The sequence below is a fragment of the Coloeus monedula genome (assembly GCF_965178545.1).
Source record: "Coloeus monedula genome assembly, chromosome: 4".
NCBI classification, from domain to species: Eukaryota; Metazoa; Chordata; class Aves; order Passeriformes; family Corvidae; genus Coloeus; species Coloeus monedula.
In genome coordinates, this window is record NC_138784.1 from 62,254,927 (window position 1) to 62,831,642 (window position 576,716).

General features: G+C 40.1%; 11 protein-coding genes across 16 annotated transcripts; 3 read left to right on the forward strand and 8 right to left on the reverse strand.

Annotated features, from left to right (window-relative positions):
- Window positions 1-27,128: 27,128 nt before the first annotated feature.
- SLC26A3 (solute carrier family 26 member 3) lies at window positions 27,129-40,890 on the forward strand (the record flags this gene model as incomplete). The annotated part of the gene is made up of 20 exons (XM_082280367.1): window positions 27,129-27,259; window positions 28,047-28,186; window positions 28,292-28,402; window positions 28,494-28,651; window positions 29,411-29,575; window positions 30,278-30,430; window positions 31,185-31,267; window positions 32,058-32,205; window positions 32,338-32,451; window positions 32,564-32,641; window positions 33,050-33,145; window positions 34,080-34,186; window positions 34,443-34,512; window positions 34,601-34,693; window positions 36,103-36,198; window positions 36,805-37,038; window positions 38,712-38,766; window positions 39,266-39,411; window positions 40,204-40,269; window positions 40,867-40,890. The coding sequence occupies 20 exons, from the start codon at window positions 27,129-27,131 to the stop codon at window positions 40,888-40,890; spliced, it is 2,268 nt and encodes a 755-aa protein (XP_082136493.1).
- A 7,670-nt stretch (window positions 40,891-48,560) lies between these two features.
- On the reverse strand, window positions 48,561-55,459 carry CBLL1 (Cbl proto-oncogene like 1). Of its 2 annotated transcripts, none has more exons than XM_082280098.1 (6): window positions 55,436-55,459; window positions 52,700-52,867; window positions 52,249-52,346; window positions 51,918-52,001; window positions 51,029-51,102; window positions 48,561-50,513 (listed from the first exon to the last, which is right to left on the reverse strand). In XM_082280098.1, exons 1-6 carry the CDS (start codon window positions 55,446-55,448, stop codon window positions 49,472-49,474), a joined length of 1,479 nt encoding a protein of 492 aa, XP_082136224.1. In that variant the 5' UTR covers window positions 55,449-55,459; the 3' UTR covers window positions 48,561-49,471. The 2 variants fall into 2 exon arrangements, with proteins under 2 accessions (XP_082136224.1, XP_082136223.1); XM_082280097.1 differs by having other exon boundaries at window positions 52,249-52,349.
- Window positions 55,460-59,288: 3,829 nt separating this feature from the next.
- SLC26A4 (solute carrier family 26 member 4) lies at window positions 59,289-80,665 on the reverse strand (the record flags this gene model as incomplete). The annotated part of the gene is made up of 20 exons (XM_082281187.1): window positions 59,289-59,312; window positions 59,812-59,895; window positions 61,022-61,167; window positions 61,486-61,540; window positions 62,952-63,182; window positions 64,067-64,162; window positions 64,265-64,357; window positions 64,669-64,738; window positions 66,075-66,181; window positions 67,631-67,726; window positions 67,927-68,004; window positions 68,769-68,882; window positions 71,258-71,405; window positions 72,360-72,442; window positions 72,554-72,706; window positions 75,310-75,474; window positions 75,927-76,117; window positions 77,815-77,925; window positions 80,031-80,170; window positions 80,511-80,665. 20 exons carry the CDS (start codon window positions 80,663-80,665, stop codon window positions 59,289-59,291), a joined length of 2,340 nt encoding a protein of 779 aa, XP_082137313.1.
- A 6,063-nt stretch (window positions 80,666-86,728) lies between these two features.
- On the reverse strand, window positions 86,729-109,786 carry LOC309572161 (B-cell receptor-associated protein 29-like). Its single transcript, XM_082280232.1, has 8 exons — window positions 109,583-109,786; window positions 109,262-109,365; window positions 105,734-105,834; window positions 103,450-103,600; window positions 99,095-99,230; window positions 96,413-96,524; window positions 89,029-89,129; window positions 86,729-87,676 (listed from the first exon to the last, which is right to left on the reverse strand). The coding sequence occupies exons 2-8, from the start codon at window positions 109,351-109,353 to the stop codon at window positions 87,638-87,640; spliced, it is 732 nt and encodes a 243-aa protein (XP_082136358.1). The 5' UTR covers window positions 109,354-109,365; window positions 109,583-109,786; the 3' UTR covers window positions 86,729-87,637.
- Window positions 109,787-115,038: 5,252 nt separating this feature from the next.
- On the reverse strand, window positions 115,039-125,279 carry DUS4L (dihydrouridine synthase 4 like). 2 transcript variants are annotated; one of them, XM_082280231.1, is made up of 7 exons: window positions 125,189-125,279; window positions 123,843-123,996; window positions 123,448-123,569; window positions 119,990-120,107; window positions 118,455-118,577; window positions 116,924-117,150; window positions 115,039-115,455 (listed from the first exon to the last, which is right to left on the reverse strand). In XM_082280231.1, exons 2-7 carry the CDS (start codon window positions 123,950-123,952, stop codon window positions 115,208-115,210), a joined length of 948 nt encoding a protein of 315 aa, XP_082136357.1. In that variant the 5' UTR covers window positions 123,953-123,996; window positions 125,189-125,279; the 3' UTR covers window positions 115,039-115,207. The 2 variants fall into 2 exon arrangements, with proteins under 2 accessions (XP_082136357.1, XP_082136356.1); XM_082280230.1 differs by having other exon boundaries at window positions 123,843-123,977; window positions 125,189-125,247.
- On the forward strand, window positions 125,251-310,795 carry COG5 (component of oligomeric golgi complex 5). Its single transcript, XM_082280227.1, has 22 exons — window positions 125,251-125,339; window positions 126,182-126,321; window positions 127,296-127,353; window positions 130,260-130,314; window positions 130,413-130,482; window positions 135,442-135,562; window positions 200,240-200,370; window positions 249,002-249,167; window positions 250,257-250,369; window positions 250,464-250,541; window positions 263,273-263,354; window positions 265,593-265,797; window positions 266,502-266,663; window positions 268,645-268,744; window positions 287,123-287,233; window positions 288,610-288,672; window positions 289,459-289,562; window positions 290,897-291,134; window positions 299,828-299,904; window positions 300,389-300,515; window positions 301,077-301,156; window positions 310,043-310,795. The coding sequence occupies exons 1-22, from the start codon at window positions 125,285-125,287 to the stop codon at window positions 310,155-310,157; spliced, it is 2,451 nt and encodes an 816-aa protein (XP_082136353.1). The 5' UTR covers window positions 125,251-125,284; the 3' UTR covers window positions 310,158-310,795.
- On the reverse strand, window positions 157,812-159,113 carry GPR22 (G protein-coupled receptor 22; the record flags this gene model as incomplete). Its single annotated transcript, XM_082279681.1, has 1 exon — window positions 157,812-159,113. One exon carries the CDS (start codon window positions 159,111-159,113, stop codon window positions 157,812-157,814), a length of 1,302 nt encoding a protein of 433 aa, XP_082135807.1.
- Window positions 310,796-310,905: 110 nt separating the features above from the next.
- On the reverse strand, window positions 310,906-328,325 carry HBP1 (HMG-box transcription factor 1). Of its 2 annotated transcripts, none has more exons than XM_082280228.1 (11): window positions 328,232-328,325; window positions 324,182-324,374; window positions 322,875-323,109; window positions 321,852-321,984; window positions 320,959-321,070; window positions 320,725-320,837; window positions 320,220-320,376; window positions 319,515-319,659; window positions 316,960-317,289; window positions 313,559-313,700; window positions 310,906-312,010 (listed from the first exon to the last, which is right to left on the reverse strand). In XM_082280228.1, the coding sequence occupies exons 1-11, from the start codon at window positions 328,244-328,246 to the stop codon at window positions 311,993-311,995; spliced, it is 1,593 nt and encodes a 530-aa protein (XP_082136354.1). In that variant the 5' UTR covers window positions 328,247-328,325; the 3' UTR covers window positions 310,906-311,992. The 2 variants fall into 2 exon arrangements, with proteins under 2 accessions (XP_082136354.1, XP_082136355.1); XM_082280229.1 differs by having other exon boundaries at window positions 324,182-324,370; window positions 328,232-328,302.
- Window positions 328,326-337,396: 9,071 nt separating this feature from the next.
- Window positions 337,397-418,009, reverse strand: PRKAR2B (protein kinase cAMP-dependent type II regulatory subunit beta; the record flags this gene model as incomplete). Its single annotated transcript, XM_082280963.1, has 11 exons — window positions 337,397-337,530; window positions 338,970-339,108; window positions 339,226-339,291; window positions 340,021-340,095; window positions 340,666-340,767; window positions 341,985-342,138; window positions 343,438-343,544; window positions 354,248-354,331; window positions 355,440-355,492; window positions 383,091-383,126; window positions 417,682-418,009. The coding sequence occupies 11 exons, from the start codon at window positions 418,007-418,009 to the stop codon at window positions 337,397-337,399; spliced, it is 1,278 nt and encodes a 425-aa protein (XP_082137089.1).
- Window positions 418,010-441,500: 23,491 nt separating this feature from the next.
- PIK3CG (phosphatidylinositol-4,5-bisphosphate 3-kinase catalytic subunit gamma) lies at window positions 441,501-474,971 on the reverse strand. 3 transcript variants are annotated; one of them, XM_082280405.1, is made up of 13 exons: window positions 474,840-474,971; window positions 470,404-470,474; window positions 470,236-470,296; window positions 467,017-469,032; window positions 462,771-462,836; window positions 462,441-462,666; window positions 458,483-458,586; window positions 456,334-456,480; window positions 454,996-455,086; window positions 451,767-451,897; window positions 451,049-451,160; window positions 449,002-449,159; window positions 441,501-443,529 (listed from the first exon to the last, which is right to left on the reverse strand). In XM_082280405.1, exons 4-13 carry the CDS (start codon window positions 469,018-469,020, stop codon window positions 443,248-443,250), a joined length of 3,321 nt encoding a protein of 1,106 aa, XP_082136531.1. In that variant the 5' UTR covers window positions 469,021-469,032; window positions 470,236-470,296; window positions 470,404-470,474; window positions 474,840-474,971; the 3' UTR covers window positions 441,501-443,247. The 3 variants fall into 3 exon arrangements, with proteins under 3 accessions (XP_082136531.1, XP_082136533.1, XP_082136532.1); XM_082280407.1 differs by having other exon boundaries at window positions 467,017-467,102; window positions 467,547-469,032; window positions 470,236-470,474; XM_082280406.1 differs by lacking the exons at window positions 470,236-470,296; window positions 470,404-470,474 and having other exon boundaries at window positions 474,840-474,967.
- Window positions 474,972-499,610: 24,639 nt separating this feature from the next.
- Window positions 499,611-500,694, forward strand: CCDC71L (coiled-coil domain containing 71 like). The gene has a single exon (XM_082279669.1). It carries the CDS (start codon window positions 499,703-499,705, stop codon window positions 500,561-500,563), a length of 861 nt encoding a protein of 286 aa, XP_082135795.1. The 5' UTR covers window positions 499,611-499,702; the 3' UTR covers window positions 500,564-500,694.
- The last annotated feature ends 76,022 nt before the right edge of the window (window positions 500,695-576,716 follow it).

Here is a 576,716-nt window from a genome sequence, read left to right on the forward strand (position 1 = left end):
AGAAAGGGAAATTACGTTTCAGATGGAAACCTCTTCCAGCTAATTGACAGTGAAATGCACATAAATTAAATTTTTAAACTATTAAAAAATGTAAAATCTAAGGTACTTAATTATGGAAAGACTTTCAAGTGACTTGGAGTAATTGTTTTCAAATTATTTAATCAGGAAAAAATTGAAATAGAATATTCTTGAGCATATTCTTGAGCTAGAACATTCTCTAGAAGAAATTCTTCTCAAGAAGAGGTGACTGAGAGAGGACCTCATCAATGTATACAAGTATCTAAAAGGGAGGTGCCAAGAAAATTGAGCCAGGCTCTCCTCAGTGGTGCCAAGCAATAGGACAAGAAGCAATGGGCAGAAACTGATGCACAGGAAATTCCACTTGAATATGAGGAAGAGCATCTTTACTGTGCAGGCAACTGTCACTGGAACAGATTGCCCAGAGAGGTTTTGGAGGCTCCCTCATTGGAGATATTCAAGAACCTTCTGGATGTAATCCTGTGCAATGTGCTTTGGGATGACCCAGGGAGGTTGGACCAGATGACCACTGTGGTCCCTTCCAATCTGACCGATTCTGTGACTCTGTGACAGTGAAATGCATATAAATTGAATTTTTAAAACATTCAAAAGTATAAAAATCTAAAATATTTAATTTTGGAAGGACTTTCAAGTGTCTTGGAATAATTGTTCCCAATTTATTTAATGAAGAAAAGAACTGAACTAGAATATTGACTTTTTTTTATAATTATTATTGTTTAATTTAATGATCTGTGTATTTTTCTGGAACATATATTTTCTTCTAGAAAATAGATTTTTTTTTTTTTCTAGAATAATAGATTGCACACCCTTAATTCCTCTGTTATTTTCACTTCAGCACATCAGTATTTTAAAACTTAAATTGTTCATTGCCTGTGGGAGAACAGCAATGGGCCAAGACCATTTTCCTTCTATAGTGAATTCTACCTAATTTAGAATATACACAATACTCTGTTCAATTTATACTAAAAACACCTGAATGTGTCTTCAGGTAAGTAATATGCAACATAGATCATACTATTGATTTCTCACCTTGCCTGAAATTGAAAATATTTTCTGTGGAAAAGAGTTCTCAAGTTTTCTAGATGTACTAATTTCTTGCATATGTCAGTATTTCCATCAGGGGGCAGCGTTCTGCTATTTCCCACATAGCCAGGGAAAAAGGAAAGGCCCTATTCAGCAGGCAGAATTCCTCTATCTTTCTCCGTAAGGATCTCTCTTACCGGCCCTTCAGCAACGCTGGAGACTGTATGTGCCCAATATTTTTATATTTAAACCCCTATTGGTTAAAATATGGTGCTAATAATGCCAAGGTTGTGGGTTTGATCCCTGTATGGGCCATTCACTTGAGTTGGACTTGATCCTTGTGGGTCCCTTCCAACTTGGAATATTCTGTGATTCTAATGAGAAAGCATCCCAGAGTCCCTGGTGCTTTCAGGGATAGTATCATGTCCCTATAATTTCCTCCCACCCTCACTAATGAGCCAACCAAAGAGAATAAAACCCAAAACTGCCCCAGTAGCTAACTGAAAATATTCAGCCACCACGTTTTATTTCTCCATGGCCTCCCAGCCTTGGTGCACGTTGGGGTACTGGAGCTCTCCCCTCTGCACAGGCAGCACGTGAGTACTTCTAGTGAAATTACAGGTTTTTTCAGACACAAATCTGAACGCCATGAGAATCTTCTTACTGCAAGCAATGAACAAGACCATCTCCTGCAACAAGAAATGGCTGGAGGCTCTGAATGATGGTTTCTGTGGCCACTGAAGGGAAGGCAGCTTGTGTGGTGATTGCTTCAGAAAGACTGTGTAGGGGGCCTGGGGGAATATAGGAAGCATCAAAATGTGTCTTAGTGGATGGGGACAGTGGGAAGGCAAAAGGGCACACAGGGAATGCAGGGTTAGACCCCTCCATCCCATTCACCTCAGCCATAGTAGTCACCTCTGAACAGCCTTTTCCATTAACTGCATGTCCCTTGGGGTCATGGTAGCTGGAACCAATGCTCTGAACCTTCCTGGGAACTCTGCTGAAGTTTGGAGATTGTTAAAATTCTTTTTTGAGGTTTTACGTCTCTGAGTAATAAAGATCATAAAGACAGTGTATTGCCTGTAGAACTGTGGTACTTGTAAACCATGGACACCTGAGTACTTTTTGTTCCCTTGCTCCAGGCATGACTCTACCTCACCTTGCTTTGGTTGTGGCACTCCTTTCACGAACACTGAGGTTACAGTACCTGTTTACACTCCCACTTTTTATTGCATCCATTAGTACTCATGAAATGTCCCCTCTCAGCAAAGCAGGCTCCCAGGATTCCAGCTGCACGAGGAGGAATCTTGCCAGCAAGAGGAGGGAGATAATCCTTCCCTTCTGCTCACTGGGGAAACATAGCTGGGGTTCTACCTCCAGCTCTGGGCTCTCCAGTACAGGAGAGACACAGACATACTGGAGATAGTCTGGCAAAGAGCCATGGAGATGACAGAGGGGCTGGAGCACCTCTCGTGTGAGGAAAGGCTGAGTGAGCTGGGACTCTTCAGCCTGGAGAAGAGAAGGCTCTGGGGGATCTCAGATCTCATCAAGGTATACAGATACCTGAAGTGAGGGTGCACAGAGGATGGAGATGGGCTCTTGTCAGCTTGCCCAGGACCAGAGATAGCGAGCACAAAGTGAAACACAGCGGCTTCCTTCCAAACACTTATTTTACTGTGAGGGTGAGGGTACAGGCTGCCCGGAAAGGTTCTGGAATCTCTCTCCTTGGGGATTCTCACAAGTCATCCATACATAGTGCTGGGACACCAGCTCTAGGCAGCCCTGCTTGAGAAGAGGGTTGGATCAGATATCTCCAGAGGTCCCTTCTAACCTCAACCATTCTGCAGTTCTGTGTCAGGAAAAAAACTGTGTCATGGTTATTTGCTCTGAGAATAAGAGTCAGCTCTGACTTGGAGCCAGAGGAAAGTTGCCAACAGGCTGAAGTCAGCAGAGGGCAATAAGGCTGCATAGATTAACAGAGCTCCAAGGATGTGTTAGAAGTAGAACATTTTATTTCTTTGAAATACTGAATATTTTCTTGCATTAAGCATTGAAATTTTACATACTTACCTATGCACACATGTTTATTTGTACAAATCAAGATTATCAATCTAGACAGACTATTACACTGGATCTTACTTGAGAAAACAGAACTAAAATATCTACCACATTCCATTCAAGGATTGGATGGTGGCTATCAGTGTCTTGTACCCTTGCAAAGCTGTAATTAAGAAAACACATTTTCAGATTATTCCTCCTCTCTTTGGTAAATCCTCTCTTTGTGACAGGCAGGGCAAAGTATATCCAGAAAGAGTCTGCACCCTTGTTCAAAGCAGGGCCCTGTACCGCTTTCCAGACTGCTCAGTTTACTGCTCTGCATAGAAAAGCTTCCTATCACTCAGGCAGTAAAGCAAGGTGAGAAGTGCTGAGAAAGCTACAGCAAGTCAATGATCTCTGCTTGAGGTTTTGCATAAATATGTGGGATAAATAGAAAAGAAGGCGAGTGAAACTGCGCCAGATGCAAAATAGCAGCATACCTCAGGTTCATGGTAAAGGCAAGACAAAGCGTATCAGGAGACCTGGTATGTGCTCTGCTGTGCAGGTATTTTACAAAGATCTGTGGCTCCCAGATGCTAGCAGGAGAGTTAAGCAGTCAGGACATTCCTCTGCCAGTTGGAGCTCTAAAGGAGCACATGTAAGCAAGAAGGGGTTGGGGAGCTTGATGTATTTTCAAGCCAAAGAGAAGATCAGTCGCAGACCCTACAAAGGACACCAGAGCTAGTGCTGGTGACAGGACACGTTTGGGTTCTCTTGCACCACCTGGTGACTGCAGAAAAGGGCACAAGCTGAACCATTACATACTGAAGATATACCACATACCATGGTTAAACACTCAGCACCCTGCTCCTGGCAGTAGCTCGTGTGTGAGGTGGAATCCAGCTCCCTCACCTGAGGGAGTGACACTTCTTTGCATTTAAATGTTAGGCACCTAGAGAAGCCATCGTCCTAAAGCAAGTATCCAAATTCCCTGCATGGTCAGCAGATGTCCCTCGAAATAAGCACCCAGGAGATTCTATCTGCCTGTCTTATATGCATGCACCAAGGCCAAGACGATCTTCCTTGGGGCCTTCGAGGGTTCCTTTAACTACACAGGGAAAGCGAGCAATCATTGCGGCACTTACTGCAGCTGTCAGGGTTGGACATCTGGTTTAGCAGGTCTACTAGAGAGCTTGTCTTCTGGGCTTCTATGGGACACGCAGAAACACTGGCAAATTGAGAGGGTCATTCATCCTGTCCCAAGGTGGGTGTCAAGGATTGCCCTCCAATCTGCTGCCATATGCTGAGCAGAGAGGGGACACAGGTGACCTACTCTAAACATCTAACTTTGATACAGTCAAAGCTGATGAGAAAAAAGCTCACCCCATTAATGAAGGAAGGCCTCCAGAGGCCTGGAGAACTTGGGCATCTCAGGCTGTTCCATTGGCTCCTGCCCTTGGTATCCCTGGGACACAACTGTGTTGCTGCCCCTCAAAGGAGGCAGAGATGAACCTCCCTTTAGTCATCAGTTTGCTTAACTTGATGTATCAAGTTTGTGCTGCAGAAAGACAGTGGGAGGTCTGTGTATGGTGTCCTTCCCTCCAATTTTCTTCCATCTGACTTTCTTCTGGGTAGCAATTATTTTGCAATAGCAGTGAGTGCTTTGCATATCAGTAACTTCTTGTACCTTGTAAAATTCTGTTCCCTGCACATTACACTTGTGAAAATCTGTGACTTAATTAGAAAGGAGATTATGGATGAGGCCAATGCGGTATATGAAAGCCTTGTTTGTTCATGGGAAAAACGTCAGTGTTCTTTCTAGAAGGTTACGCAAAAAATGATTCACTGCAGAATAAAATTGCTCAGTGCCTATCATTCAAGGTCTTTGCAATAAGAATTAGAATGCTATATGACTGTTGTTTCCATTTTTCTGTGCTCAATATATCATGCCAATTTAAAGTTCTTTATAAGCATTCATACCAGAGCTGATCATAAAGTGCTGCTTTATTTTTACATGTAAAGCAAAAAAAACCCCACTTTCATTTGTTTTAAGCTTCTAGTTACATTTTCAGCTTTGCAATAAAAATCAAACCAAAACCTACAAATATTTTCTATTTCTTAGACACATGTAAAATCAATTTGTTCTATTGTTGGAAAACATGTAAATGTAAACTGAGGTGGAAAGTTTCCACACAAGTTTTCATGTTAACTAAAATCTCAACTTGTCCTCAAACAAGGCCATTAAAAATGCAGCAACTGTGCACTATTTCATTTTCTTCAATTCCAAAAGCTCTGTCAGACGCACAATTCACTCACAGACTCCCCTCAAGAGATATGTAATACATCAAAGAAGTGGTACACTTCACCTCTGGGGATAGGTTTTCTCGTGCTCTGCTCTCCTAATTCAGGACCTGACCTTTAAACCCCCTGAACAAGCAGGAGGAAGTTGTGGCTAACAGGAAATTTTGCACCAGAAACCAGTGACAATTTCTTTGCTCCTATAGAAAATCTTTGAAGTAATAAATTCCCATTGTTAGGTCATCTTGGCTTTATGAAAGTCAAAGTTCTCCCTGAAGCATAATGATATTGTACAGTCTGGAAGTTTCTCAGTGATAACAGGGTGATAAACACAGTGTAATTCCTGCAACCTAGTTCACTGCAGTGTTAAGGCTGTAAGCACTGTACAGCATCTGGATGAGAGAATGTCCTGATCTAGGACAGCAAATCAACTGACACCATGAAAATCAAAGTGCATGCCCCATGCTAATCTGCAGTTTGCCCTTTAAGAACTGTAATTGATAAAGGTTGGTTACATTAACATTACTGTTTGCTTGTGATACTGTGTGCTAATCTGTTAATATAAGATGTTAGAACAAAGCTGTGCTTCTGGAAGGCACCAACTCCATGCCACAGTGGGGGCTGAGTTCCAGCCGGCAAGAAAGTGATCTTGCTCTGGAGAAATGGGACTGGTGGACACCAAGCTGACCATGAGCCAGCAGTGTGCCCTGGCAGCAATGAAGGCCAACAGCTGCATGAGCCAGCAGGTCTGCGTCTAAAGGTCTGCATCCAATATTGGCTCCCCAAAGCAAGAAAATACAGGCATAAAGGGAACAGGCACAAGTTGGAGCACAGATGCTGTGCCCTTTTTCTGAGCACCTGTCCAGCCATCCACAAGACTATCTAACCTGCTCTTCAGGAGTCCCAAGGAGATTTTAGAATGCTGCTGTCTACCTGTTCCTCCACTCTAGTGTCATCATCCTTAGAAAATTTCACATCTACTTTGGCTCTACCCTGGGCTAGTTACTCTGTCAGAGAGAATATTTTATCATCTGGGTACAATTTGTTCTTATAAAATGTCTCTTCAGCCTTGCTTATCTTTTACTGTCTTAAAGGTGCTAAAATTTCACTATTCCCCCACCCTAGTATCATCAGCATCAGAAAATTTCACATCTATTTTGGATCTACCCTGGGCTGGTTACTCTGTCAAAGAGAACATTTTATCAGTTGGATACAATTTGTTCTTATAAAATGTCTGTTCAACCTTGCTTATCTCTTTATTGTCTTAAAGGTGCTAAAATTTACATAGAAGTGTTAAATTAGTCTCGTATTCCCTTGGTTCTCTTTCTCTTTCAGTTAAAAATAAAGTAAATCCTTTCACACTCAGCAAGACTGAGTCCAGGTCTCTGAAAAGAGTCAGAGGTTGCTTCTCTGAGTCCAGGATGTATTTCATCAAGTCCTGCCAACCTAGGAGCCTTTACCTGCAGTTTATAAGCAGAAACTTTATATACACATTTTTGTAAGGATGTATAGGATAGAGAAAGAAGAGGTTAAATATTCAGACAATCTAGCATGATTTATGACCATTCTCTACCCTAAGGGTTCGTGTTTCAGCAATGAAGAAATGTAAGTTTCAGGTAGTAAAACAACATCAAGCCAAATGTTGCCTGAAACTACTTGTGCAAAAGTATACGAAAAGGAAGGACAGAAAAAGAAAGATACAGGAGAAAAATGAGGGTTGAACCAAATCAAACCAGCCTGACTTGCTTGACAAAGTGAACAAGCACAGAGGCAAGAGGTACCTCTAGTTTAACATGTAGTACATTGTAGTGGTTTTGGCTGGAAAAGAGTTTTTTCATAGTACATAATACATACAAGCATATGGGGCTATGTTTTGGATTTGTGCTTGAAACACTGCTGATAACACAAGGATGTTTTCTTTATTGCTGAGCTGTGCTTTCACAGCATCAAGGCCCTTTCTATTTCTCAGAACACCTCACCAGCAAGGAGGCTGGGAATACACAAGGAGCTGGAAAGACATGGCTGGGACAGCTGACCACAACTGACCAAAGGAATCCTTCATACCATATGGGGTTGGGGTTGTGTTCAGCAATAAAAGCTGGGGGAAGAAGGAGAAAAATGGGACATTTAGAGTGATGCCATTTGTCACCCCCAGTAAGTGTTACATGTGATGGAGTCCTGCTTTTCTGGGAATAGCTGAACACCTGCCTGCCCACAGGAAATGGTGAATTAATTCCTTGTTTTCCTTTGCTTGTGTGTGCAGCTTTTGCATCACCTATTAATCTGTCTATCTCAACCCAGAAACTTTCACACTTCTATGCTTCCAGCATCCCACTAGATGGAGGAGTGATCAAGTGGCTGAGTGGGGCTTAGCTGCTGGCTGGGTTTAAACTACAACATACTGCAAACAGGAGTGGATTCGTATAGCAAAGCAGTTGGTGCCGAGAACCTGAAATCCACATTTCTGTGTTCTTTATTTTGGATGAACTGTACCTAACTATTGAACTCCCCTTTGCAGCTGCTTCTGTATGGACACCTGGAGCACATTTTCCCATTCATTCCCATCCCTGGGAATCCGGTTCATGCAGTTTGAGGCTGTTCATGCAACCCAAAGCAGAAAAATGGGAAATGATCAAGCGATTTGCTGAAAAAGTGGACTTGCTTTCTGAATCAACACACTGATGTAGATGCTCCCAATGAGAATGCAGGAGGAAGCTCCAGGTGTTCAAATAAAATAAATCCATGTCCAAAAGTTAGAAATGGCACTGAAAGAGCACTGTAGAGAGAGACTCCAAATCACGTACTGGCTCACAACCTACACTTAAAAAGTGCAAACATGGCAGAGATGATGGTTCTGATAGATTTCTCATACTGATGCCACAAAAGGACAGTACAACAATAATAATATAATTATTCTAAACTAGACACAGGACTATCTTTAGAGATTTACTAGATACCTAATGTTAATTAATATTCCTCCACAGCAGCCTGAATAATGACTGAATGCAAAGATGTGAACTTCACCTTTTTTTCTGTTCTATATCTTAACACAGGTTCTCATTAATTGCCATTAACACATTATCATGGAGATGAGCTAGGAGCTGTCTGGAAAGTTGGGGTATTTTTTCCTCTGTTTAGGGTCTCCAACTTTCAGTGCAAGACAGCAGCCTGTGCTGGGATGGCAGGAGTGAGAAGAAGGTAGGTCCCAGCCCTACAGCAAGGGAAAGCCCTGGGAATGCAGTCTGGGGTACTGCATGCGCCTGCCTGCAGCCAGGCTGCGCTCCTGACCTCTTGATTCACCCTACTTCAGCCCAACCGGTTGTGCATTGGGTCTTTCACTCTAGACTGTGTTCTAGAAAGCACTTCATATGCTTGAATTTAGTCACTTTTCCCAATCCTGACCTGGACACCTGTTCAAATATGCTTCTACTACCAATAGTCCTGGATCCAGTTCCTCAGGAGCCTGAACAGACCTTCTGTGCTATCCCTGTGACTTCTCCAGTAGGGAAGTCTCCTTGTATCCAGGTTCATGGGCTTGCAGACAACTTTTCAGCACTGGAGGAAGGCTAAAGCACAGTCAGAAGTGAGCCAGGGAGACAGTAAAATGAAAAAATTACAAAAATAAAAATAACAATAATAATGAAAAAAATAGATACAAGAACCCAGCAACTACAGAAAAGAGAATGTGGAACAGTTTATATGCAACCAGGTGCAAGTCAAACCAGAGTGTTTTCTGTTATCAGCATCTAAATTAACCAGTTTCATCCAGTTCAGGTATGCCTACGTGAGTAAGAGTGAAGTGCTGCCATACTCCTAAACATAGTTTCAGAGTGATAGGAATGCCTGGATAAGCTCAGCAAGGCTTGGCTTCTTTGGAAAAGGATGTCTGTGGATCTTCCACGATCTTTGAGGCTGATTTCAAGTAAAATCAAAGAAGCAGTACCCAGAAAGGTAATGCTCCTGTGCCAACTGCTGGGCAGATTTGTCCTTACTGCCCTGCTGGGATACCAGATGCTTCAATATCCCAATGTCACCAAGCGGTAGCCTAAAGTACACTGTCAGACCCTGTGAGGGCTCAAGATCTACTGCTTCTGCAGGATTAAGAAATCTATTTCTGAGATTTTTTTCTCCCTCAAATGCCCTTATAAACATGGCAATATTCAGACATTAATTCAGCACGGGTTAAAACATGGGTTAAAGTCAAGGTACCTTCTCTACCTGTTTGTTCTAGAGGAATGTTTTCATGGCTCATTGGAGGTATTACTACGACAATTTCTCTTGCTGCAGCAGCCTCTGAGGTGACCGGCCTCTTTTTGCATTTAGAACTAAATTTAAAGTAACTGTGCTGTAGGCCAATGCCAGATTGCCCAAGCCTGTGGTTGAAACATAGTTACTCTACTTGACTCTAAAATTACTTCTCTCCTCCAGTGGAAGCTGAGAGAACTTGAAAACTCTGAAAGGCACCAAGGCAGGGGATTGTTTGGGGTTATGGGCTGTGTGCTGTGTTGCCACCACAAACTCCATGTACAGTGATTTTGGGGGCAGCCTTGTAGCAGAGATCCATTTCAAACTTCTGCTTTGCTATTGCTCCTCCAACTTGATTTATGCTGTAAAACTGTGATGTGACTACACTACAGGGAAAGCTAGAAGGTTTACTTGGAAAATTGCAGAGCAGACTCAGAGTGTCAGTCTTCACTGGTAGTTGCCAAATTGCCACTCTTTCCTGTCTTCTTACTGTTCCTTTTCCAGCTGTTCCTCATCAAGTTACACATTAGCACCTCTGCTGCAAGGCACAGAACAGACATGCAATGCACAGCAGAGATGTCAGGGTGCTGGAGGGGGGAGCAGGGCCTCCCTGTGGGCACCCACGACCCCTTAGATCACTCCAGCTTCCCTGACTGAGCTGATCTAGGAGTCTATTTTCAGCTCAGCAAAAAGTGTGTCAGAATTCACAGTGCTCTTTCACAACCCAAAGCAGACACAAGTTGGAAATTCTTCTTCTGGTCCTGAAGCCCTCTAACTTTCTCAAACTTCTCTGTAGCGGCACCTACCATTAGACATCAAGGATAGGAGTCCAATCACTGGACTTTGAATGTCTGCAAAAGCAACGCCTGCATCTGTGAGACTTCTGTGGAGTGGCTTTGCAGACAGTTGGAGTGACAGATACTCACAAAGCACCTCCAGTAGAGCACACCATGGGAAGATGGGCTCTTCACAGCCTGGAACTTTTTCATAAAGACAGCAGACTGTGACCAGTTCACCTATGAGCCATCTACATCAGCTTTATTCCATGTGCAACTCAATCCATCTCTCTTCTTTTGATCTGGAAGAGGCAAGGCTCCCATGGGGCACAGCCGTGAGATCCTGCAGTTACTGTCTATAGCCAATACACATTCACGTAAAACACCCAAATTCGGTCATGTCCTAATTTGGGATGCTTTATTTTGCAATCTTAACAGTTTACTTTAACTAGCGTTTGTTTCTGGGTGCTTTTACAAAGTGATGATAAGAAATCAGGAGATCAAATACCTGACTTCTTTTTGGTTTCTCCTCAGCAGGTCTGCAGCCTTGAGGCTCACAGCATGGAGCAAGTGGAGTAAGTTGGATAGTGGATATTTCACAAATAAAAGCTGGCAGAAAAGGAAGGCACTTTTCCTTTGTCATATTCTTAGAAATACCTGAACCATTTCGTTTGAAACCATCCCAAAATTTATCCTGAAGCAGATTTTATGCATGGGGTTTTATTGCAAAGACCTGCAGCACAGCATGGAGCAGTGCAGCTGTGAAGTGGGGCAGTCAATACTTGCTTGCTAAATTCCTGTTGGACTACCGGCCTCAATGACATTGTAGGGTAGGAACATCACCCTGAGTTGGGCACTCAGAGAAAAAGGATTCCCTTTTTGGTTTTGAATTTTGTTCTCTCTAGTTTAATTTGCCCTTTTTTTTTTTCTTTTTTCTAATATTGAGAGCCCGGGAGACCAGGAACTGCTCCTCAGGGTGTCCTTTGCACAGAGATACATGAGGCTTTTGTTTGGCTGCATTCTTAACATATTTGTGGAGCACAGTCATTTTAATGTCTAACAAGCTAATAACCAATACCTGCAATGCCCCTCACAGGCCTCCCAAACAACATCAACCACAGTTCTTGAAGTTCTGGTATTCTTGCTGGTGGCCTAGTCAATAACTAAAATGGATTAAGGAGACATTGTTGGGAAACAATTAAGGAAGACACGTGACAAGACATCCTTGTGAACGGCAGCACACAAACAATAGGACCTGAACACCCAGGTCACCCAGGTGAGGCACAACCCACGCAAGGACACGGCTGCCTGCCCTGTGCCAGCTAATCAGTCACAGAGCAAATCAACGCAGACTCCTGAGTGACACGGTGGTGATTTTGAGCTTGTTGGTAGTGAGGAAGATGGAAAATCATATCAGTAATCCAGCCCTACTATGACTGTGACACCAGAACAATAGTTCTTAAGCCAGCAAGAGCCTGCAACATCCCCATTCTTCTTTTCACAGCTTGCTTCCATGCCTGAAGGCAGGAGCGGGTTTCTGGGGCAAGGCTTTTCAATCAAGGGATTTTAAGACCTGGAATAGTCTGAAGGATCTGCCACAGACTCAAAGCAGAAGTGAGAGAGAATATAAGGACACTATTTTCCCCCTTGAAATAATTCAAAGTTTGGTTGGGCTTTCAGAAGGCTTCTCCCAGGCAAGGTCATTTTAATTCCAGAACAATGTCAACTGCCATGAGCTGGTATCTGCCTCTAACAAGAGCTGCATTGGGCTAGCACAGGACAAGATATCCTTGCAAAGGAAGTTTCAAAAATAGCTATCAATACAACATCCTTTGATATGGCACTGAGTAAATTTTACATGTGTCAGTTTATTTTACGTAAAGCAACTATCAGATGTTTGTCTACTAAGGAAAGTTATTTATAGGGTTGCACTAACAGTCATAAAGCAATTCAAGAATCTTGAGTGGAAGGTCCTAAAAAGTGACAAGTGTCCTTATATCATTAACACATTAATAATGAGATACCTCAGGTAATGTTTAACTGTAGAATGAGGCAGTAGTAATAAAAATGGCACTTAAGCAAGCATTAATTATTCTTCTAATCAAGGTACTGTTCCTCTAATTGAAGTATTATCTTCAAAAATTGGAATCATTAAATAAGAGGTATATTTACAAACAGTTTGTCTTCAGATAGAGTGTAAGGGTTACCAGCACAGGTGAACATTAATAAATAATGCTTGAGTAAAAATTGTATTTCGGATCAGTTTTCAAATGCTAACCAGGAATAAAAGACTTAATGGCATTTCATGTCATATATTCTTAGATTGTCAGGGAAAAATACTATATCTCAATATCATAAAATGTCAATTTATGTAAAAAGAATGGTTTACAGTGGTCCCAAGAGCCCCAACTCATTTTCCTGTATGACCAGGACAGTCTAATCATTGTGTTTGCATTGTTGTTAACTTTGTTTAATGGTTGAATTGGAATTATTTTTAGTGTTTATTTGCATACACATATACATAAATACTCTGGCATAGGCAGACATAGGTACATGTGTGTCCGGGAACTGAGGAGAGAGCTTTACATATTGATTCTTAAGAAAAACAGGGCTTTGTAGCTGCATCAATCAGAGCAGGGTGCCTGGGGTAGTCATCTCTGAATCTCTCCTGCTGAAAATTTAGACAAGAATTTGTTGGTGTCTTAAGGAGACAGCCCCTACTCTGCACACGTAATTTATGCTTTCTACACATTTTGCTGGCACCTCATTCCTCTGCCACAGACATCATGCTCTCATCCTCTCTGAGGAGTTTGGGGTTTTTTTGAGTACAAGGTACATGAGGTCATAGGATGTCACAGATGGTCTTCCACAACCATGTGTAATCTTAGCACTCCATCCTTAGCCCTCCATCAGAGTTTCTCCCCTCTGCATCCCCAGCTGAGTCTCTGGCCCCCCATGCTACTTCCACTGCTCCCTAATGGTGGAGACAAAGACAAGGAGGTTGCAGCCATGGTACAGCATGTGCTGGGCTCCTGTTTGCACCCCAGTGTTCCTTCCTGGCAAGGCTCTCCACACTCTCCTGGGGAGGCTGTGAAGGTCAGTTCTCATGTGCCAGCTTTACCAGAATGCTGTGCTGACTGCAGCTCCCTAGGACAAGCCTGGTTCCCCTGCTGTGACTTCACCCTGTGCACCTTCCAAGCTGCTGGCAGGCAGGAGTGCATGTGAGTGCTGCCATTCTGCAGCTCGGACCGACCAGGGTCTTGCTTACACAACCTGCCTAAATTCCAAATCCTTACCATGGTTTCTGGGATGACTCAAAAGACTGAGTTTAAATATTAACAAAATGCTCTGTGGTGCACAAGGCAGTCAAGGCTGAGTACAATGTTCTGCAATTGGGTTACACCAGTTCGGAAAAATCTTGCCCTTCAATGGCCTCGTGTATAGATGTGAGAAATGAGACAACTCTTAAAAAGATTAATTTATTGAAAACAGAAAAAATTGAAAAATTACAGAAATCAGAAAAATATAAAAATTTGGGATCCTATGGCTCGGTAGATGGTATGCCCCAGGAGCGCAGGGATTTGAGATCTTCTGGCTGAGACAGCACTAGACCTCAGGTAGAGAAAAAAACTTGCAGTGCTGGGTTGACTTAAAAAAATTACTAAAAGCCCCTTAAAAGGGGTAAGGCTTTTAATGCCCAGCACCGATGTCTCCCACAGCTAGTCTGGAGAGAGCAAGAGGGGAAGAGAGAAGAGAGCCCGCCTCTCGGCTTCGTCCTTTTTATAGTTTTTGCTCCGCCCCCAATCCGCCCACAGCCCGCCCCTTCGGTCCAAGGCGATTGGTGCTTTCCCTTTGATGGATCATCTCCGTCCACCAATGGCTCATCGTTGTCAAGGGGGGGTGGTATCAGTTAGAGATAAGGGAATACAATACCTTCATTAAAATTCAGGTATTCAGGTTGCCATGGAACTTGCCTGCAGAGTAATGGCTCTGTAGCTAAAAATAGCTGCTGGCTATTAAGACTGGGTGGGGGGGTTTTGGCCTTGGAATCAAAATGCAAGTGAAACACCTACAAAAAGTATTAAAATACATCCAACACACCTCAGAACACTTGTAAAAGTAAACACAGGAAAGGTAACTCTTATGGTGTACCAGTGGTTTGTAGCTTGAAAAGGGGCAAGTTTGTGATTTTTAACTGGGAAAATTTTAACTGGGAAGGGTGCAACTCTATTAATAAACTTTAAACAAATAGAAACACTGATAATGGAACTGGATTTTTGTACCTGGGCTGATGGGTTAATTGTAACATTCAATTTAAAAATAATTAACTCAAAATTAATTATTTAAAGCACTTAATATGCAAAGACCAAGCACAAATAGGGATTTCATGTATGACAATAGACAACAAAGTTTCATTTTCCAATGTGTAAGCAGTTAGCAAGAGAAGACATGTCTGCTGTCTTGAAGAAATTTTTAAGCTCATATGACTAAATCAAGCCCAAAATCATCTCTTTCCAGCCCAGAACTAGTGCTCAGCTGTTTCTGCTGTCCTGTAGGTTGACAGGAGGAGAAAGGCTAGGAGCAGGGTGGTGGGTACATCTCCCTGCTCCTCTTCTTCAGTGAGGCTGATGGCTGAGCCCTCCAAAGGAGGCTTGCAGAAGGGCCACCCTTCCCCAAGAGCACACAGGCAGCCCTCTGTGCCATGGTGAGACCTCAGCTGGGGGCATAAGGAAAGCGGTCAGGCCATCCTCCCTGGCCCTGGCCCTCATGCCCTGCTTGCATATGAAGGTGTTGCAGGACCCTGTGGGGGCTGATGCCAGGTTGGGGCTCTGGACTCACCTCCCACACACGTGCCTGGCTGCAGGTACAGAAAACCCCTCAGGAGCACACAGCCAAGTCCCTCCATAGGTTAATTCGTATTTTCTTGCATCCTATCAGTCTCCCCAGCAAACTGGCTCTCCTGGTTACTTCAGCCATCTCATTCATCTGCATTTCCACCTGCACTCTCCTAAATGTGCCCTGTCTCCTCTGCTTCACCCTGATAATTTATATCAATTGCTGGTATGTCTCATTATAGAGAGTTGGAGTTTAGTCATTAGAACAAAACCCAGTCGCTTAGAATTAACTAATACTTACCTTCAAGTGGAAGAAAATTGTTCTAGAAACTTAAAGGAACATCTTAAAGTACATGAGGAAGGCAGAGTGGTTCTTGTGGAGATGGGAATCCTTTTGGCAAAGCCTGTCTTCACACCCAAGAGATGCGGCAGGATGGTTTTCAGGCTTGCCAGCATTAACAGCAGGAGATCTCTTCCCACCCTGGGCTGCTCAGAGCCCATCAGGACCCAGGGTGGTCTGGGTGGTGCAGACTTTCCAACTCAAGCTGCAGCAACACAGCACTTCGGAATATCCAGAGCGTCTGCAAAATGTTGTGTGTATCACTTATTTATTGTGATTGCTATTTAGAAGCTGGTACCAATGGGATCAGCAGTGCTGCACCATACCTTGCATCCATAATCAGGCAACAGTCCCTGCCCCACCTTGCCCTGACGGTGAATCCTGCCGAGCCAAAACAAGCTGTAATCTGACTCCCCAGTGCTGTTTAAATCAGGCTCTGATAACGCAGTTGGGTAAATAAAGGGCTGGATTGGCTAAGGAAACAGAATGGTTCAACAAAACAAAGGAATACACATGTTTGTGTGGCTTTTTTTCTACAACAGAGGACATTTAATTTGGGTTGTCCTGATTATGACTTAGACTGGAACCAACTCATCTTTATCAGATGTACTTAGATACATGGGTTTTATTTTAGGCCCATCCCAAGCAATAAATTAAAAAGCCTTTCCAGAAGACCTTGGAAAATATTACATCATGCAAGTGCAGCCAATAGGTAAAAGATAATTAACTTTTGATCATAAAGGGATAATAAAAAGAATACTAACTTTTGAAAGCATTTTTCATTAAAGCCACTATGATATGAAAGCATACTGAAGTATTTATAATAATAAAGCTTTAAAAGTTAGTTGTAATTATTATTGTAAACTTAAAATGTCTTTGTAAGGGATATGACAGGAATTTCCTCGAACTTGGTGGTACTTTGTAATATTGTTTCAGGACTGAGCTCTAAGCCCCAGAAACATAGAAGTTTTTGGCATTATGACAAGCAAGCATTAAATTTCCATTGGCAACTAAACTGGACCATCCAAATACACTCACTCTAAACACATGAACTGCATGACCATTTTTTTCATGCAAACATCTTGAGAAATGAGACAGGTAAGATATTTTCAAGATGGGAAGGAGAGTTTGATGAGGACTGCTTACTTGTCTGCCCTTTCTTTGCAAAATCACGTCCCCAGAACTCCAGCTACACATTTCCACCCAGCAGACTCTGTTTGCCCCAGCCAGGAAAACTACGTGGTTGTGCTTGTGGAGACTCCCAGCTGCTGCTGGTTCCCATCTCAAGGGAATTTTTTCCTCCTCACCCTTCAAGGAAGAACCCTGCTACAACTCCTGCTCTTATTCTAGCCTTGTTTTGTTTGCTGTAGATTACCTTCTTCATAGACTTTGATAATTGGCTGGTAAGAATGGGCAATTCCCCTTTCCCCTCCTCCAATCCCCCAAATGCTTGTTTTCAAGGGACCTGTGTCCAGGATTGTGGTTGTTTTCCCCAATCCCAATGCTGCCCTTCAGACTGACCAGTTTCTTATTGCCTTATTTTTAAGTGTTTTTGCATGAAGCTCAGCATGGCCGAGAATCCCTCTTTATTTTCACCCAAAGGACTTTTTTTTTTTATTGCACTTCTGTAGCCCAGCTCTCAGAGCCCAGTGGGTGGTTCACTGGGAATTATGCCAGCTATTGAGAAAGAAGATCATTTCCTGGAGCAACTATCTTTTCCAAGATGGCCTTTATCCTAAACTGTTTAGTCACAGTATTTTTAGCTTGTTTGATCTGGCATGACTACAGCCTGAAGCAGCCTGTTGAGGAGCCAAGGGGAGCACCAGCCCTGGCAGCAGGTGCTGTGGCCAGGATCTGTTCCCCAGAGCTTGCTGCAAAAGAAAGTGCCACCACCCAAGTACTGGAGGGTTTTCCCACTGCTGTTACTGCCCGCTGTTTGCAAAATGACTTTGCACACCTGGCTTTGGGATTTGTGGCTTTGCAAATTTTTATCCCAGCTTGAGGAAGTGCAGCTCTTTTTACTAATAATGTTGTAGGTAGAAACTACAGTAGTGGCCTCTCTGGGGACCAGAGACAACTGTGGGCCTGATTACGGCTCTAGGTGGCCAGATTTCCTCCAGATTTGGCACAGTGAGCTAATAAGCCTCTTTATTTACTGAAAAAAAAACAGCTAAAAAAATAAGAAGTAGGCTAAAACCATAGACTGTATGCAAGTCACAGCTAAGCCCCATAAGCATTGAGGCCTCATACAAGCAGAGGCCAAATTTTGAACTACATTCATTGTGTGGGGCAGGAAAAAAATGGGGGTCAGGGCTGGGCTGCCTGAGAGGTGTTGTGGATGAGCCCAGGAGCCCCAGAGCTGGTGGGTTTGGGACTGTGAGCACAGAAATGCAGACATTACTTCAACAAGTGATAAATGAAAATTCATTCAAATGCTGCATTTATGGTTGGTTGTTTTGTTGTGTTGGTTTTTTTTCCCTGCATCTCTCGGTTCTCATACTTGTAAACCTCCTCAAATTAGCACTGTTAATAAGGAGTGCTACGACTGGGATTATATGATATATAACCACTTTCCTACTTCTGCCTTCTCCTGAGCAGACAGCATGCCAGGTCAGGCAACCTGCTGATCTGCATAAAGATTTCATCATCTTCCTGTATCAATCTGCAAACAAGCAGATAGGAAGAATATTCAGAGGTGTGAATGCAACAGAGGGTACTGTGGGGCTTTTCAACAGCATGAGAGAGATCTCATTTGTAGACTAAGAGGGATGAACAGGATTATGTTTAACTTCTTCTTGCAACTGAACTCATCTCTTGAATTTTACCCTTAATTTGCCCTACTTGTATTTATTATAATAGTATTTAAATATATATATACAAGATTTTATTTGCCACTTAATGCATTTTAATATGGTTTTAAAGAATGTGGTACCTGTATGACACAGAGAAGCAAACTTTAAAGAAGTGAAAGTTCACTAGCACTCATCTGAAAATTAATCTAAACTACTGATCTTCAGCATGTGGTCTTTGAACCTAGTGTTTTACTTCTAAGGATCTTTGTGACATGAGTAAGAAAGACAGACTTCTCTATGACAGACTTCAATGTATGTCTGGAAGTCTGTGTGGAAATGTTTATGAGCCCACAAATGGAAGAAGTTCAGTATGTTAACAGTAAATTGAAAAATAACAAAAATTTCGAAGCATATCAGTGGCAAATCATTGCAATGTATGAACTGGGGTTCCCTCTCTTAGCAGTTACCAAAATATTCAGGAAAGTGAGGCTCCTTAAATAATCTGAAACTATCCTGATGTAAGCTCAAAAGACAAAATACTCCATACCCTGTGGCGACTTGTTTTGTGCTATTCCAGGGGAAGAGCAGGCTGTTAATAAAAGTGAGTTCAGCTTAAAATTCCCAAATCCAGATGTGATATCAAAGGGGCTATGGACACCTAGATAGCTCTGGAACCAACTCTTGTAGGGGTCTGCAGACCCTAGACCTGTGGAGCCTTGGAGCCTGCAGGTAGGTGAATCCCTCTGCTAGATGAACACAGCAATGTTGCTCCTTGAGCAAACCCCAGATCATTTCGTTTTGCACATTCTTGCAAAACAAGCTGATGCTGATAGGAATGCAGGAACTGATAAGGGACCTGGTGAAATATTGGGAAAGACATTTTTCCATGTCACTGTTACCCGAGGGAAACTCCAGGCATAACTCACAGTTTAAGGAATGGCACAGTCTAAAGTATCTGGAGATAGTGGAGTATTTTATTGCAGTGGTATCTGCAAAGGTACATCACACAGGGAGACCTAGAGCACAAACATAAATGATTACAAGGAGATGTCTCTGACAGTGTTTGAGTATATTCTAATGTTCCACCAGCTACCTAGAAATACATTATTTGTTTAGGCTAATTTTAACAGTTTATTTTAAGGTTATTTCAAAATGGATAAGCAAGTAAAAGTGTGCTCAGCTGGACTTTAGAAAAAGAAATTGGGAACAGTGGCCAGGGCTCACCTGCAAAATATGGTGCTGACACCCATTCATGGAAGTTCCTTGGAAGTAATCCATGGAAGTAAAATTCTGCCAGGCAGCATTTTGGCCATTTATAATTAGTTTGGTTTTGCTTTTGCTTTCATGACAATTCAACTTTGTTCCTCTTTAAGAGAAATATTTTGGGATTAATTGAAATTCAGGTAAGTGCTGTTGTGGTCTTCAAGGATCATTATCTTGACCCTAGCTTCCCAGAGATGGGATATGCCTAGAGGAGGAATATAAATAGACACTGTATGCAAGCCTGAGGTGGACAGGACACCCTGCAATGCTTCTCCTTTGGCCTGGTGGAACATAGGATGTATTTGCACTCTCACATGGCTGAAAACCCTTGCAAATGGGGGTCCCACAAGCACCCTGGGGCAGATGTCCCTGTAGCCAGCAGGACATCGGGGTGGAGTGGCAGGGCTGAGCCTCCCATTCCAGCACAGCACAAATGAGACAATCTTTGTCCCTGCTTTATTTCAGATATCAGAACACTCATTACAGTCTGTGTTAAACATAACTCCATGCTCATGTAGCAGTCTCTGCACCAGTACCTGTAGCAGTATCTGGCTGTGACACTGAAGATTCCCTGACTCATCTGTGCATCCTCCCAGCCCTGATTCCCAGCCTGGTCAAGTCTCAATGTATTGCTTGATTTCAGCAACTGTAAAAGTAGAGTCAAATGCTGAATTGACAAGTCTAATCTGGTTGGTTGTCTCTGATGTGAGACATTGCTTAATTAATTTTCTTCATGATATTAAAAGAGACAGCTTTAAATGAAAACAAATTACTTACATCTTAAGCAAAATACGGAAAGTTCATAAGAGGAGAAATAAAATTAACTTTGGATTGAAATATGATACTTTTGTTTTGAGGAATCAAGCACTATTTTTAATGTTGGCAGAGAAGGATGTCAAAACTTTCCTTGTTCTGAAAAGCAATGTGCAGGATTTTGTGTTTGTGCTCTTCATTATGGTGTAATGGAATCATAAAAACACCCAATATTGAGGCGATGATTGCTGGCTTTCAGAGCACAATAACTGTGAAAGGATAATAAAATTACAGAAGTGTAATAAGAGAAGTGTGAATAAAAAGTGAGAGGTATGTGAATATGGCACCAATCTTTTATTGGAAATTTCCGGTTCCACTTTCCCATACACTGGAATAACAGCACTGGGTGCTCCTGCTTATAGTTTGTTCTATACAAAGGAGTGATAACTTTCCATGGCCCATATCCTAGCAGGGTGTCAGCTCCTCCTGAAGCACTTAAGCAAAATTCAGACTCTCTTTTTCTACAGGTCTCAATAAATCTGAGCAATCCAGAAATATCATTGTCAATGGAACTGATCTCTTCCCACCTAACCTCACTGCCCTTTCCATTCTTATGTTGTTTGCCTGAAATGTGCGTCTTGCCTAAACTTGCTTACTCATCCTCATCCTAATTTTGGTCATCACCACTGAATTTGACCCAGTAATGTGACTGATTTGAATTGGGCTTCAGTGTGCTAGTAGAAGAAACTTTCTGTAAAAAAACAAGGTAGTAGAGACTATAACAAGTGAAAAGTGAAATTACATTATGCTTCTTTCTGGCATCAGTGTCCTGAGTGTGTGAGTACAAGGGACAACTCTGCTTTCCATGAAGGTCTCTCAGGGCCAACCAATTTTCCATTTCTTTCCTGGATGTCCCCAGTGGGGCTTCAAATCTTCCCGAGGATACCATTCAGAGGCTGGGTCCCTGTCCTTTCTCCAAAAGAGGAGAGAGGAAGTGGCACCAACCAGAGGTGCATTCCCAAACTGCCTGCTGCACTTAGTACTGAGCAAAATATTTTTCTTTTATGTGCTAATCTGCCCAAGCAGAACAGAGCAAAGATTTTTAAATGGTTGGAAGAACTTGAGTTTGGGAGGTTTTGCACCTCTAGCATCACAGCAGATGGTATTGTGAGCAACCTTTGCTTCAAGGTTTTGGGCAGAACCTGGTCAGAAGCTACAGAGGAGAACAGATGGTTTATACAGCACATGGTGAAGGAAAACATTGGGAAACACTAGAAATCTGTATTGGCTGATGTTGTTATCCACCTTCTCAGCCACCTAATCTCCCACTATCGTTACTGGTGTTTATTTAACACTTAAGACAGACGTGGAGCTCTTCACAAGACAAATTCTGCATCTCCAGCAGAACTGTTTTCTTCTTTCTCTGTGAAAAATAGCTTCTTTCTGCAGTAAGTCACTGAATTTGTCACTGCTTTATCTCCCTCCAGTCACTTGCTCTTCCCTCTTCATCTTGACCAGGGTGGGAGGCAGCACACATAAAGCCCTTCAGAGCTCAGCTCACCAAAGGGCTTTCAAGAGCTGTGAGTGTTTTTCAGCTCCCATTAAAACAAAGGGAAGCTGAGAGTGCTTGAGACTTGGTGAAGGATCAGGATGTGACTGATTTACATCTCTGAACTCTGTGTTTATGGGGCTGCCTGGGAGACAGAGCAATCGGGAATTTTCATGTCCTCCTCCTCTGCTCTGCCTAGGCAGAAAAGGCCACACTTCCCCAATTAGTTAGAATTTAGCTGGTTTTTGAGTGTCTGGTATAAAGATATCAAGGATTTGCACAGCTGAACTTCTGCAGTGTGGGACAGAGGTGACCTGCCTCCTGTGTGACCCTTGTGCATTAAACCCCTTCTGCACCATCAGGGGAAAATTATGTTCTTAACAGTAGAAAATTGTGTTCTTAACAGTACTACTGCAAACAGAAAAGCCAAAGTGTTTATTCCCTCTGTCACTCCACATAGCACCTTTTTGCTTCAGTGAATTAGTGGAAATAATCCAGGAGTAAAGCACTTACAGGTGGACGTGATGGAGCCAAGGACAAGACCCTACTGACTTCTTCAGAGCCAAGGGTTCCTCCTGCATTTAAACCTAGTCCTTATAAAGCTGTTCTGCTGGTTTATGGTGCAGCTTCTTGTGATGCATCCTGAACACAAAGAATTTAAAATTTTAAAGCACTTCCATGATCACACCATGTGAGGAGGGAAACCAAAAGCTGCTAAACTGTTTTGTGGGGGTTTTTTTATAATTTATGGTTCTACAGCTTTTAAAATGTTTGTTACTTTAATGGTAAAAATAAAAACCAAAACTGTGTCAGTTTCACAAACTGCAGTTAATCCCTTAAGCCAACAGCAAGTACCAAAACAGGGTCTTACTGACACAGAGAAGGTACAACAGTTTGGGAAGTGACCTGGGATCTCTACTGACTAGATGAGCTTATGGTCTTGGTTAGAAGTGTAGCTCTAACTTTCAAAAGAATTTGAGGTCTCTAATGACTCTCAGGGGGCTAAAGCACAAGAAAGAAATCCTCATTGAATGGTATAATACAGGTCTCACCTTGTGAGATTGGATATTGGGGTCCTGCTCGCGTCATCATTTCTTGGGCTAATAATTGACTGAAATACGGGCAAACCATCTGAGGATAGAATCCCAGGCTCCTCCTACCTCTTCTCCTTCTAGACCCATGTGTGTGACAGATCCTGCAGAACATGAAGGGTGCCCATCCTCATGCTGTGACCTTTCACCAGATGAAGAAAACTTTCTTCAAGGACAGGGTCTGTGACTTCAGACCCCTAGAGGTAAAGTCAGAGTAGAGATGTTCCCTGAGGAGTCTGGCAAACCGTGGTCTTCCTGGTAATATGGATATCAACAGCTAAGCATTTCTCAGTGTTTGTGTCAGTGTGACCTAAGGAAAGGGTTGTAAGGATGGTTTTCATCAGGGTACTTTGGTGCTATGGTGTCCTCAGCACCTCAGCTCTGAAGGTTCACTGCCATCATGAACACAGGCACCTGGAACTGAACTTGCAACCTGAGGACTCAAAATGCTATTTCATGTATCTCCCTAGGTGTTTTTAGATATCTCAGGGAAATGTTTACAAAGGTTCACTTTGGCCTTGGGAGGATGATCCCCCCTGGTTGCTCTATGGGCAGTGGAGGGGAGTAGGAACACCCTGCAGTTCAGTCCAACCCACCCGTGCCATGTCCATGCCCCAGCACACTCGTGTGGCCACACACATGCTCTGTGCCTTTCCAGTGTCTGTCATGGGGTGCCACAGCTGTCAGCTCCACCAAGTCACAGCTGCCCTTTGGAAATCCCTGCAAAGATTATTTTTGGCAATGGTCTGACAATCCAGAAATTGCTTCTGGAAGGACAGTTTAGGGACTATTAAAGATGCTTTGGAGGAAAGTCAAGGGAGGCACGCTTTGCTCAAACCTGGCATGCCCAGCAGCCCATCTCCCTCATCAATGACTTAGGCTTCTTCAGAAATGAAGGACACCATAGCTGATCTCTGTCCACCACTTCCCACGTCAGCTCAGCAACAACACAGGATTGCAACAGACAGTCCTTCTTATTCATCTCTATTTTCCCATATGAGCTCTGCAGACCAATCAGAAACAGTTCACCAAACAAAGTTAAGCAATATCACAAAGAACTTTAAGAAATTACTCCTTATCACTCCTCCTGAGGATAGGCTCAGTGGTCAAGGCCACAGTGAAATCTTCCTTTTCTTGTAAAAGTTAACTGAAGTTAGTTATTAAAGTGCTGCCAGTATTTAGGGAGGTTCTGAAGAGGAGCATGAGATACCTGCACTACCTGTGAAAATTTCAGGGATATCTTCATCCAAAAAATCTTGGTCTAGTTTCTTCTGAAGAGCTTCCTGGAAGATTTACCAGGTACAAATTTAAATTGTCATTTTAGGTATGGGATATGTGAAGTAATGCTTGTAAATGAAATGCTCCTAGTCATGTGTTTCATTTTGTGTAAAATGTAGAAGTTTCCTTTGTGGAATTTCTTTGAATTTTTCAGATGTTTATATTGTGAAGAAGTTCAATTTGTGAGGGGGTATACACAGATTGAAAAGTGGGATGGACCATGTTAATATTTAATTATTCAATTAAAATTACATATTTTAGTGTACTTCTTAGTCAATATTTAGGATGAATCAATAAAGGGAAAAAAAGTATCCCTTTGTTAATCCTCTCAACAAAATGGCACACGTGAAAATATGCATTTCCAAAATTTCATAGGGCCGAGGGATTAGCAGTGGAGCTGGAGTTTTTTACATATGAGAGATTGCAATGCTGTTAATTGCTGGCCATGAGAACAGGATCAGAGGCTGTATGGAATAAAACTGAACCAGGATGTTGTCTCTGGGGTTTCAGTTCAGATCTAGTCTTGGTCAATAGTGACTGAAAGTTGTAACCACTCAATAGCTGTGCAGTGTAAGCTTGGTCTGTGCTGGTGTTCCTCGTGAGTGGGTGGACACATTATAGAAGTCATCAGAAGAAGTGGTCTTGTCCCCCAAGGAGCCCAAGGCACTCTAGAGAGGCAGTGTGGGGGTCCTGGAGTACAGACCCATACACTTCTATTTTTATGGCTTATGAACTCTTCGAAGGGTACAAATAGTGCCACTCGTGCCTTACAGTGTAATGAGCAATACTATTCCACAGGACTTTCAGCAATATTCCTCTTTGTGACATGAAATATAAAAGGCAGACACACCAACTAGGAAACAGAGCAATTTTAAAACCTTTAATAGATAAAACAACTTCTTGCAAGTCTAAGTAACCATGATTTATCAGAGAATGAAATGAATTAACTAATTTTTTCATTGAAATTTTATCAGCCTCAGTTTTGGAGCTCTGATCCCAACAGAGGGAGGGAGAGTAGTGTAAAATTACAGATCAGAGTATGATTTTAACTGGCTTTGGATCAGTGTTTTGAATAAGCTTAGATTTTGAGCATTTGCCTGCTAGAATAATTGCCTGCCGTTTTTTTTGAAAATATTACAGATCTAATTCTTATGTTAAAACAGAGAGTAAAAATGTTTAACCCATTGCCAAAATAGTGAATCCTTTGTGAAAGAATAGTATGTCAACAAAACATCTAAGAGGTTCGTTGACATTGTTTGGACTTCTACACACATCTATGAATTTCCACAGAATGAGCAACAAGGAAACAAAAATGAAATCACTTAAAATAGGTCAATAATAAGCTCTGAGCTGTAGCAAAGTCTCAAGATGGGATTCACATTTTAATACCAAAATTGTCATGGATTTAAAGCTTTCATCTGTTTGTAACTATGCAAACAGCTTTGTGCCACATTAAAATCTGTACTGTGATATCTCCAAATGTTGAGTACTCACAACTTCTGAATTAGAAATGCATGTCGGGTATTTCAGCAAGAGTCAGGTGATAGACCTGGGCAAGGAACTAGTGCTGGTCAGGCATCTGTCAAGAGACCACCAGCCAGAACCAAGGCAACAAGGAGCATTTTCATTAGGGGAGAGACAATAAGGAGAAAACCCCTATTATCAGTGTCCCAAAAGACTACTTGCTTCCTGCAGTACATCCTCATCTCTGAGTCAAAAGAAAATAGAATAGGATAGAACAGATTAGTTCCAGTTGGAAGGATCCTACAATGATTGTCTATGGCTATGAAGAGCAAGTTCCACAACTTCTGTCTGGGACTAGTACTATATTAAATATTTAATGGTGGCTTCAACTGAGAGAAATGTTAATAGATACTACAGTTTTTAGGTGAATTTAATGTGAGAAGAAGGTGTGGCATAATAAGAAATGTAGCAGCACCATAAGCAGCACAATAATGGCATCAATTAATTGCTGCAAAGTACCTAGTGGTGTTGACTGAAGTGAATGATGAGCAGATTCGTTCTCATGTGTAATGAGGGCTCCAGGGGTCATTTCTGGAGTGATCCAGGACAGTTTCTCTCCAGCACAAACATGCAAATGTGGGTTGGGACAAGGCAATAAATAGTATTCAGGTAAGACATTGCAACAACTGTTTGTGAACATGAAGCAGAGGAAAAGCAGTCCAGACGTAGGAATAAATCTTAAAAATAACAAGCAGCAATATCATGTTTTTTGTTACTGAGCCTGATCCCCTTGTCACACAGATCCAAGACAATCTATTCAGCCTTGTCTCTGAATCCAAGAGAGGATGGGTGAGCCCTGCCTGGGCTCTGCCTTTCCACCCATGTGGGGGTTACAGTGAGTTCCCAGCCCTCCCAGCAGTGCCACAAAGAGAAACTGCTTGGGATCTGCTTGTTTGTTCTTTAGGAAATTAATCTTCTTTGAGGGAGGAAGTTTTTGGTTGTACACGACTGACTCAGAGATAAATTAACTCAAAAACCATCTTGTCTACTTTTTGGCTGCATCTTTAGAAAGAAATACTTCATGCTCCAGTGAAACAGTGCTCTGCAGTGGGAGGAGGAGCAGGGCAGGAGATCACCTTGGCAAAGTGAAGTGGGTGTCTCAACCATCCCTCTTTTGATCTTCAAAGGTGGTAACGCTCAGTTTGGAGCTCACTCAGCTATGCTATGGCTACTCGCCCCACAGTACATAAAGAGCTAACCCTGTTCTTCATTTCAGGTTTTTAAGTGCCTGGGGCAGAGAGGAGCACACACAAGTCAGCATCCTTAGCCTGACATTTCAGCAGAAATGGTTGAACCTGTGGGTAACCATTATGTTATAGCCAGACCCGTGTACTCAGAGAATGCATTCAATGAAGAGCATGAGAAATTGCACAGATACCATAAAACCTTTTGGGATCACCTGAAACTCTATTTTAGGTAAGGAGATACTTTTTTTTTTTAAAATAGATCTAAGGAACAGTCCTGACTGCTCTTGGACAGCATGAACTCCATCTTGACAATGCACGTCTCCCATTCCAACATAGCAAGTGAAAATTCGTTAACTAAATTCAATGTCAGATATTTCTAATGGATTTTGACTGCTGTTACCCTTAGAAGTCTTCCTACCGTTGTATCTAAGGTAGCTTTATTTCTGGGTCCTTGGCAGCACAGACTCCAGGAAGAACCTTACTGCACCCTTTCAGTACTTAAAGGGGTCTTATAAGAAAGACATACTCAGGCTTTTTACCATGGCCTGCTGCAGCAGGACAAGGGACGATGGCTTTAAACTAAAAGAGGGTAGATTTGGACTGGATAGAAGGAAGAAATTTTTTATGATGAGGGTGGTGAGGCATTGGCACATGTTGCCCAGAGAGGTGGTGGATGCCCTGTCCCTGGAAATGTTCAAGGTCAGAGAAATGTTTAAGGCTCTGAGAAACCTGACCCAATGGATGGCATCCCTGCTTCCTGGGGTGGGGGGTTGGATTAGATGGCCATAGAGGTTCCTTTCCAACCCAAGCTGTTCTATGAGAATTTGGGTTGGACAGAACCTCCAAAGGCCACTGGATATACCTTGAAGCACAGATGGTAGTGCAGGTTGATCAGGGCTGTGTCTGGGTGAGATTTTGATTTCTCGCAGCCAGAACCTGAATCCTTCCCCTTTTCTCACCTCTCTGAAACAGGCTGTGATTCACTGACAAAATTTTGTCCCCTTGTGCCTTTGCAGCTGCTCGCCACAAAGGGTCAAAAAAATTGCTTTGAATTTGTTTCCAGTCATTTCCTGGCTTCCAGCATATCGCTTCAGGGAGTGGGTCCTGAGTGACATCGTCTCTGGCATCAACACAGGGCTCGTGGCTGTGCTGCAAGGTACCTTTGGGAACTATGTGTCCTGACACAGCCTGTTAAGCCAGGTGCCAAGGCACTGCTGGCTTCAGCCTGCAGCACACACATCACCTTCCCTGGTCTTTACAGGTCTGGCCTTTGCTTTGCTGGTGAATGTCCCCCCCAGTTATGGACTCTATGCAGCATTTTTCCCTGTCCTGGTCTATTTTATCTTTGGCACATCGAGACATATCTCAGTGGGTAAGTTCAGGCACACCACTTACCCTCATCACTGATGAAGAAGTACATGTTGCCCCTTCAGATCTTTTAACAAGTGCCTTGTGCTGCTCAGGTCCCTTCCCCGTCCTGAGCCTCATGGTGGGAGGAGTCGTCACCAGGCTGGTCCCTGATGACAGCATTGGAAATGGCAATTCCACAAATATCTCAGCAATAAATGATGAGAGGGTGATGGTGGCTGCATCTGTAACCTTCCTTTCTGGGATTGTTCAGGTTGGTGAATGTACGTGTGAGTGCACCTGTGTGAATAGATGGATGGTGGCCTGACCTTCCTCTCTGGTTTCTGCTGTTGTAGTCACCAAAGTAATCTTCTTCCACTTTCCATGTAACCGACCCTGGCTCACTGATTAGGAGACATCTGTTCCCTCCAGTGACCAGGCACTCACATGTGCTGTGAAATCCTTGGTTTTGCACAGGCCTGAGCCCACAGCCCACACAGCTGCAACCTCCACCTACAGAATAAAACAATCTGCTGGATAGGAAAAAAGTAGCTGTGAAAATAATGTGAATGATGCAGATGCACCAAGGGGAGTAAACGCTCTGCCTTGCAGTGGTAAAATATTTGGATTTGTTTTTTAAAAAAACCCAATTTATTCTTACTCCTTAATAACGAATTCCTACAGTTCCTCCCTTCCTAACATACTAATATATTTGTGCTTCGTGAAACACTTGTATCATATGAAAATATAGGAACTGAAAACAAGGATGTATATTTTAGCTATGAAATAAAAAGAATGAGTTTTAGTTAAAACAATTACTCTTTAGTTAAAGCAATTACTCTGACTAGAATTATGCCCTCTGTTGCTAAATCTCAATTTTTATTGCAAGTCTCGTGACAGTACATTCCTTAATCTCTGGATGCATGGGATTAGGTGAAAATCTTTGCTTCCATTTAACATGATTGTCCTTCTTTCAAAGATTGCTTAAAACTGCAAATGAATCCCACTGACCTATGGTCATTTTGTGTTTCAGTTGCTTCTGGGAATTTTCCAGTTTGGATTCATCGTGATTTATCTATCACAATCATTAATCAGTGGTTTCACAACTGCTGCAGCTATCCATGTTTTGGTATCTCAACTGAAATTCATGTTTCAGCTACCTGTCCCCGGATTTAATAAACCATTTGGCATCATCTATGTAAGTGCCACATGTTCATTATTTGCTAATGCTATTGATGTACCTGCGATGCATTTCTGACTGTGTATCACAAGGCAATAATAACAGAACTCAGCACAAAAACTGCAAGGCAGGAGGAAAAACGAGAGAAAAACAAGACAGATATGTTATTAGTATTTGACCAATTTTTAAATTTATTACCAAGCACCAAGTTACACCCCATTGGGCTAATCAGATAATAGTAGCTATTTTGTGCTGGCGTATTTCAATTAAGCATTCGACTCTGCCTTAAGGATTTAATTATTCATTTTTGCTGGACTGATATTATACATACTTAATTTGCATATGACTCTGGGAGTGCTGTTGGATGAGAAGGGAGAAGAAGGACAGGAAGGAAGGAGTGGAGAGAGGCACCTGCCCAGCAATGCCATTGCTCACATATCCTATCACAGACATGCCTGTTGTTCCAACTGTCCCTCAGGGGAAAATCAGGAGAAGAGGGTCACAAGTTAGCAGAAAGGGTCTGTTGCAGATGCTTCCATCATTTGGCAGATGCAGAAACATTCATGGGGGCTTGCAGTCCACATCATGCCACAGGGAATAAATCCCAACTAGCACAATCCTTAGAGCCATTCAGATACAGGTTCTTCTGGAAGGGATAGTGCTACTGTGCCAGGGCCCAACTGTTTCTAAAGCACCACATGTTTCTTCCTGGTTCTGCAGACTCTGGAGAGCATTTTCAGCCAGATCACAGAAACAAACATTGCTGACCTTGTCACATCCCTGGTTGTCTTGCTTATCGTGTTTGTAGTAAAAGAAATGAACGATCGATACAAGGAAAAGTTACCAACTCCCATCCCGATCGAACTCCTCATGGTGAGTCACTTCCTTTGATTTTGCAATTGCTCCATATTATGACATGGGAAGCAGAGTTTTAACTATTTCTTCTCGGGTTATCCATTAAATGATGTGTTATCATTTTACATACAAGAAAAATTTACAGCATTCAGGAGCTATTGTGAAATGTTTTACCTCCACTTAACTGTTCTTAACTGAACATATCTGTGGTGTGAATTTTTTTCCTTGGACAAATACGGCTCTGACACCAGCAAACTGCATTCTCACTGCTGAGGCCCCTCTGCACCACACCTGCAAGCAACCACTGAAGTCCTGGACATCCATGGCCATGCACAAAATTATTTTGCCCTCCAGCAGCAGAAGGTTTTGTCCACTCTGAGCAGCAGAGGGGTGGCGGAAGCCTCACAGGGGCAGTAAGCTCCTAAAATCCTGGACGATGTTATACAGACTCAAGTAGCACTTGTTTTCCCCCAGAGTCATTACAGCATGTTGTTAGAACATACCTGGTTTACTGAGTGGGATGATCTCTGTTGTTAGTAAAATATTCTGTTATAATGTGTAATTTATGAATGTAAACCCATACCTGTAAGGTCATTCAGGAATGACATCTGAACAGCAAAGGGGTGTGAAAACTTGGGGCATAATTCTGCCACTAGTGATAAGGCTGGAGAGTGTGTGGATAAGGCTGGAGAAGGAAAGTAATGGTATTTAATAGATTCTTCACACTCTTGCTTGAATGTGCCTAATGGAGGAGTGGTTTATTATCTTTCAGACAGTCTTAGCAGCACTGGTTTCCCATTTTGTCAACTTTGAAGAAAAATTTAATGTAGCTGTTGTTGGAAAACTAGAGGAAGGGTAAGTGGCTTACCTACAGTTCACCACTGGAGCAAAATGTTCTCTCTAGTTCGGCAGTGTTAAATGAGTTCAGCTATTTTTCTGATTAAAATTATCTGCTTCATCTTCTTTCAGTGGGTAAATAAACATTTTTCTCTCAATGATATGGTACATTTTCAATACACAAAAGTTACTCACTAGAGCACATCTCCTACTCATCAAGGAATACACTGAGACATGAAATAATTGTGTCCTTCACTTTCTGAGACAGCTGTTGAGCAGGAGGTTGATGTTTGTCCTTTTTACTGAACTCCTCCATTTCCCTCACAATACATGCACAGTTCAGCAGCCACCACCAGCCCTGGAAAGCCACCAGGACCCTGCACAATTCTCCTGCCTGATCCCATGACTGGCCACTGGCATATCCTCCAGAGGTCTCAACATCTGCCCCTCCAGGACTCTATCCACATAAAGATTATTTATCCACATATAGAGTATATATCTATACATAGACTTCAGCCGGCTATGCCAGAATTTTGGCATAAAGAATCAGGAGGCACATGTTAAGGTAAAAATAGAGAGGAAGACATTTACTAGGACAGCAGAGTGAGTCTGGGGTGGTCCCTGTAGCCCCAGGGGTGTTAGTAGGTGGAGTTTGCAGAGGAACATCTATTTCTGCTCAAGTCTTCTTTCTTCAGATTTCAGTTCACTGAAAGAAAAGGGGAAAAAAAAGTCCAGAGAGGAATTCTCCCTAGGATCTGCAGAAGACCCTTCGGCGTCTCCTTAATGAGTAGAGTTTTTTGTCTCTCAGGTTTCAAACGCCTGTTGCACCTGATGTAGGCATCCTCCAGAACTGCATTGGTGACGGCATTTCCATCGCAATTGTTGGGTTTGCAGTAGCCTTCTCCGTGGCTAAAGTGTATTCCATCAAGCATGACTACCCCTTAGATGGCAACCAGGTAGGTAAATAACACAGAGATCAACATGTTGCATTTATCAATGGGATATAAGTCATTTTAGGAAAGCTTTGCTTTGTGAATAACTGTCATGAACCAGCTTTTAAGAAAAATCTCTTTTTATTTTTATTTCAGGAACTAATTGCTTTTGGGCTGGGTAATATAGTTGGTGGATCATTCAAGGGATTTGCCTCCAGCACTGCTCTGTCAAGATCAGGTGTGCAGGAGAGCACAGGAGGCAAAACACAGGTATAGAAGACAACAGGTCATGATGGCATTTAATGAAAGACAGCTCTTTTTTTCCTCACTAACCATAATGCCTGTGGGCACCTATTCATTGTGAAATTGTTCTCTCATGCAGATTGCTGGTATTATCTCATCTGTCATTGTTTTGGTTGTGATCTTGGCCATTGGGTTTCTCCTGGCACCATTACAGAAGGTATTCACTGGTTTCATCTAATGCTTCCTCCTGCTTCCCAGAGACAGGGCTGCTCTAGGAGTCATTGTGAGTGTTCATAGACTTCAGTGGGAGCCAAATAGGGTTTGAAAAGCTTGGTTCTTCTTCCCATATTATGCCAGAAAGGACCACTACATCTGGTCACTCAAAGGAAGTATAAGTACCCAAACACCAAAAAACCACAGCTGCATAAGTGGGATTTACAACCTCAAGTCAGACACCTGCACTGCACCACGGCTGGGGATTTTCCAGTAGCAGTGTTAAACTGGGAGCAGCTCCCTGGCCTTTCAGCTGCACTTTGGTCCTATTTGTATGAACTTTTAACTCATAATGTTCAACATTTTCTTTGATTGCTTAAACATGGAACACGTGTTTTGGTCTTTTTAACAGTCAGTCCTTGCATCCTTGGCTCTTGGCAACTTGAAAGGAATGCTCATGCAGTTCAAGGAAGTAGGCATCCTATGGAGAAAGGACAAGTATGACTGTGTAAGTTGAGTTTCACAAGCATCAGAGGTTAAGTGCTCTGAAAAAGTAATCTATTATACAAATTTTCTTTTTTTTTAAAATCCCTGTTTTACCTCACTGAGCAGAAGTACAATAGTGGCATGCCTTTTTTACTGGTATACCACTTGCTTATGTTTTCCATCTTGTCCCACTTATTTTTGGGTCAATTCTCACTCTTAACTTCATTTTCATCCAATTCCTCAAAATCTATTAAAATAGTGAATTATATAAAGTCAAATAGAGAAGACAGTTACAGAAAATGCTTAAATAACAGAAAATATCCAAATAGCTTCTGCATTGACTAAGCATTCAGGGACACTTTCTCACAATCACACAATGTGTTATATGGAAGATACACAGCAAAAAACAAATGACAACTGGGACTTGAAGAGTTTACTCCAAATGGTAAAGCTCATGGCTAGAGGGCATGACTGGTTACCTCTAACACTCAGAAAATTTAGGCTCACAAATGGTGCCAGGCCTCAGTTTTCCCAGATATCAAACAGTTATTTGTCTCATGAGAATGCTTTGAGCCCTGTGGCTAAAAGTTATTCAGTATTATCTAGTCATTTATCGATCATGTACATTCACAGCACCTATATTTGCGCATTTACAACTCTCAGCTTTACCAGAATTCTGATTTACTTCTAATCTTGCATTTCTGATGGATTTTTATTGAGCACTTAGTGAACCACCTATCCCATTTCGAGCCTTTATTGTCTAGAAATTGCTATCCCTAGAAACACTCCCTGGTGCTGGAGTGGTGACTCTGGCCCTGTTTTACAAGAAAAAAAACCTCGCCAAAAGCAGATGGAGATCCTGGACCAGACCTGAGATCTGTTTCTGCTTCCACCCTGAGCTCATGACCCAGGTTCTTGACATGCTCATAATGTCACCATCCACTGGCTCATTACAGGTTATATGGGTGGTGACTTTCTTATCTGCTGTCTTTCTTGGCCTGGACATTGGACTAGCAACAGCTGTGGCATTCCAGCTGCTGACGGTGGTGATCCGCTCCCAGATGTGAGTACTTGTTGAATGCAATGATATCCCAGGGCCTCCTGTTATAGGTTGTCTCCCTCTGTACAGAGAAGGGCAACAGCCCCATCCATGCCTTGGTCTGTCCAGCAACTGTGTATGGAAAAATTTAGAGGTGTAAATCTTTGGATGTGGGTCTTGCTTCACTCTACCAGCCCAGCTGAGATGGTTTTATTTGATCCTTCCCATCCTCCAAGTTTCGATGTGGGACACCAAGAACTGTGTGTATGTTTGTTCACAGTCCAAGCTGCACTGTTTTGGCCAATGTTGGGAGAAGTAACATCTACAGAAACAGGAAGGATTACACTGATGTAAGAAATGTCTCGTTTCTTTTATCATCGGCTTCACATGTGCTTCTACAGCAAACATTGCTACTGACGCTTCTCCTCCGTTTTACAGATCTATGAGCCAGAGGGAGTGAAGATTTTCAGATGCTCCTCTCCAATCTTCTTCGCTAATATTGAATTCTTCAGAGAGAAACTCATCACTGCTGTAAGTGTCTGGGGCTGTCCTGAACATATGAATTGCTTGACACATTAAGGTGAATATGGTTTCCCAATAATTACTATATATGCAGTCAGTCCACAGTTCAAGGGTGAATTTTCATTAATTATTCAGATATTGTTGCCACTACCGTAATATAATATGTATGCACACACCTCTGAGAACAGCCTGACTCATGCTGAACTTACAACATAGCAATGTTTATACCAGATTTATACTTATAACAATACATATTATGAGAAGAAAGTAGTGCAAACATAGATAATATAAAGGAAAATTATTTGATTTGATTTGATTTGATTTTGTTTTGTTTTGTTTTTATTTTATTAGCACTTACATTATTTACACACATTGTAAAGAATGTATTGTTTTGGGACACATATTGTCCCAAGAACGTAACCACAACAGTCAGAAGAATGCCAGATGGAATCATTCTATCAAAGAGTTCTTAATGTCTTTCATAACAAACTGGTGAATGCAGCCAGTCTTTCCATAAACAGCACAGAGATCCAGGATTCCCGAGCCCTCACCGTGTGAATGAATGCCCGAACACAACTTGGCACCATACCCTCCCCTTCCTGCTGCTCTTAGTGGGGAGTTGATAAGCAGTGACTACCCCAAGAACTGATAATGAGCAGTTAATTCTTCACATGAGGGACTGAAACTGGCAGAGGAATGAGGGAATCTGACGCATTTGGTTCTCCATGTGCTTGGCTTTCACCTCAGAAGAGCCTGAAGGTTTTTTTTCTGTGAGTGCAGATGTTCACACCACTGTTTCTCTACAAATACAGGTACTTATAATACCTTTCTCCTCTACGCACTGGATGGATGAGGCAGAAGATGTGCAGGAATTTAGTATTTTAGCCTAATTTTATTATTAGCCTAATTTACCTGCCATCTAATTTTGTTAAAACCAGCTCAGAGGTTCAAGAAACATATGCAGCTGACATGACAAAATCTGGCTTTCTTCTTCAGGAAAAACAGTGAGTGAATGACCCTCTCTGCAGTCAGGCGGCACAAAGCAGATACAACCCATGAGCTCTCTGATCTTGATCACCTGGGTGGCCATCACATGATGCAGATGAATAGGACATGCCAGCACTGTGCCAGCCTGCTGGAGTTACTGGCCTGTGCTAAGCACTGTCACAGTTATAATGCTGTCCATGTTGGTCTCCTAAAGCAGTACAGGCAGCCCTGCCTCATTTGTAGCCATTCCTGTAACCATCCTTCCAACCAAGAAAGAGCCCTTGTTTGAATTCGTGAAAAGTGGTAGACAACATCAAATTCAAACTATGGTCGTCATGACTGTAAAGAAAAACCACATGAGATGCTTTGTCTTTCCGCCGGTGTCACAGAGGTATTTCTTGTTTTAATTATTCAAAGTTCTGGTTTTGCAGGTTGGCTTCAACCCACTGAGAGTCCTGAGGAAACGCAATAAAGCTCTGAGGAAGATTAGGAAGATGCTGAAGAAAGGAGAGCTGCAAGTGACACCAGTATGTAAGGCAACCCCCCAGGGTGGGGAGGGAGTTAAGCAACCAAGGTCCCTGGCTTTACATGGCAGAGAAGGCCCTCATAGCCTCCCTTCTTAATTAGATACACTGTTCCCCAAGTTGCCACTTCATGACACAAACACATTTAAAAAACAAGATTTTAAATGGCTCTCACTGTTAGAGACCTACAGATTTACCATGGGCAGAGCTTGTACATGTCCACTGGAGCTTTGTCTGGCAACAAATAGCAGGCTCAGATCCCACAGAGGTGAATATCATTCTGCATTAATGGTGGGATAAAGCTGGTTTTCTCCCAGCTCAAATCCTGCATGCCTTTTATTGACTTGTTCCAAAATTACTGTATTAAAGTGTATCAGGCAACAGACTTCAGGAATAAAAAGCCATCATTAAGTGATTATGATGGTGATTAAATAATTGCCATACTTCTCCAGACAAGGGAGAGACAGAACTTTCCAGGTGGGTCCTGCTCCATCTCATACGAAGACCAGTTTTGCATTGCCACTACTCTTGCCCTAGCGTAGGAAGTACCACTACCCTGGCTGGGTCTTACAGAAGAGAACTAACTATGACACTTCTATGTCAACACAGAAAGGCTTGATTTGCATAGCTAACCATATGTATGAGTCAGATGAAGAATTAGACAACAACAAGATAGAGGAGCTGGACCAGCCCACCATCATGACAGACTTGCCCATTCGGATCAACTGGAGCACTGACCTCCCCCCTGGCATCACTGTACCCCACGTCAACATCCACAGCATCATTCTGGATTTCTCATCAGTGTCCTTCCTCGATTTTTCTGCCATGACAGTCCTCCGAAAGGTAATCACAATTTGCAAGACAAACAGTGATCATATGAAAGAAAAACTTACAGATGCAGTTACACTTGAGGGATACACATGAGGGAAGGAATGGTGCCCAGAGGGACCTGGACAGGAATGGGCCCATCTGAACTTCATGAAGTGCAAGGTGCTGCACGCGGATCAGGGCAATCCCCAGTATCAATACAGGCTGGGGAATAAATGGATTGAGAGCAGTTCTGCAGAGGAGGAGACGGGGATACTGCTGGATGACAAATTAACCCATGCAATGTGCACTCACAGGCAAGAAAGCCAATCATATCCTGGGCTGCATAAAAAGAAGTATGACCAGCAGGTCAAGAGAGGTGATTCTTCCCCACTCTCACAAGAGATTCTACTCCACTCTCATGAGACCTCACCCAGGGTACTGTGTCCAGCTCTGGGGTCCCTAGCACAGGAAAGACATGGGCATCTTAGAACAGGTCCAGATGAGCGCCAAGGAAAGGATCAGAGGGGTGGAGCATCTCTCCTATGAGGAAAGGCTGAGAGAGTTGTTCAGCCTAGAAAAGAGAAGGCTATGAGGAGATCTCCATATGGCCTTTCCATACATAAAAGGAGCTTATAAAAAGGCATGGAGAGGGACTTCTTACAGGGATATACAGTGACAGGACAAGATGCAGTGGCATTAAACTGAAGGAGGGCAGGTCTAGATTAGAAGAAATCTTTTGCTGTGAGGATGGTGAAATACTGGTTGCCCAGAGAAGCTGTGGATGCTCCGTGCCTGAAAGTGTTCAATGGTGAGTTGGATGACACTCTGAGTAACCTGCTCCAGTGTAAAGTGTCCCTGTCCATGGCAGGGTTTGGAAGCAGATGATCTCTCAGGTCCCTTCCAACCAAAATATGATTCTATTCTGTGTTTCTAGTCTGCTTCTTAAAGGCATTGCTATATGGACTGGAAGGCGAGTGGCAAACTTTGAGTTTATGTGAATTTGAATGGACATTTTCTATAGAAAATGTTTAGGAAATTGTTTAAATAATCAATATAAATTGTCTTGGAAATAAAGTGTTGGCTGTGGTACCCTTTCTTCACCTGCTAAGATTTTGGGAAGCTTTACAGAAACATAGATATGAAATATGGCTTTAAACACCCAGCTGGAGTTGGAACATTGGAGTTCCATTTCTGCTCCTGCTGTTGCTTCCCCAGATGACATTGAACAAAGCAAAAGGCACAACATTTTCAAACAGTAGCAGCTACAGTTAACTGTCAGAGACACACAGGGTGTGTAAATCTATTTCCATAGGAACTAAAGACCCACTGTAACAGTGGGAACTGTGGTTCTGCTAAAGTTTCCAGTAATAAAAATCTCCCCAGAAGATTGTGAAGTAATTTTTTTTAGTTTCATCATGTGCCATGTAGATACAATAAAGCCATACAACCTACGAAATATCACCTACTTCTCTGTGAGCTTAACATTTTCAATTCTGCCCCTTTTCAAAAGGCTTGGCTGTCCCTGTCTGCAGCCATGTGAAGAGACTGTCTTGCCTCTATGTGCAATAGAGTGTGAGTCTAGAGCCACTTACCATCATAGGTCTTAAATATCTTAGAGTGGTCGGTGTACTGGCTGTGGCTAATCACTATAATGGTAATCAGCAAACCCAGCAGTATCTAAATGGTGCCTCCTTCTGGTTTAACAGACTTTGAAAGAATTTGTCCGGCTCAACATTGACGTTTACATTGCTGGGGCACATGGTGAGTACTTGCCTTTGTGTTGGCATCTCCACAGATGCTTTATCCCCTTGCCTCTCCTGTTGATCATTGAGTATGGCTGTGGAGGATCACCCAGTTTTACCTTTGAGTCTTGGATAGCAAAGAGGTCCTGCTGAGTGGAGATGTTGTCCCTTCCATGCTGTCCCCAAAAGGCTGGGACCGTGTGTGATGGCTCCTTTTACCTATGGCCACTGCTGTGCTGCACAGCTCTGGGCTGCAGGACCCACTATCATCCACCCTGGGCATTAAATAAGAAAAGGGGCTCAAATTCCCTCCTGCCTGGCACAGAGCAGGGAACTACTGATAGGCATTTATGTTCCATCCTCTTGACATCTGTAAAGAGGAAGCCATCTGCTCTAATAAATAAAACAGTGCATTACACCAGCAACTCCCTTGTTCACTCAGTGGGCATGCTCAGGATACACAATTTCTTCCTTAAGGCCTCCAGGTCTCTTTGTGCTTTGATTTTGTTCCCTCACAGAGGGCCTTCTGGACAAACTGGAGAGAAGTGCATTTTTTGATGAAGAGATTAAACCATCCATGTTTTTCCTGACCATTCATGATGCAGTTTTACACATTTTGCTGAAGAAGGACATAGCCAGCTCCCCCAAATTAAAGCTTTCTGAGGTAACACTACAGTCTTCATCTTTCATTACTTTATTGCCTTTCCAGTATTGTCATGCTCCCAAAGTTCCCTGCACAGCTATAGCTGTGTGTGCTACACTGTCTCTATTTTCAAAAAAGATAGTCATTAAAACTCAGCTGGTCTCCAATCAAATTGAAGAGCAAGAGTGGCCCCTGGTTCTGGTGCATGGAAAACTAGTGAAAGGAGTGAATAATTCCCACTGGCAGCTGGCCTGGCTGTGGACTCCCGTTGAAGTCATCTCCTCGGGAAGAACACAGTGTGGGTGAAATCCCAGCCCCTCCACCAGCAGTTCTCTGTGGTCACCCATCTGGCAGAGCCTGCCCCATTCGCTGCAGTGGCTCTTGAAAGGCAGACTTTATGCTGCTTGCATGGAGGCTTTCCAGCCCTGTCCAGCCTCAAAAGGAGTGCTAAAGCAGTGTGGATAAATAAGGACTGCCAGATATGGTGGTGGCCTTTCTGGAGTGTTCTTAAATCAAGAGCAAGAAAGGATCCTGCATACAATAAGTGTGTTTAAATGTAAAAGACCCAGAATGCTGCTCACGTGGAAACTGTCTAATCCCGCTTAGCTAAACCGGTCCAGATCTTGGCACTGACCCAGAGATGTGGTGGGGATCATAAAAGGCTGACAAGTGAGAGCTTCCTTCCTTCTATGTCAACTTCCCAGGCATGTTCCAGAGATTTGAAAAGCAAAACCTTCTTTAATGTGAAAGAGGAGAAACAGAAAAAGAGAAGTAATCAATTTCCTAACCCCCAACTTGTTGTGCTCTTTGCAGGAGAAGGGTAGAAGCAATGACAATGTCATCATCCCCAGGAACAGACCGCGCAGCTCGGAGTGCACAGTAAGGCTCTGGCTATGGCCCTCCAGCCCTAGAAAATGCAGCCCAGAGAGCTGTTCCTGGGAATGCCTAGGGCAGATAACAAAAGCATTTTCATCCCTGAGCTCTTGTGTCAGCCTAGGGCAGAAAGCATCCAGACAGCTTATTGATGGGATTTGACTTAGGCAAAGCCTTATGAGAGTAAGAGGGGTGGGGCTTGGCTCATGAGCCTTGTGGTGTGCACCGAGCAGAGGGAAGGCAGGCAAAGGCTGCCTCACCAGGCTGCCTCACCTGCTATCCTCGCCTGTCCACCACAGCTCCTCCGTGATAAAGTCACTGGTACAATGCCCCTGTGGCAGAGAAGTCAACATTAGTCCAGTTTATCTAAATGTCTCAGGCAGAAGGAGAGTCTGGAGACAGAGATAAGAAAGGGACACATGCAGTCTTTTCACCACAGACTTAGAGAGTAGGGTGGTATCCAGCACAGGGCAACCCTTTAAGGAGAAAATGTCAGACCCCAGTCTGTTTCAGAGGATCAAATACTTACACATCATTTACCAGATGACACCTACCCTTACTGTTCCTTACAGAATGTTGATTTTTTTTTTTTATTCCTTACAGATTCCAACAGAAACAAAATTTTAGACTTAACTTTCTGAGTATAATATCCTCCAGCAACACATCACAGATGAATGTGGACGCTGTGATAAGCATGAAGACAGAAGGATACTTTTAAATACCTTAAGAAGGATTTACTACGTATGGTTATGTTCCAGGTTTTGGAATGGGCTTGTTAGTCTTAATGTGTCTCTGTATATATAAATGTATTTATGTATATATATGGAGGCTAAAATCACACAGATTTTCTTATTTCATACCACAGTTTGTAGACAACCTGTATAGTTACTTGAGAATCTATAAATATTTGAAATCTTGTATTGTATAACACAGAATAATAGTTAGGACTGATATTTTATCTTCAGAATGTATATAACTTGTATAAAGTTTTCTTGGTGCTTTGTAAGATATTTAGAAGATTGAGTTATTAAACTTGCTCTCAGCTTACTACCACAAGCATGAACAGAGTGTACCTAGTGACTAATGTGTTTAATTATGAAGACACAGGATTTTCAGATCAAAACATGATTCATTGATTTGGATTGGGCTTGTGTAAAGTGCACAAGGTAGGACACATTTATAGTGAACCATTGTATATACACATATAGTGAACCACTATATTCAGTGACTCTGTATGGCTGCATTTGTCCAAGCACCACCAGGGTAGCTCATCGTCAGTGAGACCCAGCCTGTGGACAGATGCTGGCCCCACAACTTGGCCAGAGGAGCCATGGGTGTGGAGCTGCCAGGTGGGCAGGCTGAATTGCCTGGATCTATGGACAGATGGGCAGAGGGCTTCAGCTTAAAGAGTCTGCTCTGATACCCTGCACAACTGCCATCAATTAACCCCTGCTGGAAGTCTAAGGCTGGAAGATGAGCTGTATCACAGCTTTCAGAGAAAAACACCCAATGCCCAAAGTGACAGAGCTTTTAATTTCACATAACAAGTGCTAGAGGTATAACAATCTTCAGTCTAGAGGAAAATGGAACCATTCCCGGAGTCTGAAAGAAACAGTACTCTGAAATCACACGAGGTTTTAGTTTTCAAAGCCTGGTTTTGACTTTCAGTCAAGCTGGGGTGACCAGAAATGTGCATTTGGACTTGAAGTGAAGAAGCGCTGAAGGTAAGGAGAAAGTATTCTGTGCAAACCAGAACTACAATTTTTATCTTCAGAGTATGCAGGTGTTAAAAACAAAGTCTGTTAAATATTTTCTTTTTTTTTTTTGTTTTTTAATCTGGAGTTATCTGATGAACTCTGCTAATGAAACCAAGCTGGAAGTCAGTATTAAAAGTGAGGAGATTTTGAATATAGAAAGAATTAGGTGAGCTTGAAGACAGAAGTAGACAAATTCAGCTTTCAGGAAACACTCATGCATTTGCATATGAGTAACAGGCTGTGATTCTGTGGTGGGTGATGATGTGCCTGACCTGGCATGGGAGACGTGGCCCTTGATGGCATCACAGAGATGCTGCTTCCCGCAGACACCAGACAAATGGTGAGCAGCTGTGCCAACTCACTGCTCTTTTGAGTGTGCCACAGCAGATTCACTGTCAAGTACATGTCATGTGCCAGATAATCAGCACAGCAGTACCTGAAGACAGGTACAGTTAGGACACTGCCAAGTAGCCCTTCTAATGCAGTCTTCCAAAAAACATAGAGTATAACACAAAAGATCTTTCCAGAACAAGAAAGTTATTTGGTCACAACAATATAAGAAAAATACTAAACTATTAGAGAGCATCCAAAGGAGCACAATGAAGATGGTGAAGGGACTTGAGGAGAAGCCGTTTGAGGAGTGGCTGAGGGCACTGGGTCTGTTCAGCTTGGAGAACAGGAGACTGAGGGGAGACCTCATTGCAGTTAAACTTCCTTATGAGGGGAAGAGCAGGGGCAGGAACCAATCTCTTCTCTGTGGTGACCACTGACAAGACCCAAGGGACTGGCCTGAAGCTGTGTCAGGGGAGGTTTAGGTTGGATATTAGAAAAAGGTTCTTCCCCCAGAGGGTGGTTGGGCACTGGAACAGCTCCCCAGGGCAGCAGTCACAGCACCAGCCTGACAGAGTTCAAGAAGCGTTTGGACAATGCTCTTGGGCACATGGGGTGACTTTCAGGGATGGTGCTGTGCAGGGCAAGGAGTTGGACTTCACCATCCTTGTGGGTCTCTTCCAACTCAGCATATGCTGTGATTCTGTGATACTAATGCTACTGTGCAATGCACAGGGGAAATTACACTCTAAACACTCTGAATTTCAGGACTGAGCTCTCCAGTTCAAAAAAGATGAAATCAAATGTTAATGAAGAAAATTGCTATGAGGATCTTCGTAAAATGGAGAGCCTGTGTCTAAGGACTGGCAAAAAGATAGATAGATACACAGATTTAACTGAGGAGAGAGGAAAAGTTATGCAAGATAAAAAAAAAAATAATATTGTCCTATAAGGGTCAAAAAAATGAACTGGCCAAACTTAAACATGAACAAGATATTAGAAGATGGTTCCTCATTTTTACAATGGTGAGATCCTTTCCAGCTAGAACAAAAGGAGCAAAAAACTAAACTACTTTTAAGATGAAACTTGAACATGTTTATGGAAATCATTATACCACATCATACCAGTGTCATCTGAACTAACTCAAGCTGTTCTTTTCAGTCCTGTGCTCATATGCACCTACACAGACCCAGCCAAACATCCCTATCAAAAGCAATATATGAAAGTACAGTATGTGGTGGTATACCACATACTGCACTTCAAAACCATATGGGATTTGTTGACAGGCTTCAGAACAATTAATTTTGATACTAATGACTCTTCCAACACAGCACAGTGTCACAGAGGATAAATCCCCCTTCCAAAACTATTCACCATTTCTTAAATGGACATGGTACATAGACAGCCTTGGCCAGAGAGCTTGACACTCCCAGGTCACATGTCTTTACCAGTTACTCACCATGCTCTTAAATCACCCTACTCCTCATTTGTCAGTGTTGACACCAGCTTTATGAGATATTCCCTTCAGGTACTGATTATTTCTGCAACTCTCCATTATTCCAGTATTAACACTTTTCTGAGCAGTTTACACTCATGCAGATTATAACACAAACATCTTGTGTTATAGTCTGCATGAGGTGGTGATGCAGATTTACTGCTTTATTTTGAGACAGGGACCTTCAGAAACCTGGCTATTTAGGTTTCTAAACATCCTGCATTGGGTGCTGTTGCTACTTGGTTAGAGCACTACCATAAAGAGCTTTTTAGTATTTTACTCAGGAATTAAGCAAAAAGGCAAATTCCCTACCTGCTTTATGGAGTGCTAACAGGCATCATGTTAATTCCTTGTCACATATCCTGAGCCCCTCTTCAGCACAGTGCAGATGCTTTGTAACTAAATAACAGACATTTTCCAGCCAGCAAGAGGGATGGAAAATGGAGAAGCCACAGAGCCAGTGATGCTCAAGCCTGGTTACCACTTTGTGGTGCAGTGTGAAATATAGAAACAAAAAATTAGAAGTGTTTATTCAAGGTCTTAGGCCCAATGGAGAGAGGATTATAACATGCAAATCTGTATTTTTTTCAATTTCAAACAGAGCACCTATTAAGACAGAAGTATCCTTAAGCACTTTACTGAAATGCTACTCACAGTTCTCTATTCCTCACCCCCATGCTGAATGTGGAGAATTTATTTTCTCAGTCTTTATGCATCTGCTCCCTTCTGCCTCCTAAGAAGATGCCTGAAAGTTTACCTGAGCCAGAAATGGCAAAGAACAAGTTGAGGAACAATCATCAGCACTTACGTGATTTTATTCAGTGGAGGAAATAATTCACCATAAATTGTCTTGGAGGTGTATTCAAGCATTGGTTTTCACAAATAAAACTGAAAAACCTCTTGACGACTGACACATATTCACATCTATTTAGTTACTCATTTGTTTGGCTTTTTCAAGAAGTTATGCTGAAGTACTTTTGTGAAACATTACTACACAAAACTGGAAACCTTCCTGTGCACTTGCAGACATTACTCTTCCCATTACCAGAAGTGTATTACAATGAGTCCTACTGGCACCCGAGCATCACTTCAATTGTATTATCAAAATTACCCACTAAAGTTTCATAATGACTGAGGTGATTTACCAGCTTTCTGCTGCTATTCCACCTCACGTTTCTGGATGCTGCATTTTTTAATATTTTAATCTCTTACACTCATGAACTGAATCTACAATGAAAATGAATTTTAAAAAGAGAAGAAAATACAACAGATTAATGCCTCATACGTAAGAGAATAAGAAGATCCCATTCAGAGTAGGAAAAGCTAAAACTGGTGTCTTATGGCTAAGTCAAGATTAAAGGGAATTTAAACTCCATTATTTTCATTCACACTGCCCAAACAAATGCAGCCAGTTCAGTTTACAAACTGGTCAGTATGGATCACTAGTGTAATATACCTGAATACAGTGCAAAAGCTCACAATTGCAAAGGCACAATTACTGTATTAAGATGACTTATGAATTTATGAATTGCTAAGAATTGCTTTTAACACCATAAAAAAATAAATACAAAGGGAAATACAACTTGTATAGTACTGCTATTTACTTTAGATGTGTAATCAGGATGAAAATTAACCCAAACCTTGCACATTTTTCTGCTGCATTGGACTCTGTGTCAGATATATATGAAGAGGAAAAGTTCAAATTTATTTCCCATACATTCAATATTCCATTGCAGCTCCAATCCACTGTGCTCCTCCAGTTCCCCAGGCTTGACAGGGCCTTCTGCTGTGAACCTGTGCCGCCTTCTGTCAGCAGCCCAGCAATGCACACGGAGAAACACCTCAAAATCAGACAAGTTTTACAGAGCAGAAAACAGTTTAAGAGGAGAGGTGTGTTCAGACTTGATCCACAGGGAAAGTGTGTAAATTGCACAATGAGTTTTTGAGAACATCTGACTTTCACCTAAGGGGAAGAGAGTTTTTCTGCCTTGCTATGTGTGCAAATTCTGAAGTGGAGTTAGGTAATAGTGGAGTTACTTCCACTTCAGTTTTTAACAGCTTTTGACAGTCTTTGAGAGCAGGAACTGAAAAGAAGTGGAAAATCCATCCAGTAAGGTTTTATAATTTTCTTGGACCGGCTTTTGAAAAAATAATTCACATTTTAAAGTTTTCTTTTATAAAAGGCATGAAAAATATCACTTATCACATGTAAGTAACCAGTCTTTACGTTAATAGCATTTAAAAAACCCCACTGAAAACAGAAAGTATAGTTCACACAATTGGTCCCCTGGTTATGAAGTATGCATGGCTGCAGGCAACCCTTTAAGCAAAGTCAGAGATGGTATCAAGGATAAAGTGTAAGGAGACAAACATCTAAAACACAAGATGTTTTCAGGCCATCTGCTGGTGTCCTTTCATTCATTCCATGGTGAACACAAACCATCATCAAACTCTTTTTCGTTGCTTATGTGACATTGTTAGAGGAACCTACAATGGCTGTCAAATTTAAATGTCAGTTCTCTTCCATGTCTGAGATCTCCTTGGCAATGCCTCAGGAAGGAGATCACTGCCACAGACAAGGGTATTTATTCAAAATAAAAGTAATTAATTCAATTCAAATGTTTGTCTTTACAGTAAGAGTTCAGAAGGAATCTAAAGAAATCACAAGTACATCTCACCATTTCTAACACTGTCAATTACACAATTAAATACAACATATGAATTTTGTAACCTCTCAGTAAAATGACCAGGTATTTAAAAAAAAAACAACGCAACCAACAAACCAAGGAAAAAAAATACTCTAAACCACACATCAAATGCATAAACAAATTTAAAAGACAGTCAACACAGGGTCTCAACCAATGGAAGCATTTTTAAACTTTGTATATATGAAAACATCAACAGTGCCCTCAGTTACATAAGTATACTCCAGATTTAATAATTAAAAAAATATATTTAGGTCTTCCTCTTACAAGAGGACACAGAAATTTGACTCAAGTCCAAGTCCTGCCTACATAGGATGACTTTTCGGTTAAGTTCTCCATCACAGACTTTTGGACCATGGTCACTAAACAACTCAGGGGATCCTACTGATTTTTTGGGTAATATATCATTGTCCATGTGACATATGTCACCTTTGTTTCAAATACACAGAAAAAAATTCTCACATTATCTTCAGTGACAATGTTACAGATACATTCATCTTTTGTGCTTCTTGGTAGAGCAAAAACTTCTGTTTTCCCTTAATCAATTCAACTGTCTCAGCATTTTCAGAAAAGCACTTTATCAGTAAGTTCAAGAATAGCTTTGAACCCAAAAATATTTTGAACTCTTCATCTGGGTCAAGAGACGGGAGAATACGTAACAGAAGTTTGCAATCCGACTTACTTCAAAAACCCAGCATGATGGAAAGAGTTGCCTCATTTCCTCATCACCTGTGACTGACAGGTAGCAGCTCATTGCAGAATGTCCCATTTTCCCCAACACAGAGCCCTGCTGAAGTGGGTGCTCGGCCCTCCCTCGGGAAGCCGCGCGTGTCCGAGCACAGCGAGCCGGCACCTGGAGCCCTCAGAGAGTCCCTGTAACACAGGAGTGTCGGGCTGAGCTTGGCTGGCAAAGGACAAGAATCAGACATGCAGATTTCCTTCCAGATGAAGTCATGTGCTGTAACGTAAATGTGCCTCCTCCCAGTCAGCTTCACAGTGACAGAAGAGGTCCTCGAAAGTTCCTCCTGTGTTTGTTAGTTACTGAAAGAAAAGAATGCTGGCAGAGCCATTTTTGTCTTCGCATGTTTAGAAACAGTAAATTTTCAACCAACCCATTTCATAGCACACTATCACCATCAGCCTCTTTTTCTTCACCACTGTATTTTATTTAAAATTACTTAGTTTTCAGAGCAACCAAACCAATTAACTCTCTCTTAGAAAGAAGTATGTTACAGCTAAGCAGATTTGCAAGCAGTTGACACTTACTGGTCATTTGTATACCCCAGAATTTATTTGTATCCCATCTCTACAGAAGGATTTACTCGAAAGGCAGTCTAAAAGATTTGGCTGTGGTCACAAGGAAATTAGTGGCAGTCAAGAACAGAGTAATCTAAAGAGCCCTTGATCAATTAAAAACACGAAGTTTAGACCTAAAAATACAAAATTTGGAATGTTGTACTGCCACAGCTCTTTCATAAATTTAACACTTTTGATTCCAGAAAATAAAGTTTACAAAATAAACACTGAGGCTTTAAGATGGCTCAGATTATTTGAGAACAGTAGGAAACTACAAACTTTAGAATAAACCAAAAGGACTTAATCTAAAAGCACCACTGTCAGAAATGTGGCATTTGGAAAAGCCATGGTTCAGTGCAAATACTGATCAGAAATGCGAAGATAAGGACTCCAACCAACAGATAGTACTGTCTTCTTAGTGCCTGCTTCTGCTACCAGATACACTAAAAAGGAACCTTCTCATTTTATATTATGTTTCCTCTTTAAAAGTATTCATCTAAAACATAAATTTTGGACAAAAACAGACCTAAAAGCCTGCTTACATTGCTACTTTTTGAGAAAAACAAAACACCTAATAACTGTTTTTTCAATTAAACCTGTATCACAAAATCAAAACAGATAAATAGTGTAGCCTTTTATTTTTTTTAACTACACATGGGATTTCAGACCACTTCTTCCATATTATGCAAATGGGAAGTTTTCCTACTGTACACATTATATAAAGTGAGAGGCAAACATGACTTCCCTACCTAAAAGAAGCTGCTCTTCACAGACATGGCAAGCCAGTTCACAGCCACTTCCACACAAACACAGCCATAGGTAAACACAGTAGTTTGAATTCAACTCCAGTGAGTAGCTAACATGTAAACAGAACCTTCTGAATCAAAACTAGCTTTAAAACAAACTCCAAAATCCCAAACAAAAAACCCCACAATACATGGTTTCATGTCATGCCTAAAGCTGTATCTCTGATAGATTCATCTTGCTACATAAAGAAAAAACCAGAAAAGCTGGAATGTGGTAAATGCAGATTTCTGCATGTCTGATTTCTAGTGCCAAGAATTCATTACAGCCTGAAATCATTATGAGTAACGGTAAATGGCAGTAGGAGAAATATTAAAGTTCCTTTAATATTTCACTACATTGCCATTTGGAAGGAATTAGTGTTGAAATGGTGTCCCAGAACTATGTGTACGTTAACTTCATATAAAAACTCACCACATTTACAACCATATTTCAATTTAATTATCGTACACAGGTTAACAAAAACACTGGATTTAACAAAAACAATATTCAGAATGGTACAACACGTGTTCATCTTCTCCAGGAAATAATATTACAAGTGATCATCTTAGGACAATTTAGCCACACTAGCGACAGTTCTGTTAAAATGCAACTGTGGTCTACTAAGCCACTTATTTTAGCACTACAGAGTACTTGAAGTTAAGAGTCCTACAGTCAAGGCTTAAAAGTCATTTAAGATTCAAACCTCAAAATGTCTTACAGTCAAAATGACAGTATTTTTAAAAAACCACAACAAAATAACCCCAAAACAATTAATTAAAAGGCTTCTGTATTTAGTTTTATTCTCTTCATGGCATTCTCTATTCATATAGTTGCTTGAATCATTGGTAATAGGGTCTGTATCTGGCTTGATCAGGGTGATGTGGTCCAGGAAGGGGGGCCTGAGCAGGAGGCCCTTGCATCCTTGGAGGTGGAGGCGGCCCCCTTGGAGCTGGCCAAATCCCTGGACTCATTCCCCCAGGCTGTGTGAAAGGGGGACTAAGAGTTCCTTGATCTTCACTGAACTGTGGCAAAGAGTTGGGATTATAGTGATGGGGAGGGGGTGCATTTACATTTACAGGTGGGCCTCCATGCTGAGGAGGGGGAGGTCCCGGAGGAGGATGGTTCATGTAGGGTGGCATCTGGGCAATGATGTGTCCGGGCGGCGGGGTTATGGGCGGAGGGGCAGAGGTCATTGGTGGCGGAGGAGCCTGGCTGTACACCATGTGAGGGGTGCCTGCCGCCTGGGGAGGGTGCTGCAGAGGGTGGCTGATGGGCGGAGGCGGCGGCGGGGGCGGCGCATAGTGCTGCTGGGGAGGCATAATGTGATGAGGGTGTGACACCACTGGCTGACCCTGGTATTCAGGATGATGGTGAGCAGGTGCGGGTGCTGGTGGAGGCGGCTCTCGAGCACCTGAATTGGAATCATCCTGAATGGGGACAGTTATTAAGTTGCTGTGTTTTCTCGTTGAGATGCGGAAGGTGTCCTGGCTGACCGGGCGGGGTGGCGGCGGAGCCATGGACATCTCTGCAGGAGGAGCACGGATATCCTCGTGGGGCTGGTTGTAGTGCTCGTGTGGCACATGCTGCAAAGGAGGCGGTGGCATCATGATGTGCTGCTTCGGCGGAATGTGGCTCAGGTGATGTTTCTCAGGGGGCATTATGAAACGCTCGGGAATTTCAGCCGGCGGTGGGGCAATAGGAGGATGTACGGGTTCAATGGGAGGACGAGTAACAGGCTTCCCAGCTCTCATGTGACGGTGGTTGATGTGAGCTTGTAAGTCCCTCTGTGACAGGTAAGTTCTCTTGCATCCTTGAACAATGCTGCACATGAAGAGAGACCCTCGTACACACTGCTCAATTCGCTGCACAGGTTCGTTACAGCTACATCAAAAGAGAATATTGATTTATTGTCATCACAGAGAGCTCAACATACATTTTTCCTTGTAACGTAATTAGCCAAATTAGAACTGACAATTTTGCCCCACTGTAGGAATGAAAGAAACTTTTCACTGATTTTGAAGTTTACCTAGTTTTTAAATCTCCAAATGTAACTATGAAAGAACATCAAAATTTCATGAGGTAGAATTTTCTAAGTAGCATCTCTCTCTCACACAAATGCATTAAGACTTAACACGGGTCATTCTCACTAAGTAAATTAAACTGCTGTTTACTCCTTTTCAAATTAGAGCAATAACAGGTTACCTACCCAAAACCAACAAGGTAAACACTGATCTCTTACAATCCCAAAATAAGGAAGAGGAACTAGAAAGGACAGAGTACTCTACTGCCTCTGCTAAATGTACAAAGTAAGAGCTATGTTGATTTCAGTATCTGAAAGAAGACACTTAAGTTATTTTCTTACATTTCCTTGAATAACAAATCTTGAAATAACTTACCCTGGACACATCTTGTCTCCCTTTTTCTCATGTAGTATAGCACAGTCATAGCAGAAAACATGTTTGCAAGGTATCTAGAGATAAAAAATTGCTGTTAAGACATAGTGTATAAATATCTGTGTCATCCTGCAGGATACAGTTCCTCCCTCCAGTGCACAGCTTATAATAATTACAGTAACTAAGTTACCTATGAGGTGAACAAGCATAGCAATGGTTAACAATTTACAGCATCTCTGCACAGAAACCTTCTAGAACAGTTTATGCTGAGTTTGAGTTTTTTGGGGTAGTACTGTTTGGGGTTAAGTGTTGCTAAAAAACATTTGCAGAAGTTTGAGTCTTGCACTAATACCAACACTGAACATTCACAGAAGCTGCATATGCGATCTGATTACACTTGTCTTGCTGGCCAGGAAGGAAAGTTTTAAAAGCATTAACTGTCAGTAAGTCAGATGCTGAAGCCTGTTACATCACACTTAAAAGTCTAAATTAATCTCAGGGATTTTTAAAGGTACATTAAAGTGAACAGTGTCTTCTAACTTCACTGCAAATCTTCAATTGAGAAAAAAAGCTTATTTTGAAACCTAAGTGATATAAGGTCAAAACCCCAGAAGTTGAAGGTTTTTTCCTTTGTGACAGTGTTCTGTTGGGTTTTCTTTAACATTTTCAGACTTACTTGATTAAATCAGGGGGTAAAGCAAAATCAGCCAGACAGAAGGAATAAAAAAACTTGAGCAGTGAAGGCCTCCAGTTTCATCCTGGTACTATTCTGCTGTTTATTCAGATGCCTGTTGAAATCAGTAACCTCTAAAAACCTCATACAGACACAGTTAAACCTAATTTTACCTAAAGGGGAACCATGGCTGCATCTTCCACTGGTAATTTCACTCACCATGCGTCCATACATTTTGATGGGCAATCCACACTTATCACAGAAATGGACTGGTGTATCATCCTTTTCCCCCAGCAAGTTTATCTGGTAGGACAGAGAAGGGGGTGAGAAAACAAACCTCAACATCACTAAAGCTTCTCACTTCAGTTATCATCAACATACCCATTATTTCTGAATTAGTTGAAAAGGAAACAAGAACACCACAAACAGGAGAAAGCAGAGGACGTATTTTCAGTCAGGCAAAAATAACTGAGAAACTTTTAATTGACAAAGTATCTATCATGACTACCTACAGCTTGCTATGAAACACAGGTGAAGACCCATTACTTACCTTATAGTCCCAAAAGATGGGTCCAGGAAATCTCCTTTGATTGGCAAACATTTCACCTCCTTTACATTCGTATCGCTCCTCTTTGTTATAATCAAATTCTTCTGTGGAAAGGAGAAAGAGAAGAAAGACACAAGCCAACCACAACACTTTCACAATTGACATCAGCTGCTATTAAGAGCTTGGGTCATTTACACTGAAATCATCAAATAATGCCACAGCACTTCCAATCTGCTGAGCCCATTCTACAGAAGGTAGAGCCAAAATAGCAAGACAGCCTGTTTTGGAAATGGGCACTACTGAAGCCCTACAGTGCAGCAGTACTTGGAGATCTGGAACTTGTTTTGCATTTGGACAGAACCCTGGACCCTTAAGTCTCTAAGACTGAATAAAGTCTCAAACAATGCTGCAAAATAATACACTTCCCTACTACAGGGAATTTATATTAATTTACCTTCATCACCAGCTTGTGTCTTCGAAGGCATCCTATTCATATTTCTTGGAGTTCGAGGTGCAGGTTTGGTTTTATTGGTCTGTTTTGAAATAAGCTTTATAGGGATTCTTCTACGGACATCAAGACCACCCAATGATCCTGAACTATTTGTTCCTTGCAAATCATTGTCTGTGAAAGAAAATTTTTAAAAATTATCTAATTTTTCATTTATCTAATAGTCTCTAAAGAGGCTAATATTAACAGAAATGTTTTACGAAAAATAATTTTTAAAGCCTGTTTAAGACTCATACAACATATCAAAACTTAATCACTAGAAAATAGGTGTCTTCACATACAATTTATTCCAGAAGTCAAGTCACAAAACTGTATTGGGAACAGCCATGATTTTAGGAAATATACTTTAAAAATAAAGCTATTTAAATAACTTAGTTAGTCACTTATTTCTTCACAACAGAAACATTAATCATATAGCTCTTCTCACAGTGTGAAGTGCACTTAAGAGTCAATTCTTTGTACAACCTTGACTACACAGAATTTCTTATGTGAAAAGATAATTTTTACAATTTATGTATATTGTTTATTAAAGTAGGAAGGAAACTAGCTTATATATAAACTCAACATCTTGGCGTATTACTTAGAAGTTTATTATAAAGTATCACAAAAATATTGGTACTTAGGAATATGTAGCTGTATCCTTCCTAAACTGAAAATTATTGTTTCCAGCTACATACAGAACTCTCCTTAACCAGATTTAAATCTAAGTACCAGGGTGAACAAAGCAAGAAATAGCCTGACACATGCATCAGCAGATACAGGTTTCAAGAGATAACCCAGACCAGGTAATGCAACAAGCAACACCAATGAAGGTTCATCCTTCACCAATGAAGGGAGGGGTAACTCCCTCAGCCTCCAGCGAGTTTATCTGAAAACACTACACAGCATCTCATTCGTACAAAAATAAAGTTATGTCCTTCACAGATCTTCCCAGCTCACTTGGATTTTAACTGAAAATGCCATTCTGACAGGTGTTTCAAAGCAGGGCATGCTCAGCCTGGAAGGGGTGAGCCCCGAGCAGTTAGGACACTCCAGCCCTGGAACGACTGCCAAGGCCCCAAAGGATTGCAGCACAGGAGCACCTAGACACTGAAATTAAGGCCCATTAGTGTAGTTATGCACAATGCCTCACCAACTACTGTCCCTCAAAGTCTATAACCACCACACACAATGCAACAAGTAAAAGGAAAAACAAGAAAAAATGGGATTGCTCTCAGTTTTACAGCACCTACCACCAAAGCTAGGAAATGTGTCGGTTTCAAACTGGGACTGTGCTCTGACAGTCCTGTACCTCCAAATCTAAAGCCTTCTATTTCCTCAGATAGATCAAACTCTTCTTAGCACTGTGGTTGACAGTTTCACTCTAAAAGGCAATGTGCAAAAAGGCAAAAGCAATAAAGCTTGCTTTTACTTCTGGTCATTTGTTATTTCTTTTGGCTGTCCAGATGAACCTGCAAACACTCAGCTATGTCACCAGGCTTCCCGAGAAGTGCTGGACCAACACATCAGAGGTAAAGCTGTCTGTTTTCCACATGTTGGGAAATTCTGTTTTCTATCAGAATACACAAAACCACAGCACCATAAACCACAAACAGTCTCTGCAGCAACTCAGTCCATTTGCAAACAGGGATAACTAAAATTTTAAAAATCAAAAACTTGTGTATTATTTAGTCCGCTGAACTGCCAATAGGTGCTGTAGCTTTTCCTCCTTATAGCCTTGCAAGCCAGGAATATTTACATGAGTTAGCTGCTCAACTAACCCTAACTAGCAAGTTTATTGGTCATTCATGTTTCAAAGAAGGATAATAAATTCCAGTCTGCCTGAGTGTAACTTGCAGGATTATGTCCAGAAAAAACTACAACAAACATACCAAACTTGTTAAGACTACTTAGAGAAGCTCTAATTAGAGGTGATGCAACCTACTGAAATGTCACCTTCATCAACCTAAGTTGTATTTTTGCATTTCAAGCTTTATTAAAATTCACAAATAGCGCTCAAATACTTTAAACAGATAGAGTCATAACACAATCTTTTCTAAGGGAAAGGGAAAAAACCTCCAAAACCACCCAAGCAAAAAGCCCACGTCCATTCATTTATTCACTGCACTACGCCAGCGCATTAACTAGCAAAGGATCACAGCTACGCCAGCGCGCTCACCGGTGAACGACCACATTTAAACAACGAAACCAAATTTAAGCACACGAGGAAGTTTCCTCCCGGGCCACAACTACGGAATCAGGAAACACATTACGGGCACCGATGCCGGGAAACGCCGCGGTCAAACGAGCGTCTCTCCCCCACCTCCGGGACGCCACAGGCTGCATCCGGTGCTGCCGGGCCCGGGCACCCCGGCCCGGCCGGCGCAGTCAGCGGCCGCCGCTCCGCCCGGGACGGGGCGTCCCGCCGGCAGCGGCCCCTGAGCCCGGCCGAGCGCCCTCGGGGCAGCGCCAGGCGCCGCCGAGCCGGAGGTAACACCAGGGCCGCGGCGCCTGCCCGGGTAGGGAGAAGGCCCCGCGACGCACCCGAGCCCCGCCGACGCTCCCGGGGGACGAGCCGAGCCCGCCGCCGCCGCCCCTGCGCCGCCCCGCGCCCGCTGGCCCCGCTTGGCCGCTCCCCGTCCGGCAGCGGGCGCGGGCCCGGCAGACCGGGCACAGACAGGCCCCCGGCCTCCCCCTGCTCACCATTGTGGTCCATGATGCGGCGCGGGGCGCTGTGGGAGCGGAAGGGCGCGGCCGGAAGCGGCGGGGGCGCGGGCGGGGCGCGGGCAGCGGAGCCGCGCTCGCTGAGCCCCGGCCGAGCGGCCCGGTCTGGCTCGGGCTCGGGCGCGGCGGAGCGAGGCCGCCTCGCACCGCGGAGGAAGGGGAACGGCGGCAGCGGGGCCGCTTCAGCCCGCGGCGGGAGGGGAGGGGCGGGAAGTGGGGCCTCCTCACACCGCGGCGGGAGGGGAGTGCGGCGGCCCCGGGGTACAGAGCCGCGACTCGTTGGGGTTGGGAGGCGTGATCCTGGTTTTGGGGGGGAAGGATGAAGTGAAAACATGAGAGAGGTCTCAGTTCAGGAGCCACGGAGGCCCCGTCCGGCCGCCTGTGCAGTGCCGCCTTCAGACACACTGGGAAGATGTGACGCCGCATCGCGGTCTCGGCTGCTGATCGTCAGCCTGAAGTTTTAGCATGGAAATGGCAGATGCCTGACACGCTGTAGCAGTGATGGAACAGCGAATCTCCAGAGCACTCAGAAGCTTCACAGCAATAGAGCTCAATAGTTCAGGAGAGGATTCAGTGTTACATTTAGCATTTTGTAATTGCTGTGTAATTCAGTGGGATGCTGAGCGTTTCTATAGCACTGAAGAAAGGAAAGAAAGAAAAATACAACGAAGTCGTAGGTTTTAAGTAGAAAATGGCCTCGAGCAGTCCTTCCACAACCCTGAAGTAGGGGTAACTACTCCATGCAGATTGGTGATTGTCTCACTAAAAGCCTCCTGGATTGGGATTTTGTGTCCCTACGGACAATGTCTCTCATTATCTTTGTAGCCTTAACATTTAAAAGCTGCCGTTTAAGTCTAACATTCCTTGTCTTATCCGCACAAGGCAGAGAGAACAGGTTTTCCCTTTTGTCTTTGCTGATCCTCAAAACACACCCAAACATGACACTGATCCTTTATAATATGGTTTATCTCCCCATAATAAGAATTCACAAAGAAAAGACTTAAACCCAAAACCGAACATGAAACTCCCAAATACACAGATGCAAGGAGCATGTTTTCAGTAGGCACAACTTTATTTTCTAGTTAATGGGTACAATTACTTTTCAAATGCAGCTTTTTAAAAGTGTAAAAAAACTTAAAATACATCTCCAAGTTTAATATCTGACATGCAAAGACAGAACAGTAATACTCAAAATGCATACAAAAATATCACTTCTTCATCCTACTGGAAAAAGATGAGCACACCTAGTTACACTACTTACGGATATTTGATTTAGTACAAAACTAGAGAATTTTAGCTTCAATCCAAAATCCATTATTTTGGTATCCTTAATTTTGATGGATACATAGAAAATGAAGCACATATCCACTGAGAAAGGTATTTTAATACATTCTGCATATTATCTCTTACCCTTCTATGCCACAGTAGGTTTTGAGAGAAATGCTGTTTTTCAGGAAAAGTTTAATATTTTGTGCCTGTTAAATTAAGAACAACCATGCCTGGAAGAAATACGCAGGCTGAGAATAAGTGCATTTTATCATGTTTTATCCCAATTAATCCCAGATCGGGTGTCGTATTTGGAAAGGAACTGGAAGACTGTTGAATATTTAAATGCTTTTTAAATACCTGTACAGAAAAGAACTAGAGAAAGTTCAGAAAATAATGTAAGGGCACTTCTCTGTCAAGTAAGAATCTGTACTCAAACTTCACAGTGCAGATGTCGTCTTGAGGAAAAAAATAATTCACTGCTACCACTTTTTTACCATCTTTTCCATAGAATGTGTCCCGCATAACAATTAGCTGAAAGCTCACTTACCAGGTAGAATATTTTACTTTTTACATAAAATGTACACCTGTTCTGGAAAAGCAATACAGCCTCTAAAAAATGTGTCACTGGCCTTGTGCACTGGCAACTGTTCCAGTAGTCAGATTAATAGGAGTTGGGGCCATGGCCTGATAGGGACTTCAGGCCAGTAAGGTGGGCTGAAGTGCCAACCTCCCTTGAGAGACTGGCAAGGGGACAGAAGGAGGACAGGTAGAGTTAAAAGCATGAATTGTCAAATCACAGCCTGGGCTGAAGCATTCGTGTCAATAGAAATTAATGGTTCCATCTGAAGAGGCACAGAGTGGTCTGATGTGCCTCTTGAACACTTGCCTCATTCTCAGCTGGTGGAGATGCCCATCCCACAGACAAATGGCCCATACCCATTGTGAATACAGTCCTGCTGTTTGCTGCCTTGGACTGGAGCATCAAACATAATCTAAGTTCAAGTGTCTGAAGTGAGAAGCTTCAATGACTTGTGAAGGCTGAAGTCTGTGACTTAACTAGAGAATACAGATGACAGTTTGGTGCTGTTACCTATTATGTAAGATACTGTCCCACTGACTGAAGTTTATAGGATTTTTTTTTTCACTGATTTTGACACAGTTCTCTCAGGTGCTTAGGCCAGAATAATTCACTTAATGCTTAGCTTTTCCACTAGTGTTACCTGCAGCAGAAATCTCTGTGCAGTGTGATGTTGGCAAATTTCTCTGATGTAATCAAATAAGGAGAATTAAATATACTAAAGCTAATTATTCCACACTGTTAAACCTAAAGTCATTTTATACCTGGACATTTCTTAGACTTTAATTTTTATCTGTTTCCTCACCATAGAGGTTGTTTTCCCATTTAAAAAATAATGTAGTGCTAAAAAATTTAAGGTAGCAGTCTGTTTTCTGTCAAAATACATTTCTTCTTCATGAAAATTAAGAACATTTTTCAAGATTAAAGTTTTGCTGGTCAAATCTTTATCTTTTGTAAATTATTGCACTTGTGCATTATGAACTTTCAAATGTAAAAGAACAGCAGCAGTTTGATGTAGAATATTAAAAGAAAAAATCTCTATAAAAATATAACTATTCATTAAACAAAAAATACACCTATATTCCATTTAAAAAATCCACAAACCTCAATACTAGGTCATATTCTGACTTTCTTGCTTGCGCTTGATATCATCCTGTTTTACGGATTCCATTAAGTACCCAGGGACTAAGGTTCTCCTTAATTTATGTCACGATCTGCCTCTTGATGGAGATTATGTAACCTAGCCAAAATAATCTTCTGTCTGTCCTTCATTTAAGAGACAATCATTAATAGTAGTGCAAGACTTGCTACAATGGGATTAATACAGAACTAATGAACCCATATCCAAGGGTCTTTAGAAACTTTTCCTATTTGAAGTATTACAGCAGTTCAGTGCTGTTTCCTGTTCACGTGACAGTTTCACCTGTCACCTGTTTCAGCAATCAAAATACCTGCAGCAATTTAAGGAACTGCTTGAAAAAAATGATCATGATACATTTTTCAAGGCTTGTCAGCACGTATTCTCACACTAATGTTCAAAGCCTTGGCCACCTAGAACTCCTGCCCTTTCACTAAGCATTGTACAAATACTGAACAAAAGGCTTGCCATCCAGAGATTTTGGTCTCTTCCATTCTCCAGGGAAGACCACAGAGCAGCTTTTCATCCTGTACACACTGATGAAAGTGTAGTGCAACTTCTGCCTGACTAGTCCCTAAACTGAGTACATCTTGCACAATAGTCTTCCGATTTTCTTTTTTATTAATATGTATCATAGCAGAAAGTGCTTGCAGAATCAAGGTTCAGAGTACTTCTGGGATAATGTTAGCTAAAATTTGGAGAGTTATAGAGATCTGTATCATTCAGACAAACAATCAAGGTTTTCTTCAAGTGCAAAGATTGGTTTCATAGCAGAAAATGCTGATATAGATAGTACTGGTGCGTGAATACTGCTGTGCGCTCACAGGCAGGACAGTACCAGCAGTCCTTCAGGAAGCAAGTCGGCGCATAGCCTAGACAAATGGGTTTTGAAAGGTGGAGAGAAACAGGCCATGGTTAGTTCTGAGTATACACCATCTGGGAAAATTACATGTTTGTGTAAACTAAAAACTCAGTGAAAGTATAAAGAAAGTAACTTCTGTAATGTGCAGATTGTGCAAGAAGGTGTCTGCTGTGTAAAAACGAGGATGAAAAGGGGAGGTTGACCATCATTTTGGACTCTGGTGCCTCAAGCCTTACCAATCTTCTTTTAGGCACCCATCTTGTGTTTAGATCTATTTATAAGCCTGTGTAAGGCAAAAGTAGTCCTAAAGCAAGAGAGATGAGGAGATACTTAAGCAGATACAATCTACTACCATCTCAAGAAAAATGTGACTTCCTCAACTTAGCACTGACATTTGGTATCCAGAAACAGTATTTATTTATGGAGAAGGTACCTGTTGAGGGTACTCTCACAGCATGACTCAAGGCTACAGGCAGAGGGATAGACACATTCAGTTCTAAAGTGCATACCTCTTCCTGCACATCAAGTTCATCATCAGGCCGGCTTGCTTCTGTGAACTCTATGGGTTCTTTAGACTCCTGCATGAGTGAAATCTTGGTAGAAAGGAATTAAGAAACATTATGAGTTACGTGTTGTCCATATCACTGAAACTGATTTTTTTTTACTCTGAAGTACCTTAAAATAATTTCCACAACTTACAAGAGTCTGGTTTTTACTGTTCCTTGACAAAGATGATGATTTAGTTCAGTTGAGAGGAACTTAAAAATTGCAGAGCTTTTGGGCCTGTCTCTGCTTACATGACTAGTTATGGCTTTGTAAATATAATAAAAACTCTATCTCTAAACTTCTCTATAGCATTATAAAAATGTTAAGCTCTACTATAAAATATTAGTATGAAAGAGTTATAAAACATAAGGGTCCTATCCTAGTTATTTATCAGTAATATTAATTGCTATTTATTCGTAATACTGTAACAGTGACTGCTAGGAAAGGAATTGTGGTGAAAAGAAAGGAGGACGTTATATGACCATTTTCCTCGTGAAGGCCCATATCTTTAAATGCTACAGAGTGTTCTGGTTATCTGAAAAATACAGAGAATACAACAAGGAAATGCACAGAGAAGGGCAGTAGGAATGAACACTAGTGTGGAACAGCTTCTGTACATATCTGCAACAAGCAGAATGAGATTATAGCTTTGATCAGAAGTCTATGGAGTGTTGGGAAAGGGAGCAAGGAATCATTATTCATTGCAGCTAACAATCCAAAAGTCCAGCAGGCTTAAACCAAGCAGGAAGTATTTGTCACATAATCTAAAATTAGAGAACCCATCTCCACAGGATAGTGTCATGGATTCCAAAAGGAGTATGACAGACACATCGAAGAAAACTCCATCTGTAACAATTAAATATGATGTTCCAAATGCAACCTCCTGCTGAAGAGGTTCTTAAGATGCCAGTCGTCAGAAATTACAAATTGTGTCTTAGCATGAAGTGTTTTCCATATGTGCTGTTTCTCATGCTCTTTTCACTAACAAAGTCCTGGAGTTGACAGATGCTTCCTTTAATCTAGAAAAATATTCATGTGCTACAGAAGCTGCCTAATTTACTACACTCCCACTTTTTTTGTACTACAGTTCTAGGTCTAGTTTTCAAATGTGCCACTTCAAGAATGAGTGCTAGATGATAGAAGGAAGGGAAATGTACTGCTGGATATCCTTACCTTCTCAAATATGGGATCCTGGTTGTCACTGTATGTCATTTGATTCCTTATATAGAGCACAGCATCATGGACAGTCAAGAAAAATATGTCTTTTCTGACAGTGTCATCAAAGAAGGCACTCCGTTCCAGCTGAGATATAAGGTTATCTGAATAAAAGAAAGTCATAACAGGTTTATACAATATGAAGTAATTTAAGAAACAAATGTCAAAATACATAGTTGCAATTATCAGAAATCAAATATACAGCCAAATGAATCCATAAATTATAGTTTAGTCTTGAATTTTACTTTCCGTATTTCCTTTACATCCCACCATTCTTTGTGTCCCAATGGAGTCAACAATGTTTACCAGTGTGACAATTCACGTATTTATTAGTGCACGTTACCACAGACACATCTAGAGATCCCTTCTCACCTTCATTTTATTCTTTGCATGACTGAAAGTAGAAATACTTGGATATTTACCTTGATATGAAGCAAAGTATACTCTCACATCAATTCTCTCAAACTCTTTAATTATCTAAAAAAAAAAAAAAGTTTGCAACAAGGACATCAATAAACAAAGTTTATAAGGAGAAAATACATATATGTCTGTATGTCTATGTAATGTATAGGCATATGCACTTCATTTTTTTCTGATTTTCTTTAATCCACATAGTACATTTTGTTTATTCATCAGAAATAAGGTACTGCTATACTTTGCTATACTTAAGGATCCAGTAGTTAAGTACCTTGTTGCTGAAGTGGCCAATCTTCAGCTGTGTAAGTGGAACTACCCATTTTACACACACAAGCATTGCTGCCAATTAAGGTTGTTGCTCTGTTCTCAAAATATGAATAATCATCTCTCCAAGCGAGACCACATGGGCCCGAGCAAGCTTCATTTCCCCCATGTATGTGTGATATGATACAATCATTCATTGGCCCATGCGGATTTTTTACACAGATTTTTCCCTCGTGCAGTGCATCAGATGGACCTGTTCTTGGATGAAAAAGCTACATATGGAGAGTCATGTCAACGGACCCCATATTCCCACATAACTAGTCAGGAGGCTGAAGTAAGGCAAACACTGCTCCTGTATTTTACTTAGTTAAAAGGCAGAAGACTGGCTCCCTGGTGGCAGGCAAGTCTCCTAGTGTTTTCAGAGGTGATTACTAATTCCATTCCCTTCTATTAATTGATAAACTAGAGTCATGGTAAAGATCTGGTTTTATAGATAGGCTGAGTAGTCCCAACTGCAAAATTACATCAGTGAAAGCATCAATCTGAACATACAAAATATCAGAAAATACTAAAGACTGAACAATCTGGTCCTACACACTTGCAACTGGGCACCAAAAAATAAGGGAAATACTTGGCCTTAATCTTTACACCTCATTTACCTCTTCCTAAACCAGGAATATTATCTCCTTATTATGTACTGTGAGTTTGAAGATTAATTAATGAATGTTGATGAAACGCTTATATTAACCACTATAAAGAAATGAATCATTCTTCTTTCATAATTAAAATAGTATGGAATGAATAAATAAATCTTGTGGCTAAAGACTGAACAAGGATGGTAAAATGAAATTTTTACTACCTCTGTATTGAGTGAGCATCATCCTGTGCCCAGATTAAAGCAGGAGGCATGTGGAAAGAAAATATATAACTGAATTTTTCATAACATATGCTTATAAGAGGACCACATTTTTCAGTTAAATTTTTTGAGTACTTGACTATGCAAGTTTCATATTGTTCTTTTAATGCATTTTTTCCCACTTAAAATACACACACCACCAATATTCTACTTTTTGCTGTATACATTTTGATGATATTTTTCAATAACAGACTTTCTAAAACTCAGAAATTAACTTCAGCTAACAGCTCTTGATTTACATACTGCTGACTAGTTTCATTTTCATAGAACATCAGAAAAAAATGCCCTTACCGTTTTTATTGATCTCACAGCTACAATATCCAAGAAGGTTACTGCTCCAAAATCAAGAATGAGACTGTGAATGGGCACCTTGGGGATGTTCACTTTGACTGGGAGTTCTGAATTCCAGTCCACCTGGATCTCTACTTCTTTGGTGGGAACTTGAAGATCCTGGTTGTCTTCAGGTTCCTCATCAGTCTCAAAAGCTTCATTATTAATACCAGGCTCACTGATGATGCCATTCTAATGTGTAGATAATATATGGAATACAGAATTTAATCATGGGGCAAGTTTTGGAGTTACAGAAAATACTTCCCTGTGGTACCTTCTGAAGGTTGAAGGAATTGACAAGACAGACGCTTGTGACCAGTATCCCCAGCTCCCAATCCTGGTCTGTAGTTAGCATAACTAATGCCATTTTATAAGGCAAGAAGCCATTCTCTACGGCCAAGCAAGTCATGTATTTGTTCCCTTTTCCCTCATTCTCAGGCCCTGAAGGTCCTGTGAACCAATTAGACAAATCAAACGGATTTCTTCTTCCTCTCCCTACCAGCGTCAAGATTCCTGGGCACCAGGCTAATCTCTTCCTTCCTTGCTGAAGGTCCCAGGCACGTGGGCAACCAGGTGTAGTTGGTAACCCCATCAGAGAAAAGTGAAGCCTAACAGTGCACAGAGCACTGTCCATGACAAGTCCTGTGTGGGAAATTTGGACCAAAACTGCTGCTGACAGTGAGACCTGTGACACTCCCAGGGGTCAGGGATGCCTCCACTGTCCTCTGTTTTCTCTAAGTATTGGTGACTCATCTTCTTTCATGTCATTTTTGAATCTAGATTATGATTGTTATATTGATACATTAAACCATGTATTAAGATTTGACCTGATCTGCAGATGTTCCAGGTAATAAGAAACTCTAAGTCAGGATCTAGGTGATTAAAACTGTAAGTTAAGTTGTGTTATAAATTTTGTATTATGCTACTTATAAACTGTACTATCATGTAGTAAGTCACACTTTTCATCTCTATTTTAAAGATGAATACAGAGTAATTCATAATTAAGCCTTAACTAAAAAGCTTCAACAGTAATCCTTTGAGAAAAAATAGAAATTAATAATTTTTAGAAGGCCTACCTTAGTAGCTTTTAATTTTCCCTTCTTGATCAGCTTTTGTATTTTCCTCAGTGCTTTGAGTCTCTTATTATATACCTTGACTGCATCAAATCCCACCTACAGAAAAAGGACCAAAATTATTTAACTTAACCTAGATATAATTATGAGGAAATCTCAAGGATAGTTAAGAAGCTTCCAAACCCATCACATACCACTTACCGTGGATTTGAGGCTGCTTTTCAGTCCATCAATGTTAGCATAAAAAATTGGACTTGAAAACTTGAGAATCTTCACACCTTCTGGTTCTATAACCTGTTGCCAAAGAGTATAAGGTTAAACAGCAACAGTCATATTTCGACTAGTAAGAAGCAGTTTCACTGTTTCAACTACATATCTAATTAAAAAAAAAAAAAAGCATGTATTTGTTGATGATTGAGGGGATTCCATTTTTAGAAGCTTACAGCCCCAGCATGCAAGATGGTGCAACCAACTGGATGAAGATGCTGAAATTTGTTATCTTTGCAGACCCCACTTCCAAATTCAAGTTGTGTACAATATGCAAGGCACAACCTTTTCTTACACTGACTTCTAGACTGAAGGGAAAAAACTCAGCAATCACTTACATTTTTGTAGTCCTTGACCTTCTTGTAGATGTCTGTGCCAGGAATGTTTCCAAAGCCTCCCCATGAAGGACTAACAGAAACAAAAAGACAGTGAAGGTAAATGTCATACATGGCACTCATGGAATTGAAGGCCTTGCTGCACATACAAAGTGTCTTTGACTCCTGTAGTTTGTTTTCTAATGCCAAGCTAACAGACTTGCAAAAGTATTGAAGCTATTTTGCGTCACTCTAGTGAACAGGCCTTTATAAAAACAAGGTATTTTGGTCTCAGCCTACTTAATCCACCATTTTGATTTAAGAGCTGAGTGAACAACTTGTTCAATTGGTTTCCCAAACCAGAAAAATATTTTAAAAGCAGATTAGTTTGCTTTGAATTAAAAAAACCATTTTTTTTTCTCTGAAAAAAATCGATGGTTTTTAAATTTCAAATCAACTGAAATACATTTACATTATTTTCAGATTATGTCAATCTTTTTGTCCAACTTTTAAAATTTTTATTTCAGTCAATAACAAAACCAAAATGTTTTGCAGTTTCCAGATACATATTTTAACAGTTGAAGCAAATTGTTTTCAAGTTTTTAAGGGCTCATCTCCCCTTTATATTTTGGTAACATTATCTGAGTTGAACTTGGGAATGTTTTTTTGACGGTCTTCTAACTCCATTTTTTGTAATCTACTATTCTGTAACAACTTCTGCAAGGCTTTATTTTTATGCATTTGCTGACGGTGAAACTATCCTTTGGTAATGCTAGTTACATTACTCTCTGGACCCCAAGCTGAAAGAAAGGAGTTATGTTGTATTTTCAGATGAAAGATCAGTGAAAAATAACAAGATGACCAAATAACATTTTTCAAATCCACCTTTTCTCACCATTCCACTACCATATATTATATAAGCAGCAACAAATCAGCCAGAAGCACAAATTTTTTCTTATTCTCGTGCTTTCACTTGCTCTTCTTTTGCAGCCATACAATCAGTCTTGTATAAGCAATAAGTGAAAAGGTTATTGGCACGTGCAGCATACTGTAGTAGTATTACCTGCTAAGAGTTACTATAATGATCAGCTAATTACACAAGCCATACATCTGTTTCGATTTGATCTAGAATGCTCCTATCCCTTTCCAGAACTCAGCTATGTGTATGCATAGAAAACATATGGCTAAGTACCACCAGAGTGGCCAGCATGATATGAAATACTGATAAAATAATGCAGCTTCTCTTTTATCAGTGTAATTAAATGATAGCACACAAAGAGTGACTTGTTCTAAAAAAACTGGCTTTTTTCATTTCAAAATTTTTGTAACACAAGCAAATATTCTGCCACAAATCATCTTACTTTTCAGCTTATTATCTTCCTTTTTCATAATATAAAACTAAGAATTATTTCTGATACTGTATTACTTACAACTGAACTCTCAGCACAACTGTCAGCAATCCAAACAAAAGGCCAGCAAGTAATCCCAAATCAAGTCCCAGAATGATGGATGCTATACATGTAAAAACCCAGATCATCTGGAGAGGAAATAACAAATGTAAAGTGTTTTAGTTTTAACATATGACTCCTGGTCATGCTAAAGAAACACTAGACCAGATAATCTGAGTAGCAGATTTTAACTTTGGAACTGATTGTAGCACACTAGCAATTAGCTGACTTCCACATAAAAGTCTTCTTTTTCCTCCAAGATGCTTTCATCCATCATTATCTTATTAGGCATAGTTAGCTTTTTAGGAAAGAACAGGTTTTCAACATAACAGTATTTTTTAAGGATCTGACTCCTTTGGTAAAATTAAAGGAGATATGGTTAAATGTTGCATTTACTTGTTTCTGATGATGGCAATCTTTGTTAATCTTTCTTAAAAATTGGTAAGAAATTTATTTTACCAAGATGTAAAATACTGTAAGATGCCCTCCCATGCAGACATACAGGGAAGGAAGGGTATTCCTTAGTGATATTTAAGAGAACTGTTGCAAAGAGGTACTTCATATTAACAGGTTGATGGCACTTCTCTAAGATCTCCACTGAATATTCAGGCAGAACAGTTGAAGTGCACTCCTCAGTTCTTTCCTACATCACTGCCCAGGCAGAACATGCAGTAGACTCAATTTTTTAAAAAGCTGAGTGCTTGCAGTTCTCACTGAAGTCAGTGGGATCTTATGCCTGTAAACCAGTAAATGATTGACTAAAATGTCTGAGATCTGTCTAAGACAGGTACTGCCCAATTACACTAACTGTAAAATCTAAGCACAGTAAGGACTGCATGGAAAAAATGTCTTCCATGCAATCTTTTCCTTCTCTAAGAGCTGCAATCAAAGTCTGTTCCACAGAATACACACTGGGAGATGTGAGCAAGTACCCTGAGATATGGTTATAGTGATTCATAAGAGAAGTCTGTTCATACATCCCTTAGCATGCCAAATGAATCCACATTCTGGCTTGGATTAGTCTTGCTACATGAAAATGTGAAAACGTATTTTCTGAGGACTGTCTCAGATTATTCAGACAAATGATATGTTCATGTGGTAACAACATAAATGTATGTACATGAATTAAGGAAAGGTCAGCTTTTCTGACTCATTTAAACAGTGCAAAAGATAAAATCAGAATGGTAAAGGTGGCAACAGGCCATCCTTATTCTGCTTTTCAAACCATATCAATACAAGATTTCTCTAAGCTATGGAAATGGATATGAAGGAGTTATCACTGCACACAAATACCCTGATTGGTACCCTTACTGCAGAGTATAGGGAATAAAGAAAATTAGCAGAATACTGACCCTAAAAGGGGAATTTTTAACTGACCTCATGGCAAATGCATTTTGAGAATGCACATAAACATTTTCTGATGTTAACTCCTCAAAATCCTGTTTATGTAGGTAAGAGAAACTTGGTTGGCATTAAAAAGTAAAAAAACCCAAAACCAGACAAAAACATTCAGGAGGAAAAAAAATTAGGTTACTTACAGCATCCACTTTATTCTGCCTCCACAGACGGGGAACATCAAACACTTGCATGAACATCCCTTTCAAGTTAGCTATGACTACAGCTGCCAACACAGACTGTGAAGAAAAATGATGAAAAAGTGGTATTCAGAAGCAAAACTGCACATTAAGATAGTGCTCAACATTAAACATCACACTATAAACCACAGCCCTGTCTGGAATCAGTCACCACAGTTTAAAGAGAGATATTAATCTTGCCCATCATAGCTGAGCATTTGTATCTGATGTGGCTGTGCTGTAGAGGAAGAGTACAGTACCTTTTGTAAGGGCTCTAGCAATTTCCCCAGGGCAACAATAGAAATCAAAACGATCCCAGCTGAGATTATACCAGCAACCTGCAAAGAACAGCGTTTATAGGAAATGAACTTACTATGACTCCATCGTCTGTTTCCAGGATTACAAAGAAAAAGGTTTAAATAGTTGCACATTACATTTCTTTAGGAACAAGGAGACCTGCCAAAGTGTCATTGTGTTTAGGCATATGTGGGCAACCATTATGCACTTCAGCTAACACACAGGGAATTCAATTAAGCAGGTAGTCTAAACAAACACAAGGTAGTAGCTCTTGGAGGGGTTATGTTACATAGATGAAGGGAGCAGTCTGTGAGTCAGCTGGAAAAGGAGCTGCTGGATAAGCTGTAGCTTTTCACTGTTAGAAACCGCACAACTGTAGTATGGGAAAACAAAGTTGTTTACTCAACATGACAAAGATGGTCCATGGCTGACGGTGAATGGCAAATGGCAGAGCTGTTCAGGCAAACACATGAGAGCTTAAAGATATCATGGCCAGCTGGGAGAGATTTCCTCCCACATCCTACTGTGACAAGCTTAGTCCTTTAACTGGAAATGAAATTCTGGGGAACTTGAGTTAAAAGATTCTGACCCCTAAGGTAACTCATGCTATGTAAAACTTGATTGCCCTCTTCTGGCAGAGCTACAAAAAAGATTCACTACTAGAGCTGAGCTGCTAAGACACCTGTGGCTTTCCATGTGCCAGCAACACAATCATTTTAGGACTATTTTCATCCCACAGTGAAATCTGTGCACTACACAAAATTAAATTTACCTGTGCACAGTACTAGTAAGAAGAAGTCATTACCTGAGTCTTTCCACCAGTACTTTCTTGGACTGCAGTCCGTGAAAGAGCAGTAGTTGCAACAAAACAAGAAAAGGCACCTGAAAAAATGTTGCTGAGCCCAAAGGCAATAAATTCCTGAAAGATACATGAATGATGCTGTAAATACAAGATGCCTGAAGACACTTTTTCAATGGAGAATGACAATAGCTTCTGCAGTAGCTGATAAAGTAGGCAGCACAATAATATTAGGAAGAGTACAAATGAGTAATAGCTGTTAAATGTTTACACAAATGCCTCTTGTGCCAGTGCAGCTACCTCTGTTTGGAAACCAGCATAAAGAGGTTGATATACTCCCCCTGACATGGACATACTCATCTGAGTACAAAGGTGTTTAAAGCTTACTTCCATCAATGTTAGCACACCTAACATTTCTAAGAATTACACTGGAATAATTGCATCAAGAAATGGATACTAGAATAAATTTAACTCCCAGGTATCATCAGCTAAACAAATTATTCTGATCAGTACAATAGTCTGAGTTTAGGCAAGCCTTTAACTACTGCAAAACATTGTATTATTGGTAGAACTATTAAGGAACTTTGCAATAAAACACTGTTTCACTGAAAAGTTCTAAGAGTTTTTTTATCTAAGCATCCCAATGAACTCATGCTGAGTCTCAGGCAGCAGTCTCATAGATTTGCCCCAGGGTCACAGATGCTGGCACCTACTGATGCTGGTTGTTCTGCTCAAGTGACAAGGACCCTGGGAGCTTTATGTCCTGGGATCTGGGCCATTTCTCCACTGGGAAATAAAGAATTTGGGAGCTGTCTGCAACCAAACCCATATAATTGACAGAAGCATTGTTTTCACCAAGCTGATACAGGCACAGGAGCTTTTTACTCACTGCAAACTTTTAAAAATATAATTTAATATTTGATTTTGACTGTCTCCCTTCTTTTCTGCAAAATTAAATTTCCTGTAAGTTTTTAATGTAGCTCCAACTACAAGAGCAGGAAGTCATGTTCTTTAACAGAACAGACCTAAATAATTCATGCCTATTCCCATGTAACCACTGTGATCTGTGAGAAAATATTGGACATATGGTTCCTAGTGTTCTTAGGTGTTAATAATCTGGATCTACTAAGACAATATAGACACTGGTAGTTAACAGTATCATCCCATCCTTCAAAATTATTTTACTAACTGCTTTTATGATGTTATTTTAACTTCTCCAGATCAAGTAAACTATTTGCCCATCATTTTGGGCTCCATTTAACCTTCCACTACATGTAAAATTCATAACATTGTACTGAAAGGAAGGCACTTTGCTTTTATAAACTAATTCTTCTACTACAATATTTAATCAGTATCTTTGAAGCACACCATTGCTGGCAGAACAACATATTCAACAACAGAACAGCATAAACAGCACTTCTAGGATTATGTTTTATTCTTTCAGATTTATTAAACTGAAAGTTGGTGCATTTTGGTCAACTTTAAGACCAAGTGTTACCAGATTTGGCCTTTGAGGATTGTAAACTGATAAACAGAAGCATAATTTCCTTATATACGGCAAAACAGTGTTTCTAAAGTCAAACCTTATGTAATCCATTAGTACTGAAATAAAGGACTCATTAAACAAAGTACTCGTCTTATCTACTTGCTGTAGTGAGGCTGTTTTTTAATATGCTCAAAAGATCAAATGAAAAATTAGCATAGATGCAGGACAAGGAAGCTTTCTGACATTTTAATTCCACACCACGGGCAAGCAACATAACCCCCGGTGAAGACATTGAACAAATGCAGGAATCCTGTAAGAGCTTGTGATGCACAGCTCATGTCACATTCTAGCTATGAGCCCCTAGAAACCAGTGCTTACAGCAGTTCAGCCATTTAGTGCACACAGCTACTCCAGCACGTTCCTATGCTGGTAGGCATTAACTTCTGTGAAGCTGCAGGACTGATCTATTAGCTTACAAGTGCAGCTGTATTGATGTAACTAGTGTCATGCTGAGAAGTACAATAGTTTATTAACTGTACAGTTCAACTGATTCAAATCCTGCATGAAGACTAAGCCTAAATAAAGCCGTCCAGAGCAACTTCTTAGCTTGACATTGCCTTCACCTGCCCAAGCAACACACCTCAAAATACGCCTTAGAAGTGGAAATGGAAAGTAGGTTGCTAAAGCTGGCCATGTCAACTTGAAATCACCAGATAATTCCTCTATACAGTGCCTAGCCCTTTCAGAGGTACTGCAGTCACTAAACCAATACAGAAGGAATGAGTTAGTATGAAAAGCCCATACTGAAGATGGATCTGGTTCATCTCTATGTGGTCATTTCAGCTTTTTTTTTTTTTTTTAAATAAGAGTTAAGAGTTGAAAAAACTTCTCCTGTCAGACTTCAGTGTGTGTCTGAAAAATGTGTGTGAATGGTGTTTCTTTCATTTGGCTCCATAAGTCAGCATGTTTTACATTCACTATGTTCATAAACTATTTTGGTGATACATACCTGGTTTCCATCAATAGCATAGTCATACTTGGTTGCATATACCTTCCCCACAGATACAGCAATAGCATAAGCAACAATAGCAATGGAAAAGGAGGCTGCTATCATCTGGGAAAACAGGCTGATGTTTGGAGGCTCAGGAGGCAAAAATCTAGCATTTAGAAAACATGTTAGTGTTACCAACTTTGAATTCTGTTCTTACCAGAACTGTCAAGGAGTTTGAGGCAGAGGCATACAGGTTGCTTATAATATGAAGTGTAATGTTTCAAGTTAATAAAAAGGTGGAAACAGCCCATTGACATACAGAACACGCTTATCTAGCTCACCACAGCCCAAATCCTGATGCTATTAGTCAGCAACAAAGCTCCCATTGTTCTCAGCATGGCTGAGATTTGGCCTTACGATAGCAAAGTGAAAAACTACATTTTTTGAAGCATCGAATAAAGGATGTATTGAACAGTATGATGAATTACATAAATATGTTAATGACACTTCATACTATTGTTAACATACTTCTTCAGTAAGACCACAAAAGCATTTTGTCTCCTACTGTGTTTCCACAAATTTTAATTAATTAAGCCCTGAATACCAAATGGAATGTGAAGGTTACTACTGTGAAGTGCTCTGAATCTTTCAAGTGAAAGTCTCTACCAGTGTAATCCACAACATCCTTGCTCCTATGAGTATGGAAGTGACAAGGTTGATTGGGATAACAGTAGCAGCATGGATATGAACCACAGTGGGATAACTCAGGATTACAGAAATTAAATCTATGCAGAATTTTGTTATTAAAGATCTTTTTTTTTTTTTTTAACCATTTTCCATAGTCCTATAGTCACTTCATGAGCAGGAAGCAATTAATTTTCAGATGGACTTCATTAATTAGATAGACATTCCTAAGCCCATTTTACAGAAGAAGGAAAACTAGGCAACATATTTAGATGGTATAATTGATAGAGCCAGAAGTAAAACTCAGAAAATCTCCAGATCTGAGTTCTAAACTCAGGTTACAGCTCTCAATGTTTCTTTTATGCATTTTTTCTTACTACTGTCATTTTTAGCCAATTAAAATAATACCTTTTTCCCACAAAACAAAGACACTCACCCTCTTGGAATGCTCTTAACAATGCCTGCATTGTAATTTTTTTCCAAGTCGGCAGCATATGAAATGCCAGTGGCTACTATTGTCTGTAATAAAATAAAACAACAGTTTTAAGACTTAAAAAGAGTTCCTGTCTTCCTGTAGCTAGACCCATCTATTTTATCTGTTTTCAGCTGTTGTTATGCCCCTTTGCTTACCACAATAACTTCTATTGGTATAGGTATAGGTATCTTGTGTTTGAACCGATCATTTATTTCTTTAACTACCATGCAGACAAAAATGGTGAGGAGTCCAGCAATAAGATCTGCAATGTTGGTGGTACCAATTCTTTCAAATGTTTCAACCAGAGTCTGAAAAATAAAAATGACGACATAAAACATGCCCATGTCCACTTGAAGGATGTGCAAATACTCATGAGATGATCCAGATGCATGGGGTTTTGGAGAACGCCGAGTAACTTCTTCATTCAGGCCTGGAGAAGCCTGAGGATAATGTATTGTCAAGGTGCTACAGAATCAGTAAAGGGATTTAATAGGGAATTTAATGGAAAAAGCGTAACTGCAAGAATTGTCCACATAGGGGGCTTCTGCTTCCCGATTTTTAGGCAATTAATACTAAGTAAAAAGAGCTAACTCTCTACCTGTGTTTAACCTCTACCTGTATCAGAGCAAGGAAGGGAAGATCGGTAGCTTCTTCACTTTGACAAATAGCAGGGGAGGTCGTCATTTTTCTAAAGAGAGCTAGCAGACCCCAGTTCACTACATGCCTGGTACATGTGGTCTGTGCATTACATGCTTCCTAGTTCCACTGCTGACATACAGAGAATGAGTGTGAAGACACAGGTCCTACCAGGCTGTGGAGAATCCTGCACTTCAGAAAAGCAGTCACTAAACCTCAATCTACACTACATTAACCCTCCCAGTAGAGTTCAGACCCAGACTGGAGCACTCACAACTGGGCTGCAATAGGCAGCTCCCTTCTCTACCCTTCCCGTGTCCTTGCTTGATCCTATTGTTTATTACAAGTAATTGTACAAGAAAACATGGAGGGATGATTACAGGAAAGTCACAAATAGTCCTCTGTCCTCCTTCCTAAGCATCAGGGTAGTTCTCACTTGCTTCCTATCTCCAAGAAAATGTAATTATCCCATGCATAGTGAAGCAGCTGTAACAGAACAGTTATCTGGTAGAAAAGGGGTTAGAAACAGACTTCTTGCATCCTGGTTAGTTCCCCCAGTAATGAGCTTTTGGTTTAAACATAAGAGAAGGTTTGCAGCAAGAGCACCACTCCCACCCTTCTGAACAGGCTTTGGTTTGGAAATACAACATCTAAGTGCTTAATCAGCTATGTTTGCTAAGTTAAAGAAGAAGCCTTCCTGAAACACTGAACCAGACGCCCTCCCTTGGTTGACTGAAGTCATTTCTTGCCCATTCTACTGCTCACCACGGATCCCATAAGAATGGCTGACCACCTCTTGCACTGCTTCACTTCAGAGAGGAACAGTAACTTCCTGACTCTGATTGGGGATTCTGCTAATGTTGGATGCTTGGGGTTGCAGTTTGTTAAACAACACTACTGAAGCAAGTCCAAAACTTGATGAAGCAGACAAAGCAAATCACTGGTTGAACAGACCAGAAATAACAATTTCTTTGCTCCACATGCACCTGCAAACACATTGACCTCGCTCACCTGTAAGAACACAGAAGCTTTGAACTTTAACCTAAAAAGTCAGCATCCCATTCAGGCTTGCTGGTGCTGGAAGAACCACGTAGGTCCTTTTAAAAAGTGTAGTATACTAAATGTACCATCCATTCAATAAACATAAAAAAGAGATGGAAAAAAATGCTGGAATAATAAGTCCATCACTCTGCCAGGTCTGCTGTAAGGTGTATTATTTAGTATTTTGTCTCATCTAACTTTGCTTGTTCTGAGGGAAAGAGTTTCCATTCATTCTGGAAAGGCTTATAAGATAATACTTTTTTTACCCCCCCAAATAGTCCTCCTGATGTCTTTTTTAATTTTTACCTTGCTGTTTATAGTTATATTCATCCTATTATTGGCAATTTAGATGTCTGTTGTATTTTTTGCTAGTCTGGTTGCCAGAACTGGCATGTAAAATCTCCAAATACATTTTTTTTTTCCTAGAACAGCCTCTTTTAGAAAACTGCTGTTCTAATATGAAGTGCTATGGAAGATCTAAAATACTATGGACCTGGATAGTTGGATAGTTTCATGCTGAAGTCAGTGACAAAACTCTGAATAATTTTCCTAGGAAAGTATACTATTCTGTAATACCAGACCTCTAAGAATTCAGTATTTCTGTAATGTAGCCAAAACATTTCTCCATTTGACCATTTTCTGTAAAATCAACAAATGGAGTTGTGATAGTAAAACTCAGCCTCACGTTTGCTAACCAATAGGTACCTGGCCAAAGGGTGGGAATCTGTATCCTTTAGGTATTCACATGCATGGCTACAATGTGAAATGGAGAACACTGCCCTTTACCAGAATGACCTGCTGGTTTAAGTGTAAAGAGCCTTGGGACTAGTCAGCTTTAGGAGATAACCTGACAGTGTTAATGAATGATCAAATGTCCTTCACAATAAGTGAGAAAGAAAGGGATGGGACAAATTGTAGTCTCCAGAAGTGAAGAACTGTTTTGCAGGATAATCACATTTAAACTTTATGTGAAAAAGTGCTCTGTCTGAAAAAGACTTCAAGATGGCAATTAGACTTTCTGTCTGGAGAACCCCAAAAGCAGCTACTTAGAGCCCCACAGCTATAAATAAACAGCTGCAGCTCTTCATTAAATTGAGAACTAAATGAATCCCCTATACTTACCACCATATATATGAACCACCCCAGTGTGGGAAGCAGAAATGGAAGCAGAAGATAAGCAATTATATGAAAATATCTGTCATAGAACCAAAGCAGATTAGAAGGGCATACTTACATATATTATGGAAAGGACACCATTATAATTTTTAGTCGAAACATTCAGAACTATTTTCAATTGTGACACAAGCACTTGAAAAGCAGCTGCAGTTGTGAATCCCCCAACTAGTGGATCTGCAAGGTACCTCACAATGAAACCGATCTGGAGGACTCCAAATATAACCTGGAAAAATCATAAAGAATAACAGATCATTAAATAACAAAAAGGTACACTTTTATTTGGAGATTTCTTATGCTTTGTTTTTTCTCTTTGTTGATGCAGAGTCTTAGGACCTTATTTCCCCCATTTCAGCCTAGTGGAGCTTAGTACCATCCACCCAAGGAAATAAAGGAGACCTGAAGAAATTCGTGAAAGGAAGCTCCAGGATATGCACCATTAGTACTCAGTTTCATGCAGGTCTTCTAGTCTGCAATCACAGGGCTATTCTGCTCTCTATGCTCCCAGCCATGCTGTCACAGACTCTGCATGGGACAAGTTGTTCTTAAAAGTTTGGGTTAACTTTCCTTCATTTTTGTGTTTTACTACAGGAAGATGTCTGACTGCCCTAGTAGGTGTTTTCCCGCCATTAACACTACAGCAGTGTCAACCTTGTGCCTTCAAGTCAACTATTTTACCTGTAAAATTCCAACCAGGAATGTGAGAGTACTAGCAATCAGCACTCTCTGTGCATCTCTGGATTCAGTGTCTATCAGTGTCCCAGTGCCATTTGTCCCGGTAGCATTACTGCCTTCTATGAGAAAATTCTCATCAGGGGCCATGCTCAATACAACAGATCCCACCATCAAACTGACTACTGGGAATGGACCTGTAATGACAAACAGACCACATTAAAGTTTAATATGCATTGAAAAAAAGCATATATCAGAATAGGCAAGAAACTCTAAGTCAGAAAAACCATGTAATACTGTAATTGGGGTACATTAATAGTGTGAGGGGCCAAGCACCACAAGCACTGCATACAGGACACAAAAATATTGCTCCTTCTTTAAATACCGCTCCCTCTTTAAATAAGTCACATTGTACATACAGGTACAGGTGCAGTTTCATGCTTTGCTTGAGGCAATTTAGGGCCGTACCAAGGCCAAAAGGGGCAACATGTTCCAACATGCTCCAACCATCTCCCTTGTATCAGCATCACAACCAGACAACATGGATCACGAATCCAGGGGAAAGCAAAACTTGTTTCTTTAAGTTTTGGAGTTTGTTTATTTGCTTGAGTTTTTTTGGTTGGTTAGGTTTTTGGGGGTTTTTGTCATGGTTAGTTTTCAGCTGCTCCAGCGTGCCACATGATCAGGGATCCCAACACCATGGTTGAGGCAGGAACATGATCCAATGGGTAGGACCACATCTTTTGGCAGTATTGTGCTATTACATTGGCTAAAGATGACTGAAACTATACTTTGGGCAAGATACAGAGAAAGTGATCATTGTGTCAGCAAAACACAATCAAAAAGTAATCATATTTGTTGCAGTTATTTACTAAAATTATGCAGAAAAGGAAAATGTCACGAGAGGTCTTAAGAAGAGTAAGTTAAATTTTACAGATTTAACTTCAGATTTTTAAGTTAAATTTTACAGATACCTTAGGGGACACTTCATGAATAAGAGCATTGGGAAAAGCATAAAAAAGGAGTGTTTGATAATCTAGAAAGTAGGAATGCCACCATAAGTAGGCATAACAAGTCAGATCTGGATAGTGAATGTGGGGTGCTTGGTAGGGTAGGAAGAGGCTAACAAAGTTAAGAAAACATATGGAGACACTTGATGCAGCAGAGAAGAAAGCTGATGAAAAAGCGTAGTATCATGCCAAAGCTCTGGGAGGAGAAAACAATGTGTTCTTGGTACAAGAAAACAAGGAAACAAGGAACAAGGAAAGACTAGATTTGTTAGAATGAAGAAAAAGGAACTTCAGTGACCGAGCTGTAACAAGACTTTTAAATGTGAGAACTGACAGGAAACAAACCTCATATTCTAAAGAAAGTATTCAGAAAGAATCAACAAGGTTTACCCATAGCCTTGATGTGAGGACCTAGAGTGAGGCTGGAGTGGATACACAGGTTCTGGGTCTCCACGACAGGCAAGAAGAAGATACTGTCCACAGTAATCAAAAAAGGATGCAGCAAGTAAGGCTTGTAGAGAAGACTAAAAGAGCTCTGTTTTAGCCATCTTGAGCTTTAGCTGATAGACAAAATGTCTGTCATTCTTACTGCCTACTGAGGCCTTGATCTTGTCGTTTCTTGCATAGAGTGTAGCCAAAGACAAAATTTAAACTTCAGCACAAATTCAAGCAAAAAGCAGGGGCACAACTGAAGTTAGCTATTATGCACAATTGCCTGTATAAAGAAGAAATAAACCTTAATTTCCCCAGATCCACCAATATTAATATTCACCATAGCCAATTTGTTTCAGAAAGTAGTTATATTGTATGAAATATGAATGTCTGCAGTAAGGATTAACACTCTGTAATAGATAATTCACTGTAACTTGAACACATGCAGTTACCAACTGAGATGTGCCTTGATGTTCCCAGGAAAAAGTATGTCAGGATGGGGAAAAAAGCAGAATAGAGACCATATCCAACAGGGACTGCAACCAGCAAAGCATATGCCAAACCTGAAATGATAGATCATCAAAACATCATATTTAAAATCTCTCAGCAATCTACTGTCTTGTCTAGAATAGACTTTCAGAAAGATTTACTGCTTTTGTCCAGATGCAATTTAGAATATGTTTTGTCTGTAAATCAGTTGCAGGCACACATGTGAGTATCAATGACTGTAAATGACTGTATATCCCATGCTGGTAGTTGGATGAGTAAGTACTGAAAGATGTTTCTATATTTGCATAGCCCAATACACAGACTGAGATAGGAAACGTAAGTGGAGAACATTGTTGCAAGAGTGTGTGCCTCTTGAGAGAAAAGGGGGATATGTGAAGGTTCTAGTTACAGACAGAAATTTCAAGCACAAAACTGAATTACTGTGCTACACATATGCTTCAGTATGTTCAGCTCTTGTGAAAATAAGGCCACTTCTTTTCCCAGCAGCAGCTTAAAAACTAATTACCAACGTAAATCATACATTTGAGAGCCTTGGTTCTTCTTCCTTTGCATACCCGTGCAAGCTGTCAAATCCAGCAAACAATAAAAAAGTTGCCTTCAGAATCATATCCCAGTTAGCCCACACTGCAGAGTATAATATTCTCCTTCAAGGATTCTCCAACACACATAGTTGCTGGGAATTAGGGATTCCAGGGACCTCAAGATCTCAGAAGCCTCTCTTTTTTTTTGCAAATATTTTGGCCAATTTTTCCTGTAATGTATGTTTTAAAAATTCAGATTTTTTAAAATTATACCTAGGTTTAGATTTGCACTAATTTGGGCTTTTTCCCTTTTTTCTACTTTTTTTTTTTTTTTTTTTTTTTAATGCACAGGTGGGAGACCAGACAGTATATTTCAGAAACTGGTTTTACAAATGGATTCTGATTAAGAGACAATCAGGCCACTGAAAACAAGTAAATGAGGGGGTTATAGTAAGAGCACAATAGCTGCTTTAAGTAATATGAAAAGTCCATCTAGCCCAGTTCATTTTCAAAAGGCACAGGGATCCTCTAACTGTACTACTACCTTCAGCAAAGATCTTCCAGCTCTGACACTCTCTTCAGAACTTTCTTCGGGAAAGAATCACTTTCTTTATTTCTCAGGTCACCCCCTGCCTGGGGCAGAAGTTTGTAATGCCTTTTTTCTGCCAGTCTCTGCCTTCCTAGCATGCTCCAAGGGAACAGACAGGAGGGAATATTTGGGGCTAATTGGGAATGCGTAAACTGCTTTCTTTGTTCCCAATGTAAATTTTTGTCCCCTTCTGCAACCACTTAATTTCCACTGAGGGAAAGTGTGGGCTTGACACGGCTAGTTTTGCCTGCTGCAGTCCCGAAAAACTTGTGAAAATAGCGTAAGAACTCTATTGAGATGAAAGAAATTAGTGTGGTGGGTGTGTCAGGGTTATAGTTAGTCTTGTCTTAGACAGATGCTGCCTCAGGCAGGATGGCTCTGTCCTCTGAGTCTTCCTTAAGTAGCTTATTTTAACTAATTTCTGCTTATTTCTGCCACTTTCCTATTTATTCATCTACTGAAAGCTTTACTAATAAATGGAATAAGGAAGTAAGGAAAACTTAATATTGCAAGCCATGTACTGTAAATATCCATCAAGTTTAATCTTTTTTTAAATGTGAATACATCACCACCTCCTTGAGGGTTGTCTTCTGCACCTGAACAACCTTATGAGATGAATTTTAAAGAGGAGTAGATATCAAGGTTGCATTATTTTAGGGGAATAACTAGAATTTGTACGTAGTTACAGGAGAACTATAGGCTTAGACAATCAAGAAAGAGAAATAAGACCACACAACCTATCTGATTTATCACAATGTAATTAAAATTTTAAATACTAAAATGAATACTCTTTGAGTAAAACGCCTGGAAGAAAAGTTAAGTACATCTTGATAGCACATCACAAGAAATTTAAATCTTCTAGCCAAGGGAAGAAAAAGGAATAAATTAAAACCATAAATTATTTATTGCAAAATAATACCTAATATCTAGTATTAAATAACAAGCCTCAGATTTGTAATTCCATCTGCATAACGTCCCTGTGCTCAGCCGGCTCCCTTATAGGAACGTCCTGGGGAGGGGAGCGGAGCGCCGGCGTGCCTGGCTTTACCTTGCAGAGTGGCAACGAGGCCGGTGCTGAGCCCCGAGATGATGTCGCTGACCAGCCACTCTTTCACCCGGTAGTTGGGCAGCCATTCCAGGATGGGAAGAAAGGACTTGGCAATCTGAAAGGCCCTTTTCCTTGAACATCTGCGAGAAAACAAGTGATGAACGCACCCAACTGCGCTGCAACTGGAGCGCCCCAAAACCCCCAAAGTGACCGAGAGCTGAACTGATGCACATTTAAATTTAAGGGGCAGTGACTGTCACAGTCCTGTCTTCCAGACAGGGACGGAGCACGTACTGGTGTCAAAAGCGCGCTCCCTGAAGGAAGCACCCTGTGGGCAGCTGCGGCACGCAGGGACGCAGGGATGTGTTTGCCCACGGTCTGGCGTGTGGGGCGCCTCATCGCTCGGCGGGTGGAGTTTGCGAGCGCCGGGACCGCGCGTCCGCCGGCGCCCCCCGGCTCCCTCCCGCCGCACGGACCCACCTGCAGGCCGCCTGCGCCCGCTCGCGGAGCGTGGGCGGCAGCGGCGGCCGCCGCTCGTTCTCCTCCTGGAAGCCGGGCTCGCTGTAGATGGGCCGCGCCACCACGTAGTGGCTGAGCTCGGCCAGCGGCTCGCCCGGCCGCCCGCCCGCGGCCATGGCCCCGCCTGAGCCGGCGGGCGGCGAGCGCGGCCCCCCCTGCCGGCCCCGCCGCCGCGCCCGCGGCCCCGCAGCGCTGTCCGCGTCCTGAACCGCGGCTCCGACGGCTCTGCCCGCGCCCGCTCCCGGGCCTGGGGCAGGGCGAGCCGGCCCCGCCGCAGCTGCACTTATACGGCCGCCCACGGCCCGGCGCTTTATTTACGGGGAAACAGAAAGACCCGGCTCCGGACCGGCCCGGGCGACGCCTCCGTCCGCCCTCCCCCCGCCGCCCCGGTGCCCCCTCGTCAGCCCAGCTCGGGCCGGCGCTCCCCGGAGCGACCGCCCCGACAGCGCCCGTCCCCTCGGGCGGGGGCTGCACTTCAAAGGCGGCGGCCCGCGGGCAGGCGTCGGGGGAATGACTCTGGGGCGTGCGGAGCGGGGCTGGCTGCACGCACACGAACCCCGCCGACAGGTGATGGCCTCTGCCCCTCACCAGCTGCCCCGCAGAGCCACCTGCCCGCCGGCGGCCGGCCGAAGTGCTCGCTGTTAAGGCGAGCCTGAGGGAGTGAGATAGGACCAGCCACTCCGCACACTGCTTGGCCCACACGGAAGCTTCCTTGGAGTTCCCAAAGCCCTGCTGCGTCCCATGACCCAAGTTTTAGAAGTCATATCTATGCATAGATACAAGTGCCTAATAACAGCATCTGCTCTCCAAACCACCCCGAGCTCATCCACGAGCCTCGGTGGGAAGAAGCGGCTCAGAGCCCGCAGGCTCTTTGCGTCACACCTGAAAGGACAGAAGGTGCCCCAGGGCTGCAGCTTCTGGTTTGCTCAAGGAGGCTCGTAGGGAATGAGCTCCTCGTCAGCCCTGCTGCAATTTAGGATTACAGATAGGACTGGAGCTGAAGAAGTCACTCCGGCATGCTGAAAACGGTTGGCTACATTTCAGCTCTTCTACCTTACATACAGAAGACAACCTAGCAAAGATCTCGCAGGAGTGAAGCGAAGCACATGTCCTCCTCACCTAGGAGACTTCTTGAAATGAGTGCCACTGTTTCAGCCAACACCAAAGATGTGCCGAGGGCACACACTGACGGTATGGCATCAAGCAAAATATTTTTTTAATGAACTACTCAGGCATGGAGTTAGTTTCAAAGCAATTAAGTATAGTCCTAACTTCAGACATGTCGAGCATTACTAAACTGCAAAAAAGCTATTTACTGGAATTACTTTTTGTAGGGTTAACACAGTTCAGGTTTCATAATTCTGCAACTGGCTTCCCATCTGCTGCACTGTAAGGAAATCTGGGTAAACTGCGGAACTGTTTTGATCTGAGCAATGTTGTATCCAGCACTGAAGCAGCCAGCCTGCCAAAATAAGTCCCAGTGTTTTGTAGGAACCTGTGAGCATGGCACTCTAGCCAGTAAAAGCTGCCTCAGGAAAGTGGTCTGATATAAATGTTACTTAATTCAGGGTGGGAAAGCTTTCAGATTTTCTCATTAGAAGATAATACCGTGGGGAAATGGAAGTAATATTGGAAAAGACGTATTAGACATATACTAAAGCACATACTGAAAATTAAGCTGGCATCAAAACTGAGTAATGTATTAGGTTAGAATCCACTCCAGATAAAAATGGAGTATCACAAAAAGCAGTTTTAAAAACTAACTTTGAAAAGCTGTTGTGGAAACATCATCTTAGTTCTAAGATTAATACAATTACTTCAGCAAGTATAATGGCGCCTAGGCTAATCATTAAAGCAAAGAACAGCAAAAACATTTGCAGGAACCCAATGTAGATGCCCTACACTTATCACATAAACTGAATTTTCAGGACTAGCTGTGTATTACATGTTATTTTCTCCTGGAATGCCCACAAAACTACAATTATCTTATTATTTACAAAACTCATTTTAGAGGAGAACTGCTTGATATCAAGAAGAAAAGACATAATACTGAAGAAGTAATTAACACAGGAAGGCTACAGTCAGAAGAATCTGAATTGACTGTAACACTCCTTGCAAATTTGTTTCCTGCAGCACCTCAGGTGATGAGATGCTGTAGGAGGACCTGTAGGTCATGTACAGATGAGAACTTGGTAGGACCATGCATATTGGCAGCAGTATGCAAGTTCAAGGACAAGAGGTTTCAAGAAAAAAAATCTCCATCTTTGTAACACAATGCGTTTACCAGAATTTGAAAAGACAATTGTTTGAGGAAGAGGCTAAAGACTGTAAACCCTAGGTCAGAATGGATTCCGTACACAGAGATGTATCTGTGTCAAATCAGATGCAACGTTGTTTTTCAACGGTGATGTTGCTGACCCCACTCAGGATGCATTTCCCTCCCTTTTCAAGCTGGACGGCAGGTTCTTCATTGTTCAACTTTAGCTTTTTTGTTGTTGTTTTTTGTTTGGTTGGGTTTTTTTTGCAGGGGTGTGTTTAGGTTTTTTTTTAGCTTGAAATCAGCATCAGTTTTCTGAATCCTTTTATCTACCTTATTACTTGCTATTATTCATGTTCACTTTGTACTTGTATGAAACAACCAACCTAGGACAGATACACAGCCTGTTTCCAAGACCCCTACTTCACTGTATGCTCTGTTTCCTTAGACCTTTAATGCCTAAGTCATGTCTGGAGAAGAATCAAAGCCTGAGATTTTGTCTTTACTGGCCAAGAATAACAGTTCCTCTCTTCATTCCTCTCACATTGTCCATTCCATACCCTGTTAAACACAGAAAGAAAGGAGTAGTTTAGCACCTTCTTCTTCCATAGTCACAGGAACAGGGGTTTAAACCTCACACTTAGTAAGATGTAGCATATGGTCTCACCACCTAGGTAAGAAGTTATTACACTATCTTGCAAAAGACAATTATCACCAAAGCTACTGCCTCTTCTGCCTGTGTTTTCAAAGACAAGAACAAATCAGGCTACAGAGTCAGTCTGATCTCAAGCAGCAGGATAAAGGGTTAAAGCTATAGCTGTTTATGTCGAGTCTTGCAGACATGCTTTTATGACAGCAGTAATTGGTGTCCGATTTCCAGACAAGTTTGAGAGATCCTTCCCATATTCATATTCCCTAGTAGTTGTTTTTGGCATCTCCTCTCTTCCAACAGACACACTAGAGCTAATACCTAACTCCTACTAGTCACTAAACGCAGTGGGGAGGTTCCCACTCGCTAAACCCTGGTGCACCCAAGTGTGTTTGAGAATCCAAACATCCCAGATGCACTTCATGCAGACCAAGACTGCCTTCGCACAGTCCTGCAGGGAATCCTTTAACATATAAAGAATTATAGATGTATAGTCTGCTTCCCTCTCTGCTCAGCTCTCCTAATGCTGGAGAGGGAATAGCAAAATCTTTTCAGGGCACTTGCCCTTGCAGGGGGTAATATAACTCCCTTTGGACCACAGCTGCATTTCAGAGTGGACACAAAACTAGAGGGACTCTTTGTTTTCCTCACAAATACACCTTGCAATGCTTGCCCCTATTTGTACATTACCTCATAAACAAAACACAAGTATTACATTTTATAATAGAAAATAAAATATTCCACATTTTTCTTGAACTGAGGATGCTCAGTTCTAGAACTGTGTTTTCAGACATTCCACAATTAATACACACAGCAATAGGCAGCACAGAGTACTGAATGACTGAGAGCTGATTTTCCAACTTATCTGTAAAATGACTTGTATTAGGTTGTAACAGGACCCAGATTACAGCTGACAGTGGGATAAGCACTGTCCAAAGGCAAGGCAAAATGAGGGCTTCTGTCCCAAAGAGTAAATTCAGAATTTCAAGGAACACTCGAGAATTGAGGCAGACATGTAGTAATTTTACATTAACTTCACATGTGGAAAAACAAATGTTATTTCAATACTGAGAGAAAAGCTGAGCTTTTGCCCTTTACAAGAAGCTAGTAAAGCACAGTGTCTTTTCAGTGAGGCTATGTAGCCAGGGACTACTATGGCAGCAAACACAGCGAGTGCTGATGCAAGGGTACATTTTCAGAAAAGACACTGCACAATTTATGTTTTTAAGCAAAATGTATTGTCAGATGTTTGTTGCAAAAATAGAAACAGGGAAAAACATCCTGCCTAGCTACAGGTGCTTTCATTTAAGGTAACACCAAAGCCTGCAGCCAAGTCTATTAATATTCAGGTCAGCTCTCATGCACCCACCATGACCTCACTGCTTTCTTGACTCAGCAGAAAAAGGGATTTATGAAAAAAATATGGAAACACCCCTCAAAATTTTTTTGAAAGCTACTATCAGTTAAACCTGTGCAAATAATTGTAGAATAATGTCTCCCATGCTTCCCCACTGAAGTATGGAAAATGCACATTTCTACTTTTGTAAAGAGGCAAAAAAGGCTCCAAAACAACCAGGCAATTACTTTGACATTATTTAGAGTATAAAGAGCTCTGAATTCTTACTTCTGGAGACATACTCAGAATAAATTAACTGTCCAACATGAGTACAAAAGTAATTTTGATTCCACCAGTATTAGTGGAGATTTAACTTTTTTCAACTCTTTCCCACACCACAGGCACATGTGACCGAAAGCTGACCCAACAGCCTAAAAGATCAGGAGATAAAAGCATGAAATTTTTCATTCTTTCCCTGTATCTCAACCATAACTTAAAACATTACCAGTGAGGGAACTGTACTTAAAGTTGATCAACACAGACTTCCAGAGGCCCTGAAAGCATATAATGTGAAACAATGCAAAAGCAAAGTATTCACAAGAATTTGCCATCTACTAGAATTTCCAGATATACTATTTATAGTTTTACAAAAACCCTTTGTTCTTTCCAAGAATAGAGTTCTACATAGCAGATACTACACAATAATTTTAATCTGAGTAGCAAAAGATTATTTTTCTGTGAACAAGTCTGGGACTCCAAAGAGCTGGGAGTGTGATAATGCAACTCAGTCAAATGTATGTGACCATCCACAATAGACAAGTACAAAAATGATGATGGTTATACTCTGTGACAGGGAAACCTGATAAAGGATCCAAGTAATGGACACGACAGAAGAAGTGAATGGAGGCAAAATACAAAGTCTGTGTGTTTAAGGAATCTCTAATGAAGGGAATCTTCCCCTGTGGCCCAATATCAAGGTTTTCTGTGTAATGTATTACAGCATGTGTGTATCATGTGTTGAATGCATGTTGCATGTCTGAAAATACCCAGCCTCATTTCAGCGCCGAGGGAACAGTGCATACCACCCTGCACTCCTTCACACTTCAGTCATGCTCTACAGCAAAGAACTGTGTAAAGCATTCAGAGTTCCTTCTCAAGGAGAAATATCAGTACTATCAGTGCATTCACAGCTACCCATTTCTTATTCCATGCTATTTTTTAAGGTAAATTTTTAAGGAAGCAGATCAGTGCACAGTATCATTCACTGTAAGCTTCTAATTTTCTACCCAATTACCTACTTATACCAGCAGAAGAAATGTTTGAAATTTGAGTAGATAACAGTAAATAATAAGCAAGAGTTATTCGCTTCTGTTCAGTGTCTTGAAGTAAGAAACATACGTTGAGTTCTTTTGTTCGGTCATTAAAACTAGCACTTGTTATAGGCTCCAAGGCTTCCAACCACAGTCTTTGGATCTGTGATAACATTCCACCACAATTTTAAATATTTCAGAAAGGGGTGGGAAAGAAAACCAAAGATGTGTTCAACTACATCTTCAAAACGTGTATGCAGGTATGAAAAATCCGTGACTTTCCCCGGAAGTTTTTATATGATTAAAAAAAATCTCAAGTGTCACAGAATCTCTGAAAATACATTCTGTACTACTTCAGCAAGGATAAAGTATTTTTTAAAAACATCTGCACTCTTATTTAATATGGTATGTTATTATGCCTTATACTACTAGATAAGCTGTGTTTAAATTCTAAGCTAAACAAATTCTATTTCCAGAGCAATCACAACTACCACTATGAAGACCGTATTTTCAAGAAGAGTTAAACATCACCAAGTTAGAAATATATTTTGTTCCTAGTGCATATAATTATTAACTATGGTGAGATAGTATACTGGGAGAGATTTACAAGAAAAAACCCAGAAACCGTGAACTTAAACAATCCCTTTAATATAACAAACATATCAAACTTTCAAACATAAACCGGAACCAACTAACAAACTCAAAACAACTTTCTGAATACCAAAAAGGTTTTATGCAAAACAGTGCACATTTATTTGAGGTATTGTATCCATGAAAACAAAACAAAACAAACCAAACTATCTACATTTTAGAAGATTTTTTACTTAGCAAGGCAAAAGAAGTTAGGTGGTACACAAGGAGTAAACCAATGTAAACAGTGTAAAAATAAAAGACTGCTAATACCAGCCAACCCAAGACTGAAATATCCCAATATATTAAAGAAAAATAAACCAAAGGCATGCAAAATATTGTTTGCTAAAATACACTCAAATCCATGTGGCTAAAGCGAAAGTCACAAGCTAGTGACGTGGATTTCTTTATTTTCCTTAGATTGATTGTCATTCAGTTTTCCACTGATAAAAAGCTTTCAGCCTTCTTCAACCCACTGGGAACTGAATTTTTAAGACTCCAAACAGGTGCTGCAAAGGAGGTTTAAGTAATTGTGTTTTTATAATCTAGTGTGATATACAACCTCAATCAAATGCCACAAGCAAATGGTGATCTGTTACCATTGTGGGAGGCAAAAGCTTGGAAAACAGTCAGGTTGCTCCGGGTGGAATTGAAAGATTTTTGAGTTTCTCCTGACGAGAACAGTGACAAACTCCATAGTAAATCCGGTAAGCCATTTAACATTTTATTTGCAATACAGAACATTTTGGCAACCAAGATGCATTAGAGGAATCTGAATCGTGACCTGCAATGCATGTGCTTTTCAGAAAAATTAAGTTTTGTTTCAGGTATGCATCAGGAACATCAATACCACAAGACTTTTTCTCATTCAAACAACTGCAGCGATGCCATCTGTCTCAGATGCACTTACAGGTCTTTCTTACCTTCTGCTTGATTTAAACTTTGCTGAAAAGAGACAGATCAAAAATAATTTAAGTTTGGCAAGATCAGAAACCGTTGACTCCAGACGCTGCATTTTGCCCCTCTGCAGTCACACCTGATTTGTTCACCATACACCTTTCTAAGCTGCAGTCCCATCAATACTACCCCACACCACACCTGAGCTTCTGCTGTCAGCAGCCAAGGCTGTGCAGCCTAGTTCTGCTCCCTTTGGTGTTGCAGCTGAGCTGTGCAGCAAACCCAGCAGAAAACATCTTCTGCTATCAACTGATTTATTCTTGGGAGCCAAATCTCCTGTGTGCTCAGTACCTCTGTTCTTTCCACTCAGAGGTAAACAGAAGATGGTGAGGATGTGTGTTTTAGACCACAAGTCTGTTAGAAATGCAGCAGGACTACTGTGGCTCATTACACAGGGAAGCACAACAAGGACAGGCCATGCATGGTGGTCTTGAACACAGTGATCAGTTGAGCAATCTCTGTAGGAGTACAGGGTGAGGCTGGGAATAAGTGGTTTCACAGAGTAGAGGAAAGAAAGATTATAACCAGGTCAAAACTGCCTTTTTTAAAATTAATACAGGACTGAAAAACTCTTTTTGAAAAGCAAGTCACCATAATTTTAACAATAATTTATTTTCTCCCAGGACCACTACTTAAAAAAAAAGGCTAACTTTCATTTTTACTGAATTTTGCTCGAGACAGATGCTAGGCATGGACCATATGAACACCTGTCCAACAACTTAAATTGGGAGTACAGACTCCCAGTTCTACCAGAAATAATTACTGTGTATTTTATGGGTATTACAGCCATGCACATAAGAAACTCGATCAAACAGCTAATTGAACTTTTGCTTAATATGGTTTTTAAATTATTTTGTACTTCAGTTTGAATTTTACAGTAGCCTGTTTTTAGCCTACGCTGTTTGTTGGGTTTTTTACCTTCGTGTATCAACACTATTGCAACATGTATAATCTGGGATTGCAAAAGCATGTTTTAAGAGCAAACAAAATAAAATTACTTTTATAAATTATGTATATACTCCCCCCACCACACACACAGACCCCCCCCCCCCATAATTTTCTTACCATATTTCAGTTTCATCATCACATGCAAAACTATCTGAATCTTATTTCCCAAGTAACAATAAAACTGAAGCTAATAACAGCCTGAGCATTGTCAACCAAAGTGCAAAACAAAATTCTACTATTTTGAAGAAGTTTAAGGAATGCTGCCAATTGTAACTTTATGCTATACTAAAGATTTTGGTAAATTCTCTTGCACCAACAAAATACCAACAAACAGAATTTTGCTGGTACAATTTCAAAACACAGTTCTTGTATGGCGATCCAGAGCCACCTACCTGAAGCTGCTGAAATTCTTTCATCAGATGATCATATTCTTTTCTAAGGCCTTCAGACTGCTTTTTAACTGCAGCCACTTCAGTTTTTGCCTTATGGAAAGCTGTAAAATATTGGAATTGGTGTTTTAATAATGACTTGTATTCCTGCAGTTCCTCAGAGCCCTAGATGTGCATTAGGGCTCCACTGCAGTAGACAGTTCTTCCTCTAAAAAAGCTTAGAATTTAAGACACAGCATCACAGATGGACACAGATGGATGGAAGAGAAGTTGAGGACAGGGAGCGGAAAGAGAATGGCCAATGTTCAGAAAGATCAGCACGAGGAACAGGAAGGGCCTGTAAGAAAGGTAGGGGTGAGACCAATAAACTACTGAAAGAGGTGACTAGTTAGTGATGATTACAGTGTTCTGTCACATTGCAGGAGACAGTTTTAGAAAAACAAAACTCTGTAACTCCAAAACCAAAACTCTCAGACCTCTTAAAGAGGGAACTCAAACACTGGGCAACATTTTCACACAGCAACTGAGACCATCGACAAAACATGGTAAGGAGGAAGATAATACATGATTATAGGAGCACAGACCTCACCTTTTTACCCTGTTCTGTATTTTACCATGCATGAGTTAATTGATTAGCAGCATCAGTTTATGGATGAAAAGGCAGAAATGGTGGTGGGATGACGGACAACTCTGAACAGTTTTTTAACATGTGAAAAAAGTAATTATTACTCTACTCCATCTCAACACAAACTGACATCACATCTATGCTGCAGTACCAAACAGCCTAGGACTCCATAGGGGCTATTTTACAATGCAGGGTAAAACAGCGCCAAGTGTCATAAAGCCATTAGTCCTAAGCTGTTACATGAGGTCATTTAGACATTTTCATATTCCTCTGCTACAGGTATCTCAGGGATCATTATAGTTCTCTGATGTAGCATCACAGGCATAGTCTAAATTTTGATCTACTCATGTGAAAACAAAGAAATGTTGTTAACGATCTAATAAGGCTGCTTCACATGCCCACTTAAAAAACCCAAACAACCAAATCTAATGGTACAAATAAAAAATGAACATTTGCAAATTTCATTGTTCTAAAAGTGTGAGTCTATCCTTTGACTCGGAACTCCCTGAGAGAGACTCTTCCTTCTCAGAGACCTCCATGGCACTCAAGAATTACAGCACTTCTAAAAGCCTGTTCTCAAAAGATGAGGAGCTAGATGTGGTTTTTAAGCACTGAACTAACAAGCAGTCTGGTATGAACCAGATTTCTCTTTGGATGCTGGTTCTTGAAACATCAGGAAATGAGATTTGACCACTCTCCTACATGCAAAAAGGAGAACTCCCTCCCCCAGAATTTCTGCTATTTTTAAGTAATTAATTGGAATGCATAGATGAAAAGTAACTCTAATTTCAGAACTCTGCAAGTGGTTTTCCTGTAACAGGACTTTTACCTACCTTGAAATTCTGATTTACTGGAGTTAATAACACGTCCATCTATTGATTCCAACATGAATAAAAATTCATCCCTTCTCTTTAAATCCTTTCTTTCATTTCCATACTCTTCCACAGTTATCCTGCATCCTTTAAGTCACTCTTGATAGCATCAATACAAATTTTCTGAAGGTTTTGGTATTTGGAATAACTTGTATATTTCCATACATCTGACAAATCAGATGTATTGCATTTACTCTCTCTCTGATCTTGGTACTGTTTAAAATATTCAATAGCAAAATTTGGAAACAAGTAAAATAAACTTGTGACAATTTGATAAACTCCCAAATTTTAAGTTGTAGACAAAAAACCATATATGTATGCTATTTCACTTCTCCAAGAATCTGCTACTTAGATAAATCCTGCTTTTGCTTGAACATTCTTATACATAGCGTATAATTAATAATACCTAATTTCTGAAGAAGTTGTAACTCAGTGTTATTGATCTAATACTATTTAGTTATTTATAAGCAGTGGCACAGTACTTTAGTTGCAACTAAAAACTACTTTATCTTTAAAACATGAACAAAATATCTAAAAGTATCTATAACTCAAGAAAGCAAACAAGCTACTGCATTGTTTCAATGTTTTGACCAAAACAGATGTATGACAGAAATACCTCACCTAACCCTAGAAGAAGAAAAAGCAAAGAACAGATTGTCCTTTCCACCTGTGTTGGCTATGGACAAAAACCCCCAAAACATCAACAAACCACCAAATCCAGACTCATTTCTGTTGGGGCCACACAATTAAAAGAAGCATCACATCTTTGACAGTGTGAATTCCTCAGTGCACCAATTTCCCTGGATGCCTTGTGCCACCAGTGTCCACACAGCAGTGCCCAACTCCTCTGCGGTTGCACGAGCACTGCAGTGCAGCTGAGTGCATCAGGTACAGTTTATCATATGGATCCTATCACTTGAACACAGATCCAGCAGGGAACAGGAGATCCTTTGTGTGCACAATACACTCAGTTATTATTTCTGGCTTCCATCTGGCCTGTTACTTTGCCTCACAGGAGCACAACAGCTGGACTGGCAGCAAGCAAGCCCCCACAGCTGACACCTCCCACCAAGTCAGTGCATGAGCAGGCAGGAGGTGAGGATGCTGCTTCTACTTTAAAGCACCCAATGAGACGAATAATCACTAAGTTCCAAACCCAGAATCCAGCCTCAGTACTATGAGAGGTAGGCTATCCTTTTTCATCCCTTCTTCTTCCCTTCAAAGAAAAATCAACAAACTATTCCTAGGGCAGTGTTTCAATAGAAGACATTTATGGAAAACTTTATCCCTTTACACTTATGTGTGACTGAAGGTCTATAAATAATTGTGACATATATGGTCTGAGAAAAGTAGAGAACTTGTCCTTCTTTCACCACATTCTCTGAATCCTATTCCAGGAGAGACAGTTTACTTCAGATTGATCTGAATTCTAAGGATGGAGAATAAAACTGGTCTGAGGAGCTACATTACCACAGCCCAGTAGCTGTAGCATTTCTATCATCTTCTCATTCTAACAAGGATGGAGAACCTAACACTAAAACCAAAACCAAACAGCAACAAAAACAACCAATAATTCTTTGGGCATTTCCTTGCACAACTTCTAGTCCTGGTCTGACTAAATCACTTGACTTACAGTGCTTGCTACTAAGGAAACGATCTGGAACTTACATTAGCATTGCTCACAATACAAGCCTACAACCCAAATGATTTGGACTAGTTGAAGAGTAAAAAAGAGCCCTCTCTTAAAAGAGTTTTCAAGTTAAAAAAGAGCTATTCACATTTAAGAATTTAGGCACTGACGGCACAAGAGATTTGCCAACAAATACGCTGTAAGGCTGGGAACACAACTCCAGTCAAGCAATTCCATACTAATTCTGAATTCTCTTCTTAGGATATAATGGTCAGAATTTAGAATGAGAAGGCAGGGCCAAAAAATTTACAGATTTGCTTCAAGTATCTTTTGCAACCTCAAAAGAAATTTTGTTACAAAAGGGATGTTATAGCATCTTCAGATGGCATAAACAGCCTTGTATAATAAACACTGTATAATAAGCATTGTATAATGCTTGCTGTATGCAGCCTTCCCTTCCAATCTGTAAATGTATCAACTCTTGCTGCATGTGACATCTGCAATGGCTCCCACCCTTGGTTATCATCTCACAGTTTTGTAAAAAGTAAGGTTAAGTAAGACAGACTTTGTTTCTCAACTTCCCTCTGCTATTGGCTAAATAATAAGACTGTGGCTAATTCTTTTAACTTGCTTGTTTTTAAAAACTGGAGTGCATCAGTGAAGCTCAACATAGTTTTCACATATAGCCTACCCAGCAACACCAAGGCCAAACTGAACTCTCGCTTGCAGCAATAGTTTTATGAAATGTATTCCCAATGTCTGTATTTTTAATAACTTTTTAAAATGTAATAATCTTCACATTTAAGTGAGAGCAGTACATCTGTACATGCACACTTTCTAGAAAAGCCAATAGTTAGAAGCTATTTCAAAACCAGCCCTCCACATGAATTGTTCCTTTCTTCCTGTCTCCTACAACACTATGCAACCATGAAAACAAAAGAACACTCGTGACAGTCTGTACACAAAACAAACCTCTTTAAAGGATGCATGGAAATTCCATTAGAATTTCCTCCTGCCCCACTATATGACAACAATGTATAAGTAGAGTATTTTCAGGAAAAGTTGAACTGAAGTTCAAAAGCACATAAATGACTTTAATGAGCCAGTACATATTTCATGAAGCCCTGTTCCTGCCCCAAAAAAAAGGACTGCTGTAAGGACATAAGGCTTGATGAAACTTCTCTCACCTCTAACCTCATGCCCAGTTGCAGATAATTTGTTTTGTTGTGTTTTTTTGAATAGTTTTCAAAACCATCAAAATGAAACAATATCATGGCATGTCTTCTTTCCCCACAAAATTCCTATTGGTCCTAGGCCAGTAGCCATACTGAGAACCTCTAATTATCTGAATCAATATTTTGTTAGAAATATGTCTAATGTGTAGGAGGAGAAACATTCTTAGATCAGTACTGAGTACTGCTACAAGTATGCACATTTATTTCTAGATATCAATGAGACATTTTCATAATATATAAGTGTATCAATAAAATACCATCTCAGAAGGTTTCTGAGCAGTCATGTTATTACATGTCTAGGTATGCTAAAAATGGATTTAGGCTCTAAAACTGCTAGCCCCACTGCTGGGTGCCTAAAAAGCCCTGACAACAATATGTGAGTCTGCAAGAAAGTAGTGAGAAACTAGCCCTCTTTGCTTCATTTCCAAAATGAAGCAAAAAAAGGAATCAAGGGGAATAGAAAAATCTAGTCTGAAAAGAAAATGAATTTGCTCAAAAACCTTGTAAATAATTTCCAACCTTTCCCCAGATTTTACTAATTTCACTGCTCAGTCTTGTATTTTGATTCTTCCTCCCCACCTGTTCAAAGCACAGGAGGTAGAAAAATGTCTTCTTAGCTTAGGATTCCACTGTTAAGCAAGGGGAAAAAGAAAAGTAGTTTTGTGTTTTCTGTGAAAGGCAGAAAGCTGAAGAACTAGAGAGGAGTCTCCTGAAAGTCTGCAATCATCTGTCTACACTATAATTTTAATCAGAATTTCAGAAAAAGGAGACATACAGTATTTCCTCTGCCAGTTGTAAAAACAGTTATAAAAACTTCACAGAAAATTTGTATGACCTTTGAAGTCACAGCACATCTGATACTAAACTGTTTTCTTAAATGTGAAGACGGTGTACATTTAGGACTCCTGGTTGCCACTATACTGAGTTAACCTGCCTTTCAACTCACGGCCTACTCTAAAATAATATATCTCCATGCATCAGCAGCTTAATGACTGTCCCAGACCAGAGCAATGGATAATTGAAACTGCTTTTGAAGAAAAAAAATTTTTTTTTCCTTCCAAGCAGCAAAAAAAACCCCCTAAACACAAACCCCCAGCCAACCAAGAACAAAATCTGAATACTTTAGCTGAAAACAAACAAGAAGAAAACCTCCAAAATCAAAACCAGTCAAGTTTTTATTTTTATACTAGTTTTGCTTTGTTTCATTATTAGGTGACACCCTTCACACTCTTCACTCCCCCCCCCCGCAAATTTCATGGATTGGACTTCATGGACACAAAGAAAAAGTTACTTTAGTCATATAAGCTCAGTAGCATGAAACAAATTGTTTAGAAGAGGCAAAACAAGCTTTCCAATCTCAACTTTCATTTTGTGTAATCCACTGCTCACAGTTACTGAACATGAAAGTCAACATTCACCTGCCCAGCTGCAAGAATTTCAAAAGAAAACAGTAAATTTGATCCACACTCTCTAACACTCCATAGAAAACTATGTCTACAGATGCAGTTGTTCTTATTAAGTACTTCAAGCTTTCTGGCTATCAATTTGCTCAAAGTAACATATAAGAAAACTTACAAAGAGGTAAGACAGATATACCTCACCACCACCTAGCTGCCCATGGTAATTCCCATACCACCCATGGGGTTTTTGGCAACGAGGGGGGTGGCAACAGGAGAAGGGCTATAAATATTTTCCTATTCACTCCTTAGAAAGACCCTTTTGCCCACTTTTGCCCTAACAAAAGATTCAAGCATGCCTTAATTTATACATCTCTTGGATGGACAATATCCCATGGGGAGAATGAAGCTGAAGCAGCATGAGGTAAATCTATTTATTCCTTAGCCTTCTCTAGCATTCCTGACTGAAAAGCTTACATTATATTAGTGTTACATACCACAAGTTAGTTTAAATAAAACATATGCATTTAAATTTTCCACTGATCCTGTCACTTCAAAGACTGTTTTCCCCCCTTTCTTCAAGAAAACAGCAGGAGAGGGAAAACCCACCATCAAACATGCCTGAGAACATGAACTAATGAGATTCTCTATTTAAACATTCTTGTTGCTTCAAGGCCAGCTGAAAACAGCTGGTTCACATTTTTTATTTGAATTCCCAGTGGACAGTAAAAAAGGATTAATGAAATCTTTGCTGTTATTCTTACAGTGTTGTAGCAGTGCCAGGCAATATGAAAGCGGGGCTATGTTTTGATGATAACATGCTATCTCGTAGCAAGAAAATTTGTATTTTTGTTAGTCTGAACATCTGATTAATGTTTACAAGATCACAAGCAGTGTTATCTTAAAAACACTGACTTCAGATGAGCAGGTGTTCACAGGCTCACACACCTTGAGAGATCCCAGTAAGACAGAACTAAACAGGTAAAATCTGCTTTTATCTCAATTTGGGCTGCCTATAAAGCAGTTTTGACAACCTAAACCTTAAACACGGAAGCTGCTAACAAAAGTATTATGTTACAAATTGCAAGATATGTTTCCTTGTAAACAAAAAAAATATTAAAAAAGCTAGCATCTTAATACCTCAACTGCAGAACATATATAAATTTAGAATACTAGTCAAGGACTTTTCTGCTGACGGAAACCCTGTGTTAGTAAAAAACCTCAACCACAGTACTTCCCCATTTTATACAGAGAGAGTGGCTGCTATGTATGACATGAAAGATCAAACTGATGCTACAAGCAACCTGCAAATGATTCCATATCCTGGTCGTGTCACTGACAAAGACAAGTCAACACCACTTAAATATATCAGTCCAATTTGTTAATAATTACAACTTAACTAAGGTGCTCCGATTACACCTTACATATTTTCATAATGAACTCATTTACTAAAATATTGGGACGGCAATGGCATGTTTTGTCAGTTCCTAGTCAAATGTAAAGAAACCACATACGAAGTGTTCTGGAAACAGATGAAGTTAGTTCATGCTATAGCTAGAATATTTTTTTGACATTCAGTGTTGAAATATATTTTTCCTATTTGCAAAGAAGTCCTAACTAATACTTACCATCTGATGTCTTCTGTAGCTCTGCTTTCAAATGTTCAACTTCCTCCTTCAACTTTTCCTTGGTTGCATCTGTTGACTCTTTCTTTTTACCATGTCCTTTTCCACTCAAGGCCTATTAAAAACCACAGTTGCTACAATTAGTTTTATTTTCATTAGTCTGATATTGATGCAAAATATCCAGGGAATGTCAGCCCTGAGCTTGCAAAGCATTAGGTTTTATCAAATGTCAACCTGATACAGGCAGATAGTCATGCTAGAAAAAAATCCTCCCAAATTAAAAAAAAAAAAAAGGAAATAAACAAGCTCAGTGTTTTAGGTAATGGCATACTTGTAACAGAAGGGCATTATCTCCTTTGTAAGAGTACTCTGCATGTCTGCATCAAGTGTACAACTTTCACTTCGGTTATAAATGGATTTTTCAGAAGACACACACTGGGACTGTCAGTGACAGAATGCTGCCGTGCTTATGTGCAACTGGTTCTAACAATTTCTTCCAATTCTCTCCTTGTAGGTTTGCAGCTACTTCAATCTTCAGAATAGTTCCAATATTCAGATTCTATTTCCAGTGAAATTCAAGACAAAAACTAGGAAAGAATTCAGGAAGAGCCCTGTACACACTTGACACAAGAGCAATATATTCCCTGTACTCCAAAAATGTTGGCACTACTATACTTATGCATGCTCTTTAACGTGTAAGATTAGATCCCATAACAAGACCCTTTTTTCATGAAGCTTCTACTATCTAACCACACATCATCTCTGTAATAGCAAAAGAAGTGGTAAATGTTTAACGGGATGAAGTAAAACAACTGAGACAAACAGCCGTTAGGTGAACTAGCAGTATCAGAGCTTACCAGGCACAGGCAGGAGCAAAGGGGAAAGATTACTTTAGGAAGAAGAAAAAGAACTGTTACAAAGAGTGGTAAACAATCCAAGGAAAAGAGCTGAAAAAAATTTTCCATAAGCTATTTAATCAAAGAGCGAGATGATATTTAACTGCTCATAACGAAACCATAGCCAATTGTCTTCTTTGCTTTGTGCTCACCTCTATTAATATGCAAATAGCTATTTCTGTAAACTTTTATCTTAACTCCTGTGCTCCATGGAACCTCTGAACAGGTGACAGTGCAGACCTTGTACACCAGAGTAAACTCACAGTATTTATACTTGCAGCCAGTGCCTTATGTGCAATTGCTCTCACTTCTCTCTGACGGTGAAATGAAGCACACTTGTAAATAAACACAAATGCAGGGGCCAAGCCACAGAGAAGCCTAAGCCATAGGATGCCTATGAAGTTAAAATATTCCAGTCCTGAACACTTCCCATGTCCATCACAAAGGAGATCCAGCCACAGCATGTTGCCTGTACCTGTGGCTACACGTGTTTTTAAAAACCATGCAATCGAATGCACAAATAAAAACAGACAAGAGTACAGTTTCCAATTTCTGGCTATCACTTGCAAGTGGCTAAGAGAATGTGTTGCTAAGAGAATGTGAAAGCAGAACAAAAAAGAGGACTTTTGGCAAAATCCCAACAGGACAGAAAAGAAAAAAAACCCGTACCCATAGGCAGTAAAGAGACAAATTCCATGGCTGAGGGAAGGAATTTGAATCATTTTGACAAAATACCAAATCCCAAAATTTTGGAATCATTTTATACTTGGGAAACACCTAACACAGACTAGTGATCCTTGTTTTACAACACCTCTCAAACAACTGGACTTTTTGTATCCCTTCTTTTGTCTAGAGTCTTCTACGAAGATTTATTACAAAAAAATTACAGTGTCAGTAACCATAGACACTGCTTTAGACAAACTGGAAGGAAACCTGTACACACCTGCAGGGAATTTTGTTTTGACAATGTGCCGGACTCTAAAAGTCTTCATATGTCTAGATGTCTGAACTCTAGCTTATGGTTCAGTCTCTTCAAACAGAAGTCAAACTAATCAGTTACAAGAAAAGATTAAAAGATTTCATACATTTATCTTAATCATCTTTGATGACTTTCCTTCCTGAATACAATTATGTATTGAACCACAGCTTAACCATTCTTTGCATAAAAATAACATCTCTTTTGTCCATTGATCTTTTATTAATGAATTTTTGGTAGTAGTCTCATTAATACTACAACAGTGTCCTACTAAGAAGGGGAAGTATTCTGAAGTTGGCTGACCCACCATAAAAAGATACAAGAATATGAAATACATTAAATACAAAAGAATATTTTTCAAATTAGAAAATACATTTCAAGACTGGAGAAAATCCTATTAAGAAGAAACAGTCAGCATGAAAACAGTTATTTAGTAGGCTTTTTCATCCTGGACTGCTACAGCCTTGACCTAAACAGGCAATCGTTTGGGATAAAAGGAATAAAATTAGTGTCTCTCTCTACTTTGTTACGACTAAATTCAAAGAGATATATTAAGAACCTATTACTACTTTGATGAAGTTCGTACTGGAAAGACAGAACTTCATTTACTTGGTTTACTTCAGTTTCCTTTGTTAATAAAATGCTACTATAGTTTGTTTACAGTATTCTAAATTACATACTGTAAAAATAGTTTTCTTCCTTTTTCAACCAGAAGGAAAAAAATGGACAAGCATTCCGTAGCAAACCATCCTCAGAGTACATTGTACTAACTACCTGCTGCATAAGAAAGTTACTAATGAAGCTCAAAGGTACCTCCTGCAGCCTTTCGTTCTCCGCCATGTATTTTTTGGCTGCTTCAGTAGCATCATTTACTTGTGTCTCCAGAGCTGCATGAGATGCCATCTCTTTTGCCAACTGAGTAAGAAGGGTAACAGTACGTCTCAATACACTGGTGAAGAAAAACAGTGAACAGAACTGTAATTTACAGCATAAATAATAAAAAAACCCAAACCACAAGCAAAAACCAAAACAACAAAAATCAAACCAAACAAAAATATCCAACAAACCAAAACAAGCCCTTTTCTCTCTCTGCATTAGATGTAAAAATAAAACCAGAAGAGGGCTGTTTAAGCACCTTAAGGGAAACATTCAGGCTCATGGATGACAAATAACAGTAACAGGAGAGACTGAAAATATTTTCATCCATTGACATTCTGATTTTCACTTGACGCAGAACCTCCCACAGCCATTAAGGGGTCAGAGACCTGATTGCTTAAAGGCTGTTTAAATACTGTTAAATGACCCAGTATTTTTAACAGGATTGATCTCCAAATGCAAGAGCCAAACAACAAGTTGTGGTAATGTGTACAGTGAAAAAAAAAAAACCTCACAATTTCATAAACAGCCTTGCAAGAATAAAAGTAGCAATGTGAGCATATTAATCTTCAAAGTACTGTCAATACAGCTAAATCAGAACATGTGCAGATGTCAACACTCATACGGAACCTCAATTCTAAGTTTTGCAAATACCTCCCATGATTTGATCTAGTGATTGCTTCTTTGCATCACTACTTTCATTATTCATCTTGAAGTCTTTCAAATGTTGCTGAATCAAGGTAACATAACACTGAGTTAAATTAATGTCTATAATGTAACTATGCAGCTGCTCTTCAAAGAAATTTGAAAATCCAAGTAATTGGCTTTTTCATAACTGGAAGAGTATTAATAGACCTTTTCAAGTTAAGCCTCCCTCCACCCCCTCGCTTTTTCATTGAAAGCTCCTTCCTATTTCAGAGGTTAATAAAGAAGTTAAGGTCTCCATGTCACTACTTTTCCAAAGGTTAGCAAGTTTTGCTATTAACTTACAGATGCAGGAATCAATAAAACATCACAACTAAAAGTTAATCACAGAATCATGTAGGTCGAAGGAGGCTTCCATCCCATGCAAAGTAGGCCAGGTTGAGCAGATTGCTCAGAGGCTTGTCCAGTTGAGCACCTACCATCTTCAGAGATGGGAGTCTCCACCATCCTTCAGGGTCCTTGTTCTAGTGTTTAACCACTCTTGACAGTAGCAGTACTTTTCTACCACAAGTCAGAACATCTCAGATTCCTGTTAACTCTTGTCATTCCTTTTTGGATCCACTGAGATGAACTGGATCCATCTTTTCTGCTACTAGACAGACATACAAACCAATGGGATTTTCCCTTCAAAGTCTCTTCTCTTCTGTCTGAAAGCCATATTCCATCATCATCTCCTCACAGGTCACATATTTCAGCCTCCAACTTTCTCTGTACCCCACTGCAGTACTCCAGTATTTTGGGGAATTAAAACTGGACACAGTCCTGCAGCTGCAGCACCACATGCGTCAGACAGAGGAGAATAACCATTTTCCTTGACCTGCTGATGACATCCTTGCTATCACAGCTCAATACACAATTGGCTGTCCACCAGGATCCTCAGGTTTTTTCCTACAAAACTGTTTCCTGCTCACCCACGCAGCCAGTCCCCAGCCTGGATGTTGTATATGATTATCCTGTAAAATGTAAGACTTTGCATTTGTCTTTGTTGAACTTCATGAGATTTCTGTCAGTACATTTCTTCAACCTTTCTGGCTCCCTCTGAAAAACAGCACTGCTCTCCAAGATGTCAACCACTCTGGTGTGGCACTGTGAGCAGCTTGCTGAGAGCACAGTCAAGCCTATCATCCATGTTGTTAATAAGGACATTAAACAATACCGAGACCAGTACCAATCCCTGAGGGGCACCAGCTAAAATTTACATCATTATTATCCTTTGAGCCCAAAGGTCCAGGGAATTTTCCACCTGCTTTTTTCTCCATTTCTCCAGCCTATGTCCCTCCATGGTTAGACTCTCAGGATACTAAAAGGCACTATGTCAAAGGCCTTGCAAAATGGATATACTGGTCAGGCATCACCTTCCCTAAGTAAGTCCGTGATGGCTGTTCCAAGTCATCGTGTCCTTCATGTCCCTGAAGATGTCTTTGAGCAAGATTTGCTTCATAACCTTTCCAGGGAGGCCAGTCTCCAGTTTCCTACATCCTGTTTTTTATCCTTCTGGAAGATGAGATATGTTTGCCTTTTTGCAGTCACCGGGATTCTCCCCAGAATTGTGATCTTTCAAACTAAGCCTTGCAATGACATTGGCCAACTCCCTCTGCCATCCTAGGATGCCACAGACTTTTGTATGCCCAACTGGCCTAAGTACTCCCTAGCTGTATCTTCCACTACTGGGAGTGATGCTACACTCCCTGCCGACTCTCCTAGAAGGCCCCAGTGAGCAGTAGGCTCATGTTTCCTTGAGATTCTCTTTTGTTTTCAGCCCTTCTTATCTCTCTCTGGTACAGCATGGGCTGACAGAGGACCAGGGCAAACTAGCAGATGGGTGTCTCTGTCCCACCCAGGGGACAGTCTTTCAGGTCTCTGACACTCCTCTTTTCTGTGCAGTTTGCAGATAAGGGCTCAGCTGGCCCAAATACCTCCACTGATACATAATTTTCCTCATCTGTACCCCACAACTGCTGTTGTCTTGCCAGAAGTGACAAGCTCCCAGCCTCCTCCATTTCATGAATCTCCATTTAACAGTCTTGTGGAATTCTCCTATTGGCTGATGTGCTAAAATGAACCAAAACTGACACAAAGAATGAACTAGGGGCATCCAATTACCCATTCACACCAGATGGGGGTCTCATGTTGGTTGGGTGATGGTACAGCAGTGCAGGATAAGGAAACCCAAGGAACACCTTTCCTCCACTTCTCTGACAGACATTATGCCTGTTTCATGGATAAGCAAAACAGCTCTACTAAGAAAAGTCCTTTGATCTAGCCCCTACTGGAAGAATGCTTATTTCTCCTAAATCTTGGTGAAAGGCCAGCACCTCAAAAAAACCTCAAGCAAAACTCTTCAAGAGCAGAGCTTTTATACAAAATAAAATCTACTGGGGCCACTTTACAAGTTTTCTTCCTTAGAAGCTGAATGTAAGTAGGACCCTGAGAGACCACCTTCCAATTCTTGTGTATGACACAATTCAGCTATTCCTCTTGGAGCAGAGTTTAAAAACATATTTGTGCATATTTACTTAACCTTTCTGTAGGAGGACAAAGAACTTGATGCATTCCTATCACTACTGAGCAAGGCTACAGCCACATTGTTTTTTCCAAGGTTTTTCTGCTCAAGCCTCGTATTCATTTTTCTTTGACACTTCTTTATGCTCCATGCTCTGCTAAAATGGCCACGCATCACTCTGAGGGGAAGAAGTTTGTCATAAGTCTGTCATATTCTTGTTTTGTACTCCTCTTGAGTATTGAGGCAATGTCAAGCAGCTCACTGAAGGAACTCCTAAGAGGACCAACACTTCTTGTCCAGTCACCACAGAAACGCACAAATAGGAAATCATCAGACTAACATGTCTGTTTCCATTTGTTCACATTATCGGTGTCCAGTGACTTCATGTGCTCTCTGCCCAACTGATACGATCTGCAGGTTGTTGTGGCTACTGATTCACAGGTAGTCTTGGCTGCTACAGGTGGGCAGTACAGAACTGCCCTTTCCTTTACCCTGTTTTGTGAGCTGTACTTAAGCATCCTGAAAAGAATACCAGACCTAAGATCATAACACCATAGTAGGCAAGTTGCCACAAAGCGTTTGATCTGCAATACATTTGAAACTTTCCTTAAAACCCAGAATATTATCCTACAGTTCTTAACTTCATGCTTGAGCTGAAGTGGCTCAGGTCAGGCTCAAGTTTTGCTTCTTAACACAGCAGGGTGCAATGACACCAGTTTGCCAGCTATTAATATTATTTTAACAGTACTTTAGTTTTGAGGGTTTTTTTATTCCAGTTTTCCATGTGCAAAACAAAGGGTGTAAGTTTAAGGAAGGAAATGAGTGTTCCCCAAAGAAACTTCTGCAAAATACATGTTTTCTCCAGCATTCAAAATGTTTCTCTCCATGTGTTGCTCACATATCCTTCCAATTTTCAAACATTTGTAAGGTATTATTTTCCCTGATCTTACTTACCTTGTAGCCAACCTGGTCATAATTAATTCTTTAATCCCCTGAAATTGTCCTTCTGATCTTTACAATTACTTTCTACAACAGTTCCTGTAACAAACATACTACGTAAACATTAGAAAAATGTTATACTTACAGCCAAAGAAATAAGGAAAAACCTGAGAGATACAGGTTTCTTTGCGATCGAAAGAGTTTCATCTGAATATGATCAAAGGCACTGCTGTTGACATTTGCAGCCTTTTCATTCACATGAACAGATGAGTATTTCCTGACTTCTCTAACAGCATCTGCAAACAAAAACAGTCTGTTCTTATTTACATCTGCAGGTGTGCATGTATGCTAAACTAGACACAGTACTAGAAATAGGTATTTGGACTTTCTACTCAGCAAACAGTAATAGGACCAATAGTGACTTCAATTATGTTATCCATACATTTTAAAGATTGGTCTTGATAAATCCTGAAGTGCTCTAGCACATTCCCAGAAATATCACAAACCATTGCCCAAAATATGCTTGAACAGGTATTTCAAATGCTTGTGCCCAGCCACAGATGTTACCAAAGACCCTACAGTGTCAAAATGTCACTGCTGACAACCGAGCTAAGATTTCCCAGCAGACAGTAAGAAAAGAGAAAGAGAAGCAAAAAGAAGTAGTATTTCCTCAAGTATCTGCTTCACACAGGGTTTAAGATATGCATGTGTTTTAGTAATGACAGAAGTGTCTACTTTGTGCTTCAATCATAGAGGGAGAAAATTATTTCTTTAGCATCCATCAAAATAGGAAGACTGCAGTAACACAGCAGTAGTAACATCAGTAGGAACTACTAACTGTAACAACATCATAAAAAGAATGGAGGAGGAAAGCTACAACTCAGCTTTCTTTCATTTGCCTTTCATACATCTTTCAGCTTCCTTTCATCCATGACATACTCCTGATAGTTCTGGAAAAGGGCCAGTACACTGCAAACACCTTTCAAAGGACAAAATAAATAATTGGGACTTACATCCACATAAACCCCAAACCTAACCCAGTTAAGAGTTCATATTACAATCTTTAAACATAAGGTCATCAGACATTCCTACAACCAACACAGCACCTTAAATCTCTTCCTGCACATCAACAAATATACACATTTCATGACATAGCCTCAGTTCTTGCAGAGTATTTTGGCCAGATGTTATTCAATTGCTGCTGCATTTGTCTAAGCAGGCTAAATCAACTACAAAGAAAAGCATATAAAAAGTGAATATAATCACTTATGACGGTCTCCTTCACATGTCTGAGTTATTTAGGTGGTATAAAACCCCTGAAGTGAAGCTTCAAACAATGCATTGAAGACTATGAGCAAACAAGTGCATGTCCCTGCGCTATAGGAAGACTCTAGGCCTGCAGTAACCTATCACTTCACCCTATGGGGCAGGTATCTCATCACTGCTTCCCTTCAGCCCAATTCTATCTTTCCACAAAACCAATGACCATCACCAACTTAAAAGCAAACTCTGGTCAAAGTTTTCAACAGCAGTTCAAGAGAGTAAATTAAATAAATTAGTTCCCAATCTCAAGCCATTTACTGAAGATCTACTTTTAAGGATAATACTAAACATAATCTTAAAAAATAATTTTAAAAGTCTATTGCATTTCTGGTACTTTAAATATTAAGAATATAGTACTGTAGCCTGGTCTGACATTGTTAGATATATATATAAGTGCATCTGCATGTTTCCCTCAGTAGAAAATAAAACCATGCATTTTTTCTTTCTATTTCAAGTAGCTTGGAGTTAAGTAGCATGTATATTCTAAGGCACTGGAAACACTTATCCATGGAGAACTATCTAATACCCCTGAAACACAGGAGAACTACTTTCATCACTGAAATACAGGAGATGCTTACCACACAAAGCAGTCAGGGCAGACATTAAATGACATCAGTCAGGCATATGGTAACCATTAAAGCTTTACTCTTAGTTCACAGACCTGAGGATCTGCTCATAACAAATGTAGCCAGCAGCTGTTTTGTATCTGTACTGAGCAAAAGTATTCAGTCAGCCCAGTGCTTTGATATATTCTGGTCTTCTGTTTCAACAGCAACCAAAAGAAAGAGTGCCATCTACTGCATGAGGTGCACCTCAGCCAAATTCTGCTGTCAAACAAGTTCATTTACCTGTATGAGAAAGGGAAACCAAGCAGCAGCCTAGACTAAGCTCCATTTTTCCTTCTCATTCACTCAGTGTATTACAATTGCATTTGGATTCCCAATGTGGATGCAGTATTAGCTCTCTCCTCTTTCATTCTATGGTATAACTTTTCAATAAATCAGCTGACTTACACTAAGCTTAAATCCCTTCCATTAATTTACTGATATAAACTCAATGTACCAGGTTTCTTTTACCCATTTGTTAAGAAATTATCTAACACTTACCAAGAAACAAGATGATCAACAGAACTATTATTGTAAGGAACATCTTGTTCCAAAATACTGCCATTTTGCTCCATAGAGGAAACATAAAAATCTTCTGCCATCTGTAAAATAGAACTGTGTTATTCAAAAATAATTAAGCACTAAAAGAAGAGCATTACAACCTCACAGAAGAGAGCCTTGTTATTGATAAGAGACTTGTATAAGGTCTCTAAACAGTTCCTCTAATTGCAATATAATTTAGGTATACATTAACTTTTCCAGAAATCCAACTTGTCTTTTTTTGTTGTTGATACAGGCAAAACCAGTTGGTTCATCTTACAAATGTCCCGCACAACAGCAGGGACTCTGCAGATGTGTCTGATTTTAGCTTATACTTTGGCTAGCAATACGTTGTATTCAGTCCTGACTGTAACAAGGGATGGGGTAAAGACTGTAAAACCCATTCCATTATTTTTATTTTTATCCACTAATACCTCTTGTTGCCAAAGAAAATTAAAAGCTTCCAGAAATTCTCTACCATCCTCTTCAGAAGGCTTATCTTTTTTATGCTGATGGGTCTGCATAATTCTGAAGTACAAGGACTGTTACTACATTCTAACTTGTAAAAACAACAAGAAAGACAAATCTTGTGTTCATATTTTGTTAAGGGTTAAAACTTCTTTCCCAAGTATAAATTTGCTGGCTACAGAAGCGAGTTCTGGTGAGGCCAATGCTGATGCAGGCTTTTTATTTTTAAATGATTAGTTGTCTATTTGATATTGCTGCATGGAGGGTGTGGCAAAAGTCACACCAGCAGCACAAAGAACATCTAATGCGCTCAAATGAATTGAAACAAGTTACAACAGAGCACCTATTTGTTCTTTGCTGCAGGTTAGAATCAGTGCTACTGCACAAATGAAATAATACCTAGTCATGCCATAGGGATGTAACACAGACATGCTACTCACCATCTTATTATATGAGGTAAAATTTCTTACTTTTGTTACGACTATTTACACTTCCTAGAGACTGTTAAGATTTGCCCTCTCACAGCAGTTTCCAACCTACTACGAATTTAATTTAAATGAGACTGCAGCATGACCTCCTGTGGTCCTTTACCAGAGGATCTCCTCTGGTTCTCCACCAGAAAGAATTAAAATGTTTTAGCGTTGTGCATTTAAGTCTTTTAGTATAATCTCAATTCTTTACAGCAGACAGCCACAGTATGTATCAAACAAAAAGCTTACTTCAAGCTACAACTCAAACAAAGCCAACTCGCTAACTCTTTCAACGTGCAATTTTCCAAGCTCCATACTGACCTCCACTTAAGAGGTGATTCTTTGAGGCATGACCTTAGATAAACTACACTGCCAAGTTATAATCAGGCTAAAAATATGGATCTCTTTACTGGAAAATCTTCCTGTGTTTTATTTTCACATTTATTTTTCCTCAGCAAGTATTGACATTCACATTTACTAAAACTCTACATCCTTTTTGTGCCAGAAGTCATATAAATATAATCCTTCCAAACTATACTAGCCACCATTTAAGATGTACTACACCTAGTAGAACAGATCTCTTCGTGTACTTGCAGTTTTATACTGTCAATTTACTTGTTCCCCAGGAACTTACAAACTTGTTAGCAAATCTGAAAAACATTATTTAAAAAAATGTGCACACACAAGAGAGACAACGAATCAGTTTGAAGACTGACAACTGAGTAAATCAGAACTTCCAAGAACAGCAGTTTCACACCTGTCAGTAACCATGAATGCCTTACTGCTGACAAAACTAGCTCCCAGGCCACCAAGATGTGCCAGGCAGAGTTGCTGCCCTCTGGTACTGTCACAGCAGCTAAATCTAATTTTTAACCCCACGAGATTCCTGCAAGTTTTGTTAAGAAGATAATTGCATATATCACATAAGGGACAAAGCAATTTCACCCTTTTAGAAACCAGTGTTCAGAGGAATAGCTGAATGCTCCAAACAAAGCACACAAATCTATCCTTTCTATATAATTAAAAACACTGTATTTAATGTTTGAAAAAATTTTGGCACAGCTGGACATTACGAATTTGCTTTTCAGCCACAAACACTGGACTCTGTTTGCACTGTAAGTGAAACATATTTCAATACTCCCAAAGTATTCTGCTTGTGACATCAGCCTGAAGAAATTCTTGCAACTAGTTTCCTCACATAAGCCATTAATAATCTGATGCTTATGACTCCCATAATACTCCTCTCCTCTTACATAGTTGCACTTTTGCTTAGAAAACAGTAAGAAATACAAAAAACTCAACAGTCTATGTAAAAATGCTGAACTTGCAAGCCAACTTGTAAAAAACCAGAAGCTGAATTAGATTTTAGAACAGTTTCAACTTCTCAAGCTGAGGAAACATGCCTTATCATTGGTACCAGGTGTGGAGGAGCCAGTAATTTTCAAGACTCCTCCACAGGTTTAAGTAATTAAATCCAAACTTTCCACAACAACTCTTGTTCCTTAAGAGGACAGTAAAAGCTACATCATTCTAAATATATCTAAAGATGCAGGAAACAAACAGAAGACACAAAGAAACAAACAGTTTTCACAGAAGACTGCTGAAACAGCAGCATTTAAAAACCAAAAAAAAAAGCTTTAAAGTTTCTTCCTGCTTGTTGTCTTGGGGGGTTGTGGGATTTTTGTGGGTTTGGTTCTTAAGACTTCCTGATATTCTGAAAAGAAATCATAAGTCTACTTCTCTTGCCTCCTGCAGAGAAACTAGCTTTATTTCCTGTAGAGAAATAATATCACCAAATTTGAAGAGCTACTTACAGGAAACAAGATAATGCTGTAAGTCAAGCCTTTGCATACAGTAAAGATAATAAATGCATTTTTTTCCTTTCCCTTATTATGTGCATTTATTTTACAATAATTTACTATTTTCTTAATGTTTGTGTTGTGTTCCAGAAGTAGTACTATTTTCTTAATCTATATATAAGTTTACAAAGGCCCTTATTCCAGTAGTCCCGAACCTTCTGCTTCAAACTCAGGTTCAGTTTTTTTTAAACAAGCGATCAAAAATTTCTTGCGGGCCTTACATACAGTTTGCAGCTTGCATTGTATATCTGACGTCTCATCTGTTCAGCACCCACAATGCCTAGTGTACACCAAAACATAAGAGTTGCATCTCACAAATGTGACAAACAACTGCCGAAAAAACCTGCATTCTCCTCTCATTTATTACTGCCAGATGCCTTCCTGTACGCTGCCTACTCCAAAACTCTGGGAAAAGCCGTCCCACCTGCTGAAGCAAAGCAGGGGGCTGCTCTGGGCACGCCGAGACCGCTGCTCTCGGATGAATCAGCACTGCGTAGAAACAAAGCTCCTTAAAGAGACTTGCGATTCTTGCAGCTCCTGATACTCAAGTCCCAAACAGCAGTCCTTCGGCTATGTTCACAGCTAGTTTAGGATGCAGCAAAGCTCCGTGTTTATGAAAACAGAGACGTAAAATAAGCCCACACGGATGAGAAGAGCGAGCTGTGTTGCTCAGCACGCCGAAGTTCTCCTACCTCAGCGGGGAAATGAATGGCAGGCAAAGCACGAGAATTACTCCGATTTCACCATACAGGAAGGTAGCCACTGCCGTCCACTGGAAAGTCATCGTCCCGGCGGCCTGCGGAAGAAGGGACGGCTCAGGCGGGCGGCTCTGACTTCCCCTCCCGAACGACGGCCGGGACAGCCCGGGGCGGCGCTGGCCCGGTGGGCAGGGTCCCCGGCAGAGCCCCCGCGAGGCGGCCGCGGGCCCGCGGGTTCCTCCCGCCGCCTCCCGCCCCCCAGCGCTGCCAGCGCCCCCTGCGCGGCCGCCCCATGCTCCCGGCCGGCCTTCGAACCTCGTCAGCGCCGGCGCCCGGTGGCGCTGATGGCGGCCAAGGGGCGGGAGCGGTCGGAGCTGCGGAAGCGCGGACCAGTCTCTCCCGGCGGCGCAGGGCGGGGGAAAGGGGTGTCTGTGCGGACACGGTGCCGCCTCCGCCCTGCCCGGAGAATGTGGGCCGGGATGGGGCTGAATGACACAGCGGGGGCGGCGCGGGGCTGCCGCCGGCCCGGCCGGGGAAAGGTGCGGGCGAGGGAGGGAGGCAGAGTCCAGCCCGGCGGAGCGGCGCTCCCGGCCCAGAGGCCGCGCTCGTTGCGGCCCGGCCGCCCGGGCACACGGGCAGTGCCGCCTGCGGAGCGGGGGGGCCGAAAATGACGGCGAGCGCGGAGTTGCTAAGGGGCCGCACCTCTGTTGGGGAACGCGTGGATCTACGGGCTGAGCAAGGTTCAAATGAGCATTACGTTTTCTCCTATCGAGGGAATGATTGTAAGCATTTTGCTGCGGAATCCTGCTGTGCTCATGCCACCGGTCCGTGACTCCAGCTTAATCTATTGGAGACTTCAGCTCTGCTCTCCAGCACTATCATGAGTTTCTCAAGTTCAGTTAAAATACTGCGTGTGTCTATCCATTCCCTCTTCCATGTGTTACACTACATTAATGTATTAAGACCCAGTAAATTGTTTTCTCAAGAAAAACAGGTCCAGTATTTGTAAGGACAGCACAAATTACAACCCAACAACAGTCTCAAGCACTCAAACAGGCCTGTTTGGACCTCATGAATCAAACAGTATTCCTTCAGAAAACTCTGTTCTATCCTACTGTCCTGTGCCTGTGCAATGTTTTTATCAGTGTACCAAGGCTCCAAGCACATTCTTTCCATACCTTGGTACCCGTTTACCCGTTTCTTGAGCACCTCTTTTGCTAGCCATGTAACTCTCTTTGCCCATGCATAAGAAAGACATCCTCTGATCATTTTTTCCTGTTGATCCTAGCAGATGCTGAGGTGCTGCCAGTGGAAGAGGTTACCTTGTCTACCTGGGCATCTCCAGCACTCTTTGATACAGCTACTTGCTTTAGGGAATTTTTTCCCAATTGAGTTCCATCAACATGAGATATATAAAATGCTGTGAATAGTAGTTCTTTGTTATTCTAATCCGTTAGAATTGACATGGGGTGGAAGTTCTTGCATAAGCAGTTTTGAGCAGAGCTGTTTGAAGCTGCTCACAATCTGAAATTGTTTACTTAAAATTTCCCAGGTCTGCAGGCTGGGGATGGAGCCAGTGTGTCAACATTTTCCTAGTTGTTGCCATGCAATGTCTGAATGAAAGGTTACATCCCAAATAATTGTTTATGCATAACAAATACTGGAGAGAGAGATAAGCAGTCATTTCAGTCCAATCTACACAGCAGGAACACTCCCGGTTTTAAGTAGTATTTCTAACACATTTTCGCAAACATATTTAATCAGCAGTATAGACAAAACACCACCTCTTCAAATGTTCTGGTTATTACATTTTAGCTATTGGCCTACAGCCACTATACTTCACTGAAGCTGTTAAAACGTTAATACTTTCCTTTTATTACAGAGCAGTTTCCATTTCTGAGCTGCTTACTCGCCTCTTTCTAGTACTGTAAACTGCTCTCCCACTAGCATACCCTCATACTGATAGGACTGTATTCACTCATTCCTACTGCCAGAGACTTGGAGTCTGCTTTATCGCTTTAGAGGCTTCATAAGATCTCAGAAAGACTCACTGTGAATGTGACTGCTGTGCACTTCCACTGCGGCTGATGCGTGTTCCCCAGCAACATAGAATGAGACCTGAAGAAAAGAGAGGTCCCCTGCAAACATTCGTGAGACCTCTCTTCTGCTGAGTGCACTCTGCTGCTCCTGGAAGGAATTCTACCTGAAGCTGTAGAAGTCTGGGTTGTTGATCTAAGGCTGTCTCTCTTATACTGAACCCCCATATGATGAATATAATGCCATACAGTATATACATAATGGCTGGCTGCTTTAGGGAAAAAAATCATAAATCTTCAAACATTACAGTTAAAAGGAATACCTTCCTTTTCAATCAATGAGGTGACAAACTATTCTGAAGCAGAAAATTGGAAATGCCTGTATATTAGCAACTGGTTAGAGGACTGAAATAAAACTAATTCTCTTCTGAAACAAAAGGAAAGTTTAAACTTGTTCTGTTTTGGCTTCTGTGACAGCCTTCTCATCACCATACACTGCTTTTGGCCAACCATCAACCCACGAGACCTAAGAAATTTAACAATAGGCAGTAGAGAAAATGGGATTGTATAGGCTGTGTGAGGGTGCTGGGGTTATTGAAGCAGGGTAAAAGCTGCAAAAACATACAGGTATTATGAGAATATGGTATTGTTGTGCAGGGGGGGTTTAACATAAAGAACAGGATCAATTACAGGAGGCAAAGAACCTAAAACAGGAAACAATGCTTTGTATCTTATGTTATTTGCTTTGTACTTATATTAACAACATTTAAAAACTAGAAAATCAAAAGGCTGACCACCTGGTGATGTTAAAAGTAACATGTACAGGAGAAGGACTACATCCAGTGGTTTTAAACGAAATTAGAATTTTTCTGTAATCAAATGTCTTCTAATGAGAAATATGACCTGTTCCAGTTTGGCCAAATTTAGAAATATATACTCTGAGAGAAGGCACAACCACCCCTCCCCCACCAGGTTCAGGAAAAATAAATTTTCCTCGAAGGAAAGTGAAGGAGATAAAACTATTTATTTAACAAACACACGGGAAAGGAAAATAATGCTAAGTAATAAAATCTCTTGCTGTGGAGATAAAACCTGGGAAAAGTGTTAGAGTCCTCCCTTTGGTCTCCTCAGAGCTGGGGCTTGGCCCAGGGCCAGGCCCTCTGTGCCCGGTGGAAAGTCCTCCTGATGTACTCTGAGGTTGAAAGCAGTCCAGTAGAAAAGGGAGAAGATCTGGAATTCCAGGGAAGGAAAAGCAAAGTTCAACTCTCAGTCTTTCTCCAGATAACAAGAAACTGAAACAACTGGCCAAAAGCTGACTGGAAAGCAGCAAGCCGGGTGCTTCCTCACTCCCCTGCCGCAGCTGGGGAAAAAACCTGGTATCTCTGTGTGACCTTGAACAAGCTGCAAACTGCTTTGAAAAAGTTTTGCTCAGGTTTTCCTTCCCCCTCTCAGGCTCAGTTCAGAGCCACAGAAAGGCACCAAGTTAATTTCTGGGCATAGGGCAGCGATATGGGATACACATCATAGAGTCACCCCAAGACAGTGTTATTCTGAAAATAACACTGGTAGTTGAGTAACTCCCAACCTTAGCAATTTATGTATATTGGAACAGTATGGTGTTCAAAGTATGGCTCAAAGACTCCAACTTTGCAGTTTATTCTATGGAAACATGGTGAAGTATATTCAGATGCATACAACATTTAGAATGGAAGGCATAAGATTCATTTCACCCTTGGAAAGGGATGATGAACTTTCATTGACTTTTATGATACACAAAAGGCCAGATCAAGCACTCCATAATTAATACCAATATTAATAGCAACCTAGGTCTTGTACTTCAGGCAGGAATCTCTGTGATTAATCTCACACAGGCACAACTGCTGCCTTCAAAATCATCAAGTACTCAGTTCCTAAATAGGTCAAGGTATTTCCAGTCCTCTAAAATTCAATTTTCCCACTAGGACAGAAAAAATAAAGAAAGCCTTTGTGTTGATTATATATATTATTCTTCTCTGCTCCTTGAGGCTAATGGGATAGTTTGCTACATATAATAGTTGCTAGCCAAATCATAAAACTCTCAAGAAAGTGGCAACAAAGGGCTTAGTTTCACAAATCCTTTTCCTCTACAATTCAGTTGTATAGTTTTACTTCAGAGGAGCCCGGAGGCATTTTCAGAACTGAGGAGAACTGAGTTGCACCATAATTGGATGAACATGATACTGGAAATTTGGCAGTACAAAATACATAGTCATGCAGTTGGGAAATAAGAACTTCTGCTCTAAAACTGGGAGCTCCTAATTTACATGATGAATATTAGTTGAAGACAAGTGAAACATTGTATGAAGTATTAACTGCAGAAGACACTGTGGGGAATTTACCTGGAATGCTATACAGAAATGTGCCCAACTAATGTCAAAAAAACATTACAATCCAGAAGAATGAAAAAATAGTTGTCTGAGGGAATGGAGACACACCAAAAATGGTTGAAGAGGTTGTCTCAGCCTAGGAGAGCAAAGCATGTCTGTAGTTTTCCATTTGTTAGCACATCGGGAAGGTGATCATATCAGAAGAGTTACGTAACTTTGCTGCCATAGTGAACTGGACTTGATGACTTGGGTCATGCCTTTCAAACTTTTGTTCATATGCCTAAATCAGACATATTCATTATAAAAAATGATCAAGTATTTTATGCTATTGCATTAAAAAAATTGTGACAATTTAAGATACCTGAACTATGAAAACATTTGGGGAGTAGCTTCAAAAGCAACCTTCCCTCCTCCAGACTGCTGTATAACAAAAAAAATTACAATTGCATACAAAACCAGCAATTTATTTAGAAAATTTGGAACTATTCACATATATATTCACAGAACAATCACAGTCAGAAAACTAGGCAATTTTTGGTATGAATTTCTGTGTAAACAAGTAAAGAAAACAAATTATTTGATTACAAATCATTGTCCTGTACAGTTTTGTGAAATTTCCCTTGCAGAACAAATGCAGCTGGTGTGTAATGTTATTATCTTGTTCTAATTTTCACTATTTCACTCATATATAATGACTCAAAACCAAGTGGCTGTCATGCTTTGATAAGCAACATGCCAGCAGGCAGAAAGGACTGCAAGAGCCCCACTGAGAGAATCTGTCAGCTTTTCTTTGACCTAAAAAGTTCTGGTTTGGTAGATGATAGGGATTTAATCTTGTATACAACTATTCTACAGTAGATAAAAACCCATGAAGTTAGTTACATTGAACTTTAAGTCTTGTTCTTTAGATTCAGCTAAATTTTTACTTAAACTATCTCTTAGTTTTCCTTTTTTCTTCTTTCCCTTTTCATTTTCCTTCTTTCCATAATTGTTCATCTGTGTTTCTTTTGCTATAAGAAGTGCAGAATTTTTCTAAGTTGTAAGTAAGTTTAGAAAGTTTTAGGCTGCAAAAGGAACATCAAATTTAAAAGAGGATAGTATGATGGGCTTTAAGCTTATGTTATCTAAAGCAAAAACTTCTGTAGTTGCTCCCTTTGTATTCTTTTGGTCTGAAATTACTGGCATTATTTGTAAGTAGTCCTGATTTTAGGAGCTTTCATGTAAGAAAGGCCCTAGTTTTGCAATCATATTGCTGTAAACAATTATTCTGTGAAAAATTAAATTACTGGGGCCTTAAAATAATCAATCCTCTGTGTAGTAGTGCATTGTAAATAGAATTCTACATTTGTAGAATCTTGAATATTCTCTAGAGTGAAAAATAGACATAAAAATAGAAAGTATCATCCTAATGATAATGTTTTGCTGTGTTGAAGATACTTACACAATATATAAATGTGACTAAAAAGTAAGAACCGAATTAAAACTTCTGCAGTTTATTGACAATTTCAAATACAAGTTTACATAGGACTAACATACTTTCACACGCCATAATGGTCATTCAGATAATCTAATACTGCTGAGGTACTTGATAAAACATTAAAAACTTTTTTTTCTTGTTTAGAAGTTATCCGCTCCATCATGTACATTAAGTGGTGGTGAAAACACGTAAAAGGAGTTCCGTGCTCAAGAGCTATGTCAACCCAGTCCTGGATGCACTGAAAAGGTGTCTCTTCATATCCTGCAAACATAGCTGGATTTGCCAAGAGTCCTCTAGCCACCATTATACCTTCAAATTGGAAATTAAAGCAGTAAGTTACATTCTAGTTTAAATTTTATGCTAAATCTTCTTGTAGATTTTGTGCAGCACCCCTTAGAACAACCACCCGAAGCTGACAGACAGTAATGGGAGAACAACAGGGATGAGTATTACAGCTTTATCAGAAAAATCCATTGAACAAGGCAGACATCAGAGTATCTACAACACCTACCAACACATTCCAGAAATTTTCAAACAAAACACAGGTCACAGAAGCATTTCTTCCCTTCTTTTGAAACGGCAAATAAATAGTATTTTATTTGCTACACACATTTATTGCCTTTATAACATAAAATTATGATGGAAAGACACAAGAGGACTAATAATTTTCTGTGCAACTCAGTCTATTCACTGACCTTCTTCCAGTAAGAGCTCAATGGCTGAATTACGTAAATTTCAGGACTCTTATCTGCAGCAAATCTTTCTGAACAAGCATGTAGTGTATTTGCAACTCTAATCCCATATTATCAGATAAACCTACACAAGTTCCATTGTAATTTTTGTAATTTTTCTGTGATTAAGGGATTCTGTTTTCCTGCACTACCAACATACAATCTATTATACTTAGTTTTTCCTTAATAAACAGGATGATCAAAAATGAAAAATTTCTTTTGTCATTGTCCACGACAGAAAAAACCAAATGCTTTATATTTTTTCTACTGAAGAAGGTCAGATGGACTATGAGAACATTACTTTGTATTATGCTTTTCCTTCCTGCTCTGTATTTGGGGGGAAATTCACTGTAAGCATGGTATCTTCTCATGCTATTAAACGGCAACAGGGTGAGCAGAAACCTGCCACATGTACTGTTCTCTTTCCTGTTTTTCTCTAGCTGAAAGACAGAAAGTCTGTAGATACAGATTATCTTTTCAGAACATATACCAAATATCCATATTGTCTTGAAACCATAGACAGGTGCAGGAATCTACTGTGACTAAATAACTGCAAAAAATCCCCAAATTTTACCACTGAAATGAAAGTGCAATGCTTCACTGTGTCCTTGAAGTTCACCATCTGGCTTAACAGTATTTTCCTTTTCCACTGTGTTCTTACTGTAAGAAATCTGCTCCCATGTGCAGGAAGCAGAGATTTCCAAGTGGAAGTTTACAGTTCTTTAAGAGATGATCAGCTCCATTAAGAGACAGAATGTCTGAAGGTCCCCCCGAACTCCACTACTGAGTGATAAGATAGCATAAATAATCACAGAGCTTTTGTAATTTGTCTTGGAAATAATTATTTGTGGCTTTGAATAACAGTGCTCTAGTGTTCTGACGATTACCAGTGATGCTGCTTATGAGTTTGTAAGGCATCTAAAGTATCCTCTTTCATTTGTCTCTTCAAGGAGAGAAAGCACTCAAATCATGTCCTACTTACATCGAAAATAAATACCTTGAAATCTGGTAAGTTTACTTAGAAAACAGAGTATGTTTAATCTTACCATCTGCTTCTGTCAAGTGATGAACATTTTCAGCATCTTTTAAAGTTTTAATGTCTCCATTAGCCACAATAGGTATAGACATGCTTTGTTTAATTATTTTAATTGCATCATAATGTACAGGTTGATGCCTTTCTTCTATACTTCTCCCATGTACTGTAATCCATGAAACTCCAGCTGCTTCAGCTTTTTGACACAGGTCAACTGTTCTTTTTAAGTCCTCATGGATCCTAAAATTGCAAGGAATGAAAGCAGTAGGTAGTAAGTTTCCCTGGCCTATATAAAAAGCACTCCTCTATAGAGAGGAATTACCACATATTTCTATAAGTAACAGTATAAAGACAGTATTACTGTAGGAAAACAGTGTTTGATTTTTGTTTTTTTTTTAAAGACATATGAGTTTAGTGTATGGAAACTGTTATTTATTTTAGCATTTCTCAATTATATCACATCTCTGTAATAGACATGGTAAATTTTATACAGATTGAGCAAGGGTACCCAAAAAATCTAAAATAAACACCATGATTTTGCATATTTTGTGAAAAAAAAATCCAATTTATAATAGTTCCCCTTTCCAGAAGGACTGGAAACTAAGTTGAAACTTAACTGACAAATACGCAAAAGCCATATAGGATGTATGGTTAAATAATGGATCAAGAATGGCCATAGAATGGTTTAGGGTGGATGCAACCTTAAAGACCATCCAGTTTCAATACCTTTGCTATGGAGAGAGTGGATCTTCCATTAGACCAGGTTGCTCAGAGCTCATCCCATCTGGCTTTACAAATTTCCAGGGATGGGCATCTACAACTTCTCTAGGCAACGTGCTCCAGGGCCTCACCACCTCCACAGCAAAGAATTTCTTCCTAATATCTAATCTAAACTTGCCCTCTTTCATTTTGGAGCCATTCCCCCATTCCTGTAACACCACGCTCTTGTACAAAGTCTGTCTCCATCTTTCCTGTGGACCCCTTTTAGGTACTTGGAAGGCTGCTGTAAGGTCTCCCTGGAACCTTCTCTTCTCTGTGCTGTACACAAAGCAATGCAAAACAAGTCTACAGAAGTTTAGAAGCTGATGTAGGGAAGCAGAATGTATTCCTTACAGCAGCTGTGGGAGCAGCTCCCAGTTTTGTTACCCATCCCTTTATACCCAACCACAACTATGGCTCTGCTCCCTAATAGCTTGCAAAGCAAATCCTTGTGATGATACAGACTATGCATTGCTTTTCTTTTATAGAAGCCCTTTCATCTTTTAACTTGTACTTTCATGTTGTTTGGATTGCAAGAGAATTCTAGTTTACAGTATGTTATCTGGATAAGCAGTCAAAGGCTGTGCTGGTTCTAAGTTTTGTATTAATTGCCCCAGATATCTGAGTCAAAAAAATCTCAGCAGTCTTCGCGCATAAGGAAATTACTATAATATGTAGTATTACATTAACAGAATTACAAATATTATTACCATGACACTAAATTCTTTCTTTAAAAAAAAAAGGATTCTTCCATGTACCACAAACAGCACTTAAGTTAGACCTACCTTATTTTAATAGATACTGAAAATTTAGGATTGTCGATCTGACTCCGTACATGTCTCACCATATCTTTAACAAGCTCAGGTTTATTTATTAAGCAAGCACCATAACCTTCTGAAACCGCCCATCTTTAAAAGAAAAAGAACATTCATATTCTACATTTGAAGAAATGCAGATCAGTATCAGTCGCATACATCAGTTTCCTTCCTTATGACCTTCAGAATATGTGGTTAAGTAATCAGAGATAGTACTGGCTTTAGATCAATTACTTGTTTGCAGTTTGATACAGCTTTTAGATCCTGATTCAGTCTCCATTTTGCTACTAGAAATTTGGACAAGTTACTAATCTCTTTAAGTTAAATTTTCTGTCCACAAAATAGATTAATAAGGAAGATCAATTAAAATTTAATCTACAGTGCATGCATGAAATAAATATATTGATGTTTCCCCTTCCCCTTGGTCATGGATTTCTTTCAAACAGATGAAAACTTTGGATTGAAAAGGAGGTTTTTTTGAAGTGCAAGGTGCAAGTGATGATATTATTTTAGTAATATTCTGGTCTCACTGTTTTGACTGGCAAAAATAACCTTTGCTTCCACTTAACAGCAGCAGTTTTTAAAATAATTTTTCTTATAAAAAACATGACACAAACTTTTGTTGTTTTGAAACTAATATGCACAAGAAACAAAGGATTCAAATGTAAGCATGTATTTTTGGCCTAAAAGGAACAGATGGTTTGACATACTTAACTATAGTTAGCTTAAAAAAACCCCCAATACTTCCATTCAGAAGCCTCAGATCTCTCCAGAAAAGAGTTTTCTCAAATACTATAGTTTTAAGACAACCTAATTAGAGTAGAGAAATTAAGTATTTGCACCGTAGTATTATCTTTTACTTTCCTATATTTTTCAGGTCTTCATTTAGAAAAAGACTGCCTGGCAAACATGTAATAGATGGTTCTCAACTGAACCAGTTAGAAACAATCTTACTACTCTATTTCAGTGTCAAGACAAAATCTTTATCAATTTTAAGTGAGAAGTAGATCACTAATTCACTATACTTATAAATTTAATACAAGATGGAAGAAATTATTTTCAGCACTTTATCTGTATAATTTTATTTTGAAGACTATCCTTCACTTCCAGAAGTTTGAGACATCAGGACTTGCCTCATTATTCTGGAAATTGCTGTATCATTATTCAAAACACTCCGCAAATTATTTGCAGCAAGCTCTTTTTGGGAGTACACATTTAACAGTTGTCAAGAAGGGATGGGCACTTCACTTCTGAGCCAACACTCAGTATCAAAGAAATTAATAAAGGCAAGTTGGCAAATACAACTGGTTTTCCCAGTCTCACCACAGTGACAGGCATCTCAGAGCACTCAGAACAGTGCCTTACCACACAGACATTTCTGACAGGTTAAAAAGCTCTTACTCTCTTGAAATCTCTTTTTAGGTTAAAATAGAAATGGTGGTGAAAAGGAACTATTTAGTCTCTAATTATTTCACTGTATTTACCCAGCTTTTTCAAAACTTTACCTCTGAGGACAGCCACAGTTTAGGTCTATTCCATCTGCAAAAGGACAGACGATACGGGCAGCATCACACAAAACCTGTGCTTCTTTAGCAGCGAACTGAACAATCAGTGGGTGATCACCTACTCCAATGATAAAGATATTTAGAGACTTAAAAATTCCCAGAAAATAAAAAGAACAAGTTCTAAATTTTGAATGTTTTTTTTGTATATTGTACAGCTGTCTGACCATGATCCTGGCAACCAGGTATAGGTGACCCTGCATGAACAGGGTGGCTGGGTAACATGACCTACAGAGGTCCTTCCAAGCTCATCTATTCTGTCATTCTGTAAGCCTCAGATCACAAATTAATGAAGGTGGCTGGCATGGGGTTACTAAGTATGTCTATTAACAGAGGTGGGAATTCAGACAAATATAGGTGTCCCACACAGTTGCTGGCTTAACATACACTATTTCTGACTGAAACTGGTCAGTTGCTAATCTTTCACAAAGACCATCTATGAAACTAGGCATTCACTAATTTTCAGCAGCCTTCATGCTTCCCCTCCTAGGCTGCCCCTCCTTGTCTGCATGCTGCCCCTCTGCTGTGCTGACATGGCACATGCCATGTCTGTCTTGCTAGGTGGGAAACTTGCTTACAGAACCAACCCTTCAGAAGGGAGCTAAACCACCCACAAACTTTGTCCTTCCTCATCCAAGCCACTCTTTTTCCTTTTCTGTGCCAACATGGCTGTTTTTATCCACAACGTGACACTCGAGAGTTGGAATGAGCACTCGTGCAGAGGCAGCTCTAGCAGCTTTGTCTCAAGTGAGAAACCAAAGTGTCAGTGCTCCTCTGCTTGGGTCTGCTGAACTACTTGTGATTTACTAAGCCCCTGCAGAGAGCCAGATGGTCATTTGGAACATGCTCTCCTCTTTTACAGCTACTGCATTACATTAAAGGCATCTCAAGTATCTCAAGCAGTCTTAGCACTCACTTTCCATATAAACAATTGCTGTAGTTAAGAAGCAGCATGGTATCTGAGCACTGATGGAAAGAGATGATCAAACAAATGCACGAAACAAGTGCACTTCTGGTACTGAAGAGACCACAAGTGCTTTCTGAAGATTTTTCTGTTTTAGAGGGAAATGAATAGTTACTGAAATGGTGGAGATTAAGTAAGAAAGGCCACCAGTACCCTCTCAATCAAGCTGAGACACTTCTAGAGGTTACTTAAAAATCCAGCAAGCAAAAAAAAATTGCATGTATATTTTCAAAAGTGTCCCTTTAATACAGTGCTCTAGATGAAGAGATTTACATTGTTATAGCTAATATTTTAGAATAAGCCCATGTGCCTAGTTTCTCTTTGATGAGCATTAAGTAATAAAACCACTGAGTCTAGCCACATAAAATATTTTAGCAGCAGCCACAAAGAACATCTACCTCTATTTGAGAAATACACAACAAAGAAACATTAATGCAGAAGAAAATGTAAAACAGAGATTGCAAACCTACTCCACTAATTAGAAGACAAAATCCCCAAACAGCCAGCAAGTTAAACATAAAACCACACAAAAAGTATAAATGCTAACAGTGTAAATAGTATAGGCTGGTCAAAGCATGAGACAATGTTTTAGAGGCCTATAAAATTAAGAACAGCATAAAAGAAGTTGAGCAGGGAAAAGATGTTGTTTACAACACTAAAAGATTTCATCTCCTCTTTCCCTGTCTCAGCATCCCCCGGAATACACTCCATATCTGACCTGTAGAACTTCAGTGCCACCAGACTTCGTGTAGATCAAAAGTGTAAGTAAATTCTAAGGGGCAAACTAGTAACTGTGTAGCTTTGAGCCATATACAGTGTCAGTTATGTTTTTACTCATTTTTTTTTACGTAGAATGAGTTATTCATGGTTTTTTTGAAGTTGAATTCCACTCATAAGAGAGTCTGCTTGTGCTTTCCAATGTGAGTTTTCTCTGTAATTGCTCTGTTCTATTTGAATAATGCACCATAGTACATAGTCAATGCTGAAACAGTGAAATACACTTTCCCTGTTACATATACACTTACGAAACCACAAATTCTGTGGCCTGAATAGAATAAATCATCACACTTCACAGACCCTACATGCTGATCTTACTTGCACGTTAGCGGTGCTTTTCATTCCTCCAGTTGCAGCCTGTGCTCGTGCATCCCTTGTCACACAGTTCTGCTGCAGCCGCTTCATGCCAACAGATCTGTATCGTTCTTGTCACCTCTTCCCACATATTTCAGATCTCTTTACAGCCATGACACTGTACAAGTCCTCATACTTCTACTTTTTATAGGTGTTCTGGTTATGTTTCTGTGCCATGCGTGAAGCCTTGCTTCTCCCCCTCAACCCCAGCCATGCTTTAACTTCCCAATCTCTTCTGTGCTTTCTTGCTCTTGCATCTCAACTTGTCCACCAGCCCCTTCCACTTCCCAGTGTGGCTAATATGAAACCCTTTTTCTTTTATCAGTCCTTGACTCCACTGTATCAATGGCTGGTCTATTACTTTTTTCACCTTTAGCAACACTCTTATTTTTGCTAGAGACTAGAAAACTTTTCCTGGCAATGAGTTAAATGTTTGTCTCTGAAACACACATGAAACAATTGCTGGAAAAAGAATCTTACTGTCATCTTGTACCTGGTCTAGCTGAGATGGAGCTACTAGTCAAATTTATTTGAAGTTTATTTGTAGTAGCCTGTATGTCTGGATTTTGTGATAAAACCAGTGTTGAAAATTCACAATTGTTTTGGCTCTTGCACAGTACCTGCACAGTGTCAAAACTTCCTGGTTTTTTCACTCTGCCTACCCCTGCCCCCAGCAAACAGACTGGGGTGGGCAAGAAGTTTGTAGTGGACAAAACTATGAGAGCTGACCCAAACAGGAACAAGGAGTATTCCATACTGTATAACGTCAAGCTCAGCAAGGAAACTGGAGTGGTAGGAAAAGAAGAAAGTGGGTTGGGACATGGAATTTTTGTTCCAGAGTGGCTGTTGCTTGGAGAGTGGCTGGGCATTTGTCTGCTAGTATGAAGTGACTGCCTTTGCATAACTTGTTTCTTTCCCTTTTTCTTTCCTTAACTTATTAAGCTGCCTTTATCTTGACACATAAATTTTTCTTGCATTTGCTCTTCCTATTCTCCCCTTGTGCTGCTGGGAGAATGGAGGAGGAATGAATGAGCAGCTATGTGTGGTCAACCCCCACAGATGTAAATCACTTTGGAGGCCTCGATTTCAGGTGGAGACAAGGTTTTCCACTATTTCATTTGATCCACTATCACTGCACTGTGCCTACTCTCACTTTGACTATTCCTACGGTTTATTAATCAATCTGACGGTATGCCAAAATTGTTAACAGATGTCTAGTTGTGTGACAGACTTCATTCACTTGGCCAATTTGGCTTATGACCATATAAAACACTCTGACAAGGCAATGGTTTGTTAGAAGTAATACCTTTGTTTGTTGTGAATTCGCTGTCTCTGGCTTTTGCAGATCTCACAAAATCAGCTGCCACTATCATTGGTGTGTAACACAAATCGCAACTGTACTTCCTAACCAAGGTTCTGAAAGCCAACCTGCAGACACATGAAAATTAAGAGGTAAATAGTTAAGGCATTTTTCTGTTAGCTATCCTAAAATGCTGTTCTAACGTGCAGTATTGTGGAGATGTTCAAGTATTGTATGTGTAGATATGTGATGAAAACATGTAAAATAAAACGTCCCACATCCACCTCTGTCTTAAATAAAAGAGAAGGTAATCACCCATTTTTACAGTCAACATAAACTTGAGAAACAAGTTTCTAAACAAAGAAAATACACTGAAAACTGTTGACATGACAGCTACTTACTTTGAATAGCGGACCATAGGGGCACATATTTTTACAACTTGCCCAGAATGAAACAAATCCATGGGATCTTTTAGTTGGCATTCTTTAGATTCTCTGACGTCACCAATCATGTATAGTTAACAGTCCTATCAGCATCTGGGAAAACAAACAGCGCCTGAAACGTTCGTTATTCAGCTGTTTCTCACAGGCCATGATGCAGAGCACCACAGTTTACGCAGCACTCGAGTTCTGCGGAAGCGTCGGGCCAGAAGCCGCTCCTCCGCAGAATGCCGGGCACAGCCCCCCCGGCACGGCCCCTGAGACACAGCCCCTCCCGACCCCTCCCGGCCCCCCCGGCACGGCCCCTCCCGGCACGGCCCCTGAGACACGGCCCCTGAGACACGGTCCCTCCCGACCCCTCCCGGCCCCCCCGGCACGGCCCCCCCCCGGCACGGCCCCTGAGACACGGCCCCTCCCGACCCCCTCCGGCCCCCCCGGCACGGCCCCCCCCCGGCACGGCCCCTCCCGGCACGGCCCCTGAGACACGGCCCCTCCCGAACCCCCCCGGCCCCTCCGGCCCCCCCGGCACGGCTCCTCCCGGCACGGCCGCTCCCGGCACGGTCCCTCCCGGCACGGCTCCTCCCGGCACGGCCCCCCCCCGGCACGGCCGCTCCCGGCACGGTCCCTCCCGGCACGGTCCCTCCCGGCACGGCTCCTCCCGGCACGGCCCCCCCCCGGCACGGCCGCTCCCGGCACGGTCCCTCCCGGCACGGTCCCTCCCGGCACGGCTCCTCCCGGCACGGCCCCCCCCCGGCACGGCCCCTCCGGCACGGCCCCCCCCCGGCACGGCCCCTGAGACACGGCCCCTCCCGACCCCCCCCCAGCCCCTCCGGCCCCCCCGGCACGGCCCCTGAGACACAGCCCCTCCCGACCCCTCCGGCCCCCCCGGCACGGCCCCTCCCGGCACGGCCCCTGAGACACAGCCCCTCCCGACCCCCTCCGGCCCCCCCGGCACGGCCCCCCCCCCGGCACGGCCCCTCCCGGCACGGCCCCTCCCGGCACGGCCCCTGAGACACGGCCCCTCCCGACCCCCCCCCGGCCCCTCCGGCCCCCCCGGCACGGCCCCCCCCGGCACGGCCGCTCCCGGCACGGCTCCTCCCGGCACGGCCGCTCCCGGCACGGTCCCTCCCGGCACGGCCGCTCCCGGCACGGCCCCCCCCGGCACGGCCCCCCCCGGCACGGCTCCTCCCGGCACGGCTCCTCCCGGCACGGCCCCCCCCGGCACGGCCCCCCCCGGCACGGCCCCTCCCGGCACGGTCCCTCCCGGCACGGCCCGGGCCGCGCTCGCTCCCGGCGGCCCCGCTCACCACGTGCCGCCGCCACCGCCCGCTCCGTCGCGCGCCTTCGCCATCATCGCCGCGCGCCGTGTCCGGGAGTGACGCGCGCGCTCCGGCACCGCCAGCATGGAGGAGGCGGGGGCTGCCCCCGCCCCGGCGCTCGCCGAGCTGCGGGCGGACGGTGAGGCGCGGCCGCGGGCACGGGGGACAGCGCCGGGCACAGCTCTCGCCGGCACCACCGTGCCGGGGGCCCGTCCGCGGCCGTCCGGAGGGTCCCCTGCGAGGGTGGCGTTGGGCCCGGCGGGCGGAGCCCGGGAAGAGGCGGGCGGGGAAGCCCCGCGCTGGCGAGTCAGGGGAAGTTTGGGCGGAGGAGCGAGTGCCCCGGCGCGGGGAGGGATCGCCGGCCGAGGGTCTGCGGCGCCGTGGGATGGAGGGTGCCCGGGTTCGCTTGCTCCCAAGGGAAAAAAAATTGCAGTGGAAGGAGAAGCGAAGGTGCTCGGTTGGATTAGGAGTAGCTGTCTGGGAACTCTGATCTTGCTTGATCCAGAGTCACCATTGCAGTATCATTTCTTAATTGTTTTATAAACTCATACAGTTGCCGAAATCCGGTATGATTTCATGAAGTTCAGTCTTATGCCACTTGTCAGTGATCTGCAGCTGACGGGTGTGTTTGGTTATGGGTACAGGCTCAACAGCTTCACCCTGGTTACACTGTAAAGTTTGAAAAAAATAAGGTATACACTTTTTAGGGTATTCTGCTCAAGAGAAGGTTGTGGGGAATAAAGAAACATGAGTCTTTGTCTCCATTTGCCAAAAAATCCCCCAAACAAACACCAACCCCAGTTACCAGTTCTAAACTTGTTTCTCATGATAGTGGTCTCTTCTAAAGTTTGTACTATGTGATGTAGAGAACATTCACTGTTACGTTGAAGTAACTGAAGGTCAGAAAACTGTACACTGTAGGGCTATAAGTATTATTTCATTCTTCTGAAGCATGAATATAAAATCTAAATCCTTTTTCAGAATGTTATGCTGACTTCTTCAGAGAAGACTTTGATGTGAAAGCTTACACTTCCCAGTCCATCCATCAGGCTGTGATAGCTGAGCAACTGGCAAAACTTGCTCAAGGTATTAGTCAGTTGGATAAAGAACTGCATTTACAAGTAAGTTTAAAGCATACCTGTTACTCTGGGGTGATTGATATAAACTAATAAAAAACGTAGTAATCTTACGACCTTGTAACTTGTGAAACTGCCCAGTGTCCTCTGCAAGCAGTTACTAAAGGTACAACTTGCAGCTACACTAGTACTGAGTTTGACAACTCAGTTAAGCCCACACTTAATACTCATACCAGGAAGCCATGTACTGTCTCAGTTTCTGTAGTCTATCACTGTATGCTGTTTTACTCCTGTAAGAAGGAAGACTCTTTCCAAATTGTTGTGTCAACCATCATAAACACTTGAGGCTGTGTTTCAGGATGTCATTGTGAGAAGATAGGGAGAACTTGCACCCTTACATCCTGTGCTGAAGAGTAGCATAAGCCCTAAGACTTACCTTTAGCTAGGCAAATATAACCTGTGTTAACATACCTCTACACCTTCAGAAAGGCTTTTGAGTTTTGATGGTAAAAGACTTTTTCTACGCAGAAACCATAAATCCACAGTAGACCTTGGAATGAGAACACTTGCTAAGTTTGTGTGTAGTATCAAAACCTGCTTCCTCCCTCCCCCTGCTGCAGTTGGTAAGTTCTTTGGGAACTAGTTTATAAATGTCATAGTAAGAAAAAAAGTTACTGTACGTTATTATGGTATGATTAGTAAGTTCACATTTACAATTATTATTAAATATGAAGGTGTGTTGAAATGTGATTGCTCTGCTGGCTTTAATTAAGATGTCAGCTCTGCTGCAGTTACGGACCCTCTTCTCATTCTAAGCTTGCTGCTTTTGTGAATTAAACCACCTTGTATTCTGAAAACCCTTTCTCCTGTAAGATATACCTGCTTTTTCCTGTATCTGACTAATGTAGAGATGCTGATGTTTAAATGCCTAATGTAGGAATGATGTAGATATATGTAATACTGCTTTTAGGCTCATGTCCCCATTTTTCTCTTATTGATTTCTATATTGTTTTTTTAAGGTTGTTGCAAGACATGAAGATCTGTTGGCCCAAGCAACTGGAATTGAATCCCTGGAAGGTAAATATTGTTATATTATGCTGGCTATTCTTACAGTGGAAAAAGCACTTTTAGAATCTGCGGGGAACTGGATTCACTGCTAACTTTGGCCCCAAATGTTAAAGCTCCACATCTGATTTCTGAGGAGTAACATGTGGCAGCTTTTTTTTTTTACATCAGTAGATGGAGCTCCAGGGAGAAGATTTGGCTTATACTTCTCTGGAGTAGCTGCTTCATAGGAAAATGTATTTTGTTAAGGTTCTGAGCAACTTTAGCAATAAAGCCTTTTTTGACCTTTTAATATATTTTTCTAAATAAGCCTAATTTTGCTGCAACATTGGCAGGTATCTGTTGCCATAAGCACCAATTTTATGTTGCATATGCATATGTTGCATAGTTTGCACATCTTAACCAAAGAGGCTATAACACATACTCTAAAACGTGTTCAGATATTTTTTCCTAGTAAAGGGCTACTAAGTTAAATACATACCTTTGTTTTATTCCACTGTTTGAGACATGCATTTTAACATAAACTGCTGATTTTCAAAGGCCTTACTTAGGAACCATTGAATCTGTATAGAAAATGGTTGCATTATATTGTTCTTGTGCCAAGAGCTCATGAAACCTGCCATTCTGCTCTGTCACTTTGCTGAGAACGTCATATGGTTTGGTTTGGTTGGTTTTTTGGGTTGTTTTTGTGCAGACAAATACTCACCTCTGTAACATGCTAGAATGTCTGTAGCATGTCCCCTTTTCCCCTTTGTAACTTGCTAAGTAATTTATTCCTTTTTCTGCTTTCAGGTTTTGGCATAACCAGAGTTTCTGGTTACTGATGGTTACAGTATATCCTTAGTCTTAGTAACTGCTTGGATACACTGTTTTGTGTCAGTAATTGCATACAACTGTAAAATGAAAGAAATGGCTATTTAATCTAGCAATGGTAGCTCCTGAATAACTTTATAAACTGTTGGAGAATCAAGCATAGAAGACTGAAGTCTCCAGTTAAGAAGCAGACAGGAATCTGTAGTCAATCTTATGACTGATAAATACATCCCAGTAACAATCTTCAGCAATTTGTGCTCAGTGGAATTCTGTTTTCTGAAATTGTGGTTGTTTCTGAAGGCATTCCTTCCAAAAATTGCTCTGAGGAAAGAATGATGTACTTCAAAACAACTGCTCAGTTAGGAAACATTTCTATAAGGCAGGTGTGGTAAATAATGCATGTTTTACAGCTAATACTGCAAAGTAAAGATAAAATTCAATTCACCTCAAAGTTGTTGAAATTTTTCCATTTACTTAGGGTTATGCTATTAAAGGAAACACTGAGTCAAGATTCATAAGAAAAAGAAAAGATAAATGCCAACAGATATTTAAATTATGAAGTTAGAAATGCATAGCTCTTGGTATATTTATCAAGAAAGTTAGCAAATGAAGATTATGGAGCTAATTCACAGCATGCATAGTCATTTGGATGTGTGAAAATGAATCTCATTAAACATTACAAGTTGGTACACCCAGCTTGTACAGTCCTTTCTTTTTTAGGCCTGTGCACTTTTTTTAATGGTACACAGCTCTGGTCTACATATTCTTTTTTGTCTATAGGTAGTTCAGTAGGTATCTTGAGCTTACCTGTTATTTTAAGGTAGCATCATCCTGTATCAGTTGTATCATCCTGTATCTTCAACGGCAGGTGGAGAGGGGAGAGTGCCTTTTCACCCATCCTTATTCTGTCCTCTGGGAAGAGGGCTGTTGTATGCTTAATAGCAATATTACAGCCACAGATGCAGCAATGTTGTGCCACTGGCCCTCCCCCATTGTTGCAATGTAGAGTAGACAATGCAGTCTATTTTGTCAGCTTTTCACTGTATCTCTTATCTTCATCCTCATGATCTGTTGCCTGCTATACCATGTCTAAATAACAGAGAACCTGCGATCCTGTCACTAAGTTAATACTTCTGAAGTATGGAGAAGATGGGAATTTACATATTTATACAAAATGAGTGAGATACAATCACAGTACAGGACAACCTGAATATAACTGTTAGCAGTAGTTTTGTTTGTCTTTCATCTTACAGTATCATGCTGCAGTTTTATTTAATTTAATGATGGCATGCTTGTAAACAGGGCTTTACAAAAATGTAGTATGTTTTAGAATGCTAACAGTAACTGGAACAAAAATAATTTCATAGGCCTGGGTTTGTCTAACCTAATTAAATTCTCAGCAGGCTGATTCTGTATTGCAAAAATGACTCCTGTCCCCTACTACTTTGTTTGCAATTTAACAAGAAAAGAACAGGCATGCTTATCAGCTTTCCTTGTGCTGCTTTGCCAAACTAATCTGGAACAAACATGATCAGGGTAGTTTTCTCTGTTTGTAATCCAAATTATATGACCTTACAATGACATTGATACCTTACTTTTTGCTAAAGATGCTTATGCCCAGGAAGAAAACCTTGAAATAGAATTGTTTTGTCTTCTCAGTCCTCTTTGTCATTTGGTTCTCTGAACTGTCTCGTCACTATGTTAAATAAATAGTGTTAAATACGTTGTGCCATTTTTGTGTATCGTGTTCAGGTGTTTATACCAGATTATGTAATTTGAACTGCATTCCTGATCATCATTCTCTTAGAAAGTAACATCCTCTAAATATTATTTGAAACTTCACAAATGATGGATTTTGGAGTGATGTTTCTTCTTTGGGTTTATGTTCTCTACCAATATATTTTCCATAACATTCAGTAAATGACCTATTACCTGCTCAGTTTATTTCCCAATATGCTTATTAATTTTGGTCTCTCTGATGCTTTGTTATAAAGGGGGAAACTTTTTTGGTGTATGCTAAAGTAGTCTGCAGTAGTTACTATGATTTGAAGAGAAACTCTGTAACTGATCAGTGTTCCATGTAAAAAATCTGCTTTATTTTGCAGGTGTCCTCCAAATGATGCAAACTAGAATTGGTGCTCTACAAAGCACTGTTGATAGGTATGACATTCATTATGTAATTGGAAAGTATAAATTCTTATGTTCTATAATGCTATTTATTAAGACTGCTATAAATAAATTTCTCTTCTTATTTTCAGAATTAGAGTCAAAATTGTTGACCCCTACAACAAAATAGTGTCTCGCACAGCTCAGCTAGCAAAACTTCAAGTAAGTTGCATGCAAAACATATTTTAAAAAATCCTTTTTGAACATGTGTTATTCCACAATTGTCATACATGGTACAATTTTTCTACTCCAGTAGCCTGTAATTCATTGTCAGTATTTTTCTGAAAATCAGTATTTTTGTGTCTCTTCAAGAGCTACTGAGAAGTGCTTTATATTGCAAAGTAGGAAATTGACCTTTGCACTAGCTAATTGAGTTTTTGTAGAGATGAAGGGAAGAGGGAAGGGTTATCTGAGTACAGATTAATTAAATTCTCATAATTGTTTGTGTTATTTTGGTATTTAATGTTATGGTGCTGTCGTGCAGAAGATGCTTTTCGCCCCTAAGTTAATGCAGGCTTTGCTGCAGTTTAGTAAAGAGTTTGGGAATTATTTCAAAAGTCTTTCAAATTTCTTCAAAAGTCAAGATACAACTTAAGGAGCCATTTGTGGTTGTGGAGTTTTGTAAGCCCAGGTGCATGGCTGTCCATGACTTTTAAATATAAGTGGAGTCTAGAGAAGAATGTAGATCTGTGTTAGAGGATAGCAGTGGCAGAGAGCTTATCACAATGGTGGTGAGATAAGTGTCAAACACTTCCACTGATAATTTTATAGTAGTTGCAAACTATTCCATAGATCTTCAGGAATCATGTATCTGCATTCTATTAAGTTAATGGTTTGAAATGCAACACAACTCCAACCCCCCAAGTGTTTAATGAGTTATTGTTTAACTATTTGTCTTTGCAAGTTTACCTGAATTTTGAGCTGTGGATATTCACTCAAGTAGATTGCAGTCTGCAAGTGACTGCTGTTGTAGAGTAGATGAAGCTGCAGACTCATGCAGTTTCTAGTCTGGGGACTGGTGAAGCAGCTGCACTGTCTCTTGGCTGAACTTCTATTTTCTGTGTTACTTTCAGTAGCAGTGAAGTTCAGCTGGGAGTTCTTAACACTGTGCAGCCATTTTGGCCAGATGCTTCTCCTGTTGTTTTCAGCTCCAGCTGTTACTCTTCTTGCCACTGGCCAAAAGTCCCATTACTTCCATGTGGCAGTTTAGGTGCAGATTTTTTTGATGTTCTCTGAGATGTGTTGCACATGTAGAAAAGGTTGTAGGAATGTGGGGCTAAAGAAGATCATTTCTGCACTGTCCTTACACAAAGTCAAACTGCAGAAGGATGTCTGAGAAGAATGAGTCCCTGGACTTAGGAAATGTTTCTTGGGTGCTCTTTGTTTCCTCTTGGCTGTTACATGGGTTTTCCTGTGGTGTGAAAGCAGCATCCATTCAGGGTCAGCATTGCTCAGGCTGTGCCAGGGGATTTGTAATATCTGACTTTTCTTGCTGTAAGTCAGAAAAAAGAGGTGCAGAGTAATTGGAAGCCTGGTAGGCTGCTCTTCCTAACATCAGTGTAGAAAGAGGAATGATGACTCCAGATTCTCTGCCACTGAGGGTCTATCCTCAGCACAAGAGCTGCTGTCCCTTCTTGTGTTGGCAGATACATTGTGAGTGCTTTATGTTGCACTGTGCTGCTGGAGGAGTTGAGGGTCAGGATACCTGGATTGAGAAATGAAGGTGAATTTACGGAGAGCTGAGTCAAATCTCAACTCTCCAGCCTCCTAAAGATGCACTGCTGGGCTGTCCTTTACCTGGGGGACTTGTTTGTTGAGGAAGGAGGGGCACACCACACAGTTCACTCCTTGGTGATGACAGGGCTTACAACATAAATTGCCCCCAAATGTGAGACTTGTGGCTTGGGACACTGTCAAACTTACTAATTTTATCAGTTGATCTACAATTGGTAAAAAAAGATAGCTGGTAAAAGAGGTTGCCTTCTGTCTAAATCTGTAAGGTTGGCAGGTATGTTTTGCTGGAATGCATGATGTTTCAGTGTGTCTTGCACTTGTGATGGTGTTATTTTCTCCATTGATTGCTGTGGGACTGCTCACTAACTGAAGGAATATTTGACTTGCATAAAGCTAGATTTTGCCATCCTTAATTGTTTTTAATATAGTGTGGCTTTTTCATAAACGTTCTCACTGCAGGTTTGTTGTTAAAATCTAGTCCTGAATTCTAAATCTCTGTTATGTGCTTGTACATGTTATGTCTTGCTCTGCTCTTAGAGCTTCATGGCATCCTAAGGCAGCAGCAGACTCACTTCCTGCTTTGAATTATACTGTCCTCTTCTGACTCTTTCCATAGTTGATCACAAGCTAAGTGGGAGTAGTTAACAGCTGAAATTTGTAGACAGGGAGTTTGTCCTTCAGAAGGTTCATTTCTGTGCAGCTCTGTTTAACTAAATGTTTCAGTATCTTGGTGTATGAAAAACTTTATAATAGCCAAACATTTCAAACATTGAAAAAAAAATCTGTATTTTAAAGTTATTCTTATTTTAAAATATTTACCAGTAGCAGATGTCATCGTGATGCTACTGTAAATAAATAGTAATTGTAGTCTAAGATAGTGGACTATCCCCTCTTCAGGCTTCATAAACAACAGAATATATACATTCAATTAACTTGCATGTTTGAGCTACACACTGGAACATTTTCAAGTGACTCTTTCTTTATAATTAAGTCTTCTTTCAGTAATTTCTTAAAACTAATTTGAGATTAAAGGTAAGAGGCTTTTTGTTTACTCAAATTGTACTAGTAATTTCTGTTATTGTTGATATGTTGTTTTAAATTTCAGGAGATAGCTATCATGTAATCTCAAAAAAAATTGGGGTTTAATTTTACTTAAAATGACCTGGACTAACTGGAGCCACTGGCCTTTTCCAAATTAATTCTTGCTTGAACAGTAGAATTCGTTCCTTCTTGGATGAAAGCATCTCCTTTAGAAAAGCATACTTGTCCAACTCAGGGAGGGAATGTTCCCTGAATTAATTCAGACTTCTGTTATGTGGATAGTCAGGTTAGAGGATCTGGCATCTGTGAACAACTCCAAAGATACAGTTCTTTGTTTCTGTCACATGTCCTTATATATAGCATTCTTTTACAGTGACTGGGAGTTTTATTAAGTTGAACAGCTCACATAAATGAAAATACTTGGGTGAAACAGAATCTTTGTCAAGGGTACAATGCAGTAGAAGTCACTATGAAATTTAGAGTGCATCTTCAGTGTCTTTGGATTTTTTTCCTCCTACTAATTCCCAGGGCCAGTAATCAAAAGTTTTTTTTTTTGCTCTTGCATCTAAATGTAACTTTCCCTATCTCTTACTCTCTTTTAAAAAATTGTTTCTTGGGACAGGAAATAATAAGCAACAAGTCAACGAAAAAGAAATACTCTTCTGGCATGTAAAGTAAACAATGGTTCGAAAATAACAGAAGTTGAATTTGTGGGGAAAAACATTAGCCAGAGGTACACAGTTGGATTAGAGAGTAATTAATTTTGAAAGCAAAGTAATAATACTATGCCCTCTTATTTGGTGAAGCATAGTGCACTATATAAAGAGCTGTTTTTGATTAATCTGGCAGAAATTTAGTTCACAGATATGAAAGTGATATGTGGATCAAGATTTTTCTAATTAAAGAAACGAGTTAATAAAAATTAATACATTAATCTCTCAAAGCAGGATAAGCCCCACTTAGTTCTCAGTAAGGGTAATAGAAATCATGTGGTTAAGTTGTCACAGAATGCTTAGAAAACTTGCACTTCAGACTGTGGTAGAGAGCCTGAAGCAGCAGGAGTAATTGGGCTTTCCCTGATTTGCCTCAGTGGGGTTTTTTCTAATTTTTCCTTTTTGTTCTGTCTAGATGTTTAATAAAATGAAACTATAAATATTTGTGGATTTGTTAGTTTGTCCTGGCATAGGGAAGAGACTGACAGGTTGTACAGTCTGCTGTGGATATTGGTTGAAATTATTCACTTGTGCATGTTTTCATATGGCCACTTTAACATTAGTTTTCAATAAATGAACTTGAGTCTGAAAAAGAGGTTCTAAGTCTTTTGGATACTAAATATTTTTTTTAAGTAATTTTAAATTAATTTTGATATCCATAAGGTTAATACTTCAGGAGACTTTGCCTTCAGTACCAGGGAAAATAACTCCGAACAACTATGTCATACCTGTTCCAAATTTCTCACTTGCCACTCTTGTTAATCTGATTGCAGATATTGGACCCTACCTATGACTGTACTGAAATCTGAGTTGCATTTTTGAATTCTACTTTAGTTGTTACCCACTCCAAAATGTTGCTGTTCCCATAGCATGTATTTCAAGATATTAATTGAGTGAAAAATTATGAAACTGTTACGTTTGATTCAGATGTCAGCAATGCCTGTTACTCTAATTTGGTGCTAACAAAAACGTACATGAATATGTTTCCTAAAAATTTATATATATGCCCATATTCTTAATTTTTAACCAAGAATGCCTTGTATTTTAATAAGCATATGAAAGAATGTGAACTAACAGTTGGCTTAATGAAGGTAACTGGACTTCTGAAAGTTTTTCTGAAAATTAGTTTTTACATATATGCCTACCATAAGAGTCAATACCTATAATAACAATTTAGTCTTCAAGTTTTATTGTCTTCTGAAGTAACTGCTGCCATTTTGTTTATTTTGGATGAGTATTTGATTGGCAAAGCCAACTTCTTAACTTTGCTAAAGCTTAAAGAGGGGAGGAGTATTGAGAGACATGCACAAGGTAAAATAAAGCTCACTTCTAAGTAGGAATAGAACATGCCTCTGTCATGGGGTTCTGAGTTTCTTTTGTTTTTGCGTGGGTAGTGACAGAATAATCTCAGTAGCCCCATGAATGTAATTACCAGCTTTTCAAAGTCTTGGTCTATATAACACAGAATCATATTAAAAATTTTTGAAAAAAGGGATTTTAATGTTCTAATGTTCTTTGTTTTTATTTGCATTCACATTTCCTTTTTTGTTCAAGATGTTTTCACATTTGAGTACTGGTATTATGTGATAATAATGTACTGATAATATCCCCTAATGCCACAATTTCCTTGCAGGCTGCCTGTGACTTGCTGCGGAGGATAATACGCATCTTGTATCTCAGTAAGAGACTTCAAGGACAACTGCAAGGAGGAAGCAGAGAGATAACAAAAGCTGCCCAGAGTCTCAATGAACTTGGTGAGTCCTTAAGTCTTAATTACTTGTAGATATATTTTTAGCTTGCACTCACATGATGCACACTAGTGTTTGACTTAAAAAACAAAGAAACACCCAAAACTTTTTACTATGGTTCTTGCTTTCTACTTCCTGATTTAAATTGAGAAATGGTGTGGACAGAACTTATTAGTCCTTTACCTTTTTCCATATGACTTCTCTAAATACAGGTAGTTAATAATGTGAATATTCTATGATAACTTGTGTTCTTTTGGGCAACATTGGTTTTGTGAAGCAATTTCTTACTGGTTTTTGTTTCTATAAAACATCCTCAGAGGCAGCAGATAAATATTTAGCTTTTAGGAGACACTGCACTATGATAAGGCATAGCTTAAATTAGTTAATGCCCTAAAAGAAAGATATTGGCCCTGTGACTTTTATGAAAGCCATAGGTGATATGATATACAGATACCTAACCTAATTCAGATACTGGAAGTGTTCTGCTGCAGTAGTGACTAACTTACCCTTCATTTTATTGGCTTCTAGGAAGAATAATGGGGTAGTTCTCATGAAGGCTCATGTTACATTGCTAGAATGTTTTCTGTACTTGAGCTTGGGAGGTTGCAGGCTGCAGGATGCAATGAGGAGCATCCCATTAGTCTTGGAGAGATAGTTGGTGGTGTTGTATATGGTATCTTGCCAGCTGTTTCTCCTCTGATTTAATGGTATCAGATTCCAACTTCCAAAAATAGGTTGTGGGAGGGCTGAACTATCAAACATTCAGAATCATCCTGAAGTTTATTTTGCGTATTTGTCACTACTGCTCTTTTTATATTGTGTGATGAAAAAATTATTAGACAATGACTTAATCTTACAACTGGCAGATGCTGTGTTGCAAACAAAAAGTTTATATATTTATTTAGTATATCAGTCTGATTGAAGCACTTAAGTACCAATTATATCATTCTAAGGTAGAATATTTTTTCTGATTCTTTTTACTTTTCTTTCCATTTTGCTCTCGCATTATAGCTTCAGAATATATAAAGTAATAGTGTCTGTTAACTACCTGGATTGCAAGTGTTGTGGGATTAATTTGAGTGCTAGATCCTATTAAACAAATTAGTACAATTTAGTGCTAATCTAGATGTTTAGTGTAGATTTTAGGATTTCTTTCTTTGAAAGAAAATGCCTTTTACTACTGGCCTTCCTGTCTTTTTCTTTCACTGTTTAACAAAAGAAAGTGCAAGCTCTTTTTTTAAAATGCCACATTTTTTTGAGTTTCTCGTTTTCAAATACTTGGTCTTTTCCTAAAGCTCAGCAAAGTCTGAGTAATTATTGTTAAAGATGAAGGGAAGTGTGTCCCCTTGGGTGACCCTTTTGAGTTTGATTCTACACTCCATGGCAGTAGCCAAGGCTTGGGGTCCTTAATTTAATCCTTAATCCTGGATGGTTTATGGCCAGGTAAAGTACCTGTCTATTGTCATTTCTCTCTCCATCTTATTTCCTGGTATCTCTTCCTTTTTTCTCTCATACCCCTCCATCTGCATCCCTCCTTCATTTTTGGCTACCTGTCCTTTGTTGCCCTCTACTGCCCACCTTGGCTGGTTTGAATTCTTCCTGCTTCCCAGCTGGCCATGCCTCCCAGCACCTGGGTGGATGGGAACACCCCCCTGAGGAAATGCTGGTGCAGGGAATTGGAGGTCTGTGTCCTGTGTGGAGAGGCAGTGATTGCTGGGTGTGGGGTGGCTCTGTTCCAAGGGGAGGAAAGTGCATGGGGGCTGGAGTCAGCATGAGTACTGCTGTGGGAGTCAGCGGGAAGGGAGTGTGCTGCAGGGAACCTGGGTTGTGGGATATGACTGGGGAAGCACTGTGCTGTGCTTCTGGACTTGGAAAGCATTGGAATGGGTGGGAAATCTCTAGCAGAGAGGTGGTGGTGGTGTGTGGAAGGAGAGCACTTGGGATGGGGTGGCTTGGGGTGAGGTTGTGGAAGTGCTGTGCTTCAAAAAGATGGGGAATGTGATGTGGTGCTCTGTGGTGTCAGGAGGGTGGGAAGCATGGGGAACAGGCACTGGGTGCTAGCAATTTGGTGGTGAGATATGAAAGCTTTGGGAGGCCTGGGGAAATACTACAACATCTGATGGTAGTAAATAGGTGGTAGACATGAGTGGTGTGAAAGGCTGGTATTGGATAGGGACCTCTGTGTCCCAGAGGCTTGCTTTTGAGTTGGGGTTTATGTCCAAGATGAATACTGATCTGTGGTTTTAGCCAGATATTCCTGAATATCCCTTTCATCTCTCATTCAACGAAAAAATCATTCCATTGTTTATTACCTTTTCATTGTACATGTGGTGCAGAATAATTTCTGCTTTGTCAAAATCAGCACTGTGATATTGCTGTGAAAGCTTTGCACTTGCTGTGGTAAAAGATACCTTCCATTGCTTGTAAGGTGTTCTGATGTTGAGATAACTGTTAAGTGTTTTCTATGTACTGCTACACTGTATGTTTGAGGGACACAAATGTGCGTGTTTAGGTATGTATTTAACACACATTCCTACAGCTGATCTTTGTTAGTTCACTTACAGCTTTTACTTAGTTCTGTCTTGAAGTTTATTTTGCAGTGATGGGAAAGGCTATGGTAAATATATAAAATATTTGAATTAGGTAGAAATGCGGGTCAGTCAGAGGAACTACAAGAAACAGTAGCTTTTACTGAGAAGCAGTTTTTTCTGGACTCCTAAAGTTGCTAGTAGTCTGCAGATCTCCAGCTTCAGTGTATGATGTTAGGAAGATGCTTTCTCTGAAAGCATTTGGTAATATTTTGACTGCAATCTCTACTTAGAGCTGAAGTAGATCTGAAATTCCTCTGTGCTGGAGTTCCACATTCTTTGAAATTAACTTCACACTTTGGCAAAGTAAAAAGAAAAACTGAATTTCCTATGTAATTTTAGAGATTAAAAGTGATTTGTGAGTGTGTATGTGTGTATATATATATATATTTATATAAAATTAAACCCCAGACTTCTTCAACTCTTCTACCTTCCAACATACTTTGGATTCTCTAGCAAAGCAGAGTAAGCTATTAGCTGCTTCTCTACTGCTATTTCTTTGTATCATACAATCCAATTCAGCGTTTGCATAGGTAAAACAAGTGCCAATATTCAGATGTCACACAGTGCCTAATGCAGTGAATTATATGCTCTGACTATGCTTCTTGGTGGTATTTAAATACAAATATTTTATAAAGTGAAAAAGAAACATTCCTAAGCAAGATTAAACAATAGAATGTGACAAGAAAATGGTACATTATATACAGTTCCCTTTCACAGAAAAAATTCTGCAGGCATTAAAATATCAGCTGTCTTCCATGAGGGATGCGGAAATTACTGTCTTTAACAGTGGCCAGTTAACTTATCCAATGGAGATGAAAAAATTCTGAGTTGTGCAGCAAAAGGCCAGTTTAAGCGTGGACAGGTTAATTCCATCTGTCAGTTACAGAGCTACCTCTGGACAACAAAGGATTTCTCTCTTTCCCTGATGTCATCATTATTCATATAAATACCTAGACTTCTTTTAATGACAGTAAATTCCTCATCTCTATATATGCTTGTATTATAATTTATGTCGCAGCAACTTAATCTGTTTGCTTAAATGATCTTGTGAATATATAGTATTTCACGGCAGGCTCTTGAGCCAGCCATAATTTTGCTCTTTTGTAAACTCAGACTTACTCTGTGACTAAGCTGTGCAGTCATAAAATGAAGGAGAAGGGATCTATTAAAATACAGTGTCAGGTATCTTCCATATATAGAAGTTGTTCCCAGAAAACATTGTCTTCCATGTTACTTAAGAGAGAATGGGCAAAGATAGAACTATGACCTTACTTTAAAGCTAAATAGTTCTAAAGAAGTAACAAAATATTGTCAGTTATTGAGGTCTAGCTAAAATGGAGAAAACCCTACATATGCAATGTCCTCCTGTTGTGGTTTAACCCCAGCCAGCAGCCAAGCCCATGCAGCCTCTTGCTTGTTCATCCTTGAGTGGAGGTGGGGTGGGGGAAGGGTAAAGTGAGAAAACCCATGGGTTGATATAAAGGCAGGTTAATGAGTAAAGCAAAAGCCAAGGCATGCAAGAAGAGCAAAACAAGGAATTAATTCACCACTTCTCATGGGCAGGCAGGTGTTCAGCCATATCCAGGAAAGCAGGGCTCCATCACACGGGGACACAGACACCATCACTCTGAATGTCCCCCTCTTCTTCCCTCTTCCCCCAGCTTCATATGCTGAGCATGACACTGTATGGGATGGAATATCCCTTGGATCACTTGGGCTCAGCTGACCTGGCTGCGTCCCCTCCCAGCTCCTTGTGCACTCGCAGCCTCCTCACTGGTGGAGTAGGGTGAGAGGCAGAAAAGGACTTGACTCTGTCTAAGTCATGCTCAGCAATAACGAAAACATTTCTGTGCTATCACCACTATTTCCCACACAAATCCAAAACACAGCCCATATCAGCTACTATGAAGAGAATTAACTCTATCCTTGCTAAAACCAGCGAAATCCTTTATAAAGAGGGAGCAAAGCTTACCTGGGCCAGTTTTTTAGGTTTAACATCACAATACAAGATTTAAGGAAATTCAAAGAAAATAGCTTGTGAAGAAGTGTTGCTGGGCTGGAGAAAATTGAAATTAGTTAGGGAATGCATGATACTAGGTGAAATACAATTTGAAAAAAGTTATTTGGCTGTGCCTGGAAGGCCTCTTTGTAGCTGGTATAATGTAGGAGGTGGTAGTCTGGTCTTCTAAAGTGTACCCCAGAACTAGTGACATCTGCACAATGGTGACAGTAGTCTTGGACATGAAAAATTCTTCTGGAGACTAGAAATAAATTTGACTTAGCACTTTTCTAGGGTAAACAATATGGATCATACATGATTAAAAAAGCAAAAAAGCCTGGATAAAGCTGATACGTCAGTTAGAGTAGAAATTAGAGGCAATGGAATGAGGAAAATGACTTCTTATCTGCCTGTCTTAATGTGGTTTGCATTGTGGGACCTTGTGTTTCCACTATTCAGGTTTCTCTGTTTCAGTGCACTTTTCTAGTATTGCTGCTACATGTAGTACCCTGAAGTTTCCACTGAAAGGGAACACTGTTGTAAAGACTGTGAAGTTATCTATGGTACTGCAGCTCATCACCCACTTTGTGTCATGCACTAATACAAAATAGTGCTTGATGTAGGGAGACAACATGGTCTGTGTTTCTGTGTTTCCCCCAGCTTTGAAAATATCATTAATTACAGCAATATTATAATCCCAAATATTATAAGCCTAGAAAGTACTGTTTTCCTTCTTGTTCTCTATTGCTAATGGGCCTATTTAGTAGAAAAGAGAGCATGTTCCTTTGTGTACATATATATAGCATGTGTATGTATATACACATGTATATAATAGCATGTGTATGTATATAAAGATTTATAATATTCATAAATACAAATATGAACAATATGTATATTCATCTTAATGTATCTTAGATGCTTTTCAGAGTAATCTCATTGTTCTTAGTGGTTATCTTCGTGAATTCTGGGGGGAGAGATTAGATTCCCGAATCTAATGGAGAGCTTGTTTTATTGAAAATAGAACTTACTGCAATCTATTTCAGACAATTCAAACTAACTTGACTTCCTTAAGCAAAGGAACTCCAGAACAAATAAACTATTTGTTGGAGTCTGTATAAAAGTGCTATTAAATAGTAGGACACACAGATTTATCAAGAATGAATCCTGTTTAACCAGCCGTATTTTCTTTGTTGGCAGCATAACAGGCCTTGGGACTAGAGAGATCAATGACTGTCTTGTAGTTTGATTTAAATAGGGCTCTTGACACCATTGATTTAAATAGGGCTCTTGACACCGTGTCACGCTAGCAGGCTCAGCAATAGAATCCAGATGAAAATGTCATTCATGCAGTGAATTCAAAAGTTTAGAGTAAGCTGTACCCCAAAAGCCTTCATCTGTTGTTCACTTACCCAGCAGTATATCAAGCGAGGTGGTGTTAAAACGTGTTCTGTAGCTGGCTTGTGTTTTCATTAATGATTTGAGTGATGTCATATGGCATATATCCTTATTAAATTTACAACCAATAATCAAGCAGAGAAGAATGGAAAGTATGTTGGGAAACAGGGTTAGAATGAAGGATATTCTTAGCAAAATGGAGATATGTCTCAGTTGAACTGATTTTATTTCTCTTTCAGACAAGTGCTAAATCCTCGCAATAAATAGTTGTAGTTAAGAGGGGGAACAGGAGAAATTACTGTATGGATTACAGTTCTGCAGAGAGAGTTGATAGTTCCTCAAAAATTGAGTGCAAGCCATTTGTTCATTTATTTTGTAGCAGTGTGACATTGTTGGCAACGAAGTTTGTACTCATCTTTATAAGGAAGGGTGTTGTGTACAAGGCACTTGAAACAAATCTTTTGTTCATGCTTCAAACAGTATCAAGTCCCTTTTGAGGCGCCTCATTGAAGGAAGACTTAGATTAATTGGAGAAAGTCCTAAGTACAGCAGCAATGATGGCTGAAGGTCTAGAGGATGGTCAGTGGGTGGAAGAACTGGAAGTGTGTGGCTGTGGTTTGGAGAAGAGGGGTCTGAGAGGGAGAATAATGTTCTTCAGATAAACAAAGGTTTTTTCAGATGAGAAGGGAGTAAGTGGCTCTCCATATGCACTGTGACCAAAACAAGAAGTAATAGGCCTGAAATGAGGCAAAGGAATTTTTTTTCTAAAATGCTAGGAAAGAGTTCTGCCAGCAATGGTAATTTCAGGGGAGCTATGAAGTCAGTATTTGAAGCCTTTTTAAAAGTGTTTTACACAGAGCATGTAACAGGAATAAAATCATATAGTCATGGAATAGCTTGGGTTGGAAGGAATCTTTAAAGCTGATCTAGTTCAACTCCTCTACAATGAGCAGGGACAGTTAGATAGGGATGGTTTTGCCTTGAAGTAGGAGACTCAGTAAGGTGATCTGCTACCAATCCTTTGTTACTCTTGGAGATGTTCCCCTTCTCCCTCAATTTTTGGTTGGTTTTTTTTTTGGTTTTGGGATTTTTTGTTTGGTTGTTTGTGTGTTTATTTGGTTTTGGTTTTTTGCTTTGGTTTGTTTGTTTGTTTTTGGTTTTTTTGTGCTTTTTTTTTTTTAATTGGAATTTTTAAAATTGGAATTCTTGATGTAAAATATTCTTTACAAGTTGGTTTGTTGGGCATTGTTCCCAGATACCTCCTGGAATATTATTAGGACAGTGTGACTGGAAATTTCATGCCATCACTTCAAGTCAGCCTCTTCTTATCATTCCTTCAGATGAAACAGATAAATCTCCTCAAAGACCTTCAGCTCAACCCTCTGACAGAATTACTTCTCTTCTGGTTGTGACTGACATTCACGAAACTTCACTCAGTTCATTGTGTTACTTGAGTGCTGCAAAAACTGACCCTCAAAAGCTATGATGTCAGTCTGGTCCAGGAGAATGCAGTGAGCAGGAAAAAGGAAGTAATACTGACTATGTGAATGGAAGTGTCCTGTATCTAATTTTTTTTCCCCTTTTCTGGGAAAGAAGGCAAGCTGTCCAACTGTTTTTAAGAAAGATGTTACTCTATTTCTCTTAAGTTTTTTAGTATTTGGGATCAGTGATGAATATTGTTTTGTATGCATCAAAATACTAAGCACTACTAGTTAGTATTCAGGAAACAACAGTTCTAATTTGCTATTTTAGTAGTAAGTATTCACAGTAGTTTATTTTATACCAGTTAGCCATATCTGTTGCAAGGTGGAATTAACTTTACCTATGATTTCCACGGTGTACCTTATTAATTGAGTATTAAAATAGCATAAGTAATCTAACTAATACACAGTGACTTATTCTGAAGTGATTGCAGATTGGCTGACTGCAATATTTGTTCCTCAGGTTAAATATTATTGTCTAAAAGCTGTTTCATTTTAGCTGCTACAGTTTTTGCAGTAACATTCAATATGTGTTATGTATCTGTACACAAGTATTGCTAAACTTGCAATGGTAAACTGTCTGAACACCTGCCATGGATACTGTGGCAGCTCTCTTTCACTGCTGCCTTCTTCCTGTATCCTGTTCAGTGATGAACTTTATTTTTTTTCTATTCCAAGCAATAATTTACAGCGTAGAATTGCCAAGCCAGATCTTGCGTTGTCTGCTGTTAAAGTGAGGATGGACTTGGTTACTGTCATGTCAGTGAAGTCTTTCACTGCTAGTACACAGAGCAGACAGATTTGGTGATACTAACACTGCCGTGCTCATAAGAATCAACACTCATCAAACTGGAGGGAAAATTTGCTTTCATTGTGCTTTTGCTTAGGGACTTAGATGCTTTACAGTTTGCTGCCTTGTGCAGTACCTAGTGTCCTCCAAAATAATATAACACAGATCTATGTAGCACAGTTATTGTTCTGTAGGGGTAAGTGAACTTATTTGATTAATAGAAATTACATGGCTTTGACTCTTTGCTCTGGGGTAATTAGTCCTGCTGAGAATGACTGAATTATATTACTGGCTCAGAGCCATCTGCATTAGTGCCACTGCTTCAGGTGGTGCATCTGCAACCATAGGAAGTGCAAATATTCTGCTAAAACATTTTTCTTCTGTCTCCAGTGGTGTTAGCAGTAACACTGCCAGACCTTCACTGAAATTGTCTGGACTAAAAAATACTGTGCCTTTCTGTAGCTGAATGTAATATCCATGTTCTTCAATTTCATGTTGTTCCTTTCAGTTGAGTTGTTTTTTATTTTGCTTTGTTATGTTTTTCCTGAAGTTCTGTTATAAGATGAAAGATTTTGCAAAAATTAGATGTGCAAATTTTATTTGTAGTATTCCAGGCCAAAAAAAACCCCTTTCTGGTGGGAAGGTCAATTTTTTTCTTACTGACTTTTGAAATAAAGGAAAATCTTGATAGTATCTAACAAGTTCATTAATTTGAACTGTTGACTGTAAAATACCAAATTAATGTGCATGTAATAAATTGACTTTCAAAACTTAATACAATTTTTCATTAGTAAGAGGCCAATAGTATATGACCTCTTTATCCTCTTTGAGCAAGGCAGACAGAACACACAGATTTTACCATCAAATTGTGTTTTGCTGTGACTAGGATTCCTAGCTTGGAAACCTGATGTTAGACAAAGCATTTTACATAAATATTTTGTATGTTTTACCTAATCTCTGGCATGCATTCTTTTTCTAGCCATTTCAGTAGAAGACATTAAATAATTACAGGCACAGGAGAGAAAAGACTGAAGTTTGAATTGATGCCAGAAAAAAGTCCTGTTACAATTTTGTTTTTCAACATACCCTTTTGAATTACCAGGGTTTGGAATTTAATTTTCTTTATGCATACAGTTCAACAAAAATAATCCAAATACAGTTGTGATTCTGGGATTTTTTGATGCCTAGTTTCCTTTAAACAACCATAAACAAGTTTTAAGTTTGCCATATGGAGTGAATTGTGAAAATATTTTTTTTAAGCATTGTAAGCATTAAGTTGATTTCTGGTATTGATGAGATTAATGTTTTAGCTGTAACCACTCAAAAAAATTGATTTTGTTGTATTATTAAGTATTTGGTAATTTTAGTCTCAAGTACATAGAAATTTTCGGAGGGCTGTATGTCAGATGTTTTAAAATGGATTTAGTATTCCGCTTTCTGTCGTGGTGTTAACCTGTTCCTAAGAGATATGTTACTGATGGCCTGGTAGCAAGCCTGTGTCAGAAGTTGATTATGGTGTGTTCAAGTTGCTTTTGCTGTAGCTGGTGGAGTATTTATAAAAGCTTGTGTCCCAGGCCCATCAAAGACTATTTTCTGTCTTTTGCTTTTTTCTTTCTCAGTTACAGATGTCCACACCTGTTGTTCCTTGTATTTCTGGAAAGCTTTACTCTTTCAAAGTCCTTATCATCCATTCCCTATATCTGATTGTTGCTATTTCATTGTTAGTATCAGTTATGACTATCATTGTGTGATCTAATGTATAGAAGTTTTGGTTGTAGGCCAATATTACATTTAGCTAGGCTTCAGCAGGTACGGAGTAAAATCTAGGGCCTGACAGCTCTTGAGGACTCCAATGGGAAAGAGATGATAGTGAACAATAACTAAGGAAGGGGAGGGGGGATGTCATGTACTGTCACAAAGTGTTTTCTTCTTGGAGAGGAATTATTGTCAGGACAGCAGAATAACTGCACCCATAATGCAGTTGATAAGTTATTATGGATTTAAACTTTTGTGTGTATGGATAGGCACATGAGTACAAATAGCGTTTGCCTTGGTAGCACATTCAGTTCAGTGTTTGAGATTAAGCCAATACTTATTATTTCTTAAAATTACTAATTACACTGCAACTACAGTGTCTTCCGTTTGCTTTGTTAATATGTTGTAGTGCTAGATTTAGCTTAGCAGGCTGTAGCTCCCTGAGAGCTCAGCAGGGATGCTTAGGGCAATGCGACCCGGAGTCCATTTTGGACGGCCCCGCGATCTTGCTCCGGCAGCCAGCAGCGCTACAACCAGTGATGGTGAAGGAAGCGAGAAGGGTCTCCCTGAGGGGTTTGAGAGAACTTTAATCTCACCTTGCCCCAGTGATCCCCAGAGGCAGAGAGACCTCGAGGTGCGGGTGCAGGGGGGTTTTTGTGAAGGGCTCAGGGGTGGTCCCTGGGCGGGGTTGGGGTACAGGAGCCAATAGGGAGAACCCGAGGGAGTGGCCAGGGCTAGGGCAGGGAAAAGTAGGAGAACAATGTGAAATAGGAAAAGCAATGGGTTAACAGATCACCACAGTAATACATGAGGTGGTCTGGGGTTTTGAGAGCTAGAGGATATACCTGGGGTTTGTAGTGGCACCTAATGCTGAAACAGAGGAACTTCGGAATTTTGAAAGAAGAACTGGTTGGAAATGAAGAATAGAAGGAGTGATGGAAGGAGAAGTTGTGGAAGAAGCTCTTAGCAATTACACCATCCTGTCTTTTCTCATTAATAGGCTTAAATGTAAAAGCTAGGTCTCATAGTTCTTTTTTCCCAGTTTTTGTTTGCTTATTTTGCAGTTAGTGAATTTAACTCTGTAATTCTAAAATCTGAAAACTGTACTTATATTGTGTTTCTCTAATTACAAAATTTTCCTTCTACTCTCTTCTCAAAGTATCCCTGTAGAGCAGAAAGGAATTATACCAAGCTTGTTTCTGTTTTGCTGTAAAGGAATATTTGTTCCCCACCAAAAGGATGGCATTCCAACAAGGTTTGGACCTTGTTTTTGCTTTACCCTTTGATCTTTTCAAGTGTTTGAACAGTAAGTATTTTTGTATCTGTTAGCTAAGATGTGTCATAAGAGTGGAGATATGAAAGGATATGAGAGGACCAGCAACACAGGGTTGTAGTTACGAACACTTGCGTCTAGCCAAACCCAGGGTAAATACAAATTCACAGGAATTTTTTTGGTTTTGATTGTTTTGAGGCAGTTATGATTGTGTAATTAGTACAGATCCTAGGTCACCTTTGAGTTTTGAGAAAAAGTATTGTTACTGGATAGTCATACTTTTTCAATATAACTGCATAATTAAAAGTGGAAAGAAAAGCTCTGGATTTCTGTTTCCAGGTGGCATACAAAAATTATCGAGGCCAAAAGATATCTGCAAGCTCTGTCTGCCTTTGAACCTAGTAATTTTTGTGCACTGACTTTAAAAACTCTTTATTAGTTAAAAAAAAAAAAAAAATTGACCAGACCAAGGATGAAAAAAAAAGTTTAAAAGAAGTACTTTTGGCTGAGAGATCCAGTGGGACACAGAGGTTAGTAGTGAGTCTTTGAGAGATTATCCTTTTGCAACTTGTAAATTATCAGTACATTGTAGAGCATATGAGTAGATGGCACGACTTTGAAAATAATTTGCAGTATCTCTTATGTATTACATGAACAAAGCAATAGTTGTATGTGTATGTTCATGAAGAGAAAGGCGAGTTGAATTACATCATTTCAAACAAGAAATGAATGCAGGGATATCAACAAAACAGATGTCATCTCTAAATATGGGCTATATTCTTACTGTATTTCAACAGACATCAGAATTTAAATAAACAATGAAGAACTAGGGTTCTTAAGTTGGTGACACAAACAACTAACATGGAAAAATTTAGTTCTGTAGTTCTATTTACAGCTGGAATGATACATCTGAAACAGTATGGATCCAGTGGTGTGTTCTACTCTGGGTGGAAGTTCTGCAAGGAAATGGCAGTTTTATGTTTCTGGCTAAGTATGCATAGGCACTGTCTGAGGCTCTGGTGGGAATTGGCAGCTATAATTTTCTCTGTTCCCTGAGCATTTATATACTTGGAAGTTCAATAGTAAACTGCAGGTTAGTCCTCCCAGAACTAGAGTAATGCCAGACTTGGTGGTTTGAGTTCAGTAGATGATAACTTGTCCATGGGAATGTGTGGAGAAACATCACATGTATTTTTCCTGATGTTGGCTGAGGGTAGCTGGGTTTTGTTTATCTATGGCCAATGGTGAAATCAGCTGTTTAGTGGTCAAAGAAATAACACTGAGCAGCAGTTTGTAATACCGATCTTTGTCTTTCTGCTGGGACTGAAGCATTTAGTAGTGTGTAACCCAGTGGTTCAACAGAAGAACATGGTTCATTCAGAAATAACATTTCAGTATTGTATCTCTGAGAAAACAGAGTGGTTTTTATTTCTTTTTGAACAATCAGATTCAGCAATAGAATGAGAAAGAATAGAAATTGATGAAATGGACTGGTAACTTGTTAGGTGACCATGGAAAGAAGTGAGCATTGGATTAGAATGATTACTAGAAGATCAAATAATGGTGGTAGCAAATAATTTTTGGAAAATTTCACTGAGGATAATAGAATGAGAAGTTTCAGTAGAAGTTCCTGTAGATGCATATAGATCTGAGACTCAGCTAACAAAACCCAAAAGATGTTACTTTCACAACCCGGTGAATTAAACCAGAAAAACCGAATCATTACATGTTTCCGAAATGTGTGGAAGAACAGTGCTGGGAGCCTAGACTACTTGTCCTCTGCAGCCAGTGCTTAAAAATCGCCCATTTCTAACACAAGAAATGTTATTTTGTGTTCTGTTATAATAAACAAACTTACTGGATTTGGAAGCCACTTGCTGCCGGAGTGGCAAGTTATGATGCATAGGGCGAACTGAGAATAAACCCAGTGTTCAGTGTTTCATTTTTGAAAGAGTTAATTTTCCATTGCAGAGGATCTTCTGTTCAGTAGGTGGGGCAAATGTATTTAGCCAAACTTGAAAGCTGAAAGCTTGTTGAGAAGGTTATATTAGATTGTGAAATAGTGGCTTTTTGGCGATCAAGAAAGAGGGTAGTCCTGGCTTGAAAGCCTATTCTAATGTAGTGACAAAGCAAAGACAACAACTACAATTGGAAAGCAATGTATAAACACCACTGAATGCATTGCAAATTTAGAGTATAGATATGAAAAGTTTAAAATACTGCAGAATAATCCATGACTGACTGGAACCAGAAAGACACCTATCATGGAATAAATGTATTCATATACTTGTTTGCAGATTGTTCATAAAGACGGAAAATAGGAGGATTTTTCAGTAAGTGCCATTGTTTTCTCTTTGAAGGCAGGGTAATTTGTTCTTCCATAGAGTAAGGATGCCAAATACTAACAAGGATGTTACACAAAAGTGCTAAGTTCCCAGAGACATTAGTTTGTAATTTCTTACTGAATGGGGAAAGAGAAAGTCCAGCTTGTGTTGTTCCAGCATTCAGAAGGAGATGGTATTTCTGGAAATCAATGTCAAGTAGATACAAAGCTACTCTAGAAAAATTGTAGACAAGTTGAATTCATTTGAAAGAAGAATTTAGGGCTGTAAAGCTGAATTAATGATAGTCAATTACCTTTTTAAGGAAAATATGTGTTGTCAAACAAATTTGTGTGTTTTGCTTACTGAATTGATTAAAGAAATTGTGTAGATGCATTATAGGTTTATGTGCATAAATTTAGATGACTTAAACCTTCCCTTAAGTTATTTTTCCCCATAGCAGGTATTTAAATAAGCCATATTCTTCTCACCTCACAGTTGCTCTACATTCTTAGTAGATAATTCCAGGTGAGCTGGAAGAGAGGAACGGGGGTAGGTAAAGCTAAACTCCTGTAAAGCTTTGGAATTGTACTGTGTCTTTTCTGGGATTGCTTTACCAATGTTGTTTCTGTTCTTGCATTCAGGCAGCTATGTCAAACAAATCTGTATTTGTGGAAATGGTGTAGGGAATTGTGCTCTACAGATAAAAACAATTTTGTGGTTACCTGTGAATAAATGCAATTATACATGTCACAGTGGGCGATTAAGTGGGCTCTTTTTCTTGAAGATTAAGACTGTAGAGGTGCATTCATGGGGAGAAAATAAAGGACCACAGAAGGGCTCTTGGATAAGGAGGGAAAGAAATGGCAAGAGCTAAGGACTGGAAAATGAGGCCTGGCAAATTCAGAAGTATAAAATAATTGAAAAATTTTATTATATGCACAATTTTGCTGTAATTCCTCAAGTAAATGCTGCTTGTTCAAATCTTGAACATAATAACCAACTTTATTCTGTTAATTTCTAATTAAAGTATAGCCAGTTCTAGCTAAAAAAGTCTAACCAAATGGCTATGAAAAGAAGACTGAAGACTAATCTTTGTTCAGGCCCTGGATGGGAGCCAGTATCCCTGTAACTATTGTTTCTGTCTTCTCTAAAAGATCAGTGAAGGTGTTACCATATGTAATACAAAGTAATGAGAAGTATAGAGTAAGATTTCATTCTTCATAGAAAACAGCTTTAAGAATAGGCTATTTTCACAGGAATAGTTTTTTCTCTTTGTCACCCAACTCATGCACATAATTTTCAAATATTGTTTAAGCATTTTATCAACTCTTTTCAGTTATTGTTTGAAGCATAAAATAGTCCAGTTGTCTTATGTGTTTACCTTTCAGGTCCAACCTTCAGTTATTCACAGGCATCAAATATGATTACTGGCTTTGTTATCTTGAAGGTAGACCTTCTTCAGCTGAAAACCAGCAGGATCTCATACCTTTTTTCATGTAATCTCAGGGAAAAATGTGGAAACCTAACCTTGTTAAAAGAAGGAACTTACTATTATTTTGAGAACATACTGTTTCTCTGGCAGGTTGTCTACAATTTCAAAGATGCCCCTCTTGCCCAGTTTTAGCAGACCTGATTTGTAAACTAAAGTTGTGGAAACTTTTGACTCAAAAAAAATTGGGACATTAAAAAAATCAGTGGCTGAATCAAAAATTTCCCACTTCTATTCTACTTTATTTAAACTGCTCTGGAATCTTCACTGTATGCTGTAAAACTGAGGCAAGATTTGTTAGAAGCTTCTGAATATATGAATATTTTAAAAGATATATTTAACTTGTCTTCATGTGCACTTTTTTGTACTTCACCCATGTTTAATGCAAGTGCAGATGAGTTGTATACCTCCGTTTTAAGAATTTTGACTGTATGAGGTTATATGTCCATAATATAATCTTCACCCACAGATTCTCTTCATAGAATCACAGAAGGGTTTAGTTTGGAAGGGGATCTTAAAGACCATCTAGTTCCAGCCCCCTGCCATGGGCTTAGATAACCTTCCACTACGCCAGGTTGCTCAAAGTCCCATCCAAACTGGCCTTGAGCACTTCCAGGGTTGGGGGTTCCAACAGCTTCTCTGGGCAACCCCCTCCAGTGCCTCACTACCCTCACAGTAAAGAATTCGTTCCCAATATCTAGTCTAGACTTGCCCTCTTTCAGTTTGAAGCCATTTCCCCTTGTCTTGTCATGACATACTCTTGTAAAAAAGCCTTCTTGTAGGTACCATTGGTACTGGAGAGGTGCTCTAAGATCTCCTGAGAGCCTTCTCTTCTCCAGGCTGAACAACCCCAACTCTCAGCCTGTCTTCACTGGAGCATTGCTCCAGGCCTCAGATGTCTCCACGGTCCTCTGGACTCACTCCAACAGGTCAACATATTTTGTGTGTTGGGGCCCCAGAGCTGGACACAGCAGCCCAGGTGGGATCTCATGAGAGAGAGTAAAGGGAGCATCACCTGCCTCTTTCTGCTGGCCAGATTCTTTTGATGCTGATGAGGCTAAGGATACAGTTGGCTTTCTGGGCTTCAAGTTCACATTTCTGGGTTGTATTCAGCTTCTCATCAACCAGTGATGTTCACATCTTTTGTTTTGTTTGTTCTCATTCATTGATAGGTCTCACTTACTAGGTAGTAGAGCTGTTAGCAGGCAGAATAGTCTTCCTCATTATTATTAAGGTGTTTTACAACAGCAATGGTCACATTCACCTTTTGTTTTGTGATGATACATACATTGCAAATAGTGTTCTTTTCCCATTTCTTTTGCCTTATGCATGTTTTCAGCCCATTGTAAATGCAGCGTAGTGCACAACTTACCACTGATATTTGTAATAACTTACTAATGTGGGAAGCTGTCCTTTTTTCCTACTTATCCCTTCTTCTCTCTATTTGTGACAGGAATTTATGAAAAGTATCTTGAAATAAAATTTGGAAGAAAACTGTGGTGCAGAGTAGCAATAGGTTACTGCGCTTTTTTCCCCCTACTAAATGAGTTGAAATTGAATTTAATTTGAAGTAAAATCTCACAACAGATTGTGAGAGTTCCTGGTGCAATTAAAAGTAAAACTGTGCTAATATGGCTGTGTTAATAGCAGTCTGACATACCCAGAGTGACAGATTTTACAGCAATGTTGTTTCAGCAGTGACACTGATTTGTTTATTAGATGTAGTATCAGGTTAAACTGATACAATATATGGTAGGAAGTCAGAGATCATATCAGGGTAACAGAAACCAAAAGTATATTTTCAAAAACCCATCTTGGAAGGGAAACGAGGGTGCTCTGTTTGCCAACAGCTTTGTGCTCTCAGCCTGCCTGCCTGCTTGCCTGACTGCAGTGTCAGGAATCTGAATGGGGATATAGAAATGCTTATATGCAATTTATATGCATTATTTGAATGAAAAAAAAAAAATCATTCAAACTATAAAAAAATAATCCATTTTAATAATTTCAGGTTCTGTACCTACCACACAACTTTCACTGTAAATCTTCTGCTTTTTCATTTCAAGTGAGTTTCTTTTCATTGTGTGAGAATTTCTTTGTAAAATAGGAAAAAAAGATGATACAGACATCTATAAAGTAAATACACAAGAAGATATTTCTCTGATTTTGCTTCAATTTATAATAATCACTGAAGTGTAATTTTAGAAAATAATATAAAGATGTCTAATGATATTTCTCATTCAGTTTATTACTTTACAAAAATAATTAAATTGAGATAAAGAAGCAGTAGCTGAAAACATACTGTGGTCGTGAAACACACTCAAAGCATCCAGACGAACTGAAGTTATCTGACTAAAGGGAAAATTCAATAGCATATTTTAAAAGTATCACTGGGAGCAGATGCTTAACTTTCAGGTCTTTTCTTGTAATGCTTGTACTCTGTGTGTACTGTGTACTTTGTCTGTAAGAAAAGAGGTGGTAGCATAATGCACACTTTTGGTTTGTCAGTTATTCTGTGTATTATTTGCTAAATCAAAAGCCTTTTCTGGTGTTGCTGTTCATCTTGTTCTCCCCTCTCCCCCGGCAATTTTGGCACAACCACATCTCACACTCAATGATTCAAAGATAAGTTCTTGTTGTTTTTTTGGCTGTTACAACCTAAAAAATGAGGTTAGCCTTCTTTGCAGAGCAAGTGCATGTTGCCCTCTGCCTGTCTGTGGTCCTGATGGCCATAGCTGCCTTAGAGCAATTCCTTCTGCCTTTTTCCACTGGACCTGTACTCCTCACCTTCTTCATGTCTTTCTTATTTAATGCTTATTGGCTCTGAGTGATTTTGATTTTTCTTTTAGTCAATTAGTATGTGTGGTTTTTTGTTTTTTTTTTAACCTTCCCCAACCAAAACAAAACCCAAACCGTGGTTTTAATTTTGCTTCCTGAATTGCACAAGTGTTCTACGAAGTAGAAAAAGAAGAAGGTAATTACAGAGTCAGATTCTTCTTTCCTCATGGTGTAAGACAAATACATTCAGTGATATTATGGAAGAATGTGTGAAGTAGGAGTCCAGCTCTTACAAGGCTGGAAGATTTTAAGACAGAAGCTGATTGTCCTTAGCTATATGTTGGAGGTATTTTTTCTGAACAACAGATGACAGAAGAGTAATTTAGCGTGTTCTAGATTTTTTAATACTGCATTGAAACTTTGCTAAAGAGTGCTGTATTCTCTCCTTTCAAAAGAGTTTAATGGCAATTGGCAACTAAAACTTTCTTCATAGGAAACAAACATAATTCTAGAATATTCAACTATCAAAGAATTTTGATGATTAACACATACATTGGTGTTTAAAAGGAGGTACTATGTGCACTGCCATATAGTATGTGTAATGGCTAACACAATCAAAAATTTTTTCTGTCTGTCTGGGTAAATTCTGTAGCCTTTCAATGTATTATTTAATTTAAAACAAAAAAACCCAACAAGGGTGGGGAAGATAGGATGTTTAAGTCTATGTGTGGTGGGACACGGTGCCTGTCAGTCCAGTTCAGTGGACTCTTACCAAAACTCCTTCATATAAATATAGAATAGATGCTGATGTTAAACCCAACTTCTGGTGTGTATGGATAAATAATAATTATGTATGACATACATGTGTGTATTTATGTAACAATGAAAGAAGAGACGTGAATTGATCTGATGTGTATCCAACTGCATACATTTTAAATTTAATATATTTAGAAAGTACTAAAGTGACTGCTATTCCCCTGGCACTAATAAAGTAAACAGAACTTCCGACCATGTAGCAGTGACTTGTAATCCATAAAAATTGTTGCCTAGTGGAAACTAGATATTTGTTATGTATTTACATTTCTGTTTCACAGGTTTGTGATGTACTAGTGTGTGAAGGTATGCTTCTTGAATATTATAATAGATAACTGGCACTGCACTCTGCTTATTTTGGTATTTTTAGGGTGGGACAACCTAATGAGGTAAAATTGAATGGAAGTGCATTTGCAGTTAAAAAACAACATAGTCAGATACCAGCTAATACTTTAGAGACAGAGAACGTGTAGAAATTGGCAGTGCTTGCTTGTGTTTCTGAGATGTGTTTGCTGGAATTAATATTTTTAGAGTCCTGTACAATTCTGCTTACCTTAGGCTGAGTGGTGTGAAATGTAACTGAACTAATGACTCACTGTGGTGAGATCATTTTTAAGAATGTAGTGGGCTTCTTATTGTACAATACTATGGCATAAATTTGCCCTTTTTTCTTCAGCAATGCTGCCTCTTTGCATTTTGTTTTAGTCTATCTGTCAAGCACGCACACCTTCATATCGTGCCTGAAATCCTCTTGTGTCTGTAGGATATGTAGTGTGTCTTCACAATTTACTCTTTGTTTTGTCTTGTGTTTAATCTGTCATGTGCTACAGATCATGTATGGTTCTGTTTTATAGTGGCTTCTGTGTGTATGTAGGATGGCTTATATTCTTACTTGTATTCCTTCCTGCTGTATGCAGAATTTTCTTCTACAGCCCTCAAAGTGTACTGCAACATAGTATAAGTCCCTTTTTAAAAAAATTAATGAAGATAAAGAATGGTAAATGTAAAAATGAACCTGCTTATGTTTGTAAAGGCAGTCAATGACTATGATCGACATAACCTTTACAACTGGGCTTAATCTCTTTGAGTGATTCCTAGGCTGCTCTTTCTCTGCTATGAAGTGCTGCTTCATTGCATCTGACTTTCTAATGAATGAGCTTTTAACACTAAATGTGTAATTCTTGAGGCTTTATTTAATTTTAAAAAGTAAAGTTATGTTGTCAAAAAACCTTTCAAGTCTGAAAGCTTTTCTTATATGCTTTTTTCAGATAAGGACATGATGTAGACTTATTAATCTGTTCATTATGATTTCTCCTTTCCTTCTTTGTAAATGAATGAGTAGTATCTTTCATTTAAGAATGCTTTATTGGAAGATTAGTAATCACTGACATCATCTTATGATATTAACACTATACATGCCACCTTCTCTTCCGTCTAGTGTTCAAAATATAGAGGATAGCTTGAAAGGAAATTGATGAAGGGGCACAAAAAAGAAAAAATAATAGTTTCTGCTTAAGTATTTTGGGTACATTTCTTTTCAGAAGTTATTCCCAAAAGATTTTTTAAAGTGGTAAATGTGGAGGTTGTGGGATTTTAAAAAAAAGCTTATTGTATTTACTTCCTCTCTGCAGCCTCTGACATAAGAGGTAGGATTTCAACTCTTGTAGGAAATAAAGATAACTTGGATGAAAAAAATGCTCTGAATGGGTACAGTTGAATGCAGGTAGTGTTGGGCTAGTTTTCACAAACAAAGCCAGTGAAAATATGTTTGAATATATCTTACATTGAATATATGTTACACGGTAATTTCACATAATCAGTTATTAGCAATCAGATAATAAAGTTTCTAGGTAGAATTTGGATGATTATAAGTGGCTATTGTTTGTGGAATATGGAGCTGTAGTATTATATTTTGAGTCTTCTGTTCTGGTAAGCTAAGGCATGAGCCCAAGTTAACTCAGGTACTTTACAAGTATTTTTTTTAAGCACAAAACCAGTTTTGGCAAAACACATATGATTAATAATTTAGCGATGTAGTAGAAAAGAGCTTTTTGTTCCCTTAAAACTGCACCTGGTTTTTTATATGCAACTTCCGAAAAGTGCTTTAGAAATCCTAATTTTTCATGTAATACTTTAGTCAAACTAGCTCTCATATTCAAAGATATGCTCTGCTTTTTTATATGAGATAATAGTTATTGAGAATTAGCATTTTAAATATACTGGTAGCTGGTGACACACTGATCAGTTTATGTAACAAGAAGAGTGAAATCATGCTCATTGATTTTGCAGCTTTTTGTTTGGTTCCCCCCTCCCCGCCACTGTTTCATTGAAATTACGAAATTTTTAATCATGGCATGGTGCAAACAACTTGACAAACTTATGTTTGGGTGAATATCTTAATTCTTGCTTACAGTGCTATGGATTATGATAACTTCGTAAGGCTTCTTCATTCTTCAGTGCAGGTTTAAGATGAAATTGAAGAAGATGATGTAGAACAATAGTATGCCATGGCTGCCCAGAAAATACAGGAATAGGGTAGCTAGCAGTATTGATGATTGGTTTGTGACAAGGCCAGAACTGAACACACTGGAAAATAATAAAGTTATCAAGGGCAAGAAAAATTATCTACTGCTTTAGCTGTGGCAGTTAACAATCATATCAATGTAGATAGATGGTATGAATGAAAAATTTCTGTATAAAAGGTCCCTGTGTCCCACTAGAGGTCTAGCTAAGCCCCTTCATTGTGAAAAATCTAAGCCTTTGCACAGGATTGACTCTGTTGGTTGTCTTTTAGTAGCAGCCAAATAATTTTCTTGTCCGTGATTTTTTCCTTCATTTAGCCTTTTACATCTACCCTGTCCATTGTAATTATTCAAAGTTGTGTATTTTCTATGTAGAAGTTGTGGATCTGAGATCATATATGCAAAACCTTTTATTTTTCGTAAGAGTACTGTCAATTTTTGGACCAGTCTGAATTTTTTTTCCCCATCTCAAAAGTAACTGATTCTGAACCATTCACTGAAGGACATAATGTAAATGGCTTTTTCTGTGCATGGTAGTCACATGCTGGAGAAGATTGAAATAAGTGGGATATCTAAATACGAGGTCAAAATGCTTCCAGGTTGTAGCTGCATAACATTCAGAATTACTCTGATCAATACTGTTTATGAATTAAATTTAAAAATACCAGATCATGCAAAATGATGAATTTGTGCTATAGAAAAGCATTCCCAAGTGCAATTTTTGCTTAAAAATTCTTTTATATTTACAGAGAAACTGAGCCATACAAATATTTTTAAAAGTTTTCACTTCTTTAAGGCTATTTATTTTCTAAAAAAAGAGGACTTGAATATTTTTGACAAATATACACATGGTGTTACGCTAACAAACAGCCATGCAACATGTATCTTACATAATGAAGAAATCGAATATACAAGACCTACTCTATTTAACATATATATTGAAAATATACAGTCTCGCCAATAGTTAAAAAAGTTTTTCTTATTTGGCAGTATTTTTTTACAATTTGTTCAAATATTCCGTTTGATGTGTTTTGGTGAATACTGAAATCTAGTCAGTGACAACCTGAGGTACTAAACATTTCTGCCTTACTTCGTTGTCTTCAAAGGTAATCTTTTTGTTCCTTTTAGGCTCTATCCATGAATTGTGTATTACAGCATTATTTGGCATGGGATCTGCTTCCACTATTGAAACAACTCGCTTTTTCATCTTACTTTTCAGAACTTTCTGAAACTTTTGCCTTGTGAATGCGTAAAGTAGTGGGTGAAATATAGTTGTTCCATATGCCATTACTAGAAAACATAATCTCAACTTTACCAAAAGGTCACTTGGGCCCAAACATAAGATAGTGGTGTTTAAAACAGAGATGGGTGTCCAGCAGAGAAGGAATGTTGAGATAATCAGAAGGGACATTCTGAAGACTCTCTTTTGCCTTTCTCGTCGCTCCCGGTGCCGTTTTACAGCTCGGCGTAGAGCAATTATGACAGACACAGAAGTCCTTACACCAAAGACGACATTTTTGCCTGCACTGCTGTGGGACACATCCGTAGTCTCATGCTGAGTGGTCAAAGAAATAGTTTTTTTCTTTCTGTTTTTCTTCTTTTGTCCCGTTGTAAATCTTGTACCAATCCGAATATTTAGGGCCTGGAGTATTTTGGTGTATGTAATTAGCATTACTATAACAGTGAAGAAGAATATTGGAATCTGAACGAGAATGTGGTAGTACATTCCTAGTTCAGTGTGGTACTCGTTTGTACTCACACACAGAAGTGTCTTATTTTCCCAAGTACTTGCACTTTGAAGACTGAAAAAGTTGACTTCAATGAAAGGAATCAGGAAGGAAAAAAGTGAGATGATCCATATTGATGTCATTAATATCACAGCCCTTCCCATGGTCAGGATTCGATTAGCAGGTTTTACGGAGATGTCGTATCGGTCCAGGGTGATAGCGAAGACGTTGATTGCAGTTGAAACACTTGCAAAAGAGACACAAGCCTCATGGAAGCAGCAGATGAGAGCAGTGTTACTCTCCAGTGAAAGCAGAAGGATAACTATAGTTAGAGGAATACATCCCACACAAATTATTACATCAAGTACATGAAGGTTCATTGTAATTATGTTACTGACAGAATTGATTAAGTTGGATTTCATACAGTAAAGTACCAGCACGGTGAGGTTGCTGCCAAGTCCCAAAACAATTTCTAACATCAAAAATCCAGTGAGAGAAACTTGAAAGCTTAATGGATATGACAGTGGTTGGTACATGTTGGTATCAATGTCATCAATGGCATCTCGGACTGTGATGTTAGATTCAGACTGCATGTTGACTTCCAGAACGGGGGAGAAACACATTCTTTTGTTGCAGCTGGTTTTTCTCCTGAAAGGTGAAATAAAATATGGAACTATTTGATTTCTTTTTTTAGCACTTATTGTAGATAAATGCTGGGGAAGGAGGAGGGAGGAAAAGCAACATTGTTACCAAACTCTTCATTTACAGTATGTTTTGAGCTTTAATTGGCATGGGCTCAAAAGCCTGAAGATCTAGAATAAGGTCTTTCCTTTTTAAAAGAAAGCAGGATTTGCTTGAAAAAAGAAAAAATAGTGAAAAGCTTCCACTTAGGGAGGCAAGCCTTTGTTTATAGTGATGTGGTTTTTCACAAAGGGCTCATTTGTTGAATAAACCATACTTTGTGCATAGCCTTTGTATTGCTCTGAGGGTCATTTTAGAAGAATGTTGTTAAGTATTAACAAATTAGTGATCAAGATCATTTTAAAAAGCTCTTGTGGAAAAAGAAAGGAACATGGAGCACTGTTGCTTATGTATCATAAAAAGAGTGTTTAAATTATTTATGCCAATTTATCCACCTCTTTCTTATGAGGTTTACAGTAATGTTGTGGACTGAAATGTGATGTTCTGTAATTCAGCAGATTTTTACAGAGTTTAAACCTTCTGCTCATTTTTATCATTTATGCATCTATGTGTATGATGCTTGCTACTACAACAATTTTATATAAGTGTGTATAATTTCAAATGCAAAACTTACGTGGGTTTGGGAAATTAAGTTTCTTATAAAATACTACATTTCCTTTTTCTGATTTGAGTATTCAATTTCTTCAAGAAATCAGTGCCTACATAGAATGGAATAGTATTTAATTTTATTCCAGAATAGATTTAAGGGAATAATTTTAGAAAATAATATTTAGAAAGAAAATTGTGTCTTTTGGGTTTTGGGGGGTTTTTTTTGGGGTTTTGGTTTTTTTTCCAAACTGCAGTTAAACCCAACAGATTTACATACATAGCATGTTTCTCTTAGGAATAAGTAAGGATCAAAAAGGTATTTATTTTGTCTAGCAGATTTTTTATTTTGTGTCTCATCTACTTAGTTTTACACATGCCAGTAAGTTTTAAATATATCATCTGCATGTAGTACGTGGTGTTCGTGTTATTTATATTGTCAGCCAGCTCTTGAGTTTGTAATTGACTGAATAAATAAAAGAGAGGTTATTCAATTTCTTGTTATGATACTGGAGAGGTTTTTTTTTTAGGTAGCTTTAAATTTAAGAGGGGACATATTTGGCTTGAAAATAAGTTTGAATGTCGACCTTTGTTCTATTCTGAATATATTAAAGTAGATAGCACTAAGGTGAACAGAATTGAGCTCTTTTAAAATGAAAGTATGAATTAAGCACACTTGGGATACAGTATGCAAATGGATTTCATCTGCAGTTCTGAAAAGCCTCAGTTGAACAATACTATTAATTGCAAATTGTATGATGAAAATTCTTGGTATTCTTCAACAGTTATTTCACATGTGCCTCTTAAATAAAAAATATGTAAATTAGAACGTATTACTCTCAGGTGTGAAATGAAACAAGAAATATTTCAAAAGCTTTGTTTCATTTCTAATTTAGGCAACCTCTATCCATCTTACATTAACCCTCAGGAGTATGATCTCCTCTTGTATGCTGTCCTGGCTGTGAATGGATTTCAAGAAACCATTCCAAATGCATTTCTGGATAAATGAAGTTCTTTTCTATTAGCAAAAGCCAGGAAGAAATCAAAAGCAGATCTGCTAAAACAAATTACAGTCTCACCCTAACATTATAGCAACTGAGATTTTGTGAAAACAGAAAACCTCAGATGTGTTAGGTCATCATGAATAGATAGAACATCACCTCCTTGTTGCATTGCCTCGGTTTCGGGTGCGGGGAGCAGAGCCATGAGGGCAGCAGCTCGTTCACCCAGCGCTGCGCGGGCAGAGCTGGGGCACCTACCTGTTCTCTGTGCCTCAGGGGCCTGGCACAGCGTGGCAGCAGCTTGGCAGAAACTGATACATGGTGTCACTGAGAGATTTTTGACACGCACTGTAACCTGGAAATCAAGTGGTAGCTGAGCTCTTATTTCATTTCTTGCAGGTTTTTTTGTTTTCCTTTTTTTTGTTCCTGCAGTTCAGCAGCAAAAAAATCTGTTTAAACATGGGGACTTCTTAATTGCCTCAGATACTTCTACAGACCAGGGCATATTCTGTGTGTCTGTTCTGAGTTTCAAGCCAGCAATAACAAATAAACCTTCTTTTAAGTGATGTTAATTTCCTTCCCCTGTTGCATTTTGTAGAAGCCTGTTTTTATTTTCCAGGTTTAAAGAAAAATAATTTCTGATCTCTGTTTTCAGAGTGTGTGGACATCCTTTAGTTTATGGTTGCGTATTTCTTTCTGTAATATTCCTGCTCATTACTTTTGAGTGATGGCTTAGTGAAAGAAGTTGCTATACATCATAAAATCCAGTTCATGTGCTTTGAGAGTAACCATGGGTTACCTAATTTGGTTTATTTTGATTTAAGGAGAATACATAACATCATAAAATTGAGAGAAAAATATCCATTAGTCATTATGACAAGTAAGTTATTTAATGAGTAGTATAGAAAAAGCTTGGTTAAACCTTTATTCAGCTTGCTGGTGAAGTATGCATATTCTCCTTTTGGGATTTCATGTTTCATTGTCTCTTCATGCATCAGTAGTTTCCACAATTCTGGTTTTAAATTATAAATCCCTCTTTAAGAAATGCTCACCATTTTAAGAATCAATCATTGCACTCTTCTTTTAATGAAAATCTGAGCAGATATGTTAGTCTTCCATGTATATTGTTGAAGTGTCATGCACGTAAATGGTAATGCAAGTGTGTTCCATGTTTTGTTTTTAATTCCTTTATGTCTTAAGAATACATTTTAGAGATGCATCCTGCTGCTCGTAGGTCATACAGCTACAAAGATACCCGGTCAACTGCATTCTTCATATTGTCAGTTGTAAAACTGAATTAGTTGCTGCATGCCCTTGTGAAGGGGAGGAAAAAAAAGGTTAAAAGTAGGGCTTATAATTTCAAAAATAAAATAATGCAAGAATATATTTTCTAATATCACTTATTTCATGAATAAAGGATCTCTAAAACTGGACCTTATAGATTACGTAGAAAATCAGTTAGCCTGCTCTCTATTTGCCAGTAAAATCATATTCTTCTGTCAGCTTACATGAATTTAGGTTTTTTGGACAAGTTTCCTGTTCCCCAGATAGTGCAGGTTACAAAAAATCCTGGCTAGAAGCAGTAACTGTTGGGTGTAGAGTGTCTGTGGCTAAAGCTAGAAAATGTAGTTTATAGCTCTGGTGAGCAGGTAGTTTATACCTACAACTCTCGTGTCTTTTAATGAGAAACTGAACAGAGTTAATGAGCCTTTTATAAAATATGCTTTTGTTTAATTTGCACACTGTTGTAATTTCCGTTCTTGAAATAAATGTTTAGCAAATCCATGCTTTTAACAAATGTACAGGATAACGAAAGAAGTAAGTTTTAAAAAAACAACAAAAAAGGGGGATTTCTTGAGCAATCAGAGATTAGTCATATTAGCCAACCTTCATAAAGCAATAAGTATACACTAATTACAGACTGTCTGATCCTTCGAAGAGTAACTGAATAAATCTGAAACGTATTTAAGTGCCAATATTTGGAAATACTGCTAAGGGAGGAAAAGCATATTCCCAGCTGCTTTATGTGGTTGTTTTCCTCAATACTGTATGAGCTCAAACTGTACTGTCTTCATGTTGTATGAATAAAACAGGTTCTTAATATTCTATAAGACTTTCATACAGAATAACATTTTTCTATCATTATATTTTTAATGGGAAAGGGGAAATAGCATTTAAATATTTTCTGGTCTTAAATATAACAATATATTACTGCTTAATATAAGTTGAATCTGATCTCTTGCCTTTTTTTCTCCAATTTTTACTTTGGTTTAATGTTGCTTATTCTGCATATCATAATAAGGAACAGGTCTTACCTCCACTAAAGATTTGGTAAATTCTCGATGCAGGTGAAGCAGTTCCAGGTTGGAGGGATTCATTTTGTTCACTTGTTAGCAGAGTAGAAGGGAAAGAGGGTAATAAGCATATCTTCAAAAAATGACCTTACTGAAAATTTGTGCCTGTACTGTGCCATTGTTTCAGCATACTGCTAATGTATACAATTGCTTTAGTTCTGGTTTACAGGCTGCTGCAGTCTCCCACTCTTCCTACGGTAGAATCAATAAGCATCTGAAAATACATAATGAACGTAATTTAACATACTGAAGGCTTCTTGTCTCCTGAGACACCACTGAGATTCAGGCTTTCTAAAAAAGAAAAGCAGTGCTTCTGAGAGGAAAGCTTGCGATGGGCAGCTTTTGCAGAATGACAGCCTACCTTGTCGCTTCTCCTCACTGCAGAGAGATGCAGTGCATTCACTAATTTTGATTGGTCAGTGATGTTGGGCTTAAATTGTGCTTCATATATGGGATTGATGCCCTCCCTCCCCCCGATTTATATAAGGATTCTTTTATAAAAGGACTAAATTTACAAATGATTTATGAATTCTGGAATATATTAAGGGTATGCCTGTTTTATTTTTACCTTTTCACTCTTTACTTTGTGTACACTGGAAACCACATGGCACTGAGAAAAAAAAAAGAGATTAAAGGTTTATTACTTAAAAAGCTTCCAACAATCTATATTTGAATTTGCCTACTTTCCATTTCTGAACCTTTTAGGTGTTTGGGGTTTTTGTTTGATTTTTTGTTGGTTTGTTTGTTTCGGTTGGCTGGTTTTTCTTGTCCTAAGAACATTCTGAAATAATACTGCTCTTTAAGCCATGCTGAGTTTCACCGTACATGTTTACATGCAAGTGGTCATCTAGGTCTTGCAGCAATAAGTTATATTCAGGACAACTTGGTATTGACATGAATATTAGGGAAATTTATGCTAGGATGCACAGAGATTATTCAGACCTTGATAATTATTCAGATGTGATAATTCGGTTGATTCATGATCAGAAAAAAAATTATTTTTAGGATCCGTCACTATGTACAATGTTGTTGTGGAGGTTATTAATTTTGTTGAAATATAAACGTCTATGTTCCACATGAATTTTGCTAGAGACTTCACAGGTTTTTGTAAGGATGTCTTTCTTGCATGATGTTCTTGACCTTCACTTTGCAAGCGATGTCTTCATTTTCACTTTTTATTTTGTAACTTATTTCTGAATCTGTTCTGTCAGTATGAGCAATGCTCACAACCACATAATGAGAAGTGTAGGACAATATCTGTTTTAATTGGTACTGGTGCTGGAGATAAATTCAGTATAAACCCCAAAATACTATTTTAAAAATTGGCTTGCTGAAACAAATAGTTTAAGAATATATGAGTATAAAATTTCCTGTAGGTAGTTTTTAATCTCAAATGAACGTGGGGATTTTTTTTCACCGTGATTTAAAAGATTTTTAAGGTTTTTTTGTAAAGTGTGATAAAGTACTAAATGTTAAAGTAGAGTTCTTACATAAGTAACTGTGTTAAGATGGTAGTTTGGGTCAAATTTTGATGGGGTCCTCTGTTTTTAGGTTGTTAATGCAAATAAAAAATGCAGTTGTGTAACTCAGATGTCTTTATTTCTTCTCTTTACTTCTTCTTTCAGCCAGACATCCAATATATTATTTATCTTTAGGTAACAGCATGCTTTATTTATTTTTTAAAATGGCATTGTATCCATCTAGCATGCTTCCTGTTCTATACTCTTTTCCATTCAGAAACTATGTAAATAAAGATTGCCAAAACTTTGAACAGAGATCAGCAGGTACCAGCTGGGTATGCTGAGTAGCAGCTGATTGAGCCCTTTGAGCTGTCTCTGTGTCGTCTGCCTCCCAAGAGCTTGAAACCAGTGATACCAGCATAGCTCCTAAGGGTGATGTGATAAAGAGGATTCCTGAAATGAAAGCGTAAATACTAATATATTAAAGAGATTTACTTGCTTCACTTTCAGTATGACTAAGGATAAGTAAGGAAGCCTGTCTAAATTTAAACAGATGAATCTCCATCTCCCTTTTTAATTCTTCAGTGTGTCCCTGAACAAAGATGGAGGTATTGGATGATCTGTACTGTTAGAAAAAGATGTACACACGGAGGAAAATTGTAGCAGGATTTTGGATATACCATGAATATATGGTTCAAATGCAGGCGAAAGGGTCACAAAAGATTACCTATATGACAGGAGGTGATATTGGCAGAAGTTTTATCTGCAAAAAGTGCTTGAGAGGATGATAAGGAGCTGAGTTGTGAACATATATTAAGCTTAAGTTTCTGGAGAGAAAATCAGGAAAAGAAGCAGTACCATATGGAGGCAATCAGGAGTAGGTGGATGGATAGACATGCTTATAAGCCACTGCTGTGCAGATGCTAGTTAAGATGGTGTGAACAGATGACATCATCCTCAAAGGGTAGATAGGGAAGAGTGGGCAAAAAGAGCCATGTGCAGGCACCCAGCATAAACAGAAAATGTGCTGTTCTTATACCTGTTTATATATCAGTACAGAATGAGAGAAAGAATTTGACTGGTATTTTGGCTCTTAGGGTAGTGAAAAATGGGATGAAAAGGTAATGACAAGGTAGAAGTATCAGGAAACAGGAGTCCTAAACCAGGAGACTGATGGTGAAGGGTCTTAGATTTGAGAATGACAACACAAGGGGAGAGGGAGATCCAGATGGTAACAGAGAATAGACTGTGAAGGGTTGAGGCTGCTGGGTCTGATGTGAGGGAAAAAGAAATGCGAAGAGGCAGGAGCTTGAAGCAGAGTGGAGCATAAGGGAGTAGAGGCATGTGCATGTAAAGAGACACTGGGTGCACAGGGATAGAGATAATTGCAACTGCCATAACATACACCCCTGTAGTACTTCTAAATTCAATTCAGGAGGCATAACTGTATGTGAGAATATGTTTTTCTGTTTTGCTGGGAGCAGGAAGTTGAGAAATTTGCAAGTTGTAGTGTATTTCTTGGTCCTCTTCAGTCTTTTTGTCTGCTGTCTTGCTTTCTACACAGAGGAAGTAATGTCCCAGCATTGACTGTTGGTGCATTCCCAAATGGTGGTAGGTCATCTTTAGATCTGAAGGTCAAAGCTCTGCTGTTGTGTTGATAAGATCACCCTGAATGCAGTTTCCTGAACTGCAGTGTTTTAAATAAGCTTAGTTTGTTTAGAAAGACTTACTAGACTTGCAAGGTCTAGCAGGGCCAAATGAAGAACCCAATTCTATTGTTTCTCTATCAGAGTCCTTGATTTTGGAAGTTTAGCATTCTTTTAATGTGTTTTAGGGTTTAACTTTATGTAAACCTACTGCAGACTGTTTTAACATCCACGTGTCATGGATCTTCATGAAGATCTTTATTGGCACATTTGGGAGACTGTGTCTGCCCTTGTTCTCTGCATTATTCTTTTTTTCATTCTGAATACTTCAGCAACACTTTCTTCCTTTGTACTGCACATCTTGTTTCCTAGTCTGAATCTTGCTGCTCATTTAGTGACTGTTTAGAATTTTACTGCTTTTGGGTCTAAAAATGTCATCTGTTTTCATATTTGCTAGAGACTTGAGATGCTAACTCATACAAATTTTTTAGCGCCAGATAGTGTCTTTAGACCTCAAGTTGCTTTAGAAAATTAATATTGGGTGATTTTGGACATCCTGCTCTGGTGTTGTTGTTCAGTATTATTTACATGGCGCATCTGCACAATTCCAGCTAGATAGGTCCTCTGTACCTCTCATTTACTCACTCTGAGGAGTGTGATGCCCAATTCTAACATAGCTCTTCTGAATATTTTATGATTTGTATCAGTTCTAGGAGCTTGTGATCCATATCTAAAATTGTTTCTTACCTTGTTGTATCTCAGTTTCTTCAGTAGTCAGTTGCAAAAAACTTGTTAGAATGTTGTTGAAAATACAGTAACTTCTACAGTATCAAGGAAGAATAAGCGGTGGATAATAGCTATTTGGGTTTGGGAGTTGTACTGATGTGCCCTGGTTATGCTGAATTTGTAAATGTGTTCTGCTTTACCTGATACTGAAATTATGGCTTGCTGGTCTGGATCATGCTGCAGGATGCTTTTATGTAAATCTTGACTCCTGACCCATACACAAGGTCTAGTCATAAAGGTTTTTATTATTATTTAGGAGTGATATGCTGAAGAGATGACAAAAATTCTTTTAGAATTTGTAGATAAGTACCACTCTGACTCAGATGGTAACATGGTCTTTTTTCCTTTTGGCTCAAGTACTTTATTCTCATTTCTTTAAGCTATAGAGAACTGTTCCAAAGCTATTAGTCCTTTTCTGCAGCAAGGACTGACATCCAAAAAATTAATTTTCCATTCAGTGTCTTAGCCTTTATGTTTATTTTCTCCCTTATTTTTGATTGCCTACAACTTGCTTTGTTTAGTTATTTTTATAATGACTTAGTTGGGTTTTGTGGGGTTTTTTTTTCCACTTCTCTAACATTCATGTTTCCCTTGACAGAAAACAGTCCTACACATGGGACATTGTTGATCTTGGTTCTGCCACTGTAGAATTACATCCTTGGAAAAATCTGGGTTTTCCAGAATAATTATATGTTGTTTCACTGTGCTTCCTCTTGTATTTGCAAAGATGAAGACCTTTGGAAGCAACACAAAGACATGTATTTTAAAATAGATATAAAATAGTTCATATGTAAATGTTATGTATAATAGTCTCTATATTTTACATGTTTATATATTTTATATATAATGTGTATATATTAATTTTCAAGATGCAGAGTTAATGATAGCAGAGCAGCTTAAGTACAGAAAAAGTAACTATTTTTGCCATGGAGTAAGAATGTCTTATAAGGTTCATTTGGGTTTATATAATTGTTAGGCATAGGTTATTTGTTCAGTAATATTCCATGTTAGAACAACTGTTGACCTTTTTAGCCCTGGAAGGTTCTATACTCATGAGAAAATACATAAGTTAGAGAATGTCCTTTATCTATTAATACCAAAAATGTATCTTGTTTTAGTTTTGCACAATGAGGTGGCACCAAAGAAAAACTGCAAAACCAGTGCTGGCTATCACTCATATGTAGGGAAGGCATCCTTTTTGTATCATGACAATAAATTTGGCTGAGTGGAACAGCTAAATCACAGTCCTAGTACATTATTGCACAATTATTTAAGCATTTTAGTGGAAAGGGAAAAAAAAACCAACAACCCAGTATCAGTTATGCTCAGGAGGGAATTGTGGCTGGTAAATTTAATAGTAATTTAAATAACATCAGTCTGACTTCAGCTTTTCTCCATTGAGGTGGTTTGTCCTCTAGTATAAACATTCATAATGAGTTGTCCTGTATGTTGTAGTAGTTTTTGGCAAGAGTTTAATTAGTGACTATAAATTTCAAGATGTTTTTTCATTTTTCTTTAAAAATTGTAATATTGCTGTGAGTTTAGTTTCTCCTTCATTAAAATTGTGCTTTGACTGTTCTGAGAACTTGAGAGGTTTCTGCTTTTGTAAAATAATCTTAGTTATAAGTTGGTAATTGTTACTGAATTTTAGTGAGGATTTTCATTATTATGGAAAGGCTTTTGGAGTTCTGACATTGTATCTTTTGTACTGCTCTGAACATACAAATAAAAAAGCCACCTGCTCACCTTGTGTGAGCCTTGTGAAAGTGTGCCTGAAAGAACGTTCATTCCCAAAGTTGCAAAGTGGTTTAGCACAGTAGCTGAAATGTGCTGGAGCTGGAGTCCCGATGTCGTGTGGCTGTAGAATGAGGAAGTACTGCCTTGAGATTGCTTATCTTTCTTTCATGAAGATATTTTGTATGTTGGAAGAAGTTTTCAGTGCTGTTCCTTGCTGCTGGGTGGCTGTGTTGCCCGGCACCTCCAAGTCCAGCTCCTGGCAGCTCTGTGCTCATGCATCGCACAGCAGTCTCAGTGGAGACGTGTCAGGAAGTGTTCTGCCTGGCTGATTATGTTGCATTGGATTGGGAGGCAGCTGAACTTAACATGCAGGGTTAAACTTTAGGATCTGGTTCAGGATTCTCCATCAGATATCCTTGTTGTGAAAGTCATGCCTAGCCAGGTACACGGGATGGGCAGCAGCAGGAGCAGCACTAACTGCCCTGTTACAATCCCCTGATGCAGGAATTTGGTTACACACCTTCCTGCTGTAATTCTTTAAGTGGAATTGCTAATTTAAAACAAAATGAGAAAACAAGAAGACTTTTCTCTAAGAGTTATTTATTCATCAGAGATCTTGGATAGACTTTGTTTCTAGTAATTTTGCAAACTAGGAAGGCGGTACCATTGTCTCTTAATTAAGACAAAGTGTTCACATGGTGTGCCTAGTAGTGAGCATTCTTCTAGCTGAGATTAAGAGACAAATCTTAGGATCTTAATTGTCCTGTAAGTAAAGAGTGAACACATAGCTATCACCTGTCATGTCCCTTTAATTTTGTTAAGATCACCCTCAGTGCAGGGTGACTTCTTATGTGTCAGTCTTGCTCAAGTAGCCGCTTGGCTGATTTGGTTTGGAGGCACTACAAAAAGTGTGTGAAAAGGATCCAGTAGGCTTACTACCCTTAAGATCAAAGTTCAGTGACCACACACAGTAACTCTCCATGGGACAGGAGCATGCTTTGCCTTCTTCAGACAACAAAATAAAACCTAAGGACAGTATTTAGATCCCCCCCCTTGTTGTGAATGAGTGATATAAGCAGTTAAAACCATGTCAGCCTCTGTGTTCAGTTCAAATGTAGGAAGTTGTCCACATCAGTCTGACAGTGGTGGTATTCCACAAATTAAGTTCTCAGAATCTGAAAAATTATATGCAGTATGTTTCCTTGTCCGATTTTTAAAATGATAAATTACTCTGTTGTTCCCTGTTTGCCACCTGGCTTTTCTAGTTGTTTTTACAAGGTTGTTCAGGGAAACTGATAGAAAATCTGTTTATGTGGTGCCATAAAAAGACATGTGAGAGTAGTTTAAAAGTAATAAGCTATAATGATAAATGCATAATAATATGGAAATTAAACTAAGTGCAGTCTGTTGGCTTCACGTTTCCTCTGCTAAAAAAATATTCATTTGATTGATGTGCATGTTGATCTAAATTTAGATTTGTGTTGGTATCATATTCAGTTTATTTTCTTTCTTCCTCTGTTGTTTGGGTTCATTCATTTTCATAATTTGTATCCATAATATAGTTTAATTTTTTTTATTGATTATTGAAAAACATCTCTTACTTTCTTAAGTGGTTAAATGAAAGAGAAATATAAACCCCTTCATACTTTCTGGGTTTTTTTAAAAAACATATATATTGTAGCTGTAGAATCTACAATAAATACCTAAACTGTTTTAAAATGCATGCATGTGCATGCATATGAAGAACTAATTTTGTCTGTGAAGCTTTCAAATATCAAGGATTTTTGTGCCTAAACCATAGTTTCAGTTTTTTTCCAACTTCCAAAGTATTTTTAACCTCACTGCATAATTGTTGTCTTTGAAATCACTTACTGTAATACTGAAGCAAACCACAGCTTGTGTGAAAAATGCTTTCATTTGCTGTTTTTTGAGAGAAGGCTGAGAGCAGTGGTGTCACTGGTATGTCTGAGGAAGGGAATACTGTTTTGCTTTATTGATGCCTGGAGGTGGCTTTGCAGTCATTAGGCTTGAAGCCTAAGTTTTATTTTACTAATAAAATCTTGAGAAATTTAAAACGGTTGTTCAAACCATTTTTGTTACACGGATGGATGATGAGCAAATACAGGTTTATGCAGAAAAAGCTTGTCAAATTCTTCAGCAGCCTTCACTGATGATCTACATAATCAATTAAAACATATAGGTAGCATGAGTTGCAGTGATAGAAGCTATTAAGTGTAGTTGGAGTAGGAAAAAGGAAAAATGTTATGTGCATTATTTCTGGTACCTTTCAAAGTGAGAAGCTTCACTATTACTAGGTAGGCTAGCAGCTCTGCAAATTGATACCTTGGGTTAGGAGCTCCTGGAGGAAATGTGGAAGACGGAGAATAGCAACAGCAACAACCCATCAACAGGAAAACCATGTGAGTTATTACATACTGACTGCCTGTTACCATGCCGTCTTTCTAAAAGAGAAATTGCCATTCTCGCACAAGTAGAGGGCTTTTCTAGTTCTCATTCTTTCCACAGTACATGTGGTGCCCAGAGAGAAATGATTCCCCCTGAGAGACAGCTGGATATGGAGAACATTATTTTATCTTATTAATCAAGCAAATTAGTTTTAATGCGAGGAAAGAATGAAAGGAAAGGAGAGCCTGCCCTTTGAAAGTGGTTACTATTTTAAGCTTGCTGGTGGTTAGGCTTGAAATGGTTTTTTTTGAAGTTGCTTTATGTTGGAATACCTTTTCTGCTGCCTTGCTGTTGAAGGAATAGAAAAAACTCAGACAGCACTTTCTGTTCCCCCTGGGGCAGTTGTTTTTTTCCTGAAAATTTTTTAAATATTCTTCAGAAACCTATTTTGTTTGCCACCATCAAAAAATTCTAGGCATCTACCTGTTTATTGGACTCTTGCTAATGCTTTGTTTAATACTCCCACCCTGAAATCTTTAAGCTGACATTATCACAATAAGCAATACAGGTCTAGTGTAGAATATTTCCAACAGGGATTTTCCAGTGGTGTTTGAGTGCATCTGTATGTATGAGACTCAGTGGCTCTTTGGACTGTCGGTTAAGTGCATACCTTGATAACTGTTACAGGTTGTGATGATAGAGTTTGTGAGAGTCTAAGAGCCACGCTCAGTAATTTTGAAGCTTGTAGGCAAAGCAGATATTACAGTATACTTTGGGGCAATAAAGATTGATACTGGACACAGAGTTTTAGTTTGTATTCTGTACCCTTAATCTAGAGCAAATTTATGTGGACAGTTAGAGATAGTGTGGATTAACACTTAAACTAAGGATTTTAGCTTCTTGTGTGATGTCCACGACCACAGTGCCTGAGCATCCTGTTTCATCATTTCTGTTCACATTAGTCTGTTTTGTAGAAGAACAGTTTGGTTATGTCCTAGATGCCTAGTGCAGATCTGGAAGGTCTGTCTGTATTCCATTAATCTGTCCAGTCTCTATAATACAAGATCGGTTTCTTTTTGAAGAATGCATGGACTGTAGAAGTTTTCCATATTTATTCTCTTTGCAGATCTTTAAGCACAGATTTTTAATGTCTATCTAGACTTGACGAAGTTAAACCAAGGCAATGCTTTGGAGTAATAAGGAGAGAATTGAGGTTTGAGTGGAAAAAACAGTTCATGTATCTATGTCTCAAGACATAAATTTATTTTTTTCTAAAGTAAGGTAATGTTTTGGTGAAGTTAGAATATAAATGATTTCTTGCACTAACTTCTATCTAAATTGCTTTAAACCCTCAACTGCATTGGAAGAGGGGTGGGGAAGCAAAACAAACCTTCAGAACATACAAATAATTAATGAGATTTAAAAAAAATGTATTGATGAAACACTTTAGCACTCTCTACTTCATCATCCAGCTTTTCAAAATTAAACACCCCCCCATCTCTAAGGAAAGAGGCCTTGCCACATGCATAGAAGATTATTAAACACAGGGCAAAAATGCAAACCATGTTTGGAGAATATTTCACCTGGAATTTGACATTGAGAAGCTGTTGCTTCCAACATCAACTAGGAAGTTAAATTAAGTGTAAAGATGCTTCATAAATAAAACCTATAAGCAAGCAGTACCATGCAGTTTAACAACAGTTAAACAAATCAATATTATGAGTGGAACAAACTGGATATAATGTTTTTAGATGTGGTACTTTGGGTTGTGCCATACTGAAAAGAAATTGTCATTAATATATTAGGTGCGTTGTATTGGTGCATTTCCCCTTCTCTTATCCTTCCCAATGCCACCTTACGTGTGTGTGTGTGATGTGGCAGAAGGAAGAAGAAAAGACGTCTATTGAGGATGAGCCAGGCATGGAGTTATTCGCATGAATATTTGATGAGAACTAAAGGAGTCACACACAAGGACAGGCAAGTTGTGAGAATTGCTCCAAGGGTGACTGAGCTGCTCTTCAGATTTATTTATATAGGCTTCATTTTCTTAATGATCTTTTGCTATAAATAGAGAATGTTGAGTGTTGAATTTCATGGTTGCTTTTGTACAAAACTGCTAAGAGCTTGACTTGTAAACCTTGCTTTAAGTTTTGGGGGATTTGAAAAAATTCTTCAGCAATATCAATATTTCTTCACTTTGGTACCACAATATAATTCCATTGGGTACAACTGCCAAATATGGCAGTTTGCTGAATGGCATCCTGCGATCAGCTGGGCACAAAACTTCTTGAGTAGATTTGATCCACAACACAAAGAAATGAGAATGGAAATGGGATTGATCCCAAAAATTCCATGGACCAGCAGCTGCAGAGGGAACTGAGGACTGTAGAGAGTCCACATAAAATTGCTAATCTGTAATTTTAAATCTTTGTTTAAATCTGTGATTACGATGCAAAGTTTATTTTTTTCTTTCTGTGCTTGGCTGAAAGCATCTATTTTTTCAAAGTATGTTTGCAGATCGCTGAGAGCTGCTAGATGTAGATACTGAAGAAATGAATTCACCAAATCACTAATCTTTTTAATTTTTTAGTTTCTTTTTAGAAATTCATCCAGCTGATATAATTTAATATTCTGGTTTTGTGCAGTCTTGGCTAATGCATCTGTTGAATGAATGAATAAATAAATGGAAAGAAATGCAGTTTTAATTCTGGCAAAACCTATTTTTATTTTTTTACTTGTAAAATTGGCAGCAATATTCTACTCTAGGATAGCATTATTGGTTACTGACATAGTGGAATAATAGTAGCAGATAGAAATAAATGTGAATGTCGCATAGTTTGATAGCTTGAGCTTTTATTATTTGTAAGTAATTTTAGCACCTGCAAAATAATGCAAGATGCTGGTTTCTCTTTTGACAAATATTACACATTCACCGATTAATGTATAGCTTCCAATTTCCACTGATTACTATTATCTAGTAAGTGCTTGTTAGATACCAAAGCAGTGAACAGTGTGAGCAGGTCACAGATTAGGTCAGCCAGTTCTTTGACAGAGGCTCAGGAAAGCAGCCAGGCAGCTATTGTTTTACCCTCTGAACAACAAAATTTATTTCTTAGACTGCCTTTTGGCTTTTGAATTCCTAATGAGTTAGTAATTTATTTATTTGATATTTGAATGCTATTTGAACTTTTAAATGAAGAAATTCTTCTGGGAGAAGAAAATCATAACCAAATGGTTTTAATTACAGTACCCAACTCTTTGCTGTTCAGTTTAGCTGATAAGTACAGGGATGCTCAAAATGCCTGCAGTGTCCACTACCCAAGGCATTCTCAGCACTGTTCCAGGTCCTCTACCAAACCTGGGATTTTGGGGTTCTGACTCAGCTGGCACAAGACAGCTCTTGTTGCTGTTGAGGAAATCTGTGATTGCTTGATTTCATTAAAACTGCTGTCACCACTGCCACTGACAAGCAGTGCTCCCTGTGAGCCTGACATGTTCAGCTGAACTCTGTGTACAGAGTAGTTATTCTCTAACTCCTGTGATAGATGTAGCATAGTTATATTTTGTATGAATGCGTGTATGTATATAAAAAGTACATAGTGGTTATAAAAATGACTTGATTCTTAGAAGTGCTACAACTTACACTCTTTCTGGCAACAGAAACAGTGTAATTGTTGAATTCTTCAAATGGAGATTCTCCAATGCATAGTGCATTCTCCAGAGTGGAATCCTACTTCCAAAAAGGTACCAAGAAAGAATGCTGAATTTGAGGAAATGTACCCTTAGCCCAGAGGCTTTCCAAAATAACCTTTTTTTCAAGGATGAGCCTGCTGCAATAGCAGTGGAAAAATCAGTTCAAGACATAGTTTGAATGGACATTTTGACCCTGGTTTTATTAATTTTGACAATGGAGATAATTTTTTCCCCTCTCTTCCATTTAACAAAAGCTTTTCTTTCAATATTCATTCTGCTTAAAAATATCAGAAGTAGTATTATTATCTGTGTGGGCATTGGGAAGGAGAAAAGACGGACACAGATCTACTTAAAATATCAATCTCTGATAAAATTTAGATTTTTGTACAAATGAAGTAATAGCATTCCTGTCTTTTATATTTTTAATCTGAAATAATATCAAAGAATCGTTAAGGTTGGCAAAGACCTCCAAGATCATCAAGTTCAACCTCTGACCAAACACCACCATGTCAACCAAACCATAGCACTAAGTGCTGTGTCCTGTTGTTGGTTGTCTTGAGCACTTCCAGGGTTTGTGATTTTACCAGCTCCTTGGGCAGCCTGTTCCAATGCCTGATCACCCTTTCAGTGAAGAAATTCTTCATTATTTGGGATTTCCTTTGTGTAACCAAACTAGTTCCTAAAGTTTAAAAAAATTATAGATACATAGTTGAAGGTGTAAAGAAGTTCTTTTCTTCATTTCTCCCACTTTGGTAGATTTCCTAACTCTCCATTTCTACTCATCAGTAGAAATAAGTCAAAGGGAAAAAAACTGAGGCAAAAATAATTAATCAGCTGGGAATGGATGAAACATTGGACAAAATCCTAAGGTGGTATTAGGTAGGAGACAAAGAATCATACTTCTGTTATGACAGTTCACAGACAGTTGCGTGGAAGCTGGGTTTAGGTGTAAATTTGTTTCTCAGACAAGTTACTCGGTATTCAACTTCTTCCCTTTATAACAATGATTAAAATGGTAGCCAAAAGTGCTGTGAGGTCTTAAGATGGGTACTGTAGACAAGTGCTATCTTCTAAAAGTTATTTAAAAAATACAGTCTCTATGGTTTGTGAGCAATTTTGCAAACTGTAACCTTGCATGATGAATGAAAAGCAGTAGGGAAACTGATTTCGCTTCCAACCTTCATGCGTCAAATGCTTCTTTATATGTAATGAGAAAGTGCTGTAGCAATTGCATCTGAGTATGGTGCTTTCCTTGTCTTAACTGTTTAAAGCTGAGGATCATTGCCTGTGTAAATATTGATAGCTTTAAAGACTGGAGGAAAAATTACTGTGAAAAACGTAATCTGGGTAGACTCAAATACTGCAATTTCAAGACAAGATTTTAAACAGAATGTACTAAAACTAGTTTTAAGTAATTCTCCCATAATAATAATAAAATATACAACTCTCCATGGTGCCCCATTACCTTTGTGCAGAAAAGAGAAGCAAGGAAAAATCTGCTACTGCTCAAAGGATGTTTTACAATTACAATTGATTGAAAAAATTAATAGTGCATGAAACTGACATAAAATTTCTCTTTCATTATTAGTTAAATAGAAACTTGTTTGAAACCTAGACTGTAGTCCTTCATCAGTGTCTACAGAATGATACTTTACTCATATTTAAAGAAGGAAACCTCTGAGTATAAACCATTGTGTATAGTTGTGCATGGTTTTTAAATGATCTGAAAAATTATATCTTCTCAGGCTCTTTTTAGGATTTCCTTGCTTGAACTTACATTAAAGCAAGCATGACTGAAGAAATGGTGTTGAAGTAATGCTCTCCTTTGTTTGTAATCTAAATATGATCTTTGATACATTAAAAAATATTAATTATTGCACTAGTTTTCATAATTACTAGAATGAATTCACTGCTGTCTGCCTTAAGCTGATGCTTATTACAGAAAACCTGCTTTGTAGTTGATAATGGTAATATAAGAAACAAAATTATCATTCTGCCATTGTGAATATAATAAATATTGCTCCTATCTGTATTACCAAGGCATACACATCTATCTCTGGTGAAATGCAAAGCACCATATTGGCTTTCTAGTAAAATACTAAATATTAGAAGTAAGTAAGTGTTCTGTTATTGGTGAGCGCAAAACGTGAATAAATCAGATTTATGGATGGTAGGTTTTCTATATGTTTATTTAAAGTTTCTATCATACTGTTATGCCACACTTGCAGTTAGAATAGTTATGCATTGAGTTCTGAGTGATCTGTATCTCAAGTTGAACAAACCAGGCTGGATTTTGAGTCAATTAGAGCATTTTTAAGACTGGAGAAGTTTATTTTTAGTCTTGAAGAGAGTTCAATAGACAGTGATGTCTTACAGTTTCTACTTTATAACTATGTGTCGTCTTGGACAAATCCTTTTTACCTTCATTCATGGATGGATTAAATAAATTGTCAGCTTGCTTAGACAGAACCTAAGAAAAGCACAAAGAAAAGGCAATTCTGTCTTGGAACATTACACTGCAGCCCTTTCACCTGCCTCTGAATTGCAGTGAATGACACTTTCTTCTTCCTTTTGAACTGAAGCTTGATTTATAAAATAATGCTTTACTGTTCTATAGTAGCAGAGAAATCAGGGTTATGAGGTTGGTTCAGAAAGAGGGTAGATGAAAAAAAAGAACTGGTATACATACCTGTAGAAGGAAAATAGTTACGCTGCTCAGTTTCCCTGCATAGGTGATCCCCCTTGAGAATGCATGAGTGTAGTGATCCCATTCTTAGAGAACTTCTCTGAATTCTTGCTCAGAAGATAACAAATCATTGAAATCCTGAAGTTTCTGGGCTTGAGCTTGAGCCCGAGTTTCAGGTTTGAAAGTCTGAGCTGTGGAAGTTTTGGTTCATCAGTTTCACAAATTCTGAAGTGTTACTTATTTAAAGCAGGTTAAGGTAGTTGCATGAATGTATTATGTAATGTTATACTCAAAAACATTCCCCCCAGCAAGGTAGTCAGAGGAAGTTGGTTTATATTGCTCTGTTGTAATATATAATAGGTGTCCTACTTTTGTACTTTTGACATGGGAACACAAAGAACAACACTATATTTATGTACTTTGAGATCTTCCTACACATTTCTCCATCCATTCTTTCTTTAGGTTTTTCCTCCTTTTTTGTATTCTATGCCCAGAAATGAGAGATTTGATGAAATAAAACGACTTAAGTTTTTTCATTTGACCAGGGTACAAAATATGCATAAATTTCTCTTAAATGTAATCCTAAATATATGTTTTTACATTTTTTTTTAAATAAGAAGGATTTTTTTTACATATGTGTCTTCCATATACCTCTGTATTTGTTTGAAGTTTAGGGTTTTGTGTATGTCTCACATAACTTTTTGTTTTTAATTTTGTTCCTAAGAAACTCTTGAGTCTTTTAATGTAGTTTTTAGTGGGGTTTTTTTCTTGGTACAGGAGGAACCTGACTCTTGCAAAATTGACTGTGAAAAATGTATTATTAAAATTGATACAGGGAAAATGCTGTTAAATGTATAGCTTAAACTCTTCTCCTTGCACTGACCTTTTCTACTGTATAATAAAACGTACTATTGTAACCAAGTCAGATAGCAGAAAATTTTCCGGCAGTAATGTTTTTCAGATTCGTGGCATCTGTTCAATTGGCGTTTATGAAGCACTTGGAGGTACTCAGATGAATGAGGCTGTGTTAGTGTATCTGTTAGAGGGCACCATTCGAAGGAGCAGCGTGTCTAAATAATTGCATCTTGGACTTCTACAAATCTGGTTGTATAGAAACCATCCTAACTAAAACAGCCTATGAAAGGCAAAACATAAGCATTAAATTCCTTGGATGCCTTTTATTGGGAAAGCAGGATTCATAAAGGCACAGTATGTTGTAGGCTTTATTTCACAGTTCTGCCAACATGAATCCAATCTGAGCTCGAGCACAGCTGCTATTCCTGCCAGTCCTCCTCACTCTCCTGATGGAGCTTGATCAGCTCTCTTTGTTTTCTCTGTTCTCTTAAAACGAATGCTGTTTAATGATCTTCACTAATGAATTTGTGATGTCCTGTTCAGGGACTTTTATTTATGGAGTGATTCCCTTCCAGCATTAAAATATTCTTTACTGACATGGTATAGGGTAAGGTAATGAGAAAAAATAGATGTGAAGTTCAGGATGGATTGTGATGGATAGAAATACATAGAGAAAACTAGATGTTCTTACAACAATTGTGCTATTCTTTTTATCCCTGTAACACAGTTACTCCTCCTCCGCCCCCCACACAACAGATTTGTAATGAAAGAATAGAATCTTGTGCAGGCTGCAACTCCCAAAGGTAAAACCCACAGTACTAGACTTCCATCTGTATAGCCTGTTTTATTTCAGGGAGATTTCATTTAGTTTTCCTTGGTTAAATTAGTCTGAAGTACTGTCTTTGCAAGTTCATTAAAATTATTCTATAATGGGCATCTACCGTAATTTTTGAAGTTTTATATTCAGTTTCTTGGTGGCGGTGCTTGCTATTTACCTGATGTTCTTGTCATCCTTTCTGCCATGTCCTGATGTTTGTCATGCTCTCTTGCCTTTGCACTAACCTTCATGGCCGGTAGTGTTACTCCTGACCTGTTCTCCATAGAAGTCTTTTGCCCTGTCCCCTTCCACCCTCATAATAAAATTCTAGAGTAAAAAAAAAGTCACCTGTGTTAGGTATGTGTAATTGGAGTGGAGAAGGGAATCCTCCTTGGTTGAATAATATATTTTTATAGAATTTAAGAAGATTATTTCACCAGATTACTTATCTGTAATGTTTACATTTACTGAATGTAGCCCTGACTGATTAGTAAAGGCTTTTATCTGCTTGGAGAAACGAAAGCTATACATGAAAAAAAAACCAACTCCCTAGGGAAGGGGATAGTGCTGGGTTTTGTTTCTACTCTGCAACCAGCATGCTAAAATTTACTGGATCAATACTTGGAATTGATACACGAGTATTGGGTAGTTTCCTAGGAGCAGTTAAGAGCATAGGAGGCCTAATCCTGATGAGATCTGTGCACTTGGATCATTTAATAACCTGCACAGCTACGGGGGCAAGTAAATCCTCAGTGCCGAGTGTAGGACTGGGCCCAGGCTGTGAGAGCTTGGCTTGCCTGACGCGGAGTGAGCGCTGATCATTGCCCCACAGACTGGGACTGCTCCAGGGGTTAGTGACCACTGCTCTTCACTGGCTGGTAAGACACTATCATTATCCCTCTCCTATGCCAAGTAATCAATCCCTCTTCCTCTAAAACATGAGCAAATAGCTGAATTAAGTAAGTGAATTACTATGAATATACATAGGATCCGCCTAAGCTCTTTCATGAAGGGCAGTGATTGAACATTTGAAAAAAGCTGATAACAAGTATTATCTGAATAATCTGAACTTGTCTAATTGCCATTTGAAAACTTTTCCCACACACAGTTTATCCTTACTGAAGGTACTTGTTTCAATACCAGGTAATCTGACACTTTATCTTCCCAAATTTGTTATTCTGCTCAACTCTGTTCTCTAAAGAATTCGTATTTCTGCTTTAAAATTTTTGAGTGCTTTTTCCACAACTAATTTTTGCATTAACTTCTTTATATGTTGTAGGCGTGTGCTAATTAGCTCTAATGAGTTATTGAGTAAATAGAAATCAGAAGAGATACTAATTGAGTAAGATAGTGAAAACTTGATGTCCATACAAACCAAAACTTTACAGAGTTCTGTTTTTTATTGCTTTAACATGAAGCTTCCTAGACACAGTGGATTAAAGACCGACTTCCATCTCTGGTTAATTGATATAAATTGTTCTCCTGTGATTCTTTTCTCCTTGCACCTCTGCCGTGCACAGGTGCTTGTTCCTTGCATAGGTGTCACTCCTGGGACATAACAAGTAAAAGACACTATCAGAAATCCAAGCAATACTCCTGGAAATAAGTTTTGCCAATTAATTTTTGCTTTATGTCTACTGTAATAGCATTTCTTTGACATTGCACATAGCTATTGGTGTAATCTGCATGCTTTGGATTGAGATTGCCAAGGTATCTGTTAGGGTTTTAAATACGTTTTTCTAAGTGTGGATGAGAATATTAAAGTAATTAATTTTGCATGGATTCTGAGACAAGAATTGACCACAGCCATTTTGCTAGCAAAGTTTGCACATTCTTTATGTCATTCTTTGTAACTACTAAAGGAAAGAGTTTAATAAAATGTAATAAACTCATTTGATTTTTTTACATAAGGTTACATGTCTGATAAAGCATAAATCTGTTAAGACTATTGAATTCTGTAGGCCTTTTAATACATTTTAATAAAAAAAATTGAAGTAAAAGGTAAAAAGCAAAAGACAAGCCCTGAACAACTGGAATGATAAGAGTCAATGGCAGAGCAGCCTTCCCACGTAAAAGAATGGTTTCATCTTTGGTTTCTCTCTTTGTAGAGTTTATTCCATCCCATGATCTGCAGAGTCCTTAAGCCTTCCAACCATTTTCATATTTGAGCTGGAAGCCTTCTGTGACCATAGTATGTTGAAGAAATTTTAGTAAAGTTTTTTTCCTGGACACCTCTAATTTTTATTGTGATTTCATTATTCTGTATTTTTAAAACTCTTTTATACTTCATTAGCTGTTTTTGCAGCACAATCTATCCCCTTTCTGTCAAAAGCTGACTTAAAATTCCATCCTTCATCCATCCACCAAGCACCTATTGTTACTTTTTGAATTTAAAATTAGGGCTTAGTGTCATAAACCAGTAGAAATATAGTACATCTAATGTAAGTATTAACACTATTTTTAAAACTTACAGGATGGGAGAAGAACAAGAGTGGCAGTTTGTCTAGTTGCTGGGACAGGGTGTAAGGGATTCATGGAGAGGAGCCCTGCTGTATGAGGAGAAGCAGTGAATTGGGGTGAAGCATCAGACAATTACCTGCAGTTTTGTTCCTTGATCAATATGCAGTTACTTCTTGGTCTTATTGATCTTTCCTGCTTATTTAATGCACTTTCATTTTATGAGACCTATACAATCATTTTTGGAGCAATTTGAATTGGGTTTGAATTATTTTTGCTTGCTGCGACATTGTTTTTAACATACTGAGTTCATTTACTGTTACTGCCATTAAGAGAAAAATAGCTCATCTACAGAACCAGGCAACTATCTATATCCAAGTGTGCCACATTGAATGATTTGCCCTACTTGAGAAAGTTGCACACACTCAGTATCTCTGTTTCAAAACATCATGTATTGTTCAGTAGTTTGTTTGGGGGTTTTGTTGTTTATTTTGTTTGTTTGTTTGCTTGTTTACTCTGAAAACTGGGGAAATACTAATTCATGGCAGAGCAGTTTGATTGGAGTGTAAGCTGTGCTGAAGATCAGCTTGCTTATAATAGACTTTTGCTGAGCAGCAGCCCATGCAGTGCTGTGTGACAGCATCATTCTTAATTCTCAGCTCGCTGTGTGCCTGGCGGTGCGTGCTCAGGGCACTGGCTGGAAAGCCAAGCAGGTGCCTCTTGCAGAGAGCCTTGTGCCACATGCCCCGGCCTTGTGCTCTGCCGGTGCTGAGGTGCCTGCATGGCTTCGGTCCGGGCTGCATGACGGAAGTTTTGCTGTCAGGGCTCTTCCAGACCCTCCTTTCAGCATACACATAATGGTGTAAATGCATTTTTGCCGAGTCAGCCTGCATTAGCTCTGGAGTGAAGTGGGATACAGTGCACCAGCAGAAGCCCTTTTGTACACTTAAGCTTTTTTTGGCATAAAAGTGCTGTAGACCTTTCGCTTCATTGACAGGATGGTACACTAAGAAAAGTTTGTGATCTAGAGGTGGACTTAATATGTATTAAGAATAGAATATAGAATCAACTTTGTTACACTTTAGTAAGCAAAGCTAGTGAAAAATACTGGGTGAATCATGATGAATACTGTGAGTCTTTTTTTTCTATCCCCTTTTTTTGTCCTCAAAACAATTTGATGGGGCTGGTTTAACAGATGGGCAGAAAACCTATCACTGTGTGTTGGAAAACTGTTTCCAGATGAAGAACAGTTTTCTTAAATCATTTGCACTCTTTTTTCTTTGTTCAACATTGACTGAACTAGTCAAAACATTTTAAGCACATTAAGCAATAACATATTAAGTAAGTCTATAAAATAAGTAAATTGAAACTAGAAGCTAAGAGTTCTTAGAAATATTTACATTAATATTTAACTTAGTATAAATCTTACAGTTACTACTTTTGAATCTTCTAGGAACCTTGTGCTGTAGATAAAGAAAAAGTTTGTTAGGGTTGATATGCTCTTTCATACTGAAATATTTAGGATTATCTGGTAAATTTATTTCTGAATCGAGAAAGAGCTGTACTTTTCCTTTGTTGTAAATGCTCAGCTTCAGACGATGAAGCAGAGAGACTTAAGGTTTATGTCTCTCCTTCCAAGAGACCTAGAGACCTTTCGTAGAGTTATTAAGGTGTTGCAGCACCCTTTGTTTTTCATGGACTTTGTTTCAGTACATTTTCTTGTACAGGAATTGTACGGCACTTCTGTACCTGAATTCAGGCAGAGGTTTTAATGATTCTTCCTTGTCTGTTTTGGTCCTGGTCACTGCTGTTAAGAATTTCTATGAGTCTGCCCTCTGCATGTTCTTTGGGAAGACCCAGACTTTTAAAATTTATGTAAGGTTAATAGTCTGCATAATTTTGCAGAGTATGAGCAAGTACTTGGCAGGAAGGGCCAAAAAGCTGTGGCAGATTTATATTGTGCTCTGTAGTCTCAAACCGGGTTCAAAGGACACTGTTGATAACAGGTGACAAGCAATACACCATGATATAACTCTTCTGTGGTGGAGATGAGTCAGGTAGTTACCAATTTCCAAATACATTTGCAAAGCAAAATCCTTCTGACAAGAAAGGTTTGGAAGTTTTTTGGATCTGTGATTTACTGGAGTGCTGATAAAAGGTGTATGCAGATTTGGGGTTCTTCTTTTCTCTGTCCTCCCTGTGTGAAAGGGGATTGGAGAATCCTGTAATTTAATCCTCCAATGTCCAGTAATTCTCAGATCCTTTCAGTGTCTCCAGCATATTTTCCCTTATGTGAGAGAAATCTCTAGTCTGCAGTTTTTTCCCCATTAGGATGCTGTCTGTCTTGCCTCTGCCTGCAAGCTCTCTGTGCAGTCCTCACCAGCGAATCGTTTGATTCCTCTCAAGCCGTCGCTGGAGGGGAGCCAGCAGCGATCGCTTTCAGGAGGAGGCAGTGAGAGAAGTATAGCTGAAAAACAGCTCCTTAACCTTTCTCCATAAAACATATCACTTGAAAGTGGGGATACTATAGCATCCTTTGTTATCAGGCCCAGACTCCTCCACCATGCCCCTGTTTTTTAAAAAAATGCCTTTGAAGATCTGTCTCAGCTGCTGCATGTTCTCTGGAAAGGGCAAGTCAGTACTATGCCTCCATGACTGTATTGCTAGCTTGTGGCAATGTAGGATTGAAAAATCTCGTCCTACTTTTTTGTATTTCCACATTTTTAGATGTTATTATCATGATAAAGTTTGAGAACCTGAACTTTATAGATCCCATTTAGTTTTCAGACTCTGAAAACCTGGTGAATGCAGAGCAAGGGTTCTGTAAAAGTTCAGTAATAGAGAACACAGTAAAACATGCATACCAATGTTCTTTTAAAACAGTAGAACTATGCCATGGTTTCTTCAGGACTGACTCAGTTTTTAGCTCTTAACTCTATTGTTGATGATGCTTCCCTTTGATGTTTTCTAGGGAAGGAAAGAGGGGTTAGATCCCTCTCTCCCCCTCTCCATGTTCTGCTTCCTCTTTCCTGACTATGCACCATATTTTCCAGTTTTACTTGGGGCAAAGGGTGAGAGAGACTGAGACTCACAGCAGCATGAGCGATTACTTGGAGAGTGAAGGTAGAATGAAGAACATACATGCAAACAGTACTTAGTCTCCTTAGAGACATGAAGCATGGAGAAGTATTCTGAAATGTTCTGCTTTATCAAGAACCAAGGAGGTGTTTTTTTCTTTTCCTGTTTTTACTTTTCTCAGAAATGTACTTTTGGTGGTTTGTGTATTTTATTAACTTTAAATGATTCCCTTTGTCAGTCTGCACAGACATCCCCCACTTAGTTGCTGCAGGGCCTATGATGCTCAATTTCAGTTTTTTCGCCTCATTCTATTTCTAAAATGAGAATTGTGTTCTGCTTATTTTTACCCTTGCAACAGACTTCATACAAAATTTTTCTGTCATTTCTTGTAGCATATGAACTTTGAGTGATTATTTGTTAATATCCACCCATCAACCCCTCTTCTATTTTCCTTTCTTCTTACAAGCCACTACTTGTATATGAGATGATGGAAAACTGGCATTCTCTAAATGAGCCAATGAAATTATTTTCCTATTTCCTGTTATCAAATACAAAATTTTATTATTGAAACCTTATGCTCCTAAGGAGTGCTCTGTCTTACCTAGAATGACTTTGAAGACCTGTCTGATTTCCCCTTACTCCAGCAATTTGCCTTGATCCCTAGCGCCGCTCACTGAATTCAGATCAAACATAATTAACTTTGTGGTTGAAAATGAATCTTCAGGAGAGTTAGATAAAACTTGGAATTGTTGCTTTCTGGGAAGGTTTGACATTTTGAAGTCCAGTTTTCATCCAGTTTGTGACAAATAGGCCTTTCTTGCTTTTCCCTCTGAAACTATTTCATAACATAATATGACATAATCAAAATATATTTTTCCTTTAAATAGGAAGCAATAGCTGCTTCCAACCAGTTACTGAAATGTCTTATAAAATGCATTTAATTTTGAATTCTCATTTATGATAGCATAAATATGTGGATTTTAAAAAAAGTCAGTGCCTTGCAGAGACTACACTTTTCATTGTTAGATCATTTGTATAAATCAAATGGAAGTTCTTTTAAATCTGGAGTACTTCTACTCTTGTAGTCCTGGAGTTTTATTCGCTCTGCAGTGCTTGCTTTCGGAGGGTGAAGGAGCTGAGATCCATGGGAGCTGTCCCAGCAGCCTGCTGGTGGCTGTGCTGGCCATCACAGGAGGACCCAGGGCTGCCAATCTGATGGGCAACTCTGCCTCTCAAAGGTCACTGCTAACACGAGCCTCTGCCAGGATCCTCTACTTCAGACAGTCCTAAAAAGCCATTTTATTTACAAATATGATCTGAGTAACGTCTCCTGAAATGCAGTCAGCTAATCCTGCCTTTTTAATTACTTGCAGTGACTTTAATTGGATCAGAAAACAGAAAGAGATATAAAGTAGTGATGTAATAGGGTTCACATGGTGGGAAGAGTCCTGCTGTAAGCGGCAATTTGCAGTGGCTGTCACCGAGCTCTGTCCATTCTGCCATGCTGGCAGGTCTTCTGTGATGCAAGTACTGAGACAGCCATGTTCATTTAAGATGCTCAGTAGCTGGGAATTTTCAGTATTTCAGGCTCTCAAGCCTGGGAAAAAGTTTTTTGTACTGAGAATGACTGACCAGTGTTGACCCCAGCGTGCTACTGTCTTGCTGATGCTTTTGGAGTAGTTAGACCTTATGGGCCCTTCTGATGCTGTTTGCCATTTCCTCACCATTTCAGCAATCCAATAAGTACACAAGCATCCAAAACCAAACTGCTTCCTCTTCTAAAGGGCATTGCAGTCAAGCCAAACTTAACTGAGACTGTCTGGTTACTGGTGCCTGTGGCTGCTTTAGTGAAAGTTGGTTTTGGGGAGCCAATATCCTAGAGCAACTGTTACTGCTCTTTACTTTCTGGCCATTTCCAGCCGTAAAAGCAAGGTTCCTCACATGGGTCTCTGTGTGATGTACTTCTGAATTTAGGACTTTTAACTTTTCCCTGACTGGCTGTTTCTGATTTTTCTCTTATTTTAACCTGTGTTGGTTTTTTTTGGAGGGTCAAACACACAGAAAGTAATTTGCAGCTGTACCCAAAGACTTCATAAGTTTCTACAAATGTTCATCTTGCAATGCTTTCCTTGTGTATGTTTTTCTAACAAGAAAGTCCTTTTTCACATACTTAGTTTGCAAATAAAATGGCAAAGAAGGTCATAAAATAAATTAAGTGAATCTAAAGTTTTACCTGATAGAATCGTCGCGGACTTGTTGTTTTTCCCAGTAGGTAGAACTTATGACTTCTTTCACTGTATGGTTTTTAGGGTCATAAAGTACCCAGAGGGGTCAGGCTTAGGCTCAGCACTGTGCTGGCTCTGCTATGGTTAGGGAGTGTGCCTGCTGTCTGTCAGTAACTCTCTGTTGGCATTCTTGTGCCAGAGACTTAGTTGTGTAGTGTTTGGTAAATCCATTACTTGCTAATCCCAAGATTATCCAATGAAGAAATACATGGCTCCTGCGATAGGGCGAGGGTGGAAAGGCCAGTCAGCTGTCAGTGGTCACCCCCTATAAATGAGTTTAAAATGGCTGAGGGGCAATTATGATTATGGAATGCTGTAGGAGGAGAAAAGGGACACTATGAACAGTCACCCTCTTCCATTACAAGCCTGAAAAAGCTTTGACTGAAACTGTCAGATGGCAGGTTCACAACCCAGAGCTGCTGCCCCATGCAGTGTTTCAGTTGCCATGGGAAGCAGTGATTGCTAAATGTTTCCATGGGTTCCAGGAGTTATTTTATAGTTAACGGAAAAGAAGCAGAAAGTGGGGATTACTGAACATAACAATACTCACAATACTTTAGCTCATAATATTGCTAAACCATGAACTGTTTCTCCATGGAGCTTCTACTTTCCAAATTGTCCATGCGTTGGGCTCAGCATCCTGTGTTGGAAGGAGCTTGGAGCTTGGCAGGAGCTTGGCTAACCTGAGGGCAAAATCAAGTCCTTGAAGCAAATAGCCAAGACCACAGCTCGTCTAGTAGTTTATCTCTTAGGATCTGTTGATAGAGATTATATACTGCTTGCTGCGATATCCCAGAGATGTGTATTTGACAGTAATAAGTTTTACATTTTAGAATTGCATGTGTTGTTGTGTTTCCAGTCAAGACTCTTTGCTGCTGCTGCTTCTTGATTTTCAGCGTTTCAGTGATAAATAGTTTTGAGTGTATCAATATCATTAATTTTGAAGAACCTTGATAATCTCCATTTAACTTTCTGCTGGAGTTATTTTCAGTTTTTGATTTCTTTGTTGTTGTTTTCTTTTTGCTTGGCATAATGCACTTTCTGGATGTTGGAAAAATGTGAGTCTTAATTGTGGTGCAGTGTAATAATTTCTTCAGGATTGGGTTCCTGTTAGAAAGCTTAGTATATACTGTTGAGAAATTGGGTTTTCCCTAATTTTTTTTCTCCTGAAGGAAAAGGTGTTTAATTTAAACAATAATAATGTTTCTTTTAGAGAAGATTCTGTTTCTTTCTTATCTTAAAATTATTCAAAACTATCAGCAGTAAATTTCACAAATTATGCTTTGTAAGGCTTGAGAAAACTCTGTTATCAGACTAAATATTATTTAGAATTAGAACTGTAATAAAAATTACTATAGAATCATATGAGTACACAATGAGTATGTATGTTTTCTCAATTTTAAGTATTAAATTGCTAAATGTATTTTATTCTTCAAGCAGTACATTTTTTTGTCCATTCAACTCTTTTGTGTTAATTATTAGATACAATTGGCTGACAGATGTAGGTAACAATAATTGGCTCATAGATAATTATGAAATTCTACAAAGAAAATATCGGCATTATTTATTTAATAACAGTTACTCACTAAATTAGATGTTTTCACCCATCTGTTAGCAATTTGTGCCTTTAATGACTGAAAAGACTTGCTTGAACTTACTGTTTTCTTCCTTGGATATGCAAACTTTAAAAAAAAAGGGATTTATATTTGTAGCATTTAGCTTATTACTTTGAACTAGGCTACAACAGATACTGATTTTTAATTTTGTGTCTCTGTGACATTAATGATAATAGAACTCAAATGTGTCATCGGTACTGTATTTGAGAAGACTTAGCTTTTCATTTTTTATCCATTTTGAAATAATAGAATAAAAACAATGGCTTCACTTTCTGTTTACACTGATATTTAGTCATCTTGAGAAGATGAGTACATTTTTGTGAAATCTTAATATGTGGTAATTTTCTATCTTCATACATGCATGAGCTTCCTAATTTTAACACTACGTGTTTTTTGTAGAGAACCGTGGTCAGTGTACATGAAAGTAGCAATAGATCATACTTGTTCATTTATGTTGCCAAAGAACTTTTACAGGTAGCAGGAAAGGTATGTGCCACAGCTGTGTAAAGGCAGTCCTGGAGTGTGCTTTAGGCAATTGCTCCCTTTTGTTCTGTGTTTGAGGAGCAACTGTGCAGGTAGGCTGCTCTAATTCCCTTCCACTGGTGTTCGTAGCTGGGCAATGATTTGAGTGTGTGATGTGTTAGGTTTGCACTATGTTAGGAACACTATGGAGCAGCTCATGTGGGCTAGGCTGGGAGGGATGTGACATTTCCTTCAGCTTCCTTGTGTTCTTGTTAGTGCAGGTACAGCTAAACATCAGATTAAGTGCTAAGGGTGAGAGTAATAGTTTATCAATTTCTATCTAGATAGCTTTTTTATCAAATTGCAGTGAATGTTGTAGAGGGGATGAGAAAGGTTTTAAAACTTCTTTTTTCAGTTTCACTATCCAAATTGTACAAAATAGAAGGTATTAAAGAATCATCAGAGGCAAATGCCGTCAGTCTGTATTATGGTTAAATACTATTTCAGTTGAAAGGTCAAAAGGCATCTGTGCTGGCTAACTTCAAATGCAAGTGTTTGGAATATGAACACTCTTAGGTTCAGTTTGGCTTTCAAACAACATTCTTTTCTTGCCCATCTTTTTAGTACTGTTGCTAAGTTTTATTATTGCTAGAAGAATTGGCAAGAATTCTGGCAGACTGGGCAGATTTCTGCCATAGGCTGATCTCTAAATTTCAAAAGGGCTTTGCTGTAGGAGATAAGATATGTTTCTAGAGGTTTTAAAATTTTGCAGTTGTTCAACTTGTCTACAGAAACACTCTGTATGACACAAGGTTCATTTTGCTCTGCTACAAAGTATCTGAGATTCATAAAACCTGTGTGATTTATAGCCTATGCAACATCTGTTGACTCTAAAGATAATAAAAACAGGTAAATCTGCAGCCAGTTGCAGGAAGTTATTGATGATATGGCAAGTGAGAGGTGGGAGGAATTAAACATGCATTTATTGAAGACAAAAATCATGTATATTCTAAAGTACCGAGGGAGTTAACCCAGCTGTTACTAAAGAAAATGCAGTTCTGCTTTTGCAGAAGTGTTTTCCTGAAGGTGTAAGTATGAAAGGGTGAATGGTGGGTGTTGAAAAGAGGCAGGAGAGACCCATAAGGAGAGAGGAATATGAAAGAAATATTTGCGGCTTATACATATGTAGTAAAGAAAAAAAGTAGTATTCCCCCTTATGCAGGGGCCAAGATAGCATGATTTTTTTTTATTACTTTGTATAGCACTGTAGCACTACTGATCCTAAAGCGTCTCCTGGCATTTACAAGTGTATGTTAGAAACTACCTGTGTTCTCTCATGGGCAAGCTACATTTTTGGATTCACATATTAGTGCAAAAATAATGGTATAAACTCAAAAAAAGTAGGATATATCTCACCAAAAAGAAAAAAATTAAGTGCAAACTAGCTAGTTCAGTATGGTAATTGTAGACTTGTAGACCTGTAAGTCTGTGGCTGTCCATGTATACCTGTATCCAGGTGTAAAGTATTCAAAAATTAGGTCATTAACCATTAACATCATGAATTAAAACTCACAAATTAACCAAAATCTCCCCTGCCCTCCTTCGAAGGCAGTGATTCAGCGAAGAGTCAGCCATCTTTGCCTTCTCAGCATCTGGTGGGATGTTTGAAAGAAGTTATTTTTGACTAAGATTCTTGAGACACATGATCATTTTCTTTCATTTTCTTTTATCATTGCATGGTTTATTGCAACATGGGATGGTACTGATTGAAACTGAATCATCGCACGTTTACATAATGCTCTATATTGAGAAATTCTACTTAGCTATTGAATGATAACATATTAATAATATGTAAAAGCTGCCAAAAAGACTTGTATTTTCAGGCCAACATGTAAATTTAGGTTATATTTTGCATCTCTCTGCTCATAACTATTCTGCTGGCTTTCATGGCTTTAGTGATGACACTAACTTAGGCAAACAAAAGACAGCCAAGCTCATATACCTTCATTTAGATGAGTCCTTATCTCAGTTTCCTAGTTCAGGAAGGAGATGGTTTACTTAATCCACTCCATTTGGAAGGGCACACTTCTTTTACATGGGTTTTTGGTGCAGTTTTAAGATATATTCAATGCATTATCTCTGGTAAATATGAGAGTACATTCCTTTCATCCTGCTTCATTTTATATACTGATATGATGCTCCATTTCAAGGACTGCTTATTGTTCACCTGTTGAGATGTTAAAAAATATTTTCGAGACAGTAAAAATCCTGTTTACTGTCTGTATGAAACTTATTAAACAGAAGCTTTGTTCACCTCTTTGTTTTCCAGGTTTGGATGCTCTCCTGAAATTTGAGCAGAAATGAGCATTACCATTGGTCTTGGTAATGAGCAAGCAGTGCAAAGCTATGGGCTTAGGTGGGGGTGGGAAGGAACTTGTCAAGGTGGAAAGCGTATGATGGCACTAAATTATTCTTACAGATTAATAAGACCAAACTGTATGAACTGATCTGTATTTGTATCCTTTCACTACATTCCTTCATAATTTCCTGTCTGTTATTTTTGAGCATTCTGTTATTCTCAACTCTTTCAAAGCTAAAGTTTATTTCTTCTGTAATGCCTCACTTGGGCTACATCTCTCTCCTGTTCCATATTATACCTTTCTGTCCCCTTTTCTGTTTTCATCTCTTTCACACATGCTGTACATTTGCTTTGCATCCATGATGCTATGAAATCTGTTCAAAACTGAAATAGGACAACTAGATTTTTACTGGCAACATGTTTTATTTTTACTTTGCTCCAAAAAAGCCCAAGAGGAATATTGACTTTTAGAGGTATTATTGTTTTGTTGCCAGAATAAATTTGATTTTGAAAGTCCATGTGCATCTGAAGAGCAGTTCCTTATCTGTGCAGTGTCTAAATTAAACTTCAATGATTTTATTGTGGAGAAGTGGGGGTTTTTCTGTTTAGTTTTAATGAACACTCTTAATTGTCAGAATAAAATGTGGACTTTATAAGTTATATAGATAACTGGGTTTGTTTCCATGATTATAACTTTTGTTTCATGTTACAGACCTGTTATGCTTGTAATTTATGGCCACTGGTATAAGAAATTTTCTTTTGAATATTTTCTGATTTCTAGGCCATAGCTCAGATAGAATACTTGGGCTGAAATTGGTTTCAGCTCCACCCAAGTACTATTGAATGGCATGAATGTTACAATTCTGTATGAGTATTTTATCACAGAGAATTTAGAAAAAGATGCAGTTTTAGTTATTAAAAATGTTTTGGGAGCTCTTAAAGAAGTTTCTAAAATCAGCCTGTTTTGAGGGAAGGCTTAAGAAGCTTAGGGTGATTTTTCAAGTTCTAGATCCTAATGTTTCACAGTTTATCAACTGTAATTCTATTAAAATACAATGTGTGCATTTCTGCAGGTTAATATCCTCCATGGGTAAAGTGTACAGAACCATAAGTAAAGTGTTCTCCCCCCATGTCTAACTAGAATTTCCTATGTTGTAGCTTGTGTCTCTTGCCTCTTGTCCCATCTGTGTGCACCTCTGGGAAATGTCTGTCTGTCAGGTAGCAGAAGATGCAGTTAGATCTCTTCTTAACCATCTCTTTTCAAGGTTAACAGACTCAGTTCTCTCAGCCCCTCCTCACATGCACATGCTTCAGTCCCCTGTCGTGGTGGTTCCCTATTGGACTAATTTGTCAATGTCTCTCTTTTACTGGGAGGCATGGAGTACAGCGGCTTTACAAATGCCAAATAATAAGAATAATGACTTCCCTCAACCTGCTGGGTACACCCAGTCCAGTACGCAGCTGGCTGCCTCTGCCTCAAGGATGTGCTGCTGGTTTAAGTTAAATTCTCTGTCTGCTGGGTCTGTTTCTAAAAGCTTCTTTCCAGCCAGTGAGCACCCAACCTGCTTGTGTGGACAGGGCTGTGCCATCCCAGGTGAACAGGGCTTAACTCGCTTTTGTTGAACTTCATAATGTTTTTGTCTGTCCTCATCTCAAGGTTGCTAAGGTTCTTCAGAACGGCAGCCCTGCTCTCCAGGGTGCTGAGCCCTTCCTCAGATTGCTGTCACCATAAGCTCACAGAGGGTTAATTCTGTCCTGTCACCCAGGTTACTAACAATGGCATTAAACAGCCACCAGCTGGATGTGGGGCTGCTGCCTGCACCCCGTGGAGTCGGCAGTCCAGGCAGCGGAGGGCAAAATAGAAAGCAGGTTTAGTAGGTCGTGGTGAAGTAAGGTTGTGAGTTTGTATTCAAGGGTGAGGGGGAGGAATGGGGGAGATCTAATGGTGCGTGGGAGGGGGAACCTTAAAGGAGTTCAACAACTCTTGCTTTAGGCCTAAGTGAGTGTGGGAGTCGTGTGGTATAACTTGTGATTAGACCTAAGTAGTGTTTGTCTTGGTGTGTTAAGCTATTTTCTGAATCATGGCATTTTCACAGGAATGTCTCCAAAATTTGGTGCTCATTGTTAAGTCAGTGATGATGATAAAAATAGATATCAAACTCATTTCCATCAGTTCCAGATCCTGCGTGGCATCTGATTTCCAGCCCAGAGAGCAGTAGGAATTAACTCTTCCATCAAGACAACTTAAATGCAGTTTTAACATAATTTAAAAATAGCTAGTCAGTCTTCCTCACTGCTCCCCCATAATTGTTCTCAATTCAGGGTGTGTTTTTTTATATTTTTGCATGCAGTCTGGAGAGAAACAGCAGGTCTCCTCTGTAGATAGGATTGGACATAGATGATTATTAAAGCACTACTAAATATTTTAACATAAACCATATTTTACAAAAAAAAATCAGGAACAATCTTTTGGAAGAAACAAGCTGATCCCAAGTGCAGGATGACACTCCATTTTTTCTTATTCCAGTCTGTTCAAGGTCAGGCTGAACAGGGCTTTGAGCAACATGATATGGAAGGTGCCCCTGCCCATGCAGAGGGGTTGAATTAGATGTTCTTTAAAGGCCCCTTCTCACCAAACCATTCTATAACAATATAAAGTACATGACACATCTGTTTTACAATACAAGATAATTGTCTGTGTTTAAATGAGCAGTTCAAGTTCTGCTTTCTTTGACTTGTATGCTGGTTTTGGTACTGTTGGCCTGATTTCTTTAAAATGAAAACAGTCTTGGATTGAAATGAAAAGCTGAGAAGTGCTTTGCTCTGTCTTTATTTTTATGTTCCCCTTCATTAGGGACATCTATCAGAAACTATACCTGGTTGTCTAATATGTTCTATTTCCTTTTCTGGACTTAAACAGAAAGAGTGTGTTAATGTGCTGTCTGAGAAAACAAACAGAAATACGGAGCCAAGGGGCCCCACTCAGTTTCTGTCTCCAGCAGGACAGTTTTGGCTTACTTAATGTTGCTCAAACAGCTAAAAACTGAAATCTTATGTATTATGCATACAAGTAGTTAATTTTTAAGATGGTAGAAATTGCTTAAATAAGGACCGGATTTCATAGGAACTTAATGGCACTGTAGTGACACAGATTTTTTTCTCTGTTATTTCACTGAAGAAATGTTTGCAGGAATTTTGCCCTGTAGGAATAGGAAAGAAGGATACCAAGAGTTTTGTAACTAACTAGATTTTAGTAAAATAAATTTTTCTTTCTCTTTAATAATGAATTAATAATACCTGCAGAAAAAATTTCAAAATTAACAATTTTGTAAAGTATATCTAAAATATATGACATTGTATATGGCACCTAGTATACAGCAGTTACATTGTTATTTTGAATACTTTACAAGGCATTGTAATCTATGCAGTTTTGAGAGGAATTAACATCTTTTTCTGAAGAGCTCAAGTTGTATGAGATGGCTGTAAGATATTGTTTAATAGTACCTGTAGTGGAATCCCTTTCACTTGATTTAAAGGCTTAATATAAGGCTTACTTCAGCAATTACTCTGGTGCCTGGTGCAGAGTGTGGGGCAGTCATTTCAGCCTAAGTGGAGAATTAGTCTGGTTTAAACAGAACATGAGCAAAGGTTCTTTTTGGAGGCATCAGCTTCCACTCTGAAGACTTAGAAATGTGCCTGCTCTTGCTATTCCCCACCTCCTCCATGCATCAATTGCATGGCAAATTTAAGTGTCTCCAAGCAGCAGACTATTGTTCTTTGAGTTAGGGTGTTTGCCTATACCACCTAGAGTCTAGAGGTATAATATAGAACTCCAGGTTGCTTTCACCAAAGGGTGAGCATTGGTCTTCTGCTGAGGTATTGGGATCTCAGGCTCTGTTTTAAGGGCTTTGGTTTTAAATTAGCTACATTGACAAAACCAAACAAATTGACATATTCAGGCCCAGCAGCATCCTGGGTCATTGGTTCAGATACAAGTGAGGCAAACAGGATATCCTTCCTTTTCCGTAGCTAGTGCTGTAACTAACATTTCCTTTAAGACCATGGAAGATAACAGAAATAAATATTGCCAGTAGCAGTTTAGGTTCAGTTTCATGAACATCTTCTACTAATGCACACATGAGTCTTCTATAGTAGTTCTTGATAAATCATGTAGCCTCTTGTCTTCTACATACTTAAATCCAAGCAGAATTCTTGGGTATCATTTAGACCTGACTTTTGGAATTGGCTTTTTGGAATTTAAATTAGTAGTTTCTTCAAAAATTGTAATTTTTCTTCATTATGGAAAAATAGCAGTGTCTTCTTAGGGTACAGATATCACCAATATTATCTGCAACTAAGACTGCAGAACCAAGTAAACCAAATGATCAATGAAAGAGAAATAATTCAAACCTTCCTCAAACAGGCACACAAAGATCTGTAATTTTATCATTCTATGATTTTATTTAAAATTTCAGAAATAGGTTATTTTCCATTAATATCCTCTCCCCCCCTTCCCAATCTCCCATGGAACATTTGTCATTACATTCTTGCATTTGTCATTGCATTCTTGCATTTGAGGGGAGTTAAGTGTCTGCAAATCTCAGGTGTTTGTTTCTGGGGAATCCACTTCAGATGTTCTAATTTCCTTCTTTCCCCCTCTTTATTATTAAGCAGTACAGAATTTGAAAAATATAAAAGTTAAAACCTAAGGTATCATTTCTATCACTGAGGTTAGTTCTCAGGCCACAGAAGAGTTTCTCTTTTGACTCAAGTAGCCTCTTGAGTGATGCAGCTTAATCACATTGGTTTATTACTGTCTTCTTTACTAACTCTTTGTTAGTGCAGCTGATTGTTCTCAGTAGACTTCTGTTGATTCTCTAATTTCTAGCAAAAGCTCAAAATCAATTCAGTCTATATAAAGAATGTAATATAGTTTTTGTGGAGCTCATAGGGATGAGCTTCATAGTCGTTTCTGTTCCAAAACATTTTAATATCTACAGGAAGTTTTAATTTTTTATCTTGATTCTGTATTATCACAAAGAATATTTGAGGTTAAAAAATGAGATCACATAATAGAAAGAATCTGTGTTGGTGAGTCATTTAGATTAAGGAAAGCTAACTGTGTTGCTCAAAGTACTGTTTTTCTGCCTGATGATCTGCATATTGGGTTGGTCTCTGTCTATGACTCTCCTCTTACATAACCATCTTAGAAATATTGGTTTAAAAATGCATTTTCAAGAAGCATCTCGCCAGTAGATTAGAAAAGCTGTTCAGGTTTAGTAAATCAAGAAAATTTAGAATTGTAGTGACAATTTTTTTTTTTAATTAAAAAAATACGAAGTTCTAACCCTTTGGTAGGCTGAAGTAGATTATAAAATGTCACTTATTCCTAGGTCTTAGTGTATTCTGCCTTGACATACAATATTTTTGTTCAAGAAAAAGATTCAGCAGGCAGTCGGTATTTTCCGTTCTTAAAAAGTAATTTCCAGCTGTGCATTCTAAGCATAATAGGGTGTGATAGAAGGGAAGCAATACCAATACCCTATGAGAGAGTTAAGGATTTGCCTTTATGTTCATGAACCTATATAAAGAGGTAGAATTGTCAGAGGGATGAGAGGTAGAGGAATGGTTATGGGACTATAGCTCCCTCCTCTGATTTGCTCCTTGGCTGTGCTGAGAAGTGGCTGGAGCAGCATGTGGTGCTTCTGAGAGGGCGATGCCTTGGTGGCTGCTCCAGCCCTGGCACATGGTGATACAAGATACTTAGGTTCTAGTTTGTTTAAAGCATAAGTCTTCCCAAAGGTAACAAAATGTTATATATGTGCTTTTAAAATCTCTTAAGGGAGAGTTGTCAGTTATAAATATATACTCACTAAATCTATTAGAGTTAATACAGTAATAGTTTTACTCCAGAGCTGTAAGGTTAAAGCAGACGGAAAGCTGACACACTTTAAACTGGACCCCAGTCCCCAGAGTCCGTGTCAGTTGAGGGGTGAGCCATTGTTTTTGCTTAATTCCTGACAAGAAGACACAAGTACCTTACAGCCCATGTCCCGCTCACCTCTAATCATGACCACAGTGTTACTGACTGACTGTGCATGGCAAGAAATAGAGTAATGATCACACAAGTGCCTGAAGCAAAATCCTACATTTGCTACTCCCTGTAATTAATAACCTATTGTATTTTTGTTGTATTTCACTTGACAGGGTTTCTTAACTAACTAAAATTGACCAGTTGGAATGTGTGAGTTCCTCTACAATATTTTAAATAAAACAGATAGGAAATGCACAGGCATTCTGGGTATGATCTGGCTGCTGTTATGTCAGCTGCCTTTCTCCTGGGTTTCATTGTGCTGTCCAAGATAGCAACATCACTCTTGAAAGCACACAAGTGTAGAGATTTCTAATATTGTGTTGTCTGCTTAGATGACAAAAACTATCAAAAGGCACATACCTACCTGTGTTGCAGCTTCTGCTCTCACATAAGAATGGCAGGAAAACACTTGCAGGTGTTTCTGACATAGACCTGCTGTCCTTATGAAAAGTGCTTTTCTTTTGAAAACTGTAATTGCTAGGGCTTCCTTACTGTTAGAATAGCAACTAGGAGCATCTATAGAAGTACAGCTAGCCACTGAACCTACAGAAAGGCCCACTGTTTTGAAATGCATCATCCCAAGACATTTTGTTAGGATTGCAGAAAATTTGGAACAAAGCTGCCGGTTTTAACAGTTTAGCAGGAGGTGGCTGCCAGTCTGAGACACAGATGGAGGTATTTGGAGGAGCCAAAGCAGCATGGTCTTTCTGTTCTTTTCTTAAAACCATCAGAAGGATTAGATTTTTAGCACTTGAAGTGACTTAATTTAGATTTTGAGATAAAACACGGCAGGAAGAAATGGTACCTTTTTTAGTCGTCTTCCTCAGATTTTCTGTGGATTTAGGAGATCATAACCATATTTTAATTTTGTTTTGTTTAAGCAGCCTGGGCTTCCAGAATATGACTTTATGCCACAAGTGAACTACAAGCAGTTCTTTTATCTGTGGTACATGTAAATACTTGGTAGTATTTCACCTTTTTTAATCTCACGTTGGCAAGAAACTTCTTCAGAGTTTACTATGGCAGTTGATTGAATTTGTGATAGTGCATTGCTCCTTTAGTTTTTCTGTGCAGCTAAAAGAAAAGGGTCAGAAAACTAGTCTTCAGATCCAAGACACTTGCTCATTGAAACTTGTGGGAGTTTAATGTTAGTTTTAATGGGTTCACATGCCTGACCACCTGTAGAGATGCAGCTTAGTCACAGCAAAAAGTTGCAGGGAAATAAGGGGTAAGTGTGGCTGCTGCAGCCCATGGCAAGAGCAGCTCTATAAACACACCAGCACGCAGGGCTTCATGAATAGCCTGTGCTGTCCTGCTGCTTGGCTGACCTTTGACCCCTCTGATCCATTTTTAAACAAACCCATGCAGAGGAAAGCATTTGCATACTGTACTGTTAAGAGAGATGATTTCCTTTATGCCTTACTAAGCTTCATGCATTATTTCAGCAAGCTTTCTGTTCTGATTTCTTACATGGTATTTTTCTTGTGCAGATGCAGGGATGTTCTCTACATAGCTGTGAAATGAATCATTTGGAATTTTGTGTTCAGTTCTGAACATGTGATTGCTAAAACTAATCTGAGAATTAGATTAGTTTATTGTGAATAAACAAAAATAATTGGCTACTAAAGTGAAAGGTTATTTGGCAAAGATTTAGAAGTTCAGTTAGCCTAGTTAAAATGTTTAAGTCTGTGCTTTAATAAACTTACTGTGAGGACTAAAAGGAAGATAACTTTATTAGGAAGTCATAGAGGGCTGTTTATAAATGGAAATAGTGGAACGTCATCTTATGAAGGAAGTATCTGATACTGTGTGAAATGCCTTGGCTATTATTTTGTTAGTTTTATTTGATCTTTCAAAAAAAGCAGGGGAAAACCTGCTTGATTAAGCAAAATGTTGAAAACTCTGTAAATGAGAGTAGTTCTGCATTGCCTTTGAGATAAGCAGTAGTGTAAAGGCCTAGGCTACCTGGTCATTGGGAATTGTGTTGACTTAAATCCAGAAAAATAAAAAAGGAGGAAAAAAAAGCCATTGAAAAAAGTTGAATTTGAATAGATTTTATTGCTGCAGTTGCCAGTCCAGCCCAGTAATCTGTAGCTACCCTATTGATGGTGGTTTCCATGATAGTAATAAATTTTGTGATGATTCTGTGATTAAAAAGGAAAAGACTGTATTCTTTTCTTCTCTTGCCATTCTTTTGTGTTTGATCCCAGATGTTTAGAAGTGCCATTTAAATATTTGAAGTATAATTTGAACCTTTTAATGCATCTTTAATTTCAGATCTTAGAGCAAATTTTGCTTATTTGAACATCTGGTTGGAGAAGTTTAATGATATAGTTAATTCTTTGGGACAAGGATATGACTTCCTGTCCCTTTTTGGCCTGTGATTTTGATTCTGCAGCTCCTAGAACTCATGTTTTGCACTTCTCTGGCAGCCTCTGGATCTAGAGAAGTTGAAGTAAATTCAATGTATTCAATATCTAGGTTTTCTTGAGTAATAATCCTTTGATTTTCAGTTTTTGTGGTATAAGACATTATTTTGATGTATTGTATTGTCAAGTGTTGTACACAAAAATGTCCCTTGGAACTGACTGTAACTCTGAAATGTTTTAACATGCTTAAAATGTTCCATTATCCTGTGTCGTGCTTATCAATGTTTTGTTGCTTTTATAGATTATCTTTCTCAAGGGATAGATCTGTCTGGAATTGAAGTAATTGAAAATGACCTGCTTTTTATTGCAAGAGCTCGTCTTGAGGTGGAAAACCAGGCTAAAAGGTTGCTTGAGCAAGGTGTGGAGACTCAGGTAAAATACACTTTGTTCTTTACTTCCTTTCAAAAATGATGTGTAAAAGAACTTGAGCTTGATTTCTTTTGCTTTTTGTAGCACTGTCCAGTGTAAATTAAACAAGAGAAAGTCTTATGTGAGAAATTCTTATGTGTGACAATATTCAAAGAAATTGACAAAACTGGTCTTGTGCAATATTTACAGGAATAAAATTTTGCCGTATTTGATCCTGAAATTTGGAAGAAAGTAGGTGCTGATATGAAGACTTTAACTATTAACACTGTCATAAAAGCTTGGTGCATTAAATACCATATACAGCTTTGCCCATGTTGCTGAGCTTTATAGAGAAATATGAAAAACGCAGTTTCTTAAGACTGTAGGAAGATTTCTACATTTTAGCTGTGCAAAAATATATTGAAAAGATTTGTGTTAAAACTTTAAAGAGCTGCTTAAAGTTCAAGGTAAATATTCACTGTAGGGAAACAAGAATGAATATGCATAATTACATTCTTTCATATTAAATGTAATTATCTACATTTTTGTAACTTGGCTACATCTATTAACTGTTTGCAGTATCTTTAGTGCTATTTTCTTGCCTTTGTAAAATTGTCCTGGGTTGCAGTGTATTCCATTACCATCCTCATGAGCCGTTGAAATCAGGTGGGGCAGTGTTTCCTTGCCTCCTCCCCCCAGACTATCTTTCTGTTAATGACCCATCATTGTCCTGCCGCCTGACTCAGAGACAACTCCCTCCAGACTATCTTCTGTTAATGAGCCTAATCAACACTTGGCCTCATGACTCATTACCCCATTGTGAGATGCTCCACCCAGAGGGAGGAACCAAGCATCCCATTGTGGATATAATCTGAGACTGAACACCAGAGACAATCCATCCCACTGGATTTCCAGAGGACAGGAGCTACACAGCCACCACTGGACCTTCTGAGGGGGAGCAGACCCTTTTTTCTACAGGATCGCCACTTTGGGAGGACTGCAGCCATCATTCTACCAGACTGCTACCACCACCCTGACTAACAGGGTGCCAGGTTGTATCCTAACTCTGTCAGTTTAACCCAGTGTTATCCGCTTTTATTGTTTTTTTTCTTTCCCCCTCCTTTTATTTCCCTATTAAATTGTTATTCTGACTTGGTGTCTCCCACTAGTTTGTTTTCAAACTAGTACATAATTTGGCGCCCAATGTGAGGCACACTGCTGAGAAAAGTCAGAATTACAATTTTGTATTGTGGAAGCCACCTGCTCACTATGATGTTCAACATGCTTACATGGGTCTTGTACCTAGCTCTCTATATTTTTCCGCACATGGGGAACTATCTGCCAATTGTAATGCTCCTGTGTAGACCAGGGTATGGTATAAAATTTGCTTTATTAGTCTATTATGCCTACTGCATGATAACCTCCGAGACAATGAACATAATTCGGAATATATACTCAACTTTGCTTGTCCTACTTTAGGCTGCTACATCTGGGGCCTCAACAATCATACCCAGCCCCTGGGGGGAGGATTAAAGAATGCTTTTTTCCAGCCTTTCAGACCGGACACAGCAGTTTTTGAAAATATTGAGTTCCCTGTGGATGTTAAAGATGGCATAATCTTGTCAGTTCTTTTCTCTTTTTTCTCTATGACCTACACTGTGTACACCATGCTTAGGATCAGAGCTATGGCATAGCATCCTCAGGATGAGAGGAAAAAAAGGACCCGAGCAACAAGCACAATGTCTACACAGATTGTCGCAAAGAAAGGAACCAAAAGCATAGTGACAGCATCCATGTCCACGCAGACTGACACAGAGGAGAAAGAACCCAGACACAAGACCACAGCGTCCATGTCCACGCAGACTGACACAGAGGAGGAAAAAACCAAAGGCGCTGTCAGCATCTCCACACAAACCGTCACTGAACCAGAACAGCCTAAACCGATTGCAGTTGCCCCCGTTCAGAAGAAGAAATCAAAAAGCAAATCAGCCCGCATTGTGACTGACGAGGATGCAGCAGGACCTTTGCACCCAGCAGAAGAGGCAGAGCCAGAGATCATCACTCGGTCGCTATCCCTGGGTGAGCTGCGTGACCTGCGGAGGGAATTCACCCGCCAGACGAACGAGTCTATCCTGACCTGGCTGCTCCGCATCTGGGACGCTGCAGCCAATGACACCATTCTGGACGGAAGTGAGGCCAGGCAGCTGGGATCTCTGTCCTGGGATGTGGTCATTGACCAGGGGATCGGGAGAACCCAAGAAACTCTCAGCCTCTGGCGGCGACTGCTTACAAGTGTAAGGGACAGGTACCTTTGTAAAGAAGACCTCCAGGTGCACCAAGGAAAATGGAGCACAATGGAACAAGGTATCCAGTGCCTGAGAGAATTGGCTGTGCTGGAGATCATTTTCTCAGAAGACGAGAGATTTCCTAAGAGCCCAGATGGTGTCCAGTGCACATCACAGATGTGGTTGAGGTTCGCACGCCTTGGACCAGAGATGTACTCCCGTTACCTGGCAACGCTGCAATGGAGGGAAGGTGAGGACAGGGTGGGTGTCTTGGTGAACAAACTGAGGATTTACGAGAACACCGTCACAGCCCCGTTTCACACTCATGTCTCATCTGTGGAAACAAGGCTGGCTGAGCAAGTCCGGAGCTTGATCGAAGAAGGCCATCAGAAACTGAAAAAGGAACTTAAGGAAGAGATTTACCACATCCCGCCAGAACCAACAAGAGTCTCTGCCATTAGGAGCCGGCGTCCCCCAACCAGGGAGACAGGATACACCCCACGAGGTAATCTCTGGTTTTTCCTTCAGGAACATGGAGAAGACATGAGTAAGTGGCATGGAAAACCCACCTCCTCCTTAGCAGACAGGGTACGTGAACTAAAAAGAGGGGCAACTACCACAAGAAGCGCATCTAGAGTCAACGCCGCTCCGGTCTCTCGCGCACAGAACTCCAGACGGCATAGGAATGATAACATGACCGATCCTCTTGAAGGGACCTCAGGAGCATATTCACCAGAAGGGAGCAACATGTACCATGATCAGGAATAGAGGGCCCTGCCTCTAGCCAGGTAGAGGAAAGGGATAATCGGGTGTTTTGGACTGTGTGGATCCGATGGCCTGGCACATCTGACCCACAAAAATACACGGCTTTGGTTGACACCGGCGCTCAATGTACTCTTATGCCATCAAGGTATGTGGGAGCAGAACCAATTTCTGTTTCTGGGGTGACAGGAGGATCCCAGCAGCTGACTGTACTGGAAGCTGAACTGAGTTTAACTGGGAACGAGTGGCAGAAATACCCCATCGTCACTGGCCCAGAGGCCCCATGCATCCTCGGCATAGACTATCTCAGAAATGGATATTTCAAGGACCCAAAAGGACATCGTTGGGCTTTTGGGATAGCTGCTGTGGAAACAGAAGAAATCGACAATTGGGTACACTGCCTGGCCTCTCAGATGACCCCTCTGCTGTGGGACTGCTGAGAGTTGAAGAACAACAGGTGCCAATTGCCACAGCAACAGTGCACCGTCGGCAATACCGCACTGACAGAGACTCTGTGGTTCCCGTCCATGAGATGATTCGCAAACTGGAGAGCCAAGGGGTGGTCAGCAAGGCCCGTTCACCTTTCAACAGCCCTATATGGCCAGTGCGTAAGTCCAGTGGAGAATGGAGGCTGACGGTGGACTACCGTGGCCTGAATGAGGTCACGCCACCATTGAGCGCCGCTGTGCCGGACATGTTGGAACTTCAGTGCGAGCTGGAGTCCAAAGCAGCGAAGTGGTACTCCACTATTGACATTGCCAATGCCTTCTTCTCCATTCCTTTGGCAGCAGAATGCAGGCCCCAGTTTGCTTTCACCTGGAGGGGTGTGCAATACACCTGGAACCGACTGCCCCAGGGATGGAAGCACAGTCCCACCATTTGCCATGGACTGATCCAGACTGCACTGGAGGCCCCAGAACATCTGCAGTACATCGACGACATCATCGTGTGGGGAAACACAGCAAAGGAAGTGTTTGAGAAAGGAGAGAAAATCATCCAGATTCTCCTGGAAGCCGGCTTTGCCATCAAAAGGAGCAAAATCAAGGGACCTGCCCGAGACATCCAGTTCCTGGGAGTAAAGTGGCAAGATGGACGACGTCAGATTCCCACCGAGGTTATCAGTAAGATCACTGCGATGTCTCCACCGACCAGCAAGAAGGAAACACAAGCTTTCCTAGGCGCCATAGGTTTCTGGAGGATATACATTCCTGAGTACAGCCAGATCGTGAGCCCTCTCTACCTGGTTACCCACAAGAAGAACGATTTCCACTGGGGCCCTGAACAGCAGCAAGCCTTTGCCCAGATCAAGCAGGAAATCGCTCATGCGGTAGCCCTTGGCCCAGTCAGGACAGGACCAGAGGTGAAGAACGTGCTCTACTCTGCAGCCGGGAACAATGGTCTGTCCTGGAGCCTCTGGCAGAAGGTGCCTGGTGAGACTCGTGGCCGACCACTGGGATTCTGGAGCCGAAGCTACGGAGGGTCTGAAACCAACTACACTCCCACAGAGAAGGAAATCTTGGCAGCCTATGAAGGAGTCCAAGCTGCCTCAGAGGTAATCGGCACTGAAGCACAGTTGCTTCTGGCACCCCGACTACTGGTGCTGGGTTGGATGTTCAAGGGAAAGGTTCCTTCCACGCATCACGCCACCGACACCACATGGAGCAAATGGATTGCTCTCATCACACAGCGTGCCCGTATTGGAAACCCAAATCGCCCTGGGATTCTAGAAGTTATAACAAACTGGCCTGAAGGTGAGACTTTTGGATTATCTTCTAAAGAAGAGGAAGAGCAAGTGACTCGTGCTGAGGAAGCCCCACCATATAATGAGCTACCGGAGACTGAAAGACAATATGCCCTCTTCACTGATGGTTCCTGCCGAATTGTAGGCGCTAACCGAAAGTGGAAAGCTGCAGTACGGAGCCCCACACGACGAGTTGCACAAGCTACCGAGGGACAAGGTGGATCGAGTCAGGTTGCAGAGCTTAAAGCTGTCCAGCTAGCTTTGGATATTGCTGAATGAGAGAAGTGGCCGAGACTCTGTCTCTACACTGACTCATGGATGGTAGCTAATGCTCTGTGGGGATGGCTGGTTCGCTGGAGAAAAGCCAACTGGCAGTGCAGAGGGAAACCCATCTGGGCCGCTGAGATTTGGCAGGACATCGCCACCCGAGTAGAGAAGCTGACCGTGAAGGTTCGACACGTGGATGCGCACGTACCCAAGAGTTGGGCTAATGAAGAGCATCACAACAACGAGCAGGTGGACCGAGCTGCTAAGGTGAAAGTATCTCAGGTGGATCTGGACTGGCAGCACAAGGGAGAATTATTCCTAGCTCGCTGGGCCCATGATGCCTCTGGTCATCAGGGGAGAGATGCAACATACCGATGGGCCCGTGACCGAGGGGTGGACCTTTCCATGGACAGCATCTCCCAGGTCATCCACAGTTGTGAGACCTGTGCTGCAATCAAACAGGCCAAGCGGGTGAAGCCTCTGTGGTACGGTGGACGATGGTCAAAGTACAGGTATGGGGAAGCCTGGCAGGTTGATTACATCAACCTTCCCCAAACTTGCCAAGGCAAGCGCTACGTGTTGACCATGGTTGAAGCAACCACTGGATGGCTGGAGACCTACCCTGTGCCTCATGCTAGAGCCTGGAACACCATTCTGGGCCTGGAAAAGCAAGTCCTGTGGAGACATGGCACCCCTGACAGGATCGAGTCAGACAACGGGACTCATTTTAAGAACAGCCTCATCAACACCTGGGCCAGAGAACACGGTATTGAATGGATATATCATATTCCTTATCATGCACCAGCTGCCGGAAAAGTTGAACGCTGCAATGGGCTACTTAAAACCACCCTGAAGGCACTTGGTGGGGGGACCTTCAAAAATTGGGAAGTGAACTTAGCAAAGGCCACCTGGATGGTCAATACCCGAGGGTCCATCAATCAAGCTGGTCCCACCGAGTCTGAACCCTTGCATGCAGTGGATGGAAATAGAGTCCCTGTGGTACACCTGAGGGGTATTTTAGGAAAGACTGTTTGGATTAATCCCACCTCAGGCAAAGGCAAACCCATCCGTGGGATTGTCTTTGCTCAAGGACCTGGTTGCACTTGGTGGGCAATGCAAAAAGATGGGGAAACCCATTGTGTACCACAAGGAGACCTAATCTTAGGTGAGAACGGTGCGTAGGGTTTCATTGTATATATATATATATATATATATATATATATATATATATATGTATGTATGTATGTGTGTGTAGAGTTTAAAGAAGATATTGATTTGGGATGATGCAGGTGGTAATAGAATAAGGGGTGGATAATGTCCTGGGTTGCAGTGTATTCTATTACCATCCCCATCAGCCGTTGAGATCAGGTGGGGCAGTGTTTCCTTGCCTCCTCCCCCCAGACTATCTTTCTGTTAATGGCCCATCATTGTCCTGCCGCCTGACTCAGAGACAACTCCCTCCAGACTATCTTCTGTTAATGAGCCTAATCAACACTTGGCCTCATGACTCATTACCCCATTGTGAGATGCTCCACCCAGAGGGAGGAACCAAGCATCCCATTGTGGATATAATCTGAGACTGAACACCAGAGACAATCCATCCCACTGGATTTCCAGAGGACAGGAGCTACACAGCCACCACTGGACCTTCTGAGGGGGAGCAGACCCTTTTTTCTACAGGATCGCCACTTTGGGAGGACTGCAGCCATCATTCTACCAGACTGCTACCACCACCCTGACTAACAGGGTGCCAGGTTGTATCCTAACTCTGTCAGTTTAACCCAGTGTTATCCGCTTTTATTGTTTTTTTCTTTCCCCCTCCTTTTATTTCCCTATTAAATTGTTATTCTGACTTGGTGTCTCCCACTAGTTTGTTTTCAAACTAATACAAAAATTTAATGTTCTTTTGTCTATACTTTTTAATGTTCTTTAATAAGCAAAGTATTTTAAATCTCTATTGCTAGACTAAGAGGAGAAATCTGGTACAAGTTTCTATCAAATTTGGATCTTAAATTAGAGAACAAAGAGGCTTAGAACAAGATATTTTTATAATTAAACTTCTCTGTAAGTTTAACTTTATAGTTAAACTTCTCTGTAAGTCAATATAGCATTTGTTTATACTATTGAAGATTGACATGAAAATAGAACGTATACAGAATAGGAAACCTATTGAGTAAATTGGCTTGATTAAACAATTGAGGATTAAAATTATCAGTGTGTCTCAAACTTTTACTTAGACCTATCATTTCCACTATTTTTCTGCAGTAAGAAGTCATGGTTGTGGTAAATACCTTTGACTATTTGCTGGTAACAAAGTGGTAGGAAAAAAACCACCCCATTTTTCACTTGATTACTATTCCAGTGTTGAAACTTCTGGCTATTTGAGCATGTTGCCAAGCTGTGATTGCACTTTTTGCAAGCTGTGAAGCTTATAGATTATTAAATAAAGATTGACTGAAGATAGGGCCTAAGAAAAAAGCAAGTGGACATTTATTTTAAATGTAGCAAAAGTCTTCATCAGTGTGAACTCCTTCTAGTTTTTCATGTCAGATTTGACCTTCTCTGATAATTTTCTCTTCATATTAAGTCCTAAAATGGAACTGACAAAGAAACCCAGGGGAAATCAATCCCACTCCACCTGAAAAATAGACAGATTTATTAGGTGTTCCAGGCTGTCGCCAGGTAATCAAGAGATTATTAAAGTATATGCCTGTTGTGCTTTAGCCAGGGGCCTGTTTCCAACAAATGGAAGAGTGTTTAGAAGAATATTATTAGTGCTTAGTCATACCAGAAATGGGGATGTTTTCATGAGGAGGTGTTGGGTTATGCATCACAGGTTTGTTGTTGGATATGATTGTGAATTTAATGTTGAGAACAATAGTTTCCTTTAGAAAATACGCCTGCAAGCATTGCCCAAGAAATCTAGAATTTGAGATGTGACTAGTGAATAGTAGGTCTTTGATTCCTATTACTGTAGCTATGTGTTTTATTGACAAGCTGATTTACATCTATACCTTCCAACTCCTGAGATTTCCCTTAAGAAGACATGGGACCTTCATCCTTTCTCCTGCATTAGGTACTACAGAATTCCTCAGATGAACTGTCTTCCTGATAGTGTATATTCTGGTAGCTGTCTGTCCCTTTGAGAATAGTGCATCTGTATTTATCCAGGTGGTTCTTCAGTTATCTGATATTCATATTTGCAAATGCAGTTTTTGTTTCCACCCTTGTTTTCATCTGCTGTGTAAATAATACATGAGATCAGTTGCCTACGTAAGAGTGAGCTGTATTTCTATATTTCATCTAGCACTTTTCAACAATGCCTTAAGAGGAAAATTAGCCTTATGTCTCCATTTTAGAGTATTTCAGTGTCCATCTGGAAGAGAAGCAGGAAGCAGAAATACATTTAAAAAGTAAAACTGGAAGTATCTATTTTTAAACGAAAGTCTAGAATTTGGTGAATGTCTTCTCTACAATTCAGCCTTTTTTTTTCAGAGACGCTGCTAGAAGTTACTCTGACAAAAAGAATGGAGCTGAAGAGTCTAAATTGCTCCTTTTAACATTTTTATATATCCCCTTTGTTTCTGAAAGAGAATATTTTTGTTAGTTTGATTGTTTATTTAATGACGTGTAAGTCACATGCTAATGAGCTGTGCACAGATTCCCCCAAATAACGTCCAGCAGTAGCACACGAAAACACATACTTACACCTAAGTAATATATTGTCTTTTTCTCTTCAGTGTAATTCATGTTTTTATGGCATGTCCACACTGTGATGTTTGTGTATTTCTCAGAAAAAATGAAATCTCTTCCCCTTTTGGAAGTGTGGCATTAGCCACTGACTGCTTTAGAAGTGAAGCCTTTCACTCCTGTTCCTGGTAGAATCTTAAAGCTGCCATCTGGGTATAAACTGGAAGTGTCTGTCAGTGTGTCTAGACTTAACAGGCTCTCATAGAGCTGCCAACCACACTTGTCTTCCTAATCCTTTTAGAAAGAGTAAGCTCTCTTTGCTATTGTTGACAAAAGTAATACCAATAATAGCAAACCTGACCACACAGGGGTACCAGTGGCTACAGGCAGGATTTTTATTGTCTTGTGTGCTTTGTTAGGCACTCCTAGTGTACATAGCACAGATTGATGGTCTTTCGTGACCCACAGAACAATTTAAAGAAAATGGATTCTACCCCATCTTTACTTTCTAGTCCTAAACTGTTGCTGCCTGCTTCGAGGTCGCCCTTCCCCCTCCCTGAGACTAGTCAGACCAGTCAGGACTTGCCCCTGCCATGTGCTCTGAACCTCTTTGTTCTAATGTGGGGCAAAACCAAAAGTAACTCAGACACTGGAGCAGTGTCTGATTGGCCGGTCACACCGGCTCCGCCCCCTGTCTGCCTCTTTCCATTCTCATGAATAAAAGAGAGAGCTCAGAGTGGGCCCACCCTCTTTGGCTCAGCTCCCTTCTGCGAGTAACTGCTGTGTATCTCTGTCTCGATTGGAAGCATCTGATTGCAGGACTAAGGCCTAAGCCAAGAGCTGCATTTCTACCTCTTTGCTTCTGCTAGTGGTATCAGCTTTGCAGTTACCATTTTGCCACTTTTAGAGCTACTGAAATGCTGGATTGCCCGTGCTACCTCTCTAGGCTGCTCGAGGCTTTCTAAAGCATTGAACTACAAGCCTAGCCGGTAAAAAAGCTGTGAGTATAACCACACTAAACTCTTTGCTAGCTTTCCTTCATACTGTAAGCAGGCTAATGGCAAATAGCTTAGGATGCAGGAAGGACTGCTTTAGCAGAGATGCATCAAGAACTTGATTAAAAGTCACCCTTCTAGCAGAAGGGACAGCAATGTTTTCTGCTTTAAAAATTTAGAAGTAGATATATATGCATCTTGCAACCACCTGAAACATCCCCAGCATTTCTTTTGCTCCCACGATGAACCCTAGGCTGAAGAATCTAGATTTGCTCTTGGTACCATGTCACCCCTGTTTTCAACAGCAATATTGTCTAAAGCAGATCTGAATAATAAAATTACTGGGGAAGAGAGAAATTCAGTAAGATTACCATAGCTCAATTCCAGGTAGAACAGTTTTTCCAGACACAGTGTTGTGGCTGCTATACTTACAAATGAGAAAACTTCTCTGCAACTTAGCTCATGCTTCAAACCCTTTCTCCTGTAATATTGCCTTGCTTGGTGTGGGTCTTAGAGCCAGGGATGACCAAGCTTAGTTCCACCTGGTAATGACAATGTTGGTAGCTTTAGGAGCCAGGCCATGTGTGCACCGAAAAGAGCTTCATTCCCATCTCTTTCATCCTCTGAAATGGTAACCTTAGTTCTGAGCTAGATTCAGTGCTTTAAACACCAGCATTGGGTCTCTGTGTAAGAAGGATGGATTTTTGCATGGGTGAAATATGTTAGGAATCTATGTTCTTGCTTGTGGCTTTATTGATACAAACTGTAATAATTAGGATATAGGTTGTGAGGTATCAATGGTATCATTAAAGATTGATTAAAATATAAATATCCATTTAGGTCTAGCAGGATGTGGTGTGGAAATGAGAGCCGAATTCAGATTTCCCTAGGTTTGGACTTTAAACAGTTTGTCCTTCTGTGTGTTACAGAAACATTATGTATTTTTGACCACATACTAAAAATTTTCATTCTTTGTCTCCTGGAGGAATCTGTACATGTCTGACTAGTTGGGCATTTTTTAGGTTTTAGAGAAATTCTGTGATTTTTTTATCCAGTTTCCCTTATATGAGGTGTGGACAAACCTACCTGCCTAGCATGGATCTGGAGAGAGTCAAAATCACTGATAATTCTTTGAAATTGTTCTGGTGATCATATAGTGAAGTGTCCTGATCATGTTAGAGAAAGAAAAAAATAGGTGTAAGCCCAGTAAGTATCCTTTGTTAAATTGTGTGTGCAGGTTTTTTTAAAATACATAGATTTATGTTTTTGCAAAATGAAGAGTTTTGCTAATTATAACCTCACAGAATAAAGAAGAGGAGGGGAAAAACTGCACAGAAATAAATCCTAAAACTCTACTTCTGACACGTATTCAAATGCTGGATTTGTATACACAGGATAAATAGGTAAACAGTATGCTCTGAACAAAATTTTCTCAGTTATTCACAGTGTAACATCTTTATACTGTTGTTATTTTGAACAAATTTGGGGGCATTTTGAGTTTTCATATTGTAACTCATTAAGAAGAATTTGTTTTGTGAATTGTTCTGTTTTGCATTCTTTTTCATGCTGAACCTTTCAGTTGTTGTCTCTGGAACAAGTACAGCTTTTCTTTACATTAAAAAATTATTAACTAGATGTATATGCATAAGTGTTCTTGACTAATGCTATTTAGTGCCTGAGAAAAGTGATGGGAGGATGAAGTGTCTGCATAATTAACCAGTTGTCTGGAGGTGATTATTCAGGAGTTGCTCAATTTATCTCAGTTCAGGGTTCCCTAAGCTAGGTGCTTGTGTAGTATGTCTTGCAGTGGTATTGCGAAATTGGTGAAATTAATCTGAGATCTCTCATAGACCAGCATTTAATCTCTTGTCAAGGATCTCTAATAGGTCTTGTTTCTTATCCCCAAGGGATTGGAGGGGAAAGTACGTACATAATTGACCAGTTTTCCAGACACAGTCATCAAGAAGTTGCATAATTTATTTCGTTTCAGGGCCCTCTGAGCTGAGTGTTTATCTACCACAGCTTGCAGGGTTATGGCAAGATTGGTGAAATTATTCTTAAATCATTCATAGGTCAGTGTTCAATCTAATGTCAAGGATCTTAAGCAATACATGCACTTATTATCCCATGGCAGCATTTTCCTGTCATGCAAATGTACTTCAAGGTGTTTGAGATATTCAGATATTAAGAATGGTTGGCATTGGGCTCCATTTTCCACTTTTTGATGAAACATGGAAAAATATAATAGTGTTTCATTTTCTAATTGCTTCTAATTATTACTTCCAAAAGTGTGGATGGCTTTTGGAGCATGCCTGTATGGGCGGGGTCCTGTGATCCTGAGTTTCCCAGTTACTTTCAATCTTGCCTACTTTAGCAAGAGGATGTGTTGCACTTTTTTCTAGATTACTTCATGATATTTTAACACTTCGATTTAAATCAAAAATGCCTGCTGTTTTTTGCTGGTTTAGTGTCATCTTCAGATGAACGTTTCATTGTGAAGTGGACTGTGCAAGTGCATGAATATGCTTTCTAAAGTTGTCAGCTTTGTGGAGATGTGCTTGACTGTAGAACAAAGTTTAAGGTTGTAGCAGGATGTCACATTGTGTGCCCCATGGTTGTGTAGGGACTTCTAATGTACAGCTTTAGTTAATTTAGCTTAGAATCTGTTACATTACCCACACTGATGTACTGTGCTAGTCAGAAGCACAGTTTTAGTTTCCAAATGTTTTTGCCTGCCATTTGCTGCTTTTACATATTAGCTATCATATTTTGTCATACGTTTTAAATAATATAAGCCCTTATGCACTTCAGCATGTCAGTGGGATTGATCGCTGTTACGTAGATGTACATAACTGCATAGGGGTGCATAATTACAAAATGATCGTTAGAATAGCAAATAAAGTAGAAAAAAAGAGAGAAAAGAACTCTTCTGATTTGGCTCGTAGCCATTCATCTTTTTATCCATATACTGTTGGTTACCCTCATGAAAAGCCTGGAATAACTAGAATTGGAATGCTACCAGAGAGTATGCTTTTTTGAAGTAAAAAAGTAATAATTGCTTTTTTCTTTTTTTTCTTTTTCTTTTTATTCTGAGATTTAGTTCTATCTTGAAAGCTAGTAGTTGGAATTTAACCTTGTTACTGTCAAAAATTTAACCAATGTAGTACACTTTAGGCGTAGTTATTATATTTCCTTGTTATACCACCATCTTGATTCCCTGCAGGAGATCCTGATGGAAACTAGACTGAAACACTTACTTTGTAATTTTTTTTTGTAAAGTGATTGACTACAGTATGATATAGAAATAGAAGGCATTTCTGATTATTCAGTTTGAAGTCAATTATTTGAATCTAGAGTAAGAAGACTGAAGTATTATCTGCAAAGAGGAAAATTTGAACCTGCTTGCTATTTTTGGCATAAGATGAGGGTGGTAGCTATAGTTGACTTAAAATCATCTAGTTTTGTTTAGTGAAAATGGAGTATGAAATCCAAAGCTTTTTATTTAAATTCATGTTAACCACCCATTTTACTGCTTCTTCTAATTCTAATGTAGACAGAGAAGACTTATTCCAACATGTTATAGCTGTCATATTGGCTTTTGTTGTGAAAGATCACAATGGCATTTCAGTCTGTTTAATTAAAATCCTACTAACTTACACTGTTTCATTTCTGTCTTTTACAGTCGCTCTGTATACATATGGAGAGTTTTCGTTTAATGTGTTCAAATGTCTTCACAAGTTTTATTCTAGCCTAACCTTTAAGTTTCTTTGTCATAGAAATATAGTCATGTTGCATTATTCAATTTTATTTTTCATCTTCAGTCTTATGGTTATGGTTTTCATGATCTTGTTAGCTTGCTAAATCAGATTCCTTCATCTGGCCATCTGGTGCATGGCACTACTGAAGGAGTTTTCTATAAATCTAAATTATTTTTTCCTTGATCTATTCTATTAAGATGTGATACAGCCACGTATGGCTCATCTAACAATCAAAAAATATCTCCCAAGTATATATTAGTTATATCCTACATCTGAACGGTAAACTTCATGGGGATTAACCAAACCTTATAAAATTTTCCCTTTACTATTCTGGTCTAAAAGGAGTTTGTTTTATCTTAAAGTATGATCTAATGGAACTGAAGTGTTAACCATGCTTCAGTAATTCAAAATCACCAAGCTAAACACTAAGCATGAATTTATACCTCTGAACTATGGATTAAAATAAACCACAGATTTCTCGGCAACATAATCGGCTGATACTGATATAACCTAGAATATCCTTTCAGTTTCCATAGGAACAGATGATAGAATGTTTTGAATCTTGGAATAGCTAAAATGAATGTCTGACTTCAATATAGTTCACTTCTACTTTGCAGTTTGCAACCTCTGCATGTAAGGGCTAAAAGTGTGCATTAAAAAAGGATGGTGGAATATTCGCCTAACACATACTGAAGTGGTTTTAGGAGCAGTAGTAACAACAATAACAAAAAATAGTATTAAAAATAAAAATAAGGTGTTTCTATGCATAATTCTTCAGGTGTTAGCTCTGTATTTTATTTTACAGCTGCAAAAGGTTTTTTCAATTCCATAGGAAAAAAAGATCCATTAATTATTCCTTTATGTTAATGGCTCATTAAATGTTTTACGACAACAAAAAAATCAGTCTTGTTGGCCATCTCTAAATTTCATCTCCAGCCATTGTTTCGTCTCACTGTGTTACACTGTATAGGTGTATTTTCTGATTGGAATCATTTGTAGAACACAAAAAACCTTCGTGTAGCCAGAAAGAAAGATCAGCAAAATTTAAACAGAATATGTAGTGTGTTATTTAGGTGACTATAGCAAAAGATAATTATTGAAGAACAGGCAAGGAAACATGCCAGCTATATTTGTACCTGTTTTATCAGATATTTGACATCGCTTTAACAGGTCATGTTGCTAAATCAGAGGAGATATGCTTTGAGTGTAAAAACATTAGCAATATTTAAAAGAGATATCTCTTTGAGATAAATGGATATGTAACTCCAGTATTGATGTAGAGGGGAAAATATGGAGATCTTGTTAACAAACCATTGGGAATCTGAGTGCCCATAACCTGAAGCATCGTGCATGCAGGTAGAAATTATAGTGTGTGGCTGATTGTTCAGTCACTTGGGCTCTTTTCATTTTTTGTATGTCATTTAAGGTACAACATGTTCTGCATTTAAGATACTTGATGTTTAAGCATTTTGTACGTGGAAATTAGGATAGTTCTGAAAGCAAAAAACAAAAAAGAAAAAAAGAAAGAAGCCAAATGGGGAAGAAGTAACAAGTTAACTTGTGATAGTTTCTCTATTCAGTGAAACAGGATTTTGGGAGAATGGAGCTGCACTGTGTTAGTATAGTTCAAATAGTACATTTTTTCAAGTATCTGTATTCCAAGACTATTTTCAACTACCATTAATATAGAAGACTCATGAGAGCTGTAGTTGTTGGAACATATGGGCAAGTTTAATAGCAACATTTTGAAAATAGCAGGATTTTAAAATAAAAGTAATATCTAGGGCTTTCCTGCTCGGTATTAGAATATTGTTTGCTGTTGTAAATGTGTGGAGGACCCTGTGTCACATGTTACTTTCTGAATATTGATCCTTTTTAATTAATGCCTCTGGTTCGCAATTTTGCAGCATCCTTTAGAAAATTCCTCACAAAGTGTGTAGTAGGTGTTTTAGGCAGGTATTAGCAAACCTCATTCCACAGTGGGCAAAGACTGAGAAGTTCTGAATGGCTGTCATAGGTTAGCAAGCATAGTCCCGGAAGGGATGTCCTTGCTAAAGGGTGCTTACAGTTTCCTCTGGGAACTGATAGAACCTATCAGCTGGCCAGTTTGAATATGGACAATTCTCTAAGCCACTTAAAGTTGTGACCACCTCTGTGATCCACATTTAAGAATAGGCAAACTCCCCCTCCAAGCTCTCTCTCGTTTCCGGCGCTGGCACAGGTGGCTGCAGGCCCCGTGTGGGGGCCAGCGGGCCCGGCCAGGCCCTGCTTGGGCCAGGCTGGGCTGGGCCACGGCCATCCTGGAGCCATGGACCTGTTCCAGCCATGGAACCCCCCCCACTGCCTTGCCGTGGGCAGCCGGAGCGGCTCGGCTCTCCCCCCCTCTCCACTGCGATAAGAAAAATTCAACATTCCAGCTGCAAAGCTGCAAGGCCGAGGTGAGATTAACCCTTTTACTGCTGTGAAGAGCTGAAAACCTGAGGGAAGAGAGAGAGGAGATGCTTAAAGCTGAAATTCTGTTGTGAAGCTATGATATATCAGAGTATCCTGTTGTAATTTCATGAAGATATGGGGGGTGGAGTGTTCAATTCGTAAGCAAAAGCACCTGCACTGAGATAGGCAGATGCTGACGCAGCTGTAATTTCATGAGAAGTTTGGATAGGGAGAGATGGAAGTGATGAGGACTTTTGCTCCAAATGGGAAAGGAGAAAACCTCAGTCCCTAGAGATGCTCCCAGAGATAGTCTTAACGATGAAGATGAGGAAGACCCTTTGCTCCCAGGGAAGGAGAAGGGCCTCTGTTTTTGTTCCTGAATGGCTCAACCTTAAAATTGTACCCCAAAAAACTTCAAGAGTGGACCCTCGAAAGCAGCTGCGGGAAAAGCTGCAAGTCGGGGGAAAGGACTCACAGGCAGGCAGAGAGACTCCTCTTCCTAAATGGACTGAACGATATTTGGAAGTGGGTGGCTGTCTCGTTGTGATAATGTTTTCATAGCATGAGCAAGAAGAGACTTCTCTTTCTAAATGGACTAAACAAGGTTATTATGGAAGTGGTAAACAGACTGAACATCTTAAGGGTTGTTTTTTTCACATTGTCAGTGGGAGAAGGGAGGAAGGTGGAGGGAGGAGGAGAGTTCTGAAGGTGGTATAATTTTTTTTTTCTTTTCCTTCTTTTAGGTCTGTTAATAAACTTCTTTATATTCTTTCAAGTTTGGTGCCTGCTTTGCATTTCTCCTAATTCTTATCTCACAGCAGATAAACAGTAATGAGTATTTTGGACCAAACCACTACACTAAATTGGTTTTTCCGCCGGGTTACAAACCGAACCCACGACAATGGCAAAAGGTGAACAGGAAGGTTCCTAACACATTTGAGTTTGCAAGTTTCTATGCTTTAATGATTAGGCAACACTGGCCCTTTTTAACAATACTGACCTTGTTTCATGAAAATGCTTTTTCCCCCATATGAAAATAACGTTTTTTTTCTTAAATCCTGTAAGCTTCTATTTTTTCACCCAGTAATATTGTCAACTGTAATTGTTCATTTTTTGAAATATATTCGGGTCAAGTAGAAAAAGCATTGTTAAATGAAGGTAGATTTTAGTTCTTTAATTTATGTTCAGCAGAAAGTTTTCAGGTGTGGAGGTGGGCACAGGGGACTCACTAATTTTGCATGGAAGGGCCCCTTGCCTTCCTTCGCCACCCTTCCCAGTTAGCAGCTCTTGCTGAGAGTCTGCCTGCCCAGCTCTGGGCTGTCCCATGGCTGTGCAGCTGTGCAGCAGTCTCTCTGGCATTTCACTCCACAGCCCATTCTGGTCAATTCCTGCAGTATTCAGGATCAGATTCAGGCCTTATAAAATTAAAGATTTTTATGTACCAGATATTGAAGTTATAAAGTCTGTTAGGAGAACAAACAAAATGGGTAAGTTTCCCTTTAGTGATGAGGCAGTATGGGGAGATACTGTGTTACAATGTATTAGGAGCTTTGGTTTTGTAAAACCTTCAAATTCAATTACTTTGCGGTTAAAGAATGCTTTTTTCTGTCCTTTGGATTTTTTTTTTCTTTAAATCATATTAAAGCAGAGAACTAAGATATGAAGCTGTCATTGTTTGCCAGATTTGGATTGCCTGTCTCCACTGGGGTGGTAGCAATGGCAGCAGCTTCCTCCGCAGTACCCAGGTGCATACGTGTCTGTGGTTAGGGCACACACTCCTCCCCTCCTCCATCCTTCAGCTGGATACCATTACACTGCCATTTCCCTAGGCTTCAAAATGCCTTCTAAAGCATCCAAATTAATAAGAAGTCCTCTCACACTGGACATCTTGCTGTATTACCTCTGTTAATTTCCAATCTGTGACCCCAGGTGAGCCCACCAGCTGCCTTCTGAGAGCCCTGTGTTTGTATCTGGGAGCCCTGTACTTATATCTGAAATGCTCCTGCAGATCAGCCCGTGGCCCAGGCAAGTGCAGCTGAACTGGGAACTGCCACCTCCTTTGCTGTTAGTGTTCCCTGCAGCTGCTGGAGGAGGTGTTGGCTCAGGGCTTGGGTGGCTTGGCCGAAGGCATGGTATTTCTTGTTGATCATCTGTTAGCACTCCTTGCTATTAATTGTACGTCTGCTGGACACATGTTCCGCAGAGTAGTTTGCAAAGCAGACAGCCCTGGTGAGATGTTATCAACAGCAAATGGAGCATGAAACATTCCCTTTTCCCTTCCGTCTGTGGCAGGTAGTACACCGTGGTGTAAGGAATTCACAATTAGTTGATATGAGGCACAGACTCAAATGTACTGCCTTTAAGCAAATATTGAAAACAGAGGAAAGCAAGAGACTGCATTTTGAGGAGAAACCTGCTTGGACAGACACATGCATAGTTAATCAGTCTTCAATAATTCATGTAATATTAATGTGAAGCATATAGTAATACAAGTGTTTAGTAAAATGGTTTTGGCTGAAATTTTAATACCTAATTGGGAGTTGTTGCCTTTTATTTTATATCTATTAAAATTCTTGGGGAAAAGGTAGAATTAGCTTAAGTAAATTATTTAATATTACTATAACTATGTGTGTTATACATATTTAACTGAAAATAGTTTGGTCACTTAAAGTCACTAAGCTTCTTTAACTAAAAACCGTGTCTGATTTTGCACAATAATTTTGTGCCATGACCTCTTTCAGCGCCTTTCCCAGAGAATCCATCACTATCTAAACTGTCATTTTTTCCTTTACTGTTTTTCTTATGACAAGGTACTGCTGTATGTTTGTTAGTCTGATTTTTTAAAAAAAAAGCTGCAACAAATACAAAGACAGCTACATAAAATACAGATTAATGTTATAAAAACAGCAAAAAAAGGGAAACAATATTGCTGCTCAGTTTTCTAGGTTTCATAACAGTTTATATGTTAGTGATACTTTATTAAAATGATGAAGTTAAATCTGTATCTTTCTAACTTGACCCTGTTTCATAATGCCATAAAATTCCTCAAGTTTTCATTTGATGGACTTTGAAAAATTTAGTAGCAACAAGCTCTTTAACCAATGTGGTATTTCTTTGGGTACAATAAAGTAAAGATTGTTTGAAAAATTACTTGACTAATAAGTAATTTACATCTTGAAGCAGGCCCAGCGCTGCTGCTGGGTAAACATGTTGGAACTGCAAAAGAAAGGAAAGCATAGTCATCTTTGGAGACATGTCATGCCAGAAATCCAGATGTGCAGGTCCACCTCATTTGTTTTTCAGAGCTGTAGTTTTGCCCCATACACAATGTACTTTCCAGAATGAAAGGCTTGTAAAAGAGGAGGGAGCGATGAAGTCCTCTGTGAATACTCTTGGGGAAACGGGACAACTCGGCAAGTACCTGGACTTATATTTTTAGAAGCCCACATTTTAGGGTAACAGAGATAACATAGTAGCAAAAATAGTCATGAGAGCGTTTTGTCTAATCTAGGCAGAATTAGTTCATGCCTAAATCTGTCCCTTGTACTGTGTTTGCTGAACCATCCTGAGGCTGCTGTTGTGCCTCTGTCGGTCTGAGGGAGCACGAGCATGCAGCGAGTGCCCGTGCCAGGGGCAAGAGGGGCAGCATGTCCCTGTTCCATCCCTCTCTTCTTGGTCACAAAGCACACATGTAACCAGGTATTGGGTGCTGATACACAGTCTCTCTCCATTTGTGCCACTCTTCCCCTCCGGGAGTGGGGAAGAAGGGAAGCTGGAAGATGGTCTCCTTTCGGTCTTTTCCCCTCCCTCCTCCAGCACTGTATATGAGCAAAGCTAAAATCCATATGCATTTGGGAAGGAATGTGTGCTGTAGTAGGAGTCACCAGCAAGGAGGATGGGAGGGTGCCATATGTTCTCCTGCACTGCAGGTTTTACTCTTTCTTGGAGATTTGTTCTAAAATCCTATTGATTTCTTGTCCAAAAAATTTGGTTGTCTTTTTTACTTGATCAATATTATAGAAGATCTGGCTATTACTGTTTAGTGTTGCTGTCCTTGTGTTTATTGGGATGTAAGTACTGACTTATTTGAGAAAAGCCTAAGACACCTTGTTCTTTATTTTAATGTTAGATGAAGGATTTTCCTGAATTCGGATCTAGGTCAGTATTATTACTGTTGGGGTTTTTGTGTACTGCATATTAAAAACTACGTTCCTCAAGCACATATGTATCACCCAGTAGAAATTTGTGGTATGACAATGTTACTTGGTTGCTTTTTGCTTCAGGTTTGGTTTTATTTCCTGCCTAAGGAGATATTAATGCATGAGGCTTTTTCATTGTCTTTCTACTTGACTCTTGTTTTATCCCCCTTTAAAATGAGCCACTAGGAATTTGGACTAGGAATCTGAATTTCAAAATTGTCTGCAAATAAATACAAGCAACCTTTCCACAGACTGAAGACTTTTTCATTTGCTGTGCTGCTACAGTTTATTCTTCTATCCATTTGGGGAATTCACTCCCCTTAATTTAGGATCAGCATTCTGCCACACCTTAGAATTAAATTTAATCTATCTCATGATCAAGGTTATTTTTCTCTTTAGTAGAAAATATCATTCTTCACAGAGACCCTCTGACAGTATTTTCATATACGGCGCAGTGGGAAAGCATCACTGTGTCAAGTTTATGTTGCTTCAGTGCAGGTTATAAAAATAAAACAGTAAAATTAATAAATTCACAGAGTTCTACAGTGAGCTAAGAAACCTTGTGCGGGTGTAGTCTGACTTGTATAGTGCTGGACACAGACTTAAATTAATCAGATAGTGAGCTGTAAGATGTAAAGAATAACAGCTATTATGAGCTAGAAATTATATTCTAAAGCAGGGGATTTGATAATTACTTAGCATTTATTGGACTGAACAGTATTGAATTTTAAAACAAATTGTATAGCCATGTAAATAAAATAGTCTTTGCTCTGAGATTTGACACAGCAAAACTGCTGACAAAAATAAGGTAGATCATTGAAATAATGTCCTGGCTTGTAAACATCTGAAAATTGATGTCGTGCATATTATTTTACAATGCAGATTTGTTAATAATGAGGTCTGTATTTATATTTTATATTCTCTATTCAGTTTAGAAATATTACAGTTTTATAGAATATCTTTGGGATTTTCTTTTCAGAAAAGATATGTTTTAGCATAGGTTTTAGTTCTGTTCAGAGCCTTTCATTTTAATTCTAGAACAAGTGATAAGAACTTTTAAAAAATGCTAGGCTATTGGCTTCAACTAAAATGTGGGTCTCAGATTAGTTTTATTTAATGCACAAGTGAAATCTTTTTCCCTACACTGGGAATAACTCATACTTTGTGCCTTGATAGTGGTATGTGGAAGAGTGAACTTAATCCTACATCTTGGTAAGTAACTGTACCTACATATAATTTTCTTGCACATTAAACTTCTCCTGTAAAGACTTTTTCCGTTGCATCTGTATACAATTTTTATGAACAAGTGATTCATTCCCTTCTTTTTTTCTTGAAACTTACACTAGTGAATAAAGTGTACCTCAGGTAAAAGTGCTGAATGTTCTGAAACACTGTTGTTTTTCACACATAATACGATTATGTATTCCAGTTTCTATAAGAGATGTTTGCATGCTGAAAAATTTATTTTCTGTACCACACTTATTTATATTTCATGGTAGCTAAGTTCACAGTTTATGTGTCATTCATACAAGGGAAAATACTAGGGGGATAACAGCTGAATTTTAATAATGGATGAGGAATTACTTAGTTGCAGTAGTTTTCCTAAGGCCCTTTTAGTTAAGGATCTCTGTCAACAATCCCTCTGAATCTTTTATATATACTGAAGGTTTTTACCTTGGCTGTGAGTATTCAGAGAAAGTCTGGCAAAGTTGATAATACTACTCGTAATTTAAGTGTTCATTTCTACCTCTATGTTTGTGGCTTTCTTGAGATGGGGGAGAAGCTGGACTAAATTAAAGTTAAGGTTCTAGTTATTGTCCCTGTCTTGTGCTTTAGACCCAAGTTGTTCTTTGATGTCAGGGAGCTCATCTCTTCTGCAGACAAAAACTGCTGTTCATACAAGTAGAGGCTTTGACATAGAATTCATGAAATCATGTCATGGTGTGTAATTGTACGTATGTGCTTAGAGTATTATTTTGACTGAGAATCTCTTGAATTTTGTCTCTGAGGATCATTATTATTGTTTTGAAATCACAGGGAGTTTTCACACTAACTAGTGTAATTGAAGGGTCCTTCCAACCCAAGCTGTTCTGTGCTACGCTTTCCAGAGTTATGCAGCAGCATCACACGTGAAGCTTAGACTGGAGCATGAGGCACATTGTCAGAGCCAGCCAGCAGTGTTGAGAGGCAGCCTTTTTGCATTTCCCTGAGCTGGGCTAAAATTCCACACCTGTGATACAGGAACTTCATTAATGTTTTCAATTAAAAACAGAGTTTTGGAGGTTTTTGTAAATATGTAGGAGCCAGAGACACCTCATGGTTATTATGAGTGGAATTCATATTCCATATGCCTTAATATGGCATTTCAGTTTGTCCGGACTACAGTGTCTTTGCTTTATGAATTCCAAACCTGTCCATGTGTATAAATTGTGTACCATGGTGGTTTGCTACTCTCCCTTCTGCCTTTTTTAGGTCCATTAGAATGTTGAATAGAACCAGGACTAGGACAGACAATGAGAGACACAGGTGTTGGAGTGTCATACCCCTGGGTTATCCCACCCTAATCTTTATGTTCATTGTTTGACCATGTTTGCTTGGCTTACTTAAGAAAGTCACTTAAAATAGTGTCAGCTTTGCTTCAAATAAAACATGTTATATCTCCTACTCAAAGGTATGTTTTCTCTGTCACAGAAATAAATTACTTTGGTTTGGCATGAGTTGTTTCTGACAAAGCCATCTTGACTATTATTTAGCACCATATTAAGATTTCCTTGTGCATATCAAAAGGTAATTTAACTGTGCAGTCAAATGTAAATAAATTATTACTTTATGGCAGTAAGACTTAAAATATTACTCTGCTGTTGATGTTTGATGGTCCAGTTTTGAAGAACAGAAATGTATGAGATGGTAATTTCAGAATACCTCCAGTGTTAATGACTTTGTTATATGAGAGCTTTAAACTCCTTCATGTATTGTTTGCATTTTAACTCGGGTTTCTGGGAATTTTCTCACTTAGGTTAGTAATTAAGGCACTTTCTGGACGTAATTAGGGGAGCATACTGTAATTAACTTGCAATCACAAAATGCAGATGTATTCTTAATGTACTACAACTTGGATAATGAAAACATTTACAACCTGTATCATTCATGGAAAACAATAGTATTTCTTAATAAAGAGTGAACTCTTTTTCTCCTTCTTCAGCTCCCGCTGCTGACAGTTATTTTAAGATCAGAATTAACACTTACGTATGTACAGCTCTTGTAAATCAGATGGATTAAGAAAAGTACATTTTTGGCAATGCTGAAGCTGAAGTACCTTTCCTAAGGTGGGTCACACATCAGCTGTAAATATCTAGCAGAATTCTTCTGTAATAAAGTGTTTATGAAAAGCCTTATGTTTATGAAAGCTTATTATTCTAATCATTCCAGATTTTTACTTCTGTATGTAGCTGTACACATCCGTTTAAGAAGTAGGAACAGACATTTTTGTGGGTTACTATAGCTGATTCCCTTGACAGCCAAATGAGATGATAAAATGGGACTAACATCATCTACTCTGAAACCTTTTCAAAAAATTCACGTAGTTGAAGACAGTTTCTGACCAGCTGTTAAACTGGATGTCAAAGTGTGTTCATTCTAAAAGTTTCATGTTACCTCTTATCCCCTCTGCTCCCCTCCCAAGATGTTGGAGAAAATACATCTGCTTTTCAAAAAAACCAGAGTAAAGGGATGTAGAAGATATTAATGTAATGATGTAAATTTGGAATATGGCCAAATTCACAATACTCTAAACTGTACTCATTCTGTCTCAGTAGTAGGATTTAGAAGAATTTAAGAAAAGAACACAAGACATTTTAGGAACATAAAACCACTGTCACAAGAATAAATATTTGAAATATTGAGGTTATTTAGTATATAAGGTAAATAAGTTGAGCAAATAATACGTTTGTAAGCATATAAAGTAGTGACTGTTACAGAGAAGAGAAAATGGAGTCCTTTAGACTTCGCAGTTTTCTATCCAGGTCACATACTTGTTGTCCAACAGCAGGTTTCAGAGTAGTAAACAATTTCTACAGTTTCTTACAAAAGTCACAACAGTAAGAAAAACTATTTGTTAAGTATTAACTTTAGACCAATGAAGGTGCTAATATAGAATGTCTCTGAAACAGTGACATTTAAAATGTGAACTTCAAGAATTTAATGTGTGTCATTTATGGACAGTATTTCCGTTTAAAATCTGAAAAATCTCTGAAGACATCTCTGTGTCTCAGAAAAGGTGCAGGCATCTGTCTCTCTTTAAGAAAGATGGAACTTTGTTCCTTTTAGTTTTCAACATTAATTCGCACTCAAGTTAACATAAAATCATTGGTGTGTTGTAGAATCTTGACAATACAGTCAAGACTCCTTGTCTTGAGGAGCTTTGGTTAATCATTTTGCAGTTAACTTTAAAAATAAATTACACTCAGTCATAATACTCATGTGCTCTGCTTTCTCTTTAATTTTCTGCATTTTCTTTTAATGCCAGAGAATGCAAAAAGAGAGTAACAAAAATTGCATTACCATTGTTTTTGTAGTAAGTGTTAGAGGAAAAATTGTTAAGCACTAGCAGCTTCTTTGCTTGTGAGAATATTAGACTGCATGTGCCTGCATTTAGGAAAGAGGATGCATTAGGATGTGTTTAGTCTCTTGAAAATAGCAAAATCCTGAAAGTCCAAGTGGTGTTATTATGGTAAGGTGTTAGCATGGAAGTATTCTTGTATATTCTGCAATTTACTTTTTTTTTCAAGGAGATCTTCAACAACATTTCAGTGCTTATTACTTGTTTCACAGGCATTGATGACCTTTACAACAGTGTGAAGGCATATTTGTATATGACAGCTAGTTAGGCTGGAGCAAAATAATGGATTTTTATCAGGAGTTTATAAAGGTCTGCTTTACTAACTTCTGACACCATTTGTTACGTAAGATAACAATATTTTAACAATGGTATTATGTTAAAATTAAGACTCTTTGTCATGCTTTAATATATACGTAATGTCAAGACTTGGTTGGCATACATGTTGTCAAGAGCTCAGTGAAAAATTATTTTTGGGTATAGCTTAAGTGTGCAGAGATTACAGTTTTACTAAGTAATGTGGTAATTCTGTTATATTCTTCAAGTAGGCTCCCATTCCTAAATACCTGTCATTGTGGACTCAGATAAATAGAGAAGCTCTTAAGTTTTCAAATTTGAAGTCTGAAATTCATTATCTTCTTGGTGAATTTGTTCACATGAAAAATAAGCATTAAAAGACACTTAAAATGTCTTTTAACACTTAAATGTGTGCATATATATATAAAATTCATCCTTGGTTGCTGACTGCTGCAAGTTAACCTCAGCAGTGTGCTTATATATGACATAAGTTTATCCAAATGACATTGTCACAGGAAATAGCTATTATTAGCCCAAATGTTTCCCTTTTAGGAGTCCTTTCAAACTTGATCTTCCTCTTTGAGTTTATTTTGATACAAGTCCCTGAAAAGGTTGTGCCCTTTTATAACAAAATCATTGCGTCTCTTTTTTTTTGGCTTGAAAAAGCAAGCTAACAACACTTGAACATAATTAGATCTTCTGTCTCACAGATGACCCACACAAGTATTTATCACCCAAGAAAGTTCCTGATCTAGAGTTTTTGTAAAGTGATATCATATTAGGTGTCAGAACAATTCCACAAAGTTCAGAAGTGTTCTGAGGAATTACATGAAAATTTGTGTAGAGTTAACCTATGATTCATTTAGCTTGACCCCAGCTATTTGGAGCTCTGGAGTCAGAAATTTCTGCAAGAGTCAAAAATCTGTGTGGTAAACATACAGTGTGAAGATTGGTTTTGTTGGGATAGGTTATCTCACAAAGAATGAAGTGTAGGCAGATAGGTATTCCTTTAATACCTGTTAAGCCATATAAGAGAATTGATCTGACTCTGAACAAATGCAGATTTTTTTTTTTTAACATGAGGCATAGATGATTTTTGTACCTTCTTGAGCCCTTTTAAATGCAATGTTAAGACTTAAAACATATATTAGAAACAAGGCTTAGCATTGAAAATGCTAGGTTTAGTTTTCTTTAATGAAAAGTAATGTTTTAGGGTGTAAATCCATGTTTAAATTACATCTCCTTGGAAAGTCATCTTAATGCCCACTGATGAAATTCAATACTTTACTGATGCTGGAGCCAATGAAGATCCTTTATTACAAGAATTGTTCAATCATCATCATCCCTGCTGGGTGAAAGATGCTACCTTATATAATACAGTTTACCATACTAGATCAGGATTACAGTTACGCCTTCAATTCTTATTGCCAGTTTGGAATGGATGCATAAGACTGTGCAACACTTAGGCCTGGGGAAGAAACTGATGTATTTTTTGATTTATTCTTACATTATCAAATAATCCTTTGATCCCTTAGAAGGTTAAAGAATATTTTATTGCCCTTGAGATTTTGTATGTAGACAGACACAAGCATTTTCACTGATGTAATGATTCAACAAGCAAAGTTCAAATGATCAATAAGAAACCATAATTTCTGCAATGCTGCCTTATATTCTTTGTCAGCAAACAAGGAGGGAGAACAAGGATTCATCAGCTCTCTGGAGAAACAGCACAAGTCAGTAAGGCAAGTGGAGGATTCAGATCATACGAACCCTTGCAATAGCTTGTCTTAAGTTTGCAAAAAAAAAAAAAAGAAACTGTAGTCTATCATTCTAGAATGGTATATTTTGGAATATGTTGCAGATTGTGCACTTCGTCTCTTCAAAATAAACCGTTTTAAAAAATTTTTTTTTTCTGTGGCACCCCACTTTAAATCACAGGAGTGAACAGAAATGCCAGCAATTTTGTATATTTTCCTAAAGGATCCTTCTCCAGGGAAGAGGCTCATGAACCAGGATTTAATTCAGGAAAGAAAACAAGTCTGAATTACTATAATCAGTGAATTTTTGTTCAGATTGATGATAAAGAGCTGATCCTCTAGAGCTTTAATATTTATATCAGTGTCTGTAAGTGTACTAAGGATCTAAAGGGTAAAGAATGAGCAAAATATCTAAAGCCTTCTTGGTGACAACTGCCCATTAGGAACAAATATACATAATTTTATTCCAACCAGCAGAACCACTGCTTCTGAGGCTGTCCTCAGTGTATGAATGATGCGGTAATTTTTTTTCTCTGGGTTTCATCAGTAGATAGAAGGCCTGTAGGAGAGATACCCATTTTTAAATCAAAATCTGGTTCTAGAATCTATCAAAAGGGTCAGAAAATGTACCTGGGATAGTTGGGAAGCTGTGGGAGATGGCAGATGATGGCATGGTTACAGTGTTATTACTGCCCTCTGTAAGGTAGAGGTTAGAGGGGTATAGTGCTTATGTAACAAAGAAACCTTTATCTGCTTATTAATCTTACAACTTGAAAAGCTAAAATGTATGTAGTTGTTTATTTGGCTTAAAGCTACCTCTGTGTTTCTGCATAGAGTGAGATGTTACAAGACAGCTTGCTGAGGAGTGGCAAAAAGCAGATGTGTTCTGAGAATTCATTTATTCTGTACGTTCTATATAGCTGGCAGAGCAGTCTTGACTATCTTGACCGTTTCACAGCTTGTTATGTGAATGTTTTTACTTTGTTTTGGTGTTAAATAGTTGTTGATAGCTGCTTTTCAGTAAACCTCTTGTGTTCTAAATATTCAGAATTTGTCTCAGTTGATCTGATAGTAGACCAACTGGTGCTGGAGTCAGAACTCCTAATGAAATGTTTATTATTTCTTGTAATTGTTAGAAGTTTATGAATATACCACGTATTTCCACCCCCAAAGAACTAACTGTGCAAATGCAGTACTCAATAGCAAATGTTTTAGTGGGCTGTGCTTAACCATGCTGTGTAAACGGGCTGTTTTAAGTTGATTCAACCAATGATAATTTTTGTGTAGACCTTTCCCTCTAGAATTCTACCAAAACATAATAGCTTGACACAACTTGAAAATACTCTGGTTGCTCTTTCCTTATTATTTGGCTAGATCTAACTTTGGAGAAATATTCTCAGGCCACCTTTGAGATTGTTTCTTCCTGGCCAAAAATAACCCCAGTTGTGCACTGGAGAAGAATATTATTTATGATCTGCTGCAGGCAGACTATCCTGAGTTTGAGAACTGATTTAACTACTGCTCTACCACAGACCTGCATGTGGTATGAGGATGTAGAAAGCAAACCAGAGATGTCTGTTTTCTCAAAATCTGCAAGAGAAGATTTGTGAAATGCATAGCTTCACATATATAGACAGATGAAGGCTAAAAAGATCTACTAAAACCGTAGTACTCTTTCTCACATTTTGTACCTTCCCACCTGTTATTCACTACTGCTGTAGACTTTCGTAGGAAACATGGTTTTTACGTGGCCTTCAGAAATATTTCATAGTGCAGTCTCTTTGGAATCCCTTACCTTTTGAAGAAATGTTGGTCAGTAATGAAGACTCTATAATTAAAAAGTAATCTTTAATTTTCACTTAACTTTAATTTTCACTGGAATAATTAGGAGTTGTTTTGTACCTGTGAGTTGAGTATTAGTAAAAATAAACTAGAGGAGAGAGAAGGCAAGGAAGGTAAAAATAGGTAAAGGTATAGTTGAATATAATCTATTTTTACAGTGAATAGCTATAGTAGTCTTTTCAGTGGAAAAAGGCCGATTTTTATTTCCAAGGATTAAAGTGCATAGCTTGTATTTAATTTCATGGTAAGTCTTTATGTTATTTGTGTTAATCCAACCCTGTAACAAGCATCAACATGTCATCAGAATTAGTATACAAATTGCAATTATTTTTTCTTTGTTTTGCCCTTTTTCTATCAAGCCAAAGAGAGTAAGGCATTCTTTTTACCTTTTCTCAATCCATGGCTCATCTCTTTCAGTTTGGCTTTTAGGATGCTGCTGTTTGCCTCCTCCTTCCCAGCTGTTCACTAGAAGATTCAGGACTGAAGCCAATTCATTTGCTTTCCTACTTTATTACCAAAAATGGCAAAATTTTGCCAATGTTGTCATTTTCCCATCTCAATAATAGATAATAAAGTTGCACATGGGAGTTTTTGCATATCTTCAATTTTTTGAGTGTGGGCGGAATACTATTTCAGGCTCTTACTCTGAAATGCTAAAACATGAAAGACTGTATTATGGTTTTTTTCCATGATAACCAATATTTTTAGCTTATTTCTGATTCATCTGAATCTGAGATAAGATGTCAAAAGCACAGATACAATGCTTTAAACACCTTGGGAAGACAAAGTGTTTCAGACACTTGCTGTGTAGAGAAGAGGGGACAACGCTCCCTAAACTTTTGGAAATGTGGAGTTTTTATTTTTACATTTTACGAGAGGAGAAAGTTTCTTGACGTCAGCTGTAATTGAGTTTGACAGGAGCTAGTGTGGAAGACAAATTCTGTTGAATTTTGAGGACATCTAAAGGCTGTATTGTACAGGTGTTTTGCTTTTGTTGCATTTTTAAATGCAAAAATGCATGGATAAAATTTTTTTAAAAAATACAAGCAAAGAGCAAAAACCTCTTCAGAACCCTATATAATATCCAGGGCCAGATACAGACGTTGTGAGTGATTACTAACATTACTTAACTGGAAGTAGTAAACTCTGGCACACCTTGTTGCTGATGTGAAGTCTTCAACTGCTCCAATTTTGCAATGAAATCATATGACTGGCACCATTCCTCCTTTAGTTTGTCTCAATTCTTACTAATTAAAACATAGGTGGCCATCAAACAGTTTTGTTTAAGGAAGACTCTGAATTGTGAGTTACTATAGATTTTAAGGTGAAAGGGGAGTATGATATATAGGACTCAAGAATCAATATAAGTATGTACATATAATCTCTTACGTAAGTAAGATTGTATAATCTTTAAGAGCTAAAGAACATTTTTGTAGAGGAGATGCAATGTGATTAAAAGAATTAAAGAAAAGAGATTAGCTAACTTATCCACGAATGTATCTGTTAGGTGATAGTTTTTTTAAGGGAGAAAATGTACTCCTGAAAAATGCAATGCTAATGTTTCAACAGATAGCAAAGCAAATTTTCCATATTATGGTCAGCGTAACAGAGTGTAGATGCATGTGGGAAAATACCTGTGTACAGGTACTGTACAGACATGCAATGGCAGGATTTTCAGGATTGTCAGCTAGAGGTGCTGGTTTCATAGTAGCAGCAGCTGATTTTCTGACCAGGCTATCACTCTGAAAAAAAGAGCTCAGCTGCTTCCTACATGAGATTAATTGCCCAATTTTCATTGATTACTGTGGGCATTCTTGTATTCTTCTACATTTTCTCTGTGCAAATCATCTCCCTTAGAATAATCAAGATCAATTAAAGCAGTCAGTGATGGAAAACTGAAAACTGGGGGTTATTACAATGATTAGCAGCAATATGGGCTATTAGATGATGGGTGACAGAAGTCCAAAACTAAGCATATTGATGAAACAACTATTGAAGTGTTCCTTTACCACTAAGCAGTCATGTTACTGGGGAGTGTCAGCAATTAGAAGTTAGGCTAATCGGGAGTAAGTGCAGCATCTGTAATTTCGGAATACATCTTTAAGGGTAAAATCATCTTTTGAATACTTCTTTTGGCATTCCCAGTCATGTTGCTATGTTAATATTTTATAGTTCTGAAAGTAAATATCTTTCTGAGGTAACAAATCTTTTGGCCTTCCAAATGTATTGATTGAATTTTAGTTAAAATACATCAGATACTATTTAAAAATGGTAATGTGTCACAGGAATATGTAATACAAGAAGAAGACTTGTACTGGCTGACAGTTAAAAGATTTAACTGTTGTTTCTAGACCTTCTCAGCTACCACCTTTAATCCTTAAAAGGCAAATTTTAGAGGCTATCTAGTTTGGATTTCAAAAAAGGAATTGGGTGCTAGAAGAGAGTATGTTACTTATTCTCTCCTGGAAAGGGGAAGTACTTTTCTGGTAATTCCATGTAGTGTTCAGAAGAAAATATTCTCTTTCCACAGAATATTCCACCTCAACATAGTTCTTTGGGTTACAGATTTTAAGCAGCTGATATCTGTGCTTAGGATGATGTGCTGTAGTGGCAATCAGCCTTTAGTCCACAAGCCACACGTAGCCCCTTGGGACAGAGCTCCAGTCTGGTATGTGCCTTTGAGAGCTCACTGCGTGCCAGGCCTGTGCTTCCCGTGTTGAGGGCCTTCCATGATGCTCCCCCGATACGTTCCTATGCACAAGCCTTAAAATGGTTGTGTGTATGAACATGGCCTGCATTCACACACTTTCTTGGTGTCCCAGAAATGCCTGATAACCGCACATGTGCTGAGTCTGCCTCATGACCAGCACAGGTTTCTCAAGAGTGAGTTATATCAGACCAGCTTAGTTTCCTTCTTTTAAAGGGTGTTCGGTTTAGTGGATGGAGGTGTGAAAGGTGGGATCTGATATTTTGTCTGTAATACTTCTTTACCTGTGGCATTTTCAAATTCAAACTGAGGAAGGATAATCTAGACTTAATAATAGTAAGGATAATCTTAAACTGTTAAGAGATCAATACAGAACAGTTTAGGAAAACCACACACAGTGTTGATTCTCTTCCAAAATGGAAAAATTGTATCCAGTGAAGTTCTGCAGGGATTTACCCCAGGGCTAGCACTATTCAGTGCTTTCATTAATGGTCTGGATGATGGAATACAGAATATACTTATTAAATTTGCAGGCTATGCTTGTCTAAGAAGGATTAAGAGGTCTTGTAAGGACAGAATTAGAATGATCTTGTGAAATGGATTTGAAAAAACAGGATGCTACTGAAAAGGAACAGTGTAAGGTACTGCATGAAGAAATGGAACAAGAGAAGAAAAGCATGGCTATATAGCAGAAACAGCAGTGTGGATAGGAGACCTGCAGAAGGGGATTTTGAGGTTATAGTGAATTACAAGCTGAATGTCAGCCATGTCAAGTAGATACAAAGGAGGAAAATATTGTACTGGGAGGTGTAAACAAAAGTATACCTGGAGTAATCCCTTAGTACTACTCAGTAGAGTGACCTTTATACTCTACTCAGCCCTGGGGATTCTAGTAGTGAATTCAACATGTCAAGAAGGATGTAGACTAACTTGAGAGGTAGTCAAGTGGGGAGCAGTGAAAACTAGACTTACTCATAACAGTTTGGGTAAATGTCTGCTAGATGGTTTGTATTTTCATTTGTAGATAACTGTTGTTTTATAGAAGGAGAGTGAACTTGAACTCCTTCTGAAGATCTTTTCAATCTGTGTGGTAAATTTAGATATGGCGTCCTGGAACTGACACCAGAACTGATCATTCAGCACCCTGATTGCAGTGGATGCTCACATACGAGCTCACCCGAGGGCCAGCCTCAATGTACATGAGGGCCAATTCCCCAGCAAGTGTCACATCTCTGACACACACACCACCACTTCTGTGTGTGTGCTGTAGTCTTTTCATGGGGTAGGGAATGTGGCCTATGGCCCTTCTCTGCACCTGCACAAAGGCAAGTGGCCTCCCCAGCCTGAAGGGTTGGGCATCCCCGCGTTTGCTTTATGATTTACAGTTGACGAGAGACTCACATCTTTAATGGGTTTCAAATTTCACTAATGGAAAATATTTGCTGCTGTAAACAAAGTGTATCACCTTGTTGACAATTCAATACTGTATTTCACACATTAGTAAGTTTGTAAAACCGTTGGCACACTATTGGATGGGGTTGAAAGGCATTTGATACCAGCAGTTTGCTCTCTCATGTATATAGACCAGCAGCATGTTTTGCACGTGAAAAAAAGGAATCATTGTGGTTTGTCAGAATGCTGAAAATCTGAATGATGACTTTTTTAGGTAACTGTTATCTGGAGCACTCTTACCTGCAAGGACCTCAGTGGCTGGTTGTGATAAGCAAACCGCAAGGCAAACCAATAACATTTGTATTAAATAGAAGATGAAGAAACTTTTAAAAATAACTAGTAAATAATAAAATACTAAAATTTTCTGAAGAAAAAAATGTATCAAATGGTTTGAAATTAGGAAAACAAAAATTTTAAAATAATTGCTTGTTGGACAGATGAAATGGGTGTTATGTTTGTTAAGTAGAGCAGGGAGGAATTTATGCTCTTGGAAACAAGGAATGGTGTATTGAGAAAAGGAAGTTTCAATGATGAGTGCTGTAGAGATCCAAGTCTGAGTAATACATTGTCCCAAGTAAAACTATGTTTCTATAATACTAGACCTTCAGAAATACGTGTAAATCTCTGTGTTTAAACTATCTGTTGGTATTTACTAAAGCTTTTAAATTAGAGCATGAGGTTGAAATGGAGTGCATATGTTTGTGGTTTGCTGGGACTCTGTATGTCTAAGAAATGCACATTATGTCAGAAATAATCAAAGGAACTCTGTTGGTCTTTTGAGGGGTAATGTTCTTCTAAGATACTGCAAATAATTTGAAAGGATCCAGTCAGGAATTTCTCCCAAAATATTTGTGCTGTACTCACCACACCCACTTAACTGCTTAATATAAGATTGCATTGAAAAGCTTGTGTGCAGATGTAGAGATAATAGTCATGTAAAGAAATGGTAGAGTATAGCTCACATCTTTGGAATTTAAATGCACATTATGGATAGATAATTTTTGTGTACAGTTGTTAACACATATATCCTAATAGATTTTGAGTTTCTTTCTATATTGGAGATTGTTTCTTGAAAATGAGTTATACTGGAGGTGAGTGAAGATGGACACAGTACTTGTGTAGGTTAAGTGGAGCTGCAGAAGTTCAGCACTAAAGCACAATGTAAATTTATACATAAACTCAGTGCACTGCAGAACTTAGCACTTGCAGTAACACAGCATCATATTACATTAATAAATTGAAGGGGACAGTAGACAATTTCCTTGTCCGTTCCCCACATCTCTCCCTTCTATCAGCTGTACCTTTTCTCCACTGAAGATAGTGTCATTATATTCAAACTGGAATTGTGTGGTTTTCATCTTAACTGGTTTAGCGTGTGACAGCATTATTACAAATGTGTACAACGTACTAGTGATCCTAGTATGAATCTGTCTGAATACAGATAAAGCACAGTGTTGCATACTGAAAATCTTTTTCTGGGAATTCCTCAGAAAGTCCATTAAAAAAAAAAAAAAAAGTGAATTTCAGTTATTAGGCATTTTGGCAACAGTGCACGATTTAAATGGCATTTTAATCTTTATTCAGGATGTCTGTCTGACCAGAAGATGAAGACAACTTTCTTATATTTAGCTTGGTAACTAGAGGTACTAAATTATGTATGTATAACATAAAAGCTAAAATAATAATTTAATTTTCTCAAAAAGTGAGTATCTAACATCATATGAAACTTATCTAATGTCTGCAGAGACCTTGTGCATAGTTCTATGTGTTGTCTAGTGTCTTTACTTTTTGTCAGTCCATGGGGCTTTATTTACTTGTACATAGCTAGGAAAATTTAGCTGACATGCTCAGCTGTCATCTTTTGTTTAGGCCTTGTGCGAGCTGTTACAAATATCTGCATGTTTTTTAATGCACCAGTTAATTCAGAGGAAGTACCGAATTGCAACATTTAATCAGATTAATTCTTGGTATTAATGATAAATCAATAAGCATCTCTTCTGATAATGTATGTTACCCAGGTTTCCAGTAGAAGGAAACCAGCTTCCAAGATTGAGAAACTTCTATGCATCTTCCAAAAATTCCCTGTGGCAAGTTTCATATTTACTGCACATTGTTTCCAGGTGTGTGTAGCAAAAATGGAGCTGCTGTTCTCTGGTATTCTGTATTTTTGAGCTGAGGGACTGGCATTTTCAGTAAAAGTTTACCTGAATTTGGGATGTCTGTGCATTAGATAACTCCATAATTTGTGTTACCAGAATTCCTTACTGTTGCTGTTGCTGTTACCCCTACAGCACCTTTGTGACACAGGTGAAGTACCAGCATCATTGCAGGTGAAGAAAGAAGCCGAGAGAGCAAAAGGTCATGCACAGATTTACAATGCTCCCAGGTCTTGCCATGCACAGTATGGGTTGTGGTGGTGGAGAGTGTGGTGTGAGGTATGGGAGTGGGTTCACAAAACCACTTCAGTCTTCTGGGTGAACTAAGTGAGCTGAATTAAGCACTTGGTGAATTAAGCACTGAAGATTTGAGACTTGCAGCAGAGAATGTCAGTATATCAAAACTGAACCTCAGCACGTTTATAGGTCTTCTAGGGGGTTTTTTGCTGGAATTCACCAGCTGCTACCTTTCCTGAGCCTAAGTACCTGGGGCTTCCTTCTAGGCATGGATCACTGCTTCTTTACCTGCACAAGTGATGAAAACAATGAAGGTGCTGGAGAAGAAGCATTAAAACACTTCAGGAAGCTGAAACGAAGGCCAGGGTGCTCCGGATCCTAAGCCTGAAGGCTTTGCCTTGTCTCATTTGGGAGGGAGTGACCTGCCCTTGAGCACCAGGCAGGGCTGGGGTGGTCACACACTGCTGTGGCTGCCAAAGGGCTCCAGGACTAAGGCATGGCACTGGGTGATCTTTTACATGCTTATTGTTTACTTGTGCAGACAATTCATGTGTTCTTAGAGGTTGGATCTACTTAATAAAGATGGTGTAGACCCAAGGGATGTGCTATTCAAGGGCAAAATAATTGTAGTTCAGTATAGATAGTGTATTTGGGAAGTTCTGCTCTTGGCTTATTTTGTGAATTTCAGCCTCAGTGACTTGCTGAAAATCACATCTTACATGGCTGAATCTGAACTCTAGTAGATATTTTTTTGCTCCCTGTAACTTAAAACCAGACTCAAGTCATTGAAAGAACTATTTCACAGACTGTTCATTAACTGTGCTGCTATACTTCTTACCCAGGAATTCACATGGTTGAAACTGATATTAAAAATAAGCTTTCCCATACTCTGGTGATTTAAACCTGCAAAGGGAGAAGGGACAGCAAACAGCCTCTTTTAGTATCTCTTCCTTTCTGCTGCTGCTCTAGCTGTGGTGCAGAGGCAGTTAGGCATTCCCCCTGTCCGTGATTTCTTTTCTTATTAATTTTCAATCTCCCCTTCTTTTGCTACTCAAAGTTATTTTTTAAAATAGAAATATAGAAGGCAAAAGCAGTGATTGTTGCAAGAAAGTACTATGGAAACCTGTCACGACAACAGTTTCAAATGAAAGTGAATCTTCAGCTGTTTAAGAAGTCCATGTATTTGTAGAAAACTCTGGTGTCTCCTCTGTGGTCAGAATTGAAAAGGAAGGAAGTGAATAGAGGAGTGTTGAGGGGATAATACATATTCTTGCTTTTCATGGGGGAAAATGCATTTCTGAGCTCAGCCTTGCAGTTATATATCCTGCAATGAACTTCTTATCTAAAATTTGTCAGTTATGTAATGTATTATAATGCTGTGGTAGCAATATTGTCCTTTATGGTTGGTGAGACATGTTTGCTGGAAAATCTAGCTTATAAGTGTTTCCACATGTTTTGTTGTTTGTTTTTGTGGGTTTTTTAAAGAAAACATAGGCAGAAAAATTATTCACAAAGGTCAAAAGAAGGTGGTGCAGAGAGCAATAACTAAATAAATATATCTTTAGCACACATTTCAATTGTGGATGATGGTCAATATTTTTCAGATGGAAGATCAAAGCATGATGTGAACATATTAGATCCCAAGTCACTTGATATTTGTTCTCCGTGCCCTTGCTAAAGAAAACTCCATCAAATAAGTTTTGTTGTTATTAGTATAGCATGGAGAAGATAAAAAAGAACACAAATATGGTGCTGCTAGTAATGATATGACTTACAGATTCACTTTGGTCTGTTTCAGCACTCTGATGATGCATAATAGTGTACATACATCTATATATATGTGTGAACATTAATGTTTCTGAGTTAAAGTAAATATCTGGAATGCCAGTGATTAATCATTTAAATATAGCACTTCCTGGGGATATTCCAAAAATGTGAGCTCAAATGCTGAAGTATTTCATCTTTCTCTGGTCACTGAAGTTCCTGGGCATTGTCTATAAGGTTTGGTGGTCATGTTTGTTGCTGCTAAAAGTATTGGAAAGCAATATGTAATACCCAGAGAATACATAAGGAAGACTTACCTTTTTTTTTAAATTTATAAAGTACTGCTGTCCTTAAAGGATTATTAAGGGAAAGAAAGACTTTTGGTGGAGAAGTCACTCTGAATTAGTAGATTAATCTTTTATAGTGTGTAAATTTAGAAAAATAGGGTGGTTTTTTTTAATTGACAAAGGTTTTATTTTCACATTTTGACTTAAACTTTTTACTGCAGAGTTATAAAGCCTTAACAATAATAGACATGGTGGTAGTCTCTTTTGTCCTGTGAGATCCTGATCGTTCAGATTTTGATGAGTCTGTGCACATTTATTAAAAGATGTATACTGAATTAGAAACAGATTATGGGATTGTGCAGACTTTGTCTGCTTTCAGCTGTGATATAGAAAGCTTTATATCACTTTGCCATTGTGCACTTGCCCTATATAGAGGTAATTTAGGAAGCCTAATTCAATTGATGTCCAACTGTGACATTTTTGTAAAAATAAAACTCTTTACTGCTCGTAGCCTTTCTAAATGGTTAATCAAAGTGGATTGACAGATTATGTGTCTGGAGTTTTTTTTCTTTCTTTTTTTTTTTTTTTTCCCCATGTAGGTGTTTGTGACTCATAAATGCAGAATTAGACCGAAAATCTGTGACTGGATAATGGAGTATTTGCAAGTACTTTATTGCACTTTTCCGTGCAGCACAACAAATAGCCTTCACTTTCCAGTGTTTATTTGTAAGGATTTATTATTGTGTGGCCCTGCTAATCTTGTAATTTCTGCTCCTGTTTTTATGATAGTGCAAGAAAGTGGTTTATAAATAGTTTCTATAAATGGGTATTCCTGAAAATGCTTCTGATCTGAACAATATTTTTATATAACTGTCTTTTATGGTGAAATAATAGGTGAAAATTGAGAAGCCATTAATGTTTTATATCCCTTCACTCTGCTATGAATCACCACTTAGCTGTTTGCCAAAATCTTTGTATTCTGTTTAGTGACAATTTTATATGAGGATCAGCTGGATAATTTTTAAATTAATTTCTAGTTCTTTTCTTTGAAGATTCATATAAATTAATTTGACCAGGTGTCAAGTAAACATGAAAACTTAATCATCCATTGTAGATGATGTTTTAAATACATATTAATTTAGAGTTAGATAATGCTTTTTGAAGAATTTGGATAGCATTACTGTTCCAAAAATTTTAGATATCAATAAATTCTAAAGAATTAGCAGCTATGCGGGGGGGGGGGGGGGAGGGAAGTCAGAATACCTTAGAAAGCTATTAAAAATGACCTTGTGTTTTAGATCTCCCCACTGAGACTAGTTATTTTGAAATATAAAACACTTAGTTTGGTTTCAAACCAATTAGTAAGTGTCATTTGTGATCACTAAAAAATTATTCCTCATAGAATATTCATCATGAAAACACAGGAATGTTTAATAATACTGAGTTTAGCTTTCTTTGCAGACAGAAATTATTTTAAGTTAGAGGCTGTTGCATAGTCTGCTTCTGGTTGTCCATCTGTTTAGGTGGTTTCTCTGGACTGGAACACTGCCAACCATTATGTGTTGGACATTTCTAACCACACTGAGATAGGACTAGATAATACCTACAAGGGCAAGAATGTATCTGATTCTAGTACTTTTAAGGTAATTAATGCAAATATGATGATTGATTCATCTCTTTATATGCGGAGAGGCCTGGGTCACTGCTATGAACTGCTCTGGTGTGAAAGGCTTTGTAAATAAAATACACTGTAGGGATAGAATGAAGGAGACTGGGAACACTATGTGTCAGTACAGAAACTGGAAACTAAGTTTGGGACTTGAAGGTAACTCCAAAGAGAAAGATAGGAATGGAAGGAGCTGTTATGAAACCAGACTGCAGAAGGGCTGGAGGATGGGCTGGGGGACGGATAAGGTAGAGCTGGGAAATAAGGAAGTGGTGTTTGCATTGCTACAGGTGAAGAAAGGTAGGCTAAGATTAGATCTTGCTGAAAATAGTTTAGGTAAGACTGGAATGGAGACCATGAAGGTTTTTCTTTATCAGACGTTGCAGTGTTTTAATTACATGGGTCTAGTCTTTATAGAATGAGCTTAAATAAAGTAGTCTTCCAAAGTCCTAGTCCATTTAAGGGGTTATACCAAATTGATTTAAATATTTCTGATTTGCTTTAGATACTCAAAGGTGAACAGGATATATGAAATTCTGCTAAATTCCAGGGATGCAACTGAGCAGAGACTGACGTGGGCTTTGGCTGGATCTCTGTATAATCCAGCCCAGCCTTTTAAATTGGTACTTTCGTGTATCTGTGTCTCTTCAAAACTAAAGCTACTCTGAGGTTCTTTCTGTCCAGATAAGATAGTATGTTATTGTTAAACGCCTCTCCCAGACTGTAATTCTATTTGTGGTTTCTACTGTTGACTGTTGATTGTTAACAGGTTCTGCAATAATGCAATTAGGTGATCCAAGAAGAACATACAAAGCATTAATAAGCCACATCTGCATAGAGCAGAGTGAAAAATATGATTGATTAGCCATGATACTCATCTAAATAAGATAATATAATTCATTTTGCCTCTTTCTCAGGTTAAAAACCTGCTCTGTCTTAATCCTCTCAGAAAAAATCAATGCTTCACCGTGTTCTTGATCTGCTACTCAGTGCCACATGAAATTCTGAGCTATTGTACATTGTTACATTTATGGTAACAAAAGATTTTAAGCTTTGGGTAAGCTTAAATGGCGTAGGGAACTGAATAGTATGTTGCATTAGAAAGGAGAAATCTTGCATCAAAATACTGCAGTTCTTGGGTGATGAATAATGTCGTCTGTGTGGAAGAAGAGGTGCACTCAGCTGCTTATTCTTCTCCTTTGTCACCTCCCTTCTGTCCTTCTGCAGGTAGCACCCCCAGTAAGTTCCCATTTGTGTGAAGGTTTCAGAATGCATTGCTGGCTGACAGCTGAAGTGAGGGGAGGGGACTGCCTTTTTTCAGTGGCGGAACTGGATCCCAGTGCCTGTGCTAGCTGCAGGCAAAGCTAGGCACAGTATTTCTTTTTCTTTAGAGGACTTCAGATTTTTTTCCTTCATAGTAAAGTTTTTGTATGATACAGCTTTGCCCATTTGATTTTATTGGGACTGACCTTTGGTTTTTTTAAAGCCTTAAGATGTAAAATCTACTTCTATAAATGCAGAATCTGTAACAAAAAGAGGTCAGTTTTGTCGTGCTTCTCCCAGTGGACAAATTCACAAGAGGACTTGGAAGACTGAGATTGTTGTCAGGGTGTGGGTAACACTGCCAACACTGAAGAAGTGTTTGGGGTGTATATATGTGCTTGCTCTCTTTCAAGCTGTCCTCAGTGAAACCTGATGAAAATGACTGCACAAGTCCATTGCTGCATTCTCCTGAAACTGTAAAAAGAACTAGGAAGGGAAAGTGGAGCAGAAAGCATGTCTTCTGGCTCATTCCTGAGCAGACTGCTGTGGTAAAGCCTCCTTTGAGCAAGCAGGTGGATTAAGGCATCTCCAGCAGTCCTGCCAACCTACAGTTCACCAAATTATCTGCAAACTTTCCTGTAGGTGTGTGATACAATAAATTTGAACTTTTTATTAAGAAGAAAAAAAACATTTTTAAATTCTATCCAACAGCAAGTCTGACCTTGATGGAGATCTGTCTGTAGTTGAGTATGAAAATATTAGCTGAAAAGACTAAACAGCTTCTTAAAGTTCATTCCTTTTAAATACTTGAGGGCACTTCAGGGCTGTTGACAATATATGCACAGGTTCCAGAAATGAGATGTTGTCACTTGCATGGGTAATTATTATCTTGTTGCAATGACTAGCAGGAGAACAAGAAAACCCAGATGGCTTTTGGTAGATATTTAAATCATTCAGAGCATACCATTTAAAGGATATTTTGTCTGAAATAGGATTTTGGATTTTTTTGTAAAGAGAGAAAAACGTGTTATAACCCTTCAGTAGCTAATTCCTAATGTTAATTGTTAATACTGAATTAAAAGTAAAACTTGACATTTCTGGTTTGTAGTGGCTTTGTTCAACCATCTAACAGGGTGAGCATGTACATAATGACATTGTGAGGAGGAAGAAGAAAACATCTGGTCACAAGCTTTTGTCCAGATATCAAAATTAGTAATGAGATTTTGTGTCCTTATATTTCTCTTCTTCAGTAATGGGACTTGAATCGGCAGGTGCAAGTTGGGGTAGCACAAGGACAGGAGAGGTGCTGCAATCTCACCTTCTGCTCCCTAAACTTCATCAGAAAGGGCCAGCTGTGTTTTTAATAGAGAAGCCACATCTTCAGATGTGAACTGGTTTGTTATCAGTACGGGGTTTAGAGATTGGTCAAATTGTGTAAGAGATGAGAGAAGCATTTTAAAAAGCTTGATTTGGCTCAGAAGCCCCCATTTCCATGTTGCCCAACTAGTTTTCTAAATTTGGTATTGTTTCTACTCTGACTTTATACTCTCCCTACACTCAAATAGTGCATTGTAGGATAAAATTTATAATTGTTATGGGCTAGTCAGTCTAGCTGATCTGTCCTCAGAGGTGCCAGATACTTTCTTTGAAATTGCTGTCACGTTGATAGCCTAAGGCTTGGTAAACTTTGGAACATTGCTTGATGTTTCATGAGATAATTCTTCACAACAGTTCCTGATGCCTTTCTGTCCCATTAGCTCTTAGCCATCTGTTGCTTTGATTACACTATTATGGTGAATAAGTGTTTTGGCAAGCTATTTAGCTGTGTTGAAAAATCTTGTTTCTTTGCTTTCTAGTATTTTATTGCTACTGTTTCTTTTTTTTTCCCTCCTCAACCTTTGTAGTGCAAAGCTTCTTGCTATTTCCTTCTTGTTATTCCAAGAAACAAAAGGCTGACCTAGTTTGAGGACATGATGAGGTTTATAACTGTGCTTTGTGGCTGTTCTCCTTTCATGTGAAAGCCCTTCTACCAAAAGGGGTAGTGTATTCCAAACATGGGCTCACAGAAGGTAGATGTTATAATCTAACCATATTTAAATGTTTGGCTTTGGGACTCTTGCCTCTTAAGGCTTAAAATGTTCTTTTCTAATCTAGCCAATGTGTTATGTCAGTATTACCTATTATATTTCTATAGCGAATCATAATATTTTAACCTCTCATTCCTCCCAACACTGCAAAGGCCAAAACAGGAATATCTGGGATATCATTAGGAAGAAGCCTGTACTCTCTGGCTTTACACATTTGACCTTTTCATTTATTGCTCAGGTTTTAGAGATGAACAGAGTAAAAGACAGATGGAGTGATAATGAACACAGAGATGAGCTTCCCTAAGTAGGTTTTTAGGAGTAGTGATACACCAATTAATTTTTTTAGGCATGGACTTTTGGAAACAGAATAAAATACTGTTTTTAGACTGAAACTGAATTTCATTGGCATTTAATTTCTACTTTTAGTTTTTTGTTACTTTTTCTTCAATTAAAATAGCTGAGTTATACCTCAAAGCAAGAATTCCAATGATTCTTAGTCAGTCATTAATTCTGCTCAGTAGGTCATTTTGCCTTGACCGTGACTTAGGTGGCCAACTTTTCTTCACTGTTTACCTGTTTGAGCTCTTTAAATTCAACTGCAGCCTTTCCTGGAATAACTTCTAATTTTTTCACTTCTGGTGTCTGTGAGAGATGACTAAGAACTGGGTAGCTGCAAGTGCTTGCAAAACTTTCTCAGTCACTTGGTCTTCAAGTAGTACTTGTCATTAGGGATGGTAACATTATTTATGGGAAAATTATTTGAAGGAGGCAGCATGTTGTAATGGTAGTGAGCGGGGAGAAGGGGCAAACACTGTAAAGGAGCATCTGGCTGGGGATTTCCAGCCTTACAAAGGGGTCTTTTTTTGACCTTGTAAAGCAGTACTTTGTCTTCTACAAACAAAAGGAGCTGTGTGAAGTAAACTTTAAAAAGTAACTGAAACAGTTCCCAGTATAGAAAATCTTCTGTCAAATGAAGTTAGTTAATACTAAATGCCAGTCAAAGGTACTCAGAAGTATAAGCTGGAAACTGGTTTTGCACTTATTCTGTAAGGACTGCAGTAGCCTTTTATATTCCTCGTCAGAGAATATACGTTAATTTATGAGTTTGGTTATTTCAGTGCGCATCCTGTTCTAGGATTGTTGTATTTTAGTGCTGATTGTTTCTTGATGGTTAGAGAATGTTGTGGTATTCCTTGCTTGCCACATTGTCAGACCACTCTGTTTAAGTGATTCCTGGAATAATTAGTAATTATGGATCTTCCTCCATCTAAGCACCCTATGTAATTATTTTTGAGCTGGGTTACACTTTTACTGCTTGCATATGGGACATGGTAAATGTTTTACATAAGAGGTGAGGATGTGACAGCACACTGAAATCACAGCTAATGAGTAATATCTATCTATCTATCTATCTATCTATCTGTATATGTATAAATATCTGTCTAAAGGCAGTGAAAATTTTCTGTTGGGTTTCTGCCACAGCCTCTCCTGAACAGGGTTATCTGCTCTCTGCAGAATGGTAAAGATTTTCAGAGCCACTGTTCTGATTTTAATCAGCACAATAGAAATGTTCTTGTATACCTTAGTAGCTATGGAACTTAATTTCTAAGTGAGGGGCTAGTCCAAGTTTGACTTCTCTGTATACGGTCCTTCCAAACTGTACTGTAAAAGAGCATTTCCTTAGAGAGGTGTTCTGATTATTGGTGGTGCAGGTCCTTGTGAAATTTAACTGCATGAAAGTTAACAGTTAATTACATTTGTAACACTTCTTTTTCATGAAAGTAGTAGTAATTGCCACAGATAGTATTGACCATAAATATTTTTGCTAATTAACACATTTTCATTTGAGAAGGGAGTTGATAGTCCACACAGGTGAAAACCCTGTGGCATGGGATCTTAGGGACAGACTTGTACTGGATAAAGAAATAATGATGTGAAGTTCCCTAAGACAGAACTGGGTAGAGAAGAACGATCCACATGGTGAATCCTGTACTGAGAGAAGGTGGAGTGTGAATTTGGAAGCTGGGTTTGTAGCACTTGAGCCATTAGTTTTGCTTGTTAACCAAGTTTCTTATTTTTGGTTCAGCCTTATGCCAGGAATCTTCCTGTCACCAAATTAGCTCAGCGTCATCACCACACTCCCTTTGAGGAGCAGATTTGCTCATCCAAGCTGCATTTCTAATGATGAAAAAGATTATTGCTCTTTCCTTAGCGATGCTTTCAGAAAATTATTCTGATAATACTAGTGGCAATCATAAAATAAAAAACTACAATTTTGGACTTTATAAAATAGTTGCAGTATTGGAGTTAACACAACAAACTTGTTTGGTTTCATCCTAGGAGATATTTTCAAAATAGAAATGTAATATATATTTATTTAAGTCTTTAATGACATTTGTATTTAGTCTTCATAGGGTTATTATTTTTGTGGGAAAGAAAGTGACCAAATGGGGTTGTGCTCTGAGAATGACTGTAACTGCCATGCTGGCCTGGACAGCATCTGCTGGGTTATTGAGTCCAGTTGCCTGGTCTTTGAAACAATGGCATGATATAATTGTGAAAAAACCCCCACATTCATACTAATGACTGCATGACACTTACTTCTCTTCTTGTGTATGATTGTCTACAGAACCAAATGGAATGGGATGGGATAAAATAAATCAGAAATTATGTTAATAAAATGAACAGTTTTCATTGATAGAGAAAATGAACAAATGCATCTGGTGTGAACATCTCTTCATAGTTTTCTGCTGAATGAGTATCTTTATGTTTTGCAAAAACATAAAGTGAAATACCCATTCTGTTTTTTTCAGGTGATGACTGGTATCAGCCTTCTGACAAAGCTGTCTAATCTATTGTCTGATGGATGCTGAGAAACTTTGATGTTGAAAAATACTTGTGAGACTTGTTTCATGGTAGAACTAGCTTTTGAGCATGTTGATTTTTCTTCTATTTCCTTCATATGTTGAATTGATGACTCACTGAATCTTCTTAAGCACTTACATTTGTGGAATTTAGTTTCCATCTATCTGTAACATACTATGTTGTGAGTTGCCAGATGGAGGAGTGCTTTGAATGGAGAAGGGTATTATTGGTGGACTTAATGCCATCTCTCCTTAACTCCCTGATTCATTATAATTTTTGCAGTCTGAAGATCACTGTAGTTAATTTTTGAGTAGGTAGTGTTGTTTCCCTACACTTTGTGGGGTCATGTTTTTATTTCACTTGTGTATGCTTGTGTTTATATGTGCTTAGATTACACTGTATTGCTAACATATTACTAAATGCTCTTCTGTTTTTCTTTGACCTCTATGCTCTTGATTGCCATAGCTTCAAGTTTATGGCAAATGTACAATTTTTTTACAGACAGAGATTCTTAGGAGAACACTGAAATTGCTAAGTTTGGATGCCTGCAGTGGCAGACAACTTGGTTATATAATACTGCTGATGAACTCATCAAATTCCATCTCAAAAGTAGTTATATTATTTTCCATATTGTTCCTATTGGATAGCTATTCTGAATATTCTCTGATGTGATTCCATTTTCCTTTGTAGATCACTGTTGGGGTTAGTTCTCTTTAACTTTGAATGCATACTTTCTTCTTGATAAAAATTATGGCAGCTTGTCGAATCTCAGAACTGTTTAGCTTTATGCTTTGTCAGGTAGAAGGAAAATGTTAGGTACAAATCTTATCAATAAAATCTGTTAGTAGTGGCAAATTCTGAAATACTGGTTCTCAACTTTTTGTGCAGTGTGTATTAATGATGAACAGTTTAATTTTGAGATGTCTATACAAGCCTTAAAGTACAATAATTAATTTCTGCACTGCTTTTCAACATTTTCTTTTCACATAATTTTTGTCCCAAGTGGTGCTTCATTTTTTTTTAACATATTGTCTAAACCTAGAAACTAGCTGTGCATAAAAATTTCCATTCTCTTAGGATTAGTCATAAACCAACAATGGACTGTTACATAGCTTGTCTGGGGCATATGAAACAAAAACTGTTTTCTGAGGTGAGAAAATTACTGTATATGAATCAAATAAAAGAATACACTTTGTTCTACATTGTCAGGGATTTGATATGTCTCTAATTCCAGTTATACAAGATGAACACATGAGCTAGAAACCCTCTATCTTGTGGCCTTGTCCACAATTTAAAGCAAATAAGAAATAGGCCACCTGCATAATCTTTGTTCCATTCTGATTTTAATTTTGGTACTAGATTTGGAAGATACTTTGAGTATCAGCAGGTTTCCATAATCATGTATTTTGGTTTGAAACTTCTGACTAAAACCAGTTCTTTAGAAATAAAGCTCAGGCTCTCTTGGAGCATGTTTTAGTGTCTTTCGTGCCCAGTAGATGCAGAGTTAGTTTGCTAAACTGTCATGTGGGAGCTTTAAGATTGATTATTTGCCTGCAATTATTTGTGCCTGTATTGCAAGTTTGTCAGAAAAATAAGTATCTGGCCATTGATTATTTAAGGCTGGATAGTGCCCAGCTCACCTTTTGATGCTGTTCTACTTTTTATGATTTAATATATGAACTTTAGAGCCTGGCTGAAATCTAGTTCAGCGCTCCTATAGTAGTAGTAAGGTATTGATTTTGTATTACTGACTCACTACCTGGTTTCATAATCATGTAAGTATTCTGTAAAAATTAGAACAATTTAGGAAAGGTTGGTAAATGAGGTGTGTCTTTTCTGTCTTTTCTTCCTTTCAGTTTCATTCTCTTTTTCTTCCAGAGTCTTTTCATTCTATTCCCCGTCCTCTTCCCATTTATATTTTCTTTCTCTTGTTCATTCTGTCCCCAAATTCCCTGCTTGCATTATAGTACTCTTCATTTTCTGACATCCCATTAATCTTCCAGTCTTTATGGCTTACTTTCCCACCTCCACAAGCACACCCACAGGATGCTTAGAAATTTTACAGCATACCCAGTTGTCAAAAAATTAAACCTACAAGTCCCAGACCTGTAATACTATGCTGGGAATGCTCATTAACTCCCACACTGTTTGGAAAAAGAAACTGGTATAGTTAGTATAAGGTCTGCAAACCATAATACATGCCTAATATTCCTTTGCTTTCCACTAAACCTGGGAACGCCTCATTGGAGCTGGGAAAGAAGATGGGACCTGGTTTTTTTTGCTTTAACTGTGGTATTGATCTTTATAGAAACCCTAGAAAAAGTGGCATGAATGTGCAGTTATAGGGGTGTGACCTCTGAAATGTTGGGTTTGAGGAGAGCATTGTTTGCCAACAGATCAGAAAACCTGTTGCCATAGGTGGATGTACCAGCAAGTGCATCCTCAGCACAGCAGCTGCACCATGGCCAAAGCCAGAGTGGGCTTTGTACTGGGAAGTGCCTCTGGTCTCGGATGATTCTGTCCAGTCTGACTGCCAGCATTTCTGTCAGACAATGTTCTTTACTGCTGGCACAAGTCACTAAGAAAAATGACAAAAGACTGCATCTCTAATGTGTGTGTGATCAACTGATTGCCCCCTCCACTAATTGCCTGTGAATGCTAATTAAAAAAGCAGTATTCAGTGTATGGATGACAGTGCTTAGTTTCCAAAGGCAATAATTTGAGGCTTTTCTCTTGCTAAATAGCACTCATGCCAGTGTTTAGTGTTGCTAAGTGGAATTATCATCAGATTCAATCTTAATCAGAGGTCTCTTAAATAGTGGACCTGGACAGTTTTTGGATAGTTTTCACTGCTCTGTATTGAGCTTTTTTTTGCCCTTTTTTTTTTTTTTTTTTTTTGCAAGCTTTGGAAATAATCACTGCATTGCTTTGTTTCTTAATTCTGCCGTGAGGAAAATAAAGTTACTGTCAACAATAGAAATAGAAATGTAGAAATACAAGCTTAAATTCTGCAGTAGTCAGTAGCAGGGGCTTGACCTGCTTGCTTCTTATTATCTTTCATTAGTACTTTTTTTAAAGCTTGTATCACATTTAATGAACTATTTGGGACTTAAGTGACAGTACTGTAACAAGCACTGCATGTTAAAACAATATTACTAACTACACCATAGCTGAATAGAGTTGTACTGTAACTAACCCCAGAATTACTGGATCACTTGCTGATAGCCCACCCCAGGTTAGATACTGCCAGCAGGGCTTCCAGTTCCTTTCTTTCCATTCGTCATATTCTGAGGATAGCACCAAAGGGATCTAAGCAAAGCATTGCTCAGAGATCAAAGGAAATCAGTCGTCTCCTTTTACCCTCTGTTCTCTGTTTTGTGGTAAGGATGCCAGTAACTGAAACAAAATGAATTAGCAGACTGAACTTAAAAGATGAACTTGCCCACTAAAATGCTGTCTCATCATGGTTAAAACATCCCAGTAGAACAGCTAAAGATAATCATTATTTTTAAAATATCTTCTTTCTCCAGAATCCTACGCAAGTGGGAACTGCTCTTCAGGTTTTCCATAATCTTGGGACTTTGAAAGATACCATTGCTAATGTGGTGGATGGATACTGCACAGTCCTGGAAGAGAACATAAAAAATGCTTTGGATATCAAAGTATTGACCCAACCATCTCAAACAGTCACAAGAGGTATGATTCTTGTTTTACAGAGAATGGTAACTGGTTATGTTTTTTAGAGGAGTACTGTATGTATAAAATGGAAGAAACTCTCACATCCAAGCCTGTTCTGGAAACATTTCCCTGCTTGCTTTAACCAGTAGAGGGTGGGAGTAGGCATATCTCAGAAATCATTTAATTTGGCTTTGCAAGCCAAAATCGGGACTGTCTGATATTTGGCTCGGACGTTTTCCTTTATTCCTCCCTGCCTCCCCTTCCTAACTTGCACAGAAAGTTGTCCTCATTAGGTTACAACTTTGTGGCATTTTCTTAGCAGTTTCTCATGGAAAGATGACTCCAAATTCTGCTTTCTTTGTATTGGTGGGAGGACTGACTGCAGGTTGAAGTTATTTGCAACCAGTGGAAGAAACCTGCAAGTACATTGTTATGCTTTTGTCAGGTGGAAGTTGTTTCAAAGCAGACTATTCAATATGTAGAAATGTTGCACTATTAAACATTTAGTTTTGAGTTAGGTCAGATACCAGAAGATATTGAGGAGTTGGGTGGGCAGGCAACTTTGAACTTTGGTGATACAAACATTTGATTTTTTTTAAACAAGTCTTGCAACAAGGTGGGGGTCCAGACCCATAATCAGTGGCATAATAAAGAAGTGCATCCTCTTTCAAGGGAAGTGGTTGTTCAGAAGCTTCATGCCCTTCAGCTGGAAGGAATCACTTTTTTTTAGCAATTTGTCTATGCATTTAAGTCCTGAGCTGGTAATACCTTTATTTTTCCCAGATGCTCTTTCTGCCATTTCACTTTGCTATTAAATCCTGCAAAACTGCTCACTGGCATTACTGTGGTGTTTCTGTGGAGGTCTAAATTGGTAGAGCATGTAACAGTCATGAGCATGAAGTATCCCCACTGAACTTCAGAGTTTAGTCAACTTCTCAGTTCAAACATCTGAGGCCATTCACAAAGCTCTGTTCTGAAGGTATTTTAGCCTGCTTTAAAAAAAAAAAAAGTATCTGTCAAAGTGCATAGAGATCTATATTTCTAGTATTTTAATTTTCATGTGTGGAAGCTGAATTGTGCTGCTGTGTATGTTTAAAAACAATTTAGGTGGCCCTGGTAGAGCTGCTATGCCAACACCTGGGAACACAGCAGCTTTTCGAGCAGCCCTCTGGACAAACATGGAGAAACTCATGGATCAGATCTGTGCTGCTTGCGGACAGGTACTCTGCAGCTAATTCCTGTTTGTCTTGTCATGCAATTTTGGATATAAGAATTTAGATGTCACTTTCTCTCTTAATAAATCCTTTCCTACAGGTGCAGCATTTGCAGACAGTATTGGCAAAGAAAAGAGATCCTGTGTCACATGTCTGCTTCATAGAGGAGATAGTTAAGGTAAAGTTTTAATTTAGATGAACATAGTTTAGTAAATCTGTGAAGAAAAATGTGATGAGAGGAGGAGTTTGTTTACAATTTTACAGTTCCATAATTTTTTTAAAATTAAGTTGATGGGAAAGTGTTGAAAGTCAAACTAACATTGAAGGATATATTTGGGGTCTGTGGGTTATATCTTTAGGATGTAAACATGTTCATTTTGTTGTAATTTCTTTTGTTTTCTTTTAAAGGGAGCTGACAAGGCACCACTGTATGGATCATTAATGTCATTCTATAATATGATGTGATTTGAGTAATTAATTAAATCTGTTCGTTTGCATAGGAGAATGTGTCTTCATCTATCATTTTCAGCCATCTGTTTCTCACTTCTTGACAATTTCTCCCTTGAAAAATAATCATGGCTGTTCTTTTGAATACCTATTATTTTCCATTCATTTGCATTTTTTTTAATTCATATTTGGAATAATTTGATTAATGGTCTCCTTCAGTGTTAGGAACAGGATTATGAAACCGTCTCATCTACCTTAGTAAAAGAGAGCAAAAACAAAAGATGTGTTCCTGCTGACATCTCTTGCCAAGTGTATAACTGGATTTTTAATTTACATGGCCTTAATATTTGAAATAACTTGGGGAAGCTCTTCATATGCAAACGTGGTCTTCTCAATATGAAAGCAAATAATGAAGGTTAAATACAGCCTTTATCTGTCTCTTAAGCCCATTTCCAGAAGACGTTGCACAGAGCATCACTTTTCTATGAGGCACTTCAAGCTTCTCTTTTTGTGTTCAAACAAACAAACAAAGCCAACCACAACAACAACAACAAAAAAACAAAACAAAAAAATCCCACAACCCCCCTTAAAAAGTTTTGAAACTTTTAGCATATTTTCTTAATTTAAAAAAGTTCAATATGGCAAAAAATATCTATTGCTGCCTGGGTGGATCAGCCCTTCAGTGGATCAGCAGAAACCTGGAGACAGACCAGAAATGCTGAAAGGCTCAGGAAGTTTGGATGGAAAGGGAGCTTCAAAAAATGATCTTCGAAAAATGATCTTCAAAAAATGAGTGGCTCCCACCCTGTACCCGTGCTTCTCACTTTCACTCTTCCCTCTTGCAAAACATCACTTGAAAAGGAGTTTTTCACCAGCTGAAGAAGGAGCTTTTCCAGTTTTTGAGGTTGATAATTGAGGGAAGCCAAAGAAAATATTTTATCATCCTGGAGACTAAATGACCAGGGAAAATGAATTTCAGTGTAAGCAGGGTAAGGAAAAACTCATTAGAAAATAAAAGACTTATTGGGTTGTCTTATGCTAAGCCTGTTCCATGATCTCTCTGATTACTCTTCCTTCACTTTAAGTTCATATTGCAGGATTGCATCTAAGTGAAAAATTGTATTTCCCAAATAAAATCCATCTATTTACTTTTCCACGGTTATCACTCTTCCAATTACATTGCTCTTTGGTGAGTGTTTTGGTGTAGTATAGTGCCAGGGTGGACATGGTCATTCTCAGTGGGGCAGCTAAGGAGGAGTCGTACATCCTTAGCACATGTTCAGCTAGCAGAACTCTCTCAGCATGACACAGTACTGCTGATGGCACTGATGCTTTACTTCTTGCCTGAAATGGTTCAGTATGCACAGTGTTTTTCTTGGACATTCTCACAGACCATTTGTTCTGGTGTTTCTTGAAAAAGGTGCAGCACCAGGCTGCAGGTGGGTGAGGTCACACCAAAGAGTAGAACTGTTGTTCAGACAAAACCAGGCAAGTACTGCATGCTGCTGAAATTCAGGAGCATATGTACAGATGGCTGTATGGGAGAGTATGAATTGTTTTAGATATAAATAAGAAATTGGTGTTTTGCCATTTACTAATGAAGATTCCATCTCATATTAAACCAAACTGAAACGTGTTTTCTTCAGCAAGTGTTCTGGAGGGGAAGAGAAGTTGGATTTTCTTATTGTATTCAATTTCATTAATAAACTGAGCAAATGAACAAAACAAGCCAAAGGTACTAACATTGTGCCCATTTGCTAGAGCAGCATGCCCACTCCAGAAGATAGGAAAACGAATCATCCACTCTACAGTCTGTGCACTAATTACTGTTACTGATGTCAACATTATTATTATAGTCATCTTCTGCAGCAGCTGCAGTACCACTTTGCCTGTCCATCTGCTTCCTTGTTTTGATTACTGCAGTGCAAGTATCATCCTAGGAAGCATAGGAGAGGAGGAGACCCAGCCTTTTTAAAGCACAAGTCCTTTAATAGCAAGGAAGCTACTTGCCTTTTTTTTTTAAGTCATCATTCCCTTTTTCCGTTGGGGGTTTTTTGTGTCTTTCTCTTCACAGATAGCACAGCCTGCAGTTTTTCTAATTTTGTATTATGATCTCAAACATGTGCTTTCCGGCTTTCTTATTACCTGTTACCTTAATATTTAGTAGTGTTGTATCATGCTGTATCCAAGAATGTAGTTTTAAAAGCACTAGCTAATTAATTAAAGGATTCACAAAAACTCTCTTTTTTAAAAGAACAAAGGAAACAAAACCTGACAGATGAAGAAACTGAGGTACAGAACTTGGAAGATTTTAAATACTGCAGTTCAGCAAGAGGGCAACAACAACACCTGCATCTTTTCTATCCTATGATTTCTCCTACAGAATTCCCTTCCAATTTTTACCAGCTTTAGATGTGGCCAAGAGTTGAGTAACAGACTCAGGCTTACATGAGGATCATGGAAGAATCTGGAGATTAAATTTATACTGCACATTTTTTCCCTTTGCAGGTCTAGATTTTGGTATTTTTCCTTTGTCACAATATGAAATTAATGAAATCTTGAAAAGAAATTATGCGCTCATAGTACCTTCTAAAAGCTTCATTTCATATTAGTCATGAACTATAGATTCATTATTAATTTTTACACATTTAAATTACAGATTTGATTTTTTAACAAATCTATGAACTATTTAAAGGAGAAATACGATTGAATGGACATTTTTTGGGTTTTTTGTAAGAAAAAAAGGCCTTTAATGACTAGATTTTAGTTGAATAGTGCTAAAAGAATTCAGAATTCATGGAGTTCTGATTTCTAGTTTTGGGGAAAATGAATAGAGTTTTCATTGCACATATTTTTTAAAAGGTAGGGTTAATGCTGTCATAATGTTAAGAGTAAAAATTAAAATTACAAATAAGATTTAAATAATGTAAATTTGATATTTTTGTTCACCTAATGACTGGTTATTTATATCACTTCTTTCAATTGCTTCATTCACTTTCAGAGAGCTAATAAGTTACTTCAGTTTATTCTGCTTTATTGCTTCTCTCTTTTAATGTGTAGTGACTAATCCTTCCTCAGCTGTTGTAATGCCTAAACTACAATTGACTTCAGTGTAAATCTCAGCAGAACATATTCTGTGACAGCCACCTTCCTAATTAGAGATAAGAGTCCTTCTTAGCCCCTTGTAAAAGAGTTGAAAATGATCTTTGCTCCTCATCTATTTTGGGTCCTTCACTCCTACGTAGGCGTCAGAGAACAGTTCTGCAAAGAGAAAAGCAGCCTGAAAAGCAGCAAATCATTTTTAGTGGGGGTTTGGGGTGGTCAGTAGAAAGGATGAGCTGGGGTCTCTCCGCTGGGCAGAAAAGTACAGGCAGATCTGTCCTTGCTCGCCTTTGGCTGTCCTGTTTGCAACCAAGGCACATCACAAACCCTGTCGTTTATGTAAGCCTCTGGGTAAAAAAGTGAGCTGAGAGTTGTAGGGAGTGTTATTATGTACTTTGTGGAGGGCTCTTATCATTGCTGCTGCTGATGAATGTTTGGTGAGTAAGCAGGCTTTTTTCCTGAGTTGTCAACACTGGCAATATGAGGTGTTAACGACACAGAAAGAAATGTCCTCAGCATTACATAAGATAAAGAAAATAAATGGAAAATATAGATATTTATTGACAGAGTGTACTTATATTTCACCTTCTTATTTCTCCTCCCTGTCCAAACTTGTTAAAAAATGTTGCTGCTTTGAAATTATTCACATCTATCATCACATATTCACATTCAGTTGACCCAATTAAAAAATAATCCCAAGTGGAAAAAATTGAAAAATAATCTAATTATTGTCTTCTGTGAATTCAGAAAATAGTATGGTTTTCACCAATTATTGCAAGTATATGATTTGTTTTTCAGTATTTTTTGTAGAAGCAGAATTGGATTACTTGCACATCATTTCTGCTGTGATTTCTGTTTGTTATTTAAGCAATAATGAGGTACTTTGTGAAGATCTAAACACAGGTGGATGAGCAGGTTTTTGGTTCCCAAAATATTGAAGATGCTCTTTGTTTCAGATCTACAAATTGCCCTGCTGAATTCACTTGCAGGATTTTTGAGAACTCTTAAAGAGCGAAAAAGATCATAGCAGTTAAAAGTCCCAATTCTCATTTTGGATGGATCTGTGTGCCCAGACAGCCATTCTAAAAGTAATTTGATTCTAATTCACATGGGAGGGTCAGAGCCTGTGCAATGGTTTTCTAATGACACTACGATTTCTCTAGAACTTTAATTCTGTTTCTCTGACAGAAATGTGCAGCTGTGAAGAAAAGGGATGGTGTGGAGGTGGCGTGGGTTAGTAGGTAATAATGACCTTTGTTCTTTTTCACTTCTGGTTTGGTGGTGTTTGTGCAAATTGCAGATCAGTGATGACTGCAAATTATTAAGTCAGTTGGTTTTTAGTCAGCTTGCCATTGGAAAAGAAATACATTTACCAGAAGTGCTGCCTTTTATCATCATTCTTGTCAATCTTACCTTAACAGCTCCAGGCTGAGTGGACATGGTAACAAACCACCCTTTCATCCTTGGAGGGGATATGGAGTAGTCAAGGTGAAAGCATAGTTTGAATTGAAGCTGTACATACTAAATCATTTCTCTGGGTAGAAGAAAGCTGTCAAATCCCTGGGGTAGTTACTGGCTTTTGAATACTAAGTTCATTTATTTTCAGTTGATGCATATCTTGCAGGAATATGGAAAGATTAATTAATGTTTTAAGTAGTTTTGAAGATCTAGGACACTGTTTAATACCTAAGTATTTTTCTTCCTTACAAGTTGGTTTTTCTGAGGAATCGCTTAAGAATTCCAGTATTCTATGGAATGCAGAGTCTTAACTTTATATTCTAGTCAAGAAGGTTTAAAAAAAAAAAAGCAAACCAGCTTTTGTTTTGTCACCTGCATAAAGAGACCTTTTTAAAATGTTGCGCTACTGCTGAAAGTCTAGAAACTATTACACCTTGGATATAAACTGATCAACCCAGTGTAATGAAATTCTGTGCCCTGCAGTAAAACAAAAAAATCAAGGTCATTTTTAAAATCACAGTGTCATTTATTGACATCTCTGCACCTGTAATGTATAACGTAAACAGCATTAGAAATTTAAATTCACTCTTATTTTAAGAAATTTAATCCTGACTACTTTAAGGATATAGAAAAAGGTTATTGAAAATACACTCAGAATTTGTCTTTACTGATTAATTACACTACTGAGGATGATGGCTTTTTGTTCACAGTCTAACATTTGGCAATTGTGTTGCTATAGAAATAGTGCAAATAGATTTCCTTATTTCTGTCCCATAAGATCTTGCCGTATGAAATTGTTAAATCATTTGCATTGTTGCTTTATTGGTGGAAAAAATATTTAGACTGTCCTTTAAATGTCTTCTGTTTTTAGAGCAACATTCGCAAGTCCCGCATTTCTCCATGGCAGAGCGTTTGATTACAGATAGAAAACACTGTATGTATTAGTATGCAAAGCCTGATTTCAGGAGCCTGCAGCAACTGGCTGCATGGTAATATTCACTATATTGTTTTACATTTCAAAGAGGCTTCACAATAAAGATGCTTTTCACATTCTACTCAAAGTATCAAAATTTCTACAGGGAAAAATAAGTTGGAAGTGGTTGTCATGAAGTAGGAGCCAGTTTAGAATCAGTGGGTCAGATTTATTATTTGAATGTTAAAATAGCTATTTTAGACACACAAATATGATAATTCACAGATGGGAAATGATACTCATTAAGTTCTAAATTTACAGTGTAGAGGAAATAGAGACATTTGTAAAAATAAATATATGTCCTTTCAGCATCTTCTTACATTCTTGTCTAATACTGAAGAAGGGGGGTACTTTTATTGTCATTCCTTGAGAGATACCTTGATGATGCTTAATGTCAGATACTAAATAGTTATATTAAGAACAGAGCTAAAGAGATTAATTTCATTTAGTAATAGCAAAGTTAATTAGTAGTTCGATATGGGTTTTTAAAATGAGGTAAGGTGTTTTTATGTTTGAAGAGACTTGAAATCAGTTTTCCAGGCTTTAGCATTAATATTATTGTATAGTAACAGTGAATACAGATCTTCTAATATCTTCCCTCTGATGTTACTGATACTCAGCCCACTACTGTTCAGTGATTTATTAACTTATTAGTAACTGCTAGTGAAAATGGGTTATATTTTTTGAACTGGGAAAACAAATCGTTTTCATGTGAGTGAGAAGGGGTTTAGCACATTAATTGTGTCAGTCTGTAGTTTTTTCTATAATCTTGCAAGCAGGCAACACTGAATCTAAATTTCAAATCTATGCAGTCAATGCATCAATCTGAGTAATAGTGTTGCTTCACACTATTAACAAGTCTGCTTATGTGCTGTAATACCATGCACTAAAGAGAAAAGGACTACTGAAAAAAAAATTAATAGATAAATATAAATTCCCCTCCCCACCCATTCATTCCATACCAGTAAAAGAATACTGATCTAAATCCTTTCCTTACCACCCGTCATTGCATAGAAGATGATTGAGTCTACAGGCTCTCCCAGTTGCACTGTGTTCTGAACCTCAGCTTTTTATCAATGTGGGATTAATCATGAATGGCCCAGTCAAATGGCCAGGCCCAGGAAGTGGTGATCAGTGGTGCAGAGTCTAGCAGTGGGTCAGTGGTGTACCCGCCTCAAGGGGTCAGTACGAGGTCCGGTCCTGTTTTAAGATCTTCATTAGTGATCTGGATGATGGGCCAGAGTGTACCCTCAGCAGGTTTGCTGATGACACTAAACTGGGAATAGTGCCTGATGCTCCAGAGGGTCCTGCTGGCGTCAAGAGGGACCTCAGGAGACTGGAGGAATGATCTGACTGGAGCCTCGTGGAGTTCCTGGGACAGAGAGCAGGATGAACTATCACTGTCCAGATGTCTCCTGGCACTGGCATTAGGCAGTGTTATTAAGCTGCACCAGGGGAAATTCAGGCTGGACACTGAGAAAAAGTTCCTCACAGGAAAAGTGATTGGGCATTGGACAGGGGTGCCCAGGGAGGTGGTGGAGTAGCAGTCCCTGGAGGTGTTTAAAAAGACTGGATATGGCACTCAGTTCCATGGTTTAGTAGACAAGGTGGAGGTCATAGGGTGGACTTGATGATCTCAAAGGTCTTTTCCAACCTAGTTAATTCTGTTGTTCTATTATAGAATCTTAAATGTTTTATCTAATACCTGCTCTATTATGGGAAAGTTGCGCAGAGTTACTGTTTGTGCCGAGTATTGACAATAGTGGCTTTATAGTAATAGTTGAAATGAAATAGTTATATAAAGTGAAAATATTTTTAGTGCATTACTGGTTATGGCTCTGATTCAGCAAAGCACTTAAGCATATTTTTAATTTCACATAAGTAAGATATATAATGGAAGTCGAACAAACTACCTGCATCTATTATTTTAATAAAGATAAACATTGTCCAGTTCACATACACAATAAAGTGAGCCTACTGTTGAAAAAATGCATCGTCATTTGTGGTCTAGCCTGCTGGACATATTTTGTCTGATTTATGGGTATCATTTTCATGAACAAATAATTCCTGTGTGAATAGTATGTGTGACCGAGTACCAAATTTTTGGACAGTATGGAAAAGGGGAAAATTACAGTGGCTGGGCTAGAGTGCAGTCTGATTGTTGTGTTTTTCTATTTTACTCTGCACAGATGCAAGTGGCTACTTAAAAGTAGCTAAGTGTCTATAGTCCATATGTCTGTCAAAAGTATCTTTCCATTCCCCTGGTTGTGGCCAGCTGTCCAGCAGGTGAGAATGACAGAGGGTTGCCCTAATTTATGTTGCTGGGCAGTTGTTCAGTTCATTTCTGAAAATAAAGAATTAACAAGAGGAAGACAGATCTAAACTGTCTTGCACTGCATAAGGGATTGCATAGGGGCTACTAAATCATGTAAGTGCCTGCTCAGCTGTTTGGTTTTGGGGAATAAAGTGGTCACTGGTCACAGGAACAAGAGCAACAGTATTTTTAATTCACAGTTTTTGTTGTTAGATATTAGTTTATATAAGTGTGCTTTAGGCATAGGAGCATTTTCACAACAGATTTTTATTAGGAAATAGCCATTTCTGTGGCTGATCTTACTTCCCCACCATTTCGTAGTAGTACAAAGTATGATTTATGTTCAGATTTTCTGTGCTGTGAGATCAAAATAAAGTTGCGAACAGACAGTATCGTTAATTCAAAAATTGCTGAGTGAAATGGATCTGGTTTGGGGGGAAAGTTCTGTTTTGCCATTATAGTCTTACAATTGCTTGCAATTAATGTTCATAGATTTAATTTGGTTGTATTTCATGATGGAGAAAATATGTATATGTCAACCTGAATCTTGCCTACCATGAGTTTTAAATGCCATCAATTACAGTTAAGATTCTTTTGTTGAAGAAAGAATGTATCGCATGACAAGAGGAAATAACATTATATTTTATGCTAATGTGCAATAATTTCCTTCTGGGAGACTTTCAATTATGTACGGGTGTTTTATGTAGGCTTTCTATGTACGCAGTATGCACCTGAGGCAGCTTTGTGCCAGATAACAACGCCTCAGCTTCCAAAGGTTTATGTGTTCTCTGTGTTGTTAAACACATACTCGGGAGGGGGGCAGTATGACAGAACGGTGACCTTTTTCCAGTGTTGTTGGTTATGGCATAGGAAGCTGTTGGAAAATGATTGCTACAGAGCTGAAAAGATAATCGGATGCAGTTCATTACTCATCTTGTCAGCTGCTCCTGCTACAAGGGATTGTATCACAAGATGTTAATCTGCTTGTGACTAGATTTCAAAGCAAGCATTTTTATTTTGGAGGGGGTGTAAGTAATTTAACATCTTTCAATTTTATTTCATTTTCAGAAGCAAGAGAAATTGAAAATTCTTGATTTAAAGTCTCAGAATATTAATTGATAGAAATATTAGTACATCCTTCTGGGTTATTTTACAAATACATGATGATATACGGCAAAAAGCTATTTAATTGCAGAAGTTCTTCTTTTTAAGATAATTATGAAGTAGTGTATTCCTTGAATAGTGGAAGTTAGTCTGCTAGCACACTTCAGTGTGTTCTGCAAGACAACAAGTATTAGACACAAGACAGCTTTGGACCAAAAAGAGTCCTATCTACACATTGAATCACAAATGTGGATGTACCCAATGCTCCCATACATTGTCTGCCGCTGAGGATATTTGCTGTAAGTGTAGAGGAGGACTATATCCATTATTTACAGATGGGAAGATGACAAGAAGGTAATTTTAACTAGCTGATTTTAGTTTTTTGAAAGCGAAAGGCCCAAAAGAGCAGTTACTTTCTGATACTGTCAGTTGCTGCTCACAATGCTGCATGTGAAGCACAGGGGAAGGCTTATAAACTTTCCATTGCATTAAGATAATCCAGTAGATTTGCTGTGTACATTTCAGGCAAGCAGAACTGCCTTCTCCTCTTCCATATTCATCCTGCCTATCTTTTTCAGTCCTTGAAGAAGTTGTCCAGTACAAGGGACATTCCTTTAATTTCCTGCTAAGCTGGAGAAAAACACTCCTTTTGCTACCCTTTCTGCATCATTTTCTAGTATTGATTATTGTCAAATGGAATTGCACATCACATTTTAAGCAGTTAAATTATAATTCTCATACAGGCATATATCTAATCCTTATTAGAACACATTATTTAAAAAACAAGCAGTGAGAGTCTTAAATGTACTTTAAAAAGTAGTATATTAAATTAATGTGTACACAAAAGAAATTACAGATTTAAACAAAATAAATTGTTTCTGGATGGTCATGGTTGCATATGGCACTTCTTACTCCCTCAGGAGTACCTAATGCTAATGCCTTGCTGTATTCTAGTTTTGGTAGCTCCAATCCACCCACTTAAATACCCCCTGGTGTATGCGTAGGCAACAGTATTCTCTAGTTCCTGCCACAAATGCTCTTACATGGTCTTCTCTGTGCTGTTAATCAGCAGCTATATTTCACCTCCAGAGAGACTGCATCTCAGCACTGGACAAACTGAAATCTCGTATCATGTGTTATAGAAGCAACCAGCACTCTGTAGATAGTGATTTTAGTTGGTTTGAAACCAGGGCATTTATTTTTTTCCCCTAAACATTTTTGACTGAGTAGTCAGTCAGTATGAAATGTTACGTGACTTTTCCACGTAGCTTTTCCCTTCTGTCTCTCCTCATACATAATACAGTTGGCTAGCTGAGCCATGAGGGCCTTCTTCACTACAAAATTCTGGTCCAGTTAATGAACACCATTTTCCCAGGTCAGAAGACACAAGATAATGAGCAGAGGCTAATTGGTATGGGTGTGGCTATCTATGCCTGAGAACATATGTATGTATGTATGTATGTATGTATGTCTGAATTTATATTATATATGTATATAGAGATACATAGAAAAGTTATGTATTTCCACAGCAACATGAAATGTCATCACATGTATGTTACTGTTACTTGTCACCATGTTGAATCTGACAGGATAGGAATGTTGATGTGCAGGGTACATGGCTATTTGTTTTCTGGACCCTTTAATCACTGCGTTTTCTGCTGAGACTGTGACGGAGATGTAGATGGTGATTACAGTAATGAAAAAAAGTTGTTTGAAAGTGCTTTGTAAGTATTTTTCCACCTCCATTAGATTATTTAGAATTTGAATTGAGTTACCATGCTCAATAGGAAACCATTGTTCCAGGTTGGAATAGAGAACATGAAAACCGATTAATTTATACTTGATGTGAAAGGCCATTTGTTTTATTCTAGTCTTCATGTTCTAAATTTGAAACTGTGAAATAAAGAATTAAGTAATTTCACGTTTATGCTATAGCAATAAATTTACCAAAGAAAAGAGATTTTATGCAGTGAACCTTCTGAATCATTTTCTGATATTCTAATTTTACTTTGCCCATTTATGAAAGTCAAGTATAATTTTACAGAAAATACAAACATAGCTATAAAATAAATTACTTCAGTTTCTAAATCCATCATTGTCCTCAAGCAGTCAAAAATGAGATTCTGTAATCCCAGTTTATTTTAGCATTCAGTGTTAATTACTGTACATTTTGAGTTCAACAGCATAAAAGATGTTCTCTCTCAATTCTTAACGCATGACCTATAAACTTTATACTTGTTTATCTTTAGTGATAAGGAGTAGAGTTGGATGAATTCCTCATCTAATTGTAGAGTTTATGATGATAATCCTATTTTTTATCATTACTTTTAGCTGTATCAGTATGCCTTTAACTGATTTTCAGGTTTATATTAATTCTTTAAGATGATTTTTTTTTAACTGAAACTCGTGCTTGAACTTGCACTCTTTTAATGAACAGATCTTCAAGAGGGATGCAGTGGTACATCTTAATGAATGACATTCTAAAGACCTTCATTTCTTTGCCTGTTATTGCCACTGCAAGTGAAAAGAGCATTTTTTTTCCTTTATCATCTTCAGTAGTAGTAATTCATTTTGGAGTAGCCATACTTTTAAATATAATAGATTATCTCCACTTTTTTGTGGTACTGCTGGGCAGTGCAGAAGATGAACTGACTTTTTTTTTCTTTTCTGATTATCATTCCTATATTGATTTTGTCCAACTGGTTAATGTAGCAATAGGGTCAGTGGATGACATTCCACCATACACAGAAGAAAACCATTCTGTTCAGAGCGGGTTTTCTCTTCCCATGACAACACTGAACAGTCTTCCAAGTATCTAACAAGCAGGCAGGACAGGATACTCATCCTCATCTCCTGGAATTTTTTTTCTACCTCAAGCACACAGACAGGGATCAAAAACCATGCTTTAATGCTTGATTCTAAGTGCCAGATGTTGGGGGCAGTAGGGAAGTAGCCTGCCTCTGCCTACCTGTCCTTTGGTGTGCTCCCTTGTTTCCACCTCCACTTCTGCCCTGCTGGCACCAGGCAGCTGTGAAGTTCACTGTATTTTCATGTGTTTTATGTTTTTGGGAACCACAGCTGCTCTGTGTGCAGCACGCAGTGGGTTTAGTCCCTGGTCGGAGTTTTCAGGGTAATGGCAGTAAATAATTGCTGTGGTGTAGCTGGCACGAGAACTCCCACGGAATGGGAAGGTCACTGCAGTGCAAAGAGATTTTCTAACACATCTCCTGAGGTGTGCTGCTTCGGGCTGCTCTCATACCCCTAGAGAGCTGGGAGCATTTCTCTCAGACTTGGAGGAAAAAATTTCATTCGAGACAAGACTGAAACTTTTTTTTTTTTTCTTTCTCCAATGCTTTTTCTAGCTCTAAAACCTGAGGGAAATTTCTCAGATTTCACTTCGATTTTATTCCCAGTGATGAGGAGCAGCTTTGACTGGAAGATTTGCATTGTTTGAGATTCTTTGAAAAGGATATGTTTTGAAACTTGTATTCCTTTTGTCCCTTGTTCTCAGGATGGCCAGTCTGATATTTTGTACAAATTTTGGACTGCAGTAACCCAGACACTTTCCTCTCAGTTTCAGTCAGCAACAGACTGTAAGTATTCAGTATAAATGATTTTTAATGTGTTCTGTAATTATTTTGAATCTTGCTTTTCAGTAAGCCCTTTGCTTGGTATCTCCTCTACCAGAACTATAGCAGTGGTTCACTCAGTACAAGGTCTGTGTGTTTGAAACTTCTGGGTTTGTAACCCAACAGGATCCTCCTAAACTAGGTTTGAATTTTCAGAAAGAAATATTTTCTGTTTCATTAAATAGTTATCTAATAACAAAAAGTATTTTTCGAACTGTATGTGGAGGTAAAAATGTTAGTACATTTATACTTCCTAAAGCAAGTAGGTTTGCCAAATTCAAAATCAGTAATTTGATTTTAAAGATAAATTCTTAGTCTTTTCTTGTTAAACACTGATTGGTTGTAAAAATCAGATTTCAGCCATTTTTTGGATACCGTTATAAACAGGATTTTAGTTACTTCAAAATTGTCTTGTATAAATACAGATAATCAGCTGGTGTTCTGATTATACACAATTTTCTCTGCATGTGTAATACATAAATAGCAGATACAATCAAGGAATATTAAATATAAATAATGTGTTAACATAAGGCAGTTCTATTACCAGAACATGCTAATGCAGCATGCAGTTGGATCATAGGTGAGTTTGGTACTTTCATAAAAGTATCTTTCACGTTTGCATAGAGTGTTTAAAGTTAATCTTTTGCTCATAGAGGCGAAGTGCATTAGATGTGCATTTATCTGTGATCTCAGCTATTGCACTGGCCCTTCAAAATTTGGACCTTCCAGGCTTTATAGCAGCAGTATAATTTTTAGGAACTAGCTGGTGGATTCATGTTCAGTGGTTGCTAAGTAACGAGATGATTCCCAAAAGAAAATGTATGCATCTTGTGTTAAAACATATTAATTTTACTGTTTGCCTTAGCATTGCTTTAAGAGCAGTATGTACATACCCTGAGCCTCCTGTGTTCAAACTGAACACGTGCTACCTGTTCTCAGCACTCAGTTTTAAGATTGTAAAATTATGACATCAGTTAATGGCACCAACCAACACTATGGAACTGAGGGAACTCTTACATTTTGTCAGCTGTACTTTTTCTAACAGCTATTCAAAACTATTTTATTACTTGCAGTTTTTAATAATGTGTTTTATATAAACATTTATAGGGGGTTTTCAATGTGAACAATGTTTTTGTTTTGATACAGCTAAGTTTTGGGGAGATAATGTTTACAGTAAGCAAATTTTTTCATTTAAGCAAGGCATCTACATGAGAATGTTCATTTTTAACATAAACTTCTGGTGACTGAATCTATTGACATCAGTCAGATTCTGGATCATATATATCAGAGGAAGATGAGATATCAGAAAAATAGTGTAAAAATAGGAATTTATGGCAGTTTACAAGGTTTGCTATTAGATCATGATCTGCTTTTGTGAGGTTGGGATAATCTTTGTAAACATAGCTTCGTTACCTACAATAACTCTTGTGTTTGATAATAAATGTGAATCCTCCAATATTCAAAATTAGTATATATTTGAGTTGAAAGCACAGGCTGGGTGAAATGGGGCAGATGTCTGGAACCTGAAAAACCTAGGAATGAATGGAACAGTGTTAATCTCCTAATGTAATGGGAAATCTATAGAGTATGAGTGACGTTAGATCAAGATTAACAGTTGCTAAAGCAGTTGTACATTTGTTTCATTTCCTGTTACTTGTGGCAAGCCTTTCTAGGCTGAAAATAATGCTTCTTTTTCTGTTTGCTTTGTCATTCTTTGACAAGTTTAGGAATTGCATATTAAATACCTTGTTTTAAGAAGTGTACATAAAGGCATATGCTTCCCTCATTACATTTCTGAAGACTTTGGTTCATAGGAGTTATCTTTGTCTGTTTTAAATTGTTATCTTCAAGGTTGCACAGCCCCACACTTTTCCTCCATCAAGATATTGTTAGCAAATCTCTAGATTTAGAGATTTCCAATTACACTTTGGCTTTAAATGAATGATGATAATAATTAAGTTTGATACCAAACATTTACTGTACAAAATAAAAAAAGCTTTTCATATCCAGTCTTCCAGTTGTGGGTTTTATACTGGTGCTTTAGATCCTCTGTCAAGTGCATTTAATATTATAGTTATGTCACTTTGAAATTAATTATAAATATTACATTACTAATATTAATCTTAGGATAACATTGTTTATATGAATAAAAAGATTAGTTTGAACTTAGCATTGTGTATTGCTTACTGCTTTATTTTGCAGCCTCTATGTTTTTGAAACAAGCATTTGAAGGAGAATACCCTAAATTACTGAGGCTTTATAATGACTTGTGGAAGCGCCTCCAACAATACAGTCAAAATATTCAGAGGAATTTTAACACAAGTGGAACTACTGATCTTTTTGCTGAACTACAACAAATGGAAGAAGATGCACAGGACATATTCATGCAAAAAAATGAAGATTATGAGTACGTATTATGAACTGTAAGACTATAAAATATAAATCTTGCAAACTGTAAGAAAACAGAATATTTTTATAAACTTACTGTTATTCAAATTGTCACTGTGGGAGAATTTTTAAGACTTTTTTTCCCCTCTTGCAGTTACTGCTCTAATGTTATTTTAGAGCTGCAGGCTTTTCATTAGGCTGTATATCTAATGGTGCTGGGTTGTCTTGTCTTTCATAAAGTCTCTGACTTTTGAACAAGTTCAGTCTTTTTGTCTCTTTGGGTGAAAAGAATAGGAGAATGCTGAAAATTCAGTTTTGTATGGATTGTGATTACAGCAGTAGCTTTTTCCTAATGACACTGCAATCATTTGAGTGTGACAAATGCTCAGTTGTTATGATTCACAGTTTTTAGTTTTGACATCATAGAATAAACATGATCTAAGTAATATCAGAAAGATCAAATTGAAACAAGCTCATCAATTCTATTAGGACTTCTAGATTTATGTAAGATAAAATGAATATTTTATATGAGAATTGTATTGACTTAAATATGTTCTTGAGCAGTCAGTGGGAGACTTACCAGAAGAATGTTTTTCATATGCGTATGTTTAAAGAGTAGAAAGGAAAAACAGGTTCATTATGGCAAAGTTTGTATGTCTGGAAAGATTTAATGATATTGTATATTTTAATTTAAAATGTAGTAACCTTTTCCTATATCCAAAGTCCAGAAAAGGCCTTGAAAGATTCACTGCAACAATATGAAGCTGCCTATCTGTCAAAATCCTTATCTCGACTGTTTGACCCCATCAATCTTGTCTTCCCTCCTGGAGGTCGGAATCCTCCCTCTTCTGACGAGCTTGACAGCATCATAAAAACTATAGCTAGGTATGTACATATAAGGCATTGCAAAATGTAATACTCAACATGTATTTTTTCATAAGTTACAGTTTTAGAAATTAGACTTCCTTAGTGGTAAAAAGTTGGTTATTCTCTATTTATAAAGCAGGTTAATGCAAAAATCAAATCAGAAGATAGGAAAGGATAGGATAGGATAGGATAGGATAGGATAAAATAGAGTAGCACACAATAGAACAAAGTATTTCAGTTGGAAGGGACCTAAAACAATAAATCCAGTCCAACTGCATGAACACTTCAGGGCTACCCAAAAGCTAAAACATTGTCCAAATGCCTCTTAAACACTGACAGGCTTGGGGCATCGACCACTTCTCTAAATAGCCTGTTCCATTATTTGAACACCTTGTTAAGGAAATGATTAATACTGAATTGGAACCTCCCCTCATGCAGCTTTGAACCATTCCCACACCTCCTGTCACTGGATCCCAGGGAGGAATGCTCAGCACCTCCCTCTCTGCTTCCTGTGCTTAGGAAGGTGTAGGGGCAATGATGTTGCCCCTCAGACTCCTTTTCTCCGAACTAGACAAGCCCAAATCCTTACCATCCGTCATAGGACAATCCCTCCAGTCCTTTCACCAGATCTGTTGCCCTCCTCTGGACACATTTAGGTAGCTTCACATCCTTCCTAAATTGCGGGACGTCAAACTGGATACAGTGTTCAAGATGAGGCTGCACCAATGCTGAATACAGCAAGATAAGCACCTCTTTATTATTATTGATAATAAACAATGCATTTTATTTATTTTCTGTATTTTGTTTTTCTGGGATAAATGGAATTTTAATATAAGTTTTAATGTTTGAGCTTATAAAAGATCAGGAAGAGAAACTTTGCACATACTGTAAATGTCTGGTCTCGTAATTATTCTGACTGCGTCGAAGGGAACTGGTAGTTGCTTGGCTGCAAGTGGTAATACCTGGTGTAAATACTTAGTTGAAGTAAAACAGCAAGATAAAAGATAGAGATGACTACTCCAGGTAGAATTTGTAGAATGGGATACTTAAATTACCAGTGGTGCATTTTCCCTCATAAGGTTTTGGTAAGTTCTACTCTGGTTAATAAAATCTGAAAAGAGATGGGCAGTATTCACAGTATGTTTGTGTGTGTAAAGTATTAAATACTGACATAGTACTTGTGACTGGGAGTTGCAAATGCTCAGAACATGTCTGTTGGTGTCTGATATTATTTTGCTCCTTGAAAAAGAGAATTATGAAATTATGAAATTTCAGCTGAGTTTTCCAGAGTTACCTTTAGCTAATGGTGTTTGGGGCCCTAGAGAGTTCTCAGACATGACTATTCTAGGTTGGGGTGCCTAGTGATTCTCCAGCTCTTGAGAGAGGTTAAACTCACCACAAGCAACACGATGCTTCTTGTGCTTGCCTGTCTTCAGCAGAGCAGTTCTGAATGCAGCCCCAGCCGATGGAGATCTGGAGACGTTCATGAACAAAAAATACTGGAAATGATTTAGAAGTCTTTTCCTTCTTCATTTGTTCCCTGTCATTCCTTTGGGGCCTCTTTTATTATAAAGGATTGCCTAAAACACAGCTTATTAGTTGTGTCAAGCTAAGGCATCCCCTGGGTATTTCTGCACAGCTCATGTAATTCCAGAGTTGAATGACTGTGTATTCACCTGTAATGTTTGAAGGCTGCTGCCAAAGCTTGAATGTAGTTAATTGCTGTCAATATTTTTGAATGGCTTACTAATAGTGATTTCATGCTGAAGTGTCATTCCTAAACTTTGCTCATTTTTACTAGAATAGGAACACTGCACATAAAATTCCCAAATGACTTGTTAAATTGTAAACTGAATTACGGTGCGTGGAAAGACTTGGTTGTATGTGTTACTCTCTCTAAATTGACGTGCCACGTAACTGTGTATTCATAGTTAATTCTTTATCGATTCAATACAGCACTGTTTAGTCGTTAATTGAGATTTGTAATCTTTGCTTCCAGTGAGCTGAATGTGGCTGCTGTTGATCCAGACCTGAGTCTAGCTGTGGCCAAAAATGTGGCGAAGACCATTCAGCTTTACGGTGTAAAGTCTGAGCAGCTTGTAAGTAATTTTAAATTTCTAAAACCTAATGTTTTTACATGTACGGTGTTCTGGCTTTTGTAGATTTAGAACATAACAGTAAAGCAATCTAGATAGACAAAACCTTCCAGTTAGCTTTCCATTGTATTTATGAACATTTTCAGTTAAATTCTACCTTCAGACAAACTCAGTCTATTGATAGCGGTAAAATTTATCTGTATAACTCCAAATTGAATTTGCCATATTAATTTTTAAAACATCAAAATTGTAGCTGTCATTAAGTAAAATCAAGACTGTTAAATTCAGTTTTTTATTAACCAACATTTGATATTACATCAGTTACATGATACAGCATCTTTATGGTATTAAAATCTGGATGATTCAAATACAATTTTTCATTACTTGAGAGAAATTTTGGGTTTTTCCATATATTTATTATTTGACATACATTTAACTGACCTTTGATTTGTTCGCATTTGTCACATATTTCCAATCATTTACCATGCAGTGGCATCTAGTGTTAAACTGAATAGAAGAAGGATCCCTAAAGCCTTATCTTTTGGGCAAGACCCTTCAAGGAGCCTATGGATAGTACAGTGAATGTTGTCATAATGCAAAAAAAAAATTCAGATGAACAATTTTCTCTTAAGGACTGTTGCTGAAATTGTAATGGTTTTTTTATGAAGAGATGAAAATTAACTTTTGCAATATGCAGACCCACCAGAAATGACTAACTACTTGTATTTGTAAACAAGATTTTCACTTAATAAGCAACATTAATTCTGACAGCAGACTCAGACTCCAGTAACATTCATTTACTATATGTTTCATTTAAAGAAAGATGCTTGCTAATATTTTTTGTACCAATTGGCTACAAAACATTACAGCAATTTAGTTAGTATGGTTTCTGTTTACCTTTTACACATCTGTTGTCTCTAAATAGCTCTGAAAAAATTGAAATTCAGCAACACATACTTTGTTTACCTTGTCTGTTAGATTGTCTTAGAAGTTTGCAAACATGGTGTAAGGAAAAGGTACATAGGTGAAGCAGTCATGAAGGCCATAAAGAATATTTTAAATTTTAAATAAAAACAAATGTTGGCATTATTTTGTTAGCTGTTTAAAGCATAGTGCTTAAGTTGGGTCTGCTTTTAAGGCTATCAAATCATGGCTTTGTATTTTCAGGATGAAAATTTCTGCTTATGGCAGAAATGAGGATTTTTAGTAGGTTGTGAGAATCATCATAGGTAAAAAAAATACATTGTTGTCTATATATCATAGAGTGTAGTGTCAAATAGTGGCATTCAACTGGAAAAAAAAAGACCCATCAGCTGTAACTGTGAAAGTAGCAGGGTTGTGCTCATCTTCTTTAACAACTTCTTAGAGTTTGAATCTGGCCAGGGGATTCTTTGGAAGTGAACATCATTTTGTGTTTAGACAGCTGGCAAATTTTTAAGAAACCCTGAAAAAACCAAGATACTTAGAAATAAGCTGATAAGTGTATTATTTGTGGCTTTGTGTTAGCTAACCTTAAAGTAAAAGAATGTAGAAGGAAAGAGGGAGTGTGAGCCCTTGAACTTCTTGGATTTGACAACTGAAAATGCAAACCTGAAACATTGAAAAGCTAAGTGATGGGATTACTCAACCTGGCAGGATGAACATCAATGTCCTTCAAGCACATACCTACAAACTGTAAAATAAAATCAAGAGTATTGCACAGCTACCTTTTTTAAAACTTCTTTCTTTCCTTGCTGGTACACATTATAAATTTAAAAACCAGAAGTGCTCAACACAGTTGCCAAGACGTAAGTGCAAGAGCCATCTTTGAGGTGCTGAAATATCATTCCTAGCCTCCAGCTGCCTCTCCAGCAGGGCACGGCTCTCCCACTTGTCCTGTGCCACGCTTGCCAGCCCTCTGGATATAATCTGGAACAACTTAGCCTTTTTTTGGTGCCTATTTTTGGACAGACAGATTGAGCCTGAATTGTGCACCATGTGTAGAACAGGAGCTATGTCAGACAGCACTGTTTCATTATGTTTTAGTGGTTTAGCCAAGAATGCAATCTTAATTCAGTCTTGCAATCCAGCCTCCAACAATAGCTTTCTAAAGCTGAGAAGGGGACCATGTAACATATCCGCTCAGATGCTTCATGTCTGATAGCTACAGTAGAACAGTGCTAGAGATGGAAATTTAATTTCCTGGAGGAATATGAAATTGAGTTCTCTTCCAAATTAAAAGTAAACAAAAGCATCTCAGAATTCTCAGTGAAGGAAGATGGGGGCAGGAGACTTTAAAAAGTAATTAAGTTTTTTTTTTAATGTTGTAATATTGCAGGTAGATTTGAAAGGTGAAGAACTGGAATATGCAGTTCTAAAAATGTTGAGACATTCTGATGTCAGGGTTTTTATTTACTCAGTTTCCCAAAACAAGGAATTGCAATTCACTGAGATTTCATCACTGTTTCTCCAGGTATCTTTAAGTAGACAAATAACAAGAAAAATGTTACTCAAGATTCAAAGATTTTACCTTTGAGCAAAACCAGCATCTATCAGTCTGTGCATACAGTCCTAAAGCTAAGATGACTAAGAAAAAATGGCCTCTTCCTGTAAATCCAAAACATTTGTCTGTGTTACTTGTGGCTTTGTACCCTTTTCAGCTTTCCCCACATCAAGAACTTGCTGCACCTGAGACCTGTTCTTGTATTAACTGGTTCAGAGAAGATAAGAAATAATCTCTGGAAGCAATATGTAGATACATTCTGCTGTTGGGTGAATCTTTAGTCATCCCCTTGCTGATGCTTGATGTGGTTGGTGTATGCCATGCAGCATTCAGAATTATTGTCCTAATTTCACTCAGTGTAATTGCAGATGTTCTCAGTATACAGAGTTTGAAGGGATAATTATACATTGCACTAGATTTAAAAAATATTTCTGTTAATTTAAGAGTATTAGCTTTCATCACTCATCATGTGTTTTGTGGTGCTGAGAAAGGGTGCTTGGTATATTTTCTCTGTGCCATTATAATCTTGTTTCTTCTTATTCATGTTTTCCTTAAAATAGATAGGCCAGACATCTTCATAATGATTACAGACACCACCGGATTTCTGTTTAGTCACTATTTCCACAACCTTCTCATTCCAGATTGGAAAAGATATTAACAAATCTGATCATCATGTTTTGGATAAGAATAAAATTTTCTTCTTCTGCATTTGCACGTTGCAATCCAGTGCATAGGTTTTAACAAAAGGTCTGCTTATTGAGCCAGGTTTTGTTCAGTGGCCACTTTTTCTTGCAAGTGAGGTAGCCCAGATGAAAAAGAACACTAACTTCTCTCCTCTATTCAATTCCAGGGGAGTCATCCATTCCCATTTGCAAATACCTTAAATCACCTGTCTTGATTGATCCATGCAACATGTTGTGCTCTTGTTTAACTGGCCACATCAGGAAAATTAGCTCTTTCCTCAAATGCTTACAATAAGTACAGTGAAGGGAAGAGATTTGTGAGAAGGCAGTAAGTTGCATTTCCGGAAAACAAAATTAAGTTGAGTAATTTGGGGTGTTTATGAGGATCCATGCTCCTTAATAAAAGATAGGAGCTCATAAATCTGCTTCCTAGAGATATTTTTACCTGTTAAACTGATAGTTGAGAAGTATAAAAAAGAGCTTATAACTCAGCAGCATCTTTATTAAATGCCTTTGACATGGCAGCAGTAATTGTGTGGCAGAATCCTCTAGTGCAGTGATCTCTTAAGATTTTTGGTTATGCATCCCTGTCAGTATAAACTTTTTGAGCTTGCACCTTCATTATATGTATACTAGTTTATTTATAATTTCTATATGTGTACTGTTGAAGTTCTGATATTTTTGTCGTGCACCCCACCGTATTGTCTTGCCTAATCCTTGTGGTGCATGTGCCCCACTTCAAAGACCACTGCTCTAAAATAATACTCTGCAGTAATCTTCCATAATAACAGAACAGACTTTGTCTGTTAATTTTTGGAAAAGATGCCTCATTGATTGCAGTCTTTTGAATTAATGTTTGATTTTGTTAATATGCTACTTTAAATCAGATTTCTTATCTATCTATAGAAAAATGAAAAAGATGGTAGCCTGATGATTGAAAGAGAAACAAAACTGTGTTTCCCCGGTTGGTTACCTGTAATTTTGTCATTTACTGAGCTGAGTTTTGAATGTACTTGAAATGTTGTGGTTTCTCTTATAATTAAAAATCTCTTTGTTGCAACTTTGCAATCACTGTACTTTTGTTTGCTATTGATAGAGCAGTCATGAAGCATTGAGGGTTAAAAGCTCTGAAATTTACAAGATATATAATTTTGCCAACAAGCAGAAAAATAAATTGCAAGACCCATTGTCCCTTATAGATACTGAAGATGGAAGAGCCCTCTTTGATCCTCTGGTCTATTACCTTCCCAGCACAGGACAGTTTGAAACAATATTTGTTGTTGGGGGTTTTGTTGCATTCTTTCTGGTTTTAGAGTGATGATTTCAGTTACCTGAATGTAAGTACTGCCTGTTCTCTTACTTTTGTGCTGTTTCTCTTCAGCTTGTCATGTGGGTGGATTGAAATACACTAACACACCCACCAATTGCACATAGATGAAATGTGTTGTGCTGTGAACATGAAAATGCAGTTGTTTAGAGAAGGTGTGATTCTCCTACTTTGTGAACCTGGAGACCTCTACCAGTTTCCTCCCTAGAGTTATAGTCATCCTGTCAGACTATCTTTATTAATTTTGATCAGAGTCCCAGAGCAGTCCTTCCTGCCTTGTCTGATGGAGGCTGTGTCTTGCTGACTCCTCCCACCATAGGGCATCACTAGAGACATCATCAGATACAATGTCATCCGTTGGCCAATAAACAAGCAAAGAGTCATTTGCAGAGGCAGGATTGTAAAAATGAGGTTGTCCACTTGCTTTTCAGAGCAGGTGGGGGCGATTATGCTGGCAAATTCTGGTGGATTAAACTATCTTAAAAAACATTTCTATATGAGGATATGTAATGGTGTGCTTACATGATTTAGGCAGACACAAACTCACTCTACTGTGTTGCCAGATGGCAGAGCACATTTTAGCTCCACTCCAGTCTGTGCTGACCAGTTCAGCTGTGGCATCTTGCTGAACACAACACTCACTCAGCCTGGAGCACAAGCAGAGAAAGTTCATGTCTGCTTGAAGTACAGACAAAGCAAGACCCTGCATGGCCATACTAAACTAGGCAGATTTTTCCTAAGGTTAGGGTAGAAAAGGCTAAAATCAGTGGGAGCTGTGATTGCCTATAATTGGAGTGTTTCCTAAATTTGGAATATTGTATTTTATGGAGTAATAAGTTTATCTAAAAAAAGGGTTCTTTCCAGCAGACAAGAGGCTGCAGGCAGATGATATAATGGAGATCTTTCCCACTGTCAGACTTGTAAGCAATCATAGAGAGGAAGCCCTCAAAAGGTGGAGATGGAGAGTGGGTGTAATGAGGGAGGAAGGAAGTAGAGAATTTGAATATTTTTTTTATTCTCCTAACTCAGTGTGGTTGAACTGATGCCATATCTCACAAAACCTGATGAATGAGGCAGAGGTCTGAAATACAGGCTGAGGGCAGTGCTCTGGGAGAGCTGCTAACCTGTGCCCTCAGCTACTAACCTGTCCTTTACAGCTCATGCTAGAGACTTGGCTTCTCATCAGGATTTTAGCCTGGGCAATGGCTGCGGTATTTGTGATTATCACATTTGCCACCTGGAAATTTTTAAGCACTGTGCAGAGAGCACAGTCCTTCCTGGCATTCTGAAGAATTCTTCCCTGACCTTCTTAAGAAAACATAAGACAATGCTTGGTGTATTTAACATATTTCAAAATTAAAATGCTAAAGACCCAGTAATAGAAGCAAATTTTGAGATTAAAGAGAATACATAAGTGTCTCAAAAATTGGAGTCGCTGCACCAAGGTTCAAATATTTGTCACATATCCTCAAAGGGCAGGACATTGAATCACCTGTTGGTGACCTCTACTACTGGACATGCCAAGAGACAAAATGAGAGAGAATTTGTTATTCTGATCCCAAAAGTGATGGATGACTGTACACTTCAGACATAAGAACATTTGTGTGGATTTTCCCGGGTGACTGACATTTTAAGATTCTGGATTGTTTTGAGGGAAAAGTCAGCATCAGCTGATATCTGTGATATAGAGTAGGCAGCTTCTTTCTCACTGTCCTGGATCTCAGTAGTATATTGAGATTTATTTACATTTACTTAGGTAAATATTTGAGTTATGTAATGTTATGCATGTTTCTAGAATGTGCATCAGTTGCAGAGCACTGGAGCAGTAATATGAGCAGTAATACGTTGGCACAAAAAGTTTCTTGGGAAGTAACTGGGAAGCTTTGATTTAGCCTGATCCTGTTTTTGAACACAATGGTGAAACTGGATTTCAGATGTTGTGAAACAATTCTTGATATTTAACTGGCTTAATGTTTAAATGTAAAGTGGCTCTAACATAAAAATTCTATTATTAAAATTAATATACATTATTTTTAAACTTCTGAGGGTTTACTGAGATCTACTTTTCAATTAACTGGTACTAGATTGTGTAACTAGGAAAATGTTATTGAAAAGTATTATTATCTGTCATAATGATGAGAAGCATGTGCTTGATGACAGGGGTTTTTTTAGTGCATTATAATTTAAGAAAGTAAATACCAAAAAAGAGCATAAGCAGAAAAATGTAACAATTCATTGTTGTGTCAACCCCTTCTTCAGAGGCAAACACTACATACATGCATATACCAATGACTGACTGCTTGTCCCCAAGTGGTGTGGGTTTGCTTTTTAAAGAGAGTGTGGGTGTGGAAAACAAGTAACTGTCCTGAGAACAATAAATGTAAGTAAGTAAATGAGCTTGATCTCATCTGTGTGAAGGCAAATTTTTATCATCGAGGCTTGTTCTGATTAGTGTTGGCCTCAGTTCAAGGTGGATCAGCAAGACGTGTTTTGTTTTTGCTGCAGAAGGGCTATGTCTTGAATTTCTCCACACTGTCACCCTGGTGTTTGTGTTAATGTTTGCCTCTCTTGCTTGAGAGCACAAGGTCAGCAAAGGTTTGTGACTTACACTCAGGACTTAAATTGCCATCACAAGCTGTGAACATCCCTCTGAGATGGGAGGGTAACAGTGATGTCTGTACTAGGGAGCAGAAGGTGCCTGGAAACACCCCGGGGCACTGTGGCCAGTGGGGCCAGGCAATGCCTCCCAGCTGGGGGTGATGCCTTTTCCTGGTCTTAAAATCAAGGGTCAAACATGGTTAGAAGGGAAAAAGAGGTTCTACCTTGGTATTTATTTTAAGGATCCTTAGGTGCACACGTCCAGGTGGAATGCAGCCCAATGCACACCACCAAAATGCCGACCCCCAAAAGATCTGGTATAACATTACAGGTTTTACTAATTAGCATATCCATCAAAAATTCCCCAGTGAGAGGCTTGAATGAGCCCCCCCCTCCCCAAGGGACCTTCCCCTGGATGGTTCTATCTTAGTTTACAGAATGTGTTCTGGAGAGGACCTTGGGGTCTGGGGCACACTGATCCCTAGCTACAAAGCTTCTAAAATGTTTAGTCTCTTAGCTTGACAAACAAGTCCAAGAATGTAGACAAAAAGCACTAAGAATACAGAAGTTGTAAAAAGGTATAACAGGGGTATAAAAGAAAAGGCAAAAAAACTTCATGGCATCAGGGAGAGCTACCCTTCCCCAAAGCAGTGTCTGGCTGCCAGAGCCTTTCTGGCAATAGTCTCTGCAGGACTGACTCTCCTGAGCTGTGGCTGGAGACTGGGGAAAGTACCTGTTGGCCCAGGCCAAAAATTTGCTAATGAATGTCCTGCCAGCTTAGTGGTACAGACAATCACGTGCCAGATCCAGGGACCTTTCCTGGCACCCTTTAATTTACAGCTGTGGGTGTAGCCAATATGTGACTGAGACTGAACAGCAGCGAAATGCAAAATCTGTTCAAGAGGAAGCTTAAAATACTGACAGATTGGAGTAATTTTTTTCTTGCATCTGGAATCCATACTTCCTTCTGCTGTAAATAAATCTCTAAGGCAAAAGTTAGGAGATGTGATTTCTTTTGTAGTAATATTGCTTTTGTTCTTAAGATTTTCTTAGATTGCCAGAGTTTCAAAATATATGCTTTCCAAGACTTTCCGTCTGCAGTGCTTGTCAGCTGAGCTCGACTTATTTTCGTATAGCATTTGGTGTTTCTACCAGTTTTAGACCTTGAAAAGAGTACAGTTGTCTGTGGCATTGTGGCTAATTGGCAACTCCAGTACTACTGGATGGGTGCAAGAAAACTCTTGGATGTTAACTCTTCAGTGTTCAGCTCTTTCTTCCAGTAGCCAAGTGTTTCTTTGAGCCCACTCAGATGACACCTTTTTGCACGCCGGTGCAACCAAGCCCTTCTGTAATTTAATAGTCTATTTTTAGTGAATGTAATGGATGGAGATACAGGCTGAAGAATATCTATCTATCTGTCATGTTCAGATATTTTTGGAGCACTGATCTTTGTAATGCTGATCAGCACCAAATGTATTACATAAGATTAGCATCAAAATATATACAATGGAAAGTCAGCTCTGCTGCAGTTGTTCTTAAATTATTTTTAGTATTGCCCACAAAACTGGTATAACTCAGTGCATTGCCCTGCCACTGTGCTCTGTCTCTATAGGAAATATTTTAAAAGATTAATTTTATCTTTTCTCAGACCTTTTCAGTCACAGGTCTCCTTCCTGAGGCTTCAAGTAAGATAGTCAGTGATGCACATTATGAAGATTTTAATAAATGCCCACTTTTCACCACGACTGAAGTGGAGACAAATTTGTCTCTCATTGTCCTTCAATCCAATTTATATTAGAACTTGTGATTTGCAGGTGCAAGATTCCAAATTTTGTTTTACTTACATTGCTAGCTCTTGTGTTCTTTATTGGTGCTCGGGTGGCTTCATCTTTGCTGTTACTCAAAATGATATTTTCAATTTTCAAATTTTAGTGGGTACTCAGAATTAATATCTTCTTATTAAATATACCTGGTTTACTGGCTAACCATTTGGAATGGATTGGAGCAGATTATTTGGAAGATTTTTTGAGTTTAGAGGCAGACTGTAAGAAAACAAACTGTATTCTTCTCACACCGCTCTAGAAAAAGTATTTTTATGTTTCAAGTTTTCTGAAAAAGCTGATCCTTTCTTTTGAGTATTTTTAAAAACTAGTTTGTAATTACTGAGATTTAAAATAGATATCAACTTTCTGCATATCCATCCCATCATCATAATAACTATTTGTAGCAGATGAGTCTTGGTTTTTTTTCATGATTTCTTTCTTAGTGGGTTTATGGTGCATCTGATATATTATAGTCAATAGAAAAAAATTACTGTTTGCTTTTGATGATGTAGTTTTGAAAGTATAATGCTGTCATGCCATGTCTTTACAGATCTTTCAGGACCTCTCTTCCTGAGAATGCAATCAAATGTGCTCTGATCTTGTTTTTTATTACTACTGTTAAAAACAATCTCTACTTTATTAATGCTTGTCCTTGGTGGCTTGTAAACATGGTTGCAATAAAGACAATGAGGAAGGAGAAGGCTAGAATGCCAGGTGGAATAAAAACCCAACAATTAATTCAGCTTAAAACACTGAGCTGAGAAAGAGACAGAGTCTTTACAAGGAATTTTTGTAATGTCATTTGTAGAAGAGAAGGTGTCTGTCATGCTCGATCAGGGCAATGAAGATTTAAATAAGCTGTTTTCAGAGGGTTATTTAGATGATAAGCAATATGAATGGCATATTTTTGTCCAGAATCTAAAAGGCTAAGTGTATTATAACTAATCCAGAGACTATATTGGAACATCTCGGCTTAATCAGTGAAATTATGAAAAGTATAAGTGCAAAGGATGGGATTTAAAAGTTAAAACATTGCAATGAGAAAACACTTGGATGAGAAGGATTGATTCTTAGTTTTTTCTGAGTATTCATGGGGGTAGGGTTTTTTTTTGAACCTTTCAGTCTGTCCGTAGTGGTTGACTAGGAAAAGGCAGAGAGGGGCTGGACTCAACAAGTTCTCCACTGATTTTGCCCCAGTCTGTCTAGTGGTGAGACAAATATCCATAACATGTTGCAAGAAAGAAAAATGTTGATACAGGATGTCTGTAATTCTGGTTTCTTCTAGGGGAATGAAAAGAATAAAGACCTCATTTATGGAGGAAGGCATTCATTGAGTTGACATTAGTCATATATATTTCAAGGAGAAATGTACCTTACACTATGCAAAAACATTTTTTGGCCCAGTTAATTTATACAAGTTCCTCAAATGAAATATGCTGGAGTAGCAAGAAAATGGATGTGAGCTGCATCTCTGTTAGGATGTTTACTGATGTTTATTGACATAGCTATGTGGTTTGGGGTATGTGTGTTGGCTTTTTTCCCACCCATCCTCTTATGTGGCATAGTTAAATTCATCTAGCTGAATAATTCAATCAAGTAGGGGAGAGCAGGGTGGAGAGGGAGAGAGAAAAGACCTCCTGAAACCAAATTCTTCCAGTGAAGGGATAAAAATGCCCTGGAATTTTGGCATCAGATTTAACCCCCAGCAAATTTATGGGGCCTGTGGTGGTTTTGAATTGAAAAGCATGATGAATCCTTATTGTAATGACATAAAGTGTATTTCTGATTGCCTTTTTTATTACGTGATCTTATAAGAATTAATCCATGTCTCTTATTAGATGGTGTTATATTGAATTGTAAGCTTTCATTTGCGGGTGAATCACTATTCAGGACATATTCCAACAATGAGATTTGTCTGACAGTTCCAGGGAAATGTATCTCGTCCTCCTGTCTAAATGTCGAATATTGTGAACTTCGGAGGGAAGTATGAAATCTAATAAGCTCACAAATCATCAGGAACAGTAGTGAAGTGACACCTCAGGAAAGGTTTATGTAAATAACGGGTCAGTAACAATGGTGTAACTAATGTGAAGGATTATATTGTCCCCAGTTCTTTTTTGAGATACATGAATTAATTGTATTGTACCAGTACCTTGAAGAGATGGTATTACTGTCAATGAAAACCTTGTATCCATGCTATTTAAATGAGAGAGCCCAAAAATATGAATTCAATGTTTGGCACATTAAAAGAATTCATTAATAGGTATTTAAATAGAATATGTGGGAGACTATTATATAATAAAATAATTTCAGAATAATTACTATTTCACTGTACAGTAATAAAAGCTAAAGATGGCAGTAGGTCTAATTTAAAAATAATCAAAAGTCAGGTAAGGTTTTGTAATTTATTTTTTAGATGGAAAGATGAGAAGAGCTTTGTTGAAACACTCATTAGGAAGCTACTTATATTGGTCAAAGAATACTTAGAAATATCTATCTGATAAATCACTTTAGAAAGCATTTAAACTTTTAAAACTGGAATTAAAAATCCGGAGGAGAGACCTAAATTAAATAACTTCATAAAGGATATTCTTTTTTTTCATGTTGCCTTTTGCTGTTTAGATCGTGACTCACATAAGAAATGTGTGATTTTTTTTAAATTGTTTTTTTTTTGAGATATCCTGACTAATCTCCAGAAAAAATCATCCAAACATAAAAGTCTGGGTTTGGGAGTACTGTGTACTTTATTTTATCCTGCTAGGAAGTTGATTAAGACTTCTTTAGGTCTAGTATGTTGTTTTGCTAGCCTGTAGAAAAAGAACGCGATGGCACAATCCTTACAGTATTTTGTTATAGTAAGCTCTAAGTTATTTCTTAGCAAATTAAATTCTGTGATTCATAAAAGGACTTGGTTAGGTGTATGTTGATATCTATATGGTAAAGGATTTGGAATTTTTCAATTTTGGAACAGCTCCAATGAGAGTTGGACCATGTAGAGTTCAATCATAGACTTGTGCAGGGTGGTAATATTCTAATCTCAGTTAACACGGGACACGATACCACAAAAGGCAGGCAACAATTCAGTAAGTTGATTGTATTTTTTATGTGTAGGTGAATATCACCCTTGCGTGTCGAACTTCTCATGTGTCTTGGGGATGGATGTCTGCTCTTCACCTCTGGAGGGGCATTCTCAGTAGTTGGCTGAAACCAGGAGCTAATGGGATTACATATAAGATATGATTAATCACTCAGTCATTAATTTGGCAAGCATGAAAAATGCAAATGTTACAGTCAGAGGTATCAGGATCAACACACATTGTCCTTGAAATCCTCCTCAGACTTGGCTGGATAATAGAAGGGGCTTAATTTTCTGTAGTTGAAAAATTATTCCAAGTGTTTCAGGTTTAGGATTCTCTGAGATTCCTTAAAGGAACTGGTTTTATAAGTGTTTTCTGATAGCAGAGCTGTTTTAAAGCAGCTCATTATTTAAGCACCATGAACTATTACTCACTTTTGATTACTTGTACAGTGCTTTTCTTCTCGGATGATTCAAAGACTTGGAGATAAATCTTGTCTTTTCTGTTACAGAAAGACCATTTGCTGTTTTTCTTCCTTTTCTTTGGCTTTTGAAAATATTAAGAAAGAAAAACCAAAACAAAGCAGAAATACCCCTGAGGAAATGGTTCAATGATTGCTGCTTCTTCTAACATGAATAGTATGAGCATGATTTTCAGTCTTTTTTCCTGGTCAAGGACTTAACTGTCCCTTCAAATTTTTCCTCCAAAAAAAATGATTGCATTTTCTATAAGATTTTGAATTTCTTCACCTACAAACTCCTTTTCTATATTTCTAGAATACAAAATTTTCATTTTTCCGTGGAAGCTAAAAAAAAAAAAGATATTCTGGAAGCTACAAGAATGTCCTGAAGGTGCAATATGCATGTTATTATGTACATTTTAAATTATTGCCTGAACTCACAGCTTATTCCTTTCCTCATGTCTTGAAATATTTCTTCTTTGCAAAATTAGAAGCTGCTCTGAGAACATAAATTCTTACTTATGATTTATTCTTAAATTTTAGTTTTGTTTTTTTTTTAAGCAGAACATTCATATTAATTTATCCTCATCAGTTAAGGACCTTATTTCCACTGACAAATTCATTCAAATCCTACACTTCGAACCTCTAAATTATGTCTCTTCTTCTTGTAAATTATCCTCTAAGTAGCTAATATATTAAGTGGAATAGCTAATGGAGTTCAGATTCTTCTGTATTTTTCTGCTAAACGGTGCTTTTTTTACAAAAAGGAGCAAACTGATTCTACTAAACCTGTGTGTTTTTTAGGTGGAAAGAGATTGTAAAAGGTACCTTCTGCAATATGGAAAACATTAAACCTAATAGTAAATCATCCCAATTATTTGTCGTTTATGGGAGAAATCCCAGGGCCAAGGCCTATTGACTCAGAAACTCTCTAAATAGATTCTGTGCTTTATAATAAGTTGTTATGATCAGGCAGGAGGCCAAGTACCAGATGGATTGATTGCCTTCTGCCAGAGGTATGGCAACATCAGCTGCATCTATTAGGAATGCATTTATTGTTGAAAATGTTAGCTTGACAACTGGAGTTCAGTTTGTGCTATCAAAACATTCTTTAGTCTCGTGATCCTGGAGTTAGATTGAATGATTTGTTGAGAAGCCCTACTTTAGTCTTATTTTAGGATCTTCTCCATACTCCTAAATTATGATGATGTTTCCTGCTCTAAAAAAATGGGTTTGCTGAGGCTGTTTCAGAGAAATCAAATAAATGGAGCTTTCCAAAACTGTCAATAAGGAGATCTTAGTTACTGAGCATGAAACTGAAGTTTTTCACAAGATATGTAGTCTATGAAGGGACTACTAGCAAACCAGCTCACAAATCAGTGTCTCTTCTGCGCTGCCACATGTTGAAAGAGAGGAGTGTTAGTCACTTAGAAGCACTAAAAAAATTACAGGAAAAGATGTATCAATAGACTGAGCTTTCCTAGAAGAAAAAGACAAACTCAGTTAGCATTTTATTTATAACCCAAGGGAGAACTGATGATTTGATTCATGGCCTAATCTAAATTCTACATTCATTGCTTAATGGTGAAAACAAGAATTTAATCCCAAAGCAATCTTACCATTGCACATGTCTCCACATGTGAGATCAAATCCATGCTGTCACATTTCATGTCTGTTCTTAGGCATCAAACACAGAAAAGTGTCAAATCCAGAACACTTGATCTGGTTATTTCCAAGACGTATTTCCAAAGTAGGTCTATGCAAAGGGGTGCAAATACATTTATAGGGTGAGAATACATCTTACATGACTACTAGGGATCTGTGGTACTGTTTTAAATTCCCTTTATAGCTAGTGAAGAGAAATGGGCGCATACAGGATGCAGGTACTCGCTTCCCAAAGCAGGGGCTTTGAATTAGCCTAGGTGAATTACTCAATGCAAGTTCTTACGTCTCTGCTTCGTGGTTTCCTGCATGTGGTCAGGTGAATCATTCCTGAAATTTTCTGCTGTGGGCAACTTACTGATCCAGGATGAGGCACCTGCACTCTCTGGAGGTGAAGCAGTGTAACCATGTAGGTGTGCTGAAGGATACAAATGAAAAGAAACTATTTTTCATAAGGACTTCTGAATTCAGTGAGAGCATTCATGGCTTACACTTTCTCAACCATGTCAGACTGAAGTAAGTTAGATGACCTTAAGTCAGCTTGTTCCCCTTCATGACACATTTTTTGTGTATTGGCTTCTACAAGTGACCTTTTTGGTTCAGTAAGCTACCTGATATCAACCTACTGCTTTGGTCTCAGATTCAGTTGGATTAGATTTAACCCCCCCCAAAATTCTTCTATGCAGCTTCTTCTAGCTAGTCAGCTGCTGGATTGAACATGCACATTTCAGCCTCCTACTTCAGAGAACACACTCATATATATGTCAGAAAGGCACTATCTCCCAGTGTTCCTTTCTCATTTCATTTTAACAGCTGCCCTTTCTGTTTTTAAACGTTGCGTGGGACAGAAGCTCACATTCACATTTTTTAGGGTACCACGAGACACAGCCTTTGTCCCAGTGCCTGGATACAACAGTCCTGGCTAATATTTCCTGGTAGCACACTTCTCTGCCTCACTCTTCTTCGCGAGCATCCCATGTTGGCAGCGTGCTTGTCGCTCCTGTTGGCAAAGGAAGCTCACACTGATGTGTCACCCATTGTAGAACTGATGCTTGCTGGGGAATGGGTGCCTGTGCTACTGCCCGTGAAATTACTGGAAATAGTAGACAGGCTTGAGGTAAAAGCAGAAACAATTTAACCCACTGAAGTGAAGAGTGTAAGAAATCGATTGCTATACTTAAGGCAGATACAGAAATATGGAACAATTACAGACCTTGTTGTTGCTGCTCATTCAGTTCTGGCTTCAACATTGTTTCTTTTCCTCTGTTTTCAGCTTGCAGGCTTAAGCCAGACTAACTCCCAAGGTGACTGACAGCTCCCTGGAGATGGGATCTGGCCTTCAGCTGCACTTGGTCTCTTACTTGTTTCCCAGAATAGATTCTGATTTGGGATGAAATCACCCCTTCTGTTCCCCCTGTTTCTGCTTAGCATAACTCACCCTTCCTGGCTTTCTGCATTTCAGGATATATCAGACTGATTAAAAAGGCATCTGATTTTTTCTCCAGTGTCCTCGTCAAAAAGAAGGCCTGTGGACTGTGTCTTTCAGACAGCCTGAGCAGATGTGCACAGGCTTCACACTTACTTGACTTAACCTATTTACACAATGCAATCCCCAGTGGACAGATAACAGAGGAAGAGTTACATTACCACTGAGTTTAAGTGCATAACCTGTGTCTAGCACAGAAATTTAAAAGTACTTTCTGTATAAAAGAGAGTGATAAATGCAAATCACTAATAAAATCTGGTATGCTGGAAAAGAAACTGGGGGGTGGTTTGTGTCTATAGTAAATGGTCCATAAGCCTGGTTTCTGGGAACCAGAGAGACACAATAATGACATTTTTCCTAACTGGATGCATGATTGTATAATGGATATAAGTGATGTCAAGAATGCAGTCTGAGGCATTAGAGTACTGGAATAATGATAAATTGTCTAAAATCCGGACTTTTGCCAGTGACACAGTGTATGTACATGAACCAAATTGGACAGAGTGGAGAACTTTCTTGCCTTGAGGCAAAGTCAGAGAAATCATTGTGACAGCAAGAGAGACTTCTGTAAATGGTAGGACACACCTGCCCACGTAGGTGCCAGGTGTTCCCATGGCACACCTACAGGAGAAACGGTCCTAGGGAGCCCTGGGCTGCCCAGCTCCAACTGCTACTTACAAGAGTCAAATTTTTCAGGCCTCTTTGCTTTAGACCAGTGATTTTAGGATGTACAAGGGATCAGCACATCTAACTGTCAAAGTTCAAGTGGATTAGTTAAAGGAAATATAATATGGTAAACAGTTTTGAGAAGATTAGTTGCTTTTAAGGTATTTTCAGATTTTTCCTGTGAAGATGTTGTGTGCTATTGCTGACTGCAAGAGTTTCTTGTTATTGCAGAAGGGTTATGTTTGTACTTGTTAATGGTTTTACTTACCAGTTAAGCTTTTTCATCATCAGGAGAGATACAGTCTAATGTCTAAGAAATTGTGAAACCTTTACAATAAACTCTGAGGAACTGAAATTTAAGTAATTGGGATGAAAAATTTTACTGGTTTAATAGTATCTTTTATGTTTAATAGTTGTAAATGTGCAAAAATATAAATTAGTCTGTACAGTACTTAAGTGTGGAGAAGAAGGTTATTTGTGTCTGGGAGGGTGGTCAGCTGGGTGAACGGGGTCTTTCTTTGCACAGCTGTTTTGTTATTAATCAATGCATTTGTGAAGCTGTAAGTGTGAGAAGCAGAATTATAAAAACCAGTCAGGTCTCTCAAACAGAAGTATCTAGAAGGAAACAGGGATGTTCGTGGCTCACGTGGCTGTTCTCATCAGGGAGGCAGGAAAATGCTGACACAATGATTTATTTGTCAACCAGTTTAAGGATACATTTTTATGTCAAATAATTGAAGGTAGATTGGAAAAGATCTTTCCTTCTACAATGGCCTCGGAAACCTATTTATCCTGAAATAATCCCTAAATTTGAAGAAAAGGAAGTGAACTGATATTGTCACCATAGTGCTGTGAATAAATCAGAGTTCCTGGGTGCTTGCAAGAACCTGTCTAAAACTTCATCATTAGCAATGCTGGAAAATACTAGATAACTGTGCTTGTATGCTGTCTGTGTTTATGCTGTATGGAAGCTATGGGAAGCACAGGAATAGTCTTTCAGTAGTAAAGATTCATTGTTTCTCATAAGTTAAAAAATTTCTTATTATGTTTGTTTCTTTTGTTCTTAAACAATTATAACTGTATATTCAGTTTTAGTTCAGGAGCTTTCTGTAGGACCTACAACTGTGTTTAGGCACACTCCATAAAAGTCTCTTGACCATTTGCTCAGTGAGTTGAATATATTTTTACTGAGAAACTTTTGGAGCTAGGCATCTTCAGGGGTTTCCTGGAGGATAATTCTGTATCCTGAAATATGGATAACTAGTTGGGTAATTATATCTCAGTAAAGCCTTCTATTAATAGGTATTCTTGCTTTAATGTTTAGATGTACTTCTAGAATTCACATAGCCCTTTGTCTTCGTATTTCTGCAGTTTTCAGTGCACGAGAAAATTTTCATTTGTTTCCCAATTGCAGTTTATGATATTTTACATTACAAATATATGCTGTGGTATCCTTACAAGACTGTTCCATAGTTAATGGTTATTTATGGATCACCCTGGAACTTTGATTTCTGTTGTCATAATAAAAAATGCATGCTTTGTGCAGTTTAAATATGAAGAAATATTTCTTTGATTTTTGCTGAAAGATTCATGGATAGAACTCTTTTAATGACAGGTCTAGCAGTTTTGGTCCCTGTAGTTCTATTTTTCTGTTGACTTATAAGCCTCTATTATTTACAAAGCTCTAAGCCATCTATTTGAAAAAGCAGTTTTTAAGGAGAGGCTTGAATGGTTGTCAGAAGGACAGACTGAGGGCATACAGAAGAATGTACACTGCTCATAGAGAAAAGCTGCTGGTGGTTTATTGGGCATCCTCAGGTAGGTGATTTCACCTGACTCTGATTACAAAGTTGAAGTTTTGCTGGGACTAGGTATTTCCAGGAGATGTGGGTCTCAGTGCTGTGGTTTGGGAGCTGAGACAGTCTCTCAAGGTTCCTGTTGCTGTTGTTCAGTCTGTTTTATCTGAAGATGGAAATTCAATGAATCAAGACAAGAGTTAAATGGAGCTACCCTCACTGGGTAGTGATGGCCTTTGGCTTTCTGCTGTGGTTGAAGTTTAGTTTGGGGAGATGCACGGTTTCAAATGTTGGTACTCACAGTTTCTGTGATCACTGCAGCTGTCCACTCAAGGAGACGCCAGCCAGGTGATTGGGCCACTGACAGAGGGCCAGAGGAGGAACGTGGCTGTAGTTAATTCTCTGTACAAACTGCACCAGGCAGTTCTGAAGGTAGGCTTCCTTTGGCATTTCTCCTCTTGCTGCAATGTTACCTTCTTGCTCTATCCTGTGCATATGCTCCATTTAGCGGATGAGAACTCTTGACAAATACAGCCCAATTTTGTGTTAAGAGCTGCACCTTGCTGTGCATTTGTACAACTCTTTTGAGACTTGGCTGGCCCTTGTAAGTACCACTATGTGACAAATTGTCAATATTAGAAGAATAAAAATGTGTTTATAGAGAATAATCACGTCTCAGAGCCGTTACTTTGTGAGCATAAATGATGGAACTGGTTTTTTTCTTACCTGTCTTTGTAATTATCAGCCTGATAGCCCCCTTCCAGCATCTGCCTCAGCCCTAGCTTCTGTTTTTCAGAAGACCTTCAATGCTTTCCCACATTTGTGGCTAAAATGAAAAGGGGAAGGAAATGATGAAATCAATAAAAGCAACACCTCACAAATATCTCCATACATTATTACTGTGACTAAAGTGTGGCCTGAAAATTTTTCAGGACTAAGCACAGTTACAAATAATTCCAGTTTACTGGTTTAGTGACACCAGTTGTTACCCAGTCTTTTTAAACTAAAACAAACAGATATATCGGTAGTTGCAATTAATCGTGTTTAAATCCTAGCCTTATTAGAAAAAAAAAGAACATGAGTATTCCTGACTCTGGATACATTCAAAGAATTTTAAAAAATGCTAAAAAGCCTATAAAATTTCCTTGGATTTTGCAAACAGATGGTAGATCAACTTTTAAGTCTGCTTTCTCTGAAGTATCTAGTAATGAACCTCATGTGTCTTAGTGTTGGAGGGAGATCTGATATGATTCAGTCTTTGAGTTAAGTACTTATCTGGCTTAAAAATACTATTGTGTGGCATATTCATAACTGTAAGGAAAGTGGTAGAATAGTCCTTCAGATCATTCCTTGACTTTCAATTTTAATATTGTTTTAGCTCTACATAAGCAACTATTTAACATGTAGTGCTATGATAGTCATAATACTGAGAAAGAACAACCGTTCTTTCAGATATTTGCCACAGAGCTGCTTGTACAGTTCTCCATGAATTCTATACTTAGCAGTGGGAGAATACACCAGTTATTTTTATTCTGGCTCTTTTAGCCCTTCAGCTAAATTTCAGCTTAACTCCATTGAGTCATTTCTTTGCCAATGCAGAAGCTGAGTCCATAGGAAATCTGAGAGCAAAGGACTGATACTGATGCATTGGGAATTCTTTCTGTATAAAGCACACTTGATAGTTATCTGTAACTATGTAAACACTCATTACTAAGGATAACTCAGTATGTTTTTAAATTACGTTGAATATTATGGATTCTAATAATTTGTTGAATGCTGACTACTAACAATTACTTTATAATTTTTAGGTTATTACCAGTCAGAGCTCATTTCCAGCAGCTGCTGAGCAAACAGTCACAACTGCCTTAAAGGTAATTGAATGTCGATATGCTGCAGGGATAGGGCTGAGCTTGGCTTCGTTACCCTTAAAGCAGGCACTTCCTTCCCACATATTATTTTACATCAGTATATTTTGTAACAGGTATACAAATATTCTGGCATTTTAAATTTATTGTATCTGCAGCTACATATGTGTTGCCTGTGCCAAATCACTGCTTGAGTCGTGTTTGTGTTCAGAATATTCTCATAACGGTCAGAACATAGATGTCACCTGACTGTGAAAATAAATGTCTTTTGCTGTAGCATTCACACAGCAATAGCTGGATCCTTCATCACCCCCTTCCTCCCCCGACAGATACATCAAATTATAATTTTTATGCGACCCGGTACTTTCCTGGAGGGGGATGTGGATGGCAGTGCAGCCTCTGTGCAGCTCTCCACGTCTGTCCTGCTGGGCGCTGACCTGGGAGGGGTTGTGTGCAGGGGAATGAAGGGCAGCTTGTGTCTGGGGAATGAACAACTGAGCCAAGTGTGCACCGAAACATGCTCATGTACAAACCAGGAAAGCCAAATTGTTGTGCACCTTTTTGAAGGAAGGCTTTACACAGAAGCAGCTTAATTTCTGTACTTTACTGGTAAAATCAATTAAAAAGAAAGGTTGTCTTTAGCTTTGGTTCTCCTATTTAGCATTTTCTCATGCTGAATAATAAAAAGCACTGATGAAATGAACTGTTTCCTGAGGTATTTTTGAGATGTCAGAATGAAAATGCTTCTAGTTTTTGTTTCCTTACTTCTGCCTTTTTCTTATTCTATTTTAGGCAGTCCATGATCTAATGGGTAGTGCTGTTCAGCCGCTACTGAACTCTGTGGGAGATTCAGTGGAAGCTATTATCATCACCATGCACCAGGAAGATTTTTCTGGGTAACTAGAAATATCTTTTAAATTTACCATTGCTCTAGTAAGATGTCCTGCATGTGCATAATAGATTGTTAATTGCCACAATGTCCTTGAAGCAAGAGTGCTTGTTTGTTGAGGGGAAGGCAACGCTTTATGGTTAATGAACACAGGAAGCAGAATTACACCTATTCAAACAAATTAATCAGGTAGCATCTGTCTTCTTTCCCTCCCCCTTTTTGTATTCATATCTGTTGAGTAAAATTAATTTCAAATAGAAAAAGAAAGCTGACAAGAGGCCATTTTTGTGCTTTAAAAAACCCTTTTGCTTTCAAAATGTGGGTTTTTTGGACAGTCTTCAGAACTGTCAGTATTCCTGTTTCTCAAAGCATATAGCCTCTGATGTAATAGTTAATTTTAACTTTTTTTATATTTAAATCTCAGGTTCAGTATGTTACGCTATTTTCCTGTAGCATTTTCATTAAAATTTCCAGTATTCTTTATGTGCCAAGATCTTGAGTCTTATCTATAATTGAGACTTCCTTCCCAAATTTTATTTTGGTTGTCATGTCTGTTCTGACATTGCTTATATCTTAATCAATTGTCCTGTTTTCTGTCTTGAAAATTCACTGAAAATAATATATTTTCAGAGACGTTTTGACTTTTCCTTTTGACTTTCTTTTTTTTAACAATATTTTACCCTTACCTTGGCACCAGTAGCACAATACCTCTCTATGTGGGTAAACGGTTTCCAGACAAAGGCTAAGTGTTGTTAGATAGCTTGAATGTTCTTCTAAGTTTGGAAGAGCTCTTTTACCTGACTGTCAGTCAAAGAAAGAGAAAGGGGATTGGTTTGTGTCCGGCGACTTCTGTGCTGCTTCTGTGATACTGACTTTATAATCCTGGGTTTGGAGGAATCTAGGAAACTAATTCCATACAGAGAACAGGTTTGGGATTGATAGGCTAAACTAGTAACCCTGTGACATACGTTTATATTTGATGATCCACTATTAGAGTTTTGAATCAACAAGTGGGACATTCACATTTAGGGTCTGGATTTGAGGTGTAGGCTTCAAACTGAAGGAGGCTCAGCGAGTTGGGTAGGAGTGGGGTGATGCTGTTGTTATTTCTTGTTTTTTCTTTTAGTTCTTTATGGGAATGGCTGATAAAGAGATTTTTTTTTTGACTGTAGTTTCAGAGAGAGCTATATGCTCCTTATTCTGAGTAGAAATGAGACTCTACAAGTCATGCCATGACTTGGTGGCGTAGGAAAAAAATTTGAAAGAATCCAATAGGTTTTGGTTGTGTTTTAAAGATTAATTTAGCTGCTCCTATTTCTTTTTCTTTTCTTTTTTTTCCAGATCATTATCCAGCTCAGGAAAACCAGATGTCCCTTGTTCTCTCTACATGAAAGAGCTTCAGGGTTTTATAGCAAGAGTCATGAGCGACTACTTCAGACATTTTGAGTGTTTTGACTTTGTCTTTGATAACACTGAAGCCATGGCTCAAAGAGCAATTGAACTTTTCATTCGCAATGCCAGTCTAATAAGGCCCCTCGGTGAAGGAGGGAAGATGCGCCTGGCAGCGGATTTTGCACAGGTACCCTCCATACTGATTCCTGCTTTTTAGTGTCATTTCACTGAAAAGTATCAATACTTTTGTCCCCATCAAAGTATAAACAGGCAGTTGTAGAGATTGGTGCATTCCAGGCCTGAACATCCTCTCTGGTAAGATACTGGATCCTGAGAAATGTGTCCACTAAGTAGCTGAAGATCCCTCATCACTGTAAGGCACATTCAGGGAGGTCTGACAGCTTGCTGTCAGGTGACTGTTGCATTTCAATTCAGCTGCATCTTGGCATGTTATCCCACTTGGCCTACCTCTTTGGCATGTCCATCATTTGCCGCCATTCATTCACTTCATTCTTTCTCTCTCTTCTAATAGAATGTGGTGTGTCACTTCCTTAATCACTCTATATATCAAGGTGCCCACAGTGGTTAATGGCTAACTCAGCCGCTTTGCAGTGAAGGAGACAAGCTAAAGAAATATCAATATCATTGGGAGGAACTGCCTTATTGGAAAAAGAAGGGCAGTTGTCTTGTGGGATTCTCTTCACGACCTGATTGACCGAGCTGCCTCTCAGCTTTACCTAACTCCTGTGCAGGACTAAACCACAAAAGAAATAGCCAGATTCACATCCACTACCTGTCTGTGTTATCTGCTATATCAAATTTGTCAGCAGTACCACTCTGTGGTTACCGTGCCAAAGGATCAGGCATCCACGAGATCAATCTGTGGCTGCCATTTATTATTACCCAAGTGGAAAAGGGAGTTAGCACCAGCTGTCTGCATACTGAGTGCTGCTTTTGGCTGGTAGGTAACTGAGGTAGGAGAGGAAGGCAGGGAGGGAGGAATTCCTGCCACCTCCACTTCTTCTTGTGGCTGCTTTGTATCATTTGCCTGTGAGTTACATACTCCTGAGTAAAATTTTTTTATTCATTACCCAAAAATAGCAAATCAGCCCTTAACCACAGAAATTAAGGGGACGTTTTCAGTTGCTTTCAGCTAGGAGGTTCCATTCCCTTCTCTATTTTGAAGACAATGGCATAAAATTGGAAGCAAAAAAAGGGCACTTGACTCTTCCTGTGAAAGGAATAGAGATAATTTTTGTAATTTATGCTATTTATGCTAATTTTAACTAGTGTATGTCATATGAATTTGGAAAATATTTTCACCTGATTCTACAGTAAGAGCATCTGATCTAAGCACCTGTTACAATCTAAAAATATAACTTGTTTATAATTTTTTTAACAGTGATTTTTCTCATTCTGACATGGGCTGACTTTTAAGTTAAAAAGGAAGGTATGTTTTCATAGAGTGTAGAGGAATTTGGTCTTCCCCACTGTGCTGATTATAATTCTTGAATGGACAACTGTGTGTAAAGATAAATACTCTGATTTCTTTTGTACCACAGAATCAAAAAAATGGGTTTGAATTCATTCCTGTTTCCTGCCTTCAACTGTTGCTGCGTCTGGGGGCTGCCTTGTGTTTTTCTTTTCTTCACGTTGTACCGTATTCTTGGCTTGTTTAAAAATGAGCTTAAGACAAGACATCTGTGTCCGACCAGCTGCATACAGCAGCTCAGTGCTCACTCTGTGCCTTTGAGCATCTCTGCACAGAGCTCCTCTGGGTGTCCCAGGCTGCACAGGGGCTGTAGTGCCCAGCATGGCCTGGACACTATATCCTCTTGTTCAGGATAGATGTAAAAGGACTGAAATATTTTGCATGTGGACACTGCCTTATATCCATGTTTTCTGGGATGTATGTGCTCCTCCCAACAACCTGGTGGATTTTGGGCACATGCCCATGATGCCAGCTCCTGGGAGCCTGACAGGAAGGTTGTTGTTGCTCTGACCCAGCCAGGAGTCCCGGTGTAAGTGCAGCTTTAATCCTAATCAGTACTAAGAGAGGTTGCTGCTGCTTTGGGCTGAGGAGAGCAGGGAGCAGGTATTCAGCTGGGCTGCTGGCTTGATGGGAAGGATAAATTTTTCCAAATGGCCATAAATGCTGTGTGCAGGGTTTTTTTCAGTTCCTTTCAGAAAGGCACTGCATTGTTGGACTAAAGCCAAACCCAAAGGAAACGACCTGCCTGGAAAGATACTGTGTGGAGGAGTAGGTTTGTTTATGAACTGTTTTTTCTTGTGCTCTGTCTTGTAGAGTAATTTTGAATTTTCTCTATGCAAAAAGGGTTACATGTTCCTGCTCAGAACAGACTTTTGAGATCTAAAACCCCTGCTGGTATTTTGGAGTTGCTTGCAAGTAAAAGACCTGGGCAGAAATCTGTCCAAAAGCTTTGGTTAATTCGAGTTCTTATAAACACACATGCAGTGAGTCAGATAACCTTGGATTGCATCAGATTTTCGGTATCTCATACTTGTGCACATTCTTTCAGGGCACTCACAGAGTTAACAGCTGCCTTATACTCAGCAGAATAGCTTTGGCTGAGAGTCTGATTTGAAAATTTTTGCACTGAAAACGTGTTTGACTGATAAGTTGCCTCAAAACAGCAGGTGTCCACACAGAAGGGGGAAAATGGATTTCAAGTTGCCTTCATTCAGAACTGGGCTTGCTGAGGTGCATAACAGCCAATTTTCTGTAGTGAGGCTCAGCTACTTATGCATTAGGAATTACTGCTGTGGCTCTGTTGAATTCTCTGTCTTACCCTGTTTCCAGTGTCAGCATTTGGCTGTCCTGTGCATTACAGATTTCTCAGCAGTGAGACTAGCTGTGTGCTACTGTGGCAGCTGTAAACAGAGCTATGGTAGGCTTGAAATATGCCTGAATATCATTAATATGATTTCATGTAAATCAGTGCTTGCAGGAACATGGGAACGCTGCAAGCCCTAGGAAATGTGCACAGCGCTGCAAGGTTGTTACCGAGTGCTGTGCCACGATTCCTTGGGAGTCTCATTTGAAATATTTCCAGTCTACAGCTTGAGTTCACCTCTTTTCATACGCTCAGTTTTTATGCAGGCATTTGCACAAGATCACTTTTCAGCTCACTCCAGTATATTCCTGAATCAGTTTATTTGGTTTTGTATTTTCAAGGTCTCCATAATTCAGTATTCACATGTTTAATACCGAATTTCACTTTTTAATTCAGTACTTGTCAGACTGAAAAAAAATGTTCTCCTGGAGGCAAGCAAGCCAGCAAGCCCTGATGGTTTTCAACATTTCTGTTTCTGGGAAGTGCAAGTTCTTCTTCAGAGGACCTTTTAACTTGCTTGGTACTCAGAGTTGTTACAGCACTTAGGCACACTTTGGGATTGTGGCTTGTACTTCAGGTCTTCCTGAAACCCGATGGAAGTGCTGGACAATGCAGCAAAGAATGAAGTAAGCAGGATCAGTTGAGGAGTTTATTTAGAAGAAGTGAGGAATCTACAGCAATATTTGGCGTGGAAATTGGTAGTCTGCTACACAGAGTTTATAAACTGGTACAGGAAAATAGCTGTTTATTAATAGCAAATACAAATCACAACTGCATTGAAATAAACTAGTCTAGAAATTGCAAAGACAAAGTAATCATTATGCCTCGTGGCATGAAGGCATGACATGTTTTCCTATCTATTTTGGAGCAACATATAAGGCAGGAGCCACTGTCAGTGCCAAGAACCCTGCCTCATGTCGTGACTGAGATTTTCAGCCTTGTTGAGTGAACTATTTTTATTGGTCCTGTCTGAGTTAATATTATTCTCTGTATGCTTTCCTGTATTTCTTATCTAGGCATGATTTATAGTTGAGATTTTTGGCATTGTTCAGTACTATGTTCAGACAGTTTTGATAGGGTACAGTTAACACTGCCACCAATTCTTCAAGTCTTCCTCAAAAAAAAAAATACTGCAAAATATTTGGGTTTTATTGAATTTTCCTAGAAAAATGTTTTTATGGTAGAAGTTTACAGTGCTAAATTCTAGTGTAGAAGAGCTCTTCCTATCTGCTGGCTAGCCTGTGGTCAGAATCTTGTTTCCTGATTCAATATGTGGCATAAAAAAAAAGCAAGAATATTAGGCATTTGGATTTTTTAAAATGTAAACAGATTTGCTCATTTGATCAAACATGATGATACAAGTGTAAAAGTGCTTTTTACAATTCTTCCTAAAAGATTTGCTTTCTAGTTTCTTAGAGAGAAATGAGAGCAGCAGGATGCTGTAATCACAGTTGTAGTCATAAGGACAGAAACTACTAAAGCTAAAATACATTTACTGTTTAGTGCTAATTATCTTCCTGGAAAGAGGGAATTATTTGCTGATGTGTGTTATTTTAGAGGTGTTACAGCTGAAGGATTTACTTAAGCATCAACTGTTTTGGAATTGTTGCACTGGGGAGAAATCAAATTCCACATCCCTTCCAGGCCAGCTTCTTTCATATAATAGTTCAGAGCTCTTCTGCTCCCTTGCTTGTTAAAGCATTCTGTCTTGGTGAATGGCTAGAAAAAAGCATTTTGAGTTAACATTTAAAAACTTGGAATTCATCTTGGCCAGCAGGAAATGTAATTGCTAAAAATTTAATGTTAAGATTTTCCAGCTGAAAAAACAGCTGTTTAAGTAATGAGAGATCTTGAAAATACCACAATAGGCACTAAACAATAACTTCACTATGGGGTTTTTTAAAGCACTCTTCAATACATATGCATTATCTGTATCTAGACTACGTATTAACTTCACCCTTGGGTGGCTGAACATAATCCAATTAGAGAAGCCAGGCGTGTGATGTATTTTTTTCAATATGGCCAGCCAGTGAATAGTTGAACAGATAATTGACCACCTAGCCATGGGCTATGGCAGAGTCACATGAGAAGAAAAGATAATATTGCCTTTTTGGGCTTAGAGAGCATGAACCATTGAGAAGAACCATATGTTGGGCAGGAGCCTGCCACTGTGTCCTGTGAAGCATAGCAAACTAACATGAATAAATCATGGAAAAGCAATGGGTTTTGAGCAAAGCTAGAAGAAACAAGTCATTAGGCCTTCTTCTGTTCTATCTGCTGCTTGCTTTTTGGCAAGCACATCCATCTCATAGTACTCCCCTCAGATCCTGTGTTAATGATTATATCACATCAAGCCTCTGCGGTTGCAAATTACTGCTTGAAAACCTGATTTATCACTGAATGTAACCTGGATGTCTGAATTTTCAAATTTGCAGTTCTGGAAGGGAAATTTGGAAAACAAACAGAAAATACTGCTTCCTCTTTTATATGTAAAGTCCACAGGACGTGGCTGTGTGAAAGGCCTTGCATAAGACACATACTGACACACGTGACATACATGACACACATGATACAAATACTGGCTGCCAACAGCCAAAAACATCCCCCGACCTGTAAGGGCTCCCTGACAGGCTTTGGAAACTACAGCTGTGTATCACAGCCAAAGCTGCTACAGTATAAACTCAGTGTGTGAATCAACAGTTGATGTTGTTTCAGGTGATGACAGGTAACACAACCAAGAAGTGATGCACGGTGTCAATTCTCTGCCCAATTCCAGCACCTTAAAAACAGCAGCTGTTCCAGCCGAATGGTTCCTCCACAGCACTAGCTCCCAGGCTGGCACAGTGCTCAGCAGAGACACTAAACCCCTCTCAGTGGCCTCAGAAATGATTGTGACAGCAGAAGGATGCCGTAGCATCCCACTGTCTCACTGGGCTCAAACAAACACATAAAATTCAAGCAAAGAAAACCATCTTAGTAATTATGTGAATTATACTTTTTATTGGAGAGAGATTGGGTTATAACACAAAGCAGACTAGTATTGTAAACTTTTTAAAAAAGAGTTTCTGTGGTGTATGTACATTTTTACCACATTAGTTTTCGCTCATTCCCACTCTTCATGAGTCAATGTGAGATAGTATAGTATGCTGCAAAGCTTAAAAACAATATTTTTCTCTGGCAGCTATTACTTCACGAATCAGCCATCTGCTGCCATTAAATCGATCTAGTTCTAGCAATACTAATAATTTCCTACAGTGAATAAAGGTTGAAGATGAAGTAATAGAATTTTCCAAAGTAATTTTTCTTCTTTAGTACTTAAGACTAAGAATTTTAATTTATGGAAACTACAAAGTATATTCAAGAGAATTCATTTAAATTTGTTTTAATAAGGAATTGGTTAAGCTGTAGAAAGTTTCACTTAACGTCTCATTACTTCATATTATGTTCCAGGAGTGAAACAATCTTTTGAAACTTATTAAGCAAAATTACATTTTGCTATGCTGTTATTTCTTTCCCCTCATGAGTACCGTTTGATCCACACATCTCTGTTTCCACAAGTCAGACTGGCAGTTTGTTGCCTGTTATCAAAGTCTCTAAAGAACCTAAAGGAATTATCTTCTCCCTGGTCCCTCACAGCTACAAGCCCACGGCTCCCACCAGAGCTGGGACACCAGCTCCTGCAGGATATCAGTTGCTTCCAGCTGCCCCCAGCCAATACTGATGTCTGAAAAGAAGCTCTGGAGAAATCAGTCTTCCTCCCATTTGTTTTTCAGGATCTGCAGAGTTCTTGTACCATGATGCAGCAAAGCATACTTAGCTTCTCTTTTTGGCTGCTTGCTCCTGATCCTGTGTGGCAGACCAGCCTCTTGGCTCCCATCTGTGCCCCTGGGGGACCTGGGGAACAACATGATGAACTTGCTGTAAGCTTCACTGCAGCTTGGAGTTGGAGCGCCTCCCTGCAGCAGTTCCCTGCAGAGCCTGCCTTTCCTGGGAGCATGCCCTCACTCCCTTGTGCCAGCACATTCAGCACAGCACGGCAGCTGGTGGCTCCTGAGGCACAGGGACATTGACTTAACCACCTGCGTGCAGGAGAGGTGCAGGGTGTAGAGAGGGGCCATTTCATAGCCTAAAGATTTGGGGACCAAAAGGGCAGCAGGCAAGAGGAAGCCAGGCTGTTACTCAGGGCCTTATTTCCTTATTTCCAGTTCCTGGATTTTTATTCACTTTCTTCTCCTGTGAGTGAAATCTGCGTAAAGTTCAGATTTCAACTGGTCTTGGAAGTGCCTGATGTGGTCATGTACTCCAAGGTCCCTGGGCTTGGGCAGTGGCTGTGCACTGCCCATAGGAAAGCTCTGTGGGACATTCCCCATTGCTTTCCAGGGGCACCCACCTCTCCTGGTCTGCAAGGGAAGCCAAGATGCTTGGGTTGGGCCCTGTGGCTTTCCCAGCTTTGCCTGAGTGTTTTGTAGGGGGTTACTCCTGCAAACATGATCTGCCTGACCTATTTTAGGAGTCTACCTTGGGGAAAGGTGCGTCGCACCCCAAGAGTGGCTGTTTCTCTCCACTGCCTATGAAGAGAACCTGTAGATGTTGAGAAGTAGGTGAGATGACTCCCATCCTGGCACCTTCTTTTAAGAGGGATGCCTAAAGTATATGGCCTTGATTTGCATTATTCACTAATTTAAGTTCTTCTGGGTTTAGATAAACTATGGCATCATAGTTCACTGCACCACGTTTCTTGTATATGCTGGAACCCCAGCAGCTCTTGGTAAAGCTGGTGGCCCAGCAGCCAGCTCTGTCTGAGGAAATGCTGCAGCTGGAAAGAATAATATAACAGTATTAAAGACTTTACTGTAAATAGCATCATATCCCAAACACTTTGAAACTTGTTCAGAAATATTACTTAAATGGGAAACTCGTATGGTGGTTTCGATCTTTCTACTTACTTTAGCTGTCGTCCTTTGAAACTTACTTTAATTATGCATTATGTGTAAATCTGAACAGTCTCTCAAGTTGGATATTTTAAAAAATGGAGAATAAAGCTTGATCCCTCATTTGACTGACACTTCAGGAATGCAAAAAATAATGATTTAATCCATGTCTGAGTAAAATTACCTGTGGGGTTTTTCAAGTTGGTGGTGTTTGTATTGGTGTGCACATTAACGGAACTTTGCTGTGTAAGGTTCATGTTCAGTCTGGGTTCCAGAAGGGAAACTGTTCTTTCTCACTTCTGTGTCCTCACTGATAATGAAGAGCCTGAGCCTGGATTTAGATGTAAAAACCCAAGTGGAGCCTGGCTCTTCTTCAAAAAAGCAGAACTCCCATGCTTAAACAACAGAAAGTGTTTTAAGCTCATTTGTTTTTAAAGATGGCTGCTGTAACTCAGAAACCCAACAGTATGAAAATAAGTATGAAAATAATGCTCTTATTCTTTTCCCCATGATTCCATATGACCCTTTGGCAATAGATCACAGCTGCCTCCTATCTAATCTGCATAGGTTTTGTGCCCCAAAATTTGGGGCCCACTGTTCAGGAAGGACTAATTTTAACCTTGTCCTTCACCAAAGGAAAGAGTGCCCAGCTCAAATGTGTCTGCAGTTTTACTGCTTTAGCAGTGGTTTGTGGAGACCTGCCTAGATTTGCTTTCTTCCCAGGCTGTGGTCAGATTTTTTGAATATTGACATAAGTGCTTCATCAGGAAACTCATCACCAACAAAATAAACCTGCTGCAAGAAACAAAGCTTTAGTCTGGGAAAGCTCATGAGGCTCCTTCTGTTGTGATCCACAGGCTGTCTCTATCGTTTGTCATGAAACGCTTATTGGGTTGCCAAGAATAAGGCAGAAGTCTTGGCTTGGGCAACACAGTATGAAAGGAAAAGACAGCTTCTTGTCTTAATTCAGCCACCAGAGAGAAGTCACTGACTTACTCTGCAAGTTTGGATTATTGCTTAAAGACAGGCTACTTCAATACCAGGTGTTACGTTTTGGGAGAATCTAATTCAAATGGAACTGTTTGTTTTTGTAGATGGAGTTAGCAGTAGCCCCACTGTGTCGGCGAGTCTCTGACTTAGGAAAATCTTACAGACAGCTGAGGTCATTCAGGTGAGTTGCAGTCACAGTATGATTAAACTGTATTTCAAAACTGATGTGTTACCTTGTCTTAGTTCTGATTGAACTGAGGGCTTTTTTGGCAACACCCACCTGCAAATTAGAAATAGATTAAAGTTCTTTTAAATTTTATGCAGAGTATAACTATGATTTAACAATCTTTGTCATGCAAATGTTGGCCAAATTGTACTTTTTTGTGTTCCTTTCAGTACATCTTTTGTATGACAGCAAGTTCTATAGTTACCTTAAATGTTTTCACTGAAATATAAAATTTACAGTCCTGTGTTGTTTAATTATAATAGGCAACTACTGTAAATTTTTGCAAACTGGACCTGTGTTGGAAACCCAAGATGCAGAGTAGTAGCAAAAAATTAGATGATTCTATCCTAATGCAATATTGCCACCACACAGAGGCACTTTTCTAATGCATAAGATAAGCTTTTTTTCATTTCATGAGTATATTGTTACATTTTTCTAGACCGCTGCTGTTCCAGACCAGTGAGCATATTGCCAGTAGCCCAGCTCTGGGAGAGGTTATTCCATTCAGCATTATTCTTCAGTTCTTATTTACAAGAGCACCACCAGAGCTAAAATCACCCTTCCAGGTAAGATCAACCTGTCTTTTCTTTTCAGATGTCCTAAGGTGGAATGAGCATTGTAGTTTGCCCTATCTGTTGTAGTTAAAAATTATTCAAGTGCATATTTTATACGATTTGTTGGTTGTGTTTTTATTGTGGCAAAGGTATTATGGTAGTTGGCTTACTAATTTAATTAATTAATTGATTAATTAATAGTAGGGATATGATGACCTGATACTAAATAGACTCTCAATTCTTTACTATTCTGTCAGCTCATAGTAGAAGTTGCAGATCTTTCCCCAGACTGTAAATTGCCTGGATCCTACTCTTGTAAGATGCAGGAAACCTAGTAAAAACTGATGTCAGAAATGGGCCAACAGCTGATGTAGGAGATTACCTCTGAGCTCCCAAATAACGTACTGGGCTATTCCTGTTAATTGTCCTTGATTCCTTTACTCATTCTGCATCACTGCAGTATTAAGAGAGCCTCATGTGGCTTTCATTTGTGTCATCTTTGATTCTGAAATTGGTGTGTCTGTTTCCTTTTTTGCATTTTGTGTAACTGGTGTTTGTGTTTCTCTGTATCAGAGGGCTGAGTGGTCCATTGCCCGCTACTCCCAGTGGCTCGATGATCATCCATCTGAAAAAGACAGGCTTGCTCTCATACGGTAAAAATCATGCTTCTTTCTTTACATTTATGATAATGGAGCAGTAACTTATCTGCTTATCTTAACTAGGACTCTTGAAAAGTAAAAAAAAATGTGCCTCAGGAGATGTATCATAAATACCAGTACCTTCACTCATGGGATGAGTTACAAAGTGGCAGAAAAAATAAACTGAACTCTCCACTCCACCCCCCTGTACTCAAACTCTCGAGTGCCTTTGGAAGGAGCACATAATCTCCTTGTAAAGGAAGTAAACCATGCACAATGGTGGTTTAAATTAATAATGAGTTTTTGCGAAACTGCCTCTCTCTCTTAACTGTTGGAAATTCAAAGCTGCAACTGTCCTGTCTTCTGTATCAGGAAAGAGAATCTCTGAAAGTTTAACCAGTGTAAATGTAGGTGGAAATCTAAAACTGGAAGACCCTTGTTACACATCTGGAATGTTATTCTTCAGGAAATCAGTCGATGATCTTTAGAAAGTAATAATTACATCAGATTTTTAAAATCTTGCCTAGGGTAGATGATTTTATAGCTAAATACTATTTTGCATCTTAACATGTTAGGAAAAGTTATGAAGAGTCTTGTTTTTCAAAACAAGCAAAGTTTTGAAGTATGTTGGAGAGAGCAGATGAGCTGTATGAACATGACAAACCCAACCTGAGGATCCTCAGGATTCAAGACTCAGACTCATTTAGCTCCTAACGCCCTAAATTTTCCAGCCATCTTCTCAGTGACCTTGGTGTCACCTGCATCAGTGACCTGGGAAAGGCTGTCACACATAGCTGCACTGGGCTCCATCTAGCCTGGGAGCCAGCTCTGTCCTTGAACTTCCGTGCATGGATGTTGCCAGCTTTTGCTGGAGTGATAAAAGCCAACAGTGATTGTGCTTCAGAAAGTCAACTGTTTTCTGTCCACACTTCTGAAGCAGCCAAGAGGAGTCTGCTATAAATATTTACACTTTCTGAAGCTGATAGCACCACACAGTCCCATGCAGTGATTGGGCCAGTTAAGGAAATACTAGTTGATCACCAGTAGATGTTACTAGGATTTATTTCTGAAAAATGAAAATACAAACTGTGTCTCTTCATATGTGTATTTTTTGAAAATCATACATGTGATTAGTCTAGTTTGTCTACAAAACCAGCTTTTCTTGAATCTCAAGCCATGACACTGAATTACAGGGGCATAGGTAATAGGTACAGGGCTAACAGAGCTGTATATGTACTTAGCTATGAGTATTTTGATGGTAATTTCTGTCCTGATAGTATTGGCAACACTGGCAGTGTTGAATCTCAGTTATGGTAGGGAAAGCCAAGAATGCAAATAATTTGAGAACTGGTGGGATTTTGTTCTCTTCAATTCCTTTTCACAAATTCAAAAATGCCATCCTTAAACTACAACACATTTTTGTCTTTGCTTGCAATTAAATTTCATCCAGACTGTTTCAGTTAATGGGTTTGCTGGTGGTCATGTTCAGACACTGATAAGTTGTTGTAACCATGGAGGTATTAAGGGACAAACCTTGGGATGAGGTTTTTAGGCTGAGACAGTGTCATCCATGAGACCAAGTAGTGTAGCTGGAATACTTAAGTTTGCCTTTCAATCCTTTCATTGAATCCTTTATTCATTTTGCATGGCTGGTTATCCATATGTAAGGCGGGCACGCAGACATCAGTCACTAGTATGACCATGAATCACTCATATTTTCTTTAATACTCTATTGGAAGATTTCTGAGCCTGCTCTTTGTGTAGGTCTTATGAACCTAAGTTAACTACAGGCATCTTGCTCTTTTATCAGTCACCTTCTTCAGGCTTTTTCCACCTGTAGTTGTTCAGCGGTGCGAATTGAACTTTGGATGTTTGGAGCCTTCAGATCCCTGCACTGGCCTGCATCAAGATAATATCTTTATGTTTGCTGCAGCCTTGCAAATGGTAATTTCCTGCAACTTCCCTTTGTAACAACTGTGGAATTACTCTAGGGACCTGCTGCCTAGATATTACTTTCCTTGTGTTACCAGGGTCCTTCTAGCTTCATATTGAAGCTAATTGGAGTCCTTCCGCTCTGTAGGTCTTAAATGCTTCACTTGCAAAATGGTGTGAATGGTATGAATTAGTCCCATTCTGAGCATTTTTGTGCATTTCTTTCTGCTTGTATTCAGCACAAGGGGTGGTATTTACCTGGCCAGAGGTATATTTGCCAGACTCCCTTTATAGTCAACAAGGAGATACAGGCACTGCTGGGGCTGATTCATCTCATCCTGAAGCAGGTACCCAAAATAGGTCAGTTCCATTGTGTCCTGAAAGCTCCCATTTTCTTTGTTCAGTCAGTGGAGTGTGGGCTGGGACACAGGCAGCCAGCTCAGGCAGCCAACTGCCCTGCAGACATTTAAAGTTAGGTGACATGACCCTACTGCAGGTGTCCTCCCTGAGCAGGGATTGGGTTGAAAGAAGCACTTAAGTGGCCAGGGCAATTTTTTTTTCTTTTTCTTTTTAAATTAAGCTTGAAAACTCAACTTTTCTTCCATAAAAGAAACCCTATTAAACTTGACAGGATTTGAGCCAGCCTGAAGGACAGTTCATCCTTTTAAGGGCCAAATTCTTAACTTTACCATTAGAATGTGCATGAACTCCCTTTATTCAAGCTCCCCTTGCTGAAGCAGAGTTGAAAGCCAGGCTCAGTGAAGGGTTCATTTCCGTAACGAGCTGCTGTCCTGAGCTGAGGAGTGGCTCTCACCACTCACCTGCCCGCGGCAGGGACAAATGGCAGCTCGGGGACCAGCCTGAAAGCCCCATCTGTGCACTGGGTTCAGTCTGGCTGGGCACAGACCCCAGAGCTTTGCTGGGAGCAGCGGAGCCGCGCCGGGTGAGCGCTGCCTCTGCTCCAGGGGAGCGAGCGCGGCCGGCCATTCATAAACCCTCGGTGCCGCTCGGGCGGCTCTGTCCGCGCTCGGGCCCTTTGATCTCTTCATTACAGTCTGGAATAACCGGAGATGTCTGCTGCTCCTGTGTTGTCCTACAGGTGATGCTGTTGGAGATTTTACTGTTCGGTTTTACAGTAATTTTTATAGCACTGGGTTTAATAGACCTGGTGTCAGACAGATGTGCTCTTACACAGCAGATTTTCCAGTTTCTGCTTTGCCCTAAAGTTTGCAGAGCAAACAGACTTTTAACAAAGTACTAAAGAAAAGTCTGGCCCCAGCATCCTCCAGCTGCCCTGCTGATTGATTGGGACAGGAGCGCACAGGGTGCAATCCCCCTACTGCTGAGCAGAAAGATGATCCCTGCCTCTTCTGAAGCTTACGATGTAAATCTATTTGACCAAGGCAGAGCCCAGGAGGGCAGCGCTAGGATTCACAATTCCATATAAAATTAATTCATTAGAGTGATTCTAAATGATGCGCATTAAGATCCCTTAAGAACCACAACTCAAATCATACTTCTTCTTTCCTTTTAACTCTAGATATAAATCTTCATGGGTTGAAATAACATTTTAAAGAGGAACTATCAGGATCTTATATAATCAGCTTGTCCTGATTTCCAAGAAAGCTCATGGTTTTGCTCATGCAAGTGAAGTAATTTAATAAGTGCTTTAAAATCCTTTTCCTTATGTGGGAGGGCATCTTAGGGCTTTTTTTTTTCCTTACTTTTTATGGCATTTTTAATGAAGCATTAATATATGCAGAACATCCCACCAACCCTTCTTCCATAGCTCTCTTTTACAAACAACATTTGTAATGTATACCATAGCTTGTCTTTTGAAATAGAAACAGATTGCTGAACAGGTTTTATGTCCTTTATTAGACTAGAAGATGCTGAATTTAGGGCATTATTTAGTCTAATCCCTTCAAGAGTATGTTTTGTATATTACATAAACAGGGTTTCTACCATCTTAAACAACAATAATATAACTACATATTACATCTTTTTATATGACAACAGCTGTGATCTCCTCTGTGCTGGAGACTTGATGATACTGCTTTCACCCATAGCACTGTTTATTTTTCCACAGCTACTTTGGCACTGGTGTTTTTACAGTGTCCTCAACAGGAGTGAGCCTGCCTTTTTAAAGACAAGATTTTAATGGTGCATCTGAATTGAGTCCTGTACTGCCAGCATAGTTACAAAAGCTCATTTGAGCTAGGACTGCTAAAGTTTACCAAAATGTCATGGTAAATCCTGCATTTCAAATGTTAACAAAGCCTCTGAACTAATTTATCTCCCCAAATTACAGTCAGGTAGGCTTCCCAGCAGCTCCAGTGATGTTCCAGTTTGCCCGGCTCAGGCAGCCTCCACTGAAGTCTGGCTATGTGCAGCAGCAGCCATCTTGCTTTGCCACAAGCAACTTCCTGCACTGTCCATATTTCTGTATGTTGCAGTCCCAAAATCCCACCTTGAAGACTTGTTGACTGTCTTCAGCAAAACAAAATTCCCATCCCAGATGAACTTCTGGAACCATGTCTACTTCATGACCATTGGTGCTTTCAGTTACCTCTTCCAGCCCATTCCTCCCTCTCACTCTGGAGCAACCTCACCATTATTCTCTGGACTGCAAACAACCTTTCTCCCTGGATTCATGATTTGTGCCATTTTACTACCCGGACCTTTCCTAACCAGGAATGTTGTTCCTAACAGTGTGGACAGACTTCCTGGCCTGCCACCATGGTGCCATTCTCACAGGCAGCAATGCAAAAGTGTTTCCTGAGCTTGACCATGATTCCCTTGGTAGAGTGTGGAGCTCCAGGTGACTGTGGCTGCCTCTTCACTCCCAGCCTTTAGCAGCTGCAGCAGCTTTTCATCCTCCCCTTGGCTGCTTTCCTACTCCTGCCCATGTGGGAGCAGGCTCCCAGCCTTCCCTGGGTGGGCATAGGGAGCAGGGAGTTCTCTAGGCCAGTTTGCTTTACCAGAAACACTGTTCTTCCCATGTTTCAGGTGAAGTTACTGATTATGAATGGCTTTTCAACATTCAGCTTCAGAGTGTTTAAATACTTCTACTGGGGATGCAAGTGCGGGATGCAGGAAAATAGTGAATGCAGTTGGAGTAGTCAGAAAGCTTTTGTTTTCATTGTTCAGTGTAAAGCTGTACAAGGTCTGTTTTAGAAAAATGCCTGAGAATTCACCTTACAGTATTGATATTACTGGTTGTCTTTGGAGTGGGTAAGAGAGCTAAGATGCTCTCAGGTTGGTCATATTGGTGAAGTTTGACTCCATCTTTTTGAAACAATGCAAGCAAAGCCACAGTAAAAGAGCAAGTGCAGCAGGAGGGACCTGCAAAACTCTTTTCAGCTGCCACTGATAGAGTTGGTTTTGCCAGTTAAATCAGATTCTTTTGGGGCAGAAGAGAAGGAAAAAAGATAAAAGCTGCTAGAAGGTGTGACTGTGGGACTGTAATACTGGTGTATGGCACTTAGCATAGCCTAAATCTCATTCCATCTTGTTTGATCTGATGGGAATAACAGTCTGGCAAGGGATTATCGAGGGCTCACATTGAGTGGTTTTGGGTGTTGCTTTTAGGGTAAAGCTTCTCCCTTTTATATATCCGGTTATCTCTGTAATCTTTTTCAAGGGCTTTTTCAAAGCAAGGAGATAAGTCAGTTAAGGGATAGCAGTGTTACCATCTGGATAATGATGCCAACCCACAACTTCACCAAGAGGTGTTAGAGCTTTCTAAGTTAAGCAGGTCAATATGTTTTTTTTCTATTTTCAGCTTTTGAGGACTTCAGAAAACTATTTGAGCCCAACAAACTTTGAGGAGTGTATAGAAAGGGAAAGACAGGGCCACTGCTGAGTGGAAGGGGAGAGATTTAGCGAGATGAATGATAGCTACAGTAAGAAAACTGTCACAGGAGTTTCTCAACTGTCGTTTTAATACAAGGGACTATTCTTTGTAGCAGGTAACTAACATGTCTAACGATTACTGCTGACCAGAGCACTTGAGTGCTGACGTGACTGGAAATGTGAGACACTTCTGACTCTTCTGAAGCATCTCCCCTCATCAGGATGGCATCCTTGATGTCATCCTTGAGCTTTCCCTGCCTGTATCTCCCACCTGCTGCTCAGTCTGCTCATCACATGCTGCCCCCTCATTGCCACAAGAGGCCAGTTTATCTAAAAAGCACAATGTCCTGTTGTCCCATTCCCTCAGTCTCACTTTTTCTCTCTAAATCTTGGATTTAAAATAAACCTGTGGCTGTGCCTAATCTCTCTGCAGTTCATGATGCTGATGGCCTTTGCTGGGAGTGAAGTGAGGTGCACCCAAAGCACTTTGTGGCCACAGCAAGCAGTTTTTTAGCTGCCTCTTTCCCTGTAGACCCTGTGCTGCTCCCCAGGGACCTTTGGGAAGGAGGAGGCTGAAGGTTTTCAGGGAGCTGACCAGGTGCAAAAGGTCAGCTTTACTTTAGCTAGATAAAATAAATATTATTCCCCTGTCTTTTTGCCTGTAACAAGGGATTGCTTCTCTGTTGCTGTTTTTTTGCTGTATGAAAAACTCAAAGTGACTCCTCACTGTGTATTGGTATCTGGTGTGGACCCCTCAGCAGTAGCTCCACGAGTAAGTTGTTACCGAAATTGAAGAGCTCTCAAGTGCACCAAGGCCAACATGAGGAACTGTTTCTGTGCTCACTAACTTTATTTTTCTGAAGCCGTTCAACTCTCCAGCAATCCAGTCCATCCTTCTTTTGTGTCCCCCCAGTCTCAGACAATATGCCCTGGGCTTCAGCAAAGAGGGCCTGTGAAGTCTGGATGCTGCATAGGGACATCAGGAGCTGTGGTGGGAATCACCTCGTGCCTATGCTGTTTCATTCCCATGCTCAGAACTGAAGCTGCTTCGGGTTCTTTGGTTGCACAATTGCACGCTTCACTCTCTCCATCAAACTCCATTAGCAGGGACTGCACATGGGGCCAGCCAGCTCCTCGTGGTGCGCGCTGGCAGCGAGGCTGACGGATCCATGCACGCGTTGCTGGGCATGGGAAGTGCTGGCAGGAGCGGGAGCAGCCCCAGGACCAGCTCGTGGGGCCGGGCTGTCATTGCTGTCAGTGGCTTCTTGGAACCCAGAGCTCAGACTCGTCTCTCCAGTGAACTGAGCACAGGCTCTTGGCCTCAAGAGCATCTTCCTCTTGCTGATAAATGAATTTAGCTGAAAATTCCCAGCGATGCTCTGACATGGATGGATTCGAGTCATTGAGGAAGGGCCAAGCCCTTGCTGATGTAGCAGCAGCTTTACTCACAGCCACCCAAGTGTACTGTGACCCTGCATCTTCCTACCATCTCTTCTCGTTTGTCAGGTTTGGTGGGCTCATCTGAGGCTTCTTGGAGCTGCAGCATCACACAGGGATCTTGGCTGCTCCTCTCTTACCATCTTACTCCAGGAGGAGCCTGTGTGTGTGAAACGTGGGCTGAATCTCACTCCTCGGTACTTCTGCTTTCCTTAAGCCTTGCTTGATTCACTGCCTATCGCTGCCAGCAGGCACGTACCAGGGAGCAGCACTGCCTTAGGTCCATGAACTCTTCGTGCAGGAATGCAGGGTTCCACCAAAGGCTTGTTTGTTGGAAGCAGCAAACATAAATGCAGCTCTGCCTCCACAGCCCACCATCCCACAGCAGTGGGTGTGTATTTACAGGCACAAGGTCCAGTTGCTCTGTGTTACCATCTCCCTTGACCCCTGTGCCCCCTGCCCCGTTCACCAGATGTGAACGACATCTGCCTTCTCCCAGTGGGACTGGGAATGTTCCTGCCATGTTACTAAAAGCCAGCAGGCTCCCTCACTAACAGAGCAGCTGTGTTGGTGCATCCTGCACTTCCAGAAAGGAATGCAGGAGACAAAACCCAGGACCACTCCCTCCTCAGTGATTGCATTCACAGCAGGACCCACTGTCCTCGGGCTGGTGCTGGGAAGGGCTGGGAAGGGCTGTGGTGATACTTTGTATTAGAAGAGGAATAGCCAGGTACCAGGAGCTGAGTCTCCACTTGAAATGGGGTCTGTTCGTGCATTTTCTTAAATTTGTCAGTTTTGCTGTAAATAGCGCAAATGTAAACGAGTTTTAGAAGGAAACTCCAAGATGATTGTATCAGTTACATGAAGAAATAGAAGCAGAAAAGGGGAAGAAAATTAAATTCAAAGCTGTATTTGAGTGTGACAACACTAGCTTGGCCTACTTAATGAATTAGTAAGTTGGAATCTCAACAGATGAGCACTTACAGTGTTTTACAAATATGCTGTCACTCAACAACACTGTGTACTAGAATGTTGGCTAAAAGGTGACCCTGTGTTGTAAAGCAAGTTAAATTACGTACAGACAAGTACGTCACCACAGTTGCCCCTTTTAGCTTTGCCATGTTTTATTTGTGCAATTCACACACAATGACTCTATGTGTGACATCCTGTGACAACGTGTAAGAGAGCCAGGCCGTGCCTTGCCCAAGCCCTGTCTGGAGTTAGCGTGCATTTCCGAGGACTGCGGGAGTTCAAAAGGCTGGGCCAGGAATCACCTCAGGGCATGGAGGGTGTTCCCCAGTGCCCCAGTTTTCGTGCTGAAGTTGCACTCTCAGTGTCTGCAGCAGCTGGAGATTATTCTCTTCCTTTCTAAAGGTTACCAGTGCAGCACTGAGCCCGAGTCTGTGCGTCAGAGCTGTCATTTCAAGCCATCTGCAACATGCTGCTGCTTATTTAAATGTTAACTTGTTTGCTCCTCAAAACATGCAAGAAAGGAGAGAAAGATCATGAAACAATTATGCAGAGCTTTGCAAGGCCTTCCTTGCTCACTTCCTTCCACAGACAAGTAGGACCATCTGAGGAAAATTTTGCAGGAGGGAAGAAGGCAATTAATTTCAGTTGCAGATCCTGAATTTACAGTACTTAATTGCTTTGGCTACTTTACTTCTTTTTTTTTAGTGGTGCACTGGAAGCTTATGTTCAATCAGTGAGAACAAGAGAGGGAAAGGAGTTTGCACCAGTCTATCCCATAATGGTTCAGCTGCTGCAGAAAGCCGTGTCAACCCTTCAGTGAACACAGCTGGACAACGCTCTCATACCAGGGAGTGGATGGTAACAGGGCCGGGGGCTTTGGTGCCACATCTGTATTTACTGTTCATGTAAATTATCCCCAAGTATATCAGCTTTACAATGAAATGTTTTCCTACTTCATGTCTGAAACTTCTGTCTTCTTGCTTTATGCTCACATTACAGGAACTTACTTACACAGAAATATCGTAAGGAAATTGTACAACTTTTATGTGCTGTAAGTCTACATCTAATTGAAACATTCTTAAGTATTCCTTTTGAATTTAGAAGAGTATAAAATTAGAACTCAAGTATTACAGTGTAATTGCTGAATATCTCAAATAAGGAAGCAGCTCTTTTCCTACAAGTATGGTTTTAAACAGTTGAATACATTTTAACCATATTCAGAAAACTACTTTTGAAACATCTGAATCATCAGTTTCCATCTAAAAATCACTAATTTTAACACAAGGAAAAATATTTATAACTAACCTAAATGATTCTCTCTTGCACTGCTATTTGCTTAGAAATAATTTATATTGATTTCAACTCTTTTTGCTTAAACTGTAATAAAGAACATTGACTATCCAATCCTGAAGACAGTATTTGAAATTCTTCACTAGCTTCCTAATGACAAAGCTTAATTAAAGTATACTTTGGATGGGTTCATGTGAAGACTTCCATGCACAACATGTTCATTGCTGCAGGGCTGACTTCGTGATTAGTCTTCTTCATTTTATAAAATACACAACACCAAATTTTAATGAATTTATTTGAAATAATATACAAGAATATAGTGTGCAAAAATCTTAGGGGCAACATCATGTAGATGTGTCATAAACTGAAATTTACAGTTGTGATTCTTAAAAAAAAAACCAACACACAGCTGTTTAGTACAGGAAAAGCCATGATTGTAAATGTTCACAGCAGAAGCAATTGTAATCCTAACGCAGCTGCTCTAATTTTAGACAGTTGGAGAAGAAAAAAAGTAAAGTGCAAGTGTTGCACGTATAGTTAAGTGCAAAGTTTGCCCCCACCATAAAGATGTCTTATGGCAAAATAAAATATTGTAGAATATGTGGCAAAGACAAAACACAGAGTTATAACTATGATGGTGATGATACCAACAGCACCACTTTTCTTGAGATAACGCTATTTATTCATTTCATCCTGTCCTGGGCCATTGTTTCCACCACGAAATGATAGCTCTCACTAGTGCCAGCTGATGCACAAATATCTCCCTTGTGGATACGAGTTTTCTAAGTGGCATCCCAAGCAGCAGCTCCCTTGCTGCATCACACCAGGCTTTCCGTTCTCACATGTTCTGGTAACTTGCTGGCAGCAGGGCAGGCTGGGAAGCTGGAAGCTGATAATAACACTTTGCCATTTCAGAAAATCCCAGGCCCCAGAATCGCAATTAATAATACAGTTGTGCAATACATATTAATCAGCAATAAGAATCAATGTATATAAACAGCTGTTACATATTTTAAAATTCCCCTTTTTGTACATTTTCTTTTAAAAATAAACATTTATACATATCTCCTTCTCCTCTTTCTGAAGTACTTTAGCACCACAGGATATCCATTTTCAAGCCTATTACCTGATACATAATGAAGTTTGGAAGAAAAGTAAGGCAATTTGGTTTAAAATGCTGATAGTTTTTAGCTTACTTAATGTTCTATTGTAAAAAGCAAATCTGCACTCAGATCATTTCCATGATGGTGCCAGTATTTTATGGTCACACATAGTCACAACAAATAGTAAGACCTTGATCTTGCATCTTCTTGCAAACAAGCAACAGCCATTTCGTAAATACAGAGTTAACAGGAAAATTCTGGCTTAATGCTGCTGTGAGCCCTGAGAAAAGAGAAGAGAAAACCAGGTTAGCAATTAGCAAGCAAAGGGGCAGCAAACACTTGTTTTGAAAGCCACAAGTATTTCTAACAATTGGTCAGTTATTTGGAAGAAAACAAAAAGGCCAAACCAGACAGTTTTATTCCCTGATCATCGAAAGACCATCACGACTTCTCTGTCACAGCCTGGAGCCCACTGTCATTACTGAGTAAGGTTACTAGACTGCTAACAGTTCAGTTCACTGAACTAAAACAATTATAAAGGGTATTTCCTGCTGTAACACTGAGGTAACAGGTTCTACAGATCCTGTTCTCTTGGCCTGAAGACTGCAGGGACAAAGAAAATCCCACTACAAGGCAGGGTAAGAAAGCCTTACTGAGGCCAACCCATCACTACACAGCTACACACAAACATGCCTCTGAGTTGCTTGGAACTCACAGCTGAGCCTGTGATCTCACCATCCAAAGCCCAAAACTGCAGTAGTGTAAGAGCAGAGTAAATAAATAATATTATTTTTAATAAACCCACAAGGAAATCTAACAGAAACTGTCACTGTTGATTAAAATAGAATGCAGTGAACAGAAAAACAGCTTGTTTCTAGCAGCTGGGACTTGGTGGAACCTTCTGCAACAAGGGACTGGAAACTACACAATGTATGTGCTGCAGAAAGAAGCAACTCAGTGTTGGAGCATTTCTTATTCAGTCTTAAGGCAACACTTGCATATGCTCTTGAGAAAAAAGCCTCATTTACACATCAAAGGAAAGGGGGTAACTTGAGGACGAAATCTTACACCACATGGATGAACTGTTTCACCAGCCATGTAGATGAAGTCCACACCACACTTCAAGCTCCTACCCAGGCATAAAATGGAAGAACTTGGCAAGCACTCTGTGCACCTCAGTGGATGTTTCCTTCCAATCTACTCTTCTACTTGAACAAACAGAATCTCATTTTGATGTCTGCTTTACCTGATCTTTCAGCTTGAAAGCCCTTCTCTTTCTTAATACATCCACCACCTACTAATACATTGGTGCAGACTCTTAGATTGATGGCTTTCTACAAAGTGGAAAACAACTTATTTCCCTACAGAAGTAGTGTTATCTACTGTATTTATTTTACAAGTGAATAGAGTAATAAATGTCCTCCCTCAGTATCTTCATATATGCTGATATAAATTATCAGTAAGAAAAACAGAAAAATGTGTAAAGAAAAAGCTTTTATGGAAGAAAAAAAGTTCAGGTACAACCTTATGAACTCACTTCAAAGCAAAAGACCATGTGCCCTTCCTCTGCATTTCACAAGCACACTAACTTTCAGTACAACAGAACTCACATAAAATTCACATAAAAACAGAACTCTCATAAAATATTCAGACAGACCCTCTCCTGATCCATCTCCTGCCAAACTGCCAAAAGCAGGTTACACAACACAGGGGAGTAAATGAAGGTTTTGGCTACTAAGAAAGCAGCTTATTCTGAACAAAACACACTGTAGCCACCCATCTGAACACAGGTAACGGCATAATGAAAAAGACTGCTTCACAAACATACAGAATTTGTTCGTTTTCTTTTCCAACAGTCAGGATTTAAACGCTTCTGCTCCTCTGCCAAGGCCTTGGCTTCTAGTGTGTACATCCTTCTTTCCTCATTTTTCATTTTCTTCCACCTGTCACCAAGTATCACACTTATGGCTCTGCAAGATAAATGTTTACAGTACAGTCAGGACAGTGCTAAGAAATACCATGATTTTTTTTTGTTGTTTTTTATCTGAGCACTTTAAAGAAGATTTGAGTTATATGTGGAAATAACATGCAAGGAAGAAATCAACTGTATCTTAAAATTTTTAATAATCATATTTGTGATTATCTTCTCATAGTTCTTTGAATTATTAAACAGCTGAGACTTCTGTGTTAGCTGAGCATGGGTCAATGCACATTTTAACATTTCAAAGGGTGTACATCTGAATACGCAGCAACTGGCATAAACCAGCAAAATAGAGATGTTAAAAAAACCACCACCAAATGGTAACTCACATTTGTTTTGCTCTACTTTCATACTAGCAGATCATATGACAGATTTGCTGAAAATATGTTCTCTAATAATTAGAGCAATGAACTGAATATGACCTCAGCCAAATATTTGATTAACTGCAAGTCCACATGTCTATTTAATCAATATCTGTAGCTTCCTCCACCTTTAATCCATCCTGGGTGGAACATACTGTTAAGTTCCCATTCCTGTGCAAAAGGAACCATTTTTTCTGACACATCTATAACCATTTCCAGAAGCTGAATTAATTCATTTCCTTATGAACTCTACGTCTTTTTACAACATTTCCCTGTACTATCCTGCCATATTGCTTCACTGCACTCCCAAATGTTGGATCAATATCCCATTAAAGCTTTAACTCTTTTAGCTGAATGAAAATCTCTAAACAGCTCTTATCAACGACCATTAAAGCTACCAAGTAGTTTGTACACTTTGGCTTCAGATTACAGCAATGAGAGTTCTGTGACTGGCTCTAAGAGAAAAGTGGACCCAACTAAGTCCTTTTCTTTCTCCTATTACTAAGTTCCTTGCTGGCAGAAAAGATATTCAAACTGAATCAAGACAAGTGGAGTGTCATCTACCATTTCCATAATATGGCACATAGAGCAATCCTGAAGGCTGTTCTGCACCACAGCAAAAAAATGGATTTGAATCCTGCAAGGCCATGTGGTGCTGTTCAGGTTTCCACAAGCTGCAGAGCACTCTGGGACCACATCCCAAAGTGTGTGGGGACAGCCCTTGAGCCTGTGCTGTCACCTGCTCTGGTGACTCCTTAGAGTAAACTCCTCCAGGGGACACCACATCCCATCGCCAACAAACCCATTGGCACAGCCTCTTTGGCAACGGAATTTCTGGTTTTCTATCCAGACTGAGAACCAGTATCTTTGGTCATCAGAAGCAAACACACCCAGTTTAATTAGCAGATTTTTCATCTTTTGACAGTATCCAGAGGCATATCAACAGAAACCTGTCTGCTCTGGGTCACCAGCTTTTGCTGATCACTCACACCCCTCAGAAAGGAACATGGTGACCCAGAGAGAGCAGGTCTGCCGTAAAAGCCATTGCCTTTCCAAATAAAAATGCACCATGAAATCTTTTTATTTCAAAACAAAAATATGATTTCCCTCATCTCTACTCAAAGAATTTCTGAACACACAACCAAGTCCAACTACGGTTACAGTGTTACAGTGAACAGTATCTAGAAAATAAAACAAGTGCAGCCCTAACACCTAAGTTTTTCTACCACAATCTTGCAGTCCACAGTAGTTTTAAGTATAATGTGACTCTTGACTTGTGCTTTGAAAGTTTACAAGCTCACTGTCTTGGTGACACGCCTTGAGCTGCTTTGTCTCAGAACAGACCATTTAACTCAGAATACCTCAAGTTCTGTCCTTTCTTAACTCTCGTAAGGAAATAACTTTAGCAAACCTAAGAACTCCACTGTACAGAAGTGGCTACTATGTTATAAGACCTACACAGTAATCTGAAAATGACACAAACTTACATTTAAAAAACGTAAGAGTTGCCTCCCAACAGCTAAATTAATGAATGCCACAGCAACACTGGAGTGACAGTAGCTGAATGTCTGTATCAATTACCACCAATGCTATTTCTGCTGTCCTGTGTTTTATGGATGCCACGAAACTGCACCCAAAATGCACTGCCTTCCAAGCACAACAGTGAGCAGTGCATTTTGAACCATACTTGTAACTTTGTCATCACTTCCCTTCAAGGTAAACCTGCTCGCTGGAATGTTCATTTTCACATCCATGCAGCTGCAGCTCCAGTTCACTGCATCCATTTGAAATCAGCATTTTCAATTAACTATATAGCCATCATAAAATTTCCTGGCTGACATTCTGTTCCATTTCTCATTGATAGTTGCAGTGAATGTGAAGGCAGCAGATCTGCTTCACTGAACTTACTACAAACATTACAGAACATCATTGTCAGGGCACACAAGACTGGGTGAGATTTGTCTGGCAGGATTTTATATCCCAGCACCAGTTACAGCCTCCTTATTAGAACATTATAAAATAGTAAAAACCCTTTCAAAGCCCTGTCAACTTTAATTTTTACCAGATTTAGTTCTAGAATCTTTATGTCACAATGCAATTTTTACAGTAGCAGTTTTTATAAAATTACATACATTAAAAAAACCCTAAGATCAGTTCATGTTCATGTGTTTCAGTTTCTATTTACATAGGCACAAATACTGGTGCACATAGCACCAAATATTACTTAAACAGAGGTAATGGAAATCTTCATAAATATTGAGAAGCAAACATGCTAGAGATTAAGAACAAAAGAACAAACTAACAAGACCTCTTCCCCAAACACAGTCATATGACTCTTCCTGCAACTTTCAGCAGATTGCTGAATGCCTTTAGGGCAAGCAAAATTTGGCAATGTGCTGTCTGGGTTATGATCTTTGAGATATCCTAACTATCAGTACTCCATTCTTCAACAGGATATACAGACTGGAAATAAATGCTTGTAACTTCATGACCAATTTGCAATAATATGTCAAGACTTAATTAGAAAAACCAGAAACTCCATTTTTTCCATTATAGCACACAAACAGAGCACCTCATCACCATAAGCAAAGGCTGTTCTGTATTTGTGCCTCTGCTGGTGTACACATACACATGGATCAGTTGCTTTACCCAAATGTTTTCTCAGAAGGTAAGTTTGCCAAAAATGTCTTGTATCAAGTTCACTGAGTACTGTAAATATTCACAGTCCACTCATAAATTACTCTTTATGTTAACATCTTTCAAAACTTGTTCTTAAAACACACATTTTATTTCAAATGCTAGATTTAGGCTACTTAAGTCTAAAGGTGGGACACAGATATTCTTCTAACTCACCAGTAATAGCAAAACTATAGTTTGTATCATTACCTGTTGTCTTTCCCTGGATACATCTGAGTGTATTCAACTCTGTATTTTTTGGCAAAAAGCATGAAGGCATTCATTGGTCTTTTGCACTTGTTTGGAGAAGTGGCACTCACAGTACTTGCAGTCCCTGAGCTGTGGCTTTTGCCAGCTTTGCTGTACAAAGGATTGGAGGAAAGATGTGACGATGCAGCAGAGGCACAGTTTTTACTACTGCATTCTGATCTCTCAGCATCTTGATTGTTTGATCCCCCACAGGACAGCGAAGCGCGACGCTGGCGAGCCATGCTGCTGAGCACATACACTGCAGAGGAGTCCATCGGGGTAAAATCGTAACTACAAGGAAAACACAGATCATAAAGCCATTGAGTAGTTGTCATGTAAAATCTCTAAATATATGCCCACTCTTCAATTGTACTACATTTCTAGTATTTTGCTCTCTTTTGTGTGACATAATGGTTTGTGCTTGATGTGGATGTCAGTGTGAAAAACAAAAAACTACAACAAGACTTTGGCAGGCAAGTTAGTATTTTCTTCAATGTGATGGAGGCTGCAACTTTACATTATCTGCTGTGTACTTTCCTCAGCTATATATCAGTTAACCATAAAATGTCTTCAAACTTCATCCTCTTTCTAAACACACTTCTTTCTTTCTGCTTCTGTCCTTACCCTAAATCAAACCTGATCAGTGAATGACAAATACAGAAAGGGAAGAATAAGCAGTTGAGTTCACTTGCAAATATATTAAGGGCAAATATGAAACCACTATATTAAAATAAATTATATTATATTCACTACTGTACAAAGAACTTCTCTAGGTAGTTGAATAAATGCTATTTTACACAGAAACCTTTCAGTGAGGTTAAAACCCTGCTCAGAGCCCCATGATGTCGCACTATTTGATTTAGTGCTGACAAACGCCTGCCCTCTACTGACAAAACCGCGACATTTCTCCTCAAGGAGTTGAACTCCACAGACTATCTGTTACCATCTCCAGATGGGAACAACAGGCTATGCTGTTTTTAGTATGCTGTATGGGGAAAGCAATCTTGGAAAGGTGCTACTCAATCATAAATCTAAACCATTAAGTTACCACCACAAGATAAACATAAAATGTATATATGCTAAGGCTCCTCTTACCCACTGCTCAATGTGGCTATAGTTGCATGATTTATGGCCAAAATAAGGGGTTTGAAGAGCTTTTCTGCGGACACCAAGTAGAACTACTAGCAAGGAAACGCTGCATGTTGCAGTCCAGCCCCCATCTGCAAAGGTAGCTCCTTTTGTGGGACAGAACCACGCAGAAGAGCGGAGCCTAAAAGTGGCCTCCGACATCCCTCAGCAAAGTACAAGGCAGCGAAGAAGGGATAATGCCAACCATCTTGCAGGCTCTCCTGAGATAAGGAGAAAGGACCTCTCTGTTCTACAACAGGCCAGCACCCTTCCTATTACTTATCTCCTTCCCATAACACAGCAACAAGATTTTGTTTTTAATTCTTCTGTCCTGTTATCACAGCTGCAGCTGCTGCATGCTCCTTTCTCAATCACTCCCTTCGGCCCAGAGAAAGAAAAGGAATTGGAAGTACAAGGCAGTATTCAGCTGGGCTGCAAATTAGTTAAGGAGCCAGAAATCCAGATTTTTCAGTGAGATGTAGATACAATGATTCTAAAAGCTCTCTACATAGGCAGTTCACAATAGGAGTTAATAATAAGAAAAAATGCCCAGACAGCAAATGAGTGAAGCCAAGCAATCTGAACTCACTCTATGCCAGACTGAAATCATACAAGAGCTCTCAGGGCTTGAACTGCAAACAGCATCTTAAATTCCTTTTCTTCTATCGTAAAAAACCAAAGCTCAACTGATTAAAAACAGATGCTATAAAGGCACTAACATCATAGGAAAATATGGATTTTACGGAACCTTAAAATCCCAAAATAGTGTGGAAAATCTTTATAATTTCCTTAGAATCTTAGAGCAATTTATGTTAAACAGGACCTCTGAAGGTTATCTGGTTGAAGTTCCAGCTCAGGCAAACCCCAACGTTAATCAAGCTCTGAAGTTAGGTAAATTTGATCTAATATAAAAGAATCCCAAAAACCAGATTATTCAAAAATTGTAATAACTAATTATGAACATACTGTATTCTAAAGCCATTGCACATGCATTTACCACTAAGAAACTACTCAGATAATTCAGACAGTGTTGCATATGAAGCATGAGGTAACAGCTAGCAGACATACTATTGTCAAAAATTAGTACTAGGTTTTTCAAACATAATCCATTTTACCTGGAGAATTTTATAAAGACAATATATATATTTTTACTGTTTTTCTAATGTCTTAAACTGCCCTAAAAAGGGGCTAAAAAGTTATTTCACTCCAAGGCACTACTTTGCAGTTTAGCAGAGCACATAGTTACACAGCTTTCCTAGTATTATTTTTCCCTATCATTTGTCTTGTATTACCAAAACTATTCTCTATAATGCTTCAAATTCTTCTAGACTTAAGGTGCCTACTCATTAAATACAAGAACCACTGAGGCCACTTTATCCAAAAATTACCTTTTAAATGTATCAAAAACACCTGAATCATCAAAGTTAATGGCATCAGGGTGTCCAGGAGGTAGACACAGATCTCCAAGATGCATTTCACAGCATGGAATGCCATGCTGTACCACAGTCAAGCTTGGATAAAAAGATGACCAACCTGAAGTGGTAAAGAGTTAAATTAGACAAACGGCCAGACAATCTCTCCAGTTCTTCATTGGAGCAATCCTGTATCTCAAAATTACATAATTTTATAAAATGTTCTGATGTAGTTTCTTTCACCCGAAAGGAAAACCAGAAACACTTACTTAGGGAATTTTTACTGCAAACGGTTTATTTTTATCTCAAATAAAATCTCATTCTAGCAAAAAAGGAATCAAAACCTAGAAACTTTTACCATCAAAAGTCCATGTTTAGCAAGTGAGAAAAGCCTCCCTTATTTTCAGTTTTCCTTTCTTCCCCCCACCCCCGTTCTTTCTGCTTTCCTGAGCTCCACTGATATACTCAATCAAATCTTTCCTTAACAGATAGGCAGTCGTCCTGGAGCTTTATGGCTTTACAGTTTTGTTTGTTCATATTCTGGATTTCTTTACAAAGACAGTAATTTCTACACCACGACTTTTATCACTTCCTTGAACAGTATGGGATGCCAACAAAATCTGCAATCAACTTCTGAGAGTATTTTAATATACAACCAAGTGTACTTGAGGTATTTCATACCTTTGTTTTTAACATAAAATGGATGATCGAGTCTGCATTCTACAGTAAGCAAGCCATCCTCCACTGTGCCAGGATCAAAAGTCAGCTTCAGCACTGACTCACCACAGGAAATGCTTTCTTCATGAGAAATCAACTTCAAACCATTGGAACCATAGTCCTGTTAACACACATACAGTTCAAAAAATTTCCCCCAAGAAAAGCATATATCTGTGTATACTACAGGTGTATACTCATCATCATACATTATATTAAAAAATAACAATATTCTAATGGGCATTTCTATCTTGCTAGAAATTAATAAAGATGATATAACATTCAAAACATACATCAATTAATTCAGTTCAAGTGCTTTACAATGAGATACTCAAACAGCACAATGATCTGCTCTAAACAACATTAATGCCAATCTGTTTTCCTGAGGAAGTCATTACAGGCACAGGGGTAACGTAAGAAACTAAGTATTTGTTACAGGTATTGCAGTGAATTTATTAGAACTAACGGCTACCTTGTAAGGACTGACTGGGAGATTTTCCTCTTTTCCACAGCTTTCAGATCTTGCAAACTCTTCAACATCCTGCCATTCTTTATTGCGTCCCTTATGAAAGCACAAACGAGAGCCTAAGAGATTTTTTCAAGGGAAAAAGAACATTACTGTTAGGTAAAAAAAGCCTGTGCTACAAGAAAAAAAAAAAAGGACAAGATAAAACAAATACTTATTTCATGATACATGTTATTTTACCTTTTAGAAAACAATGCCAGACAGTTGAGGGCCAGGAATGGCACCATCCTAAATCATCATCATCTGAAAGTGATGACATGCAGAAAATGCCAGATTCTGATTCACTATTCGCCTGTTAAAAAAAAAAAAGCAAAATGGTGTTGGTATTTTACTGCACAGTATTTTAGGGCTGGTCTTAAATGTCTTAAGACAGTCTCTAATTTGCATTTGTGGCATCATTTTGCCTTAAATACTAATAGGAATGTAACACGAAGACAAAGATTAAAGGAATGTAGTAAATGTGAATGGAGCATTTTCATCTCCTTTTCTGAGATGCAGCTTGACATTTTTGAGTTTCATTCTCTGAGACTTATTTCACCCCTATGGATTATCTTATGCTCATGTGTAAGCATTTTACACCTCATCATTCCTTGGTCATCTACAGAATCACTCAAAGCACATTACTCTATAGTCCAATTACTGGAAAGCTGTAGACTCAAGGCAGTTGTAGATAAATCACTGGAGAAAATTCAGTGTTGTTAACAGACAGATTTCAGATACAAATTAATATAAGGGAAAAGGAGACATAGGACTGACAGGTTTTGTGGATCTAAAAGAAGAGGGATGCATATTTCCTTCTGAGGCATCAAACAAGTTAACATAGTTTTTTAAAGCTTGTCATAGAAGGAATTACAGCAGAAGGAGAGCTTTCTTATAAAGTGATCTCGTCACAAAAAATATGAAGTAGCACTACAAGCCTACCCTGTGTGGTAAAATGAAAACTAACAGAAAATCTAGCTTAAATAGCAATAGTAGTAACACTATGTTTTTCTTTTTTAAACCAGTTTCCCTTTTCAAAAAACTTAACCCATTACTCTTACATGTTTATCTTAAAATGTTTCAGAACAACTCACCCTTTCATGTCTGACTGGTGTTTCATCCACATCATTCTTGGAGAAGTTAGGATCGTTGTTTGAAGATCCTGGTGGAGGACGTGCATAGGAATGTAAACTTTTGCTTGTTGCTATTATGCGAACAGGAGATGATCTGCAACAGAAACATGTATTTTAAAATATCTCAGATTAAGACAACATGAGACTTTGCTGCCATTACTCTAAAATGCTTTTATTGCAAGTATTTCCATTTGCATGAGCTGAACACCAAATAAACCTCCCACACACCAATATTTCAAAGGGATGATTAAAGGGTGCAAGCCCAGGCAAAGAGAACATTTAGCGTAACTCCTGCATAGGTTCTGAACAGCACCCAAATGACAACAGCAGTTCCACAGTGGCATCTCCTTACCACAATGCTGAAGTTTTTACACAGATCTTGAAGTAAATACCAGCCCTTAAAGATAATGTAAAGACATCTGCTCTGTCCAAATGATTAAATCTCAACTCCATGACTATTAACAGTATTGCATTGAGTATTCTGATGATAAACCTAAGAAAAGCTGTACAATAAAATGTGAAGCCCAGAAATTTCCAAGATCCCACACTTGTTGCTCACAACCTTACAGAATTTACAGATCACAAACCTGAGACAGTTATTACTAAGATACACATTGCACTAGATTTCCAACTAGCTGTTTAAAAGAAAAATCTGAAGTCTGTGCACTAGAAAGCATTAAGAATTTAATGTAACAAACTCCTCTTAGTTTTTATCCGTTGCTTCACATGAGGTAAATGTGCATAACTTCTGAGCCTGCTGTGGATAGGCAATGTCTTTATACCATCCTATGTCATTCATGGCTGGAAACTAAGCAGCTTTTGCACCAGGCTATGGGACGAGTTCTGTGCATGCATTCACAGAAAAAATAAAAAGACCAAAAATAAGGCTCCAGTTCAAAGTCAGAGGGTTTAAAGAGTGAAGGAAATGTTTCTGGAGACAGCATTATAATCTCTATAGTTCAAAACTGAAATGAGTGTCAGTACCTGTTATAAAAGGCGCACTGCATCAAAGGACTCTGAGGACTTGTGGCTATATTTGCTAATTCTGTCAACCAGTTCACCCCATTCTCACAAGAATAAGCATTTTCTGAATTGCTGTTTGAGGTATGTTGGCTCCATGAAGGCCTTGAACATTCCTGATGTGAAACATCAGCACCAAGCTGAAAAAGTGCAGGTGGGGTAGAATCTGTCTGCACAGCCTGTAATTCAGGAAGATCATCTACAAAGAAATGCACAAATTACCATAATTATTCTCAATTCTACCTGACCCCAAATCTTGCAAATTAAAATAAAAAAGGAACCACAATAAAATAATTTTATTGTCTCATATCACAACTACCAACATTTCACAAACCCTGTTAATAAAAATGGCCACAGAAATAGCAACATCTCTAGTCGATTATACATTCACACAAGAAATTTAAGAAAAAATTAGGTAACTAGGTAAAAATGTAGTTCTGATTTTAAAGTTTTTACTAGATTGACCAGTTTACACAGAACTATACTGCAGAATTATTCAAAAACAATATGCTTCACTAAAATACTAAAACATTCCACGAAAGACATCTAAACTAATCTGTCCTTGAAGGTGTGACACTAAAAAAATTCAACATCAGACCATGTTCAAAGTAAAAGGTTTCCACCAGGGAACTGGAGTTAAATAACTCAGATTAAATAAACCATGAAAGCTGTGTATACAGCCTGGTAGGGTGAATTCCTATCAGTAATATATATCTTTCATATTCCATGCAGAATCGCAGAAAAGAGCCCAGCTTGTTAGAAGTCTGTGCTATATGCTGTCATGTAACTAAGTATCAATACTCTTAATCACTCCATACCTTCAATTAAATGTGTTAATATCTCACTGATTATATCAACACTTTCTAAAGTATATGCTGTTTTTCTCCAATATGTAAGGACCAACGTTCCTCTATCCCAGAATCTTTATTTGCAGCAGATCTAAAGCAACATAATTTCCCTTTAGAGGAGCTCTTGAGCTTTCTGTTTGTTTTTCTTGTGCCAAAGAAACCCCACTCCTCTGGGGATTAGAAGCAGAAATTTGTGGCTCTGAGTTCAAGAACACATTTGAGTCAACAGGCCAGTGTGTCAGAACTGGAAATGGGTTAAAGGGAAAAGTGACTGCAAAGTGAGACCTTCAGATGTCACAATTCCTTGCCCTTCTCAAGTTGAAAATCAGGAATCTCATTCAGTCAACTTCCAGTAATTTCAGTATAGGACATCTATAAGAAACTTCAGAATTCAGTTTCTTCTGAAAAAATCATGTTATTTACCAAGTTCCATGTGCTCATCACAGGAGGCATATCCAGGAGAAGAGGGCAGGTTTTCATTACACTTCAACAACTCCAGTGATTCGTTCATCCCTGAAGTTCTCTTGTCCACTACCAGAAGGAGTTTCTGAACTGCATTAGGCATTTGATTTGTCTTCACTTCCCACACCATGTTAGGATGCTCCAAAGTATCTGACTTTAGAAAGAGAGAGGTTAGAAATTTGTATACATGTGAACCATTTTAAGTTGCATCTGATATACTTCATTACCAGGGCCCTAAATCCTCATTAGTCTGTTGACTATCACAGCATATTTTAGGGGTGTCTAGACATGATCTTGTACAATCCTTACAGAAAACAGAGCTAACTTGGAAGTCAAGAGGCTGCCTGGGGCCCAGGCCACTTGAGTTTCTAGTATCTTGAAGGATGGACACTCCCTGGCACTTCCCAGGAACCTGTTCCAGTAACCACTCTTGCTGTAAAGAAGCTGATCCTCACGCAGGTTTGAACTTCCCACAGCCTGTGCCCACTGCCTCCAAGAGTCTGCAGTTATCTCCTCAACCACCACTCAAGCCAAGATAACATTCACTTGGTACCCTAAGCCACTCAGCTCATTACAAAAGGCAATCAGATGGGTCAGACAAGATTTGGTTTTGGCTAATCTGTCCTAGCTATTCCCAGGCAATTTCTTGCCTTACAAAGAGGGTAGACATGGCTGTCAGGAGAATTTACCCCATATTATTCCTGAAGGCTAAGGTAAGGCTGACCAGCCTGTAGTTTCCCCACATCCTCCTCCTTGAAGCTGGGTGTGACATTTTCTTTCGTCCAGTTACTGGGAGCCATCCTGCCACCAAATTCACTTATTTTTGGAGACCATTCTCAAAAAACATCCCTGCCCATGGCAGTGGGCTTGGAACTAGATGACGTTTAGGGTCCCTTCAAACCCAAAACATTCTGTGACCCATGACTGACACCTGGAGGGATCCCATCTGGTCCCACCGCCTCATGCACGGCTGCCTCACAGAACTGGCCTGCCCCTCACTTGCTCCACTTCTACCACAGACAAAGTGTCCTGCTCTGTCAGAGGCAAGTTGCTACACCCAGGGACTTGAGGAGCCCAGGAACAGGCCTGGAAAAGAAGATCAAAGCAAAAATGCTGTCCTCAACCTTGTGAGATCAGGTCTCCTCTGCTATTCAGCATCAGGCCCACATTTTCTCCAGTTGCCCTTTCAGCACCATTGTCTCTGCAGAAGCCTTTTCCACTGCCCTTCCCTTGTCTGGCTTCCAGGAAGAGTCTCAAACACACTGGACTCCTAACATCCTTAGCTGTGTTGCAAATGGAAAGATATACTAGAAGATTTCACCGCAGTTTCATTTCCCCAAATCCCAATACTGTAAAGTTTATACCAAACCCACTGTTTTAAATCATCTTCAGCAGAGAACTGTGTGCTTATTCTACACAACCACTGCCTCTAAAAGCTGGCAAACAATGTTATCCAATCTTTACTAATTTGGTTATCTACTGGGGTTTTTTTCAGATGAGGATGAATTAAAGCTACCGTAACATGATTACTGTGTACTTTAATGAAGTGTCCTTGAAAAAGTAATCATGAGTCTGTCACGAAGTAACAGAAAACACAGCTTAATAAGAAAGAAAACTTGAGAAGTCTACCATATGCATGTCAACTACGTAAGCTACATTAGAGAAATACCAACCATAGCTTTAAAAAGTGTAATATTTTCATATCATAGAATGACTGGGTTGGAAGGGACCTCTGGAGGTCATCTAATCCAACCCCCTCCACTGCTAAAGTAGGTTCACCTACAGCAGGTTGCACAGGATCATGTCCAGGATGGTTTTGACTGAAAAATTTCTAACCGTCTGATCCCCTAATCTTTCAAATATATGCAAAACTTACATAAACTTGCATGCTGAACATAAAAAGATGTTTGATTCTACTCAAATGGCACTACTACAAAGCTACATCAGCTTTTTCTGATTTTAAGGTGGAGAAGAAAGGTCAGAGAAATAAGAATATATAACTCAAACTATCAGTGACACTACTTTCACCTCCAAGAAATATCTTTAACACAATTTATATCCCTGTCACCCATGAGGGACAGTAAAATTACAGAACACCACAAGAGCAGATAGCTCAGTTATTTCTGAACAGAAAAAACAGACCTCAGTAGTACGTATCAGGACCTTGAAGATTATCTCCAACTAATCAACTCCAAAAAGCCACTCCTTGTTTTTCTGGCTTATCTACGTCTTCCCTTTCCCCTCTTCTGCCCTGTTTTTTTTTCCCCTCTATTTTTTCCTCTCTTCCTTTCCCATTTTCCTGCCAAAATGAAGAAGCAAACTTATTTCTGGAATGTTACCTTCTCCTTCCTTCCTGACAGGTGCCAAGACTTGAAAGTACGTGTCCTGGTATCCCAACACTCTAAAGGTCAGAGGTAAGGTACAGATAAAAAATGCTAGTGTAACAAGAAATACACTTGTTTGAGAAATGAATTATTTCTCCAAGTCACAAGAATTTCTCTAAACCAAAGCCATCCATGTACAAAAGCCAAAAAATCCTCTAACAAATTAATTACAAAGAAATTGAAAGAAAATTACAAAGAAAAACAAGGAAAGTGCCCAACTTTACTTTTCAATTTTTTTTATTCTACTCGATTAAAGCCTGCTTTGGATATGTCAATGGTTTGAACATGAAGGGGATGGGTTATTAATGAGTTTGTAAATATTTTTTTAATTCAACTTTATGTTGAAAATTCGTTGCATCAGGTGTTGTCTAGAACCATGCTTCACAGGACTTTAATTACTGTGGCTGTCTTTGGAGGCTAAATGAAATTATTATTTTGTACTTTAAGTTAATTTGTCATGCTAAAACAAATGGCATCATTAACAAAGACCTTATTAATTGAACCATGTCTATTTTTCAGGGTGAAAAATAAAGTTGGGAGAAAAGTAAATAAAGACTGTGGCTGAGAAGGGGTTCAGCAGGAACTAGGCAGCATCCACCCAAACCGCACTGCGCAAGAATGCCTGGGTGGAAATGCTTCCCGTGGTGTTTTTCCTTCTGCTATTTGCCTTTCTTCCCCCAACCTACTGACGAAGTTTCAGGCCAGGTCTACGCCTGAGCAATAAGCTGGACGGAGTTTAATTTGGAGAACAGCTTCTCCAAGCAAAACACAACATACTGGCAAGACTGGATCTACACCAGGGACTTTTCCTGGCGCAGCTGCTTTGATCAGGAATCCTCGCAGCACATCCCCGGCCGTGCCAGAGCGCGCAGCCGAGGCAGAGCGTGATTCACCATGTTTTCGAAGCCCGGGCGGCCTGTTCGCTGACGCAGGGCGGGCCGCGCTCCCCCCGCAGCCCCAGTGCCGCTGCGGGCCCCCGAGGACGGTGTTCCCAGGGCGGCCCGGGGGCGGCGGAGCGGCGGGACCCCCGGCGGGACCCCCGGCAGGAGGCCCACAGGGACCCCCGCACAAACCCCTCAGGGCCTTCCCCCGTCACGTGACCTTGTTTACACCCGCGGCCGCACGGCGCAGGCGCGCTCGGCCCCATTCATTCGAACTGCGTAACACCGGCCCGGGGGGGCCCCCCGCGCCCCGGCCGCCGCTCCCCCCGCACCCACGGACACCCCCAACACTCCCCATCCCGCACGGCCGCTGCTCCCGCAGAGGGCACACCGCCCTCACTCTGACAGACTGGGGCGGACAGCCGCTCCCCAGGGAAAACAAGGGGGGGGACACCCCCCCTATTCTGCTTGTTTTCGTCATTTGGAGGGGCCCAAAGGTGGTCGGCACACCCCGGGAGTTTCAACCCAGCGGCGCGGGAGGGTGGCGGCTCCGCCGGGTCGGTCGGGGAAGGTGTACAGTAAACAATGTCCGGGGTTCCCTTCGCCGTCAAAAGCCTGGACCCAGCGGCCTCCTCAGCTCGGCCTACGGCCGCTACGACTCCCCTCCGACCTCCCCGACCCCTCCCATCCCCCGCCGGAGCCTCGCAGCCCCGAAAAGCGGCAGCTCTAAACTTTGTAGCACTTACCGAACCCGTCGCCATTACCGAGCTCCCCTCGGCTGCCCCCCCGCGCCGTCCTCTCAGCGGGTCCCGCCCCCGCCGGCCACTACTCGGGCGGTGAGTGGCCAGAGACGACGTTGCTCAATCCGCAGCCGATTCCTATTGGCTACCCGGCCTGCTTGTCAGGACTCCGCCCGGAGGGCGGGCATGTTTTGACTCTCCTGCACAGCGGATTGCACCGCGCCGCACATCAATCACCCCCACGCGGAGCCCCGATTGGCCGGTGTCTCCGCCAGCACGCGCAGGAGCATTCTGGGAGCTGTAGTCGCCGCCGCCGCCCGCGCCTGCCCACGGGTCCGCGATAAGACGACAGCCCCCAGGATGCCCCGCGGGGCCCGGCGATGGTAAACAAGCGGCGCGGGACACGTGTACCGGCCCGGCCGCTGCCCTCCGCCCGCCCCGCGGCCCCGGTTCGCCTCCAGCAGCGCCGTGCGGAACCGGCCCGCGCTGGGCCCGAGGCACGGCGGCAGCGCAGAGGGCAGAGCAGGTTGCTAAAGGTCAGGGAGTGAGTCAGCAGCTGCGCTCGGCCTCCGCTGCGGCCTCGTCCCTCCCCTCTCTTTCATTGAAAAGACACTGGTGGGAGGTTAGGCCCAAAATACAAGCTGGGGTGAGAGGGAGAAAATAAATTAAATCCATGCAGGTTTATCAGTCTAGTAGTGTCTCCCAGACAGTCCCATACATTTATTGCCAAAATAACAGCGTGGTTTGGTTAAACATTATTATTCAGACATTTCCCCACTTATCCAGTAACTCTGGGAGATCAGAGAGACACAACTCCTCCGGAGACCACATCTTCATCACAAAATAGATTCATTACTACACATGATATGACACAAAGCAAGTACACGCACAATTCGGAAATAGACAATATTTTAGAAACTGCTGGACAGTTATAATATTTTACAACTGTTGGGATTTTTCCAAGAAAAGCATTTCTTTCTTATCCTGTTGTCAGCATAATTCCAGAAGTGAGAACGTGTCTTAAATCCTGTCTCAGAATCTTTGCCGTAATTTGGTATCTGCAACAGTTCTGCCTTTCAGACATGCTAACATAGCTGTGCAGGAAAATAATAATAAAGAAAAAAAGTAGTTAACACAAGTTAAACAGAAATGGTTCCCTGTTTGGTTAGTGGCCACTAGAGGGAATGCCGGGTTGTTGTTTCCACAGGCCTGCAAGGCCTTACAAGGGTAACACAATTAAAAAGAAAAAAAGGAAATTACACCAAAATTGTGCTTGGCATCACAACACACTTAGTCTGCAGATGTCGTTGGCACATCAGTTTGAGATTTGCCTTTTCCATGAAGGAACAGGCCATGTTTGCCTGTTAGTAAAGTCACTGACAGCTGTAGGCACTGTCTGAAGACAGACATTACTCTGAAAAACACCCAGAATCTTCTGCAGTGTGAACTGGAAATTATTACTCTCTGTAAGCAAGCTTAGCTTTAAAAGTAGAAAAGCCAATGCCATGGAATTTAACTCAAAATCTTCTGTGCTTAATGATCAAACAAAGCAACCCTTTACAGATCATTTTCCTAATTTGAAACCATGAGTTATTTTAAAAAGTAACTTGAGGAAAATAATCTTTAAAGTAATACTGAGATTCAAATATTAAGTGACTAGACAGCTTATTATAATATCAGCTGTCTACCCCTCATCCCACAAACTCTCATTTTCCCTATATTTACAATTCAGGCTTTTTCTAAATAACAGATACATCTTTATATAAGAAAGCTTTCATGGCACCCCCTCTCTAAAATACATTCTTTTAATAAATAGAAAACTGGTAAACTAGGAACCATCTTTTTTACACCACTCCATGATAAAATTAATTTTAAGGCTGTGTTTCTTCCCCTTCTCTTTTGATCTCTCTTACACATCTAAACAGCCTTTAGGCTCTTTGGAGAGACATCTAAGCTTCCTGGGCTTTTAATGAGTTTCAGCACAGACCCTGCACCGCCAGATCGAGGTGGGGTAGAAGACCAGGGCATGCAGATGTCTCCATTCTGCAAACAGGCTTCTGTGCCTGTGGTACAGCCACTTGTGAGGTAAAACTCAAAATGTACTCTTCTGAAAGCTCCCTCTGCCCCAGTGTAGAAGATGGAAATGGCAGAGGTCGGATCAAGCAGCTACAGAAGATAAAAAGTCCTGTCTCAAGTCCCATCTTTCTTCAGAAGTCTGTTGGCCTAAAGGACATGAGTCTTGTTATGGAGCACATTTCTACCCTGCTATGTACTGTTTGGAGCCAAAACGAAACAGCTTCACAGCTATTTGCTGTGGAGGTTCACAGTTCTCTACAAAAGCTTCATGCATGTGTGTTAGATATGAAGCCCAGTCTCTGAGATCCACTGGCCCCGATTCCAGACAGAGGTCTAGACAAGTAAATACCATTGCTGAATTAGAGCCTTGATATCACACTGGAATCTGTGACATACTCAGCACAAAAATATGAATCCTACCTAGGACTGAGATTAAAATCTTGTAAAGATAAGTGTCTGAACTGTTTTGAAATTCTAAAGAGAGACACGTAACAGCTTTCTTATTTTCAAATCTACCTCTCCTTTTCATACAGTAAGTTAACATTTACTCAGTGAGGATGTAAGCGAAAATAAGTAAAGGGACAGGTAGTCCATGCAGTAGATGACAGCAAGACACACAAAACTAGCAAAGGTTACTTACTAACCCCATTGGCTCAAGGCAAGTATGTATTATCTAAATTTCAGAATTAAGATTATGTCAATGCCATACTCTGCTCTGATGTCTGGTCTTTAATTAAATCATTACTCCCCCTCCACACACCCTACTTCACCTTACTCCATGCCCAAATGAATGAGTGCTCAGAGAATGAATCAATACTGTGTAACACAGGCACTCTTGGTAGCTTTGCTGATTCAGTTGCTCCTGCTGTTGTAAGAGGTAGAAAATAGGGTGGGAGATTGGGAAGTGTTAGTATTGAGTTACTGTCACATTACAGGTGCCTACCAAGACGCACAAAACAAACAGGAGAGACTACAATTAGAAAATACTGATTTATTTGCATCTTAGCTACTTACCTCTTAAAATTGCCAGCCACAAAGTTAAGAAGCTACAAAGTACATTTTAAAAATCAGGAATGTTTCAGTCAAAGTTGTATTAGTAAAATACATGTTACGTATTGGGTTTGTGCTTATCTCCACCTTTAATCCCTCCTGTCCTAAGTCAATCCTACCCTTATGTCACGGCTGTTACTGCTGACTCTCTGAAATACAGCATACCATTATTTTAATTCTGCTACAAGAGCTTTCACATCAGCATGTAGACATTCACCCTCAGTAATTAACTAAATACTCCCCCAAACATCAGAAGAACCCTGCTCACCAGAGCTTCTACTCCTACCCAGGGTGGCAGCTTCTGTTCTGCAGCCATTCTGCCAGACCCTCTCACATAAGTTGTCACCTCTCCCAATGACCTGTGTATCTCCTAAAGCTATTTACTCATTCCCACTTCCAATGGCCATTTGTGGCTAGCTGCAATGGTGGCTGACTCTGTCCACGTTCCTCTGCACTTCATGTCCTTGATCTCCTCACAGAAGATGCTCTTGGGAATGAAGAGCAAAGGAACAGAAAACCTTTTGCTCCCAGGAAAGAAGTTTTCTCTTGAGTGCTAGAAGAGAAATTTCATTTGTCTCCTGCAGTAACTCAAACTGAGGAGAAATAGAATAAATACAGGCCAGAGATTATTTTTTTCCCTTCCAAGACAGGTCAGGAATTAATGAGAATTTTATTTCCTGTCATTATGGCACAGATTCCAGTTTTAGATAAACTTTTTTCACCTACAAGGATAGAGCAAGACTAAAATTCACAATAGTATTAGGAAAAAAATAAAGGCTTCATATATCACAAAAAACCCCAGAAGAATGATAAATAAAAAACTCCTCCATCCCAGCTCAAAGCTTGCAGAAAAACAAGTCAACAAGAGATTACAGAAGAACTGTAGGTTTCCTCTATGCTGATTGGTAAATTAAAATGCCAGTGAGTGTTTCTGGGCACTGGAATACAGTAATCTGTACTGCATATGATTCATTTTAGAATAGCCCTTGTACAATTTTTCCACAAGCCAATAGCTAATAATTTTCAGATATGGTTTAGGAACTACCATAGCCCAAGAACTATTCTCAGCTGGCCATCTGTATATGGCCACCCCATATGGAAAGCTGGAAAAAAGCTTTCAAGACAGCTTATAAATTAACCCAGAGAAATACTGGAAAACAATATGAGTGTTGGTCATTCAGTGCCTCAGTACTAGCGAATAGTCTCAGGCACATAAAATTTCCTCTGATAGATATAGTCATACAGATGCAGCCAAAAACTAATGGTACAGTAAAGCTAAGGTTGCTTGAGATAATCCCACCACCTGACCCCAAAAGGACAAAGCAAGAAAAATAATATAGAGTGTAGGAACCTAGAATGCAGAAAAATATTTCTGCTATAATAATAGAGCTGCTTGGTAAGTTGGATGGATTTTTCTAGATAAGACATTTATCAGAACTGAGTTTCCAGCATCTTCAGAGATGTGAGGGAGCAGGTCCCAAAGGCTCACTTTGCTGCCAGGAAGTTAGTGATCCACAGAAACCTGCACAGAGCAGTATCCTCTCCCAAGACTTCATAGCTGCTCAGTTGAAATAATTCAATACCTTCAAAGAAGAAAGGACAAAGTATTCATATAATGAATGATGTTATTTTTAGGCTGTTCTTATTTACTTCAGTAAGAAAAGGCTGAGTCAGCAGATACTGTCACAATGATCTGGTTGAACCTAATGTTAGTTTTTCATATAGTCTTGATTGGGCAGCTCCTTTTATGCAGTAGTTTGGTCCTTGTCTTTTCCCTGTTCCCCCCTACACACATAGGTCTCTACCAGTTCTCTGGAAGAAACACAACCCTGGCCATTGTATTCACACAGCCATGGCAATGCCAGAACTGCACTCCAACTCCTTTTGATTTGCCATCAGAGAAGGGACAGGGGTGGGACAAAGGGGATGAGGAAGGGCAAGTGGCTGCCCAGTCAACGAGGCCACTGTGTCCCAGCACAGACCCAGCCAGTCACTCCACTTGCCTTATATCCCCCTACTGCTGTTGGCTCTTCACCTGGCTGCCAGGATAAAGATCATTTAGAGGGAAAGAGAGAAATGGTGTGAAGGAAGAGACAAAGTTAAAATCTAATTTTCTTTGGGTTTTTTATACCCTACCAAGATTATTCAGCTTCCTTTTAGTCCATGAAGTGAGAGCATCCAGCCTGCTAAGCATCTTTCTGAGCCAAAAAGTAGATTAAGGACTTGGAAACAGCCTTGGTATATATCTGAAGGAAATACAACTCTCAGAACGATTTGAAAATTATTCTAAATTTTGTAAGACAGTCAACAGCACAGATCTGTACATACTCAGCATACAAAGAGGCAATTCCTCCCTGCAGTAATAGCTGAGAACTATAGACACAGGAAAGTATCTTAGAAACTTAAAAAATACACACCTGTAATCATCACATGTATGTTTGGATAAAAAGAGCTTTGAACTAACATAAAAACTTTGGCAAGAAGATGTAAGAATGTCCATGCTGTGGCAAATTGACTTCCAGCAAAGCACTTTGTTCAGCAAACGCTATCAGATGCAGAAAACATCTGAAAAAAAAGACGACTAAGAACTGCCAGGTCTGTGGAGGATGGCCAGAAGACACTGATTTTGCACATCTGGTAACTCTGATATTGAGTAAACAATAATTTTTGTCATGGCAAGTGTGCTATGGACTACAAAATGGCACAATCATGATAACTTATCACAGAGTCACCTTACAGAAAGCTTGAAGCACCAAACATTTCAAGCAAAACAAAACCGAATCACCAAAACCAAAACAAAACGAAACCCACCATTCCATCCAGCAAGGAGCAGAATAGTCTTTATTGAATAGAAAAGACAACACAAGGGAAGAAGATGGAGCGATAGTGGTTTAGGCTGTAAATGGTTTCACAATACTCTTCAGAGGTTTGCCTCAAGACTTCCACAGTTGGTCACTTCTGGTCCTTAAACAGGAGATCCAGAAGGGAATGACTTCATATGTGTTTATTTCAGATTAACTTGCATTAAATCTCATGGAGCACAATGTCATTTGACATTTAAAAAGTCATCAGCAGTAGGATCAAGGAATCTTGCTCACCTCAGGGTGTCTTGTGATCAAATTCAGGGCTGCAATCAGATTTTTTTTCCCCATGGTTAAGGCATTTAGAAACAACCATTTATTGCCATGTGGATTCTCTTCTGGTTAGTAAAACATGTGAACCCGTGAACGCCTCTCATACAGGGTTTCTCTCAGGATTTTCTGTCCTCACTCAGTGGAGCATATTTTCAACAAACTCAACAAAAATCTTTAATAACAGAAGCCTCAGGTAACTTAAGCATGGACACAGAGTCTAATAAGGTAAATCTGATACTGTGTTGTTTAAAATTATTAGAATTGTTTACTTTTTATTGAAAGGTCTGTAAAAAAAAAAAAAATCAGTAACTTGGTATGATTTCATTCTTGGGATGAACACTCACCACATTTATGACATGAAGCCTGGCACATTTGAAATGTACATATGAAGAGATCCAGGAGAAGTCCTGGATATAATGATTGATATAATTAAGGATATAATGATTTGGGTGAAACGTAAAAAGTGATAACTTGTTACTGTTGGTTAAGCTCCCCTGAATTTACCAACAAAGAAAGCTCCAGAAATCAGCCAGTGCTCAAGAACAACACAATAAAGCTGTATTTTGGGAATCAGAAAATCCAAAGTCTCTGATTGTCCTAAATTTGTTACTCCACAGCTTTTTCCCAGCTATAAACTACAAGCAAATCATCAAATAAAGTAGTTATGACAATTACTGCATCAACATGTTGCCTGTTCTGAGTAGACAGAGCATTCACAATGTCATTTATGAAAATCAGCATGAAAGTGTTAAGAATTATGATTTTTTTAATAAACTAATATAAATAGGTCACTTGTAACTTCATGGTAATAGAATTAAAAGACAACAACAATATCAATAAACATAGATTTTTATATATAAAAGTGTTGTTTATTGTAAGGAAACTTTAAATATAACCAGCAATATTGAAAATATCATGACTGGCATTTATGGCCTTGATTGTAGTTTACTGCCATACAAGTAATTTCTAGCATTTTTCTTAATCACATCAAGCCAGTGCAAAATATAGGTAGCTTTTAGAGATTAGCGTACAGAATGACAAGAGTGTAGATTTTGGTTACCTGATATTTCCTTCTAGTATAACAGGCTTCTCTTTTTTCCATAAATCAAAAGTACAAAGGCAAGTTATCGTATGTGCAATTATTCATACCAGGTTTCTAGGTAAAAAAAAATTACATTTATAAATTTTGCTCAGATTTTATTTTGTTAGGAATCTGACTTATAATTTATACCATACTATATGATATAAATTATATACTGTTATCATATTATATAATCATGATTTCATATACAGGTATGATTATATAAATTGTCAGAACGTATCACTAACTGTAGCATAATGATTACATCAACATACACAAATATATGGCATTAGAAAAGTCATTATCTAAGAAGGAAAGATGTTATAGTTCAGGTGTTTGAACCAGGGCACAAGCAGCCTTCCTACAACTCTTGCAGTGTCATTTTGGCAGCACTGCCCATCGCCAGTATGTGCACTGGCTGTCCATGAACATCAACAGACAGGTCAGTAAGCAGGATTGAACTGGACTGTGGCTGAAATTCCCAGTCACAGAGCCTCGTAAGCAATGAGCCCTGTGCTCCTAATTAAGATGATACTCTCTCTCCTCAGTCTCAGAAGGTATCCCATGCTATTATGGCTGAACGTGTTATTTCATGATGACCTACAGGTTTTTGAAAGCAAGACATGTTAGCTTTAACAATGACAGATGTGTGCAAAGCTTTGGAAGTACTGATCTTTCAAATTAAAAATATTTTTGCACTTCCTGTTAAGGATTTTCAAGGACAAGCTTAGTTTAGCATGGCTTTTGATATCAATCACTTCAGTAATTGACTCTGATAGCTAAGATTAGACTGCAAGAAGAGAGATATACAGAGATCATTTCACTTGAAACAGATTTAACAATAAAAAAGGTGAGATGCAAAAAAAAATTAACTAGAGAACAAGCATAAATAGAGAAGACAAAATGCATAAATATAAAACAAGGGAGAAGGAAAACAATATAGATTATGTATGATTAGGTAGAACATGACAATGACCCATGCCTTTGCTTTGAAAGCATTAAGGTTAATTTGTCAGCTGTCCTCACTCATGTACAGAATTCATGTAACTAATAAAAATGCAGTTTATTGCAAAAATATACAAGTCCTCTAAATTGCATAAGATATTACAATGTCGTGCTGAAACATGACATATTAAACAAAGAGGACTTTAAAACAAATTACAAAATGTTAAAAATCAGATTTGGGTCATGAGCGTTACACAAAACGCATTGTCATGCTTTATCTTATGATTAATCTTGTGATTCACTACATCTGTGATAAATGCAACATAAAATCATGACAACTGCAATAGTCAAAAAGTAATATCTACTGTATATCTTCTGTATTAATACATATAAACACTTTGTGTGCACTAATACTTTCAACATATCACATTCAAACTAACAGTCTTTCCAGAAAAGATGTAACCTTTTTGAAGAACAGAAGCTGGTTTAACAAGTTCATCACATGTGGGGTTTTTTTTTTTAAAATCTATTCTTTAAGGAAATGCTGTGTTAAAGGACTTGATTTTCAAAGGTGCTGTGCTAGTACAGGTCGCCCTTGTATCAGATGGAACCATCAATTCTAAGCACTTTTAAAAATCAAGCCCTCCATTTATTGAATTGCTATTTTCTTTACTATTTCTCCACTGTAATAAGTAAAAAAACAAACAAACAAAACCAAAAGAACCACCCAACCAAAACCAAACCAAACCAAACCAAAAAACCCCAATCCCACTCTTAAAATCACAGAAAATGCTTGGCATCTATAGGAAGAGAGACAATTTCTCAGTGGACTAACCACTACTGTGCTATATTCTCATAACAGATCTTGTTGCTCCAATGTTTAGTTCATGCACTGGTATCGGCAATGTCCATGTTTGTTCCAAACAGAGCAACTAGCTGCTCTTCATAGTTTGCAATGTTTCTTTTCAGAATTTCCATACAAGGTCCCAAAAGCCTTTCAAATGCCTGAACATCCATAACTAAGATAAAAAGGGAGAGAAAGAGAAAGAATATGATGTGCTCATCAGTTACAGACACTAATCCTAGTATTTATGATATTCCAATTTAAGATTTTAAATGACAACATATACTACTGAGGCATATATATTGTTTGCACAGAAAGGAACCACTTACCTTAGCAAAACCAAGATCAACCACCACATTGCTGTCTTGAAACTTCATAAATAAACTTGAACTTTCTCTGTTCCTTGTTTTGAAAATATTTTCATAGTAAGATTTATGTTACCCAAAAGCTGGTGAAGAAGTCTGAAGGGGCCTGGATTCCTCCACAGAATAAAGTTTTAAAACCCATGAGATTTCAAAAAGCCACGTCCTTATGTGATGTTGTTGGCTCTATTTGGGTTCTAACAGCCTACTTCCTTGCTCTTTTTATTTGCTTCCACCCAAAGTAAAAATGGTAATGAATACTCATTTTCCCAGCAAATGAGCTAAAAGTTGAAAACAGTAATTCACACGCACTGTCAGTGCACGGCCAACCAGAGTATTTTCTTTATCTGATCACATAATGTGATCCTCTATAGTTCCAGCCAATAGGCCAGGGAGGAAACTTCATATACTTCCAACCTGCTGGCCTGTAATCTCTTGTCTCCCGAGAAATGTTCAAGATGTCTGCTGTTTGGGAAGTACCGGAGATCTTTGTTATTCATCCATAATGGATAATAACATTCTTCCTCACCACTGCCTCTTATTCTTTCCCATGTGTCTTATCTTTGATCTCTACTGCCTGATCATCTCAGTGTGTCTGGAGTTAAGAATTTTAAAAAAATAGAGGAACTTTTTGGTCACTGGCTTGGTCATCAAGTTGTTATGCAGGAATGCCAAATCTATTTTGCAGTTTACAGTTTTCCCGTAATTAGGAGCTAAACATCAGACCATGAAAAACAATGGATGCAAAGGGTTGTCTATGAACACAACTCCTACAGTCTTCACTCTTCCTGTGCCTGAGACTACAGTGTGATGGGATGACTAAATTAACAGCTGGTGAAGACAAAAGAATTTGTTAAAAGCTTAAGTCATGGGGATAAAAAGGCACAGGATTTTTAACAGAATTATTTCTTAGATGAGTCAGTCTACTGAGAAAAGAAACACCTCACCTTTCTGCAGAGTATTAGACATTTATCTGATAGTTATAAGTGGTTTGCAGCAATACTCTGTACTGTCCTAAAACAATATTTACTTCCATACAATCAGAGAAATGTTGGAGAAATGTTGTGTAATAGTATTTATCGATTGCAAGTAAGTTTTGCAGGTAAGTTATACAAATAGTAATGCACAATAATAGGTGATTACTGAAACAACCTTAAATCTTATATTCTGGAGAAAGACAGAGTCACAATAGAAACAACCAAACAGATTATGTGTCATTTTATATTATATATAAAATAATATTGAATAATACCTAAACATTTGACAGTGCCAAGAGCAAAAGCAGAAGCAGCTCGGGGTTTGTTGGTTACAAGAGCAAGTTCTCCAAAATACTGTCCTCTTGAGCATCGAGCTATTTCTACTGCTCCATTCTCTTCTAGATCTTGTTTACCCTGAAATACCATGTAAAAAAAGAAAGAGAAAGAAAGAGTATGAGAGGAGAAATTTGCCGAACTCAGGATTTTAGTGACAATGGTAAAAAAAAAAAAGGTTGTTTTAGGGATGCTTACCTTCCTTGTCATTATAATCCTTACTTCTCCAGATTCCACAATAAAGAAAGAATCAGCCAAGTCACCCTGCACAAGAAAAAAAATAAAGTGAGTAAAAAAAGTGTAAAATTTCCTTTTAGTTTCATGGTAGCATCATAATATTTGCAACCAGTGCCTTGGAGCTCCTCTTTTTGATACCTGTTGCAAAAGAAACCACTTTTAAATTGAAAACGATACTCTAGACAAATAGCAATCAAAACATCTATACAGAACTGTCAGCAAGGCCTTTTTATGAAAAGACATAGCTGACTGTGCCTTACACAAAAAGCAGAGAAAACCAATGTTGTGGAAGATTTTTAGGATCCTTACGACTATTTATCCACTTCTGTGTTCCTCCCAAATTATTTTCCTTACCAAGTTTCCAATATAAAAAGCCTCAGGGGCTGTGTGATATCCACTAAATATTCTGGGGCAAGACAATCACAAGAGTTTCTTCTTGAAAAGGTTACCATATTTTAACAACAAGACCAAGGTGAGTCTTCAGTACTCCTCACTGGAAGCATACTTACAAAGTTTGAATTTCTAAGTATACTAAAAATGTTGACTCCTTTATTTATGCCAACAAAGAGGGTTGTTTTTGAAAGTATCGTAAGTGAAAAGTGAGCTTTTGAAACAAAATAGCCACCTCTTACATTTAAGATTCATTGATTTAATGTGAGAAAGAAAAATAGGGTTTGAAAGTATGCATTGTCTATAAATAACATGATCATTGTTAACTATTATGAAAGAAAAACTAAAACTAGGAAGAAACTGTACCTGAGCAATGATTTGTTCTCCATCTTTGTACACTTTGGTACCGATCACATCAACCACTTTTAAACGCTCAGATACCTTCATTTAAAAAAAGAAAATGTAAGAAATATTTGGTTAACATTATGATAGCATATATTTAGAAAGCCCTTTCATATTTCTTTCCATGAATCTTTGCACAGAATAGTGTATCTTTATTTTCCTGGTTTGATTACAATTAAAAAAAGAACTGCTGAATAGTGTTCCAGAGGGTATATTACATATTTAACAGCTATTCTGATATGCTTCTATTTTTGTAAGAAGCCTTCAAAAATTATGTTCAGAAAAGCATGCATGTAAAAATATGTGTAAAAATATAGCTGATAAAATATTTTTAAATTCCCCAAGTCATTGTTTAATTTTATTGGCTAATATCTCGTAAAACTAAGTTTAGGGAAACTGAAAGTAAAGTTAATTTAGGTTTTAAAATACAACATGAATAATAATTATTTATCCTAAATTAAAAAAAAAATTTAAATGTCCTTTTCCAAAAAAAAGTATGCAAACTTTTAATGTTCAGACACTTCCAATGCCAAATTTAAAGTCTTCAAAAGCAGAATCTTATCAGGTAGGTCCAATACAACCATTAAAATAATGCAATAAAAATCTTACTTCTAAAGATTTAAGGAATGGCAATGACTCAATAAAACTTTCATACATTCTTCTCTTTTTGGCATTATTTTTTACAATGATTCTTCGGAATGTTACCCTATCCTGTAAACACAAAGAGAAAAAGAGAGTTTACTAACTGAAAATATGTGCTAGAAAATACTTTAGACCTGGCTGAATATGATCAAATTACCCAGTTTTAGTCATACAGTGTAGCTGTCAACCTGACTGGTCTCTCCCTACAGTCAGTTGAGAAAGATTCCTCTAGAGGTCAATCAAGAGCTGCTAAAGTTAAGCTCCTGATGTGATCACACTATGAAAATCTCTGCCGAGAGTACATACTGAGTTCACGTACAGAGGATAGAGTTTACAGCAGTGAACACTGAGTGGGCAATTTAGGATATTTAAGAAATCCTCAATATTTAGATGTTTAATTTACAAAGTTAATTCATTATCCTGAGGTCCCATACAATCTCAAATTGGTATGTACTCAAAGAGGCTTTTTATATAAACAAAACCAAAATACATTAATCTGGGTCTTAGGTCACAGTCCACTTTCTGCTATTTCAGCACAACAAGACTCACTGCTGCCCTAAACAGCCAACTGAACATTCCTTAGGATTTGGCCATGCAAATGAACCAGACAGATGGAAAAGCTACACACATGGTGTTTTCTTCTCTTAACTTTGTGTGGCTGTGCCCTGGTGACAGGCAGAGGGGAAATGCATTGCAAGCCTTCACTGCTACAGTGGGCACTTACTAGCTAACACAATCCAATCCAGTTTAAAGCCATTCTTACAGTTTCCTAAACAATCCCAAAAGTCACATGGATTAAGTTGGTGAAAAAACATGTTTCATTTCAATCCTGAGGTCAGTCATTGGATCAATATGTATATCTTGAAGATGATGGCCATCCCAGTTTTACTTTTGTGGTAAATTAGCTTACTCTTGTCAAAGATCCAGGTAGTATAACACTAGTAAATAACCTCATATTGGAATTTTACTCTGGAAACAAAGGCATTTCCAATCAAGACGTGGGGAAAAAAATTAATATGCAATTATCAAGTGGTTTTCAATTTGGGAAATTATAATTAATTTTTTTTTTTTTTAAGTCAGTATTTTATTAATCCTCAGATTTGCATCTGTGGATTCTGGAAAAAGATAGCATTTTGTTGGGATTTCTCAGGATTTCTAGAATTAAACTTTCTGAAATTATAATTTTTTTTTTTTTTTTTTTTTTTTTACTGCTTATATAGCATGCCAGTGAAATCTATATAGAATATATTTTTTTAAAGATAGCTTAAAAGAAGCACTCTACTTACCAAACCCCAGATGGAACCAGGAGAGGTAGCTATAATTGTAGCTGCTCTGGGTGTATTGTACATTAAGGCCAACTCACCAAAACATCCTCGATTATCATAGGTTCCGACACACCTCCCAACACCATCACACTTTACATAAATATCATATGTACCTCTGTTAATAAAATATATAAATACCATGAGTTGAATCCAGCCTGGCCTTTGCTAAGCAGCCTCTCACGATATTTTTTATACTGTGAATTCCAAAGATAAAGCATTTGAAATATATGTTTGCTGGCTTAAGTGATATTAAATACCTTGTAAAGACATCTCAATGACTTCTATAAATAATAAATAATATAAATAATCCTCTTTATGGGGAAGGATAGGGTTATTAGTTTTTACATTAACTCAGTTTAAAGATAGAATGGATGTACAGTGATCTATCACCAGAACTTATTAAAAATTAAGATCTAACTTAGTATCTGTTTCTTAATTTCATTTTAACCACACTAAATACAAATGTCACAAGTCTTTGCAAAAATTGCTATGATAGGATCACTGAAATAATTATACAAGCTATTTAATATTTTAAATATTTTAAAGTAGTAATTTCTAATGAAACAAACAACACAGATGTAGGAAACAGAAGGAATGTATCTGAGGAGCAACATAAGATCATGAAATAAATATATGCATTTTTCTAATATATTGTGCATTTCTTCTCACCATCGTTAATTTAATAGTTGTTTGTTTGTTTGTTTTTTTTTTTTTGCTTTGGGAATGCAGAAAAATCTGATCTCTTGTAAAACATCAATTTGCCATGCCCATTGATGCTGAGCCATCATTTTCTTCAGTGCTGAATATCTGTATGGTATGCACTGATAAATCCTGTGAATGTAATGCAAAAATCTGTGTACTTATTTCATTGATAGGGGACACAGAGGTGATAACCCTACACCTAAAAACCACAAGGCTGACGGAATATTGTAAAGTCCCTGCAGTCTTTTGGGTAAGAGATGACAAACTGTAACCTCAGAAGGCTGAAAAATATTGTCTTTCCAGCACAGAATCCTGACACACTTTTATGATCATCTGATTTAATATTTCAGTTAGAAGGGTCCTACAACAATAATTTTGTCCACCTGCCTGACCACTTCAGGACTGCCCAAAAATTAAAGACTGCTATTAAAAGAATTGTCCCAATGCCCCTTAAACACTGACAGGCTTGGGGCATCGACCTCCTCTCTAGGAGGCTTTTTCCAGTGCTTGACCTCATTTGGTAAAGAAATGCTTCCTAATGTCAAATCTAAACCTCTCCTGGCACAGCTTTGAACCATTCCCATGAGTCCTGTCACTGGATACCAAGAGGAAAGCTGTAATGTAAGTGTTAAATACAACTTCATAGAATACAGACTTTTCTCAATGGAATTTTGCATAATACTTTGTGTTATAATAAGACACAGCAATTCACCTGTCAATGACGTAGAAGTTGTCACCATCATCCCCTTGATCAATTACATGTTCCCCTCCTTCAACCATCTTTTCAAACATTGCATCCAACACCTGAGACATCTGTTCCTGTTTAAAAGAACACAAAGACAAGAAATTATCTGCTTTTAAAATTTTACTCTTCAAATTAACTAACTGGCCAGCTTCCCAATATGCAGATAAAAAATGTTAATGGTGGAAAATATTCATGCTACAGAAATGCGTGGATCAATAATAGAAAGACAGCTCTATTTAGTATTCAGTGTTAGGTTTTCCTCTTCCAGTGTTCAGAGCACAGCTTCCCACTTGTCACTGCAAATGATAAAATAGATCTTCCTTGCAACGTAAATTGCTCATGACCATCCAAAGACAGAATTTCACCCTTCACAAGTGAGTAACGTTATACCCTTGAAAAAAACCCTGTATCCATTATTCTAAATGATACATTTACCTGAATTTGTCTTTAGAACTTCCTTATAGAATTTAGTTTCAAAATAATTGTGAAGTATTTTGGAAGTCTAAGTTTACAATGCCTGCAGAATGTTGGGCCAGATGCAACTATAAAGGTCTGCAGTGCTTTGGCTGAGTAAGTAAATGCTGGACTCATTGGGAAGTAGGAATTTACACACAGCTACAAAACTACTTTGTTGAGAGAGAAATGTTAACAGACTAACCAAATGTGATCATTTTAATTATGACTGACTAATAACAAAAACAAAGCATTAATTACTTAATTTGTCTTATTTAATGTAAATCTCCTAAAACTTGACTATTCACATCCAGAAAAAACAAACACAGCTCATTGTGAATTAAGAATCCTAAAAAGATAAATTAAAAATTTAAATTTTATTTTTGGTTTATTCTGTAATATGCCTAGAATTCTATACTCTACTTCTTGAAACTTATTAAGTATGTATCATACTGAAACAGGCAGATTCTAGTGAAAACCGTGATAGAAAAAGCCTGTAAATTTGCATTTTGCAGAGGTTTGATTCACAGCATTTCCAGCCACTGAAAGATGGATGGCATTTGCCTTTCCAAAGAACACCAGCCTAAGTCAGTCCTCTAGAATCCTCCTGCAGCCCCTGGACAGAGATAACCATACAAGATAGTTCAGAATAATTCTCTAGAAATTTCCCTTTCTTTCCTCTGAGGATAGAGAGATCTACTGTACCTCCCAGTTACACACAATTTTTAGACAGATAAATTAGGTGTAATGAATTCCATCCTTATGCTGTTGAATTTTTTACTTACTGAAAGCTTTTAAAAATACCAGCAGTACCATGTTACCCAAGCCTTTTTGAAAAATGGAAGCTGAATACAAGTTTTCCTTCACAGAGCTGGCTGTGTGTGGGCACAAAGAACAACAGAATGGCAGTATCCATCTTTAGTGCAGTCGATCATGGTAAAGTACAGGGAGACATCAGGCAGCCCTCCTGGCCAGCAGGCCAGCAAAGGATCATTTAACTATGTCTCTGTTCAGTACCTTTGTTAGTATAGACAGGTATGTATTTGAAAAAAGATGGATCATTTCAGATATCAGTGAATGTGTTATAGTTCATTTCAGAGAAAGAAAAGTGTGAGTGGGTGCCATTGGGAGAGACTGAAAATCATGTACAGGAGTTGCCTTTTAAAAACTTCCATGCTTAAATGAATAGGTAAGATTACTTCATTCTTTTCAGTCCTCTCTATGTAAACAAGGAGAAATTCCTACAGAATCTGCAAAATTGACCCAATGTCAGCTTGTATTCTGAAGCACTTGAAACAGCACCTTCCCTTCCTCTGGCTTTACATCTGAATTGGCAAAGTGGCTCCCCAACCAACAGCCCTTGTCTGCCTTTTGACAACAAGTGAGAACATACAGAATGCTCCACACTTCATGGGAGGCTAGAGGCCATGTTATCATCTAAGTGCAAGCAATGCAAGAAAAATGGATTATATGGGCATCGAACCCTAGAAATTAAAATATTTCCAAGATACCTTGGGAAAAAAGGTTAAACCAAAAAGACAGTTATTTCCAGCAATGGAGGAATAACACATATAGTTAAAATCTTTATTCAGTGTGCTTCATCTTGGATTTCTGGTTAAAACATTTTCAATCTCATAACTATGAATCCAGCTCACTAAACCACAACTTTTCCAGTATGTAAATCTACAATTTTTTAATGCAACTGAGTAGAATTCGCAAATCCAATTCCCTTTTAAAAATGTTTAAAACACGTGAAGATATTTAATACATCTGAGAGCAGTCTACTAACTGCTGAAGCATTGCATATGAATTTTAACTTCCTAAATAAACTGCAACTAACTTAAAGGCAAGTGGTCCCTTTCCTAAAATTTTCCACTTTAAATTAAGACAGAGCAGACTGCAGTAACCAAACCAGGAACATGGTTTTTGCTTTTACAATGAGAATTACATAACTTGCTTGCCCAGTTTGCTCTATGTGAATCCTCTTGAATCTCTGCCAGACTGAGGCTCAATTTACCGACACCCTCTGTCATTACTTTGAAAAGATAAAGATAGGTAATTTTAGAATTAAAAAGCAGATCTGTTTTATAAACAGAAATAATTCTAGTATTTTGTAAAATGGTGCAGTCTAAATGCTTTTTTCCCTTAAAGCAGTTCTACCTTCAAAAACACATGTAAAATGAAAACAGGATGAGGGGGTTTTTGTGACTGACTGGCCTACAGTTCCCTGGGTCCTTTTCACTTCCTTTTTAAAAAATGGGAATTATGTTTCCCTTTTTCAAATCACTGGACTGCCATGACTTCTCAAATAAGATGGGTAGTGGCTTAGCCACATCCTTAGAAAGTTCCCTCAAGACCCATGGGCATATCTCGTCAGGTCCCATGGACCTGTGCTCCTTCAGTCACCTGAGATGTTCTTGAACTCAGTTGGGGTTGTTCTACAGTGGTGGCTCTTCATTCTCCCCATGCCTGCTTTCACCTTCTGCAGCTTGGGCAGTGTGGCTGCAGCACTTGCTGGTGAAGACTGAGGCAAAAAAGTTGTAGAGTACCTGAGCCTTCTCCATGTCCTGAGTAACCAGGTCTCCCACACCCTTCCTGAGAGGACCCACATTTTTCCTAGTCTGTTTTTTATCACTGACATATCTAAAGAAGCTTTTTTTATTACCCTTGATGTCCTTGGCCAGATTTACTTCTGTCCATGCTTTAATTAACTTCCTAACAGTCCACATAACATCTCTTCCTGCTGCCTCCTCTGTTGCTTGGAGAAGGACATTAACATCAATGCATTCCAAGATTGCCCGTGCCCTGCTAGATTTTCCCTCTGACAGATGTTGGGAGTAGTTGAAGGGCCCCCATGAGGACCAGGAGCTGTGAATGTGAGGCTGCTCCAATCTGTCTGTAGAGAACCTCCTGCTCAGTTTTCCTGGTTGGGCAGCTGTAGAAGACCCCCACTATAATGTCACCTGTCCCTGCCCTCCCTTTAATGCTGACCCATAGGCTCTCTGTCAGCTCCTCATCCATCCCCAGGTGGAACTACATGCACTCCAGCTGGTCATTGATGTAGAGGGCAACACCACCTACTTGTGTCCTCTTCCTGTCCTTCCTAAAGATCCTGTATCCTTCCATCTCAGTGGAGTCATGGGAATTGTCCCACCATGCTCCTGTGATGCCAGTAAGTCCTGCATTAGTAAGGTGTGTGCAAGCCTGTTGCATTGCCATTCCATATTGGAAATGCACAGAATTTTGTACACATTTACAATTGCTTACAAAAGGCAGGATGAGATTTAGAAGAACAAAGCCCCAGACAGGAATGATAAATGATTTACCAAGGACATCCCCCTGACACAGTGTGTGATTCCATCCCTCTTGCCAGGTCAAGTGAAAAGCTACAACTAAACACTCACAACTCTCCTCTCATAGACTTTGTATCACAAAGTACTGTCCTCCAGATGCATGTTGCTGTGTTTGAAAATAGTATGTTAACCTCAATTTCTCTCAAGTCAACAAAACAAACATGGCAATCACAGCTCAACACAATTCCTTGTCAACAATTAGATAATAGATGTTAAGTATAATTGAGATTATATTTAGTACACATCTCACACAGATTAAAAATCCAGTCAGTTGTATGTCCTTGCAAGACAGCTTTTATTCAAGAGAGCTGGTAGACCATGGCATGTCCTTCCCAAATGCCAAAGGCTCTTTTAACTGCCAAACTACCAAGTGCTTTGCTACTGCTGTGCCAGGTATGTGTCTTCTTAATATCAGTTTATAAATTTACTGTGAGCTGTTTTGTAAAAGGAAAAAGGATAAAGTTCTCCATACTAAACTCAAACACTGGGGTTTCCAAGAAGCATCAATGTTTAAACTGCTGATATAAATGTTTGTTGTTTGACAAAGTACTACCTGAATCAATCAAGGCACTGTAGATAAAATGGAAAGTAGGGCGTGACCATCACTGGCAGTCATGACAATGACAAATGCAGAAAGTAACTTCTGAAAATTTTCTTTCCTGACTTTTAGAAAAGGTATTCAGAGGACAGAAGGCATAGCTACATTTTTACAATTAAAATGATGTGGCATCTAACAGCAAACTGAGCCAATCCTAATCTGGCATTTGACAGGAGCTGGTAAAATCCAGCTATCAAGCTGTGTGCATTAAATCTCTAAAGTAATGGATGGTATGTTGGGATTATATATGCTTGGGAATCCCACAAAAGAATGAGCATGCTGCTGGAGTGCTCCCTGGTAGACAGGAAACCTCAGTTAATTTCCTTTTTAGATCCAAGACAGCCTGCACAATCCAGTGGGCAGAAGACTTCCTTGCACTTTAGCAAAATAGTAGCAACAAGACTTGCTTGTCTCATATGTAAAAACATTCTGAGACACAGCTGTAAGATTATCATGTGAACAAAGTGAATCGACAGTTCTTCTATTGTCCCTGAGTTCATAAAATGAGCCCCAGTTAAAACGGCATCCTGCTGGCCACCTTTTCCTCACTTTGTGTAATTTGAAATATCAACAAATTAATATTCAACATGGTATTAAGAAGTCAATGAAGCAGACAATACCAGAAAAGGAAGGGGACTGGGGATGGGGAGGGGGGGAGAGGTAGCAAATGTTAGCAAAACACAAGCAAGAAAACCATGGGAAGTAAAGGACTTCTTAAATTATCAACTCAGAAACTTGTAGAGGAAGATAAATTACAGAATTCATGTCTACACCTCTCCGCATTTGTTTTTCAAAACAAAACCATGCACATATGCTCCAGCGGAACTCTGATAAAAATGTTAGCAGCAATATTGATCCAATTCAAAATATTTAATTCCCTTGTGTAATATCCACTTTTAAACTAATGAAAAGGTATTTATTTCTTCACTCTCAAAGAATCTAATTTGTATTTCAATGTACAATCAATATTTTCAAGCAACAGTATTTTCCTTGAGAATATACCTTAACCGTCTTCCACACAGTTACATGCTAAATTAGTACTCTGCCTCTGGAATATCATGCATATGCCCATCAGACAGGCTCAGTAACACATTTCATACTTTGTAACTACCCCAAGTGCCACAACTACACATCTTTTAAATACCTCCAGGGATGGTGACCAAAACATTTTCCTGAGCAGTCTCTTCCAATGCTTGACAACTCTTTCAGTGAAGAAATTTTTCCTAATATCCAATCTAAACCTCCCCTGGGTCAATTTGAGACCATTTCCTCTGGTCCTGTTACCTAGGAAAAGACACTGACCCCCACCTGGCCACAGCCTCCTTTCAGGCAGTTGTAGAGACCAATAAGGTCTCCCCTGAGCCTCCTTTTCTCCAGGCTAAACATCCCCAGGTCCCTCAGCTGCTCCTCATCAGACTTGTGCTCCAGACCCTTCCCCAGCTCCACTGCCCTTTTTCTGGAAGGGCACCTCAATGTCATCACGTCTGTGTCATCTAAGAGAGCAGAGTATTAATATGTTCAGGCATTCTGGGTTCAGTTTTATATATATATATATAAAAAAAAAAAAAAAAAAAAATATATATATATATAAAATACATACATTTTATATATGTATATATGTGTGTATATATTATTATGCATTTGTGTGTGTGTATATATATGTATGTATGTATGAGGGGTGGGGTTGGGAGGTATATTCCCATTAATTGCTCCAAAATCAGTAGTTCTAATTCTTCACCAAAATTCTTAAGAACCTAAAAGCATCATGAGAATCTTCAGTTAGTTTCAAGGAATGATTTGGCCTTAAGTATAAGATTCCACTGTTCATAAAACAGTTACATTATGCTCTCTTTCATCTTCCTTCAAGTTAATCAATTCTAATTGATTAATCAATATTTGTGCTCTCTTATACTAATTCTCCAGGTACATGAGTGGCAATATGGCCAGAAATTGCTCTTGCATATTTATGAACAATATGTATAATTTATTACTTTTTAGAAAAAGGTCAAGACCTATTTTATGTATTCTGTACAAGCATTAGCGGGGCAAAGCTCTCCAATATTCAGCTTCTCTGAAAGAGAACAGATGATGTAACACTGCTTGTGAATTTTTGCCAAAGAAAGGATTCAGACTTTAAGTGCAAGGGCACGGCTCAGCTTTGATGGTACCAGTCCCTTGAGCTAACCTCTTGCTCTGAGTAAAGGTTCATCAGGTTTTTTAACTGCTGCCCTATGGGCCGTAGCTGCCAAACCAAATAGCCTGTTGTTAATCACCCCAGAAAATTTTCCTCTTAAGAGACAAAACCAAAAGAACAACTCTGAATTGCATTGTGAAAAGGAAGTGTAGAAGGCTTCATGTGCCACTAGATGAGCTGCTGCTGCTATTCTTCCTGGTGATTGTAAAACCATTAGGCTGAACAGAGAGAAATTTCAGTGATAGCAACTTCAGGCTTATCCTCTGTAAGGGCTGAAAACATTTGGTCATCATCTTGGTTTTCTCCTTGCTGGCTTACACAAAGTGAAAGTGGAAGGGAAAGCAGACAGCTTCAGAGCCCTCTGTAGTAACCTCCAGCTCCTGGAGCATGAAGGAGAGGGTCTGGTAACAGTCTTTGTGCATGCAGGTAGAGTAACTAGCCTGGCACACCATGACAATCCTGGAAGCAAAAAAGTTTTATTATGGTTTCTGGCAATGGGGAGGCAGGCAACCAAGAAGGACAATAAACAGTACTCTAAGAGAAAGACGTTTTCCTGGGAAGAAGAACAGGAAGAGATGCTTTAGAAGAGGAATGAGTTAACCTAATATAGCATGGGGAGAAGAAAACAAACATCTGAATAGATTTGTCTCCTGATTCTGTCCTGACCTGGTCCTCTAAAAATAACCAAGCACCTCTGCAAAACCTCTTTCATTCATCTTGTTGCACATGCATGTTTCAATTCATATTCTTCTCTTGAAGTAATTTTTTCAAAACTGTGATGTGCTAGGTAAAACTGATATTGAGTGACAGCAACTAGATGGCAAATGATTAAGCATCCAGAAAGGCAAAAATATTGCTAACATGTCAATTCTTTAAAAGTATTTTGCATTTAAGGGAGTTACCTAAGGAATACGTTGCTGAACTCACATTCACTGACAGGTCACATCCTCATCAATCTACAAAGTTAAAGAAAGGTTCCATAAAATTCAAGTAACTTCACAGACTTCAGGAAATTTATAGGAGTTGGCCTTTAAAACATAAGAATGTTGCCCAGGGAAATGTATGAGAACTGGTGTTCCTTTACACTATTATATTTTTAATCACAGACAATATGTGAAATATTGATATTTATAAATATATATGTGCAAGTTTACCTGATATTCAAATACTACTACAGTTAAATGATGGCTCAAGACAGTGTTGTGTGTGTATAGCAAGTCCTAAGTTGTCTCAAAGTCTGAAGGTTATCTTTTTCTCCTCTCTCATTTAGCCTAATATTCAAATGGTTCTGCTGGGTTTTAATTTTATGTGATGGCTCTTGTCTTTTCAAATGGACTTAATTAACATGCTGAGCAGAGAACGGTAAATCACTCCCAACTACTGCAACTTCTCCTTTGGCTTTAATGATAGCCTTATCTTATCCTTCCACTCAAATTAAAATACAGTGTGTGAGGGTGGGATAAAGTGTTAAGAAAAGGTGTACTTCACTGATCATCATCTACTGAATTTAATTCTGATCACACTGTAAGACATGTTTTTCTGTATTTGAAAATGGTGTTTGACACCCTGCTAAAAGGCCATCGGGGGAAAAGCCATTAAGCCCTTTACATCATCTATTCCCCTCTAACTGACCTTTGAAATGGTGACTTTCACACACAGAACTACAGCAGAAAGAAGCTGAAGTTCAGTACAAGAAGAAACCCAACCAAAAAACACAGCAGTGGGAGTGGCATATGCTATCAATACAAAGCTTGACTTTTGTTCCAGAGACTTGAGCTTTAGCAGCAGAAGATATTATCTCTCTTCAAGATGAATAATGTTTTTGCTAATACAGCACTCTGTAAACTGCAGCAGCTCTCATGTAGAGGCAGAGGTGAAGAAGAGAGCTGGCACAGGAACATTTAATTACTGCAACTACAGTGGCAGAGCCCTTGAGTTGCTGCTCAGAAGCAGAACAAGAAGGAGGAGTGGGAGAAGCCCCTAGGGACTATAGATCCTGGCTCCACAGAAGGAACAAGCCAGACTTAAGAAGGCTACATTTTAGTATCTTTGCTCTCTTCAGAGCTCAGTAGTTTTCCAGTGTCTTTTATGAATAAAATTATTGTAATGAAAAACTCCTTTACAAAAATTATCTTATTCAACTTTCCAGGATGCTGCCTGTAAAGGATTTCAAGCAGGAGGAAGTGTTCTTAATCCACTGAACAATCTGAACAAAGGGAGGGTGAACAAGACTTGGGAGATCCCCAGAGCCCATTTTGAGACTTTGGACTGCAAACCTCCACAAAGGGAGAGCTCTACTGAGAAGTCTTCTGCTAAACACCTGGAACAGACTGTGGGAACTGGTAGCAGTTACAAGTAACTGATTCAGAAGAAGAATTGAAAAAAATACTTCAAAACATCAGTATCGAGACAGCGAGCACAGTCCTGAGAAGAGCAGCACAAAGAGAGGAAGTAATCCCTCAGTATTCCTTTGAAGAATTTATCCTTGAAAAAAGTCCATCAAGTGCCCACACTGGAAAAGTTTAATGCTCTATGTCTACACAACAGTACAATATAGCTGATAGGATGCCAACAGACCCCTATCCTGCAGACCAAGTGGCTGATGAGTATTTAGACAGACTATCTAGCTCGGACTGTAAGGCAAAGCAGATCCCATCCAGAGGACTGACACTGTAAGCACTATTAATATCACAGCAGGTTCTAGGAGTACACAATAATCCATCGTATTGCAGTGCTCATAAGAGAAAGATTCAGAGCTTAATTAAGAGGGGTCTGCCAAAATGCCATTGGCAGGGTAATGTAATGATGGTCCAGCCAAGTGGAAGCCAGGGCACAGCAACAATAAGGAAAATATATAATAAAACAATTTCACATCCAGAGCAGACGCCCACAAGTGATTTTGATTCCCTGAAGCTATTTAGAAAAATAATTCAGGAGCAGAAGGGTAAAGGTTTGCATGGCTTTAGCTTGAACAAGTACAGTGGAACAGCTGATTAACTACCCATTAAACATACAGCATGAGGGAGTTAGGAAACCTTCTGTGTCAGGACCCCTACTGTCCCAAGAATGCACATATATTAGCACCCACGTTGAGACTTTTGATGCCCTTCCGTAACAATAACTCCAGGTTTCTGCTAAGCTGGGGCTTTGTGGCTCACTGCTCCTCAGGGCTTCTCTGGGAACAAGTACCCAGGGTCAGGACTCAGTCTTTGTGCCAGACATAAGCAGGAGCTGGAAACCTGCAGCACAAATTAATGTGCATTCTCTGTAATAGCACCTGACTTCCAAACAGAGCTGCAGGCTGGTCCTTCCATTAGCTCCCTCTTGAATCAAATTTTAAACTTTCTGTTCTTATACTTCAAAATCTACATAATTGTTTCTCTTTCCCTCATGCTCCCTCCCTTGACAGCACTGAATCAATTCTCTTGAGAAAGCATTTGGGATGCTGTGAGTCATCCCAACCTCAGTATGCATGTTCTGATTGATACACTCACCTTTCCCCTTAAACAATTCAGTGTGCTTTTTTGGTAGCGTTATCACCTTTGTCTGATCCAGATCATTCATTCAGTGCACTTAAGCTTTCTTAAAAGCTCATCATTGTTTTTATACTAAACAGAAGGAAATTATTTGCATGGAAGAAAATTACCTGAAGCTTTTTTATGCTATCTGCATTAAGTGAAATAATAATGTAAACACGTCATTAATACCTTTCTTTTTCCCTCTATTTCATAATTCACTTGTTCAGCTACATCTATAGCTAAACTGAAGGCTTTGGGGGTAATTTTCTCTTTTGATGGAGCACTCAGCACCTTTTGGATGCTAAAAAGTAACTAATAGAAAAAACTTAAACATTCCAGTCAACTGATGTGTTTATAGACATCAGTGTACAGGAAGATTTAAATAAGAAAATACAAGAATTAATGTTATTCATGTATCCATTTTATTAATGTACAGATTCATATTAATGTGTTTCAATATTACCACTTATGGTGGTAAACAAAAGACTCTATACATGATGTATCAGTTTAAAAAAATGGCATTTCTGGAATTTATTAAATGGTCAAGAAAGCATACATAAGAGGTTACAAAAGTCAAATCTGTAAACTTCTGCTCAAAAGCTCAAGAGAAATAATTCTTAGCAGCACTGGTAAACGCTGCTCATTACCAAGAATTTCTTACCGGATCTAGGTTCTTAAAAAGAAGGATGTCCTTGCACGCCTCTTGCAGTCTGTTTCTTTGATCATCTGTTTTGGGGTGAATAATCTGAGGGATATAATACAAAAGCTCTTAGAGTGATTATCATATAGTAGCACCAGCTGAAGGACTGAGTTAATTCAACTAAGCATTTTACACAATATTTTGGCCATGATTCATAACTCTTTCATTTCAAAACCTTCAGGATTTGAATAAACACTCAGTGATAAAATGGTATCACCATAGCATTAGCAAATGAAACACTGCTATATTTAAGATCACAAGATCTTTACACCTGTAGAATCCATTTCATTTCTGCAAGCCATTCTGGACACCTTTATCTACACTATTGCTACATAAACATTCCTATTCTCTAATCATGTTTGGGACATGCATGTTTTATAAAAGGCACCACTGTTACATTCAGCCATTTGCCATCACTACTTCCTAAAGAATATTTTGGTAAATAGTATCTGTGTTAAATTTGTATCAGAAATTTCACAGAGTAAACAACAGACTTGACACTATCTGAGTGAGCCAGAGATTTACTAAATTACCAGTGTCTGGTTTGTCTGAGTATCAATCAAGTTGTTCAACTCATATGCTTCAAAAGATATGCTATGTATAGCTGTAATACCATAGGGTAACCTTTTGGACAGTGTTACAAGCCATAAAATTACGGAGAATATAAACAATTAAATTTCTCTTGAAAGTCATGCTATTTCATCTTAAAGCTAAGTAAATGTCTTTAAAAGGGTGACATAAATAAGAGACATAAATACAGTTCATTATTTATCGCACTGTACATTGAAAAATCTTAGCAATTTTGTACTTTACCTTTTTTCTGCCTTATGAAAAAGGAAACTACTGCAAGATTATGAGGACACCAAGTAAGGGTTTTTAGAAGCAGGTGCTCTCTGGGTAAATATAATTGCACAAAAATGTTTTCTTAACCATGTACCACAGGTTTGATAATTAAGAATAATACATCAAATCCTGCATGGGTGACTATTACAGAGAATTTTTAAATGTTTCTTTAATACAAAAACCCAAGAGATTACTAAAGTATATTATAATAAGGATGTTTTTGGAAAGGAATGGTAAAGCTGGTTACATTTTTCCTCCTAAATTTAATGCCTGAGAATTGAAAAAGTATTTGACTCTAAGCATGAAGTACCCTGGATTCTGCATCGTCCTCCTCCTCATCAGGATTGTAAGCTTCTGCACACACTGAAATAAAAGAAAAAGGATAATCTTAATTCAAATTACAGTAGTGTTTCACAAGATTTACAGAACAGAAAACGCATTGCGTGGCACAGCAATAATACACAGTAATGTCACACACTCAGTAGAGAAGACACTGCTTAGAGGGTCCAGAGCAGGTCAACTCCAAACTGCAGACAAAACAAAGCTACACTTGTATCATTTTTGGATATGTTTTCCCTATTTTGAAAGACTGCTAATACACTTCCCAAATTCTCACGTTACTTGTTCTAAGTATCTTACCTTACTGTCATTTTTTTCTGATGTCTAAATTAATTCTTTCTCTTAGAATTTAAGCTATCCATACAGGATGCAGATATTGGATAATTCCCTTCATCTGTGTAGGTTCAAGGTGGTTTAGGGTGTGTTTCTTTGATTGGTTGGTTGGTTGCCTCGAGCTGTTTTGCTGGGGTTTTTTTGCATACTTGAAAACTTTTCGCTCCTACCTACCCTTTACTTTCAAAGCTAAGTAATTTTGGTTCTTCTTTTTTTTTTCCTTACAAGTCATGTTTTTCAGCTATCTTTATTGCCATTCCCTAAACTCCCTCTAATTAGCTATATTTTTATTGAAATGTGATGCTCAAAACTGATCCCAGTACTTGAACTGAGCAGAGTACTGAATACATCAGATTAATTACTCCATATATTTTACAGGCTATATGTCTTTTTCATACATCTATCCATGCCTTCTTTACAACAGCTTGACTATGTTTACTCATGTAATATTTATGACATATATCATTTTCAAAACCCACTGCTTAACCATCTGTCCTGTGCCTGTATATGGCTATTCTGCCCAAGTACAGTACCATACACTTACACCTGCTAAATATCTTTATTTTCAAAGCCATTTCAAGATAATTTTCAATTCTAATCCCGTTCTCTGGCATCCTTCCAATTCATTCTCAACTTTGTGACAACTGCAAATTTAATGAGCATATTCTCTAAAACATAATCCAGATTATTGCTGAAAAAACAGATTAGTGTCTAAAATAAACTCTTGTGGAATACACAAGTTAAACAGCAGTAGTTGCTTGGGGTTTACCTTATCCAACCAGTTCTGCAACTATATCCCATGCAACTTGCATATAAACACTGCTTGATGTTCCTAGCTTGTTTATAGGGGAGTCTTGTAAAACAGCATTCAGAAGTTTCTTAAAATGAAAATGTAGGGCATCTGCTCCTTTTCTTTCATCCACAAGTTTTAATCTCTTGTTACAGGGTATTAGATAGTTCCAACAAATCCATGCTGATTGCTGTTTGTTACTTTCCTCCAGATATTTACAAAATGAATATTTTTCAGTAATTTTTCTAGGAACAAAAATGATCTGCAAATCAGTGACAGGACTTTTCCATCCATAGCTCCCCCCTCCTTTTAAGGATGTGTTTTTCTATTTTTCTGGAATTTTTTTCACACTCATTTTTCCTCTTCAGATTCTCAATGGTAACTGCTAACAGGGCTGAGACTAATTTAGAAAATTCTTCCAGTTTCCAAGTATAGCAAATCTGAGGCACAGCTAACCTGGGAACACCTAACACACTAAGTACTGCATGATTTGTCCTTTCTCTGTTCTAGGCTGTTTTCCATATACTCAAAATAACACCAGTGAAGACCAATGTGCTTCTGTTAAGCAGTAGAGCAGCACTTTCCTGGAACATGCTCTTACCAAAAATATACTTCCAGAACAATTTCTGTTACTCCTCATGTACACTTATTGTACACAATCTTTTCTTGTACACATTTTTTGGTCTTGGCTTCTTTGATGTGTTTTGGGATTTTTTTTCTCTACATCTTTTGCTATTCTTTTGTATTTGCTCTGAATAATCCAAACTAGTTTTAATTTTGTACATGGTTCCTTCTTGTGCTTGACATAAATGAGCTGCTTATATTTTAGACAGATTTATTTTACTATGCATTTTTTCCTTCTATGCTGTCTCAATTTGCATTTTTTCTCTTTATCTGTAATTTTTCTTTGGGGAACAAACAATTCTTTAACTTCTTTTCTCCAGACTCCTTTCTGAAGAGGTTATGCCCACAGTCGTCTCATATCCCCTTGAAACCTGTTGTTCTAATTCTTTTACCTCTTTCCTTTCCTGAAATCTGTGAGTCCTGTCATTGCAGGGTAATTCTCACCCAACCTGCCTTTTCTCTCCCTATTCTTTAACAGTTTCTCCCTTAAGCTGGTATCAAATACAGCTTCCCTTTAGAATTCTTTTCCCACTGTCTCAAAATTTGGTTGTAAGTGCATTGCAAAGCATGTTGGTAGTCTCCTTCACTGGCTTCCAGCAGGTGACTGATTTATTAAAATCCCTCATTCTCACCATCACCTCTACCCTGACAATAAAAATCCCCACCTACCTGATCTGTTCGGTGGTCTGTGCAATGCCTGCATAACAATGGAGCCCATGAGCTTTTTCCTATTATTGTTACTCATAGAGCATCTGTATATCCAACTCCCTGAACAGCTGGATCACAGCACAGATATTGGAATCAAAATATACAACAGCCTCTTCCTCCTCCCTGTCCTCTCACCAGGTCTGTGCTATGCCAGTTCAGTCACAGTGTTGCTCATGGATTAAGATTTGGTGTCCTCTGGTTTATTCTCCATACTTCCTCTGTTATTATACAAACAACTTATGAACTAGTGACCAGGGACCAGGTAGACCCATCAATCTCCTCACTACCACATCCAATTGAAAAGATTTCATGGTAAAGAATATCATTGCACATATTAAGCAGAGTCCCAAAGGAAGTCTTGGTCCCCACTCTATCAGGCACACAACTAAAACGTCGATTTTATAAAACTTGGCATCTTCAAAAACTTAATGAAGTTTGACACAAGTCCCTCTGGAACTGACTGAGATTCCTATCCAGTTTATTGGAAACTGGATTTGGTCCCAAACAATTACAAATGCCCACAAAAGGAAGTCTGCAATCTCTTGAACTATAATATTTTGCCTCTACATAAACAAAATGTTCCTACTGACTGTTTAATGGTACTACAGTTACTACAATCTTGTCAGAAATAAACTTCAGGGGATTTTATTTAAATAGCAACAATAATAACATGCCAAATAAGCACCATATAACCCCTCATAATGTAAATCTCTGTGTTGTTTCAGCTGTGCCCCAGTGCACGTATGTGTACACGGGAGCCAACAACCTGTGTTACAGCACAGCGTGCTGCTGGGTGTATGAAGAGTGTGTCTCAACCTGACCTGCAGGTACATCCTGTCCTTACCTCTACGTGAAAAGAGTTAAAACAAATCAGGAATTAAATTTAACAGCTTTGATACTGTTAGGCCAGAACAGACAGGTCTCAGAGAGCGTGGCTGAACAACAGTCTTCCAGAACACACAAAAGAAACTGAATTTATTCTCGTTCATGCCCATCCTGAATCACCTTATCAGTCCCTTTCATGTAGGAGGACCAGTCCAGAGAGTATATTCCTGAGGTATTTATTCTCAGTCGTCTTGATTCTCTGCTCTAACATCACTCTTCTCTGCTAGAAACTCATTTCAGTCAGTCTCAGTAGCTACTATCAGCAGGTTCCTTCATTATATATTTCTTCTTTATCACTGGTTATGGACAATATGTTTAAGAACTGCCGTTTCTCCTGGCTAGTGCCCATAGGCCCAAATTCTAAGAGGACTTACTCTTATCATCTGTGATGAGAAACTTACTCTTCTGGTTGCAAATCTGTACTTATTTTGCCTTCATTTGGGTCAGAAAGACAATACCAATGCTGTGAATCTGCTGTTTTAAATATGGAAATTCCTTTCATTTATTGCTTATTTCAGTAACACATTCATTTCTAAGTGCATACCACTAGATGTCTCATGGAAAAACTTGATACATTTTGTTTTGGTTCTTAAAATACCGTTTCTGACATTACTATGTTTCACTCAATTTTATGACATGAACACTGGATTTTGCCACATGAGAATCCCACCATCTAAAAATGAGATGCCTTTTACACAGACATCCATAACCTGCACAAGTCATCTGGATTCCGATTACAGTCAATGGAGAGAAACCAGCCCTTTTACAAAGTGATTCTTCTGACCTATATTATATGCCCAGACTAAGATGAGATTAATTAAAAATGTGGTTTATTCGTTGAAGCAAATCCAATCCCTTTTGAGATGAGTCCTAGTAGTTATAAAAAGCTGCAAGACTGGTTTTCCCCACTTCTCCATTTAGTATGTATTTCCTGGAAAACAAAGAAATTCATCATCTGATGACGATGACAGGCTGCTCATGCAATAGCACACCTCCTGTGTTCATTTCATGTATTCCAAGAAGACACTCTGTGGTCCCCATCTCTTTTGCCTAAGGCTTGACTGGCACCACAGACATTAATTGTTCTGAATGACTGCACTGCTGGTGGCTGCAATACTCATAGTGTTCAGTATTTTATTTTTTTTACCTCTCTAGTTCATTCCACATCCCAACAGTACTCAGTACATGCTGACTTTACCATGCTCAGATGCCCTGCCATGTTTTGCTCTGTGCCACTGCTGAGTGCAATGCTCACACTGTTGTTCAAAAAGCAGTCCTAATACTGTTCTTGGGGACCTATTTCATCCCATACATAATTACAGCATTAAAAAATAGTGGTACAAACACCATACATATTTCTCTGCTAGTTGCTAAGCTCAACTAAGTGAAACTATTTTTTGTTTCAGTTTTTCCATCTGAGGGTTATGTTTCACATATAGTTCCCCAAGATGGACACAAACACGAGCAAACCCAAATACATCAACACAAAGTATTTGTAGGAAAAATGAACTGTCAAAAGACAGTGTATTATGAAAATACACGTGCACTGAAATCTGCACACTACTCTAGATGGATTGCTTTGTCAGCAAGACAGAGGTAAGCTTTGATAATTTCTAATTCATCGCTCCAAGTAAAATCAATTTTCTGCTTTTCACCTAGTAAATATGCTTTATATTCAAAATCAGCAGTACAGTCACTTCAGCCATGAATGAATTCTAAAATGAAAATTAACATACAGTTGGCATTGTAAGATCACAAAACATGTTAGTCATGCTCTCTCATTCCCTTGATGCATCAGAAAATTAAGCTATCAATAAAGAAATTGATGAAAATTCATATATAATCATTGAATTAAGTATTTTACTCAAAACATGGCAGGAAAACCAATCAATATGTGTGTACTCTTTCGAAACTACAGAACCCCCAAGTCATAAATTGTATCAGAAAGAATTTTTCGAGAGAAGAAGAGCTGTGAAAACATTTTTTCATCCCATTCAAATCAAGACTAAAGTTTGGCCAGCATGACTATCAGGCTGGAGCATGAAAACAGACCATTTCTAGCTGCTGTAGCTACACCAGCATGTCATACATGCCTATAAACATCCTGATCTATGGCAGCTATGCCCATTCCCTCATACAGCAAAAACGTCACTTCCCTGGTTTAACTGTATGAAAATTGCTAAGGTGACTTAATGACAGTGTGAGGTTTTTCCTGTTTTGTCAGGATTTACTTCTCTTGAATGAGAAATATGGTACACAGAGACTCCTTGCAGAGCAGGTGGTAGTTCCAAACCAGATTAGACAAATACTACTGGACCTCCAAAGTTTCTAACATGGAAACCTATTTTGTGACATCTCACCAGTTCCTTCCACTACAGAAAGAACTAGCAAGACAGCCCTGCACTCCAAAACTCCAATTCCATAAGCAGTTTTTATTTAAACAAAAGCAATCCTTGGAGGGTGGTAGCAGTGAGAAATAACTGGTCATGGTCTCTGATAGCTTACAACTATCAAGTACCATATTATTTCTGTCTTCCTGGTTTTGACTGGAAAGATCTTCCACATGGAAGATGCAACTGAAGAGCTGTAAGTAAACATAAGACTGAAGAACAGTGCAGAGAAAAGTTGTTCAACTCTCTCATCTGAGCATAAAATGAGATGAGATAGATAAAATTTATCTGATTTCCATGCATGATATAAGGCAATAACAACTGGCTCTGCTGCTGAGACCCACCATTTGTTCCAAACCCTGGAACTATTTCAAGACATTAAGATTACTTTAAATATGAGCTAATTTGGAACAAAGCATGATCACTGGGGCTATCACTTCCCATGATACTGTCAAAAGTCTGTGAAGTGCCTACTCTTGAGGGGGTCACTAAACTGAAACTTTATTTAGGCATAATTAGGTGAATACACAGAATGCTTGAAACCTTGCAATTCTGTGTTACTACTCTTTTAGACATAGAATATTTACCTTAGAGATGCTATCCAAGCTGGAATAAAAGTATGTATACTCAGAAAAAATGGTCTGGCAATCAGAGGGATGTGCATATTGTAGGGACTTCCTCATAGGCAACAAACCAAAATTAAAGAAATTTCCCCTGCAATCCACCTGACCTAGGAGATAACAACTTTTGAGCAGTCGACTACCTAACACAAATAACTAAGTGTTCAGAACGTTAGCTTAAAAATCCAAAGCTGGATAAAATCCAGGCAGCTTGTTTCTTCTTAATTATCAGGAAGGTGGTCTTCAGTTCATTAGGCAGGAACTGACTGAATCAGAGTCTTGGGAGCACTGCCAATACAGTCTGTTTCAGGATCAGCTGCTCGGGAAGGACAGTTACCTACTCTTGCTGTCAGTGCTCAGACTGCAATTCTCCAAACACTGCCTTCATAGTCATGAGCACCTACCAAATATCAGGGTTGTGCTCAGCTACACAGCTCAGTGGCAAAACCTTCATTTTGCCAGAGCAAGGAAGACCTTGCTCACCCTGCACTACATGCTTGCAAGAAATCAGAGTCACACAATCAACTTTTCTACAGCATTTTGTCTTGGCCATCTGCTACCAGTGCTATTTCTAATGTGCTATTTCACAAGCTATTTCCTCAAGCATTTCTAAAAAACATGAAGTACCTAATAAAACATGTAGCATCTTGAATGAGGTCCATGCCTATAGTGAGTCATAAAACCTCCCAAGGATTCTCTTCAAAAGTCCACATGGAGTTTATTCATATTTCAAAAATCCTTGCAACGAAGCAGAAGTTTCATCAAGATTCTACTGATCACTATGAAAGCACATTTGAAGAAACATGAGAGCCCCCCAAGAGACATTTTTGGATAACTTTATCCCAGTTGAGTTATTCATGTGTGGACACCTTTGCACAAGTGCCTTAATATTATCTAGTACGTAAAAGTGATAATTGTGATGTATTAGACCATAGCAGCTTCCTCTGTTTCAAAGCACTCTGGATCACAGCTAGCACACTCATTGCTGGGCCAAAGATGCACACGACTTCCTGAAATCATGGGGGTTTGAATCACTAAGCAGGCCCCTTCACAGAAACTATCTATTCAAACTTCAGCATGAGGAGCTCAAAGACTTCCCTATTTTTAAATAGGGCACCAGAAGGGAGCTTTAACTGAATTTCCCTAAGGACTTCCACAGTACTCAGTCCTCTTTCTAGTCCTATTTCAGTTCTTTCAGTAATTGTGCAATTTATCAAGATGGAGCTAAAAAAAAACCAACAACAACCCCAGCCAGGCTTCTGGCTCATGGTAGGAGACAGTTTTGCTTGGTGTCTCAGGAAATGCTTGATTTCATCTGTCTGGCTAGTGAAAACCAGCACAAACACACATTACAGTGTCCAGAACATTGCAGGTAGTTATTAAACAATAAAGTCATCACAAAAGTAGGATGTATTTCCACTAGAAGAGTTTGACAATATATACCATGTACTACAGTACTTATTCTATAAGCTTTTCCAGTACAGCATAAAGAGCAGCACAGCATATAGCAACATACTGTACTCTGGTGTTGACTTGTGTAACCTTCTGTTCCCTTTCTCATACAAGTCCAGCAGTTCACAGTGCTACAGTGTGTTATTTGGGATATATATAAAATATGCATAAATATCTGACAAAGCCTGAGCAGACACAGAGCTCTTCGCATACATTTCAATTTTATATTTGCTAATACTACATAATAGAAACAGAACTGTACCCAGTTCTTCCTGCCATATTTAGTACTTTATATCAAATCATACAGTGATGTGATCACATAGTACATCAATCACATATATTTTTTCTTATTGAAAAGTCAGCATTAGGATGATGTCAGAGAGACTAAATTATTTTCCCACTAGAAATGTCATCTCTTACATAGAATGTGAGTAAATATAAATTGCAGCTGTTAAAAAAACACCTTCTGAACAATGCAACCTAATCTTTGCCTATTTTGTTAACCCATTTAAAGAGGGTCAAAAACAAAAACTGTCTGGGACAGTGGTAGCACCTCTTGGATAACATATTTAAGAAGGGAAAAGAACCTGCTGTGTAACAGCAGCTGGAAGACAGGAGTGAAAATACATGAGAAAATCTGTGTTAAAGACCTGCAAAGAGTTACAAAGACTAATGAAACAAAAAGGTGGTGGTTGTTCTATGAAACCACATATTTATGGCTATTTTATATGCTAGTGTTTAAAGACTAAAACAAGATCTTGATAGCTATAGGAGGGATGTAGTGAGGGGGAAAAAAGGGTTAGGAGTGACAAAGAAAATAATCTGTGATGACTGGACACTTAAAGATATGAAAAGATTCAAGAAAGCAGAAAAAAATTATATTAAGGGGAGACAACAGAAAGTGACCTCCAAGACAAAGACTCATGTAAAAAGTGACTGTAGGGAGAGTAGAGACAAAGCCAAAACTATTGACTCTGACAAGCTTGTCTTAATGTCCTGCCAGGGGATTAAACTGATTTGACCAAGACAAGGTGAAAAACCTGCTAATAGCAGGTATTACAGTTTGGTAGTACAGTATATATTACAATCTAACATCCAGCAAAATGGGGAAGGTACACATAATTCCAAATCTAAAATACTCCTATGAACCTTTGGAATGATGTCTAAGTCATGAATACAAGAGTTCTTCAGAAGCATGTGTCAAAGCCTGTGATCCCACATACAGTGAAGATTAGGTCTGGGCAGCTAAGGGAGTGCAAAATTCCATCTCAAACAGGCTTCACAGAAAACCCTGCATCCATATGGGATTCAGAATAGCATGCTGAGAATAGGCACCTAAAAAGGAGGTAGAATCATCCTTTTGAAAGAATGGTTGCTATAGCAAAGTTACCTTTGGTTTTCACCCTGTGGGACCAAGGGAAGGAAGCTTAAAACCACCCTTCCCATTTTCCAGAAATGCCCTACATTCTACATTTCAAAGTACTCTGTAATGAGATGCTCCTCATTCCTCCAGGGCCCAGGCTGCTAGGCAAAATGAAATGAGGGAATAAGCTAACGGAGCTTGTGTCCTGGAATTTTAGCATGCTGATTTTAGGTATGCTGGCTTTGGTTGAATGGCTAAGTCATGCTCACATAATCCTCTATAAGAAATATGACAAACCAAACTTACTAAACAGGTTCCAGATATAACAGGAAGACAGGTAGACAAAAAACATTATGGAAAATATTTCTGCCAAGTTTTGAAATGGTTGATTTTGAACATCTGTTTTCTCAACAATTCCAAAAAAAAAATTCAAGATGTTTTGCTGACAGGATTCTTTTCAAATAGCCAAAGGAAGTTTAGAAGACAAATCAAAACTATGAAATAATATATATGCTGTTTTACTTATTCACAGTCAAAATATAAAGTAGTTATGAAACAATACTGGTAACTACACACCAAGGTAAAAAAGCAAGTCCCACATAGCAATCAGTACATGCTCACCTTCATCTGTAATGGTGCAGACAACCGTAACAAGCCAAAAGATGGGCTACAAAGATTATCATTCCAAGAACAGGGACAATAATCACTCTGAAAACACAGATTACCACACTTACATTCCCTAATAAGAGAAGTTGTCTATAACTGTGCGACTACTTACCACTCAGAACTAATCTTTTTCTAAGAGGAAGAAAACCCCAAGCCTCCACTCATTCAGCTAATGACCTGTCACTACTTGAAACTAATATTTCTCAGAAAGTCCTTAGTCAATGCTAAATGCAGACAATGCATTCTGATGACTTAAAAAAAATGCATTTTTTATTTTCAGCTTTCTAAACACCCTCCAACCCTCCCACACATGCACATTTGGTACCATTATGAATAATGCTAAAGACTACTGTATTCAAAAGACTAAATGGGTAAACACACAAACACATCTATCTTTTTCCTGCATACTGTGAAACCAGTTTTATTTCTTCTTCTTCTTCTATCTATGAATCTTGCAGAATTCCAAAGTTCTGTTTCACTCCTTCTTGTTTTATACGACTATAAGAGGATGCAGAATGGCTGGATGAGGTGTCATCAGCACACATAGGATGCTGCAAGGTGTTTTACTCTTTTATGCTGGTCACCATCATTTAACTCCATTTTCTCAGTACCTACTTAAAACCACACTGCACTTGAAGAAAAGATGAACCCATGAAAACTAACCTATGTATGCAGGAGGAGTTCACTAATGAACACTTGACAATATGACCTCAGACAGCATCAGACTGACAAGACAGTTGGTTTGGACTTCCCAGTCTATTCCATACCTAAATGACTGTGATCACAAAAGCACCCTTCTCTGCCTGCAGCTGATCAAGAAAGATTGAGCTCTTTCCACGTAAAGAAGAAATTACTAAATTGCATGAATGGCCTCCTGACTTCTGCAGCAAGTTTTTAATAATTATATCATATTATTTGGAAAAAGCTGACCACATCTTCACAAATACTTTGCTTCTGTATTCCAGTGCCTGTTACAGTATTCTCCATTTTCTGCAGAGTTCCTTGTTTTACACAAACCTCAGCTCCTAGTCTCTTGCCTTAATACACAGGATCTGCACTGGGACCAGCTCTTGCATTCCGCTACACAACCACGACCTCACATCATTTCAGCAGAAAATTAAACTGTCAGACAACAGGAAAAAGCTCATGAGTGCAAATACAGCGAATTTCTCAGCAACTGAATCCATATCAGAAAACCTCTGAAAAAGTGGACTGGCCATTTTGAAAACTAAAAATTTGTGCTTCTAACTTGGTTTCCTCTTGAAACTGTGCTGTGCTTGCAAAACAGATCCATACTTTCAGGAGAACAATATACACATGAAATTATTCTTACTGAATGGGAGGAAATATTTTTATTTCTATTTTTATTTCATGAGAGAAGAGAATAACACACGTTGCTTCTGTAAGACAAAATTCCTTTAAATTTGAAAGGGCAAAATAATGAAGAATTTACTGAAACCAATATCCTAAGAAATCCTGTATCCCAGGTAACCACTTTTCACAAAAGCTCCTAGAATTACAGCACAAATTAAACAAAGAGTTAACATCTCACTTTGCCAGGTGCTAGAATTCTGGCTTATAGTTCAATCTGTTTCTCCCAGGAAACGAGACACCTACAGCTGCTTTTCAGCAACAACTCTGTTAATTATCAAAGAATAAATGAACCCTTAGTGTAAGACAGAGTGGCATCTAGCTTCTTCAGCCAAAACAATTATTTGTAACAGAATGTTCTTTTAGAGATCAAACTTAGAGGGAATAATCAAGGCCATAGAGAAAGATGAAGGAACCCCAAGGAAATTGTATTCTTTTATAAATGCCCTGTGTGTAAGCAGCAGTGCTAAAGAACTTCTTGATTTAATTTGTATACAGTTCCCTCGAGACTTCTAGAAATTTCAGGTTTAATGATTAAATAATCATTCAGTGTAAAAGTTACCAAGATAACAGCACAGCTAGGAGATAACAACAATATTCCAGCTGAATGAACCACACTGAGTTGAATGAATCAGGCTGCTGAGGTACCCACTGGTACCACTAGCTGGTATGCTAAATAAAGCTATTCTAATTATAAAGACATAGAAAACAATAAAAAGTAATAAAAATTGAAAGCTACAAGTGTTGAAAATAAACAGTTCCAGGCTTGGAATATTGTGACAAATGAATTTGGAGGTACTACACTTAATATAAACACCTATAAATCAGTGTGGGTATTTTATACTCAGGGGCCTTTCAGTGGGCAAACCAGTAAAGCAAAGGGAAAGTTATTTACAACTAGTTGAAGCTCTCAAAGTTGCACAGTACACACAAGCCAGTGTATAGATCATTCAAGTCTGGTGAACATTTTCCATCTTAGACATGCACAAAGAGAAATCAATAATATGAAGAAACTGAAAAGTCTGGATAATGGGATTTACAGGAGAATGATCATCAAAATATGGAAAAGCTCCAGGAACTGCAAACAGCCAAATGCATAATAGACAAAAATGCTATTGATTGTAGCTCTGAGCATGCTATTGGTGTTTGTACCCCAATGCCTCTAACATTAGGGGCACCAGAGTTCATTACTGTTTCATAGTAAAGAAACTTCTGTGTAGCTCATTTGAAACTATTTTCACAGAAACAGCTAGGTTGGGAAAGACCTCTGAGATCATCAAGTCCAACCTCTGACTGGTCACTACCTTGTTAACTAGACCACGGGACCAAGTTCCATGTTCAGTCTTTCCTTGAACACCTCCAGGGATGGTGACTCCACCACCTCCCTGGGCAGCCCATTCCAGCGTTTAACAACCCATTCTGTGAAGAAATTCCTCCTGATGTCCAACCAAAACCTCCACTGGCACAGCCTGAGGCCATGTCCTCTTTCCTTGTTGCTAGCTGCCTGAGAGAAGAGGCTGATTGTATCCTGGCTACAGCCTCCTTTCAGGCAGTTGTAGAGACTGGTAAGGTCTCTCTGAACCTCCTTTTCTCCAGGCTGAACACCCCCAGCTCCCTCAGCTGCTCCTCATCAGACTTGTGCTCCAGACACTTCCCCAGCTCCACTGCCCTTCTCTGGACATGCTCCAGCACCTTGTAGAGAGGGGCCTGAAACTGAAAGCTGATATATGCTTAACATCTTGGTAAGCCAGTGCTACAAAGTGTCAACACAGAAGCTTCATCCGTATCACAAGACTTGAAGATCCATGGGCTCCACTGGTCTCATCTTAATCATGACAAGTCTGGAAAAAGACACTTTGTTAAGAAGTCATCTTCGGAACGGCATCCCAATCAGTTTTGTCCCAGAGGTGCACAAAGTGGTGCTTGCCCCTGGCAGTGACCGAGAGGGTCACTTAAACCTCAGACACCTGACCCAGGTGAGGCCTTGGTGGCTTTCATGGCTCTACTCCTGTGCAACACGTGCACCTGATCCCTTCCCTTGCTGAATTTAAGAGAACAGCAAATACAGCATTCATCAGGAATGCATCGCTTTCTAAACAATAAAAATACTTCTCATATGGATCAAAGGTGGAATTCAAACCTCTCAAGTCTCACAGCAATAGACATAAATTATAAAGATATTACTGCTTTAAACAAAAAACAGGATCCACCATGCAGAAGAAAATCTGCCTAAGCAGAAAGTGGTTCATGTCTGCAGAGTGGCTGAAGGATCTGACACATCTCTGAGCTTGTTACAGCTTAGGCTGCAACCCACTCCTCCTTCCAAGGATGAGGGAGCATCAGGTATCAGGTCCCTACAGATACTGCCAAGGGAAAAGAATGTGTGATCTGCAGTAAGGAGGAGGATGTAGTGACACTGTCAATATTCATGTAGAGTATCATTCACAGAAAAACACAATAATTTATTGATGATAACAAAACTCTCTAATAGAGACATGAATTCCTACTGAAACACTTACACCTTGTAAGAAACAGGCTTTTCGCATTTTCTTTTATTCTTTTTCAAGAACAGTTCAAAATAAAGTGTTTCCTATTATGCTGTCACCACTGAAAATCTAAGAAAAGGCACAGTGTAAGAGGGAAGATAAAAAAAATTCAGCGAACTAGTAATGAAATTTTAAGATCTTCCTCACCATATAAATCCATTCATAACTTCTAAGCAAAATACACTCACCTTTGAAAATTAAAAAACTTCTAAAAATCAATCAAAACTTCATTTAAAAAAAAGTATAAACATTACCACAGGTTTCAGTGGGCACAGCAGAAGGCCCACAGCATATTTTTAGGCTCTCATGAAGTTAAATGTTTTTAACATAAAACACCCATAAAGGTGAAGCCAAGTAATGACTATGTGGCTCTGTAAGAATTAGAGACAACACATAAAAGCACTGTACAGAGAGCATGGGTAGCCTGTGGGACACAGAGAATGGCAGATATACCAGAGATAGAGACTTTGCTCCCTCATGCTGGTACATCTGTCCCCCCTAGTATCTCTGTTAGAAGGTAAAGAGATACAGCAGACAGTTCCCAATACATGTCTGTGTCTGTACCAACTAATCAATGATTCAACTGGAGAACAGAATAGTCTTCATTGGACACAATCCGCCCCAGAACTAAGAGGACAACATGAAGTCATGCCAGTCCCAGTTCACTTTGTGCAGAACACAAAATAAAAACGTGGGTTAAAACCCTCCAAAAGTTATGATGCTAAGCATTTGGTTGTTAGAAGAAGTGTACATGCTCATCCCTGGTGGCTAGTAACAAATTGCTTCTATTAATCCAGCCAGCCCAGAGTTACATTATTCCCTTCTGTTAAGTCACTTACGTATGCTCTACCCACTGCATCGATGTGCAATTTCATAACCCAGTCATTAAAGTGCGCTGATTTTACCTTAGGAAGGAAGGACGGTGGTAGGTCTAACTTTGCAGTCATGAAACCAACACCAGGAAGAAAAATTGAGAAATTTCATTAAAAAGAAGTATTCATTAAAAATGGCAGCATGGGGATGTAAACGCAGAGTTCCTGCTGGCACCACTCAAATGATAAATGCACTAAGAAACCCAGTCGTCGGATGTGATTGCAACCAGTCTATAAATAGAGACAATTCCAATTGCTCATATAAATAATGCCTTTGCAAATGATCCCTCAGTCATGTTGTGTTTTGATTAAAGAGCCCTGTGTGAGAAGTGTGAAATGAACAGAAATGCCACTGAAATTCGCTTCCTCTCTTGCACAATACAAACACTTGCGACCTCAACCTCCACCCAACCGAGCACCTTCTTTCTCATTCAAATCAATGGGACATATTCAGTACTTTTTAAAAATAAGGCCTAGTCCTGAATACAAAGGTTTAAAAATTCATGACAGAAAATGTCACTTGTGATCAGTCAGTTTTAACTTTTGGTGTACTTTTTTTCTACTTAATAATTCAATCTTAATGTAAAGATTTTAATGATAGATTTTAAAGCTATTTTGTCACATATACAGTCCTTAAACTGAAAGTCACCTAACATTGAAACTGATTTTGCTCCAGCCTTGCAAATGTCACAGATATTGAAAGAACTTTGCTCCAATACCAAACAAGAATGACGAGAGGTGAACCACAAAATATTACGTCCTATTATTTGCAAGAAATGTATGGATATGCCAGAATTATGGGCATTATTGGCATTTTTCAGTAATCAAAATTATGTAAGTCCAGTTACCTAAAGAATCATAGAATCATTGAGGTTGGAAAAGACCTCCAAGATCATCAAGTCCAACCTTTGACCTAATACCACCATACCCACTAAACATATCACAGTGTCCCACATCGATTCACTTTTTGAACACTTACAGGTAGAGAACCTCCACCACTTCCCTGGGCAGCCTGTTCCAATGGTCTCTTCCACCAGGCAGCAACTGACAGAACAAGAGGACACTGTCTCAAGCTACATCAAGGAAGGTATAGGTTGGATATTAGGAAAAAGTTCTTCACGGAAAGAATAATAAAGTACTGGAATGGTCTGCCCAGGGAGGTGGGAGAGTCACCATGTCTGGATGTGTTTAAAAAAAGACTGGACATGGCACTTGGTGCCATAGTCTAGTTGAGGTGTTAGGGCATGGGTTGGACTCAATGATCTTGGAGGTCTCTTCCAACCTCATTATTCTGTGATTCTGTAATGCTTCACCACTCTTTAAGGGAATAAATTTTTCCCAATATCCAATGTCTACCTGCCCGGGTGTAACTGAAGGTCATTTCCCCTTGTCACTTGCTACCTGGGAGAAGAGGCTGACACCCACCTGGCCACAACCTCCTTTCAAGCAGTTGTAGAAGCAATAAGGTCTCCCCTGAGTCTCCTTTTCTCCAGGCTGAACACCCCCAGCTCCCTCAGCTGCTCCTCGTCAGACTTGTGCTCCAGACCCTTCCCCAGCTCCACTGCCCTTCTCTGGATACACTCCAGCACCTCCATGTCTTTGTTGTAATGAGGGGCCCGAAACTGAACACTGGTGTGTTCTTGCCAGTGCTAAGCACAGGAGAAAAGAGTTTTTTAATAGAATAAAAACATTCTGTAACTTGATAAACTTTACCTTTTTTTTTTTTTTTTGTGAAAAGTAAAGCTGGCACACTCTTGAAAAATTTGTAATTCAAACCAAGCATTTCAAACAAGTGTCAGTGCACTATATCACAATTTCAAGTGTTTTCCACCCCAATTTGATCACCAAAATAAAAAATAAAAATTAAAAAATAATTTGGGAAATCATTGCCACAACAACTGACAAAGAAAGCCAGTTGGCAGCCCTGAGACCTTGTCTGCACAAGGTCTACTCAGAAAGAAAATGTGTAAGAAATTTTACTTAGAAAGTTAGAATACATAATGAATGATAGTATGTAACAAAATGGCTTATGACTTTCAGGCAAATATAGCAAATACCGTTACTTAGTGGGTTGTACCTATTGTTAAATATTTTTTTCAAATTAATTCCTTTTTTAACAAAATCATTAACATCATGTTCCACTTAAAGCATCTCTCTACACCAATAGTTACACACTGTATTTTGCTAGATTTACCTAACTAAAAAACCTAGAAAACAAAAACCATTAGGTTGTGTGCCATTTAACTAAGTGCCTTATATGTAAATTTCTGAGGCCAGCTTTATGTTCTATGTTAAGTGACAGTAATAGTTCATCGTTGTGGGGGCCAGAGCATCTACAGGAATTAAATTATTCCTGTTACTTTAAACTTTAAGTCTACAGTTTCTTTGTCATTCCACAGTCCAGTTCTGTGCAGAAGGTTTTAAGTAATTGGCATCCTGTGTCACGTGTGAGGATACCATGAGCTGCATGATGGCATCAGCAGGTAACAGGGTATTAGCATGGCAATATACACAGCTAACATTTGTGTCAGACTGCAGCAAACCAGCCTCTAATAGCAGGCAGTCTTTGTCTCCTTTATGCAGCACAGATTTTATATCATCATGTGTTTTAATCTTCCTTCCCTTTCAGGGCAGGTTTTCTGCAGAGATGGGAATGCACACAGTGCAGGCAGTGAAGGTGTCTCACACCCAACAAGCACTGCTGCTGGGCACTTGGTAGTAGGCGTACCACAAAGGATGTGAAATCCCACTTAATTGTTCTTTTTGACTGCATCAAGCATAGGCTTCCTACTCTTCTCTTCTAGGCCCTTACTAATCAGTGTATCAGCTACTGTCACACTGTGTTACTCCTGCCTCTGCTTCCTCTGCTTTGCTACTTGACAGCTGTGTTCCCCCAGCTCTCCAACAGTCCTTTTAGTGTTTTTCACATGCGGACTGCATTTCTAGAACTGACCCATAAGAACTGTACCACTTTCCCTCCCCCATTCTTGCAACAGACCACTTTCTTGGATGGCGTATTAAAGAAGCCAACTGTGTTGGTCTAATAAGCCCCATACATATTAGGATGAACTATGGGGCACTCCATACTTGTTCTTCCCACTCAGTTTGACTTGTACAGCTATGAAATTCAATTAATGAAATGTACAGTCTTCACCGACATGCACTAACATATTCATGTCATTAGGCAATACTGAACCACAATGACAATTTGGATTCTATGCTGTAATTACTCACGAACAAACTGATCCCAGGAGCACACCTCAGGAAGATCTTTTAGATTAGGATCTCATCTTTTTCAGTGTAATTATGCCACGCAGTAGGCGTCAGTATTTCTCTTTTTCTTTCTTAGCTGTCTTGCATTTGAAGCATTCCTTCACACTAACCATGAGAAAATGTGATTGATTCTGTGATATGTCTAAAAATCCTACAGAACAGTAGGTAAGCATTATATAGGGAGATATTTCTGCTATGTTCTTTATAAATACATACACACACATTTTTGTCTGCTGTTGGCTGATTCTTTGACTTCATCTGTTTGAGCCTAAACCCCAAACTCATGATGTGTGGTATCCTCCAGGAACTTATTCCCAGATGGATAGCATTAATGGGGTTGTTATTTTAAAATAAAGATTAAGATTAGTGCTTATCTTCTCAGTAAGGAAAATGCCTAAAAAAATTAAATTGTGACCTGCATGACTACCTTTGATATTAGTATATTACTATGATGATATATTACTATACATAATATATTACTATGATGGGATAGACAAAAAAAATGAACAAAAGAGTAGGTGTACTCAGCTCTGGACCAACCAATAAGTGTGAAAGTAGTCCCCAAACCAGTGCTAGCAGGAGAAAGAAAGACGTCTCTTCCTGTTGCTCACTGGCAAGAATATGAGAGACTAGAAAGTAATTATTATGTAGGACTTCCCCCTTTCAGTGTTCCAAGTCCCCAGCTCAGAGAGCACAGTTTTGCTACAGTACAGCTCCAATCTGAAGCTGTATTTCCAAAACTCAGGCTGTGATAGCAGGAGAGAAAAAGGCTGACAAGTAGGCGTTGAATTTGTGCCTTAAAAAATGCACTCATCACTTACTAGACTGCTCGCAAAACAATGTTAAGGATATATAAACTCCCAATTTTCTTGCAGTGTGTAGCTGATGTTCAGTGTGAAAGATGGTTTCAAACACTGACTGAAGCTTTGAGTTTAGGCTGATAGGGGTCCCTCTTCTGTGACAGGTTATTTGAAACTGAATCTCCACATTTTTGTTATTTCCTTGCGTATCTAGAGGGAAAAGAGTTAGTGTGTCCATGCAATCTCAGGTTTAACAAGAAAACTAAACAATGCTTTAACACTTCCATTTAATATTTCCTCTGACAAGTTCATTTTTCTTTATTTTCTCATGGAGTTCTGTTTCCTATTCTATGTAATAAATACACACAATTTTCCTCATGAGTAGATTGTGGCATTGTAGCAAAGAAAAATTTTAGCAATTTTTCAATCTGGCATGCTCATTATAATTCTTCACAATACTTGTGAAGACACCAGAAATCAATCTTTCTCACTTTCATACAAAATTGTTATTAGAACAAGAAAAGGAATTATTCACCTTAACCCGTTATGGATGCATTCACATTAATACAACAAATACTGCTATTCCATTTTGAACAAATTGCTATGTAAAACATGCCTTGTCTTACTCATCTTTTATCCTTCAGGAGAAATCTATAGCATGAAAGTCAAACCACATGAAGTCACAGATGGAATGGAATTGTTTTGGAAAACTGGTAAGCAGATATGACAGCCTACAGATTCATGCTCTATCAGTTACAGTGGAGGGAGCATACCTCCCTCACCTAACATAAGTGTGGAAGAGCAACACAGCACAGCAACCAAAGAGGAGCTTATTGTAGACACAGATACTGAAATATTTTAGAGAAGAAAGATCAGAACTATTAAATAATTACTATCAATACACACATGCTCCTAATTGATTTTAAAATCCTTCCTCTTTCTTTTACCAAAACAGATACACTCTCATTCAAAAAAAATTTTTTTTAATTTGTTTTAAAATCATGAGTTATGAGCATCCTGATAAAAGTATTTGAAGATTATTATCTTATGTGATCATTTATTATTGGGATCTGTGAGATTATCAATAATGAATGCAAACTTAGAAGTGGGTTAAAACAGAACACAGTATGACTGTTGAGGTTTAAGAATTTAGTGCTCCCACTGAGATTCTCCAAACTATGCTGCCACTCATTCATCTCCCTTCCCCCTGAATCGAGCTGGAGAGGAGAACTGGAGGCACAAAAGGTAAAAATCATGGGTGGAGATTAGAACAATTTACTGGAAACAGCAATAAGATAAGGAAAGAACAGTAACAGCAACAACACTAATAACAAAAGTGCAGAAAAAAGAGGGAGTGAATCACATGCAAAGAATGCTCACCACAGAGATCGACCTGACCACATTAACCCTGACCACTCCCTCCAGCTCAGAGCCGGCGGTACCCAACCACCCCTCCGGCTCGGAACCGGCACCACCACACCTACTCACCCAGACCCGGCTCCAGCATGGTCCCAAACAGGACCATTCCCAAACACTGGTACAGCTGACACCACACTGCTGGCCGCAGGAAGGGCTTGGCATATAAATACAAGCTCTACTGTGACACTTTCCCATACCCATCTTATTTGCAAGTTAAGACAAATAAAATCAGTTTAAAGGTATTGGTCAGTCAGTCTAACAATTTGGTATCTTGCTAGGATATCTGAGCTCTTCCTCAAACTGGCTGGGCAACAGTCCATTAAGACAAATTTGACTCATATTTCAACACCAATCTCTGGTTTATATTTCATATGTCCGAAACAAGACAAATAGCTGAAAAAATTACAATTATTGATTTTATTGATACAAAACCACATGCAGAATGCTTTCCAAAGGTAATACAAAGACAGCAGGAAAAATTGAAAAACTACAATTTCCCATAAAGGGGGATACACAGTAATTTGTGAGCTCAAAACACAACTCTCTTATTTTCTAAAGAAACAGTTGCTGTCTAGCTTTACCAACTTGTACAATTTAAAAATGATTACTCTGTACATTTTAGTCAGTTTATAAAATGCAGCCAAGAAATACATGATTGCAAGGACATCTAAACAAACACAGAAATACAGATGAAATTTCAATAAATCATCTAAACCATCTGCCTAAATCATCTATGCACTGCTGCAGTATGAATTACACCTCTATTCCTTCAAGAAAAGGTCTTACCTTTCCTGAAAACTTCTGAGATAACACAACATTCCTGTGCAGTTTAGTCTATTGCTTTACTAAATATTTAGTCAGAGAGTTCCCCGAAGCATAGCATAAATATTTGTGTGTGTAAAAATTAGGCTAATCACTATTTGTTTATTTCCTTCATCCCCTGCCACCTCTTTGGGACAAATATTGAGAGCCCTCTCTATAGCAACCTAGTGCAGAGCACAAGGGTTATGTACTTACTGCTACCATCTCCCTCTCTCCCTTCTCTTGCCTTCTTTCCTCCCTTCCTCCACCACCTCAAATTTTGCCTTATCGTATGCATCTACTAAATAAATCTCTTCTTCTTTTTTTAAGCTTAATGTGTTATGACAAAACAGCTTAAACATATCTGTATCTAAAGCCTGGCATGACATTAATTTGCAACAGTTTGCCTATTTCTGTAACTCAGCTCCATCAATGGACTCTGAAAAATTCATATTCAACCTCTGCTGATCATGTATACAAGGAAACAAGTTGATACAACCTGCTAGAATCTGTTCCAGGTTTTGGAGTTTTAAAAGAGGAATAAATGAATGTTGAATATGAACCACTTAAAAACTTCCTGAAGTAATGCAGAGATAGCCCAAACTTTGTTTTCTTTTGAACAAGAATACTACTGTCCAACTATACACTGTAGTATGGAAGAGTTTTGGTTTACATGCAATGCAATCAAGAGAAGAAAAAGTGTCATGGACAGAATCTGTCACTAGAACAGCCAAAACAACTGAACCTGGAAGGAAGCAGAAAAGCTTCTGAGCACACACACTCTTCTTCAGACCTGCATCAAAAGCAACAAATCTCAAGGTAACAACAGGACAGGAACAAGTACTCCCAAGTTTAACATCATGACGTTATTTATCAGACATTCTGAATGAAAACAGTGGTTAGGAGTGGAGGCAAATGTGTGTGTTCTTTAGGCATCTCTAGGCCTATGTTAATATTTCATTTTTCTACAGGAACTTTTCTCAAATTGCCAGAAAATGTAAGAGGAGACAAGAGCAAATTAAATTGTTTCTGTGACTGTCTCATTTGCAGAAGTGCACAGCAGATAATTATGCAAGAGAAACTAAAGAAATGGAGCTGGATCACTTGATTATGGATTGCACGGGAAACAGCTTTTATCACTAACTTTCCACAGACCCAGAAGTGTTGTGGGCAGATCACTGAAATCAGTTCTTCAAGAGTTAAAGAGTCAGCAGTGCCCTGGCAGCCAGGAGGGCCACCCATGTCCTGGGGGCATGAGGCACAGCATGGACAGCTGGGCAAGGGAGGGAATTGTCCGGCTCTGCTCTACGCTGGGGCAGCCTCACCTTGAGTGCTGGGGGCAGTTCTGGGTGCCTCAACACAATGAAGATTTAAAGCTGTTACAGAATGTCCAAAGGAGGGCTATGAAAAGTGAAGGGTCTGAAGGAGAAAGCCAAGGAGTGGATGAGGTCACTTGACTTATTCAGCCTGGAGAACAGGAGACTGAGGGGAGACCTCAAAGCTGTCTACAGCTTCCTAACAAGGGGAAGGGGAGGGGCAGCCATTGATCTCTTCACTCGGGTGACCAGTAACAGGACCCAAAGGAACAGCATGAAGCTGTGCCAGGGAGGTTTAGGTTGGACATTAGGAAAACTTTCTTCACGCAGAGGGTGATTGGGCACTGGAACAGGCTCCCCAGGGAAATGGTCACAGCACCAAGTCTGATGGAGTTTAAGTGGCTCTAAGGTGCCTACAGCTCAGTGCACCACACCCTTATTGTTACACAGCAAATTATTTGAGTGTTACAATTGTAAGAAGGACCCTGACAAGGCACAACATGCCTTCCTTACGATGCTCTGTTCATGCAATGTAGATACACTCTCAAATTCTGACAGCACTTTTTCTTCTGGTTTTCCTCACCACGACAATGGCAGCCTTAGCACTTAATTGACTTTTAGCATTAGATACGACTGTATGTCAGCTATGTCCTTGCTTATTTGAGAAATGTGACATATTGAGCATTTTGAATTTCAGACTGACTACATGTGTGTTATGAACAAAGGTGAATCCAACATCACTTGAATTCAGTTTGGGCATTATTTATCACTCGGAACAAGCAAAACCAGGAATTCTTCTTGAAGAACTGGAATTACCGGTTCATCAATAAAGTCCTTTATTTTTCTTTCTTCTGTCACTTGAATGCTTCTACAACAATGCTGCATCCTACCTAAGCATTTCAAAGGGGACTTTACAGTTCCTTAATTCCACACATTATTTTTGGTATAACCCCAGCTTCTGCCTTACTCTATAAAAGGGAATAGTACTTCATTTCAGTAAGCTGCCTTTCTCTGACAATTTTTAATATGCCACAGGAAAGTGGGTGCCAATCTTTTTAAGAAAAACTCAATATAGTTGAGTTGATTGAAAACCACAAGTGAAATATTGTTCCTAGGGACATTTTCTATTCTTGGCCAGCAATGTCAATTTGATCTTCCTATGTAACCATTGAATCTAATGTCACCTATGCTCTTCCGTAATTTCAGAAAGCAATTAGCCATTCCTTCACTAACAGGACTCCTATAGTCTAAATGCAGTAAAATTCACTGTGTTTCTTAAGTACATTGTCATGCTTCCTGTAGGAATTATTAAATTGAAAAGTAGCAGTGATATATATAAATGCTGCTGTGGGCATGACTAATCCAGTCCACACAATGGTTCAGGACACTGCAGACCGAAACTTTTATTTTGTCACTTTCTTCCTAATGGCATCTTACACAAAGAAGAATAATGAACTGTTCTGGCAAACTTGCTCCCAGATTTTCCCCTGAATGAGACTGCACAGAACCTCCCTCGTCCTATCTGAAGGGGTGACAAAATGCAGGCACCTCTCATATGACAGGCAGAGGCATGAGCCCTGCGTGTCAGACACGGGGAGAACTGAGAACACCCATCTCCACAGCCGTGGGATGAGGGTGCAGCCAACCAGGGCAGGAAGGGCCAGTCACTCCGCAGGGACAACCCTGCTCCTGGCCTGTGTGGGATGAAGTGTGCAGGTGTGTGTCCAGGGTCGGATACGGTGACACTGTCTTGCTGTGCAACCACAAGGCTGGAGGTCTGACAGGCAGCCCACCACTGATGTAACCACTGTTCATAGTGGTGCTGTAAAGTACTCGCCAACCTGCTTGTGAAGTGTTTCACTGTGTGTATACAGTATTTTAGTTTAGGAAACACCTAAATTTAAGCTCATTATGCAGCAAACCCGTGCTGGTTTTGTTGCATTATTCTAAGCTCCTGACAGTGTCTAATGAGATAGTTTACTTGTTTATCTATCGGTCATGGTTGAATGGAAATTAAAATTATCATAGCAAGATAAGTACCTTATCCATTGCAAGAAAGCATCTGTCTATATTCAGAAAGTGCATCTCTTGGCCACCTCAGCTTGTTCAGGAATTTCTACTAATTCTTCACCTCATGAACAATATTCACAGCTTTCTCTTCCACTTCATGCTGCTTCTACCTCCATGCTCCCCTTTTTCCCACATCCAAGTCTCTTGATCGCCTCAAGAGTTGTTTTCCTTTCTCTTCGTCTTAGTGCCACCAGATTTTAAAAGAAAAATTAAGGATTAACTACTTGCAGCTGTCTCATTGTTCATTCTAGCACTATAAAGTATTTTTAATCTCCTCTTCTTGCTAAACTCTTTTTAAGAGTGTGATATCTATTATTCTTTGTGCATAGCCTAGAACAATGGAGTGCATTATTAACTAGCCCATGAGTAGCTATGTTACCAGCACTATGGTATATTTTATGTATAGAGCCCACATTGCATATATACACATATGAATAAACACACATCAGAGATACCAAATTAGGTAGCTCGGTAAATTTTAAGAACTGGAATTCAGGAACAGTTAATTTATCCTAGCTTACTTCTGCTTTTTTCCTCTACATACCAATGACAGTTCATTAATACATTCTCAGCATGTTACCAGGAACAGCTGTTAAATAATAAATGCTGTACTGTATTATTTTCAGTAGGTGCTTCAGCAATTAAACTCTGGGTGCTTAATTTCTAGCTCAGTTAGGAAAACTAACTGTATCTTATGCAACCAAGTAAAATATGAGGAATTACCAAAGAATAACAGAAACATCAAAATACCCATTGTAGAGAATTATTGTTCTCTGTGAGAAAATGTTGGAAACTCAATGCAAATCAACACATCAGAACCTCGTGTATTTCATTTTTTTTTAAATCAATCCACCCTCAGGCAGCACAACTCCTAGGCTGTGCAAGAGAAGTAGAGAGAACCTATGGGCGGAGGCATGACAAAAAGGGACCCTGAAGTCCCACACTCCCAGAATCAGTCTGCAGCATCATTAACTAGATGCAACATGAAACCACACTCTACAGCTAACTCTCTGAATATTCACCACTAGCTTGGAGTAATATCCACCAGAAGAAAATCTTCAAAAACCCTCAACAATCTTGCACATTCAAATTTTTAAATAACTCTTAGCCAAACAGCCTAAAATTAAGATAAATTAATACTTGAGAAAAAAAACCCCTACATTTCATTTGGTCTGCCTACATAATACATATGGCATTTCCTAAACATGAGAATCAGCTTTGACTACAGAAGGCTATTAAGCTACAAAGCATAAAAAAACCCAAACCTGACAGCTACTATCCAGCTTTTCCACTTGCAAGCTATCTTGATTGCCTTAGTTTACACAAACAATTGTTAAATTAAAAAAAAGTATTTAAAAATATGGCTAGGACTGCAAACATCCCTGTGAAATGTTTATACTATCAGCATAGTCTGATTTATATTTTTAATTTTATATTTTTTCAATCAAGTTTCTTAAATGTACTGTACCTCTCTGAGTCATTTATCATTTGAGAAGAAAAGTAAGAACTATCACCTTTCACTGGCTTTCTTGTTTGAAAAATAGTTATTTTAACTACTAAAGCTACTAATAAACTAAAGTTTTATTACCTTAATAAAATAGTACACATAATAGACTGCAGTATTACCTTGTTCTAGCTTGAAATGTATTCACATGATTTATATCTGGACAATACTACACCACCCGACTCATTATTCTGAGTAAGTTAACTATTTTATCTCTCCACAAAAGACCAAAATACATGAAATATTAATTCCCCACAGAAATTATTTCCCCAATAAATGCACAAAAATTTCAGACTTATAACATGGTTTTAGTTTCCTTTTAAAAATAAAAGTTAATTTAATATTAAAGAAACATTAAGAATAACTGATTGGGGGGGTTTTGTGTGCAAGTATTAGCTTTTCAAACAATCACACTCTCTGAATGCAAAAGCTTATCACACAGCTGTTAGAAGGACTGCATTCATTAACGTCAGCTATCAATCAGTCACAGTAGAACTCTCCTTAAAACATGAAATGTGATTTGCATAGAGGCCTGCTCACTGTTACTGAGCACTAGTTAACGAATCCTTCCTTTCATCTCAAGGTACAGTACGTCATGGAGTATTATCATTACTTAAAGCATAAGAATATTTGGAATTAATTACATTTTCTTGCTTTGTGCTACATATATGAAGGTGGTGATGCCTTGGCACAGGCTGCCCAGAGCAGCTGTGGATGCCTCATCCCTGGAAGTGTTCAAGGCCAGGCTGGATGGGGCTTTGAGAAACCTGGGATAGTAGAAGGCATCCCTGCCCATGGCAGGGGGTTGGAATTCAATGATCTTTAAGGTCCCTTCCAACCCAAACCATTGTGTGATTCTGTGATATGCTATGCACCAACCCTGCAAACCTCCTTTTTTCTGTACAGTTCCTCAGTTATCCTGAGGATTTTCACTAGTATTTTTACATTGACAAGGAACTACTTGACTGGGGTTGAAACTAGCAAAACTACAAGTCTGGATAGGCTTACTGCATTATGAAGTACATTTATTAAAAATGACCTGAAGTTGAAAACAAAGAGCGTTTTATACTTGGATGTTAAACTTGGCATACCGAAATGACTAGGAACATCTCACACCTCCTGCTCGCCTGACTCTTATGAGTCAGTCACGAGTCTCATTACATTTCATGGTGACTTTATGCCACATTTTCAGATTCATAGTACTTTAAACAAATGAGATTCAGGTTCTGAGCCCCATGCTTCAAGAGAAAAAAGACCTCAAAAATGAAGCCTAAAGGACATGACACAGCAGAACAATAAGAAAAGCCCAAGAATATTAACTTTTAATGATACATAATTTGGAGGGATCTGTTACATGCGATGGAAATAAGGTAAAGAGTCCTCTGAGCCAGCAAGAACCAAGTTAACTTTAAGAATACACAAACCAGCACCAGTTGAGGCAGATGCACACCCAGCACAACACGCCACGACCACGGGAATGATGCTTCCAGACCCAATCTGCTAGCTCTGCACAGCACAACAACACACCATACACACAAACCAGCTTGGGTTTGGAAAACAGTGAGATTTTCAACACACTTGTACATTTCCTCATGCAGGTTTTTAACAAATTCCACAGCAACAAGAAAGGTTTGTGCAAGTTCCATGACCTGAAACCTTGGCTACATTATTCAGTAAAGCAGGTAACAAATTAGAGGTTAGCCCAAGTCCATCATCATTAAAGAAGTTTGACTAATGTCATATTATGTTCTACATGACAATCACTGTCAGCATAATGTTTCAACTATTACGTAGACAAATGAAACTTCATTCAACTCACCTGATGCACGTCTGGTGAATCGGTTTACCGCTGGAGCTGAAAGAAAATACAACATTTTGATTATTTTTGTAGTAGTTTGACTTGCTTTAAGCATAACAATGTTATACTTCATTCAAAGTGTGACAACTATAAACACCTGATAAGTATTATTTTTGTATCTTTATAGGAACCTGTCGCACCATTCGTATACACTTTAACTCTTAAGTAGCTTCGCAACAGATAGCACATAGTAACTAAAAAGCTTTCAAGACCATTTTCAGCTTTCTAAGAGTTACTTACTGCTGTTCACGACTGGATGTGAAACATTCAGATCTGCATTTCCATTATTCATTGAGCACACAGAGATTGGCACAAATTGCAAACAATAGTGCAAGCACGGATTTAAAAAAAATGTAAAAAGATTTACTTTACTTTTACAAAATATACCTATTGGAAATCTGGAACTAAAGATATTCCTATAGAGAAAGAGATTAATTTGTAATCCCATTAAAAGATCAACTTTTGCTTTGACTAACCTTTAAAACTCCTTGGGTAAGTCAATAACAATGCCAACCCCCACCAAAGCCCCAGTGCAAATGTTTTATAGTGCCATCCTGGCACGTCTCCAACTGCATGCTGCAAACATTTGTAATCAGACTCCTGTCTTGTTTCCAACTGGGAGAGACTGCAAAATACAACTTAAAACACATGGCTTTGCCTCCATTTCATTTCTAGGTTTACTGGCTTCTTCAAGAGTTACTACAGACAAAATAAATAGTTTTATGTTTTGCCTTCCAAACAGAACCTTCAGCTTTCTCCTAATTAGTAAAAAACACTGGTCTTGAACTCTACTTTCGTGTGATGTATTAACTGCTGGAATAAACAGCAAGAAGAAAATCTGAATGACCTAATTTCAAATGTGGGCAGCAGCTACATTAAAAATGTATGCCCTTACAGTGCTTATTAATATTCAACCTTAAAAACTGCTCTTCATGCTTACACAGAACTGAAAAATGAAAAATATTGAACTTTTTTTTTATCCCACTAAATTTTACATGGGAGTTATGCATCATGTCTTGAACACTTAAGACAAGAGAAAAAAATTGCTGAGAAAAAAGAAGAGACAGTAGCAACAGCCTCAGATGCAAAATGACTTCTTATTCCTTTGGGGACAAAAAACCAGAGCAAAGCTACAATTTCTGAACCACAGTCACAGATGGTTTGTGCAAGCACATACAGGAGTGACAGGTCCAAGTGGCAAAAAAATACACTGGGAAACCTGACTACAGAGGTTTGGAGTGCTAGTCACAAGGAAGGAAAGCTCTGGTTAAGAAGCTGTTATGAACCCCAAACATATATATAGATGAGCACAAGAGTAACATAACCAGCAAAGTTATTTTGAAACATGAGTTCTAATTCCCCCCAACAACTTTTCTTTTAAATAAAAAGACAAAAAAAGTAGACATATTTTTTTATCAAAGCAGACACCGTATTTTATGCAACCGCCGTTTTGTAACATGGGGGCTGTTTGATTCCTCAAAACTGTTTATTTTGTCACTATTTTTACAGACCAAATTCATTTCAGGACATCAGTCATGACTGTCACCATCAGATGGCTGAGTTGTTTCCTCAAGCAGGTAAATTTGCAGCAGGTCCCAGCAGATGTGCTCATGTTAAAAAAAATGGAATCTGACATATTTCTAACAAGAAAGCATAAAACAATGTTTCACTCCCATTCAAAAGCTTTCCCCAAACTCAGGGAGGGCTTTGGCTGTCAGTTCCGTACATAATCTGTAGATATGAAGGTTTAACTCCTCCAGACAGCTACCTCAGCACATTTAAAAAAAAAAAAAAAAAAAAAAAAAGGAACATGTAGCACAAAACTAACATAATTTGAAACAAGTTACTGGAATTGTCAAAGAAAAAAGTTTTTTCCAGCTAGATAATTCTAAATTCACTCTTTTATTTGGCTGCAATAAGCTTAACTTATTGTGCAACAGATTTTACAAATTATTTACTGTTAGGAAAAAAAAGAAAAAAATAGCAAGAATGTCAGAACCTTGACCAGCAACTATTTTTGAGCTTATGTGAATAATTAGTGTTTCAGCAGGAACCAGACAAAGCCTTCCTGCCCAGACTGGGATTTCATGGAGGTCATCCAAATATGTTACTGGGAGATGTAAAAGCAGAACCCACAGTTCTTTGTTATGGAGCAAGTTGGACTGCTCTCTCTTTTTCTGGTAGCAAATCACAATAAACTTTTGTTGTCCAGAAAGGTGGAAGCACTAGCATACAAGAAGGTCTCAAATAATAATCAGGCCTACAGGAATTTAGCTGGTGTTTTCAGCACAAAGTAAATGTGTGGTCGACCAGGCCACTACAATGTCTGGCAGGGTAAGAATAGTAATGTGGGCAAAAGAAAGTCTAAGATGCATTTTGCTTGAGGCATAAAACAAATACTAAATTATCTTTCAAACATGTCAGGAGTGGAAAGTCTTGGCTCAGAAACAAATGGACAAATCAATGGCAGAAATATTCAATGAGGGATATTAAATGCTCCTCCTGGAGCCACACAGCATCAGGAACAGCAAAGAGATTCCCAGGGAAGAAACACTATTTATTCTGCCTGTGATTATCATCCTCCCTGGATATCTATTTTTAGCCACCATCCTTACTGAGTTTTGAGTTAGGCTGACTCTTAGGTTTGGACTGAGATGACTGTCCTGATTCACACAGCTCAAGTGAAAGTGGTACCCAGAGAGACAGGGATGCCAAGAGACAGTCTTGGCATCCAGGTTGAATTATGAAGGCAGCTTTGAAATCCCACTCACAGGACACAGGAATATTGCACTTAAATCCACAGGTTCAAGCTGCAAGCTACACACACACAGAAGTGGTGCTTAGGCATTGTGATTCCCACCCTGTTGCTTCAGCTGCTCCCCAACACTTTGCTCCCCTCCCAGCCATGTTCACAAGCAGGTTCTCAGGACTCTAAGTGCCTGCCTGCAGGCACAGCAAAAAGCAGCTGGCTCTGGCTCAGCAGGCTGCCCAAGGACTGCTCCCTACAATGTGAAGCCCAGGCAGCCTTGTTGGAGGGTCACTCCATCCCTAATAACATGCTGGATGCAATACTGCTGATGCACACCAGTTCACAGCTCCAGTTTTCCAGCAGGGCTAAATGTGGGAAGGGACTGGGCATGAGGTAATACCTATGTAGCTATTGAAGTTAACTCTACAGCAAAAATACACTCAATCTTAAAAGTCATAGTGACAATTTGCTGAGGGCTGGTTGCTCAAAATGATTCAATCAAACAACTTGCTAGAAAAAACCACAGTAACTTACAGGAACACACACATCCCCACTAACCTGTGCAAAATGTAGAAGGAACAAAACTCATGGATTGCAAAACCTCACCATTGCAAAAGGCAGGGATTTTTCCCAATAAAAGGTAAACAGATATGCAGATAAACTCAGAACATGTCCAGTGACATTTAATATTTTTTTGCAGTATCAGAAAGGGTGCTGCACCACAACGAATAATGTACAGCTGTGCACAGAGAATCTTGTTTACAAACATGGTGTCACTCCAATATTGAACATGACTCTTCATGTTCTACTTCGTTTCAACCAAAATCCATTACAAACTTCAGAGGGGGAAATTATCAGGGGGTGGGGTGGGTGTGTGTGAGAGAAATTACAGAGGTCTGTATCCTGATAAAGTTTTGATTAAATTACCATTTGAAAGTGCACAAACTCATGTGACATATTCCAGTAGTTTGATTGTTAGCACTACATAAGAGAGAATTCCACCATCTGTCACTTGTTAGCAACTGAAATTCATGTTTGAAAATCCTTGCTCAGAGAACTGTACAGAAGTACAGCTTCTAAAATGTTTTGGCAATACAGATCAAGCAAATAAACAGAAGTAATTGGTAGACGATCAAGAGCAGCATAACTTTGTAAGTAGAGGAGGAAATGGGAGTCTGTGGGGTGGTTTGCAGAGTAGCAAGACTAAGAAGATAATGCTAAGAAAGGATCCCTACCTTGGCATCCTCTAGATGGTTAACCTGTTCTAATAGCCTGAGCTGTCCCTTTTTGCAAACTCACATTTTAAATGCTTTTGCTTCAGAAACTACCAGAGATTCTTGTGCCATTAATGTCACCTAGAATAAGAAGCTAAACACATCGTAGACATTAGACATGCAGCCTTCCTAAGAAGTCGATTTAACAAGAGGCTCTGCATATCAGGGGCTGTTGAGGACATGCCTGAGCACTGTGAAACCAGACCTGTAAACTGGTGGTTCCTGTAGGTGTGCAAACCACAGCAAAGACACATCCCCAGGTGTGCTGCAGAGTGCACAGAACCCTGTGTGTTCCCAAGCCAGGGTGAGCACACCCCACTCCCTGCAGCTGCTCTGGGGGACAGAGGCCAAGAGGAGACTGCTCAGTCTCCTGCCACACTTACAGCAACCCAAGGTAATGCTCTTTCAGAGAAAAACACACAAAGCCAAAATGCCTGCTTGGAGTGACAAGGGCTGGCAGGGGATTAGTGATTAATCTTCAGTGTTAGTAAAAATTAGAACACTATCCACAAGCCTCACTTTCAATCAGCCACTGCAATTTCTTCATATGGCAAAGGACTAAACCCCCTTAAAAAAAAAGAAAAACAAATAAGTTTAAAAATAAACTAAGCTATTACATGTTTAAAACCTTCAAATTTGGCAACCCATAGCCCCCCAAACCCCATTCTTATTTACAAAGCAGGAATACTGCTAATGTAGCTTAATGGATAGACGAAGAGAAACATCCACACCATAGTGTGCCTTCCTTGTGTGGAAAGCACAAACGCCCCAGGCAAGGTTAGGAAACAGTGTCATATCCAAATCATACATTTTTTTCTATCCTATTGAGGGCAAAACTGTTAAAACTCTCAAGGACCTCACTGAGGTCAGTGGGTCAAACTTAGTCCAAATTTGAACAATAGACTGAGAACCTGCTCTGAACACACTGTCTGATTTTATTCCATTTAACTCTAGTGTTTTCAGTAGATTTATTCCTGATTTAACTATGGTCTTTTCACCATATACCTCAAAATCCCAGGCTAAATTTTAACCAATCAGAATCATGGGCAGTATATATTCCACTTTTTCAGTTCCAAGATTACCTATTTCTCAGAGGTCTCAACTTTCAGAAAAACTTTGAATTATGCTTATTGCAATCACATTCCTACATTACGCTAATTAATATTCACTTGTCTTCTTTCATAAACAGATTATTAATTAGAATGACCTAATCAGAACAAGAGCAAAATCAAATCTAAATGAATGCCTCTCTAAAATACATGCTTTAGTCAGACTTACGTTTTTATGTGCCAAATGAAGGAAATACAGTTAACTCCCCATTACCCAGGACAGCGATAGCCTGGGACACCATGGATAATAACAGTAATTTGGAGCCCCTCTAATTTCCCTCCATCACAGAAAACTTTCACTTTAGTTCAGGATTATTCCAGGTAGAACGATTATTTCAGAGGCTCAGACTAACACAAGATAATACAGTTATGTTAATGTACCTTCACACTGATAAAACCTCACAAAATCTCAAGGAAAGCATGACAAACTCACTGACAGTTTGAAGAAATGACTCTGACAAAGAAGGGAGTTGTCAGGTCTATGGAGAATGGTTCTTTTCTCTGTGAAAGGCTATGACAACCTTGAGGAATGAGAAAAAGGGATGTGCACTGCAAATACACAGCTATTATTTGGAAGACAAACAAACAGTCCTAGCAATACAGCAGTTAGAGCATAGTTTTCAAAATATTTCTCTTTCAATTTCTGGAAGTTTAACAGCAACAGTAATATTTTAACAATGAAATACGTGAGGTATGTTTTACTATTTCCCTCACCAAATAAGTCAGCCTCAGAAGATGATTTTTTTATTAAAAACAAAATTGAAGAAGCACATAAGCTTGGCCTTTACATAAAGAGAAAGGGTAAATCATAGCCACACAGGTGCAAGCTGTATGTACCAGTCAGCCAAGGAACCTGACAGGTTAGACAGCAACACTGCCACCAAATTTCCCAATAAACAAATCTCAGTATCTCAAAAATATCTGAAGCCCACTCCAAAACTCTGATTTACCTCTGGGAGGAATACCCACAGTTCCTCAAAGGGCAGGATCTGCACACAGAGGAATCTGGCTCCATCCAAAGAAAGGTGTGTTGCTGGAAGGCATTGCAAGTACACACTTTCAAGGAAGAAAGAGCTCCCTAAGGAGTCGAGACTTCTCTGCAGCTGGTGAGACAGAGTGCACATGGACACGTGCATTCACATACAAAGCAGAATGCAGGCAGTGAGGCATGAAGGCAATGCAGGCTTTCAGTGAATCCTGTAGACTGACTGAGAAGCCAAAGATGAGAGAAAAACAACAGTATAGTGGTAGCATTTATGTGCTACTGGGAGAAAAAGAAAGAATAATTTGGCTGTTGCAAGAAGAGTAGATGTTGGCAAGAAAAAATGGCTTCATCTCATGGGATGCCCTAAAATTTATTTACTTTTTAATTAAAAATGACATCCACAGATTTTAAAACCATCTGTACCAAAACAAATACATACATAATTATTGCTGTCTCTGCAGACATCAATACATCTATAAAAGGATTAAAATATACAGGAACCAGAATATCTCACTATCCCCATTTTTCTTTATATGCAAAATAAACTAAATTTACATGAGATTGTAGTCCTAAAATGCAGTTGGATTTCCAGGCTGCCAGCACATACTGTGGGGTCATGTTGAGTTTCTCATCCACCAAGACTCCCAAGTCTTCCTTCTCAGGGTTGATTTTAATCCATTCTCTGCCCAGCCTGTACTTGTGCTTCAGATTGCCCTGACACAGGTGCAGCTCCTTGCACTCAGCTGTGTTGAACTTCTTGAGGTTCTCACAGACCCACTTCTCAAACCTGTTAAGGTCCCTCTGGATCCCTTCCCTCCAGCATGGTGGAGGGAACAATACACAGCTTGGTGTTGTTGCAAACGTGCCGAGGGTGCACTCGATCCCTGTCACTGGCAAAGGTGTGAAACAGCACCGGCCCCAGACTGACCCCTGAGGAACCCCAGCCCTCACTGCTCTCCTCTTGGACATCGAGCTGTTGGTCACAACTCTTGAGTGCATCCAGCCATTATTATCCAGCCGTTTGTTATCCACTGAGTAGTCAAATCCATGTCTCTCCAGTTTAGAGACAAGGATGTGATGCAGGACAGTGTCAAATACTTTGCACAAATCTATCCAAAGTTGCTCTTTCTGTATCCACCACTGCTGTAGCCCTGTTGTAGAAGGTCGCCAAATTTGTCAGGAATGATTTGCCCTTAGTGAAGCCACGTGGCTGTCACCAATCACCTCCTTATTTTCCATGTACCTTTGCACAGTTTCCAGGAGGATCTGCTCCATGATCTTGCCAAATAATGAAGTGCAACTGACTGGCCTGTAGTTCCCCAGGTCTTCCTCTTTTTTCCATTTTTAGAAAAGGGGCTTATGTTTTCCCTTTTCCAGTCAGTGGAAACTTCATTGACTGCCACGAATTCTCAAATACGATGGACAGTGGCCTTGGAGCCCATGGATGCATCTTATCAGGTCCTATTAACTTGTGCACATTCAGGTTCCTCAGACAATATTGAACCTGACCTCCTACAGTGAGTGGTTCTTCCTTCTCCCAGTTTCTTCTGGGACTCAAAGCCTTCTGCATCTTGGGTGCTGTGGCTGGAGCATTTGCCAGCAAAGACTGAGGCAAAAAAATGGATATGTATCTTGTCCTTCTTCATATACAGATAATCAGGTCTCCCATTTCCTTCTGTAGAGGGCCTACATTTTCCCTGGTCTTTCTTCTATCATAAACATATCTATAGAAGCTTTCCTCGTTGCCCTTGACATCTGGCCGGACTTAATTATTTCAGGGCCTAACCCGATCCCTGGCTGCTCAGACAATTCTTCTGTATTCCTCCCAGGCCACCCATCCTTGCTTCCACCTGCTGTAGGCTTCTTTTTTGTGTTTGAGTTTGTCCAGGGGTTCTTTGTTCATCCATAGAGGCCTCCTAGTGTTTTTACCTGACTTCTTTGTTAGGATACATCACTCCTCAGCTTGGAGGAGATAATTCTTGAATATTAACCACCTTTCTCAGGCTTCTCTTCCCTCCAGGGCTACATCCCATGGCCCTCTATCAAGCAGATCCCTGAACAGGCCAAAATCTGCTCTGCTGATGCCCAGGGTACTGAGCTTGCTGTGCACCCTAATCACCACTCTGAGGTTATCAAACTCCACCACTTCATGGTTACTGCAGCCCAGGCTGCCGTGGAGCTTCACATTCCCCACCAGATCCTACTCGTTGGTGAGAATAAGGTCCAGCAGAGAACCTCTCCTTGTTGGCTCCTTTATGACTTGGAGGAGTTACCATCAATGCGTTCCAGGAATCTCCTGGATTGCTTATGCTCTGTTGTGCTGTCCTTCCAACAGATATCGGGGGGATGAAGTCCCCCATGAACACCAGCACTTCTGAATGTGAGAATGCCCCTAGAGGAGCTCATGTGCTTCCTGGCCTGGTGGCTGTAGCAGACCCCACTACAATGTCACCTCTCCCTGCCCTCCCTTTAATCCTGACCCACAGGCTCTCGGTTGGCTCCTCTTTCCCTCCAGACTTTGCTCCATGCACTCCAGCTGGTCACTGACATAGAGGGTAACACCCTCCCCTCATCTCTCCTGCCTGTCCTTCCTAAAGAGCTGCGTCCTTCCATTCCAACACTCCAGTCACAGGAGCCATCCCAGGACATAAATCACAGCCCTGCAGGCGTGCGTGCACATGTCCCTGATTCCTCTTGTTTACCCCCCGTGTGCCGTGTGTGCTTGCACAGGGGCAGTGAAGTCAGGTCCCCAATGCAACTCACTGGCTGGAATTATGCTGCAAGTTGTTCATTTAACCTGTCAGAACACAAACCTTTAAAGAGATGGAAAGAAGTCTCTCCTACTTTATCAGTTAGAGAGTTCAGCTCTTACAAATAATTGATGCTGTATATAATTACAAACACTGAAAACAAAAGCATTAAATGCCTGCCTGATATGTTAGATCAATGACCCAACATACTGAAATGGGCTGTCATAGCCCATTACTGGAAATCAAAAACAGATCTTTTCCCACCGAAGCAGTTGGATCAAGATTTTTTTTTTTTAATTTTTACATCTATTCTTTCAGATTAATGTCCCATGTTAAAACAACAAAGGGAAGATGTTGATGAGTTTTTCTATCTGCAGGGGTTTTGGGAGTTCCCCTTCTGTTTTCCTTTTTCTCTTGAGGAATTTTTCCCATATATGTTGCCAGAGTGACAAATTGCTGAGTGTTTGGGAGAAACAAAAGACCGGGCCATGGAGGGAGGGGCCCAACTGGCTACTCTCTTTCACCGGGGCTTGTGGGCTGTCGTTCTCGGTGTTTGGACGGAGAGAGGCTGCCATCAAGGTGGAGGGAATTTGTCAGCACTGCAGGCTTCTGCTTTTGGCTGCCTTCTTTCTACTGTGAGTGGAGCCTGCTCACTGGAGTGGCTGCTTGCACTGGGACCCTAACACCCCACCTTACTAAAAAAGAGGGACCTTTTCACCATCTGCTCGGGTGCCTCAGGGCAAATCCTGGGATTCCCAAGCCCGCCTTTCCCTGTCCCGCTGGGAGCCGGGCTGCAGCCACCCTGGCCCCGCCATTGCTTGGAGCCTTCGCTATTCTGTAGCCCCGCACACGCTGCCTGCTGAGACCTCCGGGGATTCCTGCTGCTGCTCCTGAGTTTGATACATCTTGTCTGCCACCTGGGATTTGTGCTCATCCCTGCCGTTCTAGCCTGCTGTTCCAGCCTGCTGTTCCCGAGGGTCCGGCCGGACACCGGGATCGGCTGCCCAGGGGTTTGTGAAGCCTTTGTCCCATCCCTTCCCGGGATCCCAGGCCGCCAGTGCCGCGTGCTCCCCGAGCTCGCTCCGGAGCGCCCCCTGCAGCCGCGGGGGAACCATCGCACCTGCCCTGCTCACCGGGAGCCGCCAGCGCCCCTGCCGGCTGCGAGCGGAACTGCACCCGAGGGGAAAGGGCCCGACAGCCGAGAAGGCTGGCACTGGGTTTGTGGTTCTGTTTGCTGGTACTGCCATGGTTATCGCTGTTTGCTTACCTTGTTATACATATATATATATATATACATATATATACACATATTAGTAAACAACCATTATTTCTATTCCTCATATCTTTGCCTGAAAGCCCCTTAATTTCAGAATTATAATAATTCACAGGGAAGGGGGCTGCATTTTTCTTTTCAAGGGAGGTTCCTGCCTTCCTTGGCAGACACCTGTCTTTCAAACCAAGACACTATCTTAAATGTGCATCCTGTTACTTAGCATGTTTGTCCTTAGAAATTCATCCTCGTTATTGCTTGTGACCAGTATGTTTGGTTATTATCTCATTAAAAGCAATCAGTGATCTAGTTAAGAGGAAAAAAATAAATATATGATTTACAGCAGTATTTCTAATCTTCTGTTATACCAGAGGGTAAAAAAGTTAATTTGTGTTAGAATTTGTCTAGGTACAAGCTGAAGATGTATACCTGTGTGGAAATCCTGGCTTGGAGTACTTGCTGCCCTCAACCCCAGATTACTCAGGATACATGACAAAAAGTAGTAGTGTGGATGAGAGAAGAATTCTACCCACCACAGACAATACCTTTTGAAAGCAAAACTGAGCCTAAAACTACCAATGGAATAAATGCAGGAAGGAGATCAGCCTTCCTAGGCCATGCCCTTGAAACACAGATTTTGAAGGAAACATTAAGATTCTAAGATTTTAGTTAAAGATAAGTTTTGCTAGAATTAGTTAGAGGAAGTAGGTCCACCTGAGACTAATTAAGAGTTAATAAGAGTTAAGTTAGAAACATGCTTTTAAGTTGCAGATAATTAACCGTCTTTCTGTATTTGCTTAACTGTGTTTATAATGAGAACCAGGAAACATTGATAGATAGATCTAAAGAAATCTGAAACAATTGCTAATTTTTCCTATCTAGATACTATTCAGAAGTCATAAGGAAGAAACTGGATGTTCCCCAAGAGGCCATTTGTATTGTCAAAACCCAGAGAGGTGGGAAGTTCAAGTGAGGAAGAGTATTACTTCTTCAAGACCACTCCTCAATTAATAATGACCACCGACCCAATTTAAAAATTATACTACACATGCTTAATGACATTAAAGCTAATTTCTATACGAAGCAGAGAATAGGAGGGGTCACTGTTATAAATATGTATTTGTATTTTGGATATTCGTAACTTTTGTGGATAAATAGACTCTGTAACCATCCATACTTCGACATGGCGTATTAGGAAGCTATTCTAGGCAGCTGTCTGGTGCCAATAAACATGCACTTTCTAACTTTAAACTGTTCGAGAGGTTTTGTCCATCTCAGTTGGATATCAATACTAGATCGATGTTCAGATTTTGGTAAATCACCCTGAGCTACAAAGACCCAATACTTCCCACAGAGCCAAGACCCAAGACCTGCAGCCCTGCTTCAGCTGGTCGCCATCTACAGATTCTGTTTTATACAATTTGCTGAACTGCCTATTTCTGCCTCAGCAGAGTGGGTTGGAGTTTTTTAGTTTGTTAGGTTGGGGTTTTTTTAACATGATCACTACACCCAACATCACTTGCAGTAACATCCTTCTTTGCTAAGTTATTACCATCTCCAAGGGATATTCTGCTATACCCAGAGCATACTTTACAATTGCTACCAAAAATCTGACATAAAATGTCAGTAATGCTTACCTTCTTACCATCTCTAAATGGCTTCTTTTCACTTGAAATTTCATAAGCTATTTTAAGAATATTGTGGTTATTTGCTTTTTAACACTGCTGCATAGGCATTTAGATCCATTTCACGTTCTTTTCTGCTTTCTAATTTTGCTGCCTGGAACTGACATATACTAATGTATGCATGTTCCCTATCAAAACAGGAGAAAAACTGGTCATTCTGCCAAAGCTCTACTAGCAATGCCCAAATCAGTTGGGATCCTGTAAATCATGATCCTGTAAAACATGATTGCTTCAGGTTTACCATCTCATAAAATAAAAAAACTGTACCTGTCCTTGAACCAATATTTCTGTCAAACTGAAAACTAGAGCACTGAAGATTTTACATGAATGACCAGTTCTCCTGATTTCCTTCCCTTAACCATTAGATAACAGTGCTTTAGGTCCTCTGGGGTGGGAAGTGGGGGGGAGGAGGGAGGAAGGGGTTGGTTTGTTTGGTTTATTTTTTGCAAAATTTTGGCCTATGTCTTTTGTCTCTTGACAGTACCTTCAAGATATATTTATTACAAAGGAATAACATTGCAATCTCACTGATGGAAGTGGGCTGGAGAAGATGTCAGTATTCTTCTCTGAGGGAATGCACCTTTATGTAGAGTTTATAATTATCTCATCTATTTTATATCATTTGATAATGGTGAACATAACTGCTTTCTCCCATACACATTTATACTACCCATGTTTAATCTAAAGCCTCAAACCTTTTAAGATTCAGGCTTTCCTACTATGTTTCATGTTTTTGTCACTTTGCTATTAGGTTATGACAACAAATCCTACATGGGCAAACACCATTAAAACTTTCTGAAGCAAAGATTTTATACAGAGACACTGCTTGGTTCCTAGGACTACTTTGGCAGAAATGCGTGGTACAAAATACCTTGATGAAGAAGTATATGAATATGTGTAACTTGCAATCTGCATTGCCTGCTTATTCACTTCCTGGTGAAATGTAAGATTTTGGACTTGATGCATATTTTAAAGTTTGCATATTTTAAGAACGTTACGTACCTAAAGGGAGTTTCTCTTGCATTCATGATAATTTGTTCTCAGCTATTCAGATCTAAAATAGACAATTTTGTTCGCTTTCAGATTATGAGGCAAAGCACATTTTCCACACTTGGTTTTAGAGACAGGCTGAGAGAAGTACCTCATTAGAAAGCACAGTGACTATAAAGGAAAAAAAATTTTAAAGCCCAAACCCCAAGTGTTACTGCTTGAATATAATGAGAAGAATGGAATTGAGACAGTTACAGGAAAAAAAAATAGAAAAAAAAAGCCCAACCAAACAAAATAAATATAAGCATCTAACTAGAAAAGTCATGACCAAAAAGAGAAGCTCTTAAGGAATATTCTGTCCTCACTCCTACCACATAAAAGAAGCTTGCGGGTGATACTGATGGCAGGATAGTTCTTCCTTGACTCCAGCACGCTGACTAATGAAACACCTAACAGTCCACAGGCAAAGCCTATTGCCTGTTTCCTAGTCAGATGTCCCACTGGTTAAACAACAAATAACATAATTCCCACATTAAACAAACTGTTCAATGTCTGGTAGACAACAAAACCAGTTAGTGAAATGACAAATGAACAAGTCCCGGTGTCCTTCCACCAGCTAGGAACACATCTACTGAAATCGCTTAACTTGGTGGCTGACGCCTTCCCTAAGCTGAGATCTCACAGGTCTGAGTGTGACTTCTGAGAACAGGTTTGGGATACTTCTGGGTTTTGTTCTTCTGTTTCTATTTAATGCCTGTACTCTTAGGCTGCAGACCTGGGCAACACCAGCAACAAAAGCCTAGACTACAAAAAACTAGCATAGAGATCTGAGACCTTGAGTCAAAGGTAGAAGAGAGGAGGGAAGACAAAAGACAAAATCCAAAATATTTCACTGTTCCCTTCCCACATACATGCAATGCTAAATTCCTGCAAGCAGCTGTTGGGGACTGTTTTGTTGTTAAGCTGTTGGCCAAAGCACCCTTCATGATTTGGCCTTTGCAGTTCTCGGGGGCAAGTGAATGAAGCACGGCTGGTGCTGGCAGCTGCACTCACTTCAACACAGGCCTTGGAGATCATGGCAATTCCTGCTCTCGTCTACTCTTGTGAACACGTAGGAAAACATGAGTCCAAGGAGAAGGTGAGATACAGATTCAACTTGAATAATACAAGCATCTACCTCCCTTTCCAACAACTAGAACTACTATCCACATCCACAAGACCACTGATGATGCCCTAACTACAGAGATCCCAGGTGTGATTCAGGCTGACCTTCATGAATGTCTGTATGAGCCATGGAAGGGCATAGAGAAATCCACCAAAGAATGCCTGGTGACAGTGATACCTAAGTGACTCCACAAATCTTCACAGGCTTAATCTTGAGTTAGCTGCATGCCGACCTGTTGACATTGCTTCAGCAGCAATGCAATCAGGTGCTGCTGAAGACATGTGAGATCTGCCAGGGCAACTGAAGGACTGCAAATAACAACAAAAAATCCTTCAACAATGAGCTACTGTGACTCACAATAAAATAAATTATTGTTCTCTCTATTGATAAAGAACAACACAAAGGCACCACATCGACATATCATCCTGTCAACAATGAACTGAGGATCTTACAAATGGCATCTCCAAAACTGAACAGCTGGCTGTTGTTTTCCCCTGAACTGGGCAGGTAAAGAATAGTGGCAGTTGGGGATAACTACTTGCGAAGTGACCAGGCAGGACATAGACCCATTGCCTTGTGATGGCAACAACTGAAGAAATGGCAAACAGAGCACGAACCTCACCTCCATGATCACACCATCCTGATCCTGAAACTCCCCCATGAATGGCTAGGCCTCAGTTTTCAAACATGGTACCCCACTGTCGCTCGCTCTCTTCTCACAAATGTAGGCACGCAGAACACATTGCAACTCACAGCACAATGTGCTGCACAGCCCAGTTTCTGTTCTGTACTCAGTCATGATACAGCTGTGCTGGCATTTATATGACAACGATCAAACAAACACCCAAGCTGCTGCATGTGCCTGTCGCAATGCCAAGAGGCAAACAGCAACTAATTTAGCACATATATGGTATACTGCCTTCGTTTAGCATCATTTTCCAGGTGTACACTCATATCAAACTGTTTTTCTCTTCCACAGTAACAACACAGAACATCCCCAGAACATTCAGACTACAGAGAATCAGGTGCCTAGATTGGTGATGAGATTTTTGTGCCCCAAAGGTAAAATCTGTGTATAATCATGCCAAATATTGCCAGCTGAACCCCTTTATGTACCTTGCCTTTATTCTTAAATGGCTTCTGTTACAGCGGGGATTACTGTAACAAGCATATATCAAACCAGGAGTCCCGTGGAAAGGAAGTATATATGGACAGATTCTTGGTAGATGTTTCAGAGATGTTTATTTCTCCAGCCGCACGGCCGGGGCTGAGCTCAGGAACTCTGCAGTCACGGGACCCCCGGGCCCTTGGCCACACCGGGGAACACAAACCAACCAATGTGAAATGAGACTGACCAGGGCCTCAGGAAACTCCGTGTCTCCCCCCCAGGGCCCATCTCCCAGGGTTCCATGGCAGGGGGGGAGACCCCAACATCTCACCTGTTTTATTTTAATAAAAGGAGAATGAAAACAACTGGATAAATGTAACAAGAACAGTTTCAAGACAAAACAAGCCATCTTCTTGAGTCTTTAAATGTCCAAACAGATTCTGTGGAACATCTTAGGGCTGACAGAAGGGAGACAGGACTCTCCGGGCATGCTTTGTGGGGAAACTGAGGCAGGAGAGGGTTTAATTTCTTCCCTCCCCCTTTTCATCCCCCCCTCAGCATCGGAGAGGAATTATAGGGAAATGGAATTGTATAGGGAAGCCATGGGGTGAAAAACGGATAAGGAATAAACTGGGAATAGGGTAAACTTAGGAAGGGGTTCATATTGGGTATAGGGTAAAAGGGGAAAGTAGGCTGTGGGTAGGGAAATTGCTGGGATGGATATTGTTTATAATTTTGTGCATAACGGCTGCCTTTGACTGGAATACCCCCAGGCCCAGTAACATTCGCTGCTTGTAAACCCTTCTTTCCTTGCACTATATCAAATTGTACAACTTCCCCATCTCCTACACTTTGCAGTAATTTTTAGGGTTATTCCTTTTAATGGAAGTTCTATGGATTAATAAATCTTCCCCTGTATCATCTCGTGTTATAAATCCATAGTTGTTTTTTGTACATTGTACATTTTGTACAATGTACCATTTGTACATTGTACCATTTCACAGTTCCTGTGACTTTCGTGGCTACGACTCCTCCTATCACGTGCTTACATGTTTGTCGTGGGTGCTGGTCCCGCGTGGCCGCCGCCTCGCTGACTCCGACGTTGTGGCTGCTCCTCGCTCTCCGAGCGGCGCTGCTCCGGCGTGTCTGGGCTCTGCGCGGCCCCGCGTTGCCATCGCCGCTGGTCCCGTGCCCTGTGAGCGGTTCCACTCCGCCAACTCCACACTGCTTTGAGAGCGGCCCCGTTCCGGCTCGGCGCTGCGCGGCTTCTCGTGTCGCTGTGGAAACCGCCGCTTCTCCCTCCGCAGGGCTCTCCGAGCCGTGTGCTCAGAGCGGGCTGCCACGCCGATGCCCGGTTCCTGCCACGCCGATGCCCGGTTCCTGGCTGCTCGTGGCCCACGGCACCCGCGGCGCCTGCGGCATCGCTCCCTCACTCGCGTGGCCGGGGACCCCGAGACAGGGATGGGGTCCGTGATAAGGAGCGCGCTCCCGAGGGGGCCGAGTGCATCCAGCACAGGCACCTCCGCCGGCACGGCTGCAGTCGTGTGCTCCCGGGATGGCGGCCGTGCGGCCTCGGCCACGGGATTAGTATGATCCTCTGCTTTAGGGGTAATGGGACCATACAAATGCTCCTCAAGAGCTTCCCTGATTATAAGGTATGCACGGAAAGCTTCTCTTTGATCCCCTACTTTATCCCAGATCTTGTCCCAGAAACACCCCTCACAAGATCCAGGAGGTTCAATATCAAAAAGTAAGTCTCAAGAAATATAGGAGAACCTTTTCAAAAGCCAGATGAAAAAATGTTCTAGATCTCCCAGTTGCATTACTTTTTTGTTCTGTTGTTCAAGGATTCCTTTTACTTCTAGATACATTTTTTTCTGTGGCTCAGAGAGCCCCATTTCCCACGATTCTTCCATAGTCCAGAGAGAATATCCAAACCACGATGAGAAGAGAGAGGTCTAGAGTGGTTTTTACTCATGAATCTTCCTCAGGGATCGGTGTCTTGCCCGCATTCCTCCACCAGTTGTTACAGCAGGGATTACTGTAACACACATATATCAAACGAGGAGTCCCGTGGAAAAGAAGTATATATGGACAGATTCTTGGTAGATGTTTCAGAGATGTTTATTTCTCCAGCCGCATGGCCGGGGCTGTGCTCAGGAACTCTGCAGTCACGGGACCCGAGGGTCCTTGGTGTTATCCGGGAACCCAAACCAACCAATGGGGAACGAGGCTGACCAGGGGCAGGGAGACCCCGTGCCTCCCCCCCAGGGCCCATCTCCCAGGGCTCCATGGCAGGGGGGGAGACCCCAACAGGCTTCTTACCTGTGCCCCAATTACAGAATCTTTGAGGCCAAATAACTCATTTTTTCAAGCAAATGGAGAGGCCAAAGAGATCCCACAGCTGAACAGGGACAGATTATGGACAGATTAATATGACATGTCTTTTCTGTCCTGAATGAATCGACTCATACAAGTGAGCTGAGGAGTGCCAAAGGAAGCTGCAGACACCAATTTATTTCACTATTTTCTGCTGTGTTAATGTGAAACAGAGAGTACTGGCAGCATCTGAACAACATTCCCTGAGAAAAGGGGTGGTCAAAGTACAGATACAAAGATCCACCTTTTACAATTTATTTTCTTGATACTGCAGTAGCATTAAAAGCACTCTACAATGTCAAACCAAATCCCATTATGTCTTTCAGCTCCATTACTTGTGGATCACATTCAGAAATGTCTAGTAATGACAAGTAGTGGATTTTTCAGCACTTCTCCATTTTACTCAATAGTTTGGGTAGCACTTGAAAAGTTGCATCTGTTGTAAGCAAACTTCAGACTCACAGTCACTTTCACACCCATTTTGTTCTTTCCCTGGCTAGAGATGCTTGAGAACATTGTCCTGACTTCCTTCAGTAACTATCTGTGAGATTCCTACCAGGGGCCAACTTTCCATGACTCCTGACAGCAAAACTCTCCAGCAGGCTGATTAATCATCAGGCAATGAAATAATTCTTGGCATAAAATAATGGTCTTCCAACAGAGGGCTTTAAAAAACAAACAAACAAAAAACAAACCAAAACCAACCAAAACCTACTTTTCTCCCATTTTGAATTCCATAGCAAAATTACATATGATAGTGACACTATTACCTGAAATACAGCTAAAACCAACCACAGCAAATGTCACGGGTCATGACCCAAAGACCCCTTCCCTCTAGGCCCATCCAAGAAGTCCAACACACACATTTTCACATTGTCTATTTACACTTACCTACCTGGGAAGATGATCCAAGATTTTTTTTCTGGATATTAGGAATACACAGAGCCAGAATAAAGGCAGACTAGCAGATGCAGAAGATCTGGAATCTTGCTCAGACTCTCTGCTTTGGGAAATGGCAGAAATGCTTTAATCTGTGTCTGACAAAGTGCTACTTGTCCTGACAGTCTTCCCCCAACCTACACTGCCTTTCAAGAAATTCTATTTCTTTTAGAGCAGGTAAACAGAAAATGTCCAGACTGCATTAAAAAGGGAAAACAAAAATCTAAGGGACGAGCCTGCCTGACTGGGTACATGGCAGACTAACAACCCACACCTCTGAAAAAAAAATGCCCTACTTTCCAGGCTATGCCATATTCCAAGGACAAGCACTAAAAATTCTTCTCTTGAAGCCAAGACAATGTGCAAACAGGCATGCTAAAAATCAGACTGGCCTAGTGATCCGGATATTCAATTGTCCACAAAGATAGGCTAGAGTTTCTTCTTTAACTTACTGGAACATGCATGCTTTACATTAAACCCTCAGCAGAAAAGAAACCCAATCCATTTTTGTAAATTAAATTGGAATTTTCTAACATTTTTGCCTTGCTTTCTCAAAAATAAGAAAAACAAAACAAAACCCACACAGACTGCTTTAGGAAGTCTCTGAAATTAAAGGACACTCAATTCACAAACCAGGATAAATACTACTTTTCACTTACATTCCCAGCATTCGCATTAGGTTACTACAAGAGAAGATGAGGAGTTTAAAATTATTTTGGCCAAGAAAAAGATAATTAATTCTACTTTTTGTCCTAATAGTAGATTCAAAAAAACCCCATAAAGTTACAAAAAAGGACAACTTTTTTGTTTTTTAAAAAAGACAGTGACTTAAGACTAAAAATTGATTCACCTTTTATAAGCTGAGTCAATGCATGACCTTTATGTTAAGTGTGACCCAAAGAGCACATGGTTTAAGGCAGGATTCTGTAATAGTCATATGGTAGGATCCCATATAAATACAACAAGTGCCTTTTGTATAAACAATTTGGTAAATGACAGTAGGAGTTAGGACTATCAAGGAATGCAATCTCTTCGGTGTCCAGACCGTTCTGCATTCCTTTCCTCTAAGGCTGAGCTGGTGCCCGTTGGGTTGAGAAGGACTGGTTGTTGGGGATGCAGCTCTCCAAGGCCATCCCCAGCATGTCCCACTCCCTACAAAGGCTGATCCCATTTGGGGCAGCTGCTGGCCAGGCAAACAGCTTTGCCTTTGCTGCTCCCTGAGGCTCATGCTCCCTGAGGCTTCCATCTGCAGTGTGCCCTGTGTCTCTACCCCGCACTCCCCAGAGGGTTCATGCCCTTTTGGGGACATGCTCTTCTTTCCACTAGAGCACAAAACTACGTGCCACAGCCCGTGGCATAAATCAAATCTCTCCTGATGGGAGAGAGTTTTTAAAGTCCTTGCCAGGAGTTAGTTCGAGAGACAAACAGAGACTTTCAGCCTTCACTGCTGCTAGATAGTGGTTTATTAAGTCTTATCAGAGAAAAAGAGTCACTAGCATGACCCAGACATGACACAGAGCAGAGAATGGAGAAAAGTGTCCAATTATCAAGATTTACACAGCCTTTTAAAGATAATTTAACCAATGGTTACTAAAAATGTATATTATTTTCGCTTTCCTACCAATTATTCAGCAACACAGCCAGGAACTGCGGAATTTTTTGTCCAATCATCCCAAATCACTTTTACTGCAGAATATGGAGTAGTAGAAGAAGAAGAAGAAGATGAAGGAGGTTTGGAGAACAACAACAATCCTCCATTTTGATATTTTTTACTCTTATCTATTTACTACAAAGAGAAGCCCAAAACCTCTAAATTTTTCACCCTGTGACAATCTTACACAGTAGTCTATCACCTAATTCACACCACTGTATTTTCTAGTTCTTGTCTGATAGTTGGCAATTTTTCCATGGACAAAGGTCAAAACAGTGTTGCTCAGGGGGCTAAAAACCCTTCAAAACAGGCAGAGAAATATTCTCTGCACTCTGGGTTCCTACAGCTATGGTTACCAACAATCTTACCAGTACTCTTCTGTGGGAAAACCAGGAAGAAGTCAAGCTGGCCCAGATATAATCTACGCAGGACAATGGCAAAATTCTCTAAAGCTTTCTCAGTTTATTACACTTTGAAGGGCAATCTAGCCTAACCAAACCATATAAGTCTCCTCTGTTTACAAGGGCTTTGCTGATTGCTCATGTATTCCTGCACTTTTCAAAGACAGACCCATTATTTTCTATATCTGGCCAGAAAAAAATGATGCACCAGACAAAAATTTCTTAACTTCTAGCATCAGCTGGGCCCTGGCTTCTAAGATATAAAAGTTTTTTCAAGTACTGTAGGCAAACAATGGTACATGAGCCCTTCACAGCCCTTCGCACACATACTTGCTACTGCTGCAAGCTGGGAATGGCAAATATTCCATTTCACCAAGTTACAGGCACCAGTGCAAACTACTCAAAGGTGAACAGCACACCTGTGACATGCATGAAGATTTAACCTAATTTGTCTTAACTTTCAGAGCCCTATTTTTAATTTGTGGACAATTCTTCTTCCTTAAAAGATAGTTATCAAGGCATGAGATTAGAATAGACCAAACCTTAGCCTTCAGTCCAAATTCCTTTGTTTTCCAGACTTCATCCAGATCCACGGGGTATTAAAATAGATTTTTTTCCCCACAGTTTTTAAGGATCTCTTAAAATACACAGTTTTTAAGTATCTCTTATGACTGATAGGATATGGGAAGTTACCCTTAGTTGCTATACTGCACCATATATAATCATTTTAAGATGTTTTTATCACTAATTTGATGTACTACAAGAGCTTCATAAGGTCATTCTATTAAAAACAGACATGTATGTATTTTCTAAAGCATATAGATTCACAGGCACTGTAGGTGTTCCTGTACCATGACCTTAAAATTTCTGGAAGTATTATAGATGAACACTACCCAGTTTTACAGACACGCCAATAATTCTGATTAACATGCCTCTTTCATTTGTTTCACACCTCCAGTGCAAAATTCTGCTTTCTGCTTTTAAAACAAAGAGTTACTTAGAAATCAAACCACTTCCATAAAATATGTAGGATCTGAACAATAGAAAACAGCAGTCAAATGAAAGTAATATGTATTATCTTAGATATCAAGATATCACCAAAAATACTTTTTTAAAACTGAGAAGTATGACTAAACTTTCTTTTGATACAAACAGAAAAAAAAGTGACAGTTTTGTATCCAGTGCCAAAATTCACCTCACATTCTCACTGGAATTTATGTAACTTTCCAACTACAGACTACAAAGCTTCACTCTTCTTTCCAGTCCCTTAGGCACAGTCGGTTATATGCATCTGATCCTCACTCTAGGAACACAGAATCCCACGACAAACAATAACTACACTTGGAGAAGTTACCCTTAGAAAAAATTGCAGATATTCAATCTCTAATACAGAATTTGTGCAGGAAAGGCATGAGGCTAGTTTCAGGGGGAAAAAATTCTACTTAAAATGTACTGCATTAAAAGCTCTTGCTAAGACAAAAGCTAAATTCATCCCTTCATCTAAAAAAAAAAAAAAAAAAAAAAGGTAGCTCTACAGCTCTATAAACTGTTTTGTCCTGGAATGCAGAACACAAGTTAAACAATGTCAGTTCTTAGCCAGAAGTAAGTATAAAGTAGGGTTTCCGGAATAAATGTGTACATCTTATTGGCTCTGCCTTTACATTTTTAAAACGGCACATGTTTATATTCTGATCTTTGTACATTTTCCAAATGAAAAGAAAACAAAAACATCTAAGTAATGCTTTTCAGCAATAACCAGGCTCCTGTTACTTTCTGACTGTCAGTCACAGTTGGGTAACTGCTCCAAGTGTCACAGCAATTACATTTCTATTCTTGATATTTAGGAAGAAAGAGTGCTGTTCCACAGAACCTGGTCTGCCAATTTTAAATTGGTTTCAGCACAAGCCATTCAAACACTGGAAACAAGCAAGGGCAATTTCATTTTGCAAGTGATACACAAATTCCTTAACAAAAGAAAAAACTGAACTTGCTCTACAATTTTGAACTGAATTTAACAATGAGAAAAGCCTCAAAGGAAAGAAGTTGCTAGTAATTTGTGAAAAATAGAAGCTGATACCAAACTAGTACCTACGATGAAGGATAGGTCACATAGATTCAGTCTTGACCTTCCAGCTGATCAGTACTAGACACTCACAACATCAGTATTAGATGGCTCTGAACCAGTCAGGTGTTTCCTCCATCTGAACACTGCAGTGCACCTTTAGAATCCTCTTCTTCCTGAATCAGACTCAGCACTGCAATGGTACAGTACACACTCCATGCCATATACCCACTGCCCCTTTCAGGCCATCAAGCTGGATTTTTTTCACTCCAACTGAACTGAACCCATACCAATCAACCAGAATGCTGGAATAAATTCACACTATGATTTAAAGAAACAAAGAAGGCATGTGCCAGTGTGTATGTTCAGAGCTGCACAGTCAGTTTTACTAGTTCTTCACAAGCAACTGTGTAATAACTTCAGCAAATAAAATACCAAAACTTTAAAAAAAAAGAAGAAAAAAGAAAGAAATTCACTGAAAAGGACATTGCAATAGATGGCAAAGGTGAGACATCAGATTGCAATGTATTGACCACAACTACAAACGATAACTGCTTTCTCAGAAGCTAAACACATCTTAGCAAGCACAGAAAACTCTAGGCTCATAAAAAGAACAAAAATAATTTTGCTTAAAGGTTGAATATCCCCATGGCAGTGGAATGATGCCCTGCTTGTGCCCATGCCAGTGGGGGCCTCTAGCAGTGCCTTCTGGGACAGATCCCTCCTGAGGGGTGGGACCATAGGCCAGCTCCCAGAAAAGGGACCTTGGGTCTGTCACCTCCAAGCTAGAAGAGGCAATAAATCACCTGCTTTATTAGGGAGAAGCACTACTATTCTCCTTAACCTGTAGGATTTAAGGATGTCTTTCTGAAGCTCATTTACATGTTTAGTTTTGATTCTGCCAAGGATCCAGATGCTATAGTAACAGAATTCTTTCAGAGTTGGACACAAAAACATTTTTCCAACAGGAAAAAGCATATTTCAGTAAGCCCCAATGAGGTACAGGCTGACACCAAGGCTACGTTGATCTGGATCCAAGAGTACTTGTCTCCTGTTCTGAAAGGCCTATACAAGCACCTGACAACAGCTCAGTCCCAGATGGTTTTATGTTATGTGGTGTTACAGCCATGGAGACAGTGAGTGTCATGCTAGAATTGTAAATATCAACCTGACTCCTTTTGACTGAGAAGGGTGATCACACACATTTCTGTGATTTATCTCCCATTACTGTAAAACAGAACGCAAATAATACTTTATCTCAAAACAAGGGAAATGAATCTTAGCCCATGATTGAGCTTCTGGATACAGGTCAAGCAACCGTCTTAATTTCACATAATGTAAAAAAAAAAAAAAAAAAAAGAAAAGAAGGAAAATGAAACACTTGATACCCTCTGAACAGCAACAAAAGGTAAAAAACACGAATTGTTCTTACTGTCTTTTACTGTCTCCTACTACCATTTGTTTCTTTTTGCTGTTTGTCATTTCTTTGGGTTTTGTTTTTTTATTCCAGTGCATGAGAAAGATCTTTCAGCCAAAAGAAGGTTGAGATGGAAGAAGTAGGTTGCAACTCATTGCTGTACTTTTGTGCTCCATATAACCTTCCCAGGAAATATCTCTTTCGTGGAAATGGATCAATGACATCCAATTTTGGCAGTAGCAAGAAACTCAGGTCGTTTTAGCAGTATTTACAGAAGTTCTTGTTGAGAAACTCCTTGAATTTCCAAAAACAAAGTCAGAGGACAAACACCTACATATTTGAATGGGAAGCCTAACTTTCTCTCACAAGCTCGAACTGTTCTTTGATTAGACTTCCCAAGATCCCAAGACTTCCCAGTCTCCCTATGCCTTCCAAACCCTGCATCTGTGCTTAATGAAATAATTTGAAGAATGGACTTGAAGAAAGTATGACATTGTTCCTCTTCTTTTTGCAATTTTTTTTTAGGCCATAAACTGAAATAATTACTGATGAGCCATGTTCATATGACAATATATTCCGGATAGACAGCAAACTAAGGTGCACTTAAATCAGTGGCTCCATTTTATTCCTGATACTAAGAAGGCAAAGCCAGAAGAACAAATTACTTCTTTTTGCAAGGTGGATAATGGAAATAAATCTACATCTACTCCCACCTCAACTGCCAGCAGCAGCTACATTCCAATAGAAGGGGAAAACTGACAGCTTAGCAAGGGAGACGTGCAGAAAAATACTGCAGATAAAATTTTTAACAAGAATTGAAGTTACTAGTACCTAAGAATATATAACCATCTATCTTCTTTTAAACCAATTTTTTATATGTGCATTAGGCATTAAACAGTATTTCCTGTAGGCTGAAGCAACAGGAAGGAAGGCAGGCTGTTAACTTTGTATTTAAATTACCTCACAGATGCTTAAATATTGTAGTGGTGAAGGCTAGATCAAAGTTTCTCTTGTTTAGACTACCTATTAAAAATCAGTAGAGAGAGATAAATTATCAGCTAGAAGATGGCTTTTAGAGAATGATGCCTGAATGTTACGCAAAGGCACTGAACAAAATGGCTGGAAAGAAAAAGCACTATGCATTGAAAACTGGAAAATAAAAAGCCCCAAAATAGAACTAAAGATAAAATGATGACTGGGTCTAGTACTAAAGAGACTCATCATGAAACAGATTAATAAAGCCACTGGGTCCTAATTTCTCAATTTCAGTAGAAATTAGGCATAACTAGGAACAAAAAATTAAACCTCTCCCTTTAATGTTTAGTATCATCAATTATTAAGAATATACAATTTTCAAAACTCATTCATGATGAAAAAAGGGGTTTATAACAAAAGCAGAAAACATTATGTTTGAAGCCTGAATAAAATTTTAATATATGTCTATAGCACATATTGTAATTGTTTCTGACTACAAGTGTGATGAGTATCACAAACATTGTTTTGGAGGAGAACAAGAAATCTCAGGACAATTCCAGCCATCTATTAGATGTTTTTGCCCCATTAACCATTGTTAATACAGGAGGAATACTGAAACATATTTACCAGCTTTTAGACATTCATTTCCAAGATGTTAAATAGCAAATTTCTTGATTAACGTGTATTTCAAGGACTTGTGGTATTAGTCTGCATTTTTTAGCAAAGGCAATTACTGGCCCAAAGATGGAGTTCTTCAGCATCAATGAAAAGTGTGACAGCTTCAGAGAGAGGATCTAAAAGGGAACAATTTTGGAGGTAAAAATAATGGGAAAGAGATTAGAAGGACCAGATCAGTGTCTGATAATATAACAAATATATATTCATATGTGAGGTCATCCAAAACAAGGCCATAGCAAAGCTGTCATGGAGAGTTTGAGTTCAAGTTAACACATATCCTGCAACACTTGCAAATGCCTTATAACTGATGGGAATGGATTTTGGTTTTCACACTAGCATTACAAACTATCATTAAAATCAAAATGGGAAAACACACCAAACCTTTCAGGCTGTGTTCCTGGGCAGGTGAGTCTGAATGCTTATGCTTGGTTCCACCTTGTATTCATCCCAACACTGAGAATTCAGTACATCTTTTATTTATAGTCTACACTGAGGCTTTGCAAGGAATGTTTTCTTTCCAGTTTTGGGCAAGGATTTCTTTTCTTCCTGTCTGGTATGCTTTACAATGGACATGTCTGCTAAAAAGTTGTAATATGAAAACACTACTACTATTTATAAAAACATGTTTGACGTCTGCATCACAGGGATTCAGAAGGGATTGATGCTGTTATAAAAATCTTTATACAAGCAGGATGGTATCTGGAACGACTGAGCCGGAAAGATCACATTACTTCTCCTTTCAAAATCTATTTTATACAGCAATTTTCTAGACCCTCCATTAAGGAAGCCTTCATAATATTTACTAATTGTCCCTTTTAGCCCAGCTTTACAAAAACCACTTCAGTCATATAACTGGAACAGTATGTGTAAGAAAGCTATTCTCATTATCAGCCTTTACCTGGTCAAGCTCTCAGCTTCAAATTCTTGCTCTGATGATTTTTTTCTTAATCTCATTAAGCAGAGTAATTTAAGAGTCAAATACATAAGTGAAAAACACTTTCTGTTGTTACAGCATGCTTTTTACTACTCAACCTTCCATTATCCAGAGTGTTATAGCACAATAAAGCAAGGCTGACTAAAATTTGGATTTTTTTTGTTGTTCCATTCTTTATAATTTTGAATTATTTTTATAATTTTATCTGTGGTCCACAAATTACTTTTCTGAGCAGCAAAAGGATGCTAAAAGGATGCCATTTATGGAAAGGGTGGCAAACTGTCACATGGTTGTTGTATAGTTCATTCTGAGGATACCTTGTACCTATAATCTGCATTTTACTCCTATGTACTTCAGACACCCTTGCCTGTCTCCATCCCCCTTCATTTCAGACCTCCCATGTTTTTGTATGACATGGTATCACTTGAAATACTGAATGAGGCACTGGGCATTTGATTAACATAATCTTTTTGATGTAACCCCAAAACTGTATGTCTTCTGGGCTACTTGCTGCATCGATTTAAAACTGTATTTGTGTATTACACCACCTAGAAACTGCAAATAGAAATTCTATGTGAATATTTCTGCTATTTTTATCACCAAGTGCACAAAACTTGAAACAGAGCTCCTCAAAATTTTTTATGAAAAAGCATATTGACAAACATGATGTTTTTCTACAATGAAAATGTAGTAACACCAGTCAATTAGAACAGTAAAAAAAAGAAGAGAAAACAAAGCACACTCAGAGCCAAATTTCACCCTCTTCGACGAAGTCTTGTTTAGTACTATGAGTGAAAACTGATCTACAGGCCAAAAAATGTATTCAGTAATGAAAAAAATTAAATAAAACCCCAAGTTTATAATTGTCATGATCAAAACATCCTGTTCAGTTCCATGCAGTAAATGGGTTATCATTCCTACACAGCACATGAAAGGGTGAGCCTAAAAAGGTTCCCTGAAAGGATACAGGGTTTCAGTATAAAACCCCTATATAAAGCTACCTAGACTTACCAGTATCATCATCCATTGTCCCAAAGAAAAGGAAAAATATGTATATTTCCCTGAAAATATTCTCATAAGACTACTTTCAAACAATACCATAATTGATGGATGTTTATGGTAATACCTACTTATAGACAAGCTTATTTCTTTTACAGCTTTATCTAGCATGTAGTAGTTCAGGTATACATGGACTTCATCTTTTATGCACCCATAAAACAACCTACAGTATCAAACAGACTATGTGATAAATGTATCATCCCAAGTAAAATCACCTCTTCTTCCTCTAATTATGTATGTCAAGACCTATTCCAGCAGCAGAGAACACTGAGCCACTTTTAATGGCTCTTTTTCTCAAACTCTTCTCCCTCCTTCATTCACTTTTTAAAAATCTCTCACCTTTTTAAAGCACAGAACTTCTGTATAATTACACTCGCTCAAAGCTCACAATAGGAGCTCAAACCTGGGGTGGGAATAGTTTCACTGCAGCATGACTTTAAGGCATTTCCATTAAAATAACAGTTGGTGAAATAACCACTGTGACTTGTATTAAGCATTAAAAGAAGGAACATTTCACCATGTTTATTATGTACTGTTCAATATTTCATTTCTCCATCAGCACCCTCTTAGCTGCCTATGAAGATGGCAGCTGTACCCACAGGCCTGTTTACTTTCTTGATGATGACCACTACTGTTATTTTAAAACAGAAATTGTCTGAAAACAATCTGAATTCTCCATAAAAACTTGAGTTGAAACTTTCATTAAAATACAAGTGTTATGAGGCTCCAGACATGGTAATATGAGATGACCATGTCAAAACATTTCAAAGATCTCTCAACATCAGATGACCAAGTTAACATCCATACAATGCATTAGCCACTGATTTTAGTTAAGTTCACATTTATGCTCTTCTGAAATATATTTATAAGCCAAACAGAATTTCAGTAGTAAGTTCAGGACATAAATTTGGGCGACGAGGGCTGTATCTGGGTAGAAAAGTAAGGGCACAGAATTTAATCTGCTCTCTCTCCCTCACATATGCTGTCTATTCTTTTATCTTTCACCCCTTACTTCAATTCTGTATCTCCTCCTTCCTCTTGTTTTTACCTTTGTATTTCCCTTGCCACACACGGACTCCTTTTCTACCTCTATGTCCTGCCTTCCACCTTGCCTTCTTGTTTCTTTCATCACTGTCCCAACAAACGAAATTTCCCAATCTAGAGGTCATCTTTGATATCTGAAAATCGGAAGCGCAGCAGCAGCCTGTACCTTGACTAATCTGTACCTTGTGACTTAAATGTGTGTTTTCCAAACCATATGTTCCAGATTTACAGAAGCAGCTAAGGCCAATAAGTCTGCAGAGATTTGATTGTTTAGGTAGATTTCACGCAGACTGAGGGAACTGGACAGAACTAGAGAACATAATGCAATACTTTTGCATAACAGACTTGGGATAAACCATGGGATATACATGTATTAAACCAAGCTTAACTTCCTGACAGACGCAAGAAGCACCTCTGTGCAGGTTACAAACACTAGGTCATTATGCTGTAGGAGTACATTCTAAAAACACACACTCTCCTAGTGTCCAGAGATTAATCTTTATTCTGTTCACCAAGCAGGGAAATAAACTGTTTTTTCCATTCACTTAAATGTATAAACAGGAGTAAACACAGGGAAAGAAAAATACAAGGTTTCTTTGGGAAACTGAAATGAAGTCAGCAAGTGAAACAATACTCCTAGAGAGTTCCTGAGGAAGCAAGTTTTCCTTTGAAACAGACATGATATAAGCAAAAAACTGAGAGTTGCTGTGCAAATGTTAGTACTGACACTGCTTACAGGTTATAACTCCTAATGCAATCACTACAAACCCATGCCAGCGAAATCTTATGTCTTCCTATGTGCACTGAATTAATGCTGTTCTCCTTTTCCAAGCCGAACAGTCAGCCAAAATCACCTCTACATTGTCTCCTTAGCCAAAAAGAAGCTGAAGACAAATTCAAATATTTTTGGTATAGTTCTACTACTTTTCTGTCCATAACTCTTTGGAATTTTCTCCTGCTTCCCTTCAATACACAAACTTAAACAAAATATTAGCCAGCAGAGACACCTCCACTCGTGCATGCTTAATTTTGAGCACGGATGCATAAATACTTTTGAGTGGAGGCTGCTATAATTTCAACTAAGTTATTAATTTAAACATACTTATTGTTTTAAAAAGTGGTTATGTCAAAAGTATTCCTTTCATCTACAATCACAAGTAGATGCATGTCTGAGAGGGAACCATACTCCTTACTACAAAGGCTACTAAATGATAGATATTACAAGTTCACATTTCTAGTTGATTATAATTTTGTCAAACTAAGCTTTTTGACGGCAAATCTCTCAACTTGACTAAAACATCTGTGTCAGATTAAGGAACTGAAAAAAAACCCAAAAAACCCACAGACAATAGCCAACTTGCTTGGGTTTACTTTCTAAAATAACTGTTAGCACAAAGAAAATATTTTAGTTTGCTCCTGTCAAAAACACTGGAAACCATTATTGCAAAAATCTGCATTATTCTGAAGACTTACAGCAAGGACTTCCAGCTTTGTGTTTTGTGACTGTGTACACTAGTAGAAAAGAGCAGCCAGTAGCCAACCCCTGACCAAAGCCTACTGGATGAGTGAGGCACCCAATTCACGCAGCTGAATTCTTCTCCTTCCCAGAATCTGTCTTCTTCCCAAACACCCATCCTGAACAGTTATTTACACACATTATTTACTCTTCACACACGTTATTCTCTGAATGACAGCAGGCATAGTCTAGAAAATTGCAAAGAGATATGGCCCAAAGCCTTGCCAAGGAGTGCTCCAACAATGCCATGCTCACAATGTCTGCAGCTGGAAACTTGTCTCTTCTAAACTGCATCCACAGTAAGGCTGCTCCAGCCTGGGTCTAATCAGGTTTGTCCTCATAATACAAATAATGTTTTATTTCTTTCTGTATTTCAAAAGAGTGACTGTAGAAATGATTAAAACTTCATTTCTAAGGTTGGCTAAGTACATATCAGATGGCAGTGCTTTCAGCCATTATGCATCATACCCCAGATTTCAGTTTGAATATACACATTAATAAGAAATTCACATGCTTTTCTATATGGCCCCTGATTTAATGATATCCCACTATGAAACACATGTATTTTTATATTGCTCTCTTGCTCTCAATGACCCCTTCCACTGCTCTAATCTACCCGTTATCTACACACAATAGACTTACAGGAAAGTTACAAACTAATCAGTGCTTTCTGGTTTTCTTTAACTTCAGGAACAATAAAAAAGCTTAACAGAACTGGTGAAGTACCATTTAACATCACAAAGCTGGCACAAATGTAGTTGTGTGCAAAGTTTTTTCTGATGCTCTTGTTTCTACAATTTACCTATTATTTCAAAATTTTTATCAACAGTACATCTGTAAAGCACTTCAGATTGAATAAATGAACTAAAATAAAGACATGCCTATAAAATTGGTATTGTAATGTAGAATATGTATGTTTTACCTACACGGTGATCTCATATTATTTAGGTGCAATCAGTGGGTTAAGCTGAGATACGCACTTGCATTTTCTAGCTCAAGTTTTCAAAGAAGGAACTCAAAGCAACCAACACACCAACAGAAGCACACGGGGGAGGAGAGGGACAGCTGTAGTATTTTCCTGTTAAAATACACCACTATCTGAGAAAGACACCAAAACAAACTGAAGTAAAACAAAACAAAAGAAAAATGAAGTAAACAAAGGCTATGTAGTGCCAAATTATACATCCAGCACTGCAGTTTTTGAGTTTAAAGAACAGCAATGTTACTTCTAAAAACTCCTCTACTAATTCATATTAAGGCTAGAGGAAATACTAATTTTTAGCTACAGCAAATATTTTAAAACAGCTGTTACAAATTACATGGGTTATTACCCACCAAAATAAGTTGCAAATCAACATGTAAGTGGTAACATCAAAAGAAAAGCATAGTCACTGTAAAAAGAACAAATACTTTACTGAACATCTTCAAATTTTGCAGACACAGTGTAATAAATCTTAGTATGTGCTTTAGACCTGTTAAAAGTTAGACAAATTTTCTAAAATGGGGCTCATTTTTATGTGTATGTCCTATTCAATTTAGTAATTGCTATTAGTATTAGTAGGAATTAGTTGTAACTGGTTAATGCTAATACACCCATGCAGGACAATTAATATATTTTTTAAAACCAACAAACAAATCAAATAGAAGCCCTAAAAAACATGCCCAAATTAAACTGTGAGTTCTGAAGGGTATAATCTAAATATTCTGAACATAAAGAATATCCTTTCTGAGGTCACCTTAACTCCAGGTGCCAATTCAAAACTATGACACCGATACAACAAGTTCTCCCTCCAGACAAGGTAACTGCTTTTACCTTTATGTGGTTTCTGCACCTGAGGTAATGGACACAGCAGAGATCTGAACAGAGTTTAATTCAAGGTTCACGTGTAACTCTTAATCCCCAGTACAGGGTTTTTTTCTTTTTAACACAGCTTATGCCTCATCTCATCATTTCTGAAACAGGATAATGCTCATGTACCTTCCGAAATACATTTCAAGGACAAAACTAATACTGACAAAGAGTTCAACTGCAGTGCTTGTAGGTATTTAGAAATATTCGGTGGGGAAAAAATAGGTTTGGAGCATTTAGACTGAGAGCTCAACAATGTCCTGTTTGAATTAATTGAGGAACACTGTCAGTTTGACATTTCAAGTGTAGTGCTTTACCAAAGAAAAGATACCGCCACCAGGTCTGACCTCTTTCACAGGGGTTTTCATTTTACATCTGCTCATCACCTTTACAAATTTCTTGTCCTCTTGTAAGGATGCAAACAGGACAAATCGGCTATACAGAAGCAGTTTAATCATTCATAAAGGCAAAAGGAAAAATTAAATTTAAAAAATTTGCCCCAAGCTTAAGTTCTTAAGAATTGCTACTTCTAGAAACAGAAAGCAAAAGCATAAAAGAAATATGCTTTTAAATTGGTATTTAAACCCATTAAACAAATATTTGAATACTTTATGCCTCCAGTTATTAACAAAAAGCTGAGTGGATGCATTGTTACCTTAAAAGAATATATTCAGGGAAGACATAAAATTTGAATTTAAAATACACACTCCTGCATAATGCACACATACACAAGCACACTATTAGTAATCATTTACTAAGAGTTACTTCTTATTAACCTTCATATGGCTTCACAAATATTTTCATTTTTGTTTCTTTTAATTAATAATTATTTGAACTGACAGAAATTACAAATCATAATACAATTAAACAGTCAAAATATATTAAGCTTAAAAATGTGATATTTTAAAGGGTTTTTGTCAAGCAAATAAATCAATTAGTCAAACTAAGAGATTCTAGCATGTCCCTTAATGAGAATATTGACAATAACGTCTTTCCCTCTTCACAATCACAACAAAAAGACTGTCAAAAGAATCTTGATTACAGGTATTCATTAGAAAAGCTTAGAAAGCTTCTTAAAGCACCCTGTAAAGTTACAGGTATGTAACAAATACATACTAATAAATAAAACTACATTTCTGCACTTCCCTCCATACAACATTCCAGTTCTCCATTTATCAATGAGATTGTTTGGTGTTATAATAATTAATGTTTGAAAAAACACATCTAGTGTTAGTGAATTAAGATAATAAATACGTTTTTTCTTCCATACTGTAACCATTTCAGTTTTCAAAGACAGCAAATTTTCAAACTTCTACTGATGTCACAATCAGCATTAGAGTTTTAAATTGCCACATAAATCTGCGGAATATGATTGACAGATTCGATTTCTCATTAAATACATGAGGGTATAGCTGCAAAGAACAGACGAAAAGAATGGTGACTGTCTTATGGGGTAACACAAAGCATTTTGAAAACTTACCCAGTTCTTAAACGCCTACTTGTTTATCTACGTTTCCTGATAAAATGCACATAACACATCATTTTAGATGCACTGATATTCAACAAGCAAACAACTGCCTCCTGTACTCTGCTAAGTAAATCTACCTCCAGCACGACTCGGAGGGATGACTGCTTTGATGATCTGATGAGATACGCTTCCACTTCAAGCTATCCTCAAAAAAAAAAAAAAAGATAAAGATGCTTGGATGCTTTCCTCTTCCCCATCTAACCGTACTGACTGACCCTTTAGTCAGCCTGCTCATGGAACAAAGGCAAAGCACTACGCACTCTTCAGAGAGAGCTCCTACCCGTCCCATAACCCACACCAGCAGATAGATTGACACAGTCTCTAAATAAAACCTGTCAGCCACACAAAGATAAGGTGTCATTAGCTGCGTGCAGATCGGTGTTACCTTCAAACACAAAGATACTGCATACGTTCTTTGCTGTCACAGCAACACTTGTTCCACAGGCCCTTCTAAATGCAGAAAATTTCACCCTGGCTTTCAGGAAGAAATCTTTAAATTGTGCTCTACTTTTTAAAACACATATAAGTACATCTACGTAAATTGCTTAATCAAGTGCATGAATACAGCAACATGCCCATGAGAGGTGTTTTCTAAGGTAGACATACCTACTAATTACAGAATGCAGATTTGCTCTCTTCTGCTCTTATAAAACGGAAACATATAGATCTTTGCTAGACTGTTACAGGCTCATACGCTACAAGCGAGGCAGCTGGTGCTACCTGTATGCCAAATACCCAGCACCGCCGAACAAGGGAAAGCCCGGGAGGTTAAAGTTTGCCGCGGGATACGGGAAACCTCCCGCGGGCTCCGCTGTTTGGCGTCAGCGCAGGCGGTCCCTGCCCGCGGTGCCGCCGCTGCCCGTGTCCGCGTACCGAGGCCAGCGCGCTCCCGCCGCCCCTGCGACCCCCAGGCTCCCCACACGGCGAGCGGCCCGGGCCGGGACCCCCATCCCTCCGGCCGCGCACCTGAGCCCGGGCGGCTGCGGGAGCCCCCCCGCCCCCACCCCCGGGGCCGGCGAGGCGGGGGAGCCTTACCCGGGAACTGCTGCGGCGGCGGCGGCGGCGGCGGCTGCTCGTCCTCGCCGCTCTCGGAGTCGGTCTGCATGGGCTCCTCGGCGAAGTTGACCCCGCGGGCGTCGGGGGGGCCCCGGCGCGGCGGCTGGGTGCCCCTGTCATGGCCGGTGCCCGCTCTGCGGCCGCTCGGCTCCTTCTCCGCCGCCGCCTTGGCCGTCGCCGCCTCCTCCTTGAGGCGCCCGAAGTACTGGAGGGCGAACTCCAGCAGGTCCCCGGGCTGGCTCCGCAGCACCTCTACCGTGAAGCCCTGCAGCAGCTCCGTCAGCCCCGCCGGGATGGAGATGCTCATGCCGGGGCCGGCCGGGGGGGCACAGCCCGGCCAGGAAGGGGGAGGGAGAGGGGAAGGGGAGAGGAGAAGGAGGAGAAGGAGGAGGAGGAGAAGGGGGAGAGAGCCCGGGGCCGGGGGTCGGCGGCCCGGGGGACGAGGCGCGCCCGGCGGATCGCCCGTGGGCAGCGGGAAGGGGCGGGCGGCGGCGCAGGTGGGAGCGGGCGGGGGGCGGGCCCGCGGGGGGCAGCGGCTCTGGCAGCCTCGGCGGCGGCGCCTCCTCCCCCCGCGCCGGGGAACCTCGCGCACATGTGACCCGGGAAACCATGACAACCTCCCGCCGGGGACTGCGGCCGCCGCGCCCCGCCCGCCACGGCGCGGGAGCCGGCGGCGCGGAGGGGACGGCGGGGCAGCGCGGGGCATCTCTGCCCCCGCACGGGCTGCCCTGCCGGGGCACGGCCTCGCCGGGCATCGCGGCCCCCCGCCACCCCGGGGCTCCCGGGGACCCAAGCCTTGAGCGCCTTCTCCCTGCGGAGGCGTCCAGGCATCCGCGCTGGCGACCAGCGGGGATTCCTGATGAGCGGACATGTCCCCGCTCAGGGAAGGACCGCAGTGCATGTGGCATTTCATAGCCGATTACTGCTGTGCTTTTTCACGGCCATGCACCACCTTAAAGCTCTTCTCCACATCATTCATACGCATAGATGTGCTATCTACTTACATCCGTCTATATTATTTAGGATGGGAGGGGTGCTGTGGTGCTAGCAAGAACATCCTGTTTGTCAGCTGGTTGTTTAAGGTCCACAGAAAATTTAGCTGGAGAAAGAAACAATTGTTAAAAAATGGGGGAGAAGTCCAATTTAAACACTGCTGAGTGCCAACGCTCAGCATAGACTCTCTTCCAAGCCATGCTGCAGAGACTACTTAGCACAGTGGTAAGTGGGTGCTGCTTGTCATCACCAGGAAGCTTAAATGTTTTAAGTAGAGTAAGTAGCAATTACGGGTGCCATGTTTTTCAATGCTTCACTAAACACTTCTTGAAAGTGAGGTCTGTTGAATGCATGAAAACTGCATCCCCCCCTGGTTTGTAATCGCCTCTGAATGTTGGCCAGCGTTTTGGGGTGCCAGAAAGATCTGTTGGAGTCTTACTTTTGTGCTGCAAGCAAATTAACTGCTAAAACGTCTAAGGCTGGGACAACATGGCTGTTTGATAATTGATTTCATTAAACATTCAGCATTAGTCAAATGGCCTTGCAATGAGCTTCATAAGGGCTAGGGTAAGATCAGCAGTCAAAATCTGAGTTTGTAGTAGCAAGATACTGAAACACCTGACCTCAAAAAAATAATGTGACAGCATAATACAGCAATCTCTATGACAGTTTTCACACAGATAGGGATCTCAAAGCCAGTTTTAAATTGAGTCAATTTCCAAGTGGAACCCAATTCTCCTTGTGTGTGTATTTTCAAATGGAGCTTCGTTCTCAAGTTGTATCTTCAAAGTGTTATAGACCAGGCAAATTAGTGAAGCGAGTAAACCATGCCTGCATGCGTGATATTGCTGCCCTGTAGCAGGCAGGAGACACCTCTGCTAGTGAAGCTGTGGAATACCTTCGAGCAACATCTCGTGGCTTCATTTTACTGTGCAGGAAAAGCCTACAACTAGCCACTAGTACTTAATTGAAGTTAAATTCACTGTTGTTTAGCACTGTCCTGCTGGAGGAACCTCTTCAAGGTCAAGCTAAGTCATCAGGGGGCAGACCACGAGTTCTCTCTGGACTGCAGAAGATTGCTCTGTCATCAGGCTCTAAGAACTGCTGCAGTGTCCAGGGGGCTCCCAGCCTTGCCAGCACACCCCCACTTCATGCCATGCCCCAGTTTTGGCACACCCTGATCACAGCTGCCTGTTGGAAGCACTGCTGGTGCAGCATGGAGCCACATACGTTAAAATGGCTGAGAATCAAGTGCAGCAGGAGAGCTGACACCTGTACATCATGGACAGCTGCATAGCTTAGTCTCTCTGGAGGGTGGGTTGGCTAGAAATGCCAGATTGGCTCATTCACAAGTTTAGGAGCTTAAAAGCCTTCTCACACCACTGAGAGGGTTGATCTGGTTGTGACCAGGCTGAGAGATACCTAAGCTTTGAGGAAGCCCCCAGGAAGGGAGGTGTTAGTAATTAGTGCCTTCCAGGCACTAGGTATTCTGTGAGCATATAATATTCCATTTAATGGAGTCTTCCAGGATTAGAAGGGTTGTCACCCCTGAGGTTTTGTCTTAGCCAGACAAGGCAGTCTTTTTTTCTAGGAATTTACTAGCAGCACAGTGTCTTTTGCCATCTAATCAAGGACTCCCCTTGTTTATCAGAGACTCCCATCCTCCCAGATGTAAAATGAGATCACTTCTCTGAGGACATCCTCAAGATCCAGCCTTTGATGTTTCTATGCAAAACTGGGATAATTTGAAAAAGAGATTCCTAGGTGGCAGAACTCTAAAGAATGCTTCTTTTAAAAAAGAATTTCAAAACAGCCCAAAATGTTTGTGCCCAGTGAAACTTATCCCGAATTTTGTGTATCTCAAAGGATGGCAGCAAACTTTGTAGTTCAAGTTGGTGTCGTCTGGTTTCCTCAGATGCTTTCTGTTCCAAAGACCTTGTATTGATATTTAAATTGCTTTTAAATCCTCATAAGGAGGACAGCTGTCAAAAATATGTTATGTCTAGCAGAGTGAACAGTTAGATGGAGTATTGGTTCACACCTCTCCAATGAGTTTTATTAGTTGCTACTAATTTTTGTGTGCCATTCTAGTTCAGCTGTAAATATCTTCTTGAAATGAAAGAGAATATACAACCTACAGAAATCCTTCTGTACTGAAAAAGGATTGGGCAGAATATTCCCCTCACAATTTCCAAGGAAATAATCTAAAGACTTTGTTGTCTCCTCTCCTCCCAGCCAACAGATGCACTTTTCATAACACACTGCTCATCTGCTTTGCATGTCGTTCTTGTCCCTTCACCTGGTTTGCAGCAGTGAAAAATGGGGAGATTAGAGCTAACAGGGGAGAAACAGCAAGCACTGTGCCTCCCACAGGACAGTTCCAGACAGCATGCTTCAGACAGTGGTTGGGAATACTTTGCCAGAGCTCAGAGAATGAGACCTTTTCTGATCATGTAGAGAACAATGAACAGAGTGCAAAGGGAAGAGTCAGACTTTCAAGACTTGCCTTTACCAGGGTAAATGCAAATTTAGTAAATTTAGTAAACTTTGCCTGTCAAAGTCCATCCAACATCCAACTATAAGCCTTTTTTTTTTCTGCCAGCTTTCAATGTTTTGCCTGAGAGGAACACTCTTCTCCAGTCCTTCTGAAGACATGCTCTCGAACAGCCATCTCCTGATGAGCCCGGGCTAAGCCTGCAATGCCGTAGGTGCCGTGCAGAGGGGCAGAAGTGTGCACCGAACATCAGGGGTGTAAGCCAGGGTAAAGCCCTCTCTCCCCTGTGGAAAGTAACTTTAGCAAGCGCACTAGTGGAGTACAGGCTTTTAAATCCTGCTCTTTGTTACGGTGTTGCAGGCAAGAGGGACTGTAATTACTGTGTCCTTGGAGCAGCTGCACAGCTAGCAGAGAAAGAGATCCTGATCTCATCATCTGCAACAGTCTCTCTCAATTTGGCAGCCTAGTAATTCCCAACAGTGGTTCTCCATGGAAAGAGTTCGTGTTGTTGTCTTGGGACAATTGTACTGGAGAAACACAGGGCAAAGCCTGGCCCTCTACCTAATGCAGCATAGTAGGAAAAGACTCACGCTTGTGTTCGGGAGATGTTGCTCCCTATATTTCCTGTGGTTAAAAGATCATTGGTTTGTGTTATCTTAAATCTTTTGTCCAGGCTTTTGAAATTTTAAATGCAGATGCACTTTGCATACTGCATGACTAAAAAGTTGCTGCTCAGAAGGCACCTGCAAATCCCTACATGTTTTATACTTACTTCAAAATCTCTTCAGTTATATGGTAATGTTTTTTCTAGCTGGCTCTTGATCAAGTGCTGGTTTGTAAGTTTGGAACAACCACAGTTCATAAGAATAATCATGTACCAATTTCTGGTCTTCCAAAATACCTTTAAAGTGTTACATGTATTGACTTTCTTTTTGTCCTTCTCAAGTTCTTCTGGCTTACTAGGCAAATCTGGCTCACAGAATTTTTTTACTAACTGTTTTTAATGGCAATCATTCAGCCATGAATTTGCCAGCAATAACAAAACTGCAGTTGTGCAGATCCATAATTTCACACTTTCCTGTTCTCATTAGAATGATATGTCACCATTATTGTATTACAAAATCCATTACCATACCCAAATCTATTTATCAGAAAAATGTTTGGTTCCATAAACAATATAAGAAACTAGTGCCTATAATGTCTTAATCAAGTTTGAACACATTCTTCATGATTCTTCCTTCAATTGAATCTCCTCTGTATCATAGTCTTTGCTCTACCTGTGGTTGTTGTTCTGTGTATTCAACTTAACTCCTCCCCTGCCTACTGTAAATCTAGAATGGCAAGAACCAAGTAGCCATTTACATAGTGAAGTAAAATTGTTATTTATGCCAATGAGGGTTTTCTCTGAGCAAACAGAAAGCCCAAGTTCAAAACCTGGATGGAAGGAATTCACCTGAAGAAACAGAATAGCAGCAAAGCAGTATAAATGAAGTACCCCCTGCCATTTTCAGTACCAATTCACAATCAGTTTAACTAGAAATACAGTTTGAGGAGTTTCCTCCCACAAAAGGGCACCTGCTAACCATGGAACAAGTGTTCATTTAGTCTCCCTTGTATCACCTTTTTGGTACTTGTAGTGCTATGTAGTCAGTGAAATTAAATGTCTGATTAGTGCTGAGATGAATCATCATGCTGTCAGGGAGAAGAGAGCAGAAGTGGTGGCTCAGGAGGAGGAGTATCAGATTATCCGCAATTCAAATTCAAGTTGGCTTACGTTGGTCCTGAATCCAAGTCTTCCATCCACCTCATCTGCTGAGATAATATGTTCAAAAGAATTGTAGAGTATCACATATTCTAACCTCAAGTCCCTTGCTTTTCCACTCACCCTAGTCCTTTTTAACCCCAAACTGTATTTTCCAGGGAGTATGAGCTTTGTGACTTACTGCAAGCTCTGTTTACAAGTGCTACTATTCAGTAAATGCACAGCTGTTGATTTCCATTGAAATCTGTTGTTTGTAGTCCTTGATATTCAGGAGCTACAGGATACTGTCTCTTAGAAAAGTGCTCCTTTTTATGTGCCTCAATTTGGGCTCTCATAATCACCTGTAATTTCAGAAAAGTGTGACTAGAGTTTCTAAAGTCAATATAGTGAGTGCTGAATTTGTCATTAGAAGTAAACCTTCTCATCTTAAAAGAAATGAAATAAAATGACAGTGTAGATGTAGCAGACTTCATCTATTTTGAGGATCTTACTTTGATGCCCTACTCTTTTTATAAAAATGGCATTATATACTGTCAAGACAACCTGTTAAATGGCTAACAGAGACATCTCTCCAAATAGCTGACAACAGAAAATCATCATCAGATGGAAAAGTTCCCCAGGAATTGACAGTAGGCTGCTTATGTTCAACACCTCCTGCAATCACATGGGAGCAAGTATAAATGTTGCTGATGACACAAAACCCAGTAGAGCAGTGATGTCACTGAGCTCAGGGAAGCATGGAGTGATCTGGATGACTTGTCCATTTAAAGAAAATCTTACTCTACAAGCTCCTTATTAAGTCATTGACTTCAGAAGAAAGAGTGCAAGATGTTTCTACAGAATGGTAGGACTTTATCATGGAAGGCAGCGCTTCTAAAAGAGCTTGGGCATCTGAATGGAGAAACAGCTTGACTCCAATTTCTGCTATAATTCTGCAGAGGAAGGGGCTAACGAGATTCTTGCTTGTTTCAAGAAGGAGATAGAAAATAGGAATGGGAGATCTTCCCTCTGTCGAGCACTCCTGAGACCAGTAAAAAAAAAAAGGTACAGATTTAGTGTTCACATGTTCAAAAGAATATGGAGAAGTAGGTGACATGCAGAAAAGAGACACAGAAATTATTCATAAGCTGAAGGAAATGTCTTGAGGTGAAAAGACTGGGAGAGCTCTCAGCCTTATCTAAGCACTTGTTGCTATGCTCAGTAGAAGAGGCTTATATGATCTAAGTGATAAAGAATATCAGTCTATATATTCTAGTAGCACCTTTATGGAAAAGAATAACATCAGTCTTTCTTATCAGAGATGGCTCAACATCTTCTGTTGGAAAGTCAAGCTCTTTCATGTCACTAGAGGAACACACAAATGTCCCAAGAGATGCAGTAATTCTTAGATCTTTTGAAATATGAAGCACTAGCGAAAAAATCATAATACATATATGCTTTTAAAAACCTACAGTCACTGCCATGGATGCTTGGGTTTTATTTAAATGAAAAAGAGTGTTAGTGAATGGATAGGTTTGCTTCATTTTCCTTGAGGGAGCTGGGGAATCTGATGATTTTTGAAAAATGAACTTTCTCCCTGCAAATCTTCTTCTATTAGTCCTGAGCTTAGATATGAAATATTCAGGTATCTACTTTGTGGCAAAAACAGGGAGCAAAGAAGTAGAAATAGCTGTTGGATGGAGAACAACCCTATAATTCCATGCCTTGCATTTCTTATTAACTGTCAGTGTTCCTAAAAAAAAAAAGTCATTATGAGAATTAACTTCAGTTTCTTGGGAGCTAATTTCCAGAAGGAGGGAGTCATAGCTGTGGAGTCTGTAGTTCTAAGTGATATCTTCTAGGGAAGAAGCAACTTTTTCAGAGAACATTAACTGTTGGCATTTTGGTTTGGATTATTTTTTGGTTTTGTGGGTTTGGGTTTTATTCTGTAGGGTTGTTTTGGCTTGTCTGTTTTGTTGTTTTCTTTTGTTTTGTTTTTTCCCTGATAGATTTAATTGTTACTCATTATATTCTTGAGGAAATTATTAGTTATTCTTGGCAAGAAGAATAAAGCATCTGCATAAGTATTGATTAAAGAGGGCACATAAGCACCAGCTGAAATATTTCCTTTGGTTTGAACCCTAATGTAGTGGTAATGTTCCTGCAGATTTTTGTTGGTGAAAAACTGAGAATAGCATTAGTGAGTAAAAGCACTACTCTGACCCTAGCGTGTTTCTCAGTTTGGACATCTCTGCACACCTACACACAGATGGGGTTGGGTAGGTAGACACACTGGACTGTATGACAGACACTTCAGTGTCCCAAAGACATCAGGCAAGGTGGGTTCAGGTATTGCCTAGTCTGAGAGGGAAGACGTGCCTATAGTTGGAAGGGCTACATTTGAGAGCAGAACCTCAATTCAAACTAGCAGACCTTAAAGGACAAATGTGGATGTGCTGGAGCTGTGCACTGGAGTGTCAAGTCTCCATTTTGTCTTAGGGTGTTTTGTTTATACAAAGTTGTGGATGTGCATTTGATTAAAATATAATCAAAATGTAATGACCTCTACAGATTCAGGAACAGAAAGACTGTTTTTTATCTCTCTGTAAGTGTATATGTATGGATGTATAAATAAACACACATGCATTTGTCTGTATATGACTTACTGTTTCTATTTTGGCAGAATATGAAGACCCCAACCTATTAATCTATGAATGCAGTTGACTTGCAGTGAATTAAGACTGGCTATTTAATGTAGACTTATGGATCACCAAAGAAAGTATGTGATTATTTTTTATACTTTTATAAGGAACAGAAATATTTACATTTTTAAAGTACAATTCATAATTGCACCACCCTTACAATATTCCAACTTTAGCCCCAGGAGTGGAATATAAACTGTGCCAGACATGCATTCCCATGAGTTTTTGTCGTTGTTTTCGACACAATCTATTTTTATTCAGTTCTATGGGAAATGCACACACTTTGTGCAGTTGCCAGAATGTAATTTCCCAATGCCCCTTATTTATTTCAAAGTGTGCTTTTTTTGGATTCAAGTGCTTTTGCCACAGCACTTTTTCACATTTTACCATGTAAGTGCTCCTTGCTCATACTGAACCCATTTGGTGAGGACAATATGTGGAGCTGAAAGAGCAGCCACATAAACTAGCAGAAACCTCCCACGCTGGCCATAGTGGTTGGTTCTCCTTCCTTTTTTGGGGTCTCCCATTAATTGTGCTCGCTCCACCTAAGGGCTGCATGCAGGGAGCTGGGGGCAGAATTCTTGCTTTGTTCAGATTCTGCTGGGTGTATCAGAGCCCAGCGGTTGTTGGGGAGATGGTGCTGGCCTGCTGATATCCCTCTCTTTGGGCCTAGCCTGCAGGACAATTTGGAGGCTGCCTAAATCCACAGGTTAATCCACAGCAGGTTAATCCACAGCAGGTTAATCCTTAGGGACCATCTAGGAGCTGGGACTAGCCAGAATGGATCAAGCTTCAGCCTGGTTCACAACACAACCATTGCCTGAGGAGCAATGGAGAGGTTCGAGATGATGATGTACAGATCAGATTTTGCTGTAGAACCTGCCCCAAAAGGACAACTTACCTCTGTGAGGAGACGGACCTTAGTCAACATGTCCACTAAAATTTGCATGGTGCTTTCCAGGTCAGCATAATTTTCTGTCCTAAGGCCACTTTGACTTGATAGACTTTTTTTAAAGGGTTCATTTTTGTGTTGAAATCAACTTGACAATGTCCTCACATTCTTACAAACCATCCTGTTAGATAATTGCCATAAGGCCTCGTCAAGGGCTCTCATGTTCAGACACAGTTGCAGTTCTAGGCCACTCCTTTATAAAGCACCGCTGACACTTTTGCATTTAAATAGGGCACCACTGAAGAAGACCTCTCCAAAACTCCCTTGCAGTGCTGCTTAAAGGACATTTTAATACTTGCCCCAACCCTGACTTATCTGCAGTACAACATCACAGACCCTGCACCATAACATCTGCGTAAATAAGTGCCCTACTCTTATCTCACAGCATTCTCCAATAAAGCCTTCAGACAAATAGGGAAAGGAAGAAATGTGGTCTTGAGACCAGGCACTGAGGTCAGTAGTCCTTCCTACTTCGGCTGTATCTGCCCCAGTTTATACCTGGCAGCTCAAATGTGAGTTTGTTCCTGGAGGTTTGGCCTGACTGCTTGCAGAGAGGGTTGGTAACCCCTTGTAACACATAGAGCAAGGATCCAGGGTCAGGGTGCTTCCCTTGCCCTGTGGATTTCTCCATCATCCTCCTGCCATCTAGATGACGGCACAGCTTTGTCCTGCAGGGACTTGGACAAGGAGCAGATGGGTTTTGTAGCAGCTGGCAAGGCACATGGACTACCGAGATGCAGGAAGGTGAGAAGGTTCTCCATGGGTCTGAGCTCATGATTAAACCTTGAAACTATGGTCCATTGCTGGCAATGAATCAGGGAGAAAGGCTGCGAGGTTACAAATGTTACACATTTTCCTTAGCAAGTCTCCTCAAACGGCTTAAGCCTTATAATTGGCAAGGCAACAGGCAAAAAGCAGCCCTCTCAAGGTCTGACAACCTTATAGCCTGCCAAAGCCCTATAACTCATGAAGGAGAGAGAAATATTTTGAAACTGGGCACCTGTGGGGAGCCAAATTTCCGTGAAATGACATGGAAGTGGAGCCTCTCAAACTGGCAGTGTCAAAAGAAGCCTCAGTCCAGGTCCTTCCACAGACTTCACTGTGACAAAAACATCTTTCCATGAAAGGCAAAGGACTCCCACCATGGAAAGGGACACTGCTGCACTTCTAATCAGCCTTCAAAATTACTGTTTTCCAAGATCACCTACCAAGATCATGATACCAAAAAAAAATCGATGTTAGGCATAAATTGCAGAATGCTTTCTTTCTCCCAAAACAAAAAGAAAAAAAAATACAACTGTATAATCAAGAGCTGCAAGAGCTGTAGGCTTGTCCTTGGTAGCATCTCTGGGCTGTCAGATACTTTGAAGTTTTGGATTCTCAGAATAAGACAAGTCTTTCTTTCTCACAATTTGTATAGGTTGTTATGAGCAATCAGCTAAGGCATCCTAGGACCCCTGGGCTGAAACGGGTCTGTGCAGACAGCACAGCTTACAAAGTCCATATGGATCAGCATGCTTCTCAGAATCATATCCTCTCACTTTCCCGAGTTCCCATCTCATGAGCATGTGCATTTAAAATCCAGGTTTCTCTGGTAGCCCCACAGTAAAAGTTCTAAAGGTTCCTGTAACAGGCCACCAGGGTAGAAAGAGCAGCAGAACTTCAAAACAGCAGATCTGCCCTTTCCATAAGAAAGAAAGGGAAGTGTAGTTGCCCTAGAGCAGTCACTCTGAAAGGTAAGAGTCACTCATGAAGCATCCATCTGGCTGTCTGTGAAAACTAGGTCCTTGTTTTGATGTTCTTTTTTGAAAGGTGATGATGAAGTAATGCAGCAGGAATGCAGACACAGAAGTAGGGGGATTTTTGGGTGAGAAAATTCTCCTTGACCAGTCATTTTCCTGACAGGACCAGTCATCTTTCAAAGTAAGTCCTCAAATTTTTATCCTTCTCAAAAATGCCAAGATGCGTCTGGAAAGACTGCAATATGGATACTTCAGAGATTCCCTGAACAGAAATAGAAGAGGAAGATGCAGACAGCAGATAGCCTCCTTTACTAACATTACACAGCCAGATTGTCCTGTGGGAACTGGCAACAAGGTCCAGCTGATCTTATCCTTTTTGTAAAATAGGATAACGATTATGGGGAACACAGAGAGATTCTCAGTGTGTGATCGGTGCCACACCACTGCCCTGGCCAGTTTCCAGAGGCATACTCACCAGGCTGAGATCTTTTACTTAATCCATAAACTGCTAGCCTAGTTTTATGGTCCTCTCCATGGAATCAATTCCACATGGATTAAGACACATGGAGAAGCCCAGTCATCACTGCAGCTAGGGAAGGAACCTGGGCTGGGGTTGCACTGGTCTCCTTGCCTGTCCTGGGAATGTCCAGATCAGGCTCATCTGCAAATCTGGTGTGTGCTTACAGAAATGAGAGAGCTCTTTGTGAATCTCTACCATTTCTTGCTCTTTCAACACAAATGGAGAGAGAAGGGAGCACCATAACACGCCAGGAAGAAGGGCTGACTCCTTGCAGACCTTTTCTTTGTCTGCACCTCTGTGTGTTGTTACATATCTGGTGTGGGCAGCACTGTGTCCCTGCTTGATATCAGCCCAGCTGGATGGCAGGTCAGGAGGACAGGAATGGGGAGGGAGAGCAGAGAAGGACAAGCAGTCAGCAGTGTGCTGGCTCTCCTGAGACAAAAAGACATCATAGCAGAGGCCATCCTGGAGAACTGTAACTAATCATACCCTGGGCTCTAATGTGCCCAGATGCAAATGAAATTTCAGTTTCTTAGTAACTGAAATTTTTCATATTTGATAGCCAGAAAGCAGTGAACTTTCTGCCATGGAGATGGTCTCAGTGAAAGCTGGCAAGGAAACCTTCAGCCACCACATCCCTCCCTTTGTGAGGGGAAGCTTTGGTACAGAGATGGGCACACTCCTTCATGCCATGGAAATGGCACAACACTCCTTAGTGATGGAGGACAGTGTGGACCCAATACTGACTGTATCATAGTAAAAAAGATTTGCATTCACAGAAAACAGTAGGCTTTGATTATGCCTACATTTTACAAGCAGTGAAAACCTTTCATGTCCTGCCAGTGTTTCAGTGCATCGTGTACAGAACCAGTACAGAGCTCACTGAAGATGGTAGAAAGCTGCTGCCCACTACAGATGGTGTTGGGGTCAGGCCCTACTGGATTAAAATTATGTCCTCCTGTGAAGTGGTAAGTTAATGAGAGTTGAGAAATGTCTATGTCTATAGTCTAAAAGACTATGTCTCATAGTCTTTAAAATACGGAGAAAACCACAGAATCATGGAGCAGCTGAGGCTGGCAGGGACGTCTGATGATTGTGTGTTTCAAGTCCTGCCTGTTGCCTCTTGCCCTGTCACTGGCCACCACTAAACAGTCTGGCCCTGGCTCCAGGATGAGCAGTCCCAGCTCTCTAAGCCTCCCCTTGTATGCCAGACATTACAAGCCCTTAACCAATGGCCCTTGACTGGACTCACTGTGGTATGTGCAAGTCCAGTACAACTGGAGAGCCTTCATCCTGCCAGGGTGCCACCGAAAGGCAGCACAGCCATCTGCTGTGTCAACCACTCCTCCCAGTTTTGTATCTTCTGCAAACCTGCTGAGGCTTCTCTCTGTCCCACCACCCAGACCACTAACACAGCTGCATCCTAACACAGGGTGACCCCTGGGATATGTCACTGGTGACAGTACCCAAGCTAAAGGAACAGGGAAGGATTTTGTGCCTGGAAGGCTTTAATTTCTGCAGGTCAATATATGGATGTATAAGAAGAGTTCTTTTAAAGGTTTATGGAAGAACATACTTTATTGGAGACAGACTAATGTGTTAGAATTTATTTTGAAATGTCTATTATTTAAAAATATCTACTACTTAGTAGAGCATGAAACATCATTTCATTTTAAACATGCAGCATTTAAGACTTGGACTTTTAGAACATGTAGATATTCTAAAATAACTCCATTGTGTAAACAAATCCTTGCTTAATAGCGCAATCTCTTGAAAATATTCTAAATAAATTAATTGATGGCTTCTATTTTCTTTCTGTGTCTCAACCATTGGCATTCCTCATTTTAGATGTCAACATTTCTATGCCTGGAAGCTGGAGAATAAAAATAGTTACACTCTAAAAAAGGGACAGTGCTGAGGGTGAAAGGTCCTGATCTTGCAAGTTCTTGCTCACATGGAAACTCAATGACACTACTGGGGTGAGGAGGAATTACCCAGCAGAAATTACAAAATGAGGCTGAGCTCTGCTACTAAAATGGTAATAACTCAAACATGGGAAAGATTATCCACTCTCCGATGAAACAGAAGGAGCCTGGCTGTACAAATCTGTAAGTTTTAAAGAACCAACCAGGGTTGAAACTCACTGGAAATCTGTTTTGAAAACAGATGAGAACCTCCTGCTAAGCTGTTAGACTGCAGGGATGTTTCAACAACTGGGATTTTTTAGGGTTTTTATATTGAACATAGATGAGCTACAGGGATTTCAGGCCTATTTGGAAGCCAACTATGTATTCATGTCATTACTAATAATGCCTTGGGCTAGACAGAAAGCTTGAAAACTATTTGTTTACATAAATAAAAAACAGTGCATTTTTGGAGTTACTTCATTATATGGCCTTAAAAAGAGTCTCCTTGGCACAGTAAGATGACCTTATCCTTAGAAAAATAGTATTATATGTCAGAAATATCTTTATTTTCTGACACAGCAGGACAGAAAAGCCACTTTTATTCCAAGGAAGCCAGCTTGTCCATATGAAACCTGAAGAGACTGAACACATCATGGCAGTACAATATGGTTTCTCGGACTCTTGAGATAAGGGTGAGTGCCTAATGGCTGTTTTCCAAACAAAGAGCACTCAGTTAAGAACCAGGGTACATGTCAAGGAGGTTTTAAAGGGGAACATTACTCATAGCTCAGGAGTGGTTAAAGAATATTAAATAGGCCACAGAACTCTATCTCTTCTTTCACTACAACAAGTAAAGGCGAAAAAATTCCCCAAATCTATAAATCTTCTATTCTCTAGCCCTTTTCTACCTGGACCACCATCTCCTCTGATTCTGAGCACCTCTATGCTGATCTTCAACTGAAATTTGCCAGAAATGGCAGCAGCCCACCTCCAGGATTCTGGGATCATCCAGTTGGTGTGACCAGACCCTGCATGAGGTCTCTGCCACACCTGGACAGTTTCAAAGTCATTTGCAGCAAAAGACATTTACCACGGTGGAAGGTCCATAATTCTTGATTCTTCAAAACGTCTCAACTAATGTAATTTCAGCTAGGAGTTCTCAGCCTGCAAACAGGCACCTAAACTTTTCAATTGCTGGTCCCATCGCCCTTTTCTCCTTTTAAGACCTTTCTGATTTCCCCTCTGAGAGATGATGATCCTATGAGTAATTAACCACTTTCTAACTTGCTTCTTCTCAGTTGTTTATGGCAGACACTCCCCAGCTGTATGTTGGAAATGAAAACACTTCTCTAGTGCAAGGTTCTTTGCTTAGCATATCTTGGTGGTTCTCTCATGGAGAAAGTAATGGACAATACAGAAATCCTTTCTGTTGTCTCAGTGCACTAGATTCTCCTTCTTCTCCACCTTTTCAACTGGAAAAAAAATGGTTCTTTGAACAGATCTAATATAGCTTCTTACATGGGAAGTTCTGTAGAGTCTTCCTCTCTGTGTATGGGTAGGTCTACTTTTAATCAATGCTGATTTCCTTCCTTACTTCTGGTTGTCTCTGAGCTTAATGGTTGTATTTGGAATAACAGAGCATTTACCATCTCCAGATCTCAGTGGTTTCCTCTGTTGTTCTTGGTTGTGTTTTTGTAAGCAGTTGTGTGCCTATGGACCTTTGTGCCTGGCCAGCTTTCACTGTTGGATGAAGGTCTAACATTTTATTGCTCAGAAGCATTTTTGTAAATAATACATTTCCAGTGTAAGACTGCAACAGATTAGTTTCTTTCTGGGGGGAAAGATCAGAGGTCACAAAGAAATGGAAATGTCATGTTTTTCTGTTAGTTCAAAGGCTGTTCTTGGACCTTGTTGGTGACTAAGCTACTAAAAACTGAACTGGCCTGTCTGACCTTACAAGAATATAATCCATCAGAAGAGATTCACAAATAAATTGGTTTTTTTCTTTTTTCTTTAGATTAGCTAATTTTCTGAGCAAAGTAAACTCATATATTACATTAAATATGTCTCCCACCATTGTTTATTTGCAGGCCTGTTCTTTAAAGGATAAGCCAACTTCCTCTCAAATGCAGTTGATTTCTCTGACTCACTCTGACAGCTGTGACAGTCTGTTTGTCACAGAGCAACTGGTACATACCAATTTATACATTAAAAGTAGCTGGAGGTGGAGCAGTCTCATAGGTGGGTTTAGAACCTTAAAACATTGTGTGAAGATTCATCAGATTACTCCCTGGTTTTGTTTGTTTGTTTGTTTAATGATGACATTACTTTTTAACTTTGTGCTTCAGTGCATTGTCTTACAGCAGTGACTCTTACCTGGGAAAAATACCACCCTGGAGTGTCCCAGTTATGCTCCATGCTACAGTATCCAGTATGATTCTATGGCAGTGTGGGAACACATCAGGCCAAAGCCAGTAGCAGGCTGTTTGCCATTCTGGGGTGAATTGTTTCTGGCTCGGTACCATATGCCTGAGGGTGGCATGTGTCTTCTCAGGAAGGACAAATTGCTCTCCTTCATCTTTGGCAAGCTCCTGCTGGCATGCCAAAGAGGCCTATATTTAGTACTGGTACTGTTTAGCCAACAAGCTGGGAAAATTGTCATGATGATGTGACTAGAGATTTCCCAAGGCTGTTTTCCAAGAGCTGAAGAAGACATGGTTGAAGTGAGCTTTGAATTTCCAGCTTTGAATCTTGCTGCTCCTATTTTCTCTGGGTAAAGTACCTCCTGCTCCCAAGCCCAGGCCTGTGGTGTTGCAGCTTGAACTGAGCTCATTTACTCCACTTTGGCATTGGTGGGATTCCTACAAAGCTGGCTATTTTGATATACATCTTGGTACCCAAAATTCTACCCTCCATGTTCTGTTGAATCCTGGCTGTAGCTGTCACTGTTCCTGCTCCCCCAGTGACACGTGCTGTCTTGGCTGCCTGAAGCACACATGGTCCAGGTGTGCTGAGAGCAGAGATCCAGAGAGCAGCAGCAACTGTTCCCATCAGAACCCTCTTTGCCTCTCATCTGCACTGGGCACGTGGCTTACCTAGAATTCAAAAAGCTCATGAGACTGGAGGAAGGCAGTGTGAGCCCTGACACTCACTGCGAGAATTTCACCTCTTCTGTTCCTTTCTGTTGTGAAACAACAACATCAGGAACCTCCCAAAGAACTGGAGCAACACCGTGGGGTTATCTTATTTCTTATTCATTTTGTTTATCTTTTTTCCACCCCAAACTGGCCACAGGCACATTCACTGTTCAACAAGAGCATCTGAAGATCCTTTTCCTAAAAGGCCATGCCTGTGGGAAGGTCTCAGTTATCTGCTGTTTGTTGTTGAAGTTACATTTTCAACTGGTAATTTACTCTATACTTAGGCTTTGCATACATAGCAGTGCTAGAAAGAGGGTGAAAGAAATTACCTCTTGAGGAAAAAAAAGGCAAATATCCCAATATAAACATGATTTTATTGCTTTTATTTAAGCTGTGTGAGGGAATGGAGATTCATAGGGGAAAAGCTAAACTAAATAGGCTTTTTATTAACAAAAATTTTTCAAACACATGCTCTGCTCACAACTCAGCTCAAGATATATGAAAAAAAAGATTAAGGAAGACTCTAATTCTCTAATTTCATATCCCTTCCTAAAAAGATCTATATGACATTTTTACTTGTGTCTTGATATACATTCTTATAAGCAAAGGAATTTTGGAGTTATTCTTAAAAATATTCCCAAAATGTACCATAATCCTTTGCTTGGGCATTTAAATCTTCTTTTCCATCTGAAATAAATGTTGCTTTTGGCTGTTGTAGATACAGCCAAAACATGAAAAATCATCTGTGCTTGGGTTGGCTACAGTGGAATTTTCTCTTCTACATGCTAGGCAGGAGGTTCCCAGGGCCAGCTAATACTGCACACATTTTCATTTGCAGTGTTGGTATTGCTGGCAGGATATTGCATAATGAAGAGCACGGTATTGTCCTTTTTCCCTGTATGTCCCTTCTGTGTGCATAAAAATTAGGTTGTTCTGCTGATTTAATTACTGTGAGATCATCTTCTTAGGCATCTTGTCACAATACTGACATTTCTTGTGGAAGTTTTAAGTGATTTGACACTTCTTATCGTAGTACAATTGCTAGCTTGTCTTCCAGTGAACAAATGTTGGTTAATAATTGTTGGCATTAGAAACAAATCACAGCTTTTGCTTATTTTCAATAGTTCAAGGAACTAGGGGAAGGTCTTGACAGCCCTAATTTGCTGTGCTTAGTGGCTATTTTTGTATATTTCTCAGCTTTCTGTCCATTGGACCAAGAAAAATCTGGAGAGCAGGTTGTGCATGTCTGGGACATCCACTGTGTACAGACCTGTTAAATCCCTCAGATGTTTGTTGCTGACTATTGCTTTAATAAATTCACTGCAGGTCCCTTATGTAGCAAGCACTGCCACATGGTAACTCAGAGCTATGAACATTCTTCAGGTCATGAACTCCCTCCAGTCGATTTATCTGCCAGGAAGGTATTTGCCTGCATCTTCCAATGGAGCCCTTTCTCTGTGAATGAAGCAGCATTAAGACAAGTGCAAGACACAAACCAGTTGTTGGAGGACAATACACACTCCTACTTTTAGCTTGGTATTAGGCTTCATAAACCATAAATTTTAGGAAAAAGTACATGGTGAATTAACAAGAAACATATTACTCCTGGCAATCTTTAGAGTCTAAATGGCATACATAGACATGAAAATGCACTGAAGATTGATGTTTCTTCACAGCACACCACTCCCCTCACAGCCTGTGAGCTTTGTGGGGCTCTGCCACAGCCTGATTTGCTGTATTGTCAGCTCCCAGGTTGTTTGATTGAGTTTGAGAAACTACCATAGTAATCAGCTGTCACAGGTAATGGTTTCCTCTGAGTTTAGAAAGAGCAGCTGCCAGCTTCTGCTGTGCTCTGTTGGGTGCACTGGGCACTGCTGCCAAGCTCATTGGGTTCTGGTTCTGGGGTTTTGAACAAAGGAAAGGAAGCAGTCTCTAGCTATTTCTGATCATTCTTTCAGGGGAAGTAGTGCACAGCCCACTCCCCCTGCGTGTATCTTTTGAGAGGTCTCCCGAGTATCTTTCTCTGAGCAATTGAGGTGCGTTATTTGTAATGACCAGGTACTGTTTCTGTAGTCCCTACTCCAGAGCTAACTCTGTCTCTGCCTTCCACAATTCTTTGGTAGCTAAGAATACTTCATTGTTCCACAAGCTAACCAGAATTACTAAATCCTCCTCAAGGACTGATTTGCTTTAAAGATTCAATGTCTCATTGGTCTCATTTTGTCTTCTAGTAGGCACTGAGCAGTTTGGGGGAATTACCAGTTTCTCCAGATTTTGGGGTTTTTTTCAGCCTTTTGTCATGATTTTTTTTCCTATGGGCTTCTGTGTTTTAGTGCCATACTTTTGTGTCTTTTAAATCATTCCCTTTGTGGATTTGTGAAATTTCTGACATCCAGAAATATTTCTTTTCCCTGTTTGAATGGAAATGTTGCCACATGGGTGTTTGTTCCCTCATGTACACTCATGGAGCTTCTCCCTGTAACAGTGCCAGCAAGTTGTCCAGTTGTAGTGGTGTTTAAATTGTGTTTCAGGGGTTGTGGCATCCTTTTTTGGAGGTCTTGCTCTGAACAAATCCTGGCAAGCTGTTACCAGCTAAACTGTTGTTTCTAAGCCTTTTTGACAAAATGGTGCATTTCATTGTTTTCCTGTGATTCAGTTTCAGGTTATGATCTCTTGATCTTCTAACTAACACTAATAAATATTTCTAGTAGTTTATATTTGATGCTGCTTTAAATTAGGATATTGCAAGTATGACAAAGACTTTTCCCTATATCCTTTTTATTCGCCTATCCCTTGCAAAGATGGTATTCTAAAAGGTGTGCTCTGAAGCACTGCTTTACAGGGAGTACTGAAAGGAAGTGCAGTTGCTGATGCCACTAGCTAGATTGACCGTGGAGTTGGGCAGCATGCACATGATACCAGGTGGGAGAACTAGACTGTGGTGGCCCCATACAATTTTTTTTTTTTGAGTCTTGGACATTCTGAAAAAGGGCTGTATTTCTCTTATTATTGCACTTAACTGCATTAAGGTTTATCCACTTTTCAGCCCAGTGTGTACTCACTATAAAGTTTTTCACTTTTCTACCTTGCGCCCATTGGTAAGAGTAGTTGGGAGGGTGAACACAGAGCATTAAACCTGGGAAAGCTTGGTCTTCCAGTGCTTTGCACCTTGAAGCACACACACAAAGCATTTCCTCATTTCTCTTGCCGTTTGTTTCCTTTTCAGTCATGAGAACTTTTAGCAAGCTTCTCCCAGTACAGGTGTTGACAGCATCTCCAGCTACCAGTACTTTTGACAAGTGGTTCTTTTGCTGACATTCAGCTGTGCATTTCCTGGCTGTAAGATGCAGACAGTTTATCCTGGTTTTAGATTTTGAGGTCCAAGAAACAGCAACAAGAGAACAGAAATGAGGAATTAGGGTGAAGATCTTGAGCAGCAGCAGCAGCAGCAGCAGCAACAGAAAATAGTCACTCATACTATGTGTTTACCTACTAATTTTAAAAAAAGAGCAAAGTTTATGTTTTATAAACTGTATTTACTCTCATTGGATAGTCCTAATAACACTGCTACTTTTGTGGCATGAATGCCATGAAAGGGCCTTTCAGTAACATACTCTATCTGCTGAGGTCTAAACTCTGCAGAGTACACAGTTCATCCTGGCACTTACACCCTGACTCTACACCCCTTTTTGCCAGAGCTGCTGCCACTGGGTCCCTGTTCCACTGGGAGGGCTGCAGCTGTACCCAGCAGCCACCTCTTTCCCACAGAGTTGGTATCAATCTCCACAGGACCTTTAAGTCTCTGGTCTTGTTAGAAGCCACTCTTCACCCTCATTTTGGTGTGTTGTTGCAATGACAGAATCCCAAGAACTTCTCTGAAATACTAATATGTAGCTAATGAGCATCTCCCTATAATTTCCTGCCTTTGCATGAACTACCACCTTGAATTGAAAGGTCCCTGCCTGGAGTGTTTTGGTTTCAGACTACTTTAAAGTTACTGAGATATCTGGGTATTTTTCTCTCCAGGTAGACAGAATTACTGTTTTACAAGGTTTGGAAAATACATCATATTCTGTGAGAAGGAAACAGGTTTGTGAAACAGTGATGCTGTCATGAACGTCATCAAAATGAAGGATAACTTTGGCTGGAGGGAAAGCATATCCTGAGGAGACCTGTTTAATTCACCAAGATGCTTTCGTGCAGCCATCTGACAGCTGAGCAGAGGATCTGCCATCCTGCATCAGAAACAGAGTCTGTCCAGGCCAGTATCCTGTCCCTGACAGGGACCAGCTCCTAATACTTCAGAGAAAAATGTATTTCAATCATAATGGGAAATAACTTCCTCATGTGATGAGTTTAATGCCAGTCTCAGACACTTGCTGGTTGATTTGGGGAAGCAGCACTAGACTACCTTTTTTGGTGTTTTGTTTGTTTGGTTTTTTTGTTGTTGTTGTTAATCCCAGGTTGTTTAACAGTAAATACACTGACCACATTCAGTTCTGGCCGTATCTTGAACTTCTAATGAATTCTTTATAATTAACTGCATTTGTGGCAGCATATTTCTTGGGCTATTAAATAGTCATAGCCCTCATAGCCTTTTGCAGGATAATTAGTTTTGATAAAGAAAGATATATCCAAACGCAAAGGAGGATCTGGTACAAATTCTGTAGTCTTAAAACTGTTTTGTACTATGGGTCATTAACATTTCTATTTTCTTTCGATTTCTCCTTTCAGGGATCATTTCTGGGTATTCTTCATTACATTAGATTTGACTTTCTTATGTACCTACTCATTGTTTATCTTATAAAGAAATGCTGCTATCTACAGTGTATTATTTTCCTTTTTTTCCTTCATGGACTAATAAATGGATCAGTGGTAAACTCTGACCATAGACACCAGACCAAAGACAGCTTTGAGAGCGTGACCAGCACTGGCACGCAGTAACTCCTAATGCTGAACACCAAGTGACTGCACCCACGTGTGGGATGTGCTCGCACTTAGGAGATACAGCACTTCTGCCATGCACAGGAATCTTTTGTTAGCTAAAATTAACTGGCACGTGTTTCTGGCAGTGCTGCTGCTGTTTCCAAAGTGACAGCCTCTTCTTTTGCATCCCCAGGAGAATACCTGAGAAATGGCACATCTTCTAAACACTGCCTACCTGCCTTCCCCAGGCTGTGGAGGGCTCTTGCCATGTCAAGTGCTGCCAGGCACCCTCTGAAACAACAAAGCTCCATTCTCAGGGGTAGGAAGGAATTTATCCTGACCAGTGTTCACTTGCTCATTATCAACAGGCAGGTCATCAGCCTCTCTCTTGCTAGCTATGACACCCACTGATGCACAAAAAGCCAGAAGCTGTGGCCTTCTGTCTCCTTGTATCAGCAGACTAGAAGAGGTCACCAGTGCCCCTTTTCTCTAAAGAAATAATGATGTGCACATCTCACGTGGGTATAACCATGGCATTTGTATCTTTGGTCAGTTCTTGTTATTAACTGTGTAACTGCAGAAAAACAGTTCCTCTTTCTGTTTTCTCCAGCACGAATCTTGCTTTCTGTCAGTATGTAATACCTCTTTGGGCAAATTCTGGCTTCCAAATGCAGAGTGGGGTAAGCACAGAAGGAATGTCTTCCTGTTGACTTCTCTCTAGGAGAATTCATGATTTCTGGAGTGTTGTTTCTAACATATATTGAGTAAGTTGCAATGAGAAGATTAATGTAAGCACATCAGTGTTTCTCAGAAACTTTAGAGTTGGTGGGATGCCCAAAGAGCCCACCAGACTGCAGATGGTATCCCAGATTTTATTAATTTTTTATTTTCAAGACTACTTTACACAAACTACATTCTAAAGGCATTAGCACAGAGTCTGAAATCTATATAAACCTTGGGACGTGGACTTGCAGAATGCTGCTGGTACTCAGGAAGAAGGTTTATAATAAAAATACAACAGTTGCAATTTTCATTGATATTTTTCTGAAGTCATTTGTTCATACCTGTATTTATGTATCATTGATCACACTTTAGAAAAAAATCTGCTAAACATGTTAAGTCTCAATACTCTGTTAACGATAGGGTTAATCTATCTTCTAACAAGTGCAACCAGTGTATTCAATGAAGATCTAAATATAATCACATTGTACACCTTAGCTCCATTTCAACTTCTCTTCCTGTCCTGGAATATAATTAGGATGGAGCCTTGGGGACACACTCACTGCTAACCAACATCTCAATGACCTTGTTGGGGAAAAAGAGATGTCAAGTCACAACTGAGTCTGAGGCACTAACTCTAAGAATAGATTTGAATTTCCACTGTTAGGTGCAGTCATAATGTGAATGAGACTACCAAGAAAATATGATAGACCTCAAAGAAAAAGTCACCCTTAAAACAATTTCCAAAAAATAATCTTAAGGCTAACAGGAGACAGTGATGATAATTGAGACCTACACAGAAAATTTAGTAATTTTCTTTTTCTGCATGTGTTAGAGCTTCTGAAAAAGGTTAGTGATTAGTGACTACTTTACATTTCCTGGTTTATAACCCTTAAAAACCAGTTATTCTAAAGGGTCAGTGAGTTTATGCACTGTGAGACTCAGGAAATTGTGGTTCAGCCTCCTGCTCCAGTAGTGGCATCTGTGCTACAGCTGCAGCTCTCCAGGCCTTGGGAACGCAGCTGCTGCTGTAGAATGGGACAGCTGCGCTCTGTCTGGGATGAGCAGACATGTCCTTGTGCCCACCTCCTCACCTGAAAGGCAGTTCCTCTGCCCCCTGAGGCTGGATTGCCTCGAACCACATCTCTGCCTTGTTTCTCCTTGTGCCAGGGCTTGCCAGAAAACAAGGTCAGTGGTGGGTGGAGGTCTCCAGAGGGACACAAAATCCAGCTGGTGATCAGCCACGATTGCACAGCCATTTACAAGGAGATGCTGGTGCCCACAGCTTGCTTCGTAGGTAAAAAGGAGATTTGGCAGCTACTTTTGATCTCCCAGGAGTCAAACACCCACACCCAGAAGACACAAGGCAGCCTAGCACTGCCCAGGCAGCCCAAGCACAGGCTGCATGGGCAAGGAAACCAATGACAGGCCTGGGAGTTTGCTCAGCACTGAGGTGTTTTAGGTGTCTGCAACAAACACAATTCAATATAGCACATTGTAAATTGCTGATAAAAATCATCAGCCTAAGTTCAGTGCAGGACTAAACTACTTTCCTCTGGGTACAGATCTCTTGTAGACCTTTTCCTGCAAATGGAGGCTGCTTCAAGAGTGCCATTTCCCTTGAAGTTGTGATTAGCATTTATTTCCCCATGCTAGAGTTAAATTTAGCAGTAGATCTTATTTTTTAAAACTAGGAACTTACTAAAATCTTCAGATTTTTCTTCATAAAACATACCAGGAATGAATAAAGTGCTCTTAGAAAGTGGCAATATTCTATTCACATTTAACAATTACAATAATTGCAATTCTAATACTATAACTATTAAAACTTAAGATCTCTGACATCATACAGAATTATTAATATGGAACTAAAACAATTCCTCTGAGTGGGACTTTAAATATGATTTCTTACTGAGATAAGTCTTTAAGAAACTGGATAAAAAATATTTACAGGTATTTTGGGCTAAGCTGCTTATTCATGAATAATAATCAAATGAATAGAACATGTCATTTTATTTCAGATCTATAAAATACAAATCTAAAAATATCATTTTACAGACAATATTCACCATTTAGTTTATATTTTAGCATTATCTAAAGCCTATCTTGCACAGAATAATAATGTAACAGAATAACAAAATAATCTACATTTTAACCTTAGAGATTTCCTTAACTGGAGTCTACCATTTACATCAAAAATACTTGTGCACAATAACCAATTAAACATCTACATTTCAAGAATAGATTGGCTACATCTCATAACTGAGACACCAATTACAGTACATTTATTAAAAATCCTTCAAGAGTGCACTCAGTAGTAACACTAGTTAAAATCATAACAGCTCTGTGAAATGATCAAAGCAAATGATAACAGAATTTTAAAATTCAGTTAATCATTTATACATAATGTAAAGCCCATGTAACACTACAATGAAGGAAAAAATTACATGGGCACAAGTGCAAAAAAGCAATATTGTAAGCCATCTCTTTGGTAAAAATCAATTAGCAGGAAGTATACTATAATAATTCAAGTCAAAGACTAATTCGTGCTGTATGTTTTTTCCTTTCCTACCACAGGCAGACTTGTTTGCAAGCAATCTACAGTAGAGAAGTTAAAATTCTACTTAACACTGCCCATTTTTTCATCTTTTAAGTTTAAATATTGAAATTAAAGATAAGGATTTCTTTTTCTTTCATAAATAGCTTTTCAGTAGTATTGTTTCATCAGGAATTTAAAAATAAATATCAAAATATACACAACTTCAAAGACTACATTTAATTCCTTCTAGGTATATCCTGAAAATATATCACCAAGGAATAAATAACTTTGGGTTTCTCAGATATTTGGTAAAATGTCAATTACATAAGGAGTTTTCTCTGAGGGATAAAGAAGTACCATTGCTTTTTCTACAGAGCTTTTGCTATACAGGTGGAATTTTAATAACTTTACAGTTAGAATATAATCCGTTACATAATATGGACCTTCCCCACTAAAAAGTACAGTAAAAAATCTTTCAAAACGAAACCTTCAGAATTTCATGTTCATATCTGAGGAACTTCCAGGTTAACTGTGAAGTTCTCCTGGCAGTCAAGACTGGTTGTCTGTGTCAGGAGGTTGCAGTAACAGTAAGGCAATTTCCTCCCATGGCAGAGCCAAAGCTCTTTTCTATTGACAACATATTAAAAATCCAGAAAGGACAAAATGTTGAGGAAGGGACAAAAGAAAAGGATGTGGGTGAAGAACACTCATGTGTAAACCATCCTGAGACAGATGTGGATTACCTACAGAGATTTCTCTATAACCATAGATTTTATATAAAATCTTCTGGTTTTGAAGGATTTGACCCTCATGAACAATTAAGGTAAGGTCATAGGGGGTTTGTAGGCTATCATCTTACTCAACCTCCTCCTTTTATTTATCTGAAATTATTGCTAAAGAAAGCAAAAAAACATCCAAGCCATATTAGCAAAGCATCTAGTTAAAAGAATCCAGCAACTTGAAGTGTCTTTAGAAATTTAAAAAAAAAAATCTTTTCTGCAGGAAGATCTCCTGGAGGGGCAGAGCAAAAGTCCTTGCCTTTTCACAAGATCCATTTAAGCTGCCAGAAGAGTAAAGGCAATTTTGACTGTTCATTTATTCAGAATTCATAAATAACAAGTAGATTCACTAACCTCCTATTCACACCCACAGTTAATTTACATAAAATATTAAGCAGAATGCTTTTCTACTCCTTGTTTGATTCCAAGCACAAGATGTAAAAACCAGTTAAACTGCACAGTCCAGCCCTTATCTCTGCAAACTTCTATCTGATCAAGAAAATGCTTTTTGGCATCTTCTTCACTTTTCCCTACTGTCAGTGCATCCCTGATATATTCAATATCTTCTTTGCTGGTTAATTGGGGCATTCCAGTCATTAGCATCATGGAGAACAGGATGATCAGCAGGTTTGTGTGGTGTCGGAGAGCTAAATAAGCCTTCACACATACGTCCTGTGAGAGAGAAGAGTTTTTTGTTAATTGAGGAGATGAATTGACAGGGATGGTGTAGGAATTTCACAGGACTCTCATTAACCAATGCCATTCAATCACTCAAGTATGTCAGAGACAGGAGACCCAACAGAGCGATTCAACCGAGCAGAAATGTGACACAAATTTCTGCACCTGCTGCTCAGGGTAACTTCATTCACCACAGGCTGGGGCAACAAGAACTGTTTGGGTGTACAACTAATGGCTCTTAATCCTACATTGATTACTAAAGCATAAAACCTTAGTCTCACCAGAATTTCAAATTAATTTCCCCACCATATAACCTCTTTCTGTAGCTGTTAAAAGAGACAGCAATAATTCACTGTCTTCCTTTCCTGTTGGGATGTTCCCGTTTAAAGACTGTGGCTGGGAAGTGATACTGAACAAAGCAGCACCTCCAGGGGATTGCTCCTCTTTTTCTACAGATGCCTATTAACTTCACAGTGGTGACAGATTATTTAACAGGGAAGATTTTTCAGGCTTGGTGTTCTAAGGAATTCTGCTAGCTGACAGCTCTAGTCTTCAGGCACTCTGCCTTGCTGTAGGATTTCTATGACTATGTACTGTCATTCTGGATTCCATAGACTTCTTTTATAGCCTTTTCATTTCCACGTATAAATAATCTCTGCTTAACAGCAGAACTTTTAGAAGAATGAAATTTCTGCAGCTTAGAAAAAAATGCAATGTTTTTAAAAATAATATTCCCTGCTAAGCAACTAATATATAAACTGAAATTATTTCTTATATTAAATTTATAGCTCATTAGTAGTAGAAATAAGAACAATGCAATGAAGACATCAATCATCAATCAACTAGAAATTAGGCCTGCAACGCAGTAATGTAAAAATATGAAAAATATTTCCAAGAAGGTTGTTATTATTCAAACCAAAGCTGAAGCAATGCTAATTTTTACCCAATTAAATATTCAATTTAACCTTTCCACAACTGTATATTCATGTTTTGAATAATATTTGGAAAATCCATATACTTTAATGTAAACTTCTAACAAATCCCATCAGCCCTCTAGAAGGCTTTTATTTTTACAAGATATATGTTTTCTTTCTTCCTCTGAAACAGGAAGAAGTGCACAAATATTCTTAACATCTATCACTGTTCACATCAGCAACACCAGGACACCCAACTAGACAGGTTAGGAAAATATAAGGAAGAAAGATGATATACTGAAGATCCGTCTGCACAATTTCTTTTTTTAGTATTGCCTGGGAACTTAAATCTTTTAATCTGTTCCCAAATAAATTCTGTCCTGAAATAAGATCATACTTATAAACTCCAATGTTAGTTTAGTTCTAGCATAGCAAAAGATAAAATGCAATGTTCAAAGCACAATTTACAATGGAAAACACCATCACAGGGAATAGTTTCTCTCCATTATACCAGGAGAAAAAAAAAAAAATAAAAAAAGAAATTTTACTTATGTATTATCAACTTCAAACAGAGAAATCTTGTCACAAGAGTTAGTCTGTGTTTTGTTCCCCTTGAAAGAGATGAAAGGTCTTTATAGTTATTATCAAAGAGAGTTTTACATTTCTGTATGGATGATGAATCCCACTGCTTCGGGTGTCTGAGACAGAAAAACAATTATGCAGTCAAGAAAAACCTGGTATCACTGCATCTCAAAGGCAGTCCTTCCAGGAATTCAAAAGATTTTTAATATCTGCATCTGCCCGTTACAGTTATTTATTCAGACAGGAACTGACTCTAGTTTTGCATTAGTATCTTCCAAGAAAATGAATTTTTACACTTCTGAGAGAGGCAGTGAGAACCAAAAATAACCCAGATGACAGGTATGTGTCAAGGATATGTACATGTTTACTGTGGGATTAAGAAGAAAGCTGCTAACTTATCTAAAGCCATAGGCAAAATGAGAAGAGCTGAGGAGAAACCAAAATCCCATTGCCCAATAGGAAAAAAAGAATAATCATTCTGAAAGCTTGAAACTGTCCTAAATATTATTATCCTAAAATCCAGGCATTTTTATAAAATAAAGTGTCCAAGTTCTGTTACACAGGCCATCCCTTCCCTGTACAGTTTACTGCAAATAAGTATTTCTCAATGATGAATTATGTACCCTTCTGTCACCTTTGTTTGACAATCAAATACGTAAGATTTTGTAAAGAAATAGTTCAGAAGAATTTGGTTAGCACTGAAAATACAGATCTCTGTATTATCAAGTCAGCAGAATAATGAAAAAATAATGAATTACGTAAATTAAATCTAGTGAACAAAAACGAGTTAATAATTTAATGCACAAACTATCAAAGACAATTTTAGGCAAATTAATAATAGGTAGGTGGACAAAGCTCAAAAAGGACTATGAAGATCTTAGGTGAGGCTTTCTCAAAGGTTTCTACAAGTAAGAAGTGAAAAAGCTGTGTGCACACAGGAGTATGAAAGTTGACTGGTTTCAGCCAAAGGCTGTAAAGAAAATGCCACCACATATGACACTTACAACAAGAGAAATCTGGGCAGTACCAGGGCACCTGAGAAATTCATAGGTGGAACAGAAAAATACTTGTCTTCCCAGGTTAAGTCATGCTTAAATACATGTTTGTGATGAGGAAAAAGCACATCAAATACTGCTTCCTTCTAAGCATTTCTGTGATGTCATTAATAACCTCTGTTCTCTCATTTTCATTAAACCATCATAACAAATGCAAACACAAAGGGAGCCAAAATTTAGATTAAGAACTAATAGAAAGGAACTTCACTGCTAGTTCAAAAAAGTTGCCAGGCCACTGACAGCCTCAGAAGTTCACTAATAATGAACTATACTCTTCTGCAGTGAACTTCGGTCAAAGTTATTTGTCATTTTAACCTCCTCCAGAATCTGCAATACGAGCTCTGGCTAACACACTGGAATATGTCCAGTGGATAAAAAGAAATAAAATCTTATACAAGTAGGTTATTAAGTTATCAAAAACACCAAAGACTGTAAAAAACAAAGGAGTCTTCTGAAGCACAAACTGTTTTAATGTAGTTAAGTACGAAATAATGAGAGATGCTCTTAAAAATTAATGAAGGATAAATGCTGAGACTTTTCCATTAATACCTAAATGAGTCATTAGGCATACTGAATGAATCCTTCAATATTAGGAAATATGATGAAACAAGTCAACTGGAAAGTGCAAGTACAATTTTATTTTTTTGCTCTGGCCAGGTAATTAAAACATACATTTTTCAAAGCAAAATATGTGATGCAAATCTTGCTCTGTGTTACTCTTTTACTTGTATAGAAGTATTTTAACTTTCTTTTTACTGGTCTTTGAGACAGAAAAGGCTCTTAATGTACTACTGCAACAGCAGTATATAAACAGTAGCTATTGCAGCAGAACTATACATGAACTTACATTTTTTGGTCAGTTTATTGTTGTCTGTGCCTAAATCATGTCACTTAAAATGCCTGAGTCACATACCACCATCCCAGTTCACAACAGTAAAGCACATTAATCACCTTGTATTTGGTTCAGGACGCTAGTGGAAATGACACTGGTGCTATTACAGCATTCCTAGACTGTCTGCATTAGTGGGATGGTAACAGTACTTAGAAATTAGTACCAGAGTAACAAAATGTGTATTTAGTCAAACCCAGGACTCCATGATGGAGGCATGATGTATTGAAGAGAGGCTATGACCAAAATCACCTCTGATTGATTTTGGTATTTGGGCTGCTGAAGTAAAGGTCAGATACTCTCTAAAGAGCTGGATGATCCATATCTATATAGACAACTTTACCTCACCACAGACACCAACAGGTCTTTCAATTCTCCATTACCACATTTTAACTCTTTTAACTATTTTCTGCTTCCAGAACAGAAGTCTTCTTTGAAATGACATACCCCTGACTGGTGTTTCAGTCCCACACCTGCAATATGACTTACGGCTGCAGCGACAGCATCATCACTGTACACAGCCCAGCTCACAGGCTTCCCTGAGAGCATGGGCTCAGCATTCCCTTCCCAAGGCAAACCCCACCCTAACATCTTTTGAGCTACAAGCCCCCTTCAAAACACCTCCACTGTGATAAAGGCAGTCCTGGCAAAATCAAGACTCAAAGATTGCACCTGGTTCTTAAGTTATTTTCAGAAGTTTGGGCAGTGACTTCAACCAAAAATAATTGGTTCTTCTTTGCATGAGTCGTCTCCACACATCCTCTCCCTTTTGATTGTCTCTGGTGCACAATGTGATTTGTCATTAGCAAAAGAATACCGTAAGGTGGGAATTGCAAGAGGGTCCAAGTAGATCCCCATCACTGGCAGGGAGGCCTGCAGGACGTGTCCAGCCTGAAGATGGAGAACACTCATTTTTGGATGAGTGAGTAAAAGCACTGAGATGTGGCCACAAATGGAGACAAAATGCTGAAGTAACTGCATAGGGGACCCACTTGGTGTTATCATCTTAGGATAATTCCCATTGCCCATCACAGGTAATCACAAGGGAGATGGGGGTGTGCAGGACACAGATTTGCTATACAACCGTGTATGTGCTCAAAGGGACATAGTCATCATCCACCAGTAAGAACCTTAATTAGGTACTCAGGTTAGAAAACCAGACTCCTTACTGTGACTGATTCACCCACAAGGAATCCACAACATGAAAGTTAGGCTTTGGCTTTGACTCACTCTACAGAAGAATTTTTATATAGATATTATAAGGAATCTGCTTTCTAAATTAGACACTTTACTCAAAGTCTCTAGAGATGACCACAGGAATAACACTTCAGACAAATAAGTACTTCTCACCAGCCACATTCTCAACTATTTCCTTAGAAGTAGGAACTGCCTACTGAACTCCCTCTTTGACCAGGTCCTACACTAGCTCGAATAATCACAACTGGTTTCGAAGCGCTCAATTTCAAATAGAGGCAATAGAACAGATTTTTAACACCATTCATTTCTTTCAAAGTTAAATCTATCCATCCACTTCACAAAACAGCATCTGAGATACCTTAGGGTCACTGATTTTTACTCAGATGCAGCAGTTCGAGCCCCAGAACTCGAAGAATCAGGAGGGAATAACACTGGCAAAGCCAGCTGATGAATGCCTCACACCTGCTCATACTCCACAGAGGCTCTGCTTAGTGCCGTGAGTTTCCTCTAATTGCACAAACACTGAAGCCCTCTGCAAAGTATTTTCAGTCAAGACAAGAAACAAAGAAAGAACTGCTTATCTGGTCTGCTGCTAACGAGCTTTTCAATGTGCCTTTGTGAATGTTTGAATTCTAGTTCCCATAATTGTACAGATAATTTTTTCTCTTAGGTGGGCCTAAAATATCCCAGAATTGTATTATGATTCATTGTATTTTATTAAGATAATACCCAGGAGCCTAGACCTTTGAAAACCAAGGCATTAACATTCATTTCAGAAGGCAAAAAAACATTACTTAATTGATTTGCAGCTAGATACCCATTCTATTACCTGAAATTTATGGAAATGGAGACTTGTCTTCTTTCCGGAAGTTCCCATAACATACAGAAAATCTGGAGTCAGCACAAAAGGAACTCTCTCCTTATTAATTCCAAGGAAGCTTTTATAATTCCCAAGAATATGGCCAAAATCAATATGGAAAAGGTTACCTTCATAAAGAAAAGAAGAAATCACAGAAAAATACAATAAACTTCTAACACTTACGTGTATTCACTGTACTTCCAACCCCTTTTTGTCAGTATTTATGATCAGTCTTAAGTTCAGCAGAAAAGACTACTTTCTTTCTTTCTTGGGGAAATACATAATTCTGTCCTCTTGGCAAAATTACTTTTTATTTATCTTTGGCAGTTGTTAAAAGTCTGGCAGAACTGCTGTATCATCTAAACATACACCCAAAGCTTTTCAAAAACCAAGGAAAGCTTGTGCATCATACCTGTAACAATCAGAGCATCGCTACATGGAAAAGGCTTCAGGGTTATGTTTCAAATACCCATGGGATTCTTGCATTACCCATCTCCTTGGCAAATGTCATTGACTAGAAAACACTTTCTCCTCACAGACCTTCATTAGACCTTCATTCTAAACCACTCTCTATGTTCAAAGCCTGCATTGTCACCCTTTGGATAGCTTTGAGAGAGTCGTAGGCATCAGTTCCTACAAAAGCAATGAAAACCTCTCCTTTTAAGGGTCACTACACCTACAGGACTGGAGTGTGCTGCTCCTCTTCACAATACTTTATTACTTTCACTGGCAGCCAGCGTATGGATACAAGAGGATGGTTACTTAAAATCACAGATTTGTAGTAGTGGCACATGTACAAAAATATAAAACATCAAATTATGTAAGATGATACTTAACAGTGATCTGTAGGTGGAACATCCTTAGATGTTCCTGATCTTAAGCCAGCTTTCAAGTTCCCCCAGCCTACCAAATCTGGCTCTCTGCAGACCTCTCAGACTTGAGATCCTTCTGACTCCTGAGGCTCAGGACGGCTCCTGTTAAAGACTCTGAGGCAAACCTGCTCATGACCACAACAAAATAACACTTTTCTCTGTTTTTCTGTCTACTGACCTGTGCCTTCTTTTCTGCCAATGGGAACTAACACCACATTATATTATATTATATTATATATAATGTTAACATTAAAACATTTGTCATTTTTTCCTCAAGGGCTTCTGCTGAACTTTTTTATTATAGTCTTCAATCAGCTAATTTCTGCCTTCAGGGTACTTATTCCCTTTAGCCTTCAACTGATAAAACTTTAATATTATCAATATTAAATATCCTTCTCTTATCAGAGTCTAATTATGAAGCGAGAGGATCATGAAACTAAAAGTGAATTCCTTAGCCTAAATAAAACTCCACTATAAGTACTGATTGTTCTGGGATTCTTTCCATAGGTAAGTAAAATTAAGGATGAAACAGTGTGCAGCTATGGAAGTAACTCCCAAAGTTTATAGTACAAAAAAACCTGTGAGTTTCTTCAGGAGGATATAACCATCCCACAGATTTTAGTAGCAAAACAAATATACTCCATGTACACTTATTTTCCTTTCTTATTTCCACTTAAGATTTTTTACATCAGTACACAAAACAACTACACTCCTCAGAAGTGAAAACAGTCCAGCAGCATCTGAATTGTGATAGAATTCAGTTCCACTAAACATTGTCAGAACCACATCCACACATCAGATAGGTGAACAGCTATCTGCTTTTTAAGTTTTTTTTGGTGTTCAGACCTTAGATGTAGACAGTAAAAAAAAAACTGGTTTACATTTCTTATGACTTAGTTTGTATCAAACTGCTCCTTGAAAAAAAAATGGCATTATTAATGATAAATATCTACAGCCTGTATGAAGGCCAACAGGGGTGACTACATTTCAATGTCACAGGAGGACCTGACCTTGTAAGCATCACTGACAGAACTGGTTTGTCTCTCTTCATTCATAGTTAAATGCATTATTTATTAAAAGGAAAGATAAATCTACTGAAGTATACACAGTCTGCACATCTATGAAATTCTCAAAAAATAACCCACCTGTTTCTGTAATCATAATGTTGTCATTGTGCCTGTCTCCTATTCCAAGTACAAAGGTTGCCACACAGTATCCAGCACAAGAATAAACAAATCTTTCCACAGCTGCCTGAAACTAAAAAAAAAATCTTAGAGATGTTAAATGCTTCAATGATAGACACTAAATGCAACCATTCTCAAAATTATGTACCTTTCTGTTGACACATATCTATCAACAGTTAGGCAAACTGTCTTATAAAATACACCACTGCACAGCAGAGATCAAGACCACAGTCCTGCATTGCACTCCTTGTGTTGGCTCTATCCCTCAGCACACAGAAAAGCAGCATAGAGCTGCTCACACATTCTGAGGCAAAAGAGGTGGCAGAAAGCTGTCAGTGGATGTACACAAGCAAAGGAGTTGCGAGCACCCAAACCTGTATCTAAATCCCCTAAAACCACATTGCCTTTCAGTGCTCTTAGATGTCCTCTCAACCCACTCTTTATGTACCACTTCTAACTTCCATGGATAAAGGAGTAATTTCAGAAGCATCTTGTGTCTCAGGAATTTGGCTGCCAGCTGGGTGCTAAAGGCTCATTCACAGACATCCGCAGCTGAGTGCAGGGAAAATGAATGGATTTTTCAAACTCCCATAAGTAACACACACAAACATATGGGTTCTATGCTCCTAAATTAGTAAGGTGCAATCGAAAATCCTACCTAAAAATTCAAAGAACTCACCTTCTCTTCAATCATACATCTCTCCTTGAGCCACTGGTTTAGTATTTCATCCTTAAATGCACCAGTGTTCCCAACTGTACTCTGCTGAATTTTGGCAATTGTTGTAGCATCTTTCACAATTTCGATCATTCCTAGAGAAAATAAGGAAAAGATTAGAAGTTATTAAATTGTTATCAGAGCGTATTAAAAATATGCAAAATTAAATTTTAAACTGTGTTTAAAAATCAGCTGCAGATCTTCAAAGGCTGTGAGAAGAAATTTATTTGACAAGAAGCAACAGTTCTTTTTTATTCCTAGCTGAAACCAGCCAGAGCTCATAAAGAGCCTGGCATCCAAACTCCTCTTCTTTTAAAATGGATGTATCACAAGATGAGTGAGGACCCTCTGTGTAAGGCTTTTCCCAAGGGGAGGAACTATTCCTGTCCTGATCCCAATTCACATTTTTCACCAGCTTCTCTCCAGCTTCACAAAAATGAAGAGATGAAGAAAAGCTTCAGTTTTGCCGCACTCTAGGGATGCAAGTGTTGCCAGGGCTGTGGCAGAGGAACAGAGCTGGCCCTCCTGCAGTGATCCAATTTAAGCTTAAGTATGCATAACACAGAAAGCTCAGAAATACCAGTACATAGCAAGGTACAGCAGTGGGATTGCTGGTAAAAAGCTCAGGTTGTCAGAGCCATGGGGTCTGTCCCTAAACTGAACAGACCCTTGCCAAGGCAAACTGGCACATCACAGCAATATGGTGCAGAAACAAGGCCTTGTCCTGTTCACACCAGCATGGCATGTGATGGAGGGGAAGCTAGAGGGAAATGCAGAAACAGAGGCTGCAACACAATGCTGCACTGTAGCCAAGACTAGCAAAGGCAGTCCAGACTGGGCATGCCTGTATGGGGGAAAGTCAGGTTTTAGTTGAATTTATTTGGTAACTGGAAATATTTTATCTTCTTTCTCTGGTTCAAGTTCAACAGTGTCTTCTAGCTTCAGCTCCAGCTCAGAGATAAGCAAGCAAACAAAAATACCCCTTTCTCTCCAAAGTGTTCCAAAGCAGTTTCTGATTTGGTTTCAATTTGACTCTCTTGGAAACACATCAATTTCTTTCTATTCACAATCCCACCCTTTGCAATTACTGAATTATGTGAATTTTTCAGTAACAGAGTAAAAACACAGCAATCTCTTCCTGCATTCCATGCATGACTGAATTCATGGCTGGATACCCCCTTCCGTCTTTACAATGGCCTGATACATTTGCCATAAAACTATTGTGGAAATACGACCTCCAAAACCCACCACCAAGACCACCAAATTAAAAAGCTTTGCATTTTGGTCTGTGCTTGTCAAGCTGCTGTTTTTCTCCGGAGTGTGAGCCCCAGCTCCCATTCCAGCTGTTGAAAAAGCTTTCCCTGCCTGTGCTCACTAACGTCCCTCTACTGGCCAACAGCTCCTCGATTGTGGGGGAGAAGAGCTGGCCCAGGAGGCATGACAAGGATAGCAGTTCTCAGCTGGGCTGCACTCAGCTGAGAGGGAGTGCAGCAGGAAATGCACCATGTGATGTGTTTCTGGGGCTCTGTGTTACTAAGGCAGGTGACTTTTCTACGAGCCAGCTTGAACTTCTTACTTTCAGCAGTGATGCAGCACAGTAAGTAGCGATAATTGCCTCACAGAGCCAGGAACATACAGACATGTCAAAGGGAGAGAGAGCAGGGTATGATCTTCTACCACTGATGTAGAGAACAGAAAGTTCCTCCTACAGAGGTCTGCTTGGCAGAAGCAGTGGAGAGGACAGATGCTTCCAGAATTACAAACTGCACTGAATGCAACCTCTTTTACAGAATGAGAAAGCTCTACACAGGAGATGCCAGCCCCAGGTCTAAGACACCTGTTTCTCCGTGCTCAGTGTAGAGTGGGGTACTGTCCTTGAGTCAATACACAGAAACTGCCCAAGTTCCATGGAAGTATTAAGAGGGAGGGAAGAAGCAGCCTGGAAGACGACCATGTGTGAATATTGTGAAACAACATTTGCATGCCACTACTCTTTGGTTCTGTTCCAAACAAGCATAAGCTCTACATCAAAGTGTGCCACATTGGGTATTACTAATTTAGGCTGCAGGTATTCTCAGCAAACCAAGCAGGAGTGTCAATATGATTAACCATGCCCCTACTGGGGTGCTAAAAGGATGCTAAATTCTTACATCTCTCCCATGCACAAAGGAAAATCAAATATTATTTCCTTGAGACAGAAGAATGGGGAATCAATTAGGAATTCATGAAAGAATAACAGAAATCTGTGACTCAAGTATGAAAATGCCAGAATCACTGGCAGAATTCCTCCTTCTTCCTCCATTTTTTCAATACATTACATTGTCTTGAGATAATTTTAAACAAAATTAAATCAGACCCAAAAAAGCTCTCTAAAGAATTAGTTTTAACACATCTAAAGGAGAGTAAACCCCCTCAACTTTCCTTATATTTACAGTTAGTTAGTGTTTTGATGCACAGTGTTCCATTTCCTTTATTATTAAAATTTTATCAGTATAAATTATTCAATTTTATATATTATATCAATACATATATTCAATTTATATTAGTAGAAAAGAAACTGTCTTATGCCACGCTACCAGGTGCATTTTTCCTGCATTGCTGAGATATTCTGAAATCAAGAGGATGTTAAAAAAATTTTATGTGGCAATGGATTTTAGAGAGGAAGTACATTACAAAAGTATATTAAAGAGTTCTTAATTTTACTGGGTTTTCTTTCACCACAAGTAGTGAAAAATTGATCATCTGTGCTGCAGGAACTAATGCCCTGTGAGAAATACTGCCTGAGTTTCCTGTTAAGTAATGTTGTTGCTTCTATGTGGTATAAAGCTTTAGGTCAGGAAAAAAAAAGTTCTGCTCTTTTCTCTATTTTATTCCTATCAACACATTAAAACACATCTTGAATAATTCACTCACATTCACTGCTGTTTCATACTAAATATTGTTATTAAAGAGAAACTTGGAGCAAAACCCAAGTAGTTGGACTTGCACAGGAATCACAGCCAGTAAAGCTGGTGCTGCAGCTCAAGGAAGGGCAGAAACCACTGCCAAGATGCAACTGAAGGCTGCTCACAGAAAGTGCAATAAAGTGCTATTTCCCTCAGGACTACAGCCCCTATTAGAATAGTTCTCCCATACACATCCTCTGTAAATATGGTATTTCGAATTTCGAATCACAGTAAGTGTGATCACATACCTATTTTGTTCCCTGTAGAAATGCAACCATATGGCAACAAACAGAGGTCCAAGGATTCTGCTTCCCAAATGGATTCCATAATTCGAAGAATCTAGTAAAAACAAATGTATATGCTAAGTTATTTCAAATTATTTGAACATTACAGATTACTCATATGAATAACTCTACCCAGACCTCTGAGATAGGGCTAAACTTACTTTGCTATCCAATTAAGAGATAAATACAGTAAGTGTGCAGCCATTCAAGACAATCAGTTACAGAACCAGGGTTTATATTTCTTCATCTGTCCTGCGACCAGGCAATCTCTACTTTGCTATAAAATATTAATAAAATAAATACATTGTATGATTTCTACATAAGGTGAGATTGAATGTGTTAGCAAGCATGTCCATTTCTTCCCATAAATACCCCCAAAAGCCCTAACAAACCAGTTGTCAGAAACCAGAGTGATGCTAACTACTGATTTTTCATTTGTTAACTTCACCCACTGCATAATAAATGATAAAAACACTTCATCAGAGGAACAGGCCATCTTGCACTAAGTAAGACTTTGTCTCTAAAACACCAAAGTGTTAAGTATGTATGGCATATGGCAGGAAAAGCAAGGCTATCAGTATGTACTGTCTGGTTGGGATGAAACTCCTTTTCTTCAGAGCAGCTTGTACTGTGCTGTGGTTTAGGGGGCGACCAAAGCAGTGCTGAGAACACACCGATGTCTCAGTGTCCCAGCTGAACAGTGTCTGCTGAGTGTCAAGGCTACCTGTTTCTCACCCTGCCTGACAGTGACTAGATTGGGGTGCAGAAGAGATTGCGAGGGGACACAACCAGGCAGATGACCTGAACCAACCAAAGGAATACTCCATGCTGAACAGTGTCATGCCCAGCAATAAAACAGGGAGGAAGGGGTTATGTAGGTTAACCATCTGCTGCACAGGAACCGGCTGGGAACTGGTCTACCCATGGGATGTGGTGAGTGACTGCCTTAAACCACTTGTTTTGTTTTCTTCCTCTCTTCTTCCACTTCTCCTTGCTTATTGAACAATCTTTTAAAATCTTTTTTAGCTCAACTCACAAGTTTTCTTGCTCTTACTCTTCCTTTCCTCTTTCCCCATACCACCAGGGTTAATCCATAACAAAGTAACATAAAAAACTGTAGTACAATGAAGATGATCCAGTGTTGACATCAGCCTTGCCATATAGAGTTTAAAACACAAAAGACAACCTCGTATTTCATACATACAGTGAAGACAAAGATATACACACTTTGGAAAAGTAAAATGATTTTAAAATATTTTAAAATACTAATGTTATTCTTTTTATAAGTTTTAGCTCCCATACCTGTAAAATCAGCATGTCCTGACGGAGGTCATCTCCATGTTTGAAGATGATGCCTATGGTTTCATTTGACAGAGCTGTTGGATCTGCACATTTAAATTCAAGCCAGAGAGGCTTCTTCTTAGATGCCATTACTTTACATTTTTCTATCTGTGAAAGACATGTTTATTGCTTGCTAGCCATTGTATGCCAACATCAACCCAAGAAACCTTTTTAACAGCAGCTACAGAACAGTTTACCAACTTCCACTCAGTTACACCACAAGCAACACACTGAAAGCACATGTAAAGAAGGGTGTTCAGTTACCACACAAAGCCTCCCCAAGCCGGCACAACTTTTAACTACTGTCCATGATAAAGAACCAATGTATCTTGACTCTCCAAAACTGGATTTAGCTTGTAAATCTGCTTCAGACAGATTTAAAACAGGAATAGACATTTTGACAAAACAGGAAATTATGGACCTTCACAACAGCAGTTCGACAGGTGCTTTGCAAAACCAGAATGTAATCATTGTCCAATGCAATTTAGCACATCATCTACCCTTGTGACTTCTAGCAACTACATTCCAGACTGCTTCATTCAATTCCCCTAGTAAATTGTTCACATTCATGGGGGAGATGGCATTTTTGAAACTAATTTAATGTAATCATTCATAAAATAAGAAAATTAATTCCCTATTTAGTTTTATTACATTTATAATATTGATAAATTCAGCACTGAAAATGCAGTATTTCAAATGTTTTCTCCAGTAATTATGGCTAATACAACTGTAGTATGCCTTACTTTCTATTCTCCAATTCCTGATTCATTGTTGAACATTACTATGTACAATAAAGCCACCTAAAATTTTAAAAACTGCAAGCTTAAAAAACTGCACATCAGTGTTTGAGAGCTGATGGAATCCATAACGTAGGAGTATTTTACTATATTCACATTTCATAAAGATTATGGACAAATAGTACTTGTTAAAATGAACATGAAATGAAAGCTTTTTACCAAACATTTTTATTCATATAGTTTGGAAAAAGAAAAGCTAACCCATCAATTTTTGTAAATCTATTGCTTCGTTCATCTACAAAGGTCCTGGTAGGACTGAATACTTCCTAAGCGAAGGAAAACTAGAAAATCCAGAGAAAGCTTTTATTTTATAATCTAATTTCTGACAAGCAGTTGATTATTTCTGTACAAAAAAAAAAAAGAAAATTAAAGAGAGACAAATACAAACAAGAAAATAGTATTTAAGAAGTCACAAATTATTTCTGAATATGAAATGTCTGAATTGACTTCTGTGCTGACAGTGCTTCAGCCATGCTCAGCTGGGAGGTGTTTAATTCTCTCAGCTTGAAGACAGACCAGCTTATAGCCTGTCTCCCAAGGCACAGGTTTATTTAACAGAAACATGGCTATATTTAGACAACACCTGACTATTCAGCAATTCCTTAAGTTGGATGGTTTGTCTGTCCTTAGCTAGGAGAAAAATTAAGGGACTCTTTTCTTGTAGGGTCCTTACTGCACGTCAAGTAAATCCAAGAATCTTCTGGATTCTGACTGTGCTTCTTCACCCAGACCTCACATTGCATTTTAGATGCATGATCCAATTTCCTTTCACTACACATCTGCTGATTTATGAATCTTTTTTTTAAACTCTGAGTCAAACATACACAATTGCAATCTCACCACAAAACTGAAGGCAGCAATATTGAAAACCAAAGTGTTTCTTAATGCATTTCTAACCAAATCATAATGTATTTTCTAACAAAAATAACAAAGAGATACTGAAAAATCAGAAATAACTGAGGTAGACATTTTTGTCAGTATGATCAAAGTCTGGACCCAAACCTTAGTGACAGATATCAATCAGGTTAAGACAGAGAAAGTAACTGGAAGAATAGAAACTGAATATCCCAAAGCCCCTGAATCAGATAAAACAGTTTCACATAGGTATTTTCTTGGCACATGGTGGCATGTCATTACATTTAGAAAAATAATAATAGCTCTGGGAACAAAAACCTCCTGAGTCCATGGGATGTCATTGTACTCACACTGAAATAAGACCATTAGACATATAAGCAAAAATTTTTACCAAGGGACACATACTTGCAAATAGATTTTTTTAAAAAAGGATTTGTAGGAAGTCAGAATATATTTACCACTAGTGCTCCTGCTCTTAGTCCAGGATCATATGGAACTCTAAAACTTTCTGGAAGTTTGCTGCCCTGTAATTTTTCAAGCTTTTGTCTCAGCTGTGCAATAACTGCAATTACAAGTAAGAAAACATAACAAAATCAAAAGCTGGAAGGCAAAAAGGTTATAGATAATCAAACTTGTTGAGCATTATAATTTGGCTAAAAAGCTCCATTTAGCTATTTTTCAAATTGCTTTCCTCCTGCATCTCTTGATTCAGGGAATGGAGGAAAACTCTTGAACGTGCACTATTAACGGTCAGGGCTGTTTCAGATAACTAAAGGTAAAGTCTTCAAACACCTCAGAAGTATGTGCCTTCTCTGCAGTGTTAGCAACACTGCACAGAAAGAGTTTACATAAAAATGTCAGCTTTTGTTTAAAAAACAAAACACAGTAGAACACACCAAAAAATATTTTCCCTCATAACTGACAAGAAACACAGACAGACTCAAGGCTTTTGAATTCCTGGAATTAATTACTCTGTAACCATAAAGAGACAAACTACAGAGACACTGAATTTCCTATCCTCCTGAAACTGGTTTCATAGTTCAGACTTCATAATCTCACATTCCAGTAAGAAGAAAATTTGCTGGGTATTTATATGAACAAGAATTTTAATGTTACTATCTAAATGCAATCTTTAATATAACCTCAAGCTTCTGAATGAATCTTCAACTCAGAAGAGTGCAGATTATACAACACATGATGTATTTTGTTCATCTCAGCTAGTGAGTGTCAGCAGCATAAGCAATACACTGGCATTACCCTGCATTAGGGCAAAGACCTGAACACTGTTCTAAAATAAACTGTAGCTACACAGCAGAGGATGTGTATATATATCCTTAACTAATTTTGGAGATAAAGAGCAAGAAAATCGTACTGAGAAAGCTAAACATGGACCTGGATATTTAAAATAGGATCATAATCACAGAAGCATGGATTAGTTTGGGTTGGACAGGACCTTTAATGGCCATCTAGTCCAACCCCCCTGCAATGAGCAGGGACATCTTCAATTCAACTTGCTCAGAGCCCTGTCCAGCCTGACCTAGAATATTTCCAGGCATGGGGCATCTCCACCACTGTGGGCAACCTATTCAAGTGTGCCAACACCCTCATCATAAAAAACATGCCTTCCTTAGGCATAGTCAGAATTTGTCCCGCTTTAGTTTAAAATCATTAACTCCTGTCCCATCACTACAGGCCCTACTAAAAAGTTTGTGCCCCACCTTTTTTACAAACTCCCTGTAAGCACTGGAAGGCTGATGTTAAGTCTCCTGAGCCTTCTCTTCTCCAGGCTGAACAACCCCAACAGTCTCAGCTTTTCCTCACAGGAGAGGTGCTCCAGCCCTCTCATTTTGTGACTCTTCTCTGGCCTCACTCTAGCAGATCCATGTCTTTCCCATCCTGAGTGGCCCAGAGCTGGATGCAGTATTCCAGGTGGAGTGTCCCAGGGGCAGAGGAGAGGGGCAGAATTATCTCCCTCGACCGGCTGCCTATGCTACTTTTGATGCAGCCCAGGACACTGACTTTTTGGGCTGTTAGTGCACATTAGACTAAATCAGGACAGTTCAAATGCTGCTATCAAATTTTAAAAGTCAAGCCAAAAGAACTGGCTGACAACTCACAGAATACAAATGTTACACCTATCCTAGAGGGTTTTAGAGAAAAACTACCTAGCAGTGCCTGGTCACTAACGTGGTATCTCTTCTGGTAAAAAACAAATCTGACAGCAATATACAGGAGCCAATAAGTGGACTTCAAAATTAGACACTTTTCAAAAAAACCCTCAAAAATCCCAAACCCACAATAACACAAAAACAAACCAACCAAACAAAAACCCCCCCTAACAACTCCCCCACCCCCACCCCCTAAAAGCACCTAAGTTGTAGTAACTTGGATAATGAAACAGCTTTCTATAATGTAACTATAGATTTCCTAGACAAATGTCTAGGAAAGTTACTGTTTACAGTTTACTGTTAGTTCAGTAAGTATCCTCATTGTAATGTAATCTGAAAACTGTATGCAAACCAACTGAAGCTACAAAACACTAGGAATAGCTGATTTTAAAACACAAGTAAAGGCACTTGCTAAAACAATTTTCAAGTCTATCTGTCCTAAGAACAAGGTGCTGTGCTTTTTAACCCATGAAACAGCTGCACAGACACATTCCTGGGAGAAAAATCATCTAGCTCAGAGGCTGATGAAAGCAGATAATCCCATGCAAGATATAATATTATGATCTTAAGGATTTATTTATTTATTATTACTTGCTATCTTCAAATATAAGCAAACAGATTACAGTGAAAAGTGAAAGAAGCAGTTTGACAGCACGATTGCTACTGGAATAGTATGGACCTAGAAGGAAGGAATTCTTTATAGAAAATCCACAAACACTGGAGAAACACATATAAAAGAATTAGATGAGACTGCATGACAGAAGGAAATGAAACAGGACAAAACATTCAGACTGAAAATATGAACAACAACAAACATTAAAAATGTTGGGGCAAAAAAGAAGCAATAACTTAAAGAATAAATTTTAGGATATACATTTAAAAAATATAAGAAGTAGAAGGTGCTTGTAGAAAAAATTATGTCCTCAATAATCTGAGATAAATTACATTAGATATAGCATTAGTAGGACACTCCACAGTTTCAGGAAGCCTTATTTAGTGAAAATGTCAATTATATAAGTCCTCTTTCAGTGTTCTGCTGTACATTACATCCAAAGATTCTTTAACTTCAAAACCTAGTGGGTGTTAATGCGATTGCTTTCTCTTGAAACTTTTCTTCTTTGCCCACATATCCTTCAAAGATAATGCATTATGGAATCCACTGCTCTTACAGACATGTACATCTGCAAGGTTGTATAGTTTCTTTCCAAAATACAGGATTCTGACTAAATACATTTAGTATATAGAGTATTTTAAGATAAATTTAGGAAGTTGTTTAGAAACAATGTTTTATATGGGGCTTCAGTAAGTCACTTAACTCAGACTATGTGGTAACATAACAGATACTACACTATATATTGAAGAATAAATGCACATTTCCTTCAAATCTCTTTTGACACACCACCACAGCCACTTCTGCATAGCCAGAGTGGAGAGCCCTTCCAATCCAAGGACTTCCTGGCCTGGAGCATACCAGGCTGACCATACAGGAAGAGATGGTCTCTCTACAGCTCTTAGAATTTTAATATTGTCGTATGTCTTCTCGCACTTACTCCCAACACCAAGCAAGTAACAGGAACGAGGATAAACAAGTTTTTAAGGAAGTTGGGGGGGGAAAAAAAAGGCAGTCAAAACGTAGAGGCAAAGAGGCATTGCATAGCCCAACTGTGGCTTCCAAAGCAGTGATTACAAGAACTGGGAGTAACAATACCACATCTGTGCCTCACAGGACTCCGCAAAGACACACCCTATATATTCACCCCTGATCCACCAGCTACTTCCATGGCATAGCAGAGGCTCCACTGGAGTCCTCCCTGATCTTGTTGCCAAAAATCTTCTAGAGAGAGTTTAGGGGAAGGCTGTATTTTTTGGCAAGTGTCACTTTTAATTTTCAGTTAATATTTGTGTCTTTCTTCAGTGCTGGCATTCAGCTAAGGGTTATGTACAAGAACTTGTCTGTTTCCCAGTTGGCATGGCATGAGGTTCAAGAAGATAAGCCAAAGCTTGGGAAAGTAGGGGGTGTCCAGAACATTGATATTCTTCCCCTTTTGGGGTGAAATGAGCAAACAAATCTATTACTGGTTTAATCATTATTAATTTACACTCACTTTTTGAAGGAAGTAAAAATGATGCCCTTTGACAGTAATTTATCCACAAATTTCTAAATGAACAGTACAATTTGCTGCCTAGTTTTTCACACCCAAGGAGAAAAAACAGTATTAACAACAAAGAAATGCCTTTTAGCAAATACCTTGAGAAGTAACATCATACTTTTCTGCAGAAACCGATTTAATCTCCATTGTGACTTTATGCAGCAATTCAATTACTTGAACCTGCTTCATGAAATCGTGCAGCATTGCTTTTCCACAGCCCCTAAGATAGGCTTCGAGGATGACTGCAAACCTCTGTTGGTAGTGCATGGACTGGGCAATTTCGCTTCTTAAGAACCAAAACAAGAAGTGACCAATTCTTTTATTCTACAGGTAAAGAAAAATACTGCAATTAGCATTCATTTATTGACAAAGGATTTTAACAATGCCAGCAACTTTAGCACAAGTTGGTTGTATTTTGAAGTACTTACCCTCAAACCACGTTTTAGCAGAAATCTGGCTAATGCGCTGTCATGATATGGCTCAAATTTCACAGCCTGAGTAATACAAACATAGAAGACATGTTGTTAACACATTTAAGATCCCCCTGCACTCACACTTAACCAATGACATCTAGAGAACACACTGCTGCAGGAGTAGAAAATGTTTAACAAAGTGGGTCTTTTGAGGCTTCTCTGTCTGATTCAAGAAGCACATTTTGTTTGCAACAGGTTCTTTTCAGGTTTACTATTAATGTGACAACACAGGTGTGGAGTACCTAACCAGGGAGTCCAAGCTGAGCATATGCACAAAGCAACATCATTCTTGGCTAAAACCAGCAAGATCAGAAACCAGTCTGCAGTATGACTGACACTGAAAATGCTTGAAATGATCACTGACAGATGGAATAATATAACTGTAATAGTTCTTAAATAAAATGTTTCAATAATAAAATACTGGTTTTGGACAACATCTGCTACTTTGGGACTAGGGCACCAGGATTTACTACTGGGTTCCCCAGAAAGCACAGGATACAGGAGCAGCTTTTCAGAGCACTTATCTGTCGTTTATTCCATAAACAAATGACAGAATAAAAGCTCTGATACACAGCCTATATTAATGAAGTACAATTAAGAGGAAGACTTCGCCAGACCTTTTTTTTTTACTGACTCTGTGAAAACAGATGTGTTTTTTCTCTTCCAAAAGCTGTTCCCCTCCATCCAAGTCCACAGACATTTCCAAGCTACTGACAAAAAAAGGGGGGCGGGAGGAGGGGAAAGTCAACAACTGTTTTCAAGTTTCAGCATTGGAATCCTCTTGCTGTTATTCTCTCCTCCATCCCAATAACCAAGTGACTCAGTCTACCAGAAAAGTATCACACTTCCATGTTCTGGGCTGTGCTAGGGAACTTCTCCACTTTAACTCATTTTTCCAGCAGCTTCTTGCATGTTCCTTGAGGAACTCAAGTTTATAGAAGGTTTGTATTAAGATTAATGGTGGAAAAAAAAGTATGCATTTTTATCCCATGGCAGTAAAAGAGAAATAAGAAGCATACAATCTATGAATCAGTCACAAAATCCCTGTCATGAACTGAGGGGGTTGGTGAATGGCTTCAGGTTCTGGAAACAGAGTGCCAGGAAGCAGCCTGTAGGGAGATTAAGGGAAAACAAAGGGATGCGCAGAGAGCTGGGTGCATGTAGTATGCTCAGCTTTCAGAAGCAACAAAGTATGCAAACCTCTAGCAATAGTTATTCAACAGAATATAATGGCTCTTTCAAGGTCACTGTGGTCTGCAGCTTGCAAAGAAGCAACCAAGCCATCAGCAAAGGTCTGCTAAATTCATCAAACAAATCATAATTTTATAAACTCTTACAAGTACTGTGGCACACAGTTGCGTTTTTATTATTAAAATATCAACATGATTTCTGAAATGTAAATTGTCCTGTGAGTTTATTCAAAAGGAAAAAAAAAAAAAATCAAGCTTTTTCACTCAGCCTTCCTGAATGAACAAACTTATAAAAATGTCACAAAGACATGTTCTTTCTAGCTGCTGGCTAGGAGACAGACAAGGAAGCCAAGCACCAGACTTGCCCTTCCCCTGTATCATAATTCTGCAAGAACTGTCTTGACTGTCTGTGCAGTACTGTTTTATTTCCCCAAACAACATTGTCTTATTTAGGAAAGACAACGAGAATTCACAAATATAACAATATAAAGATCCTTCTACTTTGTGTATGAGATTATGAGGCATGAGGGGTTTTTAATAAAAATTAGTTTTCACTGCAGTAAGGTGCCCAAAAGCAATAATTATCACATAAATTCAAATGGATTTCTCACAGTTCCAAGAAAGCCTATTATAAACCTCATTCTAGTATATACTATACTTAATGTTCACATAGCCTTGAAAAACAATTTAAGACTGAAATACAGCCAAACAACCAACCATTACTTCAAAATAAAATGTCTTTATTTAACTTGCAAATATATTTTAACATAAAACAATATTAAAAATTGTATTATGACCATCCTTACTGAGCTGATGTTTCAGAAAGAATTATTTTTAGAAGTTCAGCCCATTTTTCTTTTTGCTTCACAAAGTCAAATAACAACTTTTGCACAGCAACAATAAAAGCTGGACATTAAAAAATGTGTGCTGGCACTACATCAGGTCCCTGTGTATACCTTTGCCTTGTCAATTCAGCAGAAGGCCTTTACTCACTGCCATATACATGCAGTACAGCCATTGGCATTTATCTTACAAAGAATTTTGTTGCGTTTTAACTACCCTGTCCATGGTTTATCAACTGTACAGAGAACAACAGACAATCACAGGAAGCTCAATAGGTTGATTTATGGTATGGCTGTTTCTGTTTGAAATAAACCTGGAGGGGGAAATAAAATACTTGATTTCTAACTCTACAGAGGATAAAATGGGAATATCCTGTGCAGAGGGAAATAAGCCATAGAGCTTTCATAAAGGCATGCATCTGAAAAGTGATGACCATTTGCAAGAGATGTGTCCACTATAGCAGACGAATGGCCGACATCCATTCTCTGAAAAACGTAGATTTTAAATATACTGTCATACCAAAACTTTGCTGCAGGATGCTGACATCTTATATTCCATAGTTACCTAAGAAATAAAGACAAGGAATGCAGCAGAGAGGTAAGAGTTGGAATCTAGCATGTTTTTCGTTTTTAAGGATGGTAAGTTCACCAACACCTCTTACTAAAAATGACACAGTGAAGTTAAGGCACTATGATTTTATGCTACATTATTTGATTTAACTGTTAGAAAGGTTTATTCTTTTTAAAGCTCACCAGATTCATACTTCCTGAAAACAAACAATTTTTTTTTAAATGGAAACAACCCCAGTATTTCCCCTATTTTCTCAGGCATTTTGATAGCAACCAATCATCATCCCAAACTCCTAATTTGGATACAAAAAAAGCAAATAAAATTGCTGAGCCACATGTAGACAGCAAAAGCTCACAAGCCAAGCATATATATAGCAGCAGCTACGTGGGAGGCCCAATGAGGTAACCGTAGCGACTCCTTTGCTTAATGCAGAAGTGCATAAATTCTGCCTAATCTTCAGACAAGCGAAGACAAGGCTCGAAAGGCTTTGTTTAAAGCACTACCAATGTGCAGCAAAATCTGAAACACTAGCTTCATTTTCCTGGAAATCTGGGCTCTCCCTGAACCTGCAGAAATAAAAAAGCGGCTTCCCCAGCTGCAGCAGTTCCGTTTTTTGATTTGTTTTTTTTTTAATCATGAATGTTGTCCTCTGATTCTTTGAAAAAAAAATTTCATGCTCTGAGGGATAATAGCCTTTCCATGCAAAACAGAGCCCTGTCAGGTGTAGAAGGCCCACAGAACCACCTGGCTCCAGGGGCCATGTTTACCAGGAAGAACACAGGTTGCAGCTTTTGTCAGCCACCAGAGGAAACTGTGCCATTGCCAACTGATGACACCATGCTGAGCGAAAAGCAACCAAACCAATTTTCTTGTGTAACTGATATAAACCTTCCCAACATTTGATCTGCACACAAAGTGCTTCAAACCAATACAGCAGTGATCCCTTGCCATTAGAACCACAATATTTCACCCAAGTTCCCAGAAGGACTTAACTTTATTATGTAGTCCTAGAAACCCTTTAGTTACCTTCAAAATTTTGGGGGAGGGAGGGAGCTTCTAGATAAATTTTCTCCCCTTAACAGTACAAGACTGAAGTCACTGCAACATACTATGTAATTACACTGGTGTTCTTGACCTAAACCCAACCCCAGGTTTTTCTTCAGGCCCTGCCCACGTCAACATCTGCTTTGCTGTCTTTCTGTCTACAGTCTTTCTAAACTATCAGTAGTCAGTCAACAACTCTTCAGTGCTGTGTGATTCAAACCTGATATGAACAGGATTACAGAGAACACAGGATTTAATCTCGTCATAGATGTGCTGGCATTAACAATTTCCAGAAAAACTAACTACTGTAAACACAAGATGCAAATTGTAAGACACAAGGCAATGGTACCACAACAACAACAACAAAGGTAAAAGACAAAAAGTAGAAAAGTGTATTTTGCATTAATCTGGTTATTACCACTGCTTTGACTAAATATTGAAGACTTCAAAACTAGGGAATACTAACAAGACCTACAAAAAAGGGAAATGCAAATGATGGGGTAACACAAATATATCCCTGGAGGGCAGAGTTCAAGAATGCAAATACACCTTACCTGCACAAGCTGTAAAAGATAATGAAGAACATCATCATCTTCTAAACTTTCCAGTTTTTGAACTGCCATTGCTCGGACATTTTCGTCTGAAAAGTTACAGTCCAGAAGTTGCATTGTGAGTCCAACATCTAAAGTGCTCTGATCCCAAGCCTCTTTTTTAGCTAGCAACTGGTATGTTTTGGCCACTATTTCTTGTTGTCCCCATTTCACAGAGCTAAGCAGCTTAGGATATGCCTTGGGGTGCTTTATGCTCTCATATCTAAAGTGCCACAACAGTTCTTTGTCCTCAGGAGAAAGTGGATTAAGTGGGTCAGTTGCTATGATCTCTTCAAGTTGCTTGCGAAGCTGGTTGGGCATTTCAGCTCGGGTCCTGTCCCCCTGGGGATCGGATGATATCCTGTGCTTGGGAAGGGCAATTGGGTGACAATATTTGTCCAGCACAATAGAGACAGCCATTGAGTTTTCTTTATCTGGGTTAGTTGCTGATGTGAGTTTGTCTGCATTGATACTCCCTTGTTCTTCCCCCTTACCTGGAATTTTCCACATGTGGAGCACATACTCCCCACTTCGAAGCAAGAAACGGTGATCTATCAACAAAAGATTTACATAATAGAGAAGCTGGGTTTTGCATTTTGCATCAGAGTTGGAGGATTCGTGTGACTGAAGGTTTGTCTTTGCAGATGGTCCCTGTGCTTTGCCACAGTATATCTGAAGATTCAGAAGTGCTCCTTTAGGCAAATCCTTGATTTTGATGTCAAACTCCAACCAAATATTCCACAGAACCTCCTCAGTAAAAGGCTTTGATGAAGTTCTTCTCTGTGAAAGGAGCTGCTGCCCATGTTGAATGTTAGCCTCTACAAACACAGTAAGATCAGTATTTCTTGGTAAAACTGGGATATCAATGCCAATTATTTTCACTCTGAATTTCCTATTACAATCCCACAAAGAGATAGTGAAGACTCTCTCATGATCTTTTCCATCTACTGTCAATTGTTCATGATACCCTGTAACTCCTGTACAGTCATCCACCAAAGGCCATTCTTCCTTCTGAACTTCGTCCTCATTCGGGTCAGGGGGATTGTCTAGGACAAGGTGAATTTCTTCCCCATTCTTAAGGCACTGTCTTATCCAGTGAAAATCTTTGATTGGTGTCTCTCCAGTAATGTACTCATCTCTGCCACAAATCCTGAGAACAAAATCCAGTTCACTGTGATCTTCAGGAATGTCCATCAAAGACTTTTTCTTTGCCATTTTTGTGAAAAAGCTGTGGAGAATCATATCTGGAGTGTCATCTATTGACACTTTAATTTTCTGACTAGTTGTTCCTCTATGTATGATTATGAAAATGTTATTATTAGTGATCTTTTTAAATAAATATTCTGGGAGTGGCTTAGATGTAGTCCATGGGTGCATTGCATATAATTTAGGATCTCTGCAGGCTACCTCTATCATTCGTGGAGTGACTAATCTGCGCCGGGTAAATTCTAGTTCATCATCATGCACATTGCTTACATCAGTGACATCATAACCAATTAAATCGTTAAGTTGCCGCTGAAATTCCTGAACTTCTTCTGATGGTTTTTGCTTCTGAACAACATAGATCTTGCCTACCTTTTTCTGTAACACCTTCCAGTACAGTATGCAGTCCAATGTCTGTAATACTTGATGTTTATCATAAATTTCATACCATTGTCCTTTCTTCTGATACTGCAGAATAAACTGGTCCGGGGTGAATGCATGGTAGAAGTCTGTGGTTTGACTCATCTCTATTGCACGCATCCAAATCTGTGCCTTCATTTGCTCAACCGTACAGTTGCCAGCTATTTCGAGTAACATAATTTCTGGTGCTTTAGTATGTTTATTGCTTGTAGGTAAAATGAACTCAATGGATATCAGTTCCATTGATGAAAAACTACTCGATGTACAATGAGGTTTCATTCTTCTTCTCCTTCGTTTGTTTTCCTCTCTCATAACAACGGGTTGTTCATGATCCCCCAACTCCATGCCAGAAGAAATCTAGCAAAACATACAATTACTCAATCACTTTCTCATTTACATTTATCTTTACTCTTACTTTTTAACTTTTCATATACACTTTTTATATTTCTGTTTTCCCTCAATTTCTTGTCACAAATACCTGATTCACATAAACCACCTCAGATATAATCTACTCAATTCAATACCTAATATAAATAAAAAAACCCTCCAACCAACTCCCAGTGATTAAGTAATTAATGTAGAGGTTTTAAACATCCTGCCCAGATTTTACTGGGGATAAGCAGTTTGAATGTGCAACCTCCATATTGATCTCTTCTTGCTTCTATTTGATCAAGCACTGATTCTTCTGCTGCCTCATCTGTTTTGATGCTGCTGATGTTAACATAAGTGGATTTTCATAGAAATCAAAAGACACACTCCTGTATATTAATAGAATGCAGTCCCACTGAGCTCCAGGAATGGCATAAAGTAACAAAATAAGCAATTTCTTTGCAGTCTGGACAGATGTGAGCCTATTCCCAGTTTCCTCTGCCTCTCTTTTTAGTGATGAGGAATCAGGACTTCAATCTAAAAAAAGCCCTCAGGATGCAAAAGTCAGGGACTATTTCTGAAGATATATTTAATGTGCATCTAAATTCAAGGCTAGTGTCCTTAGATGTGCTTCTTTTAAATAAATCAATTCACCAGACTGATAATATCCATCCATTTTCAAAGTACACACTGCCAGTGTGAACTATTAGTTTGTTACAGAAGAAAAATCTCCCAAGCTGATGCTGATTTATTACCCTATACATCAAATCACACCTAAACCACCAGTGAAACAATATTAAACATGAGTAGCCTACTTTATCAGCATTCAGTAAACAAAAGATATCGTTGCTCAGTTAATCTCCATTGACCAATATTAAAGTGGAAATTATTCACTAAGAGCTTAGAAGCGGAAGGCAGTGCTGATCGAGTGCACTCACACAAGCCAAGTTACAGCAACATACTGAACTTTTTTTCCAAGCAACACTTTCTACACATAAAATCTTTTAACTGCTGGAGAAAAGTAAAGCCAGTATAATGATGCCTTAGCAGATAATAAAAGAAGCAGATAAAATATAAATGGCTAAACTCAAACAACATAGCATGCTAACTAAAATTCTTCTTTTGAGTTCCAGAAAGCAACAACTGTGGACACACCACCTCTGTAATTGACAAAGTACAAGGAAATATTACCTGCTTATAAAACAAAGGCTGAATTGCTGAAGATGATTCATTTGTTTAATTTTTGTAGTTCCTGTTTTTTTAAAGGAAGATCATTCACACAAAAAATGTCTTTGTTTAAGCTGTTCTGCTTTTCTTGCTCAGCCTCATATCCAGATGCAAAGGAAGTGCTGCACTTACCAGGAAGGAAGTTTTAACCAAGTTGATTATACATATGATTGCTCATTTTAAAAGAAGTCAGAATGCTTTTCCTGTTACAACAGTAAAAATATATCAACAGTACATCAATTTAACACATATGTATAGAAGACATGCTTAGAGCCTTTTAAAAATAGCAAAGAATAACCTGGGTAATAAATTTAATGAATTCAAATAAAATATTTAAACCAAATAAATTTTTGAGAGATTACCTTAAAAAGGAATTAAATATAAATACTAGATAAAAGACATCTAAATCTGCAATGTTTCATTATTTTTATTTTCATGGTGATAGCCCTTTGAGGACTCCCAACTTATATTCACTAGAGTTTTTTAAGGCAGTCTCCATACATCACATAAAGATTGTATATGCCATGGATCTTGCATGGTAAAATCAGCAGCAGAACTGCTGGGCAGCCTTACACCTAATATCTTTAACTCATTCATTTATGATTACAAACACACAGTGAAATCCACTAGAAATGGCAACTTTAGATTCAGGAAGAAATTAAACCATAGACTTTCCACCCTAATTCTTGTGGTTAACTACAACCTGAGGAGCTGTTCTTTTACTAAGAAAAGATCCCCACAGGAAAAAAAACATTTGGGAAAACACATACAAAACAGAAAGAAAAGACAGAAAACCCTCTAATTTCATCCTTTTTCCTTATGACTTTTCCAGTTAAAATTGACATTTTGAAGAGCAACAAGCAGTACAAATCCTACAGTGGTAGATATCATGCAAAAATGATGACTCTTGAAAAGGAGGAAAAAATATGAAACAACTGAAAGGTTGTTTACCAACAGTGAAGTGCCTTTTTAAAAAATACATGCATGTTTCCTATTTATGAGACACATTTTTTATAAAAATGTGAAAAATAACCCTTCCCTCTGTACTGGCGAAAGAATCTGACAGTCTCTTACTACCTCCAACATGCCAAGGTTGATTAACACTCTGCCAAGGTTAAAAAGCAGAAAATACCCTCCAACACTGACACAACTCTTCTCTCTCTGAGCATCGTTCTGCTTGTCAGCTAAGATATTTTCTTTTTAGAGGCTATTTTTCTTAGGAAGTCAGTTTGGGGAAAACACATATTTTATCTTTTAAAGCCAGTATTTGAATTTTCTCAAGGTAGTGGTGAAGTTACCCTGACTATTTTGTTGCTGACACAAAAACTACCCATCTTGGCCAAGACACCTCCAAAAGCCATACTCCACCCACGTGCAGCCTGTCAGCATTCATCAGCCACAGCTTCTGTGGCATCTCAGCACTACACACTGCATTCCTCTCTCATCTTGTGTAAATTCTAAAATGCAATATAGTCACGTATTTTTCTTAATTTAAACCAGCATTAAGGGTTTTTTCATGCCAACAGGCTATGTAGATTTTTTGCAAAGAGTCCTTCCACTAAAAGTCATTGTGCTACCCCATTAAGTAAACCTGGAGTCATTTCAGTTTCATTGGGTTCTGCAGATCTAGGAAAGCTTCCTGGTTTAAATGTCCTCAGCCTGCTCCTATGAGTCATGCACCTAAGGATTAATTCTTCAAACACATATACATACAAAAGCTCTTCTACCACTACTCCAGAGATCAAGATCATCAAGACAAGCAAAGGCAGCATCTCTCCCTCATGCAGCAGAGAACTGCCCTGCACACTGCCCAGCCAATGCAATTGTTTCACACTCTCATCCACTTACAAAGGCAGGTAGAGCAACACCTTTGTGGGTTCAGATATTTCCCCACAAATTTCATCAGACACAACACAAAATGTGTGACACTTCTGTAGCTGCCTTGGCCTTACAAGACTGTCTTTTCTTCTGCATCCATTTGGGCTGTGACCTGTCATGTCTAGACCAGCCTGATCCAATCGCCCTCTCCAGTTCTGCTCTGACCCCTTTTCCTCAGCTTCAGAAGGCAGTAATTGGCTTGGAGCGACGATTGTCTCTAATCTGACTCTTCAGTGATGCATTCTTAGGGTGACACCAAATTGTATCCATTTTCTGCTAATCCATGTGTTGGCAAAACCATATTTCCTCATGCACATGAATCATAAAACTTTGATGTTTACAATGAAAAACAATTTCATGTTAAGTTCCTAAAACCTTTGTCATGCCTAAGCTTTACTTACAGTATTGACATTTCAATGTGTCTACTGCAACAACGCCCCAAAACAAGAGAAAAAAAATCACTATTTTATTTCTAATTCTAATGAGCTTCATCAACCCTCAATATCCCTATATTACAAGAACTGCCCTACACTGGTCCAAAAATCCTGATGGGGTCCAATGGAAAAGGAGGAGATGGGCCTGTAAAAAGTAACTAAGACAAGCAACCAGTCTTGCCTTTGTCTCCAGTTGTGTTCCTATCTCATCACTCAGGTCAACAATCTGATCATAACAAAACCAGCAAAAAATTAGGTTAATTTTCAGACGGATCTGTTCCTTTATCTGACTCAACACTTGCAGGAGTGGTAGGGCAGTGAGGGAAGAGAAGGAAAGGGAATGAAGCCAGCAGAGTTAAGCATAACTGAGACTGAAACATGACTCACAGCAGGATTAAGAGATAAACTAATGAGTAAAGCTGTTAAAAGATTTGAAAAAACTGCCTGAAAGGTGCTTTAAAAAGACAAAGTGGTATTATGATGTATTACTTAGCTACAAAAAATTTAGGATAGCTGTCAATAATCTTGACTGCTCTGTTAAGACTATGTTAGAAGTCTACCAGTTACTATCATGCTTATTCTATATTAGCTCCTGCTTCTGTTTTAATCCATCATGTGAAAACCTTATTTTAAAATTATTCTTTTCACTTTAGTGTGAACTCCTTCCCAGACAACTAAATTTTCAAGAAAATAAGCACTCTCTACCAGAGTAAAAATTACCTCGTGCATGCATCATGTAAATACAACACTAATGTTTACATTTACAGTTTTAGACAAAGTTCACTTGAAAGATAAATCAAAAAAAAATCAAAACTACCATGACAAGACTCAAAGTTTTCCAAGCAGCATGCTACAGCTACTTGCCCACAGTGTTGTGTAGCAGGAGATGACTTTGCACTTGCTGGACAGGAGTATATCTTCTCTACTCCTACGGTAATCCAGTGCTAAACTTCACGGGGAAGACACAGCACTAACATTTCAAGCATGAACACAACAAAAAACCCCTTTTCTCAGTTTCTTTGTCAGATCCTCTAGCAACTACTAGCTCTCATGGGAATTAAATCAGCGCAGGTTCCCATTAGCAAGTAAACATCACAGGTAATGCAGTCACATTCCTCATCAAAAAGTATATGAATCAGCAGATACAGCTTGGTCGGGAGGCTGGGGAGTCAACCAGACTGCTATTACAGCTGTAGCACTTTCAGGATCCCCTGCCTTCATCGCCTTTAGTTTCTATATGAGTTGCTATTTGGGGCTCCTTCTGGAACAAACAGTAACTTCTAGCTGGTTCCGAAAATTCCGGTAAGAATTTCGGCAAACTTCTAGTTAACTGGGGTTACACAAGAGATCTAGTAGTAATCTCGAAGTAATCCACCTTGGAACCAACACTTTGCAGAGTTTTAAAACCCAGAGATCGCTGCTACTGTTCCTGCCGGGACACACTCGTTATTTAGACACTGCCTGTCCCGTCAGCTTGCGCCCGCTTTTCCAACACTGACTGTTAGCTGCGTGATCTAATCTACACCAGCAACCAACTCCTGAATGCCCTCAGCTATTATTTCAGAGGGTTTGTGGTGTGCAAAGGTTTTATTGTCTACATGTATCAGATAGACACAAGAAATTTGTTGGATGAGGAAATAGTTACTTATTGTTTAAAAGCGGCGTTGTAGCAGAGCTGACTCACTGATCTTAAGACTCGAGAGAACTTCTACCACTGTTCACTGCGATCCTTCACTTCACATCGTTTCATTCAACGTTCCAACAGCTTCCTTAGCGGTTTGGCATCAAACTCGTTAACTCCTGTTCGGGCCACGACGTGAGGCGGGACCAAGGCCGCGAGGGACCGGGCAGCACGGGGGGCTCAGCAGTGCCGGCTGCGGCGAGGACCGCAGGGCGACCCCGGCCAGCCGCACAGCCCTGCGGGAAAGGGCTCCGCGCACGGGAGACAGGAGGCGGCGGCAGCAGCGAGCCAGGGCCGAGGCTGCCTCCCTCCTTCCTTTCCTCCTGCCCCCGGCCCACCGCCCGGGCCCAGAGATGGCGGCCGGCACCGCCCGCGGGAGGGCGAACCTCGCCGCGCCCGCGCCGCCGGGGCTCCCGGGGCCGCCCTGCGGCGGGCACGGGGCCGGGGCGGGTACGCCCGCGGCCGGCGCGGGGAGCGGAGCCGCGCCACCACTTGCGAGCCCGGGCCTCGGGCAGCACCGGCCCGGGGCGGGATCCGCCGCGACCCCCGCTGGCCCCCGGCACGGAGCTACTCACCGCAGCGGCGGCCCCGGCCCCAGACGCGGCCCCGGCTCCGGACAGGTGTTTCCCTCAGCAGGAAGCGGCGCGAGCCGGGGGCCGACGGGGAGGCTCCATGGCCGGCGGCAGAGGCAGCTCCGAAGCCGCCGCCAATCACACGCCGGGCAAAAAGGGAACCGGCTGCGGGGCCTCCCCGCCCCGCCCGGCCCCGCCGCGGCCCCGGGCACCCGGCCCCGACCCCGGCCCCGGCCCCGCCGCATCAGCCGGAGCGCACACAGACCCTCTGGCGGGGTGAAAGCACTACAGCTGCGGTGAGGCTTAGTCGCCAGCACAAGGCCCGCAGGACTTGTCCTGGTGTCAGCACAGGCAGCAAAACTTCCCTGGGCGCAGCTTCTTGAGGTGTTCCTTGCCCAGGAACCCAGAGCCGGCGTGCCCTTGGCACTCCAGCAGCGATCCCCGCCTGCCCTGACAGCTTGTTCAGCCCCACACGTCAGGGCAGCGACGAATTAGTTTGTCTAAACTGCCCTTAAAAACCCTGGAGATGGCCGCCTACTCCAGCGTGGTGGTCTTCTGCTTAGGAAAGATTTTCGTGCTGTCTGATTACATGTCTTCTACAGATCAAGCATCTTGCTTGTCTTATTCCTCTTATGCAGTTTGGGGATTTTCTTCCTCCCTCCCCTCCAGCTACTTTCTTGTTTGAATTTGGTGTGTTACTGGTTTTCTACTATTTTTCCATCTCCAGACAGGGCAGTCCTGGATCTCTCTTTTTAGGTCATGTTCTTTAGACCTCCTGCGATTCCTGTAACTCGCCTCAGGTTCTTGCTAATTGGGCCACATTGTTTTTGGAAAGCACTGCTCAAAACTGGACATAGTAGTATTCCAGCTAAGGCTTTGCCAAGGCTGCCCACAGCAGGAGGATTAATTCGTCAGCCTTACGGTGCCAGACTCCAAATGCAGCTCAGGCATAACCATCCACATCCAATTCAAACAAACAAACAACTCCCCCTCACCACTCTTTCCCCATCCAGGCTGCTGTCTGTTTGGCTCTGAATGGAGCTGAGTGTTTCTGTCTCCGCAGCTCTTGTTCAGAGTGAGCAGCAAAACTCTTTCCATGATTATGTTGAGACTTTTTTTTGATCCAGACCTTGCAATGAGATTCACAGGTGAACTCTGTATGGCGCAGAGTGCACACACTTGCCCTGAAAGCTAGGCTGACATAAGATTACATCTTCAGGGAACACTCTACAAGACCATAAGTTGCCACAAAGACTATAAAAATTATTATGATTTTTCTAGGTACATGTTCTTACCTTCCATAGAAAGAAAATATCAGAAGGAAATAACTAGTATGTTATACATATAGATGCTATTACAAAAAGTTTGATAATTGTTGTTATAGCATGGATGGATTCTTTTGACTGAAAAAATCATATTCATGGTGTTAAGAATCATACCAGCCAGAAGCAGAAAAAAGAAACGTCTGTTTCAAGATGAATATCCATTACGCTGAACTGTGTCTGTAAGGAATCATAAAAGCTCTGTACTGGCCTCAAGTTCCCCTTTACATGAAAACAAAGCAAAAACCTTCAACAATTTATTGTGATGTGTGTGCAGCATAGGGGAAACAAGGTGAAGACTGACTTCGTGCTTGGTTTTGCCTGATACAATGGGTAATATCTGTCAAAGAAGTTCAGCTTTGCACAGCATTACTGAATGCTTTAAAAGATATTTAAAAGCCTTATCAAAATAGGAAGTCTTTTTTTGTTGTTGTTGGCTGGATCCCCAGATGGATCACTCCGGGAACACAAGTGTAGCCAGTTTGGCGACTAATCCTGTTAAAATCCGTGGACTTTATTTGGGGATGCACAAACATATGGAGATTTGAGCAGCTGAATAAAAAGACTCATTTGTCAAAAGACAGTTATAGAAGGGATAATTTACAGGCAGAGCAAATGACACGTTTCATGTTGATTTCAGCCAGAATTGTATAACATTTTTAAAATAGCTATAAGTCAATATAGTGTTATTTGCGATGAAAGAATAAATTATTTTATGCATTAAATTTGAGAAAGGTTGGTAAACTGAAAATCTTGCTCTCTTCAGGATTCAGTATGTTAATAAAATATTACATTTTTGCAGTTTATCTTCAGCTTGTCTATATACAGCTCAATTTTCTTTATTGCCTTTTCTAGCAAGTCAAGTAATACAGACTTTCCTGCAGGAAAGGATGCTCTCCTTATAGGTTGTATATTCTTTGGAAATACACATTTTAACATTATTTTCTCCCTGTTCTTTTCCAAATGTGACTTAAAACATTTCCCATCAATTATCATTTGGTTTGTTGGGGTTTTTTTTAGTCAAGAACAGCCTGCACAATAAATTGAAATGCATATTTTACCATAGCAAAAATGGAACTTTGAAACAGTCAGGAATACCATAGCTTAATGAAGAAAGGTGAAGAACACAATTTGATATTTAAATGAAGCTGATTTAATCAAAATTAGTCATGCAAAGAAGCAATCATTTTGCTAATATAATCTTGTGGGGTGCAGTCAAAATGCAATTATTTTCTTTATCTACCAGCTGTAATAAAAATATGACAAGGAATTGCTGTAATGATCTTAAATGGGAGTTTTGGAGGTTGAAGAAATGTAAGATGGTATCTTTTGTATCCTCTGCACAGTCAAACATCAGTTTTTATGTCATTTAGTGGAGAAACTGCGATAAAGAATAACAGCCACATTAAATTCTCAGCAACAACTTTATATACTGACATATGCTGGATAGAAATGTTCTGTTATCATTGACAAACTGGGTTCATTGCAATTTAGGAAATAGTATCTAATAGTATGGGTTGGTTTTATTATCTATATTGCCAGCAGAGAAAAAGATTAAATGCAGAAACTTTGTAGGTCTTGTAACAACAAAGTCAAAGTCTGCTTGCCTAAACCCAGCAATAGCTACATTCAGTTTTGTAATTGTTTCTTTATGTAAAGAAAATGGAAAAACCCCATTGTATGATACATTGTGCATCCTGGTGGAATGATAGGTAGACTTCTCCCTTCTTGGAGAATTTATGAGCTGGAATTTTCTAATTGGGTTGTAAACTCTTTATGATGCATTCAGTGGAGGATTTAAAATAAATTGACAGAATCCTTTTATCTTGCAGCTCTGCTGTGAAAACTGATCATGTAAGTGATCAGTTGTATTAACACTACTGTTATTGATTTGTCCATATGCACAATCATATGGCAACTTTGGTATCAAAAATAAGCTTCTCTTCTTGCTATAACTTGCCAACAAGCAGAGGAGGAGTGAGCTGAATTTTAGTTTGGCTTTTGCATCATGTTCTAGGTATGGTAGCTGCTTGTGAAAGGGATGTAACATAGATAAATGGTGCCTGCAGATATGTCCTCCATTCACAGATTTATGTCATGGGAAAGGCAGCTCTACTGATACTGGTCATTTCTTGGGGAAACAGGAGGAGACTTTGGGGGAATAGGGGGATCCAGAAGAGCAAATTAAGGGTGGGCTCTTGCTGCACCCCTGTGTAGGCAGTTAAGTCCTCTGTGAGATGTCTCCTATGTGAGCTTGTTTTCCAGGTAGAAGCTCGGTCCAGGGGAACCTTTTAAGGTCTGCTGGGCATGAAAGAAGCCTTGTGGCCAGATCCAGAAATGATCTCTGTGAACCTCTGTAGGCAGAGCAGAGTCAGGAAATCTCTAACAAGGAAAAGAGGAGTCTTCCCTATCTCTTTCCCATCTCCCTCAAGAAATACCCACTCTTCCCTTTTTCTCCTAATAGGTTGGTGCTCCTGGTGACTGAGATTTTGCACAAAATCCCTCACTTGAAACACCTTAAGCTCACAAACAGGAAACAGCAGGTGTTCAGAAGCTTTCTGAGATACATCTGCTGAAGACTTTGTCTCCCATTTTACTGATTTAGGCTGTTATACTTCAGAATAGGTATTTAAAGCACAGGGTGGGAGTACAAGCTGTTTCCTCTGTGCTACATACATACACACACACATCAGCTGAGACGTAAAACTCACATAATACCTCTTACTGGCTTGAATGCCTTTTTTGGTCTGTTCATGTGTGTATGAGTTTGTCAGAGAGAGATGTACTCCTCATGGTAGCAGAGTGTATGTAAACAGATCTTTAAGATCACTGGTTATTCTTAAGGGGTGGAGAAACTCAAGTTTTATGGCTGCTGACAGAGAGGTCTCAGTATTAGGTGGTGATGCAATATTGCATCATCTTGTGGTGTTGGGACATGACAGAGGAAATAAAAGAGGTCAGAAATAGAAATATAAAGAAAGGGAGTTCACAATTCCAACAAGGCCTCTAGTCTAATAGCATTATATTAAGTGCTCTTTAATATAATGTAGGGACAGGAACTCCTCACTCTCTGAAAGTTTCTGACACAGAAAATAATGAGTCTAATTTTTTGATATGTTACGAGGTTTCTCTAGACAAGATCTCTGAACTGTGTTGCAGTGCTATCTTCCTGTCCTGATATTTATTGCTCTTAATCTTTGAAAATTTCCTCAGCTGTATATTCATTTGTTGGTGCAACCTTCAGTCTGTGAGGAGGTAAATATATTTGCATTGCATGGGAGTTATGTAAGGATAGACTTTTATCAGAGGATTTCTGTATTTTTGTTCTTGTACATGAGTAATATGAAATTCTTTCCCTTTAAATTACCTCATTGCCTCTCTCTGTATATTAAAGCAACATATCCTTTAGACAGAAAAATGTTTCTTACCAGAGTTTCAGGCACCCCACAGGCAAATTGATCTGCTGTCATAATACTTAGGAATACTGAAAAGACATTTAAGGAGATCTATTTGTTTCAGAGAGTCTAGTTGAATAAAACTTGGCTCCGAAGAAAGCTCTTTCCCAGCCTGATCTTTTCTGGAAACACACCCTTAATCTTCTCCAACAACTTTAAACTTCAAGAGGTGGCCTTAGCAGAGTGTCCAGGTCACCACATCTGAGGGGGTTTTGGGGACTGAATAACAGGATTTCATTCCAAAATGCTGAATCCATTCTACAGGAAGCCTGCGGGCAGGTCTGTTTCAGGAGGAGACTGGGGATCCTGTCTGGGAGCTGGGAATCCTGTTGGGATGCTGGGTTTGCATCTGTGACAACACTCCATACACTGGAGGTGGTACCTCATCATAGTGGTAGTTTTGCTAAATAAACACCTGTCCTCAGATTGGAGTATAGAGCTTCTGTCTTTACAAACAAATCAAAGCCTTGCCAGCCAGCACAACCATGATGAGTAAAAGCCACTTTCAGACCTGGAACTTTGTATATTTGCTTCCTAGAAATGAAAGCTGAGAAAAGCCATGAACCAAACTTCCACATGGGAAGTGTCAACCCTTACACACAAAATGAGGACAGCATTATGCTGTGGATATTAGAGCTACATCGTGTGTCAGTCTGGTTGGTATAGGTGGCTGTCCATTGTCTGTGTCAGCCAGGGGTGGTTAAAGACAAACATGGAAACATAGCCCAGATAAAACAGCTGGTATTGCCAAACATCCCATGTATTTTAGTATTCCTTAAGTTACCATTACAAATATTGCATTATTTGTAAAATGCATGTCCCCATACTTTCCTGCTAGCAATGGAAAGCCAGGTTGTCTCCAGCAAAGTTTTGCAAAGCCTCTTTGGTGTTTCACAGCTTGAAGCCTGAGCTGTTCAGCAGAGGAGGACATGGTAACTAATCCCAGTTTGGGTGGGACTATCCCAGTCCTTTCTGGAAAGATACTGCTGCAAAGTGCTGGTCAGAGCCTGCTCTTTACACTCTCCACAAAGTAAGCTGTGCCTTATTCTTCCTTGATCTACACTTTGTGTTGCAGTTCTGCACCCCAAAGCTCAAAGGGAATATAGCAATGTCAGTCTCTGCACCATGACTCAGAATATGCCAGCTCAAGTATCAGCTAGATACCTGCTACATGACTTAGAAACCTTCAGTGTCTTCTATTTCTGCAGTTAGAATATGTCAGTTGGACAGATCATGTTTTCCAGGGCATGTAGAACACCGGCCCCAAGTATGTTGGTCAAGTTAGGCCAGCTTGCCTGCAGCACGTGTGGCTGAAAACAGGCAGGGCGTTGAGCTGGATCTCTTTACTGTTGTTCATCTGGCTGTCTATCAGCTACTGAACAGACATAGCCCAGAATAATAATCTCATGAACAACATTCAGAATTTCTTTGATGCATTTCTGAAGCTACGGGAAGTCTTCCTAAATTCACATAATGAGGCAGACATGCAGGAGCCTTGTGTTTCATCCCAGCAGGGAGCAATTGTTCTTCTCTGGGAAGCTGATGTTCTTTCCCAGTATTTTTTCCTTGTATCTCCAATAACAAAATGTCTTAGCTGAGATGGTGTGATTTTCCTTCTTGAAGAGGGTGACCTAGTCCTGGATAGAACAGATGCTGCAGTCTTTCCAAAGTACAACAGTACCCTAAAAAGTGTGTGGTAGGTTGTCATGAATAAGGTTATAAAGATGAGGGACACATGGGAGGATCCTAGGATGGTATTTCCTCTCTGATCTCAGATGATCTGAAATAATCCAGATTGGCTTGGGACTCTTCTGGGTTCCATTAAAGAGAAGAAAATAGAATAAATGCGTAGAAGGTGAATCCCTGCTATATCCAGAGGAAGAGGACAAGACCACACCATGAAGGAATTATCAATATAAGGGATGTGTAACAAATCCAAATGAATGAGTGACTTTGAAGACAGCATTTTTAAAATGCCTCCAGAAGAGTGACTACAAAAGGCTACATAGCAGAGCTTGTTTTAGGCACAGAAGTTGCTGCTATTGAGATAGCAGGCACTGCAGGGCCTGCCCCTGAGGACTGGCTGTAGATGTGATGGGAAGCTGGTCCTTATGAATGAGGGTGAGTGCTACAGAGCTTCCCTGAGGAAGGGTGACCTGCTGGCACAGGAGTACGTGGTCCCTCGGATTCCAACACCTGTGAAGTGTCTCAGACTTCTGTCAAAAAGTGAAGCCCAGAAGAGTGTAATGACTCCTTTGTCTTGACAGGCTGAGCACTGGAGATGGCTATCACACTTTGACTCATACTTTTCATTACTTTTGCCTCTGTTTCAAGTAATTGGCATCACAACGGTTGTAGATGAAAGAGACATTTGAAAAGGTGTTGCTGGGAGTTAAGGAGTTAAGTGTTTCCACCCAGGAGGTTGCTAATGAGGGGGAGCAGCCCAGAAGACCATGATTTGACTGTTCAATACATAAATTAGCTGGGCATGTTAAAAGCTCAGGGAAGAGCAGTGTTGGCTGAGTTAACTCAGTTTCACCTGAATAAACAGCAAGATATTCAGAGCAGTGTCCATCTACTAAGAGTGAAGGCACGTCAAAAGCTGATTGATCTGAAATCCCAGATTTAGCTTGTGAGATGCTCTGGTACCAGTGAGGTGAGTACCATTAAATAACCTCACTGAAACTTATGGTAGAAAAAATATATGGAGGCCAATGACTATACAAGGCATTCTTAACAAAAGATTTATTTAGGTGATGCATGGTCCGTCGAGGGGTGCCACAGGAAAAAATATATTTTAGGATTCCATGTAGTTAAAGGATGAAAAGTGTGCAGCCAAGAACACTGAAGATCCAGAAAGGATCTGATTTTGTGCACAGAGGGTGCATGTGCAATGGTAGCAGGGTTTGTGTTGGCAGTCATTTCAAAGGAACTTGGCATTACCCTGTTTTTCAGCCTTAATTCCATGAAAGGAAGAGTACAAAAAGCAAGGATTCTTTTCACTAGTGATTAGGAAAGAAACCAGCTGTTTGAATCTGAGTTAGTCTGATAATCTCATTTAACCAAATTATGTATGTTGAAACACTGTGGAGTTTGAGATAAGCAAATCCATCACAGGTCCTGCAGCCAGGGAGAAAGGAAGGTCTTGCATTTGATGTGCTTGGAGAGATACATGTGCAATTTCTGGCAGTGTAACTTGCTAGGAAATTGAACATAAGTCCAGATTCAGCCCATGGAGGAGGATTTAGACCAGCCTTTGGAGGTTTATCTGTGAGGAGTACACTGGCTGGCATGAACCCAGGCGTTTCAGCCGACCACAAACCCTGTGTGGCATCACTGTAGCCAAGCTTTGGTACCTAACGTCTCTGACCTGCCATCCCACTCAGAGATATGCTCCTTGCCCCCGGGTTTGTGCCAAGGCAATTAAGCGCGTGATCTTTCCTTGCGCCCGACCCTCCCCAGCCATCCCTGCCCTGCTGCGGTGCCACACGTTACGGCAACAGTGGCAGGGCCAAAGGGCACAAAGACAAGTGGCTCCTACAAACTCTTGCTCTCCCGAGCCACCCCCGGCATTTGCCCGCTCGCCATGGCTGCGTCACCGGCCGCGGGTGTGACGTCACGGCCCGCCCGGCCCGCGCCGGCATTGCGTCACGCGCCGGGACAGAAGGACCCTGGTGCTGTGCTGACACCTGCTGGGCCGGCAGCAACATCACCGGGGCTTTGTCCCGGCCCTGTGACAGCGGGGAAGGGCTCTGGATTTGTGCCTCCGCCTGTCCCTGATTCACTCGTGGGTTGTGGAGAATAGTGTTACTCGCCAGAGTTACCCAAAAGTCAGCCACCAGCGCTACTCACGTTAACCCGTAGCTAACCTAACCCGTAGTTAGTTCTATGTTTTCAGTCATTAATGTCTAAGTAATTGAAGATCCATAGGGTATGGAAATGCAAAGTATTTTCGTTTCTGGAAGAGAGTTGGTGACAATGATTTTGACTTATCTATGCCTCAACTACGTATGTCATCCAAAACAAGCGTTATCAGAGCTTTCACATCCCGCCAACTCACCAGGTAAACTGTATAATATAAGCATCTAAATCCAGTTCTGGACATCCAGTTTTTGGCAGAGAGGAGCAAGAGAGGAAACGGAGGACTTCTCTTGCTGAGGGCAGGCTTTATGGGAGAGCTCAAGGTGCTGTGCCAGGGTTACCTTTCAGCTGCCCACCAGGTTTTGAGCTGAGGCTTTGCCAGAGATGAGCAGACAACTCAGATTAAGGGGCGCACATGGGGAGCTGGGGTCTCCAAACACTTTTCAACTTGCCTTCGCCGGGGGTTACAGCTGGGGGTGCCCAGAAAACCTCACCTATCCAGGGGTGCCACATGACCACTGAGGCTTCTGACATCTTAAGGACTCTAACACCTACACACCAGGTTGGTCTGAAATTGTCACTGAGGAACATGCATTTCTTGAGAGGGTGGCTGCTGATGCTGGGGCTGGTTCACATGCCCTGGCTTCTATAATCGTCCAGCAATGTGAATCTTCCTGACTCCATTTTAACTTCCATTTGTTTCATCTTCCTGATGTCATTTTCTGCAAAATGTTTCCTTTCTTTGTGCACAGGAGCATGAGCACTACCCATGCTTTTGTCAAACCTTTCCGTAAGCCCTGCGCTATCCCTTCTCTCAGCTCAGATGGTTAAATTTGAGGAACTTAGCAACTTTATTTCTCCTCCTGTGTGAACCAGGTAACCATCACAGGCACAAAGGTCTGCTTGAGTGATACCAGGAATACTAAGCCAGCCATATGTGATGCTGGGCATCAGATGGAAGCCTAGCTTTTTTCTTCAAACCATCTGCTTTTGTGCAGCCACCTTCTCTTCATAGCTTCTCAGGTAAAAGTCTTTCAAAACTCTTAAATGAAATCTACTGTCACTTCAGTTATTGGACACAATGGGATATCTATGACAGAATATTATCTGCCAGAATATCACCATGTAACATGGTAAAACTCAGTACTCTCAGAGCACCAGCAGATTGCTGGTGATCTGGCTTCTATTCAAGCTCCTAAGATAATAATTTTCCCTGGATTTATTATCACAGGAAAGCAGAGTCCAGGAAAAATTATTAAATTCAGATGTAAAGATCCTAGTCAAGATATTAGCAGAAGGGATGCAGCAGATATTATCAAGTTCAGTAAAAGAAGTCAAAGAGTTACAAAACCATTATAAATACTTTTCCAGTAACATGAGAAGAGGATCAAGTTATACTGTATTCAAAGAAAAGAACAAAAAGCATACCAGAAGAACTGCATGCTGACTTATGGGAAATGATATTTTAAAAAGGAGAAGCCATGGTTTCTGATGAACAGTATGAAGTTAGACAGTATGCAGTCAGCAATACTAATTAACTTTAATGCTAGGCTTTTCTGGAGCAAATGGAATGTTTTAAGAAACATCTAGTTCTAAGTTGAAAGATAAAATTTTAAAATGTTTGACCTCTATTAATAAGTTTAAAATATATTTAGAATAATACCAACCCCCCAAAAAGCCTCCTTGGATTAAAAGACTTTCAGAAAATCTGTGTGGATAGGTAGAAGGATGAGCTGTTCACCTTTGAAGCTGGTGGTGGCACGGCCCTCCCTGCCTCCCATCCTCAGTCATGGCCATGGGAGATGGACTGTATTTGCTAAATTGCAGGTGCTCTTGGCCCTTCATTGGTTAGGAAGAAACCCCAAATACCCCTGAGGGCACAATAACTTATTTCTATCAGGGAGAGCTGGAACTCACTGGGAACCTCAGTGCAAGGAACAGTTAGGAAATGTGTTTCTTCGGCACTCACTCGGTGGACTTTAGATGAAGCAAAGCATGCTGCAAAGTTTGTTTTCTCCTAGAGAAAAGAAAGAGAGAGGAAAATAGAGAAGCTGCTTGTCTCCCTTTGGAATGAGAAAACATCTGCCATTTGGCTTGGTTTGGTTGGAGTGGGTGTAACTTGCTGACATGTTCAGCCAGAGACTTTCCACAAGGGCATTCTCGTGCCTTCAGTCTGTTCCTGCCAGACGCGGGGACAGCACGGGGACATGAGCTGTCCCACATGGGGGAACATGTTTTACTGTATTCAGCCATTCAGCAGTGATGGGAGACCATAGAGCTGGGCCAAAGGCAGGAGGGTTGTGCCTACAAAACTGGTGAAGCCAATGGCTCCTCTGTTGCTTCTCCTTCTAGTGACCTCAAAGTATCTATCAGGAGAAGGAGGAAATCTATGCACAGAGCTGGGATTAAGGCATCAATGATGTTGAAGAGGCATCTAGGAAGTAAATTACTCATAAGAACTAGGCAAGGATGTAACACAGACAGGGAATGTCTTGTGCTCACAGCCTTGCAGTGACAAGCGATAGGAATTCAGATGAGAACATTTTAGACTATGGTGAAGGAATATAGTACTGTGCAATGAAGAGGGCATATTCACATTCCTTTTCAGTCAGCTGTGTTATTACTGTTTGTCTGATGTTTGTTTTATAATAGGTAGCTTGTTTATGATTTGGATTCAATGGCTTGGCTTTCTTGCATGTGCACATACAGCCACATGTCATATAACCAAATCCATTCATTAACTTATTCAGTGTTAATAAAATAACCTTGACATTATTGGAGTCTTTGCAGGCAGACAGCTAGCTGGCTGCTAACAGCTATCTACAAATAGGTACACTGAACTCAAAACTGGATTGCAGCTGTTTGGCATTAACTGAAGCACAGTTTCCCTAAGGGTGGCCTTATTTTCAGAGCAACTCTCTGTGTAGAGAGGTTTACTGTGCACAGATGGATGGTCCGGAACATATCTGCTTGTCCTGGCATGCAGGATGCCTGATTTCAGGATTTTCCCATGTTTCCCACAGGTAACCAGAGTGAACATCTGTACAGCACCTGGCTGGCCCACATTCAAAAAATCTTTAGGGAAGTGACAGACACCTGTCTCTTCAGGGTGGTAGGTCTCTTGTTCTCCCTTTGCTTTATACTGATACTGATCTCCATTTGTCTTGGGTGAAGTTTGATGACTCTCTCATTACTGCCAGTTAATATTTTTTCTGCTTGTAGTAGATACAGAAGAATTCCTTTGTGTCACCTCAGTACACCTAATGCTTAGAGAATGGAAGAGTATATGTATATCAGTGCCTGGAAAAATCCAAGAATGCAATCCTGGAGCATGCACACTGTCTACTTTAGTGTATTTTAAACACAAATTCAGAGCATCTGAAACCAGGCGGCCACTTTTTTTCTTTAATTGAAAATTCATGCATTTTCTATGGGCATTTCAGCATCTCACTTAGATGCCTAAAATAAGTATGTGATTACATTCTTCACTTGGTGCATTAGGACAGGACAAGTTGGATATTTTTCTCAGCCTTATAGGTTTCTATTTTCTCATGGTAAACCACTTTGTTCAGCAGATACTACCTTATATTAACATATTCTCTGTTAAAACTGGTAAGAATCTAATTTTCTTCCTTTTTTCCCCTTCTAATTATAGTCTTTGAGGCCTGATTATGGGCTAAATAAGTGATGACAGGTGCCTTTTACCAGTACTTATTCCTTTTAAAATTAATAAGTGCAAAGTTTGTAAACAAAAATCACAAGTTTCTTCATAGTTTTCACATGCTAGAGAGGAGCTCTGGGCCTCTGTCTCCACCATGCTTCCCACCCTCAAACTAGGCCACCTTGTTGCAATATCCTTCAGAACTATAACTTTATCTAGCCTTGTAATGTTAATTATTATTTTCATCATCACCAGCACAGCAACTGCCACTTATGTACCTAGAGGAGGATTGGCATCTCCAGGCCATCCTCTGGCTTTAATCCTGGGGAGAGAACCAAGCTTCTCTCTAGCACATCCAGGCCAAGGCCTGATCCTGTGGTAGGATTTCTTTTAATAGTGCTTGTTAGATTATTTTCAGCCATGAATTTGTCTAATTATTCTTTGGATCATGTAAGCTTTTGAAACCCATGGCATCTTGTAATTACTTCCACAGCTCAATTATGCACTGCATAGTAAAGTGTCTCTTGTTTGCCACCTGAGAATCTGATTTTTTGCATTCTAGATCTTGTTTAACCAGAAACAGCAGACAACCATTCCCCATATTTCTTTCCCATAAGCCTGTTTCTCACAGGCTAGAAGTCTGAGCACTAATTCCTCGTACAGAAACCATCCAATTGCTTCTTCACCGTGTTAAATTTCATACTCACAGCTTTTCTAGTTCTAGGTGGAAAGCAATGACATGGTTTGGTGACAGGTGAAAGAAAAATGAAAAATGGGACAAAGAAGAAAGTGAAAATGGATTGAGAGCAGAAGGAACTGCATGCAAGAGGAACGTTATAGAGAGAGGAAATGAAAGATGAATGGGGTTTGTTTGTGTTAAAAAATGAGGCATTAGCTTGACAGACAGGAGAAGTTGTAGATGAAAAGGGTAATGATACACATAATGAAGTAAGGATGACCCCAAAAACCCTTGGGAATGGAGAGGAAGATTTGGGAATGGTGGGAGCTATTTCTTCAGGTGATGATTTGTGGGGGTTGCTGTACCAAGGTGTTGGGTGCAGCAGTAGTTACAGTCCTTTTCTCTTCACAAAAATAATGAGGTGAAACTTTAGAAGTTAGTGGTGTCAATTCTCACACTGTTGATGGGGAGAGGGGCAGAATCCAAGTGCTAGAGCCATAGTGGTGCTGGTTCTTCTTTTTTGTGCCTCTCTTTACCTGAGTGTTAGAGGAAAAGAACATACAGAAGACAGCTAGGAGCAGAGCTTCTTGTTCAGTCAGAGTACCTGGCCTACAAGGCAAAACCAAGAGTGTGAAGCTGTTCCTACAGCTGGCACTATCACAGATGGACTTTCACTCTATGCAGTCTATTCAGAGCTTCTTCCAGCTCAAAAACGTTTGTCTGTCTGAGTCCAGCTCAGCTTCTTTGCTGGTAAGAGCTGTTGCAAAGAAAAGGAAGAGAGGGGGCCTGCCCCTCCTTCCCTTGGGAGCTGCTTTTAAGTTCAAGCTCTTCTGCCTGCAGCTGAGTCTGTATTTCCTGTCAAACCTTCTCATTCAGACCTGGACCTTGCTGCCCTGGTTTGACTTGACTTCCTGGCTTGGCCTCAGGCTTGATTCATCATGACAGACCTCCTGGCAGGTCAGTGGCCTGAGGCTCACCCTGATCACTGCATTCAGACCTGCTCCTCATCTGGACTCACCAACACAACTTCCAGACACCCGTGGCTGAGGCAGTATTCCTGCCTGTGTTGTCACCCTCGGGTCCTGGCCTCTGTGCCCTCCCTGGTGGAGCAGCCTGCCTGTACTGCCCCCAACACTGTTCCTGTCACTTTACAGAGCTCTGCATTTCAAATGCAGAAACTGTTAGACTTGCTGAAGTATATCTCCATGTCAACTAAGCTTGGACAGGAAAGGGGTTTGTCCTGAAGATATTTTCAAAATTCCAAAATACTTTATCCTGCCATAGATGTCAGAATTTTCAGAATAGTTATTTTGATGATGAATTTAAAGCAAGCAACAGCTCAGGGCTTAGAACACTTTTGGGAGACCATGGCTCATGTTTGTCCACCAGCGCTTGATTAGTCAGCTCTACAAAAAGCAGTAGTGCTAATGAATTATACTAAAGGAATCCTACACTATAGTAGCCACAGTTTGAGACAACTGGGTTGAGTGATAGTGAGAGAGTTAAAGTGAAACATGGATGTGTCAGATAACCAGTAGCTATATATCCAAATGGTTTCCCAGTGAAAACTCTTTAACCTAGTTTCACTAGCTTCATTAGTCTTTAATATCAGCACATGACATACTGCTGAAAATAATACCTTTTCACCAGCTGTAGCTAAATGGTGCATCTCTGGATCAGAACCTGGAGATGCTGTTTGAAGTGGAAGTAACTAGGGATTTGATCCCAAATATGAAGTGATGAGTAACTTACACGAAAGATAATGTACAGGAAGATAGCCCATGAGAAGGGAAAGGAGGCTGGATAGGAGCTGAACTGACTTAACAATGACCAATTTGTTTTTGTCACATCTCTCCACTTCTGCTCTGGATGTCACATAACTGTAGGTTAATTTGAAGAAGAGATTGGTGTAAGGAAATGATCATTTTTGACTTAAGATGTATCTACAACTGTGATAGATTTAATTTCACTGTAATCAGGATTACAATAGGATTCCTATCTAAGCTAAGCATAGCATTTTTCTAAAATCAATGGAGATAAATGGGTGAAGTGCCAATATCCATGCTGACAGCTAGCCTACATCAGACTTCAGTGATTTAGTTTGCCATCAGGTGAGGCATTTTCTTGCAATCCACTTATCTTCCTCTGTTAATATTTTAATCCCTTTCTAATCTTTCCACTTCTGTATAACTGGAAAACCCTTCATCTTCACATGTTTAAACCTCTCCTGGCACAAGAATGGTCTGCTAGGAAATGCCTACCACTGGAGAAAGCCATTCTAAAATCTCTGCTTTGGTGAGTTGGTATTTTTTGTTGGTTTTGTTTTGGTTCAAATTTTATGCAAATAGAGATTATGTCTGGCAACCATTTTCAGCAGTGGTTCATTATCAATAATTGTTACATCAGTCCTGGAGTCTCAGCCTTTCAGTTTTCTCTATTGTTTTCTTCCTAATTTATTTTTCCTTTGCTACTGTATGTGGCCTGTACACATCAAGATCTACACATTATCTTATCCACTTTGTAACTAAATTATTTAATTCTATAAACATTGTGGGATAAAACAGAACACGCAGCAAGCAAAGCAAACCTGTATTGTAGGATATTGTACTATATTAGTCAGTGGGAGGAAGTGGTGCTTTTGGAAATACCACCTCATTTTAGCAGGAAGCAAATGAGCAGGAATTTCAGTGATTCAGCTTTCAGTCAGGGAGGGACAACCAGGAAGAATCTGGATCGGGAAGAAGCTAGAAAAGGAATGGAGAATATGAAGAATATGAAAAGGAAGATGATTCTGGTGCATGTAACATGTAATGTTGAGGATAAATGTGGTATTTCTCTGTTATGACATGTCCAATCCATTGCTACAGACCAGAGACACCAGTCTTTGTTTCAGACAAAACCTGAGTTTAGCCTCTGGCATCTTCATTTACACTTCTAAATAATGATCACTTTTTCCAAAGTGATGGGCCATTTGCAGTTCTCACTGCCTGCAAGGGAAAAATGAATGGCTCAGGCCATGAATTGCAAATGCCGAGCACTAAGCAGCCCCCTCCAGACAATGCATTGGGACTTTAACTTTGAGTTCCCAGTGTTGAAACCTTACGACTCAAAATGCAGATGTAAGAGAATGCTAATGGTCAGTGAAAATTCTGGCTTAATTAGATGGCTTTAATTAAACCAACAGTGACCGGTATGCAGATACTCTTAAATGTGAGCAACAACGGCTCACTGAACTTAAACAGAATAGTAGCCTAAATAAACTAAACCAAACCGACTGGAGTAAGTGACCACACTAGGGCTTACTATGGGTTTAATTAAGTCAGTAAAAGATTAAATCACTACCATTTCTTATTTGGAGGAGCCTTCCAAAGATAGCTGAGGGGAATAGGGATCAAATATAGGTGATTTATTAACTTTGACTACTTTTTGACTTTACAGTAGAAGTTCGGGGCACTTGTATATTTTGGAAAGTATTTCATTTAATTGCTGGCTGATAACGTTCATATATGTCTCTGTTAGAGCAAACACATTAAAAAATTCACTCAATTTCTGAAAGATAATCTTAAAGTACTGGTAAATAAACTACTCACCCACCTGGAGCTATTGCAGGTTCACTGAGGATGAATGAATCCGCCTCTTTTGTGGAGAGCCTTTATAATAATGCAGGTCATGTGTAGGGTCAGAACCTCAGCTAGTATCTGTTGTTGTGCCTGTACTGAAATGAAGGGTATCTATAGCTACAGAGAATCTTTCATTTTAAAATGTGCAATCTAAAAGCCCAGTTCTCAAGATATTATCAATCTGTTTTTATTCATTCTTTGTAGCAACGTTATCGAAAATGGTCAAAATAATTCATGTGTTCAAATTATCCAGTTTTAATATTTATTGTGTGCTGGCATGAATTCACAAGAATTTAAGAATTATTATAAGAAATACTGTGAACCAAGTGCTACGGAACTATAAATTATTAGAATATTTGGGAAAATTTATATAAATCACACTTGAGGCATTTTGAACTGTATCTATGTTGAATAACATTAAAAATACTTTCAAGGAAAAGAAAATTATACAGCTAAAAATAATATGGCAGACTTCTAAAATGTGTAAGTCGGGGCAAGATCTCAGTGTAGCAAAGATATTCAGCTCATGTGATGTGAGGTGAGACGGCACCTCCATGCTCCCTACGCCAGGTCTCCTGTACCGGCTGCCAGCGCTGCATCCAGGGGCCGCCAAACCCCCCTGCGGCGGAGACAGAGGGCCCTTGGCAGGAGCAAGGGAGCTGGGCGGAGATAAACGTTCCAGGCTTTTGAAGCCCTTGCCTAACTCGGAGAACAAAAGAGAGATTCAAAAGGAGGTGTTAATGCTAACAGCTGAATCTACATAATAATTGGCTGCTTGCGACTTTGACTGAAGCAGAGAGATCAAGACCTTTTCCACCTAAAGCTCTCTTTCCTCTGCCCTGTGAAAGTGCCAAAGACGACCTGAAAAAACCCCCGGTTTCTGTCACTTTCCATTAAAACAAACACAGCAGGCCGTAGGTTTTGCAAGATTCATTCCGACAAAGAGAATAAGTAAGAACGAGCCTGACTAAGACATCCAATGACACAGTAAAGCTGTTGTAACTATCTATTTAATAAAGCTACATCCATATGACATACAAAGCTGAGCTAGTATCAACTCCCTCGCTCTAATTCATTCAAAGCATTTTGAAGGGTAACTTTTCTCTATGGACTTTATGCTGGATCACGTATTGTGTCCTCCCTAGGCCAGCATAAAACATAAATCCAATATAAACATTGCATTGTGTCCTGTGGCAAGTTCAACAACAACAAAAAAAATCAATTGTGGCTCTCTCTGTTCTGGAGTGAATTTGTCCTGTCAGCTCATCTGGTAATGCACAAATCTGGTGGGAAGGAAAATGGCAGCACAGGCTGAAGGGTATCACAAAAAAATTTCTTGAGCTGACATGCTCAGCTGCATGGTATCAAGAAATAAGATTTAATTAATAAGGTTTTAAAATAATTGGTACTAGGCTTTAAAAATTGTCTGGTTTGAGAAAAATGAATGAAATCCACACTTGTTTTAACAGTGATGGTATTTTAAATAGAGTGCCTCAGGAAATGATGTGATCAATACTACAAGATGACATGATCTGTGATGTGTGAGAACCATGATCTTGAGCAATATATTCCTTATGCTGGAATTATATTCAAGAATCAGTACTGACCCATTTTACACCTTTGATAATACTGAAAGCGTATCAGTTGGTCCTGTACAGGAAAGCAGGGCATATTCTACTTCTGTTTTATAAATGAGGATTATAATTTGAAGGCTGTACAGTAGGAAACATATTTTAGACAGAATGTGACTGAAGAAATAGAAGAAGGAGAACGTTCCAGCAGAAATTATGCCAGCAGAAAACAGAATTAAAAAAAAAAAAAAAGAAAAGAAAAAAGGAGTTGCCTTTTTGCAATCGGTGGAATAACAGATTCACAGAATTGTGGAGATTGGCAGGGATCTCTGCAATCCTCTAGTCTGGCCCCACTCTTCAAAGCACGGTCAGCTACAGAAGGCTGCTCAGGGCTGTGTACAGTAGGTTTCTGAACATCTCTGAGGGTGGAGACTCTACAACCTCTGTGCAACTCAGTCGAATGTACAATCACCCTTAAAAACTTTTTTTTCTTATGTTGCTGCACAGCCTGGTGACATCTTCTCACAATGACAGTTTCTCAGCAATGGCACATCTCCTGCAGGCTACGAGACCACCTCGGTGAAAGGTCCCAGGCACTCCCTGCAGCCTAAGATCTGCAGAGCTCCATCCTCCTTCCGAAGCTCAATTTGAAAGTTATCTTAGAATGAAATAGGTAAAAACAGAAAAGAAATTGGAATAGGTATTCTGAAATAATCTAATTTGTGGAAGCATTTACTCTATAAGAATGCTGGAGATTTTTTCCCCTGGTCTAGCCTATGCAGTTTCCAAACCCTGCATCCTCTATCTACGCTATGTCCCACCATTTGATTACTTGCCTTACCAGCTTAATTGGTGAAGAAGATACAGCATGGTTCTCTCACTTGGCACTGGCTTTCCGAAGATGACACGGTGGTTAGAGCACTGTTACTATGTCTACAGTAAAGTTAACACCGTGTGAACTACTCCAGGGGTAGAAAAGACTGAATGTTTAGGAGTATAATATAGTCACGCAACCACAACAGAAGTGGTTAAACAGATATCTTAGGTGGACTGAAAGGAATGAGAAAAATAAAATGAAATAAAAACAGGATTAGCAAGAAGAGTTTTAACTTTTGATATGAAAAGCAAGGACTTGTTAATGTTTTAGACCAAGAGACCATCATCGACCCTCAAGACTGTAGTAACCACCACCATGGCTATTATGAGTATATTGATAGCAGGGCAGTGACGGCATAAGTGATGTACAGTTTGCATGGTTATGTGCATCACATACAGATTACTTCCCAGAATGTGGAAAAAATGTTAAACAGTCTCTGTTAGGTATCTTCCAGGAGAGCTTTCTGTAACACAAAGCATGCTCCTTTGTGTACTTTAGTTTTTACTATTACTACAGGGATTTTGTGAATGTATCAGTCTTCTAAAATTTGGTAGAGATGTTTTCCTCTCTCAAACATTGTCAATGAGTGCTATTAAAATAAAAGCTTATTTTTTAAAAAAATCCTTTCTTCCCCTCTGCATGTAGTGAGTCACCATTTTGAAAGAGGGTGTATTAAGGCAATGAACAAAGCAAAAAAATGAGTATGCAATGATTGGAGCCAGTGGAATACACTTCACCTCGGGCTCCATCCTTGCTGTCCTTCTACGCGAGTGTGGCTTGTGGCTGCTGGTGGATACTGTAACCTCTGTGTTTCTTTCTCTGCAAATGCTTTGTTACCATTTAATGCAAGAATATATTCTTCTGGTTGTTGCAAGCTGATGCAACAGTAAAGCTCTGGGAAAGAAATACTACGTTTAATTGATGTGGATGCCCTCTTCTGTATTCTAACAGGTCTGTAGGGCAGACCCTGCCTCGACGGATATCTCCAGGGTTCACCCAGTCCAGCGTCTTTGTCTGGTAGAGGCCAGACGAGGAAGGTTAGGGAAAGAGCGTGAGAATGGTGCGAACACGGATAGTTACTTCCCAGGTATACTCTTCCTTCCTTTCCTAGCCCTTGGCGTACAACCTTTCTGAGCCCACAGTTTTCATCTACAAGAGCTATTGATGGATTTTTTTTCTTCCAGTCATGTTTAATACATTTGAATAGTGTGCTCTGTAATGACTGCAAATGTACTGGGATACATTTTTTCATTTTGGGATCCACAAATTTGCTGAAAAATGAGTTCCACAGACTAATTATGAGTCATCTGGGGGGGAAAAAAAGCATGTCTTTTTGGTCGTTTAAAGTTTTCTGCTTTATAGCTTCATGTGCTTCCCTGTCATTCTTGGATTATGAGAACTAAGACATAATAATTTCTTATCTGCTTTCTTTGTACTATCACAGTTTTATAAACCTTTATCATATTCTTTTTCAGCCATCTGTTTTTTCAAGCTGAAGAGTCTTAGCCTATTTAATCTCTTTTCATAGAGAAGCTGTTCCATATTTCTGCTCATGCTAGTTGCCCTTCTTTGTATCATTGCTGTTTTCTTTTAGAGATGGTAAGACTAGAAATGCACAGCATTCAAGATTTGTGGAGGCACAATGGACTTACATTCAGCAGAATGCTGTCTTCTGTTTTGCTTTCTATCCCTTCCATGGTGATTCCTAACACCCTATTTTCCTTTTTCACTGCAGCTGTGAGTTCTACACACAGCAATTCCACAATTTTTTCCCCTAATAACTGATTGAGAAATAATTCTTGTAAATTATTTGCTTTTGTCTCTATTTGAAAGTATTTTCAGGAATTTTGCCAATACTTGCCTGGACACTTCTCAGGCCTAGGAACTTGATGACTATTGGGTAACATCCAAAGTAGTGAATGGCTGTGGAGTCACGCTTGCATTGCCATGCAAGCTTTCCTGAAAATATGCTAAAGGCATTTGGGAATCAAATTAACTGAAGCAGGCTGCCAGTTAATGCAACCTCTCAAGTAAAAATACTACGAAAGAGTGTTTATCTTTAAAGACATGGGACAGTAAGACTGCTCTTGCTAACCTGGGTAGATGAGCTTGAGTATGTTGAAGGAAAAGTCCTGGCAGCAGCAATGATGTAACTCAATATCCATGATTTAAGGGCTCATCACCAAGACTCAAAACTGTGTGATCATTTGTACAGATAAGATTGTTAGCATTTAAAATAATTAGAAGTTACCAGTGGGGGGTTTTGCTACTAGGCAGGCAATGTTAAAGAAAACAAAGTGTCTCTATTGTGTAGCAATTAGTGTACCACTTTCTCAATTGGTACTTTGCTCTCCCTTCTCGAGAATTCAGTACAGAAAAGAAATTCTAACAAATGATTGGAAACAAAGATTACAGGGTTGGGGTTTTTTTACTCTTATCTGTTCCAATGTAGACATTTCCTGTATTTTTAGAATAATGATTGTTAGAAGATGTACAGAAAATTAAGTGCATCTATACATCTTAGTCAAGCCATTTTAATCCACTTCATTTTACTCATCTGTTAGGGAAAGGCAATATTTACATACGTAACTCAAGAGTGAGTGATAATTAATGCTTACAAGAAGTAGTATGATTGAAATGAAGAGCTATGCACTTCCAAAGGATTATTAATTTTATTATCATTGTTATTACTGTACTGAGCTATTGGTAATTACTAAAAGATAGGCAATTACCATGGATTTTCTTGAGATGACTTTGTAGCGTATTAAGAGTGTTACGCTGAAGAAAACTCATAATGGAGTTGTAAAAGTGAGATTACATCCCATGCCTTAAAAGAGTATTGTCCACCCTTTAAGCTAAAAAGTAAAAATAATGAATAAATACTACATGAATAAAATGTGGTGATTTGTCTTTTTGCTTGCAGTTGTAGTGACTGATTTACTGCTTGCTTGAGAATATTCCCCATCTCTGCCGCAGTGATTTTTGAGTCATATGCCAGAAATGTTTGTAATTTGGGGAAAGTGTTATGGCCAATGGGCAACTGGGTTTCTGCAGTTTAATGAGGGCCCATTTGTCAGCTGAGCTGCTGAATTGTGCACTGTGGTAGCTGCCGCTACCAAGAGTGTGAGCCCAGGGCAGCTTCTGTGGTGCAGTGGGTGATGAGCCTCTGCTAAGCCATGGTGACCACATAGCCAGAGTGTGACCAAGAGCAGCACGGCTCAGAAGATGCCTGTCCCTGGTGCTTCCAGCTCCGAGCTCTTATCCTCTGCTTTATAGGACCCCTCCCTCAGTTAAATCAGTCTGGCTACATGACTGTGTTCTAAAGTACACTGTGAAATGGATCCAATTAAAAACTACTCTAATGCCATCATTTTGGGAAAGGTTTCTTTCTTAAAAAAGGGTAATTTATAAAGCTGGTTTTGAATGTGGCTGTAACTCGAGACTGTCTCCATGAAGATTTAAAATAGCTTTGTTAATATCCACTTTAAATAGCTATTTGGATTAATATTCTTGAGTTTCCCATGAACACAAGTTGAATTATACTGTGAAGAAAATTAATTTATTTCCACTGGCAGTAAGGAACAATTTCTTATGCAGAATTTCTGCCTCTTACTTGACTGGATTTCTAGACATTCCTATTTAGGTTCTTGATGAGTTGAGAATAAAAGATTTCCCTATTTTAAAATGAAAGACTAATTACAGAACAAAGACTGTCTATGAAGAAAAATGTTATTCTTCTCCCTTTACCCATGCTGAGAGAAAGTAATTAGTTAGGAGTCTAATCAAACTCCAAATAGGATTTGTACAGAAGGTTAAACCATCTCTGCCCTTGGTGGCACCTTGCTGTTCTGGGTGCTGGAAAGAGCTCTGGTTTAATTGCAGTAATACAGGAATCTAACAAGACACTCTCCCTGTGACAGCAATCTGAAGTATTGGAAAGCATGATCCAGACAGAGGGACATGGGACTTCACAACAGCTGAAAAAAATTGTGCTGTAAAACCTGCAAGTGTACCAGTACCATGCAGGAAATGCCTTGCTGTGGTCTCACCAAGGTGGTGACTCTCACAAAGGGCTCAGTCAACCCAAGTTTTTACTGCTTCATCTGGGATATGTTTTGTTGGGATATCAAGCCAATCCCAATGATGCAGTAAGTATCTCAGTGTTGACAGAAAGCAGCTTGGGAGAAAAGGATCTGCGGTCTTGGTGGACACCAGGTTGAACATGAGACAGCAGTGTGCCCTTGCCACAAGGAAGGCGAATATTATCCTGGGCTGCATTAGGCAAAATTTTGGCCACAGCTTGAGAGAAGGATCCTCCCACTTTATTCAGTGCTGGTGAGGCCACACCTGGACCACTCTCCAGTTCCAGGTTCCTCGGTACAAGAGAGACATGGATACACTGGAGAGAGTCCAATAAAGGGCCGCAAAGATGATGAAGAGGCTGGAGCACGTCTCCTGTAAGGAAAGGCTGAGTGAGTTAGGACTGTTCAGCCCGGAGAAGAGAAGGCTCAGGGGAATCTCATCAGTGTATACAGATACCTGAAGGGAGGGTGCAGAGAGGACAGAGCCAGCCTCTTCTCAGCAGTGCCCACTGACAGAATCAGAGGCAGTGGGCACAAACTGAAACACAGCAGGTTCCCTCCAAATATCAGGAAACACCTTTTCACTCTCAGGCTGACCGAGCACTGGCACAGGCTGCCCAGAGAGGTTGGAAACATCCATAAAGATCATCAAGTCCAACACTCTGCTCCTCGCAGGAATATCTAAAATGTATCTATGTGATAAACTGTATCACAATGCTCCTTGATGCTCCTTGAACTCTGACAGTGTTGGTGCTGTGACCATTTCAGTGGGGTGCCTGTTCCAGTGGCTGACCACCCTCTCAGAGAACTTCTTCCTAATATCAAATCTGAAATGCCCCTCACATAGTTTCATTCTGATTTCTCATGTCCTATCAGTGGTCACCAGAGAGAGGAGCCTTCATCCTTTGAGATGTACAAAATCCATGCAGATACAGTCCTGGACAACCTTGTTTAGGTGGCTATGCTTGAGCACAGGAGTTGGACCAGATACCTCCAGAGGTTCCTTCTAATGCCAACTGTTCTGCGATTCTATGACTTATGGTAGATTGAATGACCAGCCTGCAGGTTCATGCTAAAAAAACCCTCTACAACAGGATGGATGTGTTTAATATCATGTAAAGCACTTCATTGTCGTTGGCCCATGTCTGTTGGCCCATTTTTGTTGTTTGACTCAGTTCCCTTATGGCTACTCCTTCGGGGAGCTTGCCCATCAAAGTGTCCAACCAAATCCTTACTCAAACATATTTCACACAACAAGCCATCTTTGTCCACCGCCCTGATGAGGATCCTCAAATCTCAGAGAGGCGCGATGCGGGCACACGGCTCAGCTGTCACCCCGCCATGAGGGAGCCTCGCGTCCTTCCCTGAGGGAAGGGGGCACCCGCTGGGCCACCCAGCTGGAGACGCGGGGGTTGCGGCTCGGTGTCGCGCCGGGAGCCGGGTTGGTGGACCCCGCCAGACCACAGTCCGGGGGCTCCGGGGGCTCCGGGGGCTCCGGGGGCCCGCCCTCACGGCCACCGCCCCCGGCGGGGCGGGGCCGGGCCCGACCGACGCGTTTCGAACGGGCCAACGGGCGGCGCGGGGGGGGCGGGCGTGCGCAGGCCCCGCCCGGCACTTTAAAGCGCCATTTTGTGCTGGGCGCAGGACATCGATCGCTGCTCACACCCGGCGGGCGCCTTCGGGCTGCCTCTGCTCTGCCTTCTCGGCGTCTGTCCCGCCACTCCGTCCCGCTGCCTCCATGACCCGCAGTAGGAAGCAGGCGGCGCTGGAGAGAGGAGCCGGGAAGATGAACACAGAGGCGGGGAGCGCCGCGGCGGCGGCCGCGGGAGCCCGGGCGGCGACGGCAGCGGCAGCAGGGGCAGGGGCAGCCGGCGGCGAACCGGCGGCCGCCGCCTGGGGGCTGGAGGGGGAAGCGGAGAAAGTTGTGTACTCGCGCTCGCAGGTCTCCTTCGCTGGCACCAAGGCGCTGGGTGACGCCCTCAAGCTCTTCATGCCCAAGTCCACGGAGTTCATGAGCTCCGACTCGGAGCTGTGGAACTTCCTCTGCAGCCTCAAGCACGAGTTCTCCCCGGTCATCCTCCGCAGCAAGGACGTCTACGGATACTCCTCCTGCCGCGCCATCGTCCCCGACCCGCCGCCGCCCTCGGAGCGGCCCCGCCGCCGCGCCGGCAAGCGGCGCCTCCCGGCTGCCGACGCCAAGCGCCGGGCCGGGGCGGCGGGCGGCAGCGCCAAGCGGCGGCGGCGGCGGCGGCGCCGCAGGAGGGAGCGGGGCAGGCAGCGGCCCGCGGCCGGTGGCCCCCGTGCACAGGAGGAGGAGGCGGCGGCGTCGGCGCCGGAGCCGCCGGGCGAGCAGGCGGACAGCGAGCAGGGCAGCCCGGCGGCGGCGGCGGCCGCATGGGAGCCGTTTGGCGGCAAGTCGCTGGAGGAGATCTGGAAGGCGGCCACCCCCCGCCTCACCACGTTCCCCACCATCCGTGTGCGGGGCAGCATGTGGAGCCGGCGGAGCCTGGCGGCAGCGCGGCGGCGGGCACAGCGGATCCTCGGCGTGGACCTGTCCCCCGTGGTGCGGGTGCGCCGCTTCCCCGTGGCACCGTCCTGAGCCTGCGGGGCCCCGCTCCCCGCGCCTCACCTTGGCCGCGGTGCGGACAAAGAGACCGGTATCAGTCACCTGTTTACATTGCTTTTGTCTGGATCGTGTTCTGCTGCTGCACTTTATGGCCCGCTCGGGCGGCGCCGGGCCCCCCGCCGCACGGGGGGCGGCCTGCCGGGCCCCGGCCTCGCCCTGGGGTGGGACCGCCTGGCAGGTATCACGCGTGGGGACCAAGTTCCACTTCCACTTTTTTTCTCTCCCATTGGGCTACCTCACTGGTCCAGAAGTCCACCCAAGAAGTTAGTTTCCAAATGAACTTACTTTCATGCTTGTATAATAAAGCACCATCCGATTCTTGCTATTTTTTTTCCTTTCCCCCCTTTCCCCTTTTCCGATGGATTATGTATGCTTTGTGGTGTTGCACTAGTATGTGCTCAGGGTATTTTGAATCCCAAGCATTCCCAAGTTTCAGTTTACTCTGATAAAGGATGCGTAAAGAATGGAGGTTCAGGACTTGTGGCTGTTCTTGATGGTGCAAAAACTTTTTAAATTTTAATTTCATGAGCTTAGTGATATATAAAGATGTATCGCGCAGTATAATTGTTACACTTTTGTATCTAAAGTAATTTTTAAAGTTTTCTAGTTGAACTAAGTATTTGTTTCTATGGAGCACCTAAAGATAGAATCATCCTGATATTTTATAACCCTGTTTACTTTAGGGAAGCTCATTTGGTCAACCTAAGTGAACTTAATAAAAGTCAAAGAACAAATGGTGTTTCAGTTCAATGAAACTGCACAGGGATGGGTTCTTGGTGAAGTACACCACCACTGAGGCGCTGTATGTCAGTGAGCTCTGGCTTTGTAAAGAATGTAACTGCTCATCAAAGCAATGTGTAGGTGTCTGGAGGTGAACTATGATCCAGTGTTGGTGCTGACAGCCAGAAGTCAGCTGCTTGCATGACACAAATATCACACTCAAGTGCCTCTCTCTGCAAAAAGAGCAAGACTGATATCTGGTCCCTTGATAACAAACTAGCACTCGTTGTCCTGTGGTTGTGAGATGGTTAATGATGGATCATCGTGTTTAATATAATTACTCACACATAATTATTTTTATAAACCTTTCATGGGTTTCACAGTAGACTGCTGAAAAATTCATGATGTGGCTTGATTATTTAGACTGAAAAATAGCATGTAGTCATTCCATGTAATAGGCAGTCTCTCTTTAAACTGGTTTATTAAAGGTTTTTTTCAGCTCTTATGCCTTGCAATTGGTGTGTGAGGACCAAAGGTGTGTGTGAGGGAGATGGTGATTGATTATTCTCTTCTTACATTAATTTTTTTATGCTTGCAAGAGGATTAAGAAATGCTGGGTAATACACGGCTTATGTTCCAACTATCCTGGCAGATGGGACTAACTAGTTTTCATGGTGGAATGAACAATCTCACACCTTGCTTATAGAATTATTTGTTGACTTAAAATTTTTGATGTCTCTTAACTCCTTGTTGCCAGCCTTCAACAAAGGCAGTAAGACATCTTGATGGTGTAGAGGCTGCTTGTAAATACTTGCTAGTGTTAACCTAAAGCAGCCAGCTTTTTCTAAAAACATGTATATTTTGTAGTTTTTTCTTACTTAGTGAAGCTGCAAACTCCTTATTCTTCCGAACTAATGCTTAATCTATTTTACATCCATTTGGCTTTTGAAATTGTTTACATAACGTTAGACCGTCTGCTGATGGCTGCAGTAGTGCCACGTCACATTTCAGAAGTGAATTAAATGAAAGTTCAAGGGCGCATATTGTTGTGCTGTTCCTCTGGCTATATAATACCTGCTTGAATGTAAAAGCAAAATTGGGTTGATTTAAAACCCAGTAAGGCAAGCTGCAGCGTGGCCAGATGCTGAGGCTCCAGGTATTTAAATTTTGAAATTCTACTTCAGAAGCACAAGAATAACATTACTAGTTCTTAAAGTGTATAGGTGATTTCAGTGCTCCTACTGTTAGGCTGAGGGCTTTTTTAGTATTATTTTCAAGTGTGTAGAAAGATGATAAAATTAAGGATTTGGCTTGTGCAGATTCTTAACTCCTAAACAGGCACAGGACAGGCTAGGTCAGATTTCAAGGGCGAGAGTTAAGGCTGCCAGAGGTATGATATGGGAGACACTGTATTAAATTTGTGCTGCCTTGTTTGGAGGCATATCCTGAAACGTTCTTTGTAAGAACAAAATATAATGAAGTAAATTACAACTCTGTTGAGTGACTCTTGCTGTGGGGGCTCTGTGAGTAAGACTTGCTTATTTTTCTCTTGCTTGTGCTTTGTCTTCTTGGTTTAGAAGTGGGAGCTTTATTGGGGTATAGTGCGTTTTGGTGATACCCTCTTAGCAAGTTGGGTTGAAGTTTCGCTGGAGTCTTAGCTCCGCTGACAGCTGCATTTACAGATTCTTAACTGAGCTATTTCAGTTTGTGAAGTCAGTTAAGAGTGGGAAATCTTTAGTCAGGTTTTCTGGTGATTTAATGCACTGAAATAGCTCAGCAAAGGATCTCTGTACAGGACGGGGTGTGAAAGCCATCAGGTCCCAGGGAAACTAAACCAGGTCGTTTCATAATCATTCATGGAAGTTTCTGCCAATCCAGGACAGGATTGTCTGTGGTCCAGCTTCCCCCCATCTTTTTCCTTCTCATAGGTGCTATTCACACCTACCTCTCTGTGTTCATCTAAGGAAACTAAGCAATCAGAAAACTCTCGGATTTTAGGTTTGGCTTCTGTTCAACCTTCTAGCTGTAGACCAGATCTGAGGAAGGTTGGAAAGGTGTGTGCGGTATTGCCACAATATTGAGTTAGATAATTTTAAACATGATAGCAGTAGGTTTATTTTATGAAAAGGGCTAATAATATTTTTGTACTCTACCTATACGTATGGTGTTGGAGATAGTGTAATGGATTAGATGGACCTCTGGTCTAACTCTGTGTGGCTGTTCCTGTGCCCACACTGAGCAGGATGATAGGTGTGATTTGCTTGATTTAACTCAGTGGTTTCAACATCCTGTCACATGGGGCTAATTCTGAGACTGACAAAATGCAGGCCTGGAGTAAATCCAGTGTACAATGCCCAGTCTACTTCAGTCAGCACAGATGGTCTCATATTAAACAGGAATTTTGTGGTAGCCTCTTTTGCTGGAATTCTCTTGTAGTAGCTGGTTCCTTCCCTTATGAGCTCTCTTTATAGAATGATTTCGTGTACTGGAAGTTGGGCTATTTCCTTTACCAGATCTGAATTTTCAACCAGTCACTCAAAGCTTACTGAACTCCTAAATGCAACAGTGCCAAAAAGAGTTGGACAATGGCCCCAGATGTCGGGGATAGAGTTGAGGTGACCATTGGTCTAGCATATTGCGTGGTGTGGTCTTTACATTCAAGAGACAGGCATTCCTGTGAGTCATTGCACAAAAGCATTGTTCAGGACTAAGCTAATAAAAGGAGAATGCAGTGCCTTGCAAGAGTTCTCCTGGACTCTATTGTTACATAAAAGTTTTTGCATCGAAAGGATCAAAGTGTACAACTGGTCCCTGAAACCCTCTGTTGCTGGTCTTTAAACAACAAAGTCTTTGTATGCCCAAACCTCATGCAGAGCATTGTTGTATTTGCAGAAGGCAGTTGTGGTACTTGGATTTTGCATTGAAGGGGTAGGGAATGTTGTTTCTGTATTTCCTTGCCTATGAGAAGGAAAAGACACAGTGAATCTGTTTTGAAGATTTCAGCATTGATCCCAAACAATTTTTCACTTACTGCTTCTTCAGCAAGGCAGAGTCCTGGGCTCGTCATGCTATTTAAAGTAATTAACTTATGGTAATATGTGGTGGCTTGGTGCTGTACTTCAAAGCCAAAGTTTGCATGCCTATGAAACCAGTAATACTGAAAGCAACTCTATTTGCTTTTGGCCCAATGGACCGACACAAAAATTTTCATTTGTATATATGAGACAAAACCAGTGATTTGGGGTTGAACAGAAGGTTTTGTTTGATTTGAAATGCTCTGGTTTTGCTTGTGTCTATAAACACAGGAAATCCGGAAGCAAAGGAATAGATTGACAAGCGTGAATGGAAATACCTCATGGAAATGAGGCAATTCATATCAAGAGAGAAGGTAGATCACAAATCATAGACTTTAAAGACCCAAATTTCAGTGCCCCCCTCTGTCACACTTGTAAGGGTGAACTTTGAAGTTCTGTGTTATGAGGGCAGTGTTTTAAGAATTTGAAACAGTTAATTCTGTACAATAAATACTTACTGAGCTAGAAAACATTCCTGGATATAACAGTTTTTAGGGAACACCTTACTTCTTTATGTGCTATTTATTTTAGGTGAGCATAACTGCCTTAACCAAAAAGACTGAGGCAAACCCATCCCACAGTATTCCATGGTAGGGAATCTGCTCAGAGAGTGACTCCAAATGTTGGAGTTCTCCTGATGGTTTATTCCCAAACTATAATGAGGCATCTGGTGTATGTGGTGGTAGGACTATGTACGAGAATTTTGGGAACACATCCCTAATCAAGGCACAACCATTTTTCCATACTGTAAAAATAAATAATATATATATATCTCCTCAGTGTTAATACTTAAATATCTTCATAGAATTACAAAAAAAATTATTGCCACCATTTTTTAATGTAAAGAGACCTGAAAATGTTTTAAAGGATTGATTCCAAGGATAGGGTCTTGTTCATACATTTATTTACTGTAAAACTCCTGATGAAACTGCCAAGTAGTACTAAACATTATAGGAGATGGAAGAAGCGAGCCTTCATTCATGCAGTTCATTTTTACTTGAACAGATGTGCAGCCAAACCGAAAAGTCTGTGGTTCTCTGTACACTCTGCTGGGCTTTAAGGAAGCTTCCATTTTGGTTTTCTTTCTGCCTCCTTGTTTGAGACTACAGAATATTAGCATTGATAGTGTTGAAGTTAAAAGACAGTAGTGTCAAAGGAAATCCCAATCCCTTGAACTACTCTCATTATTCTGGATTTCTCTCCCTATTGCTGCTTCAGGTATGCAGACATCCTGTACCTGCCCCTGCTCCCATCCTCCCTTCCTAGGCTGATATTGAGGAGAGACACAGAATTGATCACTCTAGAATAGATGGGAGATGAAATTCTTCCTCTGAAAAACAGGGTTTTTGTCATTTGGGTGGTTGTGTGTTCGTTTGGGGTTTTTGTTTTGTTTTTGTGTGTGTGGCTTGTATGTAGCTGGCTGCTGCTTTCCACCTCCTCAGAGAGTCTTTGCTTAGCCTTTACTTGCCATTGGCCATCTTTAATTTCCTGTTACTTTGCTTGTGCAACTGAGCAGCCTGTTCATCAGCTCATGTTGCCCATGCCAAACCACCTTGCTATAGGATGATCTCTGAAGATGGAGAGAATACATTCATATATACACATAGTAAGTGTTATCCTAACCTCACATTTTGGCAGCAGTGGACATTATTCAAAATATTAGATGCTGTTTCCAAATGGATGGTATTTCCTGGAGGAGAGGTAAGAAACCAAACTGAAAGAACCCAATGTGACAGTTTCTTATGTTTGAGTCCGTGTGATCCAAAATGCGTTTTCAAAGTATTTTTGAAAAAGAAGGAAAGTTTCTTTCCATCTCCCCATGAATTCCTAAAAATTCTAAAATGAAGATACTGTGTTATTATGTTCTATTTTTTTTCCTTTCTAGTTGAGTGGTTGAAATAACAACCATCCATTTTATACATCCCAGAACTGTTGAAGTAATTTATAACTGAACTTGTCCCATGTCCTGTAAGGTAACTGGTGAAAAAAGAGCATATAATTCTGAATTATCTGTGCAGTGTCAGATTGTTTAGGAAGCTGACACAACACATTTCAACCCCTCTTAGGGTATGTGTCTACTCAGCTAAAGGGAATTAGTGCTATAGTTTGGGACCAGCGATGCAAGTTTTCTTGAAATAGAGCAGAAAATGTGGGTTAGGGCATGGTCCCTTATCCTGTGCTTACCCTTCATTCTTCCCAAGCTCCAGTGTAAGGTTCCAAATAGCAATGATTTCCTAATTATACGAATATAATTATGTGTAGCAAAGACTAAATTTTATAGATGGTATATATAAATATGAAAGCCTGTAATTAATAAAAGTGGGTGTATGTACTCATGCACACATGCACTCAGACCCCAAAGCAGTTTTCCTACAGAGGCTTCTGTTGCAGTTTTTATTTGTCCAATGCTATTGGGATATATATTCTAAAAATGTCCCACATATATTCTAAAAATGTCCCACGTTTCCATGCTATGCAGGGTCGACAAAACTGTCCCAAGGCCACAGAAATCCCTCCTGGAATCTACCTTGTGTACTTCCTAATGGTTATCCCATCCAGAAACCCCTTTCCAGTAAGGTTTCTGTAGATGTCCACCTCATGTTAAATCCACTGATATTAAAATGTTGTGGTATAATCTTCACTTAGTGCTTGCAGTCTTGGGAGGTTTTGAGGAGAATTCAGCTCTTCCAGAAGAATGGGTGTCTGATTTTTCTTCTACTTTTACAGTGATACTTTGATAGAGGAAGCACCAGAGACAGAAAATCTTAAACCCGATCTTTTTTCTTAGGAGAAATACTGAAGTGCAGTTCCTGCTGCTGTTCCCTCAGCAGGAAGGGTCACATAGCTCAGAAACAAAATGCCTTCCAGTTAAGTGCTTTTCCCAGGAAAAAACACAGAGCACCTTATCCTGTGAATGTACAGAAACAGTGCACTGCTGATTCTGAGTGGGCTTTAATGTGGTTGTAAATGTCAGGTGTGGTTTTTCATAGAAATTGTCAGCTCCTTGTAGCTTAGGTTATACTAAGGAATAGTCAGCTTTTCTTTTCATTCCTAGATATTTCAAGAAACTCGAAGTTTAAATATTTTAAGAGTTGCCCACACTATTTTTCTTCCCAAAGATGTATCAATTGCTCAGGAAGTTATGCCTGTGGAACACAAAATAACTCCAGTTGGAAGGGGCTCTCAGAGGTTAACCTGGTCAAACAGCATCCTCCACAAGCAAGCACAGACAAAAGATATTTTGAAAAGTGGTCCTTTAAAGACATCCTAACTACTCATAAAAAGAGAAGGAATAGGCAGAGAATTAATCAGAAAAAAGGTTAGGGGCAAATTTTCCTGTGTTGAAATGTATCCCAGGGTCCTGAGGGAACTGGCTGATGTCATTGCCAAGCCACTCTGTCATATTTGAAAAGCCATGGCAGTCAGGCCAAGTCTGTGGAGACTGGAAAGAAGGAAACATCACTCCTATTTTTAAAAAGGGGAGAAAGGAAGACCCAGGGAACTGCAGACTGATGAGCCTTACCTCTGTGCCTGTGAAGAACATGGAGCAGATCCTCATGGAAGCAATGTTAAGGCACATGCAAGACAAAGGGCTGATCCAAGAGGTCACTAAGGGCAAATCATGACTGACCAGTCTTGTGACTATGGTGGCTATGGTGGAGTGACTGCAGTGGTCAAGGAAAAACCAACCAATGCCATCTGCCTAGAATTCTGTAATGCTTTCGATGCAGTACCACATGACATCCTTATCTCTTAATTGGAGAGATGTGAATTTGAAGGGTGGACTGTTTGGTGAATAAGGAATTGGCCAGATGGATGTGGCCAGAGAGCTGTGGTCAGTAACAGGTTGGATGGGGCTTTGAGCAACCTGGGCTAGTGGAAGGTGTCCCTGTCCATAGCAGGGGGATTGGAACTAGATGACCTTTAAGGTCCCTACCAACCCAAGCAATTCTATAACGCTATGAAATCCACAGTGTAAAAAAGAAGGTGCTAACCTTTGATACTGTAAAATCTATACATTGTGACCATAATGTCATTTGGAGGTTTTTATCCTCTCATATTGTATGGTAAAATTAATGCTGCAGTACAGAAACATCCCAATACTCATTTCTGGACAAGTGCAAAGAGGTAGAGGAGAAAGTAGAGGAAATTTTTGTCAATTTTTTAAAATTGTTCCATCTACTTTAGCACTGCCTTGTTTTATGAGCCAGCCTTTCTTTGCAGCTCCATGTAATTTGACAGAATTCCTGAGTGCAGTGAGTTGTGCTACAGAGACTATACCCTAGGTGCTCTTAAAACACATTAAATATTTGAATACTGACTAGATACATCAAATGTGCTCATTTATTAGCAATAAATAATGATCTTTTGTGTAACAAATGTGCATAAATTACTTCTATCTGCACATAAATTTCAACTCATTGTCCAGTATCTAATGGAAACCTTTCTATCAAACCAGGTGTCTTAATAATCCCCTGGTGTTTGCATCCTTATGATTTGGCTTAATACTTTTATCATTGTCGTTTACTCATGTCTAGCTTCCTCTTCCATATTTCCACAGTATGTAAAAATCCCTTTCCTATTAAAAAAAAAAAATTCATAATTGCAGGGATCATGGGCTACTTGAAACAATTTGAATGAAACAAAACCTCATGGAATTTGGAGAGCTGCCTGAAATGATCTTGAAAAATAAGTTTGTCTTAATGAAAAATGTCCCATTTAAAAGAAAAGCACAAAGCAGCCAGTTGTTTTTGCATGATTTATTTTGTTGACATTTTTATCAAAGCATCTTTTATTTTTGCAAACAGTCTTTCATTAAACTAAAAGTTTGAAAACTTCCATTTTTTGGCAAAAGTAGGAAATATAATGGAGGTGAAAGCCACTTAGATTTTTTTTGCATTATTTGAGTAACTTGGTGTTTTTAAATGCAGAACAATATATCAATGAGCTCTGGAAATCATTTATTTTCAATTATTTTCTCCATGGTTTTCCTGCTAGCTGTGTCTAGTGCAGGGCTGTGTAAGTACCTACCTAAAGGAATCATGAAATGTGAACAGGTCAGCTGGGCACTATCTGGGCAGGAGAGTCTTTGTGTTGGGCACGGCTCTGGTACACATGATAGGATGTTAGGATTGCTGCGTCCTTCCTGCTGATGCTTAGCATTCCCCCTCTCCCAAGGCACTCCTTTCCTGAGAGAAGGTGGCCTGAAACCCGGGTCTGCAAGGCTGTTGCCCTCCTACATTGTGTAGGATTTTTTTCTTGGGCACGGAATGTAAAACACCACCACATCAGAATTGCGGCTTATGCCTCAGTGAAATGCTACAGAATATCAGGAGTGCCAGACAAGGAAGTAATATTTCATGTCAGCAGTGTTGCTAATTAACATGTAAATCATTTTGTTCACTTTTCCCCATCACAAGATTAGCTTACAAAAATCAAAACATTTAAAAATTACATATATATATATATATATATACACAACTTTTACAAGTCACAAAATATCATGCTTTTCAAGACTTTCTTTACCTTCAGGAAGAACAGAATCTCATTTTAATTTTGCATGATAAATAAGTTTTCTCAGTCTAGGAATGGGGACAGTAAGAAAAACAACAAATACCATGATCCTGGCAATAAAATTCCAGAGTTGGCAGTCGTGGGTCAGAGAAGACAAGGCTTGGGAGTGAGCCAGAGCCTGCCTGTGAACAGGAGCAGCAGGCTGGAGACAGCTGTCTGGAATCTGTCTGGGCAGCAGGCACCCCAGGAGATGAGAGAGTCATGCAGGGAAGCAGCTTTTTGCTGCTATGGGAGCCGAACATCGGAGCTTGTTTCCACTTAAAGGGGGTTCCTGTTAGAACTGCAACTGGCAAACCCTGCCCATGAAGATGAAAGTTAGATAGCTTCCCAGAATAGAATTACATGAGCAGAAGGGAGTTGCTGCATGTATAAAAACATCTATATTAGAGGTCTTGTTGACGTGGTTATAGGGTTTGAGAATGGGTGTGTGGTTTGGGGGTTTTTTTTAAATGATGAGAAGTAAGGCTATGGGAAAGGGAGAGGAAACAGATACATATGTAGGGGACACAGGAACAATGTAGGGAGACACAATTTGCCTTTCTCTATGCACAGTTTCGAAAAACTGAAATGAGGTCAGATCAGGATTCCCCAGGTTCTTAGAACCTGTGGGGAGGTGCAAATGATCTTTGGTAGCAAAGCAGTCTTCTAGTATTCCCATGAAAGTTGGGAATGCTTATGAAAATTCGTTGTAAACTGTGTGGGTTTGCAAAGCCCAGAGAACATCCCATTCCTGGCTCTAAGCGTCTTGTGCACAGAAATCCCATCACACACACCAACGATTATTTTAGGGCTAGCTGGAACATGAATTTGAGGATATGTTAAAGAGTTTCAGTCATATTATCCATCCATTTTCTTTTCATCTTGGTAGTTGCAGTTGAGACTTAAATCATCTGGGCTGTGCTTAGGAAGACCCAAGTTTCAAGATATCTCCTGGTGGACCACTAATTCAATCCAGCTGATGTCAGTCTGTCTTGACTAGGTAAAGGAAAATTTAGAAGCATGTGATAGCATAATGCAAGTATTTAATCTTTCACCACTCCAGGCAGGTCTTGAGTTCAGCATTCACAAACCAGCATGGGTGGTAGATGGTGCTGGGCTTGAGCACAAACTCAGACCCAGAACAGACGAACAGTGCAGGCCAGAGAAAGGGCTGGCTGATCTTGGAGATCAGGACAGCATCTGAGGGTGTGATAGTTTTGACAGTGTGTTGCACCCTCTTACTCACTGGTGCCTGCTCCTTGTGCTACTGCAAATAGCAGAGTTGGGCCCAAAGGCAGTGACTGCTGTTCATGTAGTGACCTACTTCAGCATGTGGTTACTAATACTGCAACATCTCAAATGTGTCTCCTGCTGTACAAGAGACCTGCTGCATTTTCAGATTTCCTTGCAACTGCCAGCCCTCAATTCCTTGTGACTATTTTGTTCCTTCTCAGTCACCTACCTCATCTTCTTTCTTGGAAACCCTGAGTTCTCTTGCTTTCCCCAGCCTTTGCTATTCTTCTCTATTCTTTTCCCTTTCTTACTGTTCTCTTCTGGGGACATCAGCAACCCAGAAGACCAGTGGGTTTGCAACTGAGAAACTGATGCAACCCATTAACTGCGCTTCAAGAGGGCTGTCAGTGTACCCAGAAGCAGCATCACCCAGTGGCGGTACCAGGAGGCTGCCAGCTGCTGAATGGTGCCTCATTAAACTGGGAAGGTTATGGCCTTGCTCTTGAAGATCCAGGCAAATTCCTGAGGCTGGCATGGCTGAAGTGTCACCAATGCAGACAGCTCAAATCAGTCTTTGGTGGGAGCAAATCACCCTGCCTGTTTACCACCTGAACAGTTTGGAGGGGCACACTTCTGGCACTCCTTTGGGGACCCTGGCCTTCACCGAAGAGCCATGCAAGGACACATCAAGGGACATGTCTTTGGTCCTCTTCCCCAGACTTCTGGAATCAGGGGAACAACATCAATGGACCAGCTTCCAGCCCCAGCTGTGTGCTAGGGACCAGCTCTGGTGCTGTATGTCTGCGAGTGACCACAACACCATTCCTTCACCATCCACCCCTTGGTGTTTCAGCCTCCTCTTCCTTCCTTCCTTCACACTTCCTCTTCCTGGTGAGATGGAGCTCACAATGGGGGAGGAGGTGATAAATGTAAATGGTCTCACAAAGTGATTAAAGGCAGGGGCTTTCCTTTTGTCTTTCCAAATCCCACAGAACTGATGCTAGGGCTGTGGCTGTGTTCCAGACAGAATATATGTCCCCATAAAACTGTGCTCAAACAGCTCTCACTGCTATTGAAACCACCAGCATGTTAAAACACCTTGTTACTAGTGGCAACCATTTTCTGCTAGTCTAATTTTTGTGCTTTCAAAGAATGGGAAAGGATAAAATAGCAATTCTTGTTTACTTGGGAAGCCCCAGTGACCCCATCCCTGCACAGGTCAGTCTTCCCTTTGCTGTTTTTGTAGACCACGGTCACGGCCAGTGAATTATCCCCTCAGCAGCCACTGGTGCAGGGGATTTTCAAGATGCCTGCCATAACCCAGTCTTTCCCCAGGCTGCTACCTGTAAGCACAGCAGAGCTCACAGCCTGTCCAAGTGTGCAATGTGAGCCCCATCTCTCCTGCCTTCTGTTAAGTGGCCTCTCAGCCATCCTCATTTTCCCCCAGCAGAATTATTTTGTCTAGCTCAGAGATAAAAATAGCTCACTGTTTTCTAGGGACGGATTCTAGAAACACATTCTCAAGAGAAAATCACTGAGCAGCAGAACAAATAACCAAAGGGGTACAATTCCATGATAAACCAAGTACCTTTGAATATACCTAGATGGTCTGAGGATACAACAATAAGAAATAAAGAGCAACAATTTTTGCTTTTCTACTCAGTCCATCTTTTTGTTTGGTTGTTTTCTGCCTCTGGCAGAATAGGCAAGTATTTCCTCAGGACTCACACCCCTCTGGGCTTGCATCCATAAAGCACTGGGTGTAGGGCATCTTGTGAGGAAGTTTTGACGCGTTGATAGTTCACAGACCAGAAAGACCAAAACCCACCATCTAATCTGATGTGAGAACAGCTGGAAGGCTGTGTTATCAGTAGATTATGTGCTCATGTGTGGCTTCCCACAGACTTTTCAGTTCTTGCCTCCCATAATATCTCCTACAAGAAAACTGGAGCCCTGTTGCTTAGGTATAGTTTCTAATAATCCAAAAGATTTGGAGATAGCTGTTGGAATACACTGAGTTTCTGAGCACTGCTGGAGAGCCTTAACTAAAGCAGGACTTAAAAACATTGCAGTGACATAATTCCCAGTCCGGCCTACAAAGTTAGATACTGGAAGCTATGGATATACTCAGTTTAGTTGTCAAAATTTTGCACTCATACATAAATGTTTTGATCTCTGGATATTAACTTTTTCCCATCTCAGTCTTGTGCAGAAGGTGTGAGGCATTGCTACAAAAATCCTCTGAGGACTCAGAGGCAGCCTGGTGAGGTGCTCAGGGATTTTCCCAGCTCTTTGTCCATTGCCATGGGCCTCTGCTGTCTGCCTCTATCCAGAAGTGTGCTGGGTGCAGAATACTTGAAGGGTTTTCCCCTTTGAACTCAACCAAATGTGCTCCCACCCTAGACTTGACAAGCAAACTTGAAGCACCTCATGGCATGGATACACAGCTTTATAGGATAAATTACTTCTTAACAGAGCAGGCTTGAGTGTTTTGCATCTTTGCTGACCTCACTTCCAGTGTCAGCTGAAGTCATGGCATCTAGCGTCAAGATTGGAAGCAAAATTATTGAGTAAATGCAACTCTAAATCCCAAGCCCTTAACAACCAGGGACATTTTTAGTAGTTTGGTATCTCACACTTGGGATCCTTTTTTCTTAGCTGTAGGCTCCAGTTCAATCATTGCTCTGCCTGCCTTGTGCAGAGCAAACCCTCAGAATTTGCTTTAAGGTTGGATTATTGGGTTGTCACCCAGCACCCCTGTCTGCTCCCCAGAGCCTTCTGTGATGGTGGCCACTCCAAAGCCCCTCCTGGTAGAAACTGCCACTTGCAGTTCCCTTTGGTTTCACCTTAAATCTATTCCCTTGCTTATTACCCAAAACTAACGTGTTTATACTGGGGTGACAAAGCAGCCCCAGAAAAACAGCTTTTCCTCCTATCCCAGACTTTTTTCCAGGCTGTTACTTTGTCTGGGATTTTAGAAACAGCTGTTGGGATATATATTTTCCTCTTGTCTGCCCCCCATCTGGACAGTGGTGATAGGATGCATAATACAATACAGACAGCATATCCCACATCCTATTCCTTTTCTCCTAAAATCCTGTCCAGTACCATACACAAATTTTGGCCTTTTCAATTTCATTCTGTGCAACTGCAGTTTGGTGAGCCATCTTTCCAAAGAGAAAATCAAATGTAGCCTGTGGGTCTGTTTCCACAAGGTTTGACACTTACATCCCTATGTCTTGAGTTCTTCAGTTGCCGGACTCCTTCCAGCCAAGGCAGTACTGGTATTTGTTCAGGAAGTTTTCTGGGTGTTGCTGCACTCCTAAAGACCTTTCTTCAAAAGATGTATCACTGAATGATTCATTGCTCTTGCATCCTCCTTAGTTGTCCGTAGTTACCCAGTTTCTTGTGCTGTATATGCCTTTTCCTTTTCCACACTTGCAATGAATTCAGGGGCTCTCAGTGAGATGCACTGCCTTCTGTCTCCACACAAGTGACAGTGACCCAGGGGTGGCACTGATTCAGGAAGGAGGTGTGAGATGTTCACCTGATTGAGTACTCATTGCATCTCTGAGCTAAACATGGGGAAGCCACTGTGGTCACTGCACAAACTCTGAGGTTTGGGGGTGTGGCCAGGAGGTGGTGAGGAAGGGTTCACAGCTACAGCAGTGCTTCCCCATTTATCACGCAAACACTTGACTACATTTCTCAGACAGTTTAAACAAAATAGAGACATGATGGATTTATGCAATGGTGGGCTCAAAGGACACAATTCTTTTCTCTTTTGATTCCCAGTCCTTGTCCATCTCTGCGGTCTGATCCCCACTGCTGCTGCTGCACATCATCTCCCTCCGTTCAAGGCCAAATTCCTCAGCACCGGAGATAAGGTGTCCTTGGTCGCTGGCCCTTGCCTGTGTAATGCCTCACTGGGAAGTCATTACTAGATATGACAAAGCCACATCTGCCCTTCAAGGATATCGTTTTAGATGCAATAACTTGGAACAAAGAAAAAAAATCCACAGGGAAACAACCACAACAGTACAGTATGTGCCAGTGCTCAGGGTGGTGAAAGGCAGGCTCCAGTGATGAAAATGTTATGAGACAATATTGTAGTTGGCACTCAGACACTGGGGTGATCTGCATTTCAGGAATCCCTTAGCAAGATGAGAAAAGGGTTTCCAATCTAAAAGAAAAAAATGACAGAAACTGGGAGTGAAAACTCACCTTGTTTAATTTATGGCATGTCCATGTTTATATCCTCCATAAATCTTGGAGAAGAAGGGACCAGCCACTGCTCTCCCACTCACCTCTAATATTTAATGTTCTTTCTCTGCAGACTTAGGTTCCAAAGAAATAGGATTTCTCTTCAGAATTTATGTTTGGTTTTGTTCGTGAGAGAATTCTTCTGTTTTCTTAACTTCAGAGAAAATGAATCATTGTGCAGTGGGAGGCTTGGACACAAGGGTGAACGAGAATGAATTTCTTGTTTTATGAACTAGAGTACAAACCCCAACACCTTTTAGTAAATATTACTTCATGAAGATTTTCACAGTCCGCTATAGTTGAAACACCAGTAGTACACATTGCCTAAAAGTATTTTAGGAGCTTGTCAAGATTTTATTTTTTAAGTATACAGTCATCTCAAATCTAACTATGTATATTCTTCCATTTGCTATTTTGATATTTTCAGCTTTTAATTATAAAGCATTACAAGCTGGATAAAAGCCCACTCTAAAAATTTTTAAAGTTGAAATTTTTCACATACTGAAAGCCTAAAAATCTTCAATATATACTTCACATACCAGCACACAAACAAAATGCATTGTAGAATCCTTGTAATGCGTGAAATGTTTTGACTCAAATAGTTGGTGATGAATAGCTGTAGAGATATATGTGTGTGTGTGTATAAAGACAGATTTGATTTGTGGTGAATGTAGCACCTCCTTAATCAAGTATCTCAATTACAAATCATGGTGCACCTAGTATCTGAAAATAACATACTGTTTTAAGAAATTAATGCTACAGATGGGTAAAAAAATCAGATTTGGGATTTTTTTTTGCACATCTGACAACGTTAGGTGTTGTAATTTTCACTTTTTCTCTACTAGAAAGTAAGTAGTGAATGAATACCTTATTTTCTTATACCATCAGAAAAACATTCCGATTATGCAGAAAAATGAGATTGTGAAATTCCTGAAGTTTGCAGGGAATCCAGAAGGCAGACACAGGACTTGTAAACATGCTGAACTGACTTCAAAAGCCAATAGATTCCAATTTGTGTGTGCCCACTGAAATCCATGTATAACCTTGCTATGGCAACAGCATTGCTGGGGAGAATTAACATAGAGATAGACTTGGTATTACTTTATGTCTTGTTTCAGACTGCTCAAATAACAATAGAAATAGAATGGAAGTGCCCTTTGTGCCAAGAACAATAAAAAGGATGCACACAGTCTGAGTATTCTTGGCAACAAATACCTCATGTGAATTCAGCTCTAGTATGAAGTATTTTTAGTATTTTATCCTTTCATGTGCAAAGGATAAGACTCCTTGGAGCAAGTCCCTATCAGTCTTTTCCTCTTTCTCGAAAAGAGTGCAATTCTTGGAAATAGGGCTTGCATTTCTTTCCAGGAGAAATTCTTGCTCATTTTAGTAAAAATAGAGGGTTATTTTTTTATTATTGGTTCAGCACAGAAACTCAAAACTCAAATTGTGATATACTGACAAACTCTAAAATGTGGTGAGGGACTGGTGAGAGAGGGAAGACTTTCCTTGAAGTCTCACAAGGAACTCTGGTTACCCAAGGAAATCAATTTTTGGTGAACCACAGAGCAACTTCAGTGAGCAGGTCTGTGTGGGTGGTTGTCATGTTGCTACCTCTGATAATACCACCGTGCACTTCAAAATATTTCTTTTCACATTGTAGCAGCAAGAGTTCTATTATTACTTGAGACTAAATCTTCATTAAAAGAGAGGGGAAAAGTGCATGCCATTACAACTGTGGAGCATGTGAATTCCTGCCTCTTAAAATAGAAGATAATACTAGTTTTTATATGTTTTAAATCAAGCACAAGATTTTCAGGATCTGGGGGGGGTTTTTTCCACCTGGCATATTGTGCTTCTCCTGCATAAGCAAATTGTCTGCTTCTGGAGACAAGAGCTAGATTTGAGCACACTTTTGCAAGTATTTCATCGTCTTCAGGTTCTAATTGTTATCTTAACCACAACACAGCAGTGGTCTCTGGGCAAGAAGGAGGACGATTTTGGTTCTGCTCTGCACAGAACTCTGTTCTTCTCCTGAAATCAGTGATGAAAATCCCTCTGAATTCAGTGGAAGGAGGGATGAAACAGCGACTCATAACAAAGACAGCATTGTTCGGCATTGCAGGGGTCTGGGATGCTGGTGATGCCTTTCTTCTTTGTGCTCACTTCCTCTGGCTCATTAGGGCTGTGGCTTTTGGTTTTACAGCTCCAGTGTCTATGTTTGCTGTTGGGTGTCAGCAGGGTTTTGTGGCTCTGGTGCTTACTGTGCCACAAGGCAGGTGTTCCAGCAATACTTTCAAATGCAAGATCCATTGTAGGGGAGTGGGGTCTCTCCTCCTAATTTAAATGCACAAAATCTAAGACTGGTTTGCATTTCACTCTAGATTAGATTTGCATGATTTGTTGATTATTTTTGCCTTTTTTATTTTTTTTTTTAATTCCAGCAATACAGCATAACTTAAACCCCAAGAGGCTGCCTTAAGCACCTGTGTAGCTCTTGTCTTTCTTGATGTGTTGATCAGGAGTGTGTTTCCTTCACACAGGATGTCAGCAGGCTTCATTTTCTATGCTGAAGTGGTAGTAAAATAGCATAAAGAGAGGCTGGGAAATAGTGAATTATGGGAGTTATCAAGACCTCTGTCTTGTAAGAGGTCCCTGGAGAAGCACTGATACTGTTCCAGTCGAGATAAAAACACTGGCACCCTAGTTAAGTGGGTGCAAGGCACACGGAGTATTCAGGCAGCTCCAGAGGGGAGAGGGGATAGTCAGTGTCTCAAGGATAGTGGCTACTTTTGTAAGCATATGCATAAGCTTTCAAAATGCATATTTTAAAATTCTGATATGTAATGATTGTGTTTTGCAGGCTAAACTATTAAGATTAATTACCATCTATTTTCATTCTTTATAATTACTGTAAAGGTTAGAGAGATATATTTGTTCCAAATTAGATTTTATTCTCATACTCAAGTACATGTTTAGCTTAATTCTACCTGAAGTGGATGAACTATTTTGGTTTTACAAAGCAATATGGACAAATTTCCCAACTGGGCATTTTAAAAGGAGAAATCTGAAACATCAAATGTGCTCATCATCCCTTGAGGAAGAGACCTTTTCCCAGCAGGGAAACCTGCATTTATTGTTGTTCATTCCACATTTCAAAAGCAATTCAGCTATAAATTGCAAAGACACAGTTAAAATACATTTTTAATTACTACTAGTATTTCCACGGCTCTCAGAGGTGGTAGCTAGTTTCTTGAAGCATTGTCATGTCTGGGTGCATCTGCTACTAGTGGAAGATAAAAAAATTTTCTCAGCTTTGGTATTTCCAGGTTAGAAATTAATTTTTATATATAATTCCCAGTTTCTTCTGTGTTCTCTTCACAAGACTGTATGGCAGCTAAGAAGGTTTTGTCTCCAGCTTCCCCCAGAGCTCTTGGGGCGCCTGGGCTGTGGATTGTGCCAGCTCACTCTCCCTAAAGGGTCCAGATGCTGTGGCTGTACAAGACCTGCTCTTCCTTTGCACCTTAACCTGTGGCCCCCAAGGATGCAGGATGAGGCCAGAGCACCTCCACAGATGGGAAGGAGCCCTCCCTGAAGCAATGGAGGTACCCCTGCCCTGCCTCCTGTGCAGCAAGTCTGACTCTGATTTCCAAGGTTAAAAACAACTACGCTCTCCTTTAAGGCTGCTGGTGTTACAGAGCCTGTGTATTGTATCCAGCTTTGGGAGAGCTGGAGGAAGCAGTGTGAAAGCCATGTTTATAAAAGGATGTGAGATATAAACTAACACTCCCTTTCTGATATCTGAAGATTTATATTCCAGATGAATTCCTAAAGGGGAAACTACAAAAATTCAACCTCGGTATTAATTAAGAACCCATAAACTGCATTTATCTGAATTTACATATGGAAGAGAAGGTGGTATGATAAAAGAGATTTAACTATACATCCCTCTCTGCAAATATAAACAGTTTTCCCTGTGTTTATGCTAGATTGCCTACAAATGCATCGTAATACCAAAAAGGGATCCTTGGACCCCTGAGCACATCTCTGTGCCAGGGCCGAGTGCTTTGGCAGGCAGCTGCAGCACACAGAGCAATGGGGACTGCTCTGCAGACGAGGGCAGCAGCTATGATCATGACATGAAAGGCAAAAGGCTGTGGTCAAAGATGGGAGATGAGCATTTGAGGAGAAAGATGTATAATTATTCTGAACAAGAAGGAAACACTGCCTGAGCAGCAAGGATGAGTAAACAGGATAATTACCAGGAATTTACAGAAGTATTACTGCAATCATGGGACGGCCTTTGTTTGAGCACAGAGAAGGCGGTGGAGGAGCCAGAAATAAAACCCTGGTTAAAAGTGGCAATGACAGAGATTTTAGAGTAATTGTAATAGATGTGGAGAAAAGGAGAAGGAGAAAAAGTATTAATTAATTTTTGAGGTATCAATGGACCTTGCAGAAGAAGAGAGCAAGGAAAAAATGCGGGTCTGACTGCTTACTCACAGTTGTTGTTGCAAATGTGAAAATTTTAATTGGAGAAAAGAAGGTAAATAAGGTGATGTAAAAGGGAAGCAGGGTAGCACCTCCCCCAAAGACAAGAAGACAAAGGAAAAAAACAGGAAGAAAATCTCAATGAGCAAAGGATACACCTGGCTGTTAAAGGTGAGGGAGATGTAGGCAAAAATGAAAAAGCAGCTCTTGCTCTTAAGAAAGAGGTGGAGGGCCTGCTTTAATGCCCAATGGAGAGAGAAGCTGGTAAGAGGAAGAAAAGGAAATAAAAATACTGGAAGCAGAAGCCTTGAGCTTTTGAGAAGCCTGGAGATGAGGGGGAGGAGGGAGAGCAAGCAGCAAGCAGAAAAGGAGGTGGAGCTGGGCAGGCTGCTAAAGCCTCCTAGGCTCCCAGGGAGAAGGAAAGAAACCAAGGAAAAAATGGTTAGTGAGAAGCTGAGAGGAAGTGCAAGGCGGGTGTGGGGACATGAGCTACAGAATTACAAATGGAGCAGTGGATTGCAGCAGGAACAAAGCAGGAGAGAGGTTTAGTAATGCATCCCCACGCAAAGCCTCCTCCCATTATGTCTGAATGTGTTTCTGTCAATTTGATTAAATTAAGCAGTTGATCTCATTATCCAGGTGATGGGTGGGTGCTGATGCATAGCCCTCAGGAGTACATAGAGCCTATAGGAAAAATCGATTTATGGGTCAGTGGCCAAAATTTAAAAAATTCCTAAAAACCCCAAGCAATGTGGTCCCAAACAAAGCCTATCTTTTCCCATTTCCTTTTTATTTTTTTTTTTTTGTTTGTTTGTTTTGTTTTCCTTTTGGTGGTGAAACAACAAGAGCAGAAACAAAATTCTTTGCATCTGATGTGAAGAAAAATATCTGATATCTTGTCTTCGTAAGGAATGCCCAAGGAACAAAGTGGCAAATTTTTTCTACTGCTGCTACTGCAGGAGCTGCAGCCTCGCTGTCCCCCATGGGAGAGTACAGACCACACTCCAAGCAGCTGCATTTCACTCCTCTCAGTAGGGATTTGACTCCACCTCTCTCTGGTGTCTTGCTAAGGGCTGGGCTGATGAGTCCTTTGCCCGTCACACTTTGTACGAGGCACAGAGTGTCACCAGCCGGGACTGGTGTGTGTCACCTGCCGGGGCTGTTCTCTTCTCTGGAGGGACATGGCAGGTTCACACCCACTGGCTGCCCAGTCCAGGTTGTGGTTGTTAATTAGATTCCTCCTTCTTTCACAAGCAGACCCTGAAGGGTGGGGTATCTGCCCTCCTGCTGGCAGCCAAAGGTGGTCCACAGAAGAGTTGCTGGGGCAGAAACAGAGCAGGTGAATGTCTTTGTGGCTTGAGCCTGGAGTAATGTTAGAAGACCAGGGAAACATGTAACATTTGTTTTAGATGGGCTGATCTTTTTTAAGGAAGCATAATTATCTGGGATGATGAAACATAAGCAGCCACCCTGAGAGAGGCACAGGACTCCCGCACAGCTTTCACACCAAGTCCAGTGGATGCTGGAAGGTGACTGGAGTAGCACAGTTAGCAATGGATGGAGGAGCTGAAACTGCCTAAGGGAAACTTGGTTGGTGGGGCTTGGTGTCTCCCTCTGAGAAACTCTTACGAGCAAGGACAGGTTCATTGGTTCTAAGGCACAAGTCTGATGAGAAGTGGTTCAGGGAGCTAAGGGTGTTCAGCCTGGAGAAAAAACAAGTGACAGGATGAAAGGACATCACCTCAAGTTGTGGCAGGAGAGGTTTAGGTTGGATATTAGGAAAAGTTTCTTCACCAAAAGGGTTGTCAAGTTCTGGCTGCCCAGAAAAGTGGTTGACTCACTATCACTGGAGCTATTTAAAAGAAATGTAGTTATGGAACTTAGGGACATGGTTTAGTGGTGGACTTAGCAGTGCTGGGTAAACAGTTGGACTCAATGATCTTAGAGATCTTTTCCAACCTGAACGCTTCTATGATTCTATGATTTGCTGAGCTCATGGGGCTTTTGGGGCAGCAAACATACATGCTTGAGTATAAATGTGGTCCTCAGAAAAGAAGAAATTAAGGGAGATCCTAGATCTTGCTCTGTGCCATGCCTTCCTCTCTGCCCTGAGACTGTGAAGCTTCTTGCACAAGGAGTGGGCAGTCTGCTCAGCAGGGAAACAGGATTCATTCTTCTCCATGGCTGTTGGCTCCCAGCAGCACAGAGGTGCTGGACCCTATACCCAGGAGCTCACCAGCAGCCCTGCTTGCCAAGTGGTCCCTCTGGCCAGACCCAGGGATTTCGTACCACCCCTCCAAGCCCCAGCCATGTTCCCCAACACAGCTATTTCTCTTCAAGCATGGTGCATTGCATGGGTTGCTTTGGGCAGGTTTCTGTAGACCTGCCAAGCACCTCACCATGTGTGTAGCCTTTGTTTTTGCTGTTCCTCTCTGGCCTGGGTAAAGTGCATGTGCTTAGTGCCAAAGCTTTCCCACCATTTGCTGAGTCCACTGCAGGCTTCCCTTATCCCAGCTGCAAACTCCACACCCAGGGCTGAGGCTGAAGAGGGAGAAGCTCTTGGCCAGTGGTTCCATTTGTTGGTATGGAGATTTGAGCTCCCTGGCTCTCAGCACCATCCCTTTTCAGTGGAGCTCAGGGTCACCTCTCCCGCTGCCCCGGCCGATGCTGAGCCTGCTCGCAGTGGGACTCAGCTGGCACTGGCTTAGAGCAAGGCGTGCTCTCGCTAATGAAGCGAGGTCTGTTTAATACTTGTCTGCACTCAATGTGTAAATATTATGAGGAATCTGAAAAAAAATCTCCTGAAAGCCACTTTACACAGATGTTACCATGAATAGATTATTGTCCATTTATGGCTGACAGAGAGACTTTGTAATTTACAGTTGATTTTATATCTCTGTGATTTCTGTGGCACTGGGAGTAGCCAGCAAAAATCTATTAATAACAAAGAGGACAGAGTTAGGATCTCTGTAATAGGAGAAAGAAGGATGGTGGAAGGGTGATTTATGATTACTCAAAGAAAACAGTTTTATCTGTTGCTCAAAGGCAGATTGACTTCTTAAGAAAAAAATATTGCTATATAAACAGGGATACATAATCATTTATAATGAGACAACTTAAACAGGTGATTCTTCATAAAGGTACGAATACATGTAGTGCTGTTTTGACAACAATCTCCTTAATGGCCAGCGTCCTTTTAATTAGCTCTTGGATACACTGCTTTAGACTTTCCTTTACCCGCTCTACATGCTACGTGACCTCCTCACAACAGTCTTAGCTTGGGGGGTGGCTTTTGTACAACTGAAACTTGGAAATGTTGCCAACGTTTAAACGAATCACAGCAGAAGAAAGCCCTGAGATTTTCTGATAACCTTAAAAGCAATGTGGAATGTAGCCTCACTCCAGGCATCAAACCCAGAGGGGTGCTAGATCCAAGGGAAGCTCTTGGCTCAACCTTTGCTTATCAGTGTGCATTATAAATCCAGGCTGTTAATGCCATGTGAAGAGTGTGGAAAGAAACATGAACACAGAGCCATAAACCAGGGCCACCTTGTCCATGGGAAAACTGCAGAGCCTCAGAAGTGGCTTTTGTTGTGGGGTTTGAGCGCTGGGGACAGAGGGACAGGCTGAGAGGGAACTAACATAGCAGAAGACATTGGGCTCTGATGTGTCTCACTGTTTGGGCTTGTTTTTATACTTGGTGAAATTACGTTTTAGGAACACCCCTGTCCCAGGGATGCATATGCAACTAAAAATAACTCAAAATTAATGTAAGATAAAGTCAGCCCACCTGGTGGCTGCAAACACAGTTATCTTCCCTTCCTTCTTTCCTTCTTTCCTTCTTTCCTTCTTTCCTTCTTTCCTTCTTTCCTTCCTTCCTTCTTTCCTTCTTTCCTTCCTTCCTTCCTTCCTTCCTTCCTTGGGCTCAATTCAACCAGAGCACAGGTGTCTTCCTGCACACTTCCACGGCACTGGAAAGACGAAGCAACCACTTTTCTGTTAAACCAGTGGGGGATTGATCACTCGTGTTGATCTACCTGTGAGTTGGAGCAGGGCAATGCTAGTGCCCTGCAGATGCTTCCTTTCCAAACCTCAGCAGTCACAGAGGCAGCCAGTAAGATGGGACTTGGGATGGCTGCCCCATCTGAACTGCAAAGGAGCAGATCCCCTCAGATCTCACAGAGAGAGGAGACAGTACTACACCAGCCAAAGCCAAACATAACTGTGAGTAATGTCAGCACAGGTAGTAGGAAGACCCCTCCCATGGTTATACCTTTCCTCTACTCCTTTGATCTTCTCTTGGACTCAACAGTTACCAGTAGAGGTCTTCTTTCCATTGCAGCTGAAGGGAGATAAGCAGACATAGACAGTTGAATAATTTTATTTACTTAGACCATTTTTATGTAAAAGGCATCTGCTTCATGTTCCTTTCAAAGAATGTCTTCAGAGACAGCAATTTCTTTTGGCATAACCATGCTGATCCAAATCTAACTTGAAGGCAAGACAGGGCAGAGCTGCTCAGTTAAGTCCTGCTCTTGGAAGCGGTCACCAGCTGTAGACATTTCCTAGAGGTGGGACTGGGTGCAAGGGAGCACTGAGCTGTTTCTCAGCTTTTCCAGCAATTCCTATGTGGACATGTACACATTACCTAAATTTTAGCCCTCTGCATTTCCATATAAGTAACAACAGTAAAGATAATTTTTCTAAACAGCTTTTGGACCTAATGGAGAAAGACACCACATATAGGACTTCTGAATATGTAATCAGGCCCAACAGGTAGCCTGCAGGCCACATCTTGCCTTCAGCTTCAAGGTGTTCATTTTAGCAGACAGTTAAGTACAACCTACTGCCCTTGCATGTGAGCTAGCTCCTGGACCTGTGAGCAGTGTGGGGCATGTGGAGGGTCCAAAAGGGAGCCACCCTACACTGCTCCAGAGGCCGCCTCATCCTGGAAACATTGGATGGAAAACAGAACTTCACATTTTTAGCCCTATGTTTTGACACAGGTTTTATTTTTATCTTTGCGTGTGTAACAGGTTCATACACTGAATGGTAATTGAAAATGTCAGGTTTGACCCTCAGTGAAAGACACCAAATATGTTGGCAAGAAAGCAAAATCCACAGCTGTTCTCGTGCCATTTGCTTCCTTTCAATAAGCTTTAAGAAAAGGCAGCAGTGGTGTGTCGGCAGCCGCTCCAGGCACTGGCCCAGGGAGGAAGGTGGGTGTGAGCCTGCCCTGCTGTCCACTCTCCATGTCGCCATCAACTCAGCTACTAATGACCCTCCTGAAATCTCATTTCTCAGCCTGCTTCTCTATATGGTAGTGCTGCACCTACATGGCGGGTCAGAGGTTGTCTCTTCCCCTACTTGTCAGACTAGTCCAGAGAGAGACACCTCACTATTAGACAAGGGTTTGACCCTTGGGGACTGCCATCACATTTCCTAGGCAAATGCACTTGTCCCCAGCCACTGAAAAGAGGCAAGACCCCCTGCTATATTCTTATTTTTAAAAAAAATGGACATGGGAGAAGGAGCTCAGGAGGTCTGAAGTGAGATATATCTGAGATGAGAGGTGGTTGGGAGCCACCTCACACCAAGAATTTCCAAGCACTCCTCTCTGCTTGGCTTGCACTTCTCAGGTAAGCTGCTTGCTCTGCCAATTTGAGGGATCTCAGCAAAGAACCACCCAGAGCTGGTCAGAAACACAACAGGGAAGCAGAAGAAAGGTGCCAAACAGGTCAAAGTGGCAGAGGAGAGGGGTGTTGTTCAGAGGGAGCTGCAGAGAAAATAAAAGAGAAGACGAAATAAATCTTCACTGCTGTGTAACTGTTAGGCAAAACCAGTGAGGAAAGAGGGAAACTGAAAGATGTCATTACTTACAGTTCTTCAGTTGATCTTCTAAACACATTGAAGCCCAACACATTTTTTTTCAAGCAGATATTCATCCCTCTTGTGAATCCAGGAGAATTATGTCCATGCTGCCAGTACTCTCCATGTTCATACTACTGTAAAACATGCAATTAATTTCATACATGAGGTGCTATTTTGAAGTTCATGGCTGCCTTCTACATAGAGACCCTTTCTTCAGTATCTTTTCTGCTGCTTTTCTCCTGAGTGTCATTAGATTAGTGAAACACAACAGGCACTACCACCACTCTTACTGTGTCTTTTGAAAGCTTATATTGCTCTCAATTTGCTTTGGTTTTATTCTTGATAGCTCAAGAATTCCTCATGACTATGCAAAAGAAATTACTGGTAATTCAGTTGGGGCTTTATTAACAAATTTTATCTGCTCTCTAAAAGGTTTGTCACTGTGCAAAGTTCAAATCTTCCATCCACACCAGACCTTTCCTATCTTTCCTTTATTATTGCTTGTATAAATTGCTTCTCATTTTGTTAATGCACATAATTTTCTTACTGAGTACAGGTTGGAACAAAGGGCTCAATAATATCTAATGGGCTTTTTTGCTTTTGTCTTCACTGGGGCTTTCAGCTGTGTTCTGAGCACTACCACAGCTAATACAGATGACTGCAGTAAATGCTGAAGCCTGAGCAGCCAAAAAAAAAAAGTCTCAGAATACCTAGAAGAGAATGTGTTTTCAAATCTCCTGGACTTGCAATTCATCCTAGAGTTGTTAGAAGCCAGCAGAAGCAACTGAAGACCCAGTAGTCAGTGTCTTTAGATTATCAAGGAGAATGGTGATCTTTCAGAGGACTGAAAAAGATATACCACACATAAATATGTTCAGAAAGTGTGAGAAATGAGACAACTCTTAAAAAGATTAATTTATTGAAAACAGAAAAATTGAAAAATTACAGAAATCAGAAAAATATAAAAATTTGGGATCCTATGGCTCAGTAGATGGTATGCCCCAGGAGCGCAGGGATTTGAGATCTTCTGGCTGAGACAGCACTAGACCTCAGGTAGAGAAAAAAAACTTGCAGTGCTGGGTTGACTTTAAAAAATTACTAAAAGCCCCTTAAAAGGGGTAAGGCTTTTAATGCCCAGCACCGATGTCTCCCACAGCTAGCGTGGAGAGAGCAAGAGGGGAAGAGAGAGCCCGCCTCTCGGCTTCGTCCTTTTTATAGTTTTTGCTCCGCCCCCAATCCGCCCACAGCCCGCCCCTTCGGTCCAAGGCGATTGGTGCTTTCCCTTTGATGGATCATCTCTGTCCACCAATGGCTCATCGTTGTCAAGGGGGGTGGTATCAGTTTGAGATAAGGGGAATACAATACCTTCATTAAAATTCAGGTATTCAGGTTGCCATGGGACTTGCCTGCAGAGTAATGGCCGTGGCTAAAAATAGCTGCTGGCTATTAAGACTGGGTGGGGGGTTTGGCCTTGGAATCAAAATGCAAGTGAAACACCTACAAAAAGTATTAAAATACATCCAACACACCTCAAAACACTTGTAAAAGTATACAGTAAACACAGGAAAGGTAACTCTTATGGTGTACCAGTGGTTTGTAGCTTGAAAAGGGGCAAGTTTGTGATTTTTTACTGGGAAAAATTTTAACTGGGAAGGGTGCAACTCTATTAATAACTTTAAACAAATGGAAACACTGATAATGGAACTGGATTTTTGTACCTGGGCTGATGGGTTAATTGTAACATTCAATTTAAAAATAATTAACTCAAAATTAATTACTTAAAGCACTTAATATGCAAAGACCAAGCACAAATAGGGATTTCATGTATGACAGAAAGGGAGAGAAACAAGCTCTCAGGGAATTACAGACCAGTCTGCCAAGCTTCATTTCTCAGAAAAATACTGTGAATATTAAGAACATAGGAAAAAAACCCTAGCCTTTATCTTGGCTCACCAAATTTATGTCTCAGTTTTTGAGACAAAACTTCAGGAGGAAACACTCTGGAATGAGTGCTCCTCCCCTTTTCCTCCGTCAATGAGACAAATGGGTCACAAGGAGTGAAAGTGGGAAAAAGAAACCAAATTGTTTATTAGCACACAAACAAAACAGGGTAGAACAGGATAAAAAAAAAAACCAAACTCAAAATACAACAAATTCCCGGAGAGGGAACAGACACATGGGCTCGGACCAGCTGGGGCCGCCTGCAGGCTGCCTGGACCGGTGAGGAGGGAAGGGAGGCAGTGAGGCAAGGAGAAGGAAAAGGAAAAAAGAACAAGAAAAAAACCTTTTTCCAGCTATCCAGAATACAAAAGAAACCCAAAAAGCAGCACAGCGCTCCCGGTGCACTCCCTCCCGAGCCCTGCCAAGACCCCCGAGCCCCCCGAGCCGTTGGGCTGAGCCGTTAAACTGCCCCGCACTTGGCCCCGTGGCCTCGACCCCGGGTCCCTCTTAGAGGCACAGCGTCCTTGGGCATTGAGCGGATGGTTAAGGAATAAAGCGGCTTCATACCATCACCCCAGGACAAGTTCTCAGAAAAATACTGTGAATATTAAGAACATAGAAAAAGCCTTTATCTTGGCATGAATTGGTGTATCCTTGTAGATACTGATAATACAGATAGAGTTTCCTGTCTCAACTGCTTACAAGGCATATCCATCCAGAGATTGGATATTCGTTTGTACAGCATTTTTGGATAAACACCAGTGAGTCAGAGAAACAACCAGTGGCATCAGCAAGGCTTTGGTACTGCTCCACAAAACTCTCTCAAGAGCAAGCTAAGCAAATATGGACTAAATAAGCAGTAAATCTGCTGGAAAGCTGTGCTCAAGGATAGTTATCAGAGGTCCGGGATTACACCTGAAGACCTTATGGAATAGATTTCCTATGGACCAGTCTCAGGCCAAGCAGGAGCCAATGTATCCATTAATGGTCAATGGACAACGGTCTCACTTGTGAATGAGGAGAGAAAAGCCTTTGAAAGGCATAAAGCATTTCTTCTGCTGGTATTGTCCCTCCCCCCTCTCCTGCTCTGTTATGGCCTTATCTCAGTGTCTTTATTGTCTTTCTTTCCCTCTCCCTGAAAGGTAGCCTCTTTTGTATCAGTTATCAGTGGTTTTTCTGACAACACTGCCTCATAAACAGCAACTTTCTTCACATTCAAAGGAGGTGGTTTTGCCCTTGGATGTTTAAGCACACAAAGGTGAATCATGGGGTTTTGTTCCTTTTTTACATTCTCAGAAGGGTGATGTGCTGTGCCCTCCCAGTGACATGGAACTTCCTCTCAGGCAAGGAAGTTTTTATCTCAGAGGGATAAAACCTCTGCGTGTAGGGTTTAAATAAAAGTGTGGTCTACAAACTTAGAAACAAATAGAAGGATAATTAAAAAAGCTATTACTAGCTGAGAGTCTTACAGATGCTTATTTTCATCCCATGTTAGAGATTTAAACAAGAGACTTAAGTGGCAAGCCTACTTGGCTCCAGGCAGAATCAACCAAGAGAATGAGTGAAGCATTTCTGGTGGGTGATTCATCCTGACTAACACCCGAGTTACCTGCTCACATTGTCAACAGCAGGACTGGAGGGAGACTGGGCTTCTGGAAGGGGCCTCAGCCAGGCAGCCAAGAGGTGCTGCCAAAGGCACTGTTTTGTCAGGAACCAGTGAACCTGCTTAGCTAAAGGAAGGGGTCAGCAAATTTTTAGGGAGAGTGGTAGTAGCAGAAACTGATATTGTCCAGAGATGGTGGGACAATACTGCAGCACTGTCCCTTCAGTGCTACACAGGACTGTAATTTGCTCCAAGAACTTAATTTTTAGAACTCTGATTTAATTGTCCTAAATTGTGTTGTTTAATTTTTGTAGGTTTTGTCCTGTTAAAAAAATCATTTTAGCTGAAGAAAAGCTTGATAAAGCTGTAAGCACATCCTGCCTTTTTGCTGATTTGGAAGTGATAAAAAAAAAAATCCTATCTAAGCTGAGCTGGGGAGTGGTACTTTGACCCATCTCTGCTTCCTGTAAATCCTTATCTCCTGTCTTTGGTTTGACCCTTTGCTGTAATTTCTAACTCCAGGTGATCCAGGTTGGTTGGAGTGCTTCGTCCTTCCCAGTTCAGGGGAACAGACCATTTCAATTTTGTACTAGATGCCTATAGGATTCAAAGTAGGAGTTCCATTGACTCAGCTTGCACCTCCGTGTCATGTTTGTGTTTGATCCTGCCAAGAAAATGGGTGTTCATTCACCTGAGGACGTTATGTCTGAACTGGGAGAGCCCTCCAATCATTATCCAAGAGCAAAGAAATAATTTGCAGCTCTCACAGTCACGTTTCTAGCACTTCTCCATTGCCCCCTTCTTTTCTGTTTCATAAACCTTATCTTTGCACACAAGCCCTTCCTTAAAACCCATCTCCCATCTGGCCTGAAAGATGTTCACCATCCACCATCCACCATCCTTTCGTCACATCTGCCAGCAAAAACATTAGTGTCAGCTCATGGCCAGCACTGCCAAGGGGAGCTCCCCAAAACCACTTGCCTCTGATGCAGCCACATCAGGCGTTAGGTGTGCAGGACTGCTTGTCCTTGTCCTCCTCCATTAGTCAATACTCGCCTGTTGTCTACAGTGCTATATTTAAACCGTGAACTACTTGGAGCACACCCTGTCCTTTCCTTTTGTGATTGCACAGTGCCTCATAAAATGGGATATTGCTTCATGGCTTGTGCTCTTCAACATGGATGCAAAGCAAACAAATTATATTAATACTACTAAAGCCTTTCCTTACTTCCTGCTTTTTGTCTTCCTCTTTTTTTGTTTATTTTTTCTTCATTGCTACAGCTATGCTTATTTCATTTAAATAAAAGAACCACTCAGATACCACTTGATTTTTGTCTTCCCAAAGAATATTCACTTCTTAGTCCAAAGTTAAAAATATTGAATAGTGAAACAAGCAACGTGGATGTTGTTTTTAATAAAATAATTTGCCTTGGTGGATACTGCTTTTGTTTGGGAAAATGTCTCAGCAAAAGCCTATTCATAGTATTGAAACCAATCCCTAATTCATTTGTTTTTCTTTTTACTTTGATCAATACCTCAAAGAACAGCTCTTTTGTATTAAAAAAACCCAAAGTCGCTTGCACCTTTCTTTTTTTCTTTTTGATCACTTTAAGAACTGCTACTGAATAATTAACTTTGTTCTTAGAAAACATCTTCACTTCCTCTCAGATGAATCACTAAGCATGCCATACAAAATACAAGACACTTACAGCTGCAGCTCATTAATTGCAATTTTTCTTTTCTTACTGCAAATAGCAAATTTGCCCTCAAATATTGTTTTACTTACTCACAAACTATTTGTATATATGAGAAAAGTGTACCAAGTAGTTTTGGCACTTTATTGGAGAGAAGATATCCACAATCTATGCAACAGCCTATGGTCAGTAATATCTAGGCAGTAGAAGACTTACCTGCAATGTCATTTCTTCATGTGGGACCTAACCCTGCTTCCCCAGAGAGTGGTCTGAGCAGCAGCTTGAGGGGTATTTATGGAAAAGGGCCTACCATGGAGTTCTTCTGCAGACATGCTGGGCATGGGATATGGAAACAACCTTACTAATTTTGCTGTTATTTTGCTTCAAGGATAGAAAAAAGGGACACAGACACTATAGCAAGATATGAATTGTTAATAAAATCAAAATTGTTGTATGATCTCTTTTTTTTTTTTCTAGCAAAGACTTACTAAAAATTTTATTTAGGTAAGCAAAAGAAAAGACAAATCTAAACATATTAAATACCAGATTGTAATAAACTATTGGAAATTTCAGCTTTTGGTGTGCTTGGGCAGCAGCCTGATGGAAAAGAGGACAAAGGATGGGACTGGATTTGTAGTATGAGCAACTTATTCTCCATTCATATGTTCACTTCAACCCCAAGAATTAAGGGCTCTATAAATGAGCCACCGAAATGGTAAGAGTTATCTACATATTCTATTTATTTTGTAATAGCTGTTAATCTTATACCTGATTTGATAACACAGATCATCACATCTTGATTTTTGTGTGCTTAATTTAAACAGTAATTGACTGTGCATTATATATGCAGATTGCAATGCAGAAGTGTCTGAAGTAAATGAGGATGGGGCTGTAGTCCAAAAACAAGTGTACAAAGCTGTTGCTGAATTCCTATGTGACTGCAAGAATGGAGACAGTTGAAGAAACAGAATAGCTACTCTATTATAGGCCAGCCCATGCCAGTAGGTTTCCAGACACATGGTGAAGGGAAAAGGAAGGTATTAACCTAGGGGGCCACATTCATCAGAGCCTCACGACCAGAGTATCCCTTCTGAGCAAGATTTGCTATCATAAAGTTTGGCTGCTTTCATGGCTCAAAGTGAACAGAAGAGACCCAAAATGCTGTAGGAGGGAATGTAAATGGCAATGTTTCTTCTTGGGGAAACGAAAGAAATAGGTATCTGGAAGGTGTAGTGCAAATACACACTCAGCTCAGGCTGACAAAATTTGGTACATTGCCCTTTGGTCCAGACCCTTGATTTACCTCTGAAACTGAGTTGAATGGGACATCTACATAATTGTTTCTGTGTGCTGAAGTCCAGTGACAAACCAGATTTGCAAAGAAAACACAAACCTTTAATTACAATTACTCCATTGCCTTAATGACAACTTAGGCTCTTGTTTTATGGTCACATCTATGAGAAAGTTCACATCCTAGTGGAGATATGTCCTGCTTCCCCCAGCTCCTGCACACATGCCACCCCTCCTCCCTTTTGCCAACACACACACTTGTGTGGCCAGGCAATAAATTTGCTCTGGGAATTCATCTGGCTTGAAACAAACCCTTTTTCCTCCAAAAAGAACTGGTCCCAAGCCCTCTCAGCACTGCCTTTTGGGGTGAGCCACTGGCAACAAAACCCTGGATGAGGTGGTGGCAGCCTGCTCTTGCTCTCCCCCCTGTTGGGGACATTAATTTCTCAGGGTCAAGTGGTCAGAAAGAGGAAAGAATCCCAAATCTTTCTAAGTTTTATGGGAGGGATTTAAAAAATTGGCCAGTCCAAACTTCTGTACTAAGGCAATTAAGTTGTCTTTGCTCTTCACCCAAGCTAGACCTTTCCTCCACTGTGGTTAAAAACTTTCAGCGAAGGATGCCCTTTTAGACTCAAGATAAAACAAGAGAAAATTTCTCTCCTATATCTCCCTGAATCCATCTAATCCTTCTTCCTTCCTTTTGACTTATCTTTACATGTGTATCTACTGAGTTGTGGAAGATATTTGAGTGATGTGCTCTTCAAAAATTGCCTATAGTCTTCAATGTACCTATAGAAAAGCATACATTAATATTCCTTGGGAGATGAAGGAATAAATACCTCAACATGTACACACCTTCAGTAGGTATTTGTTTTTAAAAATAGGTATGTAAACAGCCATGCTTGAACTTGCAAAACTTCTTGGTGTAATTATTACTGTGCTATGACTGTATTCCTGTATGATGAACGCTCTTTTAACATAGTTCAATGTAAACATTTGATGAGTTAAGAAAGAGCTTTCTTGTTTATTGGAAATTAGTTCCATTGGTTTACAGTAGTAAGAGACAAAAATTCCTTGAAATATTTGAGGAATAAATTTTTTATGTTGCTAAAACATAAACTGCTGGAGCAGTCTATTCCTGAAGGACTGCATCCCATACGAGGGACCCATACAGGATGCAGTGCTGGAGCACTACATGAAGAACTGCAGCCCATGGGAAAGACCTGTGTTGGAGGACTGTGCCTCATTGTCTCATGGGATGGACCCCATGCTGGAGCAGGGAAAGAGCATGAAGAGCAAAACAGAGAGAACGTGATGAAGTGACTCCAACCCCCATTTCCCAAGTCCCTGCACTGCTGGGGGGAGGAGGAAATAGAGAAATTGGGAAAGAAGTCAGGCCCAGGAAGAAGGAAGGGATTGAGGGGAAAGGTGTTTTAAGATCTGGTTTTATTTCCCATTATCCTACTCTGATTTCATTGGTAATAATTGCCCAAGTTGAGTCTGTTTTGACTGTAACTGGTCACAGATTTTTCCCTGTCATTATCTCGACCCCCAAACCTTTCATTATATTTTCTCTCTCCTGCCCAGATGAGGAGGAGAGTAATTGATTGGTTTGGTGGGCACCTGGTACCCAGCCAGAGTCAGCCCACCACCACACATGGTTGTGTTGGAAGTGAGATATCCAAAGCAAACACTGGCAGGTTCACAGGCTTGTAGTGTGTAAAGTAGGAATAACTGGTCATGACAGCAAACTCCAGGCTGCCTACAGTAGACAGCATGAATATAACCATTGTCTTGGCAATGTGGGAAGACTGTATGCTTGGTCTCTATCTGAAGAAAACTTCAGCATACAAGGATGCTTCAAAGCAATCCAACCCTCACAGATGTCAGTTGCCCCTAAATAATCCTATTGTAGAGCAATACTTTTAATTTTATCCATCTCCTAATCTTCAAGGTCACTTCTCCAGTCTTTCTCATCCTGCAGGCATTCCTCAAGTCAAAATCTTCTCCTCTGGCCCTCAGGCCACTAAGTCTGTTGTTCAATATGCTCAGGATACAGTCAACAGATTCTACCTTGTTTTCTCTACTTTTGGTCATCCACCAGTGATTGTGAACACCTCAAATTGTCATTATTCTTTATCTCATGCTTTTATTATGAACATCTGATACATATCTCCAACTGAAAGTTGTTCAAACAGTGCTTGAAGAACCTTTGGCCTCTCCCTCATATACAGTTTAGTGAAGACTTTATTTATGTTAGACTCTGTATTCTCACCAGGACTCTTTCCCTTGCTCATCTGAGCCCTGCACCACAGAGAGTCACAGGGGCTGTGAGACACACTGCCTGGGTAAATAAATGTGACAACAATGCTTGCAGTTACTCCTTCTGGAACAGCACTGCCACGCAAGGTCATATTTATTTTCATAGCCTTTGTTTTCTGACCTGTTGATTATAAGACCTTTTTGTTTTGCTGTTCTGACTAAGCTGTTTGTCTTTTGTTGTATCTCATCTACTGATGAATAGATATCCTCAGCAAACCAAGACTGCTGAACACCCCTGGGACTACAGTCTCTGTGCAGATATTTGTTATACAGCACTACGAGACTTTGCAGGGAGGTGATGTCGCTTTGCCTATGCTGGCAATGACATCAAAGCAATGATTTAATTACCTGTGTACTGAGAAAGGTTTTGCAAAATATAAATGATTTTGCAAAGAAATCCATAAATTTTCAGTGTCTTACTACAACAGCATTGTTGTCAAATGCTTTCCTACAATCACTGAAGTGTAAGAGTACTACTTGCTACTAATTTTTTGTTCATTAGTATTATGTAGTGTAAAAGTATGGTCCATGAACAATGAACTGGGAAGGAAACCAGCTAGCTCTATTTAGTGCCTTGTCTTCAGAATAGTTGTGCAAAGCCTTATATTGGGCAGGAGCATTATTTATCTCCAGTTGTTTTCTTATGTAATTCTGTCATGGTGGATTTCTTCCTTTCCTTTGAGATGAATTTTAGTTCCCTGCTGTAGTTGTATTCTTTACTTAGAGTGAATGTACCCTTCCTATTCTTGTTGACAGTCTATAACTCTGTAGCTGGCTGCTGGAAGCTTCCAGTTCACCCTATGTAATCCATGTGATTATCCAGATCTTTTCCCTTATTTACATTGCCAGGTTCAGTCTTGTTTCAGCTGGGGGTCTATTTAGCACACAATAGAAGTAGTCCCTGATCCATGTTGGAATAACCTGTATTGCCCTATGTGTTTTTGTGCTCGCAGTGATTCACTGCTGCTTCCTTCCTTTGGAAAGTCCCGACACATTCTCAGCTATATCTGTGAATGTGCTTCTCATGGGTCTCTAAGTCTAGCCCCTGTGATTGAAAAGCAGTTCGAACTCCTTCCAGACAGAATACTCATCTGAAGAGAAGAAGCTGGCAACACTGCTGTGATGTTTCCTACTGCATGACTGAGCCATCGACTCTGGGTGACCACTTCTAACCAGGAAAGGACCCATTTCCATAGCCTATGAAACCATATCACTAAATCTGTCACTACACTAAAAATTCTGCAGTTAAGAGTAAAGAGATGGATCTAAATGTGAAATGCTCACATTGTATAAAATATTTATACTCTCATTCTTCCAGAGAGCTACATAGAAGGCTCTTGATCAAAGGTCACCTTTTTTCTTGCCTTCTTGCTTGTGAACTACCATCAGAAGTACATGCCTGTTTTACATGTAAAATATGAACTCAGGAACTCCATTCAAGCAATATGGTTTATGCAATTTTATACCTTTGTGAATAAAACAAGTGGTATTACTGTGATAGACATTTGTACCAGTGAATGTTCATTTCTGGTTTTACTAACATTAAAACACTACAACCCATCTGATCAGTGTTAATAGGTATTAAACTGTATGAGCTATGAAAAGTATTGACAGTGCTGGAGAAGTTTCTGTGGACACTTTTGGAAGACTATAAATGCTAAACAACTAAAAAAGCTTGAGCAGGCTAGAAAGCACTCTATACAACTGATCTTTACCTCAAGTCACAGGATAATGATGGCTTTCTTCTTTGTGTGATTAGTTCATTACTTTTTACTTATAGCCAGAACCCCTTTTTTGTGACTGTCAGCTGCAGGTGCTGTTCTTAGGTTGGCATCTGCCCTTTACTGAAAACCTCCACGCAAGGACTGAGATTTCTGTTAGGACACCATCAGGAAAATTGCCATAATGATCCCAGCTAGTGCAAGTCAAAGTGGGCTTGAAGCCTCTTGGAGAGCATGGTGGAGAGCTGCTGCCCTTGCAACAGGCTCCTGGAAATCAGTTGTCTCCTGCCATCCAAGAGCCAAGTGCTTTATGAACAGTATGCACCACTCCCTAAGCCCTTGTGTAGCTACAGAAGTCAGTAAGACCACGGTAAGCATTGAGTTTTTGACCCTAAGACAGAGAATGTGGAAAGTTCTCCATTTGTTATGTGCTGTGAACCAACGGGCCAACAAACTTCTGCCAGTAAATCCAAATGCTGTCATCAAAGCAGCTGCTCAGGAGCACAGAGGTATGAGTTAATAGATCCTGACAAAGTCAAGCTCATAAATAACTTTATCAAAATACATGAGTGTGTCAGATGATAACCTTCTTTCAGTACTAAAGATTAACAAAAGCTCATTGTCACCAAATCACAAAAGGTTGCTGAGGCTATTTTTTGCTGAGTTTCTTAGGAATTAGAGGATAGCTGACAATTTTACTTACAAATATTTGCCTTCCTAGTCAGACAGTGGAAGCTTGGAAGCCTGGAAGAATGATGGCTGTTCTGTATCTGCAGAGAAGGCAAATGAGCTCTTAAGCTATAATGCCTGTTTAGGAAGCCTTCTCTTGGATTGATATACAGAGCTGGAAACCTCTATTAAAATGTGTGTTCTGGATCTGGCCCTGACTTCCAGGACCAGGATCTAGCACAGTCCACCTAGGCATTGGCTCCTAAAGGCAGCAGCCATACCGGCTGACCTCTCTGGGTGCTCCGGGGAGCATCTGCTGTGCTGAGCAGTCCCAGTCATTTTCTCATAATTCAAAGCTCAGCGACAGCAATCTGCATGCCTTGCTTGGCAGCCATCCCAGTAGCACAAGAGCACTCTGTGATGGGCTCTTTGAGTTTCTCGGCTCGTGTGACTATTTTTCAGACCTTGTAACAGCAACATTTCACACTATCTTCCACGGTTTATGGATACAATGGCACTGTAAGTGAAATATTAGGCATACACTCTTCAAGGGGCTAAGCAAACCCTTAGAGATGATCAGGGATTTTGAGCTCTACTTCTTTCAGGAAAATATATCCATATATAAGGACACCCTCCCCCAAAGAAGGATGGATTTGGAACCTCTGCTCTCTGACAGGTCCCATTCTCACATGTGGAATTCCAAGAGCAATGACAGATTAGAAACTCATGCCAAAGTCGCTCAAGCATTTAATAGAGTCTGAAGAAGGCAGTGTCGATCTTTCCTTTGTCCAGAATTACTTTAGCAGAAGTATGCAGGCTCTTCACATTCTCTGCATGGTTCAAGTGAAGCAAAATCTCATCTAAGTGCAGCAATCTTGGAGCATTAAATTACATTTAACCTAAATCGTTAACTGTTGTTGATTCTCCATGTTGTAATTATATTGGCTAGAAATGAGATCAAGTCAACAGCGTGGAGGAGACGTCAGTGGGGTGACTGTGAAATGACAGGCAGCAGCACCAATCCCTGGCCCCTCTGCGCAGCTCGTGTGTGCTCGCAGCTCCAGGCTGGGAGGGCTCAGGGGAGGAGGGGGGCTCTGCACATATGTCCAGAAATTGCTGCAGTGGATGGCTTGGCTTGGCTCTCGCTGCTATTTAAAGGCACATGAGCTGCATGTTAAATTGGGCATTAGTATTTGCCTGGCTCTCCAACATACAGCGGGTCTGACTGTGCTATACACACATGGAGGACAAAATGCAGGCAGAGCCCATAAGCACAGAAATGACAGGACACCAGGGGCTGACTGCTGCTTCTCTCCAGATGACAATTTCATAAGGGCAGCTCCCAAAACCAGAAGAGTAATAGCAAATTAGGATTATGGCTTGCCACTGTGCTTTGAGCTGCCAAGAAATGATTGGTTTCTTCTTCAACGTGCCAGCTCAGGTAAATCTCTGGACTTTTAGTCTGCTAACCTATGACAAAAAGAAAGAGTATTTGCAAGCACTTGCAAGCTGAAAAAATAAAGAGGATTTGTGCCCATTGCTAGCAGCTATTCCAGCTCTGCAGGAGGTGCCTGCAAAGCCCCAGGACACCTGAAGATTTACAGTGGACTCATTCTAGAAAAATTAAACAAGGAATTCTGCAAAGTCCTTAAAATTGATGTCTAAAATACCTATCAGCTGACAGGCAAAATATTACCAAAAATGTCTTAAAACACAAGTAAGTGAGAGAGCAACCAGAGCACAAAGAAACTGAAGCTGTCTATACTAGCAAATTAAACATGCCTGGGGCCATTCCCTGGCACTGAGGCCAGTTGGCAAGGAGAAGCCTGCATCCATAACATTAAATTGTCTTACTCTCCGAAACAGGGTGGCCACGTGGAAACTGGTTCTGGAAGCAGTCCCTGGCCCATGGTGGTACTGAACTCTACCCAGGAACTGGTTGGGGTAGAACTACTTGGCACTGGTCAAAATGTGTCAAGATCTGTGCTAAAAATCTGTGGTGTGGAGGATAGGGAGTGCTGAAGGGTGTTCCTGGTACTGTTAAATATGGTGGTATTGAGGTAGCCTGAGAATTTCAACCACTGTTATGGACAAAAAGAAATATCTCAGAAAGAACAGGAGCAACTCCACCCTTTTAGGTTCCTGGTTGGGAGCATGAGGACAGGTAAGATGTGTGCTTTGCACCGAAAGCCCTGCTGGCAGGAGTCACAGCCCTCATGCCTTGGGTGGGCACTCACCTCCTCTGGAGTACAGCTTCACGTTTTGCCAAAGAGCAGCTTTTCCAAATTTTTTTTCTAAGTATAGCTTTTCCTATGACTTTGTTTGGTTTGAAATGCTTTGTTTTGCTGTAATTTGCTTCTTTGTTGTTCTGCACTCTGCAACTGCTGATATGTATGTACTTTCACCTCTCAGCCCTTTTCCATCTTTGAATTTCATTTTCATGGCAAAAGATGGCAAACATAAACACTGAATAAGACAGCCACAATATTTGTTGTGATGGAAGACATCAGTGCTTAGTTATTTAAAACAAAACAAACTAAAAACCCCCCAAATCCCAGGAAAGATGACTCCCTGCTTCTGAGGGCAGCTCCTTTTGTAAATCTGAACAATGAGGAGCAGGCTGGCCATGGAGCTGGGCTGTGGTTTCTTAATACAATGTGTTCAGGGGCAATGTTCATTTCAGTTATTCTCACAATTGCTCATTTCCATCACATAGCTGACATTTCTTGGCAGGATTTTATTTTTCAATTGTATCAGGTCCCTAATCCAGTTGAAAATAGAGTCCTGTAAACTGTTGTGCTGTCACAGCTGAATGGGCTGAAGACCAGCAAGCAGGACACAAGAGATGGAGAATGGGAGGTAGGGAAGGTAGCAAATATTGAGCTTGCACTGAGTTTACAGTTGCTCTCTCTTTCTAAAGCCTGCTGCTTTTGCTTTCTGCTCCACCTGTGGGTGAAAGCATAATCTGAGGAGATAGTGAGCTCAGGCTTTCACAGCTGTTCCACTGTTTGTTTTCTTTTTCTTCTCCTTCCTTCTCAGACTTCAGTGATGGTTTGTGCAGGTAGTCCCATGCTCCTGTACTGCTTTGGCAAAGCAGTGCTTAAGCTTTTTCTTTCCAAGAAGGAATCACTCAGAAGGCAGGATGTTTTCACAGCAAACATCAGTTTCTTTTGCCTGTATAAGATTGGTAGACCTGGCCAGTGCAACCACCCCTTTGAAAGCAAGTCCCTAGTCCATGAGGACTTCAATGATTACTCAGGTTACTTAGTAGGGTTTTTTTTTCTGCATTCACCTTCACTAAAAAGATTAACAGCTATCAGATGTTTCATGCAATTAACAGCACTTTTGAAAGGGGAAGAACTGAGAGTAGAAGAGAAGGAACATATTAGGGAATGCTCCTTCAATTAGATTTTTTTCAGCTTGATTGGGTCTAATGAAAATCACTCTACAGTATTTAGGGATATGGCTGAAATGATCATGGAGGTGTTTGCAGCTAAAACCAGCTCTCAGGCATCTGTGGTTGAATTACCCAGAGTGTAGATTATCTGTGCCACAGATAAAGAGCTAGCCTGAGTCTGACATGGCTCATTAACACCAGCACCACATATATAAAGAGCTGCATATTCCAGAGTCAGGTTGGGTCTGGAAATAGTCCAACCACTTCCATTCAGGGCAAAGCTAAGGCCTTCTCTCTGAAAACCCGTCTGGATGTGAGCTGACTATACCTGTATTATATTCCCTGCTGAGCTCCTGGAGAATCATCACAGTTCATCACAGGCTTAGGCACAGTGTGACAGAGATGGTTTGGGTAATTTCAGACTTGTTAGGTCCATCTAAAAAGCCACATCTAACATGAGTTCCAACTAAGTCTAACTGGATCCTTGGATCCAAAAAGCCTTGGACCATCTCTGGTCTGTGTTCTCACAGACCTGCATGGTTCCTTGTATCCATCACCCAGACTGTCTCAGCACTCCTGAGGCTCCAGTGGGGAGCTGATGATATCTTGGAGGATTTGTGAAGCTGCAGAAGACTGGAAAAGAGGTAAACATTAAAAGACCTGGTATGGGTCAGATCAAAGACATTAAAAGGCTGAATAAAAAATTGCCTGCTGCACCGTGGTGGGGAGAAGAAACTCAGATACGAAGTAGCAGCCCACAGGGGTTGGCCAAGAGTAAGTTACACTGAAACAAGTTAATTTCTTTCTACATTTAGATCCAGCCCTGCCTGTGGCTGTGGTTTGTCTTGCTCCTGGCTATGGGTGTTTTCCAGCATTTGCTAAAGATGCAGAAATGATGTCACCAACCTCAGTGCCTGGGTGGTCCTCACTGCAGCCCTCTTTCCTAGGAAATGAGGTGGCTTGATGGTGCAACTTCTGCCTGGCACTGACTGATCCATGCTTCAGCAGTAACCTTTTCTGATGAGCCTTTCGCAAATGAAGGGTCATTTTACTGCTCCTGGTTCCTGACTGGCAGAATATCAGTTGTTACACAACTGCAATAAGCACCAAAAGGGTTTTACCCAATTCACAACACAGTATGAGGAGACAGAAATGTTTAAATAAGGTATCCAAAACCCCTGCATTTTTCCACAAAAAACCCTAACACTAGAGTAAGAAAGAAAATTAAATACCCTCCTTAAAGTATCTTTAAGTAGCAGTTTAATTCTAAACTGGATTTTTGTAGACATTAGATTTCCTCTATTACAACTGTGCTCTACTTGTACACTAAGTAATTATATGATTGGGAAAGGTCGTGCAGGTATTATATATGTATTCTTCCATACCCTGAAATATTTTGATATACATTTAAAATAGGAAAACCTACAACTCCAGACATTGCCTGGAAGAATCCAGTTAAAAGTGTAGGGATGTAAGTGTAAAGACACACTTGTCTTACAGCAAAAGACACTGTGAAAGACCCAACACTAATATGCTGCCCCTCACACTTTTCAAACCACATATTCTGTATATGCCACATCCAGGAAACTTCCTTTTCTGGTCCACCAGTACTGAACAGTGATCAGTATTTTCCAGTCCTTCAACTGATTAACACCTTATTCATCACATACCTGAAGGGAGGCTGAATTACACCTGTGACTCAGATTTTTTTTTCTTACTATAATTATACACCTACAGCAAAAATGGAGGTTTCATGACTTTGTTGCTTCAGATAATGGATGTGTCTGTGTGCTGACAGTGATGTGAGTTATCCATCTGCCTGTCTCCTGGCTATCAGAGAAAGACTGGAGTGACTCATCTCTGGGGTACCAGGTCAGATTCTTCACACTAGTTTCTTCTTGTTTCCTTCCTTTTTGAATTTTGCTCTGTATGTACAGGAAAATCTGAGACAATCAATCCCATTATTACATTTTAAGGCAGATTAAGTGGCTCAGTTTGAGGATCTCACCTCACTGCAGGTGCCAATGTCCACCCATTTGTGTCAGAGCTGGCTGCTCTGGGCTCCCCTTTAGCCAAGGAGGGAAATCAGGCCTGATTCACCTTCACTAGATTAAATATCAGCATTGGCATGAGATGACTCCTGTTGTAAAAGTGTGGGTTGCCTTGCTGACTCCTGAGACAGCCTGCATGACATGCTCTAGCATCAATGGCTACGCTGCAGAAAATCTGCATCCTGCTCCAGGTGAGTCAGAAACATGCATTTTGGGATCTGATAAAATAACCTGCTCTGTTATCCAGACATAGTCTCCCACCCCTCTCTACATGACTTCCTGCTCTTTCTTTTATTATATTTTTGTTGCATAGATAATATTTGGGCAGATCCACTGGATAAATTGGCATGACAAATATGGGGCAAAATGAAGTTCTTTTATGCCCATATAAAAGAACACCTCATCTGCTGAGATAAAATGCCCTAGGTGGCCTTTCCCTCTGCCCCACCCTTGAATCAACAGGCTTCTAAAGTAATATACAACCAAGATTTTGTACTTGTATCAGAATAAGCTGGACACCCTTCAGCCTCAAGTCACCTTGGAAAGGCTCTCTGGACTGATACACCTGTGCCAGTCCTCCAGTGCCGAGGCGGTTCCCACTACGGTGTGCAATGGGAAAATCGCAGGAGTGCCAAGGACATAAAAGCCTGGCACTCTCCTGGGATGTGGAACATCCGTTCTGCAGATGGCAGGGTCTGCTGTCCCCTGTGGAGGCAGGAGGTAGCACAAGCTACTCAGACTGACACTCAGGTGTCAGAAAACCTTCAGAAACTGTCCTGAAAACCAACTGGAGACTAATCTGACCTTTTGATTTGCTGTGATTTCCACTTTGGTGCAGCAGCCCAGCACTGTAGGCAATGCGCCAGGGTGCCCACCAGCACTGATTTGATCTTTCAAAAAAATAATTGCTGATTTACCAAGCTATGGCTTTAGAGACCTGGTTTCAAAGGAGGCAGCATAATATATTCTTTTCAGGATCTGAAATGGTCCATTTCATGGGGTTTTTTCACTAGTTATTTTAATGTATACATCCAATAAAAGGATAGTATCCAATCCCAACTCTAATGCCACTGGCTACTTTTTAAATACAATTGTAGCATTAAGCCCTTTGCTGGACAATCCTTCTGGGAGGAAGAGAGAGAAAAGGAAGAGCCTAGCAGCAACTGAAAAGCCATAAAATTTTAACAACAAATATTTATGGAATCACATATAAGCCTTTTCAGGATTATAATCAATTTCAGTGAAAATAAATTTAAAGAAGTATTATTGCAACTTAAATACAGTTAAAAAAGTGCAGCCTAGATAGTTATGTAAAAAAGAGAGATTGAAAGTTCCACAGCATTCACAGTACCTTTGCTGGGAAGCCTTGGACCAAACCAAACAATAGGTATATTCACTGAGGAACACCCAAAAAACTCTCATGTGATGCGATTTCTGAAACAAGCGCCCTGAGTTTGGTGAAGCCCAATGCTGTTGTGCTGAGTACAGCCAGACTCAGACTCAGTGGCCTTCACCTCTGAAAGGTGCCACCCCACCAATTTATGGCCATGCTGGTTTTGAGCAAGAGGTTGTAAAAACCTACTCTTACATCATATATACTTGTGATGAATTTTTTTTAGTACCATTTCACAAGCGTATTTATGTAGGCTTTACTCCTTCTAGGCCTTTAAAAGCCACATCCAGAACAAGATGTTCCTTCCATAACCCAGCCTTCTCAACATTGTTATCCACCTTCATGCTCTGGAAGAAAACCTTTCTTCTTGTCTCCCTCACTCTTTGATACAGTCCCAGAGAGTAGGATATCCATGAACTGCAGTTTGCCTCCCAAAGGTAGTGGAAGTTCCCAGCTCCAGCTGGTACCTAGGGCCAGGGTTTCCCTTCCTGCTCCTGACTCCACTGCACCTCACAAGAGCTGCAGCCCTGCCTGCTAATGATGCGCTGTTCAACAGCATCAAAATAATGTTTTACAATGTGGTGAGACTGACAAAGTACTTCAGCTGGCCAAGGCTGTGAGAGAAAAACACCAAGGAGTCAAGTAAGAGCAGAGTGGTGCAAAAGGCCCTCAGATCTTTATTTCTGACATCAGAAATGATGCCCTCCAGGGCTGCATCCTGACAGGAAAGGCAGGAGCTTGTGCATAGAATTTTTCAGGAATGTCTCCATTAGTTTTAATGACCAGGCATAATTGCAGCACAGATTTTGAACAAGGAACCTGGAAAGTTTTGACAAGCTTTATCAAAACTTTTGCAGTTCGTCTCAAGGACTAGCAGTACAATAAATGTCATTCTCTAGTTTATAGTCGTAATCCTGGAGCAAGAGCTGACGATTGTTAATTTTATGCTTTCTTTCTTTCTGCTTACTCATTATGTCAGCATATTTCATTTCTGCTATGCTTTCTGAAATCAGTCTTCATTTTAATGTATAGCTCCCTACTGCCTTTTTTTCCAGTAAACAGACAAAGATTTAGTGTTGGCCTCTAACACACTGAATCCATTTATGATCGTTTACATAATCAGATTTTCAGTGCACTGTAAATCTGTCTTTAAATGCTTACATTGCTCCAGGACTAAACTGGTTAACTTTCTGAGTTCTTTTTCATGCTTTGTGTACAAGTCACCACTTTAAGGAACAGTTAAGATGCTATTTTGGTGGGGCTTTAGCACCTTCTATGTGTCATTGATTATTTTTTCCCCAATGGGGAATTTCTACAAATGATGCTGCATTTCAGAATAAGAACTACTTTGGTCATAAATATCTTCTAAGCTACTAAATGTCAAACTTCCTTGCAGCAGTAGCATAATTCATCTCTTGAATATAGTGATTGACTTCCACAATTAAACAAAGTGATGAAATTTCACAGGGAGGAACAAGTAAAACTAGCCAAAACCTTAACATGCAGATGTGTGGTGAACCTATGAAGCAGCTCTGATGGGAAGCAGGAATGTGCTCCTACAGGCTGCCCATGGATTTCCTTCACGTATCTGGCACCCTGCTTTTAAGCTCTGAGGATTATCAGGACTGATAGGAGCAAGACAAGCCCCGGTGCAGGACAGTGCAACCAGGGCCCTGAAATGGTCCCTTCCCACCATGGAGGACCAGACTTCCTCAAGCACAGTAGTTTATTCTGCTGTGTCCCTTGCCAGTGGGCCACAACAGCAAGGTGTAAGCCCAATGGAAGGGCCTGGCAGCTGCTGAATCAGACACCAGAGGAGCTTGCCCAATTTACCCAGTTGCTTCCCCAATGTGGGTGTTAAGAGGCTTCAGCTGAGTCATGGCTCAACAGACACGTGTGCCACCTTGTCTTGAAGAAATTGGAGGGTGAAGCCCTTCAGCAGCTGCCAGCCAGCCTGGAGCGTGGAAGCACAGCTGGGGATTGCTTGCATTTACACCGGTGAGTCTGACCAGCAGCTGATCCTTCCCTGAAGCGTGACATTTCTTCCTCTCCAGTGTGAGGACAGCTCTACAGAAGTGCAACCCATTACACAAGCTGAGTTTCTAAATTGATTGCAGTAAATCGACAAAATTTTCTCATAAGGAAGCACATTGGTTCATACCTTCTCATATAAAGCAGACTCAATACCAGCCACTTTGAGCTCAGTTTATAACTGTGCACACTGAGGTGTTATTAAATCATTTTAGAAGCTGAACTGGCATGGAGAGTGAGAAAATTGCACGAGGATGTAGCTTGTGAGTGTGGACAGATGCCAAATACAAAGTGTCCAAGTTCAAGGCTGGGAGATAACAGCTGTCCAACGTCACAGCTGGCTTCAATTGTTTCCTGAGATAGCATTGCCTTGCAAAACTAAGGGTAAAGGAGCAAATGATAATATGGATTTAACTGGACCAAATCCAATATAACTCCACTACAGTTGGGTAAGTATCGCTTTGTTTACCTTATGCCAATACACAAGACTTAAAACAGCCAGACATGTCTATTTTAAAACACTTGGTGCAGGTAAAACCCTAGGTTTATCCTGGAGGTTTATTTTAAGCACATAGAGTTGCCTAGATGCAGACTAGGAAAAGAAACAGGTGGTATGGAAGGGACAGAAGAGAGGAAGGAGCTGGAAGGAGACAAGCCTGAAGGAAAGCTTGGTGAAAATAAGTCAAAATATTTGAACCCCCGAAATACTGAATGAGAAAAAGAACTCCAACAAAGCCACCTAAGCTCTAAAGGGTTCAGATGGCTCATGTGGACAGCAAGCACTGCCTATGGATGCTGTCCCTGACAATCTGATACCAACTCCATGATGATATTTATGGGACTTCAGGATGTTTTTTTTTTCCTTTTAAAACGTAGGAACAGGTTAAAAACATTATTAAAGTTATGACGTTAAACTCTTCAGAGTCTGGAAGTGCTTGAAAGAAGCACATCTGTGCTCTCTGTGCACACCCTATGTCGAGTGGCCTTTAACCACACACACGGGTCATACCAATAGCCCAGACTCTGCTGTGCTGGGCTTTCTCCAGTGTTTGACCTCACAGACTCCTGCCCCCTGTAATTATGGGCTGTGGCACTCTGCTGAGTTCAGCAGGGCGGGCAGGCAGGAAAATTGTCCAGGAAGTACCTGATGAATTTACAGAGCTTTCGGGGCTGGATGGCCTCATAGCTATTGAGTGTTAAATTGTTCTGTTAGATACAGACACAAATTCTTCCTAAAACCTCGAGTAGTTTCTTTCGCTGTGTCCAGGACTTTGGCCCCAGAACTGAAAAAAAAAAAAAGCATATTGCTTAATTGAGAGTATATGATCCTTATCAACCAGGTGGTGCAACACTATGAAGCAAAGGAGAAGGTCAGCACCCAGTAGTCCCTGAACTGCCCACTTTAGTCCCCTGTTCCATACATTCAGCCGTAAATTTGCCCTTACAGAACAACATCCAAATTTATCTCTTGCATGGGTTTGAGCTGGATCTAACTTTGTTCTCTGTCTGAGGGATGTGAACTGTGCTAAGGAGCAGTATGTTGCAGCTAAGGCTGTGCATGCTGCTCTCAGGGGGAGCATGCACTGCCCTAACGTGCTGCAGGTTGGTGGGGTCCAGGTGGAAATTTTGATTGCTCACTCTACCTCATTTGCTGGAGTTTTTGTTCCTGGTAGGGAGTTGAGTGTTATTCGAGGTGGTGTCTGGAGGACTTTTCAGTGTGGTTGGGGCACAGCCGCTGGAAAAGACCATCTGCCCACAGAATAATTATTTATTCTGGGAGGGAGATCAGAAGAACTGAGATATTTTTTACTATCTGTTCATATTAGGAGTGTTTCTAACCAGATATGGATCTGAGTTAGATTTTCAAATTCTCACATGCTTGAACTTAAAAGTAACCCAAATCAGGCTGCATGGTCAAGGACTGAATATTCAGTCATGGTCATAGACAGGGCTAAATATTCAAGTTCCTTGAATCAAGGAAGAAGAAAGATGGGCTTGGATAAAAACATGTATATGCAAGAGAGAAAACATAATTGATGAACTTGGAAACTGCGTTGTGCAGCTCTGGGTTCATCCCTTTTTCCAGCTCCAGCATACATAGAAAGGGTGTTTTCCAAAACAGGCCAACACAGTATGTTCATGGATTTGAATAGTTTCTGTGTGCAGAGTACTCCAGCTGAACATCCTTAAAGTTAGGGTCCTTTTGCAGAGTTGACACAAGGGGACTGGCTGTCCTGGGGGATCTCTAATAAGCCATATTTACTGTGAGGCTGCTGGGTGCAATCTCATCTGCACAGATTTGTAATGGAGCTGTTACAGGAGTGATTGTGGGATTTGCATTTTTGCACATATAGAAAAGTGGAGCTCACATTTCTGCACAAGGCTAACCTTGAAATCAGAGCTGGAAGGAATGTGGGAAGGAATTCACCCTGCAGTGCAAAATGTGGATTTTGATAGGGGAAGCACCCTCAGTCATCACCTAGTGAACAAGAAATGTATTCCTGAACTGCATAAATGCAGCAGACTCTCTGGTGTTTTGATGACAGAGCAATGGCACCCTTTTATAGGAAGCACCTGAAGGGACTTAGGCTGCAGCTTCCCAGGGTGCTGAGCCACTTGAGCAGCTCCCTGCCTGGGAAGGGGCCCCCCTCAAAATAAAATATCTGCCCTGAACACACAGTGGGGAGTTGGTGCTGAGTGAGGGATGTGCTGCTGGCCGACTGGGTTTGGAGCTTTTTCTCACCGTGTGCATGCTGAAGGCCTGTTCAACCTAAAAAAGAAGGAAGAAAGAAAAGCTGTAAACTGGATATCCTCCATGTACACTCTATTAGATTCTCTAATCAGATAATATATTGGTCAGCAATAGGCTACAATACCCAAAACTTAGATCAGCTACTATGGGGTTATATATTTTAAGGCAGGAAGTTGACATAGAGTCAGGCAAACCAATCCTTGGACCCACTCAGTTAGAAATACATCTAACAACAAATTTGTGGCAGAAATTTCAAAAGAATAGGATAAACCACAGCAGTGTGACAGTATATATGCTCTTTCTGTTTGCTGAGCCCTCAGGGCTCCTCTTTTTTCCCCAGCCAGAAGATTCTCAGATCTAACATTTAAACTGGAAGTGGCAATGCTCCTGTAATTTCTTGACACTTTTAAATGCATGTGTAAATGTGATTTCTTAATTAACAATGAAGCAGAACAGTTTGCTGAAGATGTTTCAGGAGAAAGTTTTTGAAGCTGTATTTGTAAACAAATTGCAAATCTCTTCAAATCCATAATTATCTGTCACAACTGATGAGCACTGAAAAGATCTTCCAAGATACTGTTAACCCTTTAGAGCTGTTGGAGCTGTGATTTGCTATAACTTTGTTGCTTCAAACAGGGTATGTTAATATGAAGTTTATATTCACCACATGGTTCTGTGAACTAGATTTAAGGCAAAGAGCAAACACTGTGAAACTGTGATGAAGTCTGGAGAGCTGGTGAAAGCATGCTTGCACAGACAGCATAGAGCCAAGTGTGAGACACCCTGTACACTCCTGTGGGATGTTCCTTAACATGAATGGCAAGCTGAAAATGCTGGTTGGCTGCCTCAAATGCCAGCTGTGCCCACAGGCTCATCTCTCAGCACTTCCTACCTCTGAGAACTCCAAAACATGCTGAATAAGCTGTGGGCATCACCGCTTCTAGCTCTGGTAGAGAAGCTGGGAGGTGGCAAGGAGACTGCATTGTACCTGCTCCTCCTTATGTGGGTTTTACCTGACACAGCCCAATGTGAGCCTGAAGCACCCCCAGCCACCCACCTCCAGAAGGACCACTCACACAGTCATCAGAGTTTTGAAATAATTTCCGTACCTTTTAAAATTGCTATTAGTATCGAGAGCAAAAATGCTGCCCCAGCTCTTGGATTTTTGACTTACATGAAGACTGTGAGAAGGGTGGGTGCAGCTGTTCCCGGTGTCCTGCCCCAGTGCCCCTCAGCAGAGATCCCGTTTGTCTCTTCTTTCAGGATGGATGTTTGGAAGATACCTATCTCTCAGTTTCAACCAATCTGCATAAGGCCACACTTCTGACACTATAGCCACCCCCAGATACTCTGAGCAGTTGACCAGACACGTGTCCTGCTAAATGTGCCACACCTGTCACGCCAGAGTTCCCTTATACCCTGAATTAGAAGCTGGTGAAAATATGGCTGCTGGTCCAGCAGCGACAGTGGGAAATATGGAGAAGGGATGCAGCATGGTTTAATCCTAACACTGGGCCTGGAATGGCCCTGGTCAGAGCTGAGATCTGAGCATCCATCCTGTAGGAATGTTGTTATAGGAGCTTTAAAGCAGCTCACACTGGTCACATGTGCAATATGGGACCCTCCAATGTATCCTTTCAAAGACTGTCAAAAAATAGACTCTCAAATGTATTCCTGTGCATTTAAAAATAGAGTTACAGAAAAAAATTGCATCTCATAACAATGATATTTCTGACAGATATATTCCTCAATTATTGCTATTTGAACTTGTGATAAAAAAGTGAAAATGCCAGCAATATCTCCTTCTACAACCTCACTCTTAAGATTTTTGATAGTAAAATAATTCTACATTTCAAGATAATTTCCCCCAGCTAATCCTTGGCCTTGAGCATGCCACAAAAGAACATTCCATTGTGTTCAAATAATGAGAATTACTGCTGGCACAAAAAGGAGGAGCTCAGCATCAAGGACAACACTCAGTTTTATCATGCTCCCATGTACCCTGCTGAAGATAATAAAAGGAGACTACTCCAACCAGAAATTTTTGTTGGTCTCTAGCATTTGAAATAATAATCTCAAAAATGATCCTGAAGGCTCAAGGATGACAAAGACCTTTGCATACAATAAGTATTTTAATAGCTCATTTTTCAAGTTTACTCCTGGCAGACAATACATACTTTTTTCCCCCTAAGTTTGTTTTGAACCATGGCTGTATTTGTTTTGGGATGAGGAGAACTGCATGATGCTTCTCCTTCATTCCTGGGACTACAGTCCTGTGAAGTGAATGAAACACTAACATTAACAGTAGTGGCACTCTTTGCTCATCCTTTGGTTCATCTCCTGTGCTAGGCTGAGCACTGTAATCTTTCCCTTAAGCCTTCCATGTAGCAAACAACCCATGGAGCCTCTGATTTCTCAGACTGAACCCCCAGCCTTCCCCAGTTCCTGCCCTGAGAGGGGCACTGTGGCACCCCCAGCACTGCACAGCTCAGAGAGAGCACAGTGGCAGGAGGAGGGAACTGAGGTCTTTGCAGTGCCAGAACATAAGACATTTCTTCCATGAGGCAAATGTGGGTTTGTGGTTCAGGAAAACTTTTGGGACCTGACTTTCTATCCCCTGGAGTTTTTAATTGTAAACCGAAAAGCTATACAGAGAATGGTTTGGAGAAAAGGACCTGAAGTCTTAATTTTAGACTAAAAATTGCATTTCCAGATGGAGTTTGTAGTTTTGTAACCTAAAGCTGTGGTGTGTATTAATACACCCAAAGTGGCAGCACAAGTTTGTTTTGCAAAGACAGCAAAGCAAGGCTGAAATGAATCCTAGCTGAAGGCAACAGCACAATTCCTGTGGTCCTCGAGGACCTGAGATTTTCTTTAGAAATGGAGATGGATGAAGTTCAGAGGCGAACAAAGTTCAGAGATGACTGAAGTTTTCAGTTGTGTTTCTAGTGAAGCACAACTTCCTCTGGCTGATCCCTGAGGCAGCATCAAATGTCTTGCAAAGGCAGCCCTGCCTGAGGGAAAAATCCTATCCTGGCCTGTCACCTCTGTTTTCCATCCCTTGGGGATGAGTTCAAGGGTGCTGCCAAAAGTGGGACCCCAGAGGCAGATGGAGAGGGATGGGGGCAGAGGGCAACTCGCAACAACTCTGCCTTTCCCACCTGCAAAGCCACAGTGTCAGCTTGTCTCACCACTTCTTTCAGCCCGTGTGTGGGAGCAGAGGGGAGCCTCCACCATCACCCCCATGTCTGGCTGGTGAAGTGGGGGGAGCCCCTCTGTCCCAGGCTGTCGGGGGGCAGGGGAGGAGCAGGATTCCAGGCAGTGCTGCTGGAGGAATGTTTATGTAGGTCTTGTTGGTTCTTAATTACTTGCTGGAAGACAGGAGAGTAGGCACAGAGGAGGAAGGACAAAGCGACAACACTTTGGGGAGCGGCTGAATTGCATTGTTAGGCAATTGGCAAGGGCCAGAGTCATCTTGTGGCTTCACCTTCACCAGCAGCAATGAAAAAAGCAGCAGTGTGGCCACTACCACCACCTCTCCATCAGTCTTTGCTGCTCCTGCATCTTCTCCTTCTACTGAAGCAGCTGCTTTCCACGTGTTGAATCAAATCAGAGGATGTAACTCAGCAAAAGGCTGGGTTTTGGTGGGTTTTTTTTAAAACCCTGTAGGTATTTTTCAGCTAGATCAACCTCTGAACAGGTTTGCTCTAAAGCTGTGCTAGCAGAGCAGAAGCACTGGCACAGGTTGAAGATGAAGGAGAGAGCCTGGCTGAGCCCAGAGCGCACAAGCAGAGGTAACCCTGGAGTGCTACAGTTGCGGGGCAAAAGCCAGTAACTCTGGAAAACTAACGCCCTCCTCATGCACATGGGGAAGAAGTACAAAGCTGATCCTCAGACAAAATCTTTATTTCTCAAATTTTTATAATTACCTCTAACTTCTGAGTCTGGCAGCACTATGGTTTGTATGCCTTCCACCTACAGTTTTCCATAGATTGTTCATTCTTAATTAAATGAGAGTTGTCACAAGAGGACAAGGTCTGACACAATGAGTAAGGAATGAAGAAATCGACAGTAAAACAGCCACGAGTCAATGAAGGCAGTGAATTCACTGTGAGTGAGTGAAATACAGGAGGAATAGGTAAGCAAACAGGATGACTGGCTGATTTTACTGCGAAGATGGTAGGGTCCATCCCCACCATAACTTTATTGCTGTTGGCAATAGTTCTAAGCCCCGTGTTGCCCCTGTGCTGGATGTGGCCAGTGGCCCAGGCACTGAAGCAGGAGCAGTCACCTGCACACCACTCCTGTAGGGATTTCTCCTGCTGTCTCCAAGTTTATCTTGTTAGTGTTATTTGGAAATTCAGGGTTAAGGATACAGCTCTGTCTTCCTATTTCCTTCTGCATGCTTGTGTATCCTTTGCCAATTGCACACTCAGTTCCCAGAACATGCTCTAAATTCAGTGTTTACAGCTTGCTAATTCCATGAAAGTTTCTCTGATGGAGATGCAAACATTAATTGACCATGCACTTTGATACCCAAGAAAAAAGTTTCCCTTGTCTGCTGATTTTTTCGTACCTGTACGATTGCAAATGTTTCTTCTATCTTTAGGGAGCACTGGCCCATTGCTTTAAGTGGGCTCTGTGGTGCATCCTCAGGCTGGTGCTGGCCCACAGCCACAGCAAACAGAAATGCTCTAAAGTGGGGCCACAACCAGACAGTTGAGCTCAGCACATCATCACAAGGGTGTGCAGAGCTGGACATGGGGCTGAGTTTGGGAAAATGCCCCCTCCCTTCCCATGTAAATGTAGGTACTGTCCCAAGGATGCAGGATGTGGCTCCACAGAGAGTGGAGGGGATGAACAGGGAGAAGACTGGAGGGTGGAGTGTTGGTGTGGGATGTTATGGGTGAGAATCTTTGGTGTGGTGGTGGTGGTTTGAGGGGTGCAAGAGGTGTAAAGGGCTCCTTGTTCCCTGTGGTGTTCAATAGGAGGGTCTGTAACAGAATCACCCAGGCCAGAGACCAGATGAAGAAAACTTCCTGGCCTCAGGTCCAGCAGCAGAGGGCTTTCGATGGATTGTAACAAGTTTTCTTCACTGGGAGCTGCCGCTTCAGACGTTCCAAGGCCCTTGGCATCCACACACACTCTGCAAATAGGAAGCCATCCTGTCTGTGCCCAGGGCTTGTTATCTGCAGGCAGAGGGCAGGAAGAGACTCTGCAGAGTGTTGGGATGGTGTGATTGCAGCTGCCAGCCCTGTGCCATGCAGCCGTGGGATGCCTGTCACCGGTGGAAACTGAATGCAAAGTGAGGGCTGTGGGGGGCTGTCACCCCAGTGGGGACCTTTTTCCAGTCATGAGGACAGTGCAGCACTGGCCCAACCTCTGCTGTCACCTCCTAACTTTAATCCCTCATCCTCTGGCTGATTTCTGGGCCCAGTCCAGCTTTTTGTGTGTTTTGCAGGAATTGGCAGCTTTGAAACTGCAGCTTCCTCACTTGGATGGGTGATGAGATGATGAGGATGACAACTGTGCTGGAGGGAGGGATTTAATGCACCCTCCCAGTACCTCCCAGCACTGTATTAGTCACAAAGGTCACATCTATTAACAGACAGAGCTGTAGTGTGTGGCAAATGGGTAACACATTACCAGCTTCTTGTTTCCACTCAGTAATTCATACTAGAAGGGAAGTACTGTAGTGTCAAACAATTTCTCTGAGACCTGAGGTCTCAAGACAGGGAATGCTGCTTCCATCCACTGGTTAAGAGGAAGGAGAGGGGGGAAGCCACCAAAAGATTTTGCCTATATAAATGATTTACTTAAATTCGCCAAGGGGATAGGAGAGTAAGAAGTGAAGCAAGAAGCAGTCAGTGAACCTTTTCTCCTATTGCCTTTGTATTTACAAGGAGAGCTCTGGCAGATCCTTCCCCATGGGAGCTTTCTAACCAGACGTCTTCAAATCCCATGTTGGGTATCCATGTGTTACTGCCTGTCTACACAAGCTAGAATTGCCTTAGTAGTGGAAATGAAATGAGAAAACTCAGTTCCTAAGGAGCAGGTCCATAGGGCAAAGGCTTGGGTTGCTGCCTGAGGAAGAGTTGGCAGCAGCCACCACAGCTGTGGGAAGAGGTTACCTCCCTCATGGTGGTACAACTGTTAGTGCTGCTGTGTGGTAAATGAGATCAGAGATCTGAGCTGGCTGGAAAATAATTTTTTTTTCCTTTTTTCCTCCTTTCAGCTGGATGAGTTTTCAGCCAGACCAGTTCCCCGGGCCAGATCATGGTGCAGCTGCATGTTGACTTGTGATGGCATGATATGAAGACAGCACAAAAATAGACTAAAGGCACAGATGGGAGAGATTCTTTCAAAAGACAATGCTCACCGGACTGCAGCCTGAATGACCTCTGAGGCTCCTCCTTCCCAACAGTTAACAAAAGCTCTGTTAGACAATCCTTCAGCAATCCTGAGGCTTTGCACTGTGGAAAGTCTGCTCTTCTTCCAACATCTGTCTTCACATGCCAGCTTCCCCTCCCCACTGCACATGTGCAAGAGGAGCAGATGTGATAAGGAAGACAAACAGGAGGATGGATTCTGAAAAGGTGGTTGAGACCCACAGATGTAACCTCCTGCTGCCAAAATACATCCTTGAATAGTGGGGATCAAGGAGTGGTCTGTGTGGAGATGGCCAGCTTTGCAAGCTGGGTGTCTGTGCAGCATGCAAGGCAACAAACATAATACAAAGGTTCACACAGAGATGTCAAACTGCAGTGTCAGAACCAAAGTGCTGCAAGCTTTTTTTAAAATCTCAATAGTGCAAAGAAGAAACAACTTGAGTTGCTGAGGGCTAGTGGCATTAGGCTGAAGAAAAGATCCAGGTGGGGTGAATGGGTCAGATATTTGTATGATGGACATCTGTGCATGCTGTCCTGAATACACAGAAAGAAAACTGAGAAATACTAATATATTGTGCGAGAAATTACATTTCTTGGGCCTGAGAGGCTGGTTTCCTCACAAGAAACATGTTTTACAGGAATCTTTTTTGAGCCCTAAGCTGAAGGACATTTTCAGCAAGTTGCCTGCTTGTGCATTTCCCAGTGCACAGCTGACGTGAACAGACATGGCACGTCACAGCCTGGAACGATTTCCAGTCTCGGTGTAGGTCAGCAGCTATGCCATGTCTGCAGAGCAATTTGGCACATTTCTAGTTTAACCCAGTTAATCAGATCAGCTTCTTAAAATGACTTTTTTTTCAGCACTCCAGGAAAAGCAGTCTACTTCAGCTTAAAGAAAAAAAGACTCTTCTCTCACAATACTGACTGTAATGTGTGCACTTACTGAGAAACTGCATGTTGGAGTTGTAAATCAAACAAACCAAGATCAGTCCTACAGGAAAACACAAGCTCAGAACAGGAAAGGCTTATTTCAAGGTCATTACCCAAAATAAGTATTGTCTGTATGAGAAAAAATCGTGGTATTTAGGAATATCCCCTAGAATGTGAGGCATTCTTCGGTCCTGTGAAAAAACATATTTATTTTGTTGATTATTGCTGATGCAATGGTGCTTTGAGTAACTAATGAATAGTGGTTCCTTCCACTTGGAGGCCATATCTCTTACACCCACATTACCCTTAAGGAAAATTGAAACTCTTGGCCTTTTGGGGGGCTTTGCACCTTGCCTTGGGGCCATGACTCTGTAACTTCTTACTACTAGATTATATCACATTTGAAGTGGAGGCAACTCTACTTATTTCAAAGTGGTTATTAAAAAGACTGAAAAAAATAACTGTGCTGCAGGCAATACCTACATAGTGGTTATTATTCAGGATATCATGCAGACTCTGCAAAGGAGTATCTCTAAATTCAAAATTTTCTTGGATCCGATCAGGACTGAACAATTAGTAGTATCTGGCTGATAGATAACTGATGTAGATAAATTGCAAATTCTGCCTGTACAGACTCACCTGTGCTGTGTCTCCTGTTATCTCGGAGATATTCTTTGACCCTGAAACTCCTCACTTAACTGCTTGCCTTTATGTCTGGAGGGCTTGATCTGCTGGAGTCAGTGGAAGCATTGCTCCTGATTATAGTGGGGCATGTCTGGGCTCAGACCAAGCATTGATGGAGTTAAAACTGCAGCTTTTCTTCTGCCTCCTTATCTACAGCTTTGGACTGCAGTTTGACTGTGCCAGTTTCACCCAAACCCCTGACTTAAGCTCCTGCTGTGCTGCACGCTGCCACCTTAGCTCCCTTCAGGATCCCCGTGTTTACTTGAGTCTATCTTATCTGTTTTCACTCCAGGTAAGAACAGCTGTGCTGGTTTGGATCATCTAACCCATCCTTCTACTCTGCCTTCAACAGGCGCCAAAAGCAGATTCATATCAATCAGTTACTGCAGTTTCCAACTACTTTCAGCTCAGAGGATTTCCTGAACCTGCTGTGGTTTCCCTGTGGCCTGGACCCCTCCAAACACTTGGGTGAGCATGTAAGCTCCTCGCATCCTCAGCGTGCTTTGGAAAGGACCTCCTCAGCAGGTCCACTGCCTGCGGCATGACAAACACCTTCCTTCTGTTTGTTTGGAACTTGGCTCCTACCAGCTTCATGAGCTGGTCCCTCATTGTCCTGGAGACACAACCAACACTCAATCCCTATCCACTCTCTCTGCATCACTAATGATTTCATAGCTTTCCCTGTGTCCCCCATCTCAACTCTTATTCTCCTGCTCTGCATCTTGTAGAGAAGTTTTGTCACGCCTCTGCTCACCCTGTTACTCTTCCTGAATCTTTTCCATCTCTTCTCTATCCTTTTCAAGGGCCCAGAACTGCACAGAGTATTCAAGGTGCAGGTCTGAGATGGATTTGTACAGCAGCACAGCAATCTTTCTGCTTTATTGGCTTTTCCTTTTGTAATAGTCCCAAACATTTATTTGCTCTTTGTTGCGGAGCAGTGATTTTGTATTTTCACGAAAGTGTCTACAGTAGTTTAACCAAGCCATCCCTCCTGAGTAGCAGCAGTAAGCGTGGAAAACATTATTTATATGTGAAGATAAAGCCTCTTCTCCTTAAATGCATTCATGGTTTTACACCTGCCTAGACAGAATTTCATTTGCCATTATTTGGGCTGGTCATTTTCTCTCTTAAGGTCTTCCTGGAGGGCTTCACCATCTGCCCTCATATTCCCTACCAATAGCTTTGTATTATCATTAAAGTTTTTGACCTCTCTGCTCATCTTGTCTTGCACCTCTTTGCTCTGGCTTTCCTCTCCTGCTCACATCTCTGCCTTTTCCTTGCTTTCCCCTCTCCAAAGACTCACAATATCCTTCAGATTTCTTCATTTGGACCCATCATCCTTCATGTTTGTCATCTGCAGCCTACCTTATCCAAAAAAGCCACACTCTCTTTTTTTGTACTTTCTACTTTGCCATGTGGTTGTAATCATGTCAGAGTTGTACCAAACCTCCAGTGTCTGAAGGGAGACTGTCCCTGCTCCAAGGACTGTTGTGAGGGAAAGAAGAGACAGGACAGGATGCTCCTGCCAGGCAAATGAACTAATATTTAGGAATTTCCAAAATTACTCATGATGTCATTTTTATTTTTTGAAAGCTATAGAAAATAAAGTTGTGGTTTTGTTAACAGGAAAAAGAGGATTTATTATCCTTTTTTGACCCTAGTGGTTAGCCAAAGTTTGGATTGTTTCAGTTAATTCTCTAGTGTCAGGATTGTTTCAATACCTAGCTCTTTATTTGCAAAGAACAGGCACTCCTTTCTTTGCTCAACATGAGGAAACACTTTGCTTGCAGCTCCAAGCTCTTTTCCAGCGAGTGGTTCCTGCAGCCTGTACTACCCCACAACACCCAGCAAAGAGCTTTGCCGGCATAGCTCAGCTCCCTGAGAAGACTTGCATCATGTGCCTGCCGTTGGATGGTGGATCCTATAGTTCCAGATAGTTTATTCCATAAAGGAAGTTAGTCGTTCCCTATTGCCTAATGAGAACGAACAGGGCTGCAAGACCTTCTGTTTCCAACAAGCTCTAGCATGATTTGCGATGGAAGGAACTTCATAAGGAGCCAGTGGTCTTCCAGTTCTGTTGAGTTTTCAAGAAGAAATAGTCTCAGAAAACTCTCTTTTTTTTCACTACTGTCTTTCAGCAGTAAAGCACATTTTTCATACCATACATGCAGTCTTCATACCATACACTGCAGCTCTCTGGGAAGTCCTAGCAAAGTCAAGCCTTGCACTAATAATAGCATGGAATTCCACCACTGCATGCAATGTTAGCCAGGCTCAAGACTTTCAGAGATTAACCTCCTGGCTAAACTTCCCTGTTGAAAAGTCAAAAGTAGTACATTGCATCTTTTCTTGTTTTCAAGGTTTTGTAAGTGGACTGTCTCTAATGAAAAGGTTAGGGAGAGAAGGAGTTGATTTAGAAATCTGAGTTGGCTTTAATGACATTCAGAATTTGCCACATCCTTTTTGCACTACATAAAAACTTTCAATAGGTCTGTGCAATTCCAAAAAATGCATGTGGCAACAACTGACTTCAGTTCCTGGCTCCAAACCTTTGCTTCTTCTCCATGTTGGAACATCTCTTGATCTTTTCCGGTGATTCTCCTCATGGGGATGGTGTGATATTTCCTTCCTCTGTTCAGACTGGTCCATACTACAGTTCGGAACACATCTCTGAGCACCTGAGCTGATGTAGGTCCGAGGAAACCTCCTGTAGCCTGCTTGTATTTTAGTTATGTTGCCCAACATCACTGCTCATAGCCACACTCAGACACAAACCAGCCAGGCACTACCACTGCAATTCCCAGTCTCTGCATGGTGTAACCCAACTCATGGCACAGCAGGAGGGGCAGCATCTCTTCCGTAATCCAGGGATTTTTTGTTCAGTGCCCAGGCTTTTTCTGAGCTATCTGTTAGCAAGACATGCTCTCTGCTCTTCTTCAGAGGAAACAGCAGAGAGGGCTTTCTAACAGCAGCCTTCTCCTGCATATTCTCCACTGCAAAGGACATAAATGCTTTTTCCCAAGAGACAGCACTGCTTTTCTTGTTATGGCTGCTGCTTCTCACACTCTGCTTAATGAGAGGATACATTTTCAACTTAAAGGTTTGTGTAAAGAGCAATACCAAAGAAGTCCTCCAGTTGTGTGAGTGATGTTACAGCATGTTACCTTCCATGGCAGAGCAGCAGCTTGCTCTCTCTGGTGCATGTCAGCATGAGGGTACAATGCCCATGGGCAGCTTGGTGGGCAGTTACAGGCTGTTCTCAGGCTATTACCTGAGAGCTTTCTCTTGACTGTAACTCTGGTTATTATTCCTTCTTAGGTTTCTCTTCACCTCCAGCATCTCAAACAGCAATTATCTGTCCCAGTAGAGAGTGTCCCAGACTCCCTAACACAGAGATACTTTGAAAGTGAGGTGCATGAGACCCTTATGTAAGAACCCAACAGTGAGACCTGGGCAGTTTTCTGCATGCATCACATGTGTAAACTCACAGTTAACACAGGCTGAGACAGTGTTTGATGTGTCAGACAGGATCTTCTGTGTCACTGATGGTGAGCACACACAACCTTGTTAAATCTTTTAAGGCGCATGACGTTCTCTCAATGGTTCTTCAGTACATTCTCTGTTGCTATGCCCAGGCTGATGGGAACAGGAGAGAATGGGAGCTGTTGCCTATAGAAAATGCGCTCTTTCTGCAGAAGCTGTTCATGTCTGCCATCTCCACTGTCTTGCAGAGTGCTCTTGTGGCAGGAAAAGCCTGGTACCTGCTAGATTCCTTCTACGTGAGGAGCTCTGCCAGTCCGATCTAGGGCTGTACCCATGGAATAATTCTTCTCTAGCACAGCTCTGATATTTTTTTACAGCTGAGCACTGAATTTAGGTATTTCTGCACAAGGCACAAAGAGGCAGTGTTTTTTGAGAATGCACCAGCCAGCTCTACATCCATGGAGGGAAGGAGGCTGTGGTGTTACCTGCTGCTTTCAAACACCCACCGCTGAGAGAAGAAGGAGGTCACTGGAAATGAGACACCCTGATCTAGGAACAAATGACTGATTTTGTCCAGGCCCATGTGAGAGGGTTGTACAACAGAAAGTGGGATAAAGGCTGATGTTGCAATGACTTCCTATAGCAACCATCAGCAGTTACTGTTGTCCCAGCTTTTCTCTAGTGATCTGAGGCTTTCAAGCACTTACTCACTTCACTCTTTACTCACTAGTCAAAAATCTTTCCTTTGGACACATTTGACCCGCAAAATAGGAATTTATTAGGAACATTATTACACCTTCTTTCACACAAGGAAGTCTGACAGTTTTCCATTCTTGTTTTGTGGATTCCTGTTCTCATTTTGGGGATTCCTTCTGGCTGTTGCAAATGTAAGAGTGATCCAAACCACATTAAAATTTTCTTACGCTTTCCCATCTCCCAGAGCATTGTTATTGGACTTAAAGATCCTAGTCCCTATGCATCATACAAAAAAGAGATCACTATTGTTTGTAGTCTAGTTTCTGTTTTCATTTCTTGCTGACTTATCTCAAGTGTGGTCTTGCAGAAGCTGCTGTGGCAGCTTATTACCCATAACTTACACCTGCATTTGCACAATAAACTGCAGTGAAAGCAGGGGATTCAACATGTGTTTCTGGATAAAAGTGGACTTAACTCTCTATTGACTTTTACTTGGGTAGAGCAAACACAATGACACTGTAATTTTGTGTGTCATGTCACCGTGCATCATGTAAGCAGCTCTCCAAAATGCAAAGCAGTGGAGAGGAGTTTCTGGTGGGCTCACACAGCTCCAGAGCTCTATGACTCTTGTGGTCCAAGAGTGCTCCAGCTACATCTCAGACCTATCTTTCCTTTAAGTTCTTGTAATAGAGAAGAGACACCACATTAAAAATAAAAACCCCCAATTTTAACTAACTTGAACTGATACAGGCCAATGAGTTATGATGAAACTGTTCCTTTTATTGGATAATTTTCATGGTCCTTGCTGCAAATATGAAAATGCAGCATGGTTTGTAATGTGTTAAGTTTGTACTACAATATACTTTGCTAGAAACTAATGATCTTGCCTCTCAGATGCAATTAATTGAAATTTCCTATAGAATATGTGATAGAAGTAGTTGTAGTTCCCAAACAAACGGTGATAATACTTTATACATTTATTTTCCATTGCATTGGCTAGTTTGTCCTTAATCCAATGATAAACCTTTAGCTGCTCAAATCTGAGAAAATCTTTTTAGTATCAAAAAGCTGACAAAATTCAGTGTTTGTGAGTGGAGAAGTAGCTCTGCTTTGGTAGATTCAGACTCCACTAATGATTAGCTCTTGGTATGCAACAACTTACACCTTGTCCAGACAGAAGTTTTTGCAAAATTTGGCTTTCCATTTGTAAGCTTTAAGTCACTTGCAACATTGTATCCATAAATAGCCACTCTTAGGTCAAACCCCCACATATGTATTTTTTATTTCAACCAGACAAATCTTCTGCTGCAGTTTGAGCAGCAGCTCAACCCAAAGCAGAGGCCAGGAGCCCGCAGAGGAGGGGGGGAGGGGTGAAGGACTGCATCAAGCAGGTAAACAAAATGCTTGTTAGTCTTTGCCCTTGGCATGCAGCAAGCATGAGGGAGCAGCTCTCATCTGGAAGAGTATTTGGAGAGAAGTAGCAAAAATGCCATAAATTAACACCCTTGTTGACTTAATGAAAACCTTCCTGCCTTAACAACCTGCCAGACAGCAGTACGATTGATCCGTCTTCCCTGCAGTGCTCCTTACCACAGAGGAAATCTGTGTGTGCTGTGGCGGAGGGCTGGAAATGAGTAGTGAGAGCAGCTGTCCCAGCCGAAGATGGGCCATGCCTCCAGCATTCTCCACAGCACTGGGATTGCTGGATGCTGCACCTGTGTGTGTGCTGCCACCACGGGACATCTGCCACCAGTGAGGACATAGCTGAGATTTATTAAAAGGAACTGTGGTTTAAACAAATCATAAACACTGTGGATACACAAATCATAAACTGTGCACTGTGGTTCAGTTGGACTCAGCTTGCTCTCTGCTTCTGAAGCTTCGTGTTACCAGGGGCCCAACTACAAAGACATGGCTCCTTGCATGTGGTGCCCTGGCAGGCTGGGTCACAAGTGCACTACTGAGAGCACGGGTCTACTCCAGTATCTGCCACCGGGCCCTCCTCTGCCTCTCTGTGGGAGACACCAGTCCCCCTTCTTTATTGTAAGGAATTCTGTGCAGTGAATTGCCAAAGCACCCAGCATCTAAGACGTTTGGGACACAATTATAAAGGCAGTTGCTCTATCAGCTTTCTCATGCCTCTTCTGTGGATCTGCATGTATAATCAAGGGCTCTGGACTAGCAGATCGTTTTGTTATAATCAATGACAAGTTTGCTGAAAGTGAGTGTCTTACTGTTGTCATTTTATATGTACTTTTGCGGGATGCTGAGAGGTTGGGGATGACATGCAGTGGGATCGAATGAGGAGGCACAAGGAGGGCTTGGGTCTCCTTTAATAGTGGTCTGAATCTGCCCTGGTTTGCTGTTGAGAGGAGCTATTTTATACACAAGCCTTTCGATGTTGCAAAGAGTACAGGAAGGGTATTTCCTTCAGCTGGGACCAAGGAAAGTGAGGAGCAGTGAGAAGTGGTGGTGCTCATCCTGCTGATGAGCCCTACAGTAGGCTGCAGCCAGGGCCTTGTCTTTGCATGGGATTTTATACTGCAAATAGCTATTCCATATTTGGTGAGGAAAGAAGACCATTCTAAATAGCACATCCCAGGTAGCAGTTTCTAGTGCCCAAGAGCTGGGTACTCCTGGTGCTGCTTCTAGCAGAGGTGAAGGACAGATTGGGTTGCAGAAGCAAGAATAAACTTGCATGTAGGAGGTGGCCTTTTGGGACATGCTTTAAAGCATTTTGACAACACACCTTCCTTTCTCCCTTGTACCCCTCCTGCCTTTGCACAGGGAGGGACAGTCCTGGGGTGGGACCCACACTAAGGAGGGTGTTTCATGGATATCTGGTGAGGCAGAAGAGAGGAATAAACAGGCAGGTGCACTGATGTTCTGCTATGTTAGAGGTATTTCTGGTAGCAAGGAGTTATATCATTAAATGAAGAATGTATAGCAGAAATGTTAGCCGTGAACCTTGTTTCAGTGTCCCTGAGGTGAATGGCTGTGCAAGTGCTTCTTTCTGTAAGAGAGGCTGCAAATGAAGGCAAGAGAGATTTTGGTAAATGTGTGAAAAGGAAGCAGTTGATGCAACCTTTCCTCTCTTGAGCAAGGGGCAGCTCAGCTCTCAAGGCAGTTTAACTCTGTGTGGATCCTGGAGCCAATATGAGCAGAGGTGCTGGCACTGGGGGAGCCCAGCTGGGATCAGAGGCAGGTGCTCTCACCAATGTACCCCCGCACACCTCCCTGCCTGGTATCCCTCTCCTCCATCTCCTACCCTTTAAGAGAAATACTGTATGTAATTTGGTTCATATTTTTGGGAGTAGGAAAAATTTGTTCACTGAGCACCAGTTTAGCTTAATTTTCCTGTGTTTTTACATGGAGGACTTGCACCAGGGCTATTCATAACGACAGTGTTAAATTTGAGGTCTGGCATTGTGCTGGCTGTCTGGCAGAAGGTTTGCCCTCAAATCCTACTTCTGCTTTTGCATCTGTTTCTCCGACTCAGTTCAGGATGAAATGTTCCTGTTCTCTTCATGGCTTGGTTTTACACTCTGGTTAAAGAAGAAAAAGACATGTGCTGTGTAATAGTGCTTACTTGTTCTTCATCAGATGTGACCTTACAAATAAAGTGTTTTCTACTCTCTAAAAAAAAAAAAAAAAAAAGGGAAAAGCAAGTTGGAGCCACACCAACCTAGAAGTAAAAGCTACCAGGAAGATAAAATGTCATCCTAACACAGCAGGACTGAGTCACAGGACAAGTCCAGAAGCAGCTTTCCAGCAGTGCAGCCCTGCCAAGGAATCATGTGCTGCTGTGGCTGCTGCCATCAGGGGTTGGGGTTTTTTTAACTGTGTCACTTGAAATGTGGCCACGAGCACAACCTGAAGAGAAAGGCGGGGCAGAGGAGGGCAGTGGGCGGCCCTCCCACCAGGCTGTCTCCCGACAGCTCCACCTCTGCCTGCCCACTCCCTGCTGCATTTACACAGTTTTAACATCCCCCTCTCCTCCTGTCTTCCAATAGTGCTTTTCCACAGAAACCGCTGCCTTGTGGCTGGTGAACAGGGAAAAGACGAGCACTTCTCATGGCTTTCTCTGTTCCCAAGGATGGAGTCTCTCCAGACCTTTAATGGCACCTTCATCGTCCAAATCCAAACATCTTTCAAGCCTTTCTCTATTGAAATGATACATCAGACATCCATGCTAGAACCATGAGGATCTGGCATTTGCAGACAGGCAGGAGGAAGTGCAGTGAAAGGAACCATTTTCTCAGTAACAGACTCTGCTGAGGGCTGTGTTTATGTTAAGCTGTGCTCTCACATTTCAGAGCAGCGCAGTGTGGCATCCATGGCACCAAAATACACAGGGTGGCCTGTTTTTTGGTGGATTCCACCTCTGTGGATTTTCCTGATTTCTGGTTGCTGCTCAGCTGACAGAAGCACCCGTGTCCAGACCAAGCCTTGTTTCTCTGGTGGGCTTCTCCCATGTTGCTGCTCATCGGGGTGCCCATGATGTTGTTTTGTTTGGGAGGTGCAACCACTGCTGCAAGACGGGGGGAAAACTGCAATGCCTCCAGATATATTTGCTTTCTAAGCTTCTGCCTGCTGAGTTGGCGGGTAGCTGGTGTACAGCAAGAGCTTTCAAATCCTCCTCCTGCCCAACACAGTGTTACCTCCCCCATCCACAGCAGGCTGGCATTGCCTGGCATCTCACCAGTGTGAAATCCTGCATTGGCAGAACCCCCGTTACTATATTAATATTCAGGCATCACTTGTAGTGTTGCTTGGTCTAGTCCTTAACTGTATGAATGGGGAGACATCAGTGATATCAGGCAGTGTAATAGTCTCCCCTTATGCTTCAAAAGGGCTGCTTCCAGTGCAAAGAGTAATACTGCGATAGGTGATTTTTCAATTGCTTTTTTACAAAGCAACAAAGAGAAGGAGAATTTGCCTTTGAAGACATAAAATTGCCCATCTGAGTGGGTGCACAGCAGTGGCAGCACCACGCCAGCAGCATCATGTGGGTGCTTGGGTGGCTGCTCCAGCTGCACTCCCCTCAAAGGGCTGAGCTCCCAAATCTTATGTCCACAGAAAGTAATGGAAAATTCTGTGTTAGGGAGTACATAACTTACCTGAGACCATACTCTGCAGAGACTTCTTAGCTTGCTTCACATTCCTTTTCTGAATAGGAAAAAAAAAAAAAAAAAAAAAGGAAGTTATTTCTCTGGAATGCTTTGATGAATGCTGTTTGTAAATCCTTTCAATTGTTTTTTCCTGTTATGGAAGCCTGAAAGGCCAGCGTGTCCTTTTTGTGGGGTGTTTGCAATCAGACATGGCCATATCTGTGGAATATTCCTGTCTCGCGCATGATTTCTCTCCCTCTGCTATGTCAGAAATCAGCCTGCCTGGCTGAAGCCGAGCATTTTGAAACAACTATCAAGTTTGTACATAGGTGCTTTTGTGTGTTTTTAGTTTGGGTCCCCTCTCCCCCTAGTTAATACACAGAAGATTTCTCCAATTAGCCCGACTGACTTACATCTTAGCAACTTCTTTTGGATACTCTGGCAGTCACTGCAGCTGCAAGGAAGTGATTCCAAGTTTTAAAGGAAAAATGAGCCTGCCCTCTAGCTGCTGAGTGCACCCTCGTCCCCGCACCCTTCCTTGGCTTTCCTAGAGCAGCCAGGACGGAAAGTCAGTTTTGCTTCATGCCCTCATGCTTCCGGAGCTCTGATGGTCCTGCCCAGGGGCTCCAGCTTGGATGGCCATTAACTGATAAAGGACAGTTGTGTGACTTTTGCACAGTCAGGCTGATTCTCCAAGCAGCAGGGCAGCAGTTTGTGGCACAATTTCACCTTCATTTCCTTTGTCATGGTGAGAAACCCATTCTTGAAGGGCGGGACCAGCTCTTGCAGTCCTCAGGGTCTGGTGATTTGTAGCACCCAAGGTCAGCACCTGGGTTTCAACCACGTATAAAATAAGGACCACACTGTTGAGGGGAGAAATTATTTTAGGGATGTCAGCCTAATTCAACGATTTTTGCCTGTGGTAAAGCCTAGCAGTAACCTTTCACAAAAGAAAGTAATATCTCCAGTGGTCTGAAAGAAAAAAAGGACACATCATGACAGAGTTACTTTGAAGGTTTTGGGTTTTTTTCCTAGAAAAATCAAAGAGTTTCTTGCAGACAAAACTTTCAAGTGCTTTCAAGATGAACTATTCTGTTTTCAAGCATTTGAAATGAAAACCAAGAAATGAGTATTTAGGGAAAGTGTCTTCTTTTTTATTGCTGTCTCTGCCTAATGAAAATCCTGGAGATAACATGGGTCAGGTCCAGTTCCTTTCTTTTCCCAGAGTGACTTGGACAGCGATTGCCCAGATTTAGTGATGATACAGTTCTTCCTTTCACACAGCAAACACATGCTCTGTGTCCTCTGGCAGGCATCCTGGCTGGAGCTGGGCTCATCCTGAGAGACCGTGGTGCCGGCAGTCCTTGAGGTGTTTCCACTGACCTGTTCTGCAGACACCATCTCACTTTGCTGCCAGCGTGTTGGGGCCGACTGGGGCACGCAGGCATTTAATTAACACGGGGGTAGGCCACCTTGCTCAGAAGGGAGCAAGACTCATCAAATTAACTCTTTTGGAGGCAAAACATTGCTCTTAACCAAAACTTCTTGTTTGTTGGAGAAATGGCCTAACTGAAAGGCTATGGTATAACATATTTTGTCTGAATGAAAATGGCAGTAGGACACTCAAAAAGTAGCTGTCGAGCTGAACAATAAAATCCTCCCTGACACTTGTAAATAGTTAGGAAGAGGGAAAGAGGAAGACCACTTTAAACATTTCTGGTTTATTTTTTTTTCCTTGGAAAACTTGGATTTTAACTAACATGAATTTTGCCGTGAGTGTCCACCATCACTGAATGCTCAAAAGTAAAATGTACCACCTCCTCCCCGCCAGATACTTGGTTAAGGTGGTGGGGCAGAGGTGTAAGGCAGGCAGTCAAATGGGAGCTGACTCCGTGAAAGCTCTGAGTGTGACAGAGAACAGGAGAGAGCTGTAAACACAGGCCAAGGAGGTGGAAATGCCTTGGGGCGGTCTGAGGGTGCAATGAGGGCTGGTGAGGGGCGGCCCTCGGGCGCGGCTGTGGCGGGGCAGGTTTGCGGAGGTGCCGGGGGCGGCTTCTCCAGCGGAGAGCTCGAGGTGTACGGAGCAGCTGGCAGAGGCGGCGTGCCTGTAAACCGCGTTTAATAAGGAATTTTCCACTTGGGAAGCCACTAGGTGGCATGTGAGCTGCAGCAGAAACGAAGCGCAAGAGCAGGAGGCAGAGCAGGCCCCTCAGAGGTCGGGCACGGCCGCAGGGGCCATCGGCGGCTCCGGCATCGGGGCACAAGAGCCGGCAGGCCGCAGTAGTTGTGTTCTAACACATTAACACATCTCAGCTCTGGGGGTGTCGCCTTGTGGGGTTTTGTTTGTTCTGATTATTTGGTTAGGATTTTGTTTAATTGTGGTTTCTTTACATTTTATTTTTTTGTTTGTTGGGGGGGGGATTTAAAAAATATTTTCTTTGGGTTTTTTCTTTCTTTTTCTCTCTTTTTTTTTTTTCTTTAAAAGAGAAAGGACATGTTTGGGGATTGTGGGACACAATATTTTAGCGGGCAGGAACCAGCTCACAGTTCTCCACAGGTACCTCCTGGGATACAGACCAGGAGGGATGTAGCCACCCATCCCCTGGCAGGCCACGTCTGATCCTTTACAGCTGTTACCAGTTATCTCCTGCTGTCTTTTCAGCTTTAAACAAAGTGTTATTTTACACGGATGTTCACCAACTAGGCCTTTATCTGTGGCCAAATATATTTTTTAAAGGTCACTGAACAGCCACCATTACACTACTATTGCAGTGTTGGAGCTGTTATCCAACTCTGTTACCTCTGCCTTGTAGTGAGCCATTTGGTCATTTTATTGTGGGGTTTTTTTTTTCTTTGGTGTGTGTTTATTTTAATGTTCAAGTTGAACAAACTCCAACAAAGATCCCATGCAAACCCAGATGACTGATCAAGGCTACTTATTTGTAGCAATGGGTCACAAACACGCCTTTGTTTCAATAGGTAAAAGCATCTTCTACAATGTGCTTTTGATTCATCCAGTGGTATTTTCAAGTAATGCCACAGAGATCTCTTAAATTCTCCCAGTGCAATGTTGGCATACACCAGTTTGTAAATAACCCTCTGAATCCTGGTCTTCTGGATTGCTTGGTCATGGCACAGAATGATATTTTCTCCCAGCTATCCAGCTAGCAGGAATATTGCAATTTGGAACAGAAAACTTAGTTAATGAACCAATGGTATGGTATGCTAAAATATATGAAAAATAGAGGGTATTTCTAACAAAAAAATGTGGAAACATAAGTAGCCCTGGCTATACATGGGAAGATACAGATTCTACCTAGTAATGAGTCCTGGCTTCTAGGGAGAGAGAGGTAGAGAAGTGTTTTGAAAGGCAAAGAGGCACCTTAGTTCTGCCCTGGGCATCCTTTGTACCACCACCACCAACCACCCATAAAAGCTGTAGGCTGGACATGCAAAATGTGAGGGCTGGAACATGTTCCCACTCCATTGCTTGCAAAGAGAAGCCAGTCCCTAATTTGATTATGAATTACAGGGACTCATCGTTAGCTCTGGAAATGGTCTGCTGCCTTTGACTTTCTGCCCCATCCAATACCTGAGTAGTATTGGCTGGCTGGTCTCCATCTGCGGCCTACACAGCTATCAAGGACCATCAAGACATACACGCTTCTGCTGCTTCAAGTCTTGAGTGGATTTATTACTGAAGGAACAATTTAGGAGTTTTAGGAAAGACTTGCTGTTTTGGCTACATGTGATTTTTCAGCATAAACACATGAGGGCATTTCAAAGCAAACGGATGTGTTTGCTGTTGTAATGTCAGCATTTGCTATCAAAACAACCCTCTTGGTGGCTCTCTTGTTCCTGTGGTATGTGGGCCTGTATGGCTGGCCTTTGGCTCTGCAGTTCAGAAGAATCTGTAGAACTGAGCAAAAGGACAAAGGCAATCCAACCACTTTAAAAACGAAAACCAAATCCCAAACAAACAAGCTATTTAGGAATTTCTGATTGATTTTCTCCTTTTGTCTAAGGATTCCAGCTGTAACAATTGGGCATGGGGGCTCTATATGTTTCTGATGGTTCAAAGTAAATAAGTCTGTTGCATGGGAGCAGTGATGTACCTATACTGTGCTATGTGATTAGCAGTTAGATGCATTAAAAGGTTGAGGTAGCATTGGATTTACTGTGAAGAGAGAAGGTGCTAAAGGAGCCTAAACTGTGTGTCTCCAGTAATTGCTTTCTCCTGCCCTCTGCTTAGTTCAGACCTGTTACCCTCTCCCTCCCTTCTGCAGAGTGCTTTGGCTTATTTCACTCTGCCAACAAGTGCTTCCCCAGAACCCAGCTACTGCTCTGACCCTGTCAGATAATGAACATTTAAGTTCCTGTAAATTAAAGCAAAAGTAAGGATTTACTCTTAACTGCATTTGCTTTTGACATGCTGATGCTGCATGCTATAGCCACACAGGCACAGAGACCTCCTTGTAGCAGGAACAGATCTTGGAGGAGAAATCCCCATGAGGATCACCCAAATGGAGATGGTATCACTCTCACAGGTGTCTGAGAAACCAGACATGTTCACCATTTACTCTAGGATGAACCCCGACTCCTGGGGCCTTTGCTGTTTAGCAGAAAGGTCATGGAGATCTTTTGCCTCTCCATAAAAGCCTCGAGGTAACCAGAAAGGCATTCATAGGCATTCACAAACTAAGAGTCAGTCCCTGCTCATGCCTGGTTTCAGGCTGGACCTCTGCACCCTCTTGCCCATACACAACAGGATGGGATAAGGCATGCCAAAGGGGCTCCTCGAGGAAAGCAGTTCTGCCTGGTTTTAGTTTATTTGCTGGATGTTCAACCCTTGCTTTGATGCAGTCTGGCTGTCTCCTCACTTGCAGCCTGTCTGCTCTCCCAGAACTGGGCATGGTCTCTCTTGCTTGGAGAAGAAGTTTTATGTCCACACCTCTGTAGCACTGTGGCCTTAGGCCGGTTGCCTGGACTGGTGCCTTCAAATTTTTGACATTTTTCATCTAATGGTGAGCTTAATCAGTTCTCAGTAGTATCAACTTTCAGTTGAGTTTTGACAGTAAGAGAGGCCACTGTGTGGTTGCTAGTAGGTGAAGCTGGAGAAACACAAAAGGGCTAGAGGAAGGATCCCATAAGGAAGGATGATCATAAGGAGGGATACTAAAAAGGACTGACCAGAACCCCATGTCTCGGCTGTGGCCGTATCCCATCTGATGTGTTCTGCAGGGTCTTGGCTACATGAACTGGGCTTCCAAAACCCCAGCAGATATGAGCAGAGAGTTTTTCTGCTGCTGTTGCCTCACCAGTTTCCCCAAGAATTTTCACTGAGCTCACCACTATTCCACCCAGACTCCTTGAAAAAAGATCATTCTGGCCCCACTTCAGGAAAGAGCTTATTTCCTCACCAAAAGCTGGTGTCCTGATCTAACCTCAGTGACATAAGGCACAGATAGGGAGGGGCCCTGGTGTTTGGCCTCAGGCCAGGTCAGTAGTGAGGACACTCCTGTAGCACTATGTCAGCAGGGATTTTCTTTTTCTGCAACTGAAACAACAATATTTTTTTCCTAAAAATTTTCCTGAAGTGTTGACTGAGATAACTACACTCCTACACTCCCAGCCAAAACAGCTACCTGCTAAGACTTTGCAAAGTAGAGGTTGATCCAGGGTTTGCACTTTGATATTACAGTGGAAATATTGCTTAGGACTGTGGGAAAAGAATGAAGTTCCTCAGGCAGTGGTAGGTTTGAAAAAAGCAGCTCACGATCATGTGTTTAATTTTCAACTCGAAGATTTTAGTGCATGTTCCTCGCTAAAGGGCCAGCTTGGTTTTCCGGACTTTGTGTTGGGCTGTGTGGCACAAACCAGAGGCAGCTCACTTGCAGCACATGGAGCAAGAATCTTCAGGTCCTTTAGGCAGGAAGGTCCATAATTTAAAGAATCAGAATGAGATCAGAAAAAATACTTTGATGCATTCAAATTTTGCATGTTGAATGCTGAAATGTTTTGAATGTGAAAGATTTGAATGTTGAAATATTTTTATTAGACTGTGAAATAAAAATGTTCTGTTCTGGCAGTGCCCAAATAGAACTTTTAGCCTCATCCAAATGGGTGTTTACATTTTTTCCTATTAAATGTCACTGAAATCATCCTGTTTTCTGGGTTATCTGGGTTTCAACACAACTGTGTTTACCCATGCACACCATTCTGTTAGAAAATTTTCAACTCTTTTTAGTTACGAGTATCATCTAATATAGAATCAGTTAACTTACCTGCTCTACAAATTTGCTCTAAGAAATTCCTCAACAACATTATTTTAATAAAAGCTGCACCAATGTTTGAAAACACTATGTATGTTTGAATTCAAACACCATGTATGTTTGAAATCTGGATAGAAAGACCTTACACATCTCTTCTGGCATGAAGACTGGACAGCCTTAAGAAGTTTTGCCCTTCCTCAATCCCCACACATCTGTTAGTACATGTGATGCAATGTTTTTCCGTAAAACTTAGGAGATTAAAATTGCAATGTGCCAGAAAGGGCAGCAGTATAGAGGAAAAGGAGGAAAGTCAAGATAGTTCCAGATCCTCTGACTGGTCCTGAGTTCCTCTGCCAAAATATGGTGCACACACTGCCCTGTATTTTTAGTTTCCTCTATCAGAGATGGAAGGGCTGGACAGATACTGGAAAAATTTGTAGGCTCCCGGACTGCACAAAGGGACAGCAGATAGAGATAGTCTATAAGTCCTGACACTGTACCAGTACACGAGGTGAAGGAGAGAAAGACTCTTCTGAGCAATTGTTCTGTAACTGCACATGCAAGAAGTGACGGAAGTAGAAACATTTTTCCACTTGGAAATGTTATTCCTTTAGAGAGCCTTCTTTTCCTCCTGCAATGATGTGGTGGCAACCTATTATAAACATGAACAGCACAATGAGTAGTATGTCCTTGTTAGAGAGTCAGGAACAAAGCTTACGTCATAGAGAGAAGTGTCTTTTTGAATCCATTTATACCATCTCAGTGCAGTGACAAGATTTGCTGAAAAAAATTCTCAAGGTGCTTTCATTCCATTTTGGTTTTTAAAATTTTATTATTGTTATTATTATTTTCTTATTTCTTGCATTCTAGCAGTTGAAGTTGATAGCAAAGGTAGCAACCATAGAGCATAATTATTACAGTTGCAGTTCTGCATTTGGTTTAAGTTCTTTGAAGCCAAAGCTTTTGTGTGCTGCAATTCAAGGGCACTCTGGTGAGTGCTTGCCAGGCTTCCAGAGAGTGATCACCAGTGACAGCTAAAGATCTCATCTATTATTTATCAGCTTTATCATATTTTGAGTTTTGTAGGCCGTGGAGAAGTAAAACACCTCTGCATGGGGAATGATTTAACATCACAGGGATTGATCCAGCGATAAAACTGTCCAACATGCAGGTAGACAACATGGACCCTGGAAGCTTTATGGAAAAGGTGGTTTGCCAAATGCTGGAGTTTCTTTATTGATCACGTCGCATAATATCTTTCCCTTTTAAAAAACCTGGAACATTCATCCATGCTGAAAATCAGAAAAGGCACTTTCATTGCCCATTTCTGCAGAACATGGTGCTCTAGCATGTGCCAGACACACTACTGTTATTACCAGAAATGCTACACCAGCTTGGAAAAATTACCTTTCTAGGACTGATGGTAGGCTAAATTTCCATGGAAAAGTCTGTCTGCTCCTCTGCCACTCCAGGAAACCCCATTTCTGGAAGCAGATGCCTCCTACCAACCTGACACCCCGTGCCTGATGTCCTGCACCAGGAGGGACTGGTCCATGGCAGACCCCATAAGAAGGGCACTCAGACTCTGTAAAGTATAATTTAAAATCCTGTTTATTAGAGTGTCTTGGTTTCAGCTGCAATAGAGTTAATTTTCCTCCTAGTAGCCAGTATGATGTTGTGTTTCAGATTTAGTATGAGAATGATGTTGATAAAACACTGATGTTTGGATGTTGCTCAGTAGTGTCAACCCTAAGTCAAGGAATTTTTAGTATCTCATGATCTGCCAATCAGCAGCTGCGCAAGAGGCTGGGAGGGAGCATGGCCAGGACAGGTGGCCTGAACTGGCCAAAGGGATATTCCATATCATAGAACATCTTGTCCAGTTAATAAACTGGTGGGAGTCAGCCAGGAGCTGCTGATCACATCTTGGGGTGGTAAGCAATTATATTGGGCATCACTTCCTTTTCTTGGGTTTTATTCCTCTGTTTTCTTCTCTTTGTGCTCTCTCTTTTTATTACTATTATTATTCTCATCATATTTCATTTTATTTTAACTATTCAGTTGTTCTTATCTCAACCCACTAGTTTTACCTTTTTCTGATTCTCCTGCCATTCCACCAGTGTGAAAGGGGAAAGAAGGGGGAAGTGGAGCAAGCAGCTGCATGGTACCTTAGTTGCCATCTGGGGTTAAATCCAAACATGGGGAAAACACTATAAAAATCTCACATCCCTTCAGACAGCAGGAGCCCCGAACTGTGCACCCACATGCAGTACATCGTGCAGACCCCTCCACAGAGAGGGTTACACTAGTTTGGTGATTTGAGCTGTTACAGGATTTTCTTACAAGATAGCAACTCTGCTCCTCATTTCTACTGTGTCACAGAGTGGAGATGTTCTCATCACAACTTCCTGCTGCACTTTTGGACAAAGGCAAGGCCACGCTGGTGGTGTGACTGCTGGTACCAAGTGGGAGATGCCCACAGGCTCCTCCATTTCAACTGATGGTGAAATTTGTCCCGTGGCTGCAGGGTACCCCAGTGCACACACAGGCTAAGTGCTCCACAGGTCACAAGGTCTTCTGTGCCCAGTGCTCCTCCAGTCAGGATCACTGCAAGGAGGCTTCCCTGCACCCTGATCTCTTACAGAAACTGTCCTAGCTGGCAGTGCTGCACATGGGGGGCTCCCGAGGGGAACTTGCAGTGGCTCTGTGGGCTGCAGACCTGCTCCATGCCCTGATGTTTTGTGCCAGTTATCCTGCAGGCATACACCAGGCTGCCAGTGGTGGGAATTATGGATCAGACATATGGTAATCTGCTGCCTCTTGCTGTGAGATCACTGTCTTCACAGCACATCTTTCAGCAGACCTTGCTAGGGAGGTTTAAGACACCTGTAAAAGCCCTTTAGCAGGTGAAAACTGAACCTCAGTTCAGTGTTGTTACTCCTGCACGTTGTCACTAGGCAGAGGTTCTTTAAACAGTGTAGAGTTATTCTCCATTGTCGTGAGTGACCAGACTGTCTTTGTGCACCAGCTGATTCATGCTGGCATTTTTATTATTCTGCAGCTATTGTGGAAAAATAGGGTCCTGATTCTCTGTGACCCCACCCAACTCTGTCATTGCTCAGGCCTCTGCCAAGGGAGTGGAATAGGCTACCAAACCAGAAGAGCAGCCCTCCTGCTCCCCAGCAGGAGAGGATGCACTGGTGCAAACAGGTACAGGGTGTGCGCAGGCTGAGCCCTCCTGCTAATGACCAGTATTTCAGCACTGACAACAGACCACAGTAGAGACATTGCAGGGCTAAGGCAGTGACCTCCCTGAGCACCCCATGGATGTTGCAGAGATGTCTTGTCCCTTCAGTGCAAGTTGGGTAGAAAATGGCAGTGTGGAAGGTGGCACACAGACCCCAACCCATAGTGGTGGTGGGGAGGTGATGGCTGGCAGGCAGCAGGGGCTGCCAGGACCACCCTGGGGCACTGTGTTTGATGGGCTGGTGCTTGCAAAACACATGTGCCTCAAGTCAGTGCTCTGCAATGTCTCTACTGCAGAAAGCAGCATGGGCCCTCCTTGGTCAGTGCTCTCATGTCTGTTTGGCCAGAGCATTTTCACTTTTCTTGCTCTGAAAGAAATACCTTTAAACAAAGTTGCCTTAACCTCCACAGAGGGTTATTACAAGTTACTCAGGCATGCCCGGAGTGTGCACTGGGGCTGCTCAGGCTTCAAAAATCAGATTATAAATCTGGAGGAATGTGTTCTTGAGGTGTGAGTCACCTTAAGTGTGACATATCCATTTGGCCTGTTTCTGCTTAAAATAGAAACTCTGAGCATCATAAAGCCACGGGAGGTGACAAGGGACGGATGAAAGCCTCCAAGCACTTCATCCCAAGAGAATCACAGCAGAGAATGTGCCCAGCCCAAGCAGCAAGGAGCTGTATCCACGTATCTTGCAGGTGCTGCTGGGTGGGCTCCTGCCCCAGGCACGTGGCACAGCATAGAAGGAAGCACTCAAGAGTCACAGAAACCTATGCTGACATGACCTGAAAGAAAATACTGTTTTGGACTGTCCCTCAATTGCCAGGTGAAGCCTTGGGCTGTGATGTGGGAGCAGGGAACTTCTCAAGTGCTCCCACTGCTGCGCCCAGAGCTTCTGCCTCCAGCCCTGGCAGTGCCCAGAGCACTGCTGGCATGGGCTGACCTGTCCCTGTGCCCTGCAGCAGGCCTCAGTGCCACAGCCTGGCCCAGTGTTCAATGAGGTGGTGAAGGTGCATTGGTGTCCAGGCTTTCCCCCAGATGGGATCCCAGAGCCTGACACAGCCAGCAGCTTGGAGCACTGCCTTGGTGTGCCTCAGGAGGAGCAGCCTCTCCTAGGGGTTAGACAAGCCTGACCTGACAGTGCCTCCAGGAAGAGTTTGCGGCAGCAGTGAAGGATTATGTTGTATGTGATCCAATGGCACTCCCCTGAGGAGCCATGGCTGAGTGCTGCCCTGTCCCACAGCC

Excerpts from the sequence above, each read along its gene's own strand:
- PIK3CG (XM_082280405.1), bottom strand. The coding sequence starts at position 469,020 with ATGGAGTTGGGGGATCATGAACAACCCGTTGTTATGAGAGAGGAAAAC. Across the intron at positions 451,898-454,995 it reads TTCTACAGGGAACAAAATAG|GAATGATCGAAATTGTGAAA; the intron begins GTATGTGATCAC and ends TATTTTCTCTAG. Across the intron at positions 443,530-449,001 it reads TCCATTTCCATAAATTTCAG|GACGTATGTGTGAAGGCTTA; the intron begins GTAATAGAATGG and ends TCTCTCTCACAG.
- HBP1 (XM_082280228.1), bottom strand. Across the intron at positions 321,985-322,874 it reads CAGTGCGCCTTTTATAACAG|ATCATCTCCTGTTCGCATAA; the intron begins GTACTGACACTC and ends TTTCTGTTGCAG. Across the intron at positions 313,701-316,959 it reads TATCCAGGGAAAGACAACAG|AGCCATAAGTGTGATACTTG; the intron begins GTAATGATACAA and ends TTTATCTTGCAG.
- LOC309572161 (XM_082280232.1), bottom strand. The coding sequence starts at position 109,353 with ATGACTTTCCAGTGGACGGCAGTGGCTACCTTCCTGTATGGTGAAATC. Across the intron at positions 103,601-105,733 it reads GTTGATCATCTTGTTTCTTG|ATGCTGTTAGAGAAGTCAGG; the intron begins GTAAGTGTTAGA and ends TTTTGTTTGCAG. Across the intron at positions 87,677-89,028 it reads AAGAATTTCAGCAGCTTCAG|CAAAGTTTAAATCAAGCAGA; the intron begins GTAGGTGGCTCT and ends GTCTCTTTTCAG.
- CBLL1 (XM_082280097.1), bottom strand. Across the intron at positions 52,002-52,248 it reads CCATCTTTTGGGACTATAAG|ATAAACTTGCTGGGGGAAAA; the intron begins GTAAGTAATGGG and ends CTGTCCTACCAG. Across the intron at positions 50,514-51,028 it reads GGAGACAAGATGTGTCCAGG|CTGTAACGAACCTGTGCAGC; the intron begins GTAAGTTATTTC and ends CTTTTGATGTAG.
- COG5 (XM_082280227.1), top strand. The coding sequence starts at position 125,285 with ATGGAGGAGGCGGGGGCTGCCCCCGCCCCGGCGCTCGCCGAGCTGCGG. Across the intron at positions 287,234-288,609 it reads TGCACCAGGCAGTTCTGAAG|GTTATTACCAGTCAGAGCTC; the intron begins GTAGGCTTCCTT and ends TATAATTTTTAG. Across the intron at positions 300,516-301,076 it reads AGCTAAAATCACCCTTCCAG|AGGGCTGAGTGGTCCATTGC; the intron begins GTAAGATCAACC and ends TCTCTGTATCAG.
- CCDC71L (XM_082279669.1), top strand. The coding sequence starts at position 499,703 with ATGACCCGCAGTAGGAAGCAGGCGGCGCTGGAGAGAGGAGCCGGGAAG.
- DUS4L (XM_082280231.1), bottom strand. The coding sequence starts at position 123,952 with ATGATTGGTGACGTCAGAGAATCTAAAGAATGCCAACTAAAAGATCCC. Across the intron at positions 117,151-118,454 it reads TCAGTATCTATTAAAATAAG|GATCCATGAGGACTTAAAAA; the intron begins GTAGGTCTAACT and ends TTGCAATTTTAG. Across the intron at positions 115,456-116,923 it reads TCACTTGACAGAAGCAGATG|GTATAATGGTGGCTAGAGGA; the intron begins GTAAGATTAAAC and ends TCCAATTTGAAG.